Below are 496,007 nucleotides of genomic sequence, written 5' to 3' on the forward strand. Positions count from 1 at the left end.
GTGTTGGGGGCGAAATAATGGAGTTAGTCATCAGTAGACAGACTCCCAATGCCGATAACAATAAGCAATCAACTGGATGCTTTGAGTGGCGGCTATCTCTACGAACTAACAGTTATCAGCCATCAACCATCAGCATTCGTTTGCGTGTTTTCGCGTTTAAAGTGCCACATATATGTGTATATATCGACTATTGTAAATATTCCGCGTGCCGAAACTAATTGATAATACAAAACCAAACATTCGAAACAATGCCGAAAATAACAAAAATTGATACCAATGTTATTTTTTTGTGTGCACTTCAGTGTCGGCCATTAGGTGCTTCAGTTTCGATTTAATTATGTGATTTTCAAATTAAAATCAGTTAACCTATGCCCATTAGTCTGCTTCCTGGTGCAATTACCTGTAATTATCATTTTGATAGCAAATTGGTTTTTTCCCCCAAAAAAACTCCAAAAACTTCGCTGGCAAATTACCCTGGTAAACAAATTTGTTCTTCCCCCGAAAGATTTCCTATCACGTCACATTTTTTGTGACTAATATAAGAATACTTCGAAGAATAATAAACCCGACATTGCCTTAATTAAAAACCAGCTAAATGATCCTCTTGCGGTTGATACGAGTGTATTTAATTTGATATATTTATGTGATCCCACAATCAGTTTAGCATTTTTGTCTAAGCTAAAATCTTAAAAATGTATCATAATCATAAAATCAAGAACTTAAGTATTAATGCAAAGAGTTGCTTACTAGATTTCAAATTCACGTGATCCTATCGACTGCCTTTTATGATTAGTCATAAAAATTATGTTCCCCCATGCTCACTAGATAAGCAAATTAAAAACAGTTAGCACATTTTGTGGTTACTTTATCACCTTTAAGTGCTTGAGATAATCGTAAAATCGAGAACTTAAGTAGCTACTATTTATACATAGAGTACTCTTGACTTTAATAATCACGTGATTTTAATGATTAGTCATAGAATATTAATCCTCAATTTTTGCTAGATACGTAAATTAAAATCAGTTAAGACATATTTGTTTTTCAGCTTACTTAGTCATCAAGTGTTTTTCCCCAAAAAACTTCAGTTATCAACATAATTATCTGAGTTCAGAGTATCTGAGTTTGAGTGGTAAATAAATGTTACAAATTAATTTACTTAGTATTATAAGTAGACAACTGTTCCATTAAGAAATCTCGTGACCACATAGTCAAAGTTTTGTTTTGATAGTCGTTTGACTAAGTAAACACTAAAACAGATGAATAAAGAAAGTTTTTAACGACAGCTAGTCAAATATTTACTTAACAGAGTTTATGTTTACTCTGCAGATGGACGAACGTAGGTGGAACAAAATAATTGTTTAGAAAAATATTTATCTAATAATATTTACTGCTTAACCCTTGTTTTTTATGCCAAGGTACATGGCTGAAATATATGATTAAAAAGTCATCAAGGCAATAAATAATTCATATTAATAATGGTAATCAAAAATTATAACTCGCTTGGTTGCCTGCAAACCTACAGTTTTTAGTTTTTAGAATGAATGGCTAATTTATCTGTTAGTCTACATACTTCAACTTAGTTTTTTTGTAATAATTATTTAGGCAAATATCATCGTTTCCCATGAATTATCTTGCACGTTTTCGAGAAGTTACGTTACACAACCTGTGATAAAGTCTTGTCTTATCTAGTTGAAGTCCTAAAAGATACTAGAGATTTTATGGCTGATCTTCTCCGTGCTAAAAGTTTCTCTCATCTCTATATTATAGTCGTTTATTTATTTTTTATTAACAAATTGAGTTCTCGTGTTCGGCTGTGAGATACTTGCACTTCTGACCGACAGGCAAACAAGCAAACCACTTGGAGCACTCACAGACACAGTGGCCATTGTCACTGGCATTGCCACACAGCTCTCGGCATCTCTGGGTTCGCCGCTCTTCTGACCACGAGATCCCACAGTTGAAAACCCAGAAAACCCCCTGAAAACACGGGAAAACACTGGAAACAGTGAGCACAGTGAATACTCTGAAAACCAAACCAGAGGATTGTCGAGGCTAACGAAGTGCGTTTGGCCGACTTTAGTGGTGCATTTTTGTTGGTTGGATGGACGAAGTCGAGTGGAGAATTGCACTTGAGTGATTTTTTATTGTGACACGCGCACGCTGTGCAGCAAATTAAATGCTTCATCCACAATAACAGCAATGAGAGATGTAGCTCCAGGGGCCATCCAGCTGGTCATCCAGCCCATCCCAGCCAGCTCTCTGACAAGCAATTAAAATGCGTTGCAAATGTGGCCGAGAAAAAATTGATAAAACACTGGCAGACTTTAATTGAGGCTCAAGCAGCAGCCGAGTGGCCGAGTGGCCAAGTAGAGTGGGTGTGTGTGTTTACGCACTCTTGCCACACACACTGACAGTTTCAATTTTCCACTCCAGTCTATAAAACTGTGTTTTTCCATTCATTATTCATTATTTTTAATGGCTCCCAGAATGATAGCGAATAATAAAAGAAAAAAAGAGTTGCTAAAAAACGATTCAATTTAAATATGTCTGCGTTCTTTATCGCTATTTTTCCTCTCTGAATTGAGCAAACATTAAAATTGAAAATTTGTTTATTTGTTTACTCAAATATTACACCATAATGTGTTTGTTTAATTCGGGTTTTTCACTCATATTTTTTTTAGCCAATAAAGTCTGGCACTCACGGTTCACTAAAAAAAGTTGGTTAATTTTTATTTTAACAACTTGTCATGTGATTATTTTGCATTTTTTTGGTGCTTCCCCAACCACTGACTCAGCGGCACAAACAGCTGTCTTGTTATTTATTTTAACTCGGGATCATTAAATATTTATTCGGCTGCCAAGCGTTAAGCACGTGATCGCGGATAGCTACTAAAATCCAGCCTGTTCAACGGGGTTCACAGACCATGGACCACATTTCATGGGTTGGGCATTGAACGCGGATTATACTTGGCACAAAATCATTTAGCATATGCCCAGGGATTATGGTCATATTAAGAATGTAATTAATTTGAGCTTGTATCAATGAAAGGCTACAGTAATGTAAGCCACACCAATAACCGCATAAAATAAATCCAGTAGTTCAAAGGACAAAGGCATTGGTATAAATATAAATATTGAGTAAAAAAAAAAAGAATGCATAATATACATTTTATAAATAATTAAATGCATATACGAAACAATGCCTGTGAAGGCATTGCAGGGCGTGTCCCTTTGCGCCCAACCTCTCATTATTTATATTGTATATGCACTTTCAGCGCCTACTGCCTGCTACCCGGCTGCCAAGATTTATGATCTCCGGGCAAAGGGCGGAATTCTTGGGCCAAGGAGCATTTGGACAGAGCCGACAGAGATTGACATAAATAAAAGGGGTCTGGTCAGTGGTTGTTGGCTTGTTGGTTGGTTAGCCGGCTGTTTCGTTTGGCTGCCTGGCCAAGGAGCATGAAAACAATTTCGGCCTGTACTCCTTGTTCAGCCTGCTTGCCTGCCTGCCGGCTGCATTTACAAAAGGAGACAAATGTGAAGGCTAGCGAAAGATGGAAAGTTCGATACACTTAAATAGCTTCTGGGCTTGGAAATTCAGTTACAAAAACTGCAAGCAAGTGCTAAGAGAAAAACTAAATAGAAGTTCGTTTACTGCTTACTATTTATCTTAACACTTTAATGCATGTAAATAGAAATAATCAAATATTTGGGAAACTTTCTCTATTTCTGTATTTATGGACAGGTTAAGTTAATAGTAGTTTACGTGTAAAGTTTAGTATAAATGTCATTGTTGTCATTATTTTCTTACTTTTTTCATGAGAAATACCTCTAATTGACATACCTCTAAAAATAGATAAAAATGTTTTAAAGGAGAAAAAAAAAATCAACCAATGATTGTTAGTCAATGCTATTAAAAAAAAGCTTTATAAACTTATCTGTTTGAGTCTTTGAAATAAAATATTTAATAGTTTTAAGCCTTTTAAGTAAGTTGCACTACCTCTCCTTACAGAGTGCAATAATGATATTTTTGTAAGTACAGGACACGACAACCCATGAAGAGCAAAACGAAATCAAAAGAACAGAACACAAATTTATCTGTGGCGATTTATGGAGCATGTTTTGGGCCCATGTCGAGAAAACTCACACACACATTAACATTCGAACATTCGGATATTCGCAGATGGGAACGAAGAAAGAAAGGGCGGTCCTCAGGACGTCCTGCTTGTTGAGTTCATAAATAGCGATGTTGCATGCAACGTGAAGAGCACCCCGAGTTCAGTTCTTATGGTTCTTATTTTGTTTCTGGCTTTTCCCTTAGCTTCAGCTTCAGCTTCAGCACTCGAGGCTCTAATTTTTATGAGCATGTTGCGTGCAACTGTAGGGCAGTCCGTGCAGCATACTCCGAGGCGTTTCCCTTGGAGCCTTTGTTGCTATGCTCTTCCCATTTTAATGTCGTGATGACGTCAGCAGCAAATCGACTCGACTGCAAGTTTTGCATTCAGTTTTGTATATTTTTTGTTATTTAATGCCGACACTGGCAAACAGAAATTTCAATTGCTTTATCATGGGGAACAGAGGGAGAGAGTGAGAGGTTGTACAGAAGAGGCATGTTCTAGGACACATTCCACATACGCCCCATGAGCCCGACTGGAAAACCCAGCGAACAATAAAAATTATGCCGCATAATGACGTCGCGGCCTCCCTCGAAAGAGCAGAAAATTGAAAACAGCATTCGGGAGGCTCTGCTTTGCCACCGTTTTGGTTTGGTTTGGTTTTTGGTCTGGCCTGTGTTGCATGTGGCAAGCAATTCGATCAGTTGCCAGCGGCAAGTTGCAATCATTTTTGGCCCCTGCCAAATAGAGCAAAGTAAATGTGAGTCTGATAACTGGCGGAGGGCTTTCATCGGAGCAAACTTTGCCACAAAACTATCAGCAACACTACCACTTCATTGCTGCAGTCGTTGTTTTTGTTGTTGAAGTGCCGGCAACGAAGAAGCTGCTGAAAAGGAAACCCAAATGTCGGACAGGATTGGAATGCACTCGAAAAAATAATTTAATTAAGATTGTATTGAACTTTAATAAGAACTTTAGATAGTTGTAAAATTTCATAACAAACTTAGTTAACGTTTTCGAATTACAAGAAATATTTAGACAAACTTTTTCCGAGTGTAACAGAGGGACTTTGGATTTGATTTCGCTCGACTTGGCCGGGTCTATTGGGTTGGTTCGCTGTCTGCTTAGCGTGTTGGCCAAATAGAACTGGAAGCCACAAGAAACTGGGTTCGGCTTCCGTCTGGAGCTTCTGGGTTACACTCACTGTACCCTATTCCCATACAACTTTCATTGATTACTTTGTTATGGATTTTTTTCTCCATTTCTCTTCCCTTGGCGGACTACTGTATATGTGTGTTTGGTTGGTTCTTGGACTGATTTGCAACACAAGCAGTGCAACTACAGATCGCTCCCCTTTTGATTGTGGCAATCAGAGTTAACGAAAGGGTGCCAAAAGTTTGTGTTATTTCATATTCAATGTACACAACTCTCTCTCTCTCTCTTTGTGGGGTTAAGCCAGTTTGGCTTCACCAATTTTGGAGTTTGTTAAGGATATGTGGTCTTAAATTCACGATAGAATTCAATTACCGAAACAAATTTTTAAATTTAACTCGCTATGCAGTGACATTTTGCCCAATCGATTTGCAATTAAAATGCGAGCCATGCCTGAGCTTATGATTAGAGAGAAAGATCGGCGCAATTTTATGCACGTAGCCCGTCGATTCAACTTCAAATAGCCGGAGCGCATTAGCCGGCAATAATATTCAGGCGGCGTTGCGTCGCATTCACCATTCGCCATGCCAACAACAATTAGGCAGAAGTTGAAATACGAGCAGCGACGACCAGGGGACCAGGTTGTTAATAGTGTTGAAGATGGTCCGCTGGTCCGGTGTTGCGTCTGGAATTGGGCTTGGACTTAAGCACAGCGACTGGATCTCAACTTTGGCCAAATGGAATTGAAATGACAAGTGAGGGAGGGGAAGGGAGCGGCCATGGGTTGGGCAGTTAACTGAGGCACTGACCAAAAAAATGAAGTTTGAGGTTATCAAATATTAATTTAATTAGGTTCTTAATTTTCATTCTACTAAAATTTTTAATTCTGTGCCCTACTAATTTTATTCTTTTTAAAATCAAGAATGTTTCATAAAAGGTGTTTCCTGATACTAGGAACATAATTGTTTGCAGTGTACACTCACACAACTGGAATGAAGCAAATCGGGATGGTTTGTGATGCGAAATGCGAATGGGATATGATGCCCAGCTGGATGCCGCCTATTGGCCTGTTGTTGTCACATTTATCACGGCTGTCTGATTGCGGGGTGCAGCAGTGTTCCTGCAGAACTTGCTGCAGGTCAAGTTACGGGCAAGTGGAGATTTTTTAAAGTCTTTACCGCTGCGGATTTCTTGCCAATTTCTTTAGCCAGACAAATGAAATGGAACAGAAAAGAGAACAGGTAAGCTCTGCTTTTGGCCCGAGGACGTCCTTTGTGTGCGACGGTTCAATGAACTGGCATGCAAAATGTATTTTTATTGAATTTCATTGATAAATGTTGCTTGCAACATGCATGGGCTCTCAATGTTGCTCCTTTCGGCTGTTTGTTTGTTCGATGGCAATTCGATTTCTGATTGCATGCCGATGCCGGGACATAAGTATGCTGTTACTTGGGCCCTCTCCTTTTTTTTAGTTTCTTTTTAATCGACTTAAATCCAATTTGGGTCATTTGCAATCAGTGGCCCAAAAGGTGACCGAACTCTAAGTTAAGAGTCATTCAACTTTTGTGAAATGTCTGCGAATTCTCTGCCATCGATCTGTATTGATTAGTCAAAAAAAAAAAAAAAAAAACTAAAAACTGGGTGGTATCCGGGCATCTGGCGAGAGTTTCGCTCTATTGGAACTCGTTTTTACATTTTTTATGACACCTCTGATACGGGCTGTAGCCGAAATCAATTTAAAAATAGCCAAGCCAAGTCATGTGATGCCAATTAATCAGCCGAAAGCACTAGAAGTTGCGACGGCTTTTTCGCAGACAGGCCTACTGCAGTTTGCAATTATTAAATAAATCCATTTGTCAGTGTAAATACTATATATATATATATAGATCTTGCAGTATTCCATATGACTCACAACCTTTTGGCTCAAGTGTGCTTAACACTGTTTACCGCCTGCAATGGCCAAATAATTAAGAAAAACAAACAACAGTTCGTTTAACCAGGCCATTTACGAGGTGTCAATGTCAAGTATTAAAGGCCTAAAGTCAATCAACGGGTGTTTTCTTTATTTTTGACTTATTGCAGCACGTAATGTTGCATTTAAAATAATTATAAAATGCTGCTATTGACATCAAATACCGCTGGAAAATTTTATTTTTGTCGCGCTATTGGAAAAGCTATTTTCAGACTGTAAAACACTTTGCTGATTATTTGCGTGGAGTCTTGGAGCAACCGGTATCGGTTCAGTCACGTGGTTTGGCAATCGGGTTTGGTTTGTTTTCCGAGTAGTTGATATAGTGGTCATGTGCTGTTTTTCCACTGCCTGATTGCTAAGGAGAATTGTATGCTGCTTAGATAGCAGGCTTATATGTGTGGGGTTTGCCGTTTTCCCTAAACGGGTTTTTTTTTTTAGAGAAAAACCTAAGAACTTGAATTAACTGATTAAGTGAAAGTGTAATTAATTAGAACTTTGATGTGATTTCTTCGCAAATTCGTTCTTTCATAAGCAGTTATGGGTATGTAAATATTTCTATTTAAAAATAATTAACATTTTCTTTCCTTTTTAATTCCCGTTCTCTTAATTTTCGCTTAAATCTACAAAATTGCCTTACACCTTTAAAATTGCATTCTTGACTCACGTTGCATGTCATGAAAATATGTGCCAAATGAGTGGTTTTCTCCAAGTTGACTGGATAAACAATGTGCTGCTCGCGCCTTTTGCACTTGACACGCAATGTGGGGCTGTTGTTGTTATGCTAATTGACTACTTTGTAAAATTATTGTAATCCGACGTAAGAGACGATCGCATGAAAAGTTCCGTAAAAATATTAAAGCGCGTAAAAAAGAGAGGAAAAAACTGACTTTCATTCATGACTTTTCAGATGTCAACGGAAATATATAAAAAATTAACAACAGCAACAAAAAATTCGAGTATCGGCATTAAAGTGCCATCAACAATGTTGTCGTCTCGATAAAATATTCATGAAATATGCTCTACGAGTGTATGTGCTGTGAGGATTTGACTTCATTATTCGGCTTGCTGTGCGGTCGCAGGTTGTGGTCGATGCGGTTACATTAAGCCGCCGTGGTAATACACTTAAAGAAATGGGATCAGCTTTAATATTGTACAAGCTTAATTTTCGATTCAAACTTTCAAATTTCTAAGGAATATTATCTGTTCTGAATAAGTCACTTTCTTTATAAAATCTTTTGTAGAAGAAAGAATAAACTTAAAGAATTTATGGAATGGATTTATATTAATATTTGTAAATAATTAAGAGATATATATTTCACATTTAAAAGGTGCATACTTGATCCGTTTTTCTTTGACTCTAAAACTTTTCTAACTAAAATTCCCCCTTGTGTACGATATTATGCGTGCCCTTATTATCGGAGATAAAATGTTAATACCAGTTTGACAATCTGTCCGATGCGGGCTCATGTTTAATTAGTCATGTTTGTCACAAATTCTGACATATGAGCTTTTCAATCGATGCAACTCATTTAAAACCGTCAGTTTGCCCACCAGCGGGTAGCTCTAAAAATAAAACCAATTTCGAATCCAATTTCAATTGGCTACTCCGTAGACAGTTGTTGTTTCTGTTCTTGTTTCCAGCCTGGCCTTTGGTGGCATTGCTAGTTGCAGAAGAAGAAATATCGTTGCATATTTCACGCCCAGCATTGCGCGAATATTTATCAAGTTACCCTAGTCGTCCGCAAGTCCTCCACACAGGCTTTGCTCCTTTTTATTCTTTAACAAACAAAAACAAAAAAAAAGGGGAAAAGGCAGCGTCTTTTGCTGCAAGTTGGGGGGAAAATGGACAAGGATTGAGGAGGGGATAAGCAAAAAAAAAAGGAAAAAAATAGTTAAAATGTAGATTTATGCAAATGGAACGCATAGCTCGCTCGCATCCTGTCCCATCTCGCATTCCCTGTATGCCAATGTGTTAGTAGCCCGCCAGGCGTTCCTTGGTCCTTCGTTCCTCATCCAGTTCCTCCAACTGCTCCTCCACTACTATTTTTTCCCACTGTCAGCTCAGTTTGCTTGCCAGCTAGCTGCCGGTTGTCTGTCTGTCTGTAGTGTCTGTCCTGTCCGCCTGTCTGGGTATTGAGTGTATTGCATTTAATATTTATTTGCTTTTATTTTCCCTTTTTACCCGCTGCCGAGCACATTTTTCTTTTCCAGCTAGTAGGGATGGAGAAGAGTTAGAGGGGATCAGGGGAGGAACTCTTCTGCCTCGCCGTCAGGTGGAAGAGGAAAATTAAAAATGCAATTGCGATTAAAATTGCATGACAAACGCGCGTCGGCAAAAAGTGTTGCCAAAGGGGGTTTGCATGTTTAGCACCCCTAAAAACCCCCACTCTTCAATCCCGATAAATAGTTGGATCCACAATGGGAGACTGCCGCACAGATGCCCCAGATAGTGAATCACTTTTACCTGATTCACATGGTTTTATTTAAAGATCCCTACCAAGCAAATCAATTCACACTTACCTTTAGTCAAAGTTGCCAAAAAAAAGTGTCACCAATGGTTAATTAGCGCGAAATCCGTTACGTCTTGTTGAATCTTCAATAAGTTCGGCGAAAAAGAGAAGAAGTTTGATTTGTTAATTAGCACGAGATTAAAATATTTTTAGCTTTTATTTGTCCAATCCAAAAATACGCATAAATCGAGGAGATTTCACCGCTACGACAAAATGTTTTATATCCGCAATAATTTCTACATTAAAATCCGTTCGTATACGATATGCTGATTATTTTATATATTCATTTATCTTTTTGTTTTGCCACTCTTTCCTGGCTATCTGCCCAGTTTCTCTTTAATAGAATTGAAATCTTGTGGCAACGGCCGCCACACGCGACACACTCGGCCATATCGTTCCCCCTCCGATTTGCTATATACCCTATATCTTTGTATCATTCCAAGTGCATTGAGCGATTAACAAAGCACAGGCCGAGAACAAGGAACAATGACTGAAAAACGCTAAAAGACATGACAGTGACATAGGAAAATGTATATCAAGGTGAACGAGAGGGGATGCTCAAGAAGAAAAGCTTTAAAATATAGAAAGTTGGTCTCTTAAAGTCTTTAAATTTTAGAGGAAAGAATTGGTTGGTCTTGCAAACAAATTAAAAAGTTTTTTTTTTAGCAATAATGCCTAAAGTTGTATGTATTTAAAAACACGAAAAAGATTAAAAGGAAAACTTTATGTTATCTTTCCAAATGTAAATGGATTTTTATAGATACTTTTTAAGCACGTATTTTTAGGTAAATATTTTATGAAATATTACAAAAAACTTTTCGAATTAAACACCTTTAATTTCCCAATTTGAACTTATAGGACTAAAAATGTAAAATTTTTTTTATTTTTCACATTACTATTTGTGAACTAAAAATCCCAAATTTCGATTTTGAGATCTGTTTTGTGCGGACCTAGAGATATTTATAGTGCTATAGCGTAATGTTAATGCCCAACTCAAAAATGCGGCGATTCGTAATCACGTGACTAGCGAATGATTTTGATTTAGCCGGCGCCAAACGATTCGTTTTTTTGTGGATTTTAAATCTTTTACTTTTTGTTTTGATTCCGGTTTACGCTTTCTGTTTTCTGTTTTCTGCTTTCAGTTTTGCTTTTATTTATTGTTGTGTGTGCTTTTTGTCGTTTTTATCGTTTTTGTCGGTTTTCGGCCAGCATTCGTCACTCTTTCGCGGGCACTTGTCTGTGGCACGTCTGTTGGGGGACTGAATGTCAAATGATTTGGCCGCCCAATGGTTATGCTTTATTTATAACGGCACTAATTAATTTTCACTCTTTTTTTTTTTGTTGTTTTTGGTTTCTGCCGGGTGGGTGGGGTTTGGGTTTGGGAAAATTGAAAATGGAAATGAAAACGATGTTGATGCGATTGTGATTGGGGATAAGCTGGTCGACCGACTACGAGCGACTAATATAATTTGCGGAAATTGTGACACAGCACACTGGTGGGGGCCGCCAGGTAATTGCAACCGGCTATATGTAGGGCTCAAGCTCAAGGCCCCGCACTCTCTTCCCGACTCCTATTGTCATTTGTTATTAATTTTCCATATTCACATATTTAGTCTATAGTCTATAGTTTATAGTTCTATATAGTCACAGGTGAGGTAGAGTTGTTTAGGCACGAACACTAATTTGTTTGCCACCAGTGAATGGACCGGAATAAGTTGAACAGATCTTTTTTGGTGATTTTATAGGGATTTACATAATCAAATAGATATTTATCTATATATATATATATATATATATATAATGTAAATATTTGTAGTCAAATCTGTTTTCAATTAGTACAAGTCAGGGAACCTGTTCCGTTGCCAGCTGACTATTTAGCGCTGTTTTATATGGCATATTTGAAAAGTTTGACTAAAAACCGTTTAGCTTTATATTTTGTGGTAGCTCGTTTGCATTGCTAATGAGCCAGGAGGGGTCCAGGCCAGAATTAATGGCCTGGCCATGTGAAAAGTTCGTAAATATATTTAGCATTTCAAATTAATTTATCAAAATCCGAAAACTACGGGTCATAAAAAAAACACTAAATTGGCCGTTTGATTGGAATTCAATTTCTTCGGATATTTGGGGGGACTTTTTATCTTTCCCATTATTATACTCGAATGTAAATATATATTTCTTGGTTTATTTGTTGAAATTTTCCGCTTAGATTTGTCAGTTTAAACGCGCAATTTTTCGAAACCATAAACACATAAAATTTCCCAAAAATCTTAAGATGGGCGGGGGTGGTGGTGCTGGTGGGTCGACCTTCGTTATTAAAAATTTCCGTCACGTCCGCACGAGTGACCCAAGGGCCCTCAAAGGGTTATGTAAATGCCTCAATTTCGATTGAACTTTCGGTCAGCCAGATCGCGTGATTGCGAAGCCCCTGATAAAGCCGAACTTGTTCAATCAATTTTCCGTTTATCGCCTACACTTTTTTTTTCTATTTATATTGCATTGCTTTTGTTGGTGAATAAATTCTGTTTTCGTTACTTTCGGTTTGTGGCACGCTAAGATGCGAAACAAATAAAAATAATAATAATTTCATTTACGTTTTCGTAGTTTGCTTCCGTTTTCTTATTTCGATTCGTGTTAATTTCTCGGGTATTTTTACGTTTTTGAAATGGTTTTTGATTTGCTGCACGGATCGATTGTGAACTGCGTCTTGTGTCTGCGAGCGCCACGACGGGTTTGTTTTCATCGCCAGCTGCGCGGTTGCCTCTTGGGCGGCATTTATTTCTCCGCTGGCTCGATCTTGTTCGTCGCGGAAGGTTCGTCGCCAGACGCTGCCGTCGACGTTGGCAGCACCGTCAGCTAGCTGCTCTGCTGGGCGTACCGCCAGCGTCAGCATCTCACACGCAAAGTCCCAATCGCATTGATTCCACACAACAACACAAAAAAGTAAAGAAAGAACGGTTGGCCGAGAGTGAAACGACTTTGGGATACCTGGAAATCTTTACAAAGGTTCGCCATTTGAAGAGTTTTTGAATTCGAGGAGTGACCTTATCTGGGATAATAATATCGGGCTGTAAAGATAGAGATTTATGAGCTTAGGTTATGTAATACAAATATCCGAACTTAAAGTTTCCATAATTTAATTACACTTTTAAAATTTTTTGAGTGATATATAGATATGTTTATGTATTTTATATTGCTTCTATGCAAATGTAAAAAATAAAAGGAAATAATGATATATAGTAAATTATCAAAAACACAGGTTGGTAAGAACATTTTACCAACAAAATGATTGCTTTAATGGCATGCACTTAAATTGGCAATATAATCATTACTTTAACTACATAATAATTGTTGCTTATTTAAGCAAAACATACCCCATGCCATCATAAATTATTTTATGTCTAAGCAATTAGTAAAAACTGTGTTTTTACATATTTTTCCGTTAGGTTTAAAGGTTTATTTTACATACTAATTACATACTATATACCTGTAAATTCTACGATTACTGGGTATCAATACAACCTAAATGAACGAACATCTCTTAGCCGCACAGACAAATATTGTGGATTTGTTTACGCACTGGCTGCAGTGGCATGGAGCCGGTTTTAACCATATTTTTCGGGGCCCACCAGCCCGTTCCAATCGATCCACTGACCAGTGGCCATAAGCAATGGATTTGGATATGGATATGGACATGGATATGGATATTCTGCTCCCCGCGTTGTAGACAGAGTGCATTTGCCTGTCTGCCTGCCGTGTTCAGGTGCGAAATGAAAATATTCGAAATGCCCAGTGCAAACATGGCACCAACGTAACGCGATATAATTAACACATGCAACGCTTACGACGACACTGACAAATGTCGATAAACAAACAGCAATTCTCGACACTGCCCTTTGCCCAATTATATTGGATTGTTGGTTGGTTGGTTGATTGGTTAGTTGGCAAAGGGGCGGAGTCAAGTGCAGGGCAAAAATAAACAAATTTTCTGGCCCTTGAGATGGTTGGGAATTTCCTTTTCTATTAGCCCCAAAGTTAAAGTGACTCATATCTCAAAGTCGCGTCGTTAATTATACGTCTAACAACGCGTTTAATGTCCTCTAACTCATGTTTTTACCACGAAGCAAGAAAATGCTTTATTGGTGGGCGGTTGGAGCACTGCAATAAATACACTGTGAGCAAAATTTTGAACATTCATAAGGGTAAGGTTAACTTCTTGTCTGAACTTGGGTTTTATATCTACCATAAAGAGTTATTAAAAAGCTAGTTGGAATCTAATTTCTAAAATAAACTATAACCTGCTAAGAAATACTTTCTCATTAATTATTATTTAAAGAAAGTGAATTAAGATATATAAATATTTTAGATTTGTATTACTTCTAATGATATTTTGGTATTAATACACAAGTTTCCCTGCATTTTTACAGCCTTTATGACATCTCTTACTTTATTTCCAGTGTACTTCCTTTTAACCGTTTCGTTTGTCGCTCAAGTTGTTGGTATTTGCGGCGTGTTGCATGTTGCAGACTTTGCAACTTTGTGGGCAACTTCCGGCAACAATTTCCACGCAACCAAAGAAAAGTTTTTGCATTAAATACGAAAAACAGTGTTAAATAATTTCAGCTATTTTACGATCATTTTTCTCGGCGTGGGCCTGAATTTCTAGTCCTGTCGGGGCAGTCTGCTCCTGTGTGGGTAGCTGGGCTAATCATCTCCAGCGGAAGTGTTGCCTCCCACTCCTTCCACTTCCTCATCCTTTCTATCTGCTGGGCATAGCGTTTACTTTATGACCGCTAAGCAGGGCGGTGGTCGACTGTTTGGCGGTTGGCTGGGTTGTGCCAGTGAATTAGCACAAACCGCATGTTAGATTCGTTGATAATATGCCACCACCACCTCACATCCTTGGGCCACCCACTCATATACCATTCAGGCATTCAACCACCCACCACATAGACATGTACAAGTTGTTGTCCTGTGTGGGTGTGGGCGCGTGTCCTTAGCCATGCAGTTAGAGGCTGTCAAGTTGAGAATTTTATGCGAAATGTTTAGTAATTAGTTGCATCCGCAAGGGGAAATTACTTAGCACAGCCAACCGCAAAAGTCCCCTTACCCTCTATCCCGCTCCACAACTTCCTATCTGTCATTCCCTTACCAGCAACCGTTTTGCCTGGTTTGGTGCAAAAGTTCAAGCGTTGGCAAAATGTTGACAGCTTCAAGAAATACACATTAAGGGAAGCTGACTTACATATCGTGCACGTGGAGAAAAAGGATTAGATGATGTAACAGAAGGATAGTTTTCATATTACTTGCAATCGAAAGTTTTGTCTTTCTGTTAGTTGGGCATCTTTAATCTTTACTCTTCATTATTAATTGTTATTAGTTTACAATTTCATTTACATATCTGAATACTAGATACTTTACTCTCAAGTTAAAGATAAATCAAGTCTTTCTTGTTGATTTATATACGTATATAAGATATTCTACTCATTCTTCTTAGTTTGATTAATTGATCAATTAATAATGATTATCGTATTAATGTGATTCTCATTGTAAAACAGATGTGCTCGTTAATGTATATTGAATAAATTAGAATAAATTGCTCTACAAATTGATTTTGATAGACATTTAAAGCCTATATTAAAAGTGAATCATTGTGAAAAGTGAGGTGGAACATTTTAGTTACATTTCAAAAAGGGAAAGTTAAACAATTTAAGATTTAAATTTAAAGCAAATAACTCTTTGAACTTAAAAGAAACTTATTGTTTAATATTTTTGTTTTTGTTTTATTCTTCAGTGTACGTATTTAGACGACTTTCCGTATCACGCATACGTGTAGTTGCTCGGCTGAGCCAGCTCGCTCATTACTCATACGCAGCGTGCAACGGGACTCCTGTTGGTGCCAGGCTTTAAATTAACTAATTAAAACTTGCACAACTCATGTAGTCATCTCTCTGTGTGTATGTTTTTTTTCTATTTTTTTTATAATGCCATAGAAACGAGCTCGGTTTGTGTAGCTTTTTGTTTCGTGACAATTATTCGCGGGTGCTTTTAATTTTTCCTAATGCCGCTGGAAAATGATGTTGGCTGCGACTTCTGACCTGGTTGATAAACGCTGCAAAAGTTTTCTTTTTTGGGAGCAACAACTGAAACAATTAGTACTGTGTCTGCCATTTGGATTTAGCCCGCAGTTTCTCAGCTCCTTTACACCAAATGTGTGTGTTGGTCTGTTGGTTGAGTTTTGCAGTAAAGTTGTAGGTTTTAGCCCAGTTTTTGCACATCGCGGACCGTCGTCACGTGTGTAATTAGCACCTGGCCAACTCGCAGACTGCCAGACTCGCAGACGGGCAAACAAACTGGCTTGACAAACTTTGCATGCTGCTGGCGCGCTTTGATTAATGAGACTGTGGCGGCACCGGGGGCGCCAAAAGCGCGTATTTGGCGCTAATTATTTAATTGCGCTCGCAAAACAATTGATCGCACAGCAACTTGTTTTACTTTTTCTCTCTCTTTTTTTAAAGAGTATAAAGTACACTTGGCTAATGAATCGCCCAGGGATTGAGTCAACAAAGTGTGATAATTGTGTCCGGTTTGGGGTTTCTATTTAGCTGGCTAAACTTTAGACATATCATTTTTTATTTTCTTTCTGGAAGTGCATTAGCCAGCAGTAAGGTGTGTGATTAATGGGAAAGACAAAGTAAATTTATAAGGAAATTCAATTTTTAAAGGTTAAGGTATACAAAATTTAAGTGATGCCACTCATAGAGAAGTTAAGTTAAGACTTATCAATACTTTTAAGATTTAATATTTAGATAAAGATTTGTTATCTGTTTGTTGAACATTTATACGAATATATTATATTTTTTACTTTACTTGTTAATTGTTTTCTACCTGTAAGATACCTGCTTTAAGTTGCATTTTCTCCCAAAAGTATGCTGTGCATTTTGCATGTACTTACCTTTAAAATCTTCTCCCAGAAGTGGGCTATATTTAGTAGCTATCTCACCTTTTGTTAGACTGCATTTTTAATGACCGACTTTGACAGCTCGGCAATGTCAAGGCTGCTGCTGCTGCTGCTGGGAAAATCAATATGCTGAGGAGCCGAAATGCCGGTCCTTTTTTTTGGGGAGCGGAGTCTGCGCATACAGGAAATTAAAACGCCATTAAAAACGCCGCATTTTTACACCCCCCTTTGCAAAATTTATTGGGTGTTTTTCCCAGGCATTTCAATCCCTTTCACTTTCGCTATCCATTGAATTTCCAAGTATTTGTCGCCTTGCCGATAAAGACAAGGTGTGTCACGGAATAATTTCACAAACGCATTTAAAGAATTTAAGAATACTTTCGGTTTCTTTTATTATTCAGTTATGATTTCGGCTTTTCCGCACTTGTTTTTCTGATTCGCTTAACGAGAGTAAGTTTTAAAAGGTTTTCTTTTTGTAGTATTTTGTTTGGTAGCTTTAGCTTTTTCTTTATATTGATGAGTTCGAGTTTTGAAGCCTCTTATGGTAGTATTTTTCGTCGGCTCTTTAGTGGTAATTGTAATCGTACTGTATAATTTTCAATTAAATCTTTATTGTCCTTTCTACTGGACATATGTATTCACTTAGCTAATAGTTTTAATTTAGTTCTCGTAGTTTTCATATATCGTACTCGTATATTCTATATTATAAGTTTCACTTACAGACTACAAGATCTTAGGAAAACAACTCATCCCATACAATGGGTAAATGTTACATACGTTTTGCTCAAACTCAACTGGTGTGGGATTTTCGGGGAGGGGGAAAACAACGAAACTTAAAGTTTTAAATGCGCTTTTTTAGTTCTTGGTGTTTTGTTGTTGTTGTTGTTTCGCTATACTCAGAAATGTACATTTAGTTTTGGAGGAATTTCCTTTTGTTGTTTAGTTTAGTTGAACTATGATATATGATTGCCTAAATGCTAAAAGTTTTCGACTATTGTTGCTGTTTTCTTTGGGGTAAGAAAGGGTTGCTTTTTGCTTTTTGCTCTGCCTACACTTAGTCTTAGCTTTGGTATAATTAAATACTTTTTAGTTTACTTGTTCGACTTACATGCGAAAATTCAATTCTTTGGTGGCTTCAATTTGCAATTTTGTGTTGCTCAATTTACATTTCATTATCGTAATCGTATTATTTATATATATATATATAGTTGAGATGAACTATAAACTATAACGTGGCATAAGTTATAGGTATTTACAAGACTTAGTGGCTAAGTAAGTTTGAAATGCTCTTAATACGCTTAACTAACTTTCAATTTTGATTTGAGTTCTCTTTCTTCGGGGGAGGGTGATGAGGAGACAGTTTTAGTTTTTGGTGGTGCTCTACATGCAACCAAGACGTTAAAAGGGGCTCAGATTTTAACGTTTTGACCACCGAACTAACTGAGAGAAGGAGAAATGTAACTCATAGCACCATGTTACTTCGTTGTTAGCTATGTGGACACTACAAACAAATAACGTAAAATGAGAACTCGCTCCTTTTATATTCAACAGATGATAAACAAAAACAAATGTCTAGTACTAAACATAGTTTGTAACTTATTCATAGAATATTTTCTTAGTTTCTGTGTGTGTATTTTACCCTTTGTTAACTACAGTTTATTAATCGTAACTTACATGGCTAGGGAAACTAACATGCAAATTTGTGCAGCATTTTTCTAAGTAATGTAAATTTATGGCTTATGCTTTCCATTCGGTTTACATTTCATTTTGGTTTTTGCTAGTTTTCTGTTTCTGTTTTTGTTTAGTTTTTTGTTTTTGGGAAGAAACCTTTCGAAATACTCGTACTTATTTAATATACACACATTTAGTTACATATAGTCTGCCTGGGAACAGAAGTTGAAGTCGGTAAAACGAGGGAACAAATACAATGCCAGTGGAGAGAGCGTAATTGTAGTGGAAGACTTCCGCTTAAAATGTAGGTAGTTTTTGTTTTGTTTGATGTTTCTTTTTTTTTTGTTCTTTTTCTGCATTAAATTTATTTTCATTTATTCCGTCATTTACCGAAATTTGATTTAAATTTCGCTCGATTTGATATACATTTGCATATACACATGTTTCCTCGGTTCCATGAAGTATCTTTATGGTTTGCTCATAATCTGGTGGTATTGTTCATTATTTTATTATTATTTTGCTCATATTTGATCTACACACAACTAGGTGGAACAGACACGTATGAGAATATGATTTAAAATTTTTGCTATGCATATGTCGTACGATACAAGTCAAATGAGTAAACTTCTCTATAGATATTTATCGGCAACTATAAATTATGCTAAATATATCTGAACTATCCGAATACCCGCCGATTTCGTTTATCTAATTTCAAAATTCAACTTTAATATATATATTTATCTGTTATCTGTTTATCATTAGTATTTATATATATATAAATATTTTTTTCTAGTTTACAATTAGCAAAAAGTTTAAGTTTAAATATTGAAATACGTTTAAGTTACTTGCAATTTGTTTTTGTTTTTTGTTTTTTTTTTAATGAAATAATTCCATTAAACATTTCAGTCATTGTGATTTTTGTGTTTTGTTTTTGTTTTGAAAGTCGAGCCTCAAAACTTGAACTTAGATGGTCGCATGGCTTATCTAATGGCAAACAAATAAATTCATTTGTATTTTTTATTATTATTATTATTTTTGTTTCTAAACCTGAAGACAGGCATTGGATTTGCTTGGTTTTGGGCGGCATTTTCTCAGACCTGCTAAAAAGGAAAGAGGGGGGAAAGCATACGACCCGTTGAACCAGCACAACCAACTCACAGCAACTTTTCCAATTAATCAACGGGGGGCGCATTTTAATGGCCGCTGTCGCTGCCGTCATTGGCTCATAAATATTCATGCTGTCAATGCGCATAAATACCTAAGTGCATATTTATGGTCCAACATTTGTCGTTATGAGTTTTACATTTATGGCTTTTATACTTTATTAATTAATATGCAGGCCAGCTAGCAGCATTTCCATGATTCATGCGACTTTTGCCTAATGGTCACGATAATTGCTCCAAGAGCTTTCCAAAAATTACATATATATACATATTTATATATATATATATCTATCACAGAGTAGATTCTCGCAGAAATTCAAAAAATTTCGGCGCCACGGAAGCATTCATGCAATTTCGGCAACAATGCATTTTCGATGTTTGCACTTTTCACGTGTTTATCATGTGGGTGGGTCGTAAACATAAGTGAATGCCGTTTTATTGATGGCTTTTGATGCTTTTATCCGAATGCATTTGTATTAAGTGTAATTTATTTGCTATTTTGAAAAGAACTTGTAATTATTATGAATGCGCCCGTCTGGGCAATAGTTACGCATAAATAAACATTTGTCTGCATGGGCGATAGTAATTTTAGACAAATATTTACCAAGAGTTGCACAAAAATTCTCTGAAAATTGCGCAACCACAAACAAAAATGCATTTAAAGTACCTTTCCCTGTCCATCCGATTCTCTATAAATACCCCTTGCAATTTGCCGAGTTAATCAGGCATTAAATTGGCTTATGGCATATAAAGCATGGTGCCGAAATAGTTGTTGACAGAAATGCAAATTCTAATTTACGCATTTTGCGCTATAAATAATTAAATTTCACCAGCAAATTCGTTGCCTCTGGTGTTCGGAATTAAAATGTACGAAAAAAAAAAAAAAAAAAAAAAAACGAAATTAGAGACAATAAGACTACAGTAATCTAAAATGTTTTTATGTAATTATTGTAAATGTTTTACGCTTAATTTTGATATTTACTCGATTTCGGACAACTCCCTTGTTGACTCGAAACAATTAGGACAAACAAAGCGAAAAAATTTGCATTCCAAATCTTATAATTCAATTATGGGAATTAATTTAAATAGCTTTGAATTATACAAAATGGTTTTTTGTCGCGCTTTTTTGTTTGTTTTTTTCTTTGGCTATGATAAATTTTAAATTGTTGTCGAGCATTTAATTTATGGTGATTGCTAATTGTGACGTTAATTGCAATTTTATTAATGGGCCTTAGTAAAGTAGCCAGCAAAGGCAGATCCTCACCAAAAAAAAGAGGACACAAAGGATGGCGTTGCGTATACGCAGGGTGGTCTAAAATGCCTGACAGCTTTTTACGCTTTAAGTGAAAATGACTTTCAGTGTGCCAGGCAAAACAATGCCATTCGTGGAATGTCGTTCGACACTCATCTGGCTGTCGCACCTAAGTGCAGTTAAGTGCTGTGTAGGGGATGTGTTTGTATTTACACTGAAGAAAATTTAAACTAAAAGGTATATTTATGGAAATGTTATATAACTTAAAGCTAAGCAGCTACACTGAAATCTTAGAATTAATTAAAAAAATATATTTATGGTTAGAAGAAACAAATTTAGAAGTTAGTTTTACTCATTAATGTGGGTTTTTATTCTCAAATATCTAAAAAATTAAAGTATTTATCAATATTTTTCAGAAACTGTTAAACTAAAAAGGAGGTATTACTGCATAATTGTAAGTACTTCTGAATGAACTAAGGAAATTTAGGGATATATTGTCTAATAAAAGAAAATATCCCAAATAAAGAGGTTTTAAAACTACTTTGAAGAACATTTTTAATCTGAGTTTTATTGCATTTCATGAAAAATGAAAAGATTTTTTTAAATTTAACGTGTAAATCGCGCATTTTAATGTGCCTGCTGCACCACCTGCACCACTTGGGTTTTCCCTTGCTGTCGATTTCAATTGTTTTCGATTTCGCTTTGTGCACGACGGTCCTTTTTTTTGGTCCTGCCATTTAGCTTGTTGTTGTAGCTGTTATTGTTGGACTTTCTGTCGTTGTTCAAATTGTCATTTGAGTGCAGTTGTTGTACACACATTGCTGACAATGCCAAAACGTTCGGCAGGATGCTGTGTGATCCATAAAAAATGCACCAGCCACCGAAAGCCTTCAGTGTTTGTCTTTCAACACCATCAAAGTTCTTTCGTCGATTTCCATTTCCATTTTATTCAAATGAAATACATACATATATACATCCCATATCCCATTCATGGCCGATCTCGGTCACATTATTTATGCGTTCTTAAACAATTTTAAGAGGTCTTCGGGAACCGCAAGCACTTAGCCTATAGCCATAGCTATAAATCTGATCAATCTTCGACTATGCCAACATGTGTTGAAAGGTCGAGCGATGCTAAGAGCTGTCATAAATTTTGTGTGCCTCAGAGAACAAGGTGATTATAGATGCTCTATTGGAGATTGAAGATTGCTCTGCGAAGATTACAATTTACCCAGGGAGGGAGTGACTATAGTGGTTACAAGTGGCACGCAGATTAAGTTGCTGCACCTTGCCACAAAGTAACCGAAAAAATTATTAGGGACACAGCCGTCAGACAGGAAGTAAAATAAATTGTACGTAAAATTTATGCATAGACTGTCAGCCTTTGTGTTTTTGTGTGTGTTCTGGGCCATACAATATATTTTTTCCTTGCCATTTTTTCTTTTTTTTTTTTTTGGTTTTTGGCTAGCAAAACAAGCCCAACCAGCCAAACGAAATGGAGAGCCATTCTGGGCCACATGCCAAAAACAGAGTCGGTCTGAACGTCCCTGTCCCTGGTCTGGCTCCTCTGTCTCCATCTTCGTCTAACTCGGTGTCATTGTAGCGTTCCAGTGACGACTGTCTGCCCGTTCGACCGACTGAATGGTTGAATGACTGACTGACTGACGGAATGACTGACTGACTGGGTGACGGGCTGTCTATTCCACTCGGCCGGGTGCATACATTTGCTGATGCATAGCCAAAAACTAAAGTGGGAAATGGTGGAGAAAATGGTGTATGGGGATGGGTTGCACACAGAGAAAAATGTATTCCTCAGATTTGCAATACAGATCTATGTGTAATGATGAAAAAATAATCTATTAAGCTTGTCTCTTTAAATTAATCGAAAGTATTAAAAAAACTGATATTGAATTAAAAATAGAATATTTATTATTTTAATTAATTATTTTTCTTAGTGTAGAAGCCAACCATTTGCATTTGCATCTGCCAGTGCCCATTAGGCATTGGTTCCCATACATTTGGTTTATTTTTCTTTTTGTGCTCCCACTTTCTGTGTCGCTGAGTGAAATATCTTTGAGTGAATGAATAAAACTGCGACTGCCTTGTGGAATCTGTCGCTGTTTCTGTTTCAGTTCTCAGTTTTCAGTTTCCATGGCTATGTGTGTTCACTTTGTTACATCAAATTGTGCGGCTGTTGTGCTGGATTATAGTTGCATCTGTGTGCGTGTGTGCATATGAAATTATTGATTTGGCCCAAAGCCAAATGCAACCTTGCAATGGCAGGCGTCCTGACTCTGAGATTTTCGTCGAAGTAGTGGATAAGCAGTTGCCAAAATATTAAAAAGAAATTAAATTAATTTGCTACCAACCAACGTTCGACGGCAACGCACACTTGTTGACCTCGATTGCTTGATTACCAATCGAACAACAACAATGGTGATGGTCTGGTAAGCCTTTGGGGTTCTGGGGCGGCTACCTGACTCTTGACACATTTGCAGACTGCACTGATATTTGGCATTGGCAATGCCAATGCAGCCCCAAATGGAAATTTGCGAAATTATTTCAAGTTGAATGGCCATAGACGTCGCTGGCGGACACATCCATTCAGGGAGCATAATAGATGTTTGCCCAGCTCAAATTCTTGTTTGCACAGCTCATGCATTTCTATGAGCTCGTCGAGTGTGAAAAGTGTGTGGGCTGTGGAGGTTCTAAGGGCTTCTGGGGTCTTTGGGTTCAAGGATGCTCGAGAAACCAAACGAAACGAAACCAAAATGCGTAAATTGAAATTGAGAGATTCCATCAAATTCACAGCCGTTCATTGCTTTTGAAATGAGCTACAATGTTCGTTACTTTTTTTATTCAACAAAACAAAAAAGATTAAAAAAAATATGGGAGGCAGTTAGCTATTGGGAGTGGACTGAGCTGCTTAACTATTGATTGCTAGTTCAGTTAATATTTTTGATAACTATAAGTATCAGTAAGTTGTATTTCCGAATACAAAGAATTCACAAATTTATAAAACAATCCATTGTTTGTAATAAATCTATCGATAGGAAATTCAGCAAAAGTTGTAGTAGAATAAACCGAGTCTATAATGCTTTATCGTTTGCTGACAACTTCTTTTCCACTAAGGTTGATAATTAAAAGATGGAAAACTATAAAAATGATATATAAATCGAAAGAACAATCAATAGTTTTGCAGCCCAGTAAACAGGATTGGGTTTAAGGTGGACTTGGGGACTTATAGCATTACCAAAACGAAGCAAATCTAACGCCTGTAGTGCTGATACATGCCATGACCATAGCCCATGGGTGTGCTGCCCATGGCACGTTCGGTTGCCTTCTCGATGCTGGCGTAAACGCACCTGTAACAGCACACATAGGCCAAACATCACTTGAACAGGATGCGCCGGAAGGCGCGTCGGAAGTCCTTGTTGAAGATGGTATAGATGGCCGGATTGAGGGCCGAGTTCATATAGCCCAGCCAGAAGGCGACGGCGAAAGCCGACTCTGGTATATTGCAATGGCTGCTACAGGCCGGCACCAGGATGTACAGGAAGAAGAATGGCAGCCAGCAGGCGATGAAGCTGCCCATGATTAGGCCCAGGATCAGCGTGGCACGCTTCTCTTTTTTCCTCGCAATCCTTCGCTTCTCCTTCTCCGGATCCCGGGGTTTGGGTGTCTTCGGTATGGCCGGCTCCAGTTCCGCCTTGACCACCTGCTGCTGCTGTTGTTGCTGTTGATTTTTGCTGGCCATCGCACTGGGCTGTTGATTTTTGGCCGCCGTTTTGGCCTCGTTGCGACGCTGCTGATTATTGGACTTGCGCCCGAAGATCGGCTGGCAAAGGCGAAACTTGAGCGGCTTGACCACGGCACAGCGACTGACCACACCTGAATCGCTGCTGGATGGATCGAATTCACTCACCATGTCCGTATCCACGCCCACGGATAAAGCTCGACACCGTCCGGCGATCGGAGAAACGCGCAGCTCGTTTCCGGGCGTTTGCTGGAGTCCACCCGTCGTCGCCACTGTACTTCCATTTCCTCCAGCACTACTGGGTGGTGCTACTCCATCCATGGCCACGCTGCCATTATTGTTGTTCAGCGCATTGATGGAGTTGTTGCTGCCCATGGACGGCGGAACGGGCACATTGAGTCCCACCCGACCAGTGGCTATTGTGCTCACCTGAAGCGTTTCCTTGGGGGAGCTTGGTGGACCCGTGGCACCAGTAGCTCCACCATTCCCACTGCTCACAACGGTCACCGAATTTGTGCCCGCCCCATTGGGATTGGCATATGCCAGCACTGTTTGCGCGGCCACCGCCTCCAGTTCCCCCGCCTCTGAGGTGGAAATGTCGGACGCCAGGTCCATGGTCACCGTGGGTATCTGCATCGGCAAACTGGCGCTGTTCGGTGGTGTCTCGATGGTGGCTATTTGGCGCTGTTGGTGCAGCTGCAAAGCGGAAACGCCGCTGGAGGAGGGCATCGGTATTGTTCCTTTCTTGGCGGTGGTGAAGCTCGTTACCTGAAGCGATAATGGTCAAGGAATAGACCATTATTAATGCATAAAAATGCAAGTTTAAGAATGAGCTAAACCTAATAGAAATATGAATCTTAGCTAATAAATTAATTGGCGCTTTAAAGATTTTCTCAATGATTTATAAAGATGATACTTTGGTATTTTTTGGCATGGTTTACACTTCTCAAAGTGACTCTGTGTGATTAACAGCCTCACATGCTCGGGCATTGCAAATTAGGTTGCAGATCCGCACAAGTGCAACTGCTGGCGAGAACAGGGACAGATGGCCCAACACTTGCTACAACAGTTTTCCATTTCGAAAATCCCGTTTAAGCCAACAGGCGGCAGAAACGCGTCCGAGCGCGCGGATTACACAAACATGGAGCGAGGGCTGTTGCATTTGGATGGCCAATGGGGAATGGGTGAGGCGGTGGAGGAGAAGTGCATATTCAATGCTCGAAAAGCAGCAACAATTACCCCGGGCAATTAACAGAGACACAGAGCGTCGCAACGAAAATGAAAATAAAATAAGAGAGCGTCGTGGCTCGAGGGTAGAAGAACCCTTTAGTTTTAAAACGTTTGAAAAGATTTTTTCTAAAACTAGAAAACGATTGAAAATTAAGAACTTGGAGTAAACTCTACTTTGTAATCGATTTTTAAGCTATCTAAAATATTTTCTTATAGGCAAGTAAGAAGTATAAAAAGTTCATATTCCTAAAAATAAGAAAATGAACATACCCCTTTAATGGGTATAAAAACAATGCTTGAAGCAAATCGCTTTGTCAGCATATGTGTGAGAATCTCCCTTCTGCTTTCCCCCTGATTTCCGTTTTTCCTCTGCTTGTTTTTCCACTGCCATTGCCCCTCCGAAATTTTTCATTCCCCTGTTTGTTAATCGCTCGTTTGGGCCGCTGCTCTTGAATTTGTTTGCACAAAATGGTCGAGAAGTGTCGCTGATATTGCCAGCACTGTCCAGACGGGCAATGTTTTCCACCTCACTCCCAGTTTTCCTTCTTTTTTTTTTTTAGTGTTGTGTGTGTTCTTTTTGTTGTTGTCTGTGTGTGCATTGCGCATACAGTTAATTGAAAATGCAAATTGCGTTGCATTGGCACTCGTTGCGGCAGGTAATTGACGATCATTAGAGACTTTTCACTCAATCAGTGGATTTTGGTTGGCCTGGAGTTTCGATTAAATTTTCAGCGATAATTTTCCAACAAAGGCCGTTAAGAGCGGGGTGTGGTGGAGTCAGCAAATGCCATTGGATTGAATGGCCCTGCATAATGGACGTTTGCCTTAACGTGGCCAACTGCTGCAGCGGCCAAAATTGCAACGTTGGCAACCTGCAATCCCTGAATGGGGCGGAGGAAATGGGGTTAAATCCTAGTCCACAAGTTGCTGATGGGAAATTGAAGCAAAGCATTTGTGCTCAATTTGCAGCTTCCTGGTGGTAATGCACAATTACTTTTCACTCTCTCCAAAAAAAAAAACCTCGAAAAGGTGTGCAAATATTACGACGCATATGCCTCAATCGGTTAGAAGAATTACATTTGTCTATTGAATCGTAAAAAATCCCATTTCCATGGCTGACACATTTTGCGGCCAACCGCATTAATGGTTCGAAAGTGTGAGAATGCGACCTCCTGATGTGCAATTGGTTGGGCGTTTTTTTTGTCAGAGTTCATTAGGCACACATCCATCTTTAGTGTATAAATGTTGATGGGTCAAAAATGCTCACTCACCTGTTCGTTGTTTGTTTTGCGGGGATGCTTTTTAATGCCTCTCCTCGCTCGCGCCTTGGCGGCAAAGTAAATTCGTATGTACACAAAGACCATTATGCAGCTGGGTATGTAGAAGGAGCCCAGTGCCGAGTACAGCACATAGCCAATGTCCTCGCTCAGCTGCAAATAGAAAGAAAAAGAAGACAAATTTTGGTTATTATTTGCAAGGCCTAAATGTATTAGCCTAAATGACAGTCCAAGTCAATGAGTAATTCAAAATTACCCAACATGTTTTGGTTAAGAAAATTATTCCAACGATTTTCTATCGACAACTGATAGTAAAATATTGATTGCTTTCGCTTTCTAAGGTCTTAATTGAATTTGGCACTATCTCTATCATCACCTTTAGCAAGTTTAATTTTCCCATTCACTGAATCCTTTGAACTTGACTCCTAGCCTTTGCTTTTGGAGCTTATGGAGCATTAAGTTTATCAAGTTACCTCAACTATCGCTTGCCAGATTAAATTTACGACGTAACATCCGCTTAAAATCTCCCTTTCCTTGGCATTCCTCCCTTTCTTTTTCATTCTTTATCCTTTTAGCCGGGCTTGTTGCTTTTTGGCCATATTTTCAGACTTGATGGTGGAATCATTGAGTGCATTAGGCTGATTTACTGAAAAATGCATTTTACATTTTGGCCTTTTCTGCCCGGCCAAAAATATTTTTGCCTGATGCTGCTGGGCTGCTATTTCTAGAGCACATTTATGTGAAATATGTAAAGTGCAGGAAATTTCATAAAGGTAAATGAAGTAAAAGTATTAGATTACCGCACCGCACAAAAGGTATCTTCTTTCAACCCGGAATCTAGCAGCGAAAAGTTTTTCGTGGCTGAAGTGTGCGGCACATTTTCTGGTACTTGCAATTGCATTTTTCTTTTTTAAAGCTGGCGGAATTAAATCGTCTCATACTTTCAGAGCTCTTGAGGCTGTTCGGACCAGCCAACTCTCTCCCCCTTTACAAAAATTATGCAAATTAAGTGTTTTGATGAAAGGCATTCGAAAAAGTGCACTTGACAGGAGAATGAGAAGGAGGTGGAGGTTACTGTTGTTGGAAAGGGATTTGCCCTTTTGAGTTGCCGTGCGCGTTGTTCGCCGGCGAGTGGCGTGCATAATGAAAAGCTTTTGTCCCGTTGTTAATGCCAATGCTTATAGCTATAGCTCACCTCAATCTTATTCAGGGGACTCTTGGCCAACTGGGAAATGCATGACTTCACCGACACTCTGCGAAAAGTTCCTCAATTATCGGAATATTTCAACCTATTTAAGTAATCTTTTTCGTGAGGAGAATGTGATGCGATAAAGTAAGCTTTGATTTGGTCTCTGGCCAACTCTGACAGACAAACTTTTAATAACTTATACTTATGACCTATTCGATTAAAATGTGATATTTGGTTGCCTTTTTCCCTTTACTCACAGCGAATTCACCCTTTTGCGAAGGAATATTTTCGGAAATCTGTGCCCGACATCAGCTGGTCAACTTAAGCTCTCTTTCTTTTTTTTTTGAATTGCAATAGCCGGTTAAGAAATCGACTGGCAATTTGTAAAAAAATTTTAACGTTCTTTGTATGCGAATATATATCTGGGCAAGTAGCTCGGGCACAAACGAAATTTATTTAAGTTTTAAGCTCCTTACACTCACATACACTGCTGGTAAAATTGAATTGCCAGGAAGAGCGAGGATGGAAGGGTAGGGTAGGCTACTGTAAATACGAGCACATATAGCTGGACTCGTATGCAGAGGCAGCTTAAGTGCAGCCCAGTTTATCATAAGCCGCAGGCGAAGTTGCACCAGAGACAGGCTGAGCTAGACAACTTTATCCTGTGCTGCCAAAGCAGAATATAAATTTGCTTGGCTCTCTACCCCAAACCACTGCCACTATTACCCTCCACATCCTTCCCGTTTTCGGGTTTGTGGCAACAAAATAAGCATAAAGTATTAAGCGCTGGGTATAATGTTGCCGAAATATACATCAAGTGGCAGGTTGAGACGACTAGCAGCAGAACAACACCAGAACACTAGAGCAGCAGAGGATCCATGGAGATGAGTAGAGCCACCAACAGCTACTTAAGCTGGATTCTTGAATGCTGACGCTGCTGCTCTTGTCTGTCTGGTTGTCTCGGTTTTCAACTTATTGCCTGCCGCAGAGGCAGCAAGCAAGCTGCACTTGAATAAATACTTCTCCTTAACTATAAAATCTTAAATTAAGTTTTTTGTGTTTTGTGTTATATTCCGATTTTGTTAGTTTGAGCAATAATAGCTGATTGGCTATCAATCTCCAAGCTCACTAATCAATTTCTGATGAAGCAATACCAATACCAATAATGAGTAACAACAATAAACCTTGACTATAAATTAATAAAAAATGCATAATATATAAATTTTTTATAAGTGTATAAACTGCATTTGTAGCACTGTAACTGTGTTGTAGCTGCTCTTGCAGCAGCGTAATAAATGGTCTCATCATTTACGGTTTACAGTTGATATATTGACAGCATTTGTCAGCATTTCACGCGGAACTGAAACTGAACTGTAATCGTGCCGCCTCTGCGAATCTCTCCGATGAGTTTTTCGCTCAGAGCCAAACGAGTTTTGGCTGGCATTTAAGCCAAAGTTGGCCAAAAAAGAAAAACTTTTCTTGGTAGGCCGAAAAGTTGCCCATACGGGACGTGTGCAAATGCTCAGGAAACACCTGTAGCAACAGCAGGCCTGGCTAAAAGTTTTTCACACTGCGTGATAATGATGTTGAGCCGAGCGGAGGGGAACAATATTTTATTAACGCATTTAAACAAAGCTCTTAAACTGACATTTGTTCGGGCCAAGAACGTGTTGGCCAGGCAGGAAACTATGTCAACTGTGCGTGACTATAACTTTACGCAGCGGATTTAATGTAATTGAAAACTTCACTTTGTCCCTGCAACGCTTTTTTTCCTTTGGCCCATTTTCCATTTTCAGTTTTCCATTTTCCGTTTCACCCCTTTATCCCATTTCCATGCACCTTCATCAAGCTTCCTCCCTTCCATCAAGCCTTCAATCTCCATTCCCCCTTAATCCATCCGCAAGCTGCATTTGTGCTAATTTGCTGATTTTCAAATTGCAGAGGGCGCCTTTGTTTATTTAAAAGTTTCTCCACGCGCTGGCCGAAGAACGGGAACGTGGAAAAGCAGAGAGGAGCGTCAAGGAAAAACAAGGAGCGAGACGAAAAAGAAAAATAATTATTCTGCAATTTTTAATTAAATGGCAATAGCAATGGCAATTGTTGTTGCCGCTGCTGCTCCAGCTTCTGGTTTTTCTTCCTTTTTGCATTGAGGGAACTTAAGCTGACGGAAACAAAAACTCATTATGCGCCACCAAATTCGTTAGTCGAGCAGCAGCAGCAAGAGAAGCAGCAGCAGCAGCGAAAAGCAACAGCTAAAAGTGTTGATGATGACAAGTGCCAAAGGAGGATGAAAATAGGCCAAAAAGGAGGATGAAAATAGGCGGCGGCAGAACCAGCTTAAAAACAAAACCAAAAAAAGGATGGAAAAATGATGAAAGACCTGACGGCAGACTGAGTGGAAATTTATTGAAATGTAAACATGGAAAAACAGGCTGAAATGAGCGTAATTAAAAATATTAAATTCCGCTCGTGGCACACGGCGTATGAGCGATGCTTTAAAGGTAAATCCACTTGCAACGGCGGTTTATGGCCACCAATAGCTGCCAGCAATCGCAAATAATATGTAATGAAAGAAAATAAAGAAGAAATTCCGCTGTAAACACAAAAGAATTTCAATCCGCATTGCACTGCAGAAAGTTTGCGCCCGAGCTGGGAGAAAAAAAACCAAGCAGAACAAAAAGTTGAGTCGAGCTCACAAATGTACAAAAAAACAAAATGTGTGTGTAAGTACAACACTTAAAGAAAATAGAGGGAAGTTCAGATAAAGTTCAAGTTTTTTAAATTTAATTTTTAACATATATTTTAGCTTAAAATAATTTAAAAAAGAAAGTTTCTTAAAAATGTAACATAAAATTTAGAAATAATTAAAAAAAATATTTTTAGTAAATTTTAGTTTGAAAAATTATCAATTAATTACCTTTTTTAAGGTAAAATGAAGTGTAATAAACAACGGAAAATATACTCATAAATTTATAACATTTTTCCAAATAAAAATTCACCACAACTTATGATAACGAAAAACAAAAAATATTTCTACGAAATTTTCCACAATTCCGCATTTAAAGATTGCACAAAAAATGATTTTAATGTGAATTAAAATATATATTTGCTGTGAGCATGTATAAAAAGTGCGTTCCATTCGAGGACGTGTAGGGCGAGTGGGGATAAAAAAGAAAATGTGGAAAGAGTTGGTAGTGGCTGCTGCTACTGCTGCTGCTGCTGTCATCATCAGCATTGTTGTCGGGGTGCTTGTGCAAGTTTTTCAACAGCAATAAGCCAGGACTGCGAAGGACTGCAGGACACATTCGGACTTGCCAAGGACAGCAACGCACTGAGACAATCAATAAATCTAAAGTGCAACTCCAGGCGGCGTCTACAGTTTTTCAATTCGACCAAAAGAAATGTTCGCTGTTTGGCCCTTGTTTCCGCCCCTTTGACAATGTTGTCAATACTTGAGGGAAGTGCAAGAGGGGGGGTTCTTTTCGTGCCAATAGGACCCGCTAAACTTTCCCCTCCAGCTCAATTTTGTCCATTTTGTTTGTCGTTGCTCGCTGAAGCAGCCATTTTGCCCAGTTTGCATAGCCAATTTGCCTGACTCTAGTTCATTTTTCTTTTGCTCTACGAATTTTGCTTTGACTTGAACTCCTAGCCTGCAACCTCCACATCCTCATCATCGTGGAGCCTTGCATTTCAATTGACTGCATTTCGCATTGGCATTTGCCCGTTGCCATTCCTTATTTTCTATTAGAGTATTCACTTCGCTTTCTCAGGCGGTCGTCATACAGCCAGCTGACTTTATTTGCCTCTGCCTTTTCCCCATTTCACAACTTAACGCTTGCCCGCACATCCCATAAACGTAAATCAAGTGGCTTCTTTGGTCACTAGCTGGAGTGCCACTCAAAACGAGGGCTAATTCCAAAGATCCATCTCCTTGCGCCATTTAGCACGACGACAATGTCCAGCACGAGCCACTAATTTTTTAACAATTAAAAAGCTGCAGATGATGGAGGAAGATGAAGGAAGTACCAGAAGACATCTTACACTCGTAGAAAAAGTCTTTTAAACTTTCTAAACTAAACAAAATTGGACTCCTTCTTAGATCCTTTGATTAAATAAGATATAAGAAAGACCAAAAGTAAAAAGTCTTGTATTGAATTTTCTTTAAACTATTTTTTTAATTAAGTATATCTTTTCACACCCTTTGGTCGAGGCCTTGGCAATCTGATTTTCATTTCCGTTTTAACAAATTAATTCCACAGGAAAAACTCTTCGCCTCGAGGGCGTTTTTTAAGCCACGGATCGTGCCGATTTGTTATTGCCGCTTAATTGCGGCTGACGGCATGCTTCATTAAATTGCAATTTTTTCCAGAATCGCCAGTCATCATCCGCTAAGCCATGCAAATGCATTTGGGTTTGCTTCCACTAACAACAACAACATAAAAAAAAAGAATGGTTACAAGCTGAAATGGTAGGGGAAGTTGGGGAAAACATTTTGCCAGAATTATACTGCAGGATTTTTAATTGTTGTGGCCAGTTTTATGGTTTTATTATTTGATTTCGTTCTGGATAGGATTTTTCCTTCCTGGTTGGTTATGTTCTGTGTATCCGTTGTGGAGCGGCGCTTTTATTATGCGGCCTGATATTTTTAATGGCAACCACTTTATGCTGATTGCCAGCCTGGCCTATCCGTTTTCCAGCCGCCAGCTTAATATTATCGTAAAAATAAAATAGCAACAAAACAGCTCAACAACTGTTGCTCAATGGTTGTTGTAGTTGCAACATGACTGTTGTTTTTGTTGCTTTTATGAATCGTCGTCGGCTGCGGAAATTGCTTGTTGACACGCAGAGTGTGGGCGGAAAATTGGGGTAGGTTGGCGTTTTTCATGCCGATGTCTGACCTAGTCCACGGCAATTTGTTTTCTCACTTTGCCGCCTTGGTCATTTTTAAGTCGTTTTCCACAATTTGTACACTTTCGAAAAGGAGTATCTGCTATTTGGTATAGCCTGAGACAACTTTTTTAAATATATTTTTTATCATATTACTTGGTAAGCTATTTGTTTTCATTTCTCCATTTTAAAAAGTTCCAAGAAAGTTTATCTTACCTGGTAAATTTTACCAGAAAAACTTTTAAAAATATTAAAATTCTAGATTGTCAAAAATACTTCTAAAATTTTCTAAAATATTTTCCAAGCGTGTTCATAAACCAATTTACTTTCAGCTTGTTTTGACGTGTTTGCCTTTTTGTTTTTGGCCAAAGCAAATTGTGATTGATGTTTGGCGCTAGATGACTATAATTATGCAACACGATTTGACTTGCGTTTTATTTGATTACCGGTTGCGGGCTCATTGTGTGGCCTGATGGGCCCGCCCCTTTGATGACTTTATTCCCAATTGAATGGGAGGTTAGTTTGGCGATAAGCGAACTGTTCCGGACTGCCTATTGATTTTGTGTCATTGGTGTTTCGGTGCTCACGAAAAACAAATGAGTTGTGTAATTAATACGGGCTTTTGTCTTGCCATAATGGCAGGCACATAAATAGCACAATAAGCCAATGTTTTCGGGGCGAGCCAGCAGGGGACATTACGCAAAATAGCAGAAAATTAATTTTCATATGGCTTTCGGGGTGTCCCTTGTATTGAAATCCGTATGTGTGACGGTATTTGTGCGTGTGTGTGTGTGTGTGTGGCCTAAATGTATGCTAATATTATGCCTTTAACCACAATGTCGCATGCATTGTTAATCATCTGCAGTTGCCAGTTGTAACAAATTGTTGCCAAATGGTTGTTTTGGTGCTCCGCAAACTTGTACACAAGTGCGACCGAAAACGGGCATTGGCATCGTTAATTTTAACAGTAAATTAAATAAGAGCCTTTTCGCATTGGTCCTGGGAAGCTGCCACTGAGCCGTGTTTCAGGCCCAGGCTGGACGTTAACCAACCAGAGTCATGAACACTGAAAAAAATATCTCTTTATTCAAGTTACCAGGATTCTAAAACAGAAACATTTTTGTGTTTGAAAGATAGTATCTATTGTAACATAAAGAAAGTAAACTTAATATTCTTTTTCCAAAGATATATCAAAGATTTTAAACAGTTTTTATTTTTGTACATTTTTTAAAGTAAAATATAGACTGTCCCAAATGTTTGTTTTTCTGAGTGGCTGCCTGCCAAGCCAATTGGAAATTTTAAATGATATATATTCGTGCGGAAGCCGCTTGCCAGTGGTCTAAACTCGTAATGTAGCTAAATTCAAAATCTGGCTAAAACGTGTTTATGCCGAATTGTTGGCCCAAAACTTTCCTACTGGCCGGCAGTTAGGCAAGGCCAAAAATAATTACTGTGTTGTGAGCCGGTCGGACAAATCTTGTTGGTTTTCCAGGCAACATGCAGCAGTAGCAGCAACAACAGCACCAGCAACAACAATGTTTCACAAATTTTAACGCTTAATGGTTATTGACACACAAACAAACCAACAGGGGAAACAGGCAACTGAAGGAGGTAGGAGTAGTATGTTGCATAGAGTATGTGTAGGTGAGTGAGGTAGGTGGTGGAGTGAGTAGGTGGTGAGTGGGGCAAACAGCATGACATTCGTCGGCAAAAGCCGGACAAATGAACAACCGCTGCTGCAGCCATGGACAAGTTGCCATTGGGGCTTTGGCCATGCGGTCAAAACGCATGAGGAGCGAAGCGGCAGCTCGAAGGGGTTAAAAGGGGTGTTTTGTGGGTGGCTAGATGGTTTGTTAGCTGGGGGAGATGTGCGGGGCCAAACCAGAGGGATTCGACCGCAGTCCAATAGTCCAGGACAGCAACGATAACAACACGACAACCTACAACTACAAGAACGACCTGGCACTCAACAAGCAAAACAGTTTTCCACATATCACGCAATTTCCATTGCTACGCTTGTTTGTTGTTGTTTCTCTCTGCCTACGGCTGTTATTTATGGTTTTAAATACTTACAAACGCATGTGTTTGCGTATCTCCGGCATTATTGCATTTTAATGTACAGTTTAGGTTAAAATAATAGAACAAGTGGGTTCAGAAATACCTACTTAAATTCTAAATAGCTCAAGTTAAGGTGTTGAATTTATTACAAATAAATAAATCCTTTTGTTATCTAAAGCCTTTTGATCATACTATTATAGATATGTCGTAAATATACCTTATTATGAATTAATACTGCAGAGCGCAATTACGATGACCGCTGCTGTTCACAAAATTCAAAGAACAACTAACGTGGCGTATGAGCAATATACACCTGAAAATTAAAATTGAAATAAAGCCTTACGGCAACTTAGACAATATTGATATTGATTCAGTTAGCATACTCAAGCCAATCAAGTGGAATTAAAAAGTTTCCGTTTCACTAGCACTTTGCGGAATATCAATTTGATTAAGTGCAAGGATTTCGAAATTTAAATCCTCCTCGACCAGAGCTCAATGATAATGATTGTTTTCGTCGGTCAGACATTTACGGCCACTAACGGCATCAGTATTGGCAGCATTCGTTTTCATTATCCCGTCCAACGTCCTGCGGAGTTCGTGTGCTTGTACACGGGTATATGTGTGTGTGTGTGCGTGTGTGTGTGTGTGCGTGAGTGCAATTTCATTAATGGCTAATTAATTGCAACTTTATTTCGCGGTCTGTCCACAATGGCAGCCAACCATTTTGTATATATACTATATATATATCCAGTGGAACGCAGAATGTGCTAGATGCATGCAACAGCCATCGAATGAAATTGAAAGGAACGTGGAAGGAAGTCAGAGGACAGGAAGGGCATACAAACATACGTTTTGTTATGCAAAATTCCGGCAATAATTTAATTTAAATTTTTTATTAATTTTTAAGCGCCGCTCCTTGGCACGAGAGCTGCTTGTGGGCAATTGCATATTCAGTGCACTTAATATTAAGCGATTGCAGAAGGCTCTCACCTCGCGCTCTCTCTGCGTGTTTTAAAATCGTTAAACATGAGCATACAAGTACACCCACCCGCACACCCGCTAAAGACGAACTAAAGCTTCAACTAATTAGAACACTAATTAGCGTTATTAAAATACGGCAATGGGCGGTAAAGTAATGGCAAAGACGGTGGCGGCAGAAAGGGTAGAAGAAGAGATTGGTGGGATGAGGTGACTGGGGATGAAAATAAGGCCGCGGGGCAAGGACAAGAACGTGTGTAACGTGTGGCAGCTGCTGCACGGCTGCCTGTCTGACTGCCTTTGCCATTTGCCTCTACGCCTGGGAAGCTGCCCATTAAAAAGCACATTTAAGATGTTTACAAACGTGTTCTGAGACGATGCACACAACACCCCCACGCTCACACGGCTATTTATACACTGGGAAAAAATGGTCTACATTTTCATTAAATTTACATTGCAAAAAAAAATATATAAGTATGATTCCTGATAGCTGTATATTTTCAAAACAATAACTTACAACCGTATTACATTTTAATTATATTGTTAATTCAATTTGTGTTTGTATTTATTGATCTGAAGTAATCCCTTACCTATCTCTAAATCTATGTACGAGGTGTGTTCAAAAAGTAAGGTGACTCTTCAAATTTCGCGAATTTCAAATTTTTCGATTATCGAAACCTTTTAGAAGTTATACGAGGGTGTGTTCAAAAGTAAGGTGACTTTTCAAATTTCAAATTTTTCAAATTTTTCGATTATCTTCAGTTTTGGGAACAAGAAAAGTCACATGGGGCCAAATCCGGTGAATATGGTGGCTGAGGCATTATTGTGGTGTTGTTTTTTGGCCAAAAAATCCAAATCCCTTTGATCCATATTTTTCGATAGCAAAAAATCGCCGAGCTCGCAAAACAACTTGTAACTTTACGCCTCTCACAACCAAACAAAAGAGGATGTTCCATTGAAACTTGGTACAGATGTTAGGGAAGAGTGTACCAATATAACAAAACAAAAAAATCGATAATCGAAAAATTTGAAATTCGCGAAATTTGAAGAGTCACCTTACTTTTTGAACACACCTCGTATTATTTAAAAAAAAATACAAATTATAACTGATATCAATTTGTATAATTAAACTCTCATTTAATCTTCTTATTCAGCTTCTGCATAAGCTGGTTATTTCAGATGAATAAACAAAATTATTTTTCTTAGAATTTAACTGCAAATGATGTCTGATTTAATGCTCAATTTGTCTTATTTAAAAATCCTTTAATTTTCCTAGTGTCCTGACACGCACTCGCTGTCAGTTCCTGCACTGGCGAAACTAGAACGCTGCTCCTGCTGCTGCTGCTGCGGAAGGAGCAACTGCTCCGGGGCGGAAGCGGAAGTATGCCGACAGAGAAAGAGAACGCTGGGCCGTGAGAGAGAATGGGTCTGCGTGAAATTAGAGGCGGTACAGAATACAATTTTACAACCGACATTACCGCAAAAAGCCATGGCGAGATTGGGTTTATATGTACGTAAGTATGTTAGAATCGGAACGAATTTGATTGGCCCTAAATGAGGACGAGCTGCGGCGGCGGAGGCGGCTACCAAATGCGAAAACTTTACTTTAATTGACAGCAAAAAGCAATTTGCCTCATTACAAGCAACACGAGCGTAATTAAATGCTGCCCTGGGGCACAAAGCTGCTCCATTGTGCCGCGGCTTCTGCTCCCAGGACCCCGATGGAATCGTCAGACGACACTGACACCGACACCGATTTGCCCACCAGCTGCTCCCTCTACTCTCCGTGGCCTCGTTTTAGCTGGTCAGGATTACCGGGGGAAAAGCTTTAAATTTCGAAGCGCTTTGACCGACAGCGCACAAAAGGGTCCAGCAACAGACAGCAGACAACAGACGACATGCGATTTAGTTTCTTATTTGACACTTTTCCGCAGAGCTTTTGCTCCGTTTTATTTTGCCATTTCCCATTTTTTTGTTCCGGGTTCCGGGTGGGAGGGAGACGAAGGAAGCGTTTGGGAAAAAGGGGACTAGGACTAGGACCTTCGGCATCTGTCGACTTCCGCTGCAGTCATGGCAAATGTCATTTAAAGGACAATAATGGCGGTCGTTGTTGCCGTTCGCCCCAGTCGAGCGAAAAGTTCTTCTGCTCCTTAATTTTTTTTCTCGCGCCGCTTGGCGCCACATTTAAAGTCAAGTTAAAGTTCAAGTTGCTGTGAAAATGTGCGTCAGCTGCGAATACCCTGCGTATCGATTTAGTCAGAATGTGACATAATTATTGCTCTGTTAACACACACTCGTGCGCCAAGCGAAACCGGAGCACGAGACTCCTTGAGGATGAAGGCGTCCCCTAAGAGCAGGACAAGTGCCGGGAAGATGAGCTCAGGCATCATTTTCTGCGGCTGTTGATGCACTCAAAAAAATAATTTATTTTCTATATCTACTATCTATTTTCTGTAACTTCAATTGCGAGCATAAAATCTTTCACTCCATAGTTTTGCATATAAAGTCGTATAGGCGTATACTTGATATTTGGGGTAATATTAAATACCAATCCTTCAGTTGAATTAAAGGAAAAAGGAAGCAATTAATGTGTCAGAATAGATATATATCTACTTAATTTTCTTACAGTGTATGTAATATTTTTTAGAGTACACTGCTCTACTCTACTTTATGGCAGTCGTGTGCCTCTGACTTGTCCCCACTCGGCTGGCGATTTATGTTTGTGCCGGAGGGTTGGTCAGCAGGAAAGTTTTCATTAATTGTGCTCGCATGTCAGCAGAATAAGTATGAAAGAGCGCCGCCCTCAGGCTGCCTGTCGCATCCATGTAATTTAATCAAGAGATGAAGAAACTTTAAGCCATCTTTGCCTTGTGGGTTGCTCGGCACAAAAGTTTTGCTGCCCAAGATGGCTCATCTCAGAGGGGAGGGGGTTGAGTAAATATTGAAATCTACAACCTCTGACCCGCATGACAGACGAACAACAGGGATAACAACAATGCCCCGCATACAAATTTGTGGGCGTTGCTGAAGAGATTTGTAAACAATATTTTGTGGCATACATTTGGGACAGCCGCTGCCTTATATATATATTGGCTGGGATCTTCTTTCTTTTTGGCCCCGTCGTTGGCCTCATCCTCGTCTCGATTTCGGTTTCGGTTACAGAGACGTAGCCTACTTTTTTTGTTGGGGCCAGCTATTTGGTGCTCTTTTTATTGGGCTGCCCTGTGTCTGTCTGTCTGGGCTGAAGTATTCGTTACATTGTTGCTCGTTTATTTGGCTTTTTTCCACCGAACTTTGCCCGGCAGGCTGAGCAGAAGGTTTAGCGGATTTAAGAATTTTTCATGAAGCGTATAATGCGAGAAATGAGCAAACGAGATTAAAAGTTCCTCCTGACAGCCTCTTCGCCCCTTTATTAACTGCCAGATCTAAGGAAGTCCAAGGCCTTGGACTTGCCACTTCAGCGATGCAATCAAGCGTGAGTATAAATATTTATGGTACACATTTCTTCGGGTCCAATCAATTTTGCATTAGGCAGAAAAATATAAAAGCAAAAAACCATATTTACAGACACAAAATCATGGCAAATGTTTCGGCATAATTTCACAAATACAAAGGCCGCCAAAAAAAAAAAAAAAAGAGAAAACCATGAGACAGAAATGCGTTGCTAACACAGAAATTTATTGGAACTGTCAAACCAGCAGATACTTTACGGATATTTTTGTTTGAGAGTGGGAAGTGGGGCTGGCGGTGTATTTCGGCATCGACAGGCGGCGATTGCTCGCTTTTATTTTGTTGGTCGACATTCGTGATTGCTTTGCAGTTTTCACAAAAATGCCATGTATCCTAGTCCTATGCGTAGTTATGTCTGATCATAAAATCAATATGCGCATACTAAAATTTTATTTCTTTACAATTTGTGTACGAATTTGTGTGTGCTTGTGTGCCACTTTCCTTGCCGCCCGTTGGTTTACGATTTTCCGCAATGCCTTCTGTTTTTTTTTTGCCACCAAAACCATTTGTTTTTTTGCTTTTGTTGTTTTGTAGTCCATTTAATTCATGCCATCAAGGACCTCGCTGGCTGGCAGGGTGCACATGCTTTGTCCATTTTTGGGGGAAATGGGAAACGTTGTTTTGACATATTTTTCTCGTTTATGTGTCCCTTGATCCGCTGGGTGTTGCTTCTATTTTTTTCCCTATGTATATATGGATTTTTTTATATTTCGCTGTGCTTAGCTACCGCTGCTGGCATTCAGTCCCACACAGCGTATGCTTGATAATTGCTTTGGCATTTGGCAACGCCTTTTGCCTCGGTAAATGACTGGCGAGTATTTGCTTGGCTGGGTTCCTAATTGTGTTTGCCTAATGCTCCACAAACGAGCAGGAGATGGTCCCATGTAAGCCACTCCATTATGTCATTTGAGGCATTCAATACAAATTGGTAATATCTCATTTATTCCCATTTCTGGTCATGTCTTCTTACACACATTCGTCGTCTGCGTCGTCTGCCCTCCCTTTGCACAAATTCGGATCAAGATAGATGGGTGGCGGTTCTGCTGGCTCCGACTGGAGCAAGCAAGGTGGCTATGTGGCTAGGTGGTTGGGATATATATCCTTCTGTATACAAGTGCGTACGTGGGTCCTTCTGCTGACCACGCAGGCAAACAAGCAAAACAAACAAAAACAAACTGCCAACGAAAAAGCAGAGACAGACACTCGTTCACTGTCATTGCGCTGGTGAGTGACCAAATGTCAAATATACAACGGCACACACTTATTTCATTTCCAGATTTATGGTGGGAATCGCAAGTGCCCATTCAGCCATTCCATTCGACCTCAAACGTGCACTGAGAAAAATTTACCAGAGCTTCTTGTATCCCTGAAGTTTCTATTTCTACCCTATATTGAAAATTAAAACTTGAAAGACTTGCAACCATTTACTAAATAGAAAAAAATTTACAAACCAATCAGCCAAATGAACTTGCAAATGATAGATGGAATTTATCAATGATTCCATTTCGTTCTCTGCTTATCTAGCTTAAAATAAATCTCTGAGTAGTCTTAGACGAGATGGAGTTTTTTTTAGATTATTGAAAGAAATGTTTTATTTTTTGTGCAGAAGTGAAGTGACTCCTTGGCTGCCCGATGCACAGTCACAGCAATTTCCGTTGAAGCCAAGAGCTGGTGTCATTTCTTCTGCTCTTCGTATTCCGTTCCCTCACTCTTCTATATACATATATATATCTTTACAGTTTTTTAGCATACTTTTGCACGATATCTCCTTCTTAGGGGTTCAGGATTCAGTTTCAGCTTGAACCCTAGCTTCAGCTTGACAACACTTCAGCTGCACTCGCGCAACATGTCAACAGATTGCGGATTGTTGCTGCATTTTCCATTTGATTGCTCGCCGCAATTCCCCCTTTTCTCGCCCTGTGTTTCCCTCTGACAAACAAATGGCAAACACGGTCGAAAGCAAAGGCCACATACAATGTAATATGCTCGTCTGCGGTATGTGCTGCAGTGTTGTGGGTTCGAAGGGGGTTTTAGGGAGCTTAAAATCAACCAATAAGGACTCGATTTATGGGGGATTAATCCGAAATTTACTGTATTTTGATTTTGTATTCCTTATCTATTTACCACTAACCTAAATACAGATAATAAGGAATCGATTTGATTAACTGAAGAGATTATAACTTATATATAGCTTTGTTATTAAATGCCAAGTAAATCATTTAGAAAACAACCCAATAATATAGTTTATATTTCCAAGTATAAAAGATACATAATTAAAAACCCCCCAAAAAATGTTTCATCATCTGCCTCTGCTGTGCCGCGAGATGATGCAATGCCAATACCCCATCGACAAATCCTTCTTTGTCCTTTCATCAATTTCGGGTCCACAGTCTTTGTCCGTATTTGTGGCTTCAATTACTCGTAGCGAGCATGGATTCCACGCACGTATTCCCGCTCGCTGTTTATGTCCGTGTAAAGAGTTTAACATGTGCTTGGCTGCTCGTGTCCTGCCACAACCCAAAACGCATATTTCTTCCTTTGCGGCAGCACGTACACAATCCGGTTATAATATATAACTACAAATGGAATTTATATCTCCATCCTGCCATCCTTCCTTTCTGCCACCATGCCGTACACTGCTTTTTGCTTTTCTGTCCTCCGGCCGAAATTATTGACATGTCTGACTGTGCTGCAAAGTCAAGTTTTTATGAGCGATTTTGTAATTGCTTTTCGCACTTATTTTGGGAGTTGGTTTTTGATCCAGTCACGCTGCTTTCGTAATCTGTTTTTTGCTAATTTAGAGAATGATGATAAGGTATAATCCCAGTTGGTCTATATAAACTTGGAGGATGAATTTGGAAGTTGACATGAAAACGACTTAAAAATCCTGGAAATTGTCCAAATGATACTTTAGAGAGTCTGATTACAGTCTGTTTAGTTTAAAATGTATTTTTTATCTTTAATAAAATAAATCAAGAGATTACGATTATTTGAGGTAGTTTAATATTTTACTATATTGTTATATTTTAAGTTTTTAAAGGTATATCAAATGATAGCTCACTCTACATTTTATCCTATGAAATAGTTGATATATCTATTTGTTGTAGATTTTGTCAAATGATTGTTTTTGCTATAATTAAAGCAAAACAAGTCAGTGTACCTAATAGTTAAACTATAAAACCATGTAACTAAACACGTAGTTGCTTTGTTTAAATCCTTTGCATGCTTCTGCATCGTTAGGCCCCATTGGCCGCGCTAAAAGTGTCATAAAATGTGTCCATAAATAAAATCGACTGGACTGACTGACAGACTGGCCAACTGGCTGACTGACGCTCGCCATTAAGCTGGTGCGTGTTGCCAGCTTATAACTAAACGGCTTACGAGTAAATGGACCGGATCTGGGGCCTGGACTAGGCGCTAAGGTGCAGAGAACTTAATTTCCAGGCCAGATGAGCGGCCTGGTCTGATTAAAGTGGTTTCACCGAGCCACGTAAATAAATAACAAAGGGAGCAGAAATATTAAGAGAATTGAGGTTGTGGTTGGGATTTTGCTTAGACGAAAGTCAAATTGAAACTCGGCTTGTTATATACATATATGCCTGGCATATATGGTATGGTTTGGTTTTGGTGTGGTGCGGCCGGCACAAACATGGGCCAGCTATAAATTATGATCACAGCTAAACTTTATGCCATGGCCCATACATAAGAGTACACTCACTAACAAACAAACACACATGTGGCCGTGGCTAGCTGAATATTTTATGCTAACACCCAAACCACAAGACCGACTCAGCCCCAACTCAAATCTCATGAAGTGAACATAAAACATGCAAATTAAAAGGTCCAAACACGTCGTCGTCCTGCGAGCTGTTTGTTCTAGTTGCAGCTGAAGCTGAAGCACACACAGACACGCACAAAGTGAACTAATTTACACAAAAACAATACAATTTGCGAACCCTTGTTCCATATCCATTTCCCCTTACCACACCCCAAAAAGAAAAGGCATGAGGGTTTCCATACCATTCCAGCGCTTCCATTTGGCAACTACCCCAAACCCATTCCGAGTTAGCTTAGCTCACAGCCAAATGGCGCCACCTAGACATTTATAACCCGACTTTTTCCCTGCGATCTCGTCTCTTTCATCCTGAAACGGATTCTCTCTGTCGCACACATGCGTGCCTGGGTGGCCACATTGTAAATCTTACTGTCAGAACATACAGACACTGGGCCACTTCATTTCAAGTGTATCCATACACTGGATGAAAATTAGCGAAAGGATGGTTTTTACCATAGTTAAATCTCAACTTTGAATAGTTCTAAAAAGATATTCAGTATTTCTTTCTGTAAGGATTTTGTAGCATACTTCCAGGCTCCTTTATAAGTCCACCACCACATAAGCTTGCAAGAAACGTTAAATACTTAATTTCCCATAAAAGCCATTTAAAAGGTTTTTTTTTTTCAGTGGATAGCTGTAAAAGGATGAGCACTGCTTACTAACACACACTCGAGAGTGGCCAAAGGAGCTCTTTGGCATATTTTTCACGCGCACACTTAGGCATCGCACCAAACCCACACACACTTTTACTCACGCACACATAAGCAGGGACAATCAATGCCAGCAGTTTATGCCAAAAGTCAGTGATGTTGGGCATCGTTTTGTGTGCTTAGATACCTTTTATTTCCTTGGCTTTGACTTCGACTTCCACTTTGGCTTCTGGCGTATGTATTAAGTTCTACCATACTAATTTGCTGGATAGTTTTGCGTGTGTGCGTGCTCCTGTGTAGCTTGCTCTTAATTACATTGCCTTTTTGTGTCCTCCGGCTCAGATGCTTACAGATAAAGGCAAGCGGAGATGTCTAGTCAGCGATGGGCAAAGTAAGAGGTTAAGTGGAAATTATTTTAATCAAATAACGGTAGGCCGAAAAGTTTTAGCTAGGTTAAGCTTATATGTATATCTCTTACCTCCCCAAAGGGAAACTAAAAAGCAACAGTTTCCTCACTAGCTTAGAAATATTGCTCATACGCTCCGTTGCCAACATTTGATTTTGGCCTCAAAAATGGCCAAAACTAATTTATTTGATTCATTTGGATGCAGATTGTGTTTCCCGATAACATACATACCAAAGCACGCTCTCACATATTTATAGTCGGTCTTATCTCTGGGCCAAAAGCATTTGCCAGTTTTAAATGTTTTCGTTGTTTTGCTTTCCGTTTTGAAGTTCGCATGTTTTCTGTCTGCCAAAAGTGTGTGTGTGTGTGTGTGTGTGCATAAATCTCTGTTATTAGTGAATTTATATTCGCCAGGCATTTTTGAACGCACCCAAAAGCCACTTCATTCCACAGCTGTAATGTTGGGCATTTATACGGGAAAAAATTCAGATCTAGCTGTTTGGAGGGCCAGAAGCCCCCAAAAACTCAACCCACAAGCGTATATGCTGCAGGCATCATCAGCGCAAAATGTTCACTTTAAAATCCTTTGAGGATGGCTGGCTGGCTCTCAAAATGAAATTAATGACTTAAAAGCTTTTTTGCGGTACCCGTCACTCAAAATACAATCAATGCGCGTAACAGCAGCAATAAAGGCAACAACAACAGCCAGCCCCTTTCCCCAAAATGAAAAAAAAAAATCACAAAATTGCTGAGCTGTAATTTGCGAGCACCATTTAAAGCAGTTGCAAAAGTTTTGAACGATCAAAATGTTTTTACCACCTGCCAGCCAGCCAGCCAACCAGTCAGCCTCTTTAGCCAAGTGTCACGGCAGCCACAATAAAGAAAAAGAGCAATAGGGGTGTTTTTCTGAGGTGAGCAATAATTGTTGTTTGTGTGGCAAGTTCATGCAAAAGAATTAAGTAACTGTAAATGCAATAAACGACCACACCCAGCAGACCCCGGAACTCCACCCAGCAAAGACCGAAAGGAATCGCCTCCTTTTTACCCTGCCAAGTTGAGAGTCGAAGTTTTTATGGGTTGACAGTCAACCGCACAGACGCCCAGTAATAAATTGTGAAGCGAACGCTTAACGTGCAACATATTCCAAAGGCTACGGCTATAGCAACACCAGAAGCAACATCAACATCAGCAGCATCAGGAGCAGCAGCAGTTAACTTCCCCTTAAGAGGTTCGGCCGGGCTTCCCCCTTTTCGAAATAAATGAGCATTTCGCACCGTGGGGTTTTGCGGCGTCATTTTTCTCGTCCCCTTCTTGAAGAGGGGAGTCAAAAAATACACTATACAAAATATGGTTTTAAATTTACTCAATTAGTACAATACAAAAAATCATTTCTTAAGATACCTGTACAAAAATCCTCTACAATTATAAATATATGGAAAAAATATATAAAAGTTTGCTCTTAAAATAAGAACTTTATCCTTTAAGAATTTTTTTACTAATAAAACAAAGTTTAATAAATTTTGGCAAACTTTTTAAAAGGCTTTAAAACGTTAAAGGTTTTATCAAGATTATTTTAAGATTAATCCACCGACTTAAACATTTCTTTCTGATTCTAAGTGTAGGCCATCAGAAACACCTAGAATAACAATGGCAAATTGTAACGCCATTAGCTGTTGGAAAATTGGCAAACGCAACAAATCGAAGCTGGTTCAAAGGAAGCTGACGATGGGGGCCAAAAGGAAGTCCTACTTTTCCAAGGCTTTCTCCAGGGGGTGACATTAAATCAAGTGCAAAATGTCTTCGAAATGTGATGCGATGCGAGCCAATGTTCTCAGCCTCGGCTGAGTGATAAAGTGTGAGCTGTCAGGGAAAGCGGAAAATAAGAAGATGGAGCAGGGAGGCGTTGGGATATTTGTCCGGAAATTGCGTGGAACAGCAACACGTAGGGCCCCAATTCATTTCGGGTTTCATTCCGCCCAGCCCTTCCACCTATCCATGCCATGGCGTGCATTCTGTGAATAAATCATCTCCGCAATCTTCATTTCCCCGTATATCACACCAAATAAACCAAAAATCGTTTATGTAGAAGAACAACTTTTTTATATGTAGTTCTTTTCTCTTCTTTTTTTTTGTCTTGAATTCAGTCAGATTTCAGCCAGCCCCTATGCATGAAGAAGAGAAGTCTGTCCGGAAAAAAGTTTCGCTGTATTTCGTATAAATTAAATTAAAGACAAATAAAAGTTAACTCACATGCTCCCACTAGGGCCGCTCTTCCATCGCCGAGCCATGAGGTAGCAATTAATTTAATAAATCAACACAAAAGTTTTGCTGCCTTTGGACGGGCTGATTTTTCCTGCTGCTGCTGCTTCTGCTGGGGTTGATTTTTTCCTGATTCCATTATTCAGAGCTGGCTGTGTCAACTTAGGCGGCCATTAGGCGCAAGCTTAACCCATCAGTGCCAAAGTCGTGGATAAAAGTTAAAGAGCTATCGATTTGCCCTGGAGAATCATCCTATCTATCTCCCCCTTTTATTTTTTGTTGTATTTTGTTTCAGGCTTTTGTTTAAGAGTATTTTTTCGTACATGCGCCCTTCCTTTTCGGGTTATCTCCCTTCGCTGTGGGAGACAACTTCTCAACTTGGCCCACAGCTCAATTCTTTAAGTTTAATTACAACATTCGCAGATTCAGTGAAGTTGGTTAGAGTTGCCATAAAAACACTCAGGAAAATTATATAATAAATTCTGGGAATCTTTGACTGAGGGTTCATACTAAGAAACACTTCAAAGCGAAACTGAACTTAGTACAATAATTCGCAAAATATGTATATAAAAGATATTACTACATAAATATTATAAAAAATCTTTTATTAACTGAAATCAAGGGTTTTAATTTTTTTTTCACATTTAATTGGAAATTAATTCAAACGTTTTATTTCGCCTCAACTTTTTACCAACCTTATTTACCACGAAAGTACAATTTTCTTGATATTAAAGCCGGATTTCTTTAGAAAACTTCTTGACAATTATTATTTCGAGTGAAGGGAGTGAAGAGGTTTTAGATGGTTTTTGCTGGTCTGGGAATTGTGCTAGAAAAAGTGCTGCCACTTTGGCTCATAACAATGTTTGACAAGTGAGGGAATGGCAAGTGGGCGAGTGGATGGGCGTGGCAGCGGCAACAGTGGAAGTGGCAGGGACATCCAGACAAGGCGGCGTTGTCTGGCAGGCGGACAAGATTTTCAGTTTAATTTGAACAGGACCTGACGACGACGTAGCCTAGTTTCTTTTTTCTGTTGTTGGCTCTTCAACAGTGAGGCAGTGATAACAATGGCCGGCAACAAGGACAAAAAGCGTGCATCCTGCGTATCTGGGTGAGAGCTGAGAGAATGGTAACTGGCAACTTGCAGCTGCTAAAGTTGCTCCCGGCTAAGCAGGACTCTTTTCATCCGTCGCAGGGTTGCAAAAGCGGGCAAATCTTTGGGTGATGTGATGGCGATGGCGATGGTGGAGGTGCTGGCCAAGTAAAAGGGCCGAGAACTGCTGCCGGCATCTCTTTCTGCATCCATCTCTCCATTTTGGCCCAGGCAGTTGGCCAACATTGATGCGGATCCTGTTTGGGTCCTTCTGCTGTTGTCCTTGTTGTTGCCTTTTTAATGACGCTAAACGTTTATAAACACACACACACAGAGTGAGTGAGAGACAAACAAACTAACTGGGAGAAGGACAAATGCAATAATCTGCTCAGTTTCCCTTGCTTTCTGCTCGACAGTTGCAGCGTTTAATTAGCGGAAGCGTTGAGAATTAGGCCAGGCCCTGGCATTCAGATTGCGCATACGACCCGAGGCAACGAGTAAGTTTCGTGTCTGACACAAGCCACTGAGCTTACAATAAAAGACAAATGGAGATATAGAGTTTGAAAATAAGCATGTTCGACGTTAAAAAAAAACCTATAAAACAACATGACTAACAACACACTAAATTAGGGGAGAGTTGATACCAATTTTATCCCCTGCGAGTAACCAAAGTTTTTACTTAGTCACAAAACAAAGGACAACCGATGTTATAGTTGTTTATTTTGTATCGCGTCGGCCGTCTTTATCACATATTTGTTTTGGCTGTTTGTCTGTGTCACTTTTATGACGGCGTTTATGAGCGATATATGCGGTTATGACACAGCAACGGCAACAGCAACAGAAGCATGTTTATCTATGTTGCGGCTGCTGTTGCCACTACTCGAGGAGCACACGAGTAGCAGGAGTTGGAGTAGCAGGGGAAGCAGAAGCAGGAGCAAAAGTCGAGCTGGAGCAGCTTGTCCCTGTCAGTTTGTTTGCTAACGAAGCCCCACTCTCCGACCAGACCAGAAAGCCATTTATGGTCGCATGCTGGCCGCATCTCTTTACGGCAGTGTCGCCCTGTCGCCTCGCTGTGATAATAGCCTCTCAAAGACAACAGCAACAACTACACTATCGAAAATATTGCCAAATTAAAAACAAATATTTCTTTAATGTCCTCGAAGAAATGAGTGGCAGCAAAGTTCACAAAAAAAAGCTAAATTTCGCAGCGCAGTTCGATAAATTCTGAATAAGTAATGTATCATTACATTTTTCGTTTTTTTAAATTTCTAATTTCAAATTATTAAATAAATCAATAAAAGATCATAAGACTTATATTGGTGTAGTTTAACTTGTATCAATATTGGTTGATTGCGGAAGTCTGCCTTTTTATTCTGAATTATAGATTAAATTTTCTATTTTATTGGGTTTGTTTTTCAATACATTTTTATTTTCAGTTCAAATAAGTTAACATTTTACTGCCAGTGTAAAAGCCTAGCTCAGTGGCTTAAACTTCATCCTGACACTCTGCCAACTTTGCGTATTTCCGCAGCCTAATGAATTTGATTGCTCGACTATGTTGAGGGTAGAGGTCGCATCAGGGCCCTGCAGCAGAGTGAAATGTTAGTGCGTCAGGCAAGGCCAGCGAAGTGAACTTTTCACCTGGTCAAGCCCGAAAAGCTTGACACTCATCCGCTCCGTGAAAGTTGCCAGAAAGCAATGATAATTATGATGATAATGATTACAACATCGAAGAGGCATGGACCGACATGGACTGACTCCCTGCTGCTCATTAACTATGACAGCACTTTGCCCAAAGCTCAGAAATTCCATTTCGGGCATTAAGCTAATGAAATAAATTCCAAATAAAAAATTCCAACTTAAAAAAATGTCAAAGTTTCCGCTGCATAGTTGGGCAGTAGAGTATAAAGTGGAGTCATTGTCGCCGCCTGACATTTTCAAGCTGCAAGCGAAACAATGCGTTTTCCCCGGCTAGTTTCATTTACTACTTTTTTGAGCAGTTTTTTCCGCTGCAGTTCCTGGGAATTTGGGAATTTCATAGAGCCCAGGGCGTCAGTGACAGCTTTAGTTATTTGACGGGTATGCCGGTATGAAATATGTCAGTTAATATTGTCAACTGGCCCGCGATGGGAGGTGACAGGTATATATGCAATCGTATCAGCAGGCCAATGCCAACGAGAAAACCACCCGCGAAGTGCCATGGAAAATTGTAATAAAAGGCAAATATTTGCCAAGGGACGCAGCCGCACAGCAGCAAAGGATTGAGATTGAGATGGCTGGCAACTAAATTGAAAGTAAACAGCAATCTATTTTAATGCGTAGAGCTTGGCAAGCGATGCAGTCGTGGCCTTCCCTTGTCAACCGCAGCTGAAATTTTCGGTGGCCTGCATCTTTCTGGGTTCACAGATTCGGCGGCAATCTTCCACTGCATGCGGAACTGATTCATGTTTAAGGCCAAGAAAGGCGGAAGTTCTACCCTCCAAAATATTTCGATGGAAACTTTTAGGCAAACAAAAGTTAATTAAAACATTCCGGCAACCACGAGTACACTCGACGAAATGGAAATCTCATCCATCCATACATCTTAAAGTCATCTGGGAAGATACTTAATTGGTGGTTTTAGCGAACCTTCTTTATTGATTTTTCATTTTGATTAAAGTCAAAAGCCAGTGAGGCGAACTTAGTGCTAATCAATGGATTGCTGGTTTGATGCCAAATTAAAAATTAAAATCACCCAAAATCCAGTCGTTTTCATGAGCGGTGGTTGAAAGTTGGAAATCTGTTAAACCCACAGCCAAGTGAAAGCCAAAGTAAAAGATGTTTAAGCATCAGGCTAAAAGGGAAATGAAAAACCATGGAATTTAAATTGAAATCGCAGTCGAAATAAAGTGAAATGAAGCGTTTAAATTGTGAGTGAGAGTGTATGTGTGTGTGTGTGAGTGAGAGGAGCAAAAAGAAAGGCACACACACTTCCGCCCAAAGTAAGTGAAAGTTAATGTGAGCGCGCTTGTTTACTCTGCGGCTTCTGAGGCAATCGCTGAAAATATTCGACGTGCAACTCGGGCGAAAACATTACCGTAGAGACTGAAGCGAAGGACAAGCGGGAAAGCGCTGCGCCATAAAAGAAAGACGGGCAGAGAAAGCTAGAGGAAATCCAGAAGCGGCAACACAGAGCATTCATCCTGGCGCTTTTTCTTGCTTTTGGCTGTCTGGCAAAAGGGGATTTACTCGCGAAATATATAAACCGGGAAGCATCAAGCAAAGCGGAGGCATTTACTTGAATTTCCCCCTCGGCCAGAAATTGCAGCTGCCGCCTGCCGTTGTCATCGCTCAATCGATTCAGTTTATTCTTTTTGCTAAAACAAACACATGGAAATTATATTTCACTGGAGGATTTACTTGTAAATCGGGGATAACTCAGCGCTAAACACAGACAGCGCACACCTGCAACTTAATAATCATTAGAGCCAGGGGGCTCATAGTTAGGCTTGACAATGCTTTTGCTTGGAAATTTGTTTCAATTCTTTTTTGTACTAGGTACTACAGTAAGTAAAGGGTATATTGGTTTCATAAACTTGTAAGTAAGTGTGAGAATAATAATAATTATCAATGCTGCTCAGCACCAGCTGAGTTGCTGTTCTATCACTTTTTTATTTTGCCATCATTATAAGTTATTTCTGAGTGCTTGTAATGTCTGTGACTGTTTAAAATAATATTCCATTTTTTCTTTGCTTTCATATTTTCCAATAAAAAACAAAGTACGGGGTATCTCATAGTTCTTCGAATCCATATAATTCCTTTTCTGAATTTCCAGCTGTCTTTCGTAGCAAATCTGAGCTGCCCACATTTGCCACAAAAGCTGTGAGTATTTTGTTTGGGGATTTGATTCAAAACAACTCGCAGGCATATAACTGTAATAAACTTAGGCGCCCACAATGCGAAGAGACATTCAGGTTGTGTGCATGTGTGCGAATGGCTGATTTATGCCCTCGCGGTTTTGGCTTCTGTTTAAGCGCCAATTGAGTCTCACGTCCCGGTGACAAATCGATTCCTTATCACCCCAGCGGTACATTATGGCCCCGCCTCCATTGGCATCGTGTGCGTGTGCCAGAGATAAGGTTAAGGTGGGACACAACCCAACACGCCCATTTCCAATCCCATTTCCCCAACGCAGCGCTGGAGTAAATAAAATTTTAATTTAATTTTTAAGCACTCGCAACGATTACGCGTAATTCAATCGAAATGAATGGGCGGGGCCGTGAGGAAGCCGGCTGTCATGGGCTGGCCTTTATCAGCGTTGCGCCAGGGAAAGTTGTTGACTTTTATGTCAAATGACTAGCGCAACAGAGAAAGAACCGTCGGTACCGCCTGTCCTTGCCGCCTCCAACCCCCAGCAAAAAAGTTAGCCCCATATTTATTTTCATTTTGCCCAGCAAGTTTGTCCACAGTCCTAAGAGCACTGAGAATAAATCTCTTTGTAATTAGACACACTAAAAGTTTGCCAAATTGATAAGAAAGTATTTATTTGAATGGTCAATTTGGCAAGGAATATGTTACTTCAGAAAATGCCAGACAGATGGTGATCAACTTTAATATGTTTAACAATTCTTTCATCCAAATTGCCAGATATTATGATTCCTTAAAGCTTCTTTGGTGTAATTTTAAAAGTATTTTAAAACTCGTGTACATAAAATGAAATAATCAAAATTATTAGAAATCAGAATACTTATAAAGTGAAATGTCCTGTAACTTCTAAGTTTTTCCCCCAGTGTTGGCCTCAGTTGTTTTTGTTATTCTGTGGGTGTTTCTGCGTCTGCCTAGCTGCTAGCATTTTATATTTGTTTTAATTTCCTTGCCATTTCCTTGGCCACATTTGTCAGTCAAATGGCACTGGCAACAGGGGAGTCTGGGGGTTAGGGACAAGCAAGTTGAGTCTGTGCAACAGCATTTTACGTTTTAGTGTTTATTACAGTTTACTGGCGCCCAACGCAGGAAGTAACTGTTACTTGCTACTTCCGCCGAGCTCCCTGTCCGATGGATGTGAAAGTATCAACCGGAAACCGGGGCGCTGCCTCCTAGCTGAATTACCCGCTCAACTGTGAGCATAACTTTCATTTCGGTTGGCCAACTCCTCTCTGCCCGTTCCTGCTTTTCAGTTATTAAAGGCAAGTCGAGTGCTATGGAGCCATTAAAAATTTTATTGACTTCACATGCTTAACAGCCCAAAAAGGCAATTTATTACTCATCACTTTATTTGCCCGCTCCACACACTCACCCAACCGTTCTCGAAGTGTAAAGTTTAAAGAAAGGCTTTAAGAAGGCCTGGCACCAGCTGCAGCTGATGTGGATGCCATTATACCCTCCCTTGGACTCTCGAACTATAAAGTGTGCGTGTGGGATGCCACTCAAAACTGAGCTGAGCAGGTGGCCCAGGCAAACACGTGACCATTGGGCATGCCATTCCGGACAGGCTGGACAGGACCTACAATGTCCCTTGTTAATGGCATTTTATCGCCAATTATAAAACCTGTCATTTCACCATTTTTATCAGTGTGCAAAAAATAAAATAAAAGTAAAAAATAAAACACGAGCATCCAAGAATGAGGGAAATGTGTTAACAAAGGACCATACACCCAGACACGGGAATGATGGCAGGCGGGCGGCAGACCGACGGTCTGAGCTGACGCTTGAAAATGCCAATCATATAGGAACTGGGTACCCAAATGACGGGAGGACGGGAGGACGGAACACCGGTGGACGGAGCAGCAAGTGGAAGTCCCGCCTCTTCATGGATGACATGTGGATAAGTGGGCGATTGAATGACTGACTGACTCACTGATTGAAGTACTGACTGACTGACAGACGGGTCCCTTTTAATTCATAAAGTGAACTGCTAGCGCTTTAAATTGAACTCCTGTAAAATATTATTAAATATTTCTTTTTAAACAAATTCACTTTTTGTTTGAAATATTCTTTGAATTTATCAATTAATTTGATATAACATTTAAATAAAATCTGTGAGGCAATTTAAGACTTAAATCTTGGGGATTTTATTCAAGTACATCTCCCACCACAAGAACAAGTAAAAGTTATTTTTCTTTGTGTGTGCTTGTGTGAGTGCGCGTACATGTAAATAAAAGCTGTTAAAATACGATAGTGTTGCCTATTAGCACAATAGGCCAACGCACACATATGCGCAGTTATCCGCACTCTCACACCTACATTCGCACATACACACGGCAGGGGTCGACCGCATGCAAAAGGGTGGAAAAAAAGGAAAAAGCGTATACGCCGGTTGGGTTTCTGGTTACTGGTTAGTGAGGAAAAGCGGGTTAGCGGAGGTAAGGGCAAAGTGCACACACACATACACACATACGCGAACACACACAGCTCGCAAAGTGTAACCACAAACACGACAACGAAGGCGGCAACAAACTACAATCAACAAATACAACTACGACTACAGCTACAATGAGATACAAACAAAAAAAAAACACACAAGGACATACACGAGCGGAGGCAGTCAGACAGACAAATGATATGTGTGTGAGTGTGCTCGTGTGCTGTGAGTTGTTCCTTGTGCCACAACGAAGAAACAAGTGCAAAGCATAGGTTGAAGGTGCTGCAAATGGGATTGGGTTTGGGTCTGGGTCTGGGTCTGAGTCCACCAACGGTTGACTTGGCTTCTCCGTCTCCGTCTTATTTATTTGCCTATACGTTTGGTGTGCGAGTGTGTGGCAAGTTTATGATCAGCAACTGCGACTGACTCAGAACATACGTCGGCAATGCGGTCAGAATCACAGTCAGCACTCCGGAGGAGGTGGAAATCAAGAGATTTCCTCATGCTGTGTGGATGACACACTTTATTTCCATCCGGGAATTATTTTCTTGTATATGTAGCTTTAAGAACGCGGAAATATCAACTCAACAGAGTTTTGGGAAAAGTTTTGTTAACTTAAGAATGATATGCGGATAGAGGTCTAATCCATAGATTGTAAAAATTGAGGTTCCCCATTTATTATCCCTTTTATAATATTAAAGTAACCCTGTTAACCAAAGATACCACAACTTGTTGCCTCGGGTCAAAGCATTAACCTAACATCGCCTGTCGAATGACTTAATATTTGCAATCAAAATGCCATTGATGCGAAGCACTCCATATCATGGCACTCTCGAATTCATAACAAGGATAACAAATGGCAAAGCTACATGGCTGCTGTCCTGGCCATAATATCAAATCATATTTTAACGTTTATTCCCACAACAACATGAGCAACGGCAGCTTTGTCTTTTCTCCATCCTCGAATATTTTCCCCATTCTATTTTTCCTTCTATTTTTTTTTTTTTTTTTGTTTGTTGCCTCCTTGATGGCATGAAATTCCTTGGAGCAACAACAACGGCCTGGCATTTACTAATTTCATAAAGCCAAATGAAATAAAAATGCCAGCAGCATGGAACCGAGCAAAGTAGAATAGAACAGTAGAGAAAAGGGGCTGTGCCAGTTGAGAAAGCATGTCTGTATATGGGATTGGAATTTATCGCGGTCGCCTCAATGTGTGGTCAAAAACAGGAGAGCATCTCTTGGGTGTTTTTGGGGACTTTTGTCACCAAAAACCAGGCACTTTCCACATGCAGTTTTAAGCTTGACTGGTCATGGGGGAAATGATCAAAGCCTCGTAAAGAGTGCGCCATTTCCGGCTGTAGATGATGATGACGATAGTGAGAAAACTGAGGTTGGGCTTAGTGCCAACAATGACAACAATAACTCAATAAAACCCTGGCGCCGCAGACAAAGCGCAAATGAATGCAAGGCGATGGGGTTGGCTAAAGCCAGCTTCTTTTCATGTCTGGAGTCTGAAAGTTCTTTTCTTCCTTCCTTCTTTTCCCCCCCCTAGAAATACCACTCTTTATACTGTCATCCGTCTTCATCGTGCCGGCGTGTTAATGAAAGACAAAGGAATGACAATGGATCTTGCTTTTATGGCCAACATTAGAGTGAACTGTAAAATGCGCTTCATTTGTAAAAATGAGCCATCGACATAGGGGGCGTATGCGCAACGTGTGCGGCAAAGTTCCCGGAATTATGATGATTGACGATTATATTACTAAGGGTAGAGAGAGCAGGAAAACAAGACCAAAATCAGTAGGATGAGTATATGTATATGGGATGGGACAGACTAAAGGGAATTTTCCCTTTTGGCATGCAAAATTAGATGGATTTCTGAGAGCTCCCGGCTTTTGGCATTTTCGAGGAAAAACAGAAAGTATGCAAGGCAGTCGGTGGCGGAACACCGAATAATTCGAATGAGGTAAGCAAAAGTCAAAGGCTTAACCAGCATGCAAAACACGCCAACGGAATTTGTAAAGAACCGAAAAAAGGCAGGAAATTAATATTTATGACATGGCCTGGTCGTGGTCGTGGTCCTGGTCCTGGTCCTGCTCCTCAAATGTCAATGTGCATATTTTTAATTATGCACAAAAGTCGAGCGAAATGAAAGAAGTGTGACTTCGGCTTGATGGGGGTTTTCTCTCAATTATGCTCAGGCAATTTTCACTTCGTTGTCGCTGTCAAATTTTACACGCCCTGCTTTACGGCTTGTTGTTTTTAATTTAAAAATGTTCGTCAATTCCATTCGTTTTCCCTTTGCCTTTGTTTTGCTTCGTATTTTCCTTACGCTTCTCTTTCTTTTTCATTTTGTTTTTCATTTACATTAAAAGGCTCCAAATGAGCGTAATTTAAAATTGACCCATGGGAGTAGAAAAGCTCTGGCAATAAAAAAGTACGGGCAAACTTTTGCATAATTAGGCGGGGCAGTAGAGGCGGTCGAACAGGAGACTACATGAATCATCCGGGGGCTTTGGTTTGGATTTATGAATGTCGAAATTAAACTCATATATGCTAAATTGAATCTGGCCCCCATTGAGTCAATGATACTCGGGGCCAAAGTTGCAGCAGGAGAGGGTAAGGGTGAAGTGTGGCAACAAGGTCCTGTGTGCGGTCCTGTGGCCTTGTGCCTCTGGCCTCATTCTTCTATGGCTCTTCTGTCTCATTTAATTTTGAACTTTTTTGATTTCTCTAGTGGCCGAACTGCTCCCCAAACGACATGTGCGGCGAGTGAAAAAGTTGATTTCAAAGTTACCACGGCGCAAAGGCAGCAAATTAAACTACAAATTCATTTACCCAATGCAATTTCAGTTGGCAAATTTAATTCAATTCGCACAAACGAAAGTTTATCTCGCCGCTTGGGGTAATTATGTTCGCATTTAGTGCCAGATTATGGTACACTGAATTAAGAGCGCAATGCAAATTAAAAACTTATTCATGCTTTTCCCGAATAAATGCAATTTCTATAATTTCTTTTGGGCCTTTCTCTGCCGCTTGTCGCTAGACTTTTTTTTGGTTTGCCCCACTTCACCGTATTTAATAGCACAAAATGGCCCACAGAAATGGGGCCCTTTTCTTTGCGCAGACAATGGGGCGCAAACTTTAAGACGTTTACGTAAATTTTTGTGCTATGTTTTGTGTTTGGCGCCTTACGGGCAAAGCAATCCCAGTCCTTTTCGACCTTTTCAACGCCTCTTTTTCTTACACTTTAGGAAATTATAGTAGTAATATAGATTGGGGATATCTGTAATGTAAGGTATTTCTTTATGATTTATGTTTACTATTCATTGAAAAAAGAACTATAAGCATTGGGAGAGGCGCTTTCATTTGTATTTAAATATTTCTTGCTTTTCACTATTTCTCTCAGTGTGTACTTTATCCTCGAAGCCCGTTCGGCTCCTTTGCCGTGTCTGTTCATTCGGAATTTTATTCAAAATGGATTATGCCGCCTGTGAGTGAAAAGAAAACAGCACACAAAAAATAATTCTGCACCATTTTGCCCAAATTGTTGTTGGTTGGTTGGTGTGGTTGCCGGCTTTGTTTTTATTTTGGCTGATGGTGTTGCCTCCCATTCGTTTTTTAGCCGCTGAATTTGTAAGTGTTTATGTTTATGCGACAAAGTGCCAAGGACCAAGGACCTAGTACCAAGGATTGCGTTCCCGCTCCTGGCCAATGCTGATAATGCTGGCTCCAGTCGGCGGGACAAAACCAAAATCTTAAAGTAGCACTCAAAACTTGAGTTTAATGAATGGCGAAATTGGTGTTTGATTTCGGTGGAGCCATAAATCTTCATATGACCATGGCGGTCCCATGTGTGCTGACTCAACTGGCAATTATCTCGCCCGCCCATTTGGCTTTCCAGTTTCTTTCACTTAAGTGAAAGTAAATCAATATGCCCAGCACGGTATAAATTTACGACAAATAACACATTAAATCGAATTGCTAAATTTCATTTTATTGTGCGATCGTGCGATGAGCTTTCGCCGGGATTCCTGCTTCTTCAAATTCAACTTCGCCGCCTGCCAACTGCATAACTCTTTCGTTTATTAACCATTTCCCGCGATTCCAGAACCTCCATATATATATATATACATACGTATATATGTAGGATATGGGGGTTATATCGAACCAACAAAGGCGCCAGACGATGGCTATGCCGATGACGATGGTGACAACGCCAGCTGGCGTGATAAGCCATTCATTACGATTATTACGGAGGAGGTAGGTCGACCCCGAGTGTTGGGTGTATCACCGTACACACATGGTCTTGAACTCTCACTCTCCTCTCGCTCTCTCTCTCTCTCTCTCTTTCTCTCTTCGGCGAACAAATAAAAAAATACTGCTGATAGGAGTAAAAAATTTTCATACTCATTTATTTTTATTTACTGCGCGCAATTTGCACATAAAAGCCAGAAAGTCAAAGCCAAAACCCAAAGCCTGAAACGGAAAATCAAAGTCGGCTCGACGTGGCGTGTGAAAGGGTTATCCTCTGAATTTTTTGGCCCAACTGAGGAAATATGGAAAAATTATGCGTGGCCATAAAAGCTGAGCGCGGCTAAACAGAGCGCTGCACGGCAATGTCGATGGCTATGGCGATGTCGATGTCAATGGCATTGTCAATATTTAAGTTTTGACATTGTTATGACAGCGGATGGCGGAAAGTTTTTGCGTGAAGTTAATTTATGGTGTTCATGTGTGCAAATGTTGTCATAAATGTCAAGCGATTTTGTCTTTTTTTTTTCCATTTAAGACTTGCTCTTGTTTCGCCAAAGAATTATATGATCGTTTCGAACGGAGATTGGTGGTGGGTCATGCGTGTAAAATTAAGTGCAGCCGGCTTACTCTTTAATTATGGCTAACATGCCTTGGCATTTGGCCAAAGGAAAACATCGTCAGGCGCCAGGCCTTTTGAATTGAGTCCGGCAAAATATTTCATTTCATTTCGTTTCTTTTTATTTGGTTTTCTTTAATAAAGCCCAGCTAGGCAGTGGAAATCACAGGGCAGAACTAAAACGGCTGCGGGGCGTATGCGCAATTCGTTTTATTTGTGTTGCACAGACCCCGGACCCTTCGAAGACAAATTCATTTCCAACTTTGACTCGGACTTGGTGAGATTCTGTTTTAATTTGCGATTTTCCGCTTGTTTTGCCAATTAGGCGCCATTTGACTTTACGATTGCAAAACAGTGCCCCCGAAAAAGTCCATGAGGACAAATAACTCTGACAGAATGTTCGCAATTCATTCGGCAATAAATTAACTTTGACCCTTTCAGTCACTTCAACTGGCCAATGGTACACAGGAAATATTAGATATTAATATGTTATATAATATATATAAGTTATATAGCAGCAGATATGCATCAGATATATACGTTTACTATTTATTTTGTATGCTTATTACTAAGGCATATAAAACTACCATCTTACTTATTACAAATACAACTTTTTCTTCTTGGAACTTTAATTCCAAACCTTTTTTTTCCCTGTGCATTGCCTGTCATCATCCAATTGAGTTTTCCGTTTATTCCCTTTAGGCCAAAAAGCGGGGCAGACACGAACTTTCCAATGGATTTTAATTCAATTAGCATCAGCGGAACGCAAGTCAATTGTAAAAGAGTTTTGCTTTCATCTCCGTCTGTTTTTCGCCCCATCTTCGATTTGCCAGCTTTTGCGGCCTGTTTTCCTCAATTTATTTTGGCGAGTATAATTTACTTTGGCAGTGGGATAGGGGCCAGATTCTTGTGGGTTTGGCTCATAAATACCAAATCTGCTTCAGTTGGCATGGTGGCCATTGCTTTAAGCTTATTTATGTTGCTTGGCAAGTGAAAGTTAATACGCGTGCGAATTTCTCAGACGCTTTTCGCACGACCCCAGCCCAGCCGAAACAAAAAATAATGATATTAAACTTTTGCCAAAGGAATTATATTTCATTCGAGATGACATCAGCTCACACACAGTGTTGCATGCATATAGTACATACATATATCGTGTATCTCTGGGAAACTTTTTGGGGCAAAGCACTTGATGCGATAAGAGGACACACGAACAAATGTGTGTGTGTCTCCCTGGCTTTTCCTTCAGGAGAAATGGAGTTTTTGTTGTCCGCCTCTGCATTTTATGGAATGCAATAAAAAACTTTTCAGACAGCCTCCCAAAGTATGCAATGCAAATTGTGTAAAGAACAAAAACGAGCGACTTTAAGGAGCGTCTCTATGAACCGAAACCAAAATAAATAAATAAACCCGCCAGCTGACTAAGCCACGAAGCCAAACAATTGACTGAGAATGCCGAAAAAAAGGAATAACAGAGAAAAGAATGAAAAAATAATAATAATTCGGACACTAATCCGGGCTTAGAAACTCGGCTTTATTTTAATCAAACCGACGGAGCGAGCAGCACGAAAAGTTTCCCAAGCTGCCAGACACACGCGCTCCCTTACAGCACCAAATGGAGGTGGAGGAGTTCCAAAAGGAAGCCATTGGCGAAATACGCGACAGCCAGGATAACGGAGGTATAAGCCCCTGAGGGGAGACTAAGGGAGGCTGCGGATGTGGCATATATCCGGGTCCAAATGAAGTTCAACTTGTGCCGACTTTAAGTTTTCTGCCCGAGCATGACAAATGCCAATGAGCGGCTGCACTGCATATGGCAGTTTTTGAGACGGGGATGAAAAGCCGGGTTGAGCAGTGTACATTTTACACAGAGGGAAATTTTATAAAATATTTAAACTTATCTATTAACAAGAATTTAAGCTGATTCGAAATGTAGAATAAAAAACCTTTTATTCTGGGAGTAAAATATTTTATATTATTAGTAAATATTTTATATTTAAGGGAAATAATTTAACATTTTAATCATAATCTTTACAAATAATTGTTTCATAAATATTAATAAATTCGTAATTTTATTGGTAAATATGTGCTAAAGGATAATTGAATTTTTTCCCATGTATGGGAAGACCACAAATGGTATACGTGCAGCACTCACAATAACGAGGCACACACACACACACACACATACAGATCTACAGAGGGAACCAAAAGCAGCCGGAAAGAATTGCTCAGTAATTTAATTTAACCAACGATGAGAGTTTGGAGTTGGAGAAAGTGGCAGGCGCCAGTTAGTGGTGCGTGAGCCATAAGCTAAAATGTCAATATTTGCCTATGCCACGCATAAAATGCCAAGGCATATGCCTTGTGGTGGGCATTCAAAGGCACGATGTCCTCTCAGTGTTTCATTTCATTTTTTCGCATTGCCGCCAGTTGTTTGACGCTCGCCAATAACATTCTATCCTCTAATGTCAGCGGCGATGAGTGCGCGGCGAGCGGAAATTAGCAAACGATTCGAGGCAGCCAAAAAAATAAAGAAATACAAAAATATATAAAAAAAAGGAAAGTGGAAAGCCGAAAGAACCAATGTAAACGGGGCGTATGCTTGTTATTTGATTTTGTTCTGATTTTTCCCCATCTGCCTGCTTGAAGCACATATATATTTTCTTTAATAATTTCCTGTTATAAACAAATCAAGGATGTAATAACGCAGTTCAATGCGTAAATGTTGCTGTCTCCGCTACCAAAAAATGAAAGCTCCTGGCTGCTGTTCGCAAAATAAATGCCACTGATTATGATCTTAAAAGCCGTTTCAAACCGTAATGGCCGAGAAAAGTGAACTTTTCCAACGATGTGGAAACGTGGTCTGGGGCACATAGTAAACACACTAACCTACACAATGCAGTGGGAGAAAATCTATGACCTTTGAAATCGATTAAAATAAGAATCAAAAGAGTTGTAATCAGTATTAGTATATGTTTTGTTTACCCATTTTATTTATCTACTGAATAAAAAAGAAATAAAACTGGAATTGCAATTCGATTACAAATCATGAATAATTAACAAGTTCAACATAAAATATGATTTTTTCTGCAACTTGTAATAAATTTAAAGCCTTTGGCAATACATATAGATACATTATTCAGCAGTCAAACAGAACTCTCTGATTGGAGCTGAAAGGGAGTAAAATTTAAGCCAGTTTAAAAGTACACAATCCTATAAAACTGTTAAATAAAAACTTTACTAACTAGCAAATACTTTCGTTTTTTCCCCAAGTGCAGGGCCAGATACACAAGCATGCCCAAAACCCTAGGCAGTAGAAAGTATCTCAAGGACTAAGCCCATTAGCTCACTGCTGTTGAACCTTTTTTTTTTTGTTGTACGGCGAGCCCTGGCATTTCTTTGCCAGCTTTTGCATGAAAATGCTGCCAAAGTGTAGAAAAAAAATGAAACGAAAAAAAAATGTAAAATACTTTAGCCAACATAAAGGGCTACACTCGCACACATGCGCATCTAGGATGGCAAAATGTAAGTACAGAAACAACAAACAGTCTTCGAGCCGAGCAAGCAAGTCAAGTGTATGAAATGTAACAAAGACCTAACGAGAATTACAGCCTCAACATGCACATGTACGGAATAATGAGAAAATATCAAAAGTGCCCAGGCTCACGCACACAGACTTTCGACTTGGACTTGGACTTGGACTTGGCCATCTCGGGACCCAGGCTCAATGTCAACTTAAAGCCCTTGCAGCCTGACTGCCGCTGGCCACGACATTGAGGTTGAAGAAAGCCATTATTCTGGTCGAGGGTTTTCCATACCCTGCCAACCATCTTCTCTTAATTTCCTTTAAAGTGCTGGCACAAAAAAGCAACTGGGAAAAAAAACATAAAACTGACGCTAATGAGCTACTTAGGCAATGACTTAAGTCGTTATTGCGCTGCCGCATATCATCGCATTACACATTACATTACACACACGCACTGTTGGCCCGTAATTTGAGTCTACTTAACAACCCTTCCAACCCAAGTTCTAGGTTTTTGTCTTAACTACTCAAAACTTTCACTGAGATTGCTTAGATGGAAGGTGGGATATATTTCCTCAAGGGCCAAAAGCCGATTGAGCCTAACTTTTGATCCTGGCCATTTGTTGCGCCATTGTGTGACGGCTGGCTTTTGTGGATGTTCCGTAAAATGGTATATAATATTCGATTAATATTTCAATAAAGTGTTTGCCCCTTTACGGATTATAATAAGGTCCATTGTGCGACCCTTTGGCACTGCACCCGACGCACACAAAGGACACAATGGCCGGGCTGCTTGAGTTTGCCAAGCCAGTTGGATGGAGGAAGAGGGCAGTGAATAATGTAGTTCCATGGAATTAGAATTTCTTCTCTGGATAGCAACCACTCCATTCAATAAGCGGCCTTTTGTATGTTTATTTGTAGATTTGTTGGCCACCCAATCCGCTCCCCCAGAGATTGAAGGCACTTGCTGGGCGAAATTGCAGCCATTACGTGAAAGACGAACAATGCCAGCTGATTTTGGCCCTCACCATGGGGCTCTATATTATCCGTCCAAAAATAACAAGCCCACGCATATTAGGATATACCTCATTAGGCTCAGCATTAATCAGGGAACACACACACTTTCACCGTCTCCGCCTCCGCCAGATGATGTCAATTAAATGCGCCCGTCAAAATATTTCCCCCTCAGAGAGTGAAAACAAAAACCCAAAAATAGTTCAATGTCGAGACAATCTCGAGTGGCTCGAAATCAGCGTCATCGCGCTCTCTAAAATGTCATTTTATTAATTAAATCGAGCAGGCAAGTGTCAAATCAGCGCCTCCACCAACAAACAAAACCCCCTTTTTACGCCACCTCCCTCTCCCTGCGGCTTGTATTGCGGTTCAATGTGCGACGATGACGACGGCGGCGAACAACAATTTTGTACATGTCAACATGGTGTCATAATTAAAATGTTCACCAGGCCATGCCACAACACTCCGCTCCTCGTCGGGCCGCCGCCTGCTTCTCTGCTGCTCCTCCTCATCCGCCTGTTGGGCCAGCAAATTGGAGGTTTTACATGCCAACCCAGGGACAAGGCCAATGCCGACAGGCATTTCCTTTCCAAAAAATTCGCCGGGAGACATGTTTAATGATTGGGCAGAGCTGAACCTATGTCTCGTTACTGGCATTACACAGCAAAAAATAGATTTTAACTGGTTATCCACGGGTAAAAGTGGAAGTTACCATGTTTTTTTTTTACTTAATAGAAATATTATATTTTTATTGAAAAATTGTATTATTAAATGTGGTCTCTATAGAAAATGACTAAGTAAGAAATAGGATTTTAGTTTAGTATTTTTCTCCGTGCACCTTGTAGTTTGTAGTTGGCTGATTCGTTTAGCGGCTTCTCCCGGTTGCTGTGACATTTGTTGGCTAAAATGCCACCAAGCTGATTTGAGTGTCCCGAGATAATGATTGAGGAGGCAAAAGCGAGTAATCGATGCCTTTGAGCGTGTGTCAGACACACAAACTCATGTCCTTAAGTAGAAAACTTTTGCCATTATAAATTGTCATTCTGTGTTGTTAAGACTGCTTAAAATTCGCTAAAAACATGTTTGCTCATTGGCCAGAGCTGGAAACTTTATCCGGGCCACTTAGGCTTGATTAATGTGCCAGCATTTGCCGGCAAAACTGGACGCTGGCCATCGTAAATAAAAATGTGCTCCCTCCTCTGGTCCTCAATTCTGCCTTTATTGTCTCAAGGTTAATTTGAATGGCAAACTTTACGTAAGCATTCTTCTATATTAGGATACTTTATTTCATTCTGCTTTCGCTTTCCACTCTATTATTATATTCTGCTACTGTTTTTTTCTTCGTTCTGTTTTATTTACTGTCCACAATGAGTGTGTGTTAGTGGTGGAGGGAAAAAAATACGAAAAAAAAAATTAATCAAAAATTCTGGAGACAGACGAGATACAGATAGAAACGATATTGTGGAGGGGAATGGCCTGGGATATTTGCATTTTTCCATTTCGGTCCGCATTTATCATGATTGCAATAAATAATATTGTGGTTTAACCCACCGTTGACCATTTTATCCACTGCATATTTTTCGTTTTTGGTTTTGATCAGAGACTGTGTTAAGTTTTTAAACGATTTAAATTGTTTCCAACTGTTGGCATTGAGTTGAGTTGCGCAAAATGGCCATTTAAAGCTGGAATTCCTCTGGGGAGCCAGAAGGCGAACTGTGTGCCAATAGCTATCGGAAGGGGTCAGTCAGCCAGTCAGTCCGTCACTGTGATTGAATGTTTCACTCGGTGAGTGACTGCATCGATTCCCTTTTGAAGGACGTTTTCAATTTGTGGCAAAATTTAAAGAATTTTCCCGAAAAACAGGGCAACAGCAGCAGTTTGTGGCAGCTACTGATGTGTTGTCTTGCCTTGGCCCAAGAATTTCTCTTGTGAATTTTCCAGCTAGTTTGTTACGCTTTTCCCCCTAACACACACACACACACCCTCTTTACTTTTGGGGGCTTGTGCCCCACAGAAATTCAAATTCAGCAACTGGCAGACCCGCATGATAATGCGCATATTTCTATGGCTTATAGCCTACTTTTTGGGGCTTGCTTGGAGCTTTCTCCGACTGTATTAGACAGTCGGGGAGTTTCCTAGCTGGTGGAATTAGACACACTCAGAATATAGCCACCACTCATATGCATAAATATTTCTGCGTTTATTCTCTGCGTGACCCAAGAATCGAGGGATGGGATAAGTTGGGTGGGCTTTTGGGTTGCGGGAATACCCACCAAGGAACCGCCAAATCATCTGACAATTGTGCTGGCAACTCGCAAATTTGCATAGAAAGAGGCCGCAATTTTGCGCTTTGCATGTTGCTATTTGAGCATTTGCCAGCATTTTAGCCATTCAACGCTTTATTGTTTGCAAATATGAATACTCAGCAGCGATGGCATCTATTGACGTGCAAAAAGTGGCTAAATTAGGCATGGAACGATTGCTAAAAATAGCGTCCGTGAATTACTAAGATATTACGATATAAAAACTTTTTGCCAATTTGTGAATATATACGTATAGAGGAATTGCAATGATCGACTAATTATTTGGATATTTTTGTCTATTTGCTGTTGATCTACTTCATAAAATCATATATGATATTGATTTTACTCAATGGTTTTTCTTAGAAAATAAAATTGTAAGCTAACATGACACAGCAAATTCTATGTTTCTATTCCTGAAATGTTGATAGTTTTATGGCTTGAAAAATTACCAGAATTATTAACAAGTGAGCTGTAAACAATAATAATAGAACTGTTAATTGTTTTATTCGTTTATATAAATCTGAATTTACTTGCTTTCGAAATTCGTTTATATTCACGTTTTGTAAAACCAAAAATAGTTTAACAACAAGTTTGTATACACTTTTTCACATAAGCGTTTCATAAAAGTTAGAAATACTTCCTAAAAATCGTAGTCCTGATAGAAATAAATTTTAAAAAAATCCCACTATTCTATACAAATCAACCTGAAAATAGCCAATCTAGCAGCACACATGATGCTTTTCAATCCCGCAACTCGCGTGTATTTCCATTGTTCGATTGTCGGCGTGGCAACGTCAATTGCCGTCAATTGGCGTCAATTTCGCTTGGGATGTGGATTATTGCGGCACTTAGGAGCACTTACCTCGCACTTGGGCAGCGGTCCCTCAGGCATTTTCACCTTCCAACCGAGAAGCGGCGGTATGCAGATGAGGGCGGACATTATCCAGACCGCCGTGATCATAACAGCGGCTCTCGCCGGCGTCCTTGACTTTAGATAGTCAACGGCCTTCGTTATGCTCCAATACCGATCCAGTGAGATGAGGCACAGGTTCATGATAGAGGCGGTGCATAGAAGGACGTCCATCGCCGAATGGATGTCACACCACCAGCTGCCAAAGATCCAATAGCCCATTAGCTCGTTGGCCAGTGAAAAAGGCATAATGATGAGGCCCAGAAAGAAATCGGCCACCGCCAGCGAGGCAATGAACCAATTCTGTATATTCTTCAGTGACTTTTCCGTGGCTATGGCTATGATCACCAGCATATTGCCCACCACAATGATAATCATTAAGATGGTCACTATTATGGAGGCGATCACGATGTGTGTGAGCGTATAACCACTGGGATATCGGCCATCCCAGTGGACTTCTGTTTGATTTGGATTGGTCAAATTGCCGGATGATGCTGCCGAGGAATTACTTTGATTATAATAACCCGCCGCCAGCTGAAGGCTGCTATTATAAAAGCTGCCATTCAGAAAGAATATCGTATCGTTAAGGTTGATATAACCCGATCCCGGTGGCAGGGTCAACTGCCCGTCGACACTGAGCAGGGGCGGATTGAGAGTGGCATTATCCGGTTTGGCCGTCGTGAATACGGCCAGAAAGTCATCGGTGCTGATGTTGCCCGTATTGATGTTAGCATTCAGCCGGCTATAATCCATTGTGATCTGCTGATTCGTCTAAACTAACTCTGTGGATGCGTGGCTAGCTCTAGAGTCTGATTGGTCCCATGCTGCCCCTGTTTATAATTAAATCTTATTGCGCGCGAAATTCCAAAACCGATTTAATACTAATAATTTAACTAATCTCTATAGCATAGAGTATTCGAATATTATTATTTCGTTTATTTATACCCGTTTTGCACCGAAACTTGTGTGTGCGGCGCGTTCTTTATGCGAAAACGCGCGCTTTTTCCTCTATTTATTTATTTTATGTTTTTTGCTTTGTTTGTTTGGTTTTTTTTAGGTTTGTGGTTTAATCAATTAGTGTCTAGAGTATGTACAGTGGCGGATATTCACGGACACATATGACAGAGACGCGAGTAGAAAAGGCTGCTGGCTATTTACAGGAGGATGGCATTGTGGCTTGGCCGGAACACGATCCCATCGATCCGGCTCACATGGCGTATGCGTTACGGGTCCGCTTCTAGCCAACTCATCAGTCAGACATTCCGCACGCTGGCATTTATGTTTATTAATTGAATAACTTGTGCTCTAGCCACTGAAACCGAAAAATAAAATGTGTAGATCTCTGATAGATGAATTCTTCTTTTTTTTTCTTTGGTTCTGCTTGAATTTCGTTTTGGTTTCTTGACTTCTGAGATCTATTCGGATTTCTGTTTATTTACACAAAAACGCGCGACCCGCGATTTCGGCGCCTTCAATCAGGCGTTGGCATATTTTGGCGCTATTGTTGTAGTGAGAAACTGTTGCCGTTCTGGCTATAAATTTTGGGTTAGCTCTATTGGCTTTAAGACGGCTACTTGGCCAATTGGCGCGCCCGGAACACGTTCGCACCGCTGGAACTGCACATCCTAACTGAACGCCATCCGCTAGCATTTTCATCACGGCTTGCCCCAGCTTGCTACCAAATTTGCCGTCCACAATTGTCAGTGCTTCGTTCGTGTGCGGCAATGTTCGTTCGTTTGTTGTCGGTTTTCCACCAAGGGAAATTCTCTCTGATTTCTCTCTCTGTCTCTCACACTCTCTGATTTTCCGATGCTCTTTCAGATTCAAAAGTATCCAAGTTGTGGGTGCCGTGTGTTCCATGTGGCGTGCGGCTCATTTGAAATGCTCATCTTGAGTGTCCCGCATTTGCAGTGGTCGCCTTTGTTTACCTATTCCATTGGCAAGTGTTGCGGTGTCAACAGATTAAATTTCTGGCTATGTAAACAAATGGCAAAACAAAATTGTCCTCGAATAAATAACAAAGCAGGCAAATATGAAAAAAACAGCAATTATAAAATGTGAATATTTATCTTGTACTTTTTTTATGGTGGTCAATATCATTATATCATTCTTTGTTAAGAAAGACACTATGCAGCAGAAAGAACTAGAAGCAAATGGTTTAAGATATTATAACATTACTTATTATGCTTAAAAATCGGAAAACTAAGAAAAATCTAATAATAAAACCTTTATTTTTATATTGATAAATATTAAACAGTTCTTTTCCATAAGAAAAAGAAAACTTTAATACTTGTCATTGATTTTGAACATTTTTTATTTTTTATTTTAATTTTAGGTAATGTTATAGGTAAAACATGAACAATACTCAAGTTGATCTTGATCTAAACGATAACTTAATTATCTAAATTAAACAATTCAATTGCGATATCGTAGTCCACTTGTTTAGCCACCGCTTGTTGCCACTTGCACACACTACGTTCCACAAGTGCATGTTCAGTGGGAAAATTCAATGCTTTCCCGCTCTCCAAATCTTTTAAAAGGAAATTCTCTCCGGTCATATTCGTTGTTCCACTTTCCCAAAACATTCCCCAATGTGTTGCGCTCTGTTGTGCTTTGTTTGCCTTTGTCCCAGTGGCCTAAACCAAAAACCGAAACTTATTTCTGTGGCAGCACTTTTCACGTTTTGCCATTGTTTGGGCAGAGAGTGTGTAGGGGGTAGAAGAGTAAATCCCTTTTGCTCCCTTCTAAGAGCCCCTTGTTTCGTGCATATGTTGCGAAGGGTTGCTGCTGGCCAGATTCGCTGGACAGGTTTGCGCGAACCTGCCTTTTGTTTACATTTTCGTTTTAACCCACATACGGGCCCCTGTATTTTCTTGGCAAATGTTGGCCGTTGGGTCCGCCTTTAAACACTTCTCAGAGCAAAAGGAAAAGGTATGGGGGCCAATAAAAGCGTAATGAAGCCATCCACCTGCAAAAGGTGTGCGGGCATTAAAGAAAGGCAAAAGGAGGCACAACAACAGCAGTCAACAGCCAACAGCCAACACACATATCAGACACATTATGCGCGATAGTCACGTCTGCTGGGCACATAATTGAAAAGCGAACTTGAGCGTATCAATCGGGCAAACAGGTTGTTACTGCTTCTGTTGCTCCTGCTTTAGCTGCTCATCCTGGCTGCTCAATGAAATCAGCTAGAAATTATGATAATGAAAAAGTCGAGAGAGATGCTGGAAGTTGTTCGCCTTGGTAGCTTTGCTTTATAAAGCAAACCCATCGACTTGTTCATCAAGCGTACACGTTGCGTATGAGTTATTTGATTATGTTAAGCATACGTCTTGGCGCTGCCGCGCATAATTTCAAATTACACGCAGCACACATCAGCATCTCAGCGCCTTGGCATCAACATAATAAATCCGAAAAGGCCGTTGCCTGACAAACAAGCCAAGGCACATCCATCTACAAACTTACAAACATACGAGAATGTTCGTACATCCGTCCATGCACCCACGCACCTTGTAGAGTGACAAATTCCGGAAACAACAAGCGACAGCAGCAACAACTCGACATCGGGCACTCATCTTCAATGCATGGCAGAAGATTGCTTGTCAAGCTCTGATTATGTTAACTGCCTACGAAGGTGCCGGTCTAGGATTGCCAGCGATGGGCAGAGTCCTGATATCCACGTAGTTATGCAAGAAATGGAGGTAAAGGTTGGGAACCATCGTTTAAATAGTCCTATAGTTAGGGATCTGTTGATCATGTTAGAAATATTATGATTAATTAATATAGAATAATATAATTGATTTTTTTATTCTATGATTTTTGATATTTTCTATAACAACTTGATCTGTGTTTTACTGTGGCTTGTCATAAATGAGTGTTTAATATTCTACTCCACCGTTGAGACACCGTTCTAACAACTTTTTGAAAACAGTACCATATTGAATATTTAATCTCGTTTTGTTATTTGATATTCTCTACATTACAACTCAGAGACTTGCAGTTCGTTCTACATTTTTAGTTCATCTTCGCCATGGATGAGACACAAACTCCAAATGCGCATACCTTAAATTATATGCACATATATCAGAACTGGAACTGCAGTTGCTGTCGCTGCAATTTCGCATCCCGGCTCTTCATGCATCACAGACTCTGCCGATTGCAGTGTTCCTTAATGGAAGGCGACTAGAATCCTGGGCTACAACTGAATGGAACTGCATTGAGATTTGTCCTGGCACTCGCCTCTAGTCCTTTGTTGTAACTGCGCTAAATCTACTTTTAATTCGCCGCACGTTTTCCATAATGAAATCGGATTTGTGGGCCGTGGGAAAATGTGGCAAACAGCGAAGAGGAGGGTGCGGGCCATAAATTGAGCACTCAGTAGCACGCTGCGCTTTGTCACGGTCCAAAATTCACAGAGAATGCTGTGTGCTTTGCGGAGAAAGGTCCCCGAAAAATGTGGCAGGGCGGCTAATGCCACATTTTGAGGAATGCTCAAATGCAGCACACTAATGGCAGCAAATATATTATGCTCGCTTATCATTCGCATTAGCTGGCAAAATTGTAGCTAAGAGATTTTCACATGCACATGCTATGGGAGCCAGAAAATAATAAGGAGGGAAAAAACAAATGGTAAACGGCAGCCGAGCAGGAAATTGCGCTACTCATACGCACCGAGGCCCCGTCTGTTGCATTATCTTAATTTAAAAACTCGCTACAGAGCTGGCTGCCATGGCTGCTCGTTTGCCGTGTTTTAGTTTCATTAACTCGGCTGAAAAGCCATTTATCAAGCTGTCAGCGCCAATTATTTATATCCAGCTCTCTCGCATCTCACGAAATCGCGAAGAAATATTATAGAAATATTATCATGGCTTTGTGCGGAAATAAGTGCGTCGGATCAATCCGCATTTTGGCGTTAAATGAAATGGCAATCGCTTGGCGTTAAATGCGCAACAAAATTAAATTAATTGCCAACCTTTTGGCTTCGCCACTCCTCCACCACTCCTGTTTATTGTCGAACCATTTAAAGTTTTAATCTCTTGACGCATTTAAACGAATGGCCCAAAAGGATTTCTGAGCGGCATTAGCCTGGTAATTAACCAGCATAGCAGCATGACTTGGGCAACATGTGCCGGCAATGCCCGAAACTCAACAGAACGCCCGATCCCACACACATAGCACGGTGTGTTATGTTCGCCCCAATTGGTCTAACATTCAGGAAATTCGTAGCCTACATGGCCATAAGCCTACAGGAAGTGCATAGTTGGCAGGCAAATCGCTTGGCAGTAGCACTAAATCTCTCATTCTCTCTCTCTCTCTTCAGCTTGTTAGTATAAAGCCAAAGTTTCAGGGCTAAGTTGTCATAAAATTTATGCGTCTAATTACTTGCACTTTTTCAGCTGGCCAACTTAGGAGCCAAGTTGATGGACCCATCGGCGACGTCATTTATTATTTTTATGTACACAGCGAACGTTTTATTGACACGACGGGCCGATTGGCTCCGGGTCTAAGTCAATAAGGCAGCGACAACTGAAAAGACTTGGCAAAGTAAAGAAAAAAAAAAAACACCGTTGGGCTGTCATTAATCTTTCGTTTTTGGCCAAGTTGTGCAGCTAATTGCGCCATTTTCATAGGTCTAGCCTCCAGTCAGGGTCGTTTGCCTTCCCCCTCTCTTTCTCTCTCTCTCTCTTGTTTGTCTCAATTTTACTCCCTCCCAGGTTTCCACCACCGACTGGTATTCATATTTCCATGGCCAGTGACCCAGTGTCCCTGGTCAACTTAGTATTTACAAAGAGCACCTCGTGACTTTAATGCCCATGAATGTTCGTCTAAATTTTATGCGAACCGGGACGAAATAAACAAAACGCTAAAGGATCCAAAATAAAATACTGCAGGTACTGCGGTGGGCCAGGTAGAATAATCGGGATTATTTATGTGGCTCGGCAGCAAATTTGCTTACATATTACACTTTTTCAACATTCTTTTAATTAGCTGCGCCGACAACAAAACGAAAAGTTGCAAACAAAAGCGGCTCAGCTCACAAATGCTGGGCCTGAGTTGAGGAAAACAGGCAGTAACTGCTGGAGGAGGTGGCTTCTTTTCGGTGGGTTGCGGCAAGTGGGTGTTCTTCAGTGGGCGATGGTTGGTGCCTTTTGTTTAGCGGAACGCACCGCGAGCCATGAAAAAGCTTGGACTTGCAAATAAAAGCAGCGCCAACACGGAAAGCGAAACGAGACGCAGAGAAGACGGACTCTTTGGAGAATCCGTTGGCAGGCCTCGCTTCTTAAATGCAGTCAAAAAATTTAAGTGCATCATAAATATACCCAGAAAATTATAAAATATATTTGAATTTGTATTAAAGCCATGTTAATACTCAAAGCTTTTTCTTGTAGAACTTCGTCTCAGCTTGCAAATATTGAAAACTCTTTAGAAATCTTTTTTAAGAGCGATATGTGATATGACGAAATGATACCTTACTCATACTCAATATACATCTTACAGTGGTAGCATTTATACGTATTTTTAATATATTTTTACAATTTCTGTTAAAATATTCCTCTAAGTGTAAATTGCGCTTCCCGTTTTGGCCTTTGCATAGTTCTTCCTCATTCACTCTCACTCTGTTTACCAGTTTCGCATTTTGCGCGCTTGTTTTATGTGAAATTTTTGGAAGCTTGCACAAAAATTTGCTACACAAAGTGCCTGTGGCGCCGAAGGAAATACAAAACCCCATGACTTAATTAGAATTTTGTGTAGCTACTAATGTTGCTGACACGGTTAGGCGCAGTTTGCCTCCGGTTGCCTTCAAACCCACAATCCTTCAATGTTCAGAATGCCCTCCAAAGCCCTTTGACGTTGCGCCGACACATGAAATGCATTTGTATCCGGGCTGAGAGTCCTCTTACTCTGGCTTCCCGTGGACGCAGAAAGTTCGCCAAAAATGTTGCCTGATTAGTGTAATTACCTTTTGTTGTAAGAATGTTGATTCGATTATTATATATATATGATTTTTTTACTAGGGTAGTTGACTTAAAAGTAGTTAAACTATTCTTTTTATTTTAAGTTTATTTCTTAATAATTAGCATACGCCCTTACTTTAATGTTTTTTAAAAGTTCTGATCAGAGAAATACTATGCTTTACTTTTAAGGAAGGCTTGTGCTACTTGTTGTAGACCACAAATATTTCCTATTTGCTGCCAAAAGTTAGTAATCAATTCTGTGTCGACATATGCTGCCCAACTGGTCAAAAGTGCTGTCTTTGCTCTTCTTTTTTTAAGTTTTTGTTGGGGCAGCACAGTCAAACTGAAACTAATTTCGAATCCATTTACATAAACTGACATCTGTGAGAGTTTTGCATGGCCAGCCGTTGGCCGGGAGCATTTTTCAAGGCCAACGCCCTGCACTGTCAAATATTTGCATTCTATTTTCATTTTTTTGTGTAGTAACTCTTGCATAACAATCGGGGCAAAACTATTGCATGGGAAATGGGAAATGGCATGGCTTGTGTGAGTGCATTGTAAAACATGTGGAATTACAAGCGGCAACATTAAATGCAACATGTTCAGCTGTCGCCGCTTTTTGTTCGGGGGAGGCTGGAAAATGGGCGGGGCTGGGGTCGGTAAGACCAGTGTAAAGAGCCATCGCTATGACCATTAGACACGGTCATAAACCAGGCCAGAGATTAGTGGGTTGCATCGTCATTGCCGGCAATTGATTTTCAATCAGCGGTGACCTTGATACCACGAGGAGCGTTGTATAGAAAACCTGGGCTGGTCTAGAATGGTGACTGGTATTGCCTTGATGGTTGACTGCCGCCCTTGGCCAGCACTCAAGCCTCATTTGGCCCAGGTCACTTTAATCAGCTGCAAAAGCTTTCAGCTTTTAGCTGCCAGGCAGCCATCCTTCGAGTTAGGATCACCTCCCTTGGGCTAAAGTTGCAGTTGCGGAAAGCCATGGCAAATTTCAATTGGCAATGGCTCCTGCAATCGTACAAATGTTTGGCCACATTACGAACATTGGAAATTATTTGTTGGATTTGTGGGTGAACTGGCGAGGAGTAGAAGGATGTTGCCAAATCGGTTGCCCCTTTGTGTGGTGCTGTGGAATAAACGCTACGCAAATTGAATTTTCTAAATAACTGCAATGTTTGACGAGCTACAATCGAGATTTGATCCCAACCAGTTGGCAAATCAAACAAAAATGCAATCAAAGTTCGAAATGAATTGCATTTAGTCGGCCAAACTATGCATTTATATTGCAATCAATCTGAACGCATCGCCCATTTGGATTTTCTCGTGGAGATCAAAGCGATTTGTGGCCATATCCCATAACGAATCGGACACATCGTAATCGCCACAGAAGCAGGAGCAGCAAGAAGTAGCTTGATCTAATGAACTTCCTGTCGTCGATTAACCTTTTCCTTTGCCACTAACCTCCGCCGATGACCCCGAGGGTCATTCAGCTGGGAGCCAGCATAACATTTGATTTGGCCACCGCCGCTTCAGTTTGACTTTCGCTTCGTTTGGCTCTTTGGCCGAAAAAGGAAAAACTTTTTCTTTTCGCATACATGCGAAACGTGATGAAACTTAATTGGGGCACACGGTTATTTTGCTTCTTTTTTATTAGAGAGTCAGAGAGAGGGTGAGAGAAGGTCGAGGAGTGACGCATCCAGGTGGGCGACTCTTCAAATGGACTTTTATGAGCTGAGGGAAGCAACAGAATTTGCTGTTTATTGGCTTTCATTATGGCAACGCTGAAAGCCACAAAAGCTGCAACTGCAGGCGGCAAGCCGCATTTAATTAATGGTGGCAAGGGGACTTTCCAGCTCAATGGAACTCTACCAAAATAACTGCCAACCACAGCCCAGGGAACAGGCCATTATGTAAAAGTGTGTGCCGCAGGCAAAACTTTGGCCATTTGCTGGTCTAAGAATGCAAAATTGTCCACATAAAAAAAATTTAGCTTTATTCTTAAATTAAAATTTTATAAATTCTAAACTTTTTATTAGATTTTATAGTTTTCTGTTACTGAAAGCTGAGCTCGCTTGCTAAAAGGGGATTTTAAATTATAGAAAATATATATAAATGTTGATGAAGCAAATTTTATTCCAAGTGGAAACAGCACCGCAGAGTGCCAGCTTTTGCCTTCTCTCTGAGGATTTTAAGTGCACCAAATTGCTTACAAATTCACTTTATACCAAAAGGCGGCAAAGTATTCGTGCCCCATTTAGTAGCTGGCATTGTTGCACCTGCTGCGCCAGAGGCAAAAATTTCCAGTCTGCACCAGCCAGAAGAAATCTGCTCGTATTTGATTTAAATTGCATATTTAATTAAATTCTATTTGGTTGCATTGAAAACATGCGAATTATTGCATAGACAACTTAATTAGCGACACTCGAATTGGGAATCTGATTCAGATTCGAATTCGGAATGCGAGTTTGAATTTCAATTAAATCTCAGTGAAATTCGCACGATTGCCTGTGAATAAAAAAAATGAGAGCGGAGGCAACCCAACTCAAGCGCATCTGCACAATCTGACACCTGTCGCAATTTCAGATATCAGATTGTCCAAAGGCCAGGGGACGAGATGGGTCCATTTGGGGGCTAAATCCAGCCAGTGAGGATAACATCTCTTGGTGGAATGGTCGCCCATTATGAACGATACCAGAATCTGTTTTACATATCCCAACAATTATTTCAATCTTTTCACCTTTATTTATTGCCATTTATAAATACTTGTTTTTAAATCGAGTCAAAGGTCGCAGTACACTGGGAATAATTTGGGTTTTTTTAACAATAATCTTTATAAGCCGTATAATTTTGTAAAAAGCAGCAACTACCACATACTAATAAGTATATACAACTTTAAATTATGATTATTAGTCTTATTTAACTGAGTTTAACTTTTTTTATACAATTTTTCCCATTTTTCAACTGACCGAAAAACTTTAATTTATATGTTGAACATATTTTCTCAGTGTATGTTTCCTTTCCCAGCCAAAGCAAATGGAATTGGGCAAATCCATTAAATTCCATTGCGTAAAAGGGGCATTTAGATTTGTCAAATGGCTCGCATTGCAGCCGGAAAAGAACGTGCTGGAATATATCCGGGCATCAAGTAATTGAAAAGTGCACTGTCAAAGTGAAAGTGAATCGGTGGCCTTAAGGTATGGCGCTATCGGCTTAAGAAGCTTTTGCTTTGAAAAACCCCCGAACCCTTGTACACAAAAAACAAGCACACGCACAGTCGCTCTCAAAGCGATAACGTAATGTAACGCAATTTGTGCCAATAAATCAAATTGTCCGCCAGCCCCCCAAAGACGGGGCAAATAAACTCGATCGGAGCTTGAGACGATTTTAGCTAGAAGGGATTGGGGGATTGGGGGATTGGAGGGGAGTGGAAGCCAAACCAAGTCGACAACAAATGAAATCAAAGTTGGGCGAGTAGTCAAATGGGAATCAGTGGCGCAGAGGCATTTGTATTGATGATGATGCTGCCGAAGCACTGCAGATAAACTAAATCAACGAAAATTGGCTTACGAGTCTAAGATTTTGAGTTATTGCCTTGACGGCGCACGCGGCGTATGCGCAACATATCATTTGTGGGCCGAGGAGCCCTGCGCTCCATTAGCGTAATCCCACTCGCAGGACAAATCCCACTCAGGAGGCAGCTATATCCATTAGCATTCAGGTCAATGCAGTCCTCAGCCCCTCTCCGTTGCCATTAGGGCGTGTCAGTGGGTGGAATGCCACGCCTCCACGTACTTGTCATTAATTCGCCAAGCAGTTAAATATTCAACAAGAAGGCCATACTTATTTTTTTTTGCAGCTGGCATTCAGGCATTCTGCAAAGGTGACTCTTGATTTTGGGGAAAAGTTTTGTGTGTGTGCCAAGTCATGAAAAATAAGAAACGACTGACATTTTCTGCATTTCTCTTTCGGGAATCTGTGACATCTGGGACAGCGCAGGGAACATAATTGACAAGCCCCATTGCAAGCTCATAAAAATTTGCAAAGTTATTTGTCGCTAGCGCGAAATTTTTGCCACCCCATCTCGGCTTGACTTGGCTGGGCTCGACTTGGGAAAAACTTTCCACCGCCACCTCACCCATCGACATCGGGACGTCTTCGAGGCCAAGTCATAGTTCTTGGGCAAAAGTTTCGCCTCTGCGTCAGGGCTTCAGACTTCGGAGATGATGCACATGTGCGTTTTATCTCTCGAGCCGCATTCAGAGGCTTATGCTTTTGATAGCTGAAGTTGCCTTCCTTCCTGTCTGTTTGCCCAAGAAATAAATGTCAGTCGCAGACACACACTTCTGCTGAATAGAATAGAATGTAAAGGGCACAAAAAAGTTTAAGGATTCGTTTCCAGCACTTGAAGTTACATATTTGCATCTGCTAGGCAACGGGAAATTCCATTTTAATTAAAGACTATCAGAAAAGTGGGTTGAAGACACCTAAAAGGGTCAGAATTGTAGGTTAATTATTCATCCTTTCATATAACGTATGAATAGAAAACATTAAAAATATAATATTGATATATTTTTATGACTGAAATGGACTTTACATACCAAAATATCAAATAATTTTTAAGGCAAATGAATAAACCAAATTCACTTTTCTAGGTTTCTCTTCTCCTACACAGATTTCCTTCTGTAAGCCAAGCAATGGCAAATATCAAAGCCCTTCTGATTCTAATTAGAGAACTCAGAGCCAGGGGAATCCTTAGACGATAACGTTTCGCCCACAATCTTCACACTGTGTTACTGGGGAAATTAACAAAAATTGGGTTAAATACATACAAGGGCGTTAACATCGCGGGGGGTGGTGGTCGTGGTAGTGCCGATGGTGTTTGCAGGAGGCGTATTGGAGTCAAGGCTAAATTAAACGTGAACGTTTTGTTAAGTGCTCTCAGATAAACACACACACACACATGTACATACACCTCCGCCCTTCATCCTACAGACTCCTCCCGCCACCATTCATGACATAGTTCGGTGCTATCGAAGCATTTGCAACTGTGATAATTACTAAACCACGTCGACCCACCAAGAGTAGTGAAATAGAGTGGTGCCAGTGGCAGTTGTAGTGCCACTGTGGCTTCTCCTTCGACCCAATTCCCATTCGCTCGCACTGCAGATTTCCGCTTCTAATGGATTTTTATGCCTCCGCTTGGTGGAGAGGTCGACGTGCCGCCATTTAATCTACACTCAATATGATTTTACCGCACAGCAGGAAGAAGCCAGCAAGCGTCGCTAATGCCAGCATATTGTATATGTACACTGAGAGGAAATAATAATGATAAAATTATGCAGGAAGACACTCATAGTGGGAGTCCCATTTATACGATAAACTGTAGCATACTTTAACGCGCATCAATTTGAGACCTACAAATATGAAAATAAATCATTAACAATATAATAAATTAAATATAGATTCTTAGATTTTTTAGATTCCAAGATACATGTCCTGTTTCTCTCTGTGCATCGCTGTGTGCATGTCCGTATTTATATGCCATAATCAGCATTATATGCCCGTCATGTTATTCTCTCTCTTTTTCGCTCTGCCATTGTAGTGCTAATGATGATGAAGTTGTCCTTAAATGCCCCGGCCAACTCAGCCAGATCCGGATGATGCGGTGGCATTTGGTACTTGGAACTTGAGAGTGGGACTTGTTGTGGACCAGGGATTTGGGGGCTGGACGACCGAACTGGCACTTGGCATGCCGGTCAGTCGGCTCTTGTACACTTGTAATGAAAAGTAATTTGCGCTATATTCGCTTGATTGTGCGTATTTTGTTTGTGGACTTAATTCAGACCAAAATCAAGAGGGGTGGGCGGTTCAAGACCAAGGCGTTTCCAAGTAATAATTGCGTACAAAATTAATGAACGTGCTTTTGCGTGGAAAATTTGATTAAAGTGCTCATTAATTCCAATTGTCGGGCAATTTGCCTTGGCCAAAGTTGAAGACTAACCGTGTAAGGATACCAATCGAAAGTCAAGTATTCCGAGGCATTTATTGAGTTTCTAATTACGCATTCAGAGCCAAAGGTTATGGCATTCGATTGACCATCTTCAATTCGACCAAAACTCGATTATTATTTCATAACCTTAAGGCAGAGAGGATATATAGACCCGGTGCCTCAAAAATTGCCAATGCATTATGCAATTCGATTTGTATGTTTCTGATTGCCTAGAAAATGGAAGCATAGAGAAAGCCTTGTAATTGAAATTGATAGCAGCAAAATGAATTTTGTGACATTTATGTTGATAAATTGTGTTTGTGACAAGCCTGAAACTGAAACGGCAGCAAATAAATGTAGAATTGTGAAATTTTCAACTGTCCAAGCACTAACAAAATAATGCAACGCAAGCAAAATACTCAAGGAAATGTCAAAAAGTGGAGCCGCAAACACGAACGACGCCCACAAATTGCCTGGCCAATATTTGAGGGGCTTCTTGTCTCTGCGTATGTTCAACAAGCAATATCGCACAATAAATCCAAAACTAAAATACACACCAAGAGCCATTCAATGGGTCTTTGTCGGGCAAAAATCAAACATTTCTCCTCTCCATCTCCCATCCCATCGAAACATCGCCATCGGCGAGCAACAGTCGGTTTTAGTTTATGTTTCGTTGGTTGGTTGGTTGGAATACGACGGACGTTTCTGGCCGGATCCCCAAGTTCTCCGGGTAAAAGTCTGGGCTCGGGTTGAGTGGGTATTGAGCAGGCCGAGAGGCTCATTATTATGCATGAAGCCAGGGACGACTGTCTAGCACCTGCAGGACAAAGCTTTCGATGCACAGATACACCCTTCCACATATATACACACACCCTATACACCATATACACCTTATATAGGTAGGTACCTGCCAGTGAAACGGAAATTTGCGCTGACATGAAAACCTCGCCACCGGCGCTCCACTGTAAAGCAACATCCGTCGTTGTCGTCATCGCCAGTCGTTCACCTCACAAGTTTAAGTGGGCTGTGGCAGCCTTTGATTCGGGTTCTGATCTAGTATCTGGTCCTAGTGCACTCGAAAAACTTAATGGACTTTGGAGAAAAATGAAGGAGAAGTTATTCCGAAAAGTTTGATTACTTTTCTTATCATAAACTTTAAGGTTTTGTGATCCAAAAGTATTGAAATTTTTAAAGATTGTATTTTAAAATATAATCATTTCATAGAGCAAAGATCACAAAGGAACTTAATAACCTAACTTAACACTCTTTTTAAATCTTATCTCAAAAATTAGCTAAAAACAAGTTAAAAAACTTTTCTGAGTGTACTGAGGCTGGGCCAAACTAGTTGATATTCAATGCAGCATCCGGAACTTGATGGAATTGACTTTTGTGTCCAAGAACGGGAAAGTCGCGAATGCGTGGCGTTGAATTTGTCCCGGCAGCGTCATTAAATCAAATTGAAACCCTTTTTCGGGCCCAAAATAGGTCTTGAGGCTTTTGATTGCTTCGGTCTGGGTCGGTTTACAAAACTATTAAGGGCTCCCCTGTTGCCCCCAGAGATGCAAACTAAATGGGAAATCAGTTTTCCTGTGGGCGTGCCAGGTATCAATCTTTACAGCATGGTTAACATTAATCACACTTAAGCCACCTACCCTGGCCTAATGAGGCATCCTACTAAGTTAGAGATTGTGCCTAGGATTGCGGTTGTGGTTGTCCAAATAAATTGGTTATAACCCATGACATGTTTTTAAATGTGGGGAGTTACTAAAATAATACAGTATCCAAATCATATTAATCTCTACTTATCCTGATTTCCCTAAAAAAATGTCCAAGTAATCGTATTTTAAAATGAATTTAATCGAAACTAAGGCTATGTTTTTTATAAAAATACAATATTTCCCACACATTATACACAAATACTAACTGTCATAAAGGTGCTTATATAATGGGGTATAACTCAGATTTATAAAGTTTTTAGCAATCAAACTTTTCAGCTATAAAAGTAATAAATGGAACCGCTTACTCATCGGTCAGTTTGGATTATCAGAAACACTGTATGGCTACATCTCTGCTTCCTTTCATAGCCTTCATATTTGCACAATAATTTTGCGGACCGGAAAATATTTGTTCACACATCCGGTTTTGAATGTGTGGATTAGTATCCATGTGTGTGTGTGTGTGTATTTTAATGTGGGTGGCCAAATGTGTTTAGAACACCTCTGCTGCTCCATTAGCATATTATGGCTTATTCACGCACGAGTTTTCCCTAATCGAAAACGCAAAACATTCGGACCCCTTTAACGAGTTGATTAGCGCAAATGTTCTGGCAGCGAGTTTATTTAAATTGTTTCTCTAACTGGCTAAGGGTGCGAAATGGTAATGCACATTGGTCAGGGCTTTGTATTCAAATACTTCTATAAAGAGAAACGTTTCACAAATGTCGGTAATATTAAATAAACGCTAAGTGCGGATGCTTACTTTTCGTTTTACTATAGTACATCAAGCTTAACTTCAAGTTAGCTTATTCAGTTTGTTATCTTAAAAATTCAAACCATTGATGATTTTTCATCTAATAATAAATTCAATGACACTTTTTTAGTTGTCCAGCAAATATTTATCGATTCTACCTGAAATCCTTCCAAATTCAAAAGAAAAAAAACAACTAGGAATAACGCTTGGAAAATATATCTAAAAGCGGACGTTGTTGTGCCAACAATATTAAAATCCCAGCGACACCTAGACATTCTCCACAGCAACTTCCCGGGCAGGAAACCACCTAAATCCTCTGCCAGATGATGTCCTGTACCCCCCGCTGGCAAAACTGGACTGGGAAACAACAAAAAAGAGTATAAAAAAATGTAAAAACAGTAGAATACATAACAAACTGTGTGGGTAAAGTTTGTAGTGAAATTATTTTAGGTGAGCAGCGGACACTGGCAGCAACTTCAAAGTTACCGGCAAAGGGAATAACTTGCATATATTTGATTGTTTTGCAATGGGGGGAAGGTATACAGAGAAGATATACAGAGAATTTTAAAACAACAAAATAAATTTAATAAATTCGCTTAGGGACTTAAAACTTGGAATTGGAAATGGCCATCGAACCAAGTTTTGATTGCCTTTTGATTAGAAAAGGGGGCGGCCAAAAGGATTTACATAACTCAGGGCAATGAAACTCCACAGCTGACTGCGCTAAGTACTCTAATTGAATCGAAGCTGAAGCGCCATAATCTGACCAAAAATCCCCCCATCCAAACCGAATGCCTTATAAATTCCTAATGCCTTCCAAAAAAAAAGCACAAAGAAACGAAAAAAAAAAAACATCTTGAGTTTGTTATCGGTTTAGTGGCCTTTGTTGGCCATAAGAAGCAGGAGTTTAAGCGAAAACTGAATCAGTAACGACTCCGACCACACCTACATAACCAGAACTTGGTCCTTGGGACAGAAAACAATGCGACAGATGCGGAAAAGCGGAAATTGCTTGGTTCGAATTGCTAACTGCAGAATGCAAGCTGGCCTGCCAGAATGAAAATGGGAATGGCGGAGACATCGTGACCAAGTGGGAGTTCTGTCGCCAACCATAACCGCATCCGAATTCAAGTCCCATTTAGCGTCGCTCTTATTCCTATTTATGTGATTGTCAAATGCAAAGCGAATGCCCCGAGATTTGAGCATTGGATGGAAAGGCGATGGCAAAGCCGGTGGATATCGTCGCGCTCAAGGACAAGATAGAATCGAGGTTCGTGGCCCTCGGGCTAGATAAGCCAGTCAGTCCGACCGACAGACAGCCTGATATGTTCGAGTCATTAAGCGTCTTTTTGCCAAGCTCCGCCGCCGAGTGCTCAGTGCTCAGTGCTCATTAAAGCTAAGCCCAAAGCTAAACAACAAAGCAAAGCCGAGTCCTCTGCATTTCTTGTATACATATTAATCATACGCACAGTTGCCAGGGGGTAAGAGAAGGGCAAGCAAACCCTTTCAGACCCGGAGACCATTCGAGCGCAATTATCAAAAAGTTTTTGCCTCACAGCCAGGCCAGGAATAAACTTTTCAGCCTTTCCCAAGCCCAATCCTTACCCCAACCCCCGAAAAAGTAACCAAAAAATCTAGGGGTATGAAAACAAAGCGCATTTTAATGCGAAAGACTTACAGCAAGTTTTGCAGGCCGATTAAGCGATTAATAAGCTTGTCAATTTGCAATTGTTGCCAGCAGTTGGCGCCTGAATTATGAACTGCCCGCCGCCGTCGCCGCCGGTGGAGTTGTTTTCGTTTCTCACACTCTATTGAATGTTGGTTCGCTTTCCGTAGACATTTGGCAATTAGGCGACGGCAACGTTTGGCCTCCAACCGATAAGTTTCTCTTTGCATTGACCTGACTTGGCCGACAGTAAACACCTGCAGTATTCTAGTCTTTGGATTGGCAGGCACAGATTGGCCAACTCAGCCGACAGCCAAGTGAGCAGCCAACTCTCGAGGGCCTCTTCAAACACACTCGCACATCCAGAGATACTCACACCCACAGCCACTACACCCACCAGCAAACAAATACAACTCCCGGTCCACAAGTATTTGCCCATGTAACTGTGTGTGTGTGTGTGTGAGCGGTGGCATTAGAAAAGCCCGTAATAGTTTCTGGTGGGGTATTTTGCGTGCTCAACTCGTAACAACTTCTTCTGCTTACCTGGCTACACATTTTTTATGAGCGCCTGGAGAGCAATTACTAAAGATTCCGCTTTCCTTGCAATAAAAATTTAAGATGCTAACCAGGCAGCTTCTACTACTGGTCAGGCCCAAAATTTGTGGCAGACAGCCTGCCAGTTGTAGGACAACGGCAAATTGTTGGCTAAATGCAAATATTACACCTGGGCGTACCAGTTTCTCTCTCCTTTTCTTTTTTTTTCTGTTTGGGTTTGGGTTTCCCTCCTGCTCCGGAAGCAAAACACTTCTTGGTACGGTTCTTAAAGAGTAGCCTTTAAGCATCTCTTGTTGGTCACTTTGCAAACCAACAATTTGCAGAAAAGTGTCTTGCGCTTGAACTCTGGGAGAACGCTCAGTTGCACTTCAAGAAATTGCCTGGAAAATGTAAAAAGAAAAGTCTTGGAACAGAAGTACGTCTACGTTTGAACATAATAACATAAGTTGGAAGTGTTTAAAGAACTGTAAAATAAAATTAAATGTTTTCTCTTCAGACCAAACATCACATCCTGTAATCATTGGACTGATTCCTGATCCCTAATTTTGACTGTAATTTAACCCCTGATCTAGTTAAGGGCTATATAAGTACATCTAAAAGTCATTTATTTTCTGCAAGTGCCTTTCGATGCTGATAAATGATTGTGTGTCTATGGAGCTTAGTATTTGCATTCGCCGCCCGATGTGTCTGTGAGTGGCTTTTACGAGACCGGCTGCCAATGTCAAGCCAACATGCAAACCAAAGAGACAGGAGCTAGGAGCAAGGAGCAAGGAGCAAGGAGCTAGAAGCCCAGAACTGGGATCTGGGAGCCAACGGTAGGTCGTGGCCCTGCCAACGGCCATTGGCAGTGGCCAAAGTAGGAGCAAATCTACATTTTCTCAGCCGCAACAGGGCGCACTTTAACCCAAACTCCCGCTCGAATACACAGCTCACACCCAGAGGAAAATGCCAGGCACACGTAGACGTAGAATAAAGTAACTTTTTTATTGCGTCTTCATCTACATACATACTATATGCGAGTATAAAAGCCACCGCCAGAAAAGTTTTCGCCCAGAATTGTTATTCAAAGTGGCAGCCCAACCACAAAATCCGAAAAGTAAAAGGCATATCAGGTGAAAGGAGAGGCGGGCCTGAATGGAAATGGCAACGCACCAAATTGAAATACAAATAATGAGCTGGCAAAACAAAAATCATGCCGAGTCTATCATCAAATCGATGGAAAGGAAATGTTAGCTCTGGCAGTTTAGAAATATGAAATATTACCCCAAGGCTAAAAGTCCTTTCACGGGATATGCCAAAAGTATAAAGGAAGTCAGGTGGATGGAGAAGGTTATTGACTGCCCTCGGTGATCCATCAAATTTGGCCTGGCCAAACCTGATTTCCATTTAAGAAGCTGCTGTTGTTGTTGTTGTTAAGCTGGCGTAGCCGCAAGTTTTCCATTGATGCGCATTTCCTTTTCGCTTTCCGGAATTCAAAATATGCCATGACTGGGGCATATGCTGCTATTCGAATGAGATGGGCAGGGATTTTCTTCTTTTATTTTTTGTTTTTGATGGTAAAAACTGACGCCATAAAATTGGCACATAAAAATGGGGAAAAAGGTTTCTCTTTTTCTCATTTTATTTTGGCTGTTTTGTGCCAGCCAAATGTACTCTAATTAAATTGAATTGCTTTCTGCTATTTCGCTGGAAAACTTTTTAATGCAACATTTGAGTTTAGTTTTACGTGCGCTCCATTGAAGCTGAAAAATGTAGACCACGTTTAGGTTTTATGGCCGCTGCCCGCTCCACCCTGGTAAACTTTACTCCTTCTGTCGGCTATATGCACTTTGTATGCACTTGAGTGGCTGCCATGTCTGACCCACTTAGTGGCAGCCAAATTGACCAGGCCAAGACAGAGGAAGGACTGCATGGCGAAATGGCTCATTGCAAACAAGTCCAAGCCAGTTGGCTGAGGTGGAATTAAAAATGAGCTGATTAAACCAAAGGCTGTCTGGCTATTTGGCCTGATTAGGTAAAGGGAAAAGGGGCTATCGGGGGGTTAAATGTTAAACAAATAAGCCTCGACTTGAAGCCAGATTCCGGAGTCCAATTAAACTTAAATTAATTTGGCCAACAGCTGCCGCACCACGTCTCGTCAGGCCGTTCAATATTTGCACACATTGATTGAGTTAACACTTCTTGGCCAAGTTGCAAAATTGGCTTCTCTACTCTTGGCTTGGCTGAAATTTTCCGGTCTTGGACTCGGGCCAAGGAATCGTGGGCCTGCAAAATAAACTCATAATTGCCTGAAGTTTTTTCTCTATGTGGGAAAGAGAGATAGGAACGAAGGACTAAGGATAATGCCTCGACCCTATGATGGAGCGTTGAAAGGGGACACAGAAAACTTTCACATTAGTAATTAATAAAGCTGTAAGGGGATGTGATGGGCAAAAGTTTTTGCCTCAGATAATTTTGATGTAGCATACAGCATACAGCACAGCGCGTGCTCATGTAAATTAAATTACAAGCGAGCGGGGCAGCGGAAGGACACATCCTCTTCCACATCTCGCCCATCCGCATCATCGCTGGATTGAATGGCAAATGGAAAATTGAAACGAAGAAAATTATAATGAGTTCTTTCTCTCGGGGAAGGAGCGTCAAGTTTTCGGATGGGCATCGCACTGCCATTCGCATTCCGACTATAGCCATCAGGATATCTGTCGGTTGAGCTGTCGCCATGATGTTAATTGCATGTACGAGTACAACCCCGATGCGCTTTTCTTTCGCCGGAGACTTGCTCTCACTGCGAATTGGTATCGACATACACACACAATTTGCATAATTGAAGTGAGCGAGAAATTGCAGCGCATGTAAAATGAGAATTTTCCCTTTTAAGCGAGGAAAACATCATTTTCATGCAGCACCAATGCGGAGGTGTTATGTTAATGCTGTTGTTGTTGCTGTTATCCTCAAACAAAGACATCCAGCAATTGCATCCGCATCCAACATTCATAGTCCTGCTGAAAATCACAAGGTATCCTACAGATGGATGGATGGATGGATGGCAAGCGTCTGTCATGGATTGCTGGTGGAAATTGATTTTCTACCTACAGAGTTGAGCTGGCATTGCGTTAATAACCAAATTATGCGTAAACAATATTAACAGCAGCAGAAGCTTGAGTGAATTCCACAAGACAATCCCTTCTTCGATTGGTCAACGCATCTTAAAGTTGTTTTAATTAATTCCGAGCAACCGCAAGGCAATCAAGTTGCGGTCAGGCGATGGAGCTTTGCAGCATCAAATATTGATGTGGAAAACTCTCTCTTCGGCAGCGACCAAGCGTAAGCAGCTCAATTTCGAGCAGCTAGTCAAATATTTCACACTCCAGGGGTCACCCAGGGGAGGGAGAAGTAGCAGTAGGGGATGGGAAACTGTTGTATTGTTGTTCGGGCGCTGTTGTGTGTGTGTGTATGCTTTTATTGCAGTTTGGCAAACTTTTATCCCATCAAATATTAACAAGTTTTGGATATTTGCATATCTCACATCTAACAACAGCAGGGAGAGCTGCTTCCGGCCTGTCAACACTGCAAAAAAGTATCTTTCTTTAATTTATACATTTGAGAAAAAGTTAACAAAAAGTTCTTAGTAACTTAAGAAAGAATTTAAGGACAGCATACAATTTTTATTACATGAAATTTAAATAATTTTACGGAAACTAAATTAAAAATTGTAAATTCAAAAAGTTTTAAAATTTATAATATAAAAAAGCAATTTAAATATAAATAAATATAAACTTTGATATTATTTTTTTAATGGTCTTGCAGTTTAAATAGAACACCTTTTGAATTCATTTTGTAATATATTGAGTTTAAACTTATCGAAATCTTATCTTAAATTTTTAATAGATGCTTTAAATTAAACAAAAATTAAAAATAATGTAAAAGATAAAAATAAAATACATACTATTTCATGTTAATTGAGGGAACAGAATTTTTATTAAATTATTACCTAGAAAAAAATAATGCAAATTAAAGGAAGAAATACAAATTTCAAACTAAATCTTAGTATATTTTATAGCCCTAAGCTTGTTACCAAACTCTAACTCAAATTTACCGAAATACCTACAGACTTTACCAACTTATTTTAACTCTTCTTTATTCAGCTTTCCCCTTTCTATAAAACATAGAAGCCTCAGATCTATCTGAACATTTCAGTGTGAATTTGTGGAAATGTTTTTACGGCACTTTAGCTCCAAATTCGATTGAAAGTTTCACGCCAGATGCTCTGGCTGGAAAATGAAGAGAAAACTTTTGCATTATCAGGCGAGCACCAATTTGTCGATTATAATTTAATACTGATCGCCACGGCATACGTGGCGTATGCGCAACGTGTCGTTTTGTAAGCTGCCGTGTGTGTTTTGTGTATGTGTCCTCCGTTTGCGGTTGCAACTGTGCCGCATTCATTGCTTGTTGCTGCGCGACATTAAGTGGCGCATTATGCACACTGAATGGGCGCGGTCATGGTTCTGGCCACATAAATCACTTGCAGGCAAACAAGCGCGCAACTTGGTTGCATTAAATTTGCATAACTTTCCACTGTTGCTTCGGCCTTTTTTGCATTTAAGGAACTTGAGCAACTTTTATAGCATTTGGCCGTTTGTTGGCCAACTTTATAGAAGGCAAACGGAGCTCCCTACTACTACTATTACCGCTGACAAGCAACAAATGTTTGCGGAAATCTGTGGAAATCTAGGGGAAATCTGAGGGAAATGCACTTACCATTAAGAACTGCCATGGGGGAATACGAGTTTAATTTGAATTTTGCCATCCAACAACCGGGTTTATATTGGCAAACTTCAATAAATTACACCACCATTAATCCTGGCTGCCAGGCAAAAACGTGACGCGAGTTGCTCACAGGCAGGAAGCCAGCGATTCCTTAGCCAAACGACTTCAATTTCCATGTGTGTTTGTTTGTTTGTTTGTTTGTTTGCATTTTCAATTTACCCAGCCACAAAGAAAATGCAGGGAAGGGGAAAAGCCAGGGGACTGGCTCATTTCGTTTGCCAAACGGGTAAACAATTTTCCACACCAAAACGAATTTCGCAAATTGATAATCATCAGCGGTTGGAATGGGAAGCAAGTACACATTGGAATTGCTCAAAAACCAATTTCGCTTGTGTATCAATGGTCTAAAATGGTTGAATAAAGAGAGCTTCTACTTCTGCTACTGCTGTTTCGAAAATGTCAATCCAGTCCAATAACGCAGTTGAATCAGATCTGTCCTTGGCCAAAACTGCATTATCATCTGCATAATGAAATCCATCCGCGGATGGTAATGATAAGCAAGTAAAAACAAAGCAGCGGAAAAAGCGCATTAAAATTAATTATGCTTTTTCATTCATTTCGCGAAAAACGCTTTTGCCTTCGCGCACAAACACTAACCACTTTTTCTGTTGGTCCTTTCCACGGTTTTTATTTAAGTTATTTTACTATCTATTGTTGTGACAGCTGCAAAATGAGATTCATAAATATCAAAGCTTTGCGCCAACCGTAAAAAATAAAACTATAGCATATAAATTCATTGACAAAACTGTGCTGGACTAACTGAGAAATTATGACATAAATTCAATTATGGAAGCACTGTTGAGCAGGTTAATGAAATGATGCCCGGGCAATATACTAGTATATGGAATATAGGCGGCAATTAATGGCGAACGTGTCCCGGGCATTAGCTTTAACTGCCGCCAAAGCTAAAGCCACAGCGCCATGCACGACTTGATCAAGAAATACAAGAGGAAATAACTACTCATTAAGCGCGATGGCCACGTAAACGGCCAACAGTCCATTGGGAGCTAAGAAATTGGCGGCCAGGAGTTGGCAGTTGGGAATTGGGCAGTAAGGGAGTTGGTGGCCGTTGGCAACTGCAGCTGCAGCAAACTATGGGCACGGAATGGTCGTGTGGTAATAGAAATCATTACAATAAAACTAAATGGGCCCGAAGCAACAGCCAAACGAGAGGCAATGGCCAAGAAAAGAAAGTCATTTGGCATTTGGCTGCCGCTCGGTGCGAAGCCTCCACAGCTTGGGATGAGCTGGCCCAAAATGAGCGCAGACAAATGGCAGACACGTAGAAGGCATCACGGGCAAAGGCAGACCAAGTCCAAGACCAACTCCGAGGCCAAGGCACAGACAATCAAAATCCATTTGAGTAGGAAATGAGCGAAATCAACAACGGCGTTGCTTATCTTCATGCCCGTCCTTTTGTGGCTACTCTTATATTCTTGAACTTGGAGAAATTCTTGACACTAAAAGGCAAAAACCAATTTAAAATGCTTTAACTTTCACGAAACTCCATAAGGATACATACTAAATCCCTTAAAGTTTAAATATAAAAATTAAATTTTGATTTTCCCGAACCCCGTTATTTTTCCCAGTGTACGCAAGGGCAGCTGCTGCAGCAGGTCGTGCCATAACTTCACATAAGGAGACGCATTTTTGCGGTTGAGGCAGAATTATTTTTCGGGAAATGTCAAGGCTCCTTGGTGGCTTTAAAATAATTACGAAACACACAGGAGGCGACACACAATGCCCGAGAAAGAGAGAGGGGCATAGTGAGACAGAGGGAATGGTAAAGAAAAGGACAAGATGAACGCTTCATCGCCTCCATTCGACTTGCTCGGCTGGCTCGACTCCGTTAAGCTTTTGAGCGCATTCCTCAGCTTCTTCGGCATGCAAGTGAAATATGTTTTGATATTAAATTATTGTCGGCACGCCCCAACAGCCACAACAACAACACCCTACTCACACACACACACACACACACAGATAGTCTCAGATTATATGGGGCACGTGCAGTTCAGGACGCATAATAATTGCCGGTTGATAGCTCAGCCAGCTCAGCCCATTGGGAGGATGCGTATCCTTTCGCATCGCTTTTCCTTTTGCCGGAAAAGCCGCAAGGCCACAAGCTGTAGTCGACGCAGAAGCTGGGGCAAAAGCTGTAGGAGAAGCTTAGCTGGGGCATACGCTCCAGCTGAATTCCGAAAAGCAAAACTGGAATTTTTATTGCAAATTGCGAAATTTTAACTAAAAAAAACAGAACGCAGCCAGTGAAAACGATGAACATAGTCATAGTCCTTGCCTCATTGTTTGGGGAATGCTTCACAAAATGTTCAGTGTCACTGCAAGAAATTGCTACTCATGCCAATGAAATCAATAACACTGTGTAACAAACCCCGATATTATTTCAAGTTTTAAAAATTAAATTATTGAATCTCTCTATACAACTTTTTAGTTTCTTCCATAGTAAAACACTCACCATCCCTGCTTTTTATATTTTCTTATTCGAAAAAATAATGAGCAACTTATAAAACAAGAACACAGTGTAACTCTTAGTCCGGCACTTTTATGCATTTTCTGTGCAATCCCCCGCACAGATCCCAGTTGTAATTTGAATAATTTATTAAGGTTGAACTTTTAGCGCAGCGGTCAAGAAGTTGTCCAAAGCGCCTTAAAGGTAATAAACAAAACTCTTTTTTTATATATTTTTGTTTATGAATCGTTGCCCGAAGGATGGCGCAAAGGGAAAAGCCGGAAGCAAATCATTGAAATGTTTCATTTCCTCAATTTGAGGTTGGCCAAAGTGAGGGGGAAAATCTTTTCTTTTTTTCTTTGCCGAAGCAAAGAGAAGGAAAGCGGATTGAGAAAAAAAGGAAATAATTCCAAAGTAGCGGAAAGCGAGGAACTATGGAACTGAACGATTTAGCAGGATGGGGAAAATGCGGAAGGCAGGTGCATCAACAAAAGGTAAAATCTATGCAAAGAATATTCTCAATATACGAGGAACGTCAGCGCTTTTCACTCAATTTCCAACTGGAAAATCACTTTTTCCCCCACTCTATCCGTTTTTATCTTTTTTTTTTTGGTAGGTTTTGTCCTTCGGCACGTTCAAGTGCAGCCATTAAATATCTTTTGCTTGAGTGAGTCCAAAAATTGTGTGGAAATTAAAGACGACAAATCACAAAATCGCCAAATTGGTCAAAACAAGTGGAAAATCACAAATTGTGGCCGAAACAACCGAAACGTGGCCAAGAGGTTAAACTCGATGGGACTCGCATTGTTTTTTTCTTTTAATTTTTCCCGTTTTGATTTTTATTTTCAGCCAAAAAGGCTGACATCCCGATCCCGATTGATTAGAAGGCAACCCACATTTGAGTATTGATTTACTCCCGCTGATACATCACGTATACGAACTGATGCCCGAACTGGAGTGCGCTGCGACTGCGGGTCTTCATCCGCTCTTCCACTCGACTGACCCCGTGTATACCTGCTACCGTTTTTAGTTAAGACTTCCGATTTGTGTTTGGAGCACATCCCCTTTGGAGTTTCAGGCTTCCGTTCGCTGTAATTCTCATGATTCACCCATCAAAGGGGTTTCTATTAAATTGAATAAATAAGGATCAGACTGAAGTAAATTTGTGGTGTTGTTTTTGTTTTAAAGTGAATTATTAGTTAGAGATCTTGAAGAATATCCAAAAAAGACCAAGTCGAAACCTAGGAATTTTAATATCTGACTCACATCAGTATCAGCATATGATTCTTTAAAGACATCAAGCAATTTCCTATTATTATTTTTAGTAATTTATAGCTGATTAATATTGGCCACAGCTTGGCTAGACTTCCAGCTTTTTAGCCATTATCATATATCCCGAACTTTCTTTTTTCAAGGGAATAATACCATTGTGTGACATTTAAGACATGCGACACCATTTGGCAGAAAGAAATTCTCTTTGATGCGTCAGCGCCGTCCGAAATATACACAATTGTTTTCTAATTTTCCCCCGGCGAATCCAATACGCTTGATGACCAAGGCGCTGGGGAACTTCTTTTATGCACGCAGCGCATTAAATTGAATTTTAAATGAAGATTGATTTTTGCGCTCGACCCGCAGCAATAGAAGCAATAAAAAGCAAATGAAAAGACGAAAAAAATGGTAAAAAGGCGAGAACCGATGCCAGAGCCACTTGCCAAGAAACCAAAAATGAAACAAAACCAAAGAATAAAAAAAGGGGAGCATAAAAAAAGCCCAAAACAAATGCTGCCCATTGTAATTAGAGACAATGGAAGTGCCATCCCTTGTGACTGCAGCGGACGACCCTTTTCGCCCTTTTGCCCCTTGGAAGCCCGCCAATCTTCGGGGTCCTCTTATCTAAATTAATTCAAATGCCAGAAAGAAACACAAATAATTAAAATTAATTATGTGGAAAATATTCAATAAGTTGGAAATTATGCAAACGAGCGCAAAGTAAACGTCCCCAAAAGATAAAACTAAGTGCAATTTCGAACGTTCGCTGGGAGCGTCAAACATTTTGTTGACCAAAAATATCTTCTCTTCTACTTAGCATTGATGGACACAGTCCGTTGGACGATTGACGGAACGGACAAATGGATAAATGGATGGATGGATGGATGGTTGAATGGTTGAATGGATATGCGTATTGTCAGGCTGGCAATGCTCGAAAGATTTTCGGAAAATTTTCGAAAGGGGAACGAATTGTTCGCATTCGAGTTAGGAATAGCAACAATTTCCGGCATTTCGTATATAAACTGAGAAACCGAAAATGCGCCACAGTTCGTATTCGTTTCGTTTGGATTCGTTATAGTCGGCTGGTACGTTTTTCTGACCGAAAGTAGCGCAGATTACTTAAAAATACCAAAAACCGAAAAATTAGAACAGCAGCGCAATTTCTCAGTTTTCAGTTTTTCAGCGGTTTTTCTTCCGATATTCCGACTCTCCGATCCGGCATTCTCCGTTCGCATCTGGTGCGAGTACCACGAACTGCTGAACAGCTGCCGCCGGTGGTGCTTCATTACCCATTTAGCCATTCCGCTTTTGTTGGCCGCGCGAAAAACATGAAATTGAAAATCAATCTGACGTTCCTCTGTGCGACACTCGTCGGCCTCCTGTCCATCATCCTATTGACACAGACCGCGCAAATCGAGGCCTTTGGAGGCGGCAGTTCGGCCAATGGGGCAGTGGTGTCATGCAAAGAGCTGAGTAAGTGTCTAGGAATGCCGCAGTACATTTTTTAGATAAAAAGAAAAAGAAAAATTGATTTGATTGATTGACACAGAATTTATGAAAAGCCAAGGACATTTCTCGTTCTCGGAATTTTAAAAGACAAATGTGGCATTTTTCATGAAGAACTACAAGTCCCGGGGTTAGAAACTAAAGTTAGAAAACTTGAAAAGCTTGAAAACTTGTTAAAAATTCTCAAATTATTATTTAAAGGCAATTCTTGATTAAAAATTAGCTTAAAATCACGTAATTATTTACACTTGCGAAGTGATTTAAATATTAATTAACTTAAGAAATCAAATTATAAGTTACAAAAGGCTTAAAGTAGACTAAAATGACTTTCAATATTGATATTATTATTTTAACTGCAGCATTAAAATCAATTTTAAATTCCAGTTTATCAACTTTCCATAAAAACCAATCATTTTCTTTAAGGTGTTAACTTTCCTTAAGCCAATAGCTTTCACTTAATAATAATTAAATTACAAAGTGCATTGAGCTATTATTTATGGCAAAGGTAAATAGCAATTACAGCACTTTGCCTGAAGAATAATATATTTCGGTTCTTGCCAAGTTTTGTCCACACGCTTTTCTTTTTTTTTTTTTTTGTCTTTTTGGCCGGGCAAAGTCAATTTTGTCTGCGAAATTGTTCTATTTTTCCGCATATGACTACAACGTGGCCAGGGAATTATGAAATATTCTGTCGTCTGCCTCGAAGCCCGTATAAACAAACAAACGTAATTGCACTTAATGAGGCCAGTCGAGTTGGCCAACCGAAACGTGGATGTGGAGCATTTCCAGGTGGCGATTAACCAATGAATCTGCCTTTTTGTTTTTTTGTTTTCAGACAATGTCAACTGCTATGTGGGCCGGAATGAGGGAAACTTTTGCAGCAGCAAGGATAAGACCAAGGCCGTAACTCGTTGGTATTTCGACAAGGGCCACTGCAAGCCCTTCAACTACAAAGGCTGCAATGGCAATCGCAATCGTTTCTGCTCACAGGATAGCTGCGAATCGCGCTGCGGCGATTGATTATAGGATTACTGGATATATCCCTACGTACTTAGTCGATAAGTTTGTACGCGTATGTTTAGACTAAGAGCAAATAGAGATCGCATCGCACACTTAGCAAAAATAATATTTCATTTAATAAAGCATATTTTTTGGTTCAAAATGTATCTCTCTTAGTTCCCACAATTTTAAAGGTTAATATTTATTTCAACACAAGCAAGATAATATTCAATTTATTTATTAATTTCTTCATTTAAATTCTATACTTTTTTAATAACGCCTACACTACTATTCTAAAAAATAATTGCTTTTACTAAGAAATAAATAAATAGCTCATCAAAATAAAAGTAAAACAGCAAAGATCTGTTTTTAATATTTAATAGCAGTTTGATGATATATAAAAGCTGTAATTTAGTAAATTTAACTTAATTTTTCAGTTTTTTCGACCTTTTTACTTTGTAACCACTTTATCTCTAAGTGCAGCCAGCAAACATCTCAAGTGTTTAAGTGTTCTTACCTTTGATCAAACGGATTTTGACTAAATGCCGCCCAAAAATAGACACTCAAATGTTGTAAGCTGTCACCGGTGGATCGGCACTTTGCTCACTGTCAGGGCTATATAAAAAGCAAAAATAAAAACAAAAAAAAAAGGAGAAGAAGACCAGGGTAGAAAAAATGCGCCAAATGTGCTAACTGTCAGTGGCATATCAAATGGCCCCTTGACATGGCACCGACAGTGTCGCCAAGATTGTGACTGCCACCCATTCCGCGGGCTTTTAATGCCCATCCCTCCTCTGATGCTGACGTACTCCGGCTACTGATGCGGCTGGACTATGTCAGCGAAAGTGGGAAGCCACCAGATGATGAGCAGATGGCCAGATGGTTAGTGTTCTGCACATCAAAGAGCCGTCAGTAACGGGGCCCTTTTTTGCGGCTATCGACTTACGGCTAATTAAAACGATCTACATTTGCATCTCTACCTGTGTTACCTGTTGACCCAAGCCGGGCAACTGGAATAGCATTAATTGCACTGTCGGCATCTGTCAGTTTTGACAGGCCTTTGTGTTGGCCAGGAGTAGGAGGATGGTGAATGGGCGGGTGAAGTTCAGTTGAGTTCGGAAAATGGCTTGATTGCTGTGCACAAACAAATGCCAATCAAATGCATAATAGCATCGACGAAACGAGACGAGACGCACAACATGGCATGCCACTGATGGCGGCACATTAATCTGTTTAAATGACAGCACTCAGGGTATCGAAAAAAAAACAAAAATCAGGAAAAGAATGGGAAATTCCGAAAGAAATTCAACCTAGTCATGTGCTAAAACTTCGCTCTCAATGACGGCAATTTTTGCCAAAAAAAAAAAAAAAAAGAGAAGCATAAAATACGTTATTGCCCGGCCAAAAACTGATCTACTCAACGCATAATTTCGACAGATGAGAAAATTTCGCAAACGTGCAAAGAAAACCCACTTTTTTCGCCAGCAAATTTGCATGAAATTAGTTTGCTCTCCGATCTAATTGGAAATTTAAAACGTAGCTACGCACGCAGACGGCAGAGCAGACAAAGGCCACTTTGGCGCTATAATTGAAAAATGGCAAATCCACTAGGCATTAGCTTTAGGAGCCGAATAATCAGCGATTTTCGCCATAAATGAAGCATGAGCCGGAAAAAATGAATGAAAATCAACGGATGGATGAGAGAGAATTCAACGTCGTAAAATGTTAAAGCCCAAAATCTCGACAGACATCAAAATGCATGTAATTTGATTATTTATCACATTTTTCTACATTTAACGACTCAATTGAGTTTTATGCGAACGAAAAAAAAAAATGAAATCGGAAAAGCAGAGAAGCTTCCCTCTTTGGGAAGATGATGATGATGATGAGATGGAAATTTCAGGGTGTGCTTTCGATTCAGTTTGCAGCAATTGTTGTCATCCTGGGCAAAGTGTAACGTTGCAATTCCATAAAACCAAAAACAGACGCCGTACTTTTTGGTCAATCAAAAAAGTTTCGTTTTGCCATGATGAGAAAAAAGCGGTAGCAGCAGGAGAACAACTTTGTCAAAGCTCGCAAAAGTATGCTATTCTAAATGTTTTGCTTAGATGGAAAACAGAATGGTTGCTCTTGGTGCCAGAGAGCTCTCCTGCCTGCCAGTTTGTTTGTTTGTTTATTTGCTTCGTTGCCTGTTTTCGTATTGCATAAATGGAAGTATGCCATAAAGCAGGCTAAAGCCATGAACCAAAGGAATTTATAAAACGCAAAATTTGCTTTTGTTAGCTCCCACAAAAAAGTACAAAAAAATCTGTGGATAGAGAGAGCGACGTCCACCCATGGGTTACCCATGGATTTTTTAACCATAACCCACTCCCTTTTCGGCTCCCTAATCTGTCTTGCATGTGTTCATATAAATTTTGTGTTTATTCGAGTGCATTTCCACTGCGTCGCACACTCAGCCGCAGTCGGCCACGTTTAGTGGCCATGGCCAAAACACACACAGCCATACTGGATTTCCCCACTGGCTTTGGGGCTTCATTTATGTGTGTTTTCCTGCGAGACAGAAAGAGATAGCGGATCACATAATGCTAGCCGGGTCAACTCAACTTCTGCAGTTGGGCTTTAACTATTTTTCCGTTTAAATAATTTTGAGGTGCTTCTTTGTGGTTAACTCTTAGTTATGTTTTGGGACTTTTTCCCTTTCCCTTTGGGATTGAATTAAAATTCCTCGTTGACTGAAATGAAAAGGAAAGAAGAAAGTTACCAATGAAATTTATTGCCATCGACTTTCTAGCGACTTATAAAAAGTTTGCTTTCAGCAATGTTTTCCACTGACTTCATCTTCAAAATGCGCGCAAAAGCGCCGTCGAGTAGTGGAAGCTGTGGCAAAAACTTAAACCCTTTGGCCAATTTAATTTCGCCGCTGTGGTTGCTGTTGCCTTTGTGTTTTCCACACAAATTGGTTTCTCATTCTGCTTGATTTCATGCACAATCTGGAGACGAGTTTCTCCAGGTGGCATACCGATACCGGGACGAACTCACTCCCTTGCAAACAGTCGAAAAAATAAACGATTTTGTACTTTATACTTCTAATCTTCTTCTAAAGAAGGATGAAAACTATTTAAAGTTCATATTAACATTTTATAAAACTAAGTTAGTTTTTAAAGACTTTTTTTGAATAAAATAAATGGCCATGATTTTTAATATTTTAGCATCTGCCTTAATGAAGCAGATTATCAAATTGGAAAAAGTTTATAGAAATTATTATTAATTTTAATCGTTTCGTTTCCCTTCTTAATTTTGAAATAAATAATTTTATATATTTTTCTTTCGGTTTAAAAATACTTAAAGCAGCGTCTTGGCACCTGCACGCTCTCACAGACCACTTGACTTGTTATCTGCTTTTGGCCGATCAGCCCACTTGCACTTGTTGCCACTTGAGCTTCTTATTCGGTGTGTGGGCGTGGTCCTATCTAGAACGATTCTTATATATATTATATATATATATATATACTTTATCCAGCCCCAAGGCATGCTCTTATTTATTTAGCTGGAATTTCGCGTTGCTGATGCTTGCTCACGCAATCGAAGTGTGTGACAAGAGCAAACAAGCTAGCGCAACTGCACCATTATCCTGCTGCAACACTGGATATCCCCCAAACGCATCCTGCGGGATTGTCTTGGTTCCTGGCAAAGCTGGCAAGGAGTGCACATCCAAACAGCCCTCAACTGGGATTGTTTGTTGTAGCTTAGTCACTCTGAAGGTGGGTCTTATTAACCTAAAGTAAATAGCAAAATTAAACAAACACTAAATTATAATACTTTTAGAGCGATGTTAAGGCTTAAAACTGATTCTAAGTTCCATGGTTACTTAAAAACTCTTCAAAGTCGTTTGAGTTTTAAATATTTTTTACGGTTCATTAAAGGCGAAGATGCTTAAAGTTCCAGAAACTATAAAAAGTACTTATTAGTTTTTATTACTCAAATCTAAACTTTATAGAGTCCTTTTTTAGCACTTAGTCATAAACAAAACCACCAAATTATAGATGTTTAAAAAATAATATGCTAAGCAGTAATGTTCTTAAGTAATGCTCTTTTTCCAACTAAAGCTATTTAATGACATTATTTTATTTTTTTTTTAATAAAGTTTAAGGAAGCATTCAGATGTAAACCAGTTTTAACTAGAGTTAAAAATAAAGCATAACGTCGTTAAATGGAGAATGTTTTTAACTTTGCACTCGACCATTTTATCAACCTGCTACTATTTTTGTACACACATGTATGCTGATAGTTTTTGATGTCGCCTTTGCTTTCGCAAAAATAAATTAAAATATTTATACACGGCGACATGGCGAAGGGAGGGCAGGAGACTCGCATATTAAATTAAATAGGAACCTACTCCAAATAACATCAACATGCTATTTCTATTTAAATTTCGCCTTGGGTCCATTGCTGCACGTAGAAGATAAAAATATATGTATAAGTAAGTACGGAAAAAAGAGAGGAAGGTGTACGTGTGGGGGGCTGGGCGCTAGGGATTTGGGGCGTGGCAACAAACATATTGCTGACAGAGTTAAGCAACAGCTCTTCTCGCAGTGAATGAATGAGTGAATGGCTGATGGTGCGCAAGTGTGTGTGTTTGTGTGCGTCCTGAGTGTGTGTCCTGACTGGCTGTGCGTGTGAGTTAGTGTCAAGTCAGGGACATTTAGTAATTCCGCAGGCATATCAAGGACAACGTACTCATAAATACCAAAGGCAAATGCCACAGAAGCAGCAGCAACAACAACTGCATCCTTGCCTCATCCCTTCTCTTTCTTTTCCCTGTCCCTCTCTCCTTCCCTCTCAGTCTGTCTGTTTGTATTTGTATGTATGGAATTTTTAACTTCATTATCGAACCCGGCTGTCATGTCCCCCTTCTTCTTGGCTTTCTTGGACACGGAGAAAAATTCTATGAAAATGTCATTAATTCGTGGAAGTTGTATGCTGCCTTTCGGGTTCTAATAGAATTTTATTGAAATCGGCAGAGATATTAGAACCTTTCGTGCTACTGGATATTTTTTCTTGTGTAGTCATTGTCTCTGGCCGCATTGCTCAACATCTTTCGCAGTGCCAGGCTCAACGGCATGCATACCTAATGCCCAATGATGTGCACACGGGACCCTCGACGAAGTCGACAAACGACGGGCCGCTTCTCCATCATTGTCGCTGCCAGTTGTCAGTCAGTGAGTCCGGGTGAGTGGATTCGGATTCGGATTCCCGGGCGGATCCGACTTGCAAGACATTTAAAAAATCATTAATCTCATTTCTGGGCAAAGGCGTTGGGGACGTCGGATGTCGGACCACGGCGAATTGAAGACCTTTGCCGCCACTCGATCAACCACTGGCCTTTTCCTAATCCAATTGCTTGAAAATTTTTCAATTTTTTTTTGTACCCTATGGCTTGGGCCATAAATTCATTTGCTGTCCGCCAATGTTTTGTTATTTATTTGACTCTAGCACGTTTTCCTGCGTGGCATTTTCTTTTCCTGCCTCGCTAGCCCTTTGCCCCTTTTAACCAAAAGCCAGGAAGGATCTTAAAATGATATGCCACGCCCACCGCTCACAACTGAAAGTCTTACAGCTGTAGAAGCTGTCAGCAGTCGAGCGGCACCAAAAACTGAAAGGACAACACGCGATTTATAGCACACACCTAGAAGAAAGTTTTTTGCATGGCAGGAATGTATTTCGAGCACGTTTGCTCAATGAGCAAACAAATAGGGGATTGGGATTCGGATTCGAGTTTGGATTCAAGTTTCTGGATTGGGAATGCGACCGCGAGAATGGGAATTGAATTTATAGCGTCTATTTATTTGTGCGTATGTCAATGCCAAATGGCTGTGGCGCCTGCAAGGCCGTCCACGTTGCGTATGAGTAATATTTGTTGTGGCTGAATACGCGCGCTCTCTCTCTCTCTCTCTCTCTCTCTCTTATGCGCTTAAAAGTGAAATTTAATTAATTATGTGCTGCTGGCTGGAAAATGTTGTGTGTAGAGTTTGGCCTGGTCTTGGAAAATGTATGCAATGATTTATAGACTTTTCCCCTGGGGCGCCTGAGGCAATGATTCGTTTCGCTATTTTGTCTGTTATTTTGCTTTTCAGTTCCACCCGAAACGCTTTCGTTTTCTCTGTGCAATTTTGACGCGTCGAGCGACTCAAAAGCGCAACATGAGAATTTATTTGGCTCACATTTGTCTTCCGCCGACACTCACTCACATGCACACAGTTCCATACTCCCACACTCAGCCATAGCCATGCCACATGCCCTATGCCCCCATGCCCCATGCCCCATTCCCCACATGGAACATTATTAATAGTTCTGGTGGCGCCTGCAATATCCTGTCAAATTAATTTCAATTTAATTAAATTTTTTCACTTCACTCAGAGCCGAAAAAATAAATGAAAATTTCTGTCAAATAAATGTTAAAAAATTGACTCATTGCAAAGCATTTGTTTGTTTTCCCGTCTTCCTAGTTTTCCCGTTTCTTCGGTGGAAAAGTCAGCGAAAAGGAATCACAGCTGCAGAAATATTTGGAAGCATTTGTTTTGCACCCCTGACGTTAGCAAGTGCGTGTGTGTACATATTTGCGAGGTTGCGAATTTCTCACGCTTGCCACCGAAGCCATTTTTCGCCGAAAAACCCATCGCCACTGCAACCCCCACGAAAAACCCGTCGGAACTTTAGCTTGAGCCATTTGCCACTGGAATAGTTCTGCTCTCCTGCTGCTTCGCTTCTGTTTCCACTGCCATTGCTGCTACTCTTGCTGTTGCTCCAGCGCTTTGAAAATGCGCTCATTTATCAATATGTCAGCTGTTGTATAACTATTAATGTTGCCAGTCCTTCACCCCCCTGTGTTTTCATTCGAAAGCTCGTGTGGGAAAAGTTGGAGTCAGAATAATAGGTCTGGGAACTTTAGAGTTTTCTTATGGTATATTTTATTAAGAATATTATTACACAATAAAGCGCCATTTCATTATTTATATAATTTTATATGGCCTTATGCTTAAGATATTCTGCTTTAAAAATTATTAAATTAATATAGAAATGAGAAGAATCAAGGATTAAAATATTTTTAGATAAAAGGCAGAAAATATAAATCTGAAGCTTTTAAAATCTTGTCCCCATAAGTTAACAGATAATTTAATATATTTTATAACAAACTTTTGCTTTTGTATAAACAGCTAACTCCTAAACTAATCACCACAACTGTATCGTAGCCCGTTGAGCAAACTTAGCGCGAAACTTAGAAGGCATCAAATGCGTTTGAACTAATTTGGAGCAATTTATTTTCATTCCATAGCGCGATGCATCAAGTTGGTTTTTCGAGACATATCTCGAGATTAATGCAAAATGCATTAGCATTAATAAATGATTGCTTTCGGCTTGCCTTTGGCTTGAATGATTGGCTTCTGCAGCCCTTTTGGGCTTATTAATCATGCAGGCGAAATCAAATGTCAACGCTGCGTATGATTGACATTGGATAAAGGACTGTGGTGATTGAATTGCGCATTTGTCGTGATTCGTTAAACAAAACACTCGATGCTTAATAAATGCACCCAAAGTGCAAATAAATGCATTTACCTTTAAACGGATTACCCGCTTAATAGAGCAGACTCAACAGCGCCGCCAATGGCCGATGGAAATTAAAAATGCTTTTTCATAAATATGACTGGAATATGTGGAAGTTTGTGGGGGCCGACAAGGGGGGTTTAGTGTCTGTCAATTCTCTGGCTGCCTGGCATTTCATTTGATTGCAACAAATGGTGCTTCAGGGAGTTTCATTCGGTGGTAGGACCTTCTCTCCATGTACCACATCCTCGTATATATAGCTGGCAGACTCTTTTGTGTACATTTATATTCGCTGCTCCCCCGCCCAGACCGACATTCTCGCCATCTTATTTGCTTGTCAAACTCATCTGCGGCCCCGAAGGGAGGAGGTTGTCATTCGGCATGTGGGCGAAAAAAAATAATACAAATTATGGCAAATGGGAGCAGATTTTAATAAAATTCAGCAACACAAAAATAAAACCAATGAAAAATGGGAGCAGACAGGACAGAAAAATCACGAAACAAACAGACACACACACAGTCAGATACTCGGAGAAATGTCAACAGTGAAATGTGGAAAAAAATTGGAAAACATGAAAGCGCAGCAAAACTTTCCAAAGAAGAAGCTTCTCGTATGCCACCAAATCCCTCCTTATGACCGATACAATTTCCACAAATTAATTAACTGTTGAATTTTAAAACACATTTAAACCGAACTCAATTCCTTAATCGGGAAAACAAAAGTTAAGCTGCCGATTGACTTTTTATTAAATATTAATTATTAATGAGCTGTTGCTGTAGGGGGGCTTTAAAAATATTGCCGCCGATAAAAGGAGAAAGATCTCAACAAAACGTAAATTAAATAATAACGTATCACACAAAACACGGATGAAACGGAGCAAAACATGCCGCATTAATTCATGAGGTGGCTGTCAATGGGATTTCCGGTTTGCAACTTCCGCTTTTCACGCTACCCGCCTGACAGGCACATATGTCGCGCATAAGCAGTGCCATTGTAATGCTATCTCATTCACTATTAATGCATAAAATTGTATTGGTAAAGGCAAATTGAAAATTTAAATGAAAATTCCATTGTCAACATGTCACAGCAAATTAATGCGGCCAAGCAAAATCCGCAGATTTCTGGTCACAACCTTTTCAATTATTTAAAATTAAAAGTCAAACTGTTTCGACTTCAGTTTCCGCCAATGAACGAATTTATTTTTTTCATAAAGCTCAACAATTAACTTTTGTTAATCAATGGTATATATGCATTAGTTAACAAGCTTTCGGCTAACCCGTTAACTTTTTAAATAATAAATGCTTTGCTGACAGATAAAACTTTAATTAACTTATGTAATTAGTAGATGTATTAAATGGATTATCCAATCTAAGAGTATGCAAGCTTTCACATTCAATATGCCTGTTTTGTTTTTCTTCTCATAATGACGGATTGCAAGTAACCGGAATTAAAAGCAAATATTTTGCCACCGAAAAAACACAAGGCAGCGAAACACAGCGAAACGAAAACGCGGGAAAGTACAAAAAGCCATATACTCAACAAGCTAAAATATTTGCTTAAACGCATATTTACTTGCCAAAAAAGGAAGCCGAGCAAAATTGGTTGGCAAACAGCAGCGGAACAAAAACATCAGCAACGCCAGCTTCATTTGGCAAAATCAATTTTCCTTTTTTGCGTTCGGTCGAAAAAGTATAAAATGCAGCAAACAAATCAAAATTACCAAATACAAATGGTTAGGGCGGGCAACGGAGTCTGCATATGTGAAAGTGGCAAGAGGAAAAATAAAAAACATGGCACCATGTGGCGTGAAGGGGCGGAAATTCGAAGTGATTGGGCTAAGGCCCCTGGTGGAAAATGGAAAACGGGAAATGGAAAATCCCCGAATGGGTATGACTGCATCTTCGCCACAGGGAACCTCTGCATTTGCTTGTAAACTTAGCCTTCTTTGGCTAGCGAACATTTTTGAAGAGCACGTCAGGCATTTAAACTTCTGAAATCGAGGCCACAATTAAATCCTGCAGCAAAATGCATTTTAATTACCCAACCCCTGCACCAGATGCGCGCTTATATGTTTGACTGAATGGCAGAGAGTGGGAGAGCGAGCGATTCAATTATAAACGGCTCCTTTGCAGCTGCAGGTGCCTGCGGGCCAGAGGTCAACGCTTGGCTGGCTCCGCACCTGAACACCTGGAGTGGAGCGCTATTCACGTGGCCGCCACTGTGGTCAGCCGACCGCAATGCAAATAATTCACGTTAAGTCCGTGCAGTGCATCAAAGGAGCAGGACAGGACATTCCCATTCCCAACCCCTTTCTACCCTCCGGATTCTCCTGTCCTGTCAGTTGGATATCGCGTATACGCCTGCGAAAGGCGACCGCATGTGGTCTCGGTCGTAATTTATGATTATAGGCACCTCAAACCCACACCGCCGTAATTCCCACTCGAGTGCGGGTGAGTGGTTCTCCCAACCCATTGGAGCCAGGAGCTGGGAGCTGTCACAGCCCAGAAACTTTTGGAACGGGAAGAGTCGTCAACACTTTACGGCTATTAAAGGACTCGGCTTAGCCTGAATTAATGGCGGCGCATTAAAATCACAGATTAATGCCATGCCTGTGCGATTTGTTTCACCAAAAGGATCCTCTCTTAACGATTTCAATAAAATACAACAAAACTCAAACAGAAATGGAATAACAACTGCTCAAGTTTCGCCTCCCAAAAAAAAAAAAGAAAGTATAAAACTTTTGCCAACCTCATCGATGAGCTGATAAGTGGCAATTGAGACGACACGCGTACGTGTGGAGGAGTGCCCCTGTTTCTATATCTATATCTATCTATATATATATATATATATCTGTGTAAAGTGCCAAAGTTGAAAAAGTTATTTGCATGTAAATTTGTTGTTAAGATCACAAATGTAATACAAATAGCAGGAAAAAAGCTCAAAAGAAAACTTTAGACAAAAGTCAAATGATTAAGTTGGCAAAGAAATTGCGGTGTTTCGTGGAGATGGGATAGGAAGATACGGATAAGGCAGTCCTAATAGCCGGGAAAATGGAGAAAGTGGAAATGAAAAGAGTTTCATTAGCAAATGCTATGTGGAGAAACCCTTCACCCAGCCAAACACGCACACAATCAAAAGTGTTTTGTTTAGATGAACACCCAAACCCAAACTCACACCCACAACAGCAACCTCATCCACACACCAATAGCGAATGGTAGGCACTGTATTTCCGTTTCCGCTCAACTGGCAAAATTCATTAAGCTCGGCAAAGTGGCCGCCCATCCAGCCACTCCATCACTAGCTCGCTCGATGGCTCAATCAATGCCGTGTGCTCAATAAACTTTCATTAACTTCATTCGTCTCTCAGCCAGTCAGTCAGTCAGTCATTCATCCAGCCAGTCTGGCTGCGACCTGTAAGTGTTTTGTAAACATGACTTATACAATTGGCTGCCAATATTTTTGCACAAATGCATTGCCCCATGCCGACATATCAATAAACTGAGAGTTTCCCATTCGGAAATCAAATTGCAACAGCATCGGGAATAGGAAAAGCACACTGCGAAAAACCTGACAGTCTTAGTTACAAAATATCACCTGTTTCATATACATTTTATACATATTAAGTTATTGAAATCACCCTTTTTAGCACTTATTTTTGAAAAGTACTCACATAAGTTATTTTGATAATTCGGTCTAAAGTGACGCAGTAATCAGCCACTTTAAATTACATTCCCTGTGTAGTAACACACCTTAAAGTGAATAATTCACGAGGTGCTACCAATAAACTTAACCCTCCTGCCTAAGTGCCGACCAAAAGGTGGCTGTCAGAAGGTAAAAGGTAAATGCAAAAATCCCAATTACAATCCGATTTCGTGGGATCTGGGCACTCGGGTTCGGGATCCAACCGAATCAGTCGAAAATTTAATTGAGCATTCAAAGACGCATTGACACGTGCGACAGACGAAATGCGGCGCCCAGGAGTTGCAGGTTGCCAGTTGAAGGACTCGGATCTAAGGAATGGTAGGGCATCAGGTTCAATCCCAGTGCCAAACTCGAATTGCTGCTGTCAGTTAGGAATGAGGAACGTTGCCAGGCAAAATTTATCCCACAGTTTGTGTTTGTCACTCTATTCCGGTTTTGGACTCCTGGAATCGGCTGCTCTGGCTCCTAGCATTGGTCCTTCAGTTTGCTGCGGGACATCTTGTTATCGAAGCTGTCGGCACGAGAGGGCCAGGATTCAGGATTCAGCAGGCAAGGATCCAGGGGGAGACAGGAGCCCAGGCATGATTGGCAGTTCAGATGGAGGCTTAGCCCAGTAACGAATGTCCGAAATGCAACCATGTTCCGTAACTTGACAATTTTTCTCGTCTACACCTGACCCTCCCTATCCATCTTACTTTAACAGGGTCCTCATTGTCAACAGGGCCCTAGGTAATAAATAACATCGTCCTTAAACACTACATTGTTAGTATTTCTGGTTAAGTGTATTGAAAACAAACAAAGCAATCAAATATATTTATATATTACAGTCATTAAGAATGATTTTATTTAATTTATTTCTCTGACATTCAACATTGGTAAATGCAAAAGTTAAATTAATCTAATAAAGTCAGTTATGGAATTTAGTTGAGAAATTCTCTATAAAAGCTCTTCTCATATCAGAATTTAATTAATTCAGTTAACTAATTATGAAGCATGAATAATGGTTATTAATTAAGGGTAACAAATGGATGGTTTGGATGTTTTTCATTCATAACTATTAATCTTATTAACCAATCACTAAACGCTATTATAAACTATTATACTAACCTTCTATTTATTTATATATTTACCTTAACCATTGCCTTTTACTTAATAAATACCTAAATCTTAAACTAAACCATAAATGAATAAAACAATTCTCTTAATTGAAATGCATTTTTATGTTTTTGCTTACAAAAAGTTCAATTGATATTTTAATAATAAAAGAAAACTCATCTGTTCTGAGCAAGAAAAAATAATATTTATTTTTGAAATGAATATTTTATATTTTTCTAACTGTGTGATTCTATAATTTTCTGGCCAAAAAGATCAATGCTCTGAGCCGACGAAACTGGCCAACAATTACAGGCCTTTCTCCGTGGCCAATTCCCACCGCTGATTTGGCTTCAAAGCCGTCACGTCGCCAACTAATTATCAACATAATTAAAAGGTGCCGTGACAATCCCCGACGCGTCCACTGACTGATTATTGGCAAAAAGTGTTTAAGTATATTTCATTTTATTTGATGCAGTATTTTTCTTTTCTAATTGAATCACGTTCGCCGGGTTGAAGGGGACTTTTGTCCAAAATTGAGACACGATTGCTGTTGTCCTTTTTTTCAAATAGTTCCTCTGAGAGATTGACACGCCCACATCAGCCCTCAATCAACACGCACACTGGGGGTCTGGGGACGAGCTACAACTTAATCATCATCAAGTCAACATTAGTCACACTCCCAGCGCGTTATCCTTCAGGCTTACACATTGTGGTGGTGGTGAAAGTTCGGAATGAGGAATCAAATGTCATCGCAAATGCCATTTGCAAGTCCCTTTGATGATGGCCACGACAATGAAGACATTTGGCCAAGAAACCCAACCATCCAACAGCCTTGTGGCCATCTGGCATCGATAGTTGCATTAAACTGATAATTATGCTTAATGCTATTTGTTCAGATAGTTTCAGGGACGAGCAGGGTCTATTGCCGAAAAGGGGCTATGTGGAATCAAGATTAGCGCCATCAGCGCCGCGGCGGCGTTTTCAATTCGAACGTGCAGCATTTAGGCTCGACTCATCAGTTGCACTTGGTGATTAGCCGGGGGGATATGTAGTAACTACAAATGTGTTTAAAGTAGGGAAGGGAGGGTAGTGGACCATACCTGGGTATGTATTTCAAAAGGTTAATTACACACGTTTGCATATCACGCGCCACATGCTGCTTTCATTGTTTATCTAAATTGTTATTGCCGGTGGCATTGGCAGGGGGGAAAGGATAATGTTGGCCCGCTCTGGCCTTCCCCCTCGATAACATTGCAATTTAATTAAGTCACGCAGCATATCGATTTGAGCTTTAAATTAAACATGCATAGGAATGAGATTTCCCTAATGAGGGCCAACATGGTTGGACATTCGAATGGTTTCCAAACATTTTCCTGCCAATATACCGAATTTGGTCATTAAATTGGATGCGATTTTTTGTACAACATGCTGCAGATGCAGACAATTGATGACAGCGCGGTAATTGATTCGCGAAATGTAATCAGCTGTAATGTTATTTTTTGGCGATTTATTCGGTTGTAGCTGCAATCGTTGGAAAGTAAAATTCTTTTTGCTTGGCTGGCATTGTGAGAGGTGGCTCCGTTGTGCCTGAGTACTCAGTAAAAAAATATGATGCTAACTTTAAGATGTAAAATTAAATATTTTAATGTTTCCTTACTACCATTACTATATATTTTTTAAATTATTCTAACTATTTTTAAAGGTTTGTTTCCTATTCCTGTTAAAAATACTTTAGATAATTCACACTTATCCTAAAAAAGGACACTCAGATTCACATTCGTTAGGAAACTTAGAATGAAATAATTTCATAAACACATAATTTTTAAATCATTAAAAAATTCGTATAAATACCAAACATTTTTCCAAAAAGTATATATCTAAGACATTAAGCTATTTCCTCAGTGTGTGACCTGCCCTCGAACTCGGCTGTTAACCCGTTTCTTTGTTGCCATGCACCTTGGCCAACAAAGGTAACAAACAGGAGCACAAATATGCAAACAAGCGCCAAATTTTGCCTGTCTAGATGAAGTTGCTTCTGTAGCTCCTGCTTCTACGGCTGCTCCTGCTCCTTAGGTTGTCCTTTGGTTTGCTCCTTGTTAGCCCGGTTGTCTGCGACTGAGTGTTGTCGTTGCCACGTTTGTTAGACGAGCCAGGCAAGCGTGAGACATTTGCCTCCTTGACTTTGGCACGTGCAGCAGCAAACTCACTCTCCTTTGATGCAATTTGCTTGCACAGACAACTCGTTATTTTATTGTTTGCCTGCATTTGCAGCATAAATTTATGCTTCCACTTCCGCATTTCCATTGACATGACGAAGGTGACTAATTTGCTGCTGTTTTTGTTGATTGCTTATTTGGCATTTAGCTTGCAAATAAGATTTTATATTTTTTCTCACCTGTCTAAAGCTGAGTGGAACACATTTTATGCCTGGCCAATGAAAAATTTAAAAGCAAATAGAATGTTGTTTCCCGGTCTTTGTTCAATTATTGCACTGTCGCTGACTGCATTTCAAACTGCAAAATCCTTTTAGCGCTAAACAGCTCAACACATTAGAGACATTTTATTTTTGTTCTGGATGAGACAGTCGGGAGTGTTGTGCTTTTCAATACGTTTTTTTTTTCTCGAGAAAAGGGCAAATGGGAACTGGGAGGCGATGGCGGGGCAAGGCCAAATAGCTGAAAGTGTGGCAATTGAAGCGGCTGGTTTGGGTTGTTGCCTGTTTTTATGTTTTTTTCTTCTTTTTTTTTTGCTTCGTGTTGACTGCTTAAGAGCTTAAGTGATATTACACTTGAAGCGCAGCAATTTCATCCGCCGAATGACGTAAAGTGGGCGTTGCGAATACGTTTTGAGATTGAGATTGAGGAGTGGGCGGGGTTGTGAGGGCAAAGGCTAAAAGCTTTTCCGCCCCAAAAATGAGGAAATTTGGCGAAAAATTCTAAAGTGACACTGCGATAATCGCGTAATCGATGAAGTCTGTCATTATCACGAGCCAGGCGCTGATGTCAAGGCAAGTCAATAAACGAAATTCTCACAATGGGTGAAAATTCAGCGAAGCCAATAACAGCAACATCACTCATATGTAAGGCACTCGGAAAAAGGCTCTCCTTTTAAATTCGTTTCATTAAATTATGTTGAAGATTTTTTAGTTCAATGGGCAAATTTAAAATTTAATAGCAGCAAAGATCGGACTCTGAAATCTTGAGCAAAATAACTATATATCTTTTTGGATTATATTTTTATTGTTAATATCTCCCAGCTATAGATTTCACCTTACAGTAAACATTACGTAGTTATCATCCTCCTTAAGCTTATTAATGAGAAATGCAGATACATTTTTAAAAAAGTTGGAACTTCATTTCCAAGAGTGCTAAAACAGAGACATTTTTTTTTGGAAATTTAATTAATTTTGAAAAGATCACGTTCATCCTCCCCAAAACAAAGGACAGCAGTTGGGCTCATTCTCTTCTAGCCAAATATGTTCAAGTTTTGATTCCACAATTGCCAGCAGGAAGGGTCAGGCAGAGACAGGCAGATTCAATTTGACAGTTGCGAGAATTCAATTTTCTTGTCGTCATGTTGCGGATTAGTTTCGTGCTTGTCCTATTAGAGGAACTAGAGGGTCGGCACCACAGTTCGGACCTTATTTCAAAAGGGAGCTGTGCAGTGAGAAAGAGTGTGTGCAACTTACCAATGCACACGCACAAATGAGAAAAGTTGCAAGTTCCGAAAAGTGCAGGAAACTTTATCCAACTGCTTCTGATGCGCTGGCCATGGTTTTGCGGCTCTCCCGACAGTCATGGCCAAATAACAAAGTTTGTGGCCAAGTCATGTGCGTGCGGCATTGAAATTGACGCGCCAACAATAAGAACAATACGAAAAACACAAAAAGGAAAGGAGAAACAGCTGCAATCCAAATCGGAAGTTGGTTCAATCTCCAATGCATCACATCATTGGAATGATTGACAACTCAAGGATGAAACTAGAAATGTGGTCAAATCCTATAAGGGTGTCGAGTATATTCGCAAAATTGGGTGGTAGTTGCAATAGAAGGCCCATTAATTGAGCAATTTCGATTGATCAAGGGCAAAGCCTTTCAGTGCTGTCCATTTAGCTAGGTTTATGTTCAGTTTATGGACTTACTAATACCAGAAGACTTTTCTATTGTATGCACTTTCCACAGAAACTTTATTTTCTTATACAAAATGAAAGTTTGTTAATTGAAAACTTTAAAAAAGTGCTCTAAATCAGCATATTTAAGTGGGATTTTGAACTCAGTTCTGCATTAGATTTCCAAATAAAATTGGTAAAATTTTACCATTTCATTCAGATGCAATTCTACAAAACCAAATATGTTATATAAAGTCGTTTTAATTGGTTAACCTGCCCAGTATGCCTAAAACCGAAATAGAAACAATATCCGAAAGAACAATATTAAGCAGACTATGGCTTGCTACCTAAAGGCTTAATTTGTCATATGTACCCCGGCATTGAATTCATTTCATCCACAAAGGCTGACCGGAGATGGAGATGAAAAAGTAGACAAAATGACAACTGAAAGGAGCGATGGACCGGAGTGAAAGAGGCTCAGCCGACTGACTAAATGCTTAAATACCTAAAACACCGAACGGAAACAGGAACAACACGCACCGGCAAACAGAGAATGGAAAACAATTTGCTGGCAACGTTTTTGGGCTCATTTTGGCAGGCCCACATCTTCATCTTTAGCTCCCAGTTCTGAGCTCCAGCTTCAGCTTCATCTCCACTTTCTCCTCCATCTCCATCTCCTTCGAAAAACCCTTTTACTCATTCCATGCCAATTCCATTCTCTGTTGTTTGCTGTATTTGTTGTGACAGTGGCCCGAATCAAAACCGAAACAGGTTGATGGATTACAACCAAAAGGCGGTAGCTTTACCAGTTCTCCTCCTTCTGCAGCCATTGTGGGTGTGGCTATTGGGGCGGTGGAAAAGCAGTGGCAGCTGCACGATTAGGCTTTTGTTTGGCTATATGTCGAATTTCTATAGCCACACCCAATCCAATCCTAGCCAGCCTTTGTATCTGCGGCCAAAGTGATTTGTGTGCCCTTGGGGTATCGGCAAGTACGTTTAATGAAGTGAAGGGTTAAATTTGCCAGGGTCTTTCGACCAGGCACAGAAGAAAATGCCAAGTGGAAGCGGCTTAGACACACACAAACACACAAAGACCTTGCCCCTAGCAAAGGGAATCAAGGCGGAAAATCTCATTCCATTCGGCCAGCTCAAATGGAGAAAGTGTTGGCTTCTTAAAGTGGTTTGTCAAAATTTTAAAGAAAGAAATCGTTCAGAAATGACAAGATGACTTCTTCACATTATTATAACAAATTGTTTCCTAAAATTTCTTCTTATTAATTTATATATTTTTAAGGTAAATATTTCCATTTCTATTTACCACTGAACTATGTTAAAGTACCTCTCAAAAAACAAAATAAAATACATTTAAAGTGTAATATTTTTAGTTTTAAATATTAAAATCATTTAACAGTTTGGGGTACATATTTTTGTGACTTACACTTTCCAATTACCCTATAGATGACTTTGAACGACCTTCACACACACACACACTCAGTCGCTGGCACACACTTGCATTTTGGTTGATGGGCAACAAAATCATTTATCATAACCAACGGCAGCAGAGCGCTTTTCTCTCAAGTGGCGTATGTGATTGCGGCGAAAGGCAGGCCAAAATCGTGGCCATTCCTGGCCAAAATCCATCCAACACCGCCGACCAACGGTCATATAGCCATAAATCTGCGGACTGGGCAAAAGTTGCGGATATGCGAAACGGCAAACGGCAATGGCAACCATTTGTCTAATTTTAATGGGCATGCTAATAGAGCCATATTGCTGGTCAGACGACGGACACCTGACCCTGACCCCGTGCAGCTCGATCCCGATGCCGTTGGGAGGCATCAGGGCTCAGGTTTTTTGCCAGTCAACTTTTAATTTATGTGTGCGGCCAAAAGTTTTTGGCTCATTAAATACCTCAAAACGAAAATGGTAAATGACTTACGAGCTTGGCCCCAACATGAAGACGTCGCTGCTCCAGACGATTGACTTGGGCCCCGGAACGAACGTGCCCCATTCCCATTTCAGTTGCCATCTCCTGCATCATTTGCTGAATTGCCGCTACGTGCCGCATTATCGGCTACAAAAAATCTCGGCCAGACGACTTTTCAACTGGCTGCCGCCGTTGCTGCTATTGATGAGGTCGATTTAAAGGTTGAGGAAATTGCCAAGACGCTCGACCATATTTGCCCTGGGCTGTTTTAATGAGACCACGGTTTGTTTGGGTTTTCTCCTATCCGCCGCCTATCTGGGGTCAGTTTCCGTTGCCTGACTGCATCATTTGTTAATGTTCTTCCCCAGACATTTTTCATCCCAAAAGAGGGCAATTCAATATTATTGTTATTTATCTGTTTAAAAACGTTGAAGAGATAAGATACTCCGTGAAGGCGAAAATATGTATTAAGTTCTGCGTGTTTTTCCTGACAATATTTATTATTCGAATAACATTTTATATTTATGCAATTCAAGCAAATTGCAGGCAATAATTTATAAATTTCAGGAATTCAAATCTATTTAAAACATTCTTGATTTATGCAAGAAACTTATAAAAAGCTAAATACGTCTTTAGTATTTTATAATAAATCATTGAGTTTCATCTTTAAACTTTCAAGAAGCCATCGATACCTAGTTGAAATCCTTTATTAATCTTCTACAACTTCCATTAAACGCAACCTTTTTCCTAAGTGCATGCAATCTTAAGACGAATGATAGTGTTTAATCTCAGCAATTAATTTCCAGACTAATGAAATAATAATTGTTATATTTCCAGAAAGCTCGTTGGGTTGCGGCAACAATAAATATTTATCCTGCGCCCGCATGCACATATGGAATTAGCTAACACACTGCCACGCCCCTTTTTCGACTGGCATTTTAATTTAATTTTCACACCTGAACGCACAGCAGAACCCCATATAAAGTGGTTGTAGTGGCGTTTATTTAGCAACGCAAAAAGACCTCTGGCGCCGCATAGCAGCAAGGAGCAACAGGACTTTCTCTTGTATACATATATACATATGCTCACGGCAAATTTAATTTTAAAAAGCAAACCCGGAAATACATATATGTACGCTGAACCTCAATCAGCGGGAAATGGCCACAAACACAGCGGGGTAAAGTTGCATTTTTCCGACCCACCCAGCTTTTTCAAACCCAACCTCCCACCAAACCTCACTTAACACACCTGCCGAGGCACGGGCTCTATGTCTAATTGTATGTGCTTTTGTGGCCAAAACTATGAGGATGCTGTTGATGTTGTGTTGTGTTTTTGCTGTTGTTGCACCTCTTGTTGCAGCATTGTTGTTGCTGCTGTTGCTGTTGCACCTACTCACTGGCCGGCAACAAAGTTGTGTGTTTTATTAGTTTCTTCTGGAGCTGCTGCGTTCACCGCCGATTGTTGTGCTGTAAATTGCATTTGTGGTCAACAAAAAGCATTTGCCAGCCAGGTCAGGCCTTAGCTTTATTTTGTTGACCAGGTCTTTAGAATGTAATTTTTTGTATTTTCAGCTTGGCTACTTCATTTAAATTGCCATTAGGTGCGGCTTCTGGCGTCTCATCCTTTAATTTAGGAAATGCCACAGCATTACGGTTGCCATTAGCCAATGCAGCAAAACACGTAAGCGGCAACACTTACATATGTATGAGCAAGCAGATAGTCGCAACATTTCCGCTTGTGTTTGTTTGTTTGTTAGGTTGCCTGCCCTTCCCTTTGGGGTTTTCTTTCTTTCTGTGAGCGATTTTCGTGCTACATTTTTCTAGGATTTTCCCACATCTGTTTTTTTGTTTTTTTGGTTTTTTTACCCAGCTTTGCTCTAAATATTCAACACTTTCTCGCCCGCCTTCGTTTTGTCCTCTCAGGTTGCTCACTTTGGTTTTACTTTTTGCCTGCTTCTGTTTTTGTCGGGCCAGCAGCTCGGGAGGTTTGTTTTTAATTAAAACAACAATGCACTGCCAGAGCCACACTTCCGTCCGGCATCTAACCCGCTTTTCACCAGCCAACAGCCACCACCCACTACATGCGAGCACATATTATTTCCCACTCACCCGGTGACTGACTGACTTGTTGCTGTTGTTCCTCCTGCAACTGCTGCATGTTGCTGTTGTGTTTTACTTTTGCGCTTACAATTTCATTTGGCCCGCTTTTCCTGCCAACCCTCCTTCCTCTCACCACTCCCAGCCCCTTTGGCCATAGCTCTTTGTTTTGGCCTTTGCTTGTGTGTTTTGTGTGAAAAGTGATAAGTGAAATATGCTTTTTCAGCTGCATTTTCAATTTAGTCGTTCAATGCAATTCCAATTGGATATTGCCAATGGCCAAGTTACAAGCCAACTCGCCCCTTCAGTTAAGGGATAAGGTAAATCGAAATAAAAAAAGAGAAACGGATGCCCTCTGCTCTGAAATGTTTAAAATTGATCCGTTCAGACAGAACTCGTTTAATTGAGACTGAAATAAAATGAATTCCAGCTGCATTGTGCGGCAAGAGCCTTCATGACATGACATCAGCATAAAGAGGGATTGCACCAATCATTATTACACCGAAAAAACAATTCAGACTAAAATCTAGAGGTGAGTTAAAGATATCTTCTTAAATCTTTAATCAAGCGCTGGTTTTGATAGATTTTAAGTAACTAAAAACCATTTAAAGGAGTAATACATTAATATGCAATCTCTAGAAATTTGAAATCGCACCAAGATCTATTATTAAAAGAAACCCTAAAGTTGATTTCCCTTCTGTATTCATGTTCACAAGCCATTTAACATATGTGGGTGGGATTGGCTCTGTCCTCATCCAATTCCTCTTAACACCTGAAAGTTCGCTGAACTTGTTGACTAATTTCGAATGCAGCTCGCGACAAGAGTCTACGTGGCCAACACCTGACAGCCACGTGACACTATCTTGCCGACTGCCCCCTTTTGGCAGAATAATGGCATTGTGGGCGTGGCACACAAGCACAAAAAGCTCCATTGTCCTAGCCAAGGACTTGAATCTGGTGGAAGGTCTGCAAGTTGTTGTAAAAAAGTGCATTAGTAGGGATCATAATCTTAGGAAGTGGTCATTTACTGCACCTTAAATTCTGAGTTCCCTTGGGTTAAACGGAGCATGCCATCTACGATGACAAGTCAACTACCAAGTAAGCTGTGTCATTTCGGAACCCCGACATGTAGTTGTGGCAATTTTAGGACTCAGTTAAGTATAACCCTAGTCTGGAAAAGAAACTAGAAAAAATTGTTTAAATTATTGTTGAAAGTAGAAAAGCTAAACTAAATAAAAAGCGAAAATGGTGTTCAAGAAGTTGCTGTTCGTGTGCATGGGTAAGAACTCATAATTTGCTTTTAAGTTATTAGAATACCTCCATGGAAATATATGGGACCCGCAGGCAACTCATGCAGTTCTCCCATGGCCGAGGTGATTATGCAGAATCTAATGGTCAAGACGAGCCTCTATTGGGAGGTGGATAGTGCCGGGCTGAGGACATGGAACATTGGACGCAGGCCACACAAACGGTGTCTGCAAATACTACGCGAACACGGACTGCGATCCGATCACTTTTGTCGACAGGTCAGCTGATATTTAAGTAATTTATCAATTTACTCAATATATTGATTTTTTCACAGTTCACTGCGAATGATTTTCGGTACTTTGATTACATTGTTGCCATGGATGAGGCTGTCTATAGAGAACTTTTATTCTGGGACAGGGAGAACCGTGGTGGGGACTGTGAAGTTCTACTTCTGAGTTCGTTTGGCAAAAATGGTCTACCATCTTATATAGACAGCCTGTCACCGGTAAGTCAGAACATAGTCCTACAAATTTCAAACCAATTCTTAACCCTTATTTAGACTCAGAAGCTTAAGAATTTCCGGTCGGCCTATTACCGTATAAAGGAGTGCTGCAAGCACCTCATCCTCAGCCAAAAGGTGGACATTGTGAAATATGAATTGCCCAGCACTGAGGATGAAGACTTCTACTACGCCAACAAAGAGAAGGAATCGCTGGGTGGAGCTGAAAAGGATTACTCTCCAATAGAGGAAAATAGCAAGCACAGCGGTATGTTTCTTCTGCCCATGGATATCAGATCCTCTGGCGGACTGACCTCGGCGACCGACCCATCCTGCACGAATGCATCGATGAACCACTGCACGCAGGGCCCACAACGAAAATTATGCCAGAAGTGTGGACAAAAATTTCTGGCAGCTCTTTAAGCTTGAGGGTTCCGAACTGTAACCAAATCATAAACACGTTTAAATCTTGCCCAATAACTATGTTGCGTATGAAAATGTTTGTCGGTGGCAAAAATTAAACTGACTTTTATCTGGCACCTGTCCACTGTCTATTAGCTTTTCCTACCTTTTTCGTGATGAGCGGCTAATTGGCTTAGAAACCATCTATAAAGGTCTGAAAATTCGGCCTCTTGGCTCAGATCTAGTTCGATGAGCATTCGTTTGGTCGAAGGGGTTGCGGGTAGCTGAGCATGGAGCGCACTCATTCTCCAGAGACGCCATTGGCCTTGGCCCTTTCCGGGCCCACGTTTCAGGCCCAGTCGAGCGGTAATGGTTCCGTGCTGGACAATGTGAGTTAAAGGGGGAGAGGTCCTACTGATGAAGAGTGACTTGAGTTTTGTAAAAAGCTAGAAAAAATATTCATCAAACTCTCATGAGGCAAAGCTAATATTAATAATTTTTTCTCAATTATAATATATTTTACGTTGAAATTAAAATAAAACCATCCACCTAAATATTCTTTGATTTCTGCTTATGGTAAATCCTCGAACTCCTCATAGGTGCTGCCCGACATGGCGCACCTGGTAAACCCCTACTGGAGCCGCTTTGCCCCGATGGACCCCATGATGAGCAAGATCCTGGGAGTGTTCACCCTGGCCATACTAATCATCTCGTGCTGTGGCAATGGAGTGGTGGTTTACATCTTTGGTGGAACGAAGTCGCTGCGCACGCCGGCAAATTTACTCGTTCTCAATCTGGCCTTCTCCGATTTCTGCATGATGGCCTCCCAGTCGCCGGTGATGATTATCAACTTCTACTACGAGACTTGGGTTCTAGGACCACTGTGGTGCGATATCTATGCGGGGTGCGGATCGCTTTTTGGTTGTGTTTCCATCTGGTCCATGTGCATGATCGCCTTCGATCGGTATAATGTGATTGTAAAGGGGATAAATGGCACACCGATGACCATCAAGACGTCCATAATGAAGATACTCTTTATATGGCTAATGGCTGTTTTCTGGACCGTAATGCCTTTAATTGGGTGGAGCAGCTATGTGCCGGAGGGTAATCTGACTGCCTGCAGCATCGACTATATGACGCGCCTATGGAATCCAAGATCTTACCTCATTACCTATTCCCTATTTGTTTACTACACTCCTTTGTTCCTCATCTGCTACTCCTACTGGTTTATCATTGCGGCCGTTGCAGCCCATGAGAAAGCGATGCGTGAACAGGCCAAGAAGATGAATGTCAAATCACTACGAAGCTCCGAGGACTGCGACAAGAGTGCCGAAGGAAAGCTGGCTAAGGTGGCTTTAACCACTATATCTCTGTGGTTTATGGCCTGGACCCCTTACCTTGTCATCTGCTACTTCGGTCTTTTAAAATAGAAGGGTTAACCCCATTGACAACCATTTGGGGAGCGGCCTTTGCTAAGACAAGCGCTGTCTACAATCCAATAGTGTATGGTATAAGGTGAGTGAAGATACTTATATAAATATATTTAAATATATTTTGGATTGAAATATGTGAGTCTCATATAATTTTGTATCACCCCCAAAGTCATCCCAAGTACCGCTTGGTGCTCAAGGAAAAGGTGATACCATTAAACCCATTCAGATATTTTTCATATTCTTTAACTGTTTCTATTTTACCCTGCAGTGTCCTATGTGTGTGTTTGGTAACACGGATGAGCCAAAACCAGATGCACCTGCTTCCGATACAGAAACCACATCGGAGGCGGATTCAAAAGCTTAATCCGACAGACACACTAGCAATTGCCTAAAAAAGGCACAAAAATGTAAAAAAAAAGTGATATGCAACGTCATAAAGTGATACAAAAATGTAAAAAAAAAATGAATAAACTTAAGCATAACAAAAAAAAAAGAGTTATTTATGAATCGTAACTTGTGGAAAGTAAGGTTTTTTTTTTGGGTTTGTTAGTATATCAAAAAAACGATTAAATTTTGTTTTCTATTTTCTATTTTGCCTATATTACAAGGCAGATTATACAACTAGTTCAAGAAATCCATCCCTTTATGCTGATTGTCATCCTTGGCCTTTAAGAATGCAATTAAATCCAAGGAACTAATTGAACATCTGAATGGAAATTTGCATCCATTTTGCTACTTGCATTCTCATTATTTCCCCGAATCTATGCCAAGGAGGGTTCCAAAATGTCGCGAAATCCTGAATGGCAGATCCCAGAACTGGGGACTCAGCAGGGCCCAACTCTGGCAGATTCATCTTCATTGACACACATTTCCACGCAGCTAATGTCGCTATTTGCTTTGTGAGGGTTTTGTCTCGCGTCTAATGATTATAATTACGAAACAGCAGCCATCCTCCCACCACACATTTGCCTAATGAGCACTAGACTGGCATCCTAGCTCCCCCCAAGCACACCCAACACCCCAAAATTTCAACCAACACAGGATACCCAGAATGAGATGCGAAACTGCACTGTTGGGTCTCGAGTTGACTGTCTAATTAAAGTACAACGGAGGGCAGACGGCACAAAGAAAGCAAACTTGACGCCTGCCAGAGATCGGGCAAGAGCTCCATTATCATCAGTGCCAGATTTTAAGTCTACTTGCTCCGCTAGCAGTCTGCCTATCCTGAATTTCTTTCAGGGCTCTCAGTCTAGCCAAGCTAACATCGATTGCATGATGAATGCAATCCATAAATAGCTCCTTCTGTTCCTCACGGAAGAATTCCTGAATGCAAACCACTGTCTCCTTGTATGCATTCTTAACAACACTTCGAGACGTTACCTTTGAGCTACTTATCGAAGCTTTTCTAAAGAAATCGTTTATCGCCTTATCCACTGATCCAGCTTCTTCGGAAGCTATGTAGATTATATTTACATCCGTAAAGTTCATATTCTCAGCAACTATTTTCGTTATTTCTCCCCATTGAGGACTTGGTGCTGCCCATATCGTGAGAAAAAATATTAGCAAAATAAATCCAAAAGATGTTGACAGCCAACTCATTGTACACTAAATGTTTAAAAATCAATTTTGAAAAATTTCTTCCCATATAGCTATTTCTAACTTTTATTTCAATCAATCAATTGCTGAAAAAAAATGTTTTTGAACTGATTCAAAGTTCAAAAACATACAAATATAATCTTACAATTCAGAGAAATTCTGAAACAAAAAAACCAAACCAAAAATATACAACATAACTTAATAGTTAACACTTGAAAAAAATGGAAATGAGATTTTACAACTTTTGTTTTTTAATTAAGAACTGCATATTTCCAATTTGTCAAAACAAGCCAACACGCGATGCTCCAGAGGTGGCTCCATAGTGTGCCCAGGTCTCGTCAGCCAAGCTATCCAAAGAAACATAAAAGGCACCAAACACGACTTTCACACAAATCCTATGAACATCGACCTTTCTACTAGATCTTAGCTCATTGTCACAATGGGATAGAGCCATTTTTAAGGTATCTAGTTGATCTCTGGCATCATCCAAAGCATCAGCAGTATTTGGTAGCTTTTTCATGACAACAGATTCAGCAATCTTGAATTGTGCATCGGTCCAAGCCAATGAATCCTCTATGCCAGCATTTTGTCCAATCGATTTTCCGGTCTGAAGGGAAATTATATTTAATTTTAATAGCATTTTTTATTATATTCAATTGCTATATTAAGTTACCAAAACAACTAAGACACACAAGGCAATCAGTGATAAACTCGACATTTTCTGGAAGCTTTCAGTGACCAACTGAGGCCCAGTTCGTAAGAATCTTAAAACATCCAGCTTTATCTTCTGTTTGCGCTTTGATAGAGTTTATCTCGTTTATCTCTCTATCTATCTAAGTGTAACACAACACGATAACCTCAACCCCATTATGTTTTATGCTGGGTCTATAACCCTATATTTCATGGCTTAATTTTATCAGCAGCCAGCGGAAGTGGCACTTAGAGATCAAATAACAGTAGCAAGTGCTAAAAACAAACAGCAAATAAACACCATCCAATAAATGAGTGATTCATTCATTATTCGATTTAGACTTTGCTCGAGAACGGATTTACCATTTCACTAATTTTTGTGACCCACAATATCGGTGGCCAACAAACGAACTAACGAACTTTGACACAGGCCAAAGCCGCAGAAATTTTGTTGCCTACTTTGGGAGCACACAACTTTTGCATCAAAACAAAAACCGCAAACCCAAAACAAATTTACATACATGCACTTTCGAAAAGGGGAGCGTTTGTCGCACTTTGTTTTTTTTTTTCTCTAACCAATTTCGTCATATATATACATTTAGTTGGGCAGCCCGAATGCGGCTGGATTTCATTCTGTGCATGGAATTACCATTTTTTGCTGCTGCGTGAATTTCAAATGCCACAACTTTTGCATTACCAAAAAAGGAGCTTAAGGGTGGTTCAGTTTGGGGTTTAGTTTGGAGGGTTGGTCGAGGAGTTCGCGGCTAACACTACACGAAACTTTTCAAAGTTTCTGCGGTGGCGTCGGCGGCTGCTCTCTCGTTGTTGTAATGACAACGGCCAACTCAAGTTTCAATCTTGAAATATTTCAATTAAGTGGCTCAAACTTTGCACTCCCCCATCAACCATCCACTGCCATCCTGTAGGAGGGTGTTGTGTATGTTTGAAATTTACATTTAATTACATATTTGAATTTGAATTCAAACTCATCCATTCAGGCTTTGTTCGTGGCTTATCCATCATCATCCGACCAGCCAGCCAGTTGGTCATTTGTGGCCAGTCCTTGGCTCGTTAGGCTAAGCCATTTAATAACCACAGGTCCTGGGCTTGGAATTCGAATTCAAATGCAAATGCCATATCAAATCGAAGCGAATCCGATCGAATCCAATGGAATCAAAAGGGCAGGACGGCCGGCAATTTGGGTGAGGACATTGGATAATTGGGCCTGCATTGGCACATAAATCAACATTGCCGCTGCAACTGAACGCAACTCAAGCGAACTGAACTCCCGACCCTTAGCGAAGGGCCAATTGAGAACCAAATCATGCACTGGAAACAATTTGGCAGCGTCAATTGATAAATGCATAAAAGGGCTGTCATAACCCCTCAAAAAAAGAGGGCCAGGAGCCGGAGGGAACAGGGGAACAAAGCATAACAGCTAAAGCAGAGGAACGTAGTTCAAATATTTGGCCAAAATGCGTCAAGTTCCAGCGATGGACCAGACCGACTCAAGTCTACGTCGCAGTGATGTCGATTTAACCAATTTGAAACTCGTATATGTATATAAATATGGAACTAAGATTAAATACTTTATTTTAAAAAAGAAATATCATTTTAGATCTTATTATAATTTGTAAATCTGGCGAAAAGAGGACCAGGATAAATTCCAAGTCATATATTTTAAAATATTTATATCTATTTCTTTAATTATTTTTTGAATAACTTTTATTCACTCATTTTTTATTTATTTCGAGTTCAAATTGTTTCTAGGTCTTATGTTTAAGGTCTAAGTAATGTCATCACTGATTGCCCAAAGCGTAAGCATCCTTTTTGTCGAGGTCGAACTGGCTGAACTAGGATTTTCCTGATGGTGACGTGAGCAGCCAAGTATTTGCGCCCCGAAAAGCGTCAAGAAGGCAACGCCGAAATTTGTAATTCCCGATGGGAAATTTAATAAAGCAGCGGAATGCAAAGCTCGACCGGCCACATCAAAGCATGTCCTAGGTCAGGACTCTTGGCCACCCTGCCCGTTTTGCCTCTAAGAAGAACCAAAAAGGAATTCCTGCATTAAGCTTATTTAAATTTTATTGCATCTATGTTGGTCGATTGCTAAGCTAAGGAATATTGGATATTAAGGAAGACAGCAGGAAGGCAAGACATGAATCCTAGGCAGAAACTGCTCCAGCAGGGCTTGCGGTGGTGGCGGCAGCCAAACGCGCCTGCCACTCATCATCAATGACCTTGAGCTGGTTCTTGGCGGTGGTCAGAAGGGGCTTCGCACAACGGATCTGCAGCCAGGGAAGGGTGACATTGCTGCAACCATTGATCGACTCCTCGGAATTTGCCACCACTTCTAGGACACGTTCCGACAGATCAGTGGGAAAATTGGGTTGGGACAGCAGACGCTCGGCCTCACGTTGCAGGACTATAGTCTGAAAGAAGGAAGAAATCGATATGCCTCCAAAGGGTACAGATGGAGCAACCGGACCAGCAACTCCAGCAGCAGGTCCTGTGCCGGCACCACCAAAAAGTCCGTTCAGGAAGGGATTAAAGGCAGCCGCATAGGGATTGGCAGCAGCAAAGGGATTTCCGGCAAGGGGATTGCCAGCGGGAGCTCCAGGGGCCTTTAGAGAAAATTATGAAAATCCTGTTATACAATAATCCTCTTAATGCGGGGCAGGGTATATCTCCTCACCTGGGCGCTGATGCAAGCAATGCTGGCCACTAGTAGAAAAATTGCGAATTTCATTTTGTTTTTTTGCTCTGAGTTCGGTTGGTTCTCAGTCGTTATGGTTTCGTTGATACTAATTGCCAAAACCACTGCGGTTCTGGGCTTTTATACGCCATTAAAAACACACCGAGAAGATCTTATCTTTTTTATATCTCAACTATATCTAGCTACTGCGATTGAACTGATTTACATGTTCATTGTTTGTTAGGCAGTAGGCGGTGTTAAGTCCCCTTCGGGGGTTATCTACGTAGATAAAGCAAAACTTTTGTGCAGGAATGTTGGAAAGTTGCTACTTCATGCGACGACGTCACCGGTTTTTACAGTGCCAAAACGATAATCAAGACCTTTCCGCTTTAAAATGTTTAGCTCACATTGGCAAGATTAAATTGATTGTTTTGCTGTGCATATTTTTCTCAAAATTGAATAACAATTTGTAAATCATTCTGAGTTATTAGCTTGTTATCTAAAAATGTTTAGTGTTAGTCATAGCAGACTGGTTTAACGTAGGTTCTGAGTTTCGATAATACAATACTGAATAAGAAACTACAAATAAAATTATTACATTTTTCAAAAAACAAAGAGGCGAGGTAAGTCTGTAAGATATATAATATTTAAATATCGGTATGTTAAGATTGGCGCCAAACTGTTTGATTGCTGTTATCAGTCCTGTCATAACAGAATTTCATAATTCGATAGCATTGGTATAATAAACTGTCTAGTTAACAGTCTGTTATATTTACCGCCTTAATTTCAAAATATTAGTAAAAAAAAATATTTAACACATAAATATTTTCAATGTTTAAATCACCTCACTGTTGATGGTAATTAAATAAATTTTTTTTACGTTAAGAAAATACATGAAACACAGCTAAAAGGTATATCAACAGTAATACATTAAACAATTAACATATTCCTAGAGGTGGGATTGGATTTCTGTTATTTGGTATGGTTGGTATGGTATTTTTAAGTGTATAGTGAAACAGTCACACTGCATGATTCTTTGAACAACACCGATACTATCGAGGAAACCGCCGTTGAAAATTGTTGTACACAGCCAAGATATTGATTTTTGGCAGCCGAGAGGAAAACGCGACCCCAGAGCCCCCGCCCCCTGCGCGCGACTAGTAGTAGTAGTAACGACTCACGGTCCTTCAAACATTACGCAGCCCAAGGTTCTGGAAAAAATCGAAGATTACGAGCAGAGCAAAAGAGGGCAGAACGTGCAGAGCAAGCGAAGCGAGTGAAAGTGCCAGCCAGCAGCACAAGGAAAAGTAGAACTCGAACTCGAACTCGGAATAGAGCTCTCTACGATTTGGGTTCCGATTTGCAGGCTCCATTGAGAAAAAGAAAAAAGAACCCCCCAAAGGTAGCACCCCCAGCGGAGAAGGAGACAAGTGCAGTCCGCGTAAGTCTTCCAAACGTAAACGTTTTAAAAATAGAAACGCTCATCTATCCAGCCAGCTCATTGATGATTTGATGATATTGACATTGAAATTGAAATCGAAATCGAGTCTCGACTAACCCAACCAACCCGTTCACAGCAACTGCGTCGAACCCCCCCAATTCCATTTTAACCAGAGGAAAAACAAGAAGACATCAGCCATGGCTTTCGCCGGACTCAAAAAGCAGATCAACAAGGCCAACCAGTACATGACGGAGAAGATGGGCGGTGCGGAGGGCACCAAACTGGACATGGACTTCATGGAGATGGAGCGTAAAACTGACGTTACGGTTGAATTGGTCGAGGAGCTACAGCTAAAGACTAAGGAGTTCCTGCAACCGAATCCCACAGCTCGGGCCAAAATGGCAGCGGTCAAGGGCATTTCGAAGCTATCCGGACAGGCCAAGTCCAATACGTATCCGCAACCGGAGGGCCTGCTTGCGGAATGCATGCTGACTTATGGGAAGAAGCTCGGCGAGGACAACAGCGTGTTCGCGCAGGCGCTCGTCGAATTCGGCGAAGCGCTGAAACAGATGGCCGACGTCAAGTATTCGCTGGACGACAACATCAAGCAGAACTTTTTGGAGCCACTGCATCATATGCAGACCAAAGACCTCAAGGAGGTAATGCATCATCGCAAGAAGCTGCAGGGCCGGCGGCTGGACTTCGACTGCAAGCGTCGCCGGCAGGCCAAGGACGATGAGATTCGTGGTGCTGAGGACAAGTTCGGTGAATCACTTCAGCTGGCCCAAGTGGGCATGTTCAATTTGCTCGAGAACGATACGGAGCACGTCTCCCAGCTGGTCACCTTTGCCGAGGCACTCTACGATTTTCATTCGCAGTGCGCCGATGTCCTACGCGGCCTGCAGGAGACACTGCAGGAGAAGCGCTCCGAGGCGGAGAGCCGGCCACGCAACGAGTTCGTGCCCAAGACGCTGCTCGATCTGAACTTGGACGGCGGTGGCGGCGGCCTCAACGAAGATGGCACGCCGTCTCACATTAGTTCGAGCGCCTCGCCGTTGCCCTCGCCGATGCGCTCGCCCGCCAAGTCGATGGCCATAACGCCGCAGCGCCAGCAGCAGCCCTGCTGCCAAGCCCTCTATGACTTCGAACCGGAGAATCCTGGCGAGCTGGCCTTCAAGGAGAACGACATTATTACCCTGTTGAATCGCGTGGACGATAATTGGTTTGAGGGCGCGGTGAATGGCCGCACTGGCTACTTCCCGCAGTCCTACGTCCAGGTCCAGGTGCCCCTGCCCAATGGCAATTAAGCTGTTCCTGATATTGATCCTGATCCCGCACTCCCATCCTATAAATCTATCCCATCCTATCAAACTGGCTGAAGACGTACGTAGATCGCAGATTGGAGAACAATAACCTTAATGTTGGTTTCGCCCCCAGAGGCGCAAAATTGGGCAGCCGAAGTAGATGCAGATGCAGCAGCAGCACATGCAAATATATATATAGTTGAATTAGATGAGCGGGTTACTACGATTACGGATATTACGATACGGCTTAGCTAGCAGCACACAGCAGGCTAAATTCATTGGTGGCCATAAAGCAAGCTAACTAAATTTTATGTGCGAAATTATACCAGTTGGCAACACAATAATTAACAAATTAATTACGAGTTAAATTAATGTACGTATTAACTAACTAAATTTACAAGATGTTACGCGCCCAATGCGACTTCCTTGCGTTTTCACTTTTGATTCTCAAACGTCAGCGTTGTTGTTCGTTGCAATTGCGAACTCTTAGTGCTAACTTCACACAATAGATCACGTATTAGAACAGTTGGCCGGTGGCAAAAGCAAGCAAAACACTTTAGCTAATTAACTAAATTAACCCGTACTCTCGAACACCCATGGAAGCGCGCCTTTTTTGTCTTACTTCCTAAGTTTTTTCTTTCCTCAAGCCTACGACTTTTATCCGGTCTCATCGTTGTAATTTAAACCTACCTATGCCAATGCGCTCTCTATGCAAGATCCCCTTATAGGCTAAACGCAACGTATCCTCATCATACGCCCACATATATATTTATTATATACCCAAAATACCTATACCTACTCTACCTACGTATATTTGTGCAAAAACAATACTCCCCACACTCTATTCTAAAATGCATTACGGAATACCGTTCTTGATGTTCGTTGTTCAATGTAAAGAATATTTCAAATTCAAATTCAAATTGAAAGGATGAAACAAGCGAAATTTGTATCCTACTTTTTGCTCCTTTTTATGTGTGTTGTTTTTTTGTTAATTATATACATAACAACTATATATATATATATTAAATGAAATCAAATATATGTATAAATATATTTATTAAGCGTATTATCTACATGTATATTTATTATTATGTATTTATTATAAATTATACTGAGCAGCAACGTAAACAATATAAACAAATATTAAAAACGATGATAAACAGATAAACAGTACTAGCGGCAAAGTAAATGTAACAGAATCCTCCTAAACAATACCAACCAGCATAAAACTAGTTAAACGATTTCCAGAAAACAAATGTTGATAATAATAACTTTAAACGTAAGCAAAATCCAGTCAAGTCAATCGAAGCATAGCAACTCTTACGAACCTACTAACGCGTTTACTAACCGCAACTCTAGATCAAATATTTATATATATTTAAAAAGAGGAAACCCAAAAACAAATTAATAAATCTCGAAACAGCAAACCGATAAAATTATTAAAATAGTCTCATGTTGGCATATAACAGAACGATATGCGAATGCTATATACGTTCAAGCAAGATATACACAAGATATATTTACGTATAAAGCGAAATTGAATTGAAATCCAGGCAACTTGTGTTGATAATAAATTAGTTAAATGCCGAAAAGCAAGAAAAACATTTAAAACATAATTATATTTGAGAACGAAGATGAAACATTTGCCTCGTGGACGGACGGACAGAACGCCAGTGCGAACATTTCCAGAGGGCTCCCATCTGGGGACCCTCAGTATCGCCTGGGACTATCTCTTTCCAAGCACAGACACACACACACCACATTTGTCCCATTTTGACAAGGGCAGAAATTTAAACAATAATTATTGTAATTATGCATTTGTGTGGGCGGTAACTTAAATAATATACATTATAAACCATATACATATAATAATAATTACGCTAAAACTGAAGACCCTAATTTATGCAAACCAAAATTAATAAAATTTAATTTTTAATGTGTCTTTCGTTCAAAGTCATAAATGAAAAAAAAAAACCAAACCAACCAACGTTTACTCTTTGATATTTCCCAGCTGACCTTAAAACGTGCTGCCTGTTGTGTAACACTGACTCGGATGCTGTTTTGTTGCTGGGCAATGGGATAGGTTGTTGGTCGGGGATACGAAGGCGGCGCCACCAATAAACCAGGAAAGCATTGAAATTTTCGATTTTCCACACAGACACATGAGCGGAAAAGCGTGAACCACCCGCCCCCAAAGCAAAGGCAACAGAATCCTCCCCTTCATCATTGAACCCCCAGTGGGCATGACATTGAAACGTGACGTAGCATTCACCCCTTGGATCCCCATCCATCCACCCCAATGTGGCTGAGGTCATGCTGCCAGGACACGAGTGCTTGTCAGTCTGGGCTGATGCAACCATTGAAACTGCCTGGGGGAATTCGTTTCCATTCTTTGCCATTTCTGAGAACTATGTTTGCAAGCATTTGGGTAGTGAAAATCAAGGACAAGACTCCACTTAATTGTTTTTTTTTTTTTCTCAATAGCTAAGTTTTAAAGTTCTAATTTTACAACGACATTAAAGTAAACTATGAAGTAATTCCAAAGAATCTTTTGTTGTTAAAAAAAAAGGAAATTTGTTTACACTTGCTTTGATATTTGTTATTCCGGATCTTTTATTAGCAAACAAATGTTTATTAACAGCTTCAAAGTTTATGTTTAACTCAAAATACTTAAATAGATTGGGATTGAAAAAGCTAAATTATATCAGATACGAAAGAGGTTGAGTTTAATTTGGGGATTTGAATTATAACTTTTAGTAATTTTCTTAGCTAAAATATTTAAACTTGACATATGTTCTATTTATATATTAAATATTAAATTAATTTTTTTTATTGTAACCAAACTGTAAAAAGTACTCCTACTTCGCTGGTCGGAATTGTAAACACTTGGGAGTGAAAAACAGTGAAATTTTTATGTTATCAGCACTTTGAGGTGTTTTTATTGAATGTGCGATAAGACAGCAAACACTATCTAACAAATACTTAATCAGACCTAAGAAATAACCACATACTCCTCATACTGGCTGAGAATCTTTCGCTTGGGCCATTGCAATGCTTCGTGACCCAAAGTTAGACAGGCTGGCTGATCCTTGAAGATGCCCTGTTCCTGAAGAACTGCATGCGGAGCACATCGCCAGGGATCCTTGGTGGCCACCTGCCAATCGAAGAGCTGCTGGCGAAGCTGTTTCAGAGTACCATTGTACTTGGGTTTCTCCGCCAAATTAGATCGTTCCAAGGGATCAACCTTAATGTCGTATAGCTCCCATTCTGGTCTCTGGTAGTATTGTAGTAAAGATCGGTACCACGGCAAGGATTGCTTGTTAATTGTGGCATTCAGTATTTGCTGGAAAGTGGGTGAGGTATAGAAGTCCTGGTCGATAGGAAAGTCTGCCCAGTAGTTGATGTTATGGATAAGCTTATACCGCCTATTCCGCACCATCCTCATAGGATAGGCCATGGTCACCTCATGATAACTGTGGCTCCCAAACACTGCATCGCTCTCCTTAATTGGAGGTTCCTCTCTTAGTACAGGGAGTATGGATTTCCCAACGATCTTTGTATCATTGGGCTTAGGAATCTGAAGAGCATCCAGTACACTTGGGTATATATCCAGAAGACTAACCATGGCTGCGGTGGTTTCGTGGTGGCGATCCTCCTTCTTTGGCGAGCTGACGATCAAAGGAGAGCGAATGCCGTGCTCGTAGAGATTAGTTCTTCCTCCGGGGAATGGTGGTCCGTTATCAGAGGTGTAGATCACTAGAGTCTGATCTGCCAGACCCGCCTCCTCTAGCTCCTTAAGCATCACACCCACTCCCTGATCCAACCTGGAGATGGTCATGTACTGAGCAGCCAGTTCCTGACGTACTACATCCGTATCGGGCAACCAAGCAGGCACTTCCAAATTGCGCCAATCATAGTAGATGGGTTTCCAGTCTGGAATGCTACCCATTCCCTCCTCACCACTTCCCCAACGCTCACAGAATTCTCCAAACTGCGGGGTGATGTGGCCACAACGATGAGGATCATGGAAGCCGACCAGCAGGAAGAATGGTTTCTTTTCATCCTTAGCTTGTTTGAGGAACTGTCTGGCGTACTCCTTCATCCGGGTAATGTTTCTTCCGATCTGGTTAATTGAATGCTGCTCCTCTGTCTGCTCGAAATCAAAACGGAAATTGGAAGCAGCCCCCACATGTTTCTTGCCAATTATGCCGCTCAAGATGCCACCGCCACTTTGGTCACGGATTAAATTGGGTAGTGAGCCGGTCTCTGGCAAGACATTAAAGTTATGAACGCCCTGATGGAGTCCGTACATGCCACTCGAGTGACTAGCCTGCCCAGTGAGCAACTGAGACCGACTGGGGCTGCAACTGCTCACCGAAGTGAAGGCGTTGTTGAACAGCAATCCCCGTTTGGCCAATGCATCCAGATTAGGGGTTTGGCAGAATTTGTTAAGATAAGCGCCCGATTCGAAGCCAGCATCATCAGCCAATAGTAGTAGTACATTCTGCGGACTAGCGGAACATCCTCCAATCACCAAAAGTGGAACTATCCACCGGAGCAACTGCATAACATATATTTTAAGTATTTTTAAACCCAAAAGATATTAGAAGAGCCCCTGGAACAAGGCAATTCTTTGGACGTCGTCACCGTACTGAAGCCCGGCCCAAGAGAGTCCAATACTATATATGTTAGTACCTACAAAGCCTCTCATTTCTCCGTATCAGTTTAAGTCTCATACAATTCCACTGCCCAGTTCCAGTTTTAATCTTCCGCTCACAACAAGAGCTCAGCGGGAGCGCATCTAGATACGTTCACTTCGCCTGACTTTCTTTCACAGCGGTTTGACTACAGTAGCCATACGATACAGAAAACTAAATCAAGAAAATAATTAGTTATTTTTGACACGTTAAAAAAATGTATCTAAAAAGTAATATTAGTAAACCTGTAAACTACTGAAATTTATTTTAAAAACTTGACAACATTTATTTAATTAACTAAAACAAAAGAAGAGCGATTTAATAAAATAAGATTTATTTTTAGAAGAGTTAACTATTAAGAAATTATTTCCTTTATAAATTATGGTTTATGTTTAAACCCTTCTATTAAATCTATTTTTAATTCACAAAAACGCCCTTTGAAATATTTTAAATAAAAAGCTTTAAAAGCTTTTTACGCCATTTTTTTCTAATAGATAAAGAATAATTTTGTATTCCTTATATATTAAATACTAACCACTATTATTAAAATCCATATTGTATTTTGATTTGGTGTGATATGTTACTTGAAGCATTGTAAAGATTTTTGCATGCTTCTGGCCATTAGTTGATCAACACGTTGTGGCTTTTGATTTTATCTTGCTCCACAGACAGGATAAAAACACGTCCAGTGACATTAGTAATAAGCTTAATTTTATATTCCTTATATATTAATTAAAAAAGAACTAATCACTATTATTAAAATCCATATGGTATTTTTGGATATGGTGTACATAATGATGATGTACATATGATTTTATCTTGCCCCACAGACAAGATAACAGCAAGCTCTAGTGTCCCCAGCAGAACCACGTCAGTGTTCCTACACCAATCCCAAAGTGCCATGTTATATGTGTAAACAAAAATGTTTAGATATTCGCATGCAAATATCTGTTTGTATAGGATGTACATTTGTACATACATAAGTAGCTAAATGTTATGTATCCCAAAATGGCGCAAATCGCAATTTATTCCAGCTACAAGAGTGTGTCAGCATTGGGTTAGAACATTATGTAAGTAGACAACCCTCAAAATGATTCACTTGCCGGCTAATTTTAGCCTGATAGTAGCTACGCTTTCAAGCCACCCCTTTTTGTTGGCCTACATTGGTAAGGAAAATTCGCCAGAACATTCGACTTCAAATGTTTAGCAACATTCTGAATTTTCCACAACATGTTGCCAAGAGATTTCCTCTGAAACTGGCAACAAGCCAACAATCAGCTGTTGCAACGTGTGGCAAGTGTTGCATCAGCCAATTTGAACTACAGAGAGAGTTTCACTCTCAGGGAGCGAAAGAGTGCGAGTCTTTAATGTTTCAGTTGTTGTTGCTTTATGGCAAGTCGCCAAACCAGTTGCCCTACACTTTTTGGAACGGACATAGGCGACTTTACTCTTTCCGGCTTCATATCAGACATAATAATACCTCAATACGCGTTTTGTACCAAAAACTTTCCAGTTTATTAACCCTTTCAGATAAAAAACACTTTTGCTAGAATTTACAACCATAAAAAGCCGACTTTTGTAAATTATCCGGACGTGGGGCTAAACTTAATCTATTTTAGCTCCCCTTATCTATATGGTTGCCATTTCGGCGGTGCTTTTTTGATAAGGCTCAGTGTGGCCAAAATGCTATCTATGCCAATTTTATACCGACTGGCGCGAGCCAAAGCACATTTAGATTTATGATTAATCTAGCTTCGATTTTCAATTTTTATATAAAATATTGCATACACCTTTAAATAATAAAATATATTTAATTGAATAATATTAAAAAAAATTTTTTTTTTAATATAATGTTAATAAAATATTAGTTCCGATTTTATGTTTATTTAAAACGCTATGTAAGGTTATTAAAAAGCACAAATATATTTCTATTTTTTTTAACAGAAATTAATTTGTTTAGCTAATTTGTTGATGTCAAAGTCACAAAATAAATTGATTTATACTTTCTACGCATTTGAAAGCTACATTGAACTACTTTCAACCAGTTAAGGATTGACAAACCTAACTAACCTCAAAAGAAGATGATACAAGTTCATGTGGCCCATCCCGAGCATCATAAAAACCAAAGAGATTCGCGTGTGGAAATGTTTTGGGGGCACGGCCATAGTCATAGAAATAGACACAGCAGCTGAGAGCGTTGAATGAGATGGACGGAGGGAAGGGTATATAGACAGAGCGGTGGAGGAGACACGACAACGACGTCAGCAAATATTATATCAACCCCGGACAGCGGCAAGCGTCCAGTGCTCGACAGCTGAGTCAGTTAGTAACAATACTTCGTCGCGAACAGAACAACATTTCAGTGAGTCAAGGCAGATAAAGGCATTCAGTGTGCAAATCAACGTGGATTTTGTGAAATTTTCGATTCGAGCTTTATAACCTCCCAATCTTAATGGCATCATCAGCTGAACATCGTTACAAAGATTTCTTATTCATAGAACAATAATTTATTTTCGTGTAAAGCGTACAAGATAAAACCAACGTACAAAGTTCAAAGTGATAAAGTGAGGTTTGCCAGAAAAACATTTGCGAAAGACGCAATAAATTGGCCAAAAAAGAGAACAAACAATAACAATTTCCATATACTTTACTTAAGTATCTCAGATAAGAGTTATATCTAGATACTATATAGATAAGCGCGTGTGAATTAACACTTGGCAAGTACATTAGGCATACGCCCGATTTAACAAAGTGGTACAGCTCGATAGCAACAGTTGTGTCTGCAAAATAATACTAAATTTAAAAGGCTTTTTTGCCCAAATATTATGTTCGCTCTGTCTGCGGTTGGTGGAATAACAACAGCAACAACAGCAGTGGCGAGGAAAAGCGGAAAATCAAACAACGTGTCGAGCACGAACGTCATGCAACATTCGCCTGTCGTCGTCTTCATGTGTGTGCAACATTCGCAGCAGCAGGTTCCCATGCTCAACAATTTTATGTGTATGCGTATGCGCGGCTGGCATTGTAACAAGTTTTACTGCAACAATACGATTAATATCAATATCCCGACGATCGGCACCGGTACTGGTACTAGCACGGGCACTAAGATCCTAAAGCGCTCCAAGTTGCTACGGAAGAAGCGGGACATCATTCGCCGCCGCTTTAGCATTACTCTTTTTGAAGCAGTTACGATACAGTTAAATTCCGAAACAGAAAATAAGGAGCATCAAGGATTAATATATTTGTGCCGTCATCATTGGAACCTGCTTAACAAGGCAGCAACATGATGGAGGGTAAGTTAACAAAATATATTATACTATCATTTTCCCAGCAACATTCACTATTTTCCCAATGCCAGCAACATTTGCGACCAGACTTTTGTTGCTGGCAGTGTCATTGACATTGGCACTACATTACATTGTATATAGACGAGCCTCCCATTTAGGCCTATTGTAAACTTACACAATGATAAAGAAATCATTAAAAGAGGTAGAATTTTATAGGGTATGTAAGTTATATTGGAACTCATGCTTTTATAATTAGAATGTTGTAAATTAATATTAAAACGTGGAAACAAATTTAAGGTCAATGGATGGTTAACCATACTTACTTCAGAAAACATTCTACATTTAGTGAAATAGGTACAAAAATAAATTTAAAAAGGTTTTTACCAGTAAAAGCTTTTGTTGTTTGGGGAAAACTTTTATAAATTAAATTACGACTTATCAACAAAAATAAAACATTGTATGGACTGCGAAAGTAGGCAACCTTCACCAATGAGCACACCAAATAAGGTTAAACAAGAGGAAAAGCTATAGTCGAGTGCCGCGACCATAAGATACCCGTTACTGTTTTACAAAATTTTAAAATATTATTTTCCTAGTGGTAATTCACAAGGCGCCACCTATTGTCAGAGGAAGTATGTTGAGTATGCTTATAGTGACGTCACTGCCCATGTGAGGCCTTATAACCTTAATTTCTTCATAAATAGCGAAATAATGTTCCGATTTGAAAAATCTTTGGTAAATCGATAGATATTGACGAAATAAGTTATACAAGGTCAAACAAGGCATTCATACTAATATTATAGACGCCACAGTTTTCCGCGGTTTGTGGGCGTTAGAGTGGGCGTGGCCAAATGCATCTTCGTGGCAAGTTGCAGAGGCATCTCCTAAATATGTGTTTCTGAGCAAAATTGTTTAGCTCTTATAGTTTTCGGAGTTTTGCATTTTTGGTTTTTCGGGTTTTGTGGGCGTTAGAGTGGGCGTGGCTTGATCGGAAAAAATAATTCGCATTGGGAGCATCATGAAACCTACATGCTTAATCCGAACTTTCTATCACTTATAGTTACCGAGATATCAGCTTTTCTAGAAAATCCGTAAACCGTCTTTTGAGCCTTGTGGGCGTATGGGTGGGTGCGGCCGGATAGTAGTACTACTATAAGATGCGCTGTCATCTAAGGATTATACTTTCTGATTTTCAACTTTCTAACTGCAATAGTTCCTGAGATTTCAGCAATTTAGTTTTTTGCGATTTGTGGGCGTTAGAGTGGGCGTGGCAGGATGCTGTAATAAACTTGCGCTGTCCCGGGACCTCAGGAATCTTTATGCTTAATCTCAACTTTGTATCTGCTATAGTTCCTGAGATCTCAGCGTTCATACGGACGGACGGACGGACGGACGGACGGACGGACGGACGGACAGACGGACATGGCCCAATCGACTTCGCTATTGATCCTGATCAAGAATATATATACTTTATAGGGTCGCAAAAGCTTCCTTCTATCTGTTACATACTTTTCAACGAATCTAGTATACCCTTTTACTCTACGAGTAACGGGTATAAAAACATTTTGGAAATACCAGACAAATGTTAACTGAAATCCACCTACTCAAACTTAGTCATATTGTATATTAGCAGCTATCAATCTTGAAGTTCACATTGCAGATAAACTGAATTGATACCCAACTAAAAGATAAGATTGTGAAATCAAACTAGGAAAAGGCTTTATGCGCCAATAGCTGTTTATCTTGCCATTCCTTTGGGGTAGAAAAACGCTCGATCATCGTGAAAAGACCAAAAGAAACCATGCCTGTTGGCCATTTGTTTGGCCGACCATTGTTGATGGCCGTCTTCGATCTCCCAAGATCTCGTGCCAGTCGGTGCTCGGTGCCAGATTAGCATTTGAAAAGCAGCGTGTGCGTGCCAATTGGGGAAAAATTCCACGAATTTTGCACACCTATGCCCATACGTACGTATGTAGGGTGGCAATTAAGCTCTATAGCTTTTATTGGCCAAATTCGGACGTGGCCGAATAGTGAAAACCCCACGCCGTGTACTTGTCTGCATATCTGGCCCATTACAAATATCACATGATGACAGTTTTTGCTAACCGCTGAAGCTCGTTTTGCGCTCTGCTGGTTTCTGTTTTTCAGCGTGACTCATGCGTTTTTTAATAATCAGTAAAAGCTTAGTAAATATATATAGGTTTGTGGGCAGATGGAAGCTTTTCAATTCTGAGAAATCAAACAGCTTTTATCTGAGTACTAAATGAAAGAGAGGTGACTCACACTTTAACAAAAGAGCTTTTCAGTTTGTATGTGTGGGTATGAGTTCAGAAAAGAGCAGAGTGTATCAAGAAATTTCCCCTGTTTAAATCTCAACGCTTATTGCATTGTCGTGGGGTTCACAGTCTATTATTATAAACAGGCAATCAAGTATTGTAACTGAAAGAGTAAGGGTTGAACTGTTACTTACTTTTAATAAAACTACCCTTTTCCTAATGTATTGTTATTCCATTTAAGGAATACAATAAATACCTACAGACTTTCAATTTTTTGACTTTAGAGAAAGCTGATTGTTATTTTAAAAATCTTAAAGACCAAATAATAATAAACAAATCCAGTTATAGAGGCATACAACTTAAATTATATTTTACAAAACTCGAAGATAAAGCTATGAAATTCTTATTATATTACTTTCTTTTACAAGAAAAATACTTTTTCTTCTTTTAAAGACTTATTTTTATTCAACAATTAAGTTTTAAAACCTCAAGTACCTATTAAATGCCCACTACTTTGTGATAGGTCAGTTGACATACGGCTTCTGAGAAGAATTATTTTCAAACACCCAAACAAACGATGATTCATGCCAAAACTGCCCCCACACAATATTATACTAAAAAATAGCCTTGAATAATCTTATGTACATATATAGTTGTCTGGCCGTACTTATTTCTACTTTGCAATGTTTTGTTTAAAAGAATAAAACACCGGCCGGTTGGGACAAAGACCCTCAACTTGTAGCTTATATATGCCAAGGGAAATTTTCTTCAAAGCAAAGGCCATCTGGCATTGAGGGAAATTTAGCTCTCTCTTTCTAGCCTGAATACAGACAAAACTCACAGTATGTGTATATGAAATACGGACTGATATACAAAGCTCGCTCGCACATACCGATAAGTAAAATTATCTGACTATGGCAAACTGGTTTCTTGGGTGCTTTTTGAATTTCACAACGAATGAAATTCACTGTGGCAAGCTAAACCAACAGTTTCGATTCTGTTTGCCGCTTGTAGCTTGACATCGACGGTACGCTGAATTCAAAACGTAGTGAATACTCCAAGCGCTCGGTTGACTTAGTCAGAACAGAAAGTGACTAGTTCCACATATACGGACTATAGTGAAGCCATATAAAGTCCATCAAAGTTCCTGTTCTAAGGAAACATAGTGCTAAAGACTTAACAATCGTTGTTGTTCAACGCGGAACAACAACTGGTGGACATTTGTCGATATCCCAATCGTAAATCTTTTAAATCCGAGCAACGGCCGGACCTGAACCCATAACCAAGTGGTGGTGCCAGGAACCACCCAACCTATTGCGTAGCAGAAAAGACAAGTGAATTCCCGGTCGGGTTTCCAAAAAACCAGACCACCACTCTTGAGGACACATTCACCGAATTTATGTAAGTAGTTTGGACATCAATCTTATAGTATTCCATATGCCTAGACATATTAAACTATATAGTATAGAGAGCTTTTTGTTGTTAAACTTTAACGTCGCCATATTGAATCACTTAAGTGCACTGCTGACGTCATTTGCCCCTCGAATTAACGGACGCAGATACAGATACAATCGAAATTTACAATAGTAGGGGATTTTTGTTGCTGAAACATTTAATTATAGGGCGCTACGCGGCTGATGTTGTGTGACATTTATATTAGTGTGTAATTAGCCAAAGCTCGCGTGTGTGCTTTCGGGAAATTTTTCCACTGCCGTGGTAATTGCTTTCTGATGTTGTTGTTTTTCATACCGGCCGCACGATTTCAGATATCTGAGCGCGATAATAACGTAGTGACACGAACGTGTGCCTTAATTATCTAAGTGACAATTAGCGGGCGAACGGGATAGGGGGGTTGTCAACTGCTGATTAGAGACCCCCCATACCACCGATCCACCCATATGGTTTATATATATATATGGACAGACCTGTTGCCCATGCGTCCGCCATATTGTTGTTTTTTTCTTTGCGGCGGGCCTGTTGTGAAATTCAGAAAAAGCTTTTCGCAGAAGAAGACGCCTTAAAAAACTGGACATGTTAGCTATAAGAATCTTATCTGACATTTGAAAGGAGGTAGCATTATCGAATGAGGAACTATTTAGTGGAATGAAATAAAAAACAAAATAATCTTTAATTTTAACTGAAGAGTACTTAGGAAAACCATATCATTCTTATCAAAATGATCAACGTACTTTTGGGGCCTATAAGTAATGTGCGTTCTCCATTTATTTGCTTACAGCTTAAGGGGAACTTGTGCCGACGACTCTTTTAGAGCTTGTTTAAAGGGACCCTAACAATTTCATTGTTTCTTTCTAACGGTCAATTAAAAGTGAGTATACAAGATCCTTTTTCACGTCTATTATTAAGTCATGCCGCCTCATGATTGCCCGACTTTCTTAGTCCTTGCACCACTAGTTTGTAAGAATGTTTTATGAAAAAATAGAAAAAAGACAAAAAACAAAAGAAAAAATATGAAAAAAGGAGTAATTCCAAACGAAAAAAGGAGAAAATCCATTTAAAAAAGGAGTAATTCCATACAAAAAAGGAGAAATTCCATTCAAAAAAGGAGTAATTCCAAATAAAAAAGGATTAAATCCAACAAAAAATAATAATAAAAAAACTAACAAAAGAAAAAGATTTAAGAAATACACAGAAAGAAAATGGGAAAAACAAAAAAAAAACAAGCAAAAGAAAAAATGGAAAGCAAACTAACAGAAAGAAAGGCCAAGAAAAGAACACCAATCACATAACCAACATAACCCATCCATCTCGACACAAAGCATCCAACATCCAAGCTGATGAAAGTCGCCAAACATGATGGTCTAAATAATCGGTGGCCAGGCATATCCTTGATATCCCTGCGACATCGAGGCCCACAACCACTACTTGTACATTTGCTAACCCACTCAAGCCACAAGTTTAATTGAGGCGCAGATTCCCCAAAAAGGATCGCGCTTCTGCCCGTCGTCGATCTGTGTAATAACAAAATCTTTTTTCTTTTGTCTATTTTCTTTCACATAAAAATCAAAAACAAATATTACGAACACTCTTAACTGCGCTTGCTCCACTCATCGCCAAATCCTGTCCGAATCGAATACAAATTATACGAATGCGTATAAATTTTGAAATCCTGTCGTATCGAAACCGATTGAAAACGAACCGTACACCGAACTCCGTAACCTGCCGAACCGATCGAATTGAATTGATTTGAATTGAAATTGAAATTGAAATTGAAATTGAACATTGTCGGAAAACAGCCACGTTCAAAATGGCATTCTCATTCGAAGCCCAAACCAGCCAAACCAGGCCCAAGAGCGAATCAAACAACAGCATCCCAATCAACCAAGAGCAGAGCAACAGTCTCAACACCCCCAAGAGCAACCCAAACCATTGTACTGTCAACGAGACCAGCAACAACAAGCAGCACAACATCAACGAGGAAGGCTACCGAAAATCCCCGAGATATAATATTGATGATCCAGGAGCCAGCACGAGTACAGGCGGCACCCACATACGAGGCGACAACCCAGGAATACAACGCAACATCCCAGGATCCAGCAGCTGGCGCGACAAACTCGTGGCCCAATTGCTCCTGCTCTCAGAGGAAAACAAGGCCAACGGAGCCTATGAGGGATTCGCCTACTTCAACGATCACCACAATACCGATCGTGATAGACAGCAAGCCAAATCCCAGAATTTTGCTGATAAGAGTGCCAACGAGCAGCAGCAACAGCAATCGCAGCGGGACAGAGCACAGAGCGCCTCGAACTCGCATCATAAGAATACCCTTTTTACCAGGGTCGGTACCAACTCGTCCGCCAGCCAACCAGGCCTCGCCTGCCACGAGTCCTTTAGTAAATCCGATAGATTCGGCGAGGAGGTCCCGTATCTCAACGTACCCCACGACTGGGATACTAACATCCCGATCCCAACCAGAAACGGTGGCAGGTTTACCGACTACGGCAATGGTGAACCAAACGGTCCCGGTTTCGTCGTGCACGCCTCAGACACAGACCCTGGCAGCCATGGCTGGTATCCATCTGACAGGTGCGGACGAGCCGCAATCCAACCAGGATATGAGTGGAGCAATGCCTACTGCCACAGTTGAAGAGATAGACGTTCCGGTGTTCATTGATGGTGAGTACTGTGTTTTGTATGTGTGTTGCCTGTGTACCCAGCACTCTCTCATTACTGTTGCTTAAAAAAAGTATGTAAAAAAAGCAAAAGCAAAGCGATTCACAATCAGTTGGAGAAAGAGTCAGATAGCAGGCATTGAGCACTGACCAGGATCCCACGGATCAGGTTCAGTTGCTCTGCCAAGGACGTCGAGGTACAGTCACCACGTAGCGGACGAAGGCGAAGATCACAGTGCAATGACCCATTAAAGAAACGAGTGAGAGATTGAGGGGTGTTTTGGGGAGCCAAGGGTGCCCCCTCTCCACCCCTGCTCACGGTAAATGGCAACGTAATTACTCGTACGATCAATATCTTCAGGATATTTGGTCTATGTACTTCCATTTATCGGTCACTTCTTTCACCCACATGTTTCAGTTTTAATTCTTCCTAAGACCTTAGTGTCATAATTTTGTTCTCAATTGAAAAAATTCCCTAGGAAATATTTCCACATATTGGTATTCGCCAAGTTATAATTTATCAAACATGTAGTTATCTCTTGATATGTATACCCGTTACTCGTAGATTAAAAAGGTTTATATTAGATATTCGATTAGAAAAATATGTCACAAGTAAAAGGAAGCGTTTCCGACCCTATAAAGTATATATATTCTTCATCAGTATGAATAGCGAAGTCGATTAAGGCATTGTTTTCTGATTGTCCGTCCGTCCGTCTGTCCGCATGAACGCTGAGATCTCAGGAACTTTAAGAGATATATAGTTGGGCATGCAGATTATTGAAGTCCCTTCGCAGCGCAAGTTTATTATAGCATTCTGCCACGCCCACTCTAACGCTCACAAACCGCGGAAAACTGTGGCGTCCATAATATTATAGTGTATGTCTTCGTTTGACCTTGCATAACATATTTTTGTCAATATCTATCGATTTACAAAAGATTTTTAAATTTTTTTGTTTGACATTAAAACAAGTATTCTGAAATGCAAAATGTTAGACTTTGGCCAGACTAGTTTTACTTATTGTAAAAATTATTTCGATATGTTGTCATTTAGTTGCCAGGTTTTTGTTACTGAAGAGTAAAACGTTTTATAAAACGTGTCTTGGAATTTAACCAATTGTTATTGTCGCTGAAAACTAATAATAGCATAATTTCTCAAACTAAAATCCGCACTCACCGTAGGAGCAAATGGCGTGGCTTTCCGATTTAAAAATTTTCTCCTTATAATCTTTTTTTTAATATTCTTATTATTCACTTTTACGGTCTTAAATTCTCAATGCTTAGCAGCAATGATATTCATATATATATCTATCTCACTGTCTTAGTTGACGTTCTTTGTTATAATTTCTTATCGATAAAGTTGATGGTACGAGTTCGGGTGTTGACGTGAATCACTGTAATGGTGGCATCTTAAACTAAATGCGCAGTTTCAAATCCGTTTCGGTTGTCTACACGACACCGTTTGAGGAGTGCGAATAAAAGCGATAAGCCATTTACTTCATACTTTACATTGTGTATCTTGTATAATAATACCAACTTATACATGTATAATTAGCTAATATGTGTGTGATCCGTCGGATTCCATTGTCCAACCAGAATCAGAGTTAATATCGTACCACCAATTTTCTATATGCATACAATGGCAATGCATTCGCGACCGATGGCTCATTCGAATTGTTTTTCATTTTTTTAAATATTAATATTATATTATGTACCAGAAGGGATCACTATGAATAGTTAGTCAGCTGAGAAACACCCACTCGGTGTTTAAATTCTCAACCCTAATTTCTATATATGGACAACTCTTTCGTACAGGAATGTGTATTAATGTACATACAGTGGATCCAAGCTTATTTCGTGCAAGAAAAAATTGTGCGTCGGAGTTGCCCTATTTTTTAGTTTTTGTATGAAAAATTCTTTTGTTTTTTAAATTAGTAAAAACTTGTTATTATTTTAATAATATGCGACATTCTTAACATTACTGCGTTTACATTTTTTTGATATCTCTGCTGGTTTAGTAGCAGTATCAAATTAAAAATTAGATTTTTTCTTGCACGAAATAAGCTTGGATCCACTATATGTATGTGCAAAATAATTGCCTATTCGTATCACTAAGTGTTTAGATCAGTAAATAGGGATTTTTTTTATTTATAAAAAAGGACTTGTATATTAGCTTTTGGGGTAGAAATCGAGAGAGTGCAACAGCTGATTCATGACCTAAATTCTCGCCGCACGTGTTTCTAGCCGGCGAAGTGCTTTATTTTTTCTGTTCACTCATAGACACATAGTATTTCTATATACGAAATGGCATACAATTTTTAAAAGATTTAAATGTTGTCACATTCGGTAAATATAATTACAATAATTGATTGAAAAAATCATTTTAATTTGTTGTGAAATTCAATAAGAATGATCTGCGAAATTTGAGAGAGGGCTAGTTTGGAGCGATCATGTACACGGATACCTGTTTGTGTGTGAGTCTATACGTATGCTCTTCTTGACTCTCTTTCTCTCTCTCTATATTGCTCCAATTTCCCCTCTTCTTATATATCTCTCTCGTTCTATCTCTCTTTCGAGAGCCGGTTGACCCTCTCTCAACAAAGGAGATAGCTGTACATACGTGTGACCGGCTGCGAAATGTATATCACAGATACACTTGAACTTGGTTTTTTCTTGCTCTCTCGCTTTGTACATTTTGTGAGTTTGTTTTCGGAAAATTGCATTGCGTATACGCAATGTTTTATAAAAATGTAGTACTTTATACATTTATTATATTTTAACATTAAAATGATATATTATTTGAATTGATTTTTGTGGATTTTCCAGGTAGTTTTTCATAAAAACCAAAAATTATTTTTCTTTGGTAAGCATGTCAAGATATACCAATTGCTTTAAATACCCCTTATTAGACGCATGCCTTTCCATAAATGGTAATAATATATAAACAAATTTTCGCGAACCTTCTTCGCTCTGATGAAATTCGAGTGTCAATTGTATTGGTGCAATCCCGAACTGTTAACTTATGTAGTTTCGGCCTATGTCAGTAGGAAATCTATGGAATTGGTAGAACGCATGGGAGTTCGTGCAAAATGCCGACGACGACAGAGGAATCAGCCTATTGCTATATATTGGTGTAGGTAAAAGCGAGACGACCTTATACTTGTTGCGCGGGCAGCTGTTGATAAATTCGTATTGGTGAAGGCATGCGCAGTTTCCTCTCTGGGTCTCTCTCACTTTCTGTGTCTCTCAACCGCTGCCGCACACACTAATGCAGGGCCGATATTTAGGGTTCTTGAGCTCCAGTTGTGACTTGCTTCTCGCATTCGTAAACCAGCCGTTGCATTGTCAAGTTACCTTTCTTCATCTGCGGATAAATCTGAGTACAAACAATCAATCCGCGCATTTTTTAAACCCCACCAAAGGTGAATATTTTCCGATACTTCTACTAATAATCTATTTCAAATATTTATAGTTAAATATAATAAGCAAAAGATACAATTGTAGGCAATCGCCCCATAACTAACCATTGTTTTTGTTTTCTTTTTCGCATTTCTCATTTTTAGATTATCATACATGTTTTTTACATCCTTATATTTTGTGTGAAATTATGTTTTTGCTTTTGAATTTGTCCAAAACTACCCCTTAACGTGGCCCAAAAACACACACATGCGCACGCACACAAGTGTTGGGGATGCGTGCAGGAACGATCGTGTTCGATTTTCGTGTTGTTGTTGTCAGTCGGTGGCTCGGCAAATGCGTCATGGTGTGGGGAAGCCGGCAGAGGTGGGAATCTGTGAATGTGTGCAAGGAATTGTTTATTGAATAAACGCGACAATTAACACAAATAGTATCTATTGGAACAAATCTAAAAAAATATAAATATACTCTTATACATTTTATTTAAAAATTTATATTTTAAAAATATTTGTGGAAAATCTCAGAAATGTATATTTTTATAAATGTATATTTTTATAAATGTATATTTTTTCTAGTTGCTTACATATTGACGTTTGCACTTTGTTAACATATTTTTTTTGTTTATTATATTTCTGCATTTTTTACTTTCCTTCTTTATTTTTCGTTTTACCTTCTATTCTCTTTTGTTTCAATTCCAATTCGTTTCATTTCGCTTTCCTTGGCTAATTTCACAATAAGCATCGGGTGAGCAAGATAGCCGTTGACTCACTTTTGTGTAGTTCGACGTGTCGAATGTAAGATTTGAGTAAGAATACAGTGGCTCCGCCATTTCGTAGTACTGCGGAAGAAGTTGGGAACTGTTAGTGGTGACATTTTGTAGATTCAATATGACGTAGATAGTTATGTACATGACTTATGTATAAAATTGGGTAATATATGTATTTTAATATTTTTAAAATAATTTTGAATTTTTTACAAATATATTTTAACATTAAAGGCCTTAACTGATATCTTACCCCTTTCTCCAATCAAACACAATTGGGTACCTAGATTTTAATCGAGTTCTATGCACTCTCATTAAAAACGATCTTACCAAATAAAAATTCCGCAATACTAATAATATTTTTTAATTTTTCACAGAATACCTGCAAGATATAGAAGCCACGTCATCGACGTGCAGCAGCGAAAACGGAAAGGAGATTTTTACTGAGACGGATATTCTTGACTTTGATATAAACATGTTTGCCGAGGATCACATTGAGCTTGAGGGCAAGAAGATGGATCCCTTCAGTCCGGCGATGGACGAGATGAACAACGACAACTTAGACAACGATTTCTTACTAATGGGTAACCTGGCGCTGGCCAACGAGGAGGAGACTTTTGACATTGCCCCGATGTGCGGCATTGACATCAACCAGGAGCTGGAACTGGATCTCAACAGCATTCTAACATGTTCGCAGCCGACGGCCATGCTCGTTAGCTCGCAAGATCCCTACTTGTCCACCTATTCCCAAGAAACATCTACCACAAGCAACACCAAATTCATCACCGAGGAGCCTTTGATCGCCGACTTGGCCAGTTTCGATTCTAGCAGTCTTTTTGGCTACAGCCAGGAGTCGCTCGGCTTCGGCCATGTGGAGGACGTCAAGCCCAGCGGCAGCTTTGCCAGCAGTGGCGGCGATGTCGCCGTGGCCATCCAAGCACCCATCGAAATACCAACCATCTCTACACTTAAGCGATCTGCTCCGGCACCAGTGGTCGAGTTAAAGCCTCTTAAGCGCTGCCGTCTCTCACTCGATATTACCAAACAGGTTGCTCCAGAGTTGAGCCTGAAAACACCCGATGTACTCGATAATGCCCTGGATATGTGTGAAGTAAGTATATCTAAATAAAAAATGTACTTAAGATCCTAAGGATTTCTTAGTGTCATAATTTCATATTTGACCTCCAGCCAAAACAAATTCTAATTTATATTTTCTTTTTGGTTTACAGCTCAACAACATCATCATATCTAGCCGAGCAAAGATCGTAGAGGATCTACGCAGTGCCGAAGAGGAGACCACCACCGACTTCTCAGCGCCGAACACTCCGCAGAGCAACTATTCAGCCAGCTCTAGCTGTGCAGCTCCCACCTGCCAGACCGGATTTGGTGGCATCCTCACAGCTCCCGCCTCACCTGCCTTTTCCGTAACCAGTACCTCTCTGTTCAGCCCTTCGCCAGCCGGTGGAAACACCGGCAAGAGGAAGCGCGGCCGTCCTGCCAAAGATCATGCCGATGGCCCAGATCCCGAACTCATGTCCCGCATGAGCGGTGAGGAGAGAAAGGCTTATGAGGACAGGATCAAGAACAACGAGGCCAGCCGAGTTTCGCGCCGGAAGACGAAGAAGCGCGAGGAGGAAGAGAAGAACGCCGAGGATGAAGCTGGTGGTAGAGAATCTGCGACTGCGCGCTTTAGCGGACGAAGTGACTTCCCAGGAAAATAAGTTTAAGAAGTACCTGATGGATCGCCAGCGGAAGAACAGCACTTACGTCAAGCAGGAGCAGCATTGAGATTCTCGTAGCCATATAATTAGATAGACCAACTGTCGTGACCTTAAGATTGTCGCATATTGCGGAGCATTAGCCATAGTCCCATTAATCCTCGTCGTCATCCATTTGTTAAGATACTTAAGTTGTCGTTAAAGAAGTCGTGAAGAAATCAAATTTCCATCTGGACATCAATTTCGCACGAAGTTGATGTAAAAACATTAGGCCTAAAGAAGGCGCCCATTGAGCGCGAGACGTGTTTAACTATAATTCTACTTTTATTATGTTTGAGAAATCAAAAAGTTTATGTACCCACATATGTTTTTTTTCGTCCTAAGCGTAATCGAAAAAACCATGAAAAAATCAAAAAAAAAAACATTTTGTAATGTAACGATTACGATTTCGTATGTTTTAACCCCATTGATGAACAAAAAAAGTTATAAAAATGTCAACAAAAAAATATGCTATTGTTAAGAACAATTGAAACGTATATTTTACAGATATCAACCTATATAACCGTAATTGTTTGAATAAAGAGCATGTTTCAATAAACATGACAAAATCAACTTGAAGAGTATTTTTTTCCTGGCTCTCTGGATGTCAAGTTTATATAGTTTTCCACAAAAAGTTCCAAGCTTCTAGAACTTTTACTTTGAATTTAATATACAAATATATTTACAATTAGTTTGAGGTTACAAGTTACAGACAAGATTCGATTTTTTTTTTTTTTTATTAAACTTTAAACCATATTGTTGTACACATACTCTATTATCGTAAACTAAGGATTGCACCGAATGAAAATTTTGATCAACTGCCAAATGGAATTAACTAAATAGGCAAAGTAACAGATTTGGGATAGACTCAATTGGAATTGGGATATGACCCCAGAGATAACAACAACGTGGGCAACGACAACTTCGCGATTCGAGATTCAGCCAATTGTGCGGGTGTGATTCACGGCAATTACTTTACCACTCGGATTTGAATTGGGTGGCAGTGCAATTTGCTAGATGCTTGTTGCGTGTGGTGACAGTAAATTGCGATAGCTGCTTGCTGTTGGGTAAACATTTGAAGTGACTTCGCGCGCGTCGTTCTCGGGGTAGCCGGGTTTCAAGGCAAGGTGGTTTCATTATTTACGCTTGCTGCTCCTTGGACCCGTAATTGTAGTGGAGGAAACGTAGTCCCTGGATCGTTTGGGCTGTAGCATTGGTAGCATGGCAGGCAAAGAGCAGCCAGTTCCTGGGCTGGACCTTGTAGGCAAATCGCATGAAGATGCACGAGTAGAGGGTCAGTGCTGGAAAATATTCAGGATTAGCTAATTATGGAGATTTACTTAAAGAGGGGTACACAGAGAAAGAATTAAGCTCAAATTTTTAGACCTTACAATCAAAAATATGTATGTATGAGAAATAGGCAATCACTAATAACACAATCACTAAACGATTTTAATTAATAACTAATCAAGATCACCTACTGATGGCCCTGCTTATATCATATTACACAATTATTTTATCTGTCTAGGCTTGACTTTAGATTCTGTTGAAGGATTGAAAAGGTAATCAAACTGAGTTAATTTTTTCTCTGTGCAATCTTATCGGCAGCCGTTTCGACAGTTTCCGTATCTGGCTTATCAGGTCATATAAAGTGATTTGTTTAGAACATATCACAGCGGCTCTGATTACGACATCTTTAGCAAAAACTTTCGATGCCAGTCGCGCATGTTTGGTTGCCAGATTATGGCCAAAATCCAGGTGATTCCCCTTACCCAATGTCATTTTGCCCGAGATGAACTTGGGACTCTTTTGTGTGTCGGCAAGAGCTGCAACAGGAATACCCCAGTTGGCCACCGGACCCCAGAAGTGGGTACTGTTGTTATCAAAAGAGAAAACACATTAGAAATATATGGCAAAATTCCAAATAATAGAGACGAACCTCATAAAGTAATCCCGCCACTCCTTGGAGGCCGTTGTGGACATAGCTCGCCTGATCGACATGATGCTACCGACTGCTTATTGAATATATCTAACCAGGAATATTAATCAAACGCGCACCTGGTGGAATAATTTAGATTAGATTGTCTCTGCCGCGCAATATAAATCCGAAAAAATCCCCTCAAGGTCTTACAGGTTGTTCGTTGTTGTTGTTGCTGTCTCAGCTGTTGTTGTTCTTGTTTGTTTACTCCGTCTGGAAATTTTTGACCTTAAGCACAAATAATTTCGAACTGCAAGTAAATTTTGAAGAGTGAACACTAAAGTTCAAAATTGAGATTTCTATTTTGTTTATGTGTCGGCCGTGTCACTCCGAAAGTTATATAAAAATTTAGTGAAACGAAAGGCAACAACGAGTTTTCTCTGCTGCGTCGCTGCCGCGTCGTTATTATCGATAAATTGGGTAATCGCTATCGTGCAAGGGTCACACTTAGAGGTGGACAAAATAGTTGTCCGATATATTTTGATGCTCTGTGCATTATTTAAACTATAATTATATATCTTCTATTAGTAATTGTATTTATGTTTATATAACTTGAATGTGTGTATTTAGTTTTGTATGTATAATTTATTTTGTGAAAAGCTTTCTGAAGAACATATATTTTAATATGAATACATTGAATTGTTTAAATCAAATAAAAAAAAAATTATTTTATCTAATATTTGGTAATGCTATGGGAAATATTTAGGAAACTGTAAATATATTTACGTGATATTTTTAAAAGTTATCAACAATTGAGTGTAATAGCAGTGAGTTTTGTAGCACCGAGCTGATCGTTGTCATAATGAAACTCAACGCTATGGCACTCGATCTTGAAAAGAAGTTTCTTCTCTATTTCCGCCCAAAAGCGGATACTTAATGCACATTTAATTCTAGCTAATTACTCGTAATTGTATTGTGCATTTATAACGCATTTGCTGAAGTGCGGGCGCCACAGTTTTCAAGTGTTTAATCCACCACACGCTTCCGCTCTCCAGTTAATACCCAGCTCTTCCTGCTCTCTTAAATGAACAAAGAGAATTGGGGCGATGGTTTCTGCGCCGACAGCCTGCGCCTGAGTCCTTGGCCGCAGCAGCAGAGGACCAAAGCAGCAGAGTCAGCATCCGAGGACCAAAACCGAAACCGAAACTCCAGCTCAGTGTGAATTTGCGACTCGAGAGCGACGGCGGCTCAAAGGAAACTTGGCTCGGTAAATGGTCTCAAAAAGGATCCTGGCAACAACAACCACATCCTCTGACAATACAACAACAACGATAAAGTGGAAAAGCGGAATAGGCAAATGGAAATTGGTGGCAGTCGCTGCCTCTGCCGACGACGCTGCTACGGCTCTGCCAACTTGTAATCCCTGTGTGTGTGTGTATATATGCTGCATGTGTGCGTGCGTGCGAGTGTTTATGTGTGGTCAGTGTGCCATTTTGCAAGCATTTTCCATGTGCCATTCTCAAGAAAAGCAAAAGCAAATTCGATTGTGACCAAGAAACCAATTCCAAGAATGTCCAAAAACAAAGCAAGAATTTTGGTTAAATAAAAGAAATGTAATATCCTTTTTAACTAAAAATGTTGACATCGCGTCATCAGTGACCGCAGCCTCTGTAAAACTTGAAAAACCCCCAGAAAAAATCAATCCCCTGCATAATATGGCAGTTCCTTTTTCTTTATTTTTTTATTTTCCCACTCGAATTTGTTGCTAGTTAGCATCAACGTTTCGTACATTTTACCAGCAAGTCTGCCAAAAACGGTTTTCCACGCAAGAAAAAAGGAAAATTTTAAGAGAAAACCAAATGAGCCGCTCCCAAAAAATCCGAATTTATCAACAACAACAAGAGCAAAGGCAGGAAGAAGCAGCTGAAGGAGAAACGAAAGAAAGAGCAACCACAACAACAGACAAAGATACGCGGAAAAAAATAATTGAAAATCAAAGAAAAGTAGTTACAAAAGGACTACAGTTTTAATTTTTTTAGGAATTAAAAAAACACGTTTTTAACAGATAAATAAATATTAATTAGTAATGCAAGGATAGCGCTAAGAAAAATCAAATAAAAAAAACTTGCAGAATAAACTTTTAGGAAATTCAAAGGAATTCATATTTACATGCAAAAAAAGAAGAAAAAAGAAAAGGAAAGGAGATAATTTTTAAGATTTTACATTTCTTAAATATTAGAAATTGATAAAAAGGGTATTTATAGAGTTGCAAAGATTAAAACAAATTAAAACAAACAAATTAAACTGTTGAAAGAACAATTTTAAAGTAGAAGTAAATAATATTAAGCTTCAGAAAGTATTACCGAAACGGGTAAAAAAGTTTAAAGAATAATATAGAGCATTCTTATAAGACGACCTACTTAGCATCCCTTGAAGGTCTTTTAGTTAGCTGGACACTGGTATTTTTCCTGGGCGAAATACTCATACATAATTACTTGCTCCTGGTGGCGCATTTGAGAAATGAAATGTCCGCACAATGTCTCAATTGAATAAGTGCCAAATAGAGGCAAATAGAGCTCTCCTCGGGCCCACTTAGGCGCACTTATCCAGTGCGACTAGTTAAAGTGTCCGAATCTAAATCTGTTCACTTGTTTGCTGTTGATTCAATCAAGCGCAATCCAGCACAATCACCCGCACCCTCACAATGCAGAGAGCTCAATGCAAATTGAGTTTATTGTTCGGTCAATTGAGGAGAATTTGCTTAAGGTGCCTTTTCAGCACTCGTAAGACATTTTATGGCCCGTAAGCAGATGAGGTGATTTGCGTTTAGTTGCCCGATTGCCAGCCGACAGCGAGGAGTTCAAGATCCGTGGAATACAAATAATAATATAATAATAATAATCACCCCCGGCTAAAGTGGAACCCAAAATCCTTTCATTTCCCTAGGAAAGTGTCTCGTCGAGTGTGAAAATGCCAAGATAAGAAGTAAAGAAACCAAGTGCAAACTAAAAAGTATACAACATAATAATATTAAATATTAAATACAACAAAAATACAAAGCAAACGAAAGTGTTCAACAACAAACATTCCTCGCCCCGGTCCCTGGATCAGGATATATATATACATTTAGCATATAGCATAAGCATCGCAAATCTCTAAGTAAGAGGACATAGGGATAAGGAGCCACAGACTGCAGCCTGAACACAGATGCAGCCCTAAGTAAGTACGACTGCAATTAGAATTAGCATTAGCCACTAAGTCGACAGTTCGGTTCAGTTTTTGGCTTTTCCGACCAAAAGGGCGTGTGTTTTGTATTCTCGTCTCTCAGCATCTCTTTTTGTATCAATGTGTGCGTTTCGCTTTCTCTCCAATTTTTCTCCTTACTGGTCTTGTTGTTGTCGTTGCTGTTGGCGTTTTTCATTGATGTTGATGGCCTGGTACATCATCAACTTGCTGCTCGGCTGCGCCTCTTTACTTTGTGTGTAATAAAATTGATGATAAAATAAAAATGGATAATGGGCGATTTTCGGTCTTCGTATCCGTCGCCTCGGAGAGTTTTCAGCTGAGAGCAAAACAGCCAGAGCCGACAGCCAACAGCCAAAGCCATCAGCCAGGAGTCAAGAGTTCGTTGTTTACCGTCTCTCAATTTTGTGGTAACACACAGACATACGCAAGACATCCATTTCTCTTTTGTTTCTTTCTGTGCTTTTACCACCCTGCCACACACACGCAATTTTTCTCTTTGGCTCTCTCTCTCTCTCTCTCTTTGTGGTAGTGTGTCCTTTGTGGGTTAATGTATGTGTGGGTGGAGGGGGTGCATCCTGTGGCTGATAAGAATGCTGCACAGTTGTTAATGGCTCTCAAGACTTGCCACCATCAAATTGCAATATTTTAATAGCGATAATAAACTCCGATAAAAACTGAAGTATAGGATCACTGTTATAAATTAAACTTTTCTAAAAAAATTAAAAAATTAAAAGAAAAGAATAATAAAAATTTTGTCGATCTAATAGAGTTCAAGCTACCTTATTTTGATCAGAAATCCAAAAGAATTAATAACTAATAATAATGGCTTAGTATTTAAGTTGTAATATTTAATCTAATCTCCCTGTTACTGGCAGTTACATTTGATTTACTAAAGAAACAAAAGTTCCTTACTGTTTTTAGATAAAGAAATGCGTAAAATGTAGTAGCTATTTGGTAACGAAGATGGCTAAAGATAAATACGTGGAATTAGACTAAATATAGGGGGTTAAAGGTGCCCGTCCCAAAGGAGGCTGAATAGCAACGTAGAGCAATAGGACATTAAGGGAGCACACGTTCCGTCTTGGCCGGAGCCTGGCATAATTTGGCTGTCGTATCGTATTTAGCCGGGTTAATTACCGAACATTGTGTTGATGGCTTAAGCGTTTCATGGGGCGCCATAATGGGGCCGGCGTGTCCTGAAGGCGCTTTTTAAAACGCTGACAATTGTTGTTTTCCTGTTGTTTTTGTTTTTTTTTTGGTATTGCTTGGTTTCTTGGCCGCATTGAGACTTCCGGCTTGATGCCGTCGAAATGACTGCGATAAGGTTAAATATTTAATAGGTTTTCCGGCTGGGCGTCTTTAACTCTACCTCCTACTTATTCCTCGCGCAGGCTCTCAGATAATTTCTCTAGCGACAAATGTCTGTCTGTCATTCAGCTCTGTTCCTTTCTCCCTTTCTCATCGCTTGTCCCTGTCACTTTGGAAAACTTTTGCAGCTGCCTTGGCTTTTGTTTTTGTGTTTTCCTATTTTTTTTCCTGTTGGCTTAGCTCCTTTTTGCTTTTGCTCCCTCTTGACTATTGGTGATGGCAGCATTTTAGAAATAAATTAAAATTTCATTTAAGTGCCTTTCAGCTGAAAACTTTCTTAATTACAAATGTTTTGTTGTCTGTTTCTGTGTCATCCCCAACACTCCCCCCATGTCCCCCCGCAATGTCTGTCAATCGATGGGCGTTAAGTGTTCTTTTGCATGGACAGCTCAAGGTTAATTTTCTGGTCCTTGCCCCATTACGTGATTTCGATGGGCTAAAATGTGTCAAGGTGCTGGTGGTTAAGCGCCCAGAGATATGCAGCAGCATTTTGACCAAAGCCGCACTTCAGATAAATTGCCTGCAAATGGCCGCAGCCAACACAAATACTACATATGAAAATGAAAAAATATATAGACAAAAGACAGCAGCAGCAACGGTGACATCTCTTAGTCATGAGCAGGTGCCCCGGAACTCTGGCAGTTGCATGCAAAAATAATCAAGCACAAATGGCACAGCAGCTACATGAAGTCCCCGCAACAGCAACAAGCCATGCACTCAGCCCACACAAAAACACAAAAACATACAAATAGACTAACGGACAAACAGACAAACGGACAAACACACCGGGGAAATGTGGAATGAAAGAAAGAACTTTTGGAGCGCTCTTCGCATGCACTTAGATGAAAACGACAGCACCAGCAGCGTCCCACAACAAAGAGCAGCAAGAACAAAAACAACGGGGCAGAACGACCAAGTCGAGTAATGACAGCAGCAACACCAACACAACAGCAGCAACAGCAACTGAGGCATCAGCCACCGCAGCAACAATGGGGCCAAGTCCTGGCCACGCCCCTCACATGCTGGCTTGTCTGGCTGCCAGTGGCGATTCAGGGATTCATTCATCCATTCATGCGCTCTGGACGACGACGACGGCGTTGCGATGTCGCCGGATGTGTGGCAGTAGTGGGTGGTGTACACAGTGGGAAATGTGGGCTAAAATATGGTTCTGGTTAAGTGCATGAGGGGATTCCTAAAACCGACGTCAAATTTATAACCACCCAGCTCGACTTAAGTAATCAAAAATGTCGGAAACTTAGCAAAACAACTTCATCAAATATTTTTTCTTCGTTCTCAACGGATATGAATGATAAATGTTGAAAGCTGAGATAGATCATTTAATATCTTTTAAGCAAATGTAAACCAAAACAAGAATGTTGAACATGCTATTTCCAATTTAAAGCATTTTTTAAAGACTTATACAGGATTTTATGTTTGTGCCGTTGATATAACCAGTTGAACTTTAAAAATATATATATATTAATAGTTCTCACATTTTAAATGTGAAATGCACCATTAAGTTCTGTGGTATATAAGGTACAAAGTTCTTCCTGACTAAACATAAAACACTCTTGGTAATCACACACTCGTTTGTTTTTCTTGTAATTAGTGTAAAAATCACTAAAACGACTGTCAGCTGACGTGAATGTGTGTCAGTGGCTATTGTTTCTCTTTGTGTAAGACTTGCATCTTTGCCACATCGTTGTTGCCACTGATGTTGTACTTGCTTCTGCTGTTGTTGGGGGAACACACTTAAGTGGTCGTTTAGAGTATGCCACGCTGTTGTTGCTTGTTTATGAATAAAAAATAGTTTATTTGCAAAACGTTTAGGCCATGGGGTGCTAAGAGGGCGGTCGGGGGTCAAGGGTTGGGGCCTGCGAGAGCGGTCAATTAGAGAGTTTCATCGAGTTAAGCTTCCGCTGCCTGCTAATGGACTGGAATCCCCCAACTTGCCCAAAGCCAAGGAGCTGTTTCATAATTGAAAAAGTTTTCAATAAGGCATATATAATGTGAGCCATCTAAGCCATAATGTGACACACCATATATGTATATATATGTATAAGATGGGCGTGTGTGTGTGTGTTTGTGGGATTTTCAATTGGCAACCTCGGGCTGCAGTAAGCGCACCCGTGAGTGCCATAAGCATGCGTCCAAAGATAATTGTTACGTCATTAAGCGACTGCCTGTAAAAGGCCCAGAACAGCAAACAAAATAAATAAATAAGAGACAATCACACACGCTGACACACACACACACACCTACGCCCCTAAACACACATATACACATATATATACAGCAAGGATGTGTGGCACTGGGTAAGCAGAAATTATCGTTGCCTACTTTTGTGCGCAGTTCACAATTAAATACATTGGCAACGACATATGCGGCAAAGCGTAAACAACAAGCCTGGCCGAAAACAAAAACGTCGTTTTTCTCGGCTCTGCCGAAGAAAAAAAGGAGAAAAAATAACAGTAAAAAGGGCGGCTCAGCAGAGAGGTAAATGAAAAGAAAATCCTTTGCGAGTGCCGCTCTTTGCGTGTCTATCCCAGCGACTCTTATGCGTTGTTGTTAGCCAGTTGGACCAGCGCAGGCGCTCTCTCTCTATCTCTTGCTCTCTCACTTACCACAATGTTCTTCCATGTCGTTCTCTTACCCACACACACTCTCATACATCAAATGGTGGGCAATGTCAATGTAACTTTTATCCAGCTGCCGCTTCACTGCTTTCCTTTGGCTGCAGCGCCTCTCGACAAGATTGTGAGCGTATGTGTGTGTGTGTGCGTGTGGCGTGCGTGTGTTTATGCTCTGATTTGAATGCCACTGATAAGGTGGCATTACGCGCTCCTTCGGATGGGGAGTGGTTAACAGTGGCAAGGGCAGGGAAGGGGAGCTGGAGAGGTTGGGGCGGTTGCTTTTTGCATTATAATTCGATCTGCCTTAGTCACAGCACCGCTGCTTGAGTGTGTGCGTATTGTTATGCAGAGAAAAGAAATGTTTAACTTTTGAAAATCAGAAATATACAATGTTAAGTTTAAAGTAAACCTTTTAACCCGTAAAATTGAATACCTAACCAAATTATTTTACACCAAAGAAACTATATTTCTAGATTTTTTTTTATTTTCTTTTGGTTCTGATAAAAACAAAAATGCCTTTGGGCGTGCAAGTTTACAATTGACTTTTAACGATACGGCAGACACACACACACACACATGCGCATTCCAGCAGGAGCAAGTTGTGTGCGAATTTATGTGTTATCATTTATTGTGTCCTTGTGTGAAAACGTGCGCTTGGCACAGATAGACAGACGAACAGACCTATGAACATACTCAGCCAGCCACGCCCCAAAAGAAAGCCGCACCGCCCTCCCTGCCAACGCCATTTTGTGATAATATGGTGCGCCTTTTGTTTTCATAGCAATAAAAATTGGTTGTAATTTAGTTTTCCTTTTGTCTGTGTGTTAGTGTGTGATTGGGTGCTTTTCGTATCTGTAACTGTTTGTGTGCTCTGTTGTGATTGATACGAAAGCCTGTGGGAGGACTTTGTTTGCCTTGCCTTTCGGCATTCGAAACATCCTTCGGCTTCGTTCCAATTAACTTTCGTTGATGCGTGTTTCATTTTAATGCCATTTGTGGTTAAACTATTTGTGTATGGCATACTTTGCGGCTAGTCGCAATTTGCATAGTCATAGGCCAATTATGGCCATCTATATCTCTGCACACACACACACACACACACAGACAAACACAAAACACTCGTACGTGATTCCCATAATTGGTTCGTTTCGGTCAACTCGGAGCTAATGTTTTATGGATTAATGCATGTGGAATACGGCGAAATGCAGCACAGAAGTCGCATAAAAATTGCAAATATATTATTGATGATGTAAGCAGCAGCAGCAGCTGCCGTTGGGACATAAATAATTTCAAAACTTGCAAATGAACTAGAATTTATATTATGAAAATAAGGCTAGCATCGTTTTAATATCCGGATTTTTAAACTAATGTGAATGCAGTCAAATGCATTTATAATATGCAAATGCAAATTGCAAACAGATAAATCATTAGAGTCACAGAGAGAAGAACAAAATGAGCTTCTAAAAGGTTTGATAAATCAATGGAGAAGCTTATATAATGGCTTCATTATTGGATGTAAGATGAAATGTAATTAAATATCACAGACTCCCTGAACATACTTATTGTAATAATTTCTATAATGCCAGTCTCGTTCGCCTTTTGAACCCTCTCTTTTGAAACATAATTTCTTGTCATTGCAATTGCTGATTGCAATTAGTCATACAAAATACACTTGCTAACCTCATTCCCGTTTCAATGCTTTCATTGCAGCGCAGAGCAAGGATCTCGTCTTCGTCGCCAAGCTGAAGCAATTAACTGAAAATGTAGCAGGGAAAGAACATGGCCCAACTGGAACAGCAAATGCCATGCGATGCAACTAGCATAAACGTGAGTACTGAATCCAAGGAAATGCGAATGGAAATGCTAGTCGGAAATGGGTTTCGGGTGGGTGTGAGTTGAAATGAAAATGAAAATGGGGTCTGGTGTCGCGGCTAATTGCTTAGGGTCTGGGTGTGGATCTAGATCTTGGAGCAGGCTTTTGTGAGAGCTGAAGCATTTCATTTGCTTTCAATTTGGCCGCCAACTAATTGCTTGGCACTAATTTGGCGTCTCGCATTTCATTTGCAGTCCGTCTGTCCTTTCTGTCTGACTGCCATTCTGTCTCAGCCATTATTAAAGTTCCTCCTTGGCATGGCAGCCTCATTGTGTCCTCATTCCTTTCTCAGCCATCGTGTCCTCCCTGCAGCACTAATCAACTGATATGAAATGCAGCTCAGGCTTGCCAAATAGCCGGAGGCCCTGGGCCCCAAAAACTTATTGAATCGGCAGCAAATAGATTCTTGGCACAAAAGAAATGGCCATGTTTGCCTGGCCCAAAAATGGTAATTTGATGGCGTTGTGGAAAGTGCATCGATCGAAGTGCCAAAAAGAGAGATTGATTTTTAGCCATGCAGCCCTGCGTATTATCCGATTGTGTAACGAGTGTTTGAACAGCTCTTAATAGTCATCGACAATAGTTCAGAAGTTTGCACTCAATGAGCACAGATTAAAGTTCTTGTAGGTCTTTAAAATTCCTGGGATTAAGTTGCATCCCGTCATCTCGTTTCGGCCCCAAAATTGTTGAGCTGAAATTTGATTTGATTTTTAATATCGTCGTCGTCGGGTCCACAGTCTCCTTCGTATATGTATGTTGGTACGTTTACGTCCTGGCTAAATCAGTTTTACAACTTTTATGTGAATCCTTCACCTGCTTTATTGTTGTCGTTGTCGTTGTCGTTGCCGTCGCCGAGGAGTATAAAAAGCCGTGTAACATTACCGGGGACAACGGCAAAATGGCAATGACAGCAGCAACAACGTCAATAGTTAAACTCAAGCGAGCTCCGAAGTACAAGATTGTTAGCATAGCGCGCAGGACACAGCAGGAGCCAGGACAACGCTGAGCAGGGACACACAAAGGCAAGCCCAAATGCACAACATTCTTGGCTAGGTGCACTGAGGGAAAAAATAAAGCGGGATAAGGATTGGGACTAGAAATCCTATTTTCTGTTTTTCCATTCAAAAGCTTTCCAACTTTAGTTTTTCATATTTTTTACAAATTACTTGCAAATACAGAAAATTGTGTTTAATTTTAAAGGTTTTTAGTTTTTGAGTATAAAGCTTCCGAGATAAGCTGGTAAAATTACAGGATTACAGGTTTTCTTTTTTAATTTTTGATTTCTTTATCTTAGGCTAGCTTTTTTCAATGTAGAGCCTGGGAAACGGGTAAGAGTGGCGTTGCCCGCTGGGCATCGTGTTAGCCAGAGGAATGGGGATGGCAAATGCGATGGCCTCGACTCCTGTGGCTCCTTTCAGATCCTTTTAGGTGACTGTGGCTTGGGCTTTGCTGGTAATGCTGCTGCATCTGAAATGCGGCGAAATGATGCATTTAATCGAAACGAGGGTGGTGGAGAAAAGGGTGTTCTAAGCAGTAACAAACGAGGAGGCGGCACCGGGCGTGGTCGCTCCCATCATCCAACGGAAGTCGACACAAAAGCAATGGCCATCCTGCAGGCGTTGGCTTGTCTTAAGCGGGTAAAGAGTGGGTGGTGAGTGGGCGAGTGGTTGGTAGGGAGTATGGGTGGAGGCGTGGGTGTCACCTGCTTTCCATGTGACACACGCCCCCAACGTGCCATGGATTCCTGAGCATGTGGCTGCACTGCAGTTCGCTGCACTGAGGGAAAATAGAGGGTTAAGCAGAAGCTTTAATTTAGTTTATCAGTTCAGAACTAAAACAATAATATGAATTAGGCACTACTTACTTATTTATATCGATGATGTTACTCTCATCATATCTCAATTTCGGATATCAGATTTATTCCCAGTGTAACTCGGGTTCGAGTTAAGGAAGGTGGAGGCCTTTTTCTGTTAGTGTTCCGGGATTCCCTTTCATATCGCATGGCACGTAAATTCGTAATAAATTTAAAATTATGTGCACATTTCGTGCCGCAGGCTGAAGGCCAAGCAATTTGCAACTTGCACTTTGATAATTTATGTTGCATCCGCCCTGGCAACGGTGGCCATAAGCATATATCACGTCTGCTAGGTCCTCTATCCCTCCTTCCGTTCCGCCTCGCAACTCTGGCAGGGATCCCAGGATGGCGTTGTCAGCCCGCGTTGGGAGAGTGCACATTTTTTTTCAATTTTCACGAATGCACCGAGCACAAAGGACATGGTGTCAGCCGAGTGGATTGATTATGCCGACTGTCAAGGACGCAAACACTCAAACACACACACACACACAGCCTCATTCTACGTGGCTTCAGTTTCGCTCTGAATTGGACATATCCTGTCACATGCTCTGTCAGCTGGCCGAACGACGAAAAGGGCGGGGCAGGGCAGGGAAACGGCAATCGAGAATCATCCATATCCATATCGTCAGCTTTTTGTCCAATCGTCCGACGGTCAGTGCGAGTGACGCCGCCTAATAACACTCATTACGGATCCATTCATCATCTGAATCCATATCCGAATCCGAGTCCAAGTCCACAATTGCATGTGCAACTGACAGCTGCAATCGATATGCATTTCTCTTTTGATTCGAAATTTGATTTGCTGATTGCCGTCGCTCCAGGGGTTTCGTTGCCAACTTTGTATTTGTTTCATTAAGCTGACAATCAGCAAAACAGGTGGCATTCTGCACCTGACCGATGGCGGTCAATTCAATTTGGTTTTCATCAGCCTGCAGCGGTGTATACACTTGCCGAATATAATTTAATTTAAAAAGGTGACATTAATTGCTAAAACTTAAAATTGATATAATAGATTTATGTTTCCTCCTCTTCTGCAAAAAAATAGTATTTGCTGTAGTTACTAGAAACAATTTGTAGCATTTTTTGTGAATGTTTAAAAAGATATATCCATTTAACATTGAAACCCCACCAGCTAATCCTAACAACTATTGCTACTGAAGGCCACAGCACCCTCTTTGAAAAATGAATTTTCGTAGTGTAACAATGAAATGAATTCCACATGCCAATCAATTAGTTCAGCAGTTTGCATCCGTGTCAGCGAGTTTGCACGCGATTTCCATTTCGCACAGGCTCTCTGCCGCCGAAGTGCGGCAAAAAGTTGCACTCAAATTAAATGCGATTTGTTAAATGTTTGGGTCGAAATGCTCACTGCAATCCTCGCTCCACTGCCAGTTGATTCAATTTGCTGACTTGGCATTGGTTTCATTAGTCCAACTGCCGGTAATTGCATTGCTCTGGCGGTGAATCGAGTTCGGATCGGTTGGCCACTGCAGCATATGCATATTTTATGTGCAGTCAACTCGATCATGATTATTTCACGAGCAGAACGAATCGAAAAGTTCCCTTCTCCCAGCCTCGGCCACTTCCGTAGTTTCATTGATTTTTGCATTGCTAAGGATTTGGGGTTTTTTCGGTAGTTTTTCATGCAGTAATTGAAGGAAACAAAGGCCTATGGTAAATCCAAATAAGTTGTACAGGAAAATAAACGTTTCGTAGAAGTACACTTGGGCTTGAAAGGTATTAGAAGGATTGTGTTTAAGATTGATGATAAACTAAGCCACTATTGTAAGTAGGGCTTAGATTATTTTGTATTAATAAATTCAAAATGAATATTAGAATATGTAAACTACGAGACGTAAAAGCACTTCCAACTTAACTTTACACTTTACACTTTATTTTATTTATTATTTAACATAACAAAATTAAATCTAGTATACAATACTAAATTTAACGGATTACTTAAAGAGAACTAGCTGTTAGGGCCCACGACTCGAGATTAAATGATTAATTTAAAAATACTTAAATATTTATGCTGGTTCTAAAGACAAATTGGCAAAGGTTCGTTATGGTTAAACTATCGGAAGGTTTTCTTTGACCGAAAATGAGGTCCCTGCCGCTCAAAAAGTCAAATTAAATTCAAGTTGATTGAGGCAAAAACACTTGTAATAGTTTTTATTTCTACTCAAAGCAAATCATTAAAACAATATATTTTACAAAATATATTTTACATTTTCTTAAAAGAAACTTGTTATATATTTAAACGGGCCAAAAACATTTATAACCTGCGGCAAATATTTGGCAATTTTCTGCATTAGGTATTTCAAAAGTCGGTATATTCCACTATAGATTATGTATCCTGATTGTTTGCCCGGCAACAACAGAAGCAATCGTAAACAATTTGATTTTAACGCACACGAAGGGATATGGGGTCGTGGGAGGATGTGGGCGTGGCAGGCTGGCTGACTGGCAGTGCAGGAATTCTAATCGGATTTTGTTGCAGCTGCGGCATGAGCTGCCAGGGAAACAAAAGCTTTTGCCAGGAAATTGTTATCGAAAGCAATTTGGCACCGCTGCCCTCTGCGGATGAGAGATACGGGGATTCGGATGTTTTCGGGTGGTGGATTATGGACTATGGACTATGAGGCATGGACCATGGACTGTTGGCATTGGGTGGTTTTTTCTCTTGGTTTTCGAATCGAGTAATTCAATTTGAGTTTGCTTTGGCATAGTGGAACACGCTGCGTATGCGCAACTGCAGGCGTGGCGTAATCTTTGGCACTTCAATTTGATCGCCGGGCATTTGTAAGGCCTTCGGCTGAAGTCCTGCTGCTGCTGCTCCTTGCAGCTATATCCCGTATATAGCCACATAGTGCCTGACGTTGATGAATATTGCTACAGCGATAAATTCAATTACAAGAGCCGAGTGGGGCCAAGTCGAGAGCTATAACTCAACTGACAGCGGCAGAACTCTTTGCCGCCTCCGCCACTTTATCCACTTGACTTGGCTCTGCCACAAACTGAGACACGGACACGCACAAAAACCAAAAAAAAAAAAGAGGGAAAAAAAGGGGAAACCATGGCAAGGAAAACAGTTAAAAGTAAACAAAAAAAGGAAGCCAGAACAACATAAAATAAATGTAATAAATTTTAAACATAGAGATGATAAATTGCTCTGGGACTCGACTCAAGGCGCTGCCAATGGCAAAATGCCTTTGCGCGATTCTCGGCGCTCTCCTACATTTTTACAATTTGTTTGCGGCTTCGCCTGTCGTGCCCAACCCCCTTGCCTCCTGCCCGTTCACACATTGCCGCCACCCTCACGCCCCCTTTTCTGGCACGTGTGTTTGGCATTTTTATCTATTTGGCAGCTGCTTTTGCTTGTCGTTGTTTAATTTAGTTTGCTACGAAATTGATTTGCTGCAAAGTTTGCTCGTTTTCGGCTCCTTTTTTTCGTATTTTTATTTGGTGTATACTTTACAATCTCTTTGACACGCCCACACGCCTGCTGGAAAGTTTTTCAACTTCCAGGCGAAGTCGCATTAATGCTGCAGTTGCAAATGTTTTGCTCGTAACTTTTACTTAAGCGCTGCCAGCTGTTTGCCAGGATCCCCGGGATCCCCACCATGCCAATGCAAAGGCAACTGGGCTAAAGTTGAGCTTAAGTTCTGGCAACCGTCTGCCTTTTGCCTGTCACCTTGTACAGACTTCTCCAACGCTCTTCTCTTTGCAGAAACTCAGAAGATTCCGTGATTAGGACGTGTTGTACCCTAACGCTCTAAATGCAGACGATATGGTGAGTTGTCCTCAAATTTCAATAAAGAATTTAAAACTAGCTAAAAATCTATATAAAACCTTAAGTTTCCCACCTTTCTTGTTAGGAAAGATTTAACAATAAATTATAAAGTTAATCAAGTGCAGGACTTTTGATTGGCCTGACGTGCAGCTCAACAAGTTAAGCCTTTTGGCTGATTAATTGTATATGCACATAGCTATTTACATACACAAACTAGTAGTCAAACTCAAACTCAAACACTCGCATGCAAACAGAGAGGCGGTGCATAAATCATGCATTACGCATACGCCGCATATGCCCAGAACTATTAACAAGCGCATTGCGTATTCATGAAAGCATTTTGATGTGCTGAAGTGCACGTTGTTGCACAAGCAGATGAGGATGACGACAGGAATAGAGACCATAGAAATATACAGGGCGACGAGCTAAGTTTTCTAATTAAAAACTACAAATAATTGTGACTCGTAATGAGCACACACACACTCACACAGATGTTGCTCTTAAATGGTGCTGAGTGTATGTGTACCCGCGAAAGCCAAATTTAAATTGCAATTTGTCACTGCGGTTGCTGGTTTGCTGGTTGCCATGTAAGCAACATACGGTTACAAGGCTCTATGTCCTGGCTAATTTCCATTCCGGCAACGACGATGATGAAGTTCCCTTTGCAACGCGGCAGCTAGCAGTTAGCAACTAAAGGCAAAGGCACGCCTGCATTTTATTTTCACAGAGAAATGCACAAAAACGCGTGACAGCCTTTGTGGATGTGTTTGGCCACAGACAGGCGACTTTAAGGCATTAATTCAAGCAGAATGTTAATCAACCAAGTGAATGCATATTGTTGCTACATCAGAAATGCAAATGCATCTTTACATATATATATATATCTGCATCTGTATCTGGAGTATGGCTGCAGATGCACAGATACAGAAGATGGCTAAATTTATGCCACCAACTCGCGGCGTTGAAGTGTAGAATGCTGCCATTTCTGTTTTTTTGTTGCTGATGCACTGCTGATGATGATGAGGACGAGCATGATGATGATTTTGCCCTGCTGTAGATGGCAACTTTTTGTGCTGCATCGAGCGCCATTTGTTTCAGCCACCATCCATTTGCTGGGCTTTCAGAGCCCTTGCCGAGGGTTTAATAACTATTTTGGAGTGTTTGCAACGCTTAGAGGATTGCGGCTGAGGGAGAAACCTTAAATATAAACTCAGATGCAGCTGTGGCAAGTTTGTTAGACTTTGTACATGAATGCAAAGGGACATTACTCAGCTGAAAGACTTAAAGAACTTTTATATTTCTCTAATTATAACAAAGTTCCCTTGCAAAATATTATAATTTATTTGACAGGTATCAGTTATGAAAGTATTGCCTGGAAGAAAACTACGCTCAAAGACCATCTGTTAGGGTATCAGAAATACACGAAGTCAGTTGCGCTGTGGCAGCCCTTTTTTGCTGCGTTTTCTCCACTTTTTGCCGCTTTGAAGTGGTTCCTGCGCTTTAGTCGCTTCTAATTGGCTCTGGCTGGCTTTTAATTTTCGCCGGCTTTATTATTTTCGCATTCGCTGCCTTTGAACGACGAGGAGGAGCACTCATTAAACCGTTGGCCAAGTGCACAATTAGCTGGGCCACAGATACGGGTCAGAAGGTATAGACCCATCTCAGCGCCAAACCAACTGACTAATTGCGAGAAAAACAGAAACAGGTCAGCCGCAGGTGTCGGTATATATAGGTGTGTGTTTGTTTGTTTGTTTAAGTGCAAACAAAAATGGAGAACAGGGCAAACATTTGAATAAACATTAGCGGCAACAAATTGCAATTTATTTGCATCGTTCCTGCGGCCACAGTGGCTATTACTTTTGACTGCAATTAGCATTTTACAGTAGCTCCCCGAGTGCAGCGAATAATTTCCAATTATGCGGCAGCTCCATGTTTCTGCATTCGCTGCGTTGACAGTTCGGTTGGTATTCGTAGTCGAGTCGTCCTGCCTGCCTGCCAGCCTCCTTAATTATTCAGCAGGATACACACATGAGCTCACATCCTTTGCTGCCAGCTGCCCGGAATTAATGGATACAGCTGAAACGTAACAGAAAACACCACTCAGCCACCCAAAACCAGTCCTGCCTTCTGCTTTTTCTCCCGCTTCCACTCCACAATAAAAACGAAAAACTCCAGCACTCCAGCACTCCAACACTCACAAACTCGACATTCACCTAGTTACGCATACGCCCTGATGACATTAGTGCAGCATTGCAGACAATTTTCGTTGGGAAAATGGAAAAGCCACCGACCAGCGGCTATCAGAGGTCCGGTTGCCAACATTTGGCAAAAAGACGCACGCAAACATACACTAGGGGAAAAATCACAGCTTGGGAAGGAGACACAGCAAAGTCGAACTATAAATAACTCTTCAATATTTCTCTTAAGTGTTTCCTGCTTTAAGCAAGGAATTCCGATGAATCTATCCCCAGGCAATTCTTTCTGTTTTTAGAAGTTTCTTTCCATTTCACAGTACTACCTTGGGAACTTTTTAATAATTTTGATAAATTACGATGAATAATAATAAGAAAAAAGGAGAATCAAATAAATTTATTAGGAACATCAATCTTTTTTCTCAGTGCACAAGTTCGCCATCACACATCCGGCAATAGACGTGTGTGCGTGAGTCGCAGTTTCACGTTGATTACGAGCACTTTATGGCTCCGTGCTACGTGTGGGCGTTGCTGTTGGATTGCTGGATCTGGCCGAGGACTGCCATAGACATGATGTCTACGCGTTTATTGTTGCAATTTTTATTTTATTATCAACGTCTGTAATCTACAACTACAACGAGCAGAGGGCTATATGTTGGTTGATGGGTAGCAAACTTGTTTCGGCGTCTGTTATTGCGGCCAAAAACATTTCGAGTGGCGGAAATTTGATAAATGCCTGGTCTGACCCAATGGGCGTGGCATTCGCCAAGGGCTTATCTAGTGTACTTGTAGGTTATTTATTATTATTTCGCATATTTTTATGGCTTGCAAATGAGGGATGTGTATGCGACACAGGGGCGTAGTTATTCGAAGGATTCTTGGGGATAAAAGTTGCATGGTAATAACTCACTATAACTCCGTTTAGATAGCTAAATACTAACAGAGTAATGTATATCAGGAAATGCTAACTTTCAGTCAATTTCTTATCATTTCCTTGTTAAGAGAGTCATAGCTGTATGCGTGTATGTCTCTTCAAGCTTTTTGGTTTAATTTCTATAACAGTAGAAGCTTTTTGCTTAAAGTTACACGGATATTACGTATACGTAGATGTAACTTCAATGTCGTGTGTAACTTAGCTAGAAGCTTTTGGGATGTAAGCTTTGAAATGTTTTGCCTCCTTTACAAGTTTTGTTTACAAGATGTAAAATAAAAGCTCTGTAAAGTATGCTATAAATTTGAGCATTTTGCTATAATACATATACACTGCGTATACTTGATGAGCAAGAAATAAATTCATATTAAATGGCAAAAACTTTAAAGCATCAAAACAAAAGTAAATTACTAGTGAAGAGCATAAAAATAAAATCATTCGAGTTTCTCCATCCTGAGATTTTTTTCATTGTAAATAAAATACACAAACCTCTAGAAAGCATTGAAAAGTAAACATTAAGAATTGAACCCCTGGCCAGAAACCCTTTAAAAGGGAGTCAGGGATTTGACAGCTTGTAAAAAAAACGGCAAAAGGATTGCCCGACGGCGTTAACCGAATGGGCGTGCCAGTGGAAAATTGATTAAAAAGACAAGAAGACCCAAATGCTTTGTGATGCTGCTGTCCGTTTCCCTGTGGCGTGTAATCCTCCCAACAAGGAATCGATAATCAAAGCGATTGGATTATCAAAACTGTATGGCAGCCAGCATCATTTGTCCCTTTTTGAATGGTCACTATATACTTATTGGTTTTTAACATCTTTTCATGCCATTGTTGCCTTTTCAAATCTCATTTCAGGGCACAACATGGCCTCAGCACAGATACGACATTTCTATAACACACCAACAACAATTTCTTCAACAACAACAACAACACGACAACCTTTACAACAACAACAACAAAAGCAACACACTAACAACTGTAACAGCAAACGGAAGCAATTTCAAGGCGATACGTTTCTGTGCCACACATCAACACAAAACGAATCAGAGGCAGCAGCAACAGCAGCAACATTATGCCAGTCAACGCTTGCGGCAGCAGCAGCATCAGCAACAGCAACAAGGGCAACAGGATCAACATCAGCAACAGCAACTGCAGCAACAGATGATGTACCAGCCAGCAAATGTCGGCAATACTGGACCACAGATGAGATCTCTGCCAGCAACAAAAACACCCAGTACAGGATGCGATATCCTTTGGCCGGCAGCGCTGCAACCTGCCATAATACTGCTGCTCCCCCTGTCGACCAGCAACAGCAATGTGTGGCTGATCCTGCTGCTACTTTGGCCACTTCTTCAGGGAATTCGGCGCAGGATTGTATCACCACGAGCCCTTGCCTATCACGCCTATCTTCCAAAGTCAGTCAGGACTCTACGAAACAACAACGAAAGCTCTTTCAACACGGCGCCGCAGCAAAGGATTCCAATGCTTCAACTACGACGTCTCCGGCATTCGGCATCCTTATGGATATGCAAAAGTTTGCACGCTCTATATTTCCGCTGGTTATCATCTTCAATCTGCTGCCTTTATTCTATGCAGGTAAGTAAGTCACTCATTTTAATAGCCTTTATTATATGGTAATAAAGAGGTGGGATAAATCATTTATTGTTTACCTTAGACGAGGCTATAAACATTGTTTAAATTTTTATTACGAATAAACACTATCATTCCCAAAGACAGAAATGTAAGAGGAAAAACTTCCATTAATTTAATCTTTTGGTTTTTATTTTTAACATAATAACGCAGTCTTTAACCATCAGAAAAGGACTCGAGTAATAATTATATAATAAATACCGACACATAAAATATATCTTAAGACCCCAATCCCAACTTTATAGTAGCTTAATGACGAAACATTAAAACCACAACAAATTTTTATGGAGAACCATTGTTAGTTTTTCCTCTTAACTTGTGCAAAAGTTCTTCCCTCTCAATTTCCATGGTGAACTATATTTCTTGGGCAACTCATGTAAAACAATTTTCCTTCATTCTAATTGCCAAGACTCGAGTGTCCAATAGGGTTTTGTTTTATCCTGAGAGTTTTAAAGACCCCACCGAGTGCTCACTGTACCCATTTGAGTTGGTAAATAAATAATTGAAACTGTCGAAGAACATTTGCAAATCTGGCCAAACAACAACTGAGCTCATTATTTATGTACGCAGCCAAATATGTATTGACTGCCAAAGGCAATGGAAAAAATTTAATGACCGGCAAAAGTGAGCGTCCCCGTCAGGAAGGAAGCAATCCGGCACCCAGCCCCTGTCCCTCCGGATCTGACGTTTTCCTCATCTTTCTTTTTTTTTTACCAAACTCTTTGTGTGACAGTTTTATATTTTTTTACATTTGAGCTGCTCATTTTTCAGAGCACGCACAAAAGGCAAAATTTCCCAACAAAGTTGGGGTCAAGCGAGGTTGAGGCCTAGAAGACAATGCGCTGGGCGGTCTTAATTGCTTCCAAGTAGCAAAAACAATAACAGCATATTCTGGTTAGACCCTTTTCCAAAGGGAACCTCACTGGCTGTCCTTTGTTGTTGTTGCCTGAGCCTGCAAAACTTATTAATTAAACGCGGTCATAATTATTTAAGACAAGCTGCCGCCGGAGTAAATTCAATTTGTGATCATTGCCCGATAACCAGAGCTGCAATAATCAGAGGGGGAGGGGGGAACGCTGCTCGGCTGCCTAATGTGGCAGAAGCGAAGGCAAACAAAAGCGGCGCCATTTCAAAAGAAATCAATGACAATTCGTTAAAGGTCCCCCAGCTATGCGCTCCACAATTTTCCGCCCCATCCCCCAGGACATTGCCCATCATCATCGACATTTGAGCAGCGATTAAAGACAATTGAAGCCGCAGATGCAGGCACCAGAAGTCTGCTTTCTTATCAGTTTACCCAGTGGATTTCCCATCCAATTTTCTCTCTGGATTTTTCTCTTTCATTCGGAAAAGCTCGCGCCTGCGCTTTAAGGACATTCATGTTATCATTTTACCAAAAGGAAGCCTCTCCTCTTATCAGTTGGTTAGCGAATGTTTGCTGGGTTATCCGGCCTTTGTTTGGCCCCAAATAAATCGCTGACTTGGCATGCCGGACGAAGGGAAGACCACCAATAATGGCGGGAGCAGGGAAAGTCAAAGACGCCAGTGGCCCCAGGCACAGGTCAAAGTATCTGCGATTCGATGCCACGTCCAAATACACACTCTGCCATTTATCTTGGGCGACATTTTGCGTTGGTCCTCGGCCTAATGAGATTTTCGCCAAATTAAATGAAATCGAAAATTAAGCGCGCCAAGTTTGTTGGCAATTTAAATTGAAGCCTCTGGTTTCAAGGCGGCAATTATACGGACAAAGAGGCCAAAAGGAGCATAATGAGCGGAAGCCCAAGTCAAACAAGATTCTCAGCTGTCAGCTTTGGCTGCCTCTGATGGCTGCCACCTGAAATCTTTCACCTGAAATCTGCCACCTGCCAGCTGTCTCAAGTGGCGGCTTTGGATGGGCGATTAAAGAGCTCGTTGGCCACTCGAACAAACAGAATCGACGGCTCATTGAGCTGGAGCGAAATGAAATCCAGGGGCAAACAAACTCCAAGCAGCAACTCATAGGGGCCAAGGATTCTGGGTGGATGGAAGAAAAAGAATGAAGTGCACAAAAAAACGAAATCATAAATTCAATTTGATTTATTTCAGTTGTGTTGTATTTTGGCGGAGGGCTAACCGCCTCGAGATTCAAATGAAAGAGCTTTCACTTGATGTCATCGCAGGCTGCTCTCTCTCTCTCTCGTTTATGCTCACTTTTCTGACTTTTCCGACTTTTCCGCTTCTCTCTCTGCCATTTAAATGCCGTGGCAGCAGCCGAATGCGTTCAGTCGATTTCTGTCGGCCGTGCGGCAAACACGCAGCTCGCTTTTCAGCCAATTCAACCAGCTCCAGAATCAGCTTACCACCAGCTTTCAAAACAGCATCGCATCGCGTCATTAATCGCATCGTGCGACAGGACCCACAAAACAGTTTTCCCAGCAACGCGCGCACTTTTCCCGGTATTCAACCTCTGCCAACGGTCTTGTGTTTTTCCGCCCTATCGCTCCGGATTTTAGTTTGCATATTTAAGTTCGCTTAACCATTCCGTTTCGGTGTCAAGAAAAACTTATCCAAAATCCCGGTGATAAGAAGCTGTCTGCCAAAAGCGGAGAGCTTAGCGCAGAATTGTTCAACACAAAAGTGAATTACAAATCAATTGAGAAAGCCCTCGGCTGCGAGACGTAAATATTCAAATGGAACTTGATTTACATATTTCTTTGAAATTGCCTTGGCTCGGGTGCACAATTGAGATATTCTTTGGATTGTGGAGTGGGGTATTTAAGTTATGGTGATCGAATGGGATGGAAAGGGGTTTGGCAGATCGTCTCAGGAAAACATCTGGTGGATATAGCCTTCAAAGCTAAAGAAATTGTATCATCCCTCAGTTAGTTGCTTAAAATGAAACACTAAAGTATATGAAAGCCTTCCATATCAGAAAGCTGTATATCTAAATGAAGTTTTTCAAACTATATGCTTTTGAGTGCTGAATGTGAATGTGTGAACATTAAGTCCAACGAAGTTTGCTAATTATTCTAATTTATAAAGCTATGCTATCTCAATTTATAACTTTCCATTTTTAAACTTATATACCATCAAGAGTTTAATGATTACTTTATCCCTCCATTAAAGAATTAGTTCAAACTTTGATGTTCACGTTATATTACTTCCCCAAAGTCCTTTATTGCCTGGTTGACAAAATTGCATTTCCAGTTAATTTCATAAAATCATGACACCTATCCCTTTGGGAGTTCGTGAAATGTCAATGTAAAGAGCTGACTCAGATTCCTAGAATCTGGCAGTAACAAAAAATACTCATTTCAGTGAAATTGATATTATTTGCATTGAGCGAAAGTGCGTTAGATGAATTCACGTTGAAGTGAAGTTCCCATTCAAAAGGCAGCCATAGAAATGCGTTATTAGTTCACATGCACAATGGCCATATATTCCTAATCGGTAACCCTGAGTGCTTTCCTTGGAACGTCCTTACACAGGAGAGCATTCTGGAGCAACGAAAGGTTACAAAACGAATTGGAGGCAGGCAATTGTTGAGGGATTTACAACATGGCCCTTGTATTGTTTGCAATGCAGCAATAAAATCCCACACACACACACACACAAGATACCCACCCACACAGGAAAAATGCGGAAAAGGTTAAAGAAAAGGGGCGATGGCGATGGAGATGGCGATGGAGATAGCGATGGAAATGTGTCCACGGCAGTTATTACAACTTTTGCTGGATCTCACCTGTTCGCCACCTGCTTAATTGGAGTCACTGTCTGGGGCGAACTTTCCAATTTCCGCTCGTGCAGCGCCTGAAAATGACAAGTGACAACTTTGATTTAGGACAGGACTGAACCCATTGCTTATTTTCTAACTGAGTGTTTTTTTTTTTAAATCAGGATTATTCAGTGGTTTAACCTAAAAACTATATTCAATATGGTTAACTTAGGTTAGGCTTACTATATAACCATTTACTAAATATGTAATTTTAAACCAAAAAGAAAACACTTTATTTTTAATGCACAGCTTTGAATTCCGTTCACGTTTCTTAATAGTTATTATACATTATTCCTTTAATGTGAAATAGTTATGCAAACCATATTCCCCATTATAATATTGCTTTTAATAAGTTTCAATATAAATTCTGTGCATGTTTTGTTATAAACAAAGCGCGTTTAAAACACTAAAACTTTCTATTATTTTCTCACAGTTATTTAAGACGAATATCCACTTGTAAATTGCAACTTTGTTTAAAGAGAGTGAAGATTCCAGATAAGATAAGAGTTTAATATAATAATTAAACTTAGTGGAAATATTGGTAATAAGACATATAGTTAAAGAAGATAGTTTAACACTAATCGAAAGTGCGTTATTACCAAGTTACTTTTCCACTTCCAAAAAGATTAAACATTTGATCAAAAAAGAAATAAGGTATTCAGCTTGCAATTTGCATGCAGTTCGGCAATCGCTGCGAAATTGAAACGTGCCAAATGTGCAAACAGAGGGCCGCAATCGTTTTTCACTCTGTTTGAGTGGCCAACCAGGTGATAAGCAAACATAACCCGACCGAGCAACTCATGGGAAAAGTTAGCGGAAGGGCTTGGAAAACTCAACCCTTTTTTCTTTGGTAGCTGAGACATTGCCACTAAATCAAGCCACTGCCAGCCAGGTAATAGAGAGATAAAATTTGCTACGTGTGGAAAATGTAAAAAAAAACGAATAAAATAAAAGGAAGAGAAAAGAGTAACTTGGCAAATAATGTTGCCAGCCACTCGAGTGTTTAGGACCCTTACGCATAAATTATTTATTCATTTGCCGTCGCCGGGTTTTTATATGCATCGTTAAAATTTCAGTTGGGATCTCAAAGTGAATTTTTTTTTTTTGGGACTCGGAGTCAGCACCTTTGACCCGCCCTCGAATCGGAAAATAGGGTTTTCACTTTGGCTATTTTATAATGAGCTGCACTGGCTTCGCTTCCAGGCTGCTAACCCGTTTCTCACATGGTTTCCCTTTAGCTCCTTTGTCAGGATTCCGCTTTTGCCAGCGCTTTTACCGCCGGCTGGACCCGACGAAAAGTAAGGTGAAAACTGTGGTGGAGGACGTGGCCGTTTTCCATTGAAAGTGTTTATTTATTTCTGTTTGTGTTAGCATTCGCTAAAAAAAAGTATTTCTTTCCATTTCCGTTTTTGCTATTTTTTTGCGAGCCAACGTTGCGTATGAGCCACGTTTTTTAAAAAATATTTTTTTATTCAAAAACCGACTCGAAACTAATTAGCGCCCTGTGCCGAGTGCTTGTTGTTTTGAAGGCTTTCTGCAGCAGCAGCTTTTTCCAGTAGCCAGCGTGTCCATGTCATGTGATATGAGCTGGGAAAATATTGTTAGAAAAATGCTGCAACTTTTTCATTACATCAACTTGACGGCTGCCAAGTGAAAACTTTTTACCAACCAGCAGGAAAAGCGTAGGAAAAAGGGGGAGGCTTTCGCCAGCTGTGGATGCTGTTTCTTTAATTTGTATTTAGTTAGCGGACGATGCTAATGAGTTTGCTGATTAAAAAGGGACCGTCGTTTGATGTCCCACCTCTGGAATTAAATTTGCCCAAGGCTTATGAGCTTTAAGATTTTATTAACTTGGCCAATAAAGGGCCATAAGTTATGCAGCATGCGATCAAACAATATTCGCAAACCTTTTAGATGACCCCTAACCCTAAAGGAAAATAGCTAAGCCAATCAATTACGAGTAGTTCACAAAGTTGAAGTCATTCTCACTTAGTTGCAGCCAGTCGGTCCATCAATCTTCTAATCAATCTGAACAGAGCAAATGGCTAGCTAAAGTTTCCCCCTTGCATTATGAATTTATGGACCGTCGTGGGCAAGCCAAGCGAAAACTATGCCGATTTCAATAAAAATCATTAATCGAGCACTCAAAGAGCGATTCGATTGAGTTTCTGTGTGTGGGCAGGCAGAACTTTCCGATACATTAAATATGAAAGGAATAGCACGGTAATTAAGCTAAACAGAGAAAGATAAACAAACCGCAAATGGTCATAAAATGCGATGAGGTGGCGCCATCCGAAATGAACTTCTTTGGCCAAACACATTTCCAATCGAATTATAAATAAACAGAATCAGCCAGAACGGAACGAGGGGAAATAAAACACCAATAGGAAGCCAATTCAAATAGACCCGAAATTCAGCGTTGTTCGCGAATTCCTAATTTCTAATACCTAATGGAATTGGCAAACAGAACTCGATGGCCTTATGGCTGATTACCCAATTTGAATTTTCAATATTTCCGGGAATCTTAGTGTCAGTAGACTGGTATTTCGTTTTGAATGCGGTGATGTGCTGCTTACAAATTCGCATTGTTTCCGCCCTCACAAGCGAAATGAATTCACTTATCCAGAAAGATGAGGCTTTAAGGCGGGAATTTCATTAATCTTTGTCGCACGTTCCTTGGCATATTAAAATATCTCTTTTGTGATACGTGAATATATAAAACGAGATACAAACGAGACAGAGTCGAGCATCTCTGTGTAAGCTTTAAAAATCTCCCTGCTATAAAAGCCAACGTGAAACATGCAACAAGCTGGGTCAGGAAGCGGGCCAAAAAGAAGGCCACCCACCAGCTACTGTGTCGAGGTTACACCCACTCTCCCTCTGCCACACACACACACACACGGTAACAAATCCCCCATTCATGTGGGATACAATGAGGCCCAGACGCTTGTCCAAGGAACTAAGACAAAGGATACACAGAAATCAAGTTTAAGTGCAGTTGAAGGCGGAAACGTGAGCCTCACACGTACACCGGGAGAAGCCTTGAGGTCTTATTCCTCATACAAGCACAGTCGATAGAAGAAGATAAAGTCTCAAATTCTTTTAATTAAATTCATCATCTCATGCATCTATACTTATTTTAGAATCATTTATCATTTCGCTAATTTTCCGAACTATTTCCAACTGCAATCTAAATTTAAAGCTGATCAAAAATATATATCAGCTGTCCAGATAGAAATTTCCCCAATGAACATTAAATAAATAAAAACAAAAATAGAATTTACAAAGTAAACACATGCATTAGTAATTTTCTGCCTTAATCGAATTTGACTTTTAAAATGTGCAATGTTTTTACAAACCATTAAAATCACTTTTAAATTAATAGCTCATTAAGTGACGATTAATGATTACGAGTATTAATAAAATTTAATTAAAACAAAAGCCTTGTCAGAGTCCATAATAAATGAACCTGTAAAATTAATTAAAAGCTACAATTGTATTGCTAAAAGTTTATAAAAAAAACATTTAACTGTGGGTTTTTCATGCAATTTCCTCTCATGAATGTGATTACTATAATTAATAGGTGTCAGGATAAACTGTTTTATGGGATTTTATATTTCTTGTATTATATTTTTATTTGCTTTAACATGGAAAGAAGCTCTATATGTCTGTGTATTGGTAAAATAAATCAGAACTGGTCGCTGGCAGTTGCCAAGAGGCGCCTAAACAAGTGCAATTATTTTAATGCACTTTTGACTTTTGACATCACAAGACAGCGCAACAACACGGCGACAGCTTTAAAGCACAGCTCGAGCATTTATGCGGCTATTGTCCTGATATACACATACACATATAATCACTCGTCCTGGTCCACAAAGACAGTCACAATCACACTAACACACGGCACTCGGCGGAGAGGACTTCTTGAGTCGCATCTGCCAAGGTCGCGCCGTGCAGTTGAACTTGACAAAGGATTCGCTTGGCATTCGCCTGGCGGCTTTAATTCTGCATGCAATTTCATAAACGTTTTCTCCTCCCCCCCCCCCCCTTTCTCAACGACTTGTGCAATTTTCCATAATTTTTTTCAAATTTTTTTTCCCTGGCAGTTGGGCTAGCGTTAACCCTTCAACGATTCGCTGGAGAAACAAATTGAATTTATGTGCCAGCGCACACGAGAACACGCAGAAATGTTGCCAACGTCACTGGCAGCCAACGATGTGCGCTGCTTACGCACTCCTGGGGAGCTGTTCCACCCTTTTTTCTTCCCTTTACATGCCCCACTCCCATCCCGTGGGGTGGCCAGCACCAACACCACCACGTCATGGCCCATTTGTTCTATGACCTCTCACACTCCCGCAGTCCTTTCCATTTCGCCAGCATAAACAAATTTTGCAAATGTGCGCATAAAACTTACGAAATTGCAAAAATTTATTTTATTTCTTTCAACGCACACACACTCTCAAACGCTCACACAGCGTGGCAGTGACAAGCTTCTTTCCTCGGCATTTCCTTTGTTTTCTTGAGATGTTATGATACGAGGGTATTCTAGTATCCTGTCATCTTGGCCCATCTCCGTTTATCTGTGTTTGTGGCTCGTCGCCTTCTGGCGCTAATTTAATTAAGACTCATAGACAATGGAAGCCTCTGACGGACCAACAATATGTGTCACTGCAATGTGTTGTAAATCTTTTCAAGAGACTCCGTCAGCCCAGCCCACGGATATCCTTTTGACGTGGGTCGAAATATTTCCCCAAAAAAGCTGGCAATAAACAAATATAAAATATATCATTTTGGCCTTTTATCGTCAGCCATAAAATACAAGCGCACGCAATTGAGTCAAGTACTTGGCCAGGTTGCGTATACGACTCGTTGGCCGGTCGGTAACTGCATTTCATTTAATTTTACGCCTACCGCTTGGCAAACATAATTTGATTGATGCGCCCGCGGCTTACATGTGTAAGCTAAAAATAAACTGATAAATTGACTTATTACAACATAATTCGCCTCCTGGCAAAAAATGGCAAGGGGAAGTTTTAAAAGTTTTTCGGTCAAATGATGTACATGTAAGGTGTATGTGGGAAAATAAAGGCAGACAGGAAAGCATAATTTATGCACGACCCAGCAGAACAGGTGAAATGAGATCGCGCGAAGTGCGGAAGACGAGCATTTCATTAATATTAATTGACCAATTCAAAGGGACAGTAACAAAGAGCAATTGAGTCACGAAAACGAGGCGTACTAAAGCCCTAAAAGCCAGTTAGTTTCTGGCTTATTTAGAGCTTTTTTAAACGCACTCGCAGACCAGACAAATGGGCCCAAATAAATAAAAATAAATATTTAAATAGCGAAGCCTTTTTGAACGAGAGTTTGCACAGCGGGGAAGCCACTAGTGCGCGTCAAAATCAAATGGAGAAATGGCAACTGCCACAAACATTGACAGCAGCTCCTTTCTTGATGCTTGGGAAAGGCCAAATTATTTGCGTGAGCGGCTTAATTAAAAGGCCATTTCCCAGCAAGTGGACCCCCAAGTGCTAGCTTAAAGTAAGACCTCTCCTCCAACCTTTAAGCTCTGTGAATTTGTTGTCCTTTTGGCCCCCTCGAATTGAATTCGTGTTGCCATTGCCATTGCCATTGATAACGACTGACAGCAGCTGTGGCCATTTGTGCGAGAACTGGGTCTGCATTAGTTTTTACATTCAATTCCGTTCACCTTCCATTTGGCACTGCAAAAACTTATCAAAAGTTCCAAGCGGTTGTTGGCCGTCTGGTTCCTGTTTTGGCCAGCAATGTCAGCGACGTTTCAATGGTTTTAGCCATTTTCACATTGGCAAAAAGAAAAACAGTGAAAAACGTGAACATTTATTTGACGCTTTTATACTCTTTTAACGAGCTTCGATATTTCGGGTTTGGTTGAGTGCTTAATAAATAGAAAATATTTTTTCTTTCATTTAAAAATGAAATACAAAGAAATATTAAAGATAATTATATTCTATATAAAATGTACAGATTAAAATTATCAAATAAGACTTCAAATTATTGTCAATGCTAAGTAGAAAAAGTTATTCATTTCTATTTCTCGTCGACTCATAAACTTTCATGAATTCATATTACAAACTTATGTGTCCTTTTCCCACTTCATTAGAGAATTCACAGTTCTTCTACTGCAGAGGGACCTTCATACAATCAATTCGATATATTTTTTATGTTTTATTTTCATTTTTCAATGAATCGAATTGATGGCTTGTCAAGTTTTGTTTCGATGTAATTGAATTTTCCCCCTCGTGTTGGACTGGCGAACAGCGCCGATAATTAAGTATACGTGTCGTGTGCCCGAGCTGCCATGTCAGAACTCATAATGCACTGGCAATTATCGTCAGGACGACGGCAGATGAGCAGCACAGCTCAGCAGCTATTAGACAGGATAATAGACACTTGAAATTGCATTCAGCTGGCGGGAAGTGCAAGGACCCACTCTCCGGTCGGACAGCATTAATCATGTGTCACTGGCAGACAAAGGACTCCCTGGGACAGCTCGGCTCGCCCTTATGGGTTGTGATTTTTGGCCAAATTCCCCACTCGTATCAGGACACTCTTGATGAAGTGCGTGTGTGTGTGTGCGAGTTGGGAGCTCTGTGCTGAGTATTGGGTAGGGTGGAAGGATATCGCACATACGCACTGGAGGTGACAAGTTTTGGGCTGTCCACAGGCTGTCGGGCATTTCATGCACAGTCGAGCGGCTGATAGGCAGGCCTCGCAATTTATGGCAGGCAATTTGTTTCTGTTGGCGGTGGACGGTGGGCGTTGGGCGATAGGTGGTGGTTATGGCATTTGTCAGTGCCATTCGTAGGTCGGGGGATTTATGACAAGTGATGGCCCAGTGGATCGACCGATAATCTCAACTGTGCACAGCCAAGCAATCTCAATCGCAGTTACTGTCAATATGCAAATTCCCACTTCACTTTCTCTTCTCCCCAAAAAAATAATCACAAATACAGATAGAGAAGCCATCGATTCCATTTGAAAAGTGAGCCACTAAGGGAAGAAAAAAAAGAGTTCCCGCATGAGTAACAGCGCCATGGTGGCCGTGGCCATCTGCTGCATCCTCGTCCTGCTGGCCGTATTCATTGTGATCATCATAGTGGTCGGGCAGACCATTGAGGAGCCCAAATGAGACATGCTCCAGCTGGGACCTGGCAACTTCCCAGATGGATAACAGAGGCCCCCAAATTGTTAGTTTGCTGGGGCCGCCAGCAAAAAAATCGTTGCCACCTCTCATCAGCATCTGCAGCATCCGCAAAATCATCAACATCATTTCCACCCGGCTGAAAATTAGCAGAGGAAGCCGAAGGAGGAGAAGGAGGAGGAGGATCAGGAGTGGAGGAAATGCGTCCCATCGTCAGTATCCATTGGCTGTGATGTGAAATTTTTAGAATTTGTGAAGCAAAAATCAATCGAGAAATCAAACCCCAAAACACACAAAAAGGAGCTACTAAATTTTTGAACATTCCGCATCCTGAGGACACACACATCTTCATGTAGCATTTCTGTGTGTTAAGTGTTGTTAATATAAATGTATATATATATATATATATAGACATACAATCTATGAATACAACAAAATATATAGATATCTAGACAGACTTATGTACTTATATATGGATATATATGTGTAACCCAACCGTCGTAACGTTGCGTTCTTTTTTATAAAAGTGTTGTTAACAAAACCGATTTTTATTGATGTTTTATTGATGTTGAATACAACGTATATACATGCATACACACACGAAAGTGGAATAAGTTTACATTAAAAGTCCAGCGATGTTAAAATTGATGAGCGGAATGACCCAGGAGCAACCACAAAGGATGCGGAAGTAGAAGAAGAATAATGAGAATTTCAAGGAGGACAATAGGGAATGCAACCGGAGAGCTCAATTGTTTATTATACCGTAAGATCATATCAAGTCGGAATGATGCCAGCAATTGCACTTGTTAATTGCACAGCAAAGAAAGTGAATCTGTAACTGGAGCATAGATATACCTACTTATATATGGAAGATATGAATTATATAGCGGAGATATGCATTTTATATATCAAAAACAACAACAAACTTTTGGATAAGTTTTACGTGTACGTGTACCTAGTAGTAGCTAAATCTCGTGTATACAAATTAAGGTGTTATAAACTATGAAACTTACTCACTTCAAAGTCAAATGAATTATGGAACTTTAAAACCCAATAAACTGTAATTTAATACAAAACCAAAACCCAACAAAAACTACTCCAATTAAATCAATTCAACGCAAAACGTACGTGCGCTGTAATGGATAATAAAAGAAGGGAATCTTCCACTCAATTCAATTTTAATCAATGCAAATGCCACACTCAGCAAACACAATATGCAACAAATGATCAACGCGCGGCGCATAAATTAATATATTAATTAAATATAAACATCAACAACAATGGCCAATGTCAGGGAAAAAAGATAAAGGTAAGCTAAAGCATAAACATATAAATATACATTCTTGAATGAGTTTTCATGGGAATTTCCTTTCACCAAAGAGTTGCCAATACATTTTATTTGAATACCCCAAGGACCACTTGAGGTTTAAGGACACCTAGACACACTTCCATGTGCCTGCGAAAGTGGGCAATAAAGTTTCATTGGTGCTGGGGAGCCTGTCAATTTGATTAAAATTGATATGCCCAGTTACTTGGGTAACTGCAGTCCAAGATTCCCGGACTCGGAAGTCCTCAATAGTTCGGCTTGACGTTAGATGGCGCACCGTTTCCCACGGGCTTGGGCAAATAAATCAGAGAGGAAACTCCGGGACTCCAAACAAAAAGTCAACTTGATGAATATTTCCACCTCAGTCCGCATCAAGTAATCATAAAGTGATGGAAATTCAATTTACACAGCATTAAATATGGCAAAAATGGGGCAAGTTTGGGGGTGGCAATTTATGTGTGTGTTTTTTCATGTTTTGCGTTTGTGTGGTTGGTTTATTATTATGCAGATTAGGGCAAGTTCCACCTTTACCTTTTGGCTTCACCGACTTCACCCACTTGATTCTCTGCTGTGTGTGTGTGTGTGTCTGGGTGTGCATAAAAAGCCGCCCTCGAGCAGCTTGAACACGCCCTCCTGTTCGCCTTCGCCTCCTGCTCTTCCATATGCAAATTACGTTTCATTTTGAATTTCTGCTACCTTTTTCCAGACCAGGCAACGTCAGCTCAGCTCACATACAGACTCGCTCACTTTATGGCCATTCAATGCCTTGGCCAAATTGAAGCTGACGGCAAATGTCACGTTTTATGACTGCGTTTGCATATCAACAGTTTCAGCGTGTGTGTACGAGTATGTTAGTATTTGAGGTGTGTGTGGAGGGGATTTAGATTTGAAGCTGCATCCGCTCTTGGAAACACTCGAAATGCTCGAGTGCCAGTGCCCGTGCCCATCTGGTTTCTCACTTAGTCAGCATTATGCAAATGGCCCGCTCCTTCCAATTTCAATTTGTTTGTTTATGAATTGCTGGGATGCCTGCTAACACAAATTAATTGTCCAATTCCAGATTGCAGACATTAGTGGGCAGGAGATTCAGTGGGCGCGGCTGTGAATCGCAATCGGCATCTGTATCTGAATCTGAATGTGAATCCAAGTCCAAATGCGACAGTGCGCAAAAGCAATTATCCGAAGGAAATTGCTCAATTAGAAAGTCGAAATCGAAAGCCAAACTAAAACACACAAAAACTGGTAAAACAGAGGAAAACCAGGCTGTTAGAAAACATATTTAAGTAGGAAAACTGTGAAATAGCTTCAAGAACTTTCCCATGTTTCGATATTTTTAATTCATAATCATATTATTATATGCCAATATTCAGCTTAATTAAATATACGTTTTGAATATTCAATTTATTTAATCAACAAACTAAATCATTTTCGTAAAATTTTCTTTTAAAATACAACATTTCTGTTCTTTTCCCATGAAAAACTCAGTTTCCTTCGACGATTGCCCATAACTAGAACTATCTTATTATTTTCGCTTACATTTGCATGATGAACGCCTCACAATGCCATCCAGATAGCTCCAAGAATTGCAGTCAGCGATGTGTAAAGCGCAGATAGAAGATGTCCAGCTAATGTTGGCAATATTTGAGAAGGCGGAAGGGAGGACCAAGGACACAATTGAGAGAGGGAAATAAACTGCTGCCTAATGACTCGAAATTTAATGCAGTTTTGTGAAATGTAGCAAAACGATTGGCTGGTTCGTTTTTGGGTGAATGGATCTACGCACAAGTCATGGCCAAAAGTGAGCTGAAAATGGCGCTGAGTCAACTGTCAATTAATCAATTTTAGCCAGCCCTCAAGCTGGCTAGGCCATCAACTTAATGTGAGCACGTTAAGAACACATACAACGCGTTGCTAGGATGTAACAAATGTTAGCGTTTTTAAAACCAAATTACAACCGTGGAAAATGATTCGACAACAAACAGAGATTTTGGCTCACCACCACCAGCACACACACTCATAGAATGGGAATATATTTTTCATCTGTGGCATATTCCATCTGTAGCTACATTTTGTGTAGCTCCTGTTCTTGATGTTTTTGTTATTTCCATTTTGGTCTGTGTCGCTACGCATTTTAATGCCGCCAGCGAGTCGAGTCCAGATTTATGGCCATTTATTGAGCATAAGTGTTGGCAATTTATGAACCAGCCGCGCCCAGTTTCCCCCACTCTAAAATGGCATTTTAATAAGCGACTAAGAAGGCAGAGCTTCTGTATGTATGGTGTGTGTGTGTGTGTCTTTGCTGAAATGAAGATTTATAAACCACCCCGAGCAGTTTCAACTCCCGAAAGTCGGGTTCAGTATACCCATAAATCTCCCACAGAATCTTGTTTAGTTTATTGAATTATCAACGGTCGGATGTGTGGGTGGGCTTGACATTGTCTGACATAAAACTAAAGGAAATATCAAACACGTGCGCCAGTCACAGGGCACTTATTTAAATACAGTCCCCTCCGATACCCCGACAACGTTTATATTTATAGTTTTATTTGTCTAAGGTTTGCTGGAGCGGCATTAAAATTTGCCCCGCTTTCGACTTATCTACATCTCGCGTATTTTGTTCATTTCCCCAACACACAGGAGGTGGCGTTCTTCCTCTGACACACACATTTCCACTTAATTTTCCTGACTCATTTAAATAAATTTGTTTGGTTTCTGTGGCCTTAAGTATGCAGAACACGTTTTGGCCCAAAAATCTCTCAGAAATAATTTTCTTTAGCATATTTTTTTGGTGTGTGGTGGCGGCCAGCAGCAACATTGACTTGCAATTATGGAAAATACTATAAAATGTATTTATTTCTTTTAAGTAAAAAGTAAAACCCCCTGTCACCAGAAGACCTAGGAAAACTTTGCCGAAAAATAATAAGTTCCAGAGCCGCAAAAACATCAAGACCACACAGGAAAAGAGAAGCCAATGAAGTGCTGCATTTGGAATGGCAAACGAAACGAAACTTGCCACACACAAACACATACACAGAGAGAGAGAGAGACGACACCAAAGGAAAACTACAAATTAAAACTTTAAGCTTCGAGGCGCCGCAAAAGAATAATTTCAATGTCTAAAATCTTAACATTGACAGCAGATGCTGCAGAAAAGGGGCACTAGATCAGGGTTACAGCACAGTGCAGGCCACTTCAGTGGCAGCAGCAGAAGCAGAAGCAGCAGCATCCCCATAGTACAACCCATCCAAAGCTATACCCAAAAGCCCCGCCAGCGATGTGCACTTGGCATCAATCAATAATTGCCCATTGAAGGCAGCTGGTGGAAGAAGACTAGTTGGTTGGCTGCTCCAACCGATGCCACGCCATGATTGATTAGCGGCATGCAACACGAGGTGCTTCAGCTGAAACCCGACTAGACAGCATAATATGGCGCTTATTGAATTGAGTCCTTTGGCTGCACATTCCCATCACCCGCTTTCTGTTTTCCTCTCGTACCCTTCTTTTCCATGCCATGGCCACAGGACTGGCTGCTGATGATATTGCATTGTATCTTTGGAATCGCCTCTGCAGGCAGGACACTCAAGGATGCTCGAGTGACTGTCGGTGTTCTTATCCGCCTGCTCAATCTCTTTGACTGCCGCCTGCATTTCCATTATGTCAATTTTCTCCTTCTTCTCGGGTCATTTAATTGCCACCCCTTATTAACCCCTGAAAAATGTAAGATTCATCCTGCACCTTTACACTAAAGAAAACAAAGATATTTCTTACAAGAATACTTCTACAGACAATATGATTTAATTGTTTGAAAAGTCGATGGTTACATTCGTTAAATACTACAAAATAATGATACAATTTGTTTTGAGTATCTCAAGTAATATTTTCATAATTTAAAATAATATTTTACCTCTTTTTTCCTCTGCAGCTCATTTTGACTTAAAAAATCACTTAATTCATATTGACTCTTTATTCTCTTTCTCGTTGCAGGTACGTTCGCAAGAGTCAATCAAAAGCGTGAGTAGCTGCCACTGGCAATTTTATTATTTGCCACTTATCGATATAAAAGTTCTTGGTTCGACGTAGTCAAAAGTTCAAAGTTGAAGCGAGCCTCAATTGCAGTTATCGAGTTCGGGGGTCTCGGCCAAGTGCATAAATAAATGCAAAAGAGTTTAGGCCAAAGCTTGAGTGCTGGCCAAAAAGAGATTTCAAATCCACTATAAAGTTGACCAAAAGTTGGCGAATAACTTTGGCCACGAGTGACTATGGTTTTTGTGTGAGCTCACCTCGGGGCGTATGCGTGATATTAATTATGAATTTAACCCACTCACCAGCCATTAATGAGCTCTAAGATAATCACTTGAATTTAATCACCCAACTAATTGGCAATAAATTAGACTCAATTTACCTAATAGCTAACACAAATATGCACTTAAGACCCTGCAACATAATATGCATAATTATGCCAGCCAGCCAGCCACCCATCCAAACTAACCAGGCCCAAAACCAGAGCCAAAAACCAAAATCCAGCACCAGAACGGCAGCTGCTTCTGAGATCCTTATCCATAGCCATAGAAACTCATCATCGTCATCCTGGCTCATCGCCTCTCACCTGCCATCGTCTTAATCAACGCGTTTTATCGCCATGATTTTATTTTTCGGCCTCGAATAAACTATTAGGAAAACTCATTTTCATGAAAATCCACTTTAATTGCTGTTACTGTTGTCGGTGTTGTTGCCAGCGTTGTAGCTATTTCCCCATCTGGAGCTGCGGTTATTATGGCAGCAAAACAGCCAGATATAATCCACTGAGAAAATTCTAAATTAAAGATATGAGCATATTTTTGTCTCCAATTTTCCCGAATAAAAGAGATATCCTTAGACATATTTTGAGAATGAGTTTGCTTACACAATACATCAAGCTATGCCATTTAAAAAACTTTTTAAATGTAATACCAAGTGGGAGACAACTATATCTTTCGAAAAAGCTACTTATCACAATATGTTTTGACAAGTAACAATACAAAAATGTTAGCATGACAATGAAAAAGGAAATAACCTTGTCAGAAATATAAACTGTCAAATCAGAGAAACCTAATAAAACATTAAGTTCTTCATCTGTCACGTGCTTTGCTTTCGGCAGTATTTTCTCTCAGTGAGCCCAACGGCACGAATCCGTGGCGGTGGCTGCCGTATCCGAACGGCATGCCAGGCACCAATAAAACAACATAAGGCGCAATGCCGTCTCTGGTTTTGGGCCTGGTATTTGGCGAACGGTGTTACTTGTAAATTTAACGCAAATTGTCTGTAACATGAGCTCCACCACGAAGGTGGCGACGGGGATTGCGGCGAGGAGTGGGAATTAAAATGGAGGATGGGTCTGTGGTCGACTGGTTTGAGGGCAAGACAAGGTGTGCGGGAAGGAGTGGCTGGGGACACAGCGGGCGGCGGTGTAAGTGCCAACAGCAGTGCCAGCCATTAAATTTTCAAGAAGTGTGTACTCGAGCAGGAAACCCAGGCAGACAGCAGCAGGAGGTAGGATCAGGTGTCGGGGGTTCGACCCAGTAGACAGACAGAGCCACTAAAGATTATATGTTCTGAAGGGCGACAAAAATGTCGCAATGGAATTACCCAATAACGATAGACTCGATTTCAAAAGCAACTTGGCTGCATGAGTCAAGTTAGTAGTTTTCCCCATAACTGAATGAAAGTTTGTAAAGTTTCACAAAACGCACTCGAGAAAGTTAATCTATGGGAGCTTATGTTTTACTTAGAAAAAGTTGATGAGTAAGTGAAAATGTGCAACGAACAAAAGATAAACAAAGGTTGTCTGAAGAAAGTCAGGGTTTTTAAAAAAGATTAAATCTTTCCTATTTAATGTGCTTATCAAACATTAAAAATGTAATAGATTTTCCACTCTGTTGTGTATTTGATGAAAAATTTCCCTCAGTGTGAAAATAGTTCAGTGGAGCGATCATTTCGTTCTGGATTATTAAATTCTCCAGGATGCAAAGAAAATTCTCTCCATCTCAATTGTCGCCTGGCTGAATACGCATTTGTATGTGTGACTGAGTGAGTGCCGGCCGGGTTATTAGTGGTATTACGTGCCTCCTGGGAAACGTTTTCGTCATCGGCATCATTATACGTCTCGGTTTCAGTTTTGGTCCGGGAGCATTTAGTGACACGCATCCTTGGGGCACCATTTGCGCCAGACCGCAAGGTTGAGGTTTAGCTGGCAGTAAGATCTCCTTCCCACCTTCAATTACACCTGTTTGCAAAACGGTAAATATATTTAGCAGACAACTTGTTTGCCCAATGGAATTGCTGCCATTTAGCAGCTTTTCATTGCTTCAGTTAGTTTTTACGGCGCACGCAATTAAAAGCTGCAGCATTGTGCAGGCTTTGTTCGTTATGTGATGGCATTGAAACTGAGGCGCAGCCAACAAAAGGTGTAAATTAACATAATGACAGGGGCAGCGGGAGGAGGTAGACGCCAACGGGGGGCGGGGCGCTCTTGATGGCAAGAAAACAAATGCCAGAGCAGAAGTGCAAAAGCATTGCCGAACACAACAAAAATATTTATGGCAATGCAAATGGCGTCTGCATAAAATTTATTGACACTTTACTGCGCATTGTCATTGCGGTGCGAAAAGTGGGCGGTGGGAAATTCTATTGGGTGGGGCGTGGTGGTGTTGTGCAGGTGCAGACGAGAGGGTGGGAAATGTTGTGGGGAAGGAGACTCATCCGTTTGGCAGCGTTTTGTACTGCGGTTGACATTGCTACGCCCACCGTCACGGCCACGTCTCTAGTTTTTATACCCAACAAGCTGGGGATTACAAGGGTGTATATATTATATTGTATTCGAGAGAAGGGTAGACGAAGGCATCTATAAACGCACGCTTTAAACTTCAAAGGCTTTATGAGTCAAAATTAATTAGGAAATAAGATACTTATTTAAACGGTAAAAAATGCGTCACTAAAAACTAGTGCCGGATACTGTCTCTTAACATATAAATTTTCCTTAAACTTATTTCATTTTTAAAAGTGGTCAAAATTGCCAAATCATACAAGACCATCATAGCATAGCAATGTGTATTCAAAAAACAGTTCCAACGCCTGAAGGTATGCAATAAATCTGAAAAGGGTATCTCATTGTACAGGAACTGCTCTTCAGGATTCCTTTATATATATTTTTAAAGCACGTAGACAGCCTTGCGTCGATGCACGCAACGTGTGCTTGTGTGCGAGGGCGTGAGTTGGGCGTTTTGTGTGCCACACAAATCCGCTCTCATTTTAATGAGCAAACTTTTTGCTCGTGCGCCATTTATTTGCTGTTTAGTAAACTGCATTTCAGATAAAATGTCGCTCCCGTATTTGTGTGTGTGTGTGTGTGGGGATTTTCGAAAATTAATTTTAAATACCCATCCCGTACTCAGAAAACAGAGGCGGTAAGCGGGGGATAATCGCCCAGATCGCTTGCCTAAAGGGATTCTATTTGGTTGCGTGAATAATTAAGTGGAAATTATGTAAACGGCTTAGTTGGGGCTTTGGCCAACACAATGTTGACATGGAATTTTCGGTGCTAACATCACAAAATCAATAGGCAAACCGTTTAACCAGTTAAATTCGCCGCTGTCTGGCATTTATCCCAGTAGTTTTACGAATTTGATTTCCACCCAGAAAACCCAGAACGTAGTTTCGGTAACTGTAGACCGCAGCTGCAGCTGCGCAGCCCACAAAAGCCAACACAAAGCATGGCCCAAACCGACCTTCTCCCTGAACATCAAACACATCTCGGCCGACTCATTTATTATGAGCTGGAAAGCTGCAAAGCGAATTTAATTACAACCGGGCCCGCAAGGCGTCGGCTAATGTTTAACCGTAGCTCCAGCCATTTATGTGAAATTCAAAGCTGTCAGTTATGAGCAACTAGGATCAATCATATTCTGGTCTTATACGGAGGTAGTTCTGCCAAGGTGCTTCTTAAATTGGTTCTAAAAGGTTGGCAAAACTAATATATTAGTTTATGTTAAAGAGGCAAACTCAATTTAAATGCAATAGTAACAAAAAGGCAACGTTTAAAAGCCTGGTCATGTACTTTCCTTTAACAAAACAAAACTTGTGTTAAAGTTTCAAAAGACTTACATTCAAGTTTAGAAAAAATTGTTGCAAAATGTTGTCTTAAAAGTTACTACTCCTTTGATTGGCGATGGAATTTAAGGATAAAATTCAGTTTGCCTAGATAAGGGCAAAGGTTGATTTTATATATTAAACTAAATAACAACACCTGCCAAGAAACTCTTGTACTAGAACCCAAATTAAATAATAATAAGTTAATTAAAAGTGCAGCAGAAAAGTCTGTTGTAAGGAAGAGAAGGTCTAATAAAAGGCTTACCGGGCTTTGAAAGTTAATGGAAGTGGCTGCTGCTCAAATCACCTTGAACAATGCAGCCGAGTGTATGCATGTTTGTGTTTTAGAAAGCTCTTAATAATTTCCGCTGGCTTTGGTGCCCACGAACAGGCACTCTTACTGTACGTTGCGTATATGCCATGGCTGCCAGCACACGACGGCAACATGAGTTTCCTTTCGGAGCTGCAGTATCAGCGGATTCTCTTATCGCGTTGCCCACACAACCACACTCAAAGCTGAAAGCCAAGTTGATAGATAGATAGCGGAGCGTGTGAGCAAACAAACAAATGGACAGACGGACGGACAGCTTGTCATAAAGTCGAGAAGCGCATTTCCATGTTGGGTGTCAAGTTGTGACTCAAAATCAGAGCAGTCTTCCCCATCCATCCCAAGCAAATCGAAATCATTAACGCTGTGTATTTGTCTACCTCCTTTACGATCCACTAATCCTGCCTTCTGAAACACTACCCCACCACTAACACCACCCACAACCACCCACCGTGCAGGCGGTGCTCATTTAAAGTCGAACAGCGCCGCCGGAGAGCCTTGGATGCAGCCGGTGGTGGCCTATTTGGAGGTGTCGTCGCGACCCACGAAATCGCCAAGTAGGTGGCGCCATCTCACTCTTTGTCTCTCCCTTTTTCTCTCTCTCACTAAAACCCCAACCCACCTACACACACACACACACACACAAACTGTTAAATCAATTACCCCCTCTCGATATGTGTGTGTACGCCTTGGGCCGCGCGTGTGTGTGTGTTTGTTTTTTGGTGTACGAGAGCCTGTAATGCGCGCCCGTAGTTAACCGTTGCGTTTTAGTGTCCACCCGTAGTTCCAGTTGCCCTAGTTGACCAACTCAAAACGCTTACTAGTTGTACACACATCCAATGGAAAACTAAACATCCCTCAGAGAAGAAATCATAAATGCCAATGAGATATCCAAATTTATGACCACCAGAATATCATGTTGATCCAAAGGCATATTAAATATTAATAGGCAATCTAATCATATGAACAATCTTATCTTGGGTAATCACTGACGTTAATGTTATGACAACAATATGAAAGTAGTTTGGCAAAATCCCCAAAATAAGCAACATACGATATATTGATTTAATTATCAACCAGTTTATCCTATATTATGTTAGTATTATAGACATTATAGAAAATATTCTAGAAATAATTGACGAATACTTGTTTATTGACTATGCCTTAGGATATACATATATTCCAATTTGATATTCCATATTTAAAATCCAATTTCGTTGATATTTTTCTCTGTGGACACAAAGCCATACACACCCACACATTGAGATGCCTTGTTAACAGCTCTTGTTCCGATGCTAAGTTCTGTGTATGTGTTCTGTATTGCTGTGTGTGTCTATGTCTAGCCAATATCCTTGAAATCAATCCTTTAAACTTATCAATGTGCAAACCCTGCCGTTTGTGCTGCTTCCTTTATTCTTTTTCGTCCTTTTTAACCGCAGAGTGTGATCAGACATTCGTGTCGCGGATCGGTGGACCCCAGAATGGCAGCTTCTCGGCCCCGTTGCTGCACAACCATCGCAATCATTCGCGCCAATGCCTCTACACCTTCCTAGCAGGACCTGGTCAGCGTGTCGAAGTAGTTTTTAAATCGTTTAATTTAAGAGGAAGTCCACCAGAGTGAGTACTACTGAGCACATTTATTGCCATTTTGCAAGGAACTAATATTGCTTTGTCCGTGCACACTTTTATTTTTGCAGCGGTTCGGCCGTCGGTGAATTACCAAGGTAAATATAAAAGGAAATTCAACTATTTTAAAGGAATTTAAACGTTGACGAGGTTTCTGATTTATATTTTTTAAATGTTTTAAGTATTAAATAAAAGGATAAAAAGACCATTACATACTCGTCTTGTACTTGATCTTTAGGAAACGTTTAATAGTAAAACTTCTTTAAATTCAATAAAATTCAAGTAATTATCCCCTTGTTCTTCTCACCCTGCAGTTGTGTTCATGAGTACATGGATATCTACTCGGAGGTGCAGTCGTCGGAGCCAGCGGAACTGATCAATTCACCATTCGGAGGCCGCTACTGTGGCACCATTCCGCCGCGTCGTCGCATTTCCATGTACCGGGCAGTTGCGATTTCTTTTTTTAGCAACAAGAACGTGACCACGGACCTGTTCGAGGGCACGTTTAGGTTTATAAATGCATGTGAGTAATGGCGGCAATGGCATTACCAATTTATCCTCCTCACACATTTACTGACTGACTCTCTTGTCATATATTTTTTTTTGCTTCCACTCGAAAAGCGGAATATGAAATTGGCATTCCAATTGCGGGGTCGCCATGTTCCTACACGATAACGCCCAGCATGAGCGTGAACAAAACTGGTGCGCTCATATCGCCAACCTATCCAGGTGCCTATCCGAAGGATATGTCATGCACATATCAATTTCTTGGTGAATCGAATCAGAGGGTTAGATTAGAGTTTCGTGATTTTGATCTATTTTTTGGTGGACCACAGTGAGTACCTCTAATGCTGCACAATTAAATACAACAATAAGACAGACACAGAGAAATAAACACACAATGAAAACACAACTGGTAACAAGTCAAGATCAAAGCAAGTTTTGTTTGTCGACGAAACTTGCTCTGATTGGCAGCCCACACTCTTAATCTGTGACTATCTAAACCAAATTTTCTCTCATTCGAATGTTTCTAAAAATACTACAACTCTTCTCTATCCAATCTGCTATCCCAATCTGCAATTTGTCTACAACAAAATTTCAACAACCACCTACATCTACTGAAAAAATAACAATAAACAGCTGCCCATTTGACTATGTGAAAGTGTACGATGGTCCAGATAATTCGTCAGCATTAATCGGTACATATTGCGGGCAGCAAAGAAACTTAGTTTTGTATTCGAGCGAGTCGAGCCTTTTTGTTCATTTTTATACGTTATCGCGCACCGCAAATACCCAAAATCGTGGCTTTAAAGGAATTTATGAATTTAGCGAGAGTTTTGTTAAATTAGATTTTATACGTAAGTATTGTTGAACAACCTTAATATACACAAATTGTTTGTCGTTTCAGTTTTTGCCTTTTTCCCCAAACATGCACTCATTTTGCGGTGCCCTCAAATGGTTAACTTAAAGTGTTGCCTACTTATTAGGGCGCCGCAAAATGTTTGCCATATCGAATAACATTTATCAGCTAATTGTATGTGCTTGTACCAAACTATTCACTGGCTTTGTTCGTTTTGTGTGCTATTTAAATTTCAATGTTTCCACTTATTGACACTACAAATTTTAACCTATCAACACTTTCTCTCTACTTTGGACAACGAAAATCAAAAAACTATCTCTACGCTATCTGGTGATTTTCGCTCTACTCTACAATTCGACCCCATCTGACCTGATCTGATCTGACTGCTCTATCGAAATTTCAACTATTTATTCGCTACAAAAATATACAACTACAAATTGAAATGAACATATGTACATCAGGTGAAAATGATGGCATTCACATACGTGGCTCAGAATGTGATCAAAAGATTTTATCGAAGAAGGAATCCACTGGCTTTGTGCTGTCACCCAACTATCCCTATCCCTATATACCAAAAACTGTGTGTAGGTAAGTGGAACTATATAGAGAATTTTTAAATAAATGAAGTGGCATTTTAACATATGAATTATTATTTAGATATTTCATCTATGGCATGCAGGATGCCCAGCATCTGGAGCGTGTACGACTCGAGTTTAACGCTTTCAATATACCCAAGGTGGAGCACAAGGACAAGAGCGAGTAAGTAAATCACTTACCTAAAACCATAATTAGTCTGAGAATATTTACAATACCTACAGATGTATAAAAAGTGCCTGACTAATAATATATTAATACTAGTCAAATATTGCATAAGCTTGTATTTTTAAACTTATTTACATAATTTTCTATCTATTATATCATATAATATTACTTGTTATAAAGGTCCAACTGCACGGACGGCTATCTAAAGATCTATCTGAAGGGCCAGGAGACGGCCGATGCCTACGACAAGTTCGACTACGAGCTGTGCGGCAATGAGACGCAACGTGTGATTAGCGAGGGTCCGCGATTAGCCATGGTCTTCAGTTCGGGTGAGCTGCAGGGGCGTGGCTTCAAGGGCAAGTACACCTTCGAAACGGAGTATAAGATTCCGGGCACGGCTGCTCCGGATGGCACATGTAGTTTTACGTATGTGAGCAGTTCTAAGAAACGAGGTGAACTGAATAGCCCCCGCTACCCCTCTAACTATCCATCGGACACGAACTGCTCGTACTTGTTTTTGGCCGAGGCAGATGAGCAGGTGACCATTGTATTTGACCACTTCAAGATCAAGGCGGACAACAATGCAAATGCCACAGCGGGAGCTTATGGGTGAGACGGAAAAACCATTTACTATTACCTTGTTTATTTCTTTATGTAAATTTTTTATATTTTCCGTGCAGTTCCGGAGCCTGCTTCGAGGACTGGCTGGAGATGTACGTCGTCTACCGGGACAACAACGACCGCTTGCTGGGCCGCTACTGCGGACAGACAGCCCCCGGACCCGTCGAGAGCCCGCGGGGAGCGGTGGGGCTGCGGATCACCCTGCACACGGACCAGGAGAGCGTGGCCAGCGGCTTTAAGGCCCGCTACTTCTTCGAGTCGGCCAAGTCGGATGCCGGCGACTGCGGCGGCAACTTCAGCAATCAGGACTCCGGTCTTATCACCTCGCCCAACTGGCCAGCGGGCTACAAGGCACCCGGCCGGGGCATGGCCTCCAATGCCTGCAACTGGGTGATGAAAGCCCGCCCCGGCTACAAGCTCTCCATTCACTTTGAGCAGTTCGGTCTGGAAGGAGACCCTGCCAGTAAGTCATAAAGTCTGTCATAAGCAAAAATAGTGAAAACAGAAGTTTATGCTTTAAGATTTCTCTAACATATTACCCAATTATTTCCCATAGATCGTGGCTGTCCCGCTGCTGTGCTGCGGTTGTGGATGAACGTTGACTCCGACCAGCCGCCGATGGAGCTGTGCGGTGAGAAGCCGCCTGTGGAGCAGTGGCACTACACCTCCACCGGTCAGACGGCGCGCATCAGCTTCACTACCAGCGACAAGACAGTGGGTGCCCAGGTAAGCTATAAACTAGGGATAAGTTACTCACAGCGACTTTGACCTTCTACCAATTTATTTTACAGGGCTTCCGCATTGTGTGGACCGAAATACAGGACTCCGGTCCGGGTCCGCCGTCCGTGGGCCTGCACTGCGAATCCACATACCACTTCCAGTGCGGAGCAGGATACTGTATCTCCGATAAACTGAGATGCGATGGGGTCAAGAACTGCGGGCCCGGCGACGATACTGACGAATTGCACTGTGAGTCGTGAGTGAGTCGAACGGTTCAGTTCAATTTTTATTTGCCTTCTTTTGCCTAAGTTTATGTAACGAGTATCTTAAGTTTGTCTCGTGTTTGTGTTTCCAGTGCGTCCGCTGTGGGCCAAGCCAGTTTCAGTTTCCACTTTAATTTTCCTTGGTTTTTCCACGGTTACAATGTGTACCTCATGTGCGATCTTGCGTTCCTTACACTTTTCATTTGATGCGTGAAGAAAACTTGAACCCGACGAAACACTTGCAAACCGTTAACCACTAAATATATATTTAAAAAAAACTATAATAATCTATATACTAACTTAAATACCAACTAAAGTGCCCATTTCGAGGCCCACCAGAAACTTTCTATCCTGTTTATATATATATATCTCTCGCTAAGTCTTTTTGCACCTAAGAATTCGTATTTTGTCCTGAACCTTTTTACTAGCTGTTTTGTTTCATTCTTTTCGATGGCCAGACTTTTGTACATACCTTTCGTGATAGTCCAGGGTGCCCCCCCTCATCCTTTGATTACCCCGAACCCAAGCTTCACCAATGCATTTCTCAAATTTTCACCCGATTTCTAAGTATCTTTACATACTCGTACACCTCGAATGGCATTCAGAACACAAAACAACAGACCCAGATATCAAGATATTTTATCAGTCTTGAGAATATCTACAGCCACGCTCACACTAAACTCATCTTTCTCTTATTCTCTCTCTACTTGTCTAATTCTCCCTCTGTTTCTCTCTGTTCTTTCTTTTGTCTCCACTAACAAAACTGAAAAACCACTACCAACTACAAACTGTACGACTGTGAAACTGTGTAATACAATATAATCTCCCCTCCTCAAATCTGAAATCGCTAAAAAAAATATCAAACAAAAAAAAACCCTTTATCCTTGGCACAGGTGACGCAAACTCCACGCATTTGCCCACATTTCTACAGACATTTGTTTTAGCAATTACGGCATTAGTATTAAATACGTACAACTAAAGTTAAACAAACTAAAATCCTGAGAGAACGAAACTCGAAAAATCAAAATTTTTAAAACGAAATTGGAATTGCCACGAGAATCAAAAACGTGAAACATAACTAAGATAACGAATTAACATGAATGGATTTATTCTGCTAGCAAGAATTTGTACTCATTTTTCTAACAACAAAACAATTGCAAGCGAAACGAAGCAACCAAACCAAAAAATATATTAACTCTAATACTTAAGTAAATGAAACTCTTTGGTCACAATTAACACGTGAGTTCTGCATAAGCTTGTCTACAATCCACGATCAACACTCCACGCTCATGACATGCACAGTGTTCAAACCAGATACATGTCACCCCAGATCTAGACTCTAGAATCTAAACCCCATAACCCCCAAACCCCGTAGATTGTCACAGTTAAAGGAGATCGATCACAGTTCACAGTTCCCAATGAGAATACGACCATCCCAAGTTAATCTTTTGTTGCATCCTTAAGTTCACTTCGATCGCATTTTGAGAGTTGAGTTTATGAGCATGCCTCCAATTTTTGGTTCTGGCTTCTTTATGTTCCGCACCTTTCCCCACTTGTCATGTGCACCGCATCTATCAGATGTATATATAGTAAATATATCTTCCTGGTGCCTTTGTTAAAACTGAACTGAATATTCTAAACCGCCTAACCCTAAATCTATTGATATGCTAAACTCGTGAAACCCACTTTAAATGCCGAAAAGAAATGGAAACCACAGCACATAGTACAAGAACAACAAGTTCAGACTCACCCACATGACACACACACACACACACACACACACTAGAAAATCTCAGCTAACTAAAGAGATTCACACACACAAACACACACACATTTCTAACTATAAACCATCTTCTTGATCAACTTATTGCACTAGATCTGTTATCCTTAATTAATTTTATGTCCTATGCTCTTGCTCTCCTCTACCACTTTATTGAACCTGAACAGGTACCACGGAAGCGGCCGAGGAGGACTACGACGTCCTAATTATAATAACGCTTCTCGTCGTCTCGTCCCTAATCTGTCTCCTATGCATACTCTGTCACTCCAGAAGAAACCGTAGGAACCATGTCCGCCAATTGGGCCTACATCGAAATGCACATTACGACTCGCAGACCAGTGCGACGGGTAAGTCCACCACTTATATGATTTCTTGTTGTGACACAATTTTATTTACAATATCTTTCAATTACATTTTCATTAGGTTTTCTTTGATTTTGGTTTTATATACTTTTTTTCAAGGTAAATTTATTAGCTTTTAAAGTTTTTATTTATTATAAATAAAGTGTATTTGAGATCTAGAAAATAATAATTGAATTGTATTCTGCAGCGGGCCTCAGCTCCAGTCGTAGGCATCTGCAGAGTGGTGGTGCCAGCATCGCGGGCAGTTTGCATGGAATCAACAGTGGCAACTTGATGATACCGCCTGCCCCACTGCCGCCGACCAGTGTGCCACCGCCACCACATATATGTATCGCCGGCGTAGACATGGGAATGGGAATGGGGATGGGACATGGACTAATGTCAAATGGGGAGGACGATGACGACGATCTGGAGCTTGATGAGGACCAGCTGGACGCGGACATTTTCATCAACGATGTGCACTTCGATGAGGATAACATCGATCATGTCAACCAAATGGCGAACGTCTAACGATGGTTAGGCGCAGTTTTAGGCACTTTTATCGCAAACTTCAGTTTCGGTTTTAAAACGCATTTAGAATAAGGCTAACTAGGTAATGGCGAACAAAGCAACTTTGCAGAGCAAGAGCAGTAGATTACACACACTCCCCACAGTGCATACTGACACGCAGACACAGGTTCACACAGATACAGTAAAACCGGGAGTAGAACAGAAACAGAAATTCAAAAGTTAACAATACCTAAAAGACAAGAAATTATGCAAAAATGCGAATTGATTAAGACATAAATTTAATAACGAGAATTAGAGATGATAATGATGGATAAAGCGTAAGCGAAAGCTAAGCTAAATAAGTACAGTAGGGCGAGCATATTGTAGTTGCGATAACACGATTAGCCAGAAGCGTTTCACATAAGTAAGGGATGATGATGATGATGGAGGAATAAGAAACAAATAATAGCTACATTTAATAACTATATTATACACATAGCGAAATACGTACGGCGGTATCGTGAAGGACGCACAAAAAGCACAGGGCGATAGACGGATGTGTAAAAAGGAGAAAGGAAGAAGTTGGTCAGCGGAAACGGAATCGAGCCAGTTATATTGCAGGGCGGAAGTGCAAGTACGAATCATTTTCATAGCCACAAGAGACCGCAGACAAGACGAAAAATAAAATAAAGTTGTTGATTTTTATATTTGATACGAGTAATATTTAGGTGAAGTATAAATTGAATTAATTATACAACAGAAGAAAGAAGAACGTAAACGTTAATAAAACAAAATACACACAATTCGCAAAAACCGATAGATAAACCGATAATGAATAACGGCAGAAACATACTAAAGGGCATAAAACAATAATAATTAACTACCTTTACATACGCGCATGACTTTTTATTTACACATTTTGTACAAAAAATCTTCGACCCTTGAGGCTACACAAATCAAACATACAACAACAAAAAGGAGACGAAGTAATAATGCATAAATAAAAGAATTAGTGACTATCAAAACCGTATCTTCCAGCAAAGAATAAAAGCAAAGAGTTAAATGACGCTAAATCGAAAAGTTTATATGAGAAAATAAATGAGAAAATTTAATAAATTAGCGGCCCCACAGATGGAGAATGAAAAGCGGGAAATGGAATGGAAATAAATTCAAAGATTTTTGTCTATTTAAGCACATTTTTATAAACATTTAAGGCGAACAAAAATATTTATAAAAATGTATACGCTAAAGGGAACGATAATAATAAAGTAAATTATACAAGAAGCTAAAAACAACAATCTAAACACAAAGAAACCCAAAATTAAGTTCATTTTTTGTTGTGTCAAATTGCATTTGGCAATCTCTTGTGTGAAAATATAATTTTATGATATTTTTAAAAACTTTATACATATGCAAACCTATTGCGAGTTTTAAGATGATTTAAGTTCATATCAGTTTCCTCCGTTTTGGAGATAAATGATAAATTCCCTAAAATTTCATAAAAATAAATAATAATTATTGGTTTCATAGCGCACGTACGTTTTGCAAAAGAGCAAAATTGAGAAATTTAATGAATATGGCTTAAATCAGCGATGGAAACTTAAACCCGTTTAACGTAAAAACCATTTATAATAAACGTATGTAGGTGTTACAAAAATGCTACATTAATTAAATAAAAAAAAACGATAAACAAAGGAAAAATAAATACAATTACATTGATGAAGTAAAACGTTGTTAAATTGTTGCATAAAAAAGCATAAAGATCAAGTAACTCCTAGGAATTAATTCATAAAATAAACTTTAGTTTAAGTGTACAAATTTTGTTGTTGTATTACATTAAAACCGAAATGAAAACCCAGAATTAAAGAATTCAATTAGTTAATAAAAACTCTAAATTTGTGTTCTAGCAATAAAAATTAAACATAAATTTAAAAAAAATAGTACTAAAACATAATGCTAATAAAAAATGTTCGAGAAAGAAAGTCCCCAAAAACAGAAACCTATCCCAAAACCAAAAAAAATATTCTAAACTAAAAGAGTTTACTAAAGTAACACAAAGTTAAATTAAAACACCCCAAAAAGAGCAAATGTTAAAATTACAATTAAACCTATAAATAAGCCACTCAACGGAAAGCGTCAAACACATTTGAATTGAGATACGTTTTTCAAATTTCAAAATCCAGAAACAGAAGTCAGAAAAACCGAATCTCGGGCGCACTATTGGCACACAACATGGCGCCGTTTGCCACAGTGAGATAAAGAGAATCCAAAATAACAAAATAGTTGAATAATAAAATGCAGAACAACAAATTTCAAATTAAAAGGAAACACCTACAAAAACAATTCCATGTTAACATTAAATATAAATAAAGGTAATTAAATAAATGAATACTAAAACAAAATTAATTAGTTAGTTTTTAATTTCAATTTGTTTTGGAGCTGTTTGTCTGTTTTTTTGTCTTGATTTTATTACTGCCCATTAAAAATATTTATTTTTAGTTTAGAAATTAATTTTTTATACCTTTATAAAAAAAGTATTTATTTATGCTGATTGCAGTCATTATAGGGAGGGAAATTAAGCAAATAATCCACGTTACATAAATATATAGTAAACAAAATAAAATGCATGCATAATAATTCACATCACTCAATTAGTTTTTAGAATTTATGCGAAACTTCTCCAGCATTTTATTAATAGCTTCCTCATCGCCATCAATCTGAGCCTTCTCCTGCTCCAAAACCTCCTGAAAAGTTTTCTGCTTAGTGCCCACCAAATAGAAATCCTCATCCGAAATGGTGACTTGTGCATCAGCACCAGAAGCATTCCCCTCGTAGATATCCAACGCTTTGAAATCAAATACTACGATGAGACGGTCAACGGTGGCTTGACCCAAAATAAGGCCTAGATCCCACTCACCCATGCTCTTGATGAGATTACCATCCGCATCGGTGAAATTGAATTGAAATGTATTGACAACGGTGCGCCGGGCAGGATCTGACTCCTTTAGCTTGCTGCGTATCTTTTCGATGATCTCGTCGCTCTTCATGTTGCAAGTGAACCGGCTGAGTGTCGCTGCTCGACTAATTTAGGCGCTGTACCAGCAATTGAGGCGAACTCTGGGGATTAGCGCTCTGAGAGACTGACGCTTTGCATAATGCTTAATTAAAGTCAATTTGTTTCATATAGACATGATTGAAGATATTGATGTGTAGCAACGAGTGGGGGCATGAGAAAAACTGCAAGTGCTTTGGGGTCAGTAGGTATATTTCGGTAGCTCAAATAAGACAACCAACTAAAACTAGGTGTGAAAGTCAATTGCTTATACGATCTAGGGTTTCCAAAGCTTTAGCAGGCCGTCCTCACTAAAGCTGGCCAGCAGATTCTGATGCGGATGATGGGTCAGGCCAATAACGTCTTTTTCATGAACCTAAGGAGAGCATTTAAAGTTAAAAGTCACTTTAGAAATCGTTTTTAGGGACCAACTTACATTCAAAGTACGTTCCAGTTTACCGGAGGAGACGGAGAAACAGTACAGCACTTGATCCTCGCCAGCGCAATAAATGAACTCGCCTCGCGGTGATAGAGTAGCTGCGATAAAGGCTCCACCCTCGCGCTTACCCGACGAGAACGATCGCACAATCTGTCCCTGCATGTTCATAATAACCACTGTATTTGACCGGTTACAAACGATAAAATGCTCGGGATTTTTGGGCAGGATAAGGACGGTGTTGACAGCCAACTCATTGCCGAGGGGCTTGTAGGTGGCCACGCACTCCGTAGTTTTAAGGGACCACACTTTCACTGTACCGTCGGAAGAGGCGCTGAGCACGCTGTGGCCATCTGGCGTGAATGTTGCTTCGTTCACAAAGGACGAGTGACCCTTAAACTCCTTCAGCATTTTTCCCGATTTCAGGCCGTGAAGTCGCACCGTATAGTCGAAGGACGCACTGAGAACCTGGCTGTTATCTCGCGAAAACTGCAAGCAGGTTATTCCCTTCGTGTGAGCCTTCTCAAACTTTCTCAAGCACTGACCAGTGATTATACGCCACACCTTAATCTGGCCATCTTGTGCACCGGAGGCAACCATTTCAGAGTCACGAGAGAAATTTAACGCCAGCACTGCTTGCTCCATCATCATGAACTGGTCTTGCGCCTGGTATTTCAGATCCTTTCTTACTTTGCCAGTAGTAAAATTCCATACCTCAAGAAAACCGTCGACACTACCCGTGATGAGGTACTGACCATCAGGGGAAAACTGCGCACATTCCACATGGGACTTTTGGCCGAATTTGATTTGTCGGAAGAGCTGTGTGGGATACATTTCCTCTTCTTGATCCTTCATAGCCGCTTTGCCGCGGAACAAATCGATGGTGGTTCCTGGAGGTAAAAGTCCCTGATGCTGTTGCCATTTTAAAGCCTGTCCCAAAAGCGCCAAGAGCCTGGAGGATGGCACTACATGAACCTCGCCACTCAACTCCTGGGAGATGGCCGTGCGCCGCTTTTCTTTACTGCTGCCCTCGGCATAGGCTTCTCTGGGGTCAAAATAGGCACGTTGCAGCATGTTTTCTAAGGATAATAAAGTAAAGAACAACCGTTTCTATATAAAAGTGGCTTGGGCTTATAATTGGTTTATTACATTACCCAAATGAATGTATCGTTCTGGTTCCTGCTGCTTTAACATGCTCATGGGATCCGTTTGCCGAAGCAAAGATCTGGCTGCGCCCAATTCCCTCAACTCAATCAACTCTAGTACTATCTGTTCGTAAAGATTGAGTAGCTTCTTGTCGGGTAGCTTTAGAGATTGCGTGACTTTCAACACGGTGTCCCAGTGGCCATTGGAGATGTCCTGAACAAAGCCGTCTACACTGTCCACTGTGTTCAAAGACACGCCAGTTTCTTCCTGGAAACATAACCACATAGAAAAACATTGACTTGGGAGAGTATATGTACTAACCTGTAATGTCTGCAGGGTTTTCATAAGGTTGGACTCCTTCAGATATTGCTGGATAAGCCGAATCACACTTGGTTTGTGAAAGGGCAATCGGAATTAACAAAAACATCCATTTACTTGTTGATTTCCAATACTTACTCGGCTGATTCGATTTCTATGGACATGGTTTATGAAGTGCCTAGCTCAAAAGGCTTCCCAAGAAAAGTTATAATACAGGTTTTTATAAAATTTACAATAATATTGATAAAAGTGCGTCTTTTTAGTGATGTCAAAAACACCGATAGCTCTGCTAACCAAAACAGCTGACTGTCGTCGTTATCGACAACAGCTGATTGTCAGCCCAAAACAACGCGATTGTATTTCATGATTTTTGAGTAATAAAATAAGAAGCAATATTATTTTACTGGCAATAAATAATAAAACTGCCAACTGTGGTATTTATAATATAACAACGGTGTATGACAACCATTCCTGGTGGAGCTATTATGTGGAGAAGGGACATCATAACATTCATAGGTACTTTAAGTAGATTTATTTAAAATTTTTCGACCGGCAATGAAATGCTCACACATACACAGTACGCGATCAGCCGTTTCTTTAAAACAAACATGACGATCGAAAAACCCGATTAAAAAAAAAAACAAATGGCGGTGTTCCCGCTCTTTTTAGTTCGGTTTCGGCGGTAAACGATCTCTTCAATAGCCATTTGCCCGCCGCCGTGTACAGTTCTCCATTGAAGCCGGAAAATCTCTTTACTGTACTTCTAATACGTAGTGAATTCCGTACTTTTTCGCTTTCACGTACAGATCGTAGCTTGTCCGGACTGATGGCGGCTGCAGCATCCAGTGCCCGACAGGGCCGTAAATATGCCGAAGGCACCCAGCCCTTCACCGTACTCATCGAGGGCAACATCGGCAGCGGGAAAACTACCTATCTGAATCATTTTGAGAAGTACAAGCAGGATATCTGCCTGCTGACCGAACCCGTTGAGAAGTGGCGCAACGTGAACGGGGTCAATCTGTTGGAACTCATGTATAAGGACCCCAAGAAATGGGCCATGCCCTTTCAGAGTTATGTCACATTAACCATGTTGCAGGCGCACACCGCACCTACCGACAAGAAGCTAAAAATAATGGAGCGCTCCATTTTTAGCGCACGGTGAGTGCATTATCTCTCGATATCAGGTTTAACCAGAATTTTAATGGTTACCCACTCCTTCTCAGCTACTGCTTTGTGGAGAACATGCGCCGCAACGGCTCCCTGGAGGAGGGCATGTTCAATACGCTGGAGGAGTGGTATAAATTTATCGAAGAGTCAATTCATGTCCAGGCGGACCTCATCATCTACTTACGCACCTCGCCAGAGGTGGCACATGAGCGCATCCGCCAGCGGGCACGTTCTGAGGAGAGCTGTGTACCGCTTAAGTACCTTCAGGAGCTGCACGAGTTGCACGAGGACTGGCTGATCCACCACAGGCGCCCACAGTCTTGCAAGGTAAACACATATACATTCCACACTACTATCTCTACAAGCCACTTAATCTGTTCGGATTCCAGGTCCTTGTCCTTGATGCCGATTTGAATCTGGAAAATATAGGCAGTGAGTATCAACGCTCGGAGAACAGTATCTTTGACGCCATCTCGAGTAATCACCAACCCTCTCCAGTTCTGGTGTCGCCTAGCAAGCGTCAGAGGGTATCCAGATAACAAGTAAGAACTTTTATCCTTGAAATGATAATCCATATAGTACCTTATTGTGTCCTAGTATAGACTTTTGATTTAATATAAGAAAAGCAGACGAGCCGATCTGCAGGACAATGCAAAGAATATGATACACAATCTAACCAGATTAACTTTAACAATTATAATCCACATTATATTCTCTTTACTGAAACTAGTTCATAAGCTAAAAAAAAATTGTAATAAAATATGTCAGTGTTTATGTTAATTTTGTTAGTGTCTGCTAAAATTACTGGCAGTTTCCTAGAAGCATTTGAGTAAATAAGCATTTCCTTTTATTCTGTATTGGACAAAGAATTGAATATGAAATTAACGCCTCTATCTCTCAAATGACAAAGGGTTTTTTTCAATGAAAGTGGTTTTAATCTAAGAATACCATAATTTTCAACTTTCTGAAAATTAAAGAATGATTTGTATCATGTTCACAAGACCTTTCAAAATGTATTGAATATTTATAAGAAATTCTATGAATAAAATAGTGACTGGAAAAATACATTATTTGATGGGATTTTGGACTTACGGTCTACCTTTTCAACCACATCGATTGTGGATAACGTTGGATTTCACAGGAAACATATTATTTTCCACCCACAAAAACAACCAACTGTTGAGTACATGTTCTGTATATAAATTTACATAGTTCGGTTAGCTATGGGCTTACTTAAATACTAGAGCTTAATTAGGACACCTCAAGAGGTGCGTTCCCTCCGTGCTTCTTTTCCAGATCCCGCTCCAGCCCGCGGTCACTTGGGGCCGTTCATGATTGGTGGTCGAACGCCGGGAATTGTGCCCAGTGGTGGCGGGGGTCCCATCATTGCCATAGGATTCATGATCGGTGGCGGGCGCATGCCCATCATGGGATTCATTAACGGAGGCATATAGGGCATTCCTGGCATTCCCGGACGCGGAGGAGCACCCATATTGGGCGGCGGAATAGACACGCCCGCCGGCTTCGGAGGAGCTCCTCCGGGTCCGCCTGCAAACGGATTGTTCGTGATCTTTCCCGCTTTAAAGGCGGCGGTGGTGGCGTCAATCAAATGCTGAGCCTGCTCCTCCATCCACTTTTGGTAGTAGAACTTCACATTGTCCCGGTGCTTGCGGCCGGTGCAGTGGGTTTTCCGGACCGAAGGCGAGTCGTGGGTCAAGTAAGTGTCACAGTAGTCGCAATAGTACTTTGGCATTGTACTATTTAATTTATCTTGGCGTGGAATTGTTGATAACTTTTTATTTATTTTTTCCACGACGATGTGACCCTTTCTGACTAGGGTTGACTAGTGAGGAGAAAAACCTGATTTCTGGCAACGCTGTACATATCGATATTTATTGAAGTAGAGCTCAGCTTTGCATTGTGGGCTTATAACAAATTATGTTTAATATATAAAACTTGTTATTTAGATAAAGTTACTGGTTTTTTATACAAATTTTTTATATCTGAACACAACATAACATGGTTTTAATCCGAAGTAAAATTAACTTTTCTGCCCACTGGGCATGCTAAAATGAACCTTTCTAGACATTTAAAGCCCTTCTGTAATTTACCGGTGTTCCGAACCAGTTTCGGCTGCACATTTGGTTGTATTAGAAAAATAATGTTTCTTAACATTTCTTAACGTTCTGTTAAGAAACTATGTTCTTGCTATGTCTTAGTAGAGTTTCGAACTATCTCTAGCTAGTGAAATATTTTAGTCATCTTCCAGTGCGGTCACACTAGGTGTCATTTTCAATCCGGTTACTCATTGGTCGCACCGGTTAGTTTGAAACCGGCAAAACACGAAGACGTGAGCGCGGACTGTCGCGGACTGAGACTTTGCCGGCTAAACACACCTTTCGAACGACGCGTAACGGTGGCCGGGCCATAAAATCGCCATAATCACGGGCAATTCGAGTGCGACGTGCTAATTATGCAAGGCTGAGAACTAGCCAAAAAATTAAGAAAAAAATAAAGGGGCCCAATAAACCAGTTAAGTTAAACTAGTTTGTGAGTGCGTGTGAAAAAGGCCAAGGAATTTGGCCGAAAGTAGACAATAGCTAGGAGGCTGCGATTGCGACTGCGGAGGATTCAACTCCAGAAGTTGTCCGACCAGTTTTCGGGCCTCTGTGTGCGTGTGTGTTTGGATTATTCGGAATACCTTTTTTTGTGTGTTTGGTATCGCAGTCGGTGCCTGCAAAACGGAACGAATGAGTTGGAGCAGCTAGTGGCCGCCAGAGACACCGAGAGAGATGCCCTTCGTCCAGCGCGTGGTGCAGCCCGTCAATGTGGCCCAGGCCACGGCGGCCAGTTTGGGCCACGCCTCCGGCCGTTTCCACTGTTCGCCGGGAAAGTGCCGGAACAACAACTGCATTAACAAGCAGTCGCCGGACGGTGATGTCACGAATGGCCACGGTTCCCCCACATCCCTCACCAGGGTGCTGGTTCACCAGGCAGCGACACCGGCTGAGGAGCAGCCTGTGCCTCCCGCTTCGGCGCCCATGAAGAAACTGAAGCAGCATGTCGAGTTCCTGTTTACATCGCCCACTCGCCATCAATCGCAATCCCTGCCCAATTCCCGGCATCCCAGCCAGCAAAGACCAACGCTGGCAAGGATCGCCAGTGCGCCACAGTCGCCCACCGCCGGCTCCTCAAAGGTCATTTCTGGCCACGAGTTCGATTCGATTAGCAACATCACGCTGAGCAATGCCTTGAGGCAGCTGGCCAGTTTGGTACTAATAGCCAGCGACATTTTCGACGACCTGCAGCGGGATCTGCAGGCGGTGGGCGAGCGGGCAGGTCGGGTGCAGCGAAAGATTGCGGCCGTGGAGCGACGCGTTTGTGCCTACGATCCGAAAACGGTCACAGTTCGTAAGTAGATCCATTCATCATCTTCCCGGTTACAATCATAATCATAATCATAAGTAGTAGTAGTAGTAAGTGGGAGCACTACTATGTGCATTCCCCTCACGATTTCTCCACAAAGTCAAGTGCGTTATCAGGGGCGGCTTATCGTCCGTCATCTGTCGCTTTGTATGCGTGGAGCCGCTTCTGTGTGGGTGGCTGTTTGGCGGAGAACGTGCTCCAATCTTATCTGCTTTCGCAACACGAGGGGAATTCAATTTGCAAAGGCGCAAAAGGGAAAAGAAAAAAAAAATAATCAAGTGTGAGATGTGATAGCTAGGATTTTTATACCCTAACAGAGTTTTTATTTTTGGGTTGCCTTTAAATTAGAAATTTATTTAAATATTTTATTATTTAATATTTGTATATTCGGAATCGCACATTTTCGGGAACAAAAGTAAAGGAATTTTCAAAGTTATTTTCAAAATTTTGAGCAATCGATTTGTTTTGTTCGCATCGCCATATTGAGTCATAGACTTGTTTGTTTGTATTTCTTTGATTTTATTACATTTTCAATGTTAAAATTATTCTAAATCAAAGCATGCTTATGGAAAACTTTTAAACAAAATTTTCAAGGCCATATTGTGCTTGAAATAATTGAATTACTCTCAGTTTGGCATTTTCGATAGCTTATATTTGTGTAATTGTACGCTTACTCTTGATCTTGACTTGTAAAAATTGTATTACAATTTTCGTATTTTCGTTATGCCAAACTCAGCTTAGCTAGCATTTGGTATACCCTTTTCTAGAGCATCTCGGCGAAAAGAAAACGAGAGAATACCGAGGCAATGGAAATTAACACCTTGTTTACTTTGTCGCCTCTGCCGTTTTGTTCCACCCTCCGATCTTCCTGTCATTACACCATTATGACTAGGTGGGAGCGTGGGTGGGGCTGGGTGGCCTGTTCACACAATTAGCTTCTTGGTCGCGTCCAGCGGAGGCTTCTACAATTACTAAAGAGCTATGAGCATTTAGATAAGCGGTCTAAAGTCGTTTTTGCTCATTGTTTTCGCGACCTTGTGTTAAATACCGGCCAACACGAATGGCCATTTATGTGGCAAGTGCTGCAGTTGTTGCTGTTGTTGTTGCCAAAGTTGCAACAGCAACAGGTTATCTCCAGTGGCTGTCAAACTTCTTGATATGCCAAAAGCGATTTTATTTTCTCGGCTTTTCGCATTTTGCACTTTGCTTTGCTTGGCACTTTATCGTTTTTTTCCGCTCGCTTGCAATACGAATTTTGTTTTTCGCCTGAAAACGTTCAATAACTTTATGAAATCTCGTCGGCAGACTGGCGACGCTGACTGCAGCTTTTTCATTTTGATATTGTTGCCATTATTATTGTGCACTTAGCGGCAGACTTTTCTGTATGAGGAGCGAAAACGTGGCGATCCATTGTCAGCTGTCATTTTGCAAGAGCTCACTTTGTTTACGCCCCGCTGTCCCCGCCTTTTGGCTCTGGCTCTTGGCTCCTTGTCAGCTGCCCAAGAGCAAAAACAGAAAAGCAGCCATGTATGCAGCAGCTGCTGCTCTTTGGGCTACTGCATGCGCAATCGAAAAGTCGCACTAATTGTTCAGGTATGAAGCCCAGGGAAAACAAGAGCACCACACTCAGGCTTCCATACGTATATCTACAGCTGGGGACACAATAATAGCAATCAATTGGCAACTAATTGCAAAGATATATTTTGTGAAAAGACTTACAGAAATAATACAACTGATAACATGCCCAAGATTGGATTTTTAGATTTACTTTATTTAGCTTTAGCAATTGACTATATTGTTGAAATTAATCTTTAAAATTTTTATGCATTTAACTATTAATGTAATTTAAAGGTTTAGTTTCAGTTTAAAAACTAAAAATTCTTTCACTTACATTTTTAAAGGCTTTATAACCTTAAATTATTCTCAGGTGATAGCCTACAAAGCCACAAGAATACATAAAAGCAAACCTATTTAATTAAACGATAGCATTACATTTATCTAAAATTATGCCAGTCATGCCATGTCAGACAAACTGCTCGTAAGAGTGCAATAAAACCTTTAGATTGTTAAAAAGAAACCTTGAATTTACACATGAGAACCATATACCAAAATACCCTAACACGTAGACATTGTTTATGGCCAAAAATAACCCCTAGCACACATATTATTTTCACCTCAGCTGTGGGCTGTTAATTTTGAAATTTGCAATTGCCTCGGGACTCCTTCAGCCCCTCACCTGTTTCTTTGTGCCAGGGCCATTAATGTGCCCATATTAGAAATGCCATTACATCGCGCCATTTGTGGCAACTGCTAGCCTAACCACCACTCGGAAAAGTGGCTCTTTTCTGGGCGAGTGCAGTCAAGCGTGCGGAGCAGTTGTCGAGGGTAATTCCCATTCGTTCTCCGGCTGTTACTGCTATTCGGTGGATCTGCTGCGGGCCTACGGGTTACCATGGATAAACTACCAACTATGAGCTACTATATCTGCCAATCGATTGGTCATATTGTTGGGCTAACATGTTGCAGGGGCAGCCTATGTGCGAGTACATACTCGTACGTGAGCGGCATGAACAACCGGCGAACTGTTTGGGCGCAGCAGGCGCTTTTCGCGAAAGAAGGCCCTTTGAAGAGCCACAAATGCCGCTGTCCACTTACGCACTTGCCCACTTTGGACACTCCATTCGCCGGGAACTTGATCTCCCAGGCGGAGGACACATGTGCGTGGGCATCCCGGAGATACTAAGATACTAAATAGATGCCTGCCCAGTCACAGGCACACATGGTCAGATTGTATTTTCTTTATTTTTAAGCAGGAAACGAGCATTTGTAATTACAGCCACAGTGGGGCATAAATAACGCGAGGCCAAGAGATACGGCCCGCATCCCAGAGATACACGAAAAACCGAAAACGAAAAACCTGTTCCCACCTGCAGCATTGCGTGTCTGTGTGAGTGTCTCTGCCTCTGCCACTGCCTGTGCCTCAAAAACTAAACAAACAAGGCAACGAAAAATATAGCTAGCTATGAAAATGCCTCATCTACACAGCCAAAAAAAAGAAGAAAGATACATACTGGTGGCCTCCAGAGATACAGTGTCTATATCTTCGCGTCTGTGCGAGAGCGGGTACTTCTTTTTGTCTTAACCAGCAAACGCATTATTTTTCAAGTGCGCTGATGAGCATTTGATTGTTGCATCCAAAGTTTGCCCAGGGCTCCCCCTTTTTTTTTTTTTTTTTTTTTTTGGGGCCAATCCAATCCACTTCACTGCGGTTGCTTTTGCTTTTGCTGCGTCTGGAATTCTGAGTCGGCGGCTCCTCTTGTTTATTTTCCCAACATTTTTCTCTCACTTGAAGCGCAAAACCGAAATGTAAACCAACCAAACAACCAGTCCAGCCAGCCAGATACAGATAAATAGACGCGTCTGTCATCATAAGCATGTAAACAGCGGCGGCAAAGAAGGAGTCTCCGTTCCAGGCCCGATAACACTTTGAGTCCCGATTTCAGTCTTTAGCCAGGCCCTGAACTTGAGATGCCTTTACTATAATTTTAAAGTTCGATATGCTTTTCTAAGACTCATCTTAAAACATAAATAATTTCTAAAGAACGAACCATGTTTAGAACTGACTGAATTCGTTTGAGTATCGCCTTAATCGGTTTACTTACTAATCCTTCCCATGGCCATTTCAATCTCATCTTACGGCTGCAAATATATGTGGCTATTTGGTCTTGGCTAACACTCTTGGCCAGCTTGTTTAACCAACTTGGCCGCAAGTGTAGCAGCCACTTAAGGCCACAAGTTCAACGGCAAGAGAAGATTCTTGCAAGAAATTGCTTGTTGCGTGCCTCCTCGAGAGGCAAGAGCAATATTGGCGGGAGCAACGGATTGCAGTTGCGTCTGGAATCTGCAGATTGATTGCCGATCGCTTAGGCCGCTTATGCTGCATTTTTGCACGTTCGCCTAGCGAGGCGCAAACAGAACCAAAAGCACAGGCAAAAGCAAATGGCCAATATAAATGGGGTCCGAGTCAAAGTTGCCTGTGCTGATGGATTCCTATGCAACCGCAGCAACAGAAACACCAAGAGCAACTGCAGCAGCAATATCAACGACAACCACAGCCCCAAGAACAACAACGCACCTTTTCAGTCATTGAACTTTAAGCTATGCGTTCGTTCGTTCCTTCGTTCGTTCGACGACTGAGCCCCAACTCTCCATTGTTGATTGCCCCCACTTCAGGCCCACTTCCCCATCTCCAGCCACAACTGCAGCCCCAACCCCAACTCCAACCCAAAACCCATCGATACGTTCGAAATGGGAAGATTCGGAGACGAAGGCGATCGCTAGCCTGGGATTTGAAGCACAGCGCTTTTCAATTTTTGATTCTTAACAAACGTGGAGAATGGGCAAAAGACTTGAATTTAATGTGTCTGTCTGGGCTTTGTCTGTTTACCTTAAGCAGTATTTATATGCAGCGCCGTGGGCTGTAAATTTGAGTGGTTCGATAGTGTCGCAGTGGTGCAACGGATGCGATTCGTGCTGCCTTGATTAATAGCCTTTGGTCGCAGTTGAAGGGCGTCGTTAAAAGCCTTTTCCAACTGTCGTTTCGGGTTACCAAGTTCTTTGGCGGTTTTCAAGTTCAGCGGCGTTGGCTCGTAAACACCTTTTGGAAACGGTGCACCCGCATTTCGGAGCACGACTTTCTAATCTGCATGTGCATGGTGGGAGTTGGGGTTATCTTGGGCGAATGTTGCCCAGGGCCACCTTTCTCGACTCAATCTGCTCGCCGCATTTGATGGCATTTAAATTTAATTTTCCCAAGTCAAAAACGTGTTTGCAAATACCAATTTCGAATGGCCAAACGTGGGCGTTAGAACAAAAGCAAGGCGGGGGAAAAAGCGAAAATTGTGCGTTGGGAATTCCATCTGCACGCCGTAGGAAAGCGGAAAACACAGACCAGTCAGCCCAACCAGTCATACATACAGTCAGCATGCGATCTCAGTTTATAGATTCGTTCCAGAAACCTGTACACGTAGCACAGGTAAACAGCGGCACTAATCAGAGGGCTGGCCAGGGGAGGTGGAATGGCAGGAGGGGGAGGGAAAAGAGGTCCAGGAACCATCACAAACCCTGGGAAGACCATTACCTTGCATTACCATTGGAATTTCTCAGCAGCAGCATCAACAGTTCTACACAGAGAAGAAACGAAAACAACTACTAAATTGGTCAACCTTTGTTTCTTTATTATTATTTCGGGGTTTTCAATAAATTGTGATAATAAACTTGTCTTTTTTCTATTGGCATTTGTAAATCATTGAATTCTGAACAGCTTACCTGTTCTTAATAGAGATCTTAAGTTTCAAGGTATTGGGATTAAGTGATAATCTTTCAGAAAAAGGATTCTAAGTCAATGTCGTTATAGTTTATTTAACAATAAACCATAAAAAAAATCATTTATTAAGTTCGCTTAAATATCGAATTAAAATTGTTTCCACAAATTTATGGTTTTTGCCATTGGAAACACAATTTATTACGCTATTTCTTTGAGTGTGTCTACCTTCTTGGCCTCGAAGTCCAACTTGTTTCTCGGAATTTCATCGCAAGAACTTCAAGTGCTTTCCTGGCTTGTTTTTTGTTTTCGGGCAGCTTTAAGGTCCAGCCAGACCTTCAGATGGCATTACGTAAACGTGTGTTTGCGGCAAACAAATTGCAGAACGGGCCTAAAGAGATAGAGATAAGGGGGAGAGAGGATGGCAAGCCGACTAAATGGGAAATGGAAACACTTTGTCGCCCATTGCTGTTGGTTTCATAATGCGGCCTTAATGTATGTCTGTCCCTTCAGCCCCGTTGTCTCGCCTGGAAGTCTTCTTCCTTTGCCTGCCTGTCTGTGCTGATTTCCGGACGACTGATTGCAACGGGAACGGTAACCGGCAACTGGCAACTGGTAACTGGTAACTCGTGTTTCATTTTTCACTCTCATTCATCTGGCAAACATCACGCAATGCCAGGCGACAGATGAGCCAAGACTCGCCGCTTTTGACCCTGTCTCCGTTTTATATGTTTTTGTCTTGCGTCCCAGGTAAACACGGTTCCGGGGTACCTCAGTCCCTCGTTTCTAGTGTTCCGGCCATCGTAAACCGCAAACTGTGAGCAAATGGTCCTGCCAAAATGTACGCTATGTTGCCATGTTGCATGCAACCCGTTCTTCATTCAACCCCTGGGTGGACTGCATTCATAATTCACCCTCCTAGGGGTGGGGGGTTACCTGGTCACCTGGATGGATGAAGGAAGCGTCAGTGCGAAAATTGCTTTGTTTGTGGCATAAAAACAAGTTATACAGGCCCGGGAATTGTCGAGTTTCCCGCAGCAGGGAAGTAAAGTGAACAGAAAGGGTATGTCATTTGGTTAGGGAACAGCTGATGCGTTGATCAGATCGGGCTCATGTCATATGCAAATTAATCAGAACTTTGGGTGTGTTTATATATAGGGTTCGGTTTCTAATCCATAATTGCATGGGAAATCGAGGATTGATGCTTTTGAGCAGCTGCTTTAACCCTTTTTCGATTGTTCAACCTTGCCAATGGCGTATTAGATAGTTCGTTAGATTGCCTGTGATATAATAAAATAGTGTTCTTGACTCCATTCTATATCGTATATCTTATCTACGCCATATGTTTATAGTCTTTCGATTAGAGCCCAAGGTGCTGGAACTGCAGTGTTGTAATACTTGGCACGAGGCATTGGTCTAAATATATTGTTTATGGCCTAAGATATTGATTTCAAGTGTGTTTTCGATAGCTGCATAAGTACTTATCAGCCTTGGGATCTTACTATAGATTTTTGAGGATTATTTTTTGTGCCTAGGTTTATGTATCAGATTTCCTACTTATGTAGTTATCAGCGATGATCGTTGAGTTTTCAATTTCAAATCATGTTTTTTATCTTAAATAGCAACTTGTGCTTAATCAGTTATTTAATATGTAGAATTTCTTAGTGTTTACCTAGCATGATTTTTTGTTATTAATGAGTTTTCACCTAATAGATTTCAACTTATTGATAGCTGGAAATTCTTTGTAGTAATCATTTATTAATTAGCTGCCATAATCTCATTCTTAGGGGTGCCTTCTTTTGTGTAGTCACCTTCCGACCAGGAAACACCCTATACTTTACATTTTAATCCCCTAGATGTACATACCTATAGCTGTGCTCACGTTCTCTACTCGGAAACTCAGGCAACAATCGCGTGATCTAATTCGCCACTCTTTATCTTTTATTCATTGTGTGTCTGTGCCACCGTGGTTAGTTCCAACTAAAAGTGCGGCATTTAGCCCGCTAAACGATGGTTGGAAGGGGTAGAGCTTGCAACATTGGACCATTGCTACTGCTCCGACAATGGAAACAGAGTCCCCTAGAGTCGCAATTCATTAGATACGAAACACGTTGCTCTGATTGCCGAGCATGTAAGAGTTGGAACTACTGAAGGGGCTCAGCTTTTTCAGCAGCTTCTCGTCTGCCTTTTTTGTGCGCTTTTCGTTGTATAAGTTTTACATGATTTTGTGAGCATGTTCTCTTGAATGCGTGAAGATGGAAATGAACAAAAAACACAAAAAAAAAATAATACAAAAAAGGGGCAGGAGGCTGGATACACATACTAGCCGTGGAGGCTGGGCACTGTCAGCTTGACTGACATCATTTCCGATGTTTATCTTTTCATGTTAACAACTGTAGCAAGCGGAGCCGGCAAACAACATGAGGCACAAACAGTCCAAATCCTTTGCAACATCAAGAACTGCAAGAACAACAATGAGCCTTGGCTTTCGGGTCAAGAGCTGACTTAACTTTTTCCTAGTTTGTTTTCACTTTTTTTCTTCTTGGATGCCTAAACGGATAAAAATGAGAACTCAATCCAATAGCCCCGAGCAATGTAAGAGTTCTGTCTATTTTCTAGAGTACATTGACCCAAATTCAGTTTAGGTTCAATCATGTGTCCACTGAGTGTTGAGGATTTTTGTTTTCGGGAAAACTTGTTGCTTCTGCTGCTGGTGCTGCTTTCACTTGATTTGCATAAAGACAAGACGCCTGCAACGGTAAATATAATTTTCCATAAGCGAGGAAAACCTGAAACTCCGTAGAGAATCTCTCTGGGGGAATGGGAACTTGCGCAAGCCGAGAGCCTCTTATGCAGCCGCTCCGTAATGGCCAATTAAGCCGCGTCATGCCGTCAACCAGTCAGTCAACCCAGTCAACGAAGTCAACCCGTTGAGGCTGCATTTGATCATTTTAGCTCGAGAGCGGGAAGCCGATTGCGTGGGACCTGCCATCGAAGTCGCCTCCATTTTGAGTCCAGATGCCAAGTCATGGCTGCCCCATTTGGAGCCGGAATTCGGAGTTGTACGCCCAAAAAAGAGTAGGAGGCCACGCATTGCAAGCTCCAAAAAAGAAAAGCTTAGAGTCAGGAAAACGACCGACAGACAGACATTTACGCCCCCTCCTGGAAAGGCAGGTGGGCAGGTTGGGTTATTTCTTTTTTGGGGCAGCCAGTGGAAGTTGCTCAGGCATAACACCATGCCCTACGGATTAATTACGCACATGTGTGAGCGGGTGAGCCGGCCTTAGGGCTATCATTTACGCTAAATGCACATTGAAAACTGTAATTAGATTGTCTATGCCCTCAAATCCAGGCTGGCACTTGAGATGAAACTCGGGCCAAAGCAGCTGGAGGTTCTACCATTAGGGGTTGCACTTCCCTGTGTCTAATTCATAGCTGCTTTAATGCTCTTAAGCCGAAAACCAGATAGAGATACATTTGAAGTTGCTCTAGCAGATACAGATATACACATAGATACTTAGGCTTGACACGTGGGCTAGGCCGACAGATGTGAGCCGAGATCTCCCTGTTGGATAGGCTCGCAATTGGGCATATGTTGCGGTTTTGAGCCAGCATTCCAGTTCAGTCGATTCAAGGTTTCATAAAGTTCAGGAAAACCAATCCCAAAGCGATTAAAACCAAAGCTAGCTGATTGAAATCTAGACAGAGAGAGAGGAAGAGAAAGAGAGAGAAACCAAGTACTCTGACTCTGAATCTGAATCTGACTCCCAACGATGATGGCGTCGGCCACCAAAGATGCCGACGTTTAGATATTGGCTACATTTTGCGGCCATTGTAACTCAAAGATACCCAGATACATACATACTCGTACTCGAGCTACACAACCGCAGAGGGGAAAAAAAAGCTCCAAAGCTGAAATCGTGTTTTTTTTATTGTGCTCAGATGCTGGAGTTTTCGTTTTTGGGATGCCCGCCTTGACTTGTCTGCGGTGTAGGACCAGAAGTTCAGCACGAAATGCAATTACAATGGCCTGACATTAGGGCAAATCGAGAAGATACATGCCGCTGTTCGATGGAGAAGGCCAGATAGAGTTGGTGAGCCGAGCCGCATTTTTGTGCGGCCATGGAAGTGGAGAATGATTACAAAGCTGCCAAGCGGAAGAGACGTAAATTATGTTATAACCCACGACGGATATGGCGAAGAAAGACAGGCAGGCTGGCTGGCAGGCATGCAGGCAGGCAGGGAAAGCCGGTCTTGACTTGGCAGATTGTTTATTTGATGGGAGAAATACTCGTACATGTATATATCTGTAGTTGTATACATTGACTGAGGAGAATTCCCTGAAAGGGGATACTCGAAGGTAAACGAAGTCACTCGGTAATCATCGAAATACAGTAACAATCCAAAGCTGTTGCTCTTTGTTTAGACAGCCAAATGTGGACCATTCATCAATTGGCTGCCGTTGCTGCCTTTTGTTCCGGGCCGCACTTCAATGAGCCGTAAAGAGAGCTACGGATCCGGATGCGGAAGCGGAATTTCTCTGCCCATTAAATTCGCAGTGGGTCAAACAGTTAGGAACAGCTGTGTGGTTATGGTGTTGTTTTTGGTTGGTTACATGCTGCAAGGGAGGATGAGGATTTCGCAGCAGCAGCCGGCACTCAAAGTGTCATCGAATGGATTCGCATCGGAAGGAAGGAACTGCCGCATAATTGTTTAACAATGCAACAGAGCACAATAATCAACTCGGTATTCAATCCCGTCCCCTGTTCAACCCTCGATTATTTGCCCTAATTTTTTTGTAAGCATTGAATATTGTTTAGGAGTTTCCCTCACCTCCCTCGATTTTTATGTGCCCCTGCCACTTGGCGCATCCGGTGAGTGGCGCTAGTTGAAGAGAGCAAAAAAAAAAGAAAAGCAGAACTGTCACAACCGGAAATGCAACCTGGCGTTTCAATTCGATTTGAAATCGAAATGTGTCTACAATGCCATTCTAATGAGCAGTTAAGCCGCCCGTTTATGGGCTAAAAGATTGAGGCGGGGTCAGCGACGAATGCGTGAGTTGCATTAATGAAGGCATAAAACGTTCGTTGGTCCGCCGTCAGCTGAAATGAATTGCTGCTTAAGCAGTCCAAACACAGCAAATTGTGGCAATAAATGAACGCCAGAGATCAGCGAAAGTTCACGGCTTCAATTTTAATGAGCCCGCTGACCCATTTTCACGAAACGAAAAGGGGAGTTTGCATTGTTTTGCAAGTGCTCTGGGTGAAAGAAGGGGGAGATAGGGGGAACGGTGCAGAGTTCAATAAACTTACCGCATCAAAAGTGCTCCAGTGAAATCCACACAAGCCGCGACAGCTGTTGTTGCGCTTCAGCGGCAATCTGCGTGGACCCAATGCACTGGGAAAAATAATGAATAAAAGATTGATATAATATATCAAATGAAAGAAAAGAAAGCAATTGAACTCATAAAAAGTATATTATTTGAAAGAATTTGTTTTGTTGTTGGAGGGAAACTTGAATTATCTTGGACTTGAGTTAATGTAGATCTAAAAACTATATAACGATGTGTTGTTTTTAAAGTCAATATAATCTTAGTGCTTAAACGATCTTAAATCCTTAAATTTATTGTCACATTCAATGGCATTGTTTTGGCTCAGTGTGATCCTCGCACATCGCCCATTCAATCTGTGGGCTGCTGCGATCGCCCCCGTTCCGCCTGCTTGTTTGTCGCTTTTTTATGTGCGATACTAAATGCATTTCGGATCCACAATAAATAAATTCCCCTGTGTTCAAAACATGTCAAGAGCAACGACACTAGCACACACCCAAGCTCCACCCAAAAACAAAAAATATAACATTGGTCCTCCCTTTTCGGCATTTGAAAGTGTAAATGAATTTGTTCTTAATTATTATGAGACGCTGTTCGAGGCCCATTGGCAATTTGAAGATCGGCAAGAACGAGGAGAAGAACAGAGCAGAAGACGTCCAAGATTTTGTTGGCTTTGATTTACGAGAACCGAAATGGAGGGGAGCCAAAGGGTGAGCCGTCTTCAAGATGCATGAATTGCTTTTTATGTGGCGGCAAAAATTGTTGGGAAACAGTAAAAAGATTTGGAGAGTAAGGGAGAAAGAGAGAGAGAGTCGAAACACATATAACATGGTGGAAATTTGTTTCTTTAGTTATCTAACGCCCTGGGAAAATGTTTTCTTTGATGCCAGACAGACACAATGGCAAATGATGGATTTGTTGAATTTCAACAGCAACGTGTGAACTACAGGGAACCAGACGAGAAATTCGAGATTTTGTGGGCTTTAAGAAAGCTGATGATTGCGCACCCAAGGGAATTACTAAAAAGAAATTCCCAGATTTGGAGCATTCCAATTTGACTTAACTATATATAATTGGCATCAATTGACCTAGTTAAGGTTTCCCTTAACCTCAGACTAATCCCTGGTAATATTCCGGATACTTAATGGTATATTTAACAGCTGGATTTGTTGGGAATCTTTTAATTTTCATTAATTATCTCATCGTATTAATTTCGATTATCTATTTGTGTTTTCTCTTTTCGGGATCTACGAAAATTTATGGTCCACTCTGTTGTTTATTTTATTACTAATAGATTCTTTATTTTATCTGCTGCATTTTTTTTCTTCTTCGTCGATTTCCTTTTCTTTATTGATTTTTTTCCAATCTCCACTGATTTATGCGCTCGAAAATTGATTTAGCATTAGCGGCGGTCGAGCGGTAAAGCCATTAAATGCGACATTAAGGGCCGTTTTCAAGTGTCCTTATCGGCAATAGTCCAGCCATTCCACACTCCCCGGCCAAGCCAATGGTATCCGTATCCTGTTGGTGTCAAAGTGGCGGCGAAGTCGTAAATTTGGAAGCAGTTCGCTGATATGACAAGTGACTGCAAGTGTTTTATGGACATGTGTTGCCTAATTTATGTTTCAATAAGTAAGTCCCCGACTCTGATATTCTCCCTCTCCCCTTGGGGGGACATAAAAATGTCATAATATCCGATGAAAATGCATTGTAACAAATAATTAATTGAAATGAACAACTCGAATGAAAGGGGGTGAGTGCATTGCAACTGTTTCTCTCCTCTTTTTATGGCGTAGAAAATTGAGGAAAATGTTCATTACCTCCCCATATATGAGCTCATGCTGGTAGTCATGTTTGGGCTAATAAATCAAAATTAATTTCTTCATTGGAAAGTTCTCGTTGGGGAATTTGTTGACAAGCGGCCTTTGGAGAGCTTTGTTTCCATTTGCTTTGGCAATCTGCAATCTATTTTCGAGATTATGTTGACAAACTAGCACTAGCATGTGACCTTTCCGATAAGTTCAATGCTGGGTTTGAATGATGATAATGACGATGTGTGTGGTCTTGCCTTATCGCCACTTTGATCGGCATTTGATTTTGTCACCATTACAGGTGATAATAAAACGAAGCGAACAAATCATTCACAACACCCGGCAACTGGTTTTCAGCCGTGAATCGAGTTTTCTGAGCCACGTTTTTATGACCATATAGATTTCCATAAACAACAGTAAACCGTGCCTAATGCAGTCATCAAAAGCGCTGTTATCGCTCCCCATGGAACGATATTTTAAAAGCCATTATAACATTTTCGGGTTAATTTCAAATTTTTCAATATTTTTATGTGAAAAACGGTTCAGTAGAACTGGCTTTATCAGTTCTTCTGTCTTCTGTCTGTTGTTTATTGTTTGTTTGTTTCCTGTCCGAGACAAAAAATTGTCAAAGTGTTGACAACCCGAGAGCGGCCCATCGAAACCTCAAAAAAGAAAAGGAAAATAAAATTGAAAATGTATGTGTTGTCGAAGTTTAAGATTATATATACAACAGATACAGATACAGATACTTGCCAGCAAGTTGGGGACAAATATTTGCGCTTGGCGCAGTCGAAATGTTTACAATTTATTTACAATTTCATTATTAACGCTGCGCTGTTTGCCTTTCCATTGGATGCGCTGTTTGCCGAAGACATTAACGACACCATAGTCGCATAATGAGGCAATAATTATGTTTGAGATAGCGCTGCGTCAAAGACAAAGGTTTGTCTTCTCTTCCCCATTCTCATTCCCATCTCTCGTATCTCATCTCTTCACCGGAGCTTGCCACAAGTTTATGGTGTCTCAAGGACCCAACACTCGTGCAGCCGTCAGACGTGGCAAAGGAGTTAGAGCAGGAAGAGGAGGCTGGGACTGCCAGCAAAGAGATTAGCGCTAAACGGGGCTCACTACTCGTATCTTTACACGGGAAAAACAGCAGATAGTGTTCTTAAATCTTATTTTCAATAATATTTATTTATTTGTTTAACTTTTGACATCCACAAACTCAAAGTTAATCACTAGTTCTGATAAAGTAGAAGAATGGTTAAGCCTTTTCATATATTTTTGACACACTAATCTGTCATTACCTTGACAAAGGTTTCTATGACACTTTGGATTAGTAATGTATAAAATATTTAATGGGTATTAGCGAAATATTATCTTGACATGTCAGAGATTACAACCCTTTGGCAAAACCTTTTGTGATATTGGTTCTAATACTTTTTCCCTGTGTATCCCTCGCGGCAGCCATCTCGTGCCCATCTCGACTGTCAACGCACCTAAACAGACACCTTAAATTGCAGATCTTTAGCACTTGATATGCGCCTGGGGAACGAAGACATCGTCAGCACTTTGTGGCTTCCTGCTGGCAGAATCCTCTGCCATTTCGTTATAGCCAGCTGTAGTATCTCTCTCTGTTTCTATTTCCCTGTCTGCCGATTATCTTGAAATTGTCGTCTGCTTTTAATGGCAAGCGATAAACATTTGCGCCATGGCCTGGCCTGACCTGACTCGACTCATAGTTTTCCTATGCAAATCAGAGCCGCATTCGCATTCCCGACAAATTTTTGGGAAAGTTGACACAATTTGAGCCCTCCTTCCCCTGCCCAATTCATGTAGACGCTCTGAAACAAATAACATTGGTGGTCTTGGGGCTAAAACCGTGAGCAGAGTTTTGCCTTTCACTTGGTCAGGCTTATGGCCTGGAGTCCCAAATGGCCAACACCTTGCCAACACCAGACACATTCGGCTAATCGCCGCCTGGCCATCTGCGGAGGAGTCCTCCTCGGCCACAATCTTGACATTATTCTCCATGGAAAGCTCTTGGCTTGGCGACGTTGCGGAAAAACAACTTTCGCAAATTCTTTAAATTGAAATGGGTGGTGTAGGTGGGAAAAGAATGCAGAACATAAGTTTTTTTTAATGGGTATACAAGAATGTAGTGGATATTCAATGACCTTAAAATATATTCTAATCTTTGATCTTAAAATCTGTAATATTACTAAAGCTGGTAAGAAAACATCTTACACTAACAACTCCGTAAGAGACTCTGATCATTAGCAAGCTAAAAAACAATTTTTCACATAGATTTTAGATCTCTGGTATTTGGCTTTCACTTTGTCCTTGTTCTGGTATCTCCCATCCACCCCCGAAGGCCCGTCATCATCGGCAGACTTTCTAATAAACAAATTGTTGCCGATGATGTCGCGCTTTGGTTTCGTCCGATAGTCAGAGTTTAATTAACCGCAGCAGCATCAGCAGCAGCTGCCAGTAGAGAGGAGCTGGTAACAAAAAATAAACTGGCACATTGCCGCCGGGAGTGGGGGTAACTAGATCCGATGCGGTTTCTCTGTTAGACGGTCGGCTAACTTCATTGGACTAAGTTTTTAGTGTGGCTGCGTTTTAGCGCTTTGTCACCTGAGAGGCCGTAGACATCGGATCTGGCCCGGGGATCCGAATCATATCTCCTACGGCCGCAGAGTTCAGAAGTTCAGCCCAGAGCATGGAAACTTTCTAAAAATGTTCGTGCAACAAGGCAGTTGTAGTTGACAGTACGGCAATTTGTGTTTGCCCCTTTAGCAGAGATACGAGGGAATGTTGCAGCAGCAATCTGTTTGATGTTTGTCCCAGCAATTAGCAGCATCAGTGGCAGTGCAGTAGCCGTGATTATCACCTACCGCCCCATACTCTCTCTTATTGTAAATGCAAATATTTACCGGAGTTCCTCAAGGGTTGACATTGACGCAAGACTGAAAGAAGGCATCGTAAGGATGCAAAAGGAGTGTAATTCAATCGTCGACAGGCAGGGGCTTCTTCAAGGGCTCGGAGGGTCGAAACATGGAACGTCTTGAAGGGGTGGCAGGAAACCATAAAAATCAGCCATATGAGAAATGAATGATGAGTGAGTGAGGAATGCCTTGGGTTTCATTCACAGGAATGCACGTTCCCAGGACTCGAGGGTAGCCTCTGTGTTTGCCAAAGGACTCTTCTCTTCGTCTCGCTCCTTCAGTTCCTGTTTGCGCTACCTGCCTGGGAAATACTCGCCGGCACTTTTTCAGCCGCTTGCTTTTTTAGGGGAATGTTTCCTTCTCATTTTCTGTTGTTTGTTTTTTACCGCTCTCAGAGCCCCGACTTCCCTCAAGTCTCCTTTTCCGCACCTTTGGCAGGCAGTTCAGCGGGCAAAGTGTTGCCAAATGTTTGCAGCATTTCCTGTTGTCTACTTTCGGGGCGTTGTCGCTGCAAAGTTTCGTCTTTTAACTTTTAGCACGTGTCAGGAAAGAAAAAATGCAGAAGTTTTTCGAATAAAATAAAGTAAACTGTGAAGCAGTGAAACTGTGAAGAAGCCTTGCCTGAATTTAATACCTTTTTGGAGTAGTTCCCCTACCCCCTTTGGGAAAGTCAGTCTGGCTGACTGGTTGGGTGGCTGGTTGGCTGGCACTCGGCACACGCTTTTGGCCATGGCTAAAGTGTCCCTGTAGGCTCTTAGCATTGTTCCAGGCAGGGTTGGAGTGAAAAATGTTAATGCAAAATGCATTACGCCGCCCGCTTGAACTCCGGGTGCCAGACACTCGAAAGACTGCGAATCGGGAGTCGGAGCAGCTGGGTGATACATACTGGGCCACTTCTGGCCAAGTGCTGGTGCATAATAGAAATTCCAGGACAGTCGCAGGCTCATGTCACTCCGGCTAAGCATTTAATTAGTATTTATAGTGCCGTAGCTCGCATAAATTCAGATGCAAATGCAAGGGCGAGTTATGTTTCAATTGCTTGTTGTTGGTAACCTTATATCTTGACTTTGATTAGGCTGTCGCATTCAGACCAATTAGCAAACTGAGTTGTCTGAGAATTGGATTAGTTACCAGGAAGCCGAGGTTTCCCCCAGATAAACAAAAGCTAGAAGTGCTGAGCCAACATTATGGTGCTGGAAGACGGGGCTGAATAATAAACTTTACATGGAAGCCATTAAAGCCACCAAGTGTATAAAAGTCTGGCGAAGTGTTAATAACATAAACTGCCAGACACTTTGTTTAGAAGTAATCACTTTAGGTGGGTGAATATTAAAATAGTGAGTGTTAGAACAGGGGAACGGAAGCGGAAAGCAACTGTTTATAATAGGAAAACCATGTTGTATCCCTAATTACCGAGTGGTGTTAAGCGCCATGTATGGCTATAAACGAATATGGTAAAAGAAACACTACCAAATTTCATATTCATAGAAAATTTAGCCATTTCTAAGCCAACCCAAAGGCCAAAGCCATCAACTTTCCTGTCATAAATGCAATCATGCTTGTAACTACTGTTGGTCCAACCTTCTTTTCAGCTCAGTTCTCAAGCTTGAAGACATCTCAAAGTCGTGGTTCAAGGTTGGCAGAGAAACGAAATGTATTTACCAATATGTAAATCTCCCCTGACCCTTCGTTTCGATTTCCAATGAATAGCAAATAAGAATCCATCCATCGGCCCGAGCATTCCGCACTGATCGATACCTTCGGTGTACCCAGAAAGAAACTCGTACATATGCCACAACGGGGGGCACTTAGGAGCCCTCGACTGAACTCGACTCGACTTGAGACTCTTCCACGAAATGGCGAAACCCGTTTTCGGTCTCAGCCTCTCGGGTCCAGAGTGTCTTTCAATTGTATTCAATGCTAACTCAATTGCTCTGGCCCAGGGCTATATGGTTATATGGCCATAGCTTTGGCTGTCTAACCATTTCCATTTCGCTCTGGCAGGGGCAATTGAGGCACACTCGAGTGGGAGGCACGGGGTGGGCAATTTGTTTTCCTAGATCTGAGACAATGCGAGAGGGACAAGAGAGACGAGAGGTACAAAAAGTGGAGACACAAAATGAAAACGACTTACTTAGCATCTTGACGATGGTTCATGGGAATATGGGAATGGGAATAAGATAGGGATAGGTCCAGGACCTAAACCGGATGTGGCACATCGCTCAATGGCTGCCTTTCACTTCCTCGGATATCTATTTTCAAGTTCAAGTCAAACATTGGCCATAATCTCTGCGCGTCAGCTGCGCCACTTTTTAGTTATTTAAATAAACCACAGAAGGCAGGCTCCGAGTATCCCAAATCCCCAAAAATATAAAAAGGTGCCAAGGCAAATGAGCTGTTAAAAATAAAAAGGGAGCCGCGATAGCCGGAAAATGTCGCCGCGTGGGAGAGTGAGATGATAGGGAAATCCCCGCCAAAGTGGTTGCCACTCTCTCTGAGTAAATCTTCTTTGCACACATCTGGCAGTTCGAAGGGGACGTGAAAAACTGTCGAGCTGCGAGAACATTTTTGGGCATTCAATTTAATTTTAGACACAAAACCCAATAAAATTGCTGCTGCTGCTGGGTGCATTTATTTTTGTTTTTCACCCCGCAGTACCGCACAGCACTTCCGCAGGGTTGGAAGGAAAAGCGGTGGAAATGCTGGGGAAAAGACGCTCGATGAGGATGCAGCTCTTAATGATATCAGTCGCGCTGATCGCTGGCTCTTTTCCTCAATGTTTTTCCTCTTCATCGCCCGTAGCCGATGGAATTTAAAGTAAACTTATCCCGCGGGTACTCGCTGAAAAACGCATGTCACTTAAATTTATTGGCCGCAACAACAACTGCAACTGGGAAAACCAACAGCGAACAGCGTACAGCGAGCAACAGTGGCATTTGGTGAGATGCATTTTTCATTCAATTTCCAGTCTGGTCTGCTGCATTTTATGTTCACCCGGGGGCTGTAAAATCGATTGATAGACACGGCTCATGATTGAAATCGAATGCCGAGGGACGGAACAGCAGCAGTTCGCCTGCGGGGGCGGCCCTCCAAAATGTTTAGCAGCAAATTTTACATTTTCGTTTAATTACTTTACATGGCCGTAAAGTCATAAAGTCAGCCTCTCAACATCGCCCTCCACCCTGCCATTTCATAATTAAGCCCAGACGGAAGTCAAGTCTTACTTAATCAACCCGAAAGCCCGACTCGATGTCTTATTAATTGGAGCGCAAAACGGGCTGAAGACTAAAAAATACGCTAATGGCTATCACGACAAGTGCTTGGGGTCAATTAATTTAAATAAAAGCCAAATTGTCAGGCCATCCGATGGCCTAAAGAAAAACGAGCTTAATTAAAAGTGCGGAAAAGTCGTCATCGATATGTTTGTGGGGGAGGGATAGCATAGCATAGTTGTATCTAAAAATGAATCATTATAGGTTGACTTAATGTGGGTTCTTTCTAAGAAACTTTGTGGGGAAAACTATCAATCAATAGATAGTATTAGTATTTATTCAAAGTTGAATCCTTATGTAAACAGCACGCAGTATAGACATGAAAAATATTTCACTTTAATTATAAATTATTTAATATTTTTAAGAAAGGTTTTTGGTTTTCTATATACTTGTCATATACTCTTAAAAGTATATTCCTGCGTTGCTTACATCTCGATTAGATTAAAGATACTAAAGCTGTAGATTACCCATAAGCTGGGGATTATTTGCCGGCTCTAAAACTATTTTTGATAGGCCTGAAAAGAACGTGCCACAGTATTTCACATCGCTTCAATCTTTAATCCTCTTTAAGTCCAATGAATCGTGCGTTATCTGTCATCGGGCGACCTAATGAAAAAGAGTTCACCCTGCCACATAATTCAGATCATTAGTCCTGGCCAGGCTTACTCACTTTCTCCCAACCCAAGCAGTTTACCTCACCCTCTATCTCCCTCTACTGCCAACCACATTGACCTTTTATGGCCGTGGGCTTGGCAAATCAGAATCACGTGACTTGCCCATTTTTATTGGCAATGCGTTCGCGTGGGTGTGCCTAAAGCAGGCTGCTTTCCATTGATAGAGGTTTGCAGGAGGGCATAAATCAGTTTTAATAGTGCAGCTGGAAAAGTCAAGTTGCCGGCTGTGTCTTCGCAAAAAAAAGAAGAGAAAAAAAGTAGAATCCAAGAAGTAAGTGACTGGGATACGCATATGGGACTTAGCAGTACGTTTAATGAGATTTTGCAGTCGCAAGAGCAACGAGCGAAACCAATTTTATTTGCCATTTCTGTCAGCATTTCGCTGTAGCTTTGTTTTGTTTTGAAGTTTTTTTTGTTTTTCGTTTTTAGATGGCAACATTTTTACTGTCGCATTACGTGCAACATTTGCCCGTTGATTGCTTGGGGATAGAAACCACTACCCCTTATCCCTGGAAAAACACGAGGGCATTGCATAAATTTGTCTAGCTCTTGTTGTTGCCCGAGCTATACAATTTATGCGCTTGTGGCGCCCCAAAATGTGGCGGTGGCTCTGTTGTTCGCTTGCCGAAAATTTGCTAAAATACAACCTAAAATAGCAACCCCAACCGAGTAAATCCGAAAGCAAAAACTTTTGGCCATAAAGCACATGTGACTACGAATACCGCATCAGCATCAGCATCATCCGCACATCCACACCAGCCGTGTATATACTCGCATATATCCTTGCTTATTGCGTATGGATATGTGTTTTCCGAAAATGTATTTGTTTATTTTGCAGTTTTTGTGCACAACATTTTCCGTTTTCCTGGCTTAAAGCTTTCCTCGGCCTGACAAAATCTTTCCTCATAAATCATCCCGAAGCTGAATGCTGAAAATTGTCAGTGATAAGCGCACTGGTTTTCCCGCTTTCAGCTTAGCATTATAAAAAATGTAAAGTTTTTTCCTTGGGCTCCTTTTGATGAATTAACCACAAAGGTTATCAAACAAATTCACATTATGCTTTATACTTGGGTTTATGAAAGCAGGCCTGAAAGAAGGCATTGTTGGTAAAATATTCACTTCAAGCTTAGTTTGATAGATGTTCCCCATAACTTTCCAGACAGTGATGGAATTTGGTTTTCAGGACTGAATAACAGAATATGAAACTCTGATGCCAGCTTCCACATAATTTTCTCCTTAACGTTCATTCACTGTTCTGCAATTGCAAGCCAATCCTCGCTTCTTGCACTTCCTTCTTTATACATAATTAATTTATCACTTGGCTTTCATTTTTATCGCATCGGATGTCGCAGGACCTTCATTTCCCGTTTGTCCCCCCTGGAGGGCAGACCCAAAAGTGACCCGTAATTGCTTTAAATGCCATTACGACACTTACGCACACAGAACGCCGGAGAGTTTTTGGAGTATGAATGTCCATGGTCCGTGTCTGGCTGTCAGCCAGAATCGCTGGGGCCAAGGGCAGGCACTCTGCCTTTAATTTCCCTTGCTGCGCCTGCAATTGTTTTCGCTTTAAATAATTAAATTAAAGTGGGCAGTCAACTGATTGAAGGAGGCTCTGCTGGAGGAACTTGCTCCCGGCTGGCACTTGATGCAATTGTTTTTGGCTGGGAAACTGAGGAAACGAAATGAACTAAAACGAAAAGCGAGGCCAATGACCTCTAACCTGGTGCAATCAGCGTAATTAAGGCAGCAACAGCAACGGCAAACGCCGTGGATGGCTTATAAATCATTTATTGCCAAGACATTATCGCCATCGACTGCTGCTGGTACACGTACTCCAAAGTACACCTCTTTGGCCCCCCAACTCCGCCCCCTCCTGCTTAGAACTCGTTTTGTGCAAATTATGCTACGGAACGCGTTAGTCTATGACAGATTGTATCTGCTAGATACAGCACATAGCCATTGAGCCATAGAGCCATATAGCCGTCGTGGATGCCGACGTGCCGGCACAGCTTTTATGCTGCACGTACCGCTCCCTCTCGGTGTCAATTTATGGCCTGGGTAAATTCTGTAAAAGAACAAGAAATAAAAAAACATATCCAGCACCGACTTTGGAGCAGCTGGTTCCTTGGTTCTCTGTTGGCCAACATCTTGTGCAAATCTCATTTATTTGTGGCTTTGCCACAGTCACACACGAGTTGGAATATCTGCCGCCACATAGCATTACATACGTGTCAATGTGTTTGGGCCTTGGCAAATGCACTTTTGATATATTGGCTATGGGCTTATTGGTTTTCCATCTGGCGCACATCATCGCGTCTGTTGGATTAAATTGCAGGCTGCTTGAAGGGGGGAGGGATTGGATGAGGCACTTTGATTTGCGGCCTCCTATAAATTTCATCGCGTTTGACATGACAATTCAAGGGATGTCAACAGAAGGCAGGCGCCAACTTACAAACAGCATGGTAATCGGATATTCTTATGTGGATGATCTCTTTGGGGCATGCAAAACAGGCTGACTAAACTTGTATTTAATACAAGGGAGTATGCAAAGCCTTCCAAATTGTGGCTAATCGAATGTTTAGTTTAATGAAAGGGCATTATTTTTAGAATATTGAATTTCATGTTCAAAATTTTTCATTAATTGGATAGTAGTTTGTTTTATGCAATGTACAGGCACCATGTCATGAATCATTTAAAGTATATAGTTTAGTACAGTATATTTTATGTATGTAATGTATGTTTTATCTCCATTTACATAGTAACGTAAAGGGTATCCCCTCTTCGCCTTAGTCCAATTTAACCACAAATCACTTGAAACATGTTTGACAATTGTCGTTGGATAACGGCTAAATCGCCATAAAAGTGTATAATAGCCATATAGAGGGCTCATGCCTTGTATTACCATGATTGTGGTTTTGGCCAGGCCATGATCCCAGTCCTGTAAATAGTTTAAGGCAATCTCTGTGGGCAGCCATTGCTATCTGGCTATCTGGCTATCCAGCCTACATGGTTTTGTGTACATAAGCGTATGTGCCGGGACATTCTTGCACATGACTCATAAATAATGTGCAATGGCATGGCCATGGTCGTCACCCAGACGTGACGACGCCTCCAGTTCCCTCGATGCCCTTGGCCATCGTACATCTACCATATTTTGAGGAGAAATAATTTTTGCCAAGTTAATTTGCCATTTCCGGCGACGGCTGCTGTCAGCTTCCGTTTGGCAGAAGGCAAAACGTAGAAGGAGCCTCCCCTTTTGCACCTGAGCATGCTTAATTGAATTTCGCATTTGGCCAAAATTAACAGCCAGTGCAGAAGAGCTTGTTGTTTATTTTGAGTGGATTTTATTTCTGAGCTGTGGATCCAGTGCGTGCCAATGTCTGCGCACTTGAAATGGCTAATGGGGGAACGAGGCACATAGCTGCTGGCATTGCTTTCTGTCCCAGACTCACAGATTCTCAGACCCATGCGTCTTCTAGTGGCGCACTGAACGTCAAAATGCGGCCCCGTTGCCATAAAATTGCCTGAATTTAGCGCTAGGTTGCCGCCGTTTCTCTAGCCCATCTCCAGTTTTGCCAAGTTGCCTGGCAGCGGTCCAGCCTTGTCTCCATCTCTGGGACGGGAGTCCATGCCCAACCATTCCATCGCCATAACCATCGCCATGTCAAGTGTCTTTGCTCTGGGCTTGTTAATCTAAGAGTGGCTGCTTCTGCTCCTGATTCTGCTTTAGCTTCAGCTTCTGCTCTTTGCTTCCTGGTAGTTTCTGCTCCCCGGGCTTTGTTTTCATTACCGACCAAGTCCACATGGCGGCCTATTAAATGCAAAAAGTGCAGACAGCCAGAAAGACAAACGGTCGCCATACCCCCTCCGCCATTCTCTTGGCTTCCTCGAACTGGCCACCGCTGTCATGAGAATTAAATATGCAAGTTGCAGGAGCTCTGTGGCATGTGGCTGGGTTATTAAAGTTAATTACAATTTTTCATGGCATTCATTTTTTCTCGTAACGATAATTCAGATTGTTTTTTCGTATGCCGTGTCCTTGCTCTGTGGCGATTTTTCCACTCTATTAATTTTTGCGTTGATTTATTTGCGGCATCGCATTGCTGTTGCTGTTGGTGCTTCCTTTGTTTACAGACTGTAAAATCGAAGGCAGAGGAGCGATCGCCATGTGGGCTAAATTGAAACTGAATCGATGTGGAGGAATGGGCTTGGCCATTTTCATCTATGGGGGAAAATCCAGTGGATGGGCAAACTGGAGCAGTCACGCAGCTGGGCGGGCATGCTGTTTCTATTAGATTACATGAAAAACTCTTTGATTATCTGCTGATGATAGTGATCGATGCTGGAATTAAATGGCAAGAGATGAAAGCCGCCTCAGATCTCGTCGTGGGTTATTGGGAACAGATTACTGGCACTCCGGCAAAGATAGCCAGAATATAATTCTGAACTTAAAGTTAACTTGCTATTAAGATGAAAGAAATATGGAAAAGAATTCCATGAAGATAGCCATTGTAAGATAGGGGTACAAACTCTGAACTCAATCTTAGCTCACTTTAAAGATCAAAGGAAAAGTTTTGCTCACATTATTCTTCACATTTGTTAAGATTTTTAAGTTATTTGCTGGATCTTTATATTTAAACTTCCTCAAAACTTGCTATTTATATTTCCTAATACCATTTCTAACTTATATTTTTTCTTAACTTTCAGCTGAAAGCGACCTGCTAACCTTTGCACAGCGCAAACAGCACTTCGTGACGGACAAGTCATTCCAGCAGGAGCTCTTCACCGGTGATTCTCGACCGCTGAGCGTTCGCCAGCTTTACACGGAGGCTGGAAAGGAGCTGCCGGTGGCGGCCGGAGCCACTGCCACTGCCCTCGCCTCCTTGGCCCACTCCCAGTCACTAATCCCGTCCCGCTCCATCTCCTTTAATGGTGAGGTGCTGTCCAGCGATCACGAAGTCCTGCAATTAAATGGATCTGCGGGCACGGAGGATCAACTGCTGTGCGTGTCGGAGTTTGGCAATGCCAACCGCAAGCTGCGCACGCGCATCGATGCCGAGATCGAAATCCGTTTGGTGAGTACCGACTAGTGTTTCCCGGGTTAACTGGTTGCCAAGTGTGTAACTGGTTACCGTTAGAAGCCAGTTTCTGGTTACAGGTACTCGGTTTGCAGTTATGTATGTTCCATGCATAAATATTAAGTTTGCCAAACGGAACGGCCGCCCCAAAAACCAGACTACCGACGACCTCATGTGTGTGGTCTATGTGGTTGCCACTTCCTTTAATCCAGCAGCTGGTTTGCCTCCGAAAGCTAATGCCAAAACCCCCTTTCGTCGACCAACTGTCGTCCAACAATTTGCTCCACATAGTCCGCATGGGCACCCAATCATTGTCATGGCTCTTTGGTGCTGATGATGATGACGGGCAGCAGGAATGGGAACTGGAACGAGCAAGCAGAGACCACACACATCTATCCATCCATCGCCTATCTGCCGTTTGCTAATGGCCAACGAGGAGCAGCTCATGGCATGACTCCATCAACGGCGCAGCAAATCATTTCGAGTTAGTTGACTCGTTTTAATTGCCCAACTGGCGTCCCACGCCATTGTGGCTCTGCAAACTATGATGCAGTCGTTAGGGAAGATTTTGCAGACTGCATTTGGGTTGAATAAATCCATTGAATCTTGACAGTTTGATTAGGGCATCTTAATTAGACATTGCTGGCGGAGTTTAAGACTCGCAAAGAAAACGTTATTAGTTTGGCAAATAGTCTTGGAGCTCGAGAAATAATTTGAATAGGATGGAAGACATTCTTAAATCTCTTAATTAAATTATGCGAATCCCAAAACAAAAGTATTTTCGAGAATCCTTAAGGGCTTAGCTCCTGTATTTGACCATCCTTGAATCTCAGTTATATGAATCCTTTCACTATTTAAATTGAAAGGAAAACTTAAGGATTACTAAAACAAAGACTGAGATTTTGTTATTTATTTTGACTATCACGTCGCCAGTTCTATGAGCTGATATCACAAAATTGCAGTTAATTTGAGCTAACGCGCTTTGCAGTCATCCCATTTGGTCCCCGTCTCCAGCTCTGATTCCGTCTTTGTCATCGCCGTCGCCTCTTGTTTATCTTTTAGCCGGGCCATTAGATAAGCTGTGCAAAGACAAACAGCCAATGGCCAATATCTGCAGACGAGGATGCCAAAGGCAACGAACACCAACTCCAGTGACTTTAGTAACTACGGCAGCAAAATCTCGGCGACGTCGACGAAGACGACAATAACACCAACAACTTGGATCCCTGTTCAATAGGTTGCCAAACTTGTTTTGGCAAAAACAGCGCCGGTTGTCAATCCCAGTCGACTGTCGCCAACTCTCCTCCTGCTCCTCTGTTTTTTTCCCCTCTTTTTCCAGCTCCATTGGTCTTTTAGCTCCATTCTGTCGAATGCTTCTTAATAAAATGACTTTTAATCCTTTTCGCATTGCGTTTGACGTTAGTTGGCCTCACTCTTACGCTCCGATACACCCCAAAAAAGAGGTCCAAAGACATATCCCCAAAGAGAAGTCCAGACATGAGTCCAGAGTCAAAGACGACGACGGCCTGGCCATTAGCGCTCTGCGGTTTATTGGTTACGGCAGCCACTATCTCCAAGATGGCCCATTTGGGTGGCGGTACTTCTTGTTGTTGTTGCCGTCTTGACGGCACTTAAATTGCATTATTATATACGGCTCGACATTTATGTGCAAATATTTTATCGTTAAAACTTGGCCACATTTGCTCCGCTTCATCCATTGAGGGAAAACAGCTCGCTGAGCCGCTAAAAGAATTTGGCTGCTGCTCTTAAGAAAAGGAGAAAGAGCCCAAAGCCCAGACTCATTGTCGGATTCAGGCATTTCTTTATGGTCCGAACTGCCTCACTTTTGGCCATTGGAAATCTAGCTCAAGTGTCTTTTTATGTAGATTTTCCATAGTGTGGGTGGGTGTTTCACTTGGGCAACTTGGAGGGGAGGGGATGGAAAACTGCTGACTTGGGGGACAATGTAAGGTCCCCCATTCCACAGTTATTTTTCAATTGTTACAATTGATTCAAGCAGTCGAATCGAAAATCAAATGAAACGATTGTGCTTTTTCCTTTATGCGCGTAATTCACTTAAAACTGGCAGACAATTCGAATCTGGGGGAATGTTTGTCCAAGGCAAAGGGAAAATCGTCTACTTTAAATTGTTTTTACAATTTATTTATTGATTTCCTTTGGAATAAAATTTAGTTCTTTATAGTTCTCTTTAAATACAACACAAGAAATACGAATGTTAAGCAAATATGTTTGCTATCTTTCTAAAATCCAATGAGAATAGTAAACCTTAATGCCTCAAAACCTTCATTCTAAACTAGACCAAAGCTGTTAACAGGAATTGCTCTTTTTCGAAAGTTCTCTACGGTTTCCCTTTATTGTTTTTAATTAGGCTGATTGATTTCGGCTTTCATAACAACAAACAATGTAGGATGCGTGTTACATTTTGGAAGATTTAAAAATCGCGTGACTTGTCTCAATTTGCGGAAAGCATAGAGAATGTTTGCGCAAACATACAGCACAAAGTGGCAGAGTACATTTCTCATAAAGGGATATTCGTGACAGGCGGCTCTCCGGTGCGGCTAATTAAGGACCTGTCCGCCAGAACATGAAACATACAACATAGGTGGAACATAAAACAATATTTTTGCATGCCAAATGCTTAATTAAGTCGATGTTTTAACTTTTTTTTCCTGTTTGCTTCCATTTCAGCCCGCTGCTATCGAGGATCTGCGGAAATGGACATCCAGCGAGGCGCTGGGTGATGTCACCGTCACGCCGGATTGTATGCATCATGTGGACACCTCGGTTAGCACCTCGCTGGTAATCGGCGAGAATGGTATCCTTACACCGGCCCTATCACCGTCCGTCCTCTCAGCCGATGCAGTCGATGCTCTTTATTCCCAGAATATTAGCCAGGCGGCGGACAGCTCCAGGCATAATCACCATACGCAGGCCCTCATCCCGAACGATATCAATAAAGATGTGCCTTTGAACCATCGCTTGCCTTCACCCGAGGAACAAACCAAACAGATTGCCTTAAAGTGAGTGTGAATCATGAATTATTATTATTATGAAATACAGATATTATTTCAGATATCAAAACTGAAATCTATATTTCTATCAAATGAGACTTCCTAATGTAACTTTCAACAGTTTGAGGCGAATTGTTCTACGCTTACAGTTATACAACGACTGTACCTTGTCTATCGTTTTTCCTTTATTTTAAACATGATTTTAATGCGTTTTTTATGCAAATTTCGCGGCAACTATTGTTTGTTTTTCTGTTCTACGACGCACAAAAAAGAATAGCTATTAAAAGCGTTGTTTGTTTCTGCTATACAGTTTTTCAACGTTCGATTGTCTGCGCTTGGAGCACGAGATGTTTGCTCAGCGAGCGCATCGGGCGAAAAAAAAAATGCTTAAATAAATTAATTCAATTACGTATGAATATTTACAATGCGGCCACACAATTATGCAAGTGTCGCCGACCCCGCTCCCTGCCAATCCATTGGCCCCACGGCCACGCCCGCCACTGATATCCATCCCGGGCCATGGCTCATTTGTTAGGCTTTTTAAACTCCGAAATGGAGCAGCCGCCACACAGACGAACCGAATTCACGCTCCAACGATTTGGAGCACGAAAAATGTGGTTGGCTGGCTGGTATTAAAGCGTAAACAAATTGTTGTTTGGATAACCACAAAAGTGCACTCCAAACTGCGCGAGTTTCCCATTCGATCGATCAGTTTACATCTGCAGGCACTCAGAAAAAAGAATATATATAGGGTTTTCATAGCCTAAAAATAAGTTTTTTGCGTTCTTTTAATGTGGAAAATGGCGTTTTTACAATTAAAGGATATATAAATGGTCGTTTAACTCTACTACTATTTATAATTGTAGTATCCTAATTATAGTATTTTTTTGTTAAAATATTCTCTGAAAAAGATTACCTGTACATTAATTATCGTTCAGCAAAAGTGCTTCAGAAAATATAAATTTTTGGTACAACAAATTGATATTTAATCGTGCATATGGCTGATCTAGTTATGCAAGTCCGGCTACTTGAGTTTATTTAGGTCAGAGATCTTACCAAATCATTTTTTCTACAGCATTTTTAAAGCATGATTAATTGAGTTACTAAACCATCTCTGCATTTTCCCACCCAAAACAGATACCCCGCCGAAGTGATTTCGGTGAATACCAGCGGGAAGCACTTCCAGCGGATGTGTGCGGCTCGTAAGTCCACCAGTGGGGGTTACGCGGGCGGTACCACTGCCGGATCCTCGAGCAGCACATCGCCGGAGAACGCTGGCCAAGTAGACGGCAACAACCTGGACGACAATGTGCAGACTGTCAGCCGGAGGTCAAGATCACGGAAAGTGCGAGGCAAACGGCGGAACACGATAGCCGGAATCGACCAGAAGGAGATCCAGGATGCGGCCAATGGGTATGTACTAGAATTATTCTACCTAACTATCTGTCTATATGTGCTCCTATATGGACAGGTGTCACCTTTTACTTCCTTTCCCCCCTTCGTTCGCCTCTCGAACTGTACATAAGCCATACTAAAACTCGTATATACATGTATACATGTGTACTACACCCTGGAGAGATCCCTGCGGATCTGTCCAGAGATTATCCATAGCCGCCTTATTTTCAATAGCATTTTCTTATGAGATTATTGTGATCAGCCCAGTTAGCTGAACGATTTGTTATGCTGTTTAGTTTTCTTCGTTTGCCTAATTTCGTGTATTTTAATTGCGCCTTTTATTGTTTAAACAAATGCCTGGCCGACTGTACAAATCGGAGTTTTGCGCCATTAACTATTAGCGTATATATATTGTTTGCCCAATTAGCAGCACAAATTGCATGCCACCTGAACTGAATGTGTCTAAATTACGATTAAAAAATAACTAAAATTGATTGTTGTACAAAGAAAATTGTAAATAAATTGTGTTTCTAGATGTACGTAATTAGAAAACTCTAGTCAAATTCAAATTTCAGCCGCTTTTTTGCGAAATTGAGTTCGATAACGATTCGGCAGCGGAAACTAAAGCATTTTTGGATGATTTTCAAAAGCGAATTTTGCGAAACAGCCTAACAAATTAAACGATTTTCAGCAGCCGCATAATGTATTATCATAACACACTCATACACACAGTCATACACCTCATGATCCATCCGAGACACCCACCCATTCGACGCCCCCGCATTGTTATCCTGGTCGCGAACCACCCACACACCTCAGCAACATTTGTTGCCAGCAACATTCGAGGTTGTTGGCCAAGTCTGTCAGTCAGTCGGCCCACTCTCGGCCAATTCTGGTGCATCATCAGCATAAATCATGCGAGAGGCTGGCTTCATAGGATTTGCCAAGACCCAAAGGCAACACAAGCCCCAAAGCAACACCAAGAACAAAATAAAAAAAACTTCAAAAATATCAGCAACACCACCAGCATTTGCCGCATTCGAGATGTTTTTACTTGGGCTCACTGCTTTTCTACTTTTCCTGTGCTTTTCAAATGGCACACACGACGCCTTTTGCTAAAAGTTTCATAAATCTTATTTTGTTTTGTTGGCCCGACTTTCGGTTGGCGTCTGCCCACAAACTCCAACTCAGTCCCGAACTCGGCGACGGCGTCATTCCATTTGACTGCGTTCTACATACTACATAGTATATGTGCAACTTGAAACCCCAACTCAGACACACACTCACCCTAAATATATATATATACGTATATACGTACGTGTGCCCCATTATGTCAATGCTGTTCGATATCTGTGCGATCAGCAGTCGAAAATGCGGAGCACAGCGAAAACTTTGAGCCCAGGACAGTGGCTGTCAAACTGTAAGTGCATTTCGTGATTGTTTGTTTTTGTTTGTACACGGAAAGAAATGTTAAGGGAAAGCTTTTCCAACAAATATTAAAAGTCATAATCGAATGTTTAAAAGAAAATAAATTTTTTTATAAATGCGCAGTAATTATTTAAATATATTAATTTGAAAAATAAAAAAGTTTTTACGTGCATTTATTTTCATAATAAATCAAAAAGTTTTTCGTTCTGTCCACTGAAATATAGTAAAAATGTTTTAGCAACGAATGCACTTTGGGCGCCGCCCCTTCTGAAATCTCTGAAGTCCCCTTGATTCAAGTTGTTTGCTGGCCCAGAATCAAATGAGTCGTCTTCTTATCGCCAATATTGTGCCTCATATTCTCCCGATCGATCCCAGCATGCCACACAGTCTTGTGGGGGAAGAATTCTGGGAGAATTTTACCCACTTGAAAACATAGATGTTGTAATCGCCTTTAATAATCCACTGAACAGCCTCAGCAGCGTGGGGAAAATGAAAAATATAAATGTATTTGGAAAAATTAAACTTTGAACTGCGCCATTAATTAATTTTCAGTGAGTTGCTGGTGTTTTTTTTTTTTTTGTTTTCCCCCTTAAAGGCACGTCGTGTATTTTGCATCTGTGTGTGCGTGCGTGAAATTAACCAGAAACATAAATTTAAAACCAAATCAAAGTCAAATTAAGAATCATGTCTGAAAATTGCTCACAATAATTTCCATGAGGAAGGCAAATCTGTACTACTCATTCTCTCTGTCTCTATCACTCTACCCACTCTTCATCTCTCCCACATGTCCATCCATCATTACCAAAAATGCTAACCAAATACCAAACATATTTTCTCTTTTATGTTGTCTCCTAAACACCAAACATTTTGCACACTGAAAAACACAAAAAACAAAAATCCACAAATAATTCCACCATGTAAACAGCAATGGGGAGTCCAAGAATGCCTCGAATGCCACCTCTCCGGTGGCCCCAGCTCATCAGGCCGAGTCCACCTCGACGGATGCCAAGAAGTCCAAGAAGTTTCGGACGCAGCAAGTCCAGCGACATCTTAAAAAAGGAATCTGCTGCCTTGCCCTACGACAAAGGCAAGAACACCCTTACCAGGCTGAACTCCCTGAAGCAATGGGGTCGCAATCGATTCAAGTTCATGCATCGCACTGGCGAACTGGTCGACCAGTTGGACACCAGTGGCTGCAGTTCCCAGAACAGTTCTGCGGAGAAAGCGGACAGCCATCATGGAATGCCAGCGGGCGAGAGTCCCAAGCGCGACATCGACGAAGAGTGTGTGGTGCATCATTTAGTGGCCCAGAAGAGTGAATCTCGGTTTTCGCACGAACGAAAGCCCTCGTATTCCTCTTCGGAGAAGAGCATGAGTGTTTCCAGCAGTGGCCAGCTCAGAGGCAGGCTACAGCTGTCGTCTGTTTCCGGACCGCTTTCTGCGGCACATGTAAAGATGCGGGAAACAGCCACCTTGAACAGGCAGCGACGAAATGGTCTCCATGCTCTGGCTGGCAAGGAAGAACAGCCACATTCCTCTAGTGGCAACTGGAGTGCCAGCTCGGAATCGGGACGTGCCTCCATTGGCAGCGAGATCACCATGCAGCCAAAGTCGAGTGCCTCTAGTACATCCCTTAATGTGTCCAGTTTCCAGCCGGGTGCAGGTAGCGGACCTCCATCGTCCATGTTGAGCAGAAGGCGTTTTCTGAACACTTCCGCCTCCAGCAGTGTGACTAGTGAAGGCACTGCCACCCCCGGAACTTCAGGCGGAGGCGGGTGCCTATCCGGGTCACCTTGATGATGAGACGAGTTCCGCTTACAGCTGCGACACTGAGGGTTACTACACTTCCTTCCATATGGACAGCGGATTACGCACACTAAAGGAAGAGGAGCCTTCGCCAATGCCTGGAACCCCACTCCAGACGAGCTTACACACCAGCAGCTACTCCTTCGGTAGTCAGTCCAACCAAACGGTGCTCAATGCGGAGAATGAGTATGAGCTATTTGGCAGAGGATCCACATCCACCACAACCAGTTCGGCTGGTACAGTGTGCACAGCTTTGATGAGTGGAGCCACATCTGGGCCAGATGTACCCGAGCGGAGCAGCTCACTGGGCAAGCACAGTGGTCAGAGTCGGAGCCAGAGCACCAGTGCCAGTAGCAGCACTCTGGAGAGGAGTTATAGCAGCAGTACCATTGGAAGCACCCTGGAGAGAACAGGTACCATCAAGAGGAATGTAAAGATGTCACCAACCAAGGGAGAGGTATTGGAAAAAGAGGGTCAGCAAGAGCAAGATCAGCAGCAGCAACTGGAGTTCTCTGAGAGCTCTGATCTGGAGGGCGTGGAGCGCATTGAGCGGATCAAGCAAAAGACGGCTATTAGCTCCAAGAGAATACCGTCCATGTGCATCATTACACCCACTACCAGTGACGACGATGAGCACCAGGCCATGGATCCAAATCGCACACTGACCAGCCTGACTATCGAGGTGGACCAGGAGGATCAGGACGATGATGAGCCTGAGCAAAAGACGCCCACGAACAGCAAGGACCACAACCTAAACGAGCTTAAACAGACGCCCACGAAAGCGCTGAGCGGAATGTTTGAGAAACTAAGGGTGAAACTGGTTCCGGGCAAAAGCTCTCCGTCCAAGAATCAAATCCAGCCGAAGCCCGCCAACGCGAGTGCCGTGAATGACGACGAGCTTTACGATTTAGCCGGCGAGTACGTCACCATAGCAGACATTAGCAACAACAACAATAACAAGAACAACAACCGACGTAACACGGGAATGGGTATATACTATTCCAATGACATAGTTTCAAAGAGGGTTGAACCCTCGTCTGCCATTGTTTCCGAGTATGTTTCGCTGAACGAACTGCCTCAGCACTTGCGTCGGCATGCGGTCTCGTCTAGATCTTCTCCGCGAGCGGAGAGCGAGTCCTGCGCACAACAACAGCTGCCTGCTGAGCCGGCAGCTGCGACAGCCCAACCACCACCCATCGGCAGCAGGATTAAATGTCAATCCACGGGGGTGGGCGAGGGGGTGCCTATGTACGCGGAAATCGGCGAACTGAGCGAAGAGAAGCCGCTCGCATCGGCGAATCGTCGACTGCGTCCGAACGCCGAGGGGAAATTGGTCTACGACTCCGACAGTCTGAAGCGACGCAAGGGCGCACACACCACCTTCGCACCTGGGCCATACGTAAAGGAAACCGAAAGTGCGCTACACAGTGCAGAAAGTGCAGCGGCGGCAGCAACATCATTACAGGATACAGGAGCTACAACAGGATCAACATCAGGAGCAACCACCAAGAGCGCCAAGCTTCTTCTTTTTGGTGGCGGCGGACTAATCGCTGGCAATCGTAAGGTGGCCAATGTGAGGCCCATTGTGGCTAAATCCCCGCTTAGCAGGAACAGCAACGGAATGGCCACCTATCAGGGAACCAGCTATCAAGACCAGAAACAACTCCTGGCCAACAGAACGAATCCCTTTTACGAAACGATTGCCGCACCCGTGGCCAATCTGATGATGCCCTCGCCATCGGGCAAGTCGAATTCATCCACCGGTTCCACAGCCACCAGTTCCTCCTCGTCAGCATCGGGCCACTCCGGTGAAGAAGGTAAGCCAGAGCAGCTCCAGTCAGTCAGCAGCTGCCCCACCGCTTGCCAACCACCCACAGTCAAACCACAATCCCTATCCGCATCCTGTTTCCCTGTAAATAACACCGCTACCACTGAAACGTCTGTTAAGAGCACCCTTAACCACCATATAGCCAGCAAGTCAGTGGGCAGCATATCAAGTGTGAGGGAGCATCAGCCCCAACAGCATACGCAGCAGCAGCATCAGCATCAGCATCAGAACCCCAAAGATGCCGAGTCGAAAGTGAGGGTTGTTGAAATGGAAACTAACCCCCTGGGGGATGAGTTTGAATTGGGGGAACAAGTGCCACCCTTGCCGCCGAGGGCGAAAGTAAACGACAAACCTCCCACCAAGCCCCTATCGATTGACCCAATTGCGTTGCACTTTTCCAACGGTGATAATCCCGGCCAGCCGCGCACCGCTCTCAAGCGGAATAACAGCTACCGGCTGGCCAACGATGAGCTCAAACTTGAGATGAACAAGGAGAATCTCTCAGTGTCCTTCGGTTCCGAGAGAGCACCTAGTTCGGGTGCAATGCCCCTAAATCCAGTGCAGCACGCAACAAGTTCCCTTAGGCTGCGCAACGTGAGCAACCACCTGCCCGCCAACACCCACTCACCTGGCGGGGAGCGGCGGATAGCCAAATCCTTTGAGCGCCTGGTGGATGAGTTTTCGCTGTCGCTAACCACTGGTAACGATTCCTCTTATCTGAAGAACAAGTCGCTCGAAAATTTCGATGACTCACCCGCCCTGTTAACCATAGCTTCGCCTGAACAAAGGCCAGACGATAACGCCTCAGACTCCGAGTCCGAAGAGGACGAGGAGGAGATGGCTCCACCCTTATCGCTGTCTCTGCCAGCCCAAAAGTACCACAAGTCTTTTGTGGACAGTGTTCTGTTGCGTCCGTTTAAAATTATCCTGCCCAGCGACGAGAATGGAAACCGTCGTCAACGTATTTTACAGAAATTCGAGGTTACGGAGATATGGTAGTTAGTCCCTTTCGCGTCTCTTGAGCAAACACTACACCGTAATTGCCGAGATTGGCACGGCTCAAAAGAGCCCCCAGACCCTTGAGCCACCTAGTGTGTGTGCCTCATTAAAGTTGCATGCACTTGGCCAGACGTGTTCGTGTTCAATTGGCCACACAAGTTGGAGGTCTGTTCCATCCTTGGGTTCAATGTCCAATCCCGCTGCCGCACTTGATATGCTGCTCATAGTCTTACTCCTATTTTTAAAGTTAATTTCCCAGGAAATTTTTCCAATGCATACTAGTTATAGAGACCAGCTGGCTTGCAAGACTAAATACTTTAATCTGTTTATACAGTTCGCAATCCAAAACATTTACACAAAAATGATAAATATACTAAACTTAGTACTTAATATCTTTATTTGTAACCAAACCGTGTGTATAAACAAAGTATTAATGCCTTTTTGATTTCAAATTTTGCTCGTTTAATCAGTTACGTGTGTGTTTTTTAACCTTAGCTTTAGTGATTAATAAATGTTAATTGTTTACATATAAATACGTTTGTAACTAATTATAATTAACATAAACCAACACATGATTATTGTACATTTTGTAAAGTTTTTTGCACCGTTCACGTCCTGTACATCGCCATAATACTCAACTACCACGATTTAGTACATAAGTTTAAGTTCGTCCCCGTCTATGATGCTAATTTTTTGAGTTTTTTAATTTCAAATTACCTACTCATTTTCCAAAATTGACGGATTGTGAGGCGTGCAAAAGACTTCTATTGCATTTTTTAACCCAATTGCTTATGTGTTTGTCTATGTTATACAGTAGTAGTAGTTTTTTGCACACTCCCTCCGACTAACGAATTGCTAGTAGTATCCACGAGTAGTTTAAAAGATTAGCACATGGCCTAACCAGTTAAGTTCTCGGCTAAGTTCAACCACATTCCATTAAAAAAATCCAATTTACCACCGATCGTAAGTAATGTTTTTACAAAAAAAAAAAAGAAAATAAATCGAAAAGAAACCAAAATTCGGCATTGACATTATCATTGGCATTTGGTGTGCGGTAAAGGAATCCCCATAATTTTAGTCGAACCATTCCATCCACAAGCATTTAAGCATCCACAACCACATTCGCATTTGCATCCCTGCACCCATGCACCAATTGGCATTTGTAAATATTCGCTCAGCTCATTGGGATTTGGGGGATTCCCAGGTAATGTCATCCAAAACGCCAAGGTACGTATGGAACCGCTTGCCCTGAACGCTTGTTTGATTTAATTACCCTAACGATCCGCACTTGAAACCGCTTACTAATCTGAAAAGGAATTTTGGTATAAGAGACTCCAGTTTCTAATCCGCATTTAATTATTCTTCCATCCTCAGGGTATCAACGTTTCTCTAATATATATGAGCAAGTGCAGCCAGCACCGACCACCCAGCCAAAAGAAGACGCAACTGCCACGCCCTTCCAGCGCAATGCGCCCATTTACTGGACGCTGCAGAGTCGTCGCAGCCAGCCGAGGCCACAGCCCACTGGTAATGTGACCTGTCGGGATGACCTCTATGCTACGCCCATTCGAAGGGCCGACCGTTTGCCACGCCCAGTGGCGGCAAATGAAACTACAGCGGAGGGAAACAGGAGCAACATATCCCCAATCGTGCCAAGGAATCGTGCCGGAGCCTTCCTAACCTCTACACCTACGAGGAACGGGGAAGGGGAACGAGATCTAGAAAACACACAACTGCCCCCCATGAAGCAACCATCCCGTAACTGGACAGACGATGCTCCCGAACGCCTCAACACCTGTGCCGATCGCATTGGCCAAAGCAAAACCACGCTGATGGACTTTAAGAAGCTGCTATTGGCCAAGTCCGCCAAGGCGAGCCCAGTCCAGAGGAAAGTATCCGCCGTGGAGCTGCTCAAGAAGTCAACTCAAGCCACCCCAAATCCACCTACTTTGAAAACCTCTGGAGCTGCTCAAAAAGTAACATCAGCTGGAAGCAAACCCACGATCAATACCAGCCTGAAGCTGTTAGATCTGAGTGGCTCACCCAAGACGTTCGCCAACCGGAGGATGCTCCGACAGGGTCAATTTGGATCGCCCTCCAAGACCTTCGCTCCAAAGATGCGAGGACCCGTGAACATGGTGGCAGCGGCAGCGGCACCACCGCGGACGGACATCATGTCAACCACGATTCCGGAGGCGAATAGCGAAGAGGATCAATCCAACACCAGCGGAGGATCGCGGGCCAGTTCCGAGGCAGGCGAAGCCGTACCCTCCAGCTTCGACCTAAAGCGAAACTTCTTTCTGCAAACAGAGGAAAACAACTTCATGCGTGGGGAGCTGAAGCCCAGCTTTGCTAGGACAAATGGAGCACCTGGAGTAGCCAACGTTGAAAGCAACAAGTACGTGGCAGCACCTGTGGCGAACCCTTCGCTGCCCTCATTCGAAACGGCGTTGTAGAGTGGGTCTAACCCACTGCTGTAGCCATCGATAACACATATTCCATAAGAAAAGAACCCATAATCAGATGAGCAATTCCCTTCCGTAGCCAAGCCGATACTGCATTTATTGACGGACGGAAACGAGTCAGAAGCGATGCTACTTTATGCAACATATACATATATCACTATATATATACACAACACCTTTATACAATAAACTGTATTTTTTAAATTGTGCTGCTTGTATAAACGAAGATGTTTTATACACAAATACGAATCGTCTATACACCTACAATATATTTATTTGTAATTTTACGTTATTTATTGCAATTATGTATTACGCTACACGCATTGCTCTTTGTTTTGTAGTACAACTCTTGTACGTCTACGAACTGATGAGAATCGCTTATAAATTAAAAACATTGGATAACAGATTGGAAACACTTGGCAGTTCTTATTTGGAGGGTCTAATTGTCTAGATGGTAATCTGGATGTGGGAAATGTATAAAAAATTTTAACTTTGTTAAAGTTCTGAATGCTTGAAAAAAACCTTCAATGACTCAAAGTTTCAAAGTTATGGAATATCTTGTTTGATTCCTATTGTATGTTTGGAAAGTATATAAATATTCCATAAAAACATACAGAAATTTTAATGAAATTATAACGCAACTTTTTAAAATTATATGTATTTTTAATATGAACGTATACCTAAAAGTCCGGGCACTACAAAATTTGAATTTAGCTTTTTTGATTTGGATTATAGCTTTTTAGGCTACATAATGTTATTCGAACGTTTTTTAAATGGAATGCTTGTTTTTGAACTACTTTTAAAAACAGAAGTTATTACTTTAGTTTTTATCGAAATTCTGATGAAGAGTAATAATACCCCTCGGAAATGTAATGGTTGTATTGCTTCGCTACCTATCTTTCTAAATCCAACTACGTCCCACGCTGCCCGACCTGCGTTTGGTAGACTTGTCCCCCAGGGAACTAGCTGCCTGGTCCTTTCGACCCATCACAGGCGAACTGCCGGATCCGATGTTACGTATAAGCTGCTTTAGGCTCCGAGCCTGGGCGTCGCTGGCCTGACTAACGCTGTTCGCCTCAGAGGCAATGATGCAAAAGTCGTCGACAATATGGCCGGGCGGACTTATATCAAAGGGCAGGATGTCGCTAAGACTTTGCTGCTGGCGAAAGACACTGCGTCGTCGGGCACCAACATCGCCACCTCCAATGGATCCTCCGCTGGGTCCAGCGGCAGAAGTTCCCTGCTGCTGTTGGTTCATCTGGTGTAGTTCCTGCTGAAGGTTGAGAAGGCGAGTCCGCAAACCGGCATTGTCCTCGCTGAGGCGCTGCATGTGAGCGGCTTCCTGCTCTGCACGCACAAATGTGGGCTGCGGCAGGCACTGGTAGACGGTGGTCAGAAAGTTACGCAGCGACAAAAGCAATGTGTCCTTGCCACTGTTTTGTGAAGAATAGGGCAAAAGTGGGTGACTCCTCGGCATTCTTGCAAAAGGGGAAATCTGTAATAAATTAATAATTATAAGAATAACATTTTCCAACGGAAGCCCTTGTCTTAGCTTACAAAACCAGTCCTTCCATTCACTTTGCTGCTGCAAATCGCCCGCCAACTTATTGAAAAACTCAGATACCTTTTCAGGACGATTGCTGCTATAAGCGGTCACCAAATAGTATTTCAGCAGGCTATTTTCCAGTTTCTTGACAGCTGCAGGTGATAAGTCATGAATGGATATATCAATCATGATATAGGAATTGTAATATAAAACTTACCCACGGCGTAGGTATGTTCCAGCTTGGAAAATATGTTGTTGTCCAGGTGAAACCACAGACCTCTAAGAGCCTGGAGATCAGAAGTTTGCACAGCATTATTAAATTGCTCTAAGATCCTCTCGGCTCGGAAGTGCTGATCCTTTTCTGTGCGCTGCTCTAAGTCGAGAGCCTTCAAGGTTCCCGAGAATCCTCGAAATACCAGGTACTCTCTTAGAAGGTTGTCCAGAAAAGCGACTTGTGCCATTTTCTTGTAATATTTGATTGTTTTCAAAAAGGTTTTCTACTTATTTGTTTAATTTTCACAATATACTGTAGTAGAAGAAGAAGACAAACAGCTGGCATCGAAGAGTTGCCAGTTTGTACAATAAGGTATATTCAGCTTTTTCGATAGTATCGGATTAACCTAGACCCTTGTTCCATCTCCACATTTAAGAGCACATTTTGTAAACAACACTTTTCTTAACAAAATCTATTCAAATCTGTAAACATGCACAAACGCAAAACTGCTAAAACGATAAATAAACCACCACCGATCCAGGGGGCTGTTAAAAAGACCACACCAGTAGCAGATCCTCCAATCGACCAGAACATGGTAACCCAGTTCGAAGTGGAGCTCTGCTGGTGTGTCCAGCAATTGCAGAATTCACTCGCCAGCGGAAAACTTAGCCAAAAAGTGGCTGAAGATACCTCCAAAAATATAAAGGTCCTAACCAGTTCCACAGCACCGCTCATTAAGAAGCGCCAGGTGATGAAACTTTCCTTGGGCGACTACCGATTGAAAATGCAACAGGAGGAGCAGAAAATGCAGTTGGCCCCCAAGCAAGTCAAATTTATTGGCGCAAGCATCCCTACCAAAAAGTCCAGTTTTGTGAAAAAGTCTGCTGTTTTAACATCTGGAAAGGATTTTCGCTTCAATTTTTCCGTTCCCGCCGATGATTCTAATGCAAAGGAGCCCCAGCCGGCTCCAAAATTGCAAGCCATTTTCCAACAGAGTTCGTCCGGAAGCCCCTTCAAGTTTAACTTTTCTATCGATGAGGATTCCGCCAATGATATTAGCTTTAACGGCTTGAATTTAAATAACTAATTATTATTTCAGTTTCGATGGGCGAAATGACTGATTGATGTCAGTTGAGCTGTTTTCTACTTCCTATACAAATAAATGATTTATTTTAAAAATTTAATTTTTTTATTATATTACTATACTATTTCTTCTATAAAAACGTTTATAGGAACTTTAACAATAAATATACGTATACATAGATATACAGATGGGTGCATAAATTTATTTTTTTCTTAATCTCAAAAACCTAACTTCCAGCATTGTTAGTTCTTATTATTATTAATTAACGTTATTCAAATATTAATTAAAACTGATTAGATATCCTTATTTGAAATGGTTAGTAATAGTAAAGTCCAAAGACTAAATAAGCGATCATTACATCTCACGCCTAGTGTTCATTGTTTTATTTATAGTTTTGCAGAGAACACTTCCATGCTATATATGTACGTATATAATGATCATGTCGAAAGTCGACGTATATGATGGGAAATGCTCAGTCCTCTCCGAAACGCCAAATGACCAACAACGCCCGCATCGAAAACACATCCTCGGAGGGACATGAAGGGGATGCCACCTGTGTGGCGTATTTCAATAAGCAAGTGTTCTCCGGAGGCGCCGACGGTAAAATTCGAGTGGGTATTTTGCGTTTCCCACACTTCGATATCGTTTAATGTTAACGTTTCCTTGCAGATCTGGTCACCGGAACTGCAACTCTTGGCTACTGTGAACGCTCACAAGGCTTACATATACTGCATAGCCATAAATCAGCACGGAAAGGTATACTCGAGCAGCTGCGATGGTCAGGTTCACTTTATGCTACCTCCTTATGGAGACGAGTCCGTAGAGGAGCTATTCCGCTGTGACGACGCTATCCAGGCGATGTACTGCGACGGATCCGTGCTTTATACGGGAGATGACAAAGGCGTGGTGACCACCTGGAGCAACGATCGCATGCTTTTCAAGTACAATTTGGTAGAGGAAGTTAAATCGCTGGCGGGCGAGCAAAAGCTCATTTACACGGTTCGGGATCTTGACGTGGTAGTATCCCAGGTGGCGGAGGGGAAGTCCGGAAAATACAGCAACAAGGCGGTAATCGCAGGCAAGTCGCCGCTCCGTCTTCTAGGCCCATTAGTAGATGGAAAACGCAGCTACCTCGCATTTCCCGATCGTTCTGGAATGGGTCTACAACTGGTTAGCAATCTCCCCCAACAGCAGTATACCCAACTTTGGCACGTTCCAGTAAGTAAACTCTATAGATATTCATTTAAATACAAGATTTATGATCCAATTATAGGACTGTCACGAGTGGATCGTAAATGCAATATGCGGGGATGAGACTTATATGTACTCTGGTGGCTATGACAAAAAGGTTAAGGCATGGACCGATTTGGGATTAGTGCAGCCAAGAGCCCTGGGTGAGGTGGATGTGGGAAGCTGGGTAAACAGTATATGCTGTGGTGACAACAAGGTGGTTTATATAGCAAGCAGCGGTGGATACATACGTAGTGCAAAGTTTGTATAGTTATCTCACAAAATAGAAAAACAAAATTTATTAACACATTAAAACTAGATTCATTTTACAAACTGGCCTTAAACTCTTGTCTGTGCTCCAAGTTATCGAATCCCACATGTTCCTCTATCCACCGTGCTACAGTGAGCAGTAACTGCTCGTTAAGACTGTTACTCATCAGTTGAAGGCTCAATGGTAATCCACCCCGGGACAGACGAATAGGTATGGACACGGCAGGAATTCCAGCCATATTGGCTGGCTGTGTGCAAAAGTCCTGCACTGCGCACTGATCCCTGTTGGTCAGGGAGGCGAAATCTTTGTACAGAGGAGCCTCTGTAAGAGTTGTTGGTGTGAGGAGAATGTCCACGCGCTCCTCTTTTTCTGAAGATTCAAACACTTTAACAAAGTCCTCTGCGATGAGGCGTCGCACTCTCAACGCCTTCTCGAAGTAGTGGTCGTAGTTCTTTCTTAAGAGCAGGAAGTTTCCCGTAAGAATGCGTGTCTTGACGACCTCATTAAATCCCTCAGCCCGGGAAAGAGCATATAACTGCTCCGTGCTGCGCTCGTCAGTAGCCCGATGACCATACTCGATTCCATCGTACCGAGCCATGTTACTAGCCACCTCACACTGATTGAGAATGGAATACACAAATATACTTGCGGCCGTATTTGGTAAAGAGACCTGTCGCACGGAGGCACCGCTACATTCAAGAAGATCGGCCACCTTGGACCACGTTTCCAAAACCTCAGCGGAAAGTCCATGGCAATGATATTCCTTTGGTATCCCTATGCGAACAGTGCTTAAATCAATTTGACCGATTTCTGGCAGTTTCAGCTTATTGAAAGGCTGTCTGATGGTTGTAGAATCCAGTCGATCCGGTCCAGCCACGGTATTCAATACCGCCACACAATCGCTGACAGAGCGGGCGAAAATGCCGGGAACGTCCATGGAATTGACTAGGGGGATGAGGCCGTGACGGGATACTAGGCCATAGGTCGGTTTTAAACCAACCACGCCACAATAGGAGGCAGGATTACGGGTGGAGCCACCAGTGTCCGAACCAATCGCACTGAAATATGTAAACAAACACACATAAATACATGCATTAAAAAGTCGATTTAAAAAAATCCAAACCTCGTTTACGTAAAAAAAAAATATTTTGAACAGTTATTTAAATAAAGCTCTTCGCGCAAATATACCAGAAAATACCAAAAACATAATGCCAGATAGAGTGACATGCCCATCGACAGCTGACAAAGTGAAACGAACGTTCACATTGCGCAGCTGTCAGAAGTCGAGCGATCAAGGGAAAACTCGATTATTTACCAAATTTGCGATTAAAATTGCTACCCCAAAGCAATGTCTGCAATCTTTCGTCTGACCAGCCGCGCCGTTGCGCTGCAACGTTCCCTGGTGGCCAACCAGGCAGCAGTTGTCCGCGCCATCAATACGTCTTCGAAGAAAGATGAGACCATAACAACCCCCACTTCGGTCACCGCAGAGGACTTTGCCAATCCGAGTCCTAAGAACTGGCAGAGCTACGGATTCGACTACAAAGACCAAGTTGAGGATCGCAAAGCCACCAAATCGACATTCTTCTTCACGGTGACACTGTGCCTGGTGTGGGGCACCTTTTACTGGGCCTACCTGCCCGATACTCAGTTCCGCGACTGGGCTCAACGCGAGGGCTTCCTGGAGCTGCGCCGCCGTGAGAAAGCCGGCTTGGATCTGGTCAGCCCCAACTACGTGGACCCTGCCAACATTACGCTGCCCTCGGACGAGGATCTGGCTGACACAGAGATCATCATCTAAACATTTAGTGCCCCTATCCTTAGTATGTTATGTAATGCGAATGCAAAGGGATCCCAATGCGAATCCGCATTGTTTCCGTTAATAAAACTGCAAGTCTCGGCGTGGACAAACTTGGCTATTAGTCCCCTGGTGATTAATTTCCGTTAAATATACTACTTTTTCTTCCCGTCGGGTTTGAGGTTAGGTAGTGAAAACATAAACAACTTAATACTCACGCATAACAAAGACCTGCGGCTACCGCGGATGCAGAGCCTCCGGAGCTGCCGCCCGCGATTCGCCAGTGCTCTTGATCGAGGACTTCGCTCCAGATGTTTTTGGTTGGTCCGTACAGGGAATCAACAGTGCCGGCGCCCATTGCAAACTGATCCATATTGGTCTTTCCCAAGATTACAGCACCCGCCTGTTTGAGCCTTGAACAAACAGAAGCATCATAGGGTGGAACAAAGTCCTGAAGCATCCTGGAGACAAGCGACATATGAATACATATTATGTTTTGTTAGTTTCTTAAATTTGTACCTCGAGGCGCAGGTGGTATGGACATCTTTTGTGCAAAAGTTATCCTTGATTGCAATGGTAACTCCATCTAAAACACCATTCGGTTGCTTTCGCTGATACCGCTCCTGCGATTCCTGGGCCTGTTGCCTTGCTTGTTCCGGAGTGACACGCACGAAGGCATTCAAGATCTTTAACCGAACGACGTCCTCCAAGGCCTGCTCCGTAACCCGGCTAGGAGACAAATGGCCATCCGCATAGCTGCCCGTTAACTGTTAAATATCGTGGTTTAAAATTTTTTGTCTTGTTGATTAATTAACCAACCTGCTTAATGCTCCACTGTAGGTGTCGGCGCATTCTTTTTAATGGGAGAAAAGCGGGATATTAACGTATTCACCCGATTATTGAGAAGCTATCGGCGGAAGAAATCATAACAAATAAATCAAAGTTGCAAGAGTGGTATGTTTATCTAGTATTTCCTTTTTTTTGCACCATCATATACGGCCACATTGAAGTTCATGGACGTTACTGTGGGGTTTGAAAATTGAAAATATGGAGTTTAATAAATATGATTTTGTAAAATAAGCTAAATTTATTATTTAGCTTACGCTAAAAGCTGTAAATCACAATTGTGCTTATAAATTCTTCGTTTTCTAATGCTTGCAGCTATAAATATTTAAAATGACATATATTACTATTATGTATAGGACTTATGCAATACAAATCTCATAATATTACCACAATTTCTCTCGAGAATAAAATAATTATCGGTAATTTTAAATTTAACAATATTCTGGAAACTTTGGTAATTCCCCACCAAACAACGTTTTTTTTAGCTACGCCACTGCACCCGGCAGCTGTTATTGATTAGAGGAGCGATAAAAATCCAGTCAACGCAATTATTGACAATAGTACACGCTCTAGAGGCTTTAAAGTTATCTAACATCAATCAATTGGTTGGATTCATCTATAGGGCCTGTAAATTACGGGCAAAACCATCCCAAAAACCTCATAGAACTTCTAAAACATGGCTAAGTTGGACGAACGTATCGGCTTCATAGGAGGCGGAAACATGGCTTTTGCCATTGGATCCGGACTTGTGCGCTGCGGGATCGTAAAGCCCAGCCAAGTGATGGTCTCCGGTCCGCATATCGAGAACCTGAAGCGCTGGAGGGATCTTGGTGCTGTTACAAGCGACGACAACTATGAAGTCCTGGAACACCAGGATATTGTTTTTATCTGCGTTAAGCCGCACATTCTCACGACCTGCGCAAATCAGTTAAAGTGCAAGCACGTGCGGTCGGAGAAGGACGCCAACAAGCTGATTGTGTCTGTATTGGCGGGTACCAGTATCGGAAAGTTGGAGGATGCTTTCTATTTTATGGGAGAACTGAAAGTAATCCGCACCATGCCGAACACCTCCATGCAGGTGGGAGAGGGCTGTACCGTGTACACGGGCAACACTCGTGTCTCCCGTCACGATCTAGAGAAGGTTCACCTAATGCTCAACGCCCTGGGCTTAGCCCAACAGGTGCCAGAGCCCATGATTGACGCCGTGACAGGCGTGGCAGGATGCGGACCTGCCTTTGTCTACACCATTATCGAGGCCCTGGCCGATGGCGGGGTCAAGCAGGGCGTTCCGCGCCAAATGGCTATACAGTTTGCTGCTCAAACACTGCTGGGAGCTGCCAAGACGGTGCTCCTCACCGGAAAACACCCAGCAGTGCTGCGGGATGAAGTCTGCTCTCCCGGTGGCTCCACCATCGTGGGCGTCCACGAACTGGAAAAGGGAAACCTCAGGTTTGAGACTAAGGGTTTTTATTAGGCCTTAATTTATTGTTCCTTACTTTTAGGGCTACTTTAATAAACGCCGTGGAAAAGTCGTCACAGCGCTCCGCTGAACTTGGAAAGAAGTGAATCTTCAGATCCTTTTAAACCTCCTTTGCTCTCTACTTATAAAGTAAAACGCGTGGTATTGATATTACAATAATGACAAACATAAAGCTTGAGTTTATTCCCGATCTTTTTTGCTGACATACTCTACGCACTTGGAGGGATCGGTGGGGAAATACTCTTGGCATTTTGTCATCAGACGTTTAAGTCCCTGGATGTACTTGCGTTGCGTCTCGTCGTTCATTACGTGCGCCACGTTTTTTGAGAAGATTTTTTCGCGACCAGTACGCGCGTGGATGCCCACCATGGTGACACCGATTGGCCATGGGGCATTGCCGATAGCCATCTCCAGATAAGCGTCACTGGCGGTGATGTAGTTGCGGTTGAGTAGATGCTTGCAGATGTCCCTCAGACTGTCCAAAATGTCCTCAGGCAGGGTATGATGCTTTAGTTTACGAAAAAGAGGCTTCACGTACTCCTTGGTTTGCGTGTAAATTACCCTAGTCATTTTCACTTTCGTGGACATCTTTTCGTGCTTACTGTAGTTGGCAATCTGATCGTTCCACAGCTTCAAAAGAAAGGTGAGCAAAGTAATGATCACGTCCATGTCGTAGTCCTTGTTTCGGCCCATTTTTTGAGCCATGGCTTGGATACTTTCCCACGACACGGACTCGTCCAGCTCGGCGAAGTCTGACTTTTTGTCTTCTTTAGCTGTAGGGGCGTTGGCGAACATCTCTTGCAGGTATGCGGCGTCGACCTGTTCCATGGCCTCTTGGAAATCGTTTCGAAATCCTCGGTTCGCTTCCGGTTGTGAAATTTCGCACTGACGCAATCTGTCAAAGGCCTCTGGCTCCGTTTCGCCGAAAATTAAAATAGGTTCGCCTCGCTCCCTCAGACGTCGAATGACCTCTGTTCGCGGCAGGATGTTCTGGCCATCGGCCACGAAACTGTATGCTCCCTCGGTGGACTGTCCTTGGGCTTCCACAGACTCCTGCTTTTTGTAGCCGACCTTCTGCAGCACCTCCTCCGTGTCCTTGGCGTTTAGGTCGCCGCGTCTGAAGTACTTCTTCTTTTCGTCCACCAGCTGTTTCTGCTCCAACAGCTTTCGTTTTCGAGCTATTTCTGCTTTTAGGATATCCATTTGGAAGGAAGTAGTCAATAACAATGTGTTGTAAACAAAACAAAACAAAAGGCAATGGTTTTAAGTGTGACCAGATTAAAAAAGGTGTAACCCATAGACAACGACTGCGGCCATAAAAATAGAAAAGTTATTTGAAATTGTATAATGTATCTTTCACTTTAATTAAAATATATGTTTATGATAATGTAGTACAAATATAAGGCTATCAGACAATATAAAAAATGACTCTCCACTAATCATAAAAATAATTTAAAAAGTAATGAAAGGTAACATATTGAGCTGCATCAATCAGTATTTAACTTTTTAGTTAATATTCTAGCTCTGGTCTCACTGGGCCCAAATCAATAAAAAAATAGACAACATTTTAGGAAAGCAAACCAATTTTAAGGACACAATGCCAAAGAAAATGGGAATTAATTCGAAGGCGGTGGAGGCCCGCGAACGCAAAGAAGCCACCAAAAAGGCTACACAGGATAAGAAGACTAAGGAAGCAGAGGATCGTCTGTGGCGCGATGACGATAAGAATCTGGCCAAGAAACAGCAGCGTAAGGACGAGGAGGAACGCAAGCGGGCGGAGGCGGCAAAGCGGAAGGCAGAGGCCAAGGCGCTTCTCGACCAGGAGATGTCCTCTATTAACACGCAGCGAAAGCAGCCGCTGGCAAAGATTAACCGCCAAATGATTCTGGAGGAGATGGAGAAGAAACAGCGTGTGATGGATGCCATTAACGAAGCCAACAAGCCGGCGGTCACCCGAGTTGTAGTTCAAAACCAAGTCGTCGAAGAAAACCTGAACCGATCCATGGCCGATACGGATGTGGCCTCCAACATTGACGAGGCTCTTGTGGTGCTAAGGTGAGAGTTCTTGATGTCACCTTTAAACATTATACGTAATTTTTAATTACTTCTAGTGTAAAAGACAACGAGGATGACAAGCATCCCGAGAAGCGAATGCGCGCCGCCTACAAGACGTTTGAAGCCAACAATCTGCCTCGCATCAAAGCCGAGAATCCCTCGCTCCGCATGTCCCAGTGGAAGCAGCTGCTGATGAAGGAATGGAACAAGTCCCCGGACAATCCGTTTAACCAGGCGCGCTAAGTGTTCAAAAGACGAATTTCACCGACCCCTCCACGAGTGTGCGTACTCTAGTGACTGTTGCTGCCTAGCAGCGAAGACTAATCAAATGGCTCTGAATCATCTTTGAACTATACGCATAATTTAGTTTACACAATACATTGCGGAGAGAATAAATGTATTTATTTATTTAAGCCTTTTTTTTTTTTTTTTTTTTTTATATAACAATATTAATATTTATTAAACGTCAATCAGCCAACTTAATGGCTATAATACGTTGAGTACTACATAGAACAAAATAACATAAATACCTAACAGGAAGGAAATTAACAAATTTTTATAACTAGATAACTAGAGATCAATGCTAAATGCTAATGCTAAATTTACTGTTTAGGACTCGAGAAATTTGGCGTCTCTTGTCCGGAGATCGGCTGGATGCCTTCGCTTTAAACGTCTTCTTATAGTAGTGTGAGCTAGCGAGGAGGCTAGGTGGTTTGTGTGAGCTGTGAGACGATCGTTATACCGACTCGAGTGCCTGTTTATCTGTTCCCTAATAGGGGGAATGTGGAGGTCATCTTCTGAGCTTTGTTTCTGACGTGCCAAGGCGCATTTGCAATCATGCGTAACGCCCGGTTTTGAACCCTTTGATTTTCATGGCGTTGGAATCCGAAGCCAAGCCCCATAGTTGGATGCAGTCATCATCGAGGGCACCCATTGATTTGTACAGTAGACTTTGTTAGCTAGGCTTAGCTTGCTCGTTGGCTTAAGCAACCAGTGGAGTTTCCTAAGCTTGGGACGACAAGTAGCTGCTATTTTCGAGTATGCTGCCTCCCGTGAGGCGCTTATCTAAATGAGGCCCAGGTACTGCGCCTGTGATGATTGCGGAATGATGTCGTCGTGAAGTTTGACCTCGGAAGGGACTGCACTCTCAAGCGAAACAGCAGTGTTGTGATTTCCTTCCATTAATCGCTATGTTCACCTGTTGGTCCACTGCCGTATGTGTCCGAAATTCCTGGGTGATTCTTGATGCCTCGATACGGCAAGAGGAGTTGACTAGGAACGCCGTGTCATCGGTGGGTGGCCAGAAGTGTGTTTGGTTCATTCGGACAAGGCAGGTCGAAGTGAACAGAGTATGCAGCACGGGACCCAGGACACTCCCTGTGGAACCCAGCACGAGCAGATCTTATGCTGACCTCCTCCTCTTGCTTCAACCATAAAACTTCGACCAAGTAAATATGATTTAAGTAAGAGGTTGGGCAGTCGGGAGAAGAGATTTCAGCTTATACAGCAGGCCATCATGCCACACGCGATCAAAGGCTTCCTTAACGTCGAGGAAGATAGCAGAGCTGTATTGTTTGTTTTCAAAGGCATTCAGAATATGGTGCACAACTCGATGGACTTGCTCAGGAGTCCCATGTTGCTTCCTAAAACCAAACTGGTGGTCGGGAATGGCGTCCTGTATGGTTCTTACTCCCATAATTCTACTAAGGAATATTCTCTCGAATATTTTAGAGAATCTCGATCATGCTTTCGTGTAGTGCAGACGCGTTTTTGCATTGCTGCGGATTTCATTGTGTAGAGTCTATGGACAAGTCCACGTTTGTGGCAAAGCGTAATTCTTTTGTGAATTTCTACGAATTCTTGGTAAAAAGTCAATTTATTTAAGCCCAGTGAATATATGAATGTTTGTGTTTTTTGATATGGAGCTCAAAGGATTTAATTTTCATATTTTAGTAATATTAACTTAACTGTTAGAATATTTCTCGGACTTTAATTAAAAATAGGTTACGTTCCATTTATTAACTTTTGAGTTGGAACAATTACGGAAAAGAAATGCTACTAAAGGTTGTCAAAAAAGTCTTGCGGTATTTTCGCTAGTTGGCGCTGAAAGCGCTTAGTTCTTGTTTTATTCGTCGCATCAGGTCATACTATACCTCTTTGGAAAGTTTATTTCACGCGCTAATATGTTTGATTGATTGTCTTTTCTTTTAAGTCGTTCGTGAGTTATAGCGTCGCAAACATGGAGCAAAATACGATAAAGGCAAAAATGCATCTTAAGCCGCCAATAAAATTTGTGGACCAGCACAACGATGGTATCAACGTTTTCGTTCTGCTGTAGAGGTGGTCGAAGATGCGCCACGCTCCGAGTTTTTTGACAATAGGGAAGCGAGCTTCCATGAGAGGGGCATTATGAGGTTTGCATATTGTTGGGAACTCGTCATCGAACAAAACGGCGCATATTTGACTTGAATCGCATTATTGTAACCAATTTTATACCGCAAGACTTTTTTGACAAACTAATATATTTTTGATATATAAGGAACATCTCTATTGAAATGTTTACTTAATTCTTCAAAATATAATTTTCTTTTTTGAACCATCAAAATAAAAATGAAGTACATTAAATAAAGTTAAGTATTGGTTACGCAATAAATCAATAAAATTATAGAAAGATTGGCCGAGTAAACGTTAACGCACTGAGATCTGAAAGTGATAACCGGCAGCTTTCCTTCGCTTATTTAATGCCCAATTTTTTATTCGCCACAACTTAAAAAGTTTGTGGCCCTGATCCGATTCCGGTTGCGTTTCTGAATGAAGTAATTATATGTATTGCTTTGATTGCTGTTGTCGTTCCAGCGTTTTGTCCATCACATTTTTTCATTGGTGCAAAATACAGAGAATAATAAGTGCTTCCGCTTTCACTGTTTGCTGCTTGGAAGTTCGGTGGCGTTTTCTGAACTAGAGCCACCAAAATATTTTCGTTGTCTTTCGAACAAATGTACGTAACATCAGTCAGTTAGGTACGAGCTTAAAGTCATTAGGCACCTCTTTTTGCGCATTAAATGTTATTTTATATAAGATATTAGAGCTTAATTGAGCGATTTTCCAAATAAAAAGTTTCTGGCTTAATAGGCTTGGCTTGGTCAGCTTTCATTTGGGAACCGAATTGTTTCTGTCTAGGCCCAAACTATTGAAGTGTAAGTAAGCATTTAAGTTCTGGCCAGTAACTTTCTTGTTCAATTAAGTCATTAAGCTGTTGTGGGGGACTTTAATCTTACTTTCTTATCACTAGAACCGAAACAGTTAAACAATTTTATGGAAATCCCTCGGAAGCGGTTCATAAAAATCCGGATTGCAGTTAATAATTAAAATGTTCCACTGCAGTAGATTTGATTTTTGAATTTCCACCACCAGTTACAAGTTAACAGTGCCTCTGTTAACCGTTTTCAACCGCTGGCAGCTGGCAGTTGGCAGCTGTCTTACCTGTTGGCAGTGCTTTCTTTTTAATAAAAAATTTCTTTTGTCGCCGCACAACTTCATTCAGTGCCTGGCCTTCGAAGGCAGCGGTCGCGTCGTGCTCTTCAGCTTTCATTGTGAGAGAAATGCAAATACCAGAAATTCAATATTGAACGCGAGCTGAGAGAAAAGAAAAGTGTGAGACGTGTTTGGAAAATCGAATCGAATTTCGTACGGCATCCTCAACGGAAATCGCAACAACGGTAATTGGTGTGTGTGCGCTCGGTCTCTTTCACTCCCCGTGAGTGTGCCTCTGTGAACTTTATTGGTTTTTTATACTTACTTAAATAACCATCCAATTGTGGAATACTTGGGACACCACTGTCAAGGATATCAGCCAGTTTGGGGGTAAGATTTGTGCGCTAAGCGGTTAGAAATGTTTGTCGGCCAGTACGGTTGCAGCTAATTAGCATGCTGCACTCGACACAAAAGCACACAAAAAAAGAAACCAACTGCAGCGGGCTGCTGCTGGTCACCAGGTGGAAATCAGGGCAGGCCCAGCAACCCACACGAGTTCGTGCCTTAAGTCTTTTGTTTTGCGTCTTGCTTTTTTAGTCGCCGGCCCTTGCGCATCTGCAAAACAGCAGGCGGTGTAAAAAAGTAACAGAGTTTGTTGTACCAGAATAATTATGTACGCAACTACTGTCAAGAGTCGGCTTTTTATTTTAGTCGAGATCTCGCCATGGCTTACTTTCCTACCCATCAAATTCGGTTGACCCACAAATCGTGTACTACATGCTAATTGACGTTAACTTGTTTCCGAGATTCCGCATTCTGTTGGCCAAAAAAAGAAACATTTTCAGGTTCATTGACCATTGCCATCGTCGTATGCTTGGCGTTATGTAAAATGCACAATAATTGAATTCTGGTAATGAATTCACACTTTGCATGAGATCCGATGGGTTGCGTGTCGGCCGCGACTGTTATGCATTGGGCGCGAATTATTTAATATACAGACGAGGAGATAACGAGATCAATTGGCAGCCAACCGTTAGTTAATTTATTACTTTCTCAAAAGGTCGGTGCAGTGTTCCCAATAGGCCAACGCTAAGGAGTACGCGAACTGATTTATAGCCATGGCCAGCGACCCAAATTGGTTGGCAAGCCAGAATCATACTATATGCTTAGCTATGCCAAGCCAAACATAAGCGGAATCAGCAGAACAGCATAAACAGAACTTGGAGCCAACCCATTTACTGGATGGCACGCGCGGGCGCAGCAATTTCTATTGCCGCAGCGTATTGCAATTGCATTAACAACCCAGCAGCCAGCCAAGTGAGCCAAAAAGCCAAGTGACCATAAAAGAAATGCCAGAGGCAGCAGGCCTAAACCGAATTACCTACGAGTATGATCATCTAACCAAATATGGGCGTCTTCTTCTGCCGAGGAAGTCACACTCGGCCACCAAAAACGAACTGACAGCCTTGAAAGATTTATTGGCTGACCAGATCGGCGACGTGTCGCGATTCTGCAAAATGGTATATATCCCCATCAGCGAACATAGTCAATCATCGCTCGCTTATCTTCTGCCTTATCGCTGCTCTCTGAATATGTCTTTCGACTCGGTGATCTTCAGCACTTTCCTTTTTATTTTGAGCCATTGCCCGCAGCTCGTGCTTAGTTTTTCTTCCCACAGTGGAAAAAATGAGAATTGATTAAAATATTTATATTTATTAAAAATCCCACTGAATATGATAATTATTCTCTGTGTACCCAGAGTGATGCCAACTATCTGGCTGTCACTCACGGTTTTCTATACGCTTTTTCTTCAAATCAGCACTTGAACAGTTTCCATTTGATGGCTCGGACAGTACTTTAATAATAATAGCAATTCCATTGTAAAATTCATATACTATGCGCATGTGTGCAGCGCATAATTTTCTCGCTTTGTGCCATAAGTTGTTGTAAATTTTGACTGGCCGTCGTCGACTTCATTAAAACTAATAAAATAGCAACAAATTCAAGTTTTTGGAGAGTGTGTGTGGTGAGGTGTGTGTGTGGCATTTGAAGTGCTGCTCGGCTTGAACTTCACACTCTGGCGGCAAGCTGAAATTTCACCATTTCTCTTTGAAGAACCTGCAAAATGCGTATTATTATAATTAAGATTTCAGGCACGTTGCCTTGACTTTCATTGCCATTTTTTAGACACGGTTAGCGGTCATTTCGGTTTATTGATTTTTTAGTCATTCGGTGATTTGAATTTATTTATTTATTTGTCTTCTGACCGAAGGAATTCCGCCTATTTTGGCCAATGGGGTTATTCATTTCTATATGCTAATCGGCACTTAGCATGTGGGCGTCACTTTCTACATTTCTTCGCCGGCGAGAGAGCGGAAATCCGATTGCGGATTTCCTTGGTCTCTGATTGCTTTCGGTTCACGGGAATTCGCTCGAAATTTCGTGTGATTGCAACACTCGAATGATTCACGAGACTTTGGCCAAGGTGTGTGCACTTGCCAACATTTGTTAACGTTAACTTCAGCCACCAGGCAACAGGCCGCAGAGATCATAGCCGGGATTTATGAGTGTGTGTGGTGTGGCCAAGAGCGATTACGCACCTTAAAAAGTGAAATTTCTTGCGTTGTTTTGTTTCGCCTTTTCGGTTTTTCGTTTTTCGCCAGAAAGAAATGCAAATTAATTCGAATGACTAAGACGGCGGCGATTTTGGGAATAGCAAAATATACCCAAAGGCCATCAAAATGAAAACTGCCTAAGGTCGGGAAAATAACCTCTTTACACGCTGATGATTTGATAATGAAACATAAATCAAATATTTTACATTAATAGTTATTACCTAACTGAGGATTCTTGGACATTTAATGATTTCCATATGAAGATGAAGATTTCCATTTGAATTTTTTAAATCTATATTTTCATTAATTTTTAAATTGCTTAAATATTTTTAATTTGTGCCTTTATGCATTTTAATTTAGCCTGGATCGGTTGGGCCAAAAGCATAGGGTTTTCAAGCTCAAGACAAGACTTTGTCGACATTCCAGTCGCACTCGCCATCGACTGTTTGTCCGATGATCGTTAACGGGGTCAGCTCAGCTACGTACACGGGCTTCAGCCGCTTCTCTCGCAGCCGTTTGTTGGTTTATTTTGTGGTACCTCCATTGGGTATTGGATATCTGCTATCTGCCTGGCTGATTCACCAAAAAAATAAAACAAAACGTGAGGCAGACTGGCGGGCAGGAAGACTGGCTTCCTCGGTATTTGGGGATTACAAGTTGCCTCATACTGGGGAAAGAGAAGTGCCAAGGGGGCAATCAAAAATTTCACTGATTTTTATTATTTTTATTTTGCGTCCTACCGTTCTGGTTTGGCTACTTTGCCGCCGCGTGTACGTTTCTTCTCTGGCTCTGGCTCTGGCCTTTGCTTTTGCTTTTGCTTTGCGGTTAAAGTTGAGGCACAAATTCGGTAAGCCATAAATAATTCTCTCTGGCGCCGTTGCCGCACCACATCCAGCCGCACACACCACAAAAGCGAACAGCACTCAGAAGCTGAGCGAGAAATTTTTGGCTGCCAAAAGTGAAAGTTGCAGCTGCTGCTGGCCGTGCCATTGAAAGAAATAAGAAATGTAGGAAAGCGCTCGCCGAGAGTCCCCTCTAGAGGTCCCCTTCTCCTATCTGGTTTCAAAATCAGCTTGCTAGATAGAGACAGTCTTAAGTTAAGTCTTAGGGTCTGCTCTCCAGATTGGCCCGGGTGTCTAATGACTCTGCTGGTTGCTCTTTGTCAACATTGGCCGCCGCCTCGGGGAGTTGAATTAAGCATTTTCGCTATTATGTGTTTCGTTTTGTCGTCGTAATTATGTTTACCACGCTTTTGATTGCCACTATTTCTGTGCCATTAAAAATTACATCTAATTGCGGTGGTCCGTAATAGACGTGCGACTTTTTCGGGGTGTCTTCCTCAAGAAACAGTGACACCACCCAGCGGGCGAAAGAGGTGGAAAGTTATGGTGTTTATGCACTTTGTGCCTGAGCTTGATTGTGGGAACCGCAAGCGAAATGAGTTAATCGGAGAGACCAGGTCGAATTGTGTAATGTAAAAGCAAAGTGCGACCGGGAAGTGATAACACTAATCCGCAGACTTCCTTCTTCAAGGAAATGGGTCAGCAATTGGGCATAGTTCGTTGAACCCCTCCAAAAAAACGTCATGGAATGCCGTGTCCATAACTCGTTTCAATATTTAAATTTAATTAAATTAGCACTTTCTACGCGACAAGAAAGCCGTGCCTCACATATTGAATAATAATTACAAACAATTAGCACAGTGACCCAGATGCGTAAATTATGAAAATGAAAATGCAGCACTGGCGGCCGCCCAGAAATTCCTTAGCCGGCACACTCATAATGGAAAGTGGCAATCAAGTGCGGCTCAAATGTGCAATGAAACCACGTTCGCATATTCAAAAGACATGTTGACAAGAAGTTTGTGTCTTGAGTCTTTCGTTTTGCCTCACACTTATTTCATTCCAGCGCGTGCTCTTTTAACAATCCAGCAGCGATGACAGGTTTTTATTTGGCATTCGGGGTTCTACAGGAGGATGCTATGTGGCTTCTGCTTGTGTTTGTGCTTCTCTTCGGGTTGTTCTTTTTTATTAGCATACTGATAAAAGCGAACTTGGCCGTGTTAGTATGTGTGTGAAGATGTGGACATTAAAAAATGATGGCAAAAGCAAACAAGTTCCTAAATTGTGACCCAATTACCCAGTTAGGCAGTCTGTTGATACAAGTTTTAGTTGGTCTTATGAATTACGGCCCATCGGTAGAGAGGCATGCCAATTTGAGGCGAACTAGCACTGCATTTGCATAACACTTTGTCTGAATCCAAAAGAACTCAAGAAAGCACAAGCGGTTGGCCAATTCATTGACAATTGAAATGAAAGTTGGTAGCAGGTAAATGGCCAAGCACTTAGATCGGAGATCACTCGCAATTGTTTTGTGTGGCACATGCCGCATGCAATCGAGAGGAAATCTAGACCATAATAATAATAGCAATGGCAATTTGGAGACACCACTGGCAATTGCCGCAATTGCACTTTCATCTGGGATTCTTGCTGCTCGAATCCGAGTGAGTCGTGTGTATGCGCGGCTCTTTGAATAAATTTCTACATGGCTTGATTGACGGGCCGCTGCGATTAAGCGCATAATGAGCCTAGCTCCTGGCCAGATGATTTTGACATTGATGTGGCTGCTCTCCGCCGGTGAGTCAGTCATAATTAGCGCTGGGTATTTCGGCTGGGTGACATTATCGATGTATTTTGATTGAATGAAAGTTGAACTGTGTTTTTGAAAGTGAATTTCTTGTCACGGCAGAAGACCGTGGCGGTGAATCGAAAGCACTGGCGGCCAAATCGATTTCGGATTATTTGGCTTTTTGTTGCGGCAGAATATCGAAGAGGGTTAGACAATAGAAAAAGACTATTGGCTAGGCCAGCGGCTGGCATTTGGCTCGTTTGACATAACCACCACAATGAGCGACCACAACAAGTCACAACTCCCAGACGGGTTTTCCACTCGCTGCAAAAAACTGGCTGCTCACATTTGGTAAAATTTCACTTTTTCCTTTTATTTGCTTGCTGGCAGCGACTATTGCAGCAGCTTTTTATGAAAATCAAAGCAATCCCATCCAGTCACTTGTGGACCAGAGTCAGTGCCAAATTTGGAGCGCACCAGTTGTGTTGTGTTTTGTTGTTAATTGTAAGCGACACTGCCAGTGGATGTTTTGATCTGCAATCATAACTCGAAGGCTACCATCGAATTGTACTGCGCTCTTTTGTTTTTGGCCAAAACACTTCTCGCATAGAAGCAGACACGGTCATGTCTCAATTAAGCCAACCTACGGTGCTTGGTCGGCTGACAAATTGCCGTGAGGCCGTGGTGTTGTCGGGATTCGAGGCAGCAACACCAGCAATCACAGCCAACTGGCTGCAATTTTCGCACCATAAATGTGGAAGCGGTCCGTTGTCAAAGCTTTTGAAGTGACAGCGGCCTTGTGCAGACTTTGAAATCAAGAGTGGTTTCGGTTTGGGCGGAAGGTCTGCGATTCAAATTAAAGATTGCGTTTCTCTTCTCTCTCTTTGCAGGCAAACAAAATGGAAGGCAGTAGCAACATAAGGTTGCTGCTGGCACTAGTGTTGCTGCTTGGTGCAGCAGTAACATCTAGCGGAGAGTCCACCACGGAGACTCCTTCGGCCTTGTTGCCATTGGAGGCAAGAAGTGCTGATGTTTCGGGAGAAGAAGATGTCATTTCCACCAGCTATGTGTTGCCCAATCAGATTTTCAACGAGGGAAAACCTTACTATGCTCGCCAAGATCCCGTCTCGGGTCAGCTAGACTTCAGTGCCAAGAAACCAGCTGGAATCCAGCCGGAGGCCAATGAGGTGGTAGATCCAAACGAGAAGATCGTGCTTAGCGGTGGCAGTTCACCCAACATACATGACTTTTTGAACTTGCCCGTCAAGTACTCTTCTTCAAAGTTCGTTTATCCTCTGGTCTCCAGTTCATATGCCAACCTGAAGTACCAGGGCAGCAACAAGAATTACATCACCAACAAGAAACCAACTTCAGTGGTTGCCCCAGTCACACCCCCACCGCCAAACTATCATAGCTCGAACTACTTCACGGTTCCAACTACAAAGCTAACCGCTGTGACACCCACGGCGGGAGCTTACTACCCAAGTAATCCCACTACCACTAGCACCACAACTTCTACAACTACAACTACTACAACTACCACTACTCGGGGAACTTTGCCGCCTTCGAGGAGACCAGTTACCACCACCACCACCACGGAGGCACCAAGTCCGGCTGCCAAGTATACCACTACCTCAAGGCGGCCCATTCCATTGCAGACGGTCTCCACAACTGCACCACCACAACGCACAAGCACAACCCGCAAGAAGTTTGTGCCTACCAAGAAGTATAGTCCGACAGTACCCAGCACAAGTGGAAGACCAACAGTTAGTCAGGAGGAGCAGCGTCCGGTGAAGGCATCGCCCAGACCCACGCCCAGCAGCAACGATGTGGCACTCACCACCCACCATGCCACGCCACAGGCGGCCATTTTCCCAACAGAGCCCACCACAACCACCAAGATGTACACCACCTCGAGCACAAGTCCACCTGTTGTGTTCACCGAAGGACCCACACCCCCGCCCGCCTTTAGTCCCATTCCGGGAACTGGTATTCCCAACCTGGATCCAGCCGATGTTTACCACACACTGGGGCAGAAGAACACACAAGCTGAAGAACAGCAACAGCAGCAATTGGATAGGCAGCAGCAGATGCAGCAGCAACAGAAAATACAGCAGCAGCAGTATCAAGAGCAGCAGCAACAGCTATATCAACAGCAACAATATCAGCTGCAACTGGAGAAGCAACAACTGGAAAAGCAAAAGCATCCATACCAGCAGCAACTGGAAAAGCAGCAGCAGCAACATCAGCAGCAACAACAACATCAGCAGCAACAGCAACATCAGCAGCAGCAACAACATCAGCAGCAGCAACATCAACCTCAACCGCCAACTCAGCAGCAGCAACCGACTCCTCCAAAATCACCCATGACCCTTAGCGATATATTCAACAGCCTGGCTGAAGAAGAATCCAATGTGGCACAAAACTACCAGCAGAACCAAGGATTCGATGCCCAAGGCAACCTCATTCAGCCTATTGCACCCTCCAAACCATCTCCCTTCGCTATGCAACACCAAGCTCCACAACAGCCAGGACCTCAACAGCAAGGACCACAGCACCCGGGACCACAGCAATTAGGACCCCAGAAATCAGGACCACAACAGCGACCCAACCCTAATGAACAGAAGGTAATCTCTGGCAGTCAGGAGAATTATAGCAATGAGTACGTCTCCTATCAAGTGCAGCAGCCAAACATGATGCAATACCGACCAGTCCCGGGCCAGATCAACAACGTGGTCATCTCTCCGGGCCAGCAGTCAGCTTCTTTTGTTCTCGGCAGTCAGGTGCAACAGGTTAGTGTGGGACACCCAAGCATTGAGAAGGAACCACTATTTGCCAAGGATACGCCAGGGGTGCAATATGGTCAGGTGATCAACGAGGATATCGGCAACATTAAGAGACCCCTTAAGGAACCAGTGCCCCCGAACTATCAACAGATGCCCAGCATCCAGCCCAACTCAAACTTCCATCAGAACGGAAATGTGGCGACATCGGGAGCACCAGGTACGGTTTCGTACCAAGAGCCACCACCAGAGGCACCAAGCCCATATCAACAACTGCCCCTGATTGGATCCAACAAGCGACCATCAAAGAAACCAATGGTGAAGCCTGAGCAGCCTCCTCATGCCTACCCGCCTCCACAATCTTCAACCCCACCTCAAGTGCAGCCTACACAACCAGCTCTGGTTCAGCAAGGAGATGACACCAAGGAGCTTTTGGTCTCGACCAACATTCGTTTCCCTGCTCAGGGAGAAGAGTCACTTGAACTATCCTCATCCGCTGTTATGCAGGGTCCTCCGTCTGGACCCCACATCAATGGCCACGCTCAACCTCTAAGTCTACAACAAATTCAGAACTCCAATCCCGTGGTTTTCCCCAAAGCCCAGGATGAAGCCATTCCTGGCGGAGCAAATGTCCAGATCCAGCAGCATGAAGTGCTCAACCTGAGTCAGCAGAAACCACCATTGGTAAGACCCTAATTCAGACTACTCGGTATAAACTTAACTCTTCTATATCCATAGAAATTCCCTGCCCAGCAACCAGGACTTGGCGAACAACCTTCCCTGGACATGGAACCACCTCCGCGTTATCCAACCACTCTACCAGTGCCCCATGCGCCACCAACTCCTGGCAAGCGACCACTTGGTCCATCACCACCGTCAAACTTCTATAATGAGTTCAACCGCAAGCCACAGAACGGACCGCGTCCCAGCAACCTGCCGAACATTTTGCCTCAATTCCGTCCGAATGCTAAAATCTCCAGCGGACATCCTCCGGTCTTGAAGCAAGAACCAGGCAATATTCGTCTACCCCAGCAAGGCGGTCCCGGTCCTAAGCGTCCGTATAATCCCTCAGTGCCACCCCAGTTTCAGCATCGTCGCCAGCCTTTGCACCAACAGCAGCAGATGATGCAGAAGCGCTATCCCATGAATCGCATTTCAGAGTATCCCGTGGGCCCCAGTCCAGGAGGCGATGTTAACAGGAGAGTTTACAGGCTGCCCCCGTATGGAGGTCAAAATGTGCCCTACCTACCCGATCACATGTATCCCCGTCGACCCCATGGACCTGGTCCATTAAGATCCGTTGATGGCTATCCTGCTGAGCGACATGCCCCCTCAGCTGAACCCTACAAGACCATAGATGCCGAGGCAGCTGCTGACTTCGAGGAGGAGGATCTGGTGATTAACGATCCGCCACAGCCTGTAACTCCCGGCAAAGATCGCAAGGGATTGGAGGAGACAAAACTGGAGCCAGTTGTTACCCTTCAAATGTTGCAGTCCCAGAAGAAGGCTGTGAGCCTTCCTGGCGATGATACGGGGGCGGGAGAGATTCAGGTCACAGCCGATAACGATCCCCAGGAGGCTGAGGCCTCCAAGCTCAACCAGCAAAAGTTGGATCCCAGTGGAATGTACGTAGTCTTCCCGATGAAGGGTGCAGAAAAGAGTCAGAGCGAAGGAGAGGCACCATCAGCTCCTGCCGAATACCAGAACACTCCGTTCTCGGTGATCCGTGATCAGCCCCAGGAGCCGATTCTAAAGAACAAGAAGCCACAGTCACTGCAGCAGCAGAGCAAGGCTCAGCAAGTGCCTAAGGAGAAATTCCCCTATCCCATCGAAAAGCCAGACCCATCTTATTCCGAGCTTCACCCCGATTCACAGGCTGCTGTTCCGGGAGTTCTCGTGGCTCCAAGGATCATTACCGGAGCTCTGGGCACCGGCACAGAAACACCAATCGCCATTGCCTACACCCCGACGGAACCGAATCCTTTCCGCCATGAACAGGGACAGAAATTCTCTAACATCAATCTAGCCACTTCGGTGATTAATGAAATCCGACAGGATACCCAGACAGAGGAGGGTCTGAGCAGTGATTTCGATCTGCGGGGTCAGAATTTCGAGAAGGACTTTATGGCACCCTTTTATCCAAGTGTGAGTCTAGGTAGTGCCAGTGGAGCAGCAGCAGTAAATCCTGCAGCGCCGAGTAACTGGAACATTGTGCCCTCAACCACGGATCAGGCACTCTATGAGAAGAACAACATCAACCGCGCCGATGTGGACACCACAGAGGAAAAGAAACCGAAGGAAGAGCAACCTACAGCCAGTCCGTTGACAGGCGAGAAACCTTCTGAGATGGATAGCTTCCAGCCACAACTTCAGGGTGGTTTCCAACCCATTTATCCACCAGGTTACAAGCATGTCGAGCAGATTGAGCAGGAGGAGATCGCTGTAGCGAAGAATGCTGCCCAAGATCAGCCCATCGCTTTACCATTGGTAGGCACCACTGCAAAGCCTTTGACTTCAACCTCACCAATCAGTAGCAGTAGCAGTTCCACCTCCACATCCTCTACCACATCCACGACTTCAACTACTCACCAGCCTGGTATCGCAAAATTGGATGGCACACTAGCAACCACTAAGGCGCCGATTGTCAGTACGAAGCCCACTCAGCGCAAGAAGTCCACCTTTGAGACGAGCCTGGCGGCCCTGCTCTTCGGAGACGAGGATGAGGAGGATGGCGCACGCAAATCTGCAGAGCTGCCAAAGGCCCAAGCAGGACCCAGGAATGTTCCCCGCATGGGTCCCCGAAGTCTGACGTTGAGCTAAACGGGTGCAATGAGCACCAAAATCTAGTATAGTCCAATTTTAGTTCGTATTATTTATTCAAAGTTTATGAGACAGCAGGGAGATGCCCCGCTTAGAGGTAGACCATGTGGTAATCTAGTTCTGTTCTACAGCTTATAGTTAGTAAGCTCACCATCCAGATATAAAGACCGTCGCCTCCAACGAAACAACACAACCCACGATCCCAGCGACTTTTGCGAGTCTGATTTGAAATGCGAATCTTGTGAACTTTCTCATTGGACTCCCGAATCGTCGGCAATGAGATAAACGCTTTTTTGTATTCAATTTAACAAAAACAAACCTAAAATAGTACTCACAATTTACCAGATTATTGTACCATAGAAAACCATACAAAATAAATATAAATTCTGATATGATAACTTTTACTTAGTGGAATCAATTTGAGTATCCAACGAATCTAGTCACTATCCATGGATCAGAACTTTTTCAAGCCTCGGCAAGCAATGGATTAAAAACGGTGTACAGTGTGTACATTTTGATATTTTACACAAGACAATTTTACGCAGTGTAATAAAATAGTACGAATTTCGTTGCACTCTTTTAGGCACTGACTTAATATGCAATCATATACTCTGTACTTCCTACTTACTTACGACCCTGGTACAGCATTTAAAAGTAATCCCAAATAAAATAAGTAAGGTTACTATATCAGTATCTTTATTATACGAGTACAATAATTTAGTTTACAGTTTTACAAAATTATTTGTTTGCCTGACATGTTTTCGATCTCCGATTTTAGATTTACTTTATTTTAACATATGTTAAAAACCGAAACTAATTTCGTTTATGTGTCTGGGATGGACTGCGATTTCAGTGTGGATAATAATTTATATATATAATACTTATTCATGATCGACCCAAGTCGGTTAAGTGCATTAAAATGTTTGATTGGCAACCGGAAATGAATTTTAAATTCATGATTCTTTAATGTTTGGCTTTTCTTATAACCCATTAACAAGACGATGCAATGAGGTTGACGTGTTATGCTCAAATGGACGACTTACATTCCCTAACAAAATCTGTTCTATACTGCTGATTCTTATATGTACACATACATATATCGTGCCTTATCTACAGCTGCCACGGAAGTCTCAAGTATCTTAAATAAATTCTCTGTTGAACAGTGTCTAAGTTGGTAAAGTAAGATGCTTCAGTTGGAGCCATTATTTCCTAATGCATTTTCGATAATCAATAAACGGATATATATTTTCCTATCATCAGTATAATGGAAACTACTAGCCAATTTAAAAACGATGGCTCAGTCTTCGCCTTGCTTTTGCAATATGTTTTATAATTGAAGTATAATTGCAGCCGAATTGCATTAACCGAATGCGTAAGTTCGATTATTAAATTATTATTAGGGACTCTCAAAAAAATAAATAAAACAATACATCATATACCATAATACATTCTTTATAAAATCTGAAATCTTTTAGCCAATGTATGATATTGATCTGCTGGGTTTAATGTATACATATGTATTTATTTGTAATGCAGATACCCACATATATTTGTAACGTAAATACTTAAACTAAATTTCTAAGTCGTGATTAAGCCGAACGGGTTTGGCCAATGTAAATGGTCTTGCTGTTCGAATTGATCCGGGATCATCTGTACAATTTCTGAGGGGGAAGGGGTTTCAAGTCTTAAAACCTCAAGTAGATAAGTCTAAATAGATATTTAACTTTGACCTTAAGTGGTAATTAATCGTTACAGGTAAAATGTATGTATTGCAATATGCCATTTTATGTATATGTATATGTATGTATATTTGTATTGTATTTAAAACATAATCTTTTTATACAGAGTTTAGACAAAATCAAATAAATAGCGCGATAAATTTAATAATATGTGAAAATTGTATGTATAAAGAACAGCTATGCCATTTTCGTAGGAGTTTACCAGCGACAGGTTTAATTATTAAGAATAAATACTTTCCATGATTGGTTTCTGAATACTCGCTAATTTAGCATAATATAATGTAGCAATGTAAATTTGAAGGACTAGGAACCAGTACGACATATGATTATGTTTATGTATATGCACATAAATGTTAATTAGATACAATTCTCAAACTAATAGAAACGAAGTGGGTTCTCTTACTGTTAAGGGCATGCTTAATTTCTTAGTAAAACATTTTGGCTTATTTGCAATTGCGCTCTATTCACATGACAATAAGGAAATAAACTATCAACTTACAAATTAAACTTTTCGGCATCGAAAACTAACCAACTTTTGTGGGCAAAACTATTTTGCGATTATTTTTTTTTTTTTTGTATTCTTATCAAGCGGAACGGCCATTATAAAGGAATCGTATATGGGGATACAAATCTCACAGAATCTAACTAAGTCTTAAGGTGACTGAACAAATAAGTTATTAAATATGAATCAGGTCTGGGTTTCCATAACATATTCTGGGCTATCCGCCCTGCTGTTGCTTTTTCTTATCGAAAATTGGAAGCTTTGATCTGACCGCACCCTCGCACACCATCATCCTTTGCTGCGCTGGTTTCTTGTCCAGATCGAAGCACAGGGCATCCGGATTCAGGTGCCGCTTGAAGTCCGAATATCGACGTGACTCGTACGAAAGGTAATTGGATCCCAGCGCTGACGCGGCTACAGCAGCAGCCACCGTTCCGTTGCCATTGCGATGGTGCATCGATGGAGGCGAGGAGTCCTGTCGCTTCCTCTCAAAATACTCTACAATCTTGGCGATCTGCGCTGATCTCGTACTAGGCAGCGCCGTGAAGGAGCGGTCATCCCACAGCAGTGAATCGGAACCCGCTAAGCTGCTTATGTCATCTGAGCTATCCGTGTATATGGACGAAGTTCGGTTCTTACAATACAACAGTTGGTTCGTTGCAAATGGACTTCGCTGTAGTAGCGTGTGAATCTCAGAGTCCAAGGCCAGCCGGTTAATCAGGCCTGCCGTAGCCGCCATCTGGGAATCACTACCATTTCCACTCAGCAAGGCATGGTGGCACGTATAGCGTCGCTGGTGTGTGGGCCGCGATGCCACAATATCGGGGTCCAAGTCGTCCATCGAGTCCAGCGCTGTGGATGATGAGGTGTTCCCACCGATCAGCGCAGGATCGTTGTCGATGAGCAGCACCGACGACGAGGTCGAGGATGTGTCGTGGTTCTGCTGTTGTTGTTGGGCCGCAGCAGCGGCAGCAGTTACGGCGGCATTCGATGTGGAGGTGGCATAGTAGCAGCAGCGACACAGACTCGCAAGTTTATCGCTAAAAGATAAGATACGGAATCAGTAAGCGGCAATAAAGGATACAAGTAGAGACCCTACTTAACTTAACAAAAACATTCCACAAACAGTTTAATAGCTTTTTCAATGTTTTATGGTTTTGTGAAGAATACTGGCTAATAAGATGATTTTACACAAATACCACGTCAAGCTTTGGATATTTTTGGAATATATAAGTGACTTTTATGATAGCGTGATTGCAATGCCTTTAGCAAAATAAGTCACTTACGTGGTTTGTGCGTTAGGGGCTCGATATTTATACCATGGCTGTGTTTAACCTGGGATATGCCGAAATAATTACCATATATTCAACATTTAAAGGTATTCTATTTGTAAAAGTATATTTGAAGTTCTTTTAGCTAACATTTAACATCTCATTTCATTTTAATATTTACAACGTTTGGAAAGATCTAAATCACATTCGTATATATAAATATGTACTAAATTTTTCTCTTTCCTTATAAAACACGGAAGTTAGTTTTCTGTTGTAAGAGATCTGATATACTCACTTGATTTCACTATCTGCGCTGACGCATGCATCGAGCATTAGCTGCGTCTTCAACTTCTCGTAGCAACAGTTGCTACTGTTGCCCCCGCCGCCGCAACCAAACCCCAACGACCCAATCCCGTTCAGCTGCCGGCCGAAACTGTTGTTTGTTATCGCCGCATCCGACTCTTCGTTGAAGCACGAAAAGAAACCGCTTTCTATGGAGTCCCGTCTCGTTAGGTTCGTCTTCAAGGGAAGCTGCTCGCACGAGTTCTTCAGATCGTTCAGGTCGCAGGTGTTCTTCAGTTCGTCGAGCTCATGATCCGTGCAGGATGAAACGGACGCCGGAGTTTCTACCAACCGCGCTGAGCAGCCGGATATGGGAGTGGGGGAGGCTAGGGCTGTGGGCGTTGCATTGCAACTCGTTTGGTCTTTCGATTTCTTGGCGTTTTCAGTCAGATCCTCACAGGAATTAGACGCACCCACTGAGGCAGTCAACGTAATGGTCGACGCACTGGCTTTCAGTAGAGCTGGACTCTCAAATTCGCTGGTGCTGGTACTTTTCATGCTGGTGCCATTGGGGCCACGAAAAAGCGGATGCGTGTACAAGGAATTCGCGCGATATTTCCGAGCCGTTGGCACGGTGGACGGTCGCACAGCACTGTCATCGCTGCTGGATTCGGCATCCGCACAGTTGCCGCCACCATCTGGATCCTCCCCTTCTGAGGTACAATCATCGCAATCATCCTCTTCCGCTGGTAATGTTTCTGCTGTTGGTGGTGGTGGGGCACTCGTAACTGGAGGAGCAGCATTGCTTATCCGCTGCGGTAGTCTTAGTTCGATGGCGCTGTACTTTCGCGTCATATGCGGTGACACCGGAAGGCTCTTTGGTTCACTGGGCGTTGCTGGTGTTGCCGTGGCAGCCGGGATTCCAGCTGCTGATTCATCCGTACTCGTTCCTCCACCCTGTGCGACCGCCTTGCTCTGCATGGCGGCCAATTCCTTGAAGAACGGCGCCAGCATCTCGAAGCATGAACTGAATAGGTCTCCTACTCCTGCTGCATAGGTCTTTGGATTGGCGTCCAGGATCTTCTTAACGCCCCGCAGCTGCGCCAGCGCTTCGAACGGATTCGGTTTAGAGCCATTGTGATCCTTTTCAGATGTCGGCTTGTACTGTGGATCCTTCAGACACATCGTTTCGCCCACCTTGCGCAGCGTAAGAACCGCTGGAACTGGTTGAGGAAGTGGTGGCGGATCTGGAATAGCCGTGGCGGGCAATTGCACCGAAGTTAGCTGCCTTGGTGGCGTTGGTGAGTGAGTGGAGGAACGTTGGCGCTGCATCTGATGACACCGCGCCTTGTCGCTGGGTGACGTGTGCATGGGAAAGTGGATAATGTTCTCGCTCAGCGAGCGCCGGTGCAGCAGGATCTCGGCCTCCAATTTCTGAGTGGCCCGTCGCACCCTAGACTTTCAATACATGGTCATCAAACCCATTGCTTCCGGCTGATCCATTTGGCGTGCAGGGCAGCGCAGCCGAGGCAGACTTTTTACTCGGGAATCGAAAGCCGTCCTCATCGACTTCTTTCAGATGGCGTGGTGTTAGAGTGCCAGCTGGAGCAGTGCAAATGGTGGCCACCGTTGGTGCTGATGCCCTGGAAGTTGTCATCGTTACATTCTCCGTGTCGCTGCCTCCTGGAGAACAGGTGATCAACTCCAGGGAACTAAGTGGACTCGCTCCGGCCGACGACTCGTGCTCGTACTTCTCCAAGAGCAGAGTCAACTTTTTGGTGGCATCGTGGAAAGTGGGGCGGCTCTTAGCATCGTACTGTAAATAAATTAAGCGGATTAGAATCATTCTTACACTAATGACAATCCAAAAAACTCACCAGACAGCAGTAAAAGGCCAGGCGTAGAAAGACGGGGGGTGTATCCATGGGACACAGCTCAACAAAAGCCAGATAGTCCAATCCAAACGAAGCAGTGCGCGGCATCATATCAGGATCCGCTTCAATGCGGGCTATAATCTCGCACTGGATGATGCCGAAGGAGAAGACATCGCTCGTCTGGTCGTACCACTGGCCCTTCAGGCACTCCGGACTCACCCAATACGGTGATCCAACAGTCTCCAGGCGTGATTTTCTGCTGCAAACAAGCCCATTTAGGGATTAGTTGAATGGCAACTTGATATTTAGACCAGGATACACTTACGATTTAACTGGTATCTTCGCGGCTAGACCAAAGTCACCCACTACGGCTTCATACTGATCGTTGGCCAGATTGCGAATAAGTACATTCTGGAACATGACTCGGATTAGGACTGGAGCTCATTGCTATTCCAGGCAGATAGTGTACTCACCTTGCTCGTCAGATCTCTGTGAAATATGCCGGCGTCGTGGACGTAGGACATGCCGCGCGCTATACCCAGCGCCAGTCTTATCTTCTGTGTGGCGCTGAGCACCACCTCCTTGTTGGCCAGTAGCTGCTCCAGGGAGCCGCCGTTGATGTACTCGGTCAGGGCGTGCAGTTGGCCCTCCTGCACGCAAACGCCCATAAAGCTGAAAAAACGATAACAAAAAGAACTCAATGAGTAAAAGTTTGCCACTGCTGCATTGCAACTATTTGGTGTAACCCGAATAAGTTTCACTTTCAATCAAACTACTCTTGACGGGCACTGAATGCAACTCCCCACGGACTCCAGATTTCTTATCGCCGGTCGACATGCAATCCGGCCACCCCCCACTGATTGTTAGCATTGTTTCAGCCTTGATTCGATGCAAAATGAAATTGTAATTCGAAGCCCCCGATGCGGCGGCAGGAGCACGCAATAAAAAGAGAAAGTTTTCCCTTGACTGGACACTCAAACAAACATACAGCTCCTTGGGAATGTGGCGATATGCAATGGAATCCCCTAGGAGTTACAGAACAAAGAAACCCTCTTCCTAAGTAGCACTCATCTCTGCTTCCTGTTCAGACAATGTCAATGACTCCTAAGCCCAAGGAGCTCAACAGCAGCCACTACTGACTCATTCCAGGAGAGGGAGGACAAGTTGAGGTCACCAAGCCTTGGGAACCGGAACTGTAAGCTTATTAAGAAAATGGCAACGCATGCGTCTACCGCCTGCTAACTCCTTCCTCGAAACACAGAATGTGCAGTCAGGTAAAAAAGGTTAACTGCCGCCAGACAGTTCTAACAACGATGCTCTGAGGTGACAATGAACTTTTGTGGAAGTATAAAACCATGCCAGGTTGCATCATAACATGGATACCCTAATGAAGTTATATAAGACAAACGTTCTTCTTTGGGAAAAGGAGTGCAACTTATTATATTAATAGATAAGCTAAAAAACAGGAAATCACCATTACCCTTAGTTTACTTATTATTTTTTCATATAACGATGATCCTTAAAAAAAGCGCACTTGAAATAAGACATGATTTGGGTCATCATGGTGAGATATATCTATGGAAATATATACAAAAATATTCCAAACCGATTAGACCATGTGACTCAAGTCCCGTGCAGGTGTTCAATACCAAAACCAATTGCAATTTTGATAAGGGTTCACCTCAAATTCGTCTTCTGTACGTCTATAATCGGACGTACAGGCTTTATCTCCGCACATGCTTCATTTGGACAGCCCCAGGTTAAAGCCATGGCCCAAAGCACTTGCCAAATTGTTCCGAACTCTGCGTCGTGTGCCAGATAAGCTTTATCGTCCGCCATTCTGCCATGCGATAGTCCACTATACTCTATATACACTGTATATATATATATTGTATAAGCTCATTCAGAAAAACCCAAGTGGCGTTTGAAATGTTTGATTTACACTTTTATACCCGATCGGGCCATTAATTTTCACTTATAGTAACAATTTATTTAATTAGGTTAACCGCAGACCATCAAATCCTTAATAAATTTCTCAAATGATGTGTAGGGCGGAAATAATTGCTTCGAGCACGCAACCTGTCACCCCATCTCTGGCCCGGAATAGACACCTTTCTGTCAGGCTGTCAATAAGGCTCTGACAGGGTCTCCGGGGTGCGACTAGGCGCGTGACGTCAGCTCGGCAATGGCAATCAAACGTTATGGCCTAACCACCCCCAGGCGCCTCATAACCACATTCAGAGGTCTCTCCACGCATTAGCATACGAGAGTTGCAAAAGGGGTTGGCCTAGACCGACCACCAGTTGCATCTCTTTGTGCCGGCGTTAACCGACTTGCGTGATATGCGGCATTAGGAATCACAGCAGCCTGATAGAACCAGCACCAGAGCCCTTCGGGGGAAGCTTAATTGAAATCAGTCGGGTCACTGGCTTTCCGGCATTCAATCCTAGACCTGAAGTTCAGGTAAGGGAGAAACAGTGAAACCTATACAACATGAACTGATCTTATGCTTAACAAGAAAGTTATTCTTTATAATAGACTTTTAATTAACGAAATGTTATCAATTATACTGTTTTCGTTTTGAGTTAATTGAGCCATCTCCATATAAAAATAGTTATTAATCGTTTTCATCGGAAAAATCAAACTATAAAAGGAAGGGCTGACTGCATTTATGCATACAAAACACTATTACGCTGCACAAAAAATAATAATAAATATGTCTTGGGCAAGAGGGCATGACCCTTTTGAGATTCTTGATAGATGCCACGCCAGTGTGTGGCAGACACATGTCAGCCCTTCAGACAACCCAAGGGCTCGGCTCAGCGCGGATCTGAAATGAAGTTATCACAATGGCGAGACACAGCTCGATCCCAGGTGTTGAAGGCAGGGGCTGCTCCAAGGCCCTGAGGGTTTTTTTTGTGTCTGCCGCACATCCTCTCTACCGAATGAGACACACCTCTACTTCATGCCTCCTTCCACACCATGACAACGACTCGTGACCGTGGGTGCAAGCAAGCTGCACTTCCATTTGCATGACCATCGCCGGGATTTACGGTTCTAATTCAATTTATTTCCCTGCGTGATACACGATTAGCGCCCCGAGTGAGTGCTCCTTACCTCATGTCCCATGCCCCATGCCCTTTTCCTGCCCATTAGCGGCTTACATTAAGAGGATTTGCCTCCAGTTAACACCTTTAATGTGCGCTTTAAGCCGTTCTCAGCTCAACATGGCTCTGAATAAGAGATTTGTTGACAGAAAGGATTTCACTTGGTTAGAATCTCTTAACTTAATTGAAAAGTACAGAAATCAACTCGCTTAAGAAAAAGAAAACCAAATTGAAAGCCTGTCGACAATGTTTGATTGCACGAAGAGTACTTTGTTAATTGGGCAATTAATTTATACCACATTCATCAGACTGGGTGCAAAAATGTTATTTTCGGAACGCCAAAAGATTAATTAATTATCAAAAACAAAAAAAAAAAGGAAGAAAAAAGCGAAAACAAAGCCTTTTGTAGTGGGCGTTGCCAGACATTGAAAGGCGGCAAGTTCGTCGACATCAAATTGGCTGGAAATGCAAATCAGTAGCTGGCCAAAAGGGGGAAGGAGGACGAGATCCCGGCAAAGGTGTCTCTATACACTCTCTAGCAGGAAATGAATACACGTCGAGTGCCTAGGCTTTTGCCCACTTCAAGAGCTGCAGCTGGAGAAGAAGAAGATGATGATGCCGAGAGCAGGAAGCAAGAACTACTCAAGCGGCTATAAACCTCTGAAACTGCCGAAGAAGCATTGTTCTCGCCAGCGTTTAGATTTCCAATTTGCTTTTTTGTTTTTTGTTTCTCGCCAGCATTTTCTCTAGATTTCCCTCTGCAGGCAAGAGATGTGATTGTGTTAAATTGAAATGTGCTGCTTTTTCTGGGTGTTACAATATTTGTTACAAGCATTTCACAGTTTTCCCGGGAAATGGTGTTTTCGTATCACAGTCAGTCGACAGTCGCAGTCGTCGGCAGCCGGCATTTCTCTTGCAAGTTGCAATGAAAACCATAAATTGACACGTTTGCACGTTTCTCTCGGGAGACTGCGCCAATTGGTTTCCCAGACTTTTCGCAGACGGAGCCAAATAAGCCGCTAACTGCCGCTGGCCAGGCCAGGCCAGCTTACTCGCAGTTATTAAGATAGGCTAATAAAATGCAAAATCCCGCTTGGAATTCTTTCACCCGTGTGTTGCAACAACTCGCCACTTAGGCATTTTATGTTGGCAAATCGAATTGGAGCATTAAAGTATTTTGCGCTTAATTGAAAATTATTACCACAACATCAACGGCAGCGGCAGCAGCAAAAGAAACAGAGCAACAACAACAACAACAACAACAACAGCAGCAACAGAAATTGCAACTCCAGCAGCAACGGCACGATCGCTGGGGTTAAAAGGTTGACACAAAGTAAACAAAATTCGCTTTTAGGCAAACAACAAATAACCCAAAGACCAGGCCCAATAATACCAACTTCCAAATGAGACGGTGGCAGTGGAGCAGCCCGAAGGCGTGGCAATGGGCGTTATAAATGGTCCTAAACGCTGCCAACTGCAATTACCATTCGGCATTTGCAACAACAACCGGGGAGTAAGAGCAACAGGAACAGGCAACAACCACAGTATTTCGAAATGAAATGATTGAATTTGGTTTTCAATTAGAAAAATATGCAAAACGTGATGCGAAAATTATGCAGATTGCAGCTGCAACAGCATCAGCAGCAGCAGTAACAGCAGCAACAGCAGCAACATCCAATATCGAATAGTAGCTGCCACTACTTCCTCTTCTTGTTTTCACTGCTGACCGATTTCCTAGCCTCATCTGCAGCAGGCCCAAAAAGAAAGCTGATGTATGGAGAGGGTGTTGCATAAATCTGAATATCTAATGCTCGCTTTTTGTTGTGCAAAATTGATTGAAGTGTATTGAAATTGATTGAAAGTTGATGACATAATTTCGTACGAGACGCAAAAAGACAATGGCCAAACGCAAACGCAAACGTAAACGCAAATTGGAAGTGAATGTTGGCAGCCGGGCCAAAAAGACGCCATCAGTTTGTTGGGTGAGAGATTTTTTATGGGACATCGGCCTGCCTGACACGTTTATTTACCATTTTATGGCATTTTTTCTTTTTCGATGCGGAAGTTGACAATTACAAGTGCGATTTATGCAGACAAATATGAGAAGATTTATAGCTGGGGAGATAAACTAACGAAAAATCCAGCAGCAGTGAGTAATTGCTGTCAAGAAACTTGTTACAACATGGCTAAAAAACACACGCAACTAACTACATACAAAACGGAATGGAATGCATCAAGGCAGCTCATTAAATTCCAATCTGTATCTGCATCTGTCGCGCATTGTGAGATACATATTACTCATGCTCAGTTTTTTTCGGGGAACATCAATCCTCCTCCTCCTCCTCCTGCTGCTGCTGCTACTGCTCTGCTCTTCTTTTTTATATACTTTTACATGTGTTAGCTCTTACAGAGACACAACAACGCTACATTGTATGTAATAATAATACAGTAAGTTCAATGACTTGCAATTGCGTTGTGTCTTGTGTGTTATTGTGGCTGAGACATAAAGCATTACCGAAAATAAAAGCAAAATAACATACCCCAATTTGGGTCAGTGAGTTTTAGCTCAGCTTGGCATTGCCAAAAAGGCCAAAACCCCCCGATGAGCCATCAATAATTGTTGGCTTAATGGAATGCATAAACACAAACAACTTTTGCTGAGCTAAATATAGCCCACACCTAGAGGATCCATAAATAGGCGATCGGAAGCAAGTGCTAACGAAAAAATCCGTGATGCAAATACTACAGATATATTGACGTCAATGCAATTGACGATCGAATCCAGATCGAACAACCTGATCAACACACGGGCGTCTAAAAACAAGCTGCCTAATGAAATTGCGCGCGACAGTTTACCAGGCCATGTTGATCATCAATCAGAAATTAACCCAATTTAGCTTTCTTGAACTGGCTGGCTGCAAGCAATGGCAACGATCCATACACCGATCCGTGCCACACGGAGCAACGAGCAGCAGCTTCAATTACAGGCTATATCGAATCGTCAATTGACAATCCACAATCGACGAGCAAACATGAAAAGTTGCGCTGATAAAAGTGCACTGCCAGCAGTAGTCAACCAGGTATCCATTAAGCAATAAAAAGAAATGTTCATATGGCCGCAATCATGACACGCTCTCTTTTGGCCTCGTGTTGCTGATGTTGCTCCTGATGTTTCTGCTGCTGCTGCTGCTGGAGCAGGTGTTGCTGTTGCAACTTGTCAAAGTCTGGATGTCTGAAAGTCTGCTGCCTAACTGTACAAAAAACTACCTGAGGCTAGAAATTAAGGACTCAATTTGGCCAGACACTAAATCCCCCATTATGCACTTTAATTATATGCGCGGATTTGAGTTTTCTTTTTGCAGATTTCGGAATTTACTCAAGCTGGCGGACCGCATGAATGGCCAATTTAACCCATCTTGCACAATAAAATTCTCATTAAATTGTCAGCAATTTTGCTTGCTTTTTGCTCGTTCTCGGCAATCTTTTCATTAGCCTGACAATGTGCCACTGGGCGCCCGTTCGTTTCAAGGCCAGCCATCTCAGTTTATTGGCAAGCATTTCATTTCATTTCATAAAAGGGGACAGAAATGAGCCGCCAACGCTCGGCGACACACAAATCAAGCCAAGACAAATAATGGCCGAGAGACAACAATGTGCAGTGGCCCCTCGAAAAATGGAGGCTTGTGGCAAACACACATCCCCCATCTACCACCATACTATACTATAGTATACTACTTATATGTAGACACATTCCCCCACCACAGACGACCTTCATCGTGTGACGGCGGCGGGACTTGACTCGACTCATCGCAAGATGAGTGGCTCGATCGACCGACCAACTGACTGGCTATTCAGTTATATTATTATGGCATTCAATTAAGTGCAATCTGACCTTAGTGGAATCTCTTGCAACGCCAACGTTGGGTTTATCAATAACCTGACGATTGCCCAAGTCGCACACGAAATCGGGGTCAAAGTTGAACTGCAGCTCGTGTGCAGAAGTGTTAGGTCCAAAACCCCTTAACACCTAAAGTCATTAACCCGCTCGCTCTTTCACTCGCTCGCTTTGCATGCCAACAATTTGTCAACATTTGCCCACAACTTATCACCTGCTTAGCATCGCGGCGAGGCGCAAAGATCAAGTGCCGCCAAAGCTATATACAGCAGCACTTGCGGAATTTCCACCATTGTTTGCCACCGACCATAATGTAATGAGCCGGGCCAAGAACTGTCACATGTCTCACTCGGGCTTAATCGCGTTAAATGAGCGTTTAAATGGCTCTGAGCCAAAGTCAGCAGTAGCAGCATGTTTGCTTTTCCCCATGGGCTCGGTTGTTACAAGTGGAGTTAATAATAATAACAGAAAAAAAAGGGGCAAAACAAAAAGTGCAGAGAACCCGGCGCCACCGCCGTCGTCATCGCTGTGTTTACATTTAGAGAAAGGCACTCAATGACAGTCAACTACCAAATGGGATTTGTGAGTCAAACAATGTGCATTCAACAGTGCACTGTCAATAAATGGTTATAAAGTTTAAAGGGTTACGCTAACAATATCCAAATATCTGGATCTTAGATTAAGGTTCAATCCTTACAGTCGAGAATCAAGTTAAAGAAGAATCTTTTATTTCTGTGAAGGTCCATCTTTTTAATTTACTTCGTACCTCGTAAAAACACATGATTATTCAAACTTCTTCCTTATTTTCTCAGTGCATTAGTGCTGCTGGTAACTAGAGTGACTATCTGTCAAGTTGGCGGCTGCCTGGGAGCGGCAACAGCTACAAGCCATGTGGGTGGGTGGGTGTTCGTTTGGTTGTACGTTCCAGTGGGCTGAGAACGGGGAGAAAAGTGGGCGGGCAAGGAACAAATGCAATGCAATTGGCTGACTAGCTGCCTGTTCTCATTGTGCGACATTCCGCATTACGGCGGGCGCGTGATAAGCCCATAAAAAATACACGCCAACGACGAACTACTCAGCCACTCGGTCGAGTGTGTGAGAGTTTCAGTTTCAGTTTCAGTTTTGTGGCCAATAAGTCACCGATTCGAGAGCGTGGGTGTGGGTGTACAATATACGATGCAATACTGTACTATATGGCATGTGGACAGCTGGGCGCATTCGGCATGCTGCCGGCTAGAAAGGTGGTTTCAATTACCCAAAGATTAGTTCTATTGACGCTCGGCTGACTGCATTGGCATTACACTAAGATCTAGACTTAGATTTAGACACAGACTGAAAGTTAGAGGTGGAGGATGCAACGGTACAGCTAGTTCTGGCCGGCAAGCAATCAATAGGCTTCATTAGCCGGATCGTGGAAGTGGGTACGCCATGGGAGGCGGTGGCTCAGTGGCCCGCATGGACGCCCAGCGGTGTAGCTGTTAAAATTTGACAGTTAGCCGACAGCCGCGATCGTTAAGCATCATTAAACATGCCCGCCAACAAGAGCAGCGCCAAACTAACTACTAACTGCTAGTCAGCTAGCCAGCTAAGTCAGTCAGTCAGTCAGTCAGTTAGTTAGTTAGTTAGTCTGTTTGGTTGAGTTGGGAGCGGAGTGTTTAGCGATCCACGTCACTGATTATCACAATCGCAGATCGAGGATCGCGGATCTAAGCAGGGTTCAATCGGGTGGAACATTATTAGGTCCCATATGGATACACTGGGGGAAATTAAAGTGCTATTAAACGATCGTAAAATGCAATTATTAAGAGGATTGAATTAGATCTCTGAGATGTTAGGAAAAGCAATTACTAAAGGCGACTAAAAAAATCAATTACTTCAGCATTTATGGATTCTATGTTTATGACACCTATTAAACATATTTTACGCTTATAAATTAGATGTAGTAGCAGTCATAATTAAGCGGTTATTACTTGTCATTAACTACTTTAAGTTAGATCTTAATAATTTTTAAACATTTCAACAATATCAAGTTTCCTTTTTTGAAAAAACCAAACACTTTTGATTAACATCATTAATATTTCCTCAACTTCTTGATTGCAACTACTTGTTTTCCCAGTGTTTAATTAATTGGCCCAAGTATAAATAGCTAGCTATGCTGCAGGGAGAGATCCATAAAACAAAGAACTAAATGCGTGTGGCTGAATTTTAATTTCACTATCCAACCGATCCAGCCAGACCGATGGCGCCATAGCTGCATTCCAGAGTTTTCAGAATTTTCATTTAATGCCTACGAGAATAAAGAAAAGTTGGCAGCTGCAGTCTAGTCACTATAGTTGGCTGCTAGAGCTGGCTGGCTGGCTGTTCCGCTGACCCAAATCCATCTCTCAACGAGCCAGGCAGGCACACAGCGAAATAAGTTGGCCAGGCCAGGGCATTTAATCAACAGAATCCGTTGAATTTAATTCTCTGACTGCGATTCGCCGCACGTTTCACTCAGCTGTCTGTGGGCCACAGAACAGAATCAGAAAGAGAAACAAAAACAGCCACTGATGACAGATGTCATAAAATCAGGTGGGCTTTTCCACCTCTGGACAGACCTGGAGGAGATGCAGGTCTAACGGATTCTAATGGATTAAAAGAGGTTAAAGTTTGAATGGCTGCAGGCACAAACTGCCTACAATCTTGTGGGAAGAATGGGGGTGTTAACATTGTAAATGAAAGGGCGGGCCCAAAGAGAAAAAAGGTCTAAGCCAGAAATTGCATATTCATGGAGGCACAAACAGGAAAAGATGGGCGGTGCGAAATGGATTGGTCTGCCTGTCTATCTTTCAGTTTACGGAAAAAATAGCTAAAATAGAAAACACCAACAGCAGCAGCAGCAGCCACAAAAAGTCCCTGAGAATTGCATACAATTGAAGTCGCTGCCATCAGACACTCATTGTTGCGTGCAGTCACGTGAGGATAACAAAAACTAAAACAACAACAAAAATAGTATAAATTCGAAATAAAAATAAAACCAGTGAAGTGAGTAAGCTACGCAGCTTGGCAATTAAATCTAGTCAGGCCAGACAGACAACAATGTCATGAGCCTTTGCCATATTGTTTCAGACTTTGCCACTCAGCCAATTACATCAGCACTTTTTTTTCGTGTGCTGTGTGACCCGTGAGAGGCCCCCCTCTTACCCCTCTTAAAGCCAACACACACCTGGTCACTGCCAAGGTAATTACAGTCACAGTCAGAGAGTCGGTGCAGCAACTTCAGCCCCTGAACTTGACCTTTCCGCCGGCATCGGAAATGTTTTTCTGAGCGATTTTTGGTCTTGAACCCGCTTTGAAATCCCCCAAAAAAAAATGGAACTCTTTGAAAATGCCAAATGGCCAGTTGAAAAATATAAACAAACCGCCATAAACCATAACAAGCCAATCTCATTTCGGTAAACAGTAAATATTTGCTTTCGCATTCCCATAAAAAAATCTGAATAAAAAAGCATATATCCATATAATGATGTCAGTTTAGTCAGCAGCAGTCGCAGATGTCAAAAGTTGAGATAGGCTGAATAGTGAATCATCGTACCCCCCAGCTACTACTATTTATAAATAAAATGTTGTTTTCAATTTTAGCATAGGTCAGTACTTGTGATGATGCCAGCAACGAGTAGCCCCTCTAACACTGAAAATCGAGCGTAATATATGCAAAAGTGAATTGAATCCGACACAGAACATGAACATTATTTGCGTACAATTGAACAAAATAAAGACCCCGCGCGATGAACCCATTAAATTGTTTACGTAATCCATTTAAATGAATGGTCAATTCGCGTCGAGGTGCGAACTGAATGCGTAAACAAAATCCGGAGTCCGGACCACATGATCATCAAAAAAAAAGCTAAGGGAATGTTTATACATATATACCCATATAGCTCATTTAGAGTCAACCAACAACAACAACCATTCATAAGTCTCACAGCAGTCAAGTTTGCAATTAAAATCAGAGAGAATGAGTCAGAAAGTCGGGCATGGCATTGACCCATAAGATGCAGCTCTACTATTTCTGTTTTTGTTTACTTGCGATTAGAATAAATATACTATTTATTGTTTTTACTCCCGATAAGCTGGGCTCTCTAGCATCCTGAATTATAATGATAAAAAGTATTTAGAACTCACCTCAGTATATTCGCATGCGAGAGCTTGTTAAGGAGCTGCACCTCTCGCAGCATATTGGGTCGATTGGCCCGCAACTGATTCATCTTGAGCACCATCACCTGCCCGGTTGTACGATGTGTGACCTGGAAAATAAATCAAAAAATCCCAAAATTAGAAAAACATTGCCCAAAACAGAAACATGAATTCATATGTATTACACAAGTATAGTAGTAAAAGTGGCAAAACCATAAATCGTTCTGCCACTGCCACTGACAACTCAAGTGCAAAATGTGAGGACACGGCCAAACTAAACCAGGTATATATCTGTTTTATTTTTTTGCAATGTTCCAGGGTCAAGTTCGCATGGAAAGTTGCCGGCAAAGTGCAAAGCAAATATCGAGAGCTGGAGGATAATTGCATTGAAACAAGTGAGGCAACAAGGAGAGTGAGTGGTTTCCATGGATTTCTGCAGACCAAATGAAAAATCAATAAACCCGTCTGTCTGCGCTTTGGTCCAATGCAATTTGATGGTCGGCGGTTAACTATACAGAAACGTCTGCAATCACAATTAAAATTGTAAATTGAATTTGCCTTTTGCAGGTGGGTTGGGTTTAGTTACGCCCGCGAAAGGGGTTAAATGTCATTTGGCCGGAAGGTGCTACGTCGCGTAGGTGCTATTTCTGTACATCCACTACACTGAGGGGAAATTTAGGAGATTTTTAGCGACTTTAAGCTCCGAAAAAGATTTATTATTAGAATTATTTAAAAATAAAACCCAGAATTATCTTTAAAAGGCTCTTTCAGCTGTCACCTTTTAAACTTAAAGCTAAAAATAAAGAACATTTGGAAAATTAATGCCTTCGCTTTATTTGGTGATAATACTTTTGATTTAAGAGTGACTTTTGCACAGTTTAGAGCTCGTCGTCTGAGCCGGGATTGCCACTTGGCGCCAGACAACATTATTCACAATTCACTTAAATAAATAGCCCCAAGTTGCTGCCAAGACACACACGTCTGTACACTTCTATGCTCGTATATTGTATGTAGACCGTAGTCGTCCGTCGTCCACAATGGCAACTAGTGTTCCAACTCTTCTTGAATTGTATACTATTTTTATGCCGCCAGCAGCAGGCAACACAGGCAACGCAAATACGTAGTGAAAACAACAAACACAGGCACTTCTACTATTCTACTACCTTTGACGCGAATTTCTCGGCTCTTTGCTAATGGCAGCAAATTAAGTTTCCATGTCCCTTGAAATACTCTCGAGGTGGGTCTCTCTAGGTGAGTAAGCTGATATGAGCTGGATGGCAGGATAGGGAATGGAAGTTGGGAACCTCGAGATCTGGAGACACGTGTGCGTGGGTGACACACACGACGCCGACAATAACAACAACTGCAGTACCATGCAACAGTCGTAACCAAGTCATTGTCATTCTTTATTGTCCTGTTGCGCTTTAAGCTCATTTCGACTTGGTGCTGGCCTCCATTCTCTAGCTGCTAGAGCTGCCTTTGCGTCGGTGTTAACAAATTTATGAAGTTTCTGTTGCCATTTGCTATTTGCTTACGCCCAGCGGGCAAAGTCCAATTCACGGCGGTCTGCAGTCATAAGTTGTTTGTCTTGTTGTCTGGCTAACAGCAATAGCAATAGCAACAACAACAGCACCAGCAGCACCATGTGGCAATCAAAAATGTTGGAGGAGGGTTGAGAGGTGAGGTATTCCCAAGATTCTTAACTCAGCTCAGAATTCGATTTCCGCTTTGTGTCACTTTATTTTCGGCTAGCTCCTCGTGTCATGCCGCTCATTTGCTTATCTGCCACTCAAAGAGCTTTCAATATATACTTATACTTATACCGATTTTTACCTATATGTTTTCCGCAATAAAATAAAACCTCATAATGCTGACACACCCAGCCGGATGGACTCAAAATATATTTTTGGGTATGGAAGTTCTCTTTTAAATCGCTGCTGTCCATCATATATTGATTTTACAGTAAAACTTCGAAAATGTAAACATGTTTAGCTGTTAAGTATGTAAAGATTTATCCTAAGCTCAACCTAATACCTCATTAAGACTAAAAAACTTATAGTAAGTCGTTTAAACTTATTCATTTCTGCGTATCTGCGTACTGAGTAATCCTACTTATAGAAGTCCCACTGTATTTCATTCTTTAATTACCAAATTATTTGTGCGTTGTGCGTGACCAATAAAGCTCGAACGCTTTATGTTTGTTTGCCAAATTGATTTGCATTAAATGAGTCCCTGCCTTACAGACAAAGCTGACTGACAAGTCAGTCTTCTGACTGTTGTCACAGGCTGTCATCCCGGCCGACCATCAAAAGAGCCACTCCCCATGGAGTGTTTGGCCGGGACAATTAAACCATTAAATGCATTTTAGAATGCCTTAGAAGCGCTTAATGAGCGCTGCAGATGAAAAGAGCCCAGTTTCCACAAAATGCACGCTGAGTACGTGTATTTATCCAAAAATGTTCGAACCGTTCGTGCCGCAGACAAAGCGAATGAAGTCGATTCTCCGACCGGTGCAGTGGACCAAAAAGTGGCACGTCCGTGTTCCTAAGTCCGAAGACTGAAGGCCTGCAACTGTGCTAAAAGAGAACACACTCAGTGTTTGTGTGAGGTGGATGGATGGATTGATATTTTTGCTTCGCGGCCAGCTTCAAAGGCTGTCCATTTGGTTGGCCGGTCCGGTCGGTTTCTTATTGAAAAGCGTTTAGGCCAGCAATGACGTGAGAAAAGAATTACCAATAACCCATACATCAGCATCCGATGGGCTTCCAAATCAGAAATAATCAATTACCGGCGAAATCCGAAAACGAAGGTGTTCGAGTGAAAGAAGCCACCATATTGATCTGGGTCGTCGTGTGTGGGAAAGTTATTGGGTTCTTAAAGCTTTTTGACCAGCTTAGAAAAATCCCAAGATTTTCCCCGAAAATTCATTTGCACCGTCGTTTAATTTTTGGGTGGTAAAAGAGTGATAAACAATCGAGTCGAGTGTAAACAACAGAAGACTAAGAAAATTATTTATGAAGGAATATAAACAAGTCATACCAACTTCATTGTTCTGTTTGCTTGCTTTTAAAGCATGAAAATGCTTTTAAAAATCTTCGTTTGCACTTGAAATAATGCGCCAAGTTTAAGTTCCGCCAATGAAAACTGAAAACACCCGGCGGTGGTGAGAGTTAAGTCATATATATAAAGTCATCCGTTCTGCACATTCAAATGAAACACATCAAATTATTATTACTTAACCAGTTTTAATGGCCATCTGAGAGGCTCCTCATCCTCATCATCGCATTGCATCGATGGTTATGTCAACAGGCAGCAGCAGCAGCAGCAGCATCTCGGCATGCAAACAAATTTCTTGCCTTTTGCCGTAAATACTCGTATTTTCACTTTCAGTTGAGGCAAAAATGAAAATAACAGCATCGCGGCGGCGTCCACAATAAAATGGTGGCGGTTGCGGAAACAAAACAACAAACAACAACGAAAGTTGCCGCACCACCTCGCCAAAAAACATCCTTTTTGACCAAAAGGCCAGGCGTTTTTTTCGGACGAAACCAGTCGCCGAACGAGGCTCAGTGAATTGGTAATCGGTAAGCAGAGAGAGAAACCCGCTCATTTTGAGCCTGTGTAGTATGCCTGTTACATACTACACGTATTTTTTTTGTTGGCCGAAAAAACGCGTTTATTTTTCTTTCAGCCAACGGACCCGCAACACACACGTGTGACATTCGATCTGCGGTGGTGCCAGTTTAACTTCGACGACTCGATTGCACCGGCTACTACATACATAGTTGCTGGTGGAAATATTCCAGGTATTTCCACGCCGCGACTGCGTTTCGTTTTGCTGGTTAACAAATACTTAATGCGATTTACAGTTGGGTTTCTTAGTTTTTCATTCACCAAGAGAGCCAGCCAGAGCCTGGTCAATCATCTTTCACATGGCAGCATGTTGTGGCAACACGAGTTAGCGGTACAATGTCACCGGCTTGGAGGGAGTCTCGAGTCTCTCTGGCTAAAACGTGTTCTGGCACACTCCGTCGCGTTTTTCACGCCGCTGTGCGAACCTCATAAGCAAAACCAAAACCCAAACCCAAACCCAAACCCAAGAAAATACGCACCACGACATACGCCGTACGACAGACAACAAATGTCGGCTAAAACCATGTAAGACAAATATTAGGCGAGAGGTGTTGCTGCCACCAAGTTCTTCTGGTCATTCCCATTCCGAAGTTGTTGGTGTTGCTGTTGTTGGCAGAAAAAGAACCAGCTGGGTAGCTCTAGCTGATAGCCAGGCCAAGAGCTGCTGGAGAAGCCGGCTTTGAATGGAATTTAACCCAGTTTGCTTTCTTTCGCTTCTTTCTATCTCTGGCTGTCTGTCTTGCTGCTGTCTTCATTTCTACACAAGCTCCAACTGGCTTTTCTCAGTTTTGGTTTTGGGCGTCAGGGGCCGCTCTAAATGGCCTTTATTGCTATGGTCAGTTATAACGAGGCAATGGAGAGACAGGTGACTTTGTTTGGCTATTTGCATGGGGCACACAAAACGGGTTAAATGGGGATAATATTGCACGCTCTATTGTCACGATAGCAAGAGGAGTGAACTGGCCCAGTTAGTGCTTTCTTTTAATTTTAAATCTAACTTTGGGTAATAACTAGTACTAAAATTAACCTTGACGCCTGGACTGACTGACGCAATGTCCAATATTTTTAGCCATTATGATACAGTCAAATTGTATAGACCTTATCGCGGCTGTATACTATGTATATAAAACCTGCTATTATCAGCCTAGTCGAGTATTAGGATTATAATTCAATGGCTAATCTAATCAGTGGACGGTGGGTTTCGGGCCAATCTTATCGGCCCATTGAAAGTTCACCTGCCCAAGGGCATACTTATGATTGGCCATAAAGATGCATCCGCCGGTTGGCTGGAAAGGGTTTGGGGATGGAATTAATTAGAGAAAAAGCTTGTGAGCGAGCGTGTGCATCAATCACCATAAACATTTATTAAGCCGGCAATAGCGGAACACAATTGCAGATAAAACTCCGGCCAGCCCCCAAAAATAACAGATATATATCTCCACATTATGCCGTGGCCAAAAAAAATAGAGTCGTAAACAACGGCAGCGGCGGCAGAAACTATAAGCTCAAGTGCCGTTTTAAGCGATTTCGAATTTGGTTTTCATGTGAAACGAGCGGAATTCGTTGTTGCACCTTGTACATTCACACCATCACTTTTTCCAGGTGTTTTTTTCTTCTTTTTTTTTTTTGGTTAGTGGGCGGTAGCATATGTGTGTGTGTGTGTGTGGGCGATCAGGAAATGTCCATTTGGGCAGCGCAAATCAAAGAATATTTTCAGGCTTCAAGCGAAGATGTTGCAAGCTGCAATTATCGGGGGCAAGATACAGTTACAGATTTATGCAACCTTTTTATTGAACTTGTTAGGTAACCCACCTCGGTCATAAGATGATTATTATTATGTGTGTGTTTGTGCTTTTAATTGTTAACGGAAGCTTTGGCGTAGTTATGCAAATGGTTTTTGCTTTTGTTTAGTTTTTTTGTTTGCCGTTTGCCGTCTTTTCTGTTTTTTAGCAACTCCTGGTGCTTGTTGTTTCACCTTTTCCTTTGTGGCACATGTTTAACAAAATTTTATTTCGTGTTAAGCAAATAATTTAACAAGTAAAATGTTGTTGCTAGCTGATGTTGCCGGGGCAGGAAGCAACGGCAGCAACAGCAGCAGCAACGGCAACAGCTGCAACAGCAACAGCAGCTCACGCATATTGCACAACTTTTAGTGGGAGGATGAGGTAGGTGGGTGCTGGCAATTTCTTTTCATTTTTTGTAGTTGTTTTTGTGCCTCTAACAACAGCAATTATTAGCTGTTAGTTGTAGCCAACATGGAAATTCGATATCAAATTGAAAAGTTGAGTGGAAAGCACAAAAGTGTTGGCGGAGGCGGGGACAATTAACGCATACTAAAAATCAACCCAACCGCTATGCATCACGAGCATGCGGAAATTGCCAGTACATCTCATGTACGGCTATTTATCAGCTAAGTAAAGTCAAGCTAGCAACAAAAAGAAGGAAAATAATAAAGGTAATAATAACAAACATTGCATAATCAATTAAATCTGACAAGGAGAGCTCACTACTATCAGCCTTCGAGATCACCTTCAGCAGTTCATTGCACGTTGACTAGATGGGTTTGCCTATCAGGCAATGGCGTATGGAACTAAGTATAGTTTAATGGCCGGTGTTATGTCACTGATCACTGCTGGTGATCCCAACTCATTCCGATTCCGATTCCATTTTAAAGACCCCCGGTAATACTGTTCTCACGATCTTGAAGAAGAGAGAGAGAGACTGAGACTCTAGGACTATGGCTTTAATGACATCGGACGACAAGCAAAGTTTACGATTACACGACCGGCGTCGTTTCGGCCATAAAAAGCATTCAAAATCGAACACGTTCTACATATTGAATTATAACAATGTCACAATAGGAACAATCCAGTTGTTATGTGGGATGACTCGGCAGCCCATCAAGCAGTTCGGGATCGTATTCTATATGCAATACGCTTAGGGGTTCGTGAGCTGGCCCTTAAGGCGAAGAACATCTATACTCTAAAAATTAATAAACTAGAATAGGTACGTGCCATGGAAATTATTTGTTTAGGTGAGGCGGCGCACGACGAAGACATTCTTGGTTTGGAACGAACCTGATTTGTTTATGGGCTTGCCCAGCTGCATATTTTCCCCTCAATAGGTAGATCAGTAAAACCTCTAAACGGAGAACGAGAACGTCGACGACCCCCTGCCAAGACTGAAAGTTATAGTACAGCTATTACCTATCCGCCAAACCGAAGGTCATAATTATTCCTATTCTTGGGGTATCAATCATTTGCGGTTAAGGAATGTGCTGAAATGCCCAATCGGCAAAACTATATCTATATCTACACCTATATATATACAGTAATGACTTAATAATTTGCCGAACAATATATTAGACTGATTTATAGTGGCCACTGCGCTCTACCTGGCCGTGTCTCGCTTCACCTCTATTTGTGTACTTTAAACTTTACGATACACCATGCTGTACGGTACTACAATAATAAAATTAAAAGCCGCTTAACTTGTTTACTTTTGCATCAATGGCATGGCAAAAGACATAATAAATGGGTTAAGCAAACACACTCGCACACCCGTACAAACACACACACACTATACACGCATCTAAAAACAAGCAGCGTCATTAACCAGCGTAGTTTTTGGGCCCGTTGAGTGCCTCGGATAGAGGAGGGATCTTAGATCGCAGATACTTGCCACTCACGGAACGATTGCATAGGCATTACGGTGGTTTTTAGTTATTTCGTTTTTTCAATTATTTTTTTTTTTTTGGCAGGGGAAGCAAAATACACAGCCCAAGGTAGTTCCGCAAAAAGTCAGTTTCTGTTAAGTCTTAACGGGATAACCTTAGAAAGTGCTAGAAATACTCACATGACGGAGCTTTTAACAAGTCTGACTCATGAAAGTGTGAGATTTATTCACGAATTATAATAAAACCAAGTGCATTTGTTATATTCATTAGGCATGATGCAATCGAGGGAATATAAAGTTATTTATTTAAAGCCATTAACCACATGAAGCTATCATCTCCGCAATATTTCGTTAACTTTACCTTTTGATATCACTACAACAACATAAACTTTTTTAAAACACATTCTATAAACATTGTAAATTTTATGATAAACTGGAGCCACAACCAGCAAATTGCCATTTATAGGGATCGTGTCATTGCCGCCCCGTATGAGCAATAATTTAATCTCCAATACATGACTAAAGCAATTAAATGGATAAATGTAACACAAAATCAATTAAAGACGTCTTGTTGCACATGAGAAGCAGCCATAGACACCACTTTATATATATATATCTATATATCGACATGTCGCGTCAAACAACAAACTGTGCTAAATACCAGAAATGAAATAAAAAATAAGAGAAAAACCGCACAAGACAGTAGCGAACTGTTAATTGGATGTGGCGACTGTCAATCGATAGGTGGAAGTGAAAAGCAGTGAAAAGCTGAACAAAACAAAAAAGAACATTTCGCCCAGTGCGATTTTCAAGTACGTCAACAGAGATTAGGGGTCTAAAACAATTTGACCTTAGAGCCAAATTGATCCAATTGCCCATTGATCGGGTGGGAAATTCACTTTTCATCGCGTGTGGAGCAGCGGAGTTGGCTGTTTTTCATTTTTAATTTCATTCTATGGCAGCCGGCGCCTGTCAGGCAATCCCTTCTTGGCTTTCCGAGCTCTTTGATCACATATGCGCGGCGGCGAGTAAGTCATACAATTTAATTGCTTTTATCGCACGCCTTAAATCGCAAACATCACTCGATTCGATGTGGGCTCTCTGTCAATTAAATTAGAAAAGCACGCATGTGTGTCTGTGTGTGTGTGTGTGTGTTTAGTACCTTCAGCCAACACAGAGAAAATGTGGATGAGCCGATGCATTTGGCCAGTTGTGACACGTCCCTGTGATTAAAATCAACATAAAGTCCAGACACACGCCTTCCGCCGGCTTCTCCCTCAATCCCCCCTCCTCTCTTTGTTTTCATTAAATGACAACAACAAGCACTTCCGTTTCCCCTGCTTTTCCCTCAACTATTTCCCACTAAGTGTGGCGCATTTGCCATAAGCAATCGTGCGTCTCGTGAGTCCCAACTGCACCTCCTTTCCACTTGGCCCAAAAGCGTTCCAATCAAGACAGCTCGGGGATCGGTACCCGTTGCATGTTGACCATAAAAGGGTCACTGGCATGCTGCTGGCGATTAGCACAAGATGCCATTCGAAAGGGTTTTCTCCTCCCTATTTGGCTAGCAAAAAGAGAAACGAGATGTATAAATTGTATTTTGAAATAGAAATCGGGAATACTCTTCATAGTAGAAGCCATGGTTAATGGTGGTTGAAGTTTCTTAGATTAAACCACAGCTTGAGAAGTAATCCGATTTATGGAGATTTTAAGATTTATTTACTCAATCGCCAATGATACTTTTTGGACTTGTAGAGAGTTTTACAAGTTTTAGCTTTGACAGATCGACAGTACATATTGAAGTTGAGCTCATTGATGATAATCAATTCAAAACAAAACTCTCGAATATCCCCCTTCCATTCTGACTAAAGATACTCTTCTGTATGTATACAATACCTAAGACTAAGATCCTCCTAAGGCTGACATCAAATATTTTGTACTAAATTTGTTAGATTTCTATAGAAACAAATTAAAAATTTTTTAGACAACAAACTCATAGACCAAACTATAGTACCCCATAGTTCAAGGGTATCTATACAGCTAGAGAGAGCAGCCCGAATCTCTAGAGAGATCTTTTGGCACAAAGAGCTGCATTGGAAATCCAAGCAATTTCCATACCCACAGCAGCTTGAACTTTGTCGGCTTGTTAAGTGCGATCGGGTACGAAATGTAATTGGTTTGGCGCGTTAATAATCAATTGGCGTTTACATTTTAAATGTGGCATGCCGCGGCCAAGGAAAGGCGGCAACGTTTGTTCTCCCAGAGCGAGGCACCGAAGAATGCCAGCCAGCCAGCTCGGCCAAACGGAGGAGCCAGCACTCCAAAAACTCGCCATTGAGATCGTGGCGACGTCTCGGCTTTGCCTGCCGTCTGCCCTTGATGAAGTGCCACATACAGCTGCTGCTGTTGTTGCTGCTGTTGCCCGCCGCCACAGTAGCTAGAGTCCAGTCCATATGATGATTGAAGACTCTCTCACACCACCTCTGTCCACACGGAGAGTTTGTGCAACTCATGTCAAGTGGGCCGGACTGGACGGCGGCTACACGTGTCGCCCAACGTCATCGCCATCGCCAGCACCCAACTAGTTCTAATCGAAGCCGGATTGAATTACACGGCAAGAAAAAAGGAATTACTATATCTTGAACGAGATTAACTATTTCAAGATAATAATAATCTATTTTTCTATGTAATTTATATATACATTATTGTTTACTGTGAGTTTTGTTGCTGCAAGTTGAGTTACGTCCAAAGATCAAGGCTAAAAATATAGTATAATCTTTCAAGATAAAGAAAACATTCCCTGATAAATAATATTTATTAAAGATTCCATCAGGAATTTTAATATTGATCTTCAGATATAATAAAGCCTTGCCAAAAAGAAAAGAACAAGTAAAATTCGCAAAGTATATTCTTTAACTTAGAAACAAGTCGAAGAAACTAATCTAGTTCAAATGCAAAATATGTGACCTAAACTCAAAACTAAACCGAAACTCAAGACATTCCATGGGATCTACCTATCACTCTTTGTTCTAAGTGCAGAAACCAGTCTGACTGGATCGATTGGTGGCGTTTCAAGCTCAAGTCCATCAATCAGCGGCTTGTTTGGGAGGTGAGTGAGCCATGGGCAGCCGCTGAGCCCGGCTGAAATAGCTTTTTAATTGTCGCAAATATTTATAGGAAATTTCTCACGCACAGTTTGTAGCTGGGAGTCGTGTGATTTTACCTGGTTTCAGTTACCTGCCTTACAGATCGTGCAATTAAATCCAAGGATTTGACAATAAGGAACCAAAAAGCTCACCTGAAAGCAAACAGAAAAGGAAAAAAACATTTATTAATTTTGTGCTATGAGTGATGGCGGCAATGAACTTAACTTGCCGTAAACTTTATTCAACAATCTACTTTTGATAATTAAAATGTGCGCATAAATTATTGTGCACTTCATAAACAATAACAGACAGAGATAGAGAGAGAGAGGGAGAGAGATGGAAAGAAACAAACAAAAAACGATTCACATATAGAAAGCAGAGGAGAAGAAAGAAACATAAAAAAATAACACACAATAAACAATTTAATTACGCATCGTTTGCGGTACACAAAAGTGAAATGCAGTTATAAGCACTCAAAACTGAATAATCGTATTTAGCTAAAGCAAATAAACAAAGACACGGCCCACAACAGTTGGCTGCACACACTTCAAATTGGCCAAAAGACAAGGCCAAGAAAGTTACGGCTACGGCTTCGGCTTCAGCTTCAATTTCATTACATTTTCATGTTTCAAATGTGAGAAATCCCTGACTCTAACACTGGCAGTTTAATTCATAAACACGAGGGCAATAAATTACAAACATTGTATTGGAAAAACCTACGCAGATGCCTCCTCTTCCTCTGCTACATTTCTCTGGCCTTCTGTCGCGTGTAACTCTCGACTTCAAAAAGAAAGTCTGCATTTTATAATTACACTTTGTTTCATTTTCCACACCATTGTTATAAGGCTCTTTTGGCAAATTGCGGCAAATACTCTTACATTTTGAAAATAAGTGCAAGATAAATCAGAAAATTTAGTCAAGCCCCACCAATGACAATGACTTTGAGCGGCAACATCTGCATAGCATCTTGTCATGTCGCTCAGCTCATCGTTCAACTTTTACAACGCGCGCTCCTCTTCTGTTTTTTTTTATTACTCCATTTGGGAGGGACACGGGATATGGGGATATGAATGGTTGAATGGTCGTCGGATAGTTGGATGGTTGGAGGGAAAAAGCCTGCGACATGTCAACTATTTCAAGGCTAAATCAGCGAGGCAGCCAGTCGTGTGTCAACAACAATGCTTCACCCTCGCTCACCAAACAGCCGGCAGGCAGCGGGCCATTGAACTCAGCTTGGATTTATGGAACAAGTTGGAATGCATTTGCCTGTCATTTCGTTAATTGAAAGTTGGTGACAACAAACAGCGGCAGCAGCAGCAGCAGCAGCAGAGGAAGCCGGGCCTTTCACAGTGAGTAATTTCATTTGGATATCCTTCATTTGGACACTCTAAATGTAAACTCAGATGGGAATGCAAACAAAAGTAATACAAACGAACTAACTAACTAACTAAAAGCAAACTTACAATCAATTAGAACAAACATACATACAACAGAGGTCTGGTCTGTTTTTCCCAGGCCCAAATTGGCGACTCGTTAAAAATGCTCACAGACGCCGCACCCTCTGCCACAGAAAAATGTTGCTCATTATATTGTTTTGGTTTTTCTGCTGTGTTTTTCCAATGCGTTCGAAAAATAAATAATAATAATAAAGTTGCACAACACCCATATACGATATATGTACGTACGTACGTTTACGAATTTGAATGAAGGCACAGCGATGACGCCGTTTTGCCCAGAGTATCTCGTATCTGTTTCTCTTTAAATTTATTTAATTTTCTACCTCTTTTTTGGGACATTTGTTGGGAGCAGCTGTCAAGCCGTCAGATGCGTTTTGCTGTTGCCTCACCAAAAAGCAAAAAACCCAAGTCTGAGCCAGGGCTTAGAAATGCAACCGAAAAAGCGAAAAATAATAACATTTCGTGGTTGTTGGCGCCGTGACAAATTTAAATGAGCACTACTTTTGGGTGCAGCCTCTGAGGCAGAAAAAGACAAAAAGGGGCAAAACAGCAGAAACAAAAAAAAAAAAAAAAACTGAAAATATAGTAATAATAATGCGGTCATATATTACTAATGTGTTTGGATCGCCGGCGTCTGCCCGAAGCTCCGAAATGAATCAATGCAAACTATGAAATGCATATCGCAACGACAGCGGCAACAGCAACAACAGTGACAACACACAGTTGACATGCACTGCCCCGCGGCGCATAGTGGTTAAAAAGTTAAGAGATCTAAGGCAAACACTAAGAATATTTATGTAAATATCCTGAACTGATTTCTAGGCTTAAAAATTAATTACGAAATCAATAAAACGGTCTGAAAATTTAATCTTACAAAATAAAATGATATTTAAAACCAATTAGGGATATATCGATGAAGGTAAGGGCGAAACCTTAGCTTATAGACCTAAATAAAATACCATTATTTTGACATTGTAATCTAAATTACGCTGTTCTCTAAAAGCATTCTGCACATTCATTCTGTGATTAGTTATCATAAAAACTGCAATGAATAAATATGAAATTTATTATTTCAACAGCTTTATCTACCCATCAATCCGACCCACTGTGCTGCATCGCCGGCGATGAATCAGTTTTTACAGCGGATGGAGGCAGGGCAATCATCGTCGTGGGGCAATATGCTCAAGGCCTTGTGTCAGAATTTTTATGAATGAACGCGAGAAGGCATACAATTTACACGTATTGAATGCGCTTAAATGCTCCACCAATCGTCGGCGAGCAAAAGTTGAAAAACCGAAGCATATATTATTGCTGAGATCTGAAAAGCTGAACTGAACTATTTTCCAGCATCCTCAACAACTCCTCCTCGACGATTTCGGTATTTGCCCAGAGTTCGCTGAAAAGCCATTGCCATTGCAAAGATAGTGAAGTGCATTGAACTCCGAGCGTCGGATGGATCAACCAGTTGAGCAGTCAAACAAACGTTTAAACGCTCAACAGTCAATTCCATGCGACTCCATTCAATTCAATTCGAGTATCTGCTAAAAGCAGATATTACCAACTGGCTTTTGGTCGGTGGCTTTTTTTTTTTTTTTCGGTTTTCCTATTTGGTAGGATATCGTGTTGGCAGCGCGATTCGTTTTTGGGCGGCCCCATCTCCTCCGAAAGCGAGTCTCAGCTATATAGCCAGCAAGCCACAGCCGGTCACGTTTCAACTATCAACTGGAAATGGTTTTTTGATTGGCCATCCTTCCCCAGAGCAATGCCTACTATATAGTTCTCGAAATGCGGAAGTTATGAGCTGGCTGCCTAGCCAAGATTAACCTTGGCTAATGGCGTATATTTTCTAATCAATTTTCGAACACACACTGAAAAGTGCCTTGCAGCGTTAAATCGATAAATTGCACTGGGCTTAGCTAGCTGTGTTGCATTCCCCCTCTCTATTAGACATAACAGGCTGTGCAATCTTTAGTGTCGTTTGTCACCATATTTGCCACTGCAGTTGACACTGATGGGGACCAACAACCGAGAACCACACAGAAACCCACCCAGACAGCCACCATCTGCGGTCAGCACTGTCTGGGTCTCTATGTTGCACTCAGGAAAATATCACTTTAAGGTCAGGTTTAAGGTTTATAACAAATTTATGAAATAGTGATAAGATTCTTAAAAGTTAATCTTAAGTCGAATGAAACAGTATTGTCATTTTTGATATCTTCATTTTCTAAAGATAATATATCCTTTAATCCTAATAGTTATTAAGATTTTTCCTCACTGTAAGAAAGCCTTCACCAAACTTGTTGCTGCCTGCGCCCTTCATTAATCGTGAACCTGGTTGGAAAACACAACTTTGTGTGCGGTGATGGCATTTGATGTGATCCTGGACCTGCACAAACCTCACTGACTCCCCTGGGTGAGCGCAGGTTTTCTTTTCAGTTTCGGTTGTGATTCTGTTTGTTTGACTTGAATTTGATTATGCACCAAAGCCAGTGTTTGGAGGAAGTGACTCCCTGTGTACCATTCCCATTCCCATTCCCATTCCTATTTCGATTCCCATTCCCATTCCCATTCCCTAGTTGCATCTGCGCAAAAGCGTCGAGTGCAACTTGTCATTGTTTATCTGCTGTGGCAGTGCCAAACGATAGCTCGTTGTGCTTCTGATTTCTGATTCTGCTTCCGCTGCATGGAGAAGAGCTTCTGATGTTCCTGCAGCTCTGCAGCTGCATACAATGCGACTTGGTTGTGCCATTTCCATTTCGATTTCCATTTTCTTTGCCTGCCCAAATGTGCGCAACTGTAGCTTATCTCGAGAGCGGGAAGAAAAGGGTTTGGGTGAAACTCTGGGTTCTATGTCTTGCCATTCACCATTGCTTCTATTTAGGGTTTGCAACTGCCACTGGAGGCAGCCATAGAAGTGCCCGCGTCCAGTGGTCTCAGCTGCTGCTGTTTCTGCTGCTGCTAATTAAAAGAGCCTGCCAGAGACTAGATACAGATACATGCGGGATCCAATGGGATGATCGTACACAGAAAGAAATTAGAAATAACATCTCAGGTAAAGAAATACAAAATGATTGAAATTAGTCCTGAAAAAGACTGTTATTTAGGTATTATATATTGTACTTCTATCCCCAAACTTATACTCTAAACTTTCTCCCCAGTGTAGTTTAGTAAGTGATATCAAAGAGAGGCATCACCCAAGACAAAGACAAAACACGAACTGCAACTGGTGCAACTGATGCAGCACCAGCAAACATCGAGCATCCATCGCCAAAGGGGCAAGCAGGCAGCGCTTGGGTGGCAGCCTGTTAAATGCATTTGCTGCCCTGACCCCTATTGTGACTATCAGGCCATTTGGCGGAAATTTAAATTTAATTAGAGCTCTGCCTCTGCCTCGGCCACGGCCCAACTCGTCCGAGAACGGGAAGCTTGGACTGGCCGTGGTTGGACTTCGAGTATCGGTTAGTTAAGGCGGTTGTAGGGTCTTTGATGACTCTCAATTGAGGAATTGAACAAAGGAATATATATTAGAAGACTTCGATAATATTTATGATATACTCGAAAACAGCAACGGATGCGTGGGAATGAGCAGTCAGCGAAGCTATAAACACAAATTTGTATTTATTTTCTTTATGTCTCTTTATATTTGTTCAAAACGAGAGGGGAAGATATTCGAGATGTTCTTTGTCCCACGGATTTATGAGGGAAAAGATAGTATCTATATCTATAGCAAAGATATGAGGGTGTGCGCAGTATATAGCTGTCATTTTACTATTGTCAAAATAGTTTATTTTTTTTTTGCCTACTTATACCCGTTGTTTCGTTTTGTTTCATTCAATTTGCGATTTACGCCATAACCAGCTGATGAATCGCTGCCGGTGGCATGACGCAGTTCACATACCGGCCATAAATATATGTCTTATATTTATCTAACGCCCAGACAATTGGAAAAAGAGAGCGCACAAAAGTACGCACTTGAGTCACTAAAAATGTTTTTTTGGTGATTGCAAAGGAAAGGGAGAAAGGGTTGAGGCATAGAATGGGTTTCTCTAAAAGGGGAGCAGCAGCAGCAGGCACTTTGAAGAAGGAAATTTTCAATTTCAAAATTGTCTGACACTCCGACAATTGAGTTATGACAGCTGGCTGAGTGTTTAGTTCTATTAAAGTGCCTTCTCAGATGATGCTCTTGATATTGGGGGGATACCTAGATCCATAGATAGATAGATATTTTCAAAACCATGCCTGAGTTTCACCCATTTGAAAAAGAGAGTTCGTTCAATCAATTTGGCTCAACAAATTTGCAGCACAAATAGAAAACGCTTACGATATTTAACCAAATGGACAATTGTCACGCCAATTTGCGACGCCAAAGTCTCCTTTGGCGACTGCCGCTCCATGCCGAGATATTTTTCCCATTCAATCCGTTTTTTTTTTTTTTTTTTTTTTTGTTTTGTTTGTTTTATGCCGCGAGCCAAAACCAAACTGACCATGAAACAAACATCCAGAGCCCGAAAATATGTCTCCGACTTCTCTGCGCCACGCTTGACCGCTTCGAAGGGTATATTTAGTTCAAGTGATTTGTAGAAAAGTCGGCGATTTTTATTTACATTTTGTTGATGGATAGCTTTGGATATCGTCGGCCCCTGGATAAACCATAATTAATTACGATCCAGCGACAGGCAGTCGATCGATTGTCGTGTCCCGGGCTCTGACTTTGACTTTGTATCCGATATTATCTCGGCTTCGTCTCGATTTTTTTTGGGCATTTTCCTGGGCATTTTTTCAACTTCAACTGTCAGGGCGGATAGTTTTTCAAACAAATACGCGTATATAGTATTCCCCTCGATCGGTTCTGTTGTTGTTATAGGTTGTGCCTGCTTTTTCACTGGAACTCATTGGGGGAGAGTGCTTTCTTTTTGAGCGATGCGTTTGCGCTTACAAAGGCGCCCCACGACGAGTTCAATGACACGGTCAGCCAAGATCGTTTGTAATTTCCCCCCTCCGTATGGAAGGGGGTAGACCAGACCATTGTGTGTACGAGTATATATATATAATGTACATATGTTGGACGGAGGAGGGGCTGCTGCTCTCCGGCATAAAGCTGTTTTATCCTGGGGATGCGGTCTAGGGCTTTTGTGCTCCGATTCTGCATTGTACTCCCTGGTAATTCATGGATTTTTCATTGTTTGCAAACGGCCAGATGTTTAAGACCCAAAATGTCGTTAATTGACTTACTTAACTTCCCACTCTTCCACTCCCACTTCCACTGTTAATTGCAATTAGATGACTTAACTCTCACGTGGCCAAATTGCTGTTTGCAAAATTAACGAGAAGGGGGAGGTGCAAGAGAAAAGTGCAGACAGAGTTAATTGAAATTATTCCGATATTAACCCACCTTGCGAAAAGTTTTCCTTTTGGCTTAATTGTTTGTTTACACCCAGAAAAGATAAGTAAATTTGTGCCTGTTTTGCTGTTTACGATCGGCGAATGTGGAGTGAGAATAATAAAGTATCCCACAATATATATATATATGCAGAGCGCAATTTATGGATATGTACTGGTTAAATAGGCCCTCCTTTTTACCAGAATATTTGCATGGCCGATAAAGAAGGCTGCCAGACTGACACATCGGACTGACAAAGCCAAGGAGTGCAGGCCATGGCGAATGCAGCATCTTTAGGGCGGAGTGGTGGAGATTAAGTTAATTACAAAGTCAGGCGCTGGCAAAGCTGGCAACTTGCAGCATGAAGCTTGCAACATTGTTGCAATGGTTGCCACTGAATATCTTGTTTTGAACTTGAACGCTGGGCCACTGTGTGGGAACGCCTATGCCATCGATGGCTTGGCTATATATATCTATCTATCTATATATATTTTTTGACCAACTTTTGAAGACAATACCAAATGCATTCATAGGTCGACGACGCCAGGCACCCACGTACAATATATAAAAAAAAAAACAAATAAAAAACAAAGCTAAAAAAGCGAAACTAAATCGTGATTTATGATGATTATATTTGAATTGCTCATTGTCTCTCACACTAGCCAAGCATCTCGAAATGGGCTTCAGTTTGGCCACAAACATTTGGCTCTAACGAACGATTTTATTTTTATCTCATTGCAAATAAATAAAAATCAAAATTGGGACTCTGTCGGGTGGTTGTGCCCTGACCATGACCATGTTGCAGCTGTTGCAAATGCAATTTTCCACCGAACCGCGATAGAAGATCTGCGCTTTGGAGGAAACTAAAGAGAAAAAAAAGGCCCCCGAAAAAAAAGAAATAGGTAGCTCGATGGCATTTTCACTTTGACTCTCCCTTCGGGGCCAAGACCCGTGGTTGCATTGGTGCATTGGGTCTGTAGGGCGCCGGGAAAGTTAATTAATTTCCCAGGGAAAGTTGCCTTAATTAATGCACATCATAGACTTGCATTTCGAGGGCATCTAAACTCGCCAACCATAAAACCTTTAGCCACGGCCAGCAACCCCTTAAAGTTCGTATTACCAAAGTCCTGGCTTATTTCACATTTAAGCAGAGCAGCGTTTTAAATTACAGTTTCACTTTTATTTTTAATTAGGCCCCGCCCGGGCCAGACGTCTATGCAAAGTCGAATAGAGAGCCATCAGAGGGGCAGCCCCATGAAAAGGAAATTTTAATTAAACAGTCTGCGAGGGTTGGCACAACCAGTAAAAAAAAGGAAAATAACAAAACATCGCACTAGAAACTCCAATACACGAAGTCACAGAGCTGTGAGTGTTGGTCAGTTGCGAAAAATGTTTCGAGGGGCTTGGCCAGGAAAAGGAGGCGGGGCTTTTTCTGAGGGTAAAATACAATAAATAGAGTTTCACTAGCCTGTACTGGAAAAATAACTTAAGAGGATCAACAGATTGTTCTAAACTGTTCTTTAGTCCTTTAACTTTAAGTTTTGGTCATTGAAATGCAATAATTAGTTCCTAAAACCACTTCGATTGGCCTTAAGTTCCTTAACATTCTTTATAATTACTGCTGCGTATAATATTTATCAAAATATATTTATATTTTTAACTTAACTTACTTTCCTCTTAACTAAAGTAACATTTTTCCTCAAGTGTAAAACCCAGCGATGAACTAAGTCATTTGCAGACCTCGCTGAGGGATTCGAATAGGGCACGGCATTCAGCTCGGGCACAGATCGGTTTGGCTCGCTTTGGTCGGGGTTCCTGGTTTAATAGCTTCGCTCTTGGCATTGAAATATTTATCATGTCGTGCTAATATTGCCCAGAACCTCGAGGACTGGACACGCTCGATTGGACAGTTGGATAGGGCGCAGCTCTGCCAAAGAGCTGGCTGGCCAAAGTTAGCCAGGTCGGTTGGTTTGGTAAGTAAGTTCGATGGTCTTAGTGCCTGTTGTAGTCGTCTATCTATGTATTCCAGAGATCCCCGTCGCCTCCTTCAACAATCTCTGGCTGCTTCTTGCGTTGCCTGTCATCATTGACACGCGAATTGCAAAAGTTAATTTAAGTAGTTTTGGTCAAAAGACGACAACACCAGGGCTATCCAGCTATCCAGCCAGAGAGTCAAACTGCAATGCACTCCTCCTTAAGGCCCTAAGCCTTAACTTTGGCTTTGGCTAGTCATGGGCAGATTTATATGGCCATTTGGCTAATGAATTGCGGCTAGCGGCGAACGAAGAAATAAGAGCTGATCCATGGGCGAACATAAATCATGAGAACTCAACTTCGTTGCCGCTTTTACTACTACTTCGATTTCATTCCTGAGAAGCCAGATCATCGATGAAGCGCTCGCCGTTTTTATTTTCTTTGGATTTTAGTTCAGCCATCAGCGGTTGTGTTTGGGCCCGCATTTGTTTTTGTTTTTTGAATGCCATTTGATTTTGTTTTTTTTAGTATTTTTGTTTTGTTTTGTTGGCCATCTCGTCGTCGCACGCCATGTGAATTATGTGGGAGTTTTGTTGGCCCTGCGCAAACATTTCAATTCCAAGCGTCTGTAATTATTGCGCAAATGTGACAAGACAAACAGTTTGTTGAACACATGTATCTGGGAAAGGCAAAACCTCGAGTAAAACAGAAGAAACAACCTAAATGGATAGCAAGGTCACAACGTTTTCGATGAAACCCTTCGACAAAGGTTTTATTTTCGGTGCTTTATGGTTGGAAACAAAAATGCGGGCCCGAAAGGAAATGCCCAGAATATACATGGACTTAGTCATCGCTCGCCGTCGAAAAAGATCTTGCAAAATAGGAAATATATATATTTAAGATCGCGGTTGGTGCTAAACAAAGCGAGTCCCCACAAATTAAGGCAACGTCAAGCGGCGTGAAATGAAAAAAGGCGAAAAGGCAAAAAGTAAAAACAGAAACTAAACATAAATAAAAACACGAGACGAATTGCCGCTAAAGTTGAGCAAACGAAACAAGCCCGCACCTCATAAACAAAATTGTATATTAACCGAAATGTTCTCCGAGGATCTGTCCACCGTGCAAGTAGCACGGGCATTTATTACACTTTTGACTCACTCAAAAATCAACGTGAAATATTTGGCACACATTCAACTAAGAGATGAAAAACCGAGAAGAAAAAAACATTGGGGCACGCGACGTTTGGCGGGGGCCTGGCGTCCCGCGATCAATAAAAATAGCCACTCGCAATCCGCGGCAAGACGTGGGCGAGCAGCATCAACATCATCATCATCATCATCATCGGCAGCGGCATCTGAATCTGAATCGAAAAACATCATCATCGCCGGATGATGGCCCGATGGAATGCCATCTATGCCAAAGTTAAGAGGCAAACAAAGTGCAAGGACGTCCCAGAGGGGCCTGCAAATATCCATCCCCCATCTCTATATTGCTGGATATATAAAAATATCTTCTTCTCGGTATCTTTGGCCACTCCACATCCAGAGGTGAATGAATCCAAAAATATTTCTGCACGCAAGTTGTGCGCGTAATTGCACGTTGCACGTTGCTGCACCTCGCTCTCGGTTATGGGAGTCACTCAGGCCCCAGACTTGGAGTCGTAGTCTAAAGTCTTGGGGAGAGTAGGAGCCAGATTGAGATCCAGAGTCTGTGGGCTGCTCTGACGACGGCATCTTCGGCTTAACCCACATACAGGCAAACTTCCCTTGGCACACACAGATACAAACACCACCGATGCATTCCTAGCGCTTTTCTTTTTCTTGTTGGTTTGTTGACTTGCTGATTGGCGGCATCCCCGTCGCACAGTATCTAACTGGATCTAAATGGAGTTGTGGGCTTCAGTTCTTTGAACCAACTTAGGGCCACTAAGTTCTCACTATGCAAAAATGGAGGGGAAATATGACAAGAAATGGGCAGAAAGAATGCTCCTTTTATTGAGTTTTGACTGGCATTCTTTTCCTATAATTTCAGAATATAATATTCAGAACCTAATAACAATATTAATTGAATAACTTTTAACACATCTGAAAAAGCATGTAAAGTTCTTTACGACTTCCTAGCAAAATTTTCAAATAAAAATCCGAAATTATCATAAAAAATGCACATTATTTTCTGGGTGAAAAGTAAAATTATGAACTAGTTCACCCACACGACTGAAATACCCAGCCAGACTTCTCCTCCTCGCACACAAAAATGTCGCATTTTATGGGCACTAATATGAAAATCATTGCCGGATGGGTTGCCCGCCTGGCGGCTCCGTACTTTTCACCGACTAGGCGCTGGCGGCTCCTCAAAAATGCAGCAGCTCGTTAGACGCATTAGGGCCCGGACATTATTTCCCTGGCGGATGACATATGGCAAGTGGGGATCTGCTTTCCACCCATCTCACATACCTGTGGTGGCGGCGCGTCTTATTAGAATTTATGATTGCCATTTCTTTTTTTTTTTTGCGCTTTCTTTGGCGCCGTTTTTTTAGTTTTTCCTTCATGGACTTTGACTGGATTTGCCCAGCTGGCATTTACTCTTAGTTTATTATTTATCATGCATTTTATGGAGGAACCCCGAACAGTATACACGTATATATTTGCATTTATAATTTCAAATTGTTTATGGCCAAGCGTGAAAATGCCTCACAAGACAAACAAGAAAATGGGCAAAACTGCAAACTAAAAAAGAAAATCAAAGGCAGCACAACAAATCTTTTCCTAATGCATGAAAATATAATGTGCATGACGCATCCCACGAAAGGTGAAGGAGTGAAAATATTTATAAATTATACAAAAGTCAACTAATTGAATTCGATTATTCAGTTTGGCCCTTGGGGTGGATAAACCCGGGATTAGCATTAATTTATTGAGATAAATTGGCAACACAGCTGCGGTCATAATCAAAGCAATCTCAATAAAAATCCTCACAAATTGCGAAAAAACTAATGAACCTTCAATTGGATTAATTACTAACAAATTTGGTTAATGTTTGAAGATAACTTTTTGACAAATTTGTTTGGTTATTAATTAATGAGGCAGCTGACTTAATAAATCACCTGTCCCTCTTCCTTTTCCCACACAAAACACAAACAATCGTGAGCATGTGCAAATAAATAACTAATTGTTTCCGCTTATCAAATTGGATTGCGAAATACTCCTCCTCCGTAACGAGTATTTTGCAATGACTAAGACCATTCTAGTTCACAGCAATAAATCTATAAACCTATTAATGAATGAAATGCCTGCCTGACTGCCCACGTTGCTGAAACAAAGCGCAAATATTTGCATATTTCAAAATAATATTTACGAGCGCGACTCCAATCAATTAACGTATTAACATGCTTTTATTATGTATCACATTCAAATTGGCCTAAAACGTCAGGTAGCCAAAGTGAGAAACTCGTTCTCGGCGCCATTACCAAAAAAGCGAAAACCAAACAACGTGGGCGATCGATCCCAAAGTGTGTGAGCAATGAGATTTGCGGATCGCTGATCGTTAATCGTTAAGTATTATAACTTAATTAGCTGCATAACGATTTGCTGAGATGCTTGAAAGGAAATCAAATATTTCGTTGGCTCATTGTTAAGTGTGTTTACGGTAAATATTTAGCTGTATATTTTTGGCCGATTACATAACATTGTTTTGTTTGCAATTTTTTCTCTTCCAAAGAGTGCAAAAATAATTTAGCTAAGCTTTTGTTATTGAAATATTGCGTTTTTTCTTCACCGCTGCCTGATTAGTGCGTTAGGCACTTTTACTTTTTCTTATCGAACTCCAAAGACAATGCCTCTTGTTATGTAAATTTGGATTTCAATTTCTCAGTTTTATTAGGCCTCCGGCTGGAACTTTATTTTTAACTTAACTTAATTTATTTTACAGAGAAATTAATTGGGCCGCATTAGGACTACGTCTGTAAGAAATTGAGGGAATATCCGTTGGACATGTTCGCTTTTGTGTTAACATTTGCATGCACATCAAAAGTAACTGTAGACCGAATGTTTGCCTGGCCAGCAAAAAGTAACAAACAACCAGCAGACAGGCAACAACAACAACAACAACAACAAAAACAGCAGCAGCAGCCGCTACAAAAGATCAAAATCATTTGAAAAATTGTTTGGCGAAATGGTAAGACCAAATCGAAGATGGAAAAATGTGTGCAGCATGGAGTTTTTTTCTATCGAAAGGAGGGAAAACCGAGTGGCCAGCGGAAGAAACAAACTAACCACTCCCGGACCAATGCAGATGTTGCAGCAAATGCTGCTGCTGCTGCTGTTGCTGTTGCAGTTTCTAAATGCCGCCGCGCACCAATTCACCGACAGTCAGGCAAACGTTGCAACGAGAATGCAAACTTTGCATAATTTATGGCAATCAATTTCGCGTGAACATCAACACGGTGGTTGCAATGCAAAAAGCTACATAGCCGGGCCAAAACCAAAGCAGAGATGGCTTAAAAAAGAAATTGCGGCAACGGACTTTGGAAAAAGCAAGCACCATCCGTCTATCGAATGCCAGTATCAACTTATTTAGTTCTACTTAAATGTTTACTTTCATCAATTCGCAACGTTCGCTGCCAGCGGCACCAGTGCAATGTCAATTGGCCGCGGATTGGATTGTCTGATGTCTGGATGTTGCTTTTTGGTCACAAAACTGTAGCTGGTCAAGAAAGCTCTCGATAGTTGCCTCAACAGGATGCCCGCCATCGTGGATACATTCACTTTACCAAGACCGCTTTTGGACAAAAAAAAATACAAAAAAAAATACAAAAAAAATTAAATAAAAGCATGCAAAAGTAACTAAACTCTGAGGAGTACGATTTCGCCTGGCCCTAATCTAATTGCCATCGCCTAACCCAATTTCCCAGTTCTCCAATTGCAATTTAGAACTTTCACTGGCAGCCTTGGCAGAAAACCATTCAAACCAACCCATCCACCCACCCACCAAACAATTGTCTTGCACTTTCGTGAGGATGGTGGTTTTGAGGTCTCCTTGGCTCAAAATACATATCATTTTACATAATAAATTTAATGCCGAGGAGTGCAACAAATTACATACGATCCGATCCGATCCGATCCCCTTTGTCTTCGCTGACAGCTGGCAATTTGCTCTGAGGAGCCGCAAAGGCAGGTGCCTGGTGCATTGTGTCTACTGTAGTTAGTAGTAGTTATCAAATAAATACTAAGCACTCGACTCGACTCGGCTCTACTCTACTCTACTCCCATTCTGCTTGAGTGCCGGCTACACTAGCACGGCGTTATGCATTCACCGTTGCTTTTGGCCCCACTTACTAGCAACACTTACTTACTCAAAAAAAAAAAAAAAAAAACTGAAAAAGAGAAACAAAACTTAAATGAAAAACCAAGTTTTTCCTGATTTATGTCCAAACAAATTGTGTGTTGGCTTGGCGGTTTCCTTATACGACATGATTTAAGTGAATTATGTTGTGATTTTGATATACATTCTTAGCACTTGAGCCGTGACCGAAATGCAAACGGTTCCTGGCTGATTAAGATCAGGGATTACTCTCGTAATATTCAACTCAGGGGTTAATTCTTGATTGGTTATTAATTTCTCCATTTAATACGCTTTCCCGGCTGATTAACCCCATCTGTGAGAGGTTAAAAATCCGCCAACTTCTCTATACATGTTGCAGCTGAACCACATCATTTACAGTTGGCATCCGTTGCACACAACAGATGGAAAAATAGATGGATGGAAATTGTGAAAGAGTTTTTAATCAAAGTGGGAACGCTCCGTTTGATATCTTTCTCGCGGCTGCCTTGACACGCAATTGAAGTGAGCAGCAGCAGCATCCAGTTCGACCCAGGGCCAAAAATAAATCTTGAAGAGATTCTTCATTTCGAAATATCTTTCGATGAGGGGAGAAAATTGGGACCAAAAGCGTGGCAGACAAAGATGAAAATCCATGCGTGCACTTGACGCCGCTGAACCCACAAATTGGTGGTGTCATTAGGCAGATATTGATTTGAATTTATTGGCAATTCAATTAACTCTAACCGAATAATCGGGGGCTGGGGCTGGGCTTTCAATTATTTCGATCGAATAGGAAAGGGGTGAAGCCGCAGCCATTAATTGTCTGGCAGCTGGTGCATTACAATGCGGAAATGCAATCGAATGGATCCGAATGGAATCGAATCGAACGCACTTCACACGCAAATAAACAGGCCGTTGTTGGCTGGTCTGGAGTTTATCTTCTGGATGCACGGCAGCAATTTATTCTTCAACGAGGGGCAAAGAAAGTGAATAGTGAATAGGGAATATCCAAGGAGTACTGGGAATGGCGAGCAGTTATGCAAATCAGCAGGTAGTCTCTACCCGGAAAGGTGGAAAAAAGAAAACAGAACTACAGGTCGGTCATTCACCGGCACCGCGTATCCATGAGATACGCGCAACTCGCATGCAATTTGCGGCATTAGAATATGCGCACATGAATAGATAGAAAAAAAAAGTAAAGGATCCTTGTTGTTGTGCTGCTCCAATGAATGGAAGAGATTTCCATTTAGCCGCAGCACTTGGTGCACTTTCATTAGACAACTGAAATATAATTGCAATGTAAGGGTAGTGACTGTCTTTGTTTGGCGATTTGAAAGCTGGGAAAAATAATGGCAACAAATAACCGAATAATGCCCGTGAAATACAATAAACACACGAGCAAAGAAATGTGTAAATATCACTCTTTAAAAATAAAAAACGAAAATGAAAGTGAAACCGTTTTCATTCATCCATTCAGAGAGATATATCTGAAAAATAGATGAGAAAGTTCAATACAACTCGAGAAAGAGTTGTCAATTCATTGAGAAAAGTTCGGTCTCACATTGATTTCAATTTCCATTTTCATTTTCATTTCCCTTTGCATTATCCCATCTAGATGGCCATGTACTTTCCTGCCCAATGTCACCGTTGATTGCATAATCATTTGACCGTCACTAATTCCTACGTAATTGGAAAGCCATAATGTCAAAGTCTTTTTGTGCCTCCTCCATCTCTGCTATATGCATTGCCTGCCATGTGCACCACATCTGTTGCAACTTATTAGTTTACGTTTGGGGCCAACAACCGTTCCGAGCTATAAGTGAAAAGCCCAAAAAACACCCCTCGCATAAAGCAGCTTACACTCCTATCGCTTAAGTGTTGGGCCGAAACTAAAACTAAACGCTATTAATTTTTACACACGGTTTCACTGCAGTTCGAATGCGTTTTTCATGAGCCGAGAGCTTGGGGCTTTTTCGGAATTTTATAGCCCCCAGCTAGCTAGCTAAGCTGCAGTGGCAATGGGTTTTGGATTTTTAAGTCAGGTCTGGTCTGGTGTGGTCTCGTCTGGGCCATTGTTTTGCAATTTTGTTTCATTTTAGCCCAGAGTATGGGGGGATGCGGCGGCATGATGATGATAATGAATGATGAGCAGCCGAACAACAACAGCCACAATACCTATTGAGTAATTACAAAAATTTTAAAGTTTAATTAAAATTGTGTAAATAATCGTATTTGTTTGGCTTTGTTACCGTTCGTTGGCGGGTGTTACTGTTGCGAAAATGAAAGTGCCATCAAATTATGATGCTCAATTGTGGGAACAACAGCTGTCTTTTGACAAGCTCAACGCCTGACACTCGATGGATTTCAATAGCTCGTCATGACGAGGCGAAGTATTTGGATGAATCTTACAATTGCATGGAGTCAAAAATATCAAGCAGATTGATCACTTATTTTCATTTTCAATGCCAAAGTACGACATACTAATTTGTACTGAGATTCTCTTTTAAAAAGATATCTTTCTTGTAAGAATCATCAACTCTCCTCTGCTGATAATCAATAACTGAAACCTCTTCCAGCCATCAGTGACTCACTCTCCCTTTAGAACTTAAATCACAAATCATTTGTAAAAACCTAACTACTTATTCCATATAGTTTGAACTATCACTTACCTTGTAAACCTCCGAGAAGAATCCCGATCCAATTTTCTCCTTGACGAAGTCATCCACGGAGTATAATGCTGAGACGGCGGTACGGAGCGCCCGACACGAACTCCCGGTGACAAGGCGATCCGATGATATAGTCCGTGTCACGGGCGCCGGCGGCAGACCGTTCCCGATCCATCCGCCATTGTGAAGCGGTTGATGTTTCATTGTAGCTTCACTGGTGGCATCTCCATTGCTTATGTTACCTTTGTATGCTGCACTTGCAGGTGGTGGTGCTAATAAAGATGATGATGTTGTATTGGTACTGCACATACCCGCTGTGCTGGGCCAGACAAAGGAGAAGGCGGTGGTCATGGTGGCGTCCACCTGGTCCACCGATAATCCGCAGATCTCCGACGGCGGACCGGGACCACTGTGCTGATTCAGGCTCATGTTTATCAGCTACGACGTATGTTGCTGTCGTATCCGGATGTGTATGTAAAGTTGTTGGTTTGTATCTGGCGTTGGGCGACCTTGCCTGCTTGTGGGTGGGTATATGGGGATCTCTGTGGGATCTCGAGTTTGGATTTGTATTGTGTGTCTGATGCTGGAGCAGTGGGGCCTAGTCCATGATAACACAATGATTGGCGGGTTAACGCGACGGCTAGATAGACGGGCACGACGGATGCTATTTTTAGTGTTTGTTTATGTTTATGGAACGTAGCACGAAACATTTATTGGACCCATAGGTCCGAGTTTGACAACTTTTCAAATTTTGAAACAACAAAAAAATAAATTCGGAGTACTAACTATCAATCACCGTTGCGTTTACTTCGTAATAAAAACTTGTGTACTTAGTTGCTTGTTTATTTATTATCAGAACTTGGAATGTATTGGATTGTTCTTCGATTCTTGGCACGTTGCAGTTGTAGTGGAAGCTGCACTGGAAGCGCTAGCAGTTGGAAGTCTGGAAAGAAACGCAAACAAAAGTTACAGGTTAATAAAAAATTCATTCAATCTTGTCTTGCTCTAATGAAATGTAAATAAATACGTTTATAGATATATATATTTGTTTGAGAAACCAACGAAGCAGGCCGCGTGATCAACATTGCTTGTTTATTCTTTTTTTATGGGGTGCAAATTTAAATACTTCAAAGAATTCGCCTTATTTTCCGTTGTCACGCGCTGCCGAAAGTAATATCCAAGTAATATCCAAGTCATAAATTCTAGAAAACAGGAACTAGGGATATTTACAAAGTATAAGGGGGCTAAAATCAAGACAGGGCAATTAATAAAACTTAAGCAGGCTAGAAAGCTAATTAAAGCAAAACGTTTAGTGACTTTGATTTGTGAATTTCAAAAGATTAAGACAAGATTTGTATTCCCAAGAAGCTGATAAGATGTTTATTTCAAGAAAATATTCAACTTTTCATCAGATTAGAGTACCAAGAAATCGGTGCTCTATTTAATACGGATTTAGTTTATTATTCCAGTTTTTGGTAGACATTTCGGATTAGCACAATGCGAAAAAAATCATCACTAGCTAATAAGAATTAATTAATTGAGCCTGCTCGTCGATTTGCTAATAAATATTCAGGGTCAAAGTCGACTACATTGGCAAAGTTTTGCTTATCATCAGGGCGCTCTTGCTACTAAATATATGTACAGGTTTTGTTGCCACTTGATAACGACGACTTTTCAAGTGCGATAAAACACACACGAATAATCATTTTCCTTTCTTTTTTTTTCTTCAATTTTTGTGGCGAACAAACAATGTAATTTAGCAGCAATTTGGTTATCATTTTGCCGACTTTTGTCGTCGTTTGTTTTTCGTTGTCTCAGGGCAAATGAGTTCAGTTCCATCAGTAAATAATTGAGATAAAAACGATCACTCGAAACCTTGGCCTCGAGCTTGAAAACGAATTAGCGTTGAGTAACTGGAAGGAGTTGATATCCCACGAGGCAAGGGTTCCACAATCAAAAAAAAACAGCGCCACCCACTGCGAACCACTTGGTTCCACTCCACAGATAAGTTTGGAAATGATATAACCAAATATTTTGCTGCTATAATACCGGTGAACAGCGGCAACAAGTTGGAATTTTTTGATTTGCCATTCCTTATCATGCCAACCATATATTATCGCCGATAAGATACAGGGAGAAATAGCTTTTGGCCAAAAAAGAAAACAACAATATAAAGAAATTAAATCAGCCAACGAAAATTGCTGGCTCGTAAAGGATCATGCGAGTGGCCAAAAGGCGATCATGTCAGATAACAGAAAAGAGCCAGCCAGCTCACAATTAAAACTATAACAAAATAATTACACCAAATTTCGACATAATGATAATGATATAGAGGCGAACGAACGAATACACCACAGCTCTCACTTTTCCGCTGGCTCAAAGTCAAAATAAAACACAAATTACAAAGCACATTTTTGCACTGGGCAAACAACGGCCAAACGGGGAAGTTATGCGAATTGAGATTTGCTATTCGGTATGTGTTTCTTTCTTTCCTTCTTTTGCGAAATCTGTCCAAACAGCCAGCCAGTCGAAGTTTAAGCCGGCAGCAGGCCATAATTAGGGTCAATTGCGGCTAACCGCTGCCAATCGACGACGACAACGACAACGAAAGCTTTTGGCCAAATGAAAAGGCGGCTGTGGGGAAAAAGTGCTACACTTCATTAGGCGCCATGACAAACGAAGAGTTGCAGCGAAAAGTGGGGTCGATGTTGCTTCGATTTAATAGCAGCCTGCCCCACGATTACCTAAGGATCGGTTTCAACCACGCCCTCAACGACAGTTGTCCAATTACAGGCAGGTCTTTGTCAAATTATCTCGTTTTGAGCCATGAAATGAATACGTTTTATCTTCACAGCCAGTTGTGAAAGTTCCCATAAAACCTAATGAGTTGCAAACTTAAATATTTTTGTTTTACAAAAAAATAGTAAACATTAAGCTTGGTGAAGAGTTCACTGAGCTTGAGAGCATAAACTATCGATGGAGAGCCACAAATCCAATCCGTGGCACACAAAAATAAGTTTAGCACGCTTCGAAAAACTAAGTCAAGGCCCCAAGCAACGATAAAAAAAGGGGATACCTCCAATGGTTTGGGTGAGCAAATCTATCGCGTCGAGAAAAACACTTAAGCTGCCGCTTTATATACAACTACATCAACTCTTTCACAAAAAAAATGCATAAATTTTCACATCACGTTCCAAACTATTTATCTCGTGTGGAAAACCACAGGCAAAACATCAAAACATTTATGTTTTAATAGGAATGCCAGCCAAACAAAGGTCAGTCCGCATCCGCAGTTGTTGCCAAACATATGGAAAATAGATGATGAGCCCCACAACGGAATGCTGCAATCTGAAAAGTCAGCAGTTCCACGAAGCTTAAATGCCCTAAAAACAGGTAGCAGCTGAATTTAATTAACTAAATCTGAGAAGAAGGGGGTCCCATCCAATAAATATAGAAACTACAACTTAGGTTGTTGCAAGACCTTAACAAATAAAAAGTAATGACCACTAGAATATATTTATAAAAAAAAAAAAACAAGAAATAGAGAGTGAAACTTAACTAGAACAACTTTTCCCAAAATATTTTACACTATTAATCATCTGAAATGAAGTTGATTTTTTAAAAATATTTCTAAGCTTCTTGCAAAATTATTTGCCAGAGAGAAAACCAATGGAATTAATTTCAGCATGCCACTTATCTCCATTAGATTTTGATGGCGTTTTGAGGCATTCTCCAAATCGAATGTTTAACCGTTAACCGCCACAAGGTTCGAGTCAATAAACCGCTGCGGACTGCGGTGACTTTGTTGCTGAGAGTCGTGTGAGATCAAGTTGCAGTTTTATGGGGCCAAGGGTCGTCATGTAGCCACCACCACCATCGTCTTCACCATCATCATCATCACCGCCATGAAATCTTCGCCTACGTAGGCGCGTGCCTGGAGAATGGTGTGCAACGCACACACTCAGTTCTCCAGCTGAGCCATTAAAGAGGCATAAATCTTTGTTATGAAATTGGAAATGATTTGCTCTGCAGACACTTTTAAGTAGAGAATCATATAATGCTCCCAAGAACTGATGCGTTCAGGAAGTATAGCCCCGAAAAAACGTTAATGAAAAGGAAAGTTGGTCAGCGGCACAAACACAACAAAAAATATGCCACTTCATGCCCACAGCCGCAGTGTAGAAAGAAAAACAAAGACGAGAAGACGGCGAAAAGAAGCCAAGGCAGCCCAAAGAAGAAGAAATTTCTATAAACAAAGAGATGAGCCGCAGAGCCAGAGCAAAATTATCAAAGAACAACAAAAACTGATGACGAAAAAAAAAACGAAGTGGAAAATGGGACATGGCACACTCTTGGGCCCACAGAAATCAACAAAGACTGAATGAAATTCATGTCGTTGTCGCGCTCATAAATTCTTCTACGCCTATATATCGCTGGCTATCTGAAAGATACACCCACACACGCACACACACTCGGAAAAACTAGCAACTCATTCAACCGGGGAGGTGCTGCCTGCATCCGCTGTATACCTCTATACCTATTTACTCAAAAAAGAATCTATGTAAATTTGGTATATTTTGAATAAATTCCAAGCCCATCGAAGGTGTGAGGCTTTATGGTATAGTTCTTTTTTCTTCTTTTAGACCCTAAAACAAGTGATTCAGGCAACGAAATGGAAAGCGGGGAGAAATATACAACAAAAAATCTAATATATATATTCGAAGGCAATGGAATGTTCGACTGAAAGCATAAGATAAGCTTAATTAGTCAGCATAAACAAAAATTTCACTTTCTTTCGGTACAGAACCGTCATTTTCTAAACTATTTTTCTGAACGCCCAACGATTACTGCGCCATTTAGGCATTTCAACTAATTGGCAGACATTTCGTTTTTTCTCGGGGGGTGGGCCGACGCCAATCACGTGCCGCCCATCGATCGGCAGAAAAACTGGCCACTATTAAAAATAAAATGAACTTTAAGATCGCACAAGCCCAAGTAGAACGACAATTAAAAAAATACTAAAAGAAATGTGTTTATTTTCAGCCTCAAGTGCAAGTCCTATTAGAAGATCGAACAAAACAAAACACTTGATGAATGCAGCTGAAGAAGGTGCAAAAACTGAGCAACAAAAACCACACAAGGGTGCGTAGAATGGGCACAAATGGTTTTATTTTACTTATTTTATTTTTCCCCTCTCCGATGCGGGCTTACACAAATAAAAACAAATTAGCTAGGGCAGCATTAACGGCAGCCGGCTGCCGCGGGCGGAAGTACGGGGGAGTTTATTGTTAATTTCATAAACACCACGAAACACCATGAAACAGAAAACTGCAGCAGCAGCAACAATCAACCACCAAACCGGCAAAAATCCCAATAGGGCAGCTGCATTTCGGTGGGAAAGCCAAGTGGAATGTATGCCTTCGTATTGGAAGCTATAGCTTCTCGATCCTTAATAATAGCGAGCGAGCGAGACCAAACATCTGTCGCAGTTTTACGTGGAAAACTGTCTTTCCGCTGAATCGTTGGAAAATAAAGGGAGAAACTGAAAAAAGAGCGAGAGTTGGGAAAAACACAAACATCGGAAGCATCTTCATCATAACTTGCAAATGTGTTTGTGTTATTTTTACATTTCCGCTGCTTACGAAAATATTTACGCTCCCCTTAGCTCCAGACCTTCCCCATTTCGAATTTCAAATTACAAATTCCAGACGCTCGCACACACGCACGTGTTAGAGATGAGACTGATTTTGAAGTGCATCGAATGGTGACAACAGGTTCGATTTAAATAAATATGTTAATTTTTGAAGATGCATGAGTGCCTTAAGGGTGTACTTGCAGCAGTTGCTGAGGTCAGGAAAAACGGGAAGCAAAATGTACTTTTAACATTAGATCGTATGCTATTAAAAACAGATGTGGATGGGCACTTTAAGATTCAAGAAACAAAACTAGAACAACAGGAAGATATGGGGATTTCATTTGAGATATTAAAAGAAATAAATCATTAAATTAAGAAAAATTTTTTCTAAGTCAAGGTCATTTTAAATAAATAATTATTAATTACATACAAACTGAAAATCTGAATTTGAATGGAAGAAAAATTAAGTTTAATTAATTAAACTTCAAATTTAAATAACATCCAAGAGTTGGTAAACTAACGCGTTTTTCCTTTAAATACTTTTTTTAATGACAACCTAACTCCTGCCTACAACCTGGATTTTAGAAGAAAACCTTTGGTAAATTTACCGATCATAAATATCATAAAACAATCTTTAGATGCATCAAACTAATACTTTTAAGTTGCAACCTTAATTTCAAGTTACAGCGAATGCAGCTGTTGGGAACTTTCGGCTGACACTGTGCGAAAGCTAAGGTCAGGTCCCCATCTCTATGCTGCTTCCGCACACGCATACACCGATACGGAAATGCCAGCGATAACAGTTTTTGTGACATAGCCTTAAGCCACTAATTCTGGGTTTTAACCGATTCCTGCTAATACTATTTATTTACCCGTTTGGTTTTGACGACTGCTTTTTCCTCTCTCTTTTCCTGTTCTTATTGCCGTGTGGCCATAATCCAATTATGTATGTGTGTGTATGTGTCTGCTCTCTATTGCAATTGCAGTTATTCGCATTCGCGGTGGTATGCAACCCACACAATTACACTCGCGCACTCACACGCACTTGCAGACATTCAAATGCGTACACCGAAAATCCTAAGCGTCAACAAAATAAATATAGCTCTGGTGTTTTAAAATAGGTTTTCACTCAATTCTGCCTTTGCTGTCTCGTCTTGTTTATGTGCATTCGTTGGTTGTGTGTACTTGTTTTTTTGTTAGACGCGACTGTCCATTCAACATTTCTTCGCCGACGCAGGGCGACACTTTTATTTTGCTAGCGGATTTAGCACTTGCACTATTTGGCTTCGATATAACCGATTATCTAGTCTGGAATGGAGCAGAAGACATGTTGGTTTTATTTATGTCTGCACTCGCGAAAAAGCGTCCACAAATTAACAGTTTTTTTCGGGAGCGACGCGCAGCCAACGTCCGATTTTGTTATCCGTCTCGTTTAGAGTGACCGTTCATAAACGGGTGGGAAAAGTATTTCTGTGATAAGATACTAATAAATACCACCGCTGCTATTTAGCAGGGACTCAATTATTGGTTTAAGACCAAGATAGCTGCTTTCGATAGCAAGTTCTATCGATATTTAAGCCAAATATCTTAATTTTAATTTAAACAAATTATATAATAAGCTTTTATGTTATATTTAACAATTTAACAGGTCTACTTTTTCTTGATGTACTTCATGTACTTCTTGGCATTAAAGTTGTCTTCTACTTCCTCCATGATCTTGACCTTCTTGCGCGGCTTGCGGGCTTCCAGACGGGATCTGCGCTCGGCATCAGTCAAAGTGCTTAAATCCAGAGGAAGCTGATGGGTAATATATGTTAGTTAAACTTTATTTCGCCCTTAACACACCGATTTTACCTTGATAATCTTTCTTGGTTCGTGATAGCGTATGTTTATCGTGGAACCATCGGGTTGAACAACTACCGTGGGATATAACCGGCAATAGACAGAGCGATGTAGTCTGGTTACTGCCGTGTGGCGGAGGAAATGCAGCGAAACTGCTGCACAACTTGTGGCAACTGTTTCAGCAGCATTTTAATTAACAACCACAATATTTACAGAGGTTTAACTAAATAGAAGTAACAACACGAGCTGTGTTTTTGCCAAGACAGCTGATAGTGTGACCAAAAGATGGGGGAGATTTAAATACTTTCAAAAAATGTTATCGAATGTGTTTGCAGCCCTAGATAAATTTTCGATATTACCTGGTATTTCGATCACCTGTGGTCACATTCGTACTCAAAGTGTAAGTGTTGGTGCTGGGGGTATAAAATCTTATTTTCTCCTAAATATAAAAGTACGTTGCTTAAAAAGCTTAAAAAAAGAATTTAAACGCGGACTAGAATGCCAATAAAGTGACAAATCTAAGGACCCTTAAGAGTGATTAAAAAAAAGGGAATTTGCGTAGAAGAATTTAATGGAATTACTGCGGTTAAAAAAATTACATAATTTTTGCAGGCATAACTTCCCCGTGTTTAATGGCTAGGGAATATACTTAAGAACCATTGATTATCACTAAGTTAACTAAGCATATTATCTAGACAGAGTAGAAGCAAGTCCTAGAAAAACATTTAAATTATTTCCCGTACAACCTAACCTCATCAGCTTTTGTTGTTGTCTTTCAGTATTTGTGAAGAATGGCTGCCCGCCGCATCGCCCAATCCTCGATTAACTGGTCCGCTCTTGCTGAGCGTGTACCTGCCAATCAGAAGAGCAGCTTCGGCGCCTTCAAGACCAAGTCGGACATTTATGTGCGCGCCGTCTTGGCCAACCCTGAGTGCCCACCCCAGATCGACTGGGCCAACTACAAGAAGCTTATTCCTGTGGCTGGACTCGTCGACACCTTCCAGAAGCAGTATGAAGCCCTGAAGGTGCCCTATCCCCAGGACAAGGTTTCTCCCCAGGTGGATGCCGAGATCAAGGCTTCCCAGAGCGAAATCGATTCATACAAGAAGGCCTCTGAGCAGCGCATCCAGAACTACCAGAAGGAGATTGCCCATCTCAAGTCGCTGCTGCCCTACGACCAGATGACCATGGAGGACTACCGCGACGCATTCCCCGACAGCGCTCTCGACCCCATCAACAAGCCCACCTTCTGGCCCCACACTCCCGAGGAGCAGGTCGGCTACAAATCCTAAGGAGCAGCTGGAGGCTGAGGCCCAGGGTCACCATTAAACCGAATAGGAAATGGAGAACTCTGACTTCGTTGGTCGTCGTCTGTTAATTCGAAATGTAAACCGCTTTGAAGTAAATTACCCAAATTAAATGAAGGTTGTTTACTTAAACATTTTTTGTTCACGGATATAGGTGGTTTCTTTTTCTGAAAGTTTGATTTTGAACCAATAATCACAGCCCGATCTTGGTTTGGTTTTTTTAAGGAATTGGAAATTATAACTTCAATTCGAAATATAACGAAAACTGGTTTTATTTTCAGCAGTAATTTAATTTTGCAAAATTTATTCAATATTGCCACCCTGGTGCATTTTGTTTATTGAACATCAACATTGGTTCATGTATGAACTTTCAGTATTTTTATCAAAGACTTTAAAGTAAACTAAATCGCATTAGTATATTTTTCAATTTTAAGACGGTCATTTTTGAAAGTAGCGAAACAGTCCCACTATTCTTCTACTTCTGAGAGAATTCAAGCAGTGCTCTCTCCGGGCTCACAAAAATCCGTTAAAAGCTTCGAAGTTTCGAAGCCACCGCTCAAATCTAGTTTCTCTCTTTTCCCCGCTCACCTGAGCGCACCTTTCGCCAAAGGCAAAGCACAAGCCGCTGCGCGTCTTAACTTGTCTTCGAGGTGCACACATTCGTGATCTGGGTCCGCAAATGCCGCACGATCAGTCGCGAGCGAATCGAGTTGGAGTGCAAACGTCTCAAGCGGAATCTCAAGTTGTAGCGCTAAACGCAGCGATCGGAGTGTATATATCTGTGTATCGCTGAAATACAAAGTTGAACCAAGTTGGAATTTGCCACCAGTCGAAATAAATCTCGTATCGAATTAATACTCGCAATTTGCATAAAGCGCAACTAAAGACGCGCTCTTTCAGTTAACCCACTTTCTAAACGACCAAACCAAAACCAAAAAAAAATAATAAAAAAGAATAATACTGCGACCGATATTCAGCAACAACGAAGCCAATTAACGAGCAAATAGTGCCAAGCAAATAACTTCGAGTAACGTGCAAGTGATTCATGTTTTTTTCCTTCCAAGTGAAGTGCTTAGGTAAATCGAAGCATAGCTAAACAAAAAAAAACGCTTACTGGAAAACGCACTGGAAGCGATAACGATACCTGGAACGCCCCCAACCAGCCAACCAACAACGACTGTCAGTCAGTTGAAACCGCAACTGCAACAGCAGCAGCATCATCATCGACGTAGCCAGGAACAACAACAGCATAAAGTACGGATTGCAAACAGCCCGGGTAAGTTACACCATCGTACATCATCGCACAACAACAACAATAACTGCTACAATGGGGGGTTCATAGCTCGCAGGGAGCCTTTTGCTTTTACCTTAGCTTTTTGCATTCCCATTCCCTTTTTCCTCGGTCTACAAACGGGTTAACAAGATGTGGCTAATACAACGATCAATAGGCCTGCAAAAATGCAGCACAAGCCTTCGCTAGTTAGAATGCATTTCTTGGGCTTTCCGACTAAGTCATACCGATTAAAAAATACTTGTGTTTCTTGGTATTGAACAAAAGGTTTACAACTTCCAAGCATGAATGATCGTGTTAATAGAACGTAAATATACTCGAAGACAAACGAGGCTAAAGAAATCGTTCAAAGGAAAACATTTTTAAAAGAAAAACAATAATAAATAGATTCCTTGAGTCGAACTTCGATTAATTTTTGTTAATAAAATAGGTAATCTCAACGAATTACTTTAACGTTTTCAAAATACTTTACTTTACAACCATTAATATACATTAAGTATATAAAATCTAAACATATAAGATCTATAAAACAAAAGTTAATCCGCTTAGAAAAGAAAAATTGAACATTTCTAAGTTGAATATCCGATCAGTATAACTTTAGCTGATTCCTTTCAATATAGTTATCAAGAGGCAAAAATCTTAATCCTAATGATATTTTTCCAATTCAGTGATCTATCTTTAATACCTCCAAATATACGATATACCCTTGAAAAGTCCGTGTACACCGAACCGTAATCGATTCTTGCGACTTCTACCGTTTGGGGCATGCATTCCATATTTCATAATCCGCTGTCTGGCAGCATAACTTTTGGCACCTTTGAGCACCTTCGCAGTTTCGCATTTCACCAATGCAAAAAAAACACACACACACACTCGGGGGCTATAATTTCTTTGGATAATTATTACTCGTCTGGCATATTTTTTTGCTGGCTTTTTAAAGCTGTTTTGACCGGCGCTGACTCTGTGAAATTTTTGCGTTAAAGCCTCGATTTCGTTTGTATTTGTTGCTTTTTGTGCGCTCGTTTGCATAAACACCAAAGCGAATAATTCGGAACGTATTTTACTTAATTTAAATAACTCAGCTTAGGAAATTTCTCCTTTGAGCAACAACAACAAAAAGTGAAAAAAAGTGCAGCGGAAATGTGTACAAAAACAAACAAGAGATATTTATATGACATTTGATCCCTCATTTTCGGCAATATTTCTGTAAACGTGTTTGGTTTCAGTTATAAAATAAATACGAGTTGCCTGGGAAGTCTTAGGAATGTTAATCGGTAATTCGAGAGGCTTTAGGTAACAAAAGCTTTGGCCGATCTGGTAAGTGACAAAGTCTCTGGTTTAGATGACTCAAATCCGTCACAGATCGCAATATTGGAATTTACAAATGACTCAAAGTTCTGGCAAGGGAAAGAAAGCGGCATTTTTGAATGCTTTCGATTTTTTGTGCACTTCCGTATATGCAGATATTTTTAGAAAACATGATTACTTAGGAAGGTTTTTACAATAGGTAAAAGTTACAGGAATTTAGAATTTTTAGGTAATGAAATATGTTGAAGTAATATCGAAAAATCAGTAATGTAATCATTAATAACATTTTTTTTATTGCCCAACGACAATTTACTGTTCTTATTGATAAATAATAATTTTGATTTATTGTTGAGTTTACTCTTTTTATAGCCAAAAAACTCGTATGAAGAAGAAAATTTGTAATAATTCAGTAATAATTTGTAGATTATTAAAAGAGTTTCCTTATATCGGAAACAAAACCAGCCCATTATAACATAAATTCCTCGAAATAGGTTTCCATTATCTTGGCCTTTTTGTTAAAGCTCATTTGGCTTTACTTTTCTAATGACCAAACACATGCGACCGTCCTATTTGTCCCCTTTGCAAGCCTCGCCTGGATGATGTTGTTGGCCAACTCGATTCGAGACGTAACTCATAACCAATTGCCATGAATGAAATTCGCATTTCATTACAGGCCTGCCAACGCCTGACGCAGACGGTGGCCGGTTTTTGTGTTTTCGTGTGTGGTTTTTCACAATCAACGACAATAGCTACGCACGTTCGCTAAAAAAACAAAAAAGAAATTGTCAATAAAGTGCAAAAGGAGACGACTGGGGCTGGGCAAGAAAATACATATATGAAAAAAAAAATGCGAAAAAGAAACAGAAATTGCCACAGAGAAACGTGTTGCAGCGCCACGGGGCATGGTGGCCCATCCCATACCCATACCCCTACCCATTCCAGTTGGAATCGAGTGCAATCGTGATACAAAGTGGCCGCCGCGGACAGGGGGCGTCTGTAAATTCGTATTAACTATCCGCTAGATACCCGTACTTTCACAAAAACTCGTTTGAACAAATGGCACAAATATGAGCATTTTATTTACTGCAGTTTTTTTGTCTTGCTTTTTTCGTTTTATGCAATTTTTTGAGATTTTTTTTTAGCATGGCACATAGTTGCTTTATTAGCAACGTGCCAAGCGCAAACAAACCAAGACAAGAAGCAAAGCCAAACAAAAGGCAAATCAACTGAACAAACAAGAAGTTTGTAATAGGGAAAACTGCATTTTGGCACGACGAAGTGAGGGGGTTACGCAGTAAATTTAAAGAGAAATAAACCCCAACAGTAATTATGCACATAAAGCCAACTTTCCACTTTTCCTCCCAAAAAAAAATGAAAAAAAGCAACTGTTCAGCATTTCCAAGGCACGCACTTGCTTTTGTTTCGTTTCTATTATTTATTTTTGTTTGTGTTGTATGTGTTTGTGTGTTTGTCCAAAGCTCATTGTTTACCAAATATGTGTCTTAAATTGTTTGCTTTCATTGCTGTTTGCATAATAATCGAAATGCTGCAGATTAAACGTCTGTGGTCATGGATTTTCTGTGCCCTTTGTCTGCTATTATTATTATTTTCCAGCAGCCTCATCTTTTTGCTAGCTTTTCTTTCAGTTTTTTCACATGCTGAGTGGGCGATAAGCGAAACGTGATTGATTGAATATAACAAGCTGGGAGAAAAGAGATATGACAGGTCTGAGACTTGCAATGGGTCTGTGTCTGGGTCTCTCTCTTGGGTGGTCTGGCCTTTATCTTTATCAGTTGCCCCCAAAGTTGTAGGTGATTTATCACAGGTTTTTGGGGTCTCATTCGATAAGCAAACAGCTGCCGATATTGGCACTCAGATAATTGCCAACTTGAACTTTGGGAATTCGTGTTTTCTAATCTGGGTTAAAAGAGATTTGATAATGCTAGCAGGTATATAGTGAAGTTGGGTAACTATTTAGATATACTCGTAGAATTTATCTTTTATCTTGGATAATTAATTCTTGTTTTCTTTCTTAAGTTAATGTCTGAACTACTCTATTAGCAACTATATCAGTTTTCTCAAACCAAACACAGCCTACTTTTTTCTTTAATTTCAATTAATAATAATTAATAATTAATAATTGAAATTCTTTTTGGATTTGGGTGTTCTTCCTTTTCTTTCCAAGAATAATACTTCAAATTGAATGCCTTTTGAAAAGCTTTTATTTGTATAAACCAAAATGACGAGTGGCTAAAGATTATTGCCACAATAAAAATAATTATTAACATTATTTACCACCAATTCTTTCATGACGATGACACTTATTTCTTATTTATGTCTACTTCCGAGCGTTAAAAGTTCAATTTCCTCTGACACCCTTCTTTTTTTTCGTCTTTTGTCTTCTCTTTGGCAAAATAAATAAATAACTCGCAAATACCCAGCGATGAACATTTCTTTCGTTTTTTGCCAGTAAATCATCAGCTTGTTGTTAATTTTTCACATCTCTCCCTCCCTCCCTTTCACTCTGTATCACTCTCCTTGGCTATCTTCTTTTTTTTTAGTGGTGCGTCAAGTTGGCACGACAGCCGGCGGGAGAAAGTTTTTCTTTTTCTTTGCCAAACTCGAAAAATAAAACTAAAAAATTAACGCCAAAATATAAAAAATACAAACAAAGGCGAAACAAAAACTGTAAAGTGTGCAATGCAAACATGTGATTATATTATATCCATACACACAAACACCGACTTATATAAGATATATACATATATTGTCTGAGGCATTAAAAACGCATAACAATTAATCGTTGAAAAATGAAAAAGAAAAAAAAGAAAACAATAAACGACAGCAAATGAATCAAAAGTAGATGACACTCCTGGTTATCTGCAACACCCAACATCAGCTTTGAATGGCCAACGAGCGATTTGTTTACCGATGTTTTGGCTAAGAGTTCACTTTTGTGTGTTCAACAAGTGTTCAGTTCAGTTCCACGCATGGCCATCAAAGTAAATTACTTAATTTATGCCACAAATGTGTCGTCGAGCGGGCGGCACTTTCTACCGCCCAAAAAACGCTATTCTTACGTAAGCGACTTTAAACGCATGCAAAACGCGTGCAGCGAAAGCAGGGCAAACATTAATGTACATATACAAGTATATATAAGTTACATCAGATTCCCAGTGACCCCGGGTCACTGGAAATTAACTGATAAAAGCCGGGCAAGCAGCTCCAAGTTGTGGACTTTGCTCCCCGGCAAATCAATACCAAATACCAAATTGTAAATAATTGAGGCAGCCCAAGCCAAGGTCTGACCCTCATTATTGCTTTATCAGTTTGGGGGAAAACCGAAAACCCTACGAGCTGCACTTTTTTGACAGTCTGCAATTTATGCCACTGAAAATGGGGGGGAAAATGGGGGAACACACAAATTCTCAAGTGCCAGAAGAAACCAATTTCCAGTTCCAAAAATTTTCCATTTCTATTTTTAAAGGCCAGGGGAGCAGCGTTTGCCTAGTTTTTCATTCCAGAAAAACACAGAAGAAGGGATTTCAATTAAGCAAGATATTCAAGTAGCTAATAAATAAATAAATCTCTATCTCATGGATATTGATCAACAAGAGAATTCCATTAACCATTAAAGCTGGATGGGATATCTCACTTCTTTTTCCACGGATTCCTCAGGGCGGTTAATGTTAATTCAATTATATTCAGTAAAAGTAATTTACTTGGTTTTTTTGTGAGCCGGAAAGTCGGAGAAAGAAGGAAGGTTGGAAAATGAAAAATGAAAGCGTTCTTAATTGCGAGCAACGCGACACGTCAGTGGTTTTTTATTATATTTTTTTTTTTTTACTGATGTACATAGTGATTTTCTCCTACGCTCACTTACAATATTTATGGGCATGAAATGGAAATATCTGGCCAGGATCCTAGCAATCAAATTGAAAAAATGTATCTGCGCATGCGCAGCGCTTGGCACGCCACACAAAGTTGCCTCAAATGTATCTGCATGCGCATGAGCAATATATATATATATCTGCGACTCTGATCGCACACTCTTCTTTCACTCCAGACATTTTCTAATAATTGAAAAGCAAAGTGTGGCCACGGCAGCAGCAGCGGCAGCGACGGCAGCAAATTGAATTATAATTTCAATTATGAACCGTTGAAAGCGGAAGAAAAGCCAGCAACAAAAGAGCCTATTGAGCGGCCAAAGCGCTGTAAACTGTAAATGAGGTTGCTGGGGCTACAGATTGTCCAGATACCAGAAACTATATGCTGCTCTCTGATAGCATCTGGAGTGCTAAGCATGTCAATCAACAGAAGAACAGTAAATCGCTTCTAGCCCTAACGATCTCTCGGCTACTCTGGCCCGTGGGCCCAGCACGATCTCAATCTGAATCTCAATCTTGGTCAGCTTTAATTGCCATCTAATGGCCGAAAAAGTATACGCCATGTGGGTCACTACTAGTCCATGGCGATTGTCATAAATATAAAAAATGAGCTGTCAATGGTTAGGGCCTTAACTCATAAATGTGGTAATGCCGTAGATGAATGCATCTTTGTCAGAGGAAGACTTGCATAAGGCATATGGCTTGGGAAACCAACCTTTCCGGCTGCATTGGTAACCCCTCGCCGGATGAGTAAATCCATCAGAAATCACTTTCAATTGTGGCCATTGCCAAATCCCATTCGGTCTGGTATTTATGGCCTTGAATTGTGGTCAAGTCGGGTCGAGGTCTAAATGATTTCATCGTGCTGTCAAAGAGTGCGGAATAGAAAAAAACGAAAAAAAAAAAAAAAACGAAACCAAATGAAACCCCAAGTTGTCAACAGCTTTTTGCGGCTCATTATGATTTTCGCCACAAAGCCCCGATGACTAAACGCAATCAGGTTTTTTCCCTCTGCTCCCCCTGTCAGTTGGTTTTTTTTTTCGTTAGAATTTGCTATTTGCTGTTTGTCTGCTAATTGGCCAAAAACAGATGCGATATCAGTTCGTTTATTTGCTAACCATTAAGGTTCTTGCTTCATCGCCCACCTGGCGGCGCCACTTGGCACTAGACTCGTAGCAACTTGCTTTGCCTGCTGCTAATTGAATTAATAAGTGTTGCACTTGCTACCGACACAATGCAATATTTATTCGTATAATTATCTGCCGCCGATTACGGACTCATTGAGCCATGGTCTACCAACACCAACACAAAGTTACAATGTGGATGGATAGTTGGCCAGATTTCCTTGTTTATGGCCCCAACGATCGAAGTTGAATTCGAAGTCGGACCAGTTCCGGCTCCACAACGCAGTTAACTTGACTACTACTAACTGGTGAATGTGCTGGGCAGTTGGACAGTACTGCATGGTAATGGCTAATAATTGCAGGCCACGATTTCGAAAGAAAAAATAAGAAGAAAAGATAGCCGCACGGAGAGAGTGATGGACATTGATGGCAAAACGTCAATAAAAGTGCGCTTAATCAATAAGAAAAACAGCTTCGATTGGCGGCAATTGTTGCCGCTCCAGATCGAAGATCAGCGATTTATGGTCCATTGTGGTTTGAGTGGTCTGAGGATATATCCTCTAGAGTCACGTTCCGTCAGCTTAAGTTATAGATTGGCGTTGGCGATGTCCAGAGCTATTCCCAAATCGCTCTAAATCGAACTTCAAAAACGTGATTTAGTGAATGCCTTCAAATCCCTGGACGGGCACGTGCAGCATTGAGGCATGAATTGCGAGCGAGGCGTGCGGTGAATTTTCCCTGGCATAATTCCTCCTTAACTGAATGTTGTTGGTGGTTGGTGCACTCGGGTTTTTTAAGCCAAAGCGGCTCCAAATTGTGTTGCTGGTGCTGCTGCCGCTGCTGTTGCAGTTGTGTGGGCTGTTCTTGGCCTGGAATTTGGACTTTGGTCGGGCAAACTTTTTGGCTTTGTGGCTGCTGTTAGCTCATTGCAACTGTGGTGGCACAGAGGGAAAAAAGAAAGTAAATTTTAGAAAGCTTAAGAACTAGTTAGTAGAGCTGGAGTTTGTAAGACTGCATTTACATATCCTGACTATGATTTTGAAAAGGGTTATGCATAAACCTCATATTATCTCTCAGTGTATGTGGGTGTGCGCTTATTGTGGCAAGTGAAAACATTTTGAAAGTCGTTTTAAGTGGCACATGGAAATGTTTTCCATGTTCTCGCTGCAATCAACTGAATGAGTGTGGTGACTGGTAACATGGAGTAATTTTCCATTTCTAAAATGTGCAAAATGCGTTGATTTATGGCAGTCCAAGTTGGTGTAAATAATTACCAACCAAGTTGACTTTGAGGTCAGGGTCGTAACTTTTTGATTACAATTTAAGCTTGTTTAAATATTGTATATACGAGTATATGCTGTATAGCATTAGCTTAAAATCTGAAACCCTGATACTCCCTATGATTAAGGCCATTATCCAATTTCCAGTTCGCACTACCAACACTGCTCCGAAAACATTGCCAAATGCAACGCCCCAACATATTGAGCCAGCAGCCTGTTGCTCACTTTTGTTTACCCAACAATTAGGCACAATTACAAAAGTTGAGCAATTAAATATTGAAAACTTGTTTGTTGGCCCAGGCTTCAGTTTACAGTTTGTAGGAAAGAAAAACTTCATAATTTCCGAGCAAAACAGACTTCCTCAATTCCTCGCTAGCCATGAAAATAATGTGAAAAATCTTTTGATTAAACTCAGTTAACTTTTGTTTCCGTTTTCGGCTGTGAAAATAAGATTTAAAACAAATATACTTTATCTTTAATTAATCAAATTAAAGCTAAACCAATTTTATAACTGATACTCTAATACTTTTTGGTGTGGCTAATTTGCAGCATTTAAGCAATCAAATTCGATTTGTTGCAATTAAAGGGGGTTTGGTAATTGGTAATTGAGAGCGACAACTGGAAATTATGCAAGTGAGATATGGGAGGAGGTGCCATAAAAAAAAACGCCCAACTTGAGTTTTAATTAACGCACCAAAAGTATCTCAAAGATACAGCATTCATGAATCTCGATTTGGACTTAGTATTTGAGCAGCTCTTTCATTTTTTTTTTTTGTTGCTCACATAACAACGACATAATCCGATTTGGGTGTTTTTCTTCGAACTTCCTTCTTATTATTATGACAACAACCTATCCATTAGACCCATAGACCCACATCACAGGCAATCCAATGCAAAGCTGAGCCCGCCGAATGAGTAACTTGCTGAGTGAGTGACAGTTTTGCAGCTGTAAGCGCCAGATTGCATCGAGAAAATGAAATGAAACTTCTTTGCCAGATGAACGACCTCAATGACGACGACGGCTTCTGGATTGAGTTGCCCTGGGATCCGGTATGGGAATGCGTTCGGGGATCATCCAGGGAGTCGTCGGCGGCACTTGAGTGTTTTCAATTGCCACTGCGGGGAATGCGACCCAGGCTCGCCATTAGCATCATCATCGTCTTTTGCTTTTTTTTTTGCCCTGCCTCGTTTACCGCACTTAATGCATTTGGCCCTTCGGTGTAGCTGAAGTCCAGGGCATCGACTGCAATTATGCCTTGGATCTTCCCTTGATTCAGCCAGTTTTACACTGAGAAAAGGGTGTATTTTTAAGAACATTTACAGAACTTTGAAAAGCTGCTTGTTCACAGTTCTAGAAAATGAACATTCACCCTATGTTAAGTATTCTTTGTTACATTTTATTAAGAGCTTTTTTGAAAGATATTTTCTGTAAACTTCTTGTATCTATAAAAAATATGTATACTTTCATTTATTTAACTTACAATCAGTTCTTATTACTGGAAAAGATTCTCTCAGTGGATCGTTGCTCTCGATTGATTAGGCTGGCATGCATGCGTGCAGTTCGAGGCGTTTGTTTTCCACATGCAAAAGGCCATACAATCAAAATATTTTCCCATTTTCATGCCCAAGGCGACGCACATATGTATGTGTATACGAGTAGGAAAAATAATAACAATGGTTTGGCATTATCAAGGGGAAGGCTTTTGGCAGTCATCTAAAGGTCATTTCAGTGGAATTTCACAATATATCCCCCCGGCCACGTAATGAATATGCATATGTTTAGTGTTCATCTGATCTATGGCTAAGATCATAATCATTATAATGATCAGCCAATGACCGAACACACTCTGATAGTTCAGGTTAAGCGTTAGTTTTTCTATAGTTTCGTCTTTTTTTTTGCATTTTACTGGGATGGGTCTTCATTATCGCCACTCCGAACAACGGCTTTTGTGCGCCTTTTTTTATGCTCCCTGCCGCAGCAAAGCGTTTTATGCTCCGGCTCTTGACCGGTTTGTACAGCTATTGAACAGCAGCAGCAAAAAAATAAAACGGCTAAGAGGCAACAAGTTGCCGGCTAGCCAAGAGGCCAAGAAAAGCCAAGAAGAGAAAAAAAAACGACCAACTGAAATTAAAAGAAACGGAACATTTTGCAATGCGACGAGGTCGGAAAGGTGGCCAGAGATAAAGGTGCAATCAAATGTGTGCTACTGAATACTACTTTTGGCCACTGGAAAACCGAAACCAAAAACGAGAAAAACTCGGCACAGATATTTGAGAGCTATCATGCCAGAGGCCCATTAACCTTAGTGGCCGGCAAAAAAAAAAATGGTCAATGCTTCATGTTGCTGTTGGCCAACATTTAATATTCAAAATTTTGTATGTTTGAATGTGGCTTTGTTTCTTGGCTTATTTACTTTGGACAATTACAATGAAGGCTAAGGCCATCCGCGGCGAAAGAGACGGCATGCGTGGGCGCTGTTAAGTCAATGTTAAAGCGCATGCTTTGGCCAATGTTAAGTGCTAATAGGTAAACATTGCAAACAAAAAATAAAAACAATGGCAATGGAAGACACTCTTATGGAAGAGTCCAAGAATGGACAATGCAGGTGGGTGCGGGAAATGGCGATTAAACAATAATATTGTAATATCTATAAAAGTTTGTGTTATCCAGGGTAATTAATCGGAAGAAATGTTTGAAGAGCTTTTTGAGATGTGGCAACCTTACTTACTTCCTTACCTTACTTACCCCTCAATGAATGGCAAACTTTAGCTAGAACTTAGCTAGAAAATATGACAGGATTCTTCTTTTTCTCGAATTTGTATGAAGATAAAGATGATAATATTCTATAAACCGTAGTGTATCAATGAGATTACCCAAAGAATAACAATAAATATTTTCATATACTAACAAGAATGCTAAATGCCCTAAATGACATAATAAAATACTGGAGAAACTCCATAGCATAGCTGCAAATCTAGAATAACAAACTGCACTATCTGTTACATATTTTACGAATATGATGTCACTTTATACTTAAGCAACCAACAAACAAATCAGAAATGCGAATATTGTGCTCTAAAGAACAAAATTTATGAATGGCAGACCCCAGATGAATCTGGATAGACTTGTTTGTGCAGCTAAACGAAAGCTGCTGGATGCCTAATCGAAATGTTATCACTTATGCATGGCGAGAAGGAAATCTGCAGGATGCTGTCAATTACAATTACGTGAATTGCATAATGGCCCTCCAGCAAGGTGACATCGCTTTCCTCACAAAACGTACAGAAAAGATGCACAATAAGCGGCTCTTTTATTAGACAATTGTCTCCCATTTTATGGCGGACTGCATTCTAGTTGGAATATATATAAACATATATACTCGAACATATAGGTATATTAAAAATGCAAGAGGAATATCTGGAATAGGAAGAGGGATATCCAATGCAAGCGGAACTGATCACTTAAGGCAGCGGGACAGGGGCACGAGGGCCTAATAATAGCCACACAAGGGGTACGCACAGTCACCGCCACTGAAATATGTCTAATTATATATGTAAAATGCAGTCTCTCTTGTTGTTGTGGTTCTTGTTGTTGTTTAGGAAGCGCATAAATGAGTAGCGATCATCAGCCTGCCATTGTGTTCTCCCCCACAACCGATGGCGGTGGAAATGCACATCCACCCAGGCCTTTTTACCACTCACCGAAAGAGCTCTGATTGGATCTTAGCACTGAAAGTAAATTTTACAAGATTATTAAAAAGAATTTTTAATTTAAAATAAAAAATTTAACTATTATCAAGAGAGTGTATTAATTATAGAATCTAAAAAGGAATACAATCTTAGATCAAGCAAAAGGGTATTTTTCCGATATCTTTCAGTGGTTCTTAATAAATAACTTATGATCATACAACTCTTAGTGTGCTGATGACTTTCCAACCTATATAAAGTTTTAACTAAACTTTTCTCTCAGTGCCCAACCCATATAGAGGATGCACACACGTGCTGCATGATCATGTGATTTATGGCCGCACTACCCCAAAACGTTAATAACAACTAGGGATTATCATAAAGATATGCAAGAGAAGAAAGCTAACCTTTAACCGTGAATGAGGCTATTTTGAATGTTCAAGAAACTACAGTTTTGTATTTTTACCTTCCCCCTTTTTTATATACTTTTTTGCGATATGGCCGGCTGATCAACGAAACTGAAATATTTCGGTACTTTTGCTTTCCGACTTTTAATTGAGTAGCGGAATGAGCGATCTCCACTGGGCACGCACAGTGCACGTCATAGATATATGTAGATCCAGTTCTCACACACACACACAAGCTCACACGTACCTGTTAATTAGGTTCTGCCTTCGGCGTGTAGTTCTATTTTATTTATAAGCTCATAATTATGCTCTGGCCTCTCGACTCGACTTGATCTCGGATCGTCTTGGTTCGGACTAGATGGGGTCATTCAACCTTCGATCAATCACTCAGTTGGCTTACTTCTTTTGTTTACAATCGCATAACATTCTCAACTCTCCTTTCTACGCATTCCTATATGCAAAGCTATATCTTATATATATATCGGTGTATATCTTTTAATAGCCATTATGCGCATTACGCTTCTCGTGGCTAATTAACAGCACACAAAAATGCGAAAAACTTTTCAATGCCTTTTTCCCAGTTGTCTTTGTCCAATTTGCCAAGCTTAGAAATGCAAATTACCAAAAAAAAAAATACAACAAATATCCACGAGATACGGACAAAGAGCTAGGTGAGTGATGGACAGAGAAGGGAAGTTCTTTGTTCGGATCCGGTTGGTATTCTCCAGCTGAATAAAAGCGAGGCATCTGCAAAATGTCTAATTAAATGTGCCGAATTTAATGATGATAACCCGGCTTAGACTTGGCATCGGTGCAATTTTAACTTGGATTTCGGCCAACCGGTCAAGGTGAAAGTTGCGCCACCTGCCACGAATGCCTTGACAGATTACCCTCCCCCTGAGCTCTTGACTTGCCACCATTTTTTGACAAATTAATTGTGCGGCTAAGCGGCAATTAAGTATGGCCAACAAAATATTGCACTGGTTATTGGCCCCAAACCGAAATCTATATATATATATACCATTCATATGGCCCACTGTGAATGCAACAATTTGCATGCTCAGCTCTTTCCACTCAACTGGAAACTCCTGCTGCAGTTTCTGCCACTGCTGCAATGTCAATGCTTGAGTAAATTGACTTCAACTTCATTTGCGACATAAGCGGAGGGACTCCAAGTCGAAGCCATCCAAGAGAGAGAGATGCCACCAAAAGTTTTCTGCTCCATTGAAGCATTCGATTGCACTCCACTCGAAACTCCGAGTAGTAGAAAGTTTCAGTTGCAGTTGCAGTTCAAGTTGCAGCAGTGGCAATGACGCAGACAGGAGAAAGATGAAGATAGCTGCAACTCATCTGCATTTGAATTGCATTGGGACTCTGGCTGGTCACTTAACGGTTAGAAGAGAACGGCAACTGGTTTTGAGCCCAAAAAAAAGGTGTCATAAGCGCCTGATTATGGGGCATAGACTTATGTGAAATCTTTCAAGCGGATTCCTCAAGCAAAGTAATAATCAGAGATAAAGTTCCTCTAAATCATCGACCACAACTAGAAACCCCTTTACGTCTACGCCTCTGGCTGTTGGGGATGGCTTGCAGAGTGGGTTTTTGGAACCGGTTAACCGCTTTCTGATGACACTTACAGTTATAGCCAAATAAAAGCCGGTCAGAATTGGTTGGTGTCTGTGACTTATGTAAAATGCTTCGCTTACTAAGTTTGAAGAACTTAGGAATTTCACAGATCTAGATACCGTTTAATCATCTAGAGAATTTGTTAATAAACATCTTCAGTAGCTAGACCAAGCCCAAAATCTATATTTACCATCCGTTTATTATAGAATTTCATAAATATAACATTTCTTTAACTTTTTCTTTAAATTTTTGGCGAAAAAGCAAACAGAAGTTCAAGTTTATAGCATCTGAATAAGCTTTTAATTTTGGAAGAAAATATATTTATAAAATATGCAAAACACGAAGCTTACAAAAAATAATATTCATAACAATTGCAACAGCTGTTTAGCTGCAAACTTTTATCAACCAATTGCTTTATAAAAATAATTACGTCCTGGATTCCCAGCAGCATTTGCAAAACGCAAGGGCGTTGATCCCTAAATATGGCTGCAGTTCTACAGCTATATTCAGGCATCAACACCCTTGCCCAGTGAAAAGGTTGTCGGAAAGTCCAGGACGTAATAGTGTAGTAAAAAGCAGTGGCGAGCAGCCCAGGAAAATAGTATGAGGGATGTTACCGCTGGGCAGCTTAAAGCGCAACATCCTAGTGTCATCGTTATCCATGTCATATTCCTCAACGGGATCCGCGAGACTAGGAATGAGCAGCTGCAGCTCCATCGGCTGCCTGGCGTAGCTCGGGTGTCCGTACCATATATTTGCTGCCATACGTTGACAAGCACTATAAGACCACTCGTTGTTGTTTGCCAGTGATGATTGCCAACGACATAAGGTTGAATCTGCGTTTGATGTCTCCCTCCTACGGCATGCCGGCGCGCCATCATATCCAACCGGGCGCCGTACAGTAACATAGCCGTGATACTCACTAGCACTACTTATTTCTTTAGAATCTAAAAAAGGTATTGATTTTTGAAGAAAGATTATCTATAAAATATGAAAAACATGGAGCTTACAAAAAATTTTAACAGCTGTTTCGTCTTTTGCCAAAGTCAAAAAGGGAAAAGAAAATCAAACAGAGAGTTCACAACACTTTTTAGTGTTACCAGCTAGGGGTTTTTCAAGAATATTTCTCTGGAACTTTCGTAAATCTTAAGAATCTGTCTAGTTACTCTGAGTCTTGCATCATACAAATTTTAGACAGTTTAGAGTTAAAAGAAGTTCGTACAAGTTTAACGTCATAAAAATTTTGGACAGTTTTTTTACAGTTCATTAGCAAAAAGTTCATAGATGTAAGGTTTAATATCTTTGCACTTTTTATAAAGTTTATGAAAGATGGTTATAGTAAGTAACTTAAGAAATCGTGTACAAGCTTTTTTTTATAATTTAAAGTAAAATCAGAAAGTATTGCATCTTAAACTCGTTTCATCACCCGCCTGTTGACCTTTAATGGCATCAGCGACACCATCTCCATCAGCCATTAGCAACCAGATTTGCGAACAAGGCGTTAACCCGGGCGTGGGCATAAAGCCATGTCATCCGCATCTCCATCACCGCCATTTCTTCATCTCCTCATCGGCGTCATCATCCACGGAGATGTCGCCAGTAGTTGTCGTCCCAACGATGAATGACAATTTGCAAATGGCTCTGGGTGCATAATTTATGCAGATGCAACTGCTGCAGCCGGAGCCGGAGCAAACTGGCTACTGGTAAACTGGCAAACTGGAGCTGGAACTGCAAAACTGGCGGCATTTGTTGCGTTGACTATTAAGGTTGGGATAGGGAAGAGGGGAGACATCTGGGGTACAGAGGTGGACCCACTGGCAGTCGCTTCGCCCATGCATATTCAAACGCCATAATCCCAACGGTATTTTAATGCTAAATGCTTACTCACTTCATGCTGCAGAGCCGCAGAGGTTGGCTAGAAAAACCCGTTTTTCCAGTAATGACCTTCGGTGTTGTTTTATTATCACTCCCGCTTCCGCTCCAGCTGCTCCTCCGCCTCCTCTGCGTTCTCCTCCCTCTTTTCCCAGTTCCAGTTTTGGTAGAGCACTCTTGAAAAATTCCACAGAATCACATAACAAAAGCTTAGGGTTTATCTGTTTTTTTTTTAGTTTCCTAGTTCAGGCATCTTCAATTACCTCTTTTCTGACTAACTTACAAGTTAAACGTGTCTAAATAAGTGTGAATTTGCCAATTTCACTTTAATTAGCCAACTGCCGCAGAAATTCAGAATATCAACTCAGTGCATATTATTGACAGCTGCTCCGGGGGCTGGGAAGTTAATTAAAAGCCACTTTCGAATCGAAATCGATAAGCTAGTATAACGATACATGCAATTTGCATTCAATGGCCGTAAGCAGAACAACAAGTGCTCCCAGGGGTGCGGTTTAGGATTAGCTTGGCTTGCAGTTTACAGTGGGTATTATGTAGGGTACTTTTGAGCAAATATATTTTTCTTGATAATGATGAATGATTTTTTTTATTTTTTAGGTTATCAAAATGCCTTTATTGTCCACTTAACGAAATATTTTGAATTCAAGAACTAAAAGAAAATTCCAAAAGGGGTGCGTACAAATGCGAATTAGTGATACTAACTGGGACTATTTACCGGCGTGCGAGTGATTCGCGGCCATTCTTGCGGACCGGATCTAGATCGATCGCCTGTGTCAATCAGGCGATATGTGGTCATCCGGTCGCAAATCACACATCACACGCTTTAAAACGAATATCAGGGTGTAATTGTAGTACATCAGGTTATGCTTTTGGCCATCGCCATGGTCGTGATATTCCATGGTGTACACAACCCGCTGACCATCTGCAAGTCCAATCAATGGCTCATATTTGCACTGAATCAATCAATGAAATAGCTGTCATAGCTCATCCAGGGATCAGTAAAAAGATAATTTCTTATAGTCGAAGATTTTATTTTACATATAGCGGTGAGAACTTATTCGCAGCTTATTTCTGCTGCATGTGAAGCAAGTTCATGCCCCAGCAGTGTCATCGAAGGACAGTTTTTAGCCATCGAAGTTGGCTTCAACCAGAATGTGGTTTACATTCAGCTCTACCACCTTATCCTAATTAGGTTCTGGGCTAAATAATGGAAAGCTTTATATATATATTTATAAAATAAATATATTTTATATTGTAAAATGCTTACTCAGTGTCCCCGCTTGAGCCTCTTACTCGCTCCACCCTCGATTGTTATTTTAATTGGATTTGTTTTTTTTTTTGCCTGCTAAATATGCTAATAAATATGACCGCATATACACGTCTGATCTGTTTAATGGGCGGCCTTGCAGCGGTCAGTTTTTATCAGACGCCACGTTAATTGACAATAGAATATAGCATTTCCACTGTCTGCCAATCCCCCATGAGAAAGAACGTACAAGTGCGCCGTAAAAGCCAGCCACTTGGCCAAGTTAACCAAGTTAACCTTGATGGAACAGTTCTCCTTTATCGCCAAACCCATTCTCCACCCTCCGCAGCTCTATGGGTTAAGCGGAGTGCTCAAGTGCATTTTAAACTGGCTGCAACTTGTTCTGGCCATGTCAAGACAGGCCAAGCCAAGCCAAGTTAAACCTAACCTGGCCAAGACGTGGAGAATGACAATAAATATTTTGTAGCTTTTTTCAGCTCGATTACAGGGAGTTCGATGAGAGGGTGTTCCGAGGGGGAGGGGGACATCAAGTCGAGACTTTGCCAGCGATTAAATGCCAACTGCCACAAAAAAGGGGGAGAGAGGAAAGGAGAAGGGTACTCGATGGCAGTGCAGCAGTGGTCGTAAAATATGAGCTCGACGTGCATTGAATTCGGGTCATTGCATGGCCAAAAGCCGAGAAAAAGGGGGGTGTTTTGTGGGAGGGAATTGTAAGTACAACTGGCGCCTTAACATTTTGTAATTCGATTACTGATTTTTGAGTTACGCCAAACGAAATTGGCTAATTTTGCATGCGCGCCCACAGGCCATTGAACTGCAGTTGGACAGTTGGCAGTCGCGGACAGCGGTCAAGATTTTTGTGGCTCTCTTGACAATTGCTTAAGATTCGGACTCAGGGCTTAATAAATCAAAATTTTAAATAATAAATTACGAAGTAAATTTAATACATTTGTTATCTTCAGTTTGAATTTTATATATTTGAGTATTCGTATTAAAAGAGATAAAAATGTTTGCCTAAAAATTATAAAAAATAGTTTGAAAAGAACTATAAAAATGGAATGATAAGCTTTAGAAATATTTTTTTAACCCTTAAAAATGTTTAACAAGTTATTACAGATCAAACAAATATCTAATAACAAAACATCTTATTTCTTTTGCAGATTGTAAAAACCAATAAATATAAACAGAGGAAAACCAGGCGACAGGTGAAAAAGCTGAAGCAGGTAAGGAAAATGAAAATTGAATTCACACAGAATGCAAAATATGCGTAACGCCTAATGTAACTTGGTAAGACGAAGCTGGCATGTTTGCCATAATTTACACTTTCGTTGCCAGGGCAATTGGCATGCCAATTGAAGGTGCACTCCCAGGCCGCAAAAAACACACACACAAACATATGTAATTGGAAACGGCTAACAATGTGTTGTCAGGTGTGCAAAAGTGTTGTTTGGGAAGAGTCAGTTTCATGAATCCCAGACTTTTATCGAAGACCAGGAAGACTGGAAAATCCAACTGGTAATGGCATGTAGCAGATTGCAAATGCAACTTGCAACTTAGCGAACTGTCGAACAATGGGATGGTGGCCTAAACGGCAGCCAAAGTGTTCGAAGTGTTGCAATTGTTGGCAGCCGTGTCTTTAATTATCGGCCTTAATTGGCCGCTTATTAAGAGTGCCTCAAACAATGTGTGTTAAATGACGCAGAAATTATGCGAATGCCAAATGCCAACGAACTCTTCTTCGCCCTGGGACTCAGAAAATCAGAAAATCGCTTTCGCTTTGTTAGTTTTTTTTCTTGTTTTGGGCCAGCTTGAGAAACTTTCCATTGTGTGCTAGAAGTAGAGTTTCTTTTAAAAGGCATAGAGACAAGCACATATATATCCTATATACATTTAATGCAGAGATAAATCTAATTTTATACCAAAATTTATTGTACTACTCGCCCATAAAGCGGCAGAAGCAGAAGAAGTTTGTGGAAAAAACCATTCCATTGTTGGATGAAGACATTTGGGGTTTGTTTCGGTTGGACATCTCTTCATTCAGTCAGTCAGTCTGTCACAATTGAATAGATTTTCAGATTTACTTTTCCAGTTAGAAACAAAATAAATACCAAAAGAAAAAAAAAGAAATAAAAATGTTTGTAAAAAACCCGCTGCCAGAAGAAAAAACAGCTGCTGGCTGCATTCGACAGCGTTTAGTCTCAGAGATTTGCTTTCGAATGATGATGGCAAACAATAAAACTTTCCATTTCTAACAAAATTACACTCAAGTCGAGACGAAAACAAAGCAAGACAAATTTGTCTAGTTATCTGATGTTGCCGCATTCATCGCTCCAATCCCCGACACTCATCTGACGGAGAATTTGTTTTCTGGAATTTGTTTCATTTTCTACTATATATCTTTTCTTTTTTCGTTTTTCGTTTTTGCAGAGAAACTCCCACTCGGGTAGAGCTTGAATAAAAATCTTTGCAGCGACAACCTCGTAAATGTTGCATGTTGTCATACCACACAATTCCATTCCGTTCCCCAGGTGACATGTTGCACACGTGTGTGGCAAGAGTTCCCAGTCCCCTCTGGCCTATAAATATAATGCCATACATATATATAGTGTCTGTTGTATGCTGCCCGCTGATTTGTGGCATCGTTTATGTGGCGGAACTGTTTATTAATTAACGAGCGCATTTTGGCTTTATTCTGTCGGCATTTCTGGCCTTCCAGTGGGTAGCAAGCGATTAGGTGCTAAACTGTTGGCCCAGCTAATGTTAATTGAGCCAAATGAGTTGGTGGCATGCAACGTTCTCAATCGACTGCAACCTGATTTTCTTTTAAGTTGAGTTGATGAAAAGGGCGAGGAATATATCACATGTTGCATAATGTTTGGAGGGAAAAGTGTTTGATTTTTCATAACTTACGACTTATTACATTTTCCCAATTTATTATTTCTTCAAATTTTAAGCTTTATTATTTTTCTTAGTGTAACAAAAGCTGCTTCTGTCTAATGGCTATTGCCTGTCAAATTGATAATGGGTTTTGGGTAAAGCTGCCGCCTGGATGGCGCATAGCGATAAGCCTGGCCAAGACTCGCTCGAATGCTTCAATTGAAACTGTCAATTGCAGTGGCCACACTACCACCCCTTCCCCATCTCTCTTCCCAATGCTTTTGGCTACCAATTTTGGTGTAGGCGAAACAGTGAAAGTTGTGTCCATGATTGGCCAAAGAGAGGCAGATATATAGCCTATAGTTTGGGGGGCAGCAGTAATTAATGCCAATTAAATGTCAAACAACAAAACAAATAATTTTACATTGGGCGTGTCCCTGTTTTCGCTGGCAACTCAATTCAATTCAATTTTGCTGACCAAACTTTCGAAAGGCTGCACAGATTAATTAAGCCAAGTTCAAAGCCCACCACTACCACTACCACTACCAATGGCCCAGCCGGTTCAATTGATTTAATTTCCCATGAGCCTGTCTTGTCCGCTGCACTTTCTACATCAAACAAAAGAAGGAAAGCGCTTTTAGTTTGCCGTTGGCTCAATTTTTGTGGCTCTTACCACATAGCCGCGATAAAATAAAAAACACAACAGCTAACAAATGTTATTTATGATTATTTAATGCAATGCTGATGCTGCAGGTTCATTGCCCAAAGAAACGAAATAAAAAGGAGGCACTTGCAACTGGCGAATGCAAATGCAAATTGATTTGCGCGCTTTGCCCTGCAGTTGAACTATGTCGTGTGCCCCCTCTTGAAAGCCCAATCCCCAAACCCTCTTCCTCTGCCTTTGCTAATTGCTTGTCGCTGTCAACATGTTGCTGCTACACGTCTCGTTTCAGCTTTTGTCGCTTCTTCCATTGAACTTTGAACTTGGCCAGCCTCGCAGTGGTTTACTGACTTTCTTTTGTTGTTTATCGCACCAACCGGCGACAGTTGCAACTTGCAACAACGGCTAACGGCAGCAACAGCAGCAGCAACAAGAGCAATTGCTACAGCTGCAGCTGCCACTCATGTGGCATGTGTGAGTATGTGTTTGGTAACTCTTTTGTCTTTTGTCTCCAGCTGCACACCAGCCATTGTTTGGCCTTGCAACAGTGCGTACACGTAATATGTGCAGGGCCTCCGTTTGTCAAACGTTGCGTGCAATTTGTGCCCAATATCCAAATGCAGATGCCACATCACATTGTTGCACTCTGTCAGCAAGACGGGTTCATTGATGTGGGTTTTGGTTTTAGGAAAAGTTACTCAGTTTTACTTTCAGAATTTAAATCAGTTTCTTTTTTAGAAATGGTTGAGATGAACTTATGTTCTATACTCACTATATATAAGCCAAGAAAATCGACTTCATGACACAATTTCTTAATCCCAAATCAGTGTTAGGGAATATCCTGCTATTTTTAGCTATACCCTCAGGTCACATTTTTGTATATTTTTAGTTGACCTCAAAACTTTGCAACACTAAACCCGAGTTGGTATTTAAACAGACCATATTTTGATTAGTTGTCAAAAAAGTTGCTTATCATTAAGCTAAAGGAAAAGCATTTCATAGGGAATTGGAATAATATATCCAAAAATGTCGAATATTCAAGTCAAAAAACTGAAATATGGAGGAGATGAGAAGACTCCCATGCAAACGTGCACTGCAGCACGTTGCCCACTGTCCACGAATCTAAATCAAACCAAGACGAAGTTGTCCCAGTTAGTTACCGCTCCATACTTAAAGGAAAATCACCAAATCATTGGGAAGACAACGCTATTCCAAGTTAGCGGAAATCTGCCAACATTCAAAGACTTCTCTTCTCAATCAAAGGCCACTGGAAGTCAGCCCATCTATAGGATCAAGCGTGGAAGCCATGCCCATGTGGTCAATTATATGATCGCAGACGATTTTTTGCTGAAGAAAGTCAGTTCCACTGACCCGGTGTTAAAGCGTTCAAACCTGAATGCCCAGAGGGAGTGTGCCATCCGCGAGCTTAATAATTTGATGGCCTGCCACCCAGCAAAGAAACAAAAAGATATTGTCAAGCCATCACCAGTTCCTGCTTCTTCAGGACATGTTCCAAAAGATGATCCTAGATGCCCAGAGGGAGTGTGCCATCCGCGAGTTTAATAAGGCCATCCCTGCCACCCAGCAAAAAAACAAAAAGATATTGTCAAGCCATCAACAGCTCCTGCTTCTTCAAGACATGTTCCTAAAGAGGATTCTGGACGTGGCCTTATAGCGGACACTTGAGGTCTTCAACGCAGAGTTAAGTTACTGCCAGAGGACTTTATGAAGTAACTTAATTGGAAACAAGCATTGAGTTAATAAATAAAATCAGTCTAAATGCATGCTAAAATCGTTTACATATTTTGTTGATTATTCCTAAAAGTCCAAACTAAAAAAACAAAACTTTTGCTTGTATATTAAAGCTTAGAGGTTTGTTTTTAGTATGAGAAGTTGTTAAGTGATTTAAGCTAATAAGCTTTCTAGAAACTTTCTGCCAAATCCCATTTGTCTATCAATAATTCTCTGTATTTTATATAAAATTCCCAAATGAAAGAAAACTCCACTTCTCCCAGCCTAACTTGTATAGTATATAAGACAAGAAAATGTGTAGTCGCAAGCTTATACATATTCTTTGCATATTTTTCTTCAGCATTGTCTGAGACTTTATTTGTTTTTGTCTTACTAGTATTTGCCATATTTGCCTTTTCCAATTCCAAGACAGTTATTGACCTTTGGCATACAATTACATCATCCATCCCGCAGACCCTTCACCATTTCGATTTTCTAAGACAATTGCCTTAGACCGCTGGCAGACATCGAAAATTGTGTCTTGCCAGTTGCTCAACCCAAATGGCCAAGCTGTTCTCGTCTTACCAACTTCAGACTCTAGACTCAAACTCAAATTGCGAATGTATCTTGAATTTGCTTTTATTTTGTATTTCATATTCTAATTGTGCAATAAAAGTCAAACAAACAGGCCTTCATAATTCCCGGACACGAAGTTAAGGTGGCCAAAAAAGAGTTTCTGGGCGAAACAGGTAGAAGTGGAAGCCATAGTGGCAGCAATTGTTCTTGGCCAGTTTTTTTCTTTTGGGCGTTTTATTGTTCTGGTCAAGATCTCAGCCACAAAACCGGATAAAATGGCAGTCATCGGCCTGCGGTGAAACCCGAAAAAAAGGCAGAAAAAACTTTGCAGCTGTGTGTCCCACAAACATGACTCACTGCTCTATTACAAGATGTCTTTCTGTTGCAGTCGCAATTGCAATTTGTGCCTGTCCGACAACAGACACTTACAAATTGTCCAACAAATTGGGGAATGTGGCGCCACAAAGTTACAAAAAGTATCCCACGCAACAGGTTTTTATTCGTTGTCCTCAAAACCAGTGACAGTCGAAAAGTTCTCTTCTAGACTCACATTCATTAAGACTCCCAGTAATCGTAAAAAATGTTTAATGGCAAGTTATTAAAAATTAAGCAAAACTAGGGAGTGTGTTGATGGTGTGTGTCATAAACTCAAGTTACGATGCCAGCGACAACAGCTGTTGCTGCGGGGACCTGCAACATGCAATACAAAGTGGAAATCGGATCCCAGTTTTTAGTAAGCGACACATCATTCTGTTGCAGGAGGGTAAAGTTGGGGCTCTAACGGGGTCCAAGGGGTAAGTTCTTTTTGTGTTGTTGTTTTTAATTAAGCAAGATGTTGCGGCAACACATGTGCGTGCTTAAAGAAGAAAATCAACAAAGCAGCGGCAGCAGCAACAGGCAGCAGTGGTGTGCAACAGCAACTATTTGGTCTCCTGGCAACAGTTGCATCAATGGATGCGTTTTCATTTATTAATTTGCAATGTCTTGTGTTGCAGCTGATGTTGCTGCCGCTGTCGTTCTTTTGCGCCACGTTGCAACAGTGCCTTCTTCAGCTTCCTTTTCATCTTCGCCTCTTCTTATGTCTGTTTTTTGTTGTACTCTTTGTCTGCGTCACGCAACAGCAAATGAAAACGAAGACGACATGGGAACTTAACCTTGAAATACATGTTTCTTTCCGCCTCCCAAGCCCCCCAACCACCAACTTCCCTCCCCCGTTATTTTGTGCAACAGAATGCCCAAAGGCAAAAGGAAGATGTGGGTGCCGCTCACAGGCATAAATTTACGGTCCTCGCTTGATTAAGGCAGCTCCCGCAGCTCCTCCCTTGCAATTTCCTGGAATATCCTTGGCGAAAATGAACATAAAACATTTTTCCGTAATCAACTTGCTGCTAAAAATAAACCCAAACTTTGCCATTTGGGGGCCTTGGGCTAATGTTTTTAGGCCTCTGTGGCACATCGGTTAAGCAGCTTAGCAGCAGCAAATATGGCAACTTCAATTAACCCGACATGATATGCCGACGGGCATCGAATGACTGGCAATATTGACATCTAGACGCGAAGCTGTGAGCCGGGCTCGTTATTCAGGATAATTGACAGGCGGACAAGTAACTTTTGGCTGGGCCAAAACCATTTGCAGAATGTGTCAAGCCATCAAGAAATCATGTCTCGAAGGTCTTGGGTGGTCAAACTAAATGTGTTCTGGCACTTAAGTTCGTATTAAATCTTAAGAGTGTTGGGCCAAAAGGTTAGCTCCCCCTTCTACTAACTTGGCAAATCCAATCTTTCCACTTTAATCACACTCCGTTGACTTGTGCTTAAAGCAGGTAGTCATCAGCTATGTTTATGGTTAAAAGGCTTCAAACAGCCAGCGGCACTACAGTAATTTCCACTCCCCCTTCCCAAACAACTTCTTCACAATTTAATTGCTGGTGCTGGATTTTGCTGCTGCTGCTGCTGTTGTTGCTGTTGTTGCTGCTGCTGCTTCTGTTGACGCAGCATTTGTTGCTGCTGCCTTTTTGTTGTCATTATTGTGGTCGCACAAGTTTGTTGTATTACCTGTTGACAAAATTGCCCTGTTGCCTGCATCCAACATCCGGCAAGTTCTCGAGAGGCACAACAACTACGCCAGCAACTTTGACTTGGCTTTAATTAAACAATCTCCCAGCCAAATTTGTGTTTGGCTGAGCGTGTGAACAGGGAAACGGATAACATTTTTGGCATATATCAGTTGGATTTTGATTGTCTTGATGTGGCATTGAAAACTGCACAGACACAAAAAAGCAAAATCAAAATATATTTTGCATTGTCAAAGACACTATTTTTGTGGTCTTAAAAGTATACAAAAATTTGCTCTATTATTGAATAGAAATCAAAATACAATTGAAGTGAAGGAAAAAATATAATTTTTCTTATATTATATTTATTTAAAAAGACGAGAAAAAGTAAAAACAAGCCTTAAAAGTAACTTTAGAAGCTTTTTTACAATTTTAAATTATCTTCCTTAAGATTAAGTTCATTGAGAATTTCCATTTTTATTATTATTTCAGTCCAATATTAGTAACACCTGTATTTTTTAAGTGTATTAAGTTCGAATTACAATGCGCATAATATATCTCACTTAACAATGTTTGACTTTCCCACACATGGAGAGCTCTCAATAAGCAGCTGATTAAATTTGAAAGTGTAATTTGGGCTAATACATAGACGAACAATGCAACTAAAGCCCAAGAGCAGAGCACACTCTTGAACTTGAACTTTGAACTAATAAAGCTATAAGCTTAAGGCGGCTTAGAGATGCAGAGATGTGAGATTCTTCAAGTCTTTGCCAGGCGCCTAATTGGTAGTTTGCCTTTAAAGGCATTGAAACGGGCCCAGAGCAAATAGTTTGACATTTGGCTGTTGGATCGCCCACCACATCCGTTCGTCTTTGCAAAAGGCCCAACCCAGCTAAGAATTCTTGAATTTTTGCCCAAAAAACTTCGCAGAGTGCCGAATGCCGAGTGTCTCTGCATAACTTAAGCAATGTAAACAGGGCGGAGAGCATTCCTCTACTCCCGCTGCTGTTGTTGCTGTTGCTGTTGCTGCTGCTTTGCATAATCTCGAAAAGAGCGAACATAACACAGGTGGATATTGCTGCTGCCGTGCATATAGATCCATTAATACGTGCGTATACATAACGATAAATGTATAAATAAACACCATAAGATGGGGGCCTTTCCCCCAACCTCATCCACGCATAAATCTCACGTGCAAATGTGGAACAAAGCTCCCGAATGTTGCCCCTCACTTCTCATCCCGATTTCCAGATGGAACACCATATAGTATCTTCTCCGTTCACCTCATCTTGATTTCGCTTGATTTCGTTTCAATTTCGTGCTTTTGCGCTTTTCGCTTTCCTGTTCGGCTTTAATGGGAATCAACACACTCGGCGGTGATTAAATTAAAATTTGGTTCTGGAAACTTTTTTGTTGCTCTTCGCTGCGGTTGCTGCTGAATCAACCGATTTTAACCCACTTTCCTTGTACTCTTGGCAAAAAAAAACAGGCGGCAGCTAACCCAAACAAAGACTAGGATGTGTTGTTAAGAATAGCCTGCAGAACACTCCTGCTCTTGCTTCTGGCCAAAAACCTGTTGGCCTCAATTGGCCTGACTGTGCGGTCAAGCTAACTGTTTTTGGCCGATCAGATTAAAGCAAATACAGAATGCCAGAATGCAAAATATCGAAATGGGTTGACGGCGGAACGAAATGGGGAAAACGGGTTTCGTTAACGGGCATTTTCATGTATGTCCAATTGGCTGTACTTTATAGACAGCCACAATGTATGCAAAATGCAAATCCAGATCAGACAGCAGCGCATCGATTAGTTTGTAACGCCCACGGACAGTTTTCCCCATTTTGGAATCCATCTACCAAATGTCAGTCTAAGTCATTCACTCGCCTTAGAAAGCCAACTTGGCTAACTGGCCAACATCCTGGCCAGGCATAAATTAACCATTTTGGTCAGGAGCTTAGCGAGCTAGCCTGAAAATGTATGTAGATTTATTTGTGTAACACTTTTGCCGCAGTAACACGCCTTGATATCTCTCTTTCTTCTGGCCAACAATCTTACCGGGTGGAAACAGCATTCCTGCTGCCAGGCCAACTGCCAAACTTGAAAAATAGCTTAAAGATGTTGTCGATGTGGATGATGTTGTTGTTGTTGCTGCTGCTGCTGCTGCTGCTGCACATTCCATTTCGAGTTGCTGCTGCCACACCATCTTCATTTCGATTGGAGGCTGCTGGAACTTGGGCAGACGGCTTTTATATGGTCAAATGGGCCCCACAATTTGTTGTGAATTTTCTGCATTTCTTTACAGCCTTTGACAGTTTTTCAAATGCTCGGCTATTTCACTTTTTTTTCAACCGGCTCCTCCGCTCAATAGTTGGCTTATATGCTATCCAGCGATCCACTTGCTTTCCATGAGAATGGGCACAACTCTCATCGCCTTTTGCCTGTTCGTTGAGTTTGTTTGTGTGTGTGCTTGGCCATAAATAAATGGCCAATCGATGCCGCAACCGAATGCAAATGAGTGAAAGAAAAAAAAATGCAAACAATTAACAAACAAAAAAAACCGTGGCAGAAATAGACAGAAAAACAAACGGTAACGAAAACCGCGAGTTGTGGCTAAAATTTATGGGTAACAATGCGGGCAAAATAAATACAACAACAAACAAAAAAAGAAACACAGCAGCAACATTTAGCTGCCGCAGTTATGCAATTTGCCCAAAACACCCTTTTCTCCCCTGCCTCCCCATTTATCTTCATTCGTTGCCAATTGTTTTTCAGCGACCGCATTGCACATTGCCGAGATTTATGCATATTAACCGTCAAGTCAAAATGCTGACCCAAAACTGCAACAGTTCCAGCAGCAACATTAGCATCTGATGCAGAAATCAAGCGTGGCAGCAACAGAAGTCGAGCACACCGGCAACATTTAACAATGGGTCAACTTTCCTTGGCTCTCTGGCGTTGATAAATGTTGGCCAAAAGAAGCTAAAGACTGTTGTGTTAGCTGGCGTTGCTGCTGTTGTCATCTTCATTGTTGCCGTTGTGGGTGTTGTCACTGCGACACCAACACTCTCCCAATTGGGCGCCTAAACTACGTGTTTTGGTTGAAGTGACACACTTGCGTAGATGCTCACAGCCATATAAAGATGTTAATGGCTTAAAGACCTCAAAATCGTTACATTGTTAGCTGCTGTCTGGGGATGTTGCAGCTGCTGGCTGTAATAGTGTGAAATGTTTCAGAAGAAACGCCCAAAAATGGTTAAGAAGAGGTTCTAAAAAGATCTTCCAGATACCGAACCGTCATCAAGTAATTTGATCTACCAATGATATGACTGCGAGAATAATAACAAGATGGTTACCAGATGGCCATTAAAGTCTCTGGAATGGCATTCACAAAATTAGTTGTTCCAGTTAACTTTAAAGAATAAAAGTTACCCATAAAAGTTCTCACAAATTACTCATTAAATTAGCCTAATAAAGTTCTACAGGAAATTTCACAGAAACTACAAATCATTCTGTCTTTGTTTGGGAAATTATCAAAATGAATGGTTAGCTCCTTAGAAGGAAACCAGTTTGCCTTTGAAATCATTTCTAGAAGCTCTGACCAAATCAAGCTGCCAATTTTAAAGCTATAAATGTTTTGTCTCTCTGTTTTTATTTCTGTGTGGCATTTCCTAGGTGTTTTTTCATTGCTAGACATTTTTGCGACCGTTAGCGTGTTGCACATGCAGTTTGGGCTGGGTTTAGAAAGTCATTTGCAAGCTGGCGACAAAATAAATGGCAAACAGTAGCCAAATGGATAACAAAGTGCGGCAACAACTGGCGATTACCCAACAGCAATCGAATGTTGGAGCCGCGGAGAGATGTGACAATCAAAGTTAATTATGTGGTTGCACTCCCATCTATCCATTCCAGACTTTTTTTTTCGCATTTTCCCAACCACCAAGAGTTTTCTGGCAAGCCATGAACTCAACCAACGACAGTCACATCATCATCAGGAAAATTTCAATAATTCCATTATCAAGATGAAGATTGATTGATAAGCTGGCCTGGGCAAATAGCTGTTTGTGGCCATGATTTCGGCTGCTGGATGACCACATGGCGCAGTCACAATTGCCGGTCTTAACTTCTCCGCTCAATCAATATTGAGTCATGCGGCAGAAGTTGAGATTGCGTTGCAGGCGGCAGTGAAAGTTAATTGTGAGCTTGCGCAATATTTTTGCAAAGAAAGTTTAGGCTTACACGAACTAACAACCTCATCATCAGCTAACCATAACTCACGACCACTTATCTGATTTTTTTTTTAAATATATTTTTTCGTTTTACCCTTTTGCAGAATATGGCCTAAGGTTTTTCGTCGGCGGAAGCAGCAGTAAGCATCAAATATAGACTCAGCGATGTCGTCCTCGATCTGTTCGCACTTCACCCAAAATGCCTGGAAGAAGGATTTGTGCTCAAATTGCTTCAAGTCCAAGGACGAACACAAGGCAGCCGCTGCAGCAGCTGCCTCCAAAATGGGTGGCAGCCATAAAACAGACAAAGAGGTTAAAACGGATTACCCCAACAAGCACAAGACTCCGGCCAAGAGCATAATAAAGAAGGCTTTCGGGGTTAGATTGACCAGTTCTTCCACTTCGGGAAAATCCTCAAACTCGAAAGGTGGCAAGGTGTGCTTTCCCAAGCAGCTGCACGAGGTCATTGGCTATGGCGGCGAGTGGTCGGAAGACGATGATGACGATGACGATCACGATTTTATGAATCTTGGCAATGAGCACGATGACATGGCCATTACCGAAACAGATGATGAGGAAACGGTGGAGCTGAAAAGGATTACCAGGGCCAACACCGATTTCAATATGAACAATGGCAACCTCTTAGGCGATGCCGAGGAGAATATCAAGAAATCCTTTGCCGCCCTGAAGTTGGGTGCCCCTCAGGTGGACAAAGAGGGCAAGAAGCAGACCCTAACGATCAATGTGATGCCTTTTGGCCAACCCATCGGCAAAACATCTTCAACGACTCCAGCGAAAAGTGCGCCTGCGGAAAGCAAAAGCAAACCAGCAACCTCTGTTGCAACATCAGCTGGGGCAACACCGGCAAAAGCCAAACCAGCAACCATAAACACAACAACAACAACAACGACAGCCATCAAAAGCAGTAGTACAACTACGGCAACTGCCAGTGTTACCAAAAAGGTGACCACCACCCTAACACCCACACTAACCATGGCCAAAAGCACTACAGCTACGGCAACTGCAACAGGGTCAGCTGTCGCAACGGCAACATCTTCGCGAGATGGCAAAGCTAGTCCGCCCATAGAACGAGCCATGGAAAAGTCACTGCTAGACGAGATCTCCGAGACTTTGGAGCAAAAGCAGAAGCTAAGCGAGACAAATGCAGCTGCCACAAATTCAAGCGGAAACAACAGCAACATCTCAACTTCCTCTACCAACAGCAGCAGCAAGATCAAATTCGAGCTAAGTGCCCTGAGTGACTCTCCGAAGCCATTTCTTGACCTTAAGAAACCCATCGCTCGGAATGCGCCCATCACCAGGGACCAGACCAAACCCAAGGTGAACGTGTGCCACAAATACTCGGACACGGACAGCAATTGCTCGGATACGGAAAATGGTGTCTCAGCCTACTATGATGTGGTGGAGACCCAGTTGAGTTATGAGAATCTCCCCGATGGCAAGTACTCTGAACAGGTGGGTGTGGCCACCGCTGCCCATACGGAGAACTCCGGTAATTCCCACTACTCCAGTTCCCAGTACATCACGGACATGCTACTCAGCTCAAAAACCCGTGCAGCCAGCTATAATCTGCACGAGGGCAACTTTATGACCAGCAAGATAACCTCCGATGGTCTGATTGTGACCAAGTGCAGTTCCGATGATGCCTTGGACTCCACCGGCAGCAGTTTCGATGGCAGTTCAGATGAGGAAAATGCCTACAACATGATTCGCAGTGAATCGGATTCGGGAATTGGAATTAGTCTGGGCAGTGAGTACAAGAACTTGGGTTTGGCCAAGGGAACGGTAATCAGTGGAGAACAGCGGCAAATGCTGGTGGAGAAGAAGCTAAGTGCTAGTACCAATAACTCTGATTACGAGGATATTCAGATAGGAGATCAGGCGGTGCCCAAGCCGGCTGTTAAGAGCAGGGAACTACATGGCGAACCCGATGGCAGTGCAGATCCGGATAATAGCCTAGAGCAAAAGCAAAAACAAACACAACAAAAGGAGGCGGATCAGCAGCTTCCTGCACTGCCAAAGTCACCGCCGCCACCCATGAAGATCGATGCCAGGCCCTCGTTTCTACATGGCCTGAAAAAGCCAGAATTGCCGGTGAAACCACTTGTCAATAGCCATCCCAGCAGCAATAATTCCAATACCAATAACAGCAGCCAACTGAAAAGTTTCCTGGGCAAGAGACAACCCAGCTGCGCCGAGCAGCAATTCATCAGCCAGCTGCAATCGGCCATTTCGAAGTCCAGCGAGTGTCTACAGTTGGCCAAAGAGAATCTAGCCGCTGACGAGGCCAAGCTGAAAAAGGGCAAAGCCCCGAATCCGCCGCCAGAGCCAAAGCTGAGCGCTCCGCCCACGCCGGAGCGAGATTACAGTCTGGTAGTTGAGTTCGAGCAAGCGGCGAAGGCGGCAGCAAAGCCAGCGGAAAAGACCACGTCATCTGTCCCAGGTGAGACATCAACATCAACACCGACACCAGCTGAGAGCCAAAAGGGAGGAGCACCAAGTGTTGTAACAGGAGCAGCTACTGTTGCACCTGCATCTGCCACTATCAACAGCAATTTGTACACCAGAAAGCCAGCCCTTCCGGTGGCTGCAGCCGCTCCTGTTATCCGGGAGAAGGATAAACGGGAACGGGCCGTGATTAACCCCAAGTTCCGGAGTCTCAACACATTCGTAATGCAGCGAGCCAATGCAGCCAAGCAGATGCAGATGCAATCGGCCAGCTCAGTTCTGAGCCTGAAGCAACCGATGACGCCAGAGCCAACGCCCCGGAATCAGCGTCATCTCTCCATGTCAGAGGAATGTCTGGCCGCAGCTGGCCTAGACAAAAAATCCCCATCGGCATCGCCGCCACAGAAACAAAAGTCCAAGTTCTCCATTAAAAAGTTCCTCCGCATGGGCAGCAATGGAGGTAACACCAAATCAGGTGAAGCTCTGGGTAAAAAGGAGGCCAGTATCTATACGGAAATATGCACAGGAACGGAGGAGGGTAATGCCTCTGGGAAACCTCGTCTGGTTATCATCCATCCTATCGATATAAATCCCACGGCAGTGGAGGTGGTAAAGGATATTACCAAGACGAGTGACTCTGTTTCGGCTCAGACAGTGGCCGTGGTTACGGCCAAGCCACCGGCACCGCCCCTTCGATCGAGCGCCAGTGAGGGCCAGCGTGCCCATGAGGCTAACAAGCCGGCACGCCCACCGCCGCCCAAGAGCGCTGAACTCCGGCGGAAGCAGAAGACCGAACTGACCGCCACGCTCAGCAGCAGCAGCGTGGACTCCAATGTCCTGGCACTGGGATCCGGCACCGGATCCGTTAAGCTGAAGGCCGACAACGTCTACGCCAATTTGGGTGAGTGATCTTTTTAAAAAAAAGGTATTAGTTTAATGTTCTTACAATTAAACCAAGAACTTTAAAAATAATTTAAAACTTTACATAATTCACCTATGTTAGAACAGACTTTAAGCTTTTTCTTGACTTTAATTACCTAAGTATGACTAATACCTAAATCTAGTTAAATAGTTTTTTAAACTAACTTAAAGTCATAAACAACATTACCAAATGTAGAGCAAATAAGCCTTATATTCGCAAGCATTTTGGGCCACTGAGCATTCCTGCATAATGAGTAAGCGGAATTCCGGCACTCATGAAGTTAATTTCAATCTCGTTCCCATTGACCCGATTCCATGAGTTGTGGCCAACATACAGACATATGTATCCCCCACTTTCCGCATCCATTTCTCCCGACTTTTTTGCGATCGCATTCCAAAAGAAAGCGTAAGCAAATCACGTTCACTGACAGCGCCCAGAAATTTGACGACCTTCAAAACAGCCAGCTCATGTATAGTGTATGAACGAGTGAGTATATGTAGAAATGTGGGTCTGAAGGGTCTTGGCCACTTCACCCACTTCTTTCAGCCAACTTGTTGACTTCAATTGCAGCCACAAACACGAAACGAGAAACAAGAACACGAATAAAATCACCGTAAATGGTAAAAGCTGTGGCAGCAACTCCTCTCAAAGTAGAACCCAAAAACCAAACGCAGAACAAGTTACGCATTTTAATCAATATAACGGGCACACACACACTCCTTTATATATATATATATAGATATAGACCAAAGTACGGATACAGGTATGCCACTTATGACCATATCCGCCGCATCGAAACGAGTGTGATGAGCCGGCTCGAACTGGGTTAAGTGGCCAAAGCCAGAGAGCAAAATAGTTTACCAGATGAGCGGGCCAAGTAAAACAGAAAAAAAACAAAATCGAAATGAAAATAAGCCAGGCCAACTCGGGGCTATGCCCGAGACCAATGAGGTAACCACATGTTGATGGTTTCGGCCGGAGGAAGGAGAACCAACTGGTGAAACTGCCGGACCAGAGACCCATTTCTTTCGGCCTGACACTTTGCGGTCAACGCGAATGCGGCGAGAACTTGTTACACCTGCCGCTGCACCTGGTAACTGGCACCTGGTCATGAAAAATAAAAACAGCCAGATCCAGAGCCACATCTAGAGCCATTTGTTAGACATCTCGGAGGAAGAGCGAGCAAACAAGCTAGCCAGCCAGTCAGTGAGCCCCAGATCCAAGAGCAACCACATTCAACCTGACCATCAGCACCATCATGCGAATTGTAATTTGGCACGAATTTGGGTCAAAATCGCAATTAGTACTCACGGGTTGTCTAACTACTTGGCCTGGTGAACTGGAGAGGAGGGTGGAGCTGGCATTCAGTGGCTGGATTTTCCACAATTCTCCAGGTGCCAGCAAACATTTGGCATCGCCACATGAAGGCCAAGCAAATTTGAGTACGGCCTGGGAAATCTTATGAATAAATTACGAAATGGTTGTGAAGAGCTCCTCTTTACCAACTCTTTAATTGTATTTATTCATTGGTGCTTAAGCTGATATGGTTAAATTGGGAACATTAGAAGAGCTTTGAAAGTTAACCTATAACCGTTTTCCTAATAGAACTAGTTAATAAATTAGACTTTATTTGAGGACGACTTATTAAGTATCTGACAGTTACCAGCAGAGCTTAGCGCTCTATTCTATGCTCATCTCTTAGAAAGATAGATGGAATTTAAAAGTTTTTTTAGTCAAATATAATATTGCAAGAATATTGTTTACTAAATGCATTTTAAAGCTTACAATCATCCATCCGAGTCATCCTAAGATTACTAAAACTACATCGACGAGTCTTAGTTACATACTCAAGAACCCTCTACTAACCACTAATTTCTAAATTTTATTCCACAGGTGAAATTCGCTCCTCGATCGCACCACGTAAGCCAGAGCGCACGGCCAGCATGCGGGAGCGGGAGGCCCAGCTGGAACTAGTACGCAAGCGCGGAGTCCTCACCGACACTATCTCCATTTGCTCGTCAAACGGTGACAATGTAGCCACAGATCAGGGCAAGGCGATAACCAAGATCAATGCCAACACCACTGGTCAGGAGGCAGGGAAGTCCGCCTCCACTGCAAACAGTAGAACGAGCACCTTCGAGCGGCAACCCCAGAAGAAGAGCGAGCCCAAGATGTCCATCTCCAGCAAATTAGAGATCTTCGAGCAGCGTTCTATTGATGCAGCAGATGCTGCCCAAAGAAGCAGTCTCAAGGACTCGGTGCGCAAGATCAACAGCACCATTGATAGCTATCTGAAGGACAAACGAGACTATGAGAATATGTACGAGTTCGTGAAGATGGGCTCTCCGCCACCACCAACGGCTACTGGTAATACCACGCCAACGCCCTCCACTTCGACGCCTCCTCCGCCACCCACGCGCAGTAATATTGATCTTTCCGTGGCTGGTCAGAGATTGACCCAGGCCACGAGGCGTAACAACATCTACTCGGATACGGCATCCATTGCCAGTTACTCACGCAGCGAGTACGGACCGGTGCGAAACTACGGATTGAACAACAGCTTGGGTAGGTTTGCTTTTCTTTTACTAAGGATTAGCTTAAGTTGATCTTAAGTAATGATCTTGTTTGGTTCTTTTTTATACCCAAATCTAATCCTTGATATCTTCTCCCTTTTAGCCAACATTCCACGCATCATCTCCGCTTCATATGCAGGCAGTGAGGTGGGCGAGTTCGATATCTATGCTCCGTACAGCTACTACGGCAGCGAGGCGGGCGGCGATGTGGCCACGGACATCAACGACAGCGTCTGGGGCATGCCACAGGTGAGTCTCCTTGAATAAGATTTCCAATACCTTAATCTGATTAAAACCCCTTTACTTTAGGCCAACAAGAACCGCAGCAAGGCCACGAATCGTTTGCGCATGCGCAAAGGACGCAGTGTCGTGCACAAGACCATCGAGGATAACTACACCGCCGTGGTGGTGGCCAATCATGAGGCACTCGCCCAGGTGCTAGATCAGGTAAAGATTTTCAATTTTAGTTCTGATTAAGACTGGAAGTCTAACGTTTGTTCCTCTTCAGCTCCAGCAAACTCCAGTGGTGCCGGCAGCTCTGCGTCCTCTGGCCAATGCCATCAACTTACGCTACGAGGACTTTACCATCTTGGAGGGAACCCAGGCCTTTGTAGTGGGCAAGAAAGCCTTCCATGCAGCCCTGTGGAGTTCATCCCCAGTGACCTTGGCCCTATCAGCTGATTGCAACCAACTGGCCGGCGTTGGTGGTGAACTGAGTCAGCTGACCGGTGGAGTAAGCGATGTGCTCAACCCGGTGACCGAATTCTGTGACCTGGTGCCCAGTTACCAGTTGCCACTGATGCCCTCGACAGAGGTGACCCTGCTGCAGGCCACCATCTCAGTGCTACCAAGATTGCAACTGGAGACTCTCCAATCGATCGGATCAATACTCAAGGGCAAGTCGCAGGTGCTGGACAAGAGCAACTTCAACTTCCGCGGCTCCATTCCCAATCTCAGTGGACTGAAGGATGGAAATGGAACAATTGCTGGAAATTTGAGGAACGTGGTCTCGGTGCAGAATCTGAGTACCCTAAACGAAGAATCCTCGGCCACATCAATGGGTGGAGAGGATGGATTGACCAATGCAAATGCCATGCCTGCATTCGATGATGTGATGACGCGGGAGGTGGCCTTCATCATGCTGCAGCTGGTCAACGGAATGAAGAACCTGCAGGCCAAGGCGATCGAGGAGACGCCGCTTAGTCTGTCCAATGTGGTGCTGTCCAAGGACATGGACAACAAGGACGCCCAGGCGAGACTCTGTGTGCTGCAGGGGTGAGTTCGAAATAATCATTACTTTTTGGATATATCTTACTAATAAACTTCTACCCCTCCGTAGAAACAACAATGACGACGATGAGCCCATGGGAACGCTATGCAAGTGCGCCCACTCCGCCTTGACCGACATGCTTCCTGCCACAAAAATCACGCCTATCCTGGCAGACATCCTGCAGCAGGAACGAGCCGAATCCCTGTCCAAGGCAAAGGCAGTCCTGGAGTTTGTGCTGTGGGGTCCCTCGGATGTGGCGCTCACTGGATCCATCAAGGAAAGGGAATTGGCCCTTCAGCGATGGTTGGACCTGGAAAGGGCCACCGTGCTCCATGGATTGGTGCGAACTCGGGTGGAGCTGACCGTATACGACGAATGTCATCTGATGTTCCTCGTCCGCTCCACGGCCAAGATGATGAACGATGCGGCCAAGATTGTGTGCAACTACCAGCAGACGAATGGATCTGCCAGCCAGGATTAGTTCCAGTTATTCTGCGAGTTAACCCTGCTCAATGCTAAAGGAATTATCATATAAATACTATACGAAACTGTCATAGACACTTAGTCCTTAGAGTCAACGAATTATATATACTCTGAATCGCCCCATATAAACATACTATACATATATACATATATATATATATATCTATATATCTTTGCCCAGCGTGCCAAATTGTTTCGCGCGGAAATTGTCATGTAAAAAATATGCTTATCGTATGCAAACTCAAACGATTTTTGCAACTTTAATTAATTAGTAATCTATAATTAAGTCATTAAACTAAACGAATATTTATATTTCCTTTTACGAGTATGTAATTTTGTATACTTTATCAGATTGCAACTATTATCAATGAGTATGCCAACAATTTGATTAGCAAGAACAAAAAACTTTTTGGTGTTTGAACAAATACATATATGGTTAATACAAATAATGTCTAAATAAATAAATGCAAAAATATCTATGTAGTTTATTTTGTTTTCAATGATAAGACTGAGAACTGGGAATCAAAAGATTATTTTTATAGCGACTATATAGTCAAATTTTTCTGATGCAATTAGTTCTTCCTATCAAACAAAATTTTGAAATTGTTTGGCAACGCAGAAAGTTTGGTCAGAAACCGATGAGTTAGCTGAATGTGAGTTTGTTCCAGCTGATTAGATATAATATTTGCCACAAAACTTTTTATTTAGCTAATAAAAATTTTTGAACCTACGTCAATAAACTTGTCCACTCCCATCAGAGATGATACTGCTTATATTGTATTGGGTACATCGTTTAAGGCTAGCATGGGCTGCAATGTTTTCGAAAAAACAAAAATATTTCCTTTTAGCACTTCCTACATCTATTAAGGGGTACCTTGGTGTCTATACTATGACATATAAGAACATGTAGCTTTTTTTTAATGACCTAATGCTTGCCATATATTTTCATAAGCAATTCTCAAAAATGCGCGAACTTGTTCGGCACTTCCTCTCTGCCGCTCTCAATTTATCATTTCGAGCGTTTTATTTACCGAATTTAGCAGTAAAGCTCGCTCGGCCTCCGAAAATGTTAAGAGTATAGCTAGTATGGGTAGAGTCTTTCTGATCGTCAGCAAGCAAAGTTCTTAGCGTGCTAAAAATGTTGAAAACGCGAATCAGTTTTATTATTCAACAGTCGCAAAAAGCGTCTCTCTTCTCTGCCAGTCAGAAGGTAAACAAATACTTTTTATTACCAACAAAGAATGGAAGGAAAAGGGTTTAACAGACAGAATAATAGTAAGAAATTTTCTAAAAGGTTGAGAACTATCAATATGGTGTTACATTATTATAAAGTATAAACATAATCTTTATAATAAAATATATTCCAGCGTTGGCAGGCTAATGTGGCAGCAGCTGAGCCAAGAGATGACCCGGAATGGCTCCAGGCCAAGCCATTCAAAGATATTCCCCGGGCCAATATGCTATCTCTATTTGCCAAAATTGCCCTTCCGGGAGGAAAGTACAGGAAAATGGAAACTATGGAAATGTTTGATGCCATGCGACAGGATTATGGAGAAATATTCTACATGTCCGGCATGTTGGGCAGTCCTGCCTTTGTAATGACAAACAACCCCAAGGATTTCGAGGTGGTCTTCCGGAATGAAGGTGTGTGGCCAACGAGACCGGGCAGTGATATTTTGCGCTATCATCGAACCGAATACAGGAAAGACTTCTTCGACGGAGTACAAGGCATTATTCCCTCACAGGGAAAATCATGGGGAGACTTTCGATCCGTAGTAAACCCCGTTCTTATGCAGCCCAAGAACGTAAGGTTGTACTTTAAGAAGATGTCGCAGGTTAACCAGGAGTTTGTTCAGCGGTATGAGAACCTACAACTATTTAATTAATTATATAAAAATATATTTACTTTTAGCATCAAAGACATTCGAGATGCTACAACTCAGGAGGTACCTGGTGATTTCTTAGACACCATCAATCGCTGGACTCTCGAATCGGTATCTGTGGTGGCCCTGGATAAACAGCTGGGCCTTCTCAAGGATTCGGGGAAGAATAGCGAAGCAACCAAACTTTTCAGATATCTGGATGACTTCTTCCTGCTCTCAGCCGACCTAGAGATGAAACCTTCTATCTGGCGATATATCCCAACGCCGGAGTACAAAAAAATGCTAAAAGTTTTGGATGGTCTACAGGACATTACTTTGGGCTATGTGGACGAGGCGATCGCTCGCTTGGAGAAGGAGGCCAAGAAGGGTGTAGTGCGCCCGGAGAATGAACAAAGTGTCCTTGAAAAACTGCTGAAAATTGACAAGAAAGTGGCCACGATTATGGCCATGGACATGCTGATGGCTGGAGTGGATACGGTAAGTGGTCAGGAATATGTATGGAAATCAATAACAATTTACTTCTTATCCAGACTTCAAGCACTTTTACCGGACTTTTGTTGTGCCTTGCCAAGAATCCGGAGAAGCAGGCCAAGCTTCGGGAGGAAGTGATGAAGGTGCTGCCCAACAAGGACTCCGAATTCACAGAGGCTTCAATGAAGAACGTTCCCTATCTACGAGCCTGCATTAAGGAGTCACAGAGAATATATCCACTAACCGTGGGAAATGCCCGTGGACTAACCAGGGATTCTGTGATCAGTGGCTATCAGGTCCCAGCTGGTACTTTTGTCTCCATGATACCAATAAGTTCTCTATACAAAGAGGAATACTTCCCGAAACCTTTGGAGTTCCTGCCCGACCGCTGGCTACGAAACACTAGTGATTCCGCTGGAAAATGCCCAGCAAATCATCTAAAGACTAAGAATCCCTTCGTGTTCCTGCCCTTCGGATTTGGACCTCGTATGTGTGTGGGCAAACGCATTGTAGAAATGGAACTGGAGCTGGGCATTGCCCGAATCCTTCGCAACTTCAACGTCGAGTTTAATTATTCCACCAAGAATGCCTACCGCTCTGCTCTTATCAATCTGCCCAATATTCCACTCAAGTTTAAGTTTACTGATTTAGCCAACTAATATGTTTTTGAAAGGGTCTTGACTCTGTTATTTTGTGTTGTGATAAGATAAGTTTTATTTAAAAACTCATATGTCTTGGGGATATACTTAACGTAGTATTGTTAAATTATAATAAAATTTAGTTAAAATAAATTAACAATATATAAAACAAAAGTTTAAAGTTTCTCTTGCTGATTTAAAGATATTAAACGAGTATTGTATTAAAAGCTCTGACCATGTTATAGCTTCTGGAAAATGTTTATATTTACCAGTCATGGTGACTACAATTTGCTGGCATTGACAATGACCGATACGCAAGGGGGAAGCACTTAATTTGTTTGTGTTTATTGGGGTTAGATGTTTGTTAGAGAGAGAGATAAGAAGTGTTCAAAAATACGACCAATTTTTTATTATGTTTATTAGTTGATTAGGTTTGTTGCCATTTCACCATTAAACATTTCTTAAAGTGAGCCAATTCTTTGTTTTAGTTTGTATGCTTGCTATTAATTCATAAATGTTCTCTTTGGAACCTGTTTAGAAGGCAGTTCTCTGTGTTTAGCTATCTCTCAGTTTGTGCGTTGTTATCGTTCAATTAAGCGTTAAAGCTCTCGCAGCCTAAGAATTATAAAGCTAATAGAACGTTTTCCCGGTTCTCAGTTTTGTTTTGGCGGTGAACGGGAAAAGTTCTAAACATCGCAAAAATGCTGAAAGTGCGCAGTGGCCTGTCATTAATTCAATCGCAAAAAGCGGTTCTCTCGCTCAGCACTCAAAAAGTAAATACTTGTATTAAATATAAACAATTAATCTAGTAGCTATCAGGGAGTTTATCAAGTGGCGTTCTCTTTTTTTATGTTTTTTATACATTAACTAGAAGGCAGTAAAGTTGTATTAGCCAATAAACAAATTAATCATAATGTACAATATATATTTGTAATTTTCAGCGCTGGCAAACTAATGTGGCGACTGCTGAGGCTAGGGAGGATTCCGAATGGCTGCAGGCCAAGCCATTTTCCCAGATTCCCCGTGTCAATATGATGGGATTGATGATGAAAACGTTCATGCCCGGTGGTAAATACAAAAACATGGAACTTATGGAAATGTTTGAGGCCATGAGACAGGACTATGGCGACATATTCTTTTTGCCGGGCACAATGGGTAACCCAACCTTTGTGAGCACCCACAATCCCATGGACTTTGAAGTTATCTTCCGCAATGAAGGAATTTGGCCCCACCGTCCGGGTAACGATACACTGCGCTATCATCGCGAGGAGTACAGAAAGGATTTTTATGAAGGCATCACTGGCATCATTCCCTCACAGGGAAAATCTTGGGGTGACTTTAGGACAGTTGTCAATCCCGTTCTTATGCAACCAAAGAATGTGAGACTTTATTACAAGAAGATGTCGCAGGTTAATCAGGAGTTTGTCCAACGGTAAGACACTTGGAATTATAGTAAAAACTGATTCATAAATCACATTCCATATATAGTATCAAAGAATTGAGAGATCCCACTACTCTAGAAGTCCCCGGTGATTTCATAGACACTATTAACCGCTGGACCCTTGAATCCGTTTCGGTGGTGGCCCTGGACAAGCAGTTGGGTCTCCTCAAGGATACGGAGAAGGAGAGCGAAGCACTCAAGCTCTTCCACTATCTGGATGAATTCTTCATAGTATCTGCAGACCTAGAGATGAAGCCTTCGCCCTGGCGCTATATTAAAACACCCAAGTTGAAGCGATTGCTGAAAGCTCTAGATGGTATCCAGGAAGTCACATTGGGGTACGTTGACGAAGCCATTGATCGATTGGATAAGGAGACCAAGGCGGGTGTTGTGCGTCCGGAGAATGAGCAAAGTGTCCTCGAGAAACTGCTGAAAGTTAATCGGAAAGTGGCCACAGTTATGGCCATGGACATGTTGATGGCAGGAGTGGATACGGTGAATAATTTATAGAATCATTTTTGAAGTCCCCTTAAACTTTTACATTTTCCATTCAGACATCTAGCACCTTTACAGCTCTCATGCTGTGCCTCGCAGAGAATCCAGAAAAGCAGGCCAGGCTTCGGGAGGAGGTGATGAAAGTGCTGCCCAACAAGGACTCTGAGTTCACCGAGGCTTCAATGAAGAACGTTCCCTATCTGCGTGCTTGTATTAAGGAAAGTCAACGCGTCCGTCCCCTAATTGTGGGAAATGCTCGGGTCCTTTCTAGGGATGCTATCCTCAGTGGATACCAAGTACCAGCTGGAACTTATGTGTCCATCGTTCCACTGCATGCCTTGACTAGGGATGATTATTTCCCACAGGCCTCAAAGTTCCTTCCCGAACGTTGGCTGCGAAGCCCCAAGGATGCAGAGGAAAAGTGCCCTGCCAACGAACTGAAGTCCAAGAATCCTTTCGTTTTCCTACCCTTCGGTTTCGGACCTCGTATGTGTGTGGGCAAACGCATCGTGGAGATGGAACTGGAGTTGGGCACAGCTCGACTTATTCGCAACTTCAACGTGGAGTTCAATTATCCCACAGAGAAAGCCTTCCGATCTGCTCTGATTAATCTACCAAACATACCGCTCAAGTTTAAGTTCACCGATTTGCCAAACTAATCTATATTCCGTTGTATTAAGTCATTTAATCTTGGCCAAGTTTAAAGTGTTGTTATGTAGTTATCAGCTTTAAAAGCGATGAATTGTTTAAAAAACAAACACCAGTTATTATTTTATAGCTAACAACATTGTACATACTTAGTATTAATGGTTTTAAGGGAACATTTAACCCAATCCAACCCATTGTTGGTAAATAAAACACCTTGTTTTTTCTATACATTTAAAGCTATTTCATTTCCAGTTTAATACACACTCAAATATATATATATTTATGTATCTTTGTAGAAGTATAAGTATACGGATACTAGACATTATTAGTAGATTCAATATACGGTATATGGTACATTTGTGGTAAACATTTTACAACAGTTTTACAGTTAAACAGCTCATGGATTCCGGTAAGAAAGAGGGCAGGTGCAATGGCCATAACTGCATTGCGTACAATTTGATTTGGGTGTTTTGGTTTTTTTTAGTTTTTTTTTTTACCAATTTTAACAATAAAATAGTTATCTAGCTTAGAGGGCAAAATGCTTGTAGAGAGTAAATATTCAATGGAAATTCCTTGGTTTCTTTTTTCTTTCATTTTTTTCAAGGTATACATCGAGATATACATATATATATATATTTCTTGTTCGTATTTTATTTTGTTCTAATTTTTCTTTTATTTTTATATGGGTTGGTCCAAATTGGATATTGAAACTTTAACAAATTGGTTCACTTGGTTTTATTCCGCTCTTGGATATTATAGTACATGTTATGTATATAGAATAGATTTCATATATATTTGATGACTTGAAAAGTAGTTGAACTTTTGATTTTCTTATTTATTGAATTTCTTGTTAATGTACTTAGTTAGAGGTTAATGATTCGAGTATTGAGTTCTACTTAGAAAGTGCTTGTCCGATGTCTGTTTATAAAATCAATTCAGAATTCAGTCCTAAATTTATGGATATGGAGAGGTTCCTCTTGAATTTACATTTATGTTTTGGAAACTTATCAGTTATTTAAGTAGTTAATTTATGGTTGGCATGCTTAAGTATCCTCTTAGTAAGCTTTAAGAAAAAAATACATCGCTTGCCAATAAAGGCAAATACCATCTCCGCATCCACTCGCCTTCCAAGAAGAGTCCCCATCTTGTTGGCTAGTTATACATATTTTATTGTACGCAACTCATGTTGGCAAACTGAATTTTTATGTTTATACTTTAATGCACAATCGATACGCGGGGGCAGCAGGCGTTTGTTTGTGAAATACACATGAGGCAGACTTGATATGTGGGTGGGTGCACGTGTAGGTGAGGGGCCATAAAAACCGACCAACAAGAAAGTGAAAACAAAGGAAAAACGGAGCCAGGCTTAAATCCTAAGCCACATGTGTGATTGTTTCCCGTAGTATCTCTGTTTTTTTGCCAGGCCTGTGTTTGTGGTGCGTGCGAGCGCAATAAAATTTAATTTGATGCAGGCTCAAACAAAAGGGAGCTGGTCCGCCCAGCAAACCACCCCAAACACACACAGAAAACCCAACGTCACAAAAAATGTGAATTTTTTTCCCGGTCTGAAAAAAAACACAGCAGGCCAAACAACACAAAACACTGCATAGTTCTGGGCTGAAAAATAAAACCACAAATGCGGGCGGGACGGAAGTGGTTACAACTCCATGAAAGGAGGATACAAAAAAAAAAACAGAAACCACCGCCAACCCTTCACCGCCAGGCCGTTTAAGCAGGCGGCTTTGAGCTTTGGGTTTAGGGTCGAGGGCGGAGCACAGAGGACGTGAGAGCGGCGTGGCAACGACATAACATGCAATAAAAATGTGGAAAGGGCGGCGGTCCGCAAAAGGACCCTGAGGATACAGATACGGAAGGCCTGCCTATCTCAGTCTGGCCAAGAAATAACTCACTGTGAGAGTGTGTGTTTGGGATGTTAATTAGGTTTTGCAACACCGCTTTGAAACTCAATTTGAGGTGCTTTAAGCTGACCTTTGCTCGTTGGCACTTGACCCGCTTTGGATCGACAGGCGCCCAAGGCTTGAGCCGCCATAAATTTGAACCGACAAGGACATTTGACGGGCCAAGCTTTTCTCTTTTTTTGCTATACAGACCTACACCATATATATATATATATATATACATATGCAAAACAGCAAATCAATTGTCGCGTCGCCTGCCACTGACAGCACACCCGTTGTCCAGGGACGATTCGTCCGGCAAATTGCGATTGCATGCAACGCTTTTCGTTACTTCACGGATTTTAAACACACATGTTTTAGGGATTTAAAGATGACGATCGATCGATGCTTCATTAAAAAATAAAAGTAAGCATCATAAACCCCGGCACAAACATAAATCAAAATCGCTTATTGATGTCTGCGCAACACACTGCGTATACTCGATAACATAAACGTGCCACCAGACAATAGACGAAGACGAAGAAAAGGAACAAAACGGGGATGGTGAATACATACAAGTGACATCATTTCTCATGACAACAATAAACGAAATACATTAACTAATATTAAAACAACAATAACAAGGGAAAGGACTAATGGAGCAAAGCCACCTCAATTATAAGGAGCGACCATAAATAGATAAACTGTGGCGGGAACTCAAAAAAAGTGAAAGGTATATGCAAATGTCTGCCATTCACATTTCAGTATTTCACTATGGACTGACTATATAATAACCTGCTCAATATTTTCGGGCAAAGCTTGGCGTGCCCGGATTCAGAACGCGGCAATAATGCGAACTGGTCACGCAATAAGGATCCCGATCCAGATCCTCTGCATCGTCATCCTCATCGCCGGTGGCCAGTTGGTGGTGGTGTTGATGCTGCACATGTTGCTGCGTCTGTGGCCGCCGACGCATTGATAACGGTCATTGACGCTGTTGAGCGTTGTTGATGAACTCCCCGTGCTTTTGCACCTGTAAAAACAAGTTAAAATTGACAGTTTAGACTGAGGCATTAAGGACCTAAAGCAGACTTAAACTAGAGACTTAACTAAAATAAATCTAACTTAAAACATAAAACAAACACGCCTAAGTTAAATTTAAATGTTATTATACCACTTAGTCACTTACCACATCGGCAACGATGGGCTCCTCGATCTCGAGTCCTTGCAGCGTCTGTTCGCGGCTCAAATGCAGCTCGTAGGAATCTGTGGGCGTGACGAATACCACGCGATGTTTGCGTGTCTGCAACACATTGGCAATGACCAGCTGGATGATGACGCGGAAGAAATTAGAATTCGGATTAGTGAGCGGAAGGGCGGTGGGTGATTCCTGTCCAGAAGCAAGCAGTTACCAGGTACCAGCGAAAACTCACCTTGTGCTTGTATTTGTTGAGGCTGTCACGTGCCTTCACAATCAATAGGCTCTCGTCCGTTTCCAGCTTAAAGGACACCACAAAGGCGTGAGGGACCCACAAACTGGCAAGGGGAGCCAGCATTTTTGGCACCAGCTGCAGCGAAATCGTTGGCGCACCATCTCCCGATTGCATTTTGTGGGTGGGCTGAAAAATCCGTTGACAGCGGTTAGTGTTTTAATGGAATGATGGACGCACGTTGCGTATACGCGATGTGTTTGGTATTGGTTGGTCGGTTGGCTGGTTCGTTGCCCACAAAAGCCACCGCGGCAACATCCTCTTAAATGGAAAAGAAGATGAACACACACACACACACACAATGTAGCACAGACACTCGTACGCACACTCGGGCAGCAAAGTGTCCTTGCAAAATAAACAGACAGACGGCAAAATGAAAGGCCAGGGCTGCCTTTCAGCTTTCGCTTTTTATTCTGTATATTTTCCAACCTCTATTTTTTTTTAAGCCACGTGGCATATGAATTACAACTAATTGAAAGCATAACTCAGCCGTAATGAGCTAACGACAACGCCTGGCTGCACATCCTTTGCAAGGATGCTTTTTTTTAAAGGTTTGCTAAAAATATCTCTCATACGCCATGTGGGCCAGCAGCAACTTGTTGAACGCCCCCTGTCCGTTCTCATTAACTGAGCAACGCCGTAAGCTGCTCTAAGCTGCTGACCAGTCTCATTTATCCGGCACACAAAAGCGGGCACAGCCGGACAATGCGGTTGGACAGTTGCCGGACAACTGGACGGACAAACGGACAAGGGGACAGCTTGGACAGTTGGACGGACACGCCTAAGTAGCCGGGGACATTGGACGAGGAGAAATGAAAAATTTAGCTCAGGGCATTAAGTCGACAACGAAAAGCGAAAGGAAAGTCGAAGGATGGAAACTTTAAGCTTTTTTGGGGAGGAAAAAGTTTGCGGCTCTTGCTTTTGCTGGGAAATGCTAGCAGCTGTTGACATTGAATTCGCTTTTCCCGCTTTTCCTGCTTTCCCGCTCTGTTTTCCCTTCGTAGAATCCAATTGCAGTATGCCTGTGCGTTGATGCGTGCTCTTGTAAAATCTTTTGATTTGATTTGCGGATTTCGGCACGTTGCCTTTTGTCCTGCCTTCGCTTTTCGCCTGCCTCAACTTAGTTTACTCTTTTAATTTTCTGTTTGTTCTTACTTATTACGAGTACAATTTACTTTTTGGTCCACAACCACCTCGCCCCCTGGGTCCTGAATTTAATTCAAATTGTATAGCAAGTTGCCTTCGCCTCCATTCTTCGGTCCTTGCATAAATTTGTAAAGGCTTTTAGGCCTTGTTTTTCTAGAGGCGTGTGCGTCGCTCGTGATGATGCGATTGTGAAATTGAATTTTTATTATCATCTTGCTGGGTACTGGTACTAATACCATACCATATACACTCATTTATATGTATGTAAGCAGCGACAAACTTTGGCAAGTGGCTCGGCAAACGTGTCTGGGCTGTGGTTTTGACTTTTTGAAATTCAGTATGGGAGCTGACCTTGTGGGCTTTAGGGCTAACGACGAGACGACGGTCTGGATCTTTGGGAATGAGTTTTCAATTTTCGTTGAAACTCAGCTAAGAGCTAATGGGTGGAAATAGATTTTAGTTGCCTACTTTTGAGCAGCGCAAAGTCCTTGAAGCCACTTGAAAAAGCAACTTGAGCGTGGTTTATTTTCAATGCATCGAGCTTGACTGCTTCTATTTATACATTGCCAAAAGGTTATTATGCAAATCCAAATCGATTGTGGGTAAATCGTGCTTGCCCCCGGGAAAGACTATGAGCAGCACTCAAAGATGATGCCAAATATGCGCATAAATTTCGACTAGACACACACGTGCATAAACATCAACAGGCCATTTTCGCCATTTCTGGCATTTCTGGGCATATTCTACATTTTACCCAAGGCAAATGGGCCGTGAGAGTATCTAACAATTTAATCAAGTGAACGGACCATTTGTGGCTAACACACACAAACACACATTAAACGAGACGTGTGCATACACAGACAAAGTGGGCGTACGTCTTAAGCGAGAAAGCGAACGGGAAATGCACGAACTGAGCGGAAACAAGGCGTAGGAAATGCCACGACGATGCTCGGAATCGAAATCAGATTCTGGCTCAGGTGGTTGGCGGTGGCAAGGAAGTTTCCGTGCTTACCACCCATAGCATCTACCAAGTGATGCACAGATAAAGTCAAAACAGCAGTACATAAGATGGAATCTATAAATCTATCAGTTGCTTTTACGGCTGTTAAAGGATTTTAGAAGTCTGACTTAATACATTATCCAATTCAATTAGTTTATTTATATGGTTAAAAAACTGGTTAATATATTAATAAAACACAAACCCTTATTTATTTATTTCATTGTTACTCTAGAAAGCAGTCACAGCTAAAAGCCAACATTTCTCATTTAATATTTTCCATTTTTAAAAGCTTTTGTCTTTAATTTCAACTTTAAGGCCAAACATTATGAAAAATAATTTAAAAAGAAGACAGTGCGCAAGGGAATGACAGTGCGCAAGGGAATGACGGTGCTATAAATGTGACCTCGTCTGTATATTCATCTGAAATACATGTGTGATGCTATGCAAATGCAAAACGGGCAGGTAAATATGTAGGGCTGACAGGCAGAGCCTTTCACGCCCCACCAATGGACATTTGATGCACTTGAAAGCCTTTTGCTGCTGCGCCAACAAGTCAGCTGACAGACTGCGAAAGGATGGGCTCCTGACAGGTAAACACGCCCGTCCCACCCACCTCGACACTCAATATAAAGCTAGATGAAAGCAAAAGGTGAATACTAGGAAAAAAAAATAGATGAGAGATGGGTGGGTGGCAGGAATCAAGTGAAGCGTAGAGCAGAAACACGCTAACAAGCAAAATTATGCAAATCAAATTATACGATGACAATGTTAAGGCTGCTGGCGGACAAGGCCACAAGGCCACCGTGAGTGACACTGACAGTTTGTGATAAGACTCCCGGTGGCCAGCAGAAGGAGCTGATGGAGGAGAAACAGTAGGAGCAGGCAGCAACCCATAGTTGACTTAGCCCAGTCGAACGTCAATAATGTGGAGAGGAAATGTGTCACAGACCGGGGACTTCCATAGCGACCGGGAATCGGAAGGAGCACCAGGCACAAGGGCATCGAAAGCAACTAGAGACACACTGTGAGAAAAGCTACATAAAACTTGGGTTCGCTTAAACGCACTCTACAGTCTTTATATTTTCAATTTTCTCCTAAGAACAAACATATTTTTGCTCTGTGAAACTTGGCTTGGCAGTCGTGAAAAGTGCAGAATCATTATGGCTTAAGCTATTGCAGTGTTGAAAGTGCTAGGTAAAATTTTCCTCATTTCCGCACTGCAACCTTGCAAATCGATAAGAATCCATAATCATTATGCCTTCTGCATTGTCCTTACTTGCAATACCAAGTAATATTTTCCATCATTTCCCGCAGTGCAGCTTTGGAAATCGATAAAAACCAATTTCCACTCACTCATTCCGCACTCGCCCAGTGACGAGCGCAATCAATTACGAGATTTCCCACATGGCCGCCCACTCGCCTCATCCGGCCGGAGTCTCATCTTACCATCATGTCCTCGGGTATGTAGAAATCGGATACGGCAGCTGCTAGGTAAAGCACGGCCCGTTCCTCGAAGGCGGCCAAACACTCACAGGCGGCACGGAGCAGCCACATATAGTCAACCACACTGGTGAAGTTCACGTACAGAATCATCTGTGTTTCGCGGGCAATCTTGTACTTGGCCAACACTGGTGCAAACACATCCACCGAGTCCGGCTTGATGGCTATCGTTGAGCTCTGGCTATTGTCCGCAATGTCCAGCATGTCGAAGAACTGCTGGCCAGTGAAGTGCCGGGTGAAGGGCTCCAGTGATTTGTGACGGTGCATAAAGATCACGGCATAGTCGTGATCCAGGAAGTATTCCGCCGAAGCAGAGCCTCGAGTGCCAGCACTAAAGTTGTCCACAAATCGTACTGTGTTGTGCTCCAGTGGAACTGTGGTGCCACCGGACTGGAAATTGAGAAGAAATAAAAGTTTTATTAAAGATTTTAATTATTTTAATTTTTCCTTTATTTCTTTATTCCTTAATTTCTTAGGTTTTCCTTTTAATATAATAAATTAAGTAGCCTTTGCCTTACCCCAAATGATGCTTTTAAAATTATATACAATTTTTACATCAAATTTCTAAGTTAAAAGTAGGTATTAAGTTCGCATTACAATTTCTTTTTTACAGATTATCAGAATTGCAACATAGCATAATAATACTTTGTAAAATTATATTATATTGCAATAAATTAATAATATTTAACATTATCAAGCAAAATTCAGTCACTTAGAAAAAGGCCAAATATATTTCGGAACCAATATTTCATCTAAGGTAGTTAATCAAATCTCCTATATGAGACTGCACATTGGCCATAAATCATAAAAAGAAAAACTTCTATGCCTTCTTTCTGAACATTTGCGTAAATCAAAGACGGATTAGGCTGCCCCAGAGATTTAACACCAGTTGACCCGAAAATAAATGCTTAGCGTTGAGCTTTATGAATCAAATAAAGTACCAAAAACTATATTTCCTATGTTAAGGAACGATGCAATTATAAAAGTAAATTATAAAATATAATTTAAATCTTTTTTACTAACTTCACTTTAGTTAGTTTAAAATCTATTTTTCCCTTTTTTATTTTCAATTATGAAGTAAGAACATTGGAATTATTACTATTTACCTTATATTATCTTTTTTTTGCAGAGTTTTTTATATTTATTATACTTTTGAAATTGTTCATTAAAACACTTATACAGTTCAATTAAGCATAAACAATATATTCATGCATTCTGTATACATTTTATGTAAATAATGTTTAAATAGTTAACACTTTGAACATTTATCTTTGAACAAAGAACCTTTATTTTTAACATTTAAATCAATGAACTCAATGTTTGTTAATCTTTGTTAATCTTATCTAAAAACTTCCAAAATAGTTTTATTCTCTTATTTAAAACATATTTTAAAGGTGCTTAATAAACTTAAAGTTAACCTTCGCATGTGCTTAACATTAAAGACTTTCGTTCTAGCTGACTTAAATTTATGCACATCCACACTAACACTAAATGTGTTGTTTTAAAGGCCCCAGGCGCCCGTTTTGCCTTTAAAGCTTTCACCAGTTTTTGGGGTCAGCTTAACCCCAGTCCGCCGGGCAGTTAATTAACGGTGTACGGTTTTTAAGAATTGGTTCTTGGACCCTAATCCTAATCCGGATTGGGATGCCCTACTCACCGTGACAAGGACGATGCGGTTCTGTAATTTGTTATGCCTTTCGCAGAACTCCTTGAGGAGGGAACGATTGTCCTCAAAATCCGCGGGCGGCAGGTGCGTGTTGTAGAAGTCCTCCCAGTGCGTCATGATGGCTTATCCTTTTATATTTTTTTTTTTTTTTTTTTTTTTTGTATTATATTTTTGTATTTCACCTGGTAATTGGCCGTCGAACGGAAGCTCGAAAATAATACGGAACGTCGCTGGTTTTTCCGCCGGAAACTATGAACTGCTAATTAATAAACACAGAATGTGCGAACGGATGAAGCAAACTAAATTAATTAACACACGCACTTGCACTACTATTCGCCGTACTTTTTTAATTGATTGATTTGCTTTGCTTTGCACTTTTTCAGAGAAAAGGGGGCGAGACGGAATTCGGCAGCCGCGGCGGGGGCGGGACAGGAGGAGGCGGCGGGCGCTGCTTATCAATGGAATTGTAGAGTGTTGCGCGCGGAGAGAGAGCGGAGCAGAGCGGAACGGAGCGCTCTATAAAAACCGGAGAGAGCGAACCAAAAATGCTGAAAACGCAGCTAGTGGAAATGCGATGCGATGTGCACGGCAGCGAGTTCCGCGGGATTCTGAACCGATGAAAGTGCGGTGGGCAATTGGACGGCGGAGCAGGACGAACTGAAATGCGGACAGGCGCAGTCAAATTCGTATCTTTATTCGCAGCGAAACGAACGCAAGGTTCAAAGTGCAGGCCAAAAAATCGGGATGGCCATGTGGTAACAGCTGATGGCAGTGTTGGATAGTGCGCGAAATAAGACCTGAGTGAACTGGTTCCGGTTGATGCAGCAAACTTGTTGCTTGTCGAGATCACGATTACTATCTAACTGTTCACAAATATATTAAAGACAATTAATTTATCATTAAAAGATCGAAGACAATCATTTCTTTCTTTTTCTCTGTCAGCTAAACAGTAAAATGCGAAAATATTCTTTTTCATGAGCTAGTTCGCATCGTAATAGTTCTTCTGAAGTATACAAGCGAAGTTGGCTGCGATACATTTAGATTTTCAGTTTTGGAAAATATCCAAAAGCGCGAATAATTTAAATTTAAATTTAAAGGAAAATAATTTACCAAAATTTAATACCAAAATAAGACGAAATTAAAGCTATTAATACAGAAACTAACATTAGGAAACTTTATTAGATTTATATAGACAATGCTTGCAGTTAGTGAAAGAAAGTTTAAGAAGTAGAAATTTAAAATAGATAAATCAGTTTTTTAGAAATAAAAAATTATTAAAAAAAGGTAGAATAACTTAAATGTGCAAATGTGTGTAATCCACATTTAGTATGCTGCATTCATTCGGTTACTCACTTTATTCATTAAGTTTTAAAATTATTTCTGACTCATTACCTTATTAGATTCAGCATCAATAAAATCCTTTTAAAATAAAAACACCATACTTTACATTTAATTTACATTTACAAATTGGAATTTATTATCGTTTACCAACTTGCGATCTATGCATATTGTTAGTGCAAGGACGTACAAAAGAATCTCTAGAACAATATCACAGAAACTTACTAACTAATTGGGTCTTGTCAACTGCGATGCTAGATATCGGCGTGACCTTTAGCATCGCCATTAGAGTGTAATTGGGAAGCGGAATGCTTTTCAGCTTGTCGTGGAAATTTATGGCATTCATTAGACGTTCGAGCGCACTCTCCATCCTCCATCTCTGTCGCTGGGATTGAATATATCGTCGTCTATATTATGTGGTGAGTGCGCACTTAAACCGCAACCAGGTCCAATTGTCGCACACTGGATAGGTTCAAATCGGACCAGATTTTCTGCGGACTACGCCCTGGACGTTGCTGGCGTCGTAGTCGGGGCGTAGACGTGATAATCGACTTCTTCAGCGCCGCCCGCCTCCTCCTCGAGATCCCGGTTCACCAACCGCTCGCGCATTCCATACCGCTGCCTATTCAAGCAAAAGGTGAAGAATTAGCACTCTGCAAATTACGGCAATTAGAACCAAGAACTTACTCCAGGTGCGAGCGCCATAAGACCAGGCCGGCGTACAGGCCAATGGAAAGCAAGGCCAGTGTCACTACCACGATGCCAAGCAACACGTGTCCCTGACTAACCGCATCCGCTTGCACATCCACTGGGGTCATCTCGATATTCTCAGAGGCAAAGGTGTCAGTGTCCGTGCTGAAAACCACACCGCGTCCCTTGAAACGCTCTTCCAGATCGTCCATATCATCCATGTTACTGTCTTCCTGTTGGTCTGCATCTCCAGATTCTAGGATCTCCACATCATACTTGTAGTTTCTGGCCAAAACCAAGTTGGTGGCTGAGTTAAGTTGATCTTCATCACGGTGGGGATATGAACGCCTTTGCTGTTCCTCTGATTCCGCTTCTGAGTCGGAATCCGGTACAGAATCCTAAAAAAAAAAAAAAACAAAACCGATATCTCTGAATTATAAACTTTACTACATAAAATATTTCCGTTTCATCAATTAAATACATAACCCTAACTTATCTATTTTTAATATCTTTAAAGTGATTTTAATTTTTTTTTCTGTGTAGACCGGTAACCAAAATAAAAAGAGGCTCGTGTCATCGCTGCGGCTTTCGCTGTCGCTTGAGTAATTGATTTCCCCGGGCACGTGATTCTATTCCAGCTCTATTCCAAATTTGGAACTAGCATTTGAAAGTGGGTGGTGCTCATTAAAAGTAGTCTCTATACAATACGGTTAAGTTTTTTTAATGGCTTATAACTATTGAGATCATCTTTTTATATACATAAAAAAGTAGCTTAAAACATTTTATGTCTATGCTAACGTCAGGTACTTATGGCATACCTTCATGCTTTGAAATAGAGGCTAAGTAAATAAAATAAAAAAGATAATGGATATGTTATGGACTTTCAAAGTGCATTCCAGAAGAGAAAATTTCACTGGTTAAAGAAAAATTATAGGAAATATGAATGTATTTCTCGTTAGAGAAAGAAGGGCTATTTTTTTTAGTGCAAAATTAAACCAAATTGTTGTCTTGGTAACAAGACTAACAATTAAAAATAAAATATTACCACAAGGAAATCAGAGCTGTGGCTGACTCATAAGGCTGAAAGTTTCGACGCTTTGCTCAAGCCAAACTTCTTCCCATATTAATCATCACTTAAAAAGCGACTCACCTTACTTATGTCTCAATTACCCAAGTTAAAGTGATAACAGTCGGTTTTTGATTGCCAGAACACCTGTGTGAAATTTTTACTCATCTTTCTTTACAGCTGTTTAAACTAGCCAAGTTTATGATTTCAGCATTATAAGTAAGGACAGCTGAACTTATCTTGCATAATCTGTTAACTATATTTTTCCATAAGGAATGCTAAATTCCACAAAAACTAAGTTGTTTACATATATAGTGGATACCAGAGATCACTCTCACCCGAAACCCTTTGTGAATGTAGATTGGTGACCCCGATGACCGCAGGGGTTGAGAAGCCAACTTTGTAATTGGCAGTGTAAGTTTTTTTTACGACTACGTGACTGGTTTTCTGACTGTCTCAATCTGAATCTCGTTCGCCGTAAGCTACTTTATCTCGTGTAAATGTCCGATTTGTTTTCAACTAACGACTATAAGCAAGCCATATAAAAAAGGTGACAAGCACGAGATCGAGTTGGGAGATCTCGAAAATCGTAATCTGATTGAGGAGAATTTGTGGGGGATTACCCAAGGCGGTGAGAGGGGTTTCTGGCATTCAAACGTCACGGCAGACAAGGAATTACCTAGAATCCGATTGCTTCCATGAGTCACCCAAAACTAAGAGGGGAGTTGGGGCTTTTGGTATTATCTCTCTCAATTATAAGGCCCCCCATCAATGGAATTTCGTGACTAAGGCGATGAAAACCCTCTCTAGCCAACGTATTTTTTATATATTTTTTTAATTTTATGCAAAGTTTCATTGCGTGCGCTTTTTCTTGTTGTCTTTATAAGCGTTTCTTGGTAGCCCCTTAAAAGGCGAATGCCGCGCGTGTCTTATGGTGGCTTTTGCATTTAATCAAAGTGAAAATAAATAAACATTTTTAAAGCGTAAATTTCCGGTTCTTGGGGTAAAAATAAACCCGAAATGCATTGGACTGGCTCGTATTTCAATGTGTCTGGGATTGGTAGTTACTTAATGCGTCAGTGCGTCAAACCAGTCGTTTGGGTCCCGTCGGCTTTGTCCCGTTCTGTATTTTGTATTTCCCTGATTTCTTGGCCCCTGGCCCAGTTACCCACCGGGGTTTTGTTTGGCCAACTCACCTCCACGACAGCTGTCTTATTTTTGGACACCGCTCCTCCTCTCTTCTCCTCTCAGATCACTTAGCTCGCCCGGTGTGTTTAAGTCCTGCGAGGGCTTGGCATGGGCTAAAAGAGAAAGCAATTAACCAGAAATGAGATAATGCATTCGGTTGAATTAGCCGGGTATTTGGTTACAGCTTATCGAGCTACCTGTACAGATCTTTCCTCATTCAAGGGAATCGCAAATATTTACCACGAGATTTCGCAACTAGCACCTTTCAGCCAAATTGCGGGGCCATTAAACTACCCAGCAAGATTCAGATATGTTTGCTTATCTGCCAGCTCCACTTTTTATTCAGAACTAACCAACCAGACCCAGACAATACGGATTGTTTTGCTTACCGGTGGCTTTATCAGTTGACACTGAATTTTGGGTTACGCTTTTGGCAAACAGCATGAAAGCGTGTTGGAGCTTCCAAAGCCGCATTAATTAGCACATACGCGGTTAAGATAATAGTAATGATTGGTTACTTAACTGGAAAATCATTTCTTTTACTATTTGCTAACTAAACTTTCTTACTCTGAGAAATAATGAACCCTTATTTATTCATTATTTTACTTTCCTTAAAGGCGATTAATTAAAAGAATATTTTTATTAATTTTGTATTTATTTTTTATTAAGAATTGTTGAAGATCTCTATGTTCGTTTTATAAAACAAATATATTTTCGCTTCAAACTTGTTAGTCAATTTTTTAAAACCAATCCTAATTCGTTGTCTTCAGCTGTACTCAACCATTATAAGATTTGTGCGAATAGGTATGGTATTTTGCAAACCTGTCCATATATACTATATAGCACAGCTCAAACAATAAACACATTTCTAATGCCACAAACGATTTGCCATTGCCAATCGCCTGCGATTCGCATAAACCGCTCACGAAACGCGTTAAAAACGCGCGGTAGCTGGGAAGCTTCCAAAATTCCATAAAATCACATGACATCTTGCAATTTATTGCATTTGACATTCGTAAGTCACCCAGTTTTGATTTCAGTACGTGACGGCAGACCAAAGTCTTGTACCAAAGAAAACTTGATCCACTTTTGATATGTGTCAAAGAGTCCAAGGTTTCTTATCAGGCAATCTTTTAGGGCAAAGAATAATATAACTTAAGACCATGCTTATAAAGTTCTGACACCCCATAATCTTCAAGGTAACACGGATGCCATTGGTATAAAATAATTCAGACAGTCAAATAGTGAGTAAGATGCGTAAGTTTATGGAAAAAACGTGTGGGTAAATAAGGATTTAATTAAAGAATTTTTTTGGAAATCTTAAAAAGTAAATGATATCATGATATCTGATTACTGAGAATTTTAATAGGTATTAACTCTTTAAATTATTTAAAATATTTATGAACATTCAATGAAAAATATTCTGGTAAGAGCCTTCTATCAAAAACTTCTTCCTGATACCCAGACTTTGTGGACTTTCCTTTCCTATAAAGACTTATGGCCATAAGCTATTATTTTGGCCACAACTGTTCAGTTACAATAACTGCGTATCAATCATGTACCATATAGCGTAAAAGCCCTGGCGAAATCTTATCTGCACTGCGAGCCAGCTGGAGTCCCCTGGAATTAAAGTCTTGCAATTTAATTTCGCGACCTGGTGGAACCTTGATGGACGATTCATTGCGAACAGACGGCGGCGGCGACGACGGGCGGTCCCCTTTATTTTGTTGGTTAATAAAACCCCCATATTTATGCGCTGTAAGCCTGGGTTACAAAGGCCCGAACCGGACCTGGTCTTCGATCATGGCACAGGCACGGGCACTTAAAGCAAAAAGGGTGAACCGTAAACTGTTAACTGTCTAGCCAAGTGGCCGCCGCTCCATCTCCATCGCCATCGCCATCTCGATCCCATCCAGCTGCGCTGGAAACTAGTTTCCCCAGCAGCAGAAGTGGAAATATCGAGTTGTGCGTCTGTTTGGGTCTATCTATCTTTTATGGTCGTTGTCATTGTAGATATATGTCTTATATCTGATGTGGTACTTACAATCAGCCAACAGCAGAACCAACAGAAGCGCAGTGCATAAGGTTAAACTTTTGCGCAGAGACATTTTTGCGTTTTTTAGATATGCGGGTACTTCGTCACTTCCTTTATAAATTAACTCCTTATCACTCACGCACAGGTTACGCGCCACTCGATCGTTGGATATTTTGGATGAATAATACTGGGCCACTTATAAATATTTATTATATTTTTTCCGCCTGCTCCGAGTTCTGCGTGCGTTCGCGGCGAGCTTTCCGCTTGAAATGAGAAATTGAGAGGCAGACGAAGTCTCTGGGTCTAGTCAACTGCCAAAGCTCGTTGGCTCTGTTAACCGATCAAGGTCTCGAGCAGTAACATGGTTATTATCGTAACAGAAAGTTAGGGGTAGTCAAAAACATACCTAACTACTTTTAAATTTATATTATTTAAGATTTAAGAAAAATAGTGTAATAAGGCAAACTTTAAATTTTTAACTTCTTACTGTTAAAGTAACAACAGCAACATGTTTTATCGTTAAAATTATTAAAGTTTATCAAATCTGGTTGAAGTTGAATTAGATAAACACCTCAAAGAAATTCATATATTTGTGCGAAGAGCTAATATTGAAATTTTTGTAATCGCAGAGATAAATGATATTTACTTTGTTTCGAAAGATTTATTAAAAACAAATATTTCTTCTTTATTAAGCAATGTATTTCATTAAGAAACAGGCTAGACTTTCTCACAAAGAAATATAATAAATTGATTTGAAATAACTAAAGTCGAAGATCAAAAATTAGTTTTTAATATCATTTCAACTCCTTTTCAACGGTCTATATAACCATTGAGTGAAAAAGAAGTATTCACAATCGTTTAAGAATGTAATTTTGATTCCCAATAAATAAATGGATGTAAAAGTATTGGAGTTTTTATTTTCATAACATAGTAGCCTGGCGCTTACAATTGCCCATCCAATGGGCATTCATACACTTGGATTTCTGTGATTAAGGTAAGATAAAATAACACTTATATCTCAAGAATTCACCAGTAGCTTCTATGACATATCTAAAAATATTGAAGTATTTATTTTCTCTAGACATTCTGAGTGGCGCTTGGATGCACGTGTACAACTCTTTGCATTCCGTGTGTACATTCAATTTGCAGTGCCCAAGCTGCCCTGGGCGAATTCCATATTTACAAGACTAACGGGGGTCGGGATCTGGATGATGGGGTGGGGCCTTAAAATACCTAAACAGAACTATACTCAACAATTTGTCTTATGGTCACTACTTATACGCCTAGACCGGCGGTTGCACTTTAAGCTTCAAAATTTTAGATTTGGCCAGGACACCAGCGGAGGAACCACGATCCCGACGGCCAATCCCCGCACCGATCGCTGTGAAGATGCTCGCCGAACGCGTAACCGGTGGGGGGCGTGGCCGCAAGGAACGGCCGACCGGGGGCGTCGTTAGGTTATGAGCCGCGCCGGTACCGGCAGTCTGCTGCGCCCGGAATTCATGAGGTAATCTTTCGCGGGACCGACCAGCAGCCCATGCCGGGCGGACGCAGTCTAGACTAGTGGCGGACAAAACTTTCAAAGCAATCGAAAGCGAAACCTTTGTACACACTTAATAGAGTCCTGCGGGTCGAGTTCGTGGTCAATACGTCGTCAATGCTCAGTGTCCAGTGATCTTTTCGTTCGTTTTTTGGGTGAGAAAATGAGGGAAACTTAAACGGCTCGGTAAAAAAGAAAGGCGTGACAGCGCGCTAAACAAATTGCTCCTGACTGTTGGCTGATAGCTCCATTAGCCGCCAAGCAGCCTTGGGGTTGAGTTCGTTGCGGTCGCGGCACAGCACCCAGACGTAGTGCACCCGCATCACCTTCTCCGGATCGCCCTCGACTATCTGCGCCTTCTGGTCCCGAACGCACATAATCTGCTGCGCCTGGAACGTGATAATCAGCACAGGTCCTTGCTCCATCACCTTGCCCATGGCAAGTTCGATGTTTTCAATGTCGAGGATCTTTGAGTCCAGGTACAGACCAGCCTTTTTCGCCTCCTTGATAGGCGTGGCGATAATGTTAAACGTGCTTTCAAAGCACCAGTCCTTCAGTATCTCCAAGTCTCCTCGGACTATAGCCTCCAAAATGTTTGGAATGATGTCCGTTTCGCAGTCGTGCAGGAAATCCTTCTGATCGAAGCTGGGATCGATTTTCACTAGTTCCGTCATCGTTTCGGACAACTCCGTCTTCGAGAAAAGGCCGCCCATCACATCGGATACTTTATCGGTCAACAGGCGGGATGCACGGATCACAGGGTTCTCCGACTCATCGTACTTCACCTTCCAGTCGAGTACCTTGTTCACGTAGGTATTATTGTTCTTAAAGTTCTCCCACGACTCGTAGAACTTGGAATCCTTATGCAGCTCCATGCCTAAAAATTGGGATGAAATAATTGAAATTTGATCTTATTGAAAGATCCCGATTTACACTCACCAGTCGCCTCCGTGTTGGGTTCAAAAACGCGATCGCTGTCGCTCATATCAAGCTGGACGCGCTTGCGCAGTTGGGCAGGTGCACGATAGACCCGATTGTCTATACTCGCATTGTCCATTTCCTTCTTTATAATCGTCGTCGTGCTGGAGATAGCCTGGAAGGCGCTAGACTGGCCCAGCTTACCGCTGGTGTCAGAAATGGTGTCGCTGACGCCCTTGGCCTTCTTCGACAGCTCCTCAGTGACCTTCTTGGCTAGGTCTGATTTGCTAGCATCATCCAAAACATCGCCAACGCGCTCCTTAATAGCACCCAGCTGCTCTTTCAGCTTACTGGACGATTTCTGCGCTTCCGATTCGACAATGTTGAACTTTTGTCGCGCCGATTTCAGGGCGTCCGACTCCTCCAGCTTTTGAGCCTCCTCCCGGAACTTGCGGATGTTGTCCTTGATCTCCTTGTTCTTGTCCATCTCCGATTTCATGTTGTCGAAGAACTGCGAGAAGAAGCCGGCCCTGCGACCTGGGGCGCTATAAAAGCGCGGCTGCGGAATAAAGTCATGACTTAGTCCTGGTGCTCCCTGAAGATTTATGAGTGTTAGCTTAACCTGCTGCTGCTGCAGATTCTGCGACGCCTGCTGGCACGTGAAGAGACAGGCGCGATCCCGCGCAAGGGCAGCTATTCTGTACTGCAAGGAGAAAAAAAATATCATTGAAAGCTCCACCGTTTTAACCTCGAAATGTGCACATGTACGATGATTTTCTTGAGATGCCAGTTAAGCACAGGACCTGAGTTAACCTACCATGGTGGGGATTAGGTGATCTTTCGCAGGGGAGTTCGAACAGCGCCGAATGTTCGGGATTATGGCGTCAGAGGCTCTAAACTTTATGTAATTCCTGCCGCGAACCACGCACGTATCAGCGGTCAGCTGTTCAGCCGGTGTTGCAAAACGTATTTTGATCGCCTGCTATAGTTAAAGCGATAGTTTGATTCGTCGGTAGTCCGATAGTCCCGGGCCGATATCATGAGATGCCGCCACAGCGCGCGATATTCAAATTGTGTGCAATGATTATTTTTGTGACGGCGTGTGGCGCGTGTTGGTGACTAGTTTTGAGGTATAATTTCTTATTTTTAATTGATAGGTCAGGCTTAGTTGCTGTGTTTTTGTAACAGTTTTCATGCGCGCTTTTAAGTGGCTAAACGTTGGTGTATTTCAAAACTTTGTTATACGACATCTAAAAAAACCAAATTGCATTTATTATTGCCCATCGCACATTTTTTCAATTGGACTCATTTCTAAATAACTTTTTTAAAAAACTTAAACTAATAATAAATAAAGGATATATATCGATAAATTTATGTAGCATATTGTGCCATCTTTACGTAAGAACCGTTAGTTGGCGCGCAGCTTTACCACAGAATTCTAAGAATTTCACCGAGATAGTTTCTGCCTCGTTTCTGTAGCTGATGCCAGTTGTCTCCGGGACATAAGACTTTTTTTTGACTCCGCTCCACGATTTAAAACACTGAATACCGAGTTTTGTTACATGTACATTATTTTTAGATAAAGAAGTATCGCGAATACTTCAGTTGAATAAACTCAGCTTGGTTTTTTGGTGAGGATCTGTGGAAGCTAGAGCTCGCGATAACGGTAACTTTCTACCAGAATTTCGCCATGTTCCGCAGCAACTTGGAAGGCAGTGGCGCAGCAGCAGTAAGTCTTATAAGCCCCTTTCGATAAAATTCCCGTTACGAAACGGATATACGCACCTTTTCAGGACAACTTCGCGGCTTTCCACGCAAGAGGAGGACTTAATATGTTGGGCTTACAAGACATGTACCTGGACACTAGTGGCGCCAACTCATCAGCCACTCTCAGTCCGCCCAGCACACCCCTTACACCGATGACCCCCGACCCGTCAACTGCTGCTCAGACGACGCATTTTCCCCTGCTGGCGGACAGTGCCGCCGCTGCCAATACACTGTTGCTCCAACGGCAGTATCACTACCATTTGCTGCTTCAGCAGCAGCAACAACAATTGGCCCTGGCTCAACATCAGTTGGCTTTGGCTGCATCGGCGGCAGCGGCCAGTGCAAATCACCACCAAAAGGACGAGATTGCGCGATCATTGAAAATATTTGCGCAGCTGACTACGGGCGCAGCAGGTGAGGAAAGAGATAGCGAATATCGAAATGGCGTCGTTAAAAAGTATAATTGCTAAAACAACGGGCGAGAGGGAGTTTACTAGCTGTAAATGGACAGTTATATCAAAGTCAGGGGCTTAGTCTAAAAAAGGGTTACAAGAGCGCACTTCAAAACATTACATATTGTTTGCCTAAACTTGAGTTTTCATTATTTTTAATATTACCAAGTTGTTTGATGATCCTAATCACTAGTTATTTATTATTGTATTTGTGTGCCAAAAGAGATATATGCTTATATAAATTAACATCTCTTATTTAGTCCCTTTAACAACAATTTCGCGAGCCCATGAATTTTCGGTCAGTGACCTTCAAAATACTTGCGCTATTCCTTTTCCCAATACTTCGGAAAGCCATTTTGGCGTCTTCTCTTCTCTGCTATTTACAAGATTCTCTACATTGCTCGTTCTGTCCTGTTTGCAGTTAGAACCAGTGTGTTTTCGACTGCATAACTCTTTAAATGCAAACCTGAATAATATTGAAATGTGATCAATATAGACGATGTATTGAAAAGCTTCCTAATTGCAGAAAATGCGGCTGGATCCATGCAGGACGCTATGCAGGAGTTTGCAACCAACGGCTATGTAAGCGATGATCTCAGTCGCTTTTCCTATGGAAATGCTCCACCACAAACGCAAACACCTCCACCGACACAACAGCAGCAGCAACAGGGTATGCACCTGTCGCTCGGACGCAATCCTGCCCAGCCGTCGACTAGTGGAGCCAACTTAATGTCCATGGCCACTCCACTTCCCACGCACTGGCTGCAAAACTACCGCGAGCAGCTGAACAACGTATGGCGTAACATGTCCTACATGCCGGCAGCCACCAGTGCAGTAGGATTGCAGGCCCAGGCAGCGGTCACCATGTCCCCCAATCTCGCCGTGGGAATGAATCTGGGATTACCCGTGCAGGCTGACCAGCTGCGCGTGGCTTCCAATCCCTCTAACAATATTAATAAGGTGCACAAGCGATACAACAACAGCAAGGGTAAAGAGGTAAGTGTATCTTTTTTAAATTATATTGCGTTCCTAGCCTTAAAAATGCTTAGTGCTTAACAAATAAAAATGTAGGTGATACAAATTTTAAATTATCATTTTTTGAACTTCAGGAAGTCAGTCGCCACTGCGTCTTCTGTGAGAATAACAACGAACCGGAGGCGGTGGTCAATAGCCACACGGTCCGCGACAAATTTAACCGAGTGCTGTGCCCCAAGCTTCGCACCTACGTTTGCCCCATTTGTGGGGCATCTGGGGACTCGGCACACACCATTAAGTACTGCCCCAAGAAGCCGATAATTACAATGGAGGATGCTATTAAGGCGGAATCATTCCGCCTGGCCAAAAGCAGTTACTACAAGCAACAGATGAAGGTCTAGAGAACACATTCAGCAGGGGCAGAGGCTCTGGCAGCTTTTGCAGCGTTTATATAGCGAGAAATATATATACGCGTTCCGATCGATGCTGGATGAACCAGATATTAATATGAGACATATAAATAGCGCCTGGCGCGTTCGATTTTATAGAGTTTTTATAAACTTATCTCGTTTCTATATTTCTTATAGTATAGTCAACGACCGATCAATCAAATCAAAGTCAATTATTCAAAAATTTATGTATGTTTCTGTGAAAAGGAAACCAATTTTGTAATGAAAGAATACTCACAATATCGTAATACTTGTTCAATCGTCGTGGCCGATAGAAACATCTCACAATCTGAAAGTTAAGAATTGGTCTGCAATTGGTAGCCGCCCTCATTTTGTAAAATGTTTGTTTGCCACTGAGTAAATTTCAATATATCTGCTATTGATATATAATCTGTACTAAATTTTGAAAAATAACACTTTGAATTTCGATCTGTCAATCGTAATACAAATTAGAATTTAATTTGAAGCTTGCTAAAGGAAAGAGCAAGGAACGGTTTCGTTAAAATCGGCTAACACACCTTTTCATTGTAAAAGTTTTTAAATTTTGACATTCCGCAGTTTTTTGATAGATAATCGAATAATTTTTTTAATACATGTATCGCTAACATTCATCTCAACACACAAACATATATATATGTTATATATTTATTTAACCGTGTTATTGATCGATCTATAAACCATAAGATAATAGTAATTTTTTTTATTTTTTATAAAGATGTACACAACTGAAGTTGAAAAATGCAATGGCTAAATGCCTAATAAACATTAAGTTTACATTCTAAGTTGGAGGCTTCATTTTCTCGCTTAAAAATTTAATCTGTTTCTCCTTCGGGGCGTCTTTCAAAAAGCGCAAGGAAAATTCCATCAGTATGATCGCTGTCCGGTAAACTATAAAGGCAGTTCTTTCCTATTTTTTCGTACTCCTTGTCGCCGACATTATTCCACTTATTGCGCAGCGCCTTCTTGCAGCTAAGGAGCTTAAAACGTGGGTTAAACTGCAGACAGCGCTGTACCACCTGTTCGTTTTCCTCCTTGTACAGCGAACAGGTGCAGTAGGCGATACGCTTAACGTTTGGAAAGGCGCTCATCGCATGCGATAGGATCTTGATCTGCAAACCTGCCAGCCTGAATAGTCTTCTGTCGTCCTTTGGCTCGTCGCACATGGTCATGCGGTTCTGCATTCCGCTTCCCGAGCAACTGGGGTCCACCAGGATATATTCCACGTCCGGAAAGCGCTCAGGTACTGCAAGAGTTTATGTTTATTATTGGATAATAACTATTGGAATGAATATTACAAAAAACGCACATATTTTCAATACGTCGCCCATCACAGGAGTCACTATCTCGCAACCTGCCTGCTCCGTTATATTACACATGCTGCTGTAGCGATCGGCGGACTGCTCCACGGCGTAAATTCGCCCTTTGTTATGCATTACGTTACACATGTGCATCGTTTTCATCCCTGGAGCGGCGCACATATCCAGCACAGTGGATCCTGGTGGCGGAGCAAGTAATTCCGCAGCCAAACAAGTGGCCTTGTTCTGAAGAATCAACTTTTTGCTGTGAACCAAATCATGGGTCGCCCAATAACTTCCATACTTGGCATGGAAAATGAGCAAGCCCTCTATATGTAGATCTGTCATAAACTCATTCTCGTTTATAGATTTCACGGCAGCGAGGAAATCTGAATAGCTGACATCCGAAGGCAACTCCTTACGCTGAAAATCATTTTGAGCCAGGTACTCCAAGGCCTCCCCAAGCTGTACAGATTAGTGTTGATGCGGACATAGCGAGGATTATGTTCTGTTGGGACGAATAAAAAGACAAATAAAAGAAACTTTTAAAATTGTGTCAAGATAAAGATTTATTAAGGGTAATGAAATGTTACTAATCCTTAAAAGGATTTTAATGTCTTGGAAATCGGGTTCCAAAGATGGTATTAAGTCCGACGTTTCGTAAATACTCTGTTGTCAGATGTAGCCTACTCAAATTATTGATCCTTCTTGGGCTCTACAGCTTCAGGCTCATCTTTCTCATCCTGAAGTACCGACTCCAACGGTGGTGGCGGCTTCTCGCGGAAAGCCTTCAGCACATACATAGCTACCACTAGGTTTACGACTACCACTGCCGTAAGAACAGACCAACAGTTGACCGTGAAGAGATCCAGTTGAGGAAATGACTCTTGCAGCCAGCTGCGCACGCCGTAGAAGCCCAAGAAAGGCAGCGTGAACATGAGAACACTGTAAGCTAGCAGCCAGAGAAACACTTCGGCACTGGTGTCCTCCTCCTGGGGATAATGCTCCACGGGAGGATCAATTACTTCTGAAGAATCATCGATAGCAGGTGCCACGAATTCCGCAGACTGTTTCTTATTCTTCTTGCCCATCGTATCGGGCAAATACTCTTAATAGATGAACCTGCCTTTTTTCTTGTATCCGGATCCACTGACTGCTTCCAGTAGTTTTCCCTGGTAGTTTCGGACAGTTTCCACGGGTCTGCTATTGCCGTTTAGTAGTTTCCTACCGAAAATTAGCTCGGTGACTAAAACCTTGGCTAAACAGGCGTCGAGATTCGGGTTATCCGTAAGCAGTCCCGATTGTTCAATGGCGTCATCCACGGCACCACGATTATCGCTATAAATTTTCAGCACTGCCTGCAAGCTGCCAATGCGCTTAAGTGTTACAGAGGAATATTGATATATTTGTTTGATTCTTAGCTCGGATTTCATGACCACTCACTGCGTGCCTCTCCTGAGCTATCAGAGCCCTAATCGGTTTACCCTGTTGCAGTGCCGTCTTCAGGATCTTGGCGGTCGCCCGATATTGGGTTGGAACTTTAACGGAATGCGGTTTTTTACTCATTGTCGTCACGTGCACGTGTGTGAGTTGTTTGCGCTAGTGATGGACGAAAAACACTTACGATATTATTGATATATCGAATACTTAAGTTGGCGATAAGCTGGTCGCGTTCATCAGTGCAACAAGTTCATTGATCTTGATGATCTCGTGATGGCAACTATTATCGATAAGTTAGGTCTAAGAGCTGATATATCACAAGAATATTTTATGAATACTTGAAAAAGAAAATTAAAGTTCAACAGGATTTCTTAAGTTATATTTATATAATAGAAGGTAATATAATTACGAATAACTTACTATCGACTATGATTAAAAAAAAACATTTTAGTGTGGTCCTATCAGGCTGACGTAAAAATCATCCAATTTTCCAATTCAGCATTGCCAGCACAAAAAATTGGACCTCAAAGAAAATTGTGGCGCCACAAATTTTATGATTTAAAAATGGAAAACATTGAGTTTAGCCTATTAGTTCAAAATATATAAGCGTTTGCCAATAAGATAAAAAATATGTTGAGTTAGGGCTTTAAAAAATAAATAAATAACCTTTAAACGGGATATATTTATGTTGGATTATCCAATGCTTCGTTTTTTTCAACGTAAGTATAAAAATTTTAATTAAAGATATAAAATAATTAAAATTTTCGTAAAATGAATTAAGATTTAATCCCTTTTGTCAAATGAAATCAAATTTTAAGCAATAATAACGGATTTTTATACCATATGATATTCAATAGCCTTGATAGATTTATTGCTAGTATGTACATATGTACATATGTATGTATTTATGTTTAGTTATTTTTAATGAGTTGACTTTAACTGAATCATTCATTGGCGGACAACAAAGGCAATTAGATATAAGATAACAGAAAATAAGTTGAAAATTAGATAGGTTTGACATAATACTTAGTTAATTAGAAACGAAATGTGACTTAAAATGTTTTCAAGGCAACTAAGTACAAGTTTTGTTGTTCATTTTAAAAAAATATTCATTATAGATAAAAATTAGTTATTTTATAAAACTATTATGTGTTTAAATTAATAACGTATCTCTATGTACATATATTACAATTACGAGGAGAAAAAAAATCTTGATGTTTCATTAAAACTACTGTTTCACATCTTAGATGCATTTTAAATTTAAAGTTAATATAAAGCTGGTCATTAAACCTTCATAGGAATACAATCCCTACGATGAGGTGAAATCGAAAGGGTCAAAGGCACCCGGAAGGATGCAGGGCGATGGATGTGGATGGTTTGATATTTTTTTTAGTTCCCTCTCGCCAGAATTTGGCCCAATTAAACTCGGAATCCGAAAAAAAAGAGCACGCCTCCTTCCCCGAAAACACAACAAAAAATACGACAAAAAAGAGGCGCCAGAACAAAAAACCGGAATACAAGGAGAGCGTATGAGAGCGCGAGAGAGCAAGCTACACACATAAAAAACATAAACAAGCCTTTTTTCACTATGTATGTGCGAGAGAGAGAAAAAAAGAGCGAGCAAGAGCGATGTTCGCTCTCCCAAAACGAATTGTCGAAAAAACATACTCTTCGCTGTGATTTTTTTTCAGTTCTTCGCCGAACGTTAAAACGAACAGTTATTTTATTCTCCTCTTGTTCTGCTGCTTCTGTTTGTGTTTTTTGTGTTTGCCGCGACGACGTAAACAACCGAAGAGCGGAGCTTACGCCCCCTCCCATTACACGCCCCTTTTCGCAACGTGCTTGTTGTAATTACAATTAAACGTTGTTGCTAGCAGAAGAAAAAACATAAAAATTCGGGAGTCTAAAAAGGTTGTCAACCAAAAAAAAGCACAAGTGCAGAATAAAAAAAAGAAACTTGCGACCGCGTGTGTATGTGTGTGCTCTGTGGTGTTCGTTGGTGTTTGTGTGTATATTTTTGGCGTGCGCGGCCATTTTTTCTTGTTGCCACTCAAGAGTCTCTTCTGTGTGCGAAAGAGAGGCCCGACCCGACCGACCGCAAAGAAGAACGTAGCAAACTACGCAAATCCCCACTAAATTCGCTAATTTGCGCAAAATAAATCAATCGCATGGTAGGCGCCAAAAAAAGAAACAAACAAAACGCGCACGAAAATAAAGTGCCGCAAACCACAAACAATTTACCTATTTAAGTGTATGTTTCTGCGAGCAAAACGAAAGAAGTGAAACTGCCGCCCATCCTACCCACAATCAGCCCGCGAGCACGTGCTCCAAAAATATCAACAAAAGTTGGCCCACAAAGAAACTAAAAAAAAAAATTTAAAAAAGCGGCAAAAAGTAACTTCATTGGAAACGAAAAAACGCCGGAACGTAAAGGCAGTTTCAAATTGGTTAGTACTTTACGATGTACGAGCATGTTTTATTTATTTGCCTTATTGGACAAACACACACTTGGCGATTCCGACCCGAGTGTGTTTGTTTCTCTTTCCCGCGCTCAGCGCACAGTGGGAAGTATCTTTATAATTCCGAAACCCAGAAAAACCTATCACATTGAATAATTCTGCTCCTTGAAAATGTCATATTTGTCACCAAGACTATTTTGGCTCTTCTTGACAAAAAAAAAAGTTATCGACATATCTAATTTAATTGTCAAAATGATGATTAACATTGGTCTTGACTTGAAGCATTTCTCTATATGTAAACTAAAATCTAGTTGATTTTAATTTATACTAAAGATACCATAATTACATATGACCCTACCAAAATTAGGAAACTTCATATAATACCGAAAAGTAAAGATTGATTTAAGTAAAAAGTTCCTTCTTTGACAAAATTAAATTTTATTGAAGATTCAAGTCTAAAGAGTAAAAGTATACATATCATTTCGAAAAAATTTGCTGGGTTCTTATAAAATAAATAATTTTTTTTTAAATAAATAATGTTAATGTAAAAATGAATTGTGTTTGCTCCACTGTTGAGTTGGTCAAATATTTAGGCCTATTTCCGTGTCTTCTCTTTCTGCAGAAGTAATGTTAAAACCGAATTGTAATTGTAAGCCAAAAGCGACTGTCAACAAATAATTAAGCCGGAATAATTTGAAAATCATTTTTGCAAACGTGCTCTATTACTTGACCATCCGTTTTGTCGCTTGTTTGACTTTTAATGTTCCCATTCATTCGGTGGCGGGTTTTTTTTGTGTGTGTTTTTTACGTTTATGTGTCGCTGTGTCTTTTTTATCTTCCACTTTTTTTGTATTCATCAGATATTCGCTTCTTTTTTCGCACACATGTCGCCCCCAACTAAAAAGAGAGAGGCCAAATGGGGGAGAGAGTGCGGTCCGAATTGCGGTTATTGCGCTGCTGTTGTTTTTCTTGTTGCTGTCGTCCGTTTGTTTATGTTGCTCTCTTGCTCGCTCTTCTGCTCTCTTTTGTTTTTCAGCTGCTTGCGCTCAATTAATTTTCGTTGATTCGTTTTTTGTGTGTGTAGTGTAGGTTTTTTGTGTATACCATTTTATTTATACGCTTTTTCGGCTTCTCTTTTTTGGGGGTTTTTTTTTTTTTTTTGTTGGATTTTTGGGGCCTGCCCGCTTGCGTTCATTTATTTTCCCCATTTGCATTTATCAGGTTGAGTGGTCGATTTTCCGTGTTTTTTTTTCCAGATCTGTAGTTACACGATTACGATTTCGGCTTCTGTTTTCTTCTTCTTTGCGGTCACCACTTTCGCTTATGTATTTTTTATGGCAATTGTTTGTGCGGCAAACAATTGTTTGTTTGTCGCCCTGTCTCGCTGTAAATGTGCGCAACAAGCGAGTGTCGCGTCCTTTTTTGCATTACATTAACCTCCCCTTATGCTCCTCCTTAACCCCTCTTCATGGGATTCCTGCTGCCATGCTGTTCAATTGTCCAACGTCAGCATTAACAAAAACAACAACTACAAAACCGGTTATTTTGACCAGGCAGAAAAAAAACGAAAAAAATACAAAAACCAAAAAATTGAATTTACCTCTGACGTCAACACCCACCCGACTAAAAGGTCGTAATCAAATTCGCGCGCAAAACTTTCATTATTACAGAAGTCCATAATTTCACTTTTATTTCCTGCACTAATATAATGGGTTTTATTATCAATGGCTTTACGTTTTTACCTGATTTTATTACTGTAATTACTACTCATATGGGTTTTCTAACAAATTATAGTAACTAGTGATACTTATATTATAATATAATAAATTCATGAATAATATCTAGACATATTAAATATGACATACAAAAATATTACGGTCTTCTAAAATTTTAGTTTAATGATAAAACACACACATTTCAAAACATACTATATATTATTATATATTTCTTTTGTTGGTGATTTAGGCTCTTGTTTGTTCATTTGCTTAATAAATAAATTCACAGTGAATAAGTCACAGGATTATAACCAAATCTATTTAACTAGAGCTTATGCGGTTGTAGATCCTCATATTGCAATGACGAAGTTCAAGTTAAAAAAAGTATTTACGAATTTATTTGGAGCAGTTTTTAATTATTACATTTTGACACTACAATTTATCTTTTATAACAGTTAAACAGCTTATTCATTTCTAATAATAAACATTTTTAATTATCTTAAATATTTTGCGGCTTACTCTTACTGTTGATTCAACGTCAAAAAAACTTTTTAAATGGATTAAATTAAAAAAAAACTTTAAACAATTAAAAAACCCTCAATTCTGTACCAGTCACTGTTTACAAAAACGCAGATAGGTTGGTAAATTTTTTAAAGAATCTTATCGAATTCTTTGAGTATTTCAAAGGGTTCTGGTTTTAAATAGGATAAGCTGAATTTCATAAACTCCAATCTATTTTTTTAACATTTTGTTTTTAATTTCAGTTGCTATGTTTGAATTTCCAAGAATTCCCTTTCAATCATTTGAAATTCAGATATTTTCTTTTTTATAATTTTTAAAGAATAATCAAATTTCTTAAAAATTAAAAGCGGATTTTGCTTCAAATTGAAGTTCAGCTACTAAATCGTTATTTTCAATTATACTTTTACTTTGCAAAAAGTTGATGTGTTGTTACTTTTTATATTTTCTACCAATCATTTTATCACTTAGTTTATGATTACTTCCCCAGAACATCATTGGTCCATTAAAAACCTCGTTGCAACGCCCAGAAACGTGAAGAAGATGTAGTTGCATTCATTTGTCGAGGTTGTTGACACGTTCCGTTGGCGCCCCTGACGTTTTTTATTATTATTATTTTTTTCTTTTGTTTTTTTTTTTTGCTAGCCCATCACCTGCCCACAGAATAACCGCGATTTTGGTTCTTCAGGCCAAAAAGCGATTCCATTTCGACTTCCATCTTGTTGTCACCAACAATAATTTCTGGCCGCAAGCGCCTTTTTTGTTTATCTTGTGATTTTTTCCGTTGACTAACTCTTTTTTGCCCGGCATTGTTATTAATTTCTTTTCGCTTTTTGCGCCCCATTGGCAACTTTTTTACTGGGTTGCAATTGCATTCGGTTGGTATCTCGTCTTCAACTGACTTCTTAGCTTTTGTTCCACGAGCGCAGCACGTTTAATTCACAAACAATTAATTAATTCATGCACATTTATGTTAATGTGCAGAAATTAATGTACCCAAAAACGCGGGGTGCCGAAAGGCAAGGTGGTTGGAATCAAAAAGTAGTTTAAGCACTTATGCCGACTGGGCACAATTTTGTTGGATTCAAGAATTACAATATTTCTGTACTTTCAGCACAAAAACGCGCCGAGTTGTGTAAGCCCGCCGCCAGTGGAGTGTCGACTTCTTGACGACGAAGACAGCAGTTTCTTCATTCCACGTTTCATAACACCACCGGTAGGCTCAGTCCGCTGCTGGCCACGCCCCCAAACTGGACGCTCGCACTATCGCCTACCGCCCGCTGACCCTTGGCGGCCATCAGACGCCGCTTATGGCCGAACTGCCGACGGCGCCGAACGGCGTCCCCAGTGGCGATTACCTACACCGCTCCATCGACCAGCTGCGCTCTCTGGGTCACTTGACCACTGCCCAATTGGTCCACGACTATAAGCCCTTCAATATCAACGAATTTAGGCAAAATGTCGCTGAGCGACTGGACTACTCGTTGAAGAACGGTCTGGTGCAGCATCAACAGCAAATGGTCATGGAGCAGCAGCAGCAACAGGCACATCCCGATCCTCAACAACAGCAGCAGCATTTACATCATCCACAGCAGCAGCAGCATCCAGCTCAGCTGAAGGTCAGCTACAGTGCGCCCAACTCGCCGCCCACTCCTCACGAGCAGCAGGAGCAGAAGGTGAGTGTCGAGATCTTTTACGCCTCATAATTATATTCTGATAATGTTAATTGGAATGTAATATAAAAAAATTAGCTTTTTATAAGACTAAATCTTTTAAAAACAAACATAAAACAATTTATAAAACAAATGTTCGACTTTTCAAAAAGTTCAACGTACTTAAAAACGAAAACTAATGATAAACAAAAGTACATAAAATTCCTATTTTTTAAGCAAATTTGAATATGTCTCGAAAATGTTTTAAAACTAAAATACAATTTAATCTTTATGCCGTACAGTTTGATTAGTCATAATTATTTTTAATAGTTATTTGTAATATTTAAAACCACATTAGATTAAAGTATAAAAAGCTGCTAATCTAATACCAAAATAATCAAAACCCATTACCATATCTTTCCAGTATGACCCAAGTCGATCGCCGCCGCGTCAGCAGATGAGCAGTGCCAGTGGGAGTGGCAGCAACGGATCCTCGCCGGAGGAAGAGAGCCGACGGGGCGATGGTGACCAGGCCAAGCCCTATAAATGTGGTTCGTGCAGCAAGTCCTTTGCGAACTCCTCGTACCTGTCGCAGCATACGCGAATTCATCTTGGGATCAAGCCGTACCGCTGTGAAATTTGCCAGCGTAAGTTCACGCAGTTGTCGCATCTGCAGCAGCACATCCGGACGCACACGGGTGACAAACCGTACAAATGCCGGCACGCCGGTTGCCCGAAGGCCTTCTCGCAGCTGTCGAATCTGCAGTCCCACTCTCGTTGCCATCAGACCGATAAGCCCTTTAAGTGCAACTCCTGCTACAAGTGTTTTGGCGATGAGATGACCCTATTGGAGCACATTCCCAAGCACAAGGACTCCAAGCACCTGAAGACGCACATCTGCAGTTTGTGTGGCAAGTCGTATACGCAGGAGACCTACCTCCAGAAGCATCTGCAAAAGCACGCGGAGAAGGCAGAGAAGCAGCAGAATCGACACACGGCCCAGGTAGCTGCACATCAGCAACATGTGCCGGCGAGTGGAATAGGTTTGAATCTGCAGCGCCAGGCTATGAACGATGTAAATGCCGCCTACTGGGCTAAGATGGGGGCGGATAGTGCGGCAGCTACGCTGGCGGAGGCCATTCAACAGCAGTTGCCACAGGCCGGAGGTCAGCCATATGGCAACTTTGCATCTCTGCAACACCAGCAGCAGCAACAGGAGCTACTGCAGCAACATCATCAGAGATTGGCGGACACGCCGGGTCATTCGCACAGTCCTCATGAAGAGGCCACAGGCGAGGATCTTGTCCTGCGCCAGTCCACACCACAACATCACCTCCAGCAGCAGCAACAGCAACAGTCGCAGCAGCAACAACAGGCACAGCATCAGCCCTCGCCTGGACCCGGATCGTCGGCCTTTACTCCTTTGGCAGCGGCAGTGGCTCCACCACCGCCGCCACATCTTCAACAGCATCGCGGACCCCCTCCAGCGGCCACTGCTGCCTATCTTTATCAGCAGAATGCTGCAGCTGCGGCGGCTGCCTTCCCCACGCAGCTGATTTCGCTGCACCAGATCCGGAACTATGCCCACCAGCCAGGAGCGGCGGGCCTAATCGCTGGCGATCACCTTACCCTGGGCCTGAGTGCTGTTAATGCCGCCAAGGAGAAGGCCCAATAGTACAGGCCAGGTCGTGGCCAAAAGAGGCAGCAACGATGACATTAGCTTAAGGTCCCCGTTGAAATTGGTAAGGATTCAAAGGATAAAAAATGCTGATCCTTTGAAACCTTAACAATTTAAACACCGTAAAATAAGTTACGCTTAGTTAGGCGCAAGTTGGCAGTGTCGTAGGAACTGGGATTGTAAGTGGTTATCCTTGACCATCCTTCCAAAAACATAAAAATACATCAAAATAAGCTAGAAGTTGTATACGATTCCGCCAAAATCAACTCCATCAATGCCTAAATAATCAAGGAAACCCATTACAATACTTAAGTTCCGACGCCCTTTCAAACTGAAATTTGAAGAATACATTATCTAGGTCAACTCAGGATTTTCTATACGATATTTATGCCTCTCTTTTAAATACCTATAAGCAATATAAATATAAAACACTGAACTATTTGAAAGAGTCGATTTTGAATGGCTCACTGTTTTTGATATCAGCTAGGAGCCGTACAAAGTACGGTGGTATACCTAAAAAAATATATAGAATAGTGTACATAGATGTATGTAAAATTGTGCTGTACATTTCAACGTATATATCTAGATATAGATACTAGATACTTTCTAATTTATCAACTAACTAGTAGAGTAAGGATATTTTCTACTTGTTAGGCAAGCTGAAAGAGGAATCAACTTGAAAATGTAAAATTCAACCAATAAAGTTTAAAATTATTTATAAAGTAATTTTATTTGGTGTTTCTATAAATCATCCACAAGATTTACATTTTGATTAGCGAATCAAAGCGGATCGAATATATGCAACGATCCAGAAAAATAAAATGCAACCTAATCCGCTTAGCAAACCTTAAGATGAACTCCTTTGTGCCCGAGGCGACATAAGAGATTTATGTTCACCCTGTATAATCTGAGTAGTAGAGGGCTACGATCGTATCGAAGTTTGTCTTTAAATTTCTCTAACTCACAGCTGCCGTTTGGCTTAAGACAGTGGCGTAGTTCAGGGGGTCAACCCTCGCTAGAAAAGTTACCTCAATTCGAAATGGTTGGCGAATAGTGATTGATGACTGATTGAGTCTTGAAATTTTCGGCTGATCGAAGCGGAGATTAATGAAATGAGAATGATTCATTTTTGTCTAGATTCGTATGGAGCTCTTTTAGCATTTATTTTCATATAAGAAAATCATATTCCCTATATATAAAACTAGTTTAAAAATTGAGTCTTCTTCAGCTGTCACGATTTGCAACTTCAAATCGGCAAAGTACTTACGAAATGAACAGAGCAAAACTTCAAGAAACTTGAATATCTTAAAGATGGAAAGGTGATGAACTTATAGAGATCTAAAGACCGTTGACGGATTAGTAAGATAATATTGTTTTATAGCAGACAAAGGAAATTTTAAGTTTCATTCAGTCCGTGAATATCGCTGAAGTGTATAAAGCAAAAAACCGAATTTCATAGCTAATTAATAAAACAATAAATTTTAAAATCCCACACACAAAACCAGTTTAAGTTGTTAACAGGTGCTTTTTTCATTATTATATTTTCTCTCTTTATTTATTTATGTATTTTTTTTATTCGCCTCCGTCTTTGATTTGCCCTGGGTTTGAATGGAATTATAAATAGCAGCAAATTGTGTTAAATACACAAAAAAGTAAAATGCTTTTTATGATCTTTTCATGCCGCAAATAAAAACGAAATAAAATCAACTAAATAGCTCATAAAAGTTGGCCAGACAAAAGGGGATTGTTGTAGGATTGTTGAGTAGACACCCACAAAGATTTAGGGGAACAACAATGGAGTTGATAGAGATATAGCCTCTCCCTAAAAGGATTTCGAGCAATTGTCTTTTTGTCAACAAAGAATCGGTGTCTTTGGCTCAAGGTTTGTGCGAATATTCGGCACGATCCTTTGGCGAATAAGGCATAAAAACAAGGACACCCTTGAGCAAGGAACAAGGATCGCTGACAATAAACCAACAAATCATCAAAGTAGAATTGGCAAACACACCGCAGAGAACAAAGACCAAGGACAAAAGGATCTTAGATCGATAATCGATCATTTGGCAGTTTTGCAAAATGCAAAACAAAGGTCACAATGCAGAAATGAGGCAGGAAGGGGTAGATTTTTTTCGCACATCGAAGAACCGTTCTTCTCGAGGGCTCTACAGCCCAATGTTTGCCAATAATTTAATTGATAAATGATTTGATTTCTGCCAGCCATCAGCGATCATCATCGATCATAGAACCATTCCAGGCATTGAAGTTTCTTCTATATTCCCGATTAGCATATCAATACGCATTATTATAGATGCACTAATGATCATGGGATTGTTTGGTGGTTATTGTCCCGCTACCCGATCTTCGGGGTGGCTCCTCTGCGCCTTCTTTTTCCCTTTTTTGGCCTGTCTTGTCTCTGGGTGCTGAAATCATCACGATTCCGTCCGTTGTGCGTCTCATCAGGCTTTGTTATGCTAACTATGAGAAAAAAATGTGGCCGAGAATCTTCACTGTCCTGACAGGGTCCTTGGTCCTGGGACTGTCACTTTTACTTGCAGCTTGATCGATATGATAATTAGAATGCAGTGCTTGAGGCTATCAGGGATTCTTCCTTGAGAGTGGCATCTGTCTGAGCTGGATGGAAGTTTCTCAGCGAGGTCACTAAAAAAACGTGAATAACTTGAGAGAATCAGGGGTACTTATTTATCTTTTTGATTTGCATTTCAAGTTGAAGTTTTTCACACATATTTTAGGCTTCCACAGTATTTTTTCTAAATTGATTGAAATGCTTAAAGAAGAGTTTCCTTCAATCTTGCAGGATAGTTTGGCTTAAAATCCTTTATTAAATATTTCATACTTTAAATTTTTTGAGTTTTAACATGAACTTAAAAGATAATTAAGAGATTATTTTCATAAATTTGATATTATATTTTATCTTTTTAATTTTTCTGTCATCTTCCTTCAAATATCTATCCAATATTCCAAAGATTGTGGATTAATAATTTTCATTAGACTTGTTTGGTACTAAAACTACCCTAATTTAATTTCTCTCAGTGCAGCTCAATCTATTTATCAATTTTTGGAAAGGGCATTATGCAAACGAGTTGCATTTGAATATTGTCTATCCGTTTTCAATGCCAAGAGATCATTTCGAAACTGCAGAAAGGCGTCATCAAAAGGCATCAATAGATTTATGGTTTCTAAACTCCAGACCCGAAATCAAAACACACACACACAGAAAGGCAGGCAGGGGCAGATAGATAGGATCCGATCATCAGGGGTTGCACACAAAACATCCGGATCTTTGAAAGAAGAAAAAAAGTAGAACCTTTCACCCCACGAGAAGGTCCTCTTCTTAGCATAAGAAAGGACTAGCAAAAGGGATCCTTTCTCTAACCCATAACCCATTCGTGGATGGCATTTAGTCGGTACGGCATTCAGCAATTCTTCTTTTTGGATAAACTATTTACGAAATTATTAGACAATGCATACAATATGCGGATACACTCCATCGATTAGCCCGGGGCTCGTTGAGATCGAAGGAGAAGGTGTGTATGTTTTTCCCATAACTTCTTGTTCCTGTGGCATTTGCATTTTGGCCTTTATTTTTCCATCAGCTCCTTGCCAAAAATTCGCTTTTGTGTTCAGCGTTATTGTTGTTCGATTCTAATAAGGTGCGATATTGTGAAATTTGATGCGATTTTCGTTAGCTATTCACTCTTATATCCATATTTGCACCCTTTCACTGGGCTTGATATTATTATTCGCACAGTGGAAGTGGAGGGCACACTCTACTCTATTGTTGAGGTTTCTCTGTTCGTGTTTGAATTGATTTGCCTTTATCATTTTGATTGTTATGTAATTGATACTTAAGCGAATATTGGCATATTGCTAAAAGAGAGGTTTCTGGCATTTTAATTAAACGTTTCGTTTGCGGATTTTTTGATTAGGTATATGAAGATTTCAACGATAAAGTGCTTAATGAATAGGTTTGTTTGCTAAATTAAGTATTTATAACATAGAATAATATTATTTTTGAGGCATATTTCTGTTGAATTTTTCAAAGTAACAGACTAGTTCCAAAACTCTTTGTTAACTGTGAGTTACTTTCCTTTTTCAGACTAACAGATGTTGGATGAAGGTTTACTTTTTCACGGATCCTGAATAAAGGCAATATGTTTTCCCTTATCACTTGATACTCTTAATCAAAATAAGATAAAATGACTAGAATGATGGTTAAAGAAACATGGTTATCAATTATTATGTATAAAATCTTTAAAAATCTGGTCTAACCAAACTAAGATTTTTATTGAAACATTTTTTAAGCCATTGGTAAAATTCCTAAAACCACTTAAAAATTTTCCCCAAGACCTTGTTTTTTTGCATAATTCAATCAAAAAGTATTGTTATTACTCCCAGGACATAATTTTTTTACAAAGGCTTATCAAACACTTAACAATGTTTACAATTACTCAACCAAAACCCCAGATTTTTTTGCATTCTCCAATCAGTTTACAATTTACAATTCAAATCCTTGACAACCAACACGTGTTAAAACTCTATAAAAAGTTTTATTCAAAAGACAAAAAATGAAAATTAACTGCGTAATTGAAAGAATTGAAATTGAAAACAGGATTTGGCCCTGAAATGGCGCAATAACAAAAATTTAATTAACATTTTCGCACCGCTTTTTTTTATCAAAGAGACAGAAAAAAAACTTTTTAAAAAAAGTAACCAAAAAAAAGGATAAAAAATTACAGTAACAAGACTTTGGTTCACGATCCTTTTCCCAGAAACGAAGAAAAAAACTTGCCACACAGGATTTCAATATTCAAAAAAGGAAACGGAAAAAAACGCGGCAAAAAAGCTGAGCTCTGTCCAATTATAAACGACTTTTTTCGGTAGTCAAGCATAAAAAATTAGGGAATCGGGGACAAAAAATGGGTTAAAAAACTGATGGGCCCGACAATAAGGGCTGCTAGGATGAGCATGCATCCTGATGATTTTTTTTCATTCTTCCCGTCGTTATGCAAAATAAAAAAATCACCCAAAAAAGTATGCAACGGGCGGCATTTGGTTACCTAATTTAAATATTTGGCGCTGGAAATTTTCTCACGATTTTTTTGTTCTCCTTGCCAGACTCTACCCACAAGGCTCAAGACACTCAGGGGCTCAGGGTGACGATCAAGGATAAAGGTCTCGCACAAAGACGCAGACGACCAAGGAGACAAGGAGGAGTTGAAAAAAAAATCCGGATTTTTTTGCCTCATTTCCATGCGGAAGCGTTTCCTTGCCCAACCACCAAGGGTGCCCTTAGGACAAAAGGACAAAAAGGATTCCCTAATTTATGCACAACACGTTCGCGGATCGGACGCCAAAAGGGTTGAATCCTGTGATCCTGTCCCAGGACAACGCATCGCATTTGCATACGTGATCAAGGAGAAGGGTGAGTGTCTCGCAGGACAGGGTCAAACATCATTTTTCATTAATCCTCCGCAAAAAAATGAGTTTGAAACGAAAAAAAACGATGTTCTTTCAAATAGAAAAATAGGTAAATTATTTAAATTTGATTTTTTTCTTCAATTTTTGGTAATGCGCAGGACCCTGAAGTCCTAGCTGCTCTAAATCTTCAGCAGCCGTAAGAAACTGGGTCATTTTTCTATGCAAATGGATGGCTAAGAGGTACACAACCACCCTAAGACTTAAGAACATCCATCGTAGGACATCCTTTTTTTCGATCCTGCTGTGGATCTTTCACATATATGGTCCTTCGCTTGTTTGTTTATCTATTTTACATACTCAGGCTTTGTATCCGCCTTGGGTGGAATTCTAAATCAATATTTACTCATTAGTCACATTCAATAATTATAATTCTTATAATTTCCATTTGCTTTCAATGACTAAAAGGAAAATCTGAGCAAGCAGCTGTTCAAACACGAAAGGGTTAATATATCTCTAGATTTGAAGAAGATTCCCAAAGTTATATTATTATTTACATATTTTAAAACATATTTTTAACTTAAGAAACACCATCGTATGATTACCTTTTTCGCAATACTTAAATAATGATCTGATGCAAGATAAAAATGTTTTTGGAAATCGCTTTCCGATTAAATGCTCTTGCCTTATACATCAATGCAAAACGAAATGAACTAACCCGCCGAAAATTCCAAACTCATCGCTGAAAATTAATCAAATTATACCCTATCACGAGATAAGCGAAATAATATCCATCAAATTCTTTAAGTTGTATACAAACCGAAAATTATGCAAAATTTATTCAAACGATTTAATACGAAAATTTTGCACAACGCCAAGTCACTTTTTTGTTTGCTTTGTTAAAAATGAGCTGAGCTTGCGTGAAATTAATTAAGTTACTTAATTACAGGTACAAGATGGTCAAAAATCGATTCCCCTCTACCTTTCCAATTTCCTCTTAGATCTGCAAACAGGTTGACTTGTGCCAAAATATGTTTTTCGAAAGCTTAAGCTTTGTCCATTAGTGGGAGTTGTGTTTGAAGATTTCTTAGGACATTATTTATACCGTACACATATTAACATAATGCAATCGTTAATTTACATTATTATAGGGTACCACAGAGTACATAATAGCCCACTTTTTGGCTAGGTAACTTTGTGTTAGAAGAGACATAATGATTGATCGTGTGCCAATTTTAGACGAACAAAAGATAAAATGGTTTTTTTTGGTGGAAAGAGGGGGGCTTTCTGGGGGAGACCATTAAGAAATTTTATTTATTTATTTTTTTGCTGCCTTTGCTCACTGCCAAATAAATTTAATTTTTATTTACGTTCTTTATTTGTTGTTGCTGCTGTGGGTACGCAATTTAAGTGAAGATTCGGTTTCTAGTCAAACCGGTTCCCATTGGATTGCTTTTCTTTTGAATTTGTAATTCTTCTAACTGATAATTTCTAGCTAAGAATGAGCTTCGTTTTTCTAGTTTCTATGTGCTTCTATTTACAAGTTTTTGAAGTATTTAAACTTTATTGGTGCTACAACGATTTACAGTTTTACTCTTGTACAATATCTTATAGAGATTATAAGAAATAAGTGTAATTAATGGTTTTATTTTAGGACATTTGGGTAAAACCTTATTACCAAATTTTTAATACAAACACAGAAAACTTTCTACAGATTCACAGCAAAAAGAAATAGTTAAATAAATACTTTTATTTTTATAAGGAATTATGTATAATAAGAAACAAAATATATAAATTTCAGCTTTGATATTATGCTGAAATTAATCTAAATATAAAAGTCCAAAACATATTCTAATACTTTAAAAGTTTTCAAAAGGTAATTGACGATTTTAACCTTCTCAACTATGAAAGACATTTATTATGTAATTTAAGAATACCGAGCTTAATTATAACTAAAAATATATATAGTTTAAATATCAAGTTCTAGTATTAGTTTATAAATTTTCAGAAATAATTTGAAACCTTGTGAAATCTCAGTAAACTGTTACAAGCATCAGCAAAGAGTAATTCAGAAAAACAAATCCATATTTTCATAGTCCGACCCTTTTATCAAGTTAAATCCTTTAAAATGTTAGCCGGCTGCCCCGATGAGCTGCCCAATCCCCACAAGAATTGCCTGCACGAGATGCTGCAGGCATTGATCTGCAATGATAACGATGTAAAGCGTCTAAACACAGAACTTCGGAATCTTCAGCTGGAGCTGAAGGCAGAGCTGGACAGGATTGACAAGGCGAACATAAAGTGCGGTCACGAGAAGAAAGGCAAGGTGGTTTGCGAGAGCGTGGAAGATGTAACCAAATTTGCCCAGCGGATCAACAGTTTGGATGAGGTGAAAAGGCATTTAACCAAGCGAAGTGAGGAGATCCGAAAGAGGCGGGACAACATTATCATCTATGCACGGCAGTGCCTGTATGCTTACAACGAGGAGAAGTGCAAATTTAAATCCTTTCACGAGAACACTGTGGACTATATTAAGCGCACAGCCGCCCTTTCCCAGGATGCTGAGGTTATACGTGGCTGCGAGAAGGACGTGTGCGATCTACACAAGCGATTCGTTCGAGAGGTGGCTAAGCTGAAAAGTTGCGAATCAGAGTTGGAGCCCTTCTTTAAGCTTCTAAAAGACTCCGATCCGAAGGGTCATTGCGAGTGCTGTTGCTTCAAGGGCTATGACTGGCTACCACAGGGCAAGAACGTCGAATCCGTGGATACGATGGCCAACGATATTAAGGAACAGATGGGCGATGTCCTGGTGCGAGCTTTTGCTCAGCTGCACATTCATTCGCCGCAGGATCCGCGGGCCTTCATTGCCGCCTATCTAATGAACCTTGATCGCAACGAGCAGGATATGAAGGAGAAGCTGGATATTTTCCAAGCAGATCCTGAAGGGCAGCTGCAGGTGCTTTCGGACCCCACTTTCCACTGCGAGGATACTTGTCCTGCACCTGAATAATGACTTCTTTTAGTTAAATAGAAAAATGATTGCTTTCAATTGACAAAATTTAGCTTAACAAGTACCTCGCAATCTTGGAATTTAAGTTTAAATATTATTAAAATATGCAAAATTAATCTTAAAATGACAAGTCGTAGATTTCTTCAGAAACTTTTAATCAATTCGAAATAAAATCGCAATACATTTTAGACACATCTCCATTAGCTTAAAAATAATAGTACACGTACACTAGATATTATATCCTTGGGTTTTTTGCTTCACAAAGGAAATCACATATAGAGCTGTTATTAATCTTATATATTCGGTTTGCATAGCCTTTTAAGATCAGCTAAACAATGCAGCTCGAATCAAAATACATTTATGTGTGAATGGTATATGATAGGTAGGTGTTAGATTTACTTCTTGCGACGATTCCCACGCCTGGAGGTTGGATCCGGCTCTTTTTCCCCAATGCCAGTGATAGATGCGCCTGCGAGCTCTGAGTTGGCCATCTTCTGCTGATTGTCCAGAAAGAACATAACGTCTCGAAGTTGTTCTTTGAGATCGGTGACCTCGGCATCGTGATTGTGCTTAAACTCATTGTACTGCTGTTCCAAGATCTTGTATTTGCCGTGCCAGGAGCTCTGGTTGGTTTGCAAAGCCTTCGACAACTCCCGCTCTTCGTTAAGTTGCTTCTGAACCTCTTTAAGTCTGAAAGGACAAAATTTAGTTAATATTTATAAAAACTAAAGTGTGTTCAATATTTACTTGGTGGTATGCTGCGCCAGCTTGCGCTCCAAGTTCACCTTCTCTTTTTGCATGGTCTGCTGCAGCTGTTGCAGTTCGGAGACCTCGGTCTTTGCCTCATTAGCGTTTGCCTTGAAGTTCTGCCACTCCTGCTCTAGCCTCTCCATACGCTCCTCATAGTATTTGCGTTGTGTGTCAAGCTGCGAGGTCAATAGGTAAGTAAACTCCATCTGCATTGAGTCGATCTTTTCCTCTCGCTCATCTTTCTCTGTTTGGGAGGCCACTAACTTGCCATCGGATTTGTTTTGAAACAATCGGTGTACAAAGTTGTCGCCAGCATAGTCCCATACGCTTGAGGTGCCCAACTGCATGGCAAAGGTGTGATTGGTGGCCCGGTAGTGGGCAGCAGCATGGCCACCCTGGTAGCGCCCGCAGCCTACATGTCCACAAATCAAACATATCCATAACGAATCGGTGCCCTCGCACTCCATGCAAACCGAATCCTCAACTAGCTCGGGCGTCTGTACATGGCGGCACACTGGACAGGTTGAATCACCCCACTTCATTAAGCAGCTGGCGTGAAAGGCATGATTACACAATATGGTCAGCACGCCATCTACACTTTCGTCCATTCGCTCCAGGCAGACTGGACAAGTCGGTAGTTCTGTGTGTCCCATTGGAGGTGCTCCATGTTCGCTCCTCTCGACCGCCGATACCCAGACTGCATGGCAAAGCGAGTCTGGCTCTAGAGAGTTGTAGGCAATGCCATTGTAGGACTTGTAAAATTCCAAAGCTGACTCATTCGAGCGGAATCTAAAAAAAAGTAAAAGTGATTGTATAAACGATTTTTCACTTCTTTGCATTGCTTTTGTACATCTTAAAATGCAATTTGAAATACAATGTTTTTGTTTCTCTTGATTCGAACTTACTCAAGTAGTACCATAAACTGATTGGGACTACCATCTCGGACAATCTGAACGTGCTTGATCTCCGCATGACAGGGAGCGATGAAGTTCAGCAGATCGTGGCAGTTAAGAGTGGCTGGCACAGCCAGCAGGCAGAGTTGGTTAGAAGGAGCCTCCTTGATGGCCTTGCGTTCGCTAAAGAATAAAAATTTTTGCTCATTACTTTGGATATAATACAAAATAAAACAATGAAACCTACTTTTTCTTGTAGAGATGAATGAGGCCCTTGGTTACCTCAACAATGGGATTGCCGGAAAAGTAGCCGATCTCTTGGGGAAATTTCGAGGAGGTGACCTGCGGACCTCCAACCTGGTTTTCATCCCCGCTCCGTGGTGTTGTTTCCCGGGAACTGCCTGCCGTGGGGCTGTTGACGTGCTGCAGTGCAGCCGCCCAATTCATCTTATTGCCCTCCGTGTTTTGATCCTTTGGAGCACTCAATTCCCGTGTCCAACGCTGGTTGGTGTAGGTTTCGATGATGATGTCGCGAGACTGGCGAAGTCCGCGATCGCGCTCTCTCTCTTTAAGCACTCGGGGATTGGTGGGATGTTCGGCGGACACGGCTCCCTCGGAATCTATTTACAAAAAAATAAATAATTGTGATGAAATGCATTTTCTTTGTCTGCTGGAGCTCTTCCTATCAATTTTACCTGCACTCGGCTCCAAATCCGTTTCGATCTTGAAGACACACAACGATATGTTTTCTAGCATTACACAGGCATAATTTAGATAGGTTGTTATATCAAAAATAAGACTAAAAAGTGTTTAAAATTCAATTTTAAGTATTTTTTGTGTGAGAAATGAGTTTGTTTTTATAGGTAAACTGGTTCGCGCAGAGCGATAAGCCTATCGACTATCGCTTCTGGAACTAGTTCATCTGAACAATCGCTTATCGATTTATCTTACCAACACTTTTTCTAACGTACCAGGATTGAGGTCCATCGAAATTCAAAAATTCAAAATGTTTTTCCGGTTTAGCTTTAAAACTCCTAAAAATTTAATGTGACAGTAGACAAAACGAATATATTATTTCCAATAAAATATGATTTAAATACTGTTAGTAAAAGTAAAAGTTATTTTAATTCATTAAAATTATTATGAAGTAACGCACAACTTGTCGGCTTCGCTTGCACTTTCGTTTTTTTTTGTTGGCCACTTCGGGCCCGCTTGGCATGTTTTTGGCCAAAACAAAGCCAGTATGTTGCTGCTGGCGCTGCGAATCGGACGTGTTCGGTAAGCCAGACTTGCGTCATCTGTGTTTTGGGTCATAACAAAAACACGTTTACGAAACTTACGACGTCATCTCGTTCTTTCCCGCGCGCGTAAACCAAGTCAAAAAAGAGAAGTGAAAAAAAACTAGCCCAAGAAACGGGCAGCAAAACAAAACCGAAAGCAAAAGTGAGTGCAATATAGGGTATAGTTTTTTGAGATTTTTTTCGTTACTGTTGCTGCCAGCAACCATGAACCGTGGCCATAATAAACACAACAAATTGATTACCAAAGTGGATTGTAATTGTAATTGCAATCACCAAGATTGGACCACAAAATACATTCAGCCGCACACATATGCAATATTAAATGAATGGCGGTGTCGGCCGTAAAAATGGCCGTTGCAAGGAGTCATCCTATTGATTTTGGGCATTATTTATTAATCGGTTTGACCATAAAACTGCTTACAAAATTCCCAACTTCCTCACCTTGCCACAACCGCATTCATATGCTAACAAACAAGACCAGACATCAAAAATAAACCCAAATGCACAGAGAGAAATTTAATAGTTTAAAATGTTGTTAAATTTTGAATGAAAATGTACTTAAAAATGTGATATTGAATATTAATTATATAACCTGTAATAATTCTTAAAAAAATAAAATTGTATTAGCCTATTAAGAAGTGTTTTTAATCTTATTTATTATCTAATAAAGTTAGAATAGTTAATCGCAATTCTAATTAAGTCTAATTTGATCAGAAAATTATTTTAAATTTATTTTTGAGTATCATATAGTATTTAAATATAGTTGAATTAGTCCTATACGAATGACGCTTTATTTAGTTTGTGTCAAAAAAAAAGTTAGGCAAAATTTCTTGGTTTTGGGGTAATAACATCTACAAACTCCTTGAAACTATAACTTGTGACCATTTTTTTGGTGTAGTGCCTGCGTGTGTGAGGACGTCAGGCCGTTTCTGGGCTGCGGATGACAGCTGCCAAGTGCCAGGAGCTTGTCGTCAACAAGTCTATCAAAAGCACGTTTGTCATTTTTGTTGCAGTCGCCCAGTCCGCAGGTGGCGCCACCCAACCACCCACTAACTCTACCACCCACTCAACCACCCACCCACTTGTCTGACTATGTAAAATGTGTCGCAGTAAATGTGTGTGTGTGTGCCTGAGAGCTGCTTTTGTGTTCGCCAATTTGAAGTTTGTTTGGAACTACATATATTGCCCCACTATATCCATCCATCCATCCCGCTCTTTCGCTGAACACTTTGCCATTTTCATTTGCATTTTCCCCGTCCCGCCCTTTCCCTGCGTCTGACGAAAATCAATTGTTGTATGCAATAAACGCAAGACGAACGAAAAGCTGCCAACCAGTTTTTGCAGCGAAGCCAAAATCCGTTTTCCATTTTACATAAACACCCGGCCAGAGCTTGATTTTGGCTATGAAAAAGTTTGCAAAACCGCACTGTTTTTGCTGTTTTTCTATATAATTATATATATATTTTATATATAACAAATAAACTATTTTCTATATACATAAAAAAGCCAATTAAAGTTTTTTGTGCAAGCAAAGTTGAATAAATTATTGATTTACTAAAATTGTTTAATGAAGTTTGGGGGTTTCGAAATAATTAATCCCGTGACAATTTATAGAAATCATATAGAAAATAGTTATTTTATCTTTCGTTAGAATCGATTTATATATTTCATCTAAATTATAAACTTTTATATCTGCTAGAAAGCCTTTATAGTTTCGAATAACTTTTCTTTGAATGATTAATTATAACAATTTAAAACTTTTAAATAAATAACTCAACACTGTTTTAAGCTTGTAAGTGTGTGCTTATCCACACCTTTTGTGAAAAAGGAAAACCCTATAAATACTTAATTTATTGATCTGTATTTTAATTATCCTGTTTAACCCATTACATATTTAAAACGTTTAACTAACCATTGTAAACAAGCTTTAGGCGGTTTTAATACTTTGGAATTCTTTAAAAGTCTTCGTTTTGATACACACTAACGATTATTTATAAAATTTACGATGTCCAATTTAGTTTTATTATTTATAATAAAAGTTGTATGAACTAAAAATTTAAAATATTTAATTTATGTAAAGCAGCTTAAGTATTTTTTCAAGAGCTTGCAGCTGTCTTTAAAGTTTAAGAAAAATGTGTGAAATCCGAACCGGCAACTTGAGGCTTAGTGGACTTTAAAGCTGAGCTTCAGTTTACATTTCACACCTACCGCCATACACCACCCACCTGGCTCCTGCCACCTGACACCACCCACTGCCCACTGACAAGCCCTCTGCCGACGTCGACTGCGCTGCTGTTGCTTTATTCAAATTGAGTTGTTGTTTATTCATGCATTTGTTGCACTACCCTACGGTTTATTGTTGCCCCAACACCAACGTCAGCGCGCAACACACACACACATACATGAGCAGTCTCTTGTATATTCATTCGTGGGGGAATCCCCCAGTTAGATGGCCTTAACACCCATCTGCACACCCACTTTAGAACCCCCTGTCACCCACCGTTTTCCAGGCCTGACATTTCTAGCTCGACTCAAGTGTCTGTTACTTTTAAATGTCGGCTCACATCTACAGTTGCAGTTCAAATTACAAGCCAACACAAGCGTATGTATATATATATATATATACATATATGATGACATGTGGCATTTTATATATGTCTGTATCTATATGCATAAGCAGTCTGCTTGGCCCGTTGGCTTGAAGTGCACTTTCACTTTTTATACAGCCGTAAACAAAAACTGGCAAAACGACAATCGTGACCCGTCTCTTTCGCTCTTTGGCTAGCCATCTAATTCGCTATCTTTTTTTTATGTCTCTCTATCTTTTATAACTCCTTCTCTATCTCTTTCTGGCTTAACTAAATGTTTCAATTGCCGAAAACTTTGTTTTGGCAGTGCTAAAATGCAACCGGTTAAGGTAATCGCGTTTTATTGCCAATGTTCGAATTGCAATTTCGAGCCATGAAAAACAGTCAGCATTTCACCCCTCCTCTTTCCCAAAACTAAATATAATTAGAAATGTATTTGGTGGTAAATCAATACTATGTTGTAGCTTAGATAAAGGGCATATGAAATGTGCGGGCAAAGGCATGAAAATCATATTACGCATACGCAGTGCTGTACCAAATTAGACCTTTCTCTGTGTTCGAAACATATTGATTTAGGCGGGGGAGGCAAATGAGTTTTTCATGTTTTACTTTTCTGTTTTTGATACAAATTCAGATTAAGCCCAATCAAATTGCAATTAAACATGGGTTAATGTTTGAATAAAACCAAGCTCCCTTCCCTTCCCAATGATGAAATAATAAATACGGTTTAATGGTAATCTCATTTGTTTGGTAGTGTGAGTTAGACATCTGGTGGTTAGCTGGGATTAGCTTAGTTAATCCACTTTGCAGTAATTATCCGAGAGCTAAGGCAATCTGTTTTCGTTACTCATCCCCTGAACACACAGAAATGTCCAATTTGATTGATTTTCCGGGGCTGTAGGAAACTTATCTTCTTAGCTATGCAGTTGAGTTTTTGGAACTTTAACCATCCATCAATGTCAGTAGATTTGGAGTTGCCAAAAACAAAGCTCAATGTTAATTAAAACTGAATTACATATTTAAGTAAAGGAAACGCAAATTGGAAAAATTCGTATAGCTCTATTACCAAGATGAACTACTAAAAGAGGCAAAAGAATAGCCAAGATGGGCAAAGGAAAGCGAGGGACAATCAATTCAATAATCCAAACAGCAATCAATATGCAACTCAGACTCCAATATCCATTCCGCATTTTCCCCAATGTCGGTTGCCATTGCCGCTTGGGTTCAGTTCCATTCTCGTTTCCATCCACTCGCCAGCCAGGGAACACCTAATAAAAGCTTATTTACATATGAATGCCTCGTCGGTACAAGGGAATCCAGTCTGTAAATTTGTGCAAAAATGCGAGATGAACTCCTTTTCGGGTCGGTGGTTGTCCTGGGAACTGGTCCTGAATCCACCAACTGACATCGCTTCCTGACTGACAGGGCGTGGACGTGTGGAGGTGAGTGACAACCAGGAGTGCCAATGTCCTTTCTCCCCCCTCCCCCGAATGCCAACTGTGTGCATGCGTCTGCAATCATTTGTTTGTCCTCAGGTCGAGGCTTTTGCATTCAAGTGCATCCCCAGTTTTGTTGTGCACTTTGCCAGGTCAGGGAATTGCTCATTCGCCAGCTATCCTTGCCCTCCTGTCCATGAGCATTGCTGGACTAATGGTGATGCTGATGCCACCTGCTGCTGCTCCGCTGTCACAGCAATTGCTCTGCATTGCGCTGGCCACGCTGCGTATACGCGATGCTTGTCCTGGCAGACAAAGAAGCTTTGTTTTAGTTGCCATTTTTTGTATGCGCCATCGCCAGAAAAAACATATTACGAAAATCTCTCTATTGTTGTACTCTTTAAAAATGTTTGGGAAAATTAATTTGGTTATTTTTAATAAACGGAAAAATGTGTTGACTTTGTTTTAAATAAATAAAGAAAGGATAAAAGCGCAAATTGTTTACAGAATCTTTTAATCTTTTAATTGCAAAAGTAAATATTCATATTTTTATTTTATCTCCTTACTTATTTAAATAAATAATATTTATGTAAACAAATTAAAATTTTAAATATTTTATATTATTAAATTAACGAAACTTAAACTTAAAGAGGAAATCTGCTAAATTTAGTCCATGAAATCCCATTTCTTCTTTTTTCAAAGAAAAATATTCTTAGTGCAGACTTGAAATTTAAAGAGCATCCCAAATTCCTCTTGACCATTTTGGTTAGCCATCTTTTCATCTCTCTGGTGGGTATTTGCATTGGCAGTGCGCTTTTTCGGCATTTTCATTCTCTACAAACAACAAACAAATCAACTTATTTGTCTGTTTCCTGCTCTTTTCCCCGCCGCTTTCCATTTGGTGGTTGTTGGTGTTGCTGGCTGATTGTTGCAGGTTGTTTGCTTGGCACTGATTGAGTGCAGTTTTCGCACACATCAACTGCCAACCGACACTCGCACACATTCTCGTACATTTGCAAGTGGGCCAGCTTTGACTTTGGCCAAAAGAAGAGTTGATTATGGCCTCAAAAAAATGCATGGGTATCACCCAAAGAATCTGATAAAAACGATTTAAAAACAGACTTAAACGGAAAGACAATTTCGTAAAGCATATGGCTTAATCCTAATCCCAAAAAAGAAACAAATCTTTTGCTAATTGGAATAAATGCTGGGCGGCTTAAACTCGAGTTCATTAAAAAGTTAAATTAAATCTATCAACATTGCCCGCCGCCCCCATTCAAATAATTTTGGGTGTTTTGGTCCTATTTTAATCCTTCGCAACATCAACATTATTATCATCGTCATCATTGCTCATCAAATCGTTTGGAGTTTTAATTGAAATGTCAGAGTCTCGAAAATTGTTATGGGCAAAAAATTGAAATGGATTTTCCTATGCATATTTTATGGAATTTTTGTTGTTTGTTGTTTTTGGCCGTTGCCATGGTTTTTAGCCACATTGCCCGTTGGCACTATTGCCTGGTTTTTAGTGATTTTGTTGATGTTCAATTACGGATAGAAATAGAAACGAGCTAAATAGACAGATAGAGTTTTGATATGGAGATAGTTTGCCATTGCAGTTATTCATAATTAATGCAATTGATTAGCCATCGCCTGCGTTTACATATTTCTGCACAAATTGAAAGTGACATGGATGGAGAAATTCATGAATTTCAAATTGTATGTTTGCTCAGTGGATGATGTCTATTTTGCTTGTGATTTGAGGAAGCTCCAAGGGCCTTAGGCCTTTAAGTACTTGGTAGTATATTAAATTTTCAAATTTCAATACAGGCAATTTCTTTTGTTTGTTGTTCTTGATGGCATTGTAATTGAAATTTGGCAGTAGCTGATGAAATAACTGCCAATTAATGCCAGAAAATGAAATAAAAGTTTTCGTAAGATCAAATAATTGAAATGCAATGCAGTTTATATGCTAATAGGCAGGAAAGACATTCACTTTTAAATTTTGTTGCCTCCTGGCATCCTTGGATCATTTGATTTTCTTCTCTATTTAAATTTCATTTAAAAGCTTGAATTGAAATTGACTTTCAACTCATTCAAAACTTAAATGCAAAAGAAATTTAAACAAATTCAAGCCACCGTACACAACCGATTTAAGCTCCTTCAGGGCTTTAATTCCAAGGGGAGCTCTTTCAGAGAATGCACTACCTTTTCTATTCTGTCGATATCTGGGCGCTGTTTCTACCCAGATTAGCCTCACTCTCTCCTTAATTCCAACATTGCTCAAACATTCTTGAGCCAGGAGTATTTAAGTTATCTTTGTGCTGCTGCGAACTGCATTTCTCTTGGCGTAAACAAACATTCTGATGGGGAAACTGCTATCCCTCAACTGTGCAAAATCTCCCATCTCGACTGGCCAATCAACAATCCTCCACCCCCTTCGCATCAAACAGCAGCCTTCAACCAACTGGGATAGATCCATCAATGGTTGAGCAAACATTTCATCATCGTCATCGTTATCATCGATTTGTAATGGTTCAAAGGGTGGGGAGGTGGCAGAAACGAATCGTGGAATTCCCCTTAGTAGTTCTCATGTCGACGGCGCAGCTTTTCCGAAATCAAATCTTTAAACTTGTGCAACCATCTAGAGCTTATCGCTGAGTTTCCAGGCAGATATAACCCACCCAACGCCCACCGTTCACCCCTTCTTGCAACATTCTGTGCCACTTGTCTGGCAATAGTTTTGCAATAAAGTTTAACGCATTTTTTTAACTCCCATTTCTTTCTACGCTTTTTACCACCCTGCATTTTTTGCTACATCATCGATTTTTATTGATATTGACACTATCTTTGGGGCAAGAGAGGGATTAAGGGGTGTTGCCTCCTTAAAGCGGGCGTTCAGCATGAATCCTTATAACAATCTCCATTGCGTGGGGGACACTTTTAATGAGCAGTAACTGAAGCAGATCCACTTTGTTGCCTCCGAGATGGTTTTGGGGCAAATGCAAAATGAAAAGTTCTTATAAAGTTGCTAATTGGATTTGATTTCCCGATATGAACGTAAATTTGATTAAAAAATCTTCTTCCTAGTCAAAAGTGTTCATCCATTTGTCTCTGCCTTTTTCTCCCTCTCTCTCTCTCTCTCTCTCTCTATCTTTCTGTTTCTCTCTGGTCGATTTTCATTAAGGTTGCACAGAAATTTCATTAAAAATTTATTACCAACTTTTTTCCCCATCTCTCTTTCTTTTTTTTTTTTTTTGTTTGTTACACTCTCTTACTCTCTCCTATGCCATCTGTTTGGGAGTGCGGACAAGCTAATAACCAACAAAAGTTCACAGAGACATAAAACAAAGCTGCAGCTAAAAGGGAGAAACAAAAGCGAATGCGAACGTCGGAGCCGAAGTAGAAGCAGTTAATAAAAAACAGAAACGGTCAAAATAAAGAAATGAAACGGACAAACAGTAAAAATGGCAACAACGAATGGCATTGGCCAAATGTACATAGCTGGCCAGCAGAAGACAATAGTCGCCACGGCGTTGAATGAAACATCTGCAACTCGCTTATAGCTTTCTGAGTGTTTAAATGAGTGTAAGCCAGTGTATATACACTGAAAACTAAAATGTGGTGAAACATTTTTCATAAGATAAAACTGTGTTTTACAAAAACGAAATGATTTTATCTAGGCTATAGTCTTATTCCGCAGACAATATTTTCAAATATTTAATCGGGTTGCCTAAAAGTAGGCAACAAAATACGTTAAATCAGAAAATCTAATAAAATTATTCCAGGAAAAGGCCTTTCTCTTTTTACCACATACTTTTAGACAACCTTTTCAGTGATTTCATCGCAATAGTGGATTTGTGTTGCACCCGCCCAATAAATATTAGAAGCCCAAAGGCACCCCCACGTACAAGCCGGTTTTTCTCCAAGTGCATCGTGGGTTTTAAAAGATGCTCAACTGGTTTTCTGTTGGTCAATAAAAGGCAAAAACAAGAGTGGTACAAAGACAAGAGCAGCCATCGAAACGAAAGCAAAAGTAAACGACGCGAGACAATAGCGTTAAAAAGTATGGCAACAGACCAGGCCAATAACAAAAACAACAGCAAGTGAGATCATAAAATTCACACAAATGTACGGAGCCATGAACACATGTGTGCAACATATTCAGAAACGCAAATTGAGTCAGTAAGTCAAATCGAATTGAATATGAGTGGAGAGTAGAGAGTCGAGTCGTGTGAATTTCCATCGATTTTGCTTTCGTTGAATGAGATATGGCATAAATATATATGAGGACATATACAGGGGTAAATATCTGATTAAATTACTCTTACAAAGGGAAATCGGTATGGCAAATGTTGACAAGCAATTCCACTTTCAATGGATTACAGTTCAGCGGGCTTGAGTTTTCCATGAAAGTTGAATAAGTCTGAGTAAATATTAAATTAAAGTGTAAATCAGGGGAAAACCTTGATAAATACGTTACACGAATATATTTTTTCATTTTATATATATGCCTGATCCTGATTTTTCGTTCATTAAATCCGTCACGAGCTCAAATTACTACCCTCCAGCCATGGAAATCTGTTTATGTGGCCACATTAATGACAGCCGACATGGAGAATTTTATGTTTTTACCATTAAAATTAACTACTTATCTCATGGCTTAGGCGCTGGCCATTTGAACTCTCATCTCATCTGAACTCTCATCTCATCCGATCTCATTTACGACTTCTGTTTTAGTACATCCTATTATGTAAGTCATTAGGTTGGCCCCATTTTATGGCAGAACCCCGTTTCACTTCACCTCCAACCCCTCCGCCACCCAGTTGAGAATCCCTCTACTTCAATAATGAGAACGAAGGGAAATTTATGGGACTTTCTAATTCGCTCGTTGGCTGCTTAATGGCTGAAACCCCTACTCCTGTTGCCTTTGATTGGCCCCCTTGAGAGGCCATTGAAGTGAGTAAAAAGATTTTTGCAATGGCTAATTAATAACTTTGTGGGGTAAATGTGAAAGCTGAATGGGGAGAACACTCGACTGTAGAACATAAATTCTTGAGTAAAGTGGCCACTCTAAAAAGAGCAAATTATTTGCAAAAAGCTAACAAGGAATAAAATGTGTCAAAGAATGGCAACGTGTCAAGGAAAATCGTAAAATGTTCATGTTTTTCACTTTGTGATGTGACCTAAAAACATGAGGATTTTCTTTAAACAATGTTACTACACAAACATTAGTTTTTAATACTAGTACTTCTCATGACTCTTCTGAGCTCTTTTCAAATTGCTTTAAATTTAAAATTCGATTGCATTTAAAACCCTCTGACTTAGTGACAATAAATTTCGCTACCCATTGACCCGAATTCGAAATGAGAAACGATTTCCTTAACTTTACTCATGCAAAATCCATTTCCTCTTCTTTCCCTTCTGCTCCGCAGGACCCATCGTCATCAGCATTATCAGCGCACATAATGGAAATGGCGCTCCTAACAATCATGTAAAATTGGTGTAAAATGCAGACGAGATGCTGGTGGCCCGGAATCAAGGAAATGGGAATCGTGCGAAAGGCAATAACGCATCAAATTGGTATTAGAAGTTGTTACTCCGACGCCCCGACACTAACTACTTATATATGTATATATAAAAAAGGCGTGCGGCAGCTGGGGCGTGGCCACAGTGATACAAATTGCACAAGTAGAACCATCAACCGCTGCGGGCCCACACAACGTTCTGACTGCCTGTCGCTGGTTGCAACATAAAAGTCAATTAATGTACAATTACAACAACATCACCAGGAACACCAGCAACAGGAACAGCCCGAGCAACTGGCTTCAAAACGCAAAGAAAGCATACGAAGAAGGAGACGTCGGCGGCGAGGAGTGAACAGAAATTACTGCAAATTACACGCAACGAGTCCTGAAAGCTGCGGTCCAAGTTGGAGCAAGAGCCGGAAGCCGAGTGGTCCGAGGAGGAGGAGTCGGTGTACCAGAACCTAGAGCTGGTCCCATCAACGCCACCACCACCATTACCACCAAGACGACCGCCTCCCAGTCGCCATCGCCATCACCATCATCGCCATCAGCCACTCCACTGCCATCTATTGTCCAGCGGTGGTGGCAGCGACAACAACAACGATAACGAGAACGAAAAGGACGAGGACGAGGACGAGGACGAAGGCGGCGGCAACAAAATGACTTTCGTTAACAAGCTGAGCAAAAGCTTCCGCTGGCTCCGCTGCTCGACATTGTGCGCAATTTTGTTTTATATGTTCTTCATTGGCCTGATCCTGCACAGCACCAGCCAGAGGCTGCAGCACCAGCTAAAGGAGCAGGGGCAGCAGCAGCAGCAGCAGTAGCAGCAGCAGTAGCAGTAGCACGCAGGCAGACACAAAAATGGCGCCCAACGTGGGACATAATGGTGCCCAACGTTGGCCGAATTCGCTACAGGAACTAGAGCAACAAAAACATGAGGAAAAGCTGAGGTCTCAGCCCGTAGAAAACAATTTTGATTCGGGGAATGAGTATCACCAGAAGCAGCACCAGGACCAGCGCCATCCCCAACACAATCCCCAAAAAGTGCAAAGTGCGGCTGCCAGCAATGCCAGCAAATCCCCTAACCAGCCAGAAACAGTTATTTTAGCGGCCAGCAATGTGAATGAGAAGCAAATACTGGCAAAAGCTTTCAAACGGTAAGTTTTGGACCGGTCGTCTCCCCTCCCTCCCCTCTCATTGAGTTATGGCCTTGGTCGTGGGCCTCGGTTAGTTCGGTTGATAATTTGGCACTAGTTCGGTGGCTTCTTTATTGTTGCGCATAACGATGTTGCCTGCGGCTTTCAACGCCCCCTCAGAGAACTCGCACTCCCTTTCCTCTTGAAATCCCATTTCCTCCATAACTTTGTTGTACGACAAATTGTAAAAATTAGTGGCAATAGCAAAAGCAGCTGGAATTGATGGATGGATATTCTGTCGCCGGCAAGGTTAGGATCAATGAGGACAAGGACTGAGATTTGTAACGAGCAATCAGGATAATCGAATTACAAGCTGGCTGCTATGCGAAGATAATAAATATTGATTGTAAAGTTCGTCTATTCAAAAAACAAGAAGTATTTAAGCCCAAAGAGTGGGTGGAATATTTATCAGGAATTTATGCATTTAATAAACTCCCCACTTAAATGACCTTTTCCAATCTCAGACCTATGCCATCTCGTAATTGGTTTGCCGGAAGCTCTCCTGATTTCCATCCGCCTGACTTGCACTATTCCCCTAATTACTTAAACAAGGTATATAAAACGGTCTCAGGTCCTGCACAAGCGATTAGGCAATTGGCCAATTACTTGGCTACACTGAAGGTCGTAATAGATTAGTTGATGGTTTTGGCCAACGTTTTCGGGGTCTGGAGGTGCTCAGACGGAAACTGAAAAGTTTCCAGTCATGGTCCTGGGCAAAATTGCAATTTGATGCTCTGGGGTAAATTTTTTTTTTTTTTTTTTTGGGTTGCGGAGGGTAATCAAGCAGTCAGTATGCCAGGAATTTTACCAACAAAAAATGAAAACTCTGCCATGGCAAACATGAAAATAAAACTTGAGGTGTTGAAAAGGAAAGAATGTGGAAAAGAAAATAAATTTGGGGCAAATAACAGAGGGAAATCAAACTGTCACTGCAGCTTCATATTTATTCGACTTCTATGCTTACGCCTGGGCCGAACCGAAAACTTTTGGCCTCCTTTAGCCAGTGAAAGGAGTCAAAGTTGCGGTTGGGTAAACTTTAAACGTCTTTTGGCAAAACTCATTTCAATTCAATAAATAATATAGTAGAAAAGCATCTCCCAACTGCGGTTCGGATTTTCCGATTTAAGAATGTCTGACTGTGACCTCGAGGGGCAAAACTCTTCTAGGATTATAAATGCCAACAGAGATATCCTGCTTACCTTTGCTTCTAATGGGACTTTATGTTAGTTCAATTAAGTTTGATGCAAAGTGAAAGAGAGAACTTGTGAGATTTGATTGTGAAAAAGGAAAAACTGGATGCTCTGAAGGTGGGAATTAAAAAGAAAGGTTGAAAGGTAAGGTGAAAGAAGGGCTTATCATTGAACTTTGTTTAGCTACGCAAATATACCTATTAAATCTTGAATATTATTTCCAAATATAAAACATAAATAAATTGATTTATATAAATAATTTTAAAGTTCTTAACAAAGAAGTCTTCATAACTTTCTCTTTAAAAACTTTACAGTGATGGAAAAGGTTAAAGAACCTTACCACTTATCCTTCCACTGATCTCTTTTGAAGCTCCACATTCCTTCCCGCCTTCCAGCTAGTCTCTTAAGTGCTCCGATGCTTTCACCTCATCGCATTTTCTCTCATTTTGGCTTAAGGCCATGGGCAGTGCTTCCGTTTTGCCACCTTTCATTTCCTAACGACCTTGGGCACTTATGATAACCAGTTGAAATCCCTCAGAGGCATCATCCAGAAAGCTGTCCATCAGCAGACCAGCCACCGGTGCAGTAGTGTTCCTCAGTAAACATAAAGAGGAGGAAAAGGAGGGCTTACAGCAAATGGGAATCAGAGGTACCGACACCAAAGTTTTTCCATCTCCGTGAGGTAGTGGGAGGTCAGCATGGAAATCTCTCTAGGGCGGGCATTTTACTTTGCGGGTTGGACAGGAATCTGGGCGTAAACGGATTTGCCATTTTCACCAATGTTGGTATTTGTTTATTTAATGTATATATATTCCACGCACATATTTACACAGGCTTTATTAATATTTGACAAGAGATAACATTTAAAACCATCGACACCCGGGGGAGCTGAAATTCATTTGAATTTCTACTCAGACGAAATTAAAATTATTTGCATAGAATTTTCATTGCCTGACCCCGAAATAGTTTCAAAATACATTTTGAATTACGACGAACAATGGAGTTTAAATCAAATTCAAATTCCGGCAAAGAGCAATTAAACCAGCCACTAAATATGGCCTTAAATTGTTATTGTTTGTTGGATCTTTAAGGTCCCCTTGGGTGTAAATGTGAGTTATGTGGCGATTTCCACTTGTCGCCTTTGCATTAAACTGCAATTAAAGTGACCAGAAAATGTTGTGATAATTGCGCTGCTGCCTGAAATTAATAGCCATCATTTTGTGAATGGCCCAAATGACCTCGCTGAACCCCCTCTTTTCGTATGTAAATTTCATTTTAATAATGCGGTTGACAGTGGGCGTGAGATTCGGCGCTCTCCTATATGGGTGTCCTGTTCATTTTTAGGAGCAATTAAATTTTATCTGCAACTGTCGCCTCGTCTCTGGATGTTGAAAGGGACATTGTTATAAATTTTAATTGTAAGCCATGGCACGCCCTGCTACTCCTCGACCTCTACCCTGGCTTCCCTGTGGCCAGCCACATGACATCGACAGTTGGCAGTTTTGCAGTTCCAATCTCATTCCCCATGCATGACCGAATCGACCAGTGAGGCGGGCTAATGTCCTGTGTCCTCCGTTTCGTGTCCGTGTCCAGGCTGACTTTTGCATCCAATTAGGCCTCCCTGCGGCACCCGCAGCCTGCCACGCCCCCCGAGCTACCATGCTACCCTCATTGATTGGGCGTTCTGCTAAAATTGCACACTTCCTCTTTTTCTCTGTCTCTTTTTCAGCGCTTTCCCTCTCTTTTTTTCTCTGTGCGAACGCACCAAAGTATGCAATAAACTTTGGCCAAAAGTTTGCGCGCAACACGCGGAAAAGTTTTTTCACTCGAGTTTTCCTATTGTTGTTAGTGCGTTTAGCAAAGTGTGTAGTGCGGTAATGTGATTTATGCTTTTCTCCTCTTTTTTTTTCTATTTTCAAAAAGTTAACACCTAAGGGCTTATGCTGACTTGCTGGAAATACTTATTTTACATTCTGTAATGAGGTTGAAACTTTTTAATAATATTAAATTTAATTCGCTCGATAGATTCGCAATATGAAATTGATTGAGCAAACTGATTGAAATGATAAACTATGCACAAAGGAGATCTATATGATAAGTCTCAATTAAGTTGGTAATATAAAGACCTAAAGCATAAAGACCTATTATCTATTTGGCATTCATAGTTGAGTTAATTATTAAGAAATTACAAATCTTAAAACGTTAGAAAACCTTATTAAATGCTTTCTGTTGCACTTTAAGTGGCAACATTATTTTACTTTGATTAAGAACTAAAAGTTAACAACTATTTGAATATTTAATTTGAGGAAACAAAGTGGCTTTGCCAACTGCCCCAAGACATTACAACTTGCAGTTCAAGGGGAAAAAGCCTAGACTAAACAGTCGGAATCAAGTTTGAAGTAATCCCATTAAATTTTCAGCAGTTAAGCTTAACTTCTGCCATCAGAAACTGAAATGTTAGAGCAGGACAGAAGGCCAGCAAGCAAGAGAGATAGAAAGAAAGCTTGAAAAAGAGAAAGAGTCGAGGGTATAAATACGAACACAAGTTCTCCACAGACTGGTGTATATGCAATCAAATAATAGTTTTATGCACCACTCAAAACCCTTCTACGCAAGGCATACTGTGGGCCAAATATCCTTAGATAGGAACCCTCTCTTACCAAAAATAGAAATAGAAAAGCGAATTGAAGGAATCACGGCTGTGGCAAAGGCAATTGGCCAACTTCAGTGCAACCGCAGGCTTATGCAAAATGCACTTTGCGCTTTGTAACAAATCTACTTCCCTCCCCCTACGCCCAACATTGCAAAGGGGATTTTGAACCGTGTACTTGCCCCCTTTTTTTTGGTTCGCGTTTCAAAGCCGCCTCAATTGCAGGAATTCTGTTAAAATGGAAAACTTGTTTCTATTCGCATTTTTTTCCAAGTCAATTTCTTGCACGTACAAGAAGACGCCAAAGGAAGCAACGCAAAGCTCGAAAACTTTGTTTTTATATATTCGAGGACTTAGCCGGGCGTTCTAACCCCCCTGCCTTGCCCCCTTTGCTTCATCTCTTTGATCCCACTTGAAAAAGACTCCAGGAACGACCGCAAACGTTTCTCATATACATTTCACACAAACTGAAGAGCTGTAGGAGCAAAAACGTGACCGAGTAAAGAAGAATTAGGAGGGCGGGTCAGAAGCAAAGTTGCTCTTGGCCCAAAATAAAGGAAGAGGCAACTTGAAACCGTTTTAGTTGCAACTTTATTTATTTATCAACTATATGCTAATGAAACCACTGTGCGGTGGCCGCCTCTTCCTTTTCCTCTTCTTCTTCTACTTCTGGTGCTGCTGGTTCTGCTTCCGTTTCCGCTGTGTCCCCACATCCTCGTACATATACTCATACAAACAAACAAACAAACAAACAAACACATTTGCAGGCACAAACAATTGGTCTCACTCCTCTGCCATCCGCTGATTATTCCAGTGGTTTGCTGTCCTCTTCCTGCCACTCCCACATCCTTACCCTGCCCTATCCTCAGCCCATGTCCCAATAAGCAGCTTTAATATCAGACACCTGTTCTGGGCATTCGCACTTCATTGCCGGAAGATGTGGGGCACTTAAAAAAAATGTTTATAAAATAAAGTTAAATAATCGCTAAATGCGATTGGAGAGATTGTGAAAAATCATTACAAAAAATTTAAACTTTGTAATCAAATTTCTATTTTTTGGGTTATAAAAATAACTGAATGCTAAGACATATATACTTGAGTATACTCATATATAAAAAGCTTATATTAATATATTGAAAATTTATCTTAGTTAATTTTTCGCAGTGCAAAACGTTGCCTGCGGGCTTGAGAAATCATTAGACAGCTGTCATATGCAGCATTTCGGTGGCACCACTTCTCTGCGGCGGGGCAGAGGCAAATGTCTGGGGATTCGGTTGAGGTGTGTTCCACGAGGATGGGGACAAGACAAGTATGCAACAGGGAATTCGTGCCAAATGCCATGGAGACCATTCGGTTTGTGTTAATGTATAATGTACATTTCATTAGAAAGCCGTAACTCAGTTACGTTTGGAATTATTCAGGAAGTGTTCAGTTCAGTTGTTACTCAATTTAGGGAAAGTCAAAATAATTTTAAAGGAAGCAGCTCTAATATCATTTTGATTGACTGTTTAATTAAGATGGAGGCTACCTTATACTCATGTTCTTAAAGTTTTTAAACTAAAAGTTTTTCAAAAATAATTTCCTTAAATCTTCTAACCTACCATTTCAGAGCCGATCGCAATCGTGATGGCATTTTGTCCATCCAGGAGTTGGGTCAGTACATCAACCGCCGGATCGTGGAGCACATTGATGAGGCTATAATGAACAACGTACGAGAGTTCCGGCGCGTGGATATCGGACCTGCCGATGGACTGATCACCTGGGATGAGTATCATCGGTTCTTTCTTAGGGAGCATGGCATGACAGAGGCTGACATCGATGAGCATGATGAGATCCGTCACACAGCTTTGAATCGTAAGGCCAGGGAGGACATGATGAGAGACAAGGCCCGATGGTCGGAGGCAGCTCGAACGGATCTCTTTACGTTGACCATCGATGAGTATTTGAGTTTCCGTCATCCGGAGTCCAGTGTATCCAATCTTTTGGAGCTCGTGGATGATCTGCTGCGACAGTTCGATGAGGATGGGGATGATCAGTTGACTTTGGAGGAGTTCTCTGACTTAAATGTGGATGATGATGATGACCTGATGAGGAAATCTCTGATATCCAAGACGTTAGTAGAGAGAAGAGAGGAGTTTAAGCGGATCATTGATAAAAACCACGACGGCAAGGCCGATCGTGGAGAGCTTTTGAACTATGTTAACCCGAAGACTCCAAGATATGCCCTCCAGGAGGCGGCTACTCTGTTTAGCCTGTGCGATGAGAACAAGGATGAGCTGTTGACTCTCAAGGAGGTAAGATCTTGGCTCTAAACTTTCGTTCAAGTCTTTCAAGTATCCTTTTAGATGACTGACCACGCTGAGATATTTCTGCAATCCAAAATGATCGACACGGCGAATAGTTTTCACACCGAATTCTAGTTTTATTCTTCACCATCACTAACCTTACCCATTTGAGCATTTATAGTGATATTAATTTGTAAGTTCTTGCACCTAAAATAGCTAATTTAGTAGCAAAGCGTGTTTATGTTAATATACTTTTTACGAACCGCTAAGATCAAATGTAAAGCATAAAAAAGAGACAACAAATAAAATCATTTCCTGTGTGATTTTTCAATAATTAACTTTTAAGGATGCAAAGCAAAACAATATTTGACACGAAATACTCAAAATAAATATACGTAATTGTATGGAACAGTGATTTCTTCTTTTGGGGACTTAAATCCATTTATTTACTTAGCCATTTCACCTCTCTTATCTCTGATTACAAATGATTTGCGCTCTTAACAAAGTATGAAATTAAATTCCAGCCGCCTTCGAAATCCTCTTAAGGACATCTTCCATTTGAGCAGACAAATCACTCCACATTAAGGATAAGTCCTTGTTCAATTTGTTTGCCTCTGTTGCTGCTGCTTGCTGTTGCTCCTGTTCACTGATGATAAATAAGACAGGGGACGAATGATAAATAAGTGTCACTTGCAAAAATTTCCCAAGAATCCTGTCTTGCCCCTGCTGCTGCCTGCTCTACCTTGCGAAAAGGCTGAAGAATATATAGCCTTGAGAAAGATAGAATTTTACAAGCAATTGACTTTCTGATGGGTGCTAATACCTCTCTAATACCCCACTTACCCATGCCAGGCTGGCTAAAAGAATCATTTAAAATGTACGGCAAATAGTGATGGATTAGTTGTTCTGCTGAGCAACGAAGAAGACTAGTGTTCAGTAGGATAGACTACGTGACGTGTGTGTGAGTGTGTTTATGCCGTCGGAGAATTCCATCCGGATAACGTTACGGGAATAATAATCCCCCATACCAAGTCTCAGATGGCAAGCGGATCGGGGGATTCCCAGCCAGCTACCGACAATAGACGTGCGGTGGGCAATTGAATCTAATTGCTCGGAAGCGCAGATAATGAGCACGTAAAACGCAAGGACGCAAGGACACGTCTGTGGCAACTGAATCCGAGCTTAGGAACAGAAACATACTATATATATGTATATACCTTCTAACATTAGGTAAATAAGCAAACACATCAATTCGGTTAATAAGATACAGATGTAGGACATGCGAACAGGACTACGCATATTTTATGAGCCAGGAGGATGGCCAGGTTAAAGATGATAAGAATTATTGGGTTTGGTTGGTGTGGAAAGTGTCTTGATAAGTGCTGATGGGATTGGTAATGGATGAGCCTGAAAGCCTTCATTTAAGTTTGAGTTTATCAAACGAAACTTAAAATTAGGGAAATATTTAAAAACTTAACTTTTAAAGGAAACTCTAAGGGAGGACAGCCTCATTACTCATTTTAAAAAACATTTAAAAATTCTCTTTTATCTTAATAACCTGTTTTTCCAACATTCTACTCATAAAAAAGTGCTTCTAAATCCCTATGATTCATGAGTGAAACTCATAAATTGAGTTAGCAACATAAAACAAATGGCATCAGGCTAACTTAACGAGCAGCAAAAAAGAAGCCACATTTCCCACATGAAAAACCGAGGGATCCACCAAAAGAAAATGTAACGGCCTTGTCTAGTACAAATGATTTGCATTATTGGAGGAACATGGCAAACGGTTGGAAAATGGGCGGGAATGGACACCAACCAAGTCCACATTGAGGATACATTCATATATGTATGTGGAGGATACACGTAACTTACATTAGTCAGTCACTTGCCAGTGGGAAAATTGCTGAGCATGCCCGAAAATACGTTGGAGAAGGCATTCGTAGGAAATTGCTATTACAGAAGTGAGAGGCCGGCCACGCCTACATTTCTTGGAAACGCCCCCTTTAGCTGTCGAAGACCTGCATAAATATGCCAAACACATACAGAGTATTCTATCTGCCACTGTGTTTTGTGTGTTGCCATAAATGCTTCATCTTCAACTCATACATATTAAAATCTGGCAAAAATAAACTTCAACAGTTCACAAAGCACAGCAGAAAACACAAACATGCTAGCAGGACTAAATGGGTTGGGGGTTGATGGTTGGAGGTTTGAGGGTTGGGACTGGGGTTTTTTTTTGAAGGGGTGACCCCCGAGTGGAGCTCATGCATTTTAAAATTCAGCCATTAGAGAAACCAAGTTATTTTGTATGCAGAATATTATTTGGCTTCACTTCTACCCCATCGCCCTACCCCTTTTCTCCTCTTTCCTTCTTTTATTATTATTTTTGTTGTGTTTTTGCTTGACATTGCATTTAACATTTTTACCGAACAACCCGCAAAACACTCTACATGGAAAGGAAGAGAGCTGAAACACGTTCGTAGCAATTAAATGTTTTTTCTCCAATTTGCTGCATAAATCAGTTTTAAATGTTATTGTTCAAATATACCCAAAAAAGGCAGTGCAAGCGAGAAAGACACTGAGATAGACAGAGATAGAGAAGTTGGCTTAAATTGGCCCACAACACATCATTTAACAGGACATAATGGTAGGTTTGGCTGTAAGAATGGGATCTCAGGACAATGGCATAAATATTGGCTTACTGACTTATATTTTTCAACATTGATTTTAAATACATTTTTAGTTTATTAAATTTATTCGTTTATTTACTTTTTTCACCCAAAGGGATTAAAACATTATTAAAGCGAGTGTGTTTAAGGATTATTTATTTATTTTAAATTCGTTATAAATTAGATGAACAGAATGCCACGTTTACTAATAGACTTCGTGACTAAAATACTTATCAAACATTATATGTTTATCAGTTTCATATTGATATTACTTTTAGCAAACAGAAGCAATTTCATATTCATACATTCACTTTTAAAAGTAATTTAAAAACCCAAACACAGGCATTGCCCAAATAAGTAGGCAATGATTATAATTGCTTTAGGCATTTAAAATAAACTCTCATTTAAATAGCAAAAACGTATCTGAAAAAGCATTTCTACCGGCAACCCAGCAATTAAAAACCTGAAATAATATTTCACTAATGCCTAAATGGGAAAATTCATTTGATAGGCTTTTCATTTATATGGGAAATTGATTGAAATTTGAATATTTATGTTATTTTTGTAAGCACCAAAGCTGCAACATTGGTATTTAATGCTGACACACAGAATATATTCACCATGCATTGGCTATGAATAAATCGAGCCATCGATTGTATGGATTTATTTTAATATTTATTTGATTTTGGTTAACAAAAAACTTTTGTGTCCATTGTGCGGGCAGGATGTCCCCTTCCCTTCCCGGCAGTGCCAAAAAATTACAACAAAAGGTAATTTAGCAGTAACAACTTCAAGGCAAACACTTAACTTACTTGTGTGTGTGGGTGCCGGTGTGAGGTGTGTGTGTGTGTGTGTGTGACGGTAGGGGAGAGGGCGGAGGAACTCATTCACCTGCATGATGGGAAGTAAAAAGCAATTTTCGTAACATTTGCATGCCTTAAACTAACACAGACGAATGGAGCGCCAGGATAAGGACGAAGCTTCTGACGATGCGAGGAGGTTGAAAATGAAAATAAGGATGATGGCGCCGGGAAAAACTCGGCCTACCTTTTGGTTAAGAGGAGTGGATGGGATAGAGGGAGTAACTGGGGGCGGATGAAAAGAAAAACTACTGCGTGCGAAATGTAAGTTTGTGTGTGTGTGTTGGCCTGATGTCGGTGTAAGTAGAATGGAGTACGTGTTATGCTGAAAATGCAATTTGCCTTCTGTGCGAAATGTACGGAAAATTTATGCAAATTTCTCCCTTGACCCCGGTGTCGCTCGATCTCGCCCGATCCCGCCCCTTACCATTCCACACACACCCACCTTTTCATTCCATCCTCTCACACTTTGCAACACCGCTGCCAACAAGCGGAAACAGGAAGTGCGACCATTGTTGGGGGTGTATGTGTGTGTTTGTGTGGATGCGTGGCCATGCATCCATGTGAGTGCTAGCGTGCTGCGAGTGTGTGTCTGTGTGGAAGCGCTAAAATGAAAATATAGTGAAATATGCGCTAGAAACGAAGGGGTCTCCCTGCAGGGTAAATGCTAGAAAGAAATAAAATTATTGCAGGTTATGGCCTAACAAAATACCCTGGGAACTAAAAATAAGAAAAAAAATACATTAATAGTTAACTATTTAATAGAGAATGTATTTTTCAACATATCATTAGGCGATAATTTATTTAAAATTTATTTTAACTTTCATTGAAATTTTATTGTACTGCCTGAAGATTTTTAGGCTAACATATAAAGTTGCTTCTTAAGGTTCTTTGCTAAAATTAAACCTTATAGTAATATTACATATGTCTTTTCTTTCCCTTTTCAATAAACAACTTTATTTCTGATAATAAATATACATAAATTACTTTATTAACCTACATTTAGTAAAAGTGTCACAGCGACTCCCTATAACAGGGTGTGCCAATGGCAACGATCCACAAATAAGCCCTTCGCGGATGCAACAACTAAGGCGACAACAACAACAACAACAACAACATTAGCAACGTCGACTGTGGCAAAAAATGTGTTCACAACGTGGTGTAAATTCGCCATCGATAGTTTTGACATTACGTATACGCAACGTTGGTAGCGACGTTATGCGCGAGTGTTAGTGGCAATGCGGGCAACCTCCCGGGGCGGATTTTGGCTCGGAAAGGCGGCACCACGTAAAAAGAGTTGGAATTCCAACGAAAAAAAAGTGGCAAAATATTGCGAACATGGCCACATTGGTGTGCAGAACCTAGGAGCAGAACCTGGCCAATGCCGAAAGAATTTTGTATATGGGCTGGTGGGGAAAAAAATGAAAAGCCGCCGGTTAGTTCAACAAAGGCACACGCAACTGTATATGTGAGAGAAGGTGCACGAAGAAAAATACTTAGTGGGAGTCTTAGAGTTGATTTTGTTAAATTTTTATGGGAGCTGTAGTCCTTAGGCAATATATTGATAGGACTGTTAAGAAATACTGTTTAGAAAGTATTAAGTTATTATATATCTGGGCATAACAGAGGAATATGTATAGTGGATAGATTTTTCAAGATATCCTTTAAAGGGATTTAAGGCTTTAAGGGTACTGTATATTGATATTCAAGTTTGAATAATCTTTGTTTACAATATAAAAACTATAATAAATCAATTATATGACTGCTTAACTATTATTCCACACATTTCTATGACCCTTCAAATAGTTACTAATATTTTTTCAAATATTTTTTCCATGTGTCTATGTACGGAATTGTTTATATTGGATTGCACGTGCCTTTGACATGCCGATCCCTTGTCCGTGTGCCTATTTATGGGCCATCGTGTGTGTATGTTTGTGTGTGTTAGAGTGTGAGTGCCAGTGTATGTGTGTTTGCCTGTATTTTGGCTTGTGGGCAAAGAAGTTGAAGCGTATTAGGCAAACACAAGCCTCCGGCTTCTTACACAAACACTGACATACACGTGCTGGCCCCACTCTTTGAGAATGTTTGAGTGTGTGTATAGATGTGTGTGTGTGTGTGTTTGGGTGTTTGAGTGGCTCCATTGGTGTGAGCCAAGTGCCAGATAAACGACAGCATTTAATGCGACCAAATCTTTTTAGCGCCGCATCAAGCCATTTTTCAATCCCGATTTGAGCACAAAGATTAAGTTGTCTTTAAGTCGTCCGGCAGCAGGAGTCCTTTAGTACGGCAAAAGGCAGAAGCAGAAGATGCCCAACAACATTGCACAATGGGTGTCCTTAAAAGGGCATTCAGAAATAAATCACACTAATTTCTTTTGGCCCTTTTAATAATAGGTTTTTTGATAAATCTTTAAGGATATTCATTACTGTATGAGTAAGAGAAAATATTCAAGAAAACTAACCATAAAACCATCTTAAATGTGTATATTATCACAGGCATTACTTGCATTAAACATTAGAAATCATTTGAATAATTAATAGCATTAAATCCTTTACTTACTCACCCAACCTATATTATTCCGCTTCGTCGAGCTTAGCCTATCGATTTCTATTTCATCCCATTATCCTTGCTGGCCTGCATCCTGGTCATTTCCACCTGGCACCAATTGCAGCACTTCACCTTCGAGCTGGGAGGAGGCTAAGAATGGCAGAGAAGAAAAGTTTAATTTTCCCAGAGCATGGAAATTAGTTCGGTTCTGTTAAGTTCAGTTCAAAACAATTATTTGAACTTTTTGAATTGGCCGGGAATTCTAGGAGTTTGAAAGACGTAAATGAACCTTGATGAAAATGGAACTTTTACCGAGCACAAGAGGCGCAAAATAAAAAATAAAAATGAGCAGCCGTAGAGAGAGAAAAGTTTCGCTTACATAATTTACTTTTATGAATGCCCAGGGAGCCGCTGAATCCAAGGATGCTGCTGCTGCCTGGAGATCCAAAGCCATATCTCCTTCCTGTCTACCAGGCTGTCGGCATTTTTAATCAGAGCGGATTCCGCTCGCAATCTGTCAGCGTTTGCAGCGCCAAAGTTGGTTGTATAATAATAATATTCATGCTTGACATCAAATTCATTAAGAGTGATTAATATTTGTTTACTGCTGTTGTTGGCTGTTTTTCACATCTCCAGCATTGCCGCCGCTGCTCTCGACTGCGGCAAAAACGGAACATTTATTAAAATGGTTTCCCAAAAGAGAATCTCTATCCGAGAAACTTTATATCTTCGTTCTCGCTCTTTGCTCTCTGTTCTCCTCCAATGTGACATTGGCTGCCTCCAGCTGCCTGGTTGCAAATTAATAGCTGGCTAAGGATTTACGGCTTGGTATATATATCAAGGATATTAGCCAATTTCCAACAGCTCACACGAGAAAAAAGGGGTCTGGATCCTAAATCTGCTGGACAAATGACTCCTGGCCAGGCCATCAGACACGATAATGCGGCTTAATTCCTGGCCGAAACGAGGTGCACGTTATGGCTGCCATAAATGCGGCTAAGGCTCTATCATCGGAAAAGTTGTTAAAGTTGTTTATTACTTCATATTGAGGCTCAGCGGCCCTGCTGAAATCGAGTTGCTCAAAGAACTCGTTTACTGGCCTGCCAGCCAGCCTGCCTGCCCTCCATCGACAGTGCCCATTTAATTAAGCCTATGAACTGCAGTCCCCCGTTCGACGGTTCAATAAAGCGGAACATTCGCAACCCCTTATGAAGTGCACTTAAAGAAACATCTGCATAGAGCTTGATTTATGGTATTATCAACGTCTTAGGTCAACTTTCTGATAGTTATTGCGAACTTTCTTAGAGGGATTACGGACAAGAATTTAATCCTGTCATTGAGATAGATTCCTTATAAGGCTATTTGTAGGAAAATGCAATAAAAAGTCAATCAAAATTTTCCAAAATCTTAGGCATTTTTTCCTTACACATTGTACAGCTAGAAAAGTTTATTTCTTTTATTTATTTAATCAATTATGGCTTTTAAATTTACATTAATTTCTGCCAGTGTCGTCTCCTTTTGAACAATCAACTCTTGGCCCTATAGGCCCTATATGCTGAGGCCAGGATTTTCGCAGCTGTTTCTCCCGACGGTTGACTTCAAAGGTCCCTTCTGCTTTACATAAATATTTATGCGAGTTAATTTGTCGGCATATATGCCAAGCGGTGGACACAGAGACGGAGGTTGATGGGTGGCAGTAGGGGATGGAGAAGGGTCAGTTGGGTGCAATCAATCAGACATGAAACAATATTTACAATTTGAAGGCATTAATACGACTCCGGTTGACGTCAGCCTGTAGAGTTCAGTGTGCCACACAGTTGGGAAAATGTTAAGCTTAAAGGCAGAAAAGGGGAAAAGGGAGTGAGAACGGCGACGGGTAGTTTTCCTCGCCTGAATGCTTCGTCTGTCCGTGATACCCGCAGGTAAACAAACAAATAAGGACGAGGTCCTTCAATCTGCTATCGCTCGCCTGGTGCCACGCCCCCTTGACAAGCGGTGGCTGTCGTTGACAGCCAAACACATACATATAAGTAAAAAAAAAAAGAAAGAAAAACACAACCAGACGCACTGACAGACACGCAACCCGTCACTTACTTGTGGACACAAGTGTGCGTGCTCCTGCCATTTCGACTAAAAATAAACAATAGTCAAAAGCACAACAAATTACAAAAATTCCATATAAAAATAACAAGCAAAATAGAATGCGTAGGTCGAGCTTTAAATACTCTAAAAAATAATCTAAATTAAATACATTAAATAAAACTATGACAGACATTAAGAACTTTAAGTATTAAGACATCAAATAAATCACACATTAAGTCAAAATTCCTTTTGCATATGAAATGCCTCTCAAAGACCCTTTGAATTTTCCCCATAGAGTAGTTAAGCCCTTTGCCAGTGTTCCCTTACATACATATATATATTCACATAAAATTACATTAAATATTATTGCTTTACGGACGGTTTTCCATGGCATTCGCCACAGCTGACTGTGTATATAGGATTGCCGGCACAAAGGATCCAATGGTGCGTATAATTGACACATTTGATTGTTTAACTTGTATTAGCAAAGTCAGTAAAGCTCACGAACAGGACCTACTGGACTTGTGATAGGGCAAAAAAATAATACAGAGAGTGGAAGGAAAATGCTGAGAGCTACAGGAAGGCTTAAAGAAATCACTAGACATACATTTTGTATTAAGTACTTTAGTTCTGGTAAAGGAGTAACACATCACATGAGGCTGGGAAATGTAGTTTTAAAAAGGGTGTTTTCCATATTTTTTACAGCAAACTTCGAGGTAGATTCAATTAGTTAATGGATTGAAACCTTTGAAACTGCTAAAACAAAACAAAAGAGATTTTTATGACTCTATTTTTGTGCTCCTTCTTTTCTCCTTCTTTTTTTGGTAGTTCATCTACTCACGTCATGTGGTCTTGTGGTGATTATGCAAAGGACTTGGAAATCTGTGGAATTGTCTGGTTGATAGGGATTTGTTTTGCCAACCGACTTTGGTCTGGGCAGCTTAATCTCTTTCACTGACAGAAAATGCTCTCTGTTTGTAGACGAATGTCGAATATATATTTATAGAATATAGGCTGATTTTGGCATTTGTCAGATTCCTGTCAAGCTTAATGATTATTCATTTAATTGTGTACACATGCAACCGTCAGCGACTTAAATCTGACATTGTCAGCCTGTCCGGATCATTCAACAAGAAATTCGATTTCATAACACGGGCCAGCAAAAGTCTGATGGATTGCTTTGCAGATTCGATTGTCTGGCTGTGAGAGGGCTTCATCCTTTGAAATGTGTAAAATGGGACGTATAACATAAATTGTTACATATTGTTCGCGTAACTCATCCGAAAATACTCCAAAGAAAATTACGCAGGCGAGCTTTCCTTTCGCAATCTTCACCAAACAGTGTTGGCGGTTTGACTTTTTGGTTGATTTGACGGAGTTCATAAATCTATAAAGAGTTTTACTTTTTGTTGATCCTTGAAAACATGATCCTGAAATATTTAACTATTGTCCTTAAACTGCAGAAACTTTTTGCAACCAAATGGTCAAAAAACATATTTTAAGGAGGAAGCTGGTTATATTTTCTTGATAACTAAAAAGCTATAAAAACCTCTGAAAAAAAAACATATATAATTAAGTTAGATTTTATGATATTAACCATTTCTTTGTACAAAAATTTGACTATTTCCTGATTGATATATCCCATTTCTTAAACTATCTACTGCCAACACTACTCACTAACAAGCTGCAATCTACAGCCTGGCAATCATGTAATGTAGCGAGGCATCAACACAAACACAGGGGCTATGTGTGTGTGTGTGTGTGGGCGTGGTTCCTGCTGCTGATTGCACAAAGGATGCCCCTCAAGTCCTTGGTGACGTGTTGAGCGAAAGAATGAAACTAGCAGCCTGCGCCCGGCAGTTCAACGGAAGATCCACTGCACCTGAGCTGGCAACTTGCTCCCTGGAAGATAAATTATGGTGTGGGGTAACCTGACAATGGCTGAACAGTTTACTATCCTCCGAGTAAGGAAACCATAGCAAAACCAGCTGCACTAAATAAAGGAAATCCCTTTTGAAGGCCTCATCCTCCTTTACCTGGTGGATGAGTATTAGGGAGTTTTCCATCACAATTTTACAAATGCAATTCGCAGGATGGGACATTTGCTAAATGTTGTAATCTTAAGGAGTGAAAAGTAAGAAGAAGGTTCGTTCATACTCTAATAATATCTAAAAATGGAAACCATGGAGATTGGTAAAGGCAACCCCTTTTAATAAGTATACGCATCTGGCTGCTTAGTAATAATAATTCTATTAGAATTTTCGTTTTGCTAAAAATACAAAAAAAGAAAAGAAAAATCCACGACAGAACACTTGTTAGCAAAGGACCCAGGTAAACGAGTAGTACCATCTGCCTCACCTTATTTTTGCTACAATTTGAATCCCAATAAAACTGTATTGTCAGATATATATTGCCCAAATACCAAACGATGAAAGCCAATTAGTGTCACAAAAGATAACATTTTGGGAAAAGGCAAAGAAAGCCCTAAAACAACAATTGCTTCATCCTGGCGTATGAGTAATAAACTTTACTTCAATACAAATAAAAAAAAAACATTTCAATCTGAGAACTTTGTCCTTAAAGTAAAATAAAAGCTAACTATCAGAAAAAATTTTATTGCAATGAAGCAGAAGGAAACGAAAGCCACCTGGCGTATGAGTAATAGAAGTTCTTTGACTAAAAGTAATTCTATTTGACCATTTTCAATCCTCAAATTTCCGAATTTTTAGTTCTTTCCTAAGCCCTGCCAACCGATAAACGTAAATTAGTTTCATAAAAGCTAACAAGGCAAGCAAAATTCTTTTGTGCGGAACCTTTTGCCCAGCTTCGTCCTCACTTCATTGTTCATTTTGCCTCGTTTCACTCTGTCCTGTCTCTCATCTTGCTTCCCCTCCGCTCTCTCTTCTAATCCTAGCTTTGGCCATAGTCCAACCACAGAGGGCTCATCATCATCGTCATCATTTGAATTCCTCACCCGATTGTTGCATGCAGTGGCTGCAGTTGTTGTTTTTACTGCTGCTTGAAGTTGTTTTTGTTGTTGTTGCCAGGACACGTGCATCACCGAGCTTTGCAGTTGACATTCCGTTACGCACGTTGCCTCCTTTTGGTCCTTGTTGTTGTTGTTGTTGTTGCTGCGGCTGCTGCTGTCGTTGTCGTTGTCTGGGCAACATGCAATGCCAAAGTTTTTGTGATGCAAGTGCGTAGTTTGCTGACAACAAGGCTCGTTGAGGCTGCCCCACGGATGTGAGGAGCACTCAATTTGCAGGGGGTTTTAAAGGAGGAAAAGCTCACCCAAAGCTAAAAGGGGGTTTATGGCCTATGCTCGGAGTAACCATGCCAATGCAGTAAGCTACAAAAATAATGTTTGCTAACGAATTGTGGTTACCCTGGAAGGTATCTTGGGAGCCTTAGGTGATGTAAGAAACCAAATTATATTAATATGCATTTAAAGTTTTTAAATTTATGATTTTTAAATAGAAAGTAATAATTATTATCATTTTTGAATAAAAATCTTCTGTTTTACATTTCTAATTTGTAAATTTTAAAAATTATTTATAAAAACTATTTAAAACATGAACTTTATGGATATAAAATTGAAATAAAAATGAATTTATTATTTTAATGCAACAAAGAAATTTATTTATTAATAGTTTAATAACTGTTATAGTTTAAAAGAGGAAATCTTATTTCATTCTAAACAACCTTATTTAAGTAACAGATTTTCCACCCCCTACAAGGTTATAGTTGAATACTCGCAAAAAGCTCGACACGTCATACGCGGCAACAGTTGGGTTCTGCTGTTCTGTTTGCTGAGAATACTGCTGTCTCCCACTGCGAGAGCTAGCGGTGTAACGGGGGAGGCAGCTAGCTAGGAAGGGGGTGGGCTTTGGGGGGCTCGGCTCAGAGTCAGTGCAGTACTATAAGTGCAGGCAACCGTGGGCTGAGTGCCACACTTATGCTAACACAAGCACACAAACACCAACGCACACAATCTCAATATCGCACACACACACACACACTGTTACACATCGCCAGCTTTTGTATTGACGCACTCGAACGGGTAGCTTCAAGTTACCGGTTCGGTTTGCAGTGCCCGCTTCTACATAGGGAGAAAATATTACATATTTTAAAATCTATTTTTAAAGAAACGGAAAACTGGAATAAAACAAAATAAATTTGATGCCTTTTTTTCAAAACTTATGTTTAGTATTAATTAAATATAATTTCTGCATAAATGTTTTTGTGATTTCTTTTTTTAGTTTTGTACAATTTCACGATTTTTTGTAATGTTTTATTTTTAATTTAAACTCTTTTTCTTATTAATCCAGAATAATACCTTTTAAATTATAAGTTTCAAGCGATTTCTTTCAGTGCCCAGTTCCCACAGGTTTCTTTCAGTCTCTATCTTTGTCCCACTGCCACCAGCTGCCCGATTCGTTTTAGCGTTTAACATATATCGGGGAGCGTTGAGCTGCAGTCGAAGTAACGTTCTCAACGCTTGAATTTCACATTCACATTCTCATTCGCCAATTAGCAGCCGGCGCGAGCGCCTCGCGTGTGCGGAAAAAAGTAAAAACACTATCACGACTGGAAATTTTTCCCAGCTGGAAAACTGTTCTCTTCGAGAGTGATCAATATTGGGAGTGATCACCGGTTTTTGTACTTCTCAAGTTAAAGATGGCCACGCGAGGAGCGAATGTTATTTGGTTTCCGCCATGGATTACGCCTGCACGATAATCCCGCTCTGTTGGCTGCCCTTGCTGACAAGGATCAGGGTATAGCCTTGATTCCCATATTCATATTCGATGGAGAGAGTGCAGGTAAGCTCGGGAATTCCTATACATACTGCCATTTGGTTTATGTATTCTCTTGCGATAAATAATGAAGGGCTTTCCATCAAGTAATTAAAAGAAACCCTTGACCTTATAGTGTTTTGCAATATAGCTTTTCTGGACTTGATCTAAGAATAGGAAAATATTTGATTTTTAGTTTTATATTAATATTTTTGTAAGGAATAAAACTTTTCTATAAAATATTATCTATTCCCTGTCCCATTCCCTTAAATGCAATATATTTTAGAAGCCAAAATTTATAAATACTTATTAACCTAATCTTTATTTTTAATGTTATGTAATTCTTATAAAATGAAAATTCGTCCCATGTAAACAATGGATTAAAATTACAATTCACCTTCAAAATATATTTATTTTACAAACAAATTATTATAAAAGAAAAAAAGATTTTAAATCGATAAAAGTTACAAAAGAAAACAAAATATCTGGCAGCAATGGGTTAAAAGTAAAACTTTTAACTCGATTGCCATTACACGCTCATTCTACGTATGAGCTAATATCATTTTTTGCGACTTGCTTCGGTTATCAAATACTACCGCCCTCCGCGACCGCTGCGAATTCAGCGTTTTCGCTGCTCGTGGAAATGGTGGGTAGCGAAGGGGTTGTATTTGCGGAAAGGGGCAGGGAAAACCTAATGCACTTTTGCATGGTAGAACAAAACAAACGATGCGTTCTAATGCGATTTGCGGCTGGCGGTTTCCAGAACGCGCCGTTGAATCGCTGAGAGAGAGATATGGAAAGACAATGCAAAATGGTTAGAGTCATTGAGAACAAGCTAGAAACTAGTATAATGCCTTTTGTGCTCGCTTTTCAAAAAAGTCGGAGAGCGAAGGCGGTAAATATATATACCCATAACTTGACCGATAAGAGTCGTTTTTGTGGGGAAACGCGGGAAAACAATTATAGCAAGGGAAAATGGAAAACGAGCTAAACTCAACATTTTGTGTGCACAAAAGCAGCAAAGATAGCTGAAAAGGTGGCACTTAAACATGCAAACTTGTTCCGGATGCATAATTTGACCATGCTTATGAAAGTTAAGCTGCTTCGAAATTGTATGCTCATTGTGTGAATAAACATTTAAATTTGTGAAAATAATAATAATAAAACAGATTGGGAAAAATCTTAAGTAAAATAAACTTCGTAAATAGAAAATCTATTAGTGTACATCTTTGGGCAATATAAATATAAATTGAAATATCCTATTTAACATAATCGTACATATCCTTTAGCAGAAAACAGGGTTATGTCAACTATGACTTCTAAAAAATGTAAACAAATTTAGTAAAAGCCACACCTCTATTTTTCCCACAGGCACCAAATGCGTTGGTTACAACCGAATGCGCTTCCTGTTGGATTCCTTGCAGGACATCGATGATCAGATACAGGCAGCGACTGAAGGACGTGGTCGCCTCCACGTCTTCCAGGGTGAACCGGCTCACATCTTCCGGCGGTTGCATGAGCAAGTGCGTCTGCACAGGATATGTATAGAACAGGATTGCGAGCCAATTTGGAATGATCGCGATGAGACCATTCGTTCCTTATGCCGGGAGCTGAACATCGACTTGGTCGAGAAAGTATCACACACGTTGTGGGATCCGCGCACAGTTATTGACACCAACGGGGGCATACCACCGCTCACCTATCAGATGTTCCTGGTGAGTTATAAAACAGAGAAGAAATAAATATGTAAGGAAACGAAAAGTAAACAATTTTTCCTTCAGCACACAGTGCAAATTATTGGCTTGCCACCACGTCCGGCCGCCGATGCTCGGCTAGATGATGCCTCCTTCATAGAGTTGGCCCCCGAGTTACGCCGGAGTCTTGGTTACTTCGAAAAGTTGCCCACACCTGAGCACTTCAACGTATTTGGCGATAATATGGGCTTTCTGGCCAAGATTAACTGGCGTGGAGGTGAAACACAGGCCTTGGTTTTGCTAGAGGAGCGCCTTAAGGTGGAGCAACATGCCTTTGAGCGGGGTTTTTATCTGCCCAATCAAGCACTCCCAAATATTCTGGAAACACCGAAGTCTATGAGTGCCCATCTGCGGTTCGGTTGCCTTTCTGTACGACGCTTCTACTGGAGCGTCCATGATCTCTTCAAAAATGTCCAGCTGCGTGCCTGTGTCCGGGGCGTTCAGATGACTGGCGGAGCCCACATCACTGGTCAGCTGATCTGGCGGGAATACTTCTATACAATGTCGGTGAACAATCCTAACTACGATCGAATGGAGGGCAATGAGATCTGCCTGAGCATCCCTTGGGCTAAGCCAAACGAGGATCTGCTACAGCGCTGGCGCCTTGGTCAAACGGGATTCCCTCTCATAGATGGCGCCATGCGACAACTACTGGCCGAAGGATGGCTGCATCATACGCTGCGAAACACGGTGGCCACCTTCCTAACGCGCGGCGGCATGTGGCAGAGCTGGGAGCATGGGCTGCAGCACTTCTTAAAGTATCTGCTGGATGCAGATTGGTCGGTCTGCGCCGGCAACTGGATGTGGGTCTCTAGCTCGGCCTTTGAAAGGCTACTGGACTCATCCCTTGTCACCTGTCCGGTGGCTTTGGCTAAGCGACTTGACCCGGAAGGGGCTTACATCAAGCAATATGTCCCAGAGTTGATGAATGTGCCCAAGGAATTTGTGTACGTATAAAACATATTTCTATAGAGCTTCAGGGACTACATATCAGTTTTAATAATTTGATATTTTGATAATTACTCAGAATACTTTTGAGATATTAGTGTTTCTAATTATAATTTCATGTATTGCTTCCTTAAAGACAATTCCATGCTTGATTACAGCTTAAATGGCTTCATTTGAATAATATGGTGTTCAACACGTCGTATACGTAATTTTATACATATTTTCTTTCACTTTGTTTAATATTCGTGATTTGTTAAAAAAGTTAGAAATAATTTTTCCTATATATTTTATAAACATTTTATTCTTTATTTCCCAAACTTATTTATATATTTACCACGATAAACCCACAGTCACGAGCCCTGGCGAATGTCTCCCTGAGCAGCAGGAGAAATATGAGTGTCTAATTGGAGTCCACTATCCAGAGAGGATGATCGACCTCTCGTTGGCAGTTAAACGCAACATGCTGGCCATGAAGGCGCTTCCGGAACTCTCTGATCACTCCGCCCCCTCATTGCAGGCCATCCAACGAGGAGGAAGTGCGTCAGTTCTTCTGGCTGGCAGATGTGGCGATATAAATGTAACCCAAACAAACTTTTTATCAATTTACACAATAAAGGAACTATTACCAGTCGTATATTATATATATATCATTAATAATGCTTTATTTTCTTCAATTAAAATAATTACTACAATACAATTTGTATCTGTTTTATTTGGTTTCGTTTTTATTTTTAACAGCTTATAACGTGTTACTCATATATCAATTTTATTCAGCTTACTTTTAAAAATCGTTTATGTTGTATATATATATAATTATTATTATCATTTGTATTACGTTATCAAATTATACGTTAATTAACAGCATTAATTAAATAGTTTTTGCTTTTAGTTTTGTATTTTGTTTTTTTTTTTTGTTTTACGAGAAAAATTGAACGCGAATTTATTTCAAATATTGAAATTTAATTTTATGTCGATCTATTTGATCCGTACTTCGTTTTGTCTTTCGTTTAATTAGAGTTCCGTCTTGTTTCTTATAATTTGTCTAAATTGTTGTGTATATTTTATTTTAATGCCTAAATTTTGGTGTTCCTTCTAGATGTGTGCCATACAAATGAGATATTATTGGTTTTTTTTTTGGGATTGATGGGACCTAAAAGGAGTTATTGTTGAAGTTTGAGTCCCTCGACAGTTTGCTACAAATAAAATTGGAGAAAATATAAACTCGACCCAGGACCGAGCTTTTCCACTTATCCCCCCCCAGAAGGAAATAAGACTTTTTTATTAGACATTCCACATCCACATCTGAATTAGTTTGAAGTAAATTCGAGTAAACATTTAGAGCGTTGCTTGGCAAAAAGTTAGTTTTTGGTTGGTAAATGTAAATGCCAATTTCATACACATATGCATAGTATACGTTTTAGCTGAATAAATAAAATCGAACCAACCACAATTCAATCAACAAACGAACGAGAACTCACAGCAAATAACAATATTTGACGCAATTTATATACTTTATGGAATATACTCGTAGATCTCGTAACGCATTTCGCTTTTTTTTTTATCATTATTATATTTTTTAAAGTGCTCCCTCCCCCGAGGATTCAAGTGTCCTTCTCTGTATTGTATGTATGTACAAATGTATATAATATTGTGCTGCTGATGCATTTTATATAAGTGGGTGTGTGTCTGTGTGTACTAAGTGGATGTCTGTTGCTGTGTTCGGAACCGATTGGCTATAAAAATAAAAAGCTGCTTGTCCCCATTGCGTATGCAATGCATTTTAAATCCCCCTGATTTTCTCCCCCAAGCCCATTTACCAATCCCCCATATTACCATATGGTGCTAGCTGACTGCTTTAAGCCTATGAGGTTCGATTAAATTCATTTGCCTTTTAATTCTTCCTTTTAACTGGGCGAGTGTCTCGTGTGTGTTTTTGTTCTTAGATCATGAAAATATAGCTGCTTTACTAATGATTTCGTTAAAAGCTTTCAATATTTTTGGTTTCGGTAGAGGTTATAGCTTTAAAATGGACGTTTCATAGATAGATCATTATTTTTTTTTATATAGATTTCAAGAGTTATTTCTTCATTTTGAGCAGAATTAAGTGGCAGATAGTAAAAAAGTCGAGGCGATTTTGAGGATATGTGCCTACAGCAGAAGAGTACGGTGTATCTAAGGTGGTTTATTTTAAGGATTTCCTCTTATATTGGGCATTTCAGATATTGGCAGTTTCCTAGTGTTGTTTTCATTTTGTTTTGTGAGTTTTTAAGGAATTTTTATGAAGGGAATTACACATTACTTTGAAAATATCTTAAAATGTTAATATTCGCAAGGCAGATATACGATTGCACAGCTCGCAGCTAACTGCACTCGCAAGCGGTTCATAAATCATTCAAACTAACCCATGAAAGGCAACTGTTTCCTTAGTCAATCCAAGGCAACCAAACCCCAAACCCCCAAGGAGTCTCCTTCAACTCGTGGTTATCTTGGGATTGGATTGTTACATTGACTTTTTGAAATGCAAATCAAATGCAGACCACAGTTGCATAGCCAATGAATGCAAATAGACATGCCTGCCTAGGCTCCTATGTACATATACTCAGAAAATCACATATTCAAAATGCTCCGCTCCCCACCTCTCTTTGTGCCCTCCTCTGAATGATCGGTTTTCTGGGGTTATTCATACAGGTCGGATGTTTGCGTTTAACTTTTTACATTAACTGTCATTTGGTTTTATTTCACAATTTACAAAATGCAACTTAAACAATTGAATTTGACGTGATGCTGGCCATGCATGGAGTAGGAGTGCCGTCAACAGATGTCCTGTGTGTTTGCTTGGTTAGCTTCTGGTTTTACATTTTACATACAGTGCAGTGGAAGGAACTTAACTAACTTACTGCGGTTGCAACCGTTTCCCTTTCTCTTCGTTCTTTAATTTGTTGTTGCTGTCGTGTGTGTGTGTGTGTGTGGTGTGTGCTACACTAGAACTAAACTGCTGCTGCGGTTGCCACACACACTTGGTGTTTCTTTGTTGCTTAGTTTGCCTCTTTGTTTCACTTGACGTTGCTGCTGTGGCTCTTCTCACATTGCTTTAATTTCGTTTCATTTTGTTTGCTTGGTGTTAGTTTTTCTTTTTATAGTAAATTTATTTATGCAATTTTATCTCAATTTCATTAATCTGTTTTGTTTTGCTTTGCTTTGCCTTTTAGATCTTGTTTTTGCCTGGATGTTATTTTTCTTTTTTTTTTACATACACATATTTTGTTTACAATTTTCTACTAGACTTAATCGGCATCTGCGCGCATACCCCGCACCTCGCCCACCTGCCGCGCCTTGTCCAGCTCCTCCTTCGTCTGGTCCTCGATGGCGCGGATGTCCTCCATTGTTAGACCGTACCAGCGATCGGTTGAACAGAAAACTTGGCTGAAATGGTAAAAGAGAAAGAAGATTAACTTTTAGGTTTGTTTACATATGTACTAAACCGTCTCTAACAATAGTTTTCATTTGTATAAAGATTAAGTTGGGACTTTGTTACGGGAGATTGTTTCTTAATTATGGTTATGGTCTTATATTGTTTGACACTTCTGGGTATTTTATGCTATTCTAGACAGTATAATCTCTTAAAACCCATAAAATTGAGATTTATTTATAAACTTCTTAGTTATGTATTACTTCGAAATCTTTCCCAAAATTTCATGACAATTACCGATGGAAGTTTGTAAAGAGGCGGCGCTCCGATTTCTGTATGAAATTCTCTACTCTTGTTTGCAGGCCGAACCATTTGAACTCGCACGTGACTAGCTTGTAGCAGGTCATCACAGGATTCACGTTCTTTTTCCAATCGGGTCCCACCAGGGGACCGCGTCCCGTCTTCTTTGACTGGTAGCTGGAAAGCATAATCAAAACGTAAATTACAAAATCTTAATTGGAATTTAAAATATTATTTTCTTACGTGGTTGGATCCTCATCGGGTTTGTAGTCCGCAGGCAGGACCGGATCATTGGCAATGTCGATGTGCACCACCTCTCGCACTTTCAGCTTGTCCGGCGTCAGCTCGTGAACCTGCAATATGGAAAAACCAGGGCAAACTCTATCTTAGAACTACTCAATTGATAAGAAGAAGTGGAAAACATGAAAAGCATTGATTACATAACTACATACATGCACATGGATCGATGGCGAATCATAACTACAAAGCTGAACAGAGCAGACAGCAAAATAAAATACAAATCAAACGAAACTCACGTTCTCCGTAGTGCCAATGTCATTTTCTATATGTTGCGAGTAAATGTCTACTTTAAAGTTTTTATCCATATAACCAGGATTCTTAACCCAACAAAACCAAACGATTACGAAAATCAAAAATCAAAAACCAAAAACAAGCCAAACGAAAGGGTAATGGTATTTCGATCAAATATGGTTAGTCACAGTTTAGTTAGTGAGTATTCACAATGAAATGCATATGATGAGAGATGAAGTGATGTTGTGGAAAGAAAAGAAGAAAACACAAATTAGTTAGATCATGCTGTGGATCCTTGACTTACATTTTCTGAATCGCCCGCATCGCCGACGTGCAGAGTGTCGATGATTATTTTGAAAGCATCTTTCATAAATTTGGGATTCTAGAAATGCAATATAATCAAAATAATCAGATTGGTACTAGCAAAAACCCCTTTGACGTAACCAAGTTAATTTTATTTGTATACTCCATAAATGGTATAATACTTTGTTTCCCCCATTTACCGTTATAATCGTTCGACAATAGGGATAGGCATTCCATGCCTCTTCATGGATCTCTAATGAGCCCTTGGGTGCCAATAGTCTTATGTAGGCTGGAACTTTTGATTGCAGATGATAGATCTTATATGTATATTGACCGGAATTGTATTTGCCACCTGCAGGTTGATTGGGAAAATGTGCAGTTAAACCCAGGAGTTATTAATTATGTAACGTTAATGGCTTACCCAGCAGGGGGAAGTCTTCGAAGGGTTCGTTCTTTAACACCTCGATTCCCTCGCCGCCTCCCGTGTTCTCCTTTGACGCCTCGGCCACCGAGAATAATTGTGCAACTTGATACTGAAATGGTAGAATGTTTATATTCGGGCCTTTTTACACCAGGTAACTCCCTCTTCTTACCTCTTCCACAGTCAATGGCAAAGTCACACGGCTGCAACGGGAAGAAGAAAAAACAATGACTGTGTCAGCGAATGTATGCATAAAGGCTACACGATTTTAATTAAATTTAATATAACAGTTTTAATTAAATACCAGGCCTGTTTATAAAAAGCCCTTGATACCCTTAACTCCCCCATTGAGTACATGGGGTATATTGGACTGAGGTATATACAAAAATAATTAACAATAACCAGAGAAAATTCAATTAACAACCTGTTTTTATTTCACTTTAAAGGGGCTCTACAGTCAGATTGCGAAGGTACAACGATAAACCAATGTTTTATGTGCAAACAAAAAAAGGGGAGAAATCCATCAGAAACAATAAATGTCAGTTACTTCATAGAAATAGTTTATGGGTTGACTGCATTCAATTTAATTTACCAGCAAAATTTATTCAATCTCAATTGGATTACTGCGCTGTCAATACGATAAATGAATAAATGAATCACTTTGATAACTGCAAATTAACATTCAGGAATTGAGGCTTTCAATTTGAAAGATAACTTAATATGGCCTAATTGTGGTATCCTCTTTAGTTACCTCAAATTTCCCTAATTACAAGCACTCTATGCTAATTTTACATGCTCTGTGCAAAGTACTTAAGCCTTAAAGTATGCAACTTAAATCAACTATTTCAAAGGCCACTTTTGCAGGAATGGCCAAACAATCGAAGTCAATTGATACTTGTTAAGATAAGATTGAGCGTAGTAGTGGTCTTATTTCAACAGAAATCATATCAGTTAATTTCGAGGACCACTTCAGCTAAGTCTGACGGTGAAAGTTACTTCAACAGCTCAATTTAAATTATACATTTTTTTAATTAAAAGCTTACATAAGTAAGCGTCACATTGGCATTACAAAAATAGCCTAACAAAAATGCTGGCAGCATAAAAGTTTCTCATTTTATTTGCATGCACATGAGTTTGGACTCCGCCAGGACCCCAAACCCAAACCACCCACTTCCGGACCACATACTCATCCTCTAATTACCAAAAAAGAAAAAAAATATGAAAGGTCGCCAGGCAACGAAAGAGTTGAGGGGCAAAAAGTGGAAGGCTGCAGGAAATGTTCTGGGACCTCCATATAATTATGCCAGCCTTGAAACTTGCTCGCATCGCTTGACTTTTGTTGCGGTTTTGGAGGCGACAATTTAATTGCAAAAATTTTTAAAGTCTCTGGTAGATAATTATATCAACGAAGGAATGCTCTTTAGGAAGATAGTAAAAAACTAATTTTAGACATACTCGTATTTAATATTTAAAAAAAAAATATGTTTACAAATTTTACAATTTTAAGCAATTCCAGTTTTACTTTTAATAACTTGAAAAAGGGCTAACAGGATTTCCAAATCATTAAAGTTAAAATCATTTAACAAGGTTCACCCTCATTTAAAAAACTTAAAGTTTAAATTCCTTACTTTTAACATCGAAACACCAAAACTGCGATGACTAATAAAAAATGTGCATTAAAATGCTAGGTATTTGCCCTTGTGCTCTGGAAATTTAACATGCTTATTTTTTTGAAGGTAAAATTTAGCTACAAACTGTAATCCAAGGAAAGTCAACAGTCAACGGCTTGGCAAATGAAATATTTCCCGGCGAATAAAGGCTAAATTGCTCCCCCGGTGCGCTGGGAAGCCTTGGCATGCATTCGTAAGGTGCGAACTGGAGCTTCTTGGCCATAAAGAACCTGAACCTCGTGCTGGCCCAGCTTTATGGCCTGTCATCCGTTCTCGCCTCCCCACATAATATAATGCCAACAAACAAAACACACAAATGCCAAACAATGCGACACAAGAAAACACGACATCACTCGAGAACAATCAAAGTGACGGGAGAAAGTTAGTGGTGGGAGATGGGAGGTTAAGGAGGAAAATTTGGTTCTTTGTTTACCGGGTGTCTTGTAGTTGCAATTAACCTTTTGGCCCACTGTTGACACTCGTAATGATGTGTTTCCTAATTGCCAAGCAACTAAAGCAACTGGTAGGCGTGGTCCCAGGTCCCAAGACCATGACTTTAATTCTGCGTACTCAAAAGTTGGCAAACTACGCGCCGCCCCTGAAAAGGTTAAAGTTCACAGAGGCGGAGGAGGATAATGCCCCTACCATGTTCAACTTTTACACGAGAGTTCATCTGGGGGATTTCCCTCCAAACAAGATGAATGATTTGGAAATTGTGTGCGTGAGCGCAGGAGGGCAGAGGAGAAACAAAAAGTTAGAACTATAAAGGGACTTAGGGCAAAGGTAAAACACAGTGTTGCGGTGTTTAATTGTTAATGAAGTTATTTGGAACTTTACTAAATCATTGCATAATCAAAATGATGGCTCTTAGAGTTCAAGTTCAACAGAGTGTTATTAAGACTTCCGCTTAGTTTAATAAATTAAACATTCATTTAGCAGTGAGGTTAAAAGTTAAACTGTTAAGATTTGGAACTTAGAAAGTCGAATTAAATCTTTTCAAGAGCTTAAACTATAGCAGATAGCTCTGATTTCAAACATGATTAAAGGGGTAACAATCTAACTTCATTGCGAGTTCAACGTTGTTATCTATCAATTATACAAAGAATAGAACTTTTCTTTTCAACAAATTTTATCAGCAACATTTGTCGTTTAATAACATCAGATTGTATAACTTTGGCGTAAATAAATAGGCCATAAAAACTTATTGCTTGGCCAAACTTTTTTCTTTAAGAACCAACAACAAGGCATATTATTTCGAGGCAATGCTAACTAAACTCTTAAAATCTAAAAACCTCAAAAGATGGAAAAAATTTAGAAGACGGCGGAACTGAAAGCAGAACGTGTTTGTGTGACGAAAGTTGTCTGTCCCAATAAGTTAAGTGGAAATGAGTAAATAAATTTCCATGAAATAGCCAAAACAACATCTAACTGGGTCCAATGTCCCAGCCAAAAGCGTAAGATCAAACGATATGGTTGTGTTTTCTGTCAGGGTTTTGCTATGAATCAGACACCATAATCACAATCAGAGCAATGAAGAAATTATGCAAAAATATACAAAAATAAAGACAAAAACAAAAAGATAAAAGAAATCGCCACACATGAGCGGAGAGGTTGAGAGTGGGTGGGTGGAGAGGTTATTCAGAGAGTCACGGAAAACAAAAGCCAGAAAATATTGAAGAACTCTTAATGAGACCAAAGTTACCCAAAAGAAACACTCGGGGGACCCCTCCGCATTCAACCCTCTTTTGTGGCCATCAAACAAAAGAAAATTGTTTGCTCTTGTTGGCATAATTGAAAATGGAAAGTGATTGTTTGGGGCACACTGTGTGTCCGCATCGGTAAGTGGGCGAGTGTGTGTGTCTGTGGGCCAGTATGTGGGTAAAGCTCTCGGCCAAGGCTCTTTGGGCTGCCCATTATTGAGGGCCACCCACTGACCACTGACCATTGCCGCAATTGAAGGCCGAAGTCAAGTAATAATTGATTTACCCGCAATAAAGATGTCACACAGAGAGATTGCCCAGTGGACTAAATGAATGCCAAAGGAACGAGCAAGCCAGCTTGATATTGAAGCTTTTGATTTAAGTCTCTGACTACCTAGTTTACCAATCAATTATACCTTAAAATACCTTCAAAAATTTTGAAATATTTCGTGACTTGAAGAGAACTTTGCTTGAAAAATAATTTATCTTAATTTAAATATATTCAAATTTTTTACATTTCAGAAAATTTTTTATTTGTGAAAAACAAATAACTTAAAACTTTTTCATTGTTATATTGGACTGTAATGTCAAATCTACAAATTTACTTAAATACATCAACCACTTTTATAAAAACAAAGCTGTTTAATCATTAGGCTGTCAAAGTATTTGTAAATATCTAATGACCTAACAAATTCCACCATTAAACTTGACATTCAACCATGATATCTGTAATTTTATTTATGAAGCAGAGCCTAACATTAGCTACAAACAACCAATGTAGATAAATTATATTTGTTGTGAAATTAAAATGTTGCAATGATCCATTTAAAATCTCTTTTTTATACATTAAGGCCACTTTTTTTGTGGGGAAAACCGACAATGAGAATGTAGCAAACTCCTCCACTTATGCTGGCGCTTAACAACAGTCACACTCAATTGGCAACCATTTGACGAAACAACTGAAACTTCACACACACTCGAAATGTGTAATGAGTACAGTGCCGTTTCGAAGTAAAACTACAGACACATTCCGAAAAAACCGAACGCCGTGTGTTATCTTATCGTAGTACATAAAAAACCACAACACAAACACAAATGGCGGAACTAAATTGGAGCTCGTGCCATTTTCAAATTGATTGCGGGATGGATAGACTAGAGGGGATAGGAGAGTGAAGAACAGAGCTGTATCAGAGGGATACATACATATAGATGTGGTTAATGTACAAAGTGAGCCAATCAGTTTTTGGGGCAGTAAAAGTCACGCTACAGCTGGTTTATGACGAGCACCATCGAGGAGCGACATTGAAAACAACAAGCTTTTGCTTTCGGAGATCAAAGGTTGCGAAGGTTTAAAACTGAAAGACTTGAGTTATTATAGAGAAAAGTGCAGTTTTTTATATGGAGATAAATTAATATGTTTTAAGGTTAGCCGTAGGTTAGATATAGAAATTATTCATGTTTTCTATAAAAACAAAGACTATATATAGATATTTATTTATTTTTTAAAGAAATTTCGCCTTACAATAAAAGTTATTAAGGGGTCGAATTTGTTATACATTTTGTCTATTATCTAAGATTAATTAGTAGTAGTAGCAGCATAGTAGTGAAATTTAAGTTGTCTTTCCCTTAATTGAATTCGGCTATGACCTATTAAAAACACAATCTCTTGAGGTTTTCAATTTAAACGCTTAGATATTCTCAAAGTTAATAGCTTGATTGCTATCAGACAGCTTAAACCGCAATGATGTTTGTCCACAATCAAATGTTATTCTAAATCTAAATCACTGGCCGAAATCACAATGTCAATAAATAAAGTGCAGCACTTAAAGCATTATTGTATACAATAAAACGGAATATCAGATGAAACATGCAAAGTGCAGCCTATCACAATTTGCTTTTGATTCATTTGGCCACTTTTGCCTGGCCCACACCCCTCTCGGCCATTTAAAATTGTTTATCAACCTGCAGCAACCTGCTCCGGCACGCGTTGGCTTTATTTCCACCTTTATTTTCCATTTAATGATGGTGCTGAAATTTTCATTGCCAAATGGTTTACACTCCAACAGCCGGCAGAAAAAGCCAAAAAAGAAAAAAAATGTGAAAATCTGGCAGGGAAAAAACATTTTGAAATGCAAATACTAAAGGCTCCGTGTGGGGATTACGACATCGAGAAAAATTAAACATTAATGCCTCACATAAAGATCGCCTGACAACTTATAGGTGTTTTAATACCTGGAATTCCTCTAAAGTCCAAAATGTACAAAAAGGTTTATTGGGCAGTTAAATTCAGTGACCTTAAATGCTTAATTTTTATGAAAGAATTTTTAACCTTGACAGACATTTTAGACATTGTTTGGAAATTTACATTATATTAAAATAATAAACTATTTTGATATAAATGAGATGGTTTTCGACCCTTTTTCTTGCAAAACCTGAATTTTATTATTAAACAAAAGTAAACATACATTCCTATAAGTGTTAAAACTTTAAATCAACAAACTGTTTCAAAATTAAATGAGAATTAAAAGCTTTACAAAGGGTAAATACTTATCAATCAATTATCAGTAATAGACTCTCTTTATAATCAATCGAAGTTCAATTATCAGATTGATGTGAAAGATTGTATAAGACAGAGAGAGAGAGAGAAATCAAACACCAAACAAAATGATAAGAACTGTCTGTTTGAGTTTCCATTTCAATCTCATATGCAATTTGTTCTGATTTTCGTTGCTTTTCTGTCAGCTGTCAAAGTCAAAAGCAATTATAAGCCGAACCATTTGATTTCAGACTTTTGGCAATTTCCGTTAATAAATTAAAAGTATCATTGCCAAAATGGGGAATCAGATGGAGGAAGAACGTGAGCCAATTGCAAATGGGAAAAATAGCAACTTGGTGTTTCTTCTTCTTTTTTTTCGGAATAGACAAGGACTTAAGTTGCAGTGAGTCAAGATAATTGGGGTTTACGCAACGACCTTATCGCACTTAACAACTTGTTTGATTAAAATCCAAAAAGAGAGTTATGGAAAAAAGAGAGGCGCAAAAGAGAATGACTCACTACAAAAAAAATCGACAACGTGGCGTCGTTGAACGACTGAAAAGCATTATCTTTTTGTTTTATTTCTTACATGCATATATTTATATGTATCGATGAGTCAAACGGAGTTTCCAAAACTAATTGGCAATGGCATTTCTAATAAGAATTAAGATGGAAACGTTGCTTCAAATCCAACTTGAAACTCATTACGTCATTGCCACAGCTGCAAAATACCTGTTCTAGAGCGGGATGGCTAAAGAGGGGGCATGGAGAAAGGGGGCGGCAAGGGGGGCTGATAAGAAAAACATTCTTTTGTTGTTGCGGAAAATGCCCGCAAACTTAAATACAACAAAAACAAGAGTGAGAGAGAGAAGCGACACGCGACATGAAGAGAGAGAGAGAGAGAGAGAGAGTAAGAGAGAGCAAATGTCAAGAGAGTGTACAATCGATTTGTCACAAATTATTTTGCGGCTCGTACAGCTTTTTAATAATTTTAACATAAAATAAACGTTGGTTGAAGACTGATTTATGCCATTTCATACTCACAATTCTTTGATCTGCATCTTTGCCAATTATTATCCGGTATTTTCCTGCTTGATTCGCTGCGAGAGAGTACAAAATACAAAATTAGATTTAATGCGATTTTGCTGGACTATTTTGTTAGTAACATATGTACATACATATATGTATGTAAATCTATTCTTTCCAAATGTTTAATGCACTTGCACTCGACGCTTAACCTTCGCACACGCACTTTCTAAATTTAATTTATATATGTGCGAAAAAAACAACCAGAGTGCCTTGTTTCATTGCCAAAAAGACTGCACTTCGCACTATTTGTTTATGTTTGCGATTTTGTTTGGCCAAATTAGCGGCGTTTAGTTTGCCAACTTTTAAATCGAATGCTTTTTTTCTTTCTCCAATTTGTCGGCTAAAAACACGAGTCATACGCACACACACAATTACACACAAACTTGCGGGCGGATTGGCAACCGCAATTTATGCGTTTTGCCGTTGATTTATTACTCAAAAGATGACGTACAAGTTGAGAATGCCTTTTGCCTCGTGTCAGGATCGTTTACTTCGCGGCAGTAATAAATTAGTAATGAGTTTTTGTTATTAAGTTACTGCGTGTCGTCGGAGCGGAGCAAAAAGTTCGATGTTCATGCAAAACACTTCGATTCCGATAGGCGTCGTATCGATTTTGACGAGTACTTATCACACGGGCGAACGATAACACTTGGTATGTGGCGCTATTCGTTGTGGTCTATCGATAGCAGCTGTGATGAATTCCCAGGGATGGGCCATTTCCAAAGTGTATTAGGGCACCTCCGAATAAAATACCAGTTGATTTTAATTTAGTTTTAAACGATATCTAATAAAATGAAATTTCTTGTATGAAGAATAGTCTATAACAAAATTGATTTTCATTTAAAACATAATTTATAAATTGGTAACAAAGATTATTAAAAAAAAGATAAAAACCCTTAAAAAGGTTTTTACATTATTTTTATAAATTGTTTATTAATTGCATTTAAAATATATAATCAATTTTGGGTAATATGAAATAACTTTTAAATATTAAGACACTTAATTAATTTTGGGAGGTCTGTGTAACTGGAAAGACAAATGTAAATAAACTAAACCAATTCGATTTAGCTAGGTGCCTCGGTATTTGGTTGATTACCAAGACCCTCAATCGTGTCATCCTCCTTGGGGGGAGCGGGCGGCATGTTCAAACCGCCAACACGGTTTTGAAATTGTTCCGGTTCCGGTTCCGATTCCGGTTCCGGTCCGGACTCGTCAGAATTTTCTCCTTCAGAAGGGGGTTTGATCGGGAGGCTTATCAACATCTTGAAAAACTGTTTCGATGTGCATATTCATTGAGAACTTAATTTGTCCCTTTCCTTGGATTTTGTGATCGATGGGAATATTGCGGGCCCATATTTTGCACTCGAAGAAGACCTCAACATTTGAGGGCATGTTTTCAAACTGAACGGCCACTACACGCTGCACACCCATCATCTTCTCGGAAGCCTCAAAGTAGGGTCCCGGGTAAAAGACGAATTCGAGTCTGGGTCCTTGGAGCACCTTGCACGTGATCCAGATCTTTGGGCTACCGCCATACCTGTTCACAATCTCGTCGAGACTCGAGGGCGCTTCCTTAGGGAGGTCGTCTGCAGTGTCGTAGGTTTCTGGCTGAAAGCCAATAACCTTGTTCAGCTTAATAAATACGGACGGCTTCCCCACACCATAGCCCCACATCGTGTCGGGATTGGCATCGTTAAAAAATTCAATGGCGTTGTCTTTTAGTTTGATTAGGAAATCGTCAATTGCGTCCGCGATCGGGTAAACCTCGCTTAGAATTTGCGTGTGGAAGGAGATAGTGGAAGTGTTGTACGGCATCATCGATATCCCCGGCGGACCCTTCAACCAACGTGGGGTTTCAGGATCGATAATCGCCAGCATGAAGAGTGTGACCCAAAAGGAACACACTACGACGATCAGGGAATAAAGGGTAGTATAGAAGGCCGTAATCCGGAACCATCCCCAGGCAGTTCGTCCAAACAACTTGTGCTCGTCTATGTCGAATACCCTCTTCGACCAAGGAAGGTCCCTCTTCCGCAGAGTTTCCTTCTCCCTACGAAACTGCTTGACCAGCTTGTAGTCCCCTGCGGGCATCATCACATCTTCCGGCATCCTGGTGATTGTTCCGGCTTAGATTTCAATAATATTATTGACCGATTTGAAAAATACACACATCCATATGAACTTTCCGGTCACTATGAAATGTAAAGCAGAGAATGTTGAAAAAACTAAAAATGTTTTGGTTTTTTAGATAGATACATTTCTACCTCAAGAGCAAAAATTAAACATTAACATAAATAATATATATAATATATATTAACCACTCCTTTATATTAATTTTTGTATTAAAATATTTAAATATAATTTATATATTAAAATATATATTTAGATTGATTATTATAAAAATTCTTATATACTAGTAGATTGAAACATAAATTAAAAAAAATTAACGTATAGTATTCAATCTAAAGATCAAGACTTAAAGCCAAACATCCAATCAGTTTTCGTACCACTCATCCAGTAATAATGGAGTCGTTGGGTGGATAGGTTCCGTGTTGTGCAATAGGAACCTGGCGGTTCCCATATGGAAGGGTATATTCTTGGCCCACACTTGGCACCGGACTAAAACGTCCCGATTGGGTGGTATATTCTTGAACTGAACACCAATGATACGCCTGACGCTAGGGTCCTCGGTGTAAGTACCACCATCGTTATCTGAGGAATCGTTGAGAAAAATATTCATATTTGTAAAAAGCGCTTCGGCGTCGAAGAAGCGCTCAGGCACATAGTCGATCATAACATCCAAATCATCCTCCTTCTTCACCTGGCAGGCAACCCAGATGCGGTTTAGACGCTCCTCCATGCCAAGATCCGACACGTAATTATAGAGTTCATCCGGAGCGATATCGGGCAAGGAAATGGCATCGTTATACGTGATTGCCTCGAAGCCGAGTGCTTGGGTGAGCTTCATCAGAATGCAGGGCTTGCCAGAGGCATAGCCCCAACTATCGTCAAGATTGCAACCCATCATGCGTTTTGGACCTTCAATACCGTATCCTTCCACCATATCCGACAACTGCCGCCGTATTGCTCCTAGTTGCTTTTCGTTTTCACTGCACCAAACGATTTGCTTTTGGTCCCCTACAGACCGCCCGGGCATTGTGCTAAGTCCGGGAAACTTCCTGCACCCCGGTATATCCGGCGGTATACTGTATGTAATTAATATCGAGGCCATTCCGGCCGTGAAAGCTGCCAGTACCACAGAGAAGGCCATGAAGTATAACACTAGCTTGGCAATACGGATGGGTGTCATCTCGGGAACCGGGTTGCTGGTGCGAATCGATCGCCTGAAGAGGTATTCCGCCACCCGCCGATCACGCCGGCGGCGAAGGCGTCCAACCTCGTACGGTCCTGAGTATATAATCGCTTCATTCGGCATGTTCAATTATAAATGTTTCGTTTTATGAAGTATTTAAAAAAGCTTTCTTTGGAAAATGCGTATTTCATTTAATTTTTAAAGAACAAAAAAAAGTAAAATATTAAAAAAGTATATTCATTTAAATTATAAGCTTATTAATCGTTATCGATAGATTTCAAATAGTCTTAGGCAGCCCTTGATTTATTAGCGTTGCTAGGTATTTTAAAGGACGGGCACACCATTCATTAAACTTATCGATAATATTTATATTCGATTAAATTTTTTATGTTTATTAATGAAATAACAAAAATGAACGAGAATGTGATTGCTGCACCGTTAAGTAGGATTCCAGGCACCAGCCAGCTAAGGGAACAGCACAGCAAGGACCTTAAGACCCTCACCTATGTGCAGCTGTTGGAGATCAGGGACAGACAGTCCCATATATTATCGTTTAAGTAAGTTTCGAATACAACCTGTAGAGGTCCCACTAATTTTTCCAGTTTCCCGCTTTAGAAAGCGTCTTTTGCAGTTGCCGGACAAAGGAAAACGCCTCCAACAGTCCTACGACAAACTTCTAGACGAGATTAGGAGACGTGATGAAGTGGAGGAGGCAACTCGACTGCTGAGCGGTCTCAACATTGCGGCAAAAGGAAAGATTGCTTTAAATAATCTAGAGTGGAATGGGAAGACGACAGACGAGGGTGCTCATGTGGACGATATCCTGGACAGTGATGATGAGGTGGAGATGGATCCCTTGAAGATTATAGCCAAAGGAACAATGCACGAGAAGAAGGTTAAGGTGATTCCTCCGCCGGCTAGACTCATTACCGCAGAGGATTTGGCGGATATCGAGGAGTTTAAGAAACCCGCTTACTCTCCAGACTCCGCTTTGGCAGGACAGAGTAATACCAGTTCCCTGCCTGCCGAGATTATAGAGATAGACGCCAGTCAAGTGGCAGCCAAGCTAACCAAGGAGCAGCTGCCTGATCAGCATGCTCTCTACCTCATCGATAAGACGGAAACAAATCTTAATACCCCTTCTAGGGAGAAGTTTATGCCATTTCGCACCACAAAGTCTAATGTCCACGATCCCGACAAGGAGCGTGTTCGCAAAAAGGGGAAGCACTGGGAGATAACGGCAGCCACTCCGCCACTCATCCTGCACAAAGAGGTTCAGTTGGTGCCATTGGCGGAATCTGCCACTCTTCAAATGGATTACATGCAACGTATTAAGGTGATACCCATAGTTATTACATTGAGAATTCGCCCATGAATAATGTTTATTTACAGGAGGTTCGTATCCGGCAGGCTGAACAGCGGCTGGCCAGGCAAAAGGAGTCCAGACTGGCAGCAGGATTGAGCCTTCCCGAGGAATCCATCCTGAAAACTAAGGAATCTTTCCAAAACTATCGTGATCCGCAAGCCAATTTTCTCATCGAGGGCAGACAAAAAGCCAGTGAATCAAATGAAGTTCATGATCCTACAATTCAGGACAGAGGGGCAGCCACAAGTGGGATTCACTACACAGTTTTTGAATAAGAGATGGCGATAAAATCCCATTCCTCCTATTCGTTTTCCAAGAAACATTGTGAACTATTTATTTTCGTAGGCAACAATTAATAATTAAGACTGCATATATATAACTCACTATGTGTGTGATATTTAGATTGAGTAAAACTGCGTTGCGGTGGAGGCCTGTAACTCAATTTGGCCCATCTTAAATTGCAGTCGCTGTAGCCACTTGAGAAGAGCCTCCGACTTAAAGGCCTGCTGCTCCTCGTAGTCCGGTGCATAGTCCCTCACGTTTTGCAACCGGACGTGCAAAGTGTCCGAGAGTTGAGTCTGCGATGATAAAACGGGGCTCCACATGGGCAGCAACTTTCCTAGAACTGTTGAATTCGTGTCCTTCAGAGCCTCCAGAAGGCTAAGGAAGTGCAGATTGACCATCTCAGAAAGCTTGGAGTTGGCACTCTGCGTCTGAAAATCTAAGGGAGTCTGCGGCTGATCCTTGTTAACTGTCGGCTTGGCGTGGGACACTAATTGTAGGATGCAGGGCGTAACCTTAGCCCAGAACTCAAAAAGCACACCCAACGTGCTCCCTTCCGCATTGCTGTTTGTGTTGTGGGCCATCTGCTCCAGATACACTGTCCACAACTGGCAGAGAGTGAATGCATGGAAGAGCGAGGACATGTGCAGAACCGAGGTCTTGGACTGCTCCGCGAATCCAGCAAAGATCACTTGAATGTGATCGGCAATATGACAGGAGGCTTCCTGTGGCACAGGCTGTGAGTATGTCACTCCCTGATGCTGGTAGTGAACACTGGCTGTGGGACCCGTTCCTTGTCCTGGCTGCGGCGGCAGGGGTGTTGGTATGCTGTGTGTTTCCTGTCGGCGCTGCATTAGGGCCATGTGAGTAAGGGAGCCAAGTAGCAACCAAGACAACAGGCGCATGTGACCCACGCACTCTGTGAACTCCTTGGGTCTAGGTAGAAATATAAAGTTATTTAAGGTTTCGTTTTCTATTTTTTTGTACTCACCCTTGCTGAAGTGAGGATGGAGCGTTGTTCAACCAAGGCAGATACCGGGAAACAGCCTTGTTGTCCCTTGAATTGCCACGCGACATCTCCAGGGCTAGATATTGTGCAACCGCGCCTTTGAGAACTCCGCCCAAGGTGTCTTCGCCCAGACCATTACTCGTTTGGCCATTCTTAAAGTTCTAGAAAAACATAAGATCTATTGCATGTTGCATTGCCAATTTCATGGAACTTCATACGCTTCCTACCTTAATCTTGCTGAGCGTATGGAAATCAGCCAGAAAGTCAATAACATCATTTATATATTGTCTCAAACAATCGGCAGAATTGGTGGTCATCATTGGTGCCGCATCGGGCAAGCCAGGGGCAGCTCCTGGAGGCAGAGTTCCACCAGCATCGAGCAGCACAAAACCAATAATCGTGAGTAGATTGTGGTCAGGAATATTAGACTTGAACTTTAGGGCCTGGACGAACTCAAAGATCATCTGGCGACACAGAAGGTTCTTATCCCGATCCTTGCTAAAAGAGCGAATATTCAGAGTACAAAGTTCGTAGAGCGTTTGATATTCCAGATTTGTGTGTTGGACACAGTAGGCCATGATCTTGGAGTATGGATCAAGAAGTGTCTTTGGTACACAGTTGAGCCGAAGGGTGGCCGCTATGATGTCCAGCATGTACTCCGCATTGGTTAGATTGGGCATAATGACGATCACTTGGCGAAGGAGCGACTCCATGGCCTGCATTGCCTGTGACCAGACGGCCAAACCGACTCCAGCCTCCGCTGGGACGCATTGGAGATTCAAGTACTCGGCCATATTTCGGAAGATTACAGGCAGCTGATCGACGGGCAACGCCTTTTTGGAGGTCAGTGACTCGCAGACCATGTAGATCGGACTGGTGGCATTTAGATCCTGGAAATCCTGCAAAGCCTTGGCAATGCTACGGAAGTGATTGTGACGGATTTTCACTGGGTAGATACAAAGGGATATGATTAGTATAAAAATTTTCCTTTAGGCCACAATCTTTACATACTTTTCATTTGGGTTTGGAACACCTGCAGGAATATTCCATTAGGAGCCAATTGGTGGAGTACGCAGCGGAAAAACTGTAGGGCCACCGCCTGGGCGCTGCTGGCCAAAGGTGGACCATTCTCGCCTTGCCAGGCATGGGTGCTGCTCAAGCAGATACTGAAATGGAGTAAAATGTAGCCTAAGAGATCAATATAGATTAAAGAACGACTAACCGTGATGTCATGGTAAGGATCTCGGGCAGGAACGGTGCTGCCATGGCTGGTTCCCGATGGATAAAGGTTCCTAAGATCACGATGAAGATTCCAATCTCCTCATCAGTATACTCCTCAATGTGGGCACCGCAGTCGGAGCAACGATCAACGATGGTGTAATCTCCCACACGACGTGAGCTCTGGAGGTTAGCAGACTTAGCATAGTATATGTAGATCCAACTCATATATACATAGATTATGAAAACTTACCCCACGTGGAGCATGAGCAGTTGAATGATTTCCATGGCCATTGGAAGCCTCGGCTCCGACGTCGTCATCATCATCGGGTTCGGGATCCACGGGTTGGAAAGGTGGTGGTGGCCACGAGCCCGCAAAGCGTGATCGAATATCGGGAATAGCATTGCTGTCCACATTAAATGGAGCCAATTTCTGGCGAGGACGCTTGATGCTGTTGGTGGTGGTAAGTCCACCGCCTCCAGAGGCTCCAGCAGTTTGCTTAAGGTCCTGCTGAACATTCTTCAGGATAGAAGTGTGTAGATCGGCCGAAGTTTGTGATGGAAGTTGGGCATTAGGATTTGGGGGTGATTCCAATGCCACCTGCTTTATAAGCCGACGGGGTGAGTTTGTCCGGCTGCTTGGAGTCACATCGTCCTTGGTGCTTTCAGATACATCCAAGCTGTCCTGCTTCAGATGACTAATGTCTGGTAGATTAAGACCATCTCTCACCCGCTCCACGAGAGTGGCCACTGTATCCTGCGTTCCAATGGGCAGCAGACGCTCCGGCGTAGGAATCTCCAACGCGGCAATGCTCTTGGGTGGCGGCAGACTCTGCATACCCTCATCCACTTCATCCCTTGGATTCGGCATCACGCTCATCTTAGACAGTGGTGACTCTGGGGATCCATAGTTTTTGTCCGTCCGTTTAAGAGATTTGGTTTGGGATTTTTTTTGACGCGAGTCATCCGCCGACGAGCTCGAGTTTCCGGCACTGCACTCCACAATCGTCTTGTGGCGTCCAATTGGCTTGCTGGCAGGCACAGAAGATGATCCCTGGATGGCAGCGGGAGCACTTCCTCCACTTCCATTGCCATTGGCCGACCGACTGCCACTTCCGCTACTAGATCCTGCTTTTCTTTCTACGGACGTGGGTACATCCTGCAGAGCACCCAGAGCTTTTAGGTGATTCGTGGCTATGGCGGCAAACATTTTCGAGGTGGAAGCGGCTGCATTCTCCAGGGACTTATTGCGAACGGTCACTGCTCGATGGACATCAACTGGCGGACTAACTATAGCAGTCTCTGTGGTTTCAGCACCCACCAATGGAGTGACGATCATCCGAACACCTTCCTGCAAGCTGTGCCTGGTGTGGGTGGTCACAAGGGTTTCACTGGTGGTGGTGGCCTTGATTTTTGTGGTGTACGTATCGCCAACTTTGGTGGTGATCATCGACTTGTGGGATTTGGTGGACTTCTATGTGGGGTAATTCATTTTATTTAAATTTCAAATATCACGAATATGGCCTTGTTTTACCTCTTCAGTGTACTCCACAGCTCGACGGTTACGGGGCATGACATCCTCGAAATGTATGGTATCATCAAAGGATCCCTGGAATTATATTATTTGATGATTCGAATTGTAAGACTTTTCTTAGATTTAAAACATACAGGTGCACTGCTTCCGTGTAAAGTGCTATCCGAGAGATCACTCTCCGGAATAGCCACCAATTCCGACTCCGTTTCATCCGCATCCAAGCTTGAATCGTTGTATTTGCGGAAAGCGTGCTGTAATTTTGGGGTAAAGGCCACATTCTGACCCTTACTCTTAGACGCGGCACTGGTTCCCTCAGAGGGAAACATTGGGCTGGCTGGTGGACTGGCTTCTTTGTCGTCCGGATCCGTGCCGAGTGAGGGTTGACTAACATCGCGGGATCTAGCAGCGCCGCCCACGCCCTGAATATCTAAAATAGTCGTGGTGGGAATACGACGACATTGATGGAAGTGTCCACGCAGACTGTTCATGATCAAGCGGATGCCGGCGATGACATATCCACTGAGAGGAGGCTGGGTATAAGAGTACTTGTAAAGCACAACCAGTAAGGTGAATAGCCAGTTGCGACGTGGATACTGTTCCAGATGCCACAAGGAATAGTTGAAGACTATGTTCTGGTAAGATTCCCCAGAAGTGCTGGTTGGGTTTGGGGCATAGAGAATGATCTGCATGACTGAAGGCAGAATGAGGCCACCAATCAAGTGGTTCTGGTCCAGAACTTGTGGAAGATTGGCTAAGAAAGCGTTAAACACGGCAGAGACCCTGAGGAAAGCATACCGCATTATTTACCAAAGAGTTATAAATGTGATAAGAGGCTCACCTTAGAGACTCCGGAGTAGTATGGAAGGTCTTGTCAATCTGGTTGTGGCCTAGCAGCAGGAATAGATGCTTTAGCACAATATTCTGAGTCTTCGTCATAGGTTTCTCCTCAGAAGGATAGGCCTGATCTGTGCGGGACATAAACTGCATAAGCATGAATACCAGCAGGTGAATAGTCTCCCGATCAGACTCCTCCAGTTCCGTGATCCTCGACAGCAACCCAATGAGGTTATCATCGTTCAAGCCACCCAAAGAGTGAATATGACCATCTATATAGAATTTAGATGATAAAAATATTTAAAAATTTTGAATCTTATATCAAAATAGACATCTGCTTGGAGGGGAATGGGGGAAAACACCAATATCTTTTTGATTTTTGTTTTTTTTTTTTTTTTTTTGGGTCACAGCCACATGCCAATTTCACAATTAGATTGATTTTTGTTTATGTAGATTTAAAATTTGATATGTATCTTGTATAATATACAGATATGTCTCTGTTGAGTGAAAGCCAATTAGAATTCAATTCAAACATTTTCGAGGGATATACGAAAAGAGAGAAATAGAGACAGGTTGTGAGGTAAAAATAGAGTTTTCTGTTGTGGAGTGGTCCGCGAGTAGAAATGTTGAGCATACATACCAGTTCGAAGGGGGAACACACTTAAACGACATTTGTTATGAAAAGCAGAGTTACACACACATAACTAGATATCTCAGCTGGATAATACAGATATAACACATATTTACAATTATATAGAACTATGAGATGCGGATCGATAGATGGAGGAGTATGGTTAATGGGAGTGCAGGAAATGTGTTTATATAGCATGCTTTTATGTTGAAAATGGGTGAGAGTGTGAGATTCTAAATAAAGTTGTGCCTAACAACATGCATTCTAAGCTATACTTTAATCCTGCTAACTTATTTTGTAAGTTAATAATAAAACCGATAATTATTAAAAGCCTACAATAGAATTGTTAGTATTGACATAAAATAAATTTATACTTTAAGTTCTATCCGAGTATTACTTATTTGCTTTTTTATAAGTATTAAACTAGAAAATTCTTTAAAATATATTATATTTCTGTTAAAATCATAATCTCTGGTTAATAAAATATCAAATTCGTTCCAATTAGGAAACTATATGTAATATTTTGTATAAAATAAATATTACTCCGGTCTTGGTTGTTCTGAATGATAATGTGAGTGGTGTTAAGACACTGACAAAGCCAAGGCAACACCGAAATTGGTTACATCACTCACGAGAATGGTGTTACTAGTTAGTTACTAGTTATTTTTAAATTAAACTCTAAAACATTTTTTAAGGTTAAATGTGTTTGCAATGAAAAGGGAAAAACCACATTTTTTCAAGTTTTTTCTTTCAGAAATTTAAACTGCATATCTGTGGAGACTTTTGCGGATTCCTCAAAAAATTGTTAATTTCTGATTCAAAATATTTTTTAAAATAACAATAAATTAAATGTTTTTGTTTTCCAATTCCTTGTGAGTGATGCATACATTTTGCAAGAACACCGATCATCAGACACCATCGAGAGGACGGGATTCACAGAACAAACTGACATCGATGAACACACGTGCTCTAGCACCTACCTGGATTCGCCGAGCTGCCGGTGGCCGCCGCACCCGTGACCTGAGGATGCGGATGGGGTGCGGCATCGCAGGTGCAGTGCAGGGGGAAGGCCAGAGTCGAGGGGCTGGGACTGGGGGCCGGCACGATGGCCGGCTGCGGGGGCAGCAGATTTGGTGCCGACGGATGCTTTTGGAAGTGGGAGTGGAAAGAGTGATGGGGATTCGGATTCCCCATGCTGCATCCAGCTGTTCCCGATCCAACTGCCGCTGCTTCCTGGGCAGGATAACCCAAAGATCCGCCGACTGATCCACTCGCCGCAGCGGCATCGGCGGCTGCCTGGGAACGGAGTAGCGTTTCCGCTTCCTGCAGCGTCGGCATCGGACTATGGTGACTTGGGGGCACACAGTGCACCAGGTACTGATGGCTCTGACTGTGCGTCGAGACTAAACCGGCCGAAGTGCTGGCGGTGGTGGCTACGTGTGCACTACTACCGGCATGATGATGCGGATGATGGTGTGGATGGGGGTGAGGGTACGGATGGTGGGCATGTGGATGGTGGTGGTGGGTGTGATAGGGAAAGGCCGTGTGCGCTGGCTGGTGGATGGGACAAGGCGGCGGCTTGGGTCGCGAGGAGCCCGCTGCCGTTGCTCCTGGATTCATCGACTGGCTGCTGCCAGAAGCCCCCCCACTACTACTGCCCAGGAACTGACCCAGTCCGAAGCGAGAGGTTTTCCGCTTGAGTATAGGCGCCGAGACCTGGCGGCTGTAGATCTTCTCCTTCTCGGGAACTGGAATTAGAAAAGAAAGTCGAAATTGAAGAATAGAAGTCTTATAAAATAAGAAAAGTTAAATTAAAACGAACACTCACCAAACTTGCTATCCTGTCGAGGAGCCATGCTGGCAGGAGCAGACATGGTTCGCTTGTAGGGCCACTTGGTGCCAAAGGAGGCACTCAGAGTTTTGGCCATGCTGCCACTGGTATCCGACTGGCTAAGAGCCTCCCTAGCCTTCTGGATCTTGGCCGACAGAGCTTCACTGCCATTGTCCGAGTTCCTCAGATCCCGCAGATACGAGATATCGCCGCATTTCTCGAGATTGATCTGTGCCTCCACGAAAAGCGTGTCAAAGCGATTCAGGAAGAACTCCCAGCCAAGCATCTTCCGATCGGAGAGGGAATTATGAAGCTGGTAGACCGACTGGAGCACCACTGGACGGTCCACAATGAATAGATCGAACTGGGACTCCAGGCAGAAGAGAAGCGACCGAATTGCCGTGTCATGGATTGTCCCAATGTAGAGAGTCGCCCGCTGCGCCACGTACACATTGATGTCGTCCATGCTGGCGATCAGGTGACAGAAGGCGGTGGCCAGCGCCGTCTGCAGGCCCACCTCGGAGCGCAGGGGGGTCGAGTCCATGAAGCGGGTAATCACGGTAACTCGCTCCACTGCCGTGAAGCGGACGCGCCAGTCCGTGTCGTGGAAAGCCTCCTGCACCACACGCCAAAAGACATCCTGATCCCAGTGGCAGCGTGATGCAGTGCAGCAGCAGTGGCACGCCCACTTGGCAGATGTGAGAGTGCTCCGCGTTGCATAGCTCCCACAAGCTAAAAATTTGGTATATTTATGAAAAACTTATTTTGTTTGTCTCCACTTACTTTTTGATCAGAAGATTCTCCTGGCACCAGATGAAGAAGCCACGCTGCTCTCTGGCCGCCTTGGCCAGGGCATCGCCATGGAGGGCCATCGTGTTAAGGCATTGTAAAACGTAGTAAAGAATCTCGGGTTTCTTGATGGTGGGTATTTCCTTTTTTGGAGAATCATAGAGAATAAATTTTGTGAATTTTAATAAAAGTCTTTATAAAAACTAGATCGAATGGGAATTAAATTACGAGCTCAAGGAGGTCTAATTATGTCTTAAACACCACCGTAACCTATAACCTATAAGGATAACATTTTCCTACCGTCAGAAGCTGATGTATGTATTGCAGAGGCTGGGGCAATGTGTCCAATGTAAACTTGAATTTGCCCACGGAGGTGTGCCAAAAGTCATCGCTGTCCTCCTCTTCCTCGTCCTCTTCGGAACCGCTACCATTCTCCCCGCCACCACAGGCCGCTCCGCCATTGGCACCGTTCTCACCCATGACCGAGGCCTTGGTCACGCTGACATTGGCACTGCCCACGTCGGCATCGGAAAGGGTTATAGAGCGGGCTTGGGCGTTTTGTGGGGGAAGAGACATTGGCCGTCATGTTGCATGAGATAAATGGCGTGGGATTAGCGAAAAGGATAATGCCAAGGACATGGCAAACTTTAATCGTATATACGTGGTATGGTTTTTATGGCACATTCTTTTGGTAACAAATGCAATGTTCGGGGGAGCTTTGACTACTGTTTAAGAGTTTTTTTTTTTTTCTACCGTGGCCGTCATGATCTAAAGCATAGAGATAAATGGGGTGCCGCGATTATGGTTACTGTTTCAAATTTTAAATTATTATTTAAGGAAATTAATGCCAAGGAAATGGACATTTTATAATGATGTTAATAAAATATGAGTAAAAATTTTTTTTATAACGGCGAAATAGTGTTCCGATTTGAAAATCTTTGGTAAATCGATAGATATTAAATAACAAGGTCAAACAATTGTGGTTGGTTTTTACATGGTGGTGCAGAGGCATCCAAACGTGTTAAATTGTGTTTTTATAGTTTTTGAGACATTCCTTTTGTTTTGGTTTGGGGGACAACATCATGTAGACAAATGCAATGTTTGAGGGGAGCTTTGACATTTCGATAGTTACCACTATAAGATGGTTGCCATCTAAAGATTATTCCGAATTCAACTTTCTAATGATTCCTGAGATTTAGTTTTAACAAAGTAATTTACATCAAAAACGATACATAACACACGAAAAAAATTGCATAAATATTTTGTTACATTTTCTGTGCATTGCTGTGATTATAATAAAATTACTTTTTATTTTTTTATATATATTTTTATTGGGTGGTGGGGTGAGGCAATTAACTGTGACAGTGCTTGTACATTGAACATGCTTCTTACAATGATCGATAAATGAAAAGAATTATTTTTGTTATGTGAATAAAATTAGCATAGAACGCAATATTTACATGTTAAATAAGAGATATGTAAAATCGAGATTGACTTAAATAAAATGTACATTTATAAGAACTCGTTTTTTTGATTTTCGTTCGATTTACGATAAATTTGTAATTTATTTTCACACACATACAAGATACTTTGAGACACAGTAGTTGAATAAAACGAATAAAAAACTAGTAACGGAAAAGATTTATTAATCTATTATTCGGATGGAAAAGCTAGAGAATTATTAAGTTTAAAAAGCTTATCTGGGCGTATTTTCTCTAAAAGAAAGTACTTTTTGCAGGTGTCGTGGATGATGTCTTTCAGCCTAGTCTCTTAAAATTAGAAGAAGTTTTAAGAAAAACTATTATTTTTTAAATTAAATTATAATATTAGTTGCTAATTTAAGTAATCATTTCATCATTTCTTTAACCTATTTGTTAGATATAATATCTCTAAGGCTATCTATAAAAACATCTCTATAGTGCTTGTTAATTTTCTCTAAAACTGATTTATTTATAAATAAAATTCGAATAAAAAATGTATACTTATTCAATTGAAAATAAAACTTAATCAATAGCAGGAAAAACACTCTGTACATTTATTTACACTTAACACGAAGAGTACGATTTGTTGACTGGACATAAAAAACTATAGATATTTAAAAACGAATTATACAATTATCGAATCGTAGGAGGATTTCATAATTGGGCAAAAATAATAAAACTTAAGTTAAAAAAAAGTTGTATAGCTTTTGTTGGTTGATTTGTTTGTCTTTTGTTTGGTATTTCTTTTTTTTTAAGAATGCACAAAGTACCTCGTCTGTGGCGTGAACTTTTCTCAATTCATTACTATCAACTGAATGCCCATTTTCGTTATTCTATAAAGAATATATGAAGAAATGAAAACGTTTTTGTATAATCATTGGACAATAATTGATTTTCAATTTTCCAAAATAAAAACATTGAATTGGAATTTGTTTTAAAAGTAAAATCAAAAGTAAACCGAATAAAGATTATGTTTTGATTAAATGAAACAACTCGAATGCTCACTTCAACTTAGTATTGCTTTGTTGCTGTAATTGAGTAATTTGAATATTTATAGCAAAGATATAAAATATATATGTATATATATATATATATATGGGGTGTTTCAATATACCTACAGTCAACGCATAATATTTTGATTTATATTTATTTCTCTTTGTTTTTTTTTTCTTTATATAATTTATTTCTTGGTAATGTGTTAAGAACTTTAAAATTCGAGTATGGTCGTCAATAAAAAAGTGACAACTAAAGAACATAATTTTTATGGACGATATTGCTTATGATCGAAATACATACGGAACAGACGTGGGGCATGTGGACGAGCACTCCGCCCACAGAGTGCGGTTCTGGTTGGGGCACAGCCACTGGCACTGGACCTTTTCAAAGAAAAGTATACATTAGGATTAGTATGGGATCATAGAAACTTGGAAAGGCGAGTCCAGCTAAAAAATGAAGTTGGCTTTGTGGTCAACATACAACTGATTGGCATTCACAAATCAATCATGCATACATATACATAGAAATCCTATAAGTGTCATTCGGATAGGTTTGAAAAATAGGAACTTCATTGAAAGTATCTCATGCAGGTTTTCTTTTTCAAACATAGTGTTTTTTATTTTTACATTACTGCCAATTGGGTACTACGCGTGGATTTTTCCGGCTTTTGAAAGTTTTTTTTAAATCCAATGGAAGGAAGGAACTGCCTACCGAAAAATCATAGAACATGTGTGATTTCTGTGCTTGTGGTGTTTGTACTAAAACTCGCAGTTAGGTGTTCGTTGGTTTTTTAAGGTAAGGACTATAACCGAAAGATTGATCTATATATAGGCAGAACGGAACTGAACTCACTAGGGGCGGTCAATCTACACAGGTCAACTAGATATAAAAGCTTGGTTATGCTAAATCATATACTCTAGTAACGCTAAACAGAGATAGAGAGTTGTGTGTGTGTGTGTCTGTAAAGTGTGTGTTTGTGGCACAGATAGAGATTGTTAGAGTGAACGAGCGAAACTATTGTTGTCTTTTTCTGTTGATCGTGTCGTGACGTGTTAATAAAAAGTATTTTTTAGTTTTTGTTTGAGTTGAGTAACGAAATGTTTCAACAAATGCTTCATAATGTAAATGTAAATTTGTATTTTTTGATTTTTTTGTTTTTTTTTTTTTTTTGGATAACGAATGAAAAATTTTCTTGTGGTGCATCACCTGCCATTATAATAATTTTTCCATCGTCTGAAAAGAATTGATCTAGCTTAAAGATATCTGATAATGATTGATAGATTTTAAATTTAGTTTGGTATTAGTTTTGCAGTATTTCATGAGTCGATATATATTAGTTTTGTAGATTTTTTTTTTGGTCATAGACGAGAAGTTTTCGAGTGTGAGAGAAGGAGAGACGCGCGGAATAGGGTGCGAGCGAGAGAGAGAGACAGCGTTAGTTATGTTATTTTTGTACAGGCAGAGACGCGCAGTAGAATATGTTAGAGATAGAGAGAGAGAAACAGATATACATATTTATGTAGAGAGAGATAGCAAGATAGACAAATAGTTATGGTTTAAAAATATAAAGTACAGGTGAGATCAGGATGACTTAATGATTATCTTTTCCACGAATGATCGTTTAGATGGTAGTTAATTCATTCTTCTGAGATTTGTTTGATTTAGTCTTGGGGATTGTTTAGTTGGGTCAAGTAGGTAACTTTACAAGGCATAGCAGTGCAGGTATCTATTTGTAGGTTGTAACAAAGTTCGGTTTGCGCTTTAACGTGGGTTTTTTAAGGCTATATTAGGTTGTTTATAGGGGGAGACTCGACGGGCGAGCCGCCATTCCATACCATTCGCCCGCAAAATGTAATATATTTTATATAGATTTTATATAGTCCAGGCTCAAGTACTGTCTACAATTAGCTACTTTTTGGTGACGTTTCACTGCTTTACTGTTACGGTGGTTAGTTTATTTATAGGTGGGTGGGTTTTTGGGTGGTTTTATTTCGGGATAGAAACTTGGACGGGTCTTTATAGACGGTTTATGTTACAACCGGGGTTCGTTAAAGGGTCTTCGAAATAACTTAAAATGCTTTGGAAAGTCTGGAGCGTACCTGCAAAGCCTCCTAAAGGACCCAATGGAATTGGTAAGGGAGCCATTGAGAGAGAGACATCTCGATCACGGGTCTTTTCTTTATCCGATTCGGGTGGAGATTTGCGAGAAGATTTCTCCTCTTCAATGATGTCCTCGATGGGAACCTGGGAAGCTTACTCATGAGAAGATATTGACTTAAAGTGAAACGAATAGCCTACATCTGGTGGCCTAACTGGATTCAGGGGAGCCATGAACTGGACCAACTTAGTGGCTAGTTGATGCCACATGATGGAAGCCTCACAATAGGCACATTCTGCCACCTGTTAAAAATTTTTTGCTTTTGAAAAGTATAATTATTAAAAGATGTAAAATCTAGCTACCTTCAAAGCGCAGACATGACTGCTGAGACCCACACGAGCTGCGGTGACCATGCACTTGATCAGCCTGGAGACATTCTCGCAGACGCTCGTGTGGATGCCCATGTGCTGCTCCACGTCCTGCAATTCCATTTGCTTCAGAAGAATGTCCAGCATAAGGATGCAGCAGGTAAGATTGTGCTCAGCATCTGTGGAGAACTCCGTGTGACGATTGGTAGGCGCCTCATCATCCGAGATGGCAGACGTATTGCCAGAGTCATCCTCGACAACAGGAGCTAAGGTATACAACAATTTATAAATTAGATGTACTGCTCTAAAACTCTACGGAAAATATTCACAAATTGAGCTCCTCCTGGGTGGATTGGCCATATCTGCCTTGGTTTCCTTGCTCTCTTTACATGGGGTTTTGGGAGCCTTGGCCAGGGATTGGGACTGAGCATCCTTTTCCCGCATCAACTCGTGCTGGATGCCATATTTCATAATGCGAACTCCGTCGCCAAACATGGCGAATAACTGCACCAAGGGTATGAGGATCTCCAGCTTGGTGAGGATCTGCAGCCAGTGGAGAGCCTGTTGCTGCACCTTGGCCGTTGTCTTTTCAAACCGAATGGCCACAAAGTTGTACATGGTTTTGGCATCAAAGCCAAGAGGAGACATCTCCGGATCGAGGATCTTGCTTAGTACAATCTTCAGCTCATTGAGTTCCTTCTCGGCCACATCGTTGGTGATGGCCTCCATCCAGTGGGGCATTACATAGTCCCAGATCTCGGAGGTGATGACTTCGTACGGAACTAGGCAAATGAGTCGCTGAAGACCTTCCTTCAAATGACTGGTTCGTGATGCCAAGGTCTCCCAGTGGCCACCAACGCGGGCATACTCTGGGGGATGGGGCAGCAGGCAGGAGATGAAGACGTTGTAGTGGATGCGGCAGATGTCCTTCAGCCAATTGCACACATGATCCACTTTCAGCTTCTCAATGGTGCTCTCCACTTGTCCAGCAGCTAAAGGGAAATTTGGTTACTTTTTAAAGATCAGTTAATCCCTGATCTTTACTTACCATCATATGAATAGGCGGTGACATGGAACCAATGGAAAAGCATGCTAAGGATCCTGCCTAGCACTTCCACAGGAGTGTCTGCAGTGGGAGTACAGCGACCCACCAGCAACCAGATACCATACCGCCCCAACCTCTGGCGCTCTTCCAACGAAATATTGTCGGCTGTCAAGGGGGATCCATTCTTCTTGGACTCGGACGACGATGACTCCTTGCCAGGCTCAAAGTTCAATGGCTTGGCCTCCCGCAGAAGGCTCACTACTGACTCAACCATGTGCATCTGCATCTCCGGGTCCATCTGCCAGGCGGGCTGCAAACTGCGATGAACCACATGGTCGCCTCCACGACGGGAATTGTGCCTATTGCTGTGGCACTGGCTGCAGTAGCGGATTGGGTGGTTGCCATTGAAGCTGGCACACTCAGTGGAGAAGCAGATGGAGAAGGCTGACTTCTCGTTGGAGCGGCAGTTTTTGTTCTCGCAGACCATTGACACCTGCTGCATGGGATGCAGGATGTCCCCAAACTCCAGGCTACTATGCTCTCGATGTATCTCATTAGCGCACTCGATGCACAGGTAAAGTGGCGGAGGACAATCTGGGGCATAGGCGATACTGATGCTGTGGTCATAGCACACCTTGGCAGCCTCTGCGTTTCCCGAGTTAGGGCAATGCTCCCGCTGACAGGTGAAGGGTACTAGGTCATCTATTTAGTAAGAGGATATACAAATTATTTGATATAAAATGTTAACACAAATACAACTTACTGGTTAGTTTGGATAGCAAGACTTTGCGATCAAATAGATTGGCGTTAAAGGCTGGCCAGTAGTAGAAGAGCAGCTTGGCAGCGGAGGTTCTGGAGACAGCGGTTCCATAGGCCACTACGCATAGGATGTCCTTAACCACATTGTGTTTAAGAGTCATCAGACACTCCAGCAACTGGCAATGATGAGCCGGATTGTTGGAGTACTGCAGCACCATCATGATGACCGAGGACACTGACTGGCAGGCCTGGCATTCCTGCTCATCGGAGCTTCGACGGGCTGTAGTTATTAAAATCAGTTATTACAATTGTTTAATTTCTCCGGAGAAGTAACTATTACTCACTTATAGTAAAAGGTAAGATATAGTAACATAGAGCATTGACAATATCCTGATGCAATGCTGGTGGTAAGACAGATATAGTGGAGCTTACTAGATAGGGTAGATTATCAATAAGATCCTTGTCGAGAAAGGGTAGGATGCAGCTTAGGCACTGCAATAGAGCTTTTCCGAAAACTAAAGAGAAAACTCGGATTAATATAGGATAAAGATCGGTTGTAAGTAAAATATCTCACCGATTTGTCCATACTGGATACAAGGTGCCACATCAATGAGCATAGTAAGAGCATTGTAAAGATTGCCATATTCGAGATTGGGATAGGCAGACATGCGAGTGGGATCTTCAAGAGGATCGCGGATAAGCTCGTGCGGCGAGGTTCGCACATCTTTAAGGACAGCTGTAGAAATTTTTAACAGATTAGCGTAGGAAAAAGTTTTTTTAAAGTTCGAAATTTCCCAATTAGTACTTACTTAGTAGAGTTTGAGAAAAGTATTTGATATTGTTAGCAATATCGACGCCAGAGGGCGCAGGTAAGACGTTGTGCAATAGACGTACGTGGTATTCATGAAGGGCTCTCAGTTTTGCCTGAACTGTAAGCAAGAACAAAAAATGTGAGACACCTAGAAAGTTGAGACTTCTGGGGGCGACTTACAGGCGGCAGCGCGAGTGCCCATGTTGATGAGTTGCACCTTAAAGCTGCCAGTCATTATATCAGACAAATCCTTCGCATTGCCGAAACTGCTGCCGAGGGACTTCGCATTCTGCAATAAAGTAAAATAATAAAATAGTTAACACTTCACATCTGGAATTACGTAACCAAGCCGCCCCTTGAAAGATGCTACCATTAAAAAAAGTGTCGCAAACATAAGAAACTTCATAGATTAACAAGAATTTTCATACACCACAGATGCTAAGGGTACTAAAGATAATATTTTTAATAAACTCACCTCGAAATTGGTTAGTTTTTTCAATAGATTTGCAATTTTTTACGGGTTTTACAGCAAGCCACGTCCACGAAGAAAAATCTCTATAACTAAACTGAGTTTATGGTGTGTATCTGTGCAAGAATTCTGCTATCTGTTGGACGCCCTATGACCCCCTTGGTCATAATTTTCCTCTTACAAACAGTTTTTCAGCAAGTTAAAAGGGGTTTTAGTTGGAATATATAATAAATACAATTATATATTAAATATCTTAAGTTTCTTAATACTTTTTATTAAAAATGTAAAGGAATTTGGCTAAATTAAAGTTGTGGGGTGGGTACTTGACCCACTTTTACCACCCACCCTTGGCAGCAGCCTTAAGGAACAGCTGTTCCCGAAGTAGGACATGCGCATATCGCGTGTTTATCTCACATTTTCCGCACTTACCGGCAGTTTTCCAACAAGTGTTTGTTTTGGTCTAGCCAATGTAAATATTTACTATTTCTAGCCGGGTCCGGAGTTTGCGCAGATAACGCTTTATGTTTGTAAATATTCCACAGCTGATTATTCTGTTATCCTTGCTATGCAACTGGTATCTGTTTGGAGATTTTCCACGAAGAGATTTCGTTGATGCCATAAAGACTTAGAGGCTTTACATACCCTAGGATTCAATTATGAAGCTAAATATATTATTACTGATTTAAGAACCTCTTCAAATCAATTTCGTTTAATTAGGGTAGGACTGACATAAATCTTTTAACACCCCTTTTTCTTTTTAACCCACACCTTCCAACAATTAAATACTCATTACAGAATTTTGTTAGCCAACTTTTGAGGGTGTGTCACTTTAGGGCTTCCCTGGAAAATGTAAATCTCAAAAAACTGTAGGGGTTGTCCAGCAGTTCGTCTGGCTTATGCGGCACCTTTTAACCCTGAAGTTTTCAACCCAAAAGTACAAACTCGTTTGGGAAATTGAAACCCCCAGAGCAGACATTTTAACAACCGACTTAACTGAACTTTGTGACCCCAAAGAAGTCCAAAAACAGATGGGTTTACTGACCAGGATGATATGTCATTGGAAGGACATTTAAATACCTTTTTGGAGAAGGTGTTTATTGTGACGCAAACTTGCAATTATAATTGGTGGAAATAAAGCGGATGTGTTTTGAGTATTTCAGCATAAGGGGATATATCTTGAATCCTTGATTAGTTTATAGAGATTGGTTTTGTGTGTTTCAGGTTTCAGAGCACCCACAGTTCAGAGATCAGTGAGCCCAGAGATCGGGAGAAATGTTAGATGCCATCCTAGAGATTGAGATTGAGAGAACCTGGAGCTGGCTGAATAAAGTCTTCATCCACCGGCTCGCTGTTAGTGGTTAACTGACCTCCCTCTAATGCATTTAGAATGTCCTGTCCAGACGCCTTGTGGGCAACCGGTTTTAGGGAACTCGCTTTTGGTACCTCCGAATCCATCCTTTCTTCCTTAATTTCAGGTTGGTCCTCCTTGGCATCAGGTTGGCCATCAGTTTCTGTCTCTTGGTTTACCGGTTGCAGTTCATGCACCTCCTCCGAATCATTCTCTGGGTTATCGTTCAGTCCCAATTTGGCATTTTGACGCTGGCTCTTTTGGCGATTGAACAGCAGCTTCCAGTACGTCGAAATAGATGTCTTGATCGTGGGCTTTATATTGGGCAACGGCTTCTCAGGATCCACAGGGTCTGCGGCTATCGAGGTAGATTGCTCCTGGCCGTCTGTTAACGGAAGTTAATAATTTGATTAAGATAATTAAAAGTTCTTGATCACATGGCTTAGAGCCAGGAGCCAGGTTACTTCGCCTGTTACTTACCCTTGCTGGATCCCTTCATACGGGTGAAGAAACGACTTATCGTGTTGGACTTCCCCAGCTCCTTGTTGTCCTGGGATGAGGTTTCGCTCTCATCCTCCACTTGATCCCGCATCATTGGTTTCTTACTGATTTTAAAGAAACGTTTCAATGAATTAGACTTGGGCGTGGTTGCCACATTGGAGCCGTCAACAGGCAAGCCTTCGGGGTCGGCTAGTGGTATTTCTTGCAGATTGGACATTTTCGTCCACTATGTCCACCAGAATTTTAATAGTTTTTTTTCAATTGAAATACAGCTCAGTTAAGTAAGAAATATAAGTTTAATATGACTGGTATTGTTGAACGAACTGCCTGACTAAGTTGTTGGAAAAGTCAGAGGTAACTTGACATTATTATTTAACAAAGTTAATTTTAGTTGACTTGATTGAAAATTTGAAACAGTATTAATGATAAATTATAAATATATATGCGAAATGCCTTGTTTTTGAATATTTTAATAAATTATTTTAAAGAAATGTTGATGGAAAAATGCTGCTTTAAAGCCATTAACCGATTGCTCTTACTCTGTTTTTTTAAATGCATTTTCTTTGGCAATTTGGCGACGCTTGGTTAACATGTGTTAACAACGACATCGAAACAGGTTTCAATTGATACGACTTTGATTCCATTTTCTCCCCGCAATCGAACGGTTTCCCCGGCCAGGACAAAGCCAAACTGAAGCCTGCTGAAAAAAAAACTGCTGAAATAAAAGCCAAAGGCAATTCATTCAATATGTGCACACAATACCCCTTGTTATGCTGCTGCTGCCCCATTGTTTCAAATGTTCGATGTCCGTTGTCCGTTTGTCCAGTCACTGCTGCAGTGTTCCGTTCCGTTCCTGAGTTCGGGCCCACCAACAAAGTGGCTTCGAAAATCAATTGGAGAACTGGTGGCGATTCCTGCTGTCGACACTGCGCCATCCCTCCAACTTGGCTGCGCTCTGCTCCCTGATCCCTTCTTCTCGTCCAGCTCCTGGAATCGAGAATCGAAGTCCGTTAATTTATGTAGTTATGTATTGCCAGGTTGCCAGGATACCCGAAACAATGGACAATTGCTGCTGCTGTTACAGCATGCGAAGTGTAGGCCTGTTTGCCGTGCGCTTTTGTCTGCTGGAGGTGTTGAAATTCTGAAAAAAACATATAATCAATAAAGGATCAATTTGAATTCCATAAAATTAACCAATTTGGGGATGGAATTTTCAAGATAATCCCAGATTTTTTATTTATATTTTCAAAATTTTAATAAATTTTAAAACAGCGTGTAAAGGGTTGCCTTTTTATTTCCATATTAGACATATTCTTTATCCATTTCATTTTTAATTTGATAACTCTCAAGCCCCTTAAAGTGACGACTCCCATGCTCCATCAAGTTATGTCCAACCCCTTAAATAAAAAAAAATTAAAAAGTTGATGGAAACCCCCACACGCCGTCCCTACAACAAAGGGACATCAATAAATCATCAACAATAAAAGCATAAGGGAAATGAACAAGGATAATGCAAGGGCAATCCTTTTGCACAGCCAACAGCTGCTCACCCACACTGCTGGAAAAAGTGTGAAAATGTCAGCGGTAATGGGGAGTTATCTCCATCTCCGGCGGCAATAAATGCTCAGCCATTTGTGGAATGGGCGCCATATAATGGCCAAAACGGAAATGTTGTTTGCAGCCAATTCATTGCCAACAAACAGTTGCGAAAACGGCAAACAACAAACAGCATAAACACCCCCTGCAGGCTTACGCAGGAGCAACACCATACCAATGAATAGGAGGTGGTGGTGGGGCAGTGGGAACAATGGCAAAAGCAGCAGCCACAGCCACAGCAGCAGCAGCAATAGCAGGCACAGAATCAGCAGAAGCTGCAACTGGAGACCGCAAAATGTGTTGCCACAACCCTTGGGGCAATGAAGCTGGAGCAGGAGCCACAGCTCTTTGGCCGGAGTTGTAGATGGAAACTCATAAGTTGGTCGTCTGGCAGACAAATCCTCAGAGCAAGTGCATTCATTCATTGGCAATAACAATCAAACTGCTGTTGGCAGTACACAAGCCCTTTGCCCTGCCCCTTTTTGCTCATCTCTGGATGCCATTCAACTTGTTTGCACTGCTGCTGCTGCTGCTGCTGTTGCTGCTGCCGACAATAGCAACAACAGCAATAACAGCAATAACAGCAAGCAACATGCAACAGCAAAACAGCTATGGTAACCACAAGCAACCAACTCGGTGCTGTTGACTTTAATATTTCGGTTTTCCGTTTATTACAATCCCCCCAAGATCAAATATACTGAAAATCGTCGTAGATACCGGGAAATATTCACTCTATGTGGGAAAGGTAAACCTTAACCAGTCACTCCTGGGAATCCGATAAAGCGACCATAAATTTTAGAGTTTCCCCTCATTTCATCAAGTTCTCAAGTTCAATTTGGCACTGCCGTTCGCCTTTATAGATTTACAATATTTACATAGTTGCATTCGACCAGATAAGACAGCGATAAAGAGTTCAATCGCATCGGTTTATTGGCCTGCAACGTTTGTTGTTCAATTGCCGCTTGACTCTAGCTCTCTTTCTGTTTTCTGTTTTTAAATAAATAATATTGTGTAATGATAGTAATAATCCATATCTCAGCAGGCGAGCGAGTTTTGTGTAATCATTGATTAAATAGTTTTTCATTTACGATTTCACACTTTCACTTTATCCAACGGAAGATAAAAAGTGACTCGTTCGGAGGTCACATTATTTACCCAACCGTAATCCCTTAGTTATATCTGGTCTCAAAGCGAGAGAATCTTCTGCAATAAGTCATAATATGGCCATGCAGTTAATCAATAATGCAATAATGGCCATAAATCGCAAACCGTTGCAGGCGCCACTCCTCTCGCTCGATATTGGCCAGATATCGACTGATGGCTATCAAAGGCGCCAGCGGCGGCAAAGCAGAATGTCAACAGTTTAATAAATAAAATCAGTCAGCAGTGCCAGCCAGATGGGTTGCCAAGACAGGCGCGCGACTGCAATTAAAGGCTAAAAAAAGGGGCAAAGTCAAAGAACAAGTGCGGCAAATATCATCTCGGATCACTCACATGTTGCTCTTGCTGCTGGTGTGCTGATGCTGATGTTGCAGCTTGTCGTCGTGTGCGACAGGAGCTGATTGTTGCTGGTCCCAGATCGGAATCAGAATCAGAAACAGCGGCATCAGCGAAATCAGCGTCGACACATGCGATATTTGAGTCTCGGTTGAGAATTATGATCGATTTATTATGCGACAACGAACGACGGCAGCAGCAACAGCAACATGGCCAACTTGGCTGTGACAGGTTTCGGGCCTTGCTTCGGGTTCTTGGCCCACAGAATATGCGCAAGACATTGATTTTCGCCAGGTAATGAGGCAACTCATTAATCATTTTTTCGTTGCGCACTGGCTGGGGGATTATGTTGCTGCGACTGCAACAGGCACACCGGCAACAACAGCAGTTGCTGCCTGCCTGCCTCTGACGGAATGCTGGCAACATGTTGAGCGTGCAGCTGCAGCAGCCGCTTCTCCTTGCATCAGCATCCTGGCTGGCTGGCTGGCTGACTGGCTAACTTGCTGGCTGCTGCTGTCTCCTCTTGTTCTCTGCTTGATTTTGTTAACCTTTTGACCATTTGAAGTTATTTTTGTATGCTTTACTGCCAATTTGGTGGTCATTGGCCATTCACTTGACTTGCGCCTGTTGCTTGTCCGTTGTCTCTTGGCTGTCTGTTGCTGTTGTGTTGCAGTTGCTGTTGCTGTTGGTGTTGCTGTTGCTCTTGCGGTTGCTCTTTTGGCACACAACGCACAATGTCTGACAGTTTGGCCGATTGCCTGGCCTGTGTCGCTGTTGTTTTTGGTGTTGCAGTTCCTGTTGCTTTTGCCTTGATATTGCTCTTGCACTCCCCAATGTTGTCACGGTCACCTCCTCCTGACTTGTGGCACACACTTCTGATGCTCAACTGGCAGAAAGGGCAGAAAAATGGGATGGTAAACTTAATAAGTGCACTACATTTCCACTATCAATCACTATCTTGCAGCAAAGATGAACTACTTTATTAAGAAATGCTGATAGGAAGTGAAAAGTTTGTATAAATTATTAAAGAGAAATAAGTATTTAAATATTTAACGAAAATTAAAAGTATAATTTTCTTAGATTAATGATCAATACATTAACCCCGTGACTAATGAAGGGTATCAAAGATGTTCCTGGATGGGTTTATTGCCACTTTTCTGCACTTGTCGCGCACAGTTGGCCAACTTGTAAATGCCTGTCGTTGCGGTCGTTTGGGGGCCATTAGCCTTCGCCTTCATCTTTGGGGTTAGCCACACGCACAAATCCCGAAATTCTGGCAAAATTTCTTCATTTTCGATGAGCAACCCGACGCTGCCGGCTGCAACCTGCAGTTGTTGGCAATTATTTATAGTTTCTGATGTATTCAATTTATTATGCAGATGGTTAGAAAGTTGCTAAATACTTGATGTACGACTCAAACATATTGGGTGTAATTTTTCTCTGACTACCAAAGGAAGTTCAAGAGAAATCCCAACCAGATGCAGATGAGTTTATATTAGACATGCAAAAGTTTTCGTTCAGCGTCATAAGGAAATATTCAAGGAAATTCAAAAAAATATTTACGATTTTCTCACGATTACCATTCATTGATGAATGGTTCATGGAGTTGAAGAACATCTAGTGGATCCCCCGTTTGCTTAATTCGAAATCTATCCATGGTGTTAAAAACGCCGTTTGCTATCAAAGTCCGCTTAAAGTTCATCACACTTTAGACGGTAATTAATTACGGATACTTGCAACAAAAAAAGCACTCTAGTCAGAAGCCAGTAATTAAACATAAATAACCAAGACAACTTAATTTTGAAGGTTGGCCATTCCACAGCCGCAGTCGATCGATCGACATGCAATTCTCTATGCACTAAAGTTTAAAGGCCAGTTGGAAGAAAAAAATCCAGCCACAACGGCGATAGATAGCCAAGAGAGAGAAAAAAAAACATTTTCTAATTTATTAATATGTTTAAGAGGGAAAAAAATCTATTTGGCAAACAAGACCGACTGACAGCTAACATAGATCGCCGTGGCTGGCGGAGACCATTAGAAAGCGATTAGATAGCGATACAGATACAGATACTCGATCTCCCCCTCCTCGGTTAAAGACATATGTAACCCACGAGCCTGTCGGCCCAAGGAGTAGCGGCCAAAACAATGTCAGCCGAACAACAATGGCAGCTAAACATGGCAAGTTAACAGTTTAATTTACCAAGAGACAAACAAAAAATGCCGCTACATGCTAGCTAGCTAGCCAAACGATATGCGGATATTTAATGTATCCGCCAGATACGTAACATAGAAAAAAATAAAATACCGCTCTCAATCTCAGGACCTAAACAAAAGCGGCCAAAACAAAAAATACCCAACTGCAGTTATCGCTCATTATGGATCGTGATCAATGGCGTATCGGGTCTGTGTGAGAGATCCCCGAAAAAAAACACGAGGAACCGCAAGATAAACGCACTCTGGAGTCTACCGAAAACAAAAGGCTCTCTCTCTCCAGGTCAGGCCAACAAGTGTTGCTGGCCAACAAACCGAGCAAAAAGGCCGAAAAGGCAACGGTAACAATCTGGCGAACCAATATTTTTGTCCAAGCTTCCGCCTCGCATCCTTTTTCGGTCCTAATTTTGCATGCCCTGCTTCGAGAAACGGACCAGAGACCGAGGTAACTAAACGACCCAAGGCTAAATGACCGTTGAAGATTAGCCCAAAATATCGGTCTTGGCCAATAAGCACTTCAAGGAGCGCTACTATAAATTTTAAACCCTTTTTATGCTGCGTTAAGCCTGCAATTTGGGCAAATTTAAGTTTAATATTGGGATTATTATATAAAATGGATTAATATTTGTAAAGAAATTGTTTAGCCAATATATAAAGTTTAATTTAATGTAACATTTAACGTTTAAAATGTATTTAAAACTTTAAATCAACATTTCTTTTCTGATAATTTGACGTACACATGATGAACGTGAAAAAAACACATTTCAATTCAACAGATAAATATTTAAAAAATTTATTTTAATTTATTCAACCTTTAAGGGATCAGGTTGTGCCTCCTATGCCAAACCCTGCTGCATTTCATTATGTTAATAAAGCATTTAATTAACGCACCATTTATGGCCATCAACCCAATCGAATGCAGTTTACTTTCCTGGCCTCCACCTTGCCCCTTCCGCATCCCGATCGAGATCCTTTCCGCCAAGATCCTCCTTCTCATTCACATCTCCATTGTGCTGCGTGCAGCGTATCTGAAGGCAAAAAATAAAAAAAAACGTAAAAAATAGCCGACACAGCTGCGGTTTAGGCGGCATTATGGCTAAGACCTTAACAAAAACAAAAAAAGAAAATAAGAAGGAAAAACGCAAACCAAAAAATGCGGTAACCGCAAATGTTTTGCTGTAATTTCTGGTGTTTTTGCTTAAACGCTTCGATTTGGATTCGTTATGCTACAGATACAGATACTGATACGCTTTTTAAGATACACTTTCAATGCTCTTGGCCTTTTGCTTTTTGTTCTCCAGCGGCAAATGACATTGAAATGAATAGGGTTTGTCTTTGAAAGTGGCAAAAAATGTATGCCGTACCGGTTGATTGGGCATATAGGAGGAGGTTCTAGGAAGTTTTTGTGCCGATTTTTTGGATTTTGACTTGCCATGGGAATTGATATATGAAGTTGGATACAGAACTATATAAAAACTTACTCAACAGGGATATATGAACTCTTATGAACTGAAAGGAATACAGATATCAATATTTTAGGCAATAAATGAGTTTTAAAAAAAGATCAACTGGAATATCAACTTTAATTTTCCACTTATATATTTATCATATATTTTATTTTGTTATTATAAAGATTTAATTAAGCTGACTCAAACCACCATTTATTTTCAGCAGCAGCAGTTGGATACTTAAATTTAAAAGAAAATTTATTAATTTCCACCTGTTAGGAAACTGGTTAGCTTTCATAAGCTTAACCATAAATATATATTTTATTGACCTCCCGTTGGCCAATGTCCCGTGAAGCTTCCATCTCTTGGCTAAGCAACCAATCCTAAGTAGTTTTCTATGTCAACCGCTCACATTACCCACCCGATTTGGCGGCATTATAACCATTTTCCATATTCATACTTTAAGCCCATACGCACAACTTCTTAGCTGTCAGGCGGAACAATGATAATTTCCAAACCAAAAACTGGCTTCCATCCCATCCAAAAAATACTTGAATGAGTAAAAAAGGAAACATTTTGGCTTTACCGTTAGCCGACTATAACCCATCAATTATATTGTAATGATGTCTGGCTTTAGCTACTTCTGCTGCTACTTCTCCTGCTGCACTCGCAGTCACAGTCACAGCCGCAGTCGCATCTACAGAAATCATGAGCAGGAATGGCAACTGGGCAACATGCTCATTATCAACGTCATCATTGGGCGGCGATTGGGACTGTTGGGGGGTAGGATAGAGGACCATGGGCATGGGCATTAGAATGTGGCCCAAGTCAAAGACATCCACATTTGAGTTCGAAAAGCAAAACTACTTATAGCACTGATGAGAATCGCGCCCGCCGAATCCACGCAGCTTCCAGCAGACTGACACTCGCCGCTGCCAATCGATGCACTGGAAAAAGTATTAGAGGCTTTGAAAAAGAAATTAAACTATTTTAAATTTAACATTTAAATTTAAAAAACATAACAAGCTTTTACTATATCTTAATTTATAATATTTTATAATTTATTTTTCCATGCTACTGAAGAATTTCTTTCCTAGCTTTCTTCGCCAGTGTACCCTTTGGAACTTTTTAGCCGTTGTAGCATTTGCATTCGAGTGTCCACTAAACGTCAATTAAGTGGGCTTTACCCACTACTCGGGATGGTTGGTCAGTTTGATTTGGTCGCCACTCCTGCTCCAGCTCCTCTCTTAGCTCTTATTCCCTCACTTTTCAGAGAAGGTTTCAGGAGTTTCGCTCCAACTGCGATTTCCACTTTGCCCAGTACAAATACATAACATAACATAACATGAAGTAATAGCTATAACAATATTGTGTACACAAGATCCTAGTGGAGGAGGGGCTGTCTAGGTTGGAAGAATCTTCAACGGCGGCATCATCGTTGTCGTCATCATCATCTGCATGTGTGAGCCTCTCCCAGCGGTTTTCCCAGTGGTTTCGGTGATGGTGCGGTGGCGGCTCCCTTTGTCATTCCGCCATGACGCATGCGTAACGTTCGATTTGATTCAATTAATGGACGGGAATTGTCTGTACGTGTGGTTTGATTGGGTTGGGTTCGTTTTGGTTTGGTTTTGGTTTTGGTTTAAGCATTTGTGTGCTTTTCTTAGCTTTGATTTGTTTTTTCTGTGGTCCAGGCAGACTGCGGGGCAGACTTTTCAGTTGCTGATGGGTTGGGATATGTGGATGGAGGTGGATTTCAAGTCGGAGATGTAGCAGAAGCTCGAGTGCTATGCAAACACATTAAGTATTGTGGACTCGCGGTCATGGCAAGTGGTGCTATTCGGGGAAGTATGTGGCCTTTCATAGGGATTAATTGAAAATAAATACTTGTAATAATATTTTGTTAATATATTCTTAAAGCCATTATTATAAGAATTATACCATTTTAGACCATACCATAGATTTGATGTAAAATAGATGTTGCGAGTGTGAATAATCAGTTCCTTTGAAACTAGAAATAAGTGTGGCAACATTGAAGTTGTTCAACACTACTAACCAGTGTTAAGATCGGCAGTTTATAAATGTTTTGAACTAAAATGTGAACTAAAATGAAAAATGGAAATCCTTTTGGACCGTGAGAGTCCCAACCATCGACTTCTTTAGCTTTTCATCTCATTTAAAACAAAGCACTTTAGCTACGATTCATCTTAACTTCTAAAACAATGTCAAGCAAAGTATTTGACTGCTAATAATTGATTATATTCATATGCTAAATAAATGGAAGCTCTAGCCCCGATCATGATTAATTGCAAATTCATTTTGAATACGTTGAGCATCAATCACGACATTCCAAATACGCCCCTCAACTACACCCAGTCGCTCATTAAAATTAACCGCTCATAATGATTATCTTTAAAAACTAAACGCCCGCATTGTCGCGTCAAATGTATCTGCATTCAAACGAAAAATCTTTTTTTTACTGACTGACTGGCTCATCATATTCACCCATAGTCAAGCCCCAAAGCTTTATTTGTCAAGTGCGCAATTATTTATAGTTATATTTTTTATATATTTTTTTTTTGCCAAACAGCTGGAGACGCCAACGCGGCAGCTGGGAGTTGCTAGTTGCCAGTTGCTTTTTCTTGTTGTTGTTGCTGCTGCGGTGCATAATAATACCAATTGCTGGCGTTTGACGTTCGTCGCAGCAGCACCACCAGCAGCAATTAACAATTTTTAACCTTGTTGTGCATGATGCATGTGGCTGTGAGAGCACTCCGATCATCCGATGATGATGATGATCATTACTTTGAGATGAGATACTGACGATGCTGATGCACTCGAACGTGTGCATAAAAAGCTGTTAAATGTTTTTAGATTTTCGTAACGCGTCGAGTGCTCTTCGATTTTGCAATTAAATCGATTTCAATTTCGTGGCATTACTAGCAGTTGCAAATACGAGAGACATCATCGACCCCATTTGCATAATCGATTGGTGATTGGCAACGGCTGTCGTTAGATATTATTAATTATGAAAGTTTTATTCGACTTTCAGTGATCTCCGGGCATAGACAATCTTAATTTATAGATCGTTGCTGCAATACGATATTCTCGTTAGTATTTAGCTTGGTTTTTTGAAAGAAAAAACTGTGATGATTTCGACTGCTAATGAAGTGTGCATTTCGCAAGTGCTTAGTTTCCATGCCGTTTTATGGCGTTCAGCACTCAGGTCATTTAATTTCTCATTTAAAATTAACACAAATTCCCAAAGAGCTTTCCGGAATACCTCACATAACATTTACCCTGTTACCCACAACAGCAATAACAACTTCACTCACAGCAGCAACATCAGCTGCAGCAGTAGCCTCAGCAACATCACAATTGCAATCAGAGTAGCGTGACTTTGTTGTTTGATTGTTGCTGCGGCAAAAGTGAAGGTTGAAAAAGCTGGAAAGGCGACAATTAATGCTCTAATAAAGCCAAAGAAAGATGCAACACGAGCAGCAGCAGCAAAGGCAGCCGCAGCAACATGCGACAGCAGCAATTTCTGTTGCAAGTGCAACATCTGCAACAGTCGCCGCGCGAGTTTCCGTTAATAATGTTGTCAAAGCGTTCCGATGCGTTGATAAGCGCTTTCGTTTTGACGCTCTATTATGTGGGCGTGACCGCTGGGAATAACGCATCTGACTTTGTGACAATGGGCGATCTGCGGAGCAGAAGTAGGCGTGGTCAGCTGAATACTTCACGTCCCGGTGGCATGATAATGGAGGGCATTGGATTCCAGTACACCATGCGATATCAGCCGGGATTCCACTTAAACAAGTTGGCCCAGCAGCAGGGGGCGGATGGCGGAATGGGAGATCCACCTGTGACGGAGGCACCTATGCCCATGCCTACGCCTATGCCACCACCCGAAACACCTGCACCACCACCACCTGAACCAACACCACCAAAGCCAATGGATTCAGATCAAGATATACCCATGCGTCCAACAACAATGCCAATAGAGGTATCAAGAGAATATCCAAAGGTTCTACATGAGACTCCTTCAATAGTATGTACACTTTCAGGATATTCCAACACCACCAGCCGACGGATTCGATGATGATGATGCCCACACCAAGTAAAACGCCTGGTACCAAACCTAGTCCGAAACCCTCGATGAGACCTCCAGTTCCAATGCCACCATCCAGCACAAAGACGTCTATTATGCGGCCTCATCATAGCATTAAGAACATACTCTTCGGATCACCAATCCAGGCGAATCTCATCCTCAAGAAACCCAATGCACCACGTTCGAAGGGCAAGGGCTTTCTCAGCCTATTCGAGGTGATCAAGTTCCCCAATACCAAGTGCAGTGTGTCCATGGGCGACATCCGGAGCATGGAGGGCGTCTGTTACCATGAGTTTGAGTGCAAAAGCCTCGGGGGGATTCCTACCGAGAGCTGCGCCGAGGGCGTGGGCGTCTGTTGTGTGTGTGAGTGAAAGTCCAACGATCGATTTGAAAGATATCGAAAATCTAATATCTTTCACTTGCAGTCGTCAATGGATGTGGTGATGTCACCAGCCAGCAAATCCTCTACTTCGAGAGTCCCAACTATCCGAATGCAGTGCGGGAAATGATGATCTGCGTCCTAATCATCAATGTAAAGAAGGGAGTGCAGCAGCTGAGACTGGATTTCCAAATGTTCGAGGTGGGAGTCGTAATCTTATATGCAAAGTCTTTAATTGATTTTCCATGATCCTCAGCTAAGTCGTCCCAGCAATGGCGATTGCCTCGATGATCAGTTTATAGTCTCGGGACATAATACTAACTTTCAGATACCCATTCTGTGTGGCATTAACACAGGACAGCATAGTGAGCACTTTAAACTGACTTAATTTTAGTGCTGGTTAATTTCATTCATTCTATGTTCCAGTTTATATCCATGTTGGTGATTCAAATGAGGGCAAAGTCTATCTTTCGGTTTTTATGAAAGTCTCGGGAGGAGGACGTTCCTTTAATATAAAAGTCACTCAGGTGGAGGACAACTTGGCTCCCAATAATTGCTTGCAATATTTCTCTGAGGCTGAAGGTCTTATAAAATCATTCAACTATGATACAGATGGTTCGATAGTGGACAACAGAGAGGCTACCTATTTTGTAGGCTTTGATTATTTATAAATTAACTAATGTTAATGGATTTTTCTTAATCTAGAACAATCTGAACTATGCCATATGCCTGGAACGCTTGAAGAATGTATGCAGTGTGTCTTATAATACCGAACAGCTAGGCGGAGATCAGCCTGACTTTCAAATTGTCAATAAAGATGAAGGTAATTCGCTTAAAAATTAAACTTTTATATATTTTAAAACTATTATTAACTTATTTTAACTATTCAAAAGCCGAAAACGATTTAATTTCCGACGGCCAGGCTGGCGCTGGCATCTTCAACTGTCCGGATGACTTTATAGCCATCAACTCAGTACCTCTTTGTGGAGAAAGATTCAATGATGGCCGGGAAAGCGACGATTTCACCATGCACGCCACCGTGAGGGACACCGCCGCCGGTCCCATCATCCTGCCCTTCCGCACCGATGCCGAATATGTGGGTCGCGGCTTTCGCCTGCTCTACAGACAGGAACTCTGTGCCTGAGATCCCTTGGAAATGTGCATGTCGATCACTAGTTCAAAAGATGCATATGTTTCGCAGACTTTGGATTTGGCTTCATCATACCGTTGTTTGGCTTAAAGACAGTCGGAGAAAATATCTCATAAAAATAGGAAGAAGTCTATTTATTTACCTTTCCCTCTATAGTTTTCCGTTCCTATGAGAATAAAGTGTCCTGTAGTCTAAAATTTGTATTAGTTCCCCACCAGATGAGCTTTAATAAGTAATATAACCATAATTTAAAATCATTTCTCTCCGTGCACATATGGAATTTATCACGCTTTGGTCAACTGGAGGGCATTTGTGTTGGCAACTTTGGAAATTGAGATTGTGCGGTGCCTTTATGGGAACGACAGTTTCCGTTCCCAGTGCTGCCCCCGTGTTAATGTGTTTTATGTGATTCAAAGCGTTTTGGTGGCTTAGTTTTGGCGCCGCCCACCCACCGCGACTGGGCGGTCCGCGGGTTCGTAGTTCACACACCATCTAGCATCTAACATCTAGTCACTAATATCTAGCTTCCACGAGAGGGTCTCGATATAGCCGATTGTCGAGTCGATTGGCGTTGGTGTTCGTTGACAGGTTTATTTCAAATTTTCACGTCTCGCCAGGGCCAAAAAAAAAAAAACAGAGATACGAAACTATGACGAAATCTATAACTCGCCGCATCGCCATCGTCGCCGTCTCCGTTCGTCGCTCGATTTGCGGTCTCTATGCTTAAATTTGTAATAAATTTGATTTTTTCCTTTCGATTGCGATTTTCCCTTGGCTGGGATTCGTTTGCCAAGCTGCCGCATGATAAAGTCACAATTAACCCACGCCTTTTTCGTAGCGGTACTCTTACATATATTTGCATATCATTTTGATTGTTTGGATTCGGGCTGAACTCTCGATGCCGTCGCTCAACTAACATGGGGTGATGACTAAAAAGTGTTCAGTCCCCAGCACCAGCACTAGCGCTAGCACCGCCATCAACGGCTACAACAACCACAACTAGACCAAAGCAATCATGAAAACGACAACAAAAATTACTTCTCGACCAACAATAGAAAAAAAGGTAAAAAATACTATAGGAAGACGACAAAAAATGGCATATTGCATGCACAAGTTTTGAAGTTTGTCATCAAATGACGTTTTGGGATACCTTTGGACAACTTTATGTGGCACTGTGGGGAAGGATAATAGAGAATTTGAGTCAGTCCCGAACATATCTTCAGGGAAAAGCGAAACAAGATCAGGTATTTCTTTTCATATTATCAAACCTTTAATAGGTATTTACATTTTCCATAAAACAACTTACCCATACGCTTTCTTCCTAACATTTATAAACCTAACTAATCAAAGTTAACCCACTTAATCATTCAAACCCACTGTGCCTTTGGAGCCCAGCAACGCTGGCATAAATAAATAAAACCGTAAAGTCAAGAAAAAAATGGTATAAAATAAAAATCCCTTCAGGGCGTAACGTGCACTACATTAGAAATTGAAAATCCACCGACGCCGCCGACAACAACAGCAAAGCCAATGACTATGACTATGACGATGTGGATGTGGATGTGGATGTGGATGACGATGACTATGAGACGAGGACGTCGACAACCAAGACGACATCGAAGTCAAAGACAACATGAGAATCTTTTTTGCCATGGCAAAACGAACGGAAAAAAAGACCAAAAAGCGCCGTTTGATGGAAATTAGGAAACTGAAATTCATTTTTTGAGGTTTGGTTTGCTTTTTGGCCGGGTCTTGTCTTTATTTTTTAGGGGGTGTGGGAACCACAGGGAAATGCAAGCAGGCAAGCGTGCATGGCAACGCCTTTTGTCACAGTTGCAATTTTTGTGTGTTATTTTCCCCCTTTTGTTTTTAACAGACCGCCAGAATTTGCATAATTTAATCAATTCGGAATGAGACAAAAGGTGAAAACTTTTCAGCGTTTGCCAAACATCATGGCCCAAAGAGACAGTCAGAGATCTCCAGGAATCAGTGTTTTAATTGCCCACACCTCCTCCTGAACGAGAGGCAAGAGACGACTCCACGACCTACCAGGCCAAGAGTCCACTCCAATCCATTCAAGGCATTCAGTTAGCATGCCAGAGATCGCAATCACATTCGAAATCGCCATCGCCATCGCGGAACAGATCAATGCGGAGAGCGGGACACCGCGAAGATTGGTAGATTGAACCGACAAAATATTGGCAAAAATGCCAATAAATTTTTGACAAGACATTATACAAATGCTAACTTTATTAAATGGCTCTTGGTCAGACCACCGCTTGGGTTTTTTAATTGCGAAGCCAAAAGAGGGGGAAAATGCAATCGGCATGCGCCATCCAACCAAACTTGAATAAAGCGATCAACTGGAGTCCAACTCTTTCTTATCGCTGGGAGTCTATCTAATGAGCCAAGTATTTCCTCTCCTTTTCCACCAATTAATTTATTAACCCAACAGACAGTTGATCATTTGACCAGTTGAGCTTGGCTTTAACGATCGTGTAAACGGCATGAGGTCCTGTTTTGGAGTTCAAAAGGAGTCGTGGCTTTAAATGTCTGTAGTTGTCTTTGGGGTCATAAAATGTTGCCAAAGCCTGTCGAAACTTAAAGTAATTAGTCATTGTGGATTTAATGGCATGTCCATCTGACAATCTGGATTCCTTGACTTTCAGATTGCCACTCACTCAGTTCGATTTTTCATTTTTGCTAAGAGTCTTGATCAAATGTTGAGAATAATCAATCAATCGATGGTTAAATCCGATGTTTAAAGATGAGCTTATTGAGATGTTTTAGATTGAGTTTTTAAGGGAATATAATATATAATCTAATTTATATAAGTTTTTAGTTAAAGATCAAATCATTATCTCTTAACCCTCCTTGACAAGCAGTTAACCTCTCCTTTTAATGTAGAACTTCAAAATTGAAATAAACTTAGTAGATTTAATGCCACCGCCCAACTTGGATGACCTAACCCACTGCCCAAGACCAATTCCAATTTGAAGTTCAGCAGAAAACCCATTCCTACATAGACTACAAACACTTGACCTCTGACCCATAGGTTGAAGACAAAGCGACAATCATCTTGGGCGAGATTCGTAATGGGCACCCACTCAGTCCTATGGTTTCTAGGCTCCAGGCTTTGAAGACTCGCCCAAGAGCCGAAGCTTTTGAAACCATAAGAAGGTAGTAACCGAAGTGACACCAACACATCAAGTGAACATTTTATGATTCACGCTTGCATTAAAATCTCATCTTGAAGCGCGGCAAACAAATCGCACAAAAACTCTATGGAACGTACGAGCCACCCAAAAAAGGAGGGGGAAGGGTTTTTAGTTTTAGTTTTTTTGTTTCTATTTCTGGGGCAGGGGGCCAAAGAGGTTTAAACAACGGACTCGGTGCGCAACTTCACGCCGTAATTAAACTGTCTTCGGTTGTGTAGTACAAGCGTTCAAGCATTCAGCCGTCCAAAATCCATCCCATTGCCATTTAAAGTTTCTTTTACTTAACAGATTCCACACACACAGCACACACACCATACACACGTCGTTTTTCACACTATTTTCTACTAATTTAACGATTTTGTTCGACTCAACAACGAATCGGTCCAAGTCTTTGGGATTTTCTCCACTCCGACGTACGATTTTATTGCCGCACTTTTAGCACATCCCGCCTCTACATTCATTTACATGTGCAAAAACGCTAAGTGTTTGCTGCCGGTCTCAGCTTACAAGGGAAATTGGCCCAAGAGAGTTTCATTTTACATAATGTTAACTGAGTTATTGTTTTTTTTTTAAGAAATTGAAAGTGTACTTGGGTCATAAACATTTTGGGGGATTAAGTTAGAATGTAATGGGAGTGTTAGAGAAAATGAATTATGTGAAGCTTAAAATTAAAATGATTTTTTTAACTGGCATTTAAATTTTAAAATGACTCTTAAACTAAATTACCAATTATGGTATCCGTGAAATACCCTCTTGGCAAGTTTTTTAAGAAATCCTTTTTAGGAGACCAAACCTTGTTTTTTATAATATAGAATGACCATGCCCGTGGATCCCATCTTACAACTTTCCTGGCACATTTATCAAAATATCAACACCCAGCCGAAAAAGGAGCCTTCCCAAATTTGCGGCTACCCATTTTGGCGAATATGTTGCATGTAAAACATTCGACGGTAGATAACAAGAGGCTGCCAGAGTCCAGAAGATGGAAACTAAATGGATTTCCATTGGATTTTAGAGAGAGAAAGAAAGAGAGAAGTAGAATGTGCATAAATCGCGTGAAAAATGTGAAAGAAGAAACAACATTTTGACACCGAAAAATAAGAGGAAAACTCAGCGCGGCGCTGACTAGATGATGATTATGAGTATGAAAAATTAATGATAGTCACAGCATGGCAACAGTTGCACGCACACAAGAAAAATGAAATGGAAAAAAAAAATCATGAAAAAAGAGAATGAACGAGGGGGCAACGATGTAAATAGGCAGATTAAGCATACGCAACGTTGGCCACTTTGGCCAAGCCTTGTCAGCGTCAATTTTCCAAGGCTTATCCGTTAGTTACACACACACACATTCATAGAAATGGCAGACGGCAGGAAAATGCAACAGCTTTCCACTCTCGGCATTTTTAATTTTTATTACCATTTGCCTGATTTTTGCATTCAGTTATGGCTCTTACTTTGCATTGCCACATTCTCCCCACAAATCTCTCTCCATTTCGCCATCTCTTAAAGCTGCGTGCATTTCTCAACGGCTCAGTAGCCGGGTCACACAGCTAAACTTTCTTTCTTCCCCGATTTACTAGCAAAAATTTGCTGTACACTTGAAAGTATCCTGAAGTTCATTTAATATATATTATGATATTTATATATCAATTAGATATAAGAATTATATTCCTTATTGCCAAATATTGTAAGAAAACAATTGTAAGTTTTAAAGTATAAAATAACTTTTCTTAGCATTTTCTAGCATTAAAAATATATTGATTAAGCGATTTTGATGTCTAGTATCTACCAATTTTTGATTCTAAGTACGAGTTACTAATTTTCCTCTCTGTATCTCTGACTCTCAGCCTAATCGCCTCATCTTCCGCCATTCGCCGGCCATCCAAGATCCGAGTGTCACACTCACAGACTCCATCTCGGAGGCTCTGTCTCCATCTCCATCGCCGTCTCAATTCGCTGGGGAGATGCGTGTGCCGTTTTTCACCTGGCATTTCTCACAGCAACGGCGCTGCGATTAACGCCGAGCAAGTTGCGTTTAATTGCCGCACTTTTATTTAATTCTTATACGGATTTACTCTGTCCGCACGACGCTCCAGCAAAAGGTTCAATTTTCCGCTTGTTGCCTTGCACTTAGTTGCAATTGCATTCTGCAGATTATGCAACGTCGCTGCTTAAAGGCCACTAATTAAGAATTGGCAATTAAGTTGGAGATTTGATAAGTCAGTTAGTCAGGTTGGGTTGTGCCCGGCACTGGGGTTAAACGGTTGTTGACATACTTGGACAGCGAAATATATTTATGGTCAAGGCATGAACATGTACTTAATCGTATCAAATGGAATAGGTTTTTTGGATTTAATTATAATTAAAAGAGTGCCTACTTCATTCCTAGAAAAATTTAAAACTTAACTTATCGTCATTATAAGCTGTAAGCAAAAATAAAAGTTTAAACAAAATTCAGTAAACTCCTAGGTAAAAACAATGTAAAATGCCTCTGTAAGTTTAAGTGCCACCTAATTATAATTTCTAAAAATGTTTACAAAATTAAAAATCATTCGACCCTTTTATGACTTTATTGTTCGATCAGTCACGACCTTGAATATCGACAAAGGGTACTTAAATTAATTCCGTTTCGACTTCAGATTGTTCTATTAATATGATCGTTTAATGCATCGACTGCATGACGCTTTCCAGAATGAAAGGGTTTTGCCTTTAACTTCCAGTCTCATTACGTAAGCCGTTTGTTCTATGTCATGTTGGATGTACAGAGCTCAGAGCTCTGTGTTTTGTTCCACAGTTACGAAGTCGCTGAAGTACTTAAATTCAACTTGTTAGACTTGGGAGACTGAGACCGGAGACCGGAGACTGAGCCACAACCTGGAATGAAAAAGTGCGCAAATCTTAACAAACGACAGCGTCATCTGCTGCGCCTTGAGTTGTTACTGGTGGTGTAGTTGTAGTCATCGTTGTCGTGGTTAGCGACGCTCGTAAAACATGTTTTTTCAATTAAAAAATCTACGAAATGCATCATAGTGCCCGCAGTGCAATAACAACAACAACAACAACAACAGCAACTACTAAAGCCAAGCTCAATTCGCTGGAGGCACATTACTTGTAGCTCTAGCCCGATTCCACAAGTCCACGGCTGTAAGCCACCACTTAGTTAGTCAGCGAGCCCTAGAGTCAGCACCTCCTTCTCCTGCTCCTCCTTCCTGAATCTCCGCATCCAGCTTCTTTAAGTGATGATGACGACGATCGGTGGTGGTGAGCGTGTGACTTTATGCGGCAATTGTTAAAATGACAAATTAATTTGTTACCCGGATTTGCCTTGCACCTTAATGTTTTGTGCATTAGTTTCTGTATATGGATAGGGTGTATTAAGTTATCTTAGCCGGGCCAACGTAATTGCATCTGCCTTAAGGCAATGGAGAAGATTAGATTTATAATAGAGACCAACTTTTTGGTTTAAACTTTAAAGGAATAATTACAAGTTTAAAGAAGTTTTATAAGGTAGGTATGTCTCTCCAAAAACCATTACTATAGAATATGTATACATAATACCCACTGAAGAAAAGTATCATCTTTAGAAACCGAATCGTACAGATTTCTTGTAATATCTAAAATCAAAAAAGTGACTGGAAAACTAGTTTTAAGTGATATAAATCACATATTTGGATCGTTCCCACCTGACAATGTTTGTCATCCTAGTAGACCCCCAAGAACTATGTAAATGCATCTCCATGCAGCATAAATATGGCCCCAAAACAATTAGAAATTGTCAACATAACTAATCCTACGGATCATAAACAATCATAGCGCAAAATGCCCCGTTAGATGACGCCAACGCAGAGCACAAAAAAAAAAGGAAAATGCAGAAGTCAGGCAATAAATTTTCTATATGGAAAGACGCGTGTGGCAATCATTTTTGTGGCCAAGTCAGGCAACAAAAAAATGGATATCGAAGGGAGTGGTAAGGTGGGGGAGAATGGTGGTGCGCCCACAACAAAGCAAAAGATACGGCAGAACTTGCAACCTGGAACGTGGAACCTGGGCACCAAGTGACGGTGCCACCAATTGCTTTCAATCAAACACAAACTCTGTCATCGATCATTCGGCAACGTTTCGCTTTGGATCCGATGACTGACTGACAGACAGACAGAAGTCTATCCTTTGGGGCCAATAA

General features: G+C 41.1%; 51 protein-coding genes across 66 annotated transcripts; 26 read left to right on the plus strand and 25 right to left on the minus strand.

The window, feature by feature from the left end:
- Window positions 1-19,197: 19,197 nt before the first annotated feature.
- LOC108117179 (alpha-2 adrenergic receptor) lies at window positions 19,198-68,514 on the minus strand. 2 transcript variants are annotated; one of them, XM_017229469.2, is made up of 4 exons: window positions 66,838-68,514; window positions 27,052-27,210; window positions 24,719-25,318; window positions 19,198-24,631 (listed from the first exon to the last, which is right to left on the minus strand). In XM_017229469.2, exons 1-4 carry the CDS (start codon window positions 67,636-67,638, stop codon window positions 24,185-24,187), a joined length of 2,007 nt encoding a protein of 668 aa, XP_017084958.1. In that variant the 5' UTR covers window positions 67,639-68,514; the 3' UTR covers window positions 19,198-24,184. The 2 variants fall into 2 exon arrangements, with proteins under 2 accessions (XP_017084958.1, XP_017084957.1); XM_017229468.2 differs by having other exon boundaries at window positions 19,198-25,318.
- Window positions 68,515-94,286: 25,772 nt separating this feature from the next.
- On the plus strand, window positions 94,287-95,776 carry LOC108117053 (BPTI/Kunitz domain-containing protein 5). The gene is made up of 2 exons (XM_017229225.2): window positions 94,287-94,577; window positions 95,446-95,776. The coding sequence occupies exons 1-2, from the start codon at window positions 94,433-94,435 to the stop codon at window positions 95,628-95,630; spliced, it is 330 nt and encodes a 109-aa protein (XP_017084714.2). The 5' UTR covers window positions 94,287-94,432; the 3' UTR covers window positions 95,631-95,776.
- Window positions 95,777-117,249: 21,473 nt separating this feature from the next.
- Window positions 117,250-118,428, plus strand: LOC108117190 (low molecular weight phosphotyrosine protein phosphatase). The gene is made up of 4 exons (XM_017229491.2): window positions 117,250-117,421; window positions 117,487-117,668; window positions 117,725-117,895; window positions 117,950-118,428. Exons 1-4 carry the CDS (start codon window positions 117,388-117,390, stop codon window positions 118,310-118,312), a joined length of 750 nt encoding a protein of 249 aa, XP_017084980.2. The 5' UTR covers window positions 117,250-117,387; the 3' UTR covers window positions 118,313-118,428.
- A 119-nt stretch (window positions 118,429-118,547) lies between these two features.
- On the plus strand, window positions 118,548-120,196 carry LOC108117189 (opsin Rh2). Its single transcript, XM_017229490.2, is given in 5 exon segments — window positions 118,548-118,680; window positions 118,891-119,707; window positions 119,710-119,806; window positions 119,894-119,927; window positions 119,993-120,196. Coding segments are annotated over 5 exon segments (1,143 nt in total). The 5' UTR covers window positions 118,548-118,581; the 3' UTR covers window positions 120,089-120,196.
- A 600-nt stretch (window positions 120,197-120,796) lies between these two features.
- On the minus strand, window positions 120,797-121,334 carry LOC108117192. The gene has a single exon (XM_017229493.2). It carries the CDS (start codon window positions 121,321-121,323, stop codon window positions 120,901-120,903), a length of 423 nt encoding a protein of 140 aa, XP_017084982.2. The 5' UTR covers window positions 121,324-121,334; the 3' UTR covers window positions 120,797-120,900.
- A 36-nt stretch (window positions 121,335-121,370) lies between these two features.
- Window positions 121,371-122,065, minus strand: LOC108117191. The gene is made up of 2 exons (XM_017229492.2): window positions 121,994-122,065; window positions 121,371-121,927 (listed from the first exon to the last, which is right to left on the minus strand). The coding sequence occupies exons 1-2, from the start codon at window positions 122,036-122,038 to the stop codon at window positions 121,601-121,603; spliced, it is 372 nt and encodes a 123-aa protein (XP_017084981.2). The 5' UTR covers window positions 122,039-122,065; the 3' UTR covers window positions 121,371-121,600.
- Window positions 122,066-124,069: 2,004 nt separating this feature from the next.
- On the minus strand, window positions 124,070-124,829 carry LOC108117065. Its single transcript, XM_017229237.2, has 2 exons — window positions 124,706-124,829; window positions 124,070-124,634 (listed from the first exon to the last, which is right to left on the minus strand). The coding sequence occupies exons 1-2, from the start codon at window positions 124,757-124,759 to the stop codon at window positions 124,176-124,178; spliced, it is 513 nt and encodes a 170-aa protein (XP_017084726.2). The 5' UTR covers window positions 124,760-124,829; the 3' UTR covers window positions 124,070-124,175.
- Window positions 124,830-125,747: 918 nt separating this feature from the next.
- Window positions 125,748-128,503, plus strand: LOC108117262 (endophilin-A). Of its 2 annotated transcripts, XR_001772879.2 has the most exons (3): window positions 125,748-126,146; window positions 126,283-127,529; window positions 127,584-128,503. XR_001772879.2 is itself a non-coding variant. In XM_017229615.2 (2 exons), the coding sequence occupies exon 2, from the start codon at window positions 126,344-126,346 to the stop codon at window positions 127,451-127,453; it is 1,110 nt and encodes a 369-aa protein (XP_017085104.1). In that variant the 5' UTR covers window positions 125,748-126,146; window positions 126,283-126,343; the 3' UTR covers window positions 127,454-128,503. The 2 variants fall into 2 exon arrangements, 1 of the variants encoding a protein (XP_017085104.1); XM_017229615.2 differs by having other exon boundaries at window positions 126,283-128,503.
- A 1,855-nt stretch (window positions 128,504-130,358) lies between these two features.
- On the minus strand, window positions 130,359-132,115 carry LOC108117320 (N-sulphoglucosamine sulphohydrolase). The gene has a single exon (XM_017229690.2). It carries the CDS (start codon window positions 132,015-132,017, stop codon window positions 130,443-130,445), a length of 1,575 nt encoding a protein of 524 aa, XP_017085179.2. The 5' UTR covers window positions 132,018-132,115; the 3' UTR covers window positions 130,359-130,442.
- Window positions 132,116-141,061: 8,946 nt separating this feature from the next.
- LOC108117156 lies at window positions 141,062-148,347 on the plus strand. The gene is given in 4 exon segments (XM_017229420.2): window positions 141,062-141,844; window positions 146,395-147,128; window positions 147,247-147,672; window positions 147,674-148,347. Coding segments are annotated over 4 exon segments (1,956 nt in total). The 5' UTR covers window positions 141,062-141,180; the 3' UTR covers window positions 147,806-148,347.
- A 145-nt stretch (window positions 148,348-148,492) lies between these two features.
- On the minus strand, window positions 148,493-150,154 carry LOC108117157 (mitochondrial pyruvate carrier 1). The gene is made up of 4 exons (XM_017229421.2): window positions 149,906-150,154; window positions 149,714-149,832; window positions 149,547-149,647; window positions 148,493-149,075 (listed from the first exon to the last, which is right to left on the minus strand). Exons 2-4 carry the CDS (start codon window positions 149,773-149,775, stop codon window positions 148,915-148,917), a joined length of 324 nt encoding a protein of 107 aa, XP_017084910.1. The 5' UTR covers window positions 149,776-149,832; window positions 149,906-150,154; the 3' UTR covers window positions 148,493-148,914.
- An 8,496-nt stretch (window positions 150,155-158,650) lies between these two features.
- LOC108117152 (cubilin) lies at window positions 158,651-200,341 on the plus strand. 8 transcript variants are annotated; one of them, XR_001772877.2, is made up of 18 exons: window positions 158,651-158,766; window positions 164,398-164,460; window positions 168,439-169,179; window positions 190,411-190,509; window positions 191,392-191,569; window positions 191,650-191,676; window positions 191,893-192,101; window positions 192,200-192,413; window positions 192,719-192,936; window positions 193,400-193,526; window positions 193,596-193,697; window positions 193,881-194,309; window positions 194,381-194,784; window positions 194,878-195,047; window positions 195,113-195,297; window positions 197,252-197,431; window positions 197,508-197,545; window positions 197,634-197,746. XR_001772877.2 is itself a non-coding variant. In XM_017229416.2 (18 exons), the coding sequence occupies exons 3-17, from the start codon at window positions 168,447-168,449 to the stop codon at window positions 197,516-197,518; spliced, it is 3,279 nt and encodes a 1,092-aa protein (XP_017084905.2). In that variant the 5' UTR covers window positions 158,651-158,766; window positions 164,398-164,460; window positions 168,439-168,446; the 3' UTR covers window positions 197,519-197,545; window positions 197,634-197,746. The 8 variants fall into 8 exon arrangements, 6 of the variants coding, with proteins under 6 accessions (XP_017084905.2, XP_017084903.2, XP_017084901.2 ...); XM_017229416.2 differs by having other exon boundaries at window positions 195,113-195,290; XR_001772876.2 differs by lacking the exon at window positions 197,508-197,545 and having other exon boundaries at window positions 197,634-197,743.
- Window positions 171,492-180,162, plus strand: LOC108117154. Its single transcript, XM_017229418.2, has 2 exons — window positions 171,492-171,893; window positions 179,986-180,162. Exon 2 carries the CDS (start codon window positions 180,051-180,053, stop codon window positions 180,159-180,161), a length of 111 nt encoding a protein of 36 aa, XP_017084907.1. The 5' UTR covers window positions 171,492-171,893; window positions 179,986-180,050; the 3' UTR covers window position 180,162.
- Window positions 200,342-200,453: 112 nt separating the features above from the next.
- LOC108117251 lies at window positions 200,454-201,168 on the minus strand. Of its 2 annotated transcripts, none has more exons than XM_017229601.2 (2): window positions 200,853-201,168; window positions 200,454-200,780 (listed from the first exon to the last, which is right to left on the minus strand). In XM_017229601.2, the coding sequence occupies exons 1-2, from the start codon at window positions 200,980-200,982 to the stop codon at window positions 200,587-200,589; spliced, it is 324 nt and encodes a 107-aa protein (XP_017085090.1). In that variant the 5' UTR covers window positions 200,983-201,168; the 3' UTR covers window positions 200,454-200,586. The 2 variants fall into 2 exon arrangements, with proteins under 2 accessions (XP_017085090.1, XP_017085089.1); XM_017229600.2 differs by having other exon boundaries at window positions 200,454-200,795; window positions 200,853-201,149.
- Window positions 201,169-201,182: 14 nt separating this feature from the next.
- Window positions 201,183-203,157, minus strand: LOC108117248 (WD40 repeat-containing protein SMU1). The gene is made up of 5 exons (XM_017229594.2): window positions 203,026-203,157; window positions 202,891-202,957; window positions 202,578-202,836; window positions 201,424-202,502; window positions 201,183-201,363 (listed from the first exon to the last, which is right to left on the minus strand). Exons 1-5 carry the CDS (start codon window positions 203,049-203,051, stop codon window positions 201,265-201,267), a joined length of 1,530 nt encoding a protein of 509 aa, XP_017085083.1. The 5' UTR covers window positions 203,052-203,157; the 3' UTR covers window positions 201,183-201,264.
- Window positions 203,158-203,246: 89 nt separating this feature from the next.
- LOC108117249 (deoxynucleoside kinase) lies at window positions 203,247-205,119 on the plus strand. 2 transcript variants are annotated; one of them, XM_017229597.2, is made up of 5 exons: window positions 203,247-203,403; window positions 203,694-204,045; window positions 204,111-204,381; window positions 204,444-204,596; window positions 204,652-205,119. In XM_017229597.2, the coding sequence occupies exons 1-4, from the start codon at window positions 203,346-203,348 to the stop codon at window positions 204,591-204,593; spliced, it is 831 nt and encodes a 276-aa protein (XP_017085086.2). In that variant the 5' UTR covers window positions 203,247-203,345; the 3' UTR covers window positions 204,594-204,596; window positions 204,652-205,119. The 2 variants fall into 2 exon arrangements, with proteins under 2 accessions (XP_017085086.2, XP_017085087.2); XM_017229598.2 differs by having other exon boundaries at window positions 204,657-205,119.
- Window positions 205,120-205,233: 114 nt separating this feature from the next.
- Window positions 205,234-205,908, minus strand: LOC108117250 (U1 small nuclear ribonucleoprotein C). Its single transcript, XM_017229599.2, has one exon. It carries the CDS (start codon window positions 205,805-205,807, stop codon window positions 205,370-205,372), a length of 438 nt encoding a protein of 145 aa, XP_017085088.1. The 5' UTR covers window positions 205,808-205,908; the 3' UTR covers window positions 205,234-205,369.
- A 472-nt stretch (window positions 205,909-206,380) lies between these two features.
- Window positions 206,381-245,284, plus strand: LOC108117116 (serine-rich adhesin for platelets). The gene is given in 8 exon segments (XM_017229345.2): window positions 206,381-207,465; window positions 231,548-231,915; window positions 234,628-234,959; window positions 236,088-236,363; window positions 238,699-238,795; window positions 238,797-239,525; window positions 239,527-241,396; window positions 243,781-245,284. Coding segments are annotated over 8 exon segments (5,373 nt in total). The 5' UTR covers window positions 206,381-206,846; the 3' UTR covers window positions 244,863-245,284.
- On the minus strand, window positions 245,128-246,978 carry LOC108117120 (WD repeat-containing protein 91). The gene is given in 4 exon segments (XM_017229351.2): window positions 245,128-246,297; window positions 246,299-246,366; window positions 246,429-246,569; window positions 246,635-246,978. Coding segments are annotated over 4 exon segments (978 nt in total). The 5' UTR covers window positions 246,879-246,978; the 3' UTR covers window positions 245,128-245,772.
- A 47-nt stretch (window positions 246,979-247,025) lies between these two features.
- Window positions 247,026-247,815, plus strand: LOC108117123 (UPF0488 protein CG14286). The gene has a single exon (XM_017229354.2). It carries the CDS (start codon window positions 247,122-247,124, stop codon window positions 247,716-247,718), a length of 597 nt encoding a protein of 198 aa, XP_017084843.2. The 5' UTR covers window positions 247,026-247,121; the 3' UTR covers window positions 247,719-247,815.
- Window positions 247,816-247,988: 173 nt separating this feature from the next.
- Window positions 247,989-249,252, plus strand: LOC108117121 (F-box/WD repeat-containing protein lin-23). The gene is made up of 3 exons (XM_017229352.2): window positions 247,989-248,326; window positions 248,385-248,933; window positions 248,989-249,252. Exons 1-3 carry the CDS (start codon window positions 248,174-248,176, stop codon window positions 249,214-249,216), a joined length of 930 nt encoding a protein of 309 aa, XP_017084841.2. The 5' UTR covers window positions 247,989-248,173; the 3' UTR covers window positions 249,217-249,252.
- On the minus strand, window positions 249,217-251,958 carry LOC108117118 (glutamyl-tRNA(Gln) amidotransferase subunit A, mitochondrial). Of its 2 annotated transcripts, XM_017229347.2 has the most exons (4): window positions 251,834-251,958; window positions 251,534-251,781; window positions 251,233-251,475; window positions 249,217-250,274 (listed from the first exon to the last, which is right to left on the minus strand). In XM_017229347.2, the coding sequence occupies exons 1-4, from the start codon at window positions 251,864-251,866 to the stop codon at window positions 249,272-249,274; spliced, it is 1,527 nt and encodes a 508-aa protein (XP_017084836.2). In that variant the 5' UTR covers window positions 251,867-251,958; the 3' UTR covers window positions 249,217-249,271. The 2 variants fall into 2 exon arrangements, with proteins under 2 accessions (XP_017084836.2, XP_017084837.1); XM_017229348.2 differs by lacking the exons at window positions 251,233-251,475; window positions 251,534-251,781; window positions 251,834-251,958 and adding an exon at window positions 250,340-250,354.
- LOC108117124 (NADH dehydrogenase [ubiquinone] 1 beta subcomplex subunit 11, mitochondrial) lies at window positions 250,466-251,165 on the plus strand. The gene has a single exon (XM_017229355.2). It carries the CDS (start codon window positions 250,565-250,567, stop codon window positions 251,015-251,017), a length of 453 nt encoding a protein of 150 aa, XP_017084844.1. The 5' UTR covers window positions 250,466-250,564; the 3' UTR covers window positions 251,018-251,165.
- Window positions 251,959-252,175: 217 nt separating the features above from the next.
- On the plus strand, window positions 252,176-253,518 carry LOC108117122 (pyrroline-5-carboxylate reductase). The gene is made up of 3 exons (XM_017229353.2): window positions 252,176-252,279; window positions 252,346-253,309; window positions 253,363-253,518. Exons 2-3 carry the CDS (start codon window positions 252,537-252,539, stop codon window positions 253,424-253,426), a joined length of 837 nt encoding a protein of 278 aa, XP_017084842.1. The 5' UTR covers window positions 252,176-252,279; window positions 252,346-252,536; the 3' UTR covers window positions 253,427-253,518.
- LOC108117119 (pre-mRNA-splicing factor 18) lies at window positions 253,485-254,599 on the minus strand. Its single transcript, XM_017229350.2, has one exon. It carries the CDS (start codon window positions 254,541-254,543, stop codon window positions 253,521-253,523), a length of 1,023 nt encoding a protein of 340 aa, XP_017084839.1. The 5' UTR covers window positions 254,544-254,599; the 3' UTR covers window positions 253,485-253,520.
- A 273-nt stretch (window positions 254,600-254,872) lies between these two features.
- On the plus strand, window positions 254,873-255,808 carry LOC108117046 (coiled-coil domain-containing protein 124). Its single transcript, XM_017229217.2, has 2 exons — window positions 254,873-255,395; window positions 255,452-255,808. Exons 1-2 carry the CDS (start codon window positions 254,938-254,940, stop codon window positions 255,636-255,638), a joined length of 645 nt encoding a protein of 214 aa, XP_017084706.1. The 5' UTR covers window positions 254,873-254,937; the 3' UTR covers window positions 255,639-255,808.
- Window positions 255,809-258,947: 3,139 nt separating this feature from the next.
- On the plus strand, window positions 258,948-270,113 carry LOC108117105 (histone-lysine N-methyltransferase 2D). 2 transcript variants are annotated; one of them, XM_017229321.2, is made up of 3 exons: window positions 258,948-259,259; window positions 265,003-267,579; window positions 267,634-270,113. In XM_017229321.2, exons 2-3 carry the CDS (start codon window positions 265,012-265,014, stop codon window positions 269,713-269,715), a joined length of 4,650 nt encoding a protein of 1,549 aa, XP_017084810.2. In that variant the 5' UTR covers window positions 258,948-259,259; window positions 265,003-265,011; the 3' UTR covers window positions 269,716-270,113. The 2 variants fall into 2 exon arrangements, with proteins under 2 accessions (XP_017084810.2, XP_017084811.2); XM_017229322.2 differs by having other exon boundaries at window positions 258,948-259,114.
- Window positions 270,114-271,151: 1,038 nt separating this feature from the next.
- Window positions 271,152-320,888, minus strand: LOC108117107. Its single transcript, XM_017229323.2, is given in 9 exon segments — window positions 271,152-272,996; window positions 273,523-274,970; window positions 274,972-275,325; window positions 275,387-275,642; window positions 275,709-275,794; window positions 275,857-276,055; window positions 286,550-286,671; window positions 313,815-314,754; window positions 320,319-320,888. Coding segments are annotated over 8 exon segments (3,714 nt in total). The 5' UTR covers window positions 314,241-314,754; window positions 320,319-320,888; the 3' UTR covers window positions 271,152-272,173.
- A 173-nt stretch (window positions 320,889-321,061) lies between these two features.
- On the minus strand, window positions 321,062-321,574 carry LOC108117109 (39S ribosomal protein L55, mitochondrial). Its single transcript, XM_017229331.2, is given in 3 exon segments — window positions 321,062-321,243; window positions 321,301-321,419; window positions 321,422-321,574. Coding segments are annotated over 3 exon segments (321 nt in total). The 5' UTR covers window positions 321,477-321,574; the 3' UTR covers window positions 321,062-321,096.
- Window positions 321,575-321,670: 96 nt separating this feature from the next.
- LOC108117108 (ATP synthase subunit d, mitochondrial) lies at window positions 321,671-322,727 on the plus strand. Its single transcript, XM_017229328.2, has 2 exons — window positions 321,671-321,739; window positions 322,068-322,727. The coding sequence occupies exon 2, from the start codon at window positions 322,080-322,082 to the stop codon at window positions 322,578-322,580; it is 501 nt and encodes a 166-aa protein (XP_017084817.2). The 5' UTR covers window positions 321,671-321,739; window positions 322,068-322,079; the 3' UTR covers window positions 322,581-322,727.
- Window positions 322,728-323,072: 345 nt separating this feature from the next.
- On the plus strand, window positions 323,073-360,689 carry LOC108117110 (pneumococcal serine-rich repeat protein). Its single transcript, XM_017229332.2, has 8 exons — window positions 323,073-323,871; window positions 341,523-341,585; window positions 352,592-355,857; window positions 357,772-358,443; window positions 358,555-358,700; window positions 358,761-358,898; window positions 358,960-359,726; window positions 359,791-360,689. Exons 3-8 carry the CDS (start codon window positions 352,653-352,655, stop codon window positions 360,200-360,202), a joined length of 5,340 nt encoding a protein of 1,779 aa, XP_017084821.2. The 5' UTR covers window positions 323,073-323,871; window positions 341,523-341,585; window positions 352,592-352,652; the 3' UTR covers window positions 360,203-360,689.
- On the plus strand, window positions 344,927-345,575 carry LOC108117027. The gene is made up of 2 exons (XM_041819006.1): window positions 344,927-345,256; window positions 345,405-345,575. The coding sequence occupies exons 1-2, from the start codon at window positions 344,927-344,929 to the stop codon at window positions 345,573-345,575; spliced, it is 501 nt and encodes a 166-aa protein (XP_041674940.1).
- A 630-nt stretch (window positions 360,690-361,319) lies between the features above and the next one.
- LOC108117111 lies at window positions 361,320-366,008 on the plus strand. The gene is made up of 8 exons (XM_017229333.2): window positions 361,320-361,414; window positions 361,572-362,062; window positions 362,117-362,564; window positions 362,618-363,208; window positions 363,871-363,969; window positions 364,138-364,628; window positions 364,685-365,132; window positions 365,192-366,008. The coding sequence occupies exons 1-8, from the start codon at window positions 361,343-361,345 to the stop codon at window positions 365,789-365,791; spliced, it is 3,240 nt and encodes a 1,079-aa protein (XP_017084822.2). The 5' UTR covers window positions 361,320-361,342; the 3' UTR covers window positions 365,792-366,008.
- A 2,141-nt stretch (window positions 366,009-368,149) lies between these two features.
- Window positions 368,150-375,390, minus strand: LOC108117113 (phosphopantothenate--cysteine ligase). Its single transcript, XM_017229335.2, has 5 exons — window positions 374,472-375,390; window positions 372,761-373,204; window positions 369,112-369,297; window positions 368,868-369,005; window positions 368,150-368,711 (listed from the first exon to the last, which is right to left on the minus strand). Exons 1-5 carry the CDS (start codon window positions 374,595-374,597, stop codon window positions 368,664-368,666), a joined length of 942 nt encoding a protein of 313 aa, XP_017084824.1. The 5' UTR covers window positions 374,598-375,390; the 3' UTR covers window positions 368,150-368,663.
- A 532-nt stretch (window positions 375,391-375,922) lies between these two features.
- LOC108117313 lies at window positions 375,923-381,078 on the minus strand. The gene is given in 5 exon segments (XM_041818999.1): window positions 375,923-376,440; window positions 376,506-376,906; window positions 378,771-378,816; window positions 378,818-378,875; window positions 380,807-381,078. Coding segments are annotated over 5 exon segments (693 nt in total). The 5' UTR covers window positions 380,871-381,078; the 3' UTR covers window positions 375,923-376,316.
- Window positions 381,079-381,694: 616 nt separating this feature from the next.
- Window positions 381,695-384,224, minus strand: LOC108117214 (mitochondrial import inner membrane translocase subunit TIM44). Of its 2 annotated transcripts, XM_017229539.2 has the most exons (4): window positions 384,073-384,221; window positions 383,878-383,958; window positions 383,277-383,814; window positions 381,695-383,214 (listed from the first exon to the last, which is right to left on the minus strand). In XM_017229539.2, exons 1-4 carry the CDS (start codon window positions 384,073-384,075, stop codon window positions 382,550-382,552), a joined length of 1,287 nt encoding a protein of 428 aa, XP_017085028.1. In that variant the 5' UTR covers window positions 384,076-384,221; the 3' UTR covers window positions 381,695-382,549. The 2 variants fall into 2 exon arrangements, with proteins under 2 accessions (XP_017085028.1, XP_017085027.1); XM_017229538.2 differs by having other exon boundaries at window positions 383,277-383,958; window positions 384,073-384,224.
- A 444-nt stretch (window positions 384,225-384,668) lies between these two features.
- Window positions 384,669-387,063, plus strand: LOC108117216 (protein nanos). Its single transcript, XM_017229542.2, has 4 exons — window positions 384,669-384,984; window positions 385,049-385,436; window positions 386,001-386,470; window positions 386,584-387,063. The coding sequence occupies exons 1-4, from the start codon at window positions 384,946-384,948 to the stop codon at window positions 386,848-386,850; spliced, it is 1,164 nt and encodes a 387-aa protein (XP_017085031.2). The 5' UTR covers window positions 384,669-384,945; the 3' UTR covers window positions 386,851-387,063.
- A 466-nt stretch (window positions 387,064-387,529) lies between these two features.
- Window positions 387,530-389,820, minus strand: LOC108117215 (28S rRNA (cytosine-C(5))-methyltransferase). Its single transcript, XM_017229540.2, is given in 5 exon segments — window positions 387,530-388,141; window positions 388,205-388,654; window positions 388,657-388,701; window positions 389,320-389,569; window positions 389,637-389,820. Coding segments are annotated over 5 exon segments (1,299 nt in total). The 5' UTR covers window positions 389,760-389,820; the 3' UTR covers window positions 387,530-387,710.
- LOC108117217 lies at window positions 388,745-389,324 on the minus strand. The gene has a single exon (XM_017229543.2). The coding sequence runs from the start codon at window positions 389,282-389,284 to the stop codon at window positions 388,889-388,891; it is 396 nt and encodes a 131-aa protein (XP_017085032.2). The 5' UTR covers window positions 389,285-389,324; the 3' UTR covers window positions 388,745-388,888.
- A 1,348-nt stretch (window positions 389,821-391,168) lies between the features above and the next one.
- LOC108117287 (zinc finger protein squeeze) lies at window positions 391,169-398,382 on the plus strand. Its single transcript, XM_017229642.2, has 3 exons — window positions 391,169-392,080; window positions 395,441-396,002; window positions 396,403-398,382. The coding sequence occupies exons 2-3, from the start codon at window positions 395,637-395,639 to the stop codon at window positions 397,651-397,653; spliced, it is 1,617 nt and encodes a 538-aa protein (XP_017085131.1). The 5' UTR covers window positions 391,169-392,080; window positions 395,441-395,636; the 3' UTR covers window positions 397,654-398,382.
- Window positions 398,383-405,111: 6,729 nt separating this feature from the next.
- On the plus strand, window positions 405,112-406,296 carry LOC108117301. Its single transcript, XM_017229661.2, has one exon. It carries the CDS (start codon window positions 405,221-405,223, stop codon window positions 406,100-406,102), a length of 882 nt encoding a protein of 293 aa, XP_017085150.1. The 5' UTR covers window positions 405,112-405,220; the 3' UTR covers window positions 406,103-406,296.
- LOC108117300 (BRCA1-associated protein) lies at window positions 406,237-408,622 on the minus strand. Its single transcript, XM_017229660.2, has 5 exons — window positions 408,441-408,622; window positions 407,993-408,365; window positions 407,758-407,928; window positions 406,850-407,641; window positions 406,237-406,792 (listed from the first exon to the last, which is right to left on the minus strand). The coding sequence occupies exons 1-5, from the start codon at window positions 408,499-408,501 to the stop codon at window positions 406,498-406,500; spliced, it is 1,692 nt and encodes a 563-aa protein (XP_017085149.2). The 5' UTR covers window positions 408,502-408,622; the 3' UTR covers window positions 406,237-406,497.
- A 388-nt stretch (window positions 408,623-409,010) lies between these two features.
- Window positions 409,011-426,320, plus strand: LOC108117329 (45 kDa calcium-binding protein). Its single transcript, XM_017229704.2, is given in 5 exon segments — window positions 409,011-409,188; window positions 418,503-419,397; window positions 419,399-419,752; window positions 425,241-425,925; window positions 425,977-426,320. Coding segments are annotated over 4 exon segments (1,257 nt in total). The 5' UTR covers window positions 409,011-409,188; window positions 418,503-419,254; the 3' UTR covers window positions 426,052-426,320.
- Window positions 426,321-438,599: 12,279 nt separating this feature from the next.
- LOC108117202 (cryptochrome-1) lies at window positions 438,600-442,209 on the plus strand. Its single transcript, XM_017229516.2, is given in 7 exon segments — window positions 438,600-438,787; window positions 438,789-438,900; window positions 440,245-440,588; window positions 440,655-441,574; window positions 441,926-441,947; window positions 441,949-442,056; window positions 442,058-442,209. Coding segments are annotated over 7 exon segments (1,629 nt in total). The 5' UTR covers window positions 438,600-438,757; the 3' UTR covers window positions 442,151-442,209.
- Window positions 442,210-444,277: 2,068 nt separating this feature from the next.
- On the minus strand, window positions 444,278-454,142 carry LOC108117203 (phosphatidylinositol transfer protein beta isoform). Of its 2 annotated transcripts, none has more exons than XM_017229517.2 (9): window positions 453,986-454,142; window positions 453,490-453,545; window positions 446,712-446,742; window positions 446,540-446,651; window positions 446,319-446,470; window positions 446,120-446,197; window positions 445,528-445,637; window positions 445,282-445,461; window positions 444,278-444,998 (listed from the first exon to the last, which is right to left on the minus strand). In XM_017229517.2, the coding sequence occupies exons 2-9, from the start codon at window positions 453,504-453,506 to the stop codon at window positions 444,860-444,862; spliced, it is 819 nt and encodes a 272-aa protein (XP_017085006.1). In that variant the 5' UTR covers window positions 453,507-453,545; window positions 453,986-454,142; the 3' UTR covers window positions 444,278-444,859. The 2 variants fall into 2 exon arrangements, with proteins under 2 accessions (XP_017085006.1, XP_017085007.1); XM_017229518.2 differs by lacking the exon at window positions 453,986-454,142 and adding an exon at window positions 453,624-453,864.
- Window positions 454,143-454,456: 314 nt separating this feature from the next.
- Window positions 454,457-455,766, minus strand: LOC108117062 (sodium/potassium-transporting ATPase subunit beta-2). Its single transcript, XM_017229234.2, has one exon. It carries the CDS (start codon window positions 455,641-455,643, stop codon window positions 454,762-454,764), a length of 882 nt encoding a protein of 293 aa, XP_017084723.2. The 5' UTR covers window positions 455,644-455,766; the 3' UTR covers window positions 454,457-454,761.
- A 175-nt stretch (window positions 455,767-455,941) lies between these two features.
- On the minus strand, window positions 455,942-457,087 carry LOC108117056 (sodium/potassium-transporting ATPase subunit beta). The gene has a single exon (XM_017229229.2). It carries the CDS (start codon window positions 456,968-456,970, stop codon window positions 456,029-456,031), a length of 942 nt encoding a protein of 313 aa, XP_017084718.2. The 5' UTR covers window positions 456,971-457,087; the 3' UTR covers window positions 455,942-456,028.
- Window positions 457,088-457,206: 119 nt separating this feature from the next.
- Window positions 457,207-458,592, plus strand: LOC108117160. The gene is made up of 3 exons (XM_017229433.2): window positions 457,207-457,404; window positions 457,463-458,183; window positions 458,240-458,592. Exons 1-3 carry the CDS (start codon window positions 457,235-457,237, stop codon window positions 458,486-458,488), a joined length of 1,140 nt encoding a protein of 379 aa, XP_017084922.2. The 5' UTR covers window positions 457,207-457,234; the 3' UTR covers window positions 458,489-458,592.
- Window position 458,593: 1 nt separating this feature from the next.
- Window positions 458,594-474,538, minus strand: LOC108117158 (protein unc-79 homolog). Its single transcript, XM_041819011.1, is given in 29 exon segments — window positions 458,594-459,431; window positions 459,487-459,665; window positions 459,732-460,450; window positions 460,516-460,670; window positions 460,727-460,905; window positions 460,976-462,196; window positions 462,257-462,331; window positions 462,391-463,036; window positions 463,095-463,362; window positions 464,702-465,469; window positions 465,550-466,192; window positions 466,194-466,284; window positions 466,336-466,484; window positions 466,642-466,940; window positions 467,085-467,109; window positions 468,593-468,655; window positions 469,119-469,198; window positions 470,025-470,081; window positions 470,918-471,062; window positions 471,117-471,218; window positions 471,279-471,550; window positions 471,614-472,276; window positions 472,333-473,031; window positions 473,093-473,368; window positions 473,433-473,603; window positions 473,663-473,824; window positions 473,898-474,017; window positions 474,080-474,188; window positions 474,375-474,538. Coding segments are annotated over 28 exon segments (9,102 nt in total). The 5' UTR covers window positions 474,135-474,188; window positions 474,375-474,538; the 3' UTR covers window positions 458,594-458,611.
- An 894-nt stretch (window positions 474,539-475,432) lies between these two features.
- On the minus strand, window positions 475,433-476,569 carry LOC108117061. Its single transcript, XM_017229233.2, has 2 exons — window positions 476,197-476,569; window positions 475,433-476,101 (listed from the first exon to the last, which is right to left on the minus strand). Exons 1-2 carry the CDS (start codon window positions 476,432-476,434, stop codon window positions 475,656-475,658), a joined length of 684 nt encoding a protein of 227 aa, XP_017084722.2. The 5' UTR covers window positions 476,435-476,569; the 3' UTR covers window positions 475,433-475,655.
- A 9,885-nt stretch (window positions 476,570-486,454) lies between these two features.
- LOC108117077 lies at window positions 486,455-489,022 on the plus strand. The gene is made up of 7 exons (XM_041818987.1): window positions 486,455-486,993; window positions 487,053-487,440; window positions 487,503-487,657; window positions 487,713-487,821; window positions 487,883-488,106; window positions 488,162-488,279; window positions 488,350-489,022. Exons 1-7 carry the CDS (start codon window positions 486,493-486,495, stop codon window positions 488,598-488,600), a joined length of 1,746 nt encoding a protein of 581 aa, XP_041674921.1. The 5' UTR covers window positions 486,455-486,492; the 3' UTR covers window positions 488,601-489,022.
- The last annotated feature ends 6,985 nt before the right edge of the window (window positions 489,023-496,007 follow it).

This window comes from Drosophila eugracilis, unplaced genomic scaffold, assembly GCF_018153835.1.
Source record: "Drosophila eugracilis isolate 14026-0451.02 unplaced genomic scaffold, ASM1815383v1 contig_440, whole genome shotgun sequence".
Classification (NCBI taxonomy): domain Eukaryota; kingdom Metazoa; phylum Arthropoda; class Insecta; order Diptera; family Drosophilidae; genus Drosophila; species Drosophila eugracilis.

Bases quoted from the DNA above. Each gene is read 5' to 3' on its own strand.
- LOC108117118 (XM_017229347.2), bottom strand. From the start codon at position 251,866: ATGCGCCGACACCTACAGTGGAGCATTAAGCAG. The intron at 251,782-251,833 runs GTTGGTTAATTA...GATATTTAACAG, and splicing joins TACAGTGGAGCATTAAGCAG to TTAACGGGCAGCTATGCGGA. The intron at 251,476-251,533 runs GTACAAATTTAA...GCTTGTCTCCAG, and splicing joins CATACCACCTGCGCCTCGAG to GATGCTTCAGGACTTTGTTC.
- LOC108117179 (XM_017229468.2), bottom strand. From the start codon at position 67,638: ATGGATTATAGCCGGCTGAATGCTAACATCAATACGGGCAACATCAGC. The intron at 27,211-66,837 runs GTAAGTGCTCCT...TTCTATTTGCAG, and splicing joins GACCGCTGCCCAAGTGCGAG to CTGAGCGAGGACATTGGCTA. The intron at 25,319-27,051 runs GTGAGTGAGCAT...TTATCGCTTCAG, and splicing joins GCAAAACAAACAACGAACAG to GTAACGAGCTTCACCACCGC.
- LOC108117217 (XM_017229543.2), bottom strand. From the start codon at position 389,284: ATGGGCAAGAAGAATAAGAAACAGTCTGCGGAATTCGTGGCACCTGCT.
- LOC108117216 (XM_017229542.2), top strand. From the start codon at position 384,946: ATGTTCCGCAGCAACTTGGAAGGCAGTGGCGCAGCAGCA. The intron at 384,985-385,048 runs GTAAGTCTTATA...GCACCTTTTCAG, and splicing joins AAGGCAGTGGCGCAGCAGCA to GACAACTTCGCGGCTTTCCA. The intron at 385,437-386,000 runs GTGAGGAAAGAG...TCCTAATTGCAG, and splicing joins GCTGACTACGGGCGCAGCAG to AAAATGCGGCTGGATCCATG.
- LOC108117248 (XM_017229594.2), bottom strand. From the start codon at position 203,051: ATGTCCATAGAAATCGAATCAGCCGA. The intron at 202,837-202,890 runs GTTAGTACATAT...TTATGTTTCCAG, and splicing joins AAACCCTGCAGACATTACAG to GAAGAAACTGGCGTGTCTTT. The intron at 202,503-202,577 runs GTAATGTAATAA...TATTATCCTTAG, and splicing joins AGAACGATACATTCATTTGG to AAAACATGCTGCAACGTGCC.
- LOC108117160 (XM_017229433.2), top strand. From the start codon at position 457,235: ATGTTTATTAATGAAATAACAAAAATGAACGAGAATGTGATTGCTGCA. The intron at 457,405-457,462 runs GTAAGTTTCGAA...TTCCCGCTTTAG, and splicing joins TCCCATATATTATCGTTTAA to AAAGCGTCTTTTGCAGTTGC. The intron at 458,184-458,239 runs GTGATACCCATA...GTTTATTTACAG, and splicing joins ATTACATGCAACGTATTAAG to GAGGTTCGTATCCGGCAGGC.
- LOC108117113 (XM_017229335.2), bottom strand. From the start codon at position 374,597: ATGACGCACTGGGAGGACTTCTACAACACGCACCTGCCGCCCGCGGAT. The intron at 369,298-372,760 runs GTAAGATGAGAC...CGGATTTTTCAG, and splicing joins ACATACCCGAGGACATGATG to CCCACCCACAAAATGCAATC. The intron at 369,006-369,111 runs GTGAGTTTTCGC...GTCATCATCCAG, and splicing joins TCAACAAATACAAGCACAAG to CTGGTCATTGCCAATGTGTT.
- LOC108117065 (XM_017229237.2), bottom strand. From the start codon at position 124,759: ATGAAATTCGCAATTTTTCTACTAGTGGCCAGCATTGCTTGCATCAGC. The intron at 124,635-124,705 runs GTGAGGAGATAT...TTTTCTCTAAAG, and splicing joins TTGCTTGCATCAGCGCCCAG to GCCCCTGGAGCTCCCGCTGG.
- LOC108117251 (XM_017229600.2), bottom strand. From the start codon at position 200,982: ATGAAGAGCGACGAGATCATCGAAAAGATACGCAGCAAGCTAAAGGAG. The intron at 200,796-200,852 runs GTGAGTGGGATC...GTCTCATCGTAG, and splicing joins TAATCTCATCAAGAGCATGG to TATTTGATTTCAAAGCGTTG.
- LOC108117110 (XM_017229332.2), top strand. From the start codon at position 352,653: ATGTCGTCCTCGATCTGTTCGCACTTCACCCAAAATGCCTGGAAGAAG. The intron at 358,444-358,554 runs GTAGGTTTGCTT...TCTCCCTTTTAG, and splicing joins CGGATTGAACAACAGCTTGG to CCAACATTCCACGCATCATC. The intron at 358,701-358,760 runs GTGAGTCTCCTT...CCTTTACTTTAG, and splicing joins GCGTCTGGGGCATGCCACAG to GCCAACAAGAACCGCAGCAA.
- LOC108117262 (XM_017229615.2), top strand. From the start codon at position 126,344: ATGGCTTTCGCCGGACTCAAAAAGCAGATCAACAAGGCCAACCAGTAC.
- LOC108117214 (XM_017229538.2), bottom strand. The intron at 383,215-383,276 runs GTGAGTGTAAAT...CCCAATTTTTAG, and splicing joins ACCCAACACGGAGGCGACTG to GCATGGAGCTGCATAAGGAT.
- LOC108117046 (XM_017229217.2), top strand. From the start codon at position 254,938: ATGCCAAAGAAAATGGGAATTAATTCGAAGGCGGTGGAGGCCCGCGAA. The intron at 255,396-255,451 runs GTGAGAGTTCTT...AATTACTTCTAG, and splicing joins GAGGCTCTTGTGGTGCTAAG to TGTAAAAGACAACGAGGATG.
- LOC108117287 (XM_017229642.2), top strand. From the start codon at position 395,637: ATGGCCGAACTGCCGACGGCGCCGAACGGCGTCCCCAGTGGCGATTAC. The intron at 396,003-396,402 runs GTGAGTGTCGAG...ATATCTTTCCAG, and splicing joins ACGAGCAGCAGGAGCAGAAG to TATGACCCAAGTCGATCGCC.
- LOC108117203 (XM_017229517.2), bottom strand. The intron at 445,638-446,119 runs GTAAGTCAAGGA...TCCATATTGCAG, and splicing joins ATGCGGGCGATTCAGAAAAT to GTTCACGAGCTGACGCCGGA. The intron at 444,999-445,281 runs GTAATTGTCATG...TTACCATTTCAG, and splicing joins CTCTTTACAAACTTCCATCG to CCAAGTTTTCTGTTCAACCG.
- LOC108117192 (XM_017229493.2), bottom strand. From the start codon at position 121,323: ATGAGTTGGCTGTCAACATCTTTTGGATTTATTTTGCTAATATTTTTT.
- LOC108117108 (XM_017229328.2), top strand. From the start codon at position 322,080: ATGGCTGCCCGCCGCATCGCCCAATCCTCGATTAACTGGTCCGCTCTT.
- LOC108117056 (XM_017229229.2), bottom strand. From the start codon at position 456,970: ATGCCGAATGAAGCGATTATATACTCAGGACCGTACGAGGTTGGACGC.
- LOC108117105 (XM_017229321.2), top strand. From the start codon at position 265,012: ATGGAAGGCAGTAGCAACATAAGGTTGCTGCTGGCACTAGTGTTGCTG. The intron at 267,580-267,633 runs GTAAGACCCTAA...CTATATCCATAG, and splicing joins GTCAGCAGAAACCACCATTG to AAATTCCCTGCCCAGCAACC.
- LOC108117061 (XM_017229233.2), bottom strand. From the start codon at position 476,434: ATGTCCAATCTGCAAGAAATACCACTAGCCGACCCCGAAGGCTTGCCT. The intron at 476,102-476,196 runs GTAAGTAACAGG...TTCCGTTAACAG, and splicing joins TATGAAGGGATCCAGCAAGG to ACGGCCAGGAGCAATCTACC.
- LOC108117250 (XM_017229599.2), bottom strand. From the start codon at position 205,807: ATGCCAAAGTACTATTGCGACTACTGTGACACTTACTTGACCCACGAC.
- LOC108117320 (XM_017229690.2), bottom strand. From the start codon at position 132,017: ATGCAGTTGCTCCGGTGGATAGTTCCACTTTTGGTGATTGGAGGATGT.
- LOC108117300 (XM_017229660.2), bottom strand. From the start codon at position 408,501: ATGCTAGAAAACATATCGTTGTGTGTCTTCAAGATCGAAACGGATTTG. The intron at 407,642-407,757 runs GTAAGTTCGAAT...ACTTTTTTTTAG, and splicing joins CAGTTTATGGTACTACTTGA to ATTCCGCTCGAATGAGTCAG. The intron at 406,793-406,849 runs GTAAATATTGAA...TTGTCCTTTCAG, and splicing joins CTGGCGCAGCATACCACCAA to ACTTAAAGAGGTTCAGAAGC.
- LOC108117027 (XM_041819006.1), top strand. From the start codon at position 344,927: ATGTCGAATATTCAAGTCAAAAAACTGAAATATGGAGGAGATGAGAAG. The intron at 345,257-345,404 runs GTCAGTTCCACT...CTGCTTCTTCAG, and splicing joins ACGATTTTTTGCTGAAGAAA to GACATGTTCCAAAAGATGAT.
- LOC108117121 (XM_017229352.2), top strand. From the start codon at position 248,174: ATGATGGGAAATGCTCAGTCCTCTCCGAAACGCCAAATGACCAACAAC. The intron at 248,327-248,384 runs GTGGGTATTTTG...GTTTCCTTGCAG, and splicing joins GCGCCGACGGTAAAATTCGA to ATCTGGTCACCGGAACTGCA. The intron at 248,934-248,988 runs GTAAGTAAACTC...ATCCAATTATAG, and splicing joins CCCAACTTTGGCACGTTCCA to GACTGTCACGAGTGGATCGT.
- LOC108117152 (XM_017229412.2), top strand. From the start codon at position 168,447: ATGGCCTCAGCACAGATACGACATTTCTATAACACACCAACAACAATT. The intron at 192,414-192,718 runs GTGAGTACCTCT...AACAATAAACAG, and splicing joins CTATTTTTTGGTGGACCACA to CTGCCCATTTGACTATGTGA. The intron at 195,291-197,251 runs GTGAGTCGTGAG...GAACCTGAACAG, and splicing joins CGATACTGACGAATTGCACT to GTACCACGGAAGCGGCCGAG.
- LOC108117190 (XM_017229491.2), top strand. From the start codon at position 117,388: ATGGTGTTCAAGAAGTTGCTGTTCGTGTGCATGG. The intron at 117,422-117,486 runs GTAAGAACTCAT...TGGGACCCGCAG, and splicing joins GTTGCTGTTCGTGTGCATGG to GCAACTCATGCAGTTCTCCC. The intron at 117,896-117,949 runs GTAAGTCAGAAC...ACCCTTATTTAG, and splicing joins ATATAGACAGCCTGTCACCG to ACTCAGAAGCTTAAGAATTT.
- LOC108117123 (XM_017229354.2), top strand. From the start codon at position 247,122: ATGCACAAACGCAAAACTGCTAAAACGATAAATAAACCACCACCGATC.
- LOC108117157 (XM_017229421.2), bottom strand. From the start codon at position 149,775: ATGTCGATCAGGCGAGCTATGTCCACAACGGCCTCCAAGGAGTGGCGG. The intron at 149,648-149,713 runs GTTCGTCTCTAT...TGATAACAACAG, and splicing joins TGGCGGGATTACTTTATGAG to TACCCACTTCTGGGGTCCGG. The intron at 149,076-149,546 runs GTAAGGGGAATC...AATATTTTCCAG, and splicing joins CTCGGGCAAAATGACATTGG to CACTGACCCTCTACTCGTGC.
- LOC108117124 (XM_017229355.2), top strand. From the start codon at position 250,565: ATGTCTGCAATCTTTCGTCTGACCAGCCGCGCCGTTGCGCTGCAACGT.
- LOC108117122 (XM_017229353.2), top strand. From the start codon at position 252,537: ATGGCTAAGTTGGACGAACGTATCGGCTTCATAGGAGGCGGAAACATG. The intron at 253,310-253,362 runs GTTTGAGACTAA...CCTTACTTTTAG, and splicing joins CTGGAAAAGGGAAACCTCAG to GGCTACTTTAATAAACGCCG.
- LOC108117119 (XM_017229350.2), bottom strand. From the start codon at position 254,543: ATGGATATCCTAAAAGCAGAAATAGCTCGAAAACGAAAGCTGTTGGAG.
- LOC108117301 (XM_017229661.2), top strand. From the start codon at position 405,221: ATGTTAGCCGGCTGCCCCGATGAGCTGCCCAATCCCCACAAGAATTGC.
- LOC108117077 (XM_041818987.1), top strand. From the start codon at position 486,493: ATGCGACAGCAGCAATTTCTGTTGCAAGTGCAACATCTGCAACAGTCG. The intron at 487,658-487,712 runs GTGGGAGTCGTA...CATGATCCTCAG, and splicing joins TGGATTTCCAAATGTTCGAG to CTAAGTCGTCCCAGCAATGG. The intron at 487,822-487,882 runs GTGAGCACTTTA...TCTATGTTCCAG, and splicing joins CATTAACACAGGACAGCATA to TTTATATCCATGTTGGTGAT.
- LOC108117053 (XM_017229225.2), top strand. From the start codon at position 94,433: ATGAAATTGAAAATCAATCTGACGTTCCTCTGTGCGACACTCGTCGGC. The intron at 94,578-95,445 runs GTAAGTGTCTAG...TTTTGTTTTCAG, and splicing joins GGTGTCATGCAAAGAGCTGA to ACAATGTCAACTGCTATGTG.
- LOC108117062 (XM_017229234.2), bottom strand. From the start codon at position 455,643: ATGCCGGAAGATGTGATGATGCCCGCAGGGGACTACAAGCTGGTCAAG.
- LOC108117154 (XM_017229418.2), top strand. From the start codon at position 180,051: ATGAGTAACAGCGCCATGGTGGCCGTGGCCATCTGCTGCATCCTCGTC.
- LOC108117249 (XM_017229597.2), top strand. From the start codon at position 203,346: ATGACAACCATTCCTGGTGGAGCTATTATGTGGAGAAGGGACATCATA. The intron at 204,046-204,110 runs GTGAGTGCATTA...ACTCCTTCTCAG, and splicing joins CGCTCCATTTTTAGCGCACG to CTACTGCTTTGTGGAGAACA. The intron at 204,382-204,443 runs GTAAACACATAT...TTCGGATTCCAG, and splicing joins GGCGCCCACAGTCTTGCAAG to GTCCTTGTCCTTGATGCCGA.
- LOC108117191 (XM_017229492.2), bottom strand. From the start codon at position 122,038: ATGTCGAGTTTATCACTGATTGCCTTGTGTGTCTTAGTTGTTTTG. The intron at 121,928-121,993 runs GTAACTTAATAT...ATTTCCCTTCAG, and splicing joins TGTGTGTCTTAGTTGTTTTG to ACCGGAAAATCGATTGGACA.
- LOC108117111 (XM_017229333.2), top strand. From the start codon at position 361,343: ATGTTGAAAACGCGAATCAGTTTTATTATTCAACAGTCGCAAAAAGCG. The intron at 363,970-364,137 runs GTAAATACTTGT...TGTAATTTTCAG, and splicing joins TCTCGCTCAGCACTCAAAAA to CGCTGGCAAACTAATGTGGC. The intron at 365,133-365,191 runs GTGAATAATTTA...TTTTCCATTCAG, and splicing joins TGATGGCAGGAGTGGATACG to ACATCTAGCACCTTTACAGC.